Source organism: Acanthaster planci, linkage group LG20 (assembly GCF_054643075.1).
Source record: "Acanthaster planci isolate LZ-2023a linkage group LG20, COTS_SCS, whole genome shotgun sequence".
Taxonomy (NCBI): domain Eukaryota; kingdom Metazoa; phylum Echinodermata; class Asteroidea; order Valvatida; family Acanthasteridae; genus Acanthaster; species Acanthaster planci.
The window spans coordinates 680,582-1,227,562 of NC_141796.1; the positions used below are offsets into that span (position 1 = coordinate 680,582).

Sequence of the window (546,981 nt, forward strand, 5' to 3'; positions counted from 1 at the left end):
CGATTTTCCCCGTCTTTGTTCCTAATCGGGTGTGCTGACTCCTGAAATCAATTGGGCTGAGACAGGCCGTGGGCCGAATCATTCGGGGCGCTAATTAAGTGTGCCCAGGGGTCCCCCCCTACACATTCCTCAAGAGAAAATCACACTTTTTTTGAAATCTAGGATGGTACAAAATCGTTTGAAAACGGACATCAGCCATGAAACCGATGTTCCCCGTTTTTTTTCTAACCTGGTACTGCCACACCTGAAATCAATTAGGCTGAGACAGCCTGTGGGCCGAATCATTCGGGGCGCTAATTAAGTGTGCCCAGGGGTCCCCCCTACACATTCCTCAAGAGAAAATCACACTTTTTTGAAATCTAGGATGGTACAAAATCGTTTGAAAACGGACATCCGCCCAGAAAGCGATTTTCCCCGTCTTTGTTCCTAATCGGGTGTGCTGACTCCTGAAATCAATTGGGCTGAGACAGGCCGTGGGCCGAATCATTCGGGGCGCTAATTAAGTGTGCCCAGGGGTCCCCCCTACACATTCCTCAAGAGAAAATCACACTTTTTTGAAATCTAGGATGGTACAAAATCGTTTGAAAACGGACATCAGCCCAGAAAGCGATTTTCCCCGTCTTTGTTCCTAATCGGGTGCGCTGACTCCTGAAATCAATTGGGCTGAGACAGGCTGTGGGCCGAATCATTCGGGGCGCTAATTAAGTGTGCCCAGGGGTCCCCCCTACACATTTCTTAAGAGAAAAATCACACTTTTTTGAAATTTAGGATGGTACAAAATCGTTTGAAAACGGACATCAGCCCAGAAAGCGATTTTCCCCGTCTTTGTTCCTAATCGGGGTGTGCTGACTCCTGAAATCAATTGGGCTGAGACAGGCTGTGGGCCGAATCATTCGGGGGCGCTAATTAAGTGTGCCCAGGGGTCCCCCCTACACATTTCTTAAGAGAAAATCACACTTTTTTGAAATTTAGGATGGTACAAAATCGTTTGAAAACGGACATCCGCCCAGAAAGCGATTTTCCCCGTCTTTGTTCCTAATCGGGTGTGCTGACTCCTGAAATCAATTGGGCTGAGACAGGCCGTGGGCCGAATCATTCGGGGCGCTAATTAAGTGTGCCCAGGGGTCCCCCCTACACATTCCTCAAGAGAAAATCACACTTTTTTGAAATCTAGGATGGTACAAAATCGTTTGAAAACGGACATCAGCCATGAAACCGATGTTCCCCGTTTTTTTTCTAACCTGGTACTGCCACACCTGAAATCAATTGGGCTGAGACAGGCTGTGGGCCGAATCATTCGGGGCGCTAATTAAGTGTGCCCAGGGGTCCCCCCTACACATTCCTCAAGAGAAAATCACACTTTTTTGAAATCTAGGATGGTACAAAATCGTTTGAAAACGGACATCCGCCCAGAAAGCGATTTTCCCCGTCTTTGTTCCTAATCGGGTGTGCTGACTCCTGAAATCAATTGGGCTGAGACAGGCCGTGGGCCGAATCATTCGGGGCGCTAATTAAGTGTGCCCAGGGGTCCCCCCTACACATTCCTCAAGAGAAAATCACACTTTTTTGAAATCTAGGATGGTACAAAATCGTTTGAAAACGGACATCAGCCCAGAAAGCGATTTTCCCCGTCTTTGTTCCTAATCGGGTGCGCTGACTCCTGAAATCAATACTATAGAGCGATTTCGATTTTTGCTTTTTCGCATTTCACACTTTCTAAATAAGTTCTGGCACTCTTTTATATTTCTGCCATTAAATTCCATGCTTCTTTAGAAATCAGCGAGTTCATATGCCTCCAATTTCCTTAATAGAAGAGAAATTGACAGTATACAAATTGCGAACCCGTTCGCGAAGGCATTATTTTGGGTCCATCATTGTCTGTACTAGCGCCCTCATCCATTTTGCATGAAGGCTTAGTGTTTTTTCGTACACATTCCGTCTGTATTTCCTGTTTGTGAAAAAAAAATCTCAGTTGTTCACGTTGTTTCATAGCTAAGATACATTCCGGCGAAGGATTTATTTAAACATTACTTTTTGTCTGTAATTTGTTTGTGGACGTTTATGGGCTTTTTCTGCTATGCCGTGATCGGCCTCCGTAGAATTTCTTTCCGGTTACGTGAAGGGTTGCTTGCAGCCGTAAAAATAGCGTCCAGCCGAAAATCAGGCTGGCCGAAAATCCGGCCCGAATTTCGTGCCAATTTCAGCCTGGTTTTGCACCTGCACACTCGACCTCTTGTCAGCCCCAATTGGGACCGATGCTGTAGTTGGGGCATAACACAACTAGTAGAGGTGCGGTTCCTGTTTTCAGATCCTTACAAGTCATGCCGTTGTTAGCCATCAAATCAGCACCATACTAATACTTTTAACCTCGTTCATAAAGACAGTAAAAGAATAAATATGATTTTAAAATAATACAATCATATACAAACATACATTAAAATAAAAATATTCATACCTATTAAAAAGTTTTTAAGGCAAAACTGTGTAAACCAAATTACGAAAAATTGTACAATTTTAGATATCTTTAATCTCACGTTGTGATGTGACATTATGGCGACCCCCATGTGTAATTTCAACACTCGTCCACATGGTGCTGATAAAAACAACTTTCACCAATGATCTTATTGCCAACAGTCCTACCAGTTGAAGCGGTCATTAGGAAACTGAAATTATGAGTGCTCTGGAGGTATTCAGAACTTTTGAAAAAGCTGCCGAGTTGGCAAAAGAACCGCACAGCGGGTGCACGTTAGCGAGTGCGCAGCGTCATATCGCGCTATCCCCGCGGTACATCGGCCGGTTGCGGACGGGGGTTGGGGAGATCTTAGACGCCGAACTTGGCCGCTTCTCAGAAAGGTGCATTTCGTTTAGAAGTCATTACATATGATCGCTGCTGAGAATCCTTTAACATGTTGAATATAGATGGATTCTGCGACTGTCTATCATGATTTATCATGTTTATGTAGCAAGAAATATCTAGGGACCTGCATCTCTTACAATAAACCATCGGGAGTTTTCTAATTAAATTTGTTTTCATCTCGACAAAAATTCAATTTGAGCTGGTTCTTACAACATGTGTTGTTTTTCTGTTTTTGTCAGGTTTATTGATATCATGGGTAAGCCTATAACTCATTCCTAGAACTACCCATGCTACCGGACGCGTTCCATCTCATTTAGCTGGAAGAGATTCAATAAAGTAACCCATAACTGGAGTAGTCTTTTCCTTTCTTCAGGACAGTATGGACCATAATTCTGAATCTTGTTCTCGTCTCCTTTTTATTGTGTAGTTTGCAAGGGGTGTTGCTAGCCTACGGTAATCTGAAGTTGCTTCAGTCTTCAGGAGTCATAGTGGACGACAGCCCCTTCATTCACTTTGACGTGAAGTTTGACGCCGTTGTGTTCAACCCGAAGATTGGCCGCTTGCTCAAGGTGTGTTTGTCAGGGTCCCCTACATTCTGTCAAAAAAACACTTCAGTGTTTACTTAACCAAGGAAGGACAAGATAGCCGTCAGATTTTGACGGCATTGGAATTGACTGGCTGTGGCTAGTATTAGTGCAGGTGATTATGGGGAATACCTATAGCCACTAGCCAGTTATCTCCATTATAGGCATGTGCATTTTGACTCAGGCTCAGATGTAACTTGGGCTTCCTTTGCATCTGAAAGAAACCATGAAAGTTGTAGTGCTCTGCAAAGATCTTTTAACCTTCCTGAGAAATTGTGTTTCGTGTTTTCAGGAAGATTTTTCATGGATGGCTGTCTTGAATATTCTTTCCTTCCATTTTATGTTTTTTTATCATGGATTGATTAATGTTTAAATCTTTATGTTGTCCCATTCCAGTGTGTTGTGAATGAGCAGGCCGCAGATCACGTAGGCTGCCTGGCTCACGACTGGTTCAATGTTTCCCTGCTTGCCAGCCGGAGAGAACTCAGTCACCAGAAGCTAGAGCCAGGCTATGTCATCCTAGTCCAGGTAGAGCGCCTGCGAGCTCTGAATGGGATGCTGGCTGTAGAAGGCAGGGCACCAGATGATGGGTGAGTTCTGACGCCCCAGGGCCATTTCTCCAGCATAGGGTCTTGACCTTTTTAAACCATTCAGGTTCAACCATTCTGTTCTACAGGGGACAAAAACACCATGAACCCCTCAGCATTTTACACCCCCTCAGACACTTATGACTTAGAAGACAACTGTTTTCACCCTTTGTGTTAATTAAATTTTGGCCCCTTTTCTCAGGTCTGACTTGATTGTGGAAGCTCAAAGTCTTCAAAGTCAGGAGACAGACAGTGAGTCAAATGTAGACTCCATCCTCCAGCCACCACTCTCAGATGCCCTGGATAGCACTGGAACATCAACCATAACTCCTGAAAAAGAGGCTAGGAGCAAAAAGAAAAAGAAGAAACACTCAAAGGTGGAAAAGGAAGATGTAGACTTCTTGGAGACGTCAGTATCATACACTCCAGATGCCAGTGGTGTGTCGACAGTAACTCCTGAGACAGAGCCTAGGAGTAGAAAGAAGAAACATGTAAAGGTGAAACAGGAATCAGAGGTGGACGCCCTGCAGCGGTCAGAGTCAGACCCTCTAGATTATTCTGAGACAGCAAGCATGACTCCTGGAGAGGAGGCTAGAAATGAAAAGAAAAAGAAGAGGAAACATGTTGCTTTGAAACAAGAAACCGATCCTGGCCTATCGACAGAGACGGCTGATACACAGACTAGTGGTGTGAAGAAGAAAATGAAACATAAAGTGAAGCAAGAATTGCAAGTAGACTCCTTGAAGTCGCCATTGTCTCTGGATAATCCGCGTTGTGAACAACAGACTGGAGGAGAGACAACCAACTGTAAGAAGCCCAAGCGAACAGAGGTCACTGAGGAAGTTTGTGGCTTGAGCACTCCAGCTGGAGAAGAGGTTAGTCCTGGGAAAAAGAGAGAGAAAAAGAAGCGTGTGAAAAATGAAGCAAATTCTCCGGACTCGGAATTGACAACAAGGGACTCTGGAAATCACTTTCTAGAAGTAACGGCTGATAAGAAGACTAGTTCAACAAAGAAAAAGAAAAAGAGAGGCAAAGAAATTGGGACAGATGTAGCCTCTCACCAGCCACCATGTATAGCCAATGGTCCAGTCGCAGTAGACCTGATCAAGGATGAAGATGTAGTCTCCAATCTCCAGCCGCTTGTCAATGAACAGGTTTCTCTGGACGAAAAGTTCACAAAGTTAAAGAAAAGAAAGCACAGAGATAAGGAAAATCACACAGCACTAGACTCCTGCCTCCAGCCGCTGTCATCAGACATTTCATCAGTGACTGAACAAGCGGCATTCAAGAAAGTGAAAAAGCACAAGAAAAAAATTAAGCAAGAAAACGATGACTACTATGCATGTAGTCAGGACACTCGTTTTGTTAAAAAAGAGCCTGGTATAGAGTCTAATGATGTCAATGCAAATGCAGTGACTGAAGAGGCAGATACCAAGGTCGAAGTTCAGAGATCTCATAAAAAGCACAAGAGGAAGGGGGCGGAGCCTAACGATTCTTTGTCTGGTAAAAAGAAAAAGTGCAAAAAGGGGATTTCAGACTGATATTCAGCTGAAATTGTTTGCTGTTCCTCCCATTGTGATGGAATTGGTCACATGCCTTTGGGTACATGTGTAACAAATATAATTTGTCTTAATAGCAGTAAACAGGCCTTTGTCGGACTCTTTCATAGGTTTTTTCTCAACAGCTGTCTGAAGTTATCTACAGTGTCTTCATTCTTTGGAACACCGTACAAGGCCTTTAAAGAACAGTTGACATTCTCAAGATATTTGTCTCATTTCCGAATCCATACTGAAGTGAATTTTAGCTACCTTAACACCGGTACTTCCCCCCAACATTTTCCACCAAATTTGTCAGCTTTCACAAGTTAGAGTCTTTTGGCGTTAGCTGGGAGCTTTGGTTACCTCCTATTCAATTTATGTAAATGCCAATATCAACCATATGGTAATTACTTAATTAAATATTCATAGCTTGATTATTTGTTTCATTACTGAAGTTTCTTTTTAAAAGCATCATATGAATTACAAAAGAGTAAGATGTACATTGTATTGGTAAGTATTTTTTTCATTATAAATGCTTGGTTTAAGATTTACTGTGAACTATACTTGCAGACAATGCAAAAGGGATAATTTAATAAAATGAAATTAAATTGGAAGGGCAGGATTTCATCTTTCTGAAATATGTGAGGCAGGCTGAATTGAGTGTTATTGTAGTAAACACATTACGAGAATATCCTCTTTGTGGGACTCTACATTTAGAGTTAGATTTTTTACCGTCGCATCGATATTGATGGAGGTCACCTGAATACAAGGACACAGATCCCATAAATTAGAGAATGACGTACGCGTACAGTATACATGTACTGAAAGCTTTGGCCGGCTTTGGCACGAATGAATTTGCTTTCAAAACTATCTTATGAGCCAGCCTACCCCTGGCAGGTTGTGATTTAAAAGCAGATTTGCGCCGTGGACCGTTACATTCCTTGGCCTACAAACATTCTAAATACAATTTTTTGTTCATTGTGAAGGATCATGTCACACTAGTTGATGCAGGCGTTGCAAACAATCTGCCCCGAGCTTAAGTGCACCCCCAATCGGCAAAAGAAAGACGGGTGGTTACCAGGGGGTTTCTTGGACGCATTCTGCATGTACACAAAGACAATACAAGCCAGAACAAGTTAGTTATGTGTACTCGTACTTGGCGCGTTCCACGTCAAACGTGCATATACATGAGGCGCGCCTATGCGGTGAGTACCAAAAAAAACTTTCCTTTGTTCCGCTCGGAGCAGATCGCGAGTACAGAAATGCTCAGTTTAAATGTCTTTTCGCGGAGGTAGAGAAGTGGCAGCATTGTTTTTTTTATTGTCTGAGAGCAATAATGGGATCTGTATCCTTCATTCAAATGACCACTGCTTCATCAATATATTAGTGTGACTTTAACAAGTGAGATGTGAAAGTGTGCCTGAAGAAAATGCCAGTTCAATCCCATTTTTTCAGAGAACTGATTGCAGGGTCCCTGGAAAAAAAAGGGATACTTTTTTTTGTAGTACGTGTTCCTTTTGGTGGAACATTACAACACTTAATGTAATCTCTCCCTTTTTACTACTAAGTTCCTCTCTGGTGACAGATTGTCACACGATGTGAAAACGCAAGTACAGAAATAATGCACTTGACAGTTTACAGGAGAAAGTGTACAAATCAAACATAGGATGCAAGAACTGGGGGAGAAACTTGACCATGGTTGTGTGGGAAATTTACTCAATGCTTTTGAAACATAAATGCATAACTTGTTACGGATGCATGTCATGAATATTGAAATAAGAAACCTTGGCACTTGCATCATTGCATGTGACCTGAACTTAGGCATATCTTTACATACATGTAATTATGCAGCATGTACATATTTAGGACTGACATGTGCAAGACAAATTCGATTCAAGAAAGTCAATTAATTCAGAGAAACAAAACACACCTGTTTATTTAAAAGGACCATGTTTATTTCATAAGAAAATCTGGTTACATCACAAGGAATTCCTTTGGATATTGCAAGAGATGGAGTACAACTTAAAGACAATAGAAAGAATGTGGAAAATGTGTCACAAATGAAAGCTATTAGAGCGTTCCAAAATTGGTTTGACCTGGAATGATCTATTTGGAAAATGGGGGTTTTTCTGGAAGGGACAAACATGCAGTGCTGAAGTGAACTTCAACCAGGTTTGAGCAGTTGTGATAGACTGCTCCATTTGGAGATAACGGGTGTTTCAAAATTAGAAGTAGCGAACATAGTTCTTGCTTTATTAAACTGTTTCATTTCTTAACGTTAAAAACAGTGCGACCCCCCCTCCAAACTGTTGGGATTTCCCAACTGGGCGACTGAACCATTATCACATAGGGGTCACCAGTGGTTAGTGGCACAACAAATTTGAGCAATTACGATTCTGAAATCAAACGTGAGATGAAAATGTTGGTTCCCAACTGAAAAATTAAGCATCATAAAAGCGCACTCCAAGCCAAACTTTCTAGCACTTCTTTCTGAATTCAAATTTGTCTTGCATGTTCAAACTCGCTCAAAAATAGCCCAATCCCCACCCCCAAGATTCTTTGTGTGTGTGAAGTTTATGCAGTCAAACCTCATGAATAAGAGGTCCATCGGACTTTGCTGGTTACTTTCAATAACATGAACCTTGACTTAACAGAACAACTGATTTAAACTACAAATTTCTTGCTGTAAGCAGACTGTTGTACGAGCAGTACAAGTTTGAAAACAAGAGGCATTCCTGGAAACAAGAGTTGAAATACTTTGGAATTCTCCCTTAAGCTCCAACTCCGCTTCTTTCAAGCCAAAGTAAAGGGAAAAAGTCTGTGGAAATATAACAACGTACACGATATCTCAAGATTTCGGTCGTCAAGTTGGCATGCCCCTTTAAATGCACTGTGGTACAGAATTTCCATCCACAGACAGTTACACAAAACAACATTGACTGATTTGCACCTATTTGTCAGTTGGAAGAGTGCGAGTTGTCTCGGGGCTGTTTCGGTCGAACATCTACAGTTTGCAAGTGCCCCCCCCCCTTTTGGGGGGAGGAGCTGTGTTTTCATGGTGTGGACAAACTGCAGTGTAAAGTGTCCAGATTTAGAACCCACGGTACGGCAGCAGCGGTGTGGGTCACACGTACGCGTTAAGTACTGCATCAACCAACAGGGTGTTTTGATGGCCAAAATATCTGCGTCTTTTCAGGTGAAAGATTGCGCAGGTGTGTGGTGCCGTTTCGGTGAAGACGTCTGAGGCATTATTTTGGGGTCGATAAGAATTCAATTCCGTTCAATTAACATGCAACCGCTTCTTAGAAATACAACTCTCCCAAATTGGCATGCGTTTTGCTGTTAGAAAGCTTGCAAGAGAAAACAAAGTTTACATACAAAACAAACAAAACTGTAACTCTTGAATTTCAAAAACCTTACCACGCACATCTGTCACATTCTTTGTTTGTTTGTAGTGCTCTGTGAGATTTCAGTGGAAATGGGACTACACAGGCCGACACAGTTATTTTGCCAGGAGCTGGACTCACGATTTTGTCCAGTTTGCAAGAAACAGACTTACAAGAGAGTGACGTGCGACTTCGGCATGCAGTATTTTAGGTTGGTATGGAAACCAAGCGGGAATGACCTTTGATGAACCTAGGATCCATTTTTAAAAAGTAAATGAAAACAAGAGTTTTTTTAGGAGCTATTCAGGAGTTTTCTCTAAAAACATCCAGGTAACTTGAAGCTTGGGTACAAACACAAACAAAGGTGCACGACAACCTACAAATTTCAACCCGGTACCTAAACAAATATGCACAATTAAAAAACCCAGAACTTACGAATGGTCAAAAATCATTCTCTTGACAAGTTTATCCTGCCGTTTACTGTGTGGAACCGAGGTTCAGTGCATGTTACTCATGCCTATGTATACACTGTACAAACGCAATGCAATCATCAATACCACCACTTGCCGCCCCGACTTCGACCCCGCCCACGGCCACTCCCACCTCGCCACTGGTTCTGACGCGCCCCTCTACCACCTATCAAAAACAAAAAATTTCAACATAAAATGCGACATCAACCTGCACATCCGTCATTGTACATGCTACATACGCCTCTTGCAAGTTGAACTTGGATAAAATCTGGCACACTGAGTTCTTTAAATTCACATGAAGATAACATTTTGATGTCTCCATACTAAAGACACTGTTGCTATACCTCGTGATCCAGGGCTAGCTTTTGCTTAGTTACATGCGAGACGCTTTGCAACAGTACACTGTTCTCTATTGAGAAGAAGGGTACAAAGGAACCAGTCCATTCCAGAGATGGTGGTCGCTATGCACTTGTTGGACAAGGTAGATTTGGTATGACTGACGTTACCTGGGGCTAATTTTATTAGAGTTGACATAGTCTGCTGTGCATTTGCTTCCATCCAATTTTAAGAGACATTCAATTTTACGAGATCTGACCAAGGCCTTTTTTCATTCACTTGCCACGCACACATTTATTATCACTGATGACCTCAGTAGTTTCCTGTGTCTTTGATTGTATTAAATTTTACTAAACGTTACCCAGTCCTCTGTGCATTAAACACCATGCCATGATCAATGTTAATAGACTTGAGCCAGTCCTTTGTGTATAAATGTTTCAATTTGGCTAGAGTTGAGCTAGTCTCCAGAGTACTCACTCACCGTACGTGTACCCGACGCCGTACTCCGGGTCGCTTGGCGCCATGCCGGCCTTGCTGCTATACTTCCCGGATGGGGGTTGGTACATGACCCGGGGTGCGTGGGGTTTCCGCTGCCCACCCGCCGCCGCCGCCTTCTTCGGGGGCGAAGGGTCGCTGCTAAAGGTAATCGGGGTAATGTTGGTCCGCTTTTGTCTGTTGAGAAAACGAAAACCCACGATGAAACGAGAGGTTTTCAAGCACATTTTCAGTTCAATAGAAAAACGGCTACATCATTTTGGGAAAAAAACCCACTCTAAATTACGACAATTTCTAGGACAATTGTGGCAAACTCCTCATCTGAAATTTCTCCTAGCCATCGACGAGGTGTGGACGGTCACTCACCCAAGAGCGGCAGGCTCTAGACTTGTCCCGTGTTTCTGAACAGGACGCCATGAAAGGACCACAGTGCTTTTGTAGGATGGAGGATTTCTGAACAAATCCTGTAAGTCAAAAATGGAAAGAATTTTACCAGCAATATCCAACAAGCCGCAACAGCTCTGCAGCAAAACAAGTAGATAAACAACTATCAACAACAACAACAACAAACTAATTATTATTCATTTCTTATCATTTATATTCAAGATATATATAAAAAAACATTGAAATCCATTGTGGTCTTGTGAGCATTACAGATGATTAAAAGATAAAAAAAAGTAATAAACACGAAGAACGTTTTACAGATAAATAACTAAAGACTGATTCTGATGAAGATGAGACGAGTAAAATTACAACAGAAGAAATGATAGTACAGTTACACTTAAAAATGGTAAATCCTCTTATCAAATTCGGATTGCATTTGATCATTCAATAAACAAACTGCACTTGGATAGACACTGTTCAAGGTTTCGGACAGATCTGCATGGATTGATCTGTAATGCTTTCCTGTTCTTACTGGCTGAAATGCATCATTTACCGGAGGGAATTCGTCTGAAATAAGTAAATGATGAAACAAACTATACAGGGAAACTAGGTGCTTATAAATAATAATGAAATTGACTGGAGTGGGATTTGAACCTGCGACCTCTGGAACACCGTACCAGTGCTCTACCAACTGAGCTATCCAGCTTTATGTTGGTGGCATCTTCCCAACTGTCAATATCTTTGTTCGGGGGGCGCTAGCCAGAAGCCATTTAACCTTAAACACCATGTAGCCAGGGATCACACCCCAACAACACGATACAACCAGGGAAATGGTGAACAGGGATCACTGAAGGAGGATACGGCTTTTTGAACATAAATCATGAAACAAACTACATGTATATTGGGCAACTGACTGGGTGCTTAATTGAAATATTTGAATAATACATGTATATAGGGCAACTGACTGGGTGCTTAATTGAAATATTTGAATAATACTGACTGGGTGCTAATTAAAATATTTGAATAATAAAAGACAAGCAACAACAGCAGCAGGACAATGTAATTACTCTTAGCTGACCTTAGTTAAGGTGTTGATATTGGTTGTGACTCGAAGGGCAACGACCTTCAGTCTGTTCTCCTCTTTCTTCATTTCATCGCCCACTTTCCCCTGCAAAGCGAGTCTTAACTGTTTCATGTACAGCTGCGTGCCTCGGGCAAAATACTGCAATCTGTAAATTGAACAATACATGAAACAGCCACGCAGTTACCGACTGCAGCTATTTCCTGTACAAGTTTATTTTCCAGGTCACACAATAATGCTGCCAAAGTTACTCAGAAAGGTCGGAGGGACAGTAAACTCAAAATAAAATAGTTTAATACAAAGCAAATGAGTATCCGGTTTGTAAGTAACTTCGTCACAAATGCAGGCACAACATGAGTTGCAGGCTCCCATTAACCGATCGCTGAAGTTGCGCGTTAACTTCCGGTTCCATGGTTCCTTGTAAACGGCGATCAATGTATGTAACCCTATGCGCAGTGCATGTGGGCGTGGTTTAAATTGAAGTGACGTCACACTTATGAACCGTATAATGGCTGTATCAACAACTGCATGTATTTCATAACCTTAATTTCTACATTCCTCAAGATTACTGGATTGTCAAATTAAATTCCACCCAGATTCTTGCCTAAACTTTGCTTGTCACTTCGCTTCTACTTCACGATACCTGACTCTGAAGTCTTTCAGTCTTTCTGAATTCTCTTCAGAGACCAGAAAATCCGGCAGTTTCTTTGCCAACTGGTAAAACGTGTACATGAGGCACTCAACATAGGAGAACTGTAGTTTGGGCTCCTCGGTGGCTTTGCCATTCTCCAAACTCTCTCCCTCTGTTTCCGCAGGGGGTAAGGGCATGTACTCCTGAAGACGGAACAGCAAATCAGTGAAACAAAATGACAGAACAGTTAATAATGGGAAATTCTTTTCAATCTTAGGAGTGTGCAAAGCATACCAAAACGTATCAAATTTAAATAAATGACTGGACTTAAAAGTTGAAGTAAATTAGTGATGCAAGTGGATAACTGCCTAAATATTACCAAGAATATTAATTTCAGGAGTCTGGTTGTCTATCCCAACTCACTGAAGGATCAGGCTCACACCCCACTCAGGATGACAGGTGGATTACTATGCAGTCATTTCACGATGGCTCTACCTTTGAAAAAACATTCGCAGGTCTACCTCTCGTCGATAAGCAAGTGAATATTTCTTCATGATTACCTTTGTTTGTTTGCATTTTGTTTGTTTGTTTGCATTTTGTTTGTTTGTATTTTGTTTGCTTGTTTGTTGTTTTTCATAGGTCGGTCCTTTGCAACCTCACTCCCAGGGTGTCAAGTAGAACACTCTCACAGCTATCTGCTCTTTCAACCTGGTACTGCATTATTTGCATGTTAACAATTTTGGATCTGTGTGTTACTGAGGAATAGTCCGGCACCAGACTGTGCTTTTCGTTAGTGTTTGTTTTAGCATGCAGTGTCTGGTATAACGCCAGTCAATTTCTTACAGAGTGACAGTTCAAGTTGAAATCTTCTCCCTCCAATAAACTGCATTACATCTCACATAAATAGCCAAAATGGACAAAAGCGGATTATGGACATAACTATTCACAGCAAACGTTAAAACCACAAAATACACTTAAAATTATCAACATTGAGTGCAAGATAGGTCCATTCCGGCATACATCCATTGCTGTTGTTCTGAATCAGGACACAGGGAAACATTTCACAGGTGTACATACTGGAGAGGAAGTTGAACATAAAGTAACCCCTGGGTTACCATGACAACACTACCAGAAATCTTACCAGAAGTTTGTCAAACACTCTTCCGAGTGTCTCGTCCCCACCGGCGTTTACTGCATAAGTGGCCATCTCAGCTAGCTGTCGGAGCAACTCTAACTTGACGTCGTAATCTGAAGGCGTCTTGTCTGAGGACGCCTTGTCTGAGGACGCCTTGTCTGAGGACGCCTTGTCTGAGGACGCTTTCTCTGAGGACGTCTTGTCCTCCGTTTCTTCTGCCTTAGTCTCACCACTGCCTGGTGGGACGATGTCACCGAGAACCGGCAGAACGTTGTCACACATATAGACCACAAATTTGTTAGACGGGACATTTTTCTGAAACCCAAGAGAAGAAATTTGTAAACAGAACAGACTTTTACAACTCTAAAGCTGAACTATTGCAGGTCATAAACACACGATGCTTTGGACGAGTACGCCAGAAAATTCTGCCTCTATAATTTGGCCTCTCAGAGCCAATAACAATTTTATTACACCAATTTTCTAACTTCTTGTAAACATTTCTGAAGTTCTTGAACTTTTTTTCTGCAGATTTTCCCCCCGATATTCAAAACCTGGCTCTGTAATTTGATTATTTATTTCATTTATTTAAGATGGTTCGGAGGACATGAAGAAAAAACTTCATCAAGTCACCCCCTCTGCATATTTCAGCCAAGATCTGAGTTGGACTGACAAGGCAAAAGCCACAAGGACCCACAAACTACCGTTCTCTAAGGCATTTCACCGATGTCCATTTGAAAATGTCTTCAAGTACTTACAGAGAAGAACTGCAGAGCTTCACGGACACACTGCACCAGTCTATCAACTATATCGGGATCTTGTGGCTGTGGAGAGAAAATATGGGATGTCTAAGGATGTCCACTTGTTGCTTGCTTGGAGCATGAAAGCTTTATTTAATTCTTCAGAATCCCTAATCAACAAAGGGAGATGAAGCAAAGGGTTTAAAAAAACAATGCAAATACCAGAAACTGTGATTCCAGATCGGCTTGCTCCGCCACCAACTCCACCATCTGCTGTCTGCCAGTCAGGGTCTGCATCGAGGGCATTTTGGACAACAGCTGCATGAAGGTGACAAATTCTTCACCCGTCACATCAGTTAACACCTGTCAAAAGGAAAGAAGAATGCTGTACTTGTTTATTTAGGGCTGAATATTTAAGTTTTTCTTCAAAGGCTTGATATGGCCGGCATCTTTTGACATACAATGTAACATCGCAAGTCCTAATTCTCCTGAAATCATTCAACACTTCTTCTCACAATCGCAAATAAGTGCCTGTCTCTGGTCTGTACTCACCTCCTTTGTCTTTTCGATGACGAATTCTTCCACCTCCTTGGGCACGTTGTCGGATCCGCCCAGTTTCAGGCGTGTGTTGAGGAATTTGATGGCTCGCTCTCGGACGAGGTCCTCACCGGAGAGGATCTGGCTGAACAACCCTCCCAGTGTACCTGTGGGCGTGACACCAGATAGGTGTGGATCCAAATGGGTGTGGTACCAATTGGGTGCGGTTTAATTATAAAAATAGGATTGAAGCTTTTTTAAATTATTTGAAACGAACATATTTTATGCACATAGTTCATAGTTAGGAGTACGCTGTGCAGAAACTGGATTTTTTAAGTGAACCTTTCCATCCTGAAAATTTCCAAACACCCAAGCAAATTTTTTTCTGAGTAAAAATCACAATAGACGCCATCTATTCTTGGCAAAAATCAGATTAACCCTAACCCACCTCAAATGAGACTAACCCCACCCACTTCAAATGAGACTAACCCCACCCACTTCAAATCAGATTAATCCCACCCACTTCAAATCAGACCAACCCCACCCACTTCAAATCAGATTAATCCCACCCACTTCAAATCAGACCAACCCCACCCACTTCAAATCAGATTAATCCCACCCACTTCAAATCAGATTAATCCCACCCACTTCAAATCAGATTAATCCCACCCACCTCAAATCAGATTAATCCCACCCACTTCAAATCAGATTAATCCCACCCACTTCAAATCAGACCAACCCCACCCACTTCAAATCAGACTAACCCCACATCCCTCCAATTCCAAGGTTTTGCTAATTCGGTGCCACACATTCTGAACTTGTTGCTCAACCACTCCAATGCCAGTAATTATCCAGCGGCGTAGCCAGGGTTCTGAGCACGGGGGCAAGCGGGGGGGGGGGCTTCCCGCTAAAGGGGGGGGGCTGACTGGATGTTGGCCATATACGTGTACATAATCATGATCACATCAAGCTAGGGGGGAGGAGGGACGACTGGGGGTAAACAATTTTTTATGGTGGGCGTGGACCCCCCCAGCCACGCCCCTGGACCTGCTTGTATCTGTCGAAAACTGTTAGATTGAGCACTGTTTCAAGGTCAGCAGCATGGGGAAAACTTTTCGGGGTTTTGGGGGGGAGAAGGAGGGGAGGAACGAATCCCCACCTTTCATGTCGATCTTGTAGAGTGACATGAGGGCGCTGTTTACAATGCTGATCTCCTGGGGGTCGTCCGACTGGAGCAACTGAGCCAAGACGTCGGCGATACGCAGCAGATGGTCTGTGCTTTCTCTGCAGAGGTTGGGCAGCTCCTTGATAGCGGCTCTACGAATCTACATGGGAGACGGGGTACAAGACAGAATGCCATCAAAGACAAAGGAAAAGGCAAAACTTTTAAACCACTTGCTGCCAGTTTTATTTCTGGCTAAAGTTTCAGCTTTCAAAACAGGCAAGATGGAGCTGCTAATGTTTGGCAAGACAGAGCTGCTGATGTTTGGCATATTGGTGCATTGCAAATATCACAAACACTGACTACAAGAGCCAATTCAATGGCACATGTATATCATATGTGACCCACTCTGTGAAAATGAGTCTTAAGTTGCCAGAGCCACTTTTTGAGTTTTCATTTGTATTGGAAAGAGCAAACTGAGTTGTTTGTTTTGATATATCACTCAGTTTGGCATCCTGATCAAAGTGGATACTCCATGGTGACAAATGCTGTGGGTTCCTATTGATTTACACTGCGCAAAATTATTCTAAAGGACCTTTTGCTCCAAAGTGGCTCCGGCGAATTAGGACTCATTTTCACAGAGTGAATCACATATGGCATTGAACACTGCACCCCCAAATAGACGTGCTTATCTATCAAACACTATACTTTGTACATCAAACTATATTTTGATCTCCAAATATCATCTGTCCTTTGTCATCTGTCATTTTCCCATCTGTCATTCTGAAAGTGCTACGCACTGCTCAACCCTCCCTCGCACAAACATCGACCAATGCACATATGACATTTTGTCACCTGTCACAGTCCTCAAGTCATGCCACAATGGCTTTTTGTCACCTGTCACTTATCATCATACACACCATGCAGTCGTCGTCCTCGCACAGGTCCAACTGCGCATTGATGGCAGTTTCTGCGAGTCCCGAGAAGAACTTGAAGAAGCGAGGGATGAACTGAGCGGCGAGTTTCTTCTCACTCGCACCCGCCGAGACAGCACTCAGGATTGACCGATACTCTGCCTCATGCTGTAAGACAGACAAGACTAACTACTAGTGACTGACGTGACTCGTCTTTAAATTTCTAGACAGAACACAAATGCAAAGGTGCTATCACATGCTGTTTTCTTTCACAAAATATCTCAGGTCAAAGGAACATTTTGAAAATGACTAGCCTTTTTGTTCTTTTCATAATCTTTTATCTAGACTTTGCCAATGACTTTGACAATGTGTATGCATGATTATGGTCCAACACGCTGGGGGGTTTCCTACGCGAATTCAATGAGCGCACACGCTGCACATGTACATGTACGTATGCAAAGAGAAACGGTTTCATGACCAGCAAAGGCTCATGGCACACCGCACTTTCTGCTTTGAGCAACCTGTAAAGAAGATCGATACTGATTGGCTCTCTTGTCACTGAAAACCAATGCTGACCAATAAAAATATCTAGCAGATTGTACCATGCACAGCGAAACTGCACGCAACTTACATGTACATGCCAGCATATGTACAGTAGTGTGCGTGCAGGGCTGGCTGGCCAGTCCAAAAGCAGGCCGTGCTCGGGAAGCAATGACCATAATATATTCGGGCAATAATTATAGGCCTATGTATGAAAGTCATGGCGGGATAAATGTGAAATCGTAAGATACAAACGAATCACAGTCCCGTTTTTGGGATGTTATCTATCGTGTTTGTCATATCATTTATTTGAAAAGTGCCCTTACATTGCTTCACGGGCACGATTTGTTCCTTTGGGAGTGTTGAAGAGCCGCTCAACAGGAAGTGTTCACTGTGCGAGAGCACGCTCACGTGCACTGGTACCCAACGGCTGTTGCTCGTCTTCCCTCAGTTTGGACATAAATATTAAGGAGCCCTGTGATTGGTCAGTGTGACCCCCAGCATGCCGCAGCCAACTGCCATTTTAACCAGCGTGGCTAAGAATTACACACAAATGTACGTAAAGTGGCTGTAGCCAATTTACATGTCTTGTGTATGGATCGCCGCCGTAGTCAACCATTTGGTCGCGGCTCGTCTTCGCAAGTACACATGTGAACCGCGTGACTCTCAGACACTGATCAGGAAATATTTGCACCATTTCTTAGGAAACGGCATGGTTTTGGCTTTTTTCTTTTTGGTACTCAAAACAAAGGTTTGTAAGCTATTTTACATAAAACTCTTGCGGGAAATGAAGCAACATAGTATGGGTTCACAACTCAAGTGAAATCTGTCTGTTCTTGTCGTGTTAAACGTCTTGCATAGCCTATGGTGAAAAAAGCTCTTTTTCCGTGGGGTTCATGGGAGAGGAGCGGACGTTGGACCCCACAGTTCTGAGGTAAGTGACATGAGTGATGACCCCTAATGTCTGATGAATTTGCACACTGCACTCATAACAGAAGACAAGCAGTTTTTATCACACACTCAACAGGTCCAATGATGGACCAGCGCTGAAGAAGTCCTACTTGCCAAGTTACTTCTGCATGACGTAGGCCTCAAGATTAATTAGATCAGTTTATTGAAATTTTTAGCCCAATTACCCACCAGAACGTCAAGTTCCCTGTATCCGCACAACTAGTCTCAGGTTGTGGTAAAGTTGCCACCAGACTAAACTCAAAATGGAAACCTCATCATCATGCCGCAGAAATGATCACGTTAATCAGCCAAATGTCCGACATTCTTACCTGCCCTGCTTTATCACCAGCATCAGCAAGCACTCCGTAGTCCTTGTACAGCTGTTCAACTGTTACCATGGCTGTAAACTGCTTCTTTCGAATGATTTAGGGAGCTAATTACTTGCTGTTTGTTCACGATACCGGCAGTGCACTGGCGGTCCTCGAATGAATGCCGCGTGGATTATGTTTATATTGCCACAAGAGGGCGCAACACTACTTTTAACTCGGCAGGGGGCCGGGCAGCTGCTCTGAAAGAACATGAAGGAAACTATTGGACAGAGAGAACCCCGGCCCCCTCCCCGACTTTTGTGTTGGTCATTGTTATACTGGTATCTCAGGAATTCGTTTCAGACATGGGGGGGGGGTTAAGTGAGAATAGGCTGGAGTGTGTATAGGGGTTGGACTTGTTGGGGGTGCCCTCAGTTCTAGGACCATTTTTTTGGGGGGGGGGAGCCATTGCCTACCACCAGACTTGATTATCATAATTGGCGGCAGCCGATAAGCTTCGCTCGGGCCGGTGACGGGATCCAACGAAACCGTATAAATCCGTGTGAGCAAAGTCACGGAAAACCAAACCATGTCCTGTACGTATTAGGTTGATTTCTGAGCAATGTATTTTTAGTAAAGGTGTTTTTAATTTGGTGAGGGTTGAAGACACTTTCCTCGGTGTAAATGTTATTATAATTAACAGGCTGCATTGAACGACTAATTCTCGTGAAGTTAGTGCACCTCCGGGAAGAACAAGGTCAGAAAACAATTGCTTTCCCCCGAATATAGGGCCTAAGGTCCGCTCAATCGACGGCTTACTTCATGTACATCAAGCATAATTATAGCATTGAGTCTGCCCGATCTCATCTTGTTGGATCCGTCCAAAACATGTTGCTCTTCCAACCACATGCGGTATATTCATGTTGCATGGCAGCAGAAATTAAGCAAGGCATGGAAGCGCAACAGCGGTAGAAAAGGATTACGCCTAACTTTGCCCCGTGTTCATTATCCGCCTTGAGCAGAAGCACCCCCTCATCTGTGGAAAAGAGCCATTATCATGTTGGTCGATCATCAGGATCGAGTGCTCATTTTGTGGTAGTGATGTGACCATAACGCGTACATTTCAAAGTCGTTTGTGAACCAGCGATATGGCGATGCGCAGTTACTATCAAAGGAGCCTCCGTTGCTAGGAAAACTGCGCCCTCTCTAGGTCCAGCTTGGGGCCCAAAAAGTTTTCAAGCGCGGATGGGGGGGGGGTCACTGTCAACCGCTCAGTTGCCATTTTCCCTTGTCTTTTGGCGTGAACGCGACGGTGAAGGACACAATAAAAAGATTATGCTACACACCTCCTTCACTGAACAAAAATTTCCCCACCTCAGCAAATAATCCTGCTGGATCCACCTCTGTTGGGTTCTTTTTGTTTTTCCAAACTAGTATGCTTTGACATCTGGAGTTAGTTGTAATTAAGACTTTAAAACCAATAAAACGTGCTCACTTACGTAGTAATTATGTGTCAGGCTTCTTGAGATACATGTACTTCATCGAATTTTTCCAAAAAATTTTGACAAACACTGAGATTGGAAATAAAAGCGTCCAGCGCAGTGCAGTATTTAACAAGAAAATGTCAATGGAAATGTTAATTGAACAGACATAATCCGTAAATTTGGGTTAAAATGATCTGAGCTGTGGCAGACGACATTATTATGTTTTGGCGCGAAACTTCGGATCATTTGACGTCAGTACATGCACCGGACGCGTACACGCACATTTGTGCGTGCGCGCGTACGGACGTGTTTGATCCGATGTGCATGCAGATGTCGTGCGCTTAAGCTTGCTGACGGAAGGCTAGGCTGGCTGCCAGTGTCGGCCGTTATTTTGCTGTATTTATGTCAGCTGGTTTGACCAAATAAGCGAGGATTGTTCGCGTATAAACTATCGTCATGTTCAAGTATAGACAGGGTTAGCCCAGTGTTGGCCTGTAACTCGTGGCTTTTGAATTCGGGGAAGTTATCCGTAAGCTGATAAGCCTCCTGCCACCGTCGTGACCGTAGCTTGCTGGTTGGATCCACTGTTCACTGAGCTGCACTACCGGTAGGCCGTGTAAGCGAGGCTGACCTTGCGGGATCGGAAGACTTGCTAGCCTAATTGAACTGGCAGTCGTGTACAGCCAAGTGCCGGAGGGAAAATGACTGCAACTTCACAGCGAGTGAGGGAGAAGACAGGAGAGGTGGGTAGCCATGGTAGCGTCGGACATGATTTTTATAGCCTTTACCCGGCCAAAAACTAAAGTTATTTTGCAGTGACGTTAGCCTGATCATTAGCGGTGATTAGGGCCTGTAGGGCTTAGGCCTAGACATACAGTGAACGATGAAGCAGTGAGAAAGTCATATTTTCAAGTCTCACGATTTACAATTGGAAAGTTCCCAAAAATACGGTCAGTGCAATAAAGAGAGAGTCGCCTTTGGTGGGTTTTTTGGTTGGGGGGAGGGGCTGACCAATTTTACAAGATTAAAGCTGTGACAAATGAGGGTTGGGGCAAATATATACAATCCCCACACAAATTAAAATAATATTTGGATATGAATTTAAACTATTTAAAGGCCCAGGGCTCTATCAATCATGTCTATGCCTTAGCATGCTTATACTATATAGTGTACAGACATGGTGTAGCCTAGCTAGGCTAATGTTCATTAGGCTAACTGAAGTTGAAGCTAGGCTAAGCCCAGGCTTGGGCTATACACGCTACATAGGCCTAGGCCTGTGCCCTTATTGTCTAGAAAATAAAGCATTGTGACTAAGCAGCAAATTTTACAAAATCTCCAACGTCTGCACATTTGCCCCATTTCTTGTTTTTGGACCATGCTTTAATAATTAATTTGACTTTAAATTTGAAAACTGATGAAGGCAAGGTGTAATTGTTGCAATTAGGATCCCTCTCTTTTTTCCAATGAGCCTAAAATTATGTAGCATAAAGGTCCCATGATACTCTCCAGTCTACCACTGCTAAACTTATATTTTATGCGTTGCCCACACAACAGTTTAGCAGTTAACACTTTCATTTGAATTAGGTTAAAGTTGTTGCTGTATCAAAGGTATTCTATGGTAGGTCTGTGTATCCCTCGTAATTGTCATCTAACTTTAAGGCTCTCTCTCTTAAATTATTTCCCATCCGCCTTGTTTTTTCCCCCAGTGGTCATCCATTTTCCCTCCAGAACAGATCTCAGAGACACAGTCGGCTCTCTTCATTAAAAAACTACTTGCAGTCGCAGTTTCCAACATCATGTACCTCAGGACGATCTTTCCTGAACATGCCTTCGGGGACCGATGTTTGGAAGGTGAGCCAGGATTTCTGTTCTCTATTATTTTTCCGACAAGACCTGAGCAAATTGTACTTAGATGACACTAATTGCATGTTATATGGACAGTTAAAAATGACAAGAAAATGCTTTTGTTGGAAATGATTACACATGATTAGTTTATACTGTACTTTTGGGGGCAGGCCTAAGGATGTATCAGATGTGCTTATGAAACCTATGTTTGGTTGTAAAGATGAACAACATACCGGTGCTTTGAGCTATCCAGCCCAACATTAGCGGCTTTTCCCATTTGTCAATATCTTTTTTGAGGGGGGGTGCCATGGAATCTGAAACACCATAGCCAGGGATCATGCCTCAGTTACATGATGCAACCTGGAAAGTGGTGAATAGGGATCACTCGGAGAGGATATGGCTTTTTGAACACAAATCACCAAAAAAACTGTATAGAGAAACTGAATAGGTCAGTGGTTACAAATGATGATAATGGATGAAAAGGAAATTGACAAAATTGTCCTCAGAATTTGGCTTTCCGTCTCAACATTAATTAGCCTGAGAAGAATTCAAGAAAAACTTTGACCAAATTTCCCACATTGTTGTAGATCTAAATCTGAAGATATTGCGAGACGACAGTGCATGCCCGGGGGCCTGTCAGGTGATCAAGTGGGTCAAAGGTTGCTTCGACGCACTAGACAAGAAATATGTAAGTTTTCTTAAAAGACACCTTTTGATGTATGCTTTCAGTGGGCTCAGGATTATGTTAAACTGTACAGCAAGTCACAAAATTTCATTCATTTTCAAACCATCTTCAATGAGGGTGACCTCTCACATGAAAGGTGATCACTTGGAACCCTCAAAATGCAAAAATATATGAGATTATAGATATACAAAGCAAATCGAATCATAACAACATTAGGTGTAAACTCTAGTCATTAACAGTGCAAAAGTTCAAATTTTCAGATTGATTGTAGTTCAGTGATTCGAGTTCGGGTTTTCATCACGATAGACAGACACTGATCATTTTGTTTCTTTTGTACTCTATTTTCTGCAGCTTCGCGCGTTGACCATTGGGGTAGGTATGCTTTGCCTTCCGAATGATTGTGTTGCTACAATGAATTTGTAGCAACATGAACAATTGTGAGTTTCATATTTTGGACACAGACTACAATGTAGGAACAGTTTTTCAATGAAAAGAAGTGCTGAATAAATTTAAAATTCAATCTCAGTATCTTCCTTGAAAGTGATATACGTGTCTTGTTGAATGTAAGTTTCTGAAAATGTGTCTTACACCCAGAAGTTTTAATTTCAGTGTATTAATGTTTGTATTTCTTTTGTATTGAGAAATAGTTTCGTGTCTTTAGGGCGGATTGGGGGACCTGTTCGAAAAATTGAAGCCTTTTTTTTTGCATTTTACAGATTTATGTTGATCCAGATGAGCCTGATGTAAGTACAAGTGTTGTCAAAATTTAGATATTTTTTTCTAGCTCAATAGATAAATTTATTTTCCAGCAAAAACCAACTCAAATAATTTGCCACAAGGAATTAAGTTATGAAAGGCCATAAGTTTCGTAAATCTAAGGCAAACATCACACAATTAGTTAAAAGATCGGACATCATTTCTGACAAAAAGATTGCCTCATCAAGTATCTGTATTGCTAACTTTAATTTCCACAGACCGTGATTGAGTCTTATACCTTCAAGTTTTCCTACCAAGGGGAAGGCATCCAGATATACAGGTAGCTGAATCATCCCACTTTTATTTTATCAATAAACCGCTGTTCCTAGTTTCCCAAAGTTCTGCATCAGCCAGTTCAGAGTTCATAGAGAAGAAACATATTTTTCCTGATTTCCCTCCGATCAATCCCCTGCAGTTCTCAAGTGGCTGTCCAGTTTCAATAATTGTATAACTTAAAGAAGATAAAATGCAAGATTTGTTTGAATTGTCTGCTTACAATCATCCAGTGGATTTTCCTGCTTAGCTAAAGAACCTGCCTTTTTACAACTTCTGCACTGGAAACATTGTCAGATAAGTGAGTCTTTGTCCATCAGGAGTTTTTATCTCTGTAAGCAGAATTTGGCAAGAGATAAGTATTAGTTTTTGTCAACAGTTTACATACATTTTGCCTGCAGATATTTAATTTAAAGTTTTAGGACTTTGTCCATCTTTCCCAGGCAACACTTCCTCTGTTACAGTGATGATCAATCGGGAAATCTACTGTACTTTTAAGAGAGAGTGTGCTGACAGATACATAGAGAAACAAAAGTTACCAAGAATTGCCAACATCTCAGAAATTTTTCAAGGTGTATTTGAACATTCAACAACTATAACTAATTTGATCTTGTCCAACCCTAGATGTGAGTTGTTGGGGTGAACTCACTAATATTGTCTTCATTTAGAAATGATAAGAAGATTGCCGGGGCGACTACCGAAGCAGAGACCAAGAAAGCTACAACTCGCCTGCTCCGCACCATCGTGGTACTGACACAAAGCTTGAAATCTCTGCCCGATGATGTCATCATGACCATGAAACTTCTCTATTATGACGACGGTAAAGTCTGACAGTTTTTGGATATTTACATTTTCCATATCAAGGGTAATATACATGTTGGTGGATTGAGCACTGCGTCATGACATAAACAAATCTGCCTGTAGTCTTAACCACCTGTCAACAATATTATTTTGGGCCAGAATTTTCAGAAAAGGGAAGAGAAAGTGTCCAGCTTTTATATAAAGCCAAATGTTCAAAATAGTGATCTTCCGGTGTATATATACAGAAAACCAGATCACGTCTACACACCCTCCAGCACAAAGTGATTGAAGTCCAATTCTAGTTTTGTTGGTCGACTTTCAAATGAACTGTGCATCCCACACACGGTCATTGGAGTTACTCCATTAATTCCTGTCAACGATTCATTCATTCAGTTTTGTCTGTTGTTTCATTCTTGTCTATCAACAGTCACCCCAGCCGACTACGAGCCTCCTGGCTTCCAACCGGCAGAGACTGATTCTTTCCACTTTGAAGAAGAGCCCATGAACATTAGAGTGGGAGATGTGTCCACTGTGAGTGCCAATTCTTTATCAAATTACCCAAGTCACGTCAGCTCTCCACCTATTGTCATGATTGTGACTTTCGTAGTTGGTTCTCATCCTAACTAATGAGTCGCAGAGCAACTTTTGAGTGTAGGTTTTTAGAACTAATCTTGTACTGTGTAAATCGGTGGGCGCCGTCAACATTTTTCACCGATTAATTGTTCATTTTGTCAGAATTCCAAATTAGGCGATTCATCAAAATAGTCAACCAAATCTTCTAAACTTACCAAAAGCTATGGCCTTGAGACTCAGTTTTGTGGATCCAGTTGCACTGAAATGTAGTTTTCTTATTTGAAATGCAAATCCAGGGAGCTTAATAGACACATTGGGCATATAATGATCAGAGCAACCGTCAGTATTTGTCAAGAAATTCCTCTAGACAAAAAGCTTCAGTCATACCCTTCAGTACAGTTGTCAAAATACCAATAAATCCACACCAAATTAAATCTTAACTACTTTTTAGTCACTCTTTTCGTTTCCTTCTTGTTTCAACCTTTACTGACGTGTCTACTGGGGATAATAACGACCTCATTAACAGTCATTTCACACGTAAGTTGTCTTTTCAGAACTTTCTATCCTGGAACTGGCTTGTGGGTGGATTACTCTGTAAATTAGGGGTGCCATTTTTTTTGGTGTCCCTGTCACACCTGACGTATGATTTAGTAAGTTCGGAATGTTGCTCCTAGTTCTAAGAATGATGTATTAATGTAAATTACCTACCGATCAAATAGAAGTAGTTTGAAATCAATTTACGTGATATTTCCATGTAAAATAACTCAAGTCTGGTGTAACAGGGACACGAAAATGTCACGCTTTTGGACCCCACATTTATCGTATGACCCTTGTGTATCTATTAATAAAAATATATTGTGTGTGAATATTTCTAATCATCAGCCAAGTTTTTTAGCCCTGGACGCTGTTTAGGAAACGTCACTCAATCTTTGCTTCAGTTTGTTTTCCGGTTATGTAACCCTTCAGCGTGAAACTCCGCATCAAGACGGATCGCAAGCAGTTTGAGTTAAGGGAGGACAATGAAAAGGATGAAGAGGATGTGGTTGCCATGGAGACAGACAAGCAAGATGTGGTCAGCAATTCAGCCCTTGATGGGGAGGACACCGACGAGGTAGGAATAAAGAAAGTAGAGCAGGTGTCATTGACTGCCTGACCCTGGTGCTATCTTAACTGCGCTCTCATTGGTCCGTGTTTGTGCTTACTTTTGAACCCAACCAACGGAATGTAAGTTTAAAAGTATGTGGCACAATGCAACCATGGAAACTTTCAGAAGATGGGGAGCATTGTTTCCTCTCTTGGTATATTGTATGTTGCAGCACACTTGTGGCATTGAGGCTGGGATGTAATGAGTGGATGCGCACATCCACTCATTACATCCCAGGCATGTATTCACCTAGCTTGAACGTGACGCATGTATTCAACATTTCTCTCAGGAGCCAAGTGACAATGAGGAGGAATCCCTAGCGAAAAGGAAAACATCAAAGAGCAGTCAAGCTGCAGAACTAGCTAAGTGTGATGTTCCCATCAGCAGCCCCCACAGACCCGGTAAATATGGAGTTTCGCTTGTGGATGGCTGTAGATTTCTAGGAAGAAATATAACTGGTGTTTGAAAATCAGTTTCTTTGCTTTGTCAATTGGCAACATCAATTGGCAACATGATTTTCAATTAATATTAGGTTCATTCAATTCCAAGATCTAGACCTTTTGCTCCAACAAATGTGAATGTGCGACAGATGTCAGTAACATATAATTTGCCCATGTGGACATATATTCATCTTTTGCAAATCTACCACACAGATACTTTTTGTGACTGTATTTATGTTTGCGCTCATGCCAAGAAGGGATATAGTCCTTTTTCTTAAAGAAGTAATAAAGCTTTGGTCATTTGAGGGTAGTTGACCTTTAGTAACCTGACATTTCCTGAGTGAAGGTATAATTCTGTTTTACCCTCTCAAAGACAAAGTTGACGAGGCCTCGACTCCTGCCTCGTCCTCCTCGTCCAATATGCCATTCATGAATGAGGAGCAAGAGGAGAACGTCGTCCGCTGCCCCTGCGGATGCAACGAGGTAAGACAAATCGGTCCGCCTCTCACAAATTCTTTTTTTCTGCATGGACGTGATGCAAACACTTCTATAGGGCTAACTGGACATACAAGACGAAATGTCAACACACTGCGTACATCAGTGTGCAAAAGTGGTACCAAATGAACTCATCAAATTTTCAACTGAATGTGTACAAAACAGTACTTTGCATCTTTGGACTCTGGGTGAGACAAACACGCACGACCTTTGACATACCATCAAAACTGTGCATTTGCCCTCGACTAATTCGTTTGGAAGTGTATGTGCTGGATCTGTGTGTGATGAGACATTTCGGTTAAAATTGGAATTTATTTTAAGCGGCACCTTGCGTTTATTGTTGAGGTCAGTGTTTCGTTTTCAAATTCTCTCCAACATGAGTTTTTGATTCACCCTACCAAGACGCTGCAAACTCAACATCAAAACAAAGACAGCAAAGTTAAAAAAACAATTCATCGTGGCATTCACTTGCATCTAAGATTTTCTGGTCATTTAACACTGGAAAGCTCTGTGGCTCCGCGTTTATAAACTTCTGCACTTGCAGACAGGAGATTGTGGCTTCAACCCTCATCCACTTAATTTTTTTTTCCAAGTCTTGCTAGATTTGTCTTGCTTGTTTCTTCCAAGGACGATGGTTTGATGATTCGATGTGAGGAGTGTAAACAGTGGCAGCATGCCGTCTGCTTTGCCATCATATCTGAAGATCAGGCTCCTGAGAAACACATCTGTGACCAGTGTGTCAAGGTACGCGATACCGTGATAACTACAAAGTAGATAATTGCATTAGAAAGGCTCTGCTGGGAGTGAAATGTGACGTCCCCCACACTTGCGGAATTTATTAAACTCGTACTCACATTAACTGAAGTACTCACATGCATTATAGTCTAATTTCAGTTCCTGTTTGCACATTCATAGTTCTGGTGACAAAGTATTGTTACTCGTGCTCATGGCAAAATACTACTTGAGCAAAAATGCTTGTGTTCAAACTTAACGCATAAAACATACTGGACGTTTTCACTGGAGCTGTATCTTTTTCTGTAATTTTGTTGTGAGGTCTTTTTGCTTTTAAGGTTCTGCTAGGATCAAAACCAAGGGCCCTCAAACAGTTTTGGCTTCAGGAAAGCAAATTTATTTATAAGCTGTTCATATCCTGATGAAAATGTGGGCATTATTAGTGGAAAAATGTTGATCGTTTTTCTTGATTTGCGTGTGTAAGATTCTTAAGAGTGGGCATTGGGGGCGTTCAGCTTTGGCTGGGTCACCAATACAGTCAGTACTTTCAAGAAATGGAAAACATATAAAAACTGTTTGCTAGCGGGCAACGTTGACCCAGAACTATTGACAGCAAAAGCAGGCAAGGGTTAAGCAAGCATGGATGCATGCAATACAGAACGGGGGATGGTTTCAGCAGGTGGCTTGATAGACAGATAGGGCTGGCTTCAGAATTCAGTGGGAGGTCAGCCTTCGAGTTTTGCATCTCTGACAGATTACCCCTCGCCACCTCAAGCCCACGGACCCTCACCTGACCGGACTCGCTCCCGTGGTGCTGCAGGCCACGTGTCTCTGGCGTCGTGCCCTGCTTGCCACTACTGAGACCAACCGCATCCTGGTGCCCAGTTTCTCCCGCCGGCTGGGCGTGGAGATGACCGTGGCTCATGGACTGGTCAATCGCCTGGAGAAGGAAGGTTACTGCCAGAACGCCAGCAAGGGAAAGAGGTGAGTACACTCCGGCTTGATCGTTAATCTTCTGAAAGGTATTATTCATCTTGAATGATTTGATTTGAGTGGCAATGCCTTAGGGTTAGGGACCAGTTTTATTGGCCACGTCCAAATTTTGTGTAGGGTTAGCTTAACGGCGTGGCTAGCCATGTCTTAATCTTCTCTGGGGTCATATTTAGCTTGAACCGTTTTTTGGTTTTATTTATATCTGATCATCCAACAGCGCATTTAGCGCCAAGTACAGGATGATAGTGAGTGAAGAGGACAGTGAAGAAATATTCAGTTTAAAACGTGGGAAGAACACTCTGGATGAATGTTTCGGGGAAAATTAACCCACAGACTTGCATTGGGTTAGGTTTACAGTTTAACCATGCCTGAATCTTGTGGGTTAACCCTATAACCAGTATGAATCCAACAAGCAATATGCATCATTTCAGTGGTCCCTAATATAAGCGGTTAGCTAGGATTGATTAGGTTTAGTTATAGGGTTAGGTGTGGCCAGTGTTCGTAACAGACCAAATGAAACGAGAAAACTAGGAAAATTGTACACTTACTAATTGCTTCCACTTGGGGTGGATATTTAGCCAAATCATTCATGTTTGCCCCAACACCTGACACCAATTAACATACGTGTACATTACTTCATTAGTCTTCTTGGAATGTTCTTCAGTAACTCATAAAACTCCCTGCAAGTCAGAAATCTTTTGAGTATCAGTGGCTATAATGATTAAGATAATTAAGATAACGGTTATTGCCCGGAATGCATGCAGACTGGGCAAAGTCGTAAACAAGGAGAAACTTCAAAAGGAGGGACTCAAGAAATACTTTGAGAGGAAGACGAGCAACGATGTCCCTACCAAGAAGTCAGACGAAGCCAAGCCTAGCTCGGAAATGCCGAGAAATCAGAAAGCTGCCTCTCAGAAAGGGAAACGAAAAGTCACTCAGGTTAGGAAATTCAGTGCTAAATGTATCAACTGATGTTAAGTGAAAGTCTCTCGGGCAATCTAAATAGTAGTTCCATTGGTCAAAAGCATTGTAGGAAATTTATTTCAAGACTAAGTTGATAGTTTGAATGAATGTTACAGGGCTAATTTCAGGCCCGTTCTTGTATAGGTCAAAGCAAATGAGAACAGTGTGGAACTGTTTGGGCAAAATTTGCAAATGCCAAACACATAACTCTGGGGGAAATTTCGTCACTGTTGGCCGTGACATCAACTTTTTGCTCCTGCAAGGCATGAATGGGAACTACAGACACATGGATTGTGGGTAATTAAGTTTGTCACTGTCGTGTCACAGGCTGGCAAGCTAGCAGTGTGATCTGTTGGCTTGACCGTGAGCAATTGTCATCCACTCACAGGTATGACAAGCTGGCAAAGTGTGGCATACAACAGTGACCAGTTGTCATTATTACTCACAGGTTGAAAAGCTGGCTGAGCAGACTGCCGAGCTGACAATGACGAGCCGTCTCCGTCCCCGCCAAACCTCTCATCAAGACTTCCCTCCAAAACCTTCATCTTCCCAACGAGCTGCAACCTCATCCGCTCCAAAATCGTCCTCCTCCCAGCAGAGTAAGAAGAGAGACGTAGGGAAGGGCAAAGTGTCACACAAACGAGCAGTTCCTCTTAACGATGATGTAAGACCGATTTTCCATTTTTTTTGCCACTCAGACCTGCCAACATGCCATACCCCTTCCTGAGGTCAGGCATTACCACACAGTAGATTAAAATTTTGAAGGAACTGAAGGCTCCTTTAAATACCTTTTAATGTATTGTGTGCTAATGTCTGAGCTCAGGAAGAAGGTTGGCAGGTGTGGCCACAGTGCATGTATGTTTTCTTGTTAGGAGTTGCCTCGCAGCCTGACACAGACAGAACAGACAGAAAAACTCACCGAAAAAGCTTATCTAGAGACCCCTTGAGCAGGCCCTCGGACCCCTGGCTGTGACTCGCGAGACTTCGGTCGCTTCGCTCTCTCTGTTCGCCATGCCTAAATTGTCCTGCACTAAAATATGGCTGGTTTCAACAATGCTGAAGATGTCCTCCCAACATTTCTGGGGTCATGGTGACTTTCACACACCTGAGGTTGACAAATAATTGCTGCTTGTAGTACAGCCAGGATCGAAGATCCGAAGGATTTGAATTTTTTTTGCTGGATTAATGTGGTCCAGATTTCCTTTTTTTCTTGACAGAGGTACGACTTTGAGCTGTCTTCCAGCCAGGATCCAGACCACCAGGAGCTGGGTGCATCAGGCCGTAAACGACGTAAATCCAGCATAGTTACTCGTACAGTCGTGGTTTGAGGTAAGAAGCTGGCAAATGCACCTGGAAAAGAACTCAGAGCTGTTCAGAAATAAGACTCGTAAAACAACCAAACTGAGAAATTTTAGGGCAGGTTGCCCCCTTGTTAAATTATAATGAAAAGTATCAAGTGGAATATACTGTTGACAGTTATTTTCCCTTTGCTAAAATTTTCCTTTCCTTATATTAAAGTATTGTACTTCTGATATGTTACGTGTACGTCATGACAGAAAACACTAAAACTCTACGTCGAAGCTGATACATGTAAATGAAAGTTGAATTTATTCCATTTCGTAAGACTTTTTATCATTGTGTACAGGGGATTTTAGAATTTGTTGAAATTTCATCAGGTTGAATTCGTTGAAAATTGGTTGAAGCAGATTTTAAGAATTATTTCTGAAATATCGATGTTCAGATTTTTTATTTGACTTTAGTGCCAACTGGCTGTTGGTCCGATGTTGTGAGCCCGTTATGAAGAATCATTTACATCTTAAGTTCTGTCAATGAATGTGTAAAGCGAGAAAAACGTGCTGCAGTTTGTTCAACAGAGAAATGTGTATTGTTTTGCTGAAGTTCATTTTTTTCCATTTTTGTAAGCTTAATGCAAATGCAATTCCATTCTTTCTAATGACAGGAAAAAAAATCCTCAAAAATGCCGTTTTAAAATTTAAAAATATACGTAATTAAAGTAATATATTGTATATTATAATAAGTTCCAGGAATGGTTTTTGGGATCTGATTCAAGCACTATTTAAATCTGAAGTTGCTATTGAGCAGCATGAGGTGTTTATATTATTAAGTTGTTGGTTGTTGCTTTTAAAATTTGAATTGTTTAGAAAAATTAGTTTGACTCTCAGCAAGTTGTCAGATCATTTCCCTGGAAGTTTTTTCAAGTGTTTTTCAAATAAAATTGTCCCAAGGAAAAATGGAGTGAGATTTCATTTTGTTTTTAATGTAGCTCCTTTCTTCCCGTTGCCTGTAACATCTTTGTGTGCTTTTTAGACAAGTTTAAAGCGGAATAAGTGGAATTCAAAACGATTTTTTTTTTGCAAAATGAAAATATTGGATGATCATTTGGGGAAAATGAAAATATTTTGAGACGACAAACCTGACAAGTAGTTTTTATCTACAAATTTTAGTTTATTTCTTCTGACGTAGGAAGTTTCATACACTTTGCACTTCGGTTGGAAGCGTGAAGTTACAACAGGGGAAATATATACATACAAGAGTTCTAAAGTTACAATTATGCCTTTTTGGATTGATTGGGAAAAAGAAGTTTTGTTCAAAACGTTGATGTGACGCAAAATTACTTGTGGAGTAGTGCATTTATCGACATTAAGTTCCTATGCTTAAAATACCGAATAAATGGGAAAAAACATCTGTTTTTCAAAACGTTAGATTTTATGGAAGAAAACGTTGAATTCATAAAAAAACCACAAACAAATTAAAACTATTATTTAAAATCTGTTTGAAGCAATTTTGTACAATGCCGATGGAACGAATTTAAGTTAACTTTTTTACAATAGATACGGATAGAACTGTTTGTACAACAAACCTGGTTTCCATAAATGCAATCTATGGACCAAGTTTGGGGCAATCCGGATTGAGGAAGTTACGAGGTTGCACCAGTCCATTTTGCTTGTCCCTGCAGAAACAAAAAAGAGAGACGATCTTGTAAAAGAAACAATTGGTCTTTCACTCAACGTACTGGTGAATCCAGAAAACTATGATGGGATGTGAGGATAGAGCAACAGATATGGTTCAGTTACAGGCATATTATCAGATCTCTTGCCCTAGGGGGTAGAGGCCATTTGTGCAATCTGCTTGCGCCAGAGATCTCTATTCTCAGCAGCATGGGAAATTTGCTCAGAGTGTTTGGACAAAACTTCAGTAAATTTATCAAGTATTAACATAAGATAAAATGCAAATATTCTTCTTTAACTACCAAACGGTTTCAACAAAAGCGCCCTCACTCCACACTCATGAGTGAGTTAAATAGCGCCCTCGTTAGTGCATGCACAGATTGTACAGTACAGTAAGCCAAACACTCACACATGATACTGCAGGTATGTGAATACACTCTCAGTCTGCTCTTCCGAGATCTCCCCATCGATCTGGGCCAGGTAGGTATAGAGCTCCTTGAAGAGGTCAAAGGGTATCCGAGCTGCCCCGCCCTCCGGGTCACGGGTCAAGATCTCACAGATGACCTTCATGGCACTGGTGATGTTCTGAAAAAGCAAAGCATTGGAAATTAGAAAAAATCCTCACAAATTTCAATCAAAGCAACTGCTGTTTTAAGCACTGGGATCTCTTGTTTTTGTGCTAATTTGACCATTTGACCATTTTGAAGATTACAAGAAAGATTAGACTTTCAATGCATTTTAGATCCTTTTCCAACTTACTGAAAATAAAATACATTCATAAATACCTGGGACAGTTTTTCTATTCCTATTGGTCGAAACGCATCCCATGACCACGTATTAACATTTGATAATGCCCACTGCTGTGCAAAATCATGGATACGCGACAGTTTAATTGGGTCTGATTGGTCAGGAGTCTGTGTGCACGCAATGTGCCACACGCATTAAGTTCATTGAAGGGGATTCTATTGGACAACTTTCAAAAGGGATATACCATAAAATAGACGGGGGTGTTCAGGAGAATAAACTTAAAGGTTTAGAACAAAATCGTTGGAAATCAATCATAGGTTGTCTTCTCTTTGCTCTCTGAATAAATATGTATTTATAAATAGGAACAAATATGTACTTGGCCGGCCTTAAACTTACATTTAAGACCTTCCTCAAGAGAACGAATACTGATGATGCCCTTGCCTGCGGCTCAGGCATTAGCCACATCCACTCTCCCGAGCCAGTCTTAAACGCATGTTCAAGACCAGCCAAGCACATATTTATTCCCTCAATAAAATATGCCTAAAATTTGACAAAGTTACGTTTAATAGGAAGGTCCGAGATTTACTGATTGTTCTAACTTCTACAAATTTTGTGGTTAATTCAAATGAGAAAGTGAACTTTGCTGCAGAAGACCTGTTCTACTACAGATGTTTGGAAATGGACTCAGAGTCCACACAGCCTCACTTCCAAAGTGTGCTGAGGCATTTTGTGCACATTCAACCGAAAACTGGCGATGCTCATAGTCTTCCATTTGTGTAGGAAAGATTCACTTGAACAACAACGTAATACTATCGCTTTGAAAATACACAAGTCTTCATCTTTAATACAAGCAGACTGCATACTGCCCTCGCTTGTCGGAACACAGAGCAGATGCCACCCACCAGGTAACAGCACTCACCCCAGCCAGGGCCGAGCAGGCCAAAGCAAAGAACTTCAGCCACTCAATGTCGTCTCCGAAGCTGCCCAGCTGAAGCAAGCTGTACAGCCGCTCGTTGGGTAAACAGTTGTCTTTCCACTTCTGCTCCAAGTCCGACAGCTTGAGTACTTTCTTCGGACCGAGCTTTAAATATTGGCCGGGGGAATAAATTAACATCCCAGATGCAAAGCGAAATTCATATTGACTTCTTGAAGTACCCCAGCTGCAATGGATTCACCTGATTCTATCAAACTCGCGCTTGAGTGGTTAAGATGTCTGCACTAGTAGGATAGGATGTCGTGGGTTCGAATCCCACCTGAGCAAGTTAAGGACTTTTCCGCAACTCTCGAGTCACACCGAGAACAGTGTGAATACACACGTCGGTATAAGTGGGCAAAGCCTAGTATAACTTCAGCATCCCTGACTCAATGCCAAGTTAATATCACTCAAAAAACTTTCACCCAGATAATATGAAAAGGCTGCCATGTTTTTTTAAAAAAGGATTCTCTACAAACCACATTCTGTCTACAATCTACTTCGAGTGGAATAAAAGAGGGCATGTTTTTGGTACTCACCACATAGGAGCGCCATGAGGCGTGCAAGTATATGCCCGTTTGACGCGGAGCACACTTAGTACGCATAACTCATATTTTCCCGGCATGTATGGTCTTTGCGTACTTTCAGAACACGTGCAACAACCCATTTGTAACCACCTGTCTTTCTTTTGCCGATTGGGGGTGCACTTCAGGGTTTGCACAGCTGCCATCTTGCTGGTCAGTGCTTTGTTCCACAGGGTGTGCACAAACAAATGAGGCTTCCCTCTGGAACAGAGGAACTGCCCTGCAAGATGGCTACCATGCAAAGCCTCTACTGACTTCCTCATAAGGCATTAAATTTAAAATCATTGCCAAGGTGAATTGGAGAGGTGTATATTTATCTCAAGACACAACCCTCGTCTTTATCCACATCTGAAAGACTTGCCTGTGGCTAGCGACTCCAGTTACAATGCATAAACATGTATGTTTCTCCTAGTCACAGCCAATTTCAGTGCTATGTTAATCAAGACGGCTGCCACGCAAGGTTAAGTAATCACGTTAGGTCTAGAGGTTTTTGCCTGACTTAAACTTTCTTTGGCACAGTGAGGAATAAACGTGGAGATATGCAGCAAAATTTCTAGGCTTGCTTCGACCAATTGTAAATGATTTATTGAACCATGAAGCTGATGGTGGTGTGGCATTTCACCAGACTAACCTATGACCTCAGTATGGCACTCTCACCTGTCTGTTGAGAACTGACAAGATCCCAGGGGTGAGCCCTGTGTCCGTCTTCTGCGTGGCTATGGGCATCTCCAGCCGTTCTTTTACCGGAGGGGTTTCACCCTTGGCTAGGGCATGGAAGTACCTGGAAAATGAAACATCAAACAGCTGTTTAGTACATGTTCACATTTCCTCAAACAGAATTTTAAAAGAGACACTTTAATGTAAAACATTCAGAATAGAACCAATTATTTTATAGTCAATGTTGGTGGTTTTGAAGGTAATAATAACACTTCTAATGATTAAGCAGTGGGCCCCAAAGCAAACTGCACAGGGCTCAGCTGTGAAGCCGAAAAGTTGGAATCCCACATTGAAAAGTCTTGTTTCCCGGCCTACTTACGCCGATGACCACTGTAACACATCGTTGGGCTGCGTTCGGATGGCCGCCTTGGTGAACTGCTTCAGAATGTCAGGAAGATCAGGTGGGATGTTGATCTGCTGTGAGCAGTACATAGGAACGTCATCGCCAACTGCCGGCATGGTGTCTGATGAACAAAGGTTGATAAGGATTAAAACTGGCTCACTACGCTGAAAAGAAATAATTTGGAAAGAGTTCCATGTACGGACGACACTAATTTTTCCTTAACAACCATTAGAAAGTGATAACATGTCCTAAAAAAGTGAAATTTGGCTTAAACAATTTCGAAGTATTTACTTAGAAAACACTTTTTCCAGACATGCCCCATAGGTTTGTCCACAGGGCCTCAAGTGTTGTCCATACATGGAACTCTTTCCAATAATTTTTTCATTTTTTTTAGTTTTTCTCATTTTAATACGCGCAAACCTGGTCATTGCCCCCAAAAACCAAAGCCTTTAAAGGCAACGCTGCCTGAACTGCGCTGACAATGCTTCTGGAAATTTGAAATTGTGAGAAAATGTGACTTTTTTACTGTCTAGGCCTAAGTATAATAAACCAATTGTCAAACAACACCCCAGTTTCCCCCTCATAATTCCCTCCAAAACTCAAACCCTGCTCTCTTTTCACAACATCAACCCTACAGTTATTGAGCATTTTGTCACAGTCACCTACCTAGGGGAATCCAAAAGTTAAAATGTAGGTCTCCCGGCCCTTCTGTTACAGAAACGGGGTCCCCAATTCACAATCCCTACATGCCCTAAACACACGAATAACGTTAACCCAGCAAAAAAAAAGCAAAACCAACTTGCAGCAAAATGAATATTTTACAGTCTATTCAACCTTCATGTCAAACTCATCTTGCGTAAACATCGAAACAATGTGGGTCTAATAAAAATAATGCTACTGTACATTTCCCATCCACTCACCTGTTTAAACTAAGGTTTTACTTCACAATTTCCAACTTTTTCGATCGCTACAAAATTGTGTGGCTGGTTGGTAAGGGCAACCACTGCGCATGCTCACGCCGCTGCTTGATCAGATTAACTATTTCAACATGTAGTTGGCTTTTTTCTAAATTAATACAAATTTGACCGTCGTAACGTTTTTGTATTCCAAACACAGCTACTGTTGATGTTGGATTATAAATTTAGATTAAAAATTCTCCAAAGTTTCGAAAAGAGTTTTAAAATGAAGAATAAGTAAGTGGTAGCGATATACACGAATTAAGTATTGAAGCAAACTTTGTTGAGCCCTTTCTCATTTCGAGCTATTGAGGGCGTGCTTTATTATTTTCATCGATTCCACGTGCCGGTTGTGTTATCTTCCTATTTCAGTTGCATAATTATCAATTAGGACCGACTTCGAGAATTAGTTAAAAATGCCGCCAAGAAAGAGACAGAAAACAGGTAGATGATCGTCCAATGGATTGCTTGTTTGTTTGTTTGTGTCTTTTGTGTGTAGTGAATGATATTTAAATGGCGAATTTGAAGGACAAAAAAATCATAAATATTGAAACTTTAAATTTATTGACTGCCTGTCTTAGTGTCGTAGTACTGTAGTGTCAGATAGGAATATTCCCTATCTGAAATTTTTACAAATTACTCGACTACAACATATCAATGTTTTGGTCGGGATGCAGGGGTAAAGATGGTCTTATTTTCTGGAAAAAAATGTCATCATTTTTTCACATTTTTTCAGGGGAGGTTTCTTGTACTTAGCTCACTAAAGTAACAATGGTGTATGGTTGACTTTCAAAATTGGTAATTTGCTAGCTCTTTGCCATTTGTTTATTTTGAAATGTTATTTTCTTTGATTAGTATGTCAAGAATACCACACAGTGGGCAAACTTTGATGTGCACACTGATCATGCCAGAGCTAGGATTTCTTCATAATTTTCTGCCAATTTCTATGACATGAATTCACCATAATCTGCTTTGTAAAGACTCGGTGTCAAAAGCAGAGATGAAACCGGCTGAGACAAAAGCAAAAGTGGCAACTTCATCCAAGGGAAGCCCAGCAGGAGGGGGCGTGACCTACACCAGGTGGCTCATGAAATCGGAACCGGAAAGCCGCTTCGAGAAAGGAGTAGATGTCAAAGTATAAGATTTTTTTCATTTTCTCTTACAATCTTTCAGCCAATGAATACAAGACTTCTTCCCCCAATTGTAGCATCAGTCCCAATTATCAATTGGCCCAACTATAGTCAACAGTGCTGTAGAGAAAACCTCTCTACCTGTTCTTCTGGATTTGTGGCTCAAACCTGGCAGAATTGCTTCAGAATATGTCAATTTTACATTTTATCCATTGCTCTAGCAAAAGCTAGATTCTTCAAGCAAGTGTTGCTGATGTATTGCAATATAGTTGGGACCATCCTAACCTTAATGGCTAAATGGAGCTAACAAGATCTAGGATCTCCAAAGTTCAGCTCGTCCATCAAAGCAAAACCTAATAGCTAAAACAAAACTGAAACTGACAATGTCAGTCAGATTTCTTCGAATACTATCACACAGGATACTTTAGAATATAAAAAAAATCTAGCCCCCAAATTTTTGGCGGGTTGTCAATTATTTAACATAGCTTGACAGCATATTCAATCTCTCGCCAAACTGTGTGATCTTGCAACACGTTATATCATTCTGTATCAACATTTGAACATGGCCGATTATTTAAAATGTTGGGGTTTTAAAATCAGTTTGTGTCATTTCTGTTTTGTGGCAGTTTGGCTTGGAGGATCTGAAGAAGGAGCCCAATCAGACAGCATGCTGGGATGGCGTGCGGAACTACCAGGCTCGCAACTTCCTTCGCGATCAGATGAAGGTCGGCCATCTTGCCTTCTTCTACCACAGCAACACCAAAGTGCCTGGCATTGCAGGCCTTGTCAAGGTAAATACCGAGAAAATTGCTCTAATGCCAAAAGAAATGATGCTATTGGGTTTGTTCATGAACTGACGAGGGCGCTGTGCAGCTTCACAATGTAAGCCAACAAAAGGCATTTTAATGTCACCAGATCACGTGCACTTTTTCATTTACTAACTTTTTAATTACAATTTCATACCAAGGAGCCTGGCTGGGGCCATTTCCAAATCTTGGCTCCATTTCAGGTTTAGCATCGTCTTGATAACACTGAATACGTCACTGGATCCCAAGCACGACTACAAGTCTAAATATAGAAAATATTGACAACCATGGAAGTGCCAGGGCCATTTCTAGCTGGTAACTACTTCCAAGGAAAGCTTTACAACTCAGTGAAAATCTGTACTTTTTTCTCCCCCTCAGATCACAAAAGAGGGTTACGTGGATCACACCCAGTTTGACAAGAAAGATCCCCACTTCGACAGGTAACTCTTATTTTATGGAACAAAAGTAAACTTCTTACATTTTTGTAAATTGACAGATTGGTATTTTCCAGCATGACCTCATTTCAACTTCAACATAAAGTGATGCCAAGGGTTGTAACTGGAGGTTATTTTATATTCATTTATTTATTTATATCTGATCATCCAACAGCGCATTTAGCGCCAATGAAGTGATAATGAAGGAGACAATGACCAAATGATCAGTTTTAGAGGTGGGAAGAAAACCCAGCATAACTATTCTAGAGAAACCCTGAGGGTCAGGCCAGCACTGAAAACTCAATCCACATGCTGACCTAGGTGGGATTCGAACCCAGGTTGCAGAAGTGGAAGGGCAGGAAAGAGCCACTACACCAACCTGACTCCCTCACATCCCTTGAAAAGGAATGTACGTTTTCATGTTCTATATTGGCAATTACTGTTACTTCACTCGATGTTAAATTCTGTTGGTTTAACCTCATACTTTCCATTGTTTTAATTTCTGTATTTTCAGCTGGGCTTGTTTTCCTTTAATTATTTCGTTTCTAGTTACATATCATTTCTTTCCATCTTCTTTTCCATTTCTGACATCTGAAGTTCAAGTCCGAAGGACAACCCGCGCTGGTACATGGTAGATGTGACATACATCAGGGACACCAAGCGCTTCATCTCGTTAGCTGAACTCAAAGCTCTCTACCAGAAGCACGCCACGAGCGGGGGACCGCTGAAGAACCTTGCTCTCTTCACGCGAGCAAGGCTGTCCGTGCAGCCAGTAACCGAAGGTAAAAACTACCAGATCTAAATCTGTATCAAACCTAAAAATCTAATCTTGCTAATAGCAAATTCATCCGCTTAGCAAATTGGTCATTGTGGCTGGTAACATGTTTCCGTTAAGCAGATATTTCCGCACTTAGCCGATTATTGGCTCCTCCTTTTCCAGAGGAGTTTGACTTTATCCTGGAACTTGAAGACAAGCCTGCTCCGTGAGAACCCACTCAAGACAGCACTGAAGAGATTACCAGCAGTCAAGTTGTAATTCATTTCAATCATGTATTTTTGTACTAATCAGATAATAAAAGAGTTTTTCATTCTTTCTTATCAAACCAAATCAAACTTGTCAGTTGTTTCATTTACAAAACTTTGAAAGAAATCTCAGTCCCCATTTGTTTCTTTATTTAGAATAAAACTCAAGAAACTCAAGGGATTTTTCATTGCACAACTCATAGATGTAAAGACCAATATACACAAAATTGACTTCAAAATCAAAAACATCCTTGCTTGCCAACGCTCCCTGCAACCACGCTACAAAATCAACCTCACAGGGTGTACAGAGGCAAATTAACGTCTGACTTTGCTTACTTACTGAGTGAACTGTGAAAGACCATTTCACTACAAGACGATGTGCTGAATGCACAACGAGCAAAGGGCAGACTTGGAAATAAAATTACACATCTTCGATTCAAGACAACATCTTTTTAGAGTCAGTTTTATGGTACAAAAGCGAGAAGCGAGAAGGAAATCCATAGTCTGGCGTCTCAAATTGGAAGCTTTCCAGTGCATTGTGATGCATCTGGTGTGGTCTGGTACCCTTCACCCACAGCATCTTAACCTAGGCTGCATTCTCTGCCACAAGCTCCATGTTAGCCACGCCCACTACTGAGCACCCTCCGTCGCTTGACTCGCCATTAGTCTGGTGCCTTTCTCTTATTGCATTACAATGCATCTGGTTTGGTCTGGTTCCCACTGCTCTCCCATCTTTCAATTGCCTCATTTACCAACATTTCAGCACTATCAGGTGGCACCTACAACAATTACATAAGGACAAAAGAAATATTATCACGGGTAAATTTTGCCACCTAGGCCAAGGGGGCTCTGACTAAACCAGGTTTTGAAAAAAGGGCAAAGGTATACATACCTGCACCTAAAGCCACAGCCAGGATTTGAGAAAAGGCAAAGGGGTTTCACCAAAAGTCACTTAACATGGATTTTAAAATGGATTTTTGAGGCTGCATCCGTACCAGGTTTTGAGAAAAGGCCATGGAAGGTGACGCCACAAGGCAGCCAGGTTTTGCCAAAAGGCAATGTGCTTACCTTGAGCAGAAACTTTAGGATTGCATCATACTTGGCCATGCCCAAGAGCTGCCTCCGATAAGTTAGAACAAAAACCTGAGCAACATAGGCCGTGATGTAGACGGCGCCTCCAAGCAAACGATCCCACACCCTGTGCAAGGTCAAAGGTCAAAGGATGACAGTGAAGCAGTTGAGCCCGTCGCAAGTTGTCTTGTCTTGAGCCAGGTCACAGGCATTCTTCTGTCGTTATTCACCCACTTACATGTACCTGGGACGGGCCTTGTACAAGAACTCAAAACTCAGAAACTATTGGAAGGATATTCAGAGTTTGGTCATTCAACTTTTACCCCTACTGCCCACTGACAAGTTATGCCCCGCCCCCTTCTTTGCCTCATGATCACCTGTACTCGTAGTATGACTCGCAACTTGTGACAACATTTCTCAACGTCTACTCACTCAGAAAACTCCCTGAACACTGAGCAAGATGCAAACTCACACCGACTGCTATATCCTGGCCAGATAAACTATTTCCAATGACGTGTGAACGTGACGATGGAATGCCAGCGTTCCTTTGGGAACGGTCCAACGGAATGCAAATATTCACAACTTTTGAGACACTCCCTAAAACAACTTTAAACTAAACTAGGCTTCTACTTCATACCTGGCAATGTCAATTGAAACAACTTTGTTTAAACTAGTCAATTTAACGTTGAGTTTGTGTCAAGACCACTGCATAAAGACCATAGCTTAAAAGGAGTTGTAAGAAGATTTTTCTCCCAACCTACGGGGATGATTTGACCGGATGTTCACAGAACCCACCCGTTTCTCCCTTTGGCCTGACAAACACAGATGACATTTCTTACCTCCCAAGAGGTCCAGATGGGATTACCCCAGCAAAGATACCTCCAAACCAAGCCTTGTAGACGGGTCCCATGCGGCTCAGCGTTCCGGTGCTCTCCAGGTGTCGTATCAACTGGGGGTCATCCTTCTGGAGTTGGGTAACAAATCGCTGCGACTGGGAAGGAGATAGTCAGACAGTCAGAGCCCTCAAGCCAACGTAAAAATGGAGAAATAAAGTTTCATCCCAATGGAATAGAAAAAAAATTTCATCCACATGGAACATTCCTTGAGCTACAGGAACCTCATGAAATTCTAGCCTGTTGGACTCTAAACTTTCATTCTTTGCATAAAAAAGCAAGTCTATTCCAAGCCATTCAGCTCATATTTATTTCCGCCATGAAATGACTGAAAAAATATTTCTTTTACATCTGTAGGGGAAGCCAGTCCATTGCAGGTTGCTTCTCAATTAATGTCGGAATCCATTTATACTCTTGTGTGGCAAGAGAGCTGTTTTTGGAGAGAGTTGCGACATTAGCGTCTCAATTGATGGAACCAAAATGGTGGATTATGCATCGGTGCACACGGACAATAACTGTATGCTGTACTTCACACATAATGGGCCTGTTTGTTTTGCACGGATTTGGATCTCGATCAGTGATCATGTCACTGGTTCGGGTTTTGGCGTCAGTGAATCAACGTTGGGTCACTGATCACGATCAGTGATCCCATTGCTGGTTCGCTCCATCCATTAGGTGGGTTTTGGTGTCAGTGATCCAACGACGGGTCACTGATCGCGATTCAGATCGGCGTGAAACAAACTGGGGCCAATTTTGTAGAGCTGCTTAAGCACAGAATTTGCTTAAGGACGAAAAATCCTTGCTTAATAAACAAAGCTTACCAGCTCAAACTCCACGTGACTGTCCTGTTAACCAAAGGACAGGTAAATACCATTCCAAAACAATAAACATCACAAGAAATTTGGGCTGGTAACTTGATTTGTCAAGCAAGGGTTTTCATGCTTAAACAAATTTTTGTTTAAGCAGCGCAATGAAATTGGCCCCTGGCCAATTGAACAGCCATTTTGGTTCATAAGTCTGAAGTTGCCAGGCACTACTCTCTCTTTACACACAACTGTGAGAGGAGAGAGGCAAGTTGAGGTATAGTGGCTTGCCCAAGGACACAATCTGTGGCTAACAGCTGGATGTGAACCCCGACCCACTGACAATAAGTACTGAACCCAGTCCACTATCGTTCAACCATCGTTTAGCCATCTCGGGAAGGTGAAGTTCTGCAAGTAAACGATACTCTAACGATGAAATTGTAAAGTGGAACACTTCTAGCAAACGGCAGTGGACGCAATCTTGAATCACTCCCATCTCAATTTGGAAAGGACAGAAAATGCCCCAGACAACACTGAGGCAGTGTCGTTTCTTACCAACTGCAATATGAAATCTTTCTCAATCAACTGGCGTCGGATTTTGACGGCGATCCAGTAAGCGTCGACTTCATCGTCAAAGATGTCTGTGGCAGTCTCAGCCAAGGAGACAAACGATTCCTCCTCCAGACACTGAAAGCAGAAGGAAGATGAGAATTCAAAAAAATGGCAAAGAAACTGAGCCCAGTTTACTTTCTCCAGGAAAAGCATTCTTGTTTCAAAATACCATTCTGAATATTAAATTCTGAAGTGGCAAGTTTCTTATTCAAATTCTTGATACCTCGATATTCAACTGATCATCTTCCAACGGCAATCTTCTCTCTTCAAGGAGGAACATCTTGAGAAATTCGTTGCTCAACGGAGTCCCATCATCAACTAGTCCCATGACCCTCAGAGCACCGCGGAGGTCGTTGAACTGTTCCCGTCGCTGCTGCATGACAAAGTCGTGCGTGGTTGGATGGGGCGGAACAATACCTTCACAGAAATGTAAACAGTAAACAAATAAACATTGCTGGCGCAGCTAAAGAGAAGACTTACAATTTTCCTACCCTCAAAAATTTTTGAATGGCAAAGATGGTTTCACATTTCACCATAAATCAACAACTCTTTGCATTACGTTGAAGGTTAAGTTTGTAACACGTCATACAAGGCTTTGTCTTTGGCAGCAATTTTGCTGAAGGGTGAATTTGAAAGAAGACAGTGATGGACTGTTGGTAGCAAAATCAACATGGATTAGCAAATCAAGCCATAAAGTACCACATCCATACATCCTACGGACATTTATAAATAGAATTACAGAAGTATATGGCTTCATGATGTGACAACTCTGAATCCGTCGGACAGCATTATCGGGGAGGGGTCATTTTCTCTGTGTTCCAGCTTACCGAGGATGACCTTCCACACGAGCGGTCTGAACATCGCTGGTAGTGGAAAACGAAGACAAAACATAGACAGCTTCCCGACATCTGCCCAAAAAAGACAGCAAACCTTCAACCCTAAGAACTGACAAAGGTTGACAGAATGGACTTGATAACCCTGCACGTATGTAATCCGAGTACCTATGGTACTCTGTGACCCCCGTCGACATTTGGGCAGGATCAGCGAGTATGGGCTGGCCATGTCCAAATGTTTCAAGAGGCAATACACATCATGCCGGTAAAACCTCAGTTAGTCAGACTCGCAATCATGGAATGACTGACAATGCAACAGGACCTTGCAAATTCTCAAAAAAAATATGGCTACATGTTACCAACCAAACTGACTAAATGAGGACCAAAGAGTGGACAGGAGCACTTCTTGTTAGTGAGTGAGTTACTCAGAGTAACTTAGTGGAATGCCCTCCCCGGAAGTACCTTATTGTCAACCCCCAGAACTGTGGGGTCCAACGTCTGACCCGCTCCCACGAGTGGGGCGGACGTCGGACCCCACAGTTCTGGGGGGTACTTATTGTCACCATGAGGTGTTTAAAGGTGGAGCTGGAGCAACCCACCCTATAAACTTCATGGTTTTCTTTTCACTTACACCATGGGGCGAGGAAAACACACTTACACACCGGCTTACTCTTGCTGCACAGAGCTGCACCGACATTGCCCATCAAGTTTCCTTAGCATTACAATTACATCCAGACTTACAGACCTTGCTGAGCACAGTGTATTCATGACATTGAAGAAGTAGTCGAGTTTTACTCACCCAAAGGGTCATCTTTCAGAAGAATCTGAAGAGATTTCTTCTCTTCCACCCCTCGAAATCCAACCTTCTCGTAGTAATGCGATCTAAAATTCCTACCGTCTGCCATTGGGCTTCAATTTTCACTCATTCCTTGGGCAGTAGTATTGTCGTTTGTTCAGTTCAAACATGGAGGTAAAAAAAGACCATGGACTGAAGCGGCCTTCCCTGCAAAGAGCAAGTTAAAACTTCACACAATCATGACGACAGCGCAGGCATATGAACACAACTAGTATTTGAAGGCGATGTAAAGCAGGCCTGCCAGGCTGAGGTGTGACATTATTTACAATTACAAAGGTTCTTAACTATGGTCAGGTAAACTGCTCCATGTGTTGAAGACGTTCTCTAGCTCTACCTAAGGCTGATTTCCTCCCCCTTAAATATAACCTCGGTGACTTGCGGTGTCCTCAACTTCAAGCATGGCGGAAAAAGGAACAGTTTGTGTTTATGTCAATCATATTTTCAGTGCATTAATGACGGAAACGTTCACCGTCGACGTCGCGTTTGGCAGCTTCATCAAAACTGGCATTAATTGGCCTGTTGGTGGCGCGCTTCATGAACACTAATAACATGCATAATGTGATAATCTATTTGAAAACTGCGACAGTAAATAACCACTCTGTGTATCGAATGGAATGTCTGCGGTAAAACTTAGACTGTCGCCCTCTTGTATGGTTTATTTACCGTGAAAACATCATCATTAACTCTGCGTACAAAACATGTGGCATATGGGTAATTCTAATATAAATTTGGGGGTCCATTTTCTTTTCCGGCCCACGCATGAAGGAAGGAATGGCCCCTTTTTTTCTGGCGTATGATTTTTTAACTCTAGAAAAGATTCCAAAAATTAATTCCAAAGAAAAGATTAATTTCCAAGTGTGATTTAGTAATTCAAATAATTACTTAAACTAGTGTTAAACGGAATGATCCATATAATAAGAGCAGTGGCGAAGCGAGGATTTTACGGGGGGGGGGTCCCAAGGAGCACCAGCATCTTGGGGGCACCAGCTTTCAGTGGTGTGGTACTTTGGGGGGAAAGCTTTGGCCATGCCCGAAACGGGCTTCCAGAGCTACGGCTAGGTCTATTGTCTATACGTCTCCATGCATTTCCAATGGAGCGAAGACCTAGACCTAGCTCTAGACAACAGATTTGCATGCAGCCTTCTATTAGCCTTGTTCAATATCCATTCATACTTGGGGGAGCGGCACTGGAAATTTGTGGGGGCGTGCCCCATGCCCCCCCGGCTACGCCACCGAATGATGTGGTCCATTTCTTTATGTCTTCATGTCCAGATTGTAGAATGAGACCAATGGGGCGATTCTTTCTTTGTGCTTGAGTCGAATTGCCGACTTGTAACTGTCAACCTCGTGTCGTGTAAAGTGGAAATTTCATGTGGTATGCCACATGTCATGCTTCAGGGGAAATGTTGACGGCCAGCGTTTATCGTTTATCATGTTTATGTTTCCTTTGCTGAATATTTGCCTTCTGGAATTAATGATGGGAGGGGGTGCCGCACCCCCCGTCACTATATGCCCCTGGTTAAAAAGGGAACACTCTCCTTCATGTCGGAACTCTTTCCCTTTCTGGGTGTTTTGGGGGAGCTGTCGCTACATTGTCTGTTGTGCATTGACATGCGTTACTTCAGTGTGGACATGCATGGACACTGGTATGAAATAACTACATCGCATGTTACTTCCGTGCCTGGAGCGAAATCCAGCGAATCATTTTTTAATTAATCATTTTTTTGTGTCAACGTAGTATATAAGCACCATGTACATTTTATGTGCAATTTTGTTACACTGGCAATAAATACAAAACGCGTGAGCAAAAGTATTGCAAATATACAAATAGCAATATAAAACGTTTTTCTCGGTAGCCTCTTCCTTCCCGTTTGCAATAAGCCTGATAGGAATAAGTTTGCAGTTGGGCCATGTGACACAAATTCCTCTGTAAGTTGAAAATATTCTGAAGTAAAGAGTATCGGCGCCGTCAAGGATTCGGGCCGCAGTGTGACACGTTTGCCCGTTTTCTTCTCAGAACCTCAAATTTTGCCCATGGTGCAACCACAAACTCTGGCCTGAATCCACAGGCCAAACCTTCAATCAGGCGCCTTAACTTTTCTTCTAACTCATTTTGGAAAGTTACACTGTTTACCGAAAATGGGTCACTTGGGAGACATTCTCATTGGAACGTGCACAAAATTTACCGTCCCATAAATCAATATTCCCTGATCTGATCTGAACCAAACTTTGTATGTTTTCAATTTGACCCCAATCTATCATCTCTCAAAATCTGGACGGTAAAATTCGGTCTTCTTCTGGTAGCTGGAGCATGCAAATGTCTCCCTTCGGTTGAAAAATTTACCACAAAATGTCTCCCAAGTGACCTATTTGTAAGAATACAGCGAACCGTTAAATAAATAATCCCTGATACCCAATATTACGTAATACCCATATGTCACAGAAAACCCTTTTTACTGTTCAATAAAAAAATTATCACATTCTTGTATTAAAGATGAAACATGTATGTGGATCCCAACACAGAATTGATTCTCTTTGGTTGATGCGCAGTTCAAGACAATCACCCAAAAACGACCCACTAGATGTGAGGTCCTGTACATCACCGGGGTGTCTGCACTGTCAAAATGTTCACGAGTGTGCACAATACTCGTTTTCTGCAGCCCGCCCCCTCCCCCAACGCGGACGCAAGGGTATAGACTAATCCTATTAGACGCCATAACTGCGGTGGCACCGCACTCACACGCACATTCCTCAGCTTGACGCGCGCGTGCATTTGGCAAATCGCGACACCCTATTGGTTGAGGAGGAATGCAACGCGCGCGTACCACCTGTCCACGAGCGTTGTGCCACCGCAGTAATGGCTTCTAATCCTGGTTGTCGAATTACACTATATACCCCTTTCAAATTTCCTGAAAAGTGCATCGAGAACCCCGACCATCAGACTCTACTCACTTGACTCGGACTCGAATCGAACTCGAGTCGGAGTTTTGTGATTCGTGAGTTATGAGTTGACTCTGGACTTGGCAAAAATTGATCACTTGCTACCACCGCTACCAACCATGACCATGTGTTTTGAACACACAATTGAAACTGCTGATTAAAACAATGGATGACACCTTCAACTTGATTGTACAGAACAATTATCCACGTAAAAAGGCTATCACGTCCAGTCTAGTCTACATTGAAGCCTACATTTCAAATCTAGCCTCTACTTCAGCCGTCCATATTTGTCCTGTTTCGGATTCTGCTACATAGGTTTATCTTCATATAGCTTGATCAAATATCAAATTTAGAATCAACGATATACATTGTTTGATCCTTGATATAAATACTAGCTTCTCAGCATTGGCATTATAATAAGATGTTTCACACACAGATCGTGCAATAATTTATAAACATTGCATTGAAAGGCAAATATATACATGCAAATATAAATATAATAAGCGCTTTCCTCTAGCTATAATACAAACGAATCTTCACAACCTGTGTCGGCAAAATCCAGATTTTTCCTTTCTTTCACATTTTCCAAACTTGTGTTATAAAAGCCAGCAGGCTTTGTAAATTGGAAACAAAATCTGGCCTAAGTTTGGACACCGTGTTTTCGAGTGCTTGTACACGCATGTATAGTAAGGACGATTCACAATAGCGCGCCTCCAAGAGTTTGCAACGCGTTGGCTAACCAGAATGCGCGAAATTTGTCAACCATTTCCAAACGCGCATTGGGTCGGCAGATTTCGCGCACTGTGATTGGCCAACGCGTTGCAAACTCTTGGAGGCGCGCTTCTGTGAAACGGCCGTATTAATGCCCTATGCACTACTTTCTCCGGCTCCACAGAGCAGAAAATGTGAAATGCACGAATAGGTTTTTTGTCATATCTTTTTGTCCTTTATCCAGCACCAGCTAGGCCTAGTTGTATGAAAAAGGAACACTTTTTCCCAATTTTTCCTGTGCTCCAACCCTGGTAAATTTCATGCTCTGTTCTTTACCCAATACAAACAAAATGCTGGCTTTATATACCGTATGTATAATGCATTCATACAAAATAGCAGTAGAACAAATGAACTTTATGCAATAAGTATAGAGGCCGATCTGCATAATACAAAGTGGACAATATTTACAATTTCTTTTTCAAAGTATTTAAACATCGCTCAATTTACAGGCAAATCGGTCGTCTCGTGTGGACATCTGCGACAAAGATGACAGCTAAATCCCGTCCTTTATCAAAATGCAGAGCGAAAGGGTTATTTTCTAGATCATGAAATTTTGGCCCCCAAAAGAGCCAATTATCTCAAAGCAAAAAAGCACAACTCAATTAATCACGATACTCTCCCCAAAGTAGATCAATGAAATGAAATAATTGTGAAAAGTAACTACACCCTGTCCATTCTGCACCCCTGTCTGGCCCCTCCCCCATTATTTGTTTATTTTATTTTCGAATTTTGTTAGGGAATGCGGAAATCAGTGCGGCATAATCAGGAAACCATTGGGAGACTTGGGAGACGCTTGATGCTAGCAAACCGGTCCCGCGCACATGAGTGGTCCGATGGAGCCAGTGTGAGCATGTTCAAAACGACTCCATCAAGCGTCTCAAAAATTTCCCCATTGAAAGATGCCCTAACCATGAAACCACTGTCACAAAGATGGTGTACTACTTGGGTCTTATTGAACTCAAACTTATTCCTAAACGGGAGTTTCTGATCGCCCTCTCGAGCTATTACAACTACTCTGATTACTGCGCTTAGATATGCGCACGACAGCAACCGCTGCTACCGTTGTTACGAGAACGATACATATGACAGCAACGGCCACGATTGTCTCGATTTTCCCTACCGTTGGTCCGTCCGATAAGGGTGCGGGTGACTCGGCGCGCTCATCCGGGGGAGCGTCTCGTTGGTCTCCTTTGGACAGGGAGGTATTGGAGTCTTTCTTCACCAGCTGTTTCACACCAGGCCGAGGTGATCTGCTGCCGGGTTCCACTGCATAACAGGAAAACAGGAAACATTTGCTCAATTTGAAATCTTCGGGAATGGATTCCCGCTTCTGCTGCAGTTAAATTCAAGTTCTGTCTGAAATGGACAAAACTCAACTGTCCTGTCTGCTTTTAAAAAATTTTTTACCGCAAATGAAACTTTCGAATCCGCACGGAGCACAAGGTAGGAAGTATGTAGGAATGAATGAATGACAAAATAATAAGAAACAAAGATATCTGAAAGATAATTTATCATTCAAGTTTCAAAACTATCCTGTTTCAACAAAAGTTTCGAAACCACGAGTTCTATATGTCTGACCTGTCGTTGTGGACTTGATCTTAGTCGGGTCGCAAGGATCCATCATGGCCGACATATCAGAGAAGTCATTGGGGTCTCCGGGCAGCCGGCAGGCGTGGAGGTTTGCGTCCAAGATGCAGCCAGACACGGTGCACTCTGTGGCCGAGCAGGCCGTATCAGCGTGCACCGAGCAGGGCTTCTCCTCGTGAACACCTGGAGCGCACCTCGTGCAGGGCATGCACTCGTAGTACCTAGAAAGAACAGACAGCCAATTGAAAATGATTCAAATGTATGCGACTGGTTGCGACTGCGCAGCAGTTTCTTATGCTCTGAGCCTGACACGCCTACCTCCATGATTACACAGACAACTCTCTGCGAAATTGTGATTTACCAAATTTAATTAAGACACATCATATTTTCAGTTGATCGCTGTCTACATGACTGATTCATGTTTATCCCTGTTCATGACATGTCGATTAGGAATTTATTTGGTCCAAGCCAAAGATTTTAAATTGAACTGAAAACGAACCATGAAGCTGAGCATTAAAACACGGCAGCTCTGCGTGCTGTGTGCGTGGGTTCAAACGGAAGTGACGTCACATTATAATCTACACTGACTGGTCACATTCTCCAGGGCTGCTTTCATCTCAGGCGCGTAACGCGCTCACGCATGTCTGCTATGAATAATAATGAGTAAGTTGACCCCCCCCACACACACACCGTTCTTGGAGGGTTGCTCGTGCGTATAAAAAAATCTTGTCTACTCACTTTACGGTTCGGCCTTTCTTTCTGGTCACATGGCGCTCGTGGTACCTCACTCCAGCCTCGCGTTCCGACTTCTTCACGACCAACACGAACTCAGTATCCCTCTTGCACTCGGGCCAGTTTTTGTAAACGGCCGGCCTGCTGCCACTTCCCGCCTGAACGCTCAAGACCATGCCCAATATGCAGATCGCAATGGCAATCAGCGGTAGATAGGGCCGCATGGTTGTTTGCCTCTTTTTTCCTGGAATGAGTAACCAAGCTATGTCATGAAAGGCGCATTGTAAGCTGACGTAAGGTTTGAAAAGATGTAATCTTGATGTTTAATGGCCGCTGGGCGAACAGAAATCGCTGCAACAACATTCATTTAATCCATGCACTAAACAACGAAGAGTAAAATCATACAGGTACTCATAATCTGTTGTGCAAAACTATTTGACAAAGATGCGTTGCTGCATTTAAAGGTGTACTTTTGAATTAGAGCATTGCAAAATTATCCGAGCTTTCCAGGATGACCGAGGGCGCTATTGCAGTGATGTCGTCCAGGGGCCAGGAGACATGGTTCAGGTTTATCGTTCAAAATTGCGAACTTCACTAACTGAAATCATTTCACATTTGATGCCTGACTATAAATTTACTCAACAGTGAAAATTAAGAAAAGAAAAATTGTAGTCATTCAAAATCTGAAAATAACATGTGAGTTTTTTGAGCACATAATGAACATGCATGCATCATGGTGAGGGGTTTTCTGCCGAGATAACACCATGGGGTTGCACATGTATATGGAAATACTATGAACATGAAAAACCAAAAAGGCAACAAAGTACCACTAGAAACACTGAAACAAAACTTAAGAGGCAAACTGAGACACCAGGTGCATCGTGGAATTCAGGTTTTTAATGAAAAAAGTCAATAAAACAGAAGCATAACTATTTGACCTTTCACGGTTTGGCTAAAACTCGAGCTGTTTAGGTCAAACCCTTTATTACCTAGCATATGTGGCAAAGAGAGCCCACGTGATGTTTAAACTATGGGCCTCTAACCTAGTGAACCATCTGCATCCAGCTGCCGGCTAAAGCATACGGGAGCCTAAAACCGCGATCCACGCTGAACGGAATTCCAAAGATTCCTAAACACAACACAAAAGAAGACTGACGAAAGGGGGTCTAGTTTCGTCACAGATTATGCCCCGTGTGTTTCTTTTGACATTTTTGTGCCGGCACACATTAACTTCCGTATCAAGCGGCCTTTAAAGGGTGCAGTGTCCCAATTCAAGGAAAATTCTCCGCCAGGCCGAGGCGCAGAAAAAGTACCCCCCAGAGATTGTTTCGAAAAGAGGGGTCTGTTTGGGCCAGGAAATGGTGGAATTGTGTCAGTATGGCCCAGAATCATCTCTGTAGATTCAGGGGCACCCATCTGGGGGCAAAGCAGACAAAAATGGGATTGAAAATTAGTCAGAAGAGCCCCAGGAAGGTGAGGGATGTCATTTGAAAAATGGCCGCTGGGAGGGCTTGGCAACATTCACTTTTTGGGGGGTGAGTTTGTTTTGGGCGGATAATTAAAAAATTCATTGGTTAACCTACTAAAAATTGAAAATCAAATGAAATCTGAAGGACCAAACAACACATTGATTTTTGTTTGAGAGGCCTCAGGGACTTCAGTTGCCTGCCATGGGGCTCCAAACTTGGTTGATTTTACACTATTTTCAATGGAGCTTGAATTAGTTCAGTGCACCCTATATTGCCAAGATGGCGGCGTCCTGGATGTCATGACGGTTGGATTGAAAAATCATTTCTCACGTTTGCGATAGTTACACCAGTGGTGAAAAGACCGGAACAAGCCAGGGATAGGAGTTTTATGAATTGTGAGACATGAGAAACATTTGATTGTTGGCAGCAACACTCCACTGGTAAATACCCATGCAATCATGTGGAAATTCTGAAAAACAATTAACTCTGTCACTGTTCATGCTGTTTTGCGTGTAATTTTCAAGAAATCAGCAGTGACCGAAGGACTTGATGGTTTCCGTGGGCCAACCCTAACCGAGCTTAACCCTAACGGAGGCCAACCCTAATGACGGCTAACCCTAACGGAGGCCAACCCTAATTATGAAGGGTAACCCTAACAGGGCCCTAACCAAGGGTGGGGGTACTTCCTCGATGGTCAAGTACAGCCCGCGCACCAACTGACCAAGCTGTGGATATATGCACAGGTGACTGAAAGTTCTCGAAACACTCTCCTTGGTGGTTTGTTCCACTCTTGTGTTGGAAGTGCCCTATTTTGGGCTCAGGTTTTCAACTCTTGGGCTGGAGCGTGTCAACGGGAATAAATTCTACGTAGAGCTTTCATGTCAAAGCATGGCTGAAGTTTCATAATTTTCTTGTATTTGATCTCTGCTGTTGCTAGTGTATGGCCAAAGCGGTAACCCTTCCTTGTCAGTAGGACATGCTAGTTGAAGCTATTCATGGGGAAAGGTGCAATTTTCAAATGCTGATTGCACATTCTTCTGTTTGCACTATAGTAGAAGTGTACATGTACAGTGTATGTATAGGCAGTTTGTGCACATTTGCTATTGGCTGACCTTGATGATTTACTCCCCATAGCACAGCCAGTGGACTTTTTTTTCCAATTTATTTTCAAAAATTGAGTTTTCTGGAACATTCTCAATCATTCAGCATTGTTTCTGTGTCAGACTGTGAAAAAGGGGTGTATATAAAGGGTGCAGTGTCCCAATTCAAGGAAAATTCTCCGCCAGGCCGAGGCGCAGAAAAAGTACCCCCAGAGATTGTTTCGAAAAGAGGGGTCTGTTTGGGCCAGGAAATGGTGGAATTGTGTCAGTATGGCCCAGAATCATCTCTGTAGATTCAGGGGCACCCATCTGGGGGCAAAGCAGACAAAAATGGGATTGAAAATTAGTCAGAAGAGCCCCAGGAAGGTGAGGGATGTCATTTGAAAAATGGCCGCTGGGAGGGCTTGGCAACATTCACTTTTTGGGGGGTGAGTTTGTTTTGGGCGGATAATTAAAAAATTCATTGGTTAACCTACTAAAAATTGAAAATCAAATGAAATCTGAAGGACCAAACAACACATTGATTTTTGTTTGAGAGGCCTCAGGGACTTCAGTTGCCTGCCATGGGGCTCCAAACTTGGTTGATTTTACACTATTTTCAATGGAGCTTGAATTAGTTCAGTGCACCCTGAAGCTCTGCCTTGGCCTTGTGTGGAGTAATACTGGGGCAAGTACATGTACAGTAGTAGACTTGGCCTAAGACGTTAGTGATCGATAGTTGTTTTATTTCCGTTGAAGAGCGCCCTCGCACAAGTGCGAGCTGGCGCACTGTCTAATTATGAGTCGTTGGGGGCGCACTACGCAGGGTGTCCGCTATGAAGCACTAACGTCTTGAAACCAAGACTAGTACAGTATTTGTACATGTACTGTTCGTGTATGTACACTGTAGATATGGACACTTATTGCGCAATAGCGAACTCTGCAGTAGGGGATTCCCCGCTGCCACCCAGCGCTATCGCGTACCGCTACAGTGCAGAAGTAGGGCGCGTGTTCTAAAATTTCCTTTCATCATGCTTCGCCGCGCCAGGCGCGCCTTGCCTCGGCCATTGTTGGTGATGATCTGACCTACGTGCAGGAACGAAGGCTGAGCGGCAAAAATATTCGAAAGATGCATTTTTCTTCAGATCTTTCCAGCGTTCTTATGCTATTATCGACGATCTAAGTCATGGACACGTCCGGTAACCTATGCCCTCATTGACGGGGCTACTAATTCGGCAATATTATTTTAGGAAATTTACTTTCATATAGAATAAAATAATGCATGTTGAAATATTGCTAACTTTTCATCTAACGAGGAGGTAACGATGAGTTAGTTTTCAAACAAAGGAAATTTACTTTTATTTGACAGATCCGTCATCATCTTGAAACAGGCCTTGAGCAATTGGAGGGTTTTGTGAACAAAATACATCCCAATTGGAACCCGCCAGTCCAAAATTTACGAGTTATATAGAAATGTCTCTATGATCGGTCCGACACCTCTTGCAAATTGGACGGATATCTGTGTTTTACCAGACAGAAATCCGAAAAAAAGACCCGCGAAATGTAAACACTAGTACTGAGTGCAAACACTACAGTGCCATGACAACAGGCGCATACCCTAATCAAATCACAGTGTCAGCAAACCTATACAAAATGACGGCACTTGAAACTTTGGGTGGACTTAAAGTCCACTAAAATTTTCCATTACAAAGAGAGACGGATATGGGTAAGATCTGAGATTTGACTTTTTACACAAATTTGAATTAAGCGTTTGGAAAGGCGGTGCCATATTATTAATTGGATGTTCGACAGAAAATTACAAGTTCCAAGGGAGGTGAGATAGCTAAGAAACAAGGTTGGAAAACTTTAAGCTATGAAGACAACATGTTATAGTTTTATTGCCAAAAATATTGGTTCGATCCCTGTCCATCAAAAGGCCAACTTCGAGTTTAAATTGTGTGGAAAATCAAGTAAAACCAACATTGTCCCACCATGATCAACTTTTCAGTTTTGCATGTTATTTACTACATTCAATCTCCTCCAACTCTTCCAGTTAATAAAGAAAAAAAGTCTATAAACACAAAGCATTTCTTCCTGTTCTTCCTCCTTAGATTTCCGCGCATTTGCCTGGAAAATTGCCTAAACCAAGCACTAATAAAAAAATATTAATCGCCGGCATGAGAGAATTGACAAACGGAATTCAAATTTCCTCCATTTTTCAAGTTCCTAAAATACTATCCCTGCGACGTGACAGCAGGAACCCGCCCACGCGCAGTGAACCCACCTGTGAGAACTTTCCAGAATAGCCCGCCGTTCACTATGCTCATAGCGCCAGCGCAGTCAACTGGCAATGTAAACAATAACAGAAGCACGTGCCTACCGTCGCGGTGTCTAGCCACATTGCCCAGTCTAACTGGTATTTACATATGGAAAAATAGATTCCCAATAGCATAATGTACACGTATTGAAGATTTTCCTCAATGCAAAATATGCATGGAACCTTTGCTGTATTATATTGACATGCAATACTGTTTACACTCTCCGTCAAATGTATACTCTCGGTCACTCTGTAGAAACTGCTGATTGTAACTGAGATTATGTTGCAATGGAGAAAATGATCACACCTTCGCATGGGTATCAAATTTGTCATTCAATTAGATAAACCAACAGCATGAAACTATTATCATTTCGACTTAGGGTATTCCGAAGAATGTGATTATCGAGCCGCAAGCAGTCTCAAATACAAGTCTCCAACTCGATAATCAGTGCCGATCGAAAGAGCCTCGAAAGTCATTTAACAAAATTACACCCCCATAGGTTCTGTTTAGAGGCATACAAAAAGGCAATTCGCTGAAAACAGAATCAGCAAAACAACTGCGATCAATGAAGACGAAAAACACAAACATTGATCCTAGGCTATCATAATCGAGGGGAACTGAATGCAAAACTTACCAAAATTCAAGCAGGCGGCGACCTTACTAATCCACGTGTTCCAACTGTCTGTGGGAATGCAGTGCACAGGTGTCAACCTAGTACAAATTTTTACAGTCGGAGATCACGGCTATGCGTTGTTGAGGAGGCAAGTGTTTCTTTACTGTTTAAAGCAGTCTCGTCTCACAAGGCATCTTCCCAAGGCTTCCAGTCGGACTCGGAGGGATTTACAACTGCATCAACGGTCCGGTGTGATGTGGCGCAGTATACTGTCGTAGTAAAATTGCCGGGTAGTTAGTTGCAAAAATGAATGGAGCATGAAACACTAGTTATGTTGCTGGGAGTTTGTCATGCGCAGTCGCCGCAGTTTTCGACATGGAATTGTGCCAAGTGTCATGATATGACGCAATCAAACACTGCAAATCGCAGTGTTATGGTGGTCTCTCTCTCTATATATATGCCCCATGCACGTAAATAATGGACACAGTCGAAGGTTAATTCACTGAAATATTCAACAAGAAACACTGAAGATCTTCTCCATATATGGCATTTTAATTTGGCCTCAAAGCACCACGTTGTGATAACCGTTTTCGAACATGTGGGCTGACTTTTTTAAATCACGATCTTTTACCCCTGCCTGAATAGTTTCACGATTTGGATAATGTCCTTTTCAAATTGTTCCCTTCGACTGAGACAGTACACTACGCATATAGAGCCAACTTTCCACTTTTCGAGGACACCAGCTTTACAGTTTTTGTACCTCTATCGGCTACGGAGAGATCTGAACATTTTCTAACCACATGCGTGTACATGTGCAGAGAGTGTAATGGGTCCAATATCGCCCGGCGTATTTGTGAATGAAATAACTGCTGCGCCATGCGCACTTCAGTCAGAATAATACCGTCATGCGCATACATGCATCCGTCACAAGCAGTGGAGCGCGCAAGTAATATTTTAACTTGCAAATTCTGTTTTACTTCTGAACCTTCTTCAGTAGCCTACAAAAGATGACAATTTGTACAGCTTTTCCAAGGCGGAGAGAATGTTGAGACAATAAACAGAAATGCTGGCAGTTATTGGATTCTTATCTGATTCGGTACCTTAGACGCCACCTTCACGGAAAAATGGAATCGGCCGATGATGACCTTTCACCTTCCATTCATGTTTGCACTTCGCGCCAAAGGGTTCAAGGAACAATTATGATGGAAAAATACACTGCAAACACGGTGCCAAATTAAACCCCACGGCGGCTGGTCCGTGGAAGGAACACAATTCTATAAGAATTTAAACTGTCGTTTAACCCATCTGAGGTTGCGATTTCGAAACCATAAGAAAACAACTGGCCAAACTTGTTGAAAGATTTCACAATCGTGCTATATATCAAGCTTATTAAACATATTTCGACTGTAACCTTCAAGTAAGTCCACAGCACAAGCGAAAAGATGCATTTAAAAATTTTGGAGAAATAAAAAAGAAAACAAAATGTGTCTACTTTTGATCAGGCAAACAGAACCCAGAAACGCGTGGGCTTACCTTTCTTTGTGTCTGATAATGCGTTGATCGCACTTAATCGAACTTAAATTCGACTTGAAAAAGAGCAGAACACTTTAAATTCTTCAAGGCCCGGGCCAATTGGTGCCACGTCGATTAGCGTGAGACTTTTCTCATGTTATCTTACAGTTATTGCGTGTTTGCTGAGCGTCAAATGTTGTACTGCTTCGTGGAAAACGGCAGACTTTGCTTATAACAGAGCATTGATCGGCGCGGCGCATGCGCATGCAAATTTTGTTTACTGAGCTCCGTGCATTCATCACTTTTCGGAGGGTAAAACCTCATGATGTCTGGTTTAAGTACGCGCTTCCACGAATTTATGGTATCGGTGCATTGCTGGCTCCGCCCACCACGACGACACGATTCTGAACGGTAGCCATAGCAACTGTGATACAATTGCCACGGATTCGCCTCCCGGAAATGTCCGACTCATTCCGAACTGTTAGTGCACCATTCGGATATGTCGTCTTTTCATTGCAGCTGCTGGTTCCAAGTGAGAGCAGACTGTGACAACAACGAAATCTTGGTCACTGTGACAGATGTTGTAACCACATGACAACTCAGATTGACGAAACTCGGAACATATAGGTACAGGCATCAATACTCAACAGGATGATCTCATAACTCAGCGCCCCCAGACTGGCTTAGGAATGAACTTTTGCTCAATGTGACACTACACAGTTCAAGTTTGGGAGATGGTGGATGGGCTATTGAATCACCTCCCCCCCACCCCCCCAAAAAATAAAAGGGTAACCCAAAACTTTCAGAGGATTTGGACTAATCTAGAGGATTTCCTAAAGACTAAAATGTTTACAATACCACTAATAAGGGAAAGCAATTTTAAAAGGCCATTAATATGCCATTGTGATGTAAGATTGTGCATGAACACGTATTACCGATATGCATCTTTATCATAAAAATTGCCCCTCTATAATGTACATGGTGCCCCCCCCCGCCCCGCTTTTCATATTTCCATGGCCGGGCAAGTCACCCCCTCCCATATTTCCAACACAGATATACTCCCCTGAGTTACGAGGGGCTTGCTGTGGTTCGTGATTTTTTTTGACGGCCTACAAATCGTGATTTGGTCCGCGCAGGCAATTTTGGACCTATTCACCAGCTTGCAACCTTTATGACGGCATGCAATCCAGCTGAAAAGTCTAAAGGTTAAACTAATAACTGTCGTATTCATGGAGTGAACTTTTCTTTCCTGTTTCGCATGGTGGCAGTGTTCATTTCCACACTCTCCTTGGCCGTTTTCCAATACTCAACTTCGGCTCCGTCTCAGGCTTCAACTGTTTTTAACTAGCTGACGTTGAAGCTGTAAGCGCAGTAATTAGTCTAATAGTGCCACAAAACATCAAATAAGATGCAAGAGAGCCAGAAATTACAGTAATCCAATTTAACTTAAACGCGTCAGGTCCTACAATCGGGGATTGGTTTCGGGAACGAAGCCTGAGACGGAGACGAAGTTGAGTATTGCAAAACGGCCCTTATATCCCCCTTGACTATTCCGTGAGACCCAGTGTTTACATTGGACGATGCCAACTCATTTCTTAGTTCCAAGTTTGGAAAAGCTATCGACTAAACATGAGTTTCCCGTCCTCTGTGAACACCTAGAAATTTTCACACTGATCAGTTTCAATGTGAAATAAGATAATTACACCGCCTCCTTCATCCGTGCCACGATTACCCCTCCTCCCAAAAAAGGAAACTGGGATTTTAGTGTACTTTTGAAATTAAGTTAAGCATTTAATTATCACATTAAATTGGAATTCGTTGGTTTTAACAGGCACCAATTCCAATTTTATTGAATTTTAAGCAGCACTTTTAACATAGCAAGGAATACAAAGCAAGCTCGTGGGCAAAATGCGTTTGTAAAAATAATATTAAACAGGAGAGCACATTTTTTTAGCCTCTTCCGTCCAGGTTGCTGCACTATATAACCTCATATAAGTTACTCAAACAGGAAGTTGGTGGCTTCGCCGTGTGAGAACAAGCGTTCTTTCGTGAGTCGATGGGTTTCAGGATTGAAAAAGTTTGGCACGATCGATGTTTCGCACAGTGTACTGAAGTCCGCGTTTTTTTCAGAACCTCTTATGTCCACGGTTCCACCACAAACTTCCCCTTTCCACCATCCATTCAGTAGGCCTACGACTGCTACTGTCGGTAGGCAAACCTTCAAATCCAATCTTGTCAGGCTCACATTGGCTAACATTCTCCTCATCCTTTTGCATAAATACACCAGCGAAATATATTATTATTGTATAATAAATAAGCCCTGATCCAAAAGGGTTACTCTTTTCAAGGCAATACAGCGAGTCATCAACAACACCATGGAGTGAAAACCACTCTAAAAGGGTGAAGTTTACTAAGGAGGGATGCATATCAAAGTGATGATTCACTATTTTAGAGTGGTTTTTTTTGTTTTACTCCTTTGGAGTTCAGATCGCTGAAAATCTGTTTACTGTTCGTTAAATATACAACGCCGTAATATATTTTCTCGCAGTATATATATACATACATATACATGTACATTATACCCGCAAAACGCCCAATCCGGCGGTATATGCTCTTTGGCTGACCAGAGGCGGATCTAGAAATTTTCCGGTGGGGGGGGGGTCAGGCCCCTGAGATTGTTGCAAGCAGGCCGAGGCATGTAAAAATGCATTGCTTTGTTATCAAGTACAATTGATAACCCATTGGATTAGATGATGTCATCTTTTTAAATTAATGATAATACGGACGTTTCATAATATTGACCAATCACCGAGCGCGAATCTGTCGACCAAGTACGCGTTTGGAAAGGGTCAACAAATTTCGTGCGTCGTGATTGGCCAACGCGTTGCAAACTCTTGGAGGCGCACTATTGTGAATCGCCCGAATTTGTGAAGGTCTTCATCCAGAAGAAGATGCAGTTTCCTTCCGATCCTTTGAGAAGAGAACACCGCTCTTCTTCTTAGATTCGTCTCTCAATGCCCTCGCATGAAAAGAAATGAGAGCAAGTAATCATTTTCACACTTTTCGAAATCGGGTCCCCGGTATGACTTTTTTCGTTTTGTTTTGACTCTCTTGGAAATACATGTACTGGAAAAATTAATGTCTCCTTGTTGGACTTTCAAGCTTGAAAGTCATACAAACCACCGTGACCTAAGCCCTTACCTAATTGACCCCGTACAGGGCCAGTTTCATCCAATGTTTAATATTGCATCCCGAATAGTTCAACCTCGTATTCACACACATACCAGTGTCTTTGGTCAGGTGGGAAGGCGCGTCACTTTATAAAACACCCATGCGTTTGGTCCGCGGCAACCGTACACGTACGTCCTAATCTATCCAGTTATAAAGTCCATCTTCCAATGTCGTGTTGAAAACGCATTTACTGTCTTGGTGCTGTACCATTCGTGAGTTTCTGTGACTTGGAAACAGGGGGCAGCAGATCGTATTATTGTTTAACGATACAAAATAACGCAGAAATTCAATTATTTGAACATGGAAACATTGCTTGAATCATAACTTAATAAATTATTTGAATTAGTAACAAGAATAGATTAATTTTAAAAAAGAGGTTTTTGAAGAAAAATAGTCATTATGTACAAACTGCATTGCATTGCATGAGCATTGGATGGAAGATATACAAAACCGACATCAATTTAAACCACCTATGTACAAAAGCAACGTTACCGTGCAAACGAACATACAAAACACATAAGAAACAAAAGCACAGTGGGACCCGAATCATTCTCGCGGATGCATTTCCCACATCACGAGATTCTTCAAACATCAAGCTTAACGCCAAAAAGATTATACAGGCGTTTCACAATAGCTGGCCACCAATCACTATGCCTTTCTAAAAGCGCATTGAATACAGCCGTTTCACAATAGTGCACCACCAAGAGTTTGCAACGCGTTGCCAATCACAATGCGCGAAATTTGTCGACCCAATGCACGTTTGGAAAGGGTCGACAAATTTCGCGCTTTATGATTGGCCAACGCGTTGCAAACTCTTGGTGGCCCACTATTGTGAATCGCCCGTATTCGCGAGTTGTAATTGTCAACGAGTTGCAAACTCTTGGTGGCGCGCTACTGTGAGTCCCTCGTACGGGTTTGATTTTGTTCTTTACAATGGTCAATTTCGGGCGCTTGTTCTTGACTAGGGTTTCTTGTTCTGGAAAGTTCGAACGGCGGGAACTTTACTCAAGAACACTGTTCTCGGAACTGGATCACACACCACCTCCTCGTTGAAGTTTTGCACGAGCACAAGGAAAAATTCTTGAGATTTTGATTTTTGAACATCTGCAAAAAGTAGAGAGATGGGTCATACAGCCAGAGACAATGGGCATTTTTGTAAAATTAGCATCAATTCTTTTCCATACCACAGAATGTTCCTGTTCCTGTTTAAATAGAAAAGAATTCATCCCAGTTTTCTAAGTATTACACATTCACCGCATAGACGCGCAAGTTTGTGCGCGTTTGACGCGGAGCACGTCGAGGACTCGCAAGGAAGCTAGTCTGGAATGTATCCGGTTCACAAGTGTGACGTCACTGAAGATCAAACCACGCCCACTGCACATGCACTGCACATAGAGTTACATGCATTCATCCCCGTTTACATGGAACCATGGAACCGGAGGTTAACGCGCAAGTTCAGCGATCGTCCAATGGGAGCCTGCAAATCGTCACTTACGAACCGGATAGAATATCCAACACATAACTAACCTACACATAACTGTGCGTACATTAAAATCACTTCGGTACTCTGTAGGCTTCACGCGCACGCCGAACGCGTGCAAGAACCCGGTGGGAAAACTTAGTATCATCTGTCTTTTTTTCGCCGGTGAGGGTGCACTTCAACTCTGGGCAGATAAGGTACCCATGGGATATCAGATGAATACTTTTTCCTCTGATATCTATGATTACACTATAGAGTACCAAAGTGATAAATCTTCAGAGAACTATCAGTATAATAGACTGATCAATTAAGCCCCACCCCCTGCGCACGTTGGCACTTAGTACGTCCTCTTCTCCAATTCCACGCTGCATCCTCCAGTCGCGCGCATCATATACACGCGTGCAGGCATGTTGGATTTTGTGCACGCATGTCTGACACAAAGCACTGCTGTGATTGGTCAGAACACAACTGGGCGGGGCGTAATGGATCAGTCCATTCGACAACCACAATTAGAAGCCATTACCATCGATCGTATGGCGCCGGAGGCGCAAGATGGACAACTCTGCCCATAAGGTGTAATTACCATGGGCGCCATTCCAGCAAGCGATACGCCTGCGCGTTTTACGGTAATGCTTCGGCGCAGGCTCACCAGGTGCACGTGCCTGCCGCGGCGCCTGCGCCTATATATGCAGTAATGTGAATTGCGCAGGCGTATCGCTTGCTCAAACGGCGCCTGTGCGATTACAATAATTTACGTGTATTGACGGTGAAGTTCTCCATCTTACGCCGCTATACGACCTTTGGCCATTGCTGCGGTGGCACAACGCTCATGGACAGGTGGTACGCGCGCCTTACATGCCTCTTCGATCAATAGGGTGTCGCGATTTTCCAAAAGCACGCGCACGTCAAGTAAAAGAATGTGCGCCTGAGTGCGGTGCCACCGCAGTTATGGCGTCTTATAGGATTAGTCTATACTGAAGTCTCCAATGCGCGTGGACGTCCCTCATTCGAGCTGTGATCAACCTTCGACCAACTCTGACGGATCTTTCTGGGTCCACAGTAGTAGACGCCGAGCAAAATGGCAAAACTGACCACTATGACGGTCACAACAATGGCCAGAATGGTATCTCGTGTTTTCCATCCACTCTTGGGCTTGTCTGCCGCCGGTTTTACAGGGTTAATGTTGGGCTCAGATTCAAGGTTGTTTGGGGGGATGCCTGTTGTCTTCACTGTACCTTCTCTGGACCACGACGAGGTGGTAATCTGTTCGACTTCGGCCAATCCGTTCAGGGAGCCCTCTGTGGAATGCAAGAAAGCAGTTGAAAGTTTCATGAAGTTAAGAGGCGATCGGTAAAACAGAGTCGCGCACCGGCTTGCGAGTTATTGTGTGGTAATTATTGTCAAGTGTCGTCGACTACACGGGGGGGGGGGCTTGAGTAAAAAAAGAAAACAGGAGAAAAAATGATACACGACAGTTCTCAGTACCATCAGTCCTTCATTGTCACTGTTCTTTGTTAATAATTCATCTCTGTTTAAATCAGCAGAAATAAACAAAAATGGCAGGACTATTCTTCTTGACAATGTACTTAATGAAGAAAGTTAATTCACTGATGGATCTGCATGTCTGACCTGTCGATTTAGACACGACTTTGCTGGGGTCACAGGGGTCCATCATCGCTGATAGATTTGTGAAGTTATTGGGATCCCCGGGCAGCCTACAGGCGTGAATGGTTTCGTCCAGGACACAGTCTGCCACTGCGCACTCTGTTGTCGAGCAGGAGGTATCAGCGAAGACAGAGCATGGGTTTATCTCCTGAACCCCGAAGTTACACCGAATGCAGGGCATGCAGAAGTAATATCTGTCGGCAGAGGTATAGGCAAACAAAGGAATTTGTTATAAGGATGCCGTCCATACTTTTAACACATAGGAACTGGGGCCAAATTAACGAATTAAGGGATAAGATAATCTACTTTCCTGAGAGATTCACAGGGCATATACCGTGGGACTATATACGCAAAAACGTTAAAATTACATGGTTTTAATACTTTCTATGAAAATTCAGTGGCAAGCACTGTTGATGCCTTCTCATCCTCAAAGGAAAGATAAGTCATGTTTAAACGATGTGGCTACAGCCTCTGCGATATATACACTCGAGTTATTTCAAGCTGCAGCCACGAACTTTCGGCACGGCCCATCTCCTTTCAGTCAGTAATCGGCCAAGTTCTCCAGGTCGGAGCCTCGCGGTACCGTCATCGTACAAAAGAATAACCCTATCACGTCACTCGTTATTCTCATGAGTATATCTCAACAAGTCAAATCATTCTTCAACATGTCACTGTTCAGTGCCAAAGCATGCACATAATGCTATAAAGGACAATTAGAAATGATGGTGCAGATGTCAAATTCATCTGCGTCTCCGGAAAATTGGTGGTCATACCGCTGGTTTATGTATTTCAAAAACCTACGGACAATGTACATCTACATGTCTACACGAGCACAGTATGAGCCGCATACGTATCCCGAAAGTGGAGACGGCCATCACACCCAAGGCGCATGTCTTCAAGCGCGCGCGCACTTTGGCAAATCAAGACATTCTATTGGTTGGAGGGAAATTTAACGCACGGGCACGGGGCGTACAGCCCTGCGTTAATGGCTACTAAATATGTTCCATTGATTTGTCTATACAGTGATGGCCATGGCGCAACTCTTGGCTTATGGACATGTGCACGAGCATCACAATGTTACACCCTGCTCCGATCAACAGAGGTTTTTCATGTGACATAAAATAATGACAGGTAAGGGCATTTCAGGAAGCATACTGTGTCCGTGGAAGCGCGTACATTTTCGAATGTTTATTTCTATCGGTAACTTCATGTACGCCGAAATGTTGAGAGACTTTGAAGACGCATGCATTTCCGCGAACATGAATTGCATACCGACCGTCTAATATCACGTGCCTGAAAATCCTCTATATAGGGTGCAGTGAATGAGCCAGTTCGTTATTTCAACAGCGCATGCCATGCCCAAAATGAAGCGCTTTCGAGGCCGTTCGGAGGGAACGTGCGAGGTGTTTCCCAATCCGCAACGCGGCCAAAACATAGGTATCAGGACAAAAATGGCCGAATGACCTTGGACAAGCAAGCCCGCTTTGCTCCCAGGTCGAAGGACCTTGCTTTTTTTAAAGTTCTGAAGTGTCGTCATGGATGATGGTACCTAACGCTCGCATGCATCAAGTCATCCCACTGAGCAATGCATCACGTCACGTGAACTTATCACCAGTCTCGTTCATGGGCGTGACCATCCGGAGTGAGTAGTCTTTAATGATTGACTTACTTAATTCGGCCGTTCTTTCTGATGCGTTCATGGTAGGTCTCACCCGGTACTCTGTCTGCGTTTTTCACCACCACGACGTACTCGGTCCTTTTCTTACAGGCAGGCCATGCCGTGTACACAGCCGGATGAACGCATAGGACTGAGCCGACAAGGAAGGCCAGGGTAGCGCACTGAAGAACTATCCACATTGTTCTCGTGGTCCCTTTTATTCCTGGGGTGAACATAAAAAACAATTAAAAGTGACACCTTTAAATGGAAGTCAAATTAAAAAAGTCAGTGGATGAACAAAAGTGATTTTGTATGTGAAATTGATTCCATTGAAGGCTTTCAAAGATTTTACTCAGCTCATAATATGGACGATACGGGCGTTTCTCAGTAGTGTGCCACGCGTTGGCCAATCACAATGCACGAAATCTTCGACCCTTTCCAAACGCGAAAGGTGGGTTGATAAATTTGGGCAGAAGAGTTCTCAATGAACCCTGTTTTCCGGGTATAACATCGCAGCAACAGCGCCTTCAGTTTATCAGAACAAGCATGATCAATGCTAATTATTTTTGAGCAAGGTAACCAAAACCAAATGCTATGCACATGTAGTTTGTATAGGCTTAAATTAATGGTATAGGACGCCCCCAACGATGGAACCAAGTCAGTTTGTTTGAGAATTTGTCCATTGATTTGCGTTGAGTTTGTCTATGGAAAAAACACCCCGGCGCCCAAAAAGGTCAAAATTAGTTCGTACGGGCATTTGGTGCACCGTGACAGTACGCGGTTGCATGTTCCCACTTCCCACAGCATTCAGACAATACAAGGTCGCTTCCTGGGAACGGGGAATCCCCCTCTTGCACGTAATTGCGGCGTAATGACGAGTGTACGCTTGTGCGTGGGAGTTGTTCAGGGTGTTGCAATCTACATGTTAAAGGGGAATTTTTTGTACTCATGGCGCTGTGCCAACTCGTGCAAAATGAACCTTGAAAAGAAGCCCGGGGCACTGTTTGCTGCAGGACGCGAAGGCACGATCGACGCTCGTGAAATGGAAAAAAACTAAAACAAAAAAACCAAAAACAAACACACACACACACAAAAGTGGCTCGACACAACAATGTGATGATACATATTTGGCCCACGTACTGCATGAAATAGAACTAAGTGGCCTTGTCTTGCATATAAGGTAACAAAACGAATTTCACAAACTGACATAAAACAAACCGAATACACTGTGTAGGCTTTCAAAAAGGCCTAATTGTAATACATGATACTTTGTTTCTGCAGGGTGAAAAATATACACAACTGTAAACATCCATGACATGTATAATTCCCATTAATATTTTCACATGTAAACCAGGTTCTTATTAAACATGTAAGACTTAATTAGTAAAATACAAGGAAATACTCTCTATCGAAACTTCTGGAGTATATTTTTCTTCCTTTTTGTCGTTGCCATCGTGACTGTGACTGGGGTTAAGTAGGTCGGTCCATGCACCTAATAAGACAGTCACTGCGATTTAGTGACAGGAATCATTCCATTCCGTCGACTCGCAGTTCGAGATTTATTTATAGAAACTTGCGTAGCGGCTGCGTACCTCTGCTAGCGGTGGTCGCCTTTGATGAGCCTTCCGAAATTCGGCGAACCCTGGGAACTTAAGCCTCATAAGAGTCACGAGGATTTGACTCACAAAACGTTCAGACTAAGTTCAGCATAATTCTCTAAACGAAGCCCAACTGAGCAGCCAGGTGAACCTCTAAACAAAATGGGGACAACATAACCTCAACCTAGCTACAGACGCAAAACGCATTTTCAAAACACAACAGAAAGACTATCATGCGTTGATGTGCAGAAACTTCGGGACGGATGTTTCTGGTAAATATGACACAATAACGTTCGAAGTGCATTATTACCAATCAGTTGAATCCCAGATAAGACTTGAAGCTTTGCATCACGAAGGGATAGACTTTACTAGCCAAACTAATCCTACAATATTTTTTCTCATATTCAAGCACCATTTCGTCACCTTGGCAACTAAAAAAGGAGTTTACTGGTTTTGATTGGCTCGAAAATTCCACTTGGTTATTGTAATTTGTCTTGGTTTCGAGGCACCAAAAGGCAACAAAACATGTCAAGGATAGGAATACAGTATTCGATCCTTAGCTGAACTTTGTAATCACCCAACTTGAGCCATTCGTTGAACTGATTTAAACAATTGACAAGAAGCGCTTATGTGACACCACAGACAATCACTCCATGATGTAATAGTCAACTGAACGATAAAGCATGACTGGCATTCCAACATACCACAGATGGGACCTAGTTCCAACCAGTTTTGCCCAGTTTTTCGCCTCGAGGCACAGTGAATAACAATTACGTACAAGAGCCATGGACCCGCTACCTACTGCACATCTACCTGCAGTGCGCATCTGCATCACACAGTTAATTGCACAATCGCCCCGACACTGAACCCAGTGATGAATGGAAAATGGGAGTGTATGTCTGGCAGCCTATGTCGCACTCCTGTCAAACTCGTGTTACGCGCGTGCAGGGTCCTGTTCCGACCATTTAATATCATATGCAGCAAGGTATGAGAGGAGAGACCCCCCCAGCTTTGTGTTGGTCATTGTCTCGCAGGAATCTGGGGAATTCCTTTCAGACATCTTGGGGGGATGTGTTTAGTAACAATAGTCTGGAATGTGTATAGGGATTGGACATGTTGGGGGGGGGTACCCCTCGGTCTCATTTCTTGCTGGGTATATTTAATATCACTCTGAATGTATCGTTACCATCATGTAATCTGTAATTGTATGGAGCCATGGCGAATCGTTCTGACTCTTCTCTGTTTATGTTGTCGTATTATTTGTTGCATATCCTCTTTAAGGCGTGGTAAAATCGATTTTATGTATCGAAAGAAAATACGTGCAATTGTTTTACACTGAGCCGTCCATAATCATAAATACTGGCAAACAAACATCACTGGAAGGAGCCACCATAACTTAAAACAAAAAAAATCACTTCAGTCAGAAATCATCGACTGACCCCCCCCCCCCATAAATTTGGGCTCACGTATTATGGTAGAAGGTTACAATCCCAACCCCAAAAGGAAACCGATCTTCTGCGGTGTATTATAAAATGTTTTAAAACTGGCGCAGTCTATTTTTCTTCCGAAACTGTGTGCCGTGTTTCCGAAAAACCCGACAATTTCCATAGCATTTTCGCTCAGGTTGGCAGTTTATTTCGGGATAAGAAATTTTATGTTTGACGAAAATGATTACACGGTTAGTTGCCCCTGGGAGAAAAATGGAATAACCCGTGGGAGAGCTTACGTGCTGAATTCAATGGTCAGAGGTGTGTACGTAAGTAAACATGTCCGGGTTGCACACTCGTGACCGAGTCAAGTCTCAGTGGAAATTTACTGCTGACAGCTCCAATGCTGCTGAAATGTTCAGGTTAAAAATTCAGGGTCCATTTGGTTGCAAGGAAGAATAATACTCACAGCCAAGCTATTTCAGAATACTGAGCTGCACAGGTTGTGTTAAAAGCCCACAATATTATTGAACTTTTAACTCATACAAGCATTTCCACTACGAGTCACTGAGAGAGCTGGTAGTTTGTGACGTCACGTCGAATTTTGTTAGATTTGGCTAGATTGGGGTTTAAGATGAAATAACATGGTTGAAATGCCATAACACTCTAACAATTTTATAAAATATTGTATCTTAGATAACAATGAAGCTATCACGTAATTTTTTATTTTCCCAAGCACCCCAGAAAATAGAGACATACTTATTTTTTCTGTACTGGAAATACTTCCACATCTCCACTTTTCACTCAATTTTTTTTAAATATTTTGCTTTCTTAAGAACCGTTCTTTTGCACCACTCTCGGAAACTGTCCACAAGGGAGGACAAGCCGCTGAAAATATTGGCTTTGTTCCCGTAAATCAAAATATCCAGGTCAGGAAAGGACATTCAGAGAAATGAGTTGAATTGGTTTTACTCCACTTTTTCCCCCACTACCTGACCTTGAAAACTAAAAGCACCCGCATTACGAACTGCAGGCTTATTGTTGTAAACACCTGTCTATGTTTGAGCTACACGCCGTCTCCGCTCGGTGTACATGCATAATTGCGCGCCAGCATTACACGTTACACTTAAATCATGAAAAATGTAAACAAATTTTGTGCACTATTAATAATTATTACATATCAACTAAATGCACTGGACTTACCAACTTCAAGTTGAAGGTCGATCCTAGGTCCACGTGGCCGGTCGCCGGGCTTTCAAATTCTGGTGACGTGAGTTCGCACACTGTGGACGGTACCGACGTATCGACTGTAAATCACAGCTAGCCTACATGTATTTGTCGGAGAACAAGTGATCCTGATTTAGGACACTTTGAAGTAGATTAAACGATTTTCTTGACGAACGGAATCAGTTTTCCGTTTTTGAATTCCTCAAAGCTTCCAGTTTTGTTGTCACTGCATGTATACTGCGTAATGCGCGTAAAACCGTCTTATCTGCATGCTGCGAAGGTGTTTTGTGAATGAAATCGCTGCGCAATGGATTAATAACCTCGCAGGCATGCACCAATCAGACACATTGGGATATTCCATTCTTATTCAAGGGAAGAGTTCAAGAGCTCACAAGGTCATACGCCACACAGCATCATACATGTACATTACATTGCGTACTTTAAAATGCAAAGCATTTCCTCTTTTTCTCTTCCGACAAAGATTTTTGCGCATTTGCCTGGCAAGTTGCCCAAATCATACAATAATCCAGACTGCGCTGTTACGCAAAACATATTAATCTGTGTATACTTTCCACGACAGCCCGCTATTTCAGGGCAGGAGTTTCAGGGGGTGTTTTACCGCTCAAACCCAGTCTGACTGGTATTTAAATATGGATTCGCGATAACATGATGTGTATACGTATTCGAGATTTTCCCAAATGCAAACTATGCATGGACGTTAGCCTTGTAATGTTGTTATGTTGTTGGCATGGAGTACTGTTTACAGTTTGTAACTAAGCTAGATTATGTTGCATTGCAGAAAATGATCACACCTTTGCACGGGTATCAATTTTGTCATGTTGAATTGTACATCACTGACCTGGAGTTGTGCCAATGTAACAATGAATATGATGACGCAATCAAACAGCAGGAAATCGCTGAATCATAACCTATGCTGTTTGCTGTTCCTGCGCAAGACAGACCAATCACGTGTAAGAATACGACTTACGGTTGATTTATTAAATATTATACCCAGAAATACTGAAAGTAGGCCTAAGTTAAGAATTACCCATGATTTAGCCTGAGACAGAACCTTAGGTTTTCAAACTTCCCCTCGACTGAGACACAATTGTAACTTGGCTTAACCATCAAAGAGCCGTGGGGGGGGGTTAGAACCCGTCTCCGCCCCGGTTGATTTTTTTGCTGATAGCATCTCTGTGATTACTTTCTGCTTGCTAAAACGTTTGGACAATTTTTTCCAATGCATTAGGTTCATTTTGACTCCAAATATATCGAAATTGTATGCGGTGTTCTCTCTCAGTGAAGAATTTTAGGAGGCAGGGTGAAGTACGGGACCATTGACTTTGTACACACATCGTACAAAGGGCAGAGTGAATAATTAATGAGTCATAATTATGCACAAACTTAATTAATTTACATATAATTTCGCACAGACGATTAGTATGTATGTCTGTATGACACTTCCAAATTTCATTGAAACACATCATCGTATGGCCGAGTTTTGAGGGGGGACAGACCCCCCCCGGGAGAAGGCCAAAAAACCCCGACTCTTTTAGGGTGAAAAGAAATATTTTTTTTTCGAGGACACTGGTTTTAGGACGATTTTGTACCTCGATCGGCTCCAGCGAGAGAGATCATATCAGAACTATTTCTAACTACCTACGTGTACATGTACAGGTACGTACATATACATATACACGTATCAGTACACTCCGTATTTTCTGAATGAAATTACTGTCACGCAATGTGCACTCAGTCATTATGATCGTTTCTGCGCAGATTTGCATGTGCCTTTCAGGGCAACAAACCAACTGATGACGGGCGACATCACCCACAGATATATAAACGCATGTCTGTGACATCAACAAGAAGTGGCGCGCGCAAGTGTTTACAAAAACTCTAATTCTGTATGCCCTCGGGGACTTTGTCGGGGGCCTACAAAAGGCAACAATTTATAACAGCATTTTAAAAATCGAGAAGATGTTGGGATAACAAATCAGGGTTGTTCGCACTTAATGGACTTCATCTGACTCCATGTCTTCGGTGGTTACTTTCACATGAAAAATGGAATCGGTGGATGGCGACCTTTCCGTCGCCGCGTTCCATTCATGTTTGCACTTCGCGCGCACCGGGTGAACAGGAGTGCATGTTACAAAATAAAACCCGCCAGGCCAAAGTTCATGAAATGTGAATAATGTTCTGTGCTTGAATCTGAAATGCATTTCTAAGTTCTAGTCATAGCGGGTCGCAATTTCGAAACCATAAAAGAGCACTTGGCCGACTCAGACGTTCTATTTCAACCTTGACAGACATCGACTGTAACGTTCATTTTACACATCACAACTTAAGCAAAAAGATGCATTTCAAAATTTAGAAGAAATAAAGAGAAAACAAAATTTCTATTCTTGATCAGGCAATCAGAGCCCGGAAAATATTACTAAACTATGGACTTACCTTTCTTTGTGCCTAACAATGCGTTGAGTGCACTTGTGTATTTGAATTTGAAGTCAACTTGAAGAAGAGCCGAACACTTCACATGAACATCCTTCAAGGCAATTGGGCAGCGCAGTGATTAGCATCAGACCGCGCTATCTCACGTTAATTGCGTGTTTGCTGAGCGTCGAAAGTTGGGTTTTGCAGAAAACGGTAGTCTGCGCATGCTCATGCAAACTGTTTATCGATCATTGTTAGGCCTATCATTTGGGGTGAGTAAAAAATTCATGATGTCATGTTTCGGTGAGCGCGGCTTCCGCGAATTCGTGGCTGGTAGAGTATTGGGTATGCTAGCACCGCCCACCACGACGACGACATTCATGACGGGAACCACTTCCCCCGGGTCCGGAATTGCCCGACTTGTTCCGAGCCCTATACTCATTACCGTCGTCATTCGGATGTCTTCCTTGCGCGCAAAGTGGGAGTTGAAAAAGCTGTATAACGACATGTTGGCCACATGTGTCAGATGCTGTAGTCTAAATCCCGGGTTTCGCGACCAGGTTATCAGATGAGCAAATACTCAAGAGTTGACATTGATACTCAACAGTATCTCATAACTCAGCGCCTGCGGACTGGCCTCGGAATGAACTTTTGCGGAACCTGCAGTGCATGACTTACACAGTTCAAGTTCGCACGGATCGATGGTTCGAACTGTGACTCAATCACTTTACCGAATGAAAAAGCTGGGAAATGATCAGCACGCTACACAAACGTAAGTGTATAAAAGAGTGACAGCAACTGAGACATAAGTGGCGGGCAAATTCCCCAGTTCAGTCTATGAGCTCAATTGAGCCGCGACACATGGAAAGTGGGCTGGCAGATCGTGTGCGGCAAGACGGAACGGACTGGCATGAAAAAGTACATGTATTTCAAGGGGATTGCTGCCTGTACTTGGTTTGTAATGGCCCATATTTTTCCCGCCATTTAAATTCTTATTCTTGGGTTCCATTCGCCAGAAAAGAACCTGCAATATCCATCCCCGCGTGCGGGACCAAGACAGGCCCAAACTTCTGAGCCACGGGGCTCCTTTGGCGGGAACTTCCAAGCGTCCGTTGTTCACAAACGACTGTAACTTGTATCATGCACGCGTTACGGTCGAGCGGCTATCAACGAATTGAACTTCGCCGCGCTCCAAACAAACACTGTTTCCAACCGATGAGGGAGGGCTCAAGTTCTCCTCAGGGCGAGTATCCGTGCTCTGCTTTATTGTTGGCAACATTTTACGACCCTCGATGTCACTAAAGTTGATATACATGTACTTAGTACGTCTAATGGTAACTAACCCCCCCCCAAAAAATGCAGTAAGCGCAAATCAGAGGGGTTGCAAAGGCGGAACATTGACCCGGCCAGCTACAACTTCAGCCTGCATTGAATCCAAAACGAGGTAAACTATCATTTGTTTGGAGAACTTAAGAACAAAATCAAAGCAGTAAAAAAAATCAATGCAGATTTATTGCTTTTGGAGGCTGAATCATTAAAAATGCAAAATGTTCAATAGGCAACATTTAAAAATGACATTGGGGCACAGGACCCAACATACCAAGCTAGTCTGGCACTACCCCATTTGACAGTTAGTTTGCAACGATTGGCAGGCAGGAAATGGCCACTGCATGAACAGTCTGACTCGTATTACAATGGATCCTAGTACGTGAAAAAGCCGTCAGTTGAATTAGGCCTGTACATTCGTATAAATCCTCCATATGGTATAAAACATTATGGAATTGCCTTTTACAGTTTGTCCTCATTCCACAGAAATGAATCATGAAATGTACAGTTTCTTTCCTTATGTCATAGTCAGATATATACCCTGCGTAATGGAAAGGTATGACCCCTGGCACCGTGGACAACAAACAACCCCAGCCATGAACACAGAGACAAGGTTCACAACCGAAAGAACTAACACATCATGACATGACCTTTAACCTCCTCTCAGTATCCGCAATCGCGTATCGACTCTAGTGAACAGTGCATAGCATACGGGGAAAACCAAGTATACGTAACAAAAAGCGCGGACCCATCCACAGCAACCCCTGTGTTGTGTCAGTAAGGCGTTGCGTTGACACTACGGCACATCCAGGGTTTCTGATTTCTCGACAATATTAGCCATTGTGCGTGCCCTAAATTACTTCGAATTTCCGAGTGTAATGGTAAAACTGACGAAGAAAATATAGCAGGGGTTTCACTGGCAGACGCCATGATTATGTTCATGAGAATTCCGCTTCGTTGGCTGATTATCATCGTGAGTATTCCAGTCACTGATGAGAAACCCTCGCAACGGACGGTATTCACTGTGATCGGCAGAAACAATGACACCCTCAAGATTGAGATACAACATCACGAATGTCCGGAGGACCACTTCCTCTACAGGCTTTCAAGGGGGGAATTCTATCTCCAAGACGGCAGAGATATCACTGAAGAGGTGACAGAAATTTGCCAGAGATGTACGAGGTGTGATGACGGGGTGGAGGTAAGAATTACGGTCATCTGTGAAAAAAAAAGAAAAGAAGAAGAAGAATTGGTTTTGTAAAAGGAATAAACAAATTTGAAAAAAATGGCTAGCGACAGCGCCACCTAGCGTTTCATAATCGCCAGGGAATGAATGACCTCTGACCTTTGCATTCAACGTTGACCTGCGGGCGGGCAGAGACCTGACCTGTCCGAAAGGCAGGCAACACTTTCAAGTGGTATGTGAAGTTCTCGTTCATGTAGATGTACATGTATATATCCACATCAGGATCATTGTATTTGCAGTGGATGCTTACAAGATACCCACTGGACCGAATATTCAGTCGATCAATGTCGCCCACAAACCAGTAAACTCCCCAAGACCTTTCAAGTCCATCCCTTGTTATCCAGTCTCAAGCCAAGTCGCAAGCTATTTATCATTATTCATTCTGATACTAGTCTTGTAGCCTAGTGACTTATGACTGGATAACCGTATAGGTGTGACACACTGACTCGAACAAGGCTTGTCACGTGACATGGTGGCAGCGTGTGGAATCTGATTTAGATGAGGATGTGTAGACTAAGAGCACTATTAACTTACTTGTATTTGGACAGGTAATGCAAAAGTGTTCCCAGTACCAGGACATTGTCTGCGGGAGAAAATGCACACAGCCCGGGTACAGATTTGACGAGGGCACCCAGTCCTGTCAACACAAGAAAATACTTGACGAAGGTTACACCCACGAGGAACTGCGGCAGTGGTTGGCAGTGCAGGAAGACAAGGCACGCGAGGATTTGGTGGCAGAAGTGGGATTCACCGGGACTCCTAGAGTTCCACAGACTACTAAGGTGGTTAAGATTATGCCAGGATCAGGAATGCCCCTGACATTAGGTCAGGAAGGTTCGGAGGAAAGTAAGACAGTAGCAAGCTCAGAGCTAGATGCCAAGCAGGATCAAGGAGAAATGAAAGAGACAATCCCAGTGGAGGCAAATCTCGAAGACGGTTGGGGATATGAGAACTTGTTGTTGATCGCCTCCGGGACCCTCTTTGTAATCGTTGCCCTGGCCTACGTGTATGTGGCTATGCAAAAATTTCAGCGGCCGCGATTTCTATTCAGACGACGAGGTGAGAACACCCAATTTATTGTTTTATATTCTTTTGAGGAAATGACAAACCCTGTATGATCGATGTTACTTGAAATCGTGAACCCATGTAATATAATTCCGTTTGTACTGCAGACTTACTGCAGACTTGCGCAGTACTACCGAGGGAACTTTACTCAAAGGAGTACTTATTTCTTACAACATTATGAAATTTTAAGTGGTTGTGATCGCATAAATTAGGTTTGATGGTTTGCCTCTGTGGTTTCTGAGTTTTGTTCATAGGCCTTTCTGAACTATTTGGTTTCTTCGATTCTGACAGGGCGAATGAGGGAACCCTCCGTTCCAGTGCTCAGAGTTGAGACTGGTACGTCTGGAGTCGAGGCTAGTGTGCCGACCACATCGACAATAGTGCGAATGGTTGCGTCAGGACCAGTTACTTTTGAAACCGTGAAATACCAGCCGATTAAAAATGGCCCGAGTTCGAATGGCGCCAGCACTAGCTGTGTTGCAGACGAAAGCGACGAGTGGACAACCGATTATAGTGATTCTGAAAGTGGAGATGTTGATTTAGAAAATGAATCCCGTGGTGACGATGTGGGAATCGACGTGAAGCAAGATGACAGAAAAGAGGTGATAATGGTGGGTGGGGCGAGCGACGAGAAAGAGGGTGTTGTTCTTGAGGATATTAAAGTTGAACTTGCTGCAGAGTATGAGACTTGCAGTGATGGTTCATCAGCCGATGATGGTTATAGCTGTTACGTCAATGAAATCGAAGAAAGGACGTCAGAAGGTGAAATGACTTCAACTGGAGGAGAACAAGATGACAGAGATGAAGGAGATGTCTGTGCCAGAGAAAACAGTTGTTTCGAGAAGAGGAATTGGACAGGTACCAATTATTTTGTGACCCCTGAAGCCATCAAATGCGCCACCAGTAGTTCTCGCTCTACCATGGAAACGATTCCAGAGGATGAGGAACCCAGCCAGTATACTCTCATGGATGATCCGAATGGACCGTGGGTCACTGTCAATGAAAACGAAGACGACAACAGCGACAACGTCAATAGTTTACTTACATTGCATCATTACCCAACGGGTTGTGATGAGGCAACTGAAGCTGATAACGAAAGCGATGACGAAAACTTCATCGATGGAATCGAGTCTCCCATTGATTGCCCTGATAGCTGCAACAGCGACTATGAGGTGTATAGCTTAGCTGGTGAAGACAGCTTGAGTAAAGACATTCAAGATTGGGCCGGGGCAGATACAAGTGGCGATAATGATGGAATCGATTCTAAGGGCAATCGTCACGATGATGCTCTCAATAGCAAATCTGAAGCTCGGAACACGCATGTTGAAGATGATCGAAATCAAGACACGTTGGTGACAAGAGATTACTTCAGTCAAGTAAATGAAAATTTTCTCGAAAAACGAGTAAGCATTTGCGATTTTTACGAATGGCGATTTTTTCAGATGGCGAAGGCAGTGTCGCTGTTTGCAGCCCCTGAATCTGCTGTCATCTGCGACCAAAAGGTTTATCTTTCCCTGAAAGCTTTCATGTCCGCGGCTTACCTTGCGTCGACAGTTTGCCCAGGGCGAGGAGGCAGTGGGATATTGGGAGGGATAGATGACATCCCCCGCTCAAGACATCTGACAATTAGGGAGAGTATTGAAGAGAGATCATGGTGCACATTCGATTTGGCGTGTCCTATCACCGACGCATACATGACACCAGTCAATGAACTCTGCGAGGAAATACTTGCATTAAGCAAATTGGATAAACCTGCTGAGAACAGTTGTTTCGATTTGGGTCACTTAATTCAAAAAATACGTGACGAATTCACCAAGTTTGGTCACTCATTGAAAACAAAACGAAACGACTGCAAAAGGTTTCAGTTCCTGGAAAGTCGCAAGTCTACTTTAGTCTCATCTCCAGACCCATTGTTTGCCCAAGCATTTGTCACGTATGTGACGCGCATGATGAAAAGGAAATTGACGAATCAAACTAAGACTAGTGGCAGTACTCGAGGCTGGGAAACGTTGGACTGAGTTTGGTCCTTCATCTAGAAAACATTCGCTTTTGTTGGGCCTGAGGTGTGTCGACGTGAACGACGTTTATAAGCCTATTGAGGCTAAAGGTAGGTATGCCGCAACAACACTGCGCTAATTTGCAACATGTGCATGATTTTGGGATTTACAATAAACTTCAAATATATTTCCCCTTTAAAATCTTGGCTACGCCTCAAGCTCACTCAGCGATCTCGTGGCGCAAAAATCTTTCTGTTGTATGAGAGTTAGATTTTTTGGAGCTTTTTGCGTTTGAAGTATTTAAGTCCCAGAGTTAATGTTTGTGAATATCTCTTTGTAATAATGTCTTGAAAATTAGGTGACCCGTGCTGCCAATTTTGTATGTCTAATTGTATTGAACATTAACAGTTGTGTGACACAATCCTCTGCATTCCATGATTTTTTTCTTCTCTGTCGCAGCTTTAGGTCGTAGGGTTTATAAATGGTTCAACCATATTGCTAATCAAGCCGATAGCAAGTTCATTTATCTTTTGTAATTCGCCAACCAGAATCAGAAGCCATTACTACGGTGGCACAACGCTCGTTGACAGGTGGTACGCGCGCGTTACATGCCTCATCGACCAATAGGATGTCGTCATTTGGCAAATGCACGCGCGCGTCCAGCTGAAGAATGTGCGTGTGAGTGCGGTGCCACCGCAGTTATGGCGTCTAATAGAATTAGTCTACGTGTATATAAGCAAGAAAGCGATAATTATATGCAGCCTACTTGGAGTGAGCGCCTTTCCATATGCATATCTTTTGGTGTGTTGCGTACGCAGTGCGTTCACGCGTCCCATTTTCATGGACACGGAAACCAACGCCATGAACTAAACACGCGTGTGCGTTGCGTTCGGAAACGCAACGCTTGACGTGTGTTGTTGCGCATGTGGAAAGGCGCCATTAAGGCAAACACGATAAGAGGGTGCCATGTGGCTCTGATAAGCTTTTTTCTGTAGCCCATTTGGTAAAATTTATCCACTTCAAATAGTACCCTCCTCTCCTGTCTGCCATTCCTCTAAATGGCTGAGGTAAATTGAAAATACTTTCTTGAAAAATATCCAGATTTTCTTCGATATTATTTGCAGTCAGCAAAAGTGTACTCACGATCACCTCTAATCCTATGAAGCCTAAACATGTAAATTTAAAGCTTGTGGCTTCTCTCAGTTTACCAGTACCGTTTTTCTTGATTTGATTTTGTCGAGATTAATGGCCGTTCATCAGAACAGTTTACAAAGAACACAGATACACAGCGTGGTGGAGGTAGGATACCTGACAGAAGTAGAAGCGTATACACGTACCTGGCCAGGTTCTTGAACAAAAAAGTGGGGAAAAATAAATGTTACTTTGAAGTTGATACGAGAAATAATTCCCAGGTGCTGGCCAGACACCATTGTCGTAATTAATGTGAAAATTTAAAGCTAACTCCAACAAAATGTGCGGTTGACTGATTAAGCGATGTCCTTGTATTCTCTTAGCACTTTGGGTAGACATTTGACGACGCCGTTTTTATCAATGATACAAAAGATGTTTACAGTTGCAGTTTTCTTTATCTTTGAATAGGTAAGGCTTGCGGTTGCACCATGTAGAAAATATCTCAAATATGAGTGTGTGGTTCTGAGAAGAACCGATGGTGAACACTCGACGTTCCGAACAGTATGCCGTGTTCGTCTTCAGGAGGGTTTTTCTACATGATAACCGCAAGCCTAACCTATTCAGTACTTCCACCATGCATGGCTTCAAGTCTTATCTATCTTATAGATCCTTATATCCTATAGTTGTAGTTTTTCCTTTCTCGTCTTTTTCGTAGATATCTGGGTCTCGGTCATTCCATGAGGTTTGGGCACAATTTGTGACGGTGTGCTTGTTACGTGGGTAACTTTTACCACCTGTCATGACCTGTAGAGTCGGTCATTTACTCTGTACAAATTACACACACCTCTGTATTCAGCCTTGCGAGATGATAAGTTGGAATCCAGGGAAATAGCTGTTCATATTTACGGAACCCACGTAACAAAGGACACCGTCACAAATGGTGCACATTTCTACAGAAATTGAATGAATGTTAATTGTACTTTGGATCCGAATTATGTAGTGCAGTGCGATCCCAATAAACAAAATTGAAACAAATCATTTTTGTTGCCTGAATGTATATTTCTTGAAAGGGTTTATCGAGCCAGGCAACGTAGGTATTGTAATTCACCTATGAATCTCCAAATCATCCCCTCTTCAGGACTGAAGTCTGGAATATTTTTTAAACAAAATTAATGCACCATCCACGCCTTCATTCTTACTGGACTGGAAGAATGGGACACGTTTACTTCGAGACCCCCCCAGGTCATTCCCAAAAAGAGTGCAACAAAAACAGAGTTTTTTCAATTATGCTCACCCTGTTTCGTGCCAATTTCAAATGGTTAATTCTGAGAAAAAGTGACTTTTGACTGACAGCTAACCATGTGATTACTCCTCTATGTGGCTAGCACTGACAATTCTACCCCATAATTGCCCTAAAAATCTAAACCTGGGCCTCTTTCTACAAATAAATCCTGCAACCATTCAGGATAATGCCACTGTTAATCTGCCTAGGTGGTGCATGCCAAAAATTCAAATGTAATTCTCCAATTCTGTAGGGTCCCCAATCTTCAGAAACAATAACCTTTACAACAAAACAGTTTCAGGTGGTGAACGTTGAGATTTTGCGGAATATAGCTTGACCATGGAGCTACAAAAAAGGAGCTCTATGGCTTGACTTTGTGCTACCTGAACGTGTTGAACAGTATCATGTCTAGTTCCTGATATTTTTATGCGGGTATGGCATTTGCGTCGTCCTTTTACAATCACCGATCTCTGACCCTCGTCCCCTCATACATTAGACGTGTACAAGCTGTTTATTTAATGATGCGTGCATTTTCTGGAGAGCGTACGTTGCCACAACTTATAATTAAGGCCACAACTGCATCACAAGCACGGTGCAAACTATTTGTGTACGACTTTGTGGTTGGGGGTTATATTTTGTGAATAGGCAAAGAGGTGCTTATGGAAACCCGTGGATTAACATGATATTATGCGACCCACAGGTTACATTCTTTTGTGAAAACACCAACTGCTCTAGGTACGCACGCCAATTCATATTGTTCGTGAATACTAGGTTGAGTGTGGGCAGATTATCGTGTGAAACAAATCTCAAAAACTCATTTTCTTGCAAATGTACTTGAATCGTCAGCCATGCAGAATCGTCTCAAGTGGACACATGCATGTTGTGCTAATGAGTGTCTTTGCAAGGGGTGCATGGTTCCTTGGTTTAACCGCATGGAAATCGTCTTCGGCCTTATGCTAGGTCAGTCGCTAGAATGTTTTAATCCAGGTTTGTTATTGAAACAGCCTTTTCAAAATTCCCTTTAAAACATGTTCCCCCTGCATTGGCAGAATTGCCTCGGAAAGTCCCGACCATGAACCAAAACACCGACCTCAGGTGAGCGGTGGTGCAACATTACGGTGGGTCCAACTGGACATACATAGTGTCATGAATTTCTTTCATGTCGTAATTTTAAAAGTGTGTTGGCTTCTATAAAACGGACAATGTCATAGTGGCTGGATAGAAAATTCTTTCTTGTTGGAATTTTGAGGAAATATAGTTAACTTACAAAAGCTTCGTGTTATTTAAAAAAGAAAAAAAATACACCGTTCGTTCACTCAGGGCCACTTTGGAATGGCCTTTTGCTCATTATAATAAGGAAGTGATCGCACAATACAGTGAACATTTTGCCCGACTCACAGTTTCACGACAACATGGCGGCGGGAAATGTCGAAGAAAAAGCGGACGTGGCGCTGTTTTACCACGCTCACGATGAGGAAGAAGCCAGCACCCTTAAAGATGCTCTCCTGGGGGAGGGCTTGACGGTAAAATCTTACGAAGATTTCCAAGTTGGGGGATACAGTCCTGAAAGTCGCGGTTCCCTCATAGAAAACTCCTGGTGTGTGGTGCTGCTTCTCACGGAGGATTTCGTCAATGACACAGGGATGAATGAGTTCGAGACTTACACCTCCCTTCATCATAGCATCCAAAAAAACCTGAAAAAGGTTTTTCCGGTGATACACTGCGACGAATCGTCGATCCCCACTGCTTTGGGCTGCATTTCTGGAATCTACGGCTCTCGTCCAGTCGATGAACAAGCAGCAAAAATATCGAAAGGCGTGAAACACCTCAAGCCGGTACGTCAAAGTTACTCTTCATACATAGGCCTATTTTAGCAAGTTTTTTTGTGGTGGTATAAAATCCCTTTTAAGCTTCATGGACTGCCCATCTGGGATCATAAAATGTAACCGAAATTATGCTTTCGACCCGAAAAAGTTTTAATTTACATAGACTTTCACGCTAGTCCAGATTTAAATTGGTTTTGTGCTTAAAGTGCATTTGTCTCTCGAATAGAGGGTATACTTTCAGAATACTGATCTCAAAATTAGACCCAAAAGCAAAGTATGAAACGATTTTTTTGTCTGTGCAATTGTTGATAAAGTAATTAGCAACAACGCCGTCACATACTGCATCAACCTGCCATAGCTCCGGACTCGACTAATGGCGAAGCTTCGCCATATTTGGTTGTTATTTCAAAGACAATCGAATAACCTGTCAGATTTTACAATAGAGGCGGGATTTGTCGTACAGGCAATGGAGTTTACAAAGTTCTTCCTTTAAAAAAAAGGAAAAGATTGTATTTCGTCAAATTACAATTGCAAAAAGCAGTGGCATTACTTTGTGGCGATGCATGATAGGCGGTGACTTACTCTGCCATGGAGATGTGTGTGTGTGGGGGGGTGGGGGGTAGGGGTGGGGGTGATGTTGATGGTACAAGAGATCCCCGGGGTGGGGAATATGTCCTCCACTTTTTTATCCGAGGATGGGCTATTGAATCATTTCCACCGAGTCCACTCACACTTTTATGCGACAAGAAAATATTCAGGCCGATTGTCAAAAATTTTCGGACTTCTCTGTAACTAGAATTGTGTTCAACAGCAGAGTTTCAAAAGGAGATACTGCGCAGGAATGTAAAAAGTAATCAGATGTGCCTATATATGCACGAACATCGCCCTCTAAATAATATCACATGGTGTCAGCACCTTCGACCGATTTTCAGATTTCCATGGCCAGGTAAGTTACCCCTCACCTCCACCATTTCATTCCCCGTCCCTTTAATTTCCCGCACATTTTACGCCACTGATGTTGGGCACATTTTTATGGCAAATAGAATAGAACAACCTGGCGGCCGACAATGGGAGGCACCCAAACCAACCCAACCCAACCCACACAACCCAAACCAACCCACACAACCCAACCCAACCCAGCCCAACCCAACCCAATCCCCCTTCGAAAAACTCTGGAATTTTGGACCAGTCTTTGCACTTTATTGCATGATTCACGCAAGACCAGCTTATCCGCCTCACATTGACAAGAGAACCGGTTTCAATTTAGCCCAACATTTCTTTGGTACCCTGCATGAATTTTTACATTCATTTTGACTGCAATGTGTTATTTGACTGTAATTATTCTACCAGGAGCCCGATGTACTTCAACAGGGGTACCAGTTGATTGAACCCGCGCGTAAAATCCTTAAATTCACCGCTTCAGAATTGACAAAATACTTCAGAATGGACGACAAGATCAAAGCTATCCACGGAGAACTGAAAAAGAAAGTTGAGGAAAACAATCCGGATGACGGTAAACGACACGAATGTTGGATCGAGTGCATCACTGATGAGATGATCAAAAACGACGGTGGGCGTCCCAAGGGGCAGCGTTTCACCAAAAACGTCACGCTCAAATCTGCCACTACAGAGTTGCTTCATGGGCTGGATGGACCGACAGGCCACCTCTGTCTAGTGTCTTTGCTCCTCAACAAAACTCCATTAAAAAAGCACACCGACTGTGCCAAATTAGCTGAGTATCTCGACCCAGACAACATATTCGACCTCCTGAAAAAGTGTAAGGTCTTCCCCAAGTGGAATCCACAAGAGTTGGAAGCAATAGAACAGGTGTGAAGTAGATTAACATTGTTCGTGTGTATTCAATTCGGTAGGTTCAATCAAGGACCTGTGCATCTTAATGGACCTTTTCATTTCTCCGTCACAACCCTGTTTGCAATAAATCGAATTGTTGATTAAATTTGTAAGCGCGCCGTCCACGCCAGAACAAACCTGAGGCGACCAACTGTTGTGGCTCGCAATCATGAATTCACAGTAAGTGCAGACGCAGGTGAGAAATATCTGTGCAAAAATCAGCATATATTAACATCGTACCAAATTTCATGCACTGCTATGGGACAGACATTTGTTAGGCATGTAAACTTTATCGTGAGCTCAGCATCGGCAACCCGGAGTTTGTCGCGGATTTGCGTTGTTCATGCGTAGTAATTATTCATAACCTGTTCATTATCATTTACAAGCAGTATTTTCTAGGGAAAAGATCCATGAATGATTGTCGCAGTTAATATGAATTATTTCAATTAAAACTTGTTTTTCGCTCTCTCGTTTTCTGCTTCTTTCTAGTTAAAAAGTAATAGATCAAAGGAAGCACATCAACCCGTGGAGTCATCAACTGATAGTGAGAAGGAACTGGTCGAATCGATTAAAAAAACATCCATATCATCTTACGAAACACTGGTAGTGCTCCCTTTCAAAGCAGAAATATCCAAGGTATACTTAAGATGTTGTTTTGCCAAAATTTAAAGTAGCATTTAACAAACCCAAAGGCGTTTGGGCCATTCTATAAATTCAGGGTCCAAAAGTTGACATTCAGGTGTCCCTGTTACACCTGTGTCTTTTGGCATGGAAAAGTCGAACTGAAATTGATTTCAAACTCTGTTTGTTTGGCGGGTAATTTGTATTATTCATCACTCTTGGAAAATAGAGATTGGAGTTCTGAACTTACAAAATCATATAATAGATGTGACAGGGACACAAAACATCGGGCCCCTTATTCATAGAATGACCATGTTGACATTACGCCTATGATGGTAAAAGAAACGCTGGTAATGCACATGGCAATCATCGCTTGCGTATCCGCTACAAGCAAGAACAAAAGAGGGCGTGTTTTGAAATGAAATCGACGGTCCTTTGGTACTTACACATCGCATAGGTGCGCAAGTCTATGCGCATTTGACGCGGAGCACGCTGAGAACGCGCAACGATTTAGGCCGTGTCCGAAACGGGCTTCCAGAGCTAACGGTTAGGTCTATTGTCTGCGCGTCTCGACGCATTTCCATTGGAGCGAAGACCTAGACCTAGCTCTAGACAAGAGATTCGGATGCAGCCATAGTCTAGAATGTGTGGTCTTCGCGTGCTAGAACCCGGTTGGAAAACGTAGTGCCATCTGTCCTTTCGCCGGTGAGGGTGCACTTCAGCTCAGGGCGGATAACGATTGCAATCCGGTTCGTAAGTGTGACGTCACTTCAGTTTAAACCACGCCCACTGCACCCGTGCACTGCATGGGTTACATGTATTGATCGCAATTTACGTGGAATCGTGGAACGGAAGTTAACGCGCAACTTCAGTGATTGTCCAATGAGAGCCTGCAAATCGTGGCGCGTACGCCTTTGTGACGAAGTCACTTATGAACCAGATTGAGACTTCTCTTCCAGTCCAATTGGCAGCTCTACTTGTCTCCCACTAAAACTGAGTCACCAAGAGCAAAAGACTTGACTCGACTGGAGTATTTATCAGGAGACTCGAATGGAATCGACATGCAATCATGAAGCTGATAATCAGATTTCAACCCCGCAAGATTGGGCTTTAAACAGGTGTTATTTGCTTGCTTTGCGCAATAGCGGTCTACTTTTCCCCGCTCTGCTGCGTACACACTCACAGACTGCAGTCTTCTGATTTGTTTTTGAATTCTCAAAGTTCTCAAGATTTCACCTGAAATTTAATATATCTGAATTCATTCTTCTGTCCAGATCGTCGGCGAGGCTGGAGGAACAGCTAACCAGTCTAATAATGGAGAAGACCAACACGATAATGCCGCCTCCTAAGCCTTTCCACTTCATCGCCTAATTACGTCCGCCTGTTGAAACTTACTGGTGGCCAAAGTATGCACAAAGTTCCACAAGGGCTGGTGTGCCAAGTTTCGGTTTAATTTACGGTATTTTCACGCTTTGGTAGCTTGGAATTTATAACGCAATCATTCATTTGCATTTGTATTGACGGCCAACAGCAATTTGCCAACCATTCATGTGGCAAATAAACTAACGTAGGGAACCAAGGGAAAGATCTGCCAGACAGGTTTGTATAAACAGCGTCCAAAAACGACCAAGACGGGGAGGATGTGGGGCGGTGACTCTAAATACAACCAACTTGGCTTCGCTTGACCGTGCAGTTTTCAGCATCGTATCCGGCATTTAATGTCAGGGGAGGCCAAATTGAAAATCTACTGCCGCATTGGCCTCATTCAACTTGGGAATACTTGCCGTCCCAACATTCTTGCCTTTATTTCATGATGTTGTTTCTTTAAAGTGTTTAGGAGCTAATATTAGATAAGTATTGTAGACCGCTTACTTCCTTGCCGATGACGTTTTCTTTGTAAAAAGTAATCATCAAAATAAAAATCCCCTTTCCCCGTTTGATAAACTACTGCAATTATATGATACGTTTAGCAGAACCTTCAGCAAAGCACCTTCAATGCATCATCATAGTTGACGGTTTTTTATTTCCTCATAAAAACATGAGCATTGCACTTAAGCAGTCAACGGCTGCTTTATTTCCTTATTAAAACATTCCTCACATTCGCACATTGCACTGGAAAACATTGTCATTGGCTGAACACGCAAGTGCACAGTTAAAGTAACTTCGATGAATTTATTTGGCCCAAACTGCTAGGTTGTTTAAAGAAAACTAGATCGTAGAGTTCGTTTTTTGCAACATGCATACAGCCGACGACACGCTCCACTGTTGCGTACGTGCCTCTTTTTACTCTATCTAGTATCTCAGCAGCTGAAATGTTTCCTTCCTATTATGCTAACAAACTTAATGTTTAAGATGTCATATTTTATGTAGTTCGTTTGACTTTTTTGATGAAATAATTAAGATGGAATTTTCATAATGTTGAGATTGCGTTGTCATTACAAATCTCGTTAAATGTGTACATGTATGGGCCGTGTGAACACTCTTGCAAGAGACAAAATTTTAGTACTTACTTGAGATAAGTTTCGGGGAAACCCAAGTTGTTACAAGTCACTATTTTTTTTATTTGAACCGAGTCGTGTTAACGTAGTGACTCGAGTTGAGTCAAGCATAAAACACAAGTTGAGTCAAGTCATTTACCCATCGCAAATCAAGTCGAGGCACTGAATATTGTGACTCGAACCAGACCCGAGTCGAGCCGTCAATACAACTCTGGGGAAATTGAATTGAATTTGACGGCATTCATTCAAGCATTCCTTAAGTGCCTTTGACAGTAGCCTTCATCACCAGTACATTAAAAAAAAGAACTTTATAATTAAGTTTCGATTTCTTCCCTGCCAGAAGTACTATAACCAGCTTCCTCTGGTATCAACTTCATCATGCTGCCGAGCCAGAGAATGGTTACCAGCCAGAACTGCCACAGAATTTGGCATTTCTTGCTCAGCAAATATAAATGTTGAGCCCGATTGCGAACTCGGGTTGCCCAGTTAAGAATGCCAAATCAGGCAGAAACAAAACAGTTTCTACTTCCACATGAGGTTCCCGAATGGCGCATTCGGTTTGAGGACCAACAATATGTTTCAAGAGATGAGCAATTTCCAATTGAGAATTTTTCATTAAAGTATACTCGGGTTTTGTGACAATTCTCAATTCATTTCAATTTATATATGGATCTTTAGTTTCTGTAGAAATGCTCTTTTTTAATGAAAATAACCAGGTACTACATAGATAATGATTCCCGTCATTTTGCACTTTATAATGGTGACAAAAGTAATCTTTTAATTGATGTATATTAGCATTTAATTACTGTAATGTAGGAAAGCTTTACTATAGAAGAGTAACTAATTCCATGCTTCTACTTTCATCGTTTGAATAAAAAGTGATTAATCACAATATAAAATGTCTGAAACACAATTTCATTTCAGAAAATATTACATGAAGATTCTCAGGCGTTTTTGCCTCCATTTTATAAAAAGCCCCAACAAAGGAATTTTCACTCCAAAGTCCGAAATGAATACAAATATTTATCTAGTTCATCCTTTGCTAGCATGCTTTATACAGATCTAGAAATCCAAACTTTACCTTAATGCCGTGAGCATGTATTACCAGACCCCTTTTTCTTAATATCTGGAATTCACACGTCTAACCATTTTTTCCCAATGACTATGTCTAATGAGCATCTATTAAGGACAATTCCAAGCAAAGTTTGCTCCTGTTTCGGCAAGTCAAGGTATTCCATTCTCCACAATTCTTCTCCATGATTTTCAAGGATGTCTCTTTCACGCCTCTCAGAGAACGCTCATTCCAAGGATATCAATGCTTCTAACTATAAATATACTTTTTAAAAAATTGCGACTGGCTCCAACAAAATGAGTATCTAGGTCAATTTATCTGGTTCAGTTTGCATCCGACAGAGCACAGAGAGAGCCTTAGTTTGGCGTACCAAGCGTCGACAATGGGCGTTGGTCAAGAGCTTGGAGGGTTGCAGTTGAGTTGGTGCAAAGACTTGTTCGAAGGCCTTTGAACTAAACCCCCCCCCCCCAAAAAAAAAGGTGGTCTAGCGACTTGCGACACCTTTTGCTAGGCTGGGTCACAACTGTTCTCCCAACAAATTATCACAGAATGTCTACAATAACCTCATCTAAAGACGTTAACGTGAACTTCATCTACAGAATTCTATGGTCACACCGGTTAACACACCCATCTTGTGTGACCTTAATCCACCGGCAGCGGTTAACAAGACGTTCTTTTCTTCTGACAGGAAACCCGAAATCCCGCTGGTTCCCCTACTTTGCTTCTTAAGCACAACAGTCATTATTTTTCCTGAACTACCCCCCATCCAGTGCTCTAGTAAGAAAACCTCATGTCAGGGGTGTAGCCCAGCTTCTCCAGGTTGGGCAGGCAGGCATAGTTGATCATGGGAGGCGGTCCGCACATGAGGATGATGGTGTCACTGCTGGGCGGTGGCATGTGGTCGCGGATCATATCCTCACTGACGAAGCCACTACTGTACTTCCAGCCTACAGGAAAAAAAAAGCCAGTCGATTAATAATGCGTGTTTATGAGCAGGTATAATTTTTGACCCAGGAGGAAAAACAAAGGGCCTATTTGATTTGCTGGTACCACTGACCCCAATCAGTGATCTGATGATGGTTCACCGAGACCAGAACCTGCCTAATGATGCAAGTTCAATTCATTTATATAACAGGTTTTTGCCTTTACCCAACGTATATATTAATAAACACTGTTTGCTCAGTGCTAGTCTGAGAGCTTGTGAAAAAAGTCACAAGCTTACTCGGGTGGGACTCGAACCCACGACCTCCTGCTTACTAGTGCAGACATCTTAAAACAGGGCTCAAATCAAATGTAAACACGGATTTACATGATGAGTAAGGTTGAAACTGCAAAACAAACCGTGATGTCATTAGTACATAGGCCTGGTCTAATCTCAGGAGGTGTCTGAGAATTTATGGCTGCGGCTAAAATTCACACTCATCAATGGAAGCCACGAGGTAGCAGCAATGTTCACTTCGCATAGACCCGCATGTTACAGGTAGCCGCAGCCAGTCACAAATCCCACTGTGTGGGACCTCACCTTCCTCCGGCCGGTCCAGTGTGTACCACAGCTTGAAGCGGTCACCGTGCTCCTGACTAATCTCCTCCAACTCTGGCCGCAGGAGAATGTCCTTCTCCGTCTGTCCAAAGTGACCAATACAAACATCTCATTGGTCATCATAGACTCCCAGCAAGCAGTGGCAGAGGAAAGTTTACATACGGTACGCTTCAAGTCTTCAAGTGGAATATTTTAAGACTATTTCTGACCAAAATTTTTTATATCCAATCAATCAGATCATCAACTCTTCTTTAAAGCTTGATTTACAAATTCATGTAAACAAAGTAGATGTCCTGGCTGATTGGCTGTAGAAAAAAAATTATCGGAAAGATTTGACTTGGACTCTTTCAGTTCAAGTGTCGATAAACTTTCGACCACAACAGGACACGCCTGAGTGATGTCAATATCAGGTCATCCAATCACGTCATGTCACAAGATGAACTGCCATCCAGTTACTTGTGACCAGGTTTCTGATTGGATGGTGTATTATGGGCCAAAATCTGATTGGATGACTTATCATCAGCTGCAAAGCTGATTGGATGATGCACTGTTGGCAAGAAATCGGATTGGATGATGCATTAATGGCCAGACGTCTGATTGGACGATGCATTGTTGGCCAGAAATCTGATTGGATGATGCATTATTGACCAGAAATTTGACTGGATGATGCACAGTTATCCAGAAATTGGATTGGATAATTTAGTATTGTCCATAAATCTGATTGAATGTTTTCAATTTTAGATTTTAACGTAACTCAGCATAAATGATACATAATTTGGGTACCATGACCAAATGAGCCAATATGAGCTACTGTCAGGGACCATATTTTGTGCATGTATTCAATTAAGTGGATTAGGTTTGACAGAAACTAGCACTGGTGCCCAGCTTTATCACCTGGTTGGCAAACAGCAGCCAGAGCTGGCTCTTATCAGCCGGATCCTTCAAGACTTGACGTGCCAACTGCAGCATCGGAGTGATGCCTGCAAATGCCAAAAAAAAAACAATTTTGATCTCCACTTAAAACAGAAACTGATATTTTGCATCCATTCTGCACTCCACACTTTTAGGACAACTACAGCATTAGTCATTACAAATGTTACGAGGGAAATATTAATGAGTTTTCAGGGTGCAGCTATGGCAGTTTTGCTTTCTCGTCACTAGGGGGCGCCCTCATCTCCTCACCTGTTCCGCCAGCGATCATGCCAATCTTCTTAGCATTCCTTGTCTCGGGTGGAGATTTCTTGTCTGCTCTGATGCTGAACTTTCCTAGAATGAATACATCAAAAACACCCTAAACTGTGATCAAACTTGCTCAACAATGATCTACAGTCTTTATATCAACTCCTGTTTCACAAGAAAACTGGCTGTTACCTTGGTTGGTTTTCTCAATAACTGTAGATTGATGACATTAATCTCATACCAGGTTTTGCCCTCACACTGACGTTATTCGCACATGATTCTCAGAATTGTCTGAGATTTGCAAACAAATGAGTGGGCTGGGATTTGAACTCACTACTTCTTGCCTACCAGTGCAGACGTCTTAACCAGTCCACCATCGAGCTTGCTGGGATCGGTAGCTGGCTCGAATCCAACCCGGCAGCAGGTACCACAAGTAGTCAGTGATATTTATTTGGTTGGGAGTCAGGGAATCTGACTTCATATTAGGTTCTGCCCTTACACCGACGTATTATCCACTCTGTATTCTCAGATAAATCTGAGTAGACGTCATTACAGTGATGGTTCGACATTCATGCGCATGTCGCACGCGTTCTCAAATAGGTGTCCAAGTGCCCTTGCAGCGAGTCACAACACCCTATCTGCTCTGAGCGGTAACATGAGAGGGCGCTTTTCACATGGACACGACGATCCTCTGGTGGGAAATGGGCACGTGAACGCACAGGTATACGCACGTTTGTCGCAAAGCGTGGTGAGTGCACGCAACCAATTTATGTCGGACCATATGGTCTTCACGTGTGCGCTGAGCGTGTGCATGAACTCAGTTGAAGAACTTCCCACTAGCCTGTCTCTCCTTTGCCGTTGGGGGCGCACTTCAACCCAGGGTGATCAGGGTGCTCTCACCAACACGTGATCCAACATACTTCCGCCCAAAGACTGCAGCACCACGCACAAACTTTACACAGAAGGCGAGCCTTCAAATGTTTATAAATAAGTATGAGACAAAATGTGCTGTACAAATGGTGACCGCTATGCCATTGGGTAAAGAATCAGTGCTAAATGTTAGATGAAATATGAACCTCAGTGTTATGTCTACAGTGTACAGTTGCTTAACCAAATGCCTGCCTACGGTATTAAGGTGGTTAATTTCGGGGAAAAACCGAATGGTAAAGTGACACTTAGACTTCTTAACGGACCGGTTGGTGGAAAACGAGCTTAAACACAATGCTACATCCAATCAAGCCTCACGATGGGCTAACTCTAAACATAATTCAAAGACAAGTGATAACTCCAAACTTAATTGGGACGATACAAAAAACATGCATCAGAGCTACATGTACATGTACTCACCACATCCGTCGTACACTAGCAGTCCGTTGGGACCACGGACATCGATGGCATCACCGATAGCCATGTTGTCTAGGTACTGCGACATCTTACCTCCCTCGGGGAACTTTGGGTGTACGTTCTTGAAGTACACCTGGGGGGGGGGAGAGTTGAGAAAGGAATGATGAGATTGTGGTTGTTTCTGAGACTGCATATTTTTAGTGGTGGCAGAAGTGGGATGATGTTGCCACATACTACTGTTGCTGGAATGGAGTGCCCTGCCCGGTTTGCAAAGCGTCATGCTCCAGAAAGCAGGAACTATGCAGATTTTAAATAAGTTTCACCGCCTCATAATGCAAGAGCTTGCCCCTTGTTGAATGTAACACATCTTCATCATACATTTAATGCATGAAAGTTTGGCTTGTTACCCAACATGCCCAAGCAAGTTTTTTACCACCTAGCACGTTCTGATGGGATGACACTGCTAGGCATACAACGTTCTACTTCCAAAGCCACCATCTTATCACTGAGATTGCAAGTAGGCGTATGTACATGTAGCTAACTGTCTTTCACAGACTGAATTGGTTAAATATGAATGAAGCTTGTCACTGGGTCCCAGCCGATTCCGGCTAGGTTGAAAATCCTGCTATGCGGCAAATCTCCGCTGAACAGTGAACAGGGCCAAGAACGGTGACAGCTAGCTTTACCTTGATGACAAGATCCATGAAGCCCTTGTCCTCGTCGCTGGAGACAGGGGTGTAGGGTCGGATGACCAACTTGCCATCGATGCGACATGTCAAATAGATGTGCTGGCCTTAATTCAACAAAAATGACAAATAAACAGCTCAAGAGAAAGGCTTCTCATCAACTGGAATCTGATTCTGCTCTCCTTAAAGACGCCTTTCCATATGCGCGTCAACACTTGTACCAAGCAATTGCTCCCCGGACAATTTTGAAGGCCGAATGCAATGCACACGTGCGCTATGTTAATGGAGTCAATTTTTGTGTTCGTAAAAAGTGAAACGCATGAACGCATCATGTATGCAACACACCCAAAAGCAAACATACGGAAAGGTGCCGTAATGCTGTATTTGGGGCTTTTAGATTTAAAAATGCAAACAAAACTTCAATATTTACAAGTAAGAGTCGTACATATACAAAGATACCATCTTGGGTAAAGCTTTTCATTATTTTTCATGAAGTCAGTGACAACTCATCCTGTGGAGAATATATCACTTTCAGGTTATCACGAGTTCTTTTGAGAAAAATGCAGACAATCTGGTGCGGCGCTGAGATTTGAGCACTTGGCTGAATCCGGATGCCCTGGACGGTGATGAAATACCAGGCTCCGCTTGAAGAGAAAGACAAACAACCGGGATACTTCTGCCTCATAATTACAGGCTCGCAGGCCACCGCAAGCGATTCTTCACTGAAGCTTTGGCATGCAATACAGTAAGTTGTTTATCACAATTCCCAGGGCATTCCATGAGGACGGTTAAGTAAGTTGCTGACATCAAAGTCAACAGAGCAGCTTTTTACGGCCAGGTACAACAGAGCAGAGGAAAGAGTTTGGCAATGCATCAGCTAATTGCAAATGCATTTGATGAGTTGAGACTTGTTCGGGTTATTGACGATTCGGGGGGGGGTGAATAATCCTCTGAGAGAACTTGGTAATGTCTTGATCGGTGTTCAAAGGTACTGGACAAACTGCCAAGTCTACAGGAAAATAAAGCAGCCTCTAAGTACCATTAGGCTTTGCTTTGCACAGGAATTGCTGCCCTGGTTATGTCTAAGTGCAAATCATTTGCCTTTCGTTACATGTATTTACAGTGTTGAATTCTGGCTGATACCGAAAGGATCCCAGACATGCATGTACATGTAACAACTACCGGGTTTGGGCTATTAACAGCAACCGTAATCGGGAAAAAAAAGCTGTCAAACATGTAACTGAGCATGTCCCGCCGGTGAATATAGAAGACGATGAAAGGATTGATTTTCTTAAGGGGCGGGGAATTTTCAATGTTAGGCTCTGCTGCAGCTTGAAATGGCGCGGATGTTACAAGGGAAAATCCACTCGTGCTCAGCAAAAAGAAACTGATCAAACTTGGCAGCAGAGCGCCCTCGTGAGTTCATGCGCTGAGCATATGACCAATCATTACTCACCAACTGGCAGGCCCAGGATGTGGTCTTTGGATGGCAGGGCAAAGCGGAAGCGTCTGGTGTCATGACTCACAATCTAAACGATGAAAGGATGAAACAATCAAGGTAACAGACTACATGTGCCTGTACCTGCTGACTATGCACGGAAAAGATAAGGAGAATTTAAGAAATGAGACTGGATCCCTCCCAAAACATCCTCAAGCTCAGTTTTCTTCCAGTCATTTGGTTTCAGTTTGTACTAGAAAGAGCAAACGGCGCTTTTTGTTTTGATGTGTCAGACAACTTGACGAGAAACGACATTTCCAGGTTGTGGGTCCTCATTAATTTTAACACACTGCACATTTTTGGAAGGCCTGAAAATCGTTTGAGGCAACCAAAAATGTGGCATTTCATCAGGCAACCTTTAATGGCCTTTATGTTGGTTGCGGCTCTAGTTTGGAACTTCTCACGCACTCCACAAAGAAAAATGAATCAATAAAAACAATACACTTTTCTCTATTATTTCCAAAAGCCAAAAAACAAGATGTCCTTTTTTGTGGGGGGGGGTATGGCCCCTCTTGCTCTCCTCCCAACCACCCTCTGCCCCCGGAATCTGCCCTTGGAGACTTCCTACAACTTCCAAGAGAATCCACACACATGACAAAGCACCAATACTTGTAATGTACAACGCAATGTCCATGAATACACATACACCTGTCCATGTAAGTACATGTACTGTGGTGTATACATGTACATGCCATGCTTAACGCATGCAATGTAAAACCGCTATCTTTTTGAACTTCTTCCGTTATCAGGGGCACTTAAAAATATTGATAAGAAGCCTATTTTTAGACAGCAGAACTAACAGCATCGTGTGACACGTCTCTATCAAGAGTGTCGGAAAATAGCATAGAGATAAATCTCAGACAAATGTTTAAAAAAAAGACCACTAAATATGGTTGGTAAAGAATCGGACCAGAAAAAAATCTCCAACTATATCTCCATCCCCCAGTAGCAATTGTACGCCGTGGTGAAATTGACCAATGATAAAAATAGCTGAAAAAAGGCATACAGCTAAACTGAACTGTGAAAATCTCCTCTACTTTTGTACACAGCCAGTGAGGAAAAAAAACTGAAATCCAAAACAAAAGAAGCTGAAATCAGCTGAAAAGCTGAGAAATCTCACCCCGTTGATAATGCAACATTGATGGTGCTGAACCATACATGTACATGTAGTTGAATACATTTGTACATGTGCCCATATGATTAAGGGAAAAGAAGGACTCAACTACAAGTTTAATTTAAATATGATATACATGTAATAATCACAGTAATACTGTTTACAGTTTTTACATAGTGCCTTGAACTAACTTAGATCAAAGCGCTATACATCATTACTACCCCTGTTCACTGGGCCCATGAAACATTCCGAATACCATCTCAGCTCCCTGGGGAGTATACAGCTCGATGCTTCCCTTTTCGGCGCAACGCAGCTAAATCAACCACAATAACCATCTCTGCCCTCGCAGGGTACCCAATTAATTACTCCTGGTCGGAGAGAGGCAATGAGTGACACAACGCCTTGCCCAAGGGCACACGCACCATGGCCCCTGGCTGGATTCGAACCTGCAACCTGCGGCTCTACCCACCGACTACAAATCTGATGCTCTTAACCTCTAGGTCACCCACTCCACTTTGAGTAACGGAAAAAAGGACTCAAGTCAAGTGCACATGTGCAAGTTTAATTACCATAGCGAGTACTAAAATATGATGGTAGTCAAGTACATGTCTTCAAGTATACGAATGGAACTATACAGGCACATGTATACTCTACAACGCAGGGCTGACTCAATTCAAATAATTCACTATTCGAAAAGTTGACCTGCGATTCGATATCCCAATATTCAGTCGTACCGACCGGCAGATCGTTGATGATTAAACCATATACAAAATCAGTTGCAATAATGGACACAATTGTACATTAAAATCACTATAATTGTGATAACGGCTCGTCAAGTCTAGGAGTATCTCCAGCCATGACTTAGCAAGGTTTAAGAGACGAACAATACTTCTAGCTCTGTTTAAAATTTCTATTCCTTTCATTTTTTTACTTACTGTTAGAATCGTTGTAAGATATCCATAGCTTTTCATTAGAATCCGCTAGAAACAAGACTCCATCTCTCCCTTCCTTTCAAGAATTTTGCATTTGAATATATTCCTTAATATAATCCATCAAGTATTCGGATATTTGGCACAGCCCTACAAAAAGAGCACGTGACACCGCGGTATGAGTCTGAACTTGGGACATCCTCCCACATGTCAAATATAGACATAGAAAGCATTTGATGACAACAAATAAAATCAAAACAAAAACAACAACAACGACGATGACGACGACATATCGTACGAGTGTTTTCAAGAAAAACTAACAAACCAAAAACCTAGAACGATTTCTCACCTCTTTGTCCACCAGTTCAAATGGGTACTTCGTCTCGGGATCTTTAAGGGCTTTCAGTGGGCTGGGTGACTTGCGCTTGCCGCCCAGGACGTATCTCCCGATAATGACGGTGGCCGCAAGGACGCCAACGCCCACCAACACCGGCACACCAAACTGCAATGCAGGACCAATCCGAAGATTACCGGATATGCGAATTAGAACTTACATCTCAATCCTACAAATATGTGATTGGTGCTGCGATAAAGTCTGAGGTAACATCTAGGAATATAATCTCTTCTGCTGAGAACTGGTGATTTTGGAGTGACAATTCAACCAGTATAGTCCGCTATTAAGGTGTGCATGGACAGCTACATATGTACTTACATTTTCGAAAAAGGAATTACCCATTTTGATGGTTGCAACCACAGTAAAAGATGAATAAGCACAACATCTATAGCCCAAGCTGCCAGCAACTGTTTGAACCAGACTTTAAAAGGGCAGCCCGCCAGCAGAAATGACACGGCCAAGAGAAAATGAGGCTACTTGTGTGTAGTTCTGAGTATGTGTCCACTAACTAATGCAGGTTGTAAGAATCCTGGCATGTCGGATTGGCCGTATCACTCACTGATTCCAAGCGGACCAGAAACACAGGACCTCTGATTCTCTTTCCGGTAGTGATCAATCTCGGCCAGGCCACTCTGATTAATGATTGGCTGCTCTACAAATAGAACTTTGAAGCTCATTGGTTGACATCGATTTAGGCCAAACCAAAAAAAAATATTTGTTTCCTATCACACTGGGAGAAATTTAAGAGTGCGGGTGGGCGAAATCAGCCCTGTGTAAACACTTGTTGCGTGGTTAAAGGACATCTGATTTTAGAAAGCAGATGATCGTGGGCATGTAGCCAGAGGGAATTCACAGAGCTGCCACAGAAAAGACTTCAGCAGGGACAAGCAAAGGCTGTAGCGGTGATTGCGATAACTATCTTCCATTTTCTGAAATCCTGGCTTCATCTCAACCAGTGGGTTTAAAGCCCAGCACAGCACACTTTTGCCCAAGAAGGGACTATTTTTTCACAAGACGATCTTTGTATTGATCGCATGAGGCCAAAAAACGCATGTGGAATCTCGGTCGGAATTCTGGGTCCAGTGATTCTGATGCCGCAGCCAGAGACACCCCAAGGTTTCAAAAATATGTGTAGCTAGGCAGTGTGTACACATGCAAAGGCTAAAAAAAGTTCTGCTTCCAATTTTACGGCATCTGAACGCGGTGAATATTTAGCACTTTTTAAAAAAAATACTGATTCAGTGTGCGACTGTGCAACAACAGAAGTTGGGCTGAAATAAATTTGTTTCTAAAGAGAACAACACTTAATTTAAAAGGTAACAATTTTGTGCATGAATACATAGTCCATTGAATCTGCATACACTACATTCAAACTTCAAACAGGGACTACTATGAGACATATTTTTACTTGGTTTCCATCCGATTTCATATTTTCCTCAAATTTTTCCCTAAGAACTCATGGGTTGGGCCGTCAAAATACAGCCGGTCGGAAAACTGAAGGCAGAACGTTTTTTTTTTGCGTAATGCATCCAGGGTCTTACCTTCTGTGCCGACGTCAAATTTGGCGCGGTCAAAATGGAATTAATGATGGTGGCCAGTGGAGGCATGGTGGATGCGTGCAGCAAGAGGTTATAGAGGGGGAAAAAAGCGTGACATTACTTTTTTTTAAACAGTCAAATTATTTCAGGCTATCAAAGAAAACTTCCTGCTAGAGATTTTGTCTACCGGAGACGGCCTTAATTTCTCAATGTATTCTGTTTTCTTTTCAAGATGGCCACTGGACTTTCTGAACTCTTTTGGTCATATACATGTGTAATTTACTTTTGTTTCTGAACCTGTTTTTCAAATCTAATAAGTTTTAATTAAGGGTAATTTCAGAAATTAGGGTCCACTTTTTTGTGTCCCTGACACAACTAACATGATACATGTATGATTTTGTAAGTTCAGAACACATTTTCTAATTTCCAAGAGTGATGAATTAATGCAAATTACCTGCCAAACAAACAATAATAGTTTGAAATGAATTCCGGTTATATTTCCATGTCAAATAACACAGGTCAGATGTAACATGGGCATGATAATGTCACACTTTTGGACCCCTAATTTTTGGAATTACCCATAAATATGTACGTGCATGTATTAATAAGTGGACATCTTGTCAGAAACTGTCCAAATCATGTTGAACATGTAACAACAAAGGACATCTTAAAAAATATGGCATGCTGGAAAAAGGAAAGCAAGCAGGAATGAGCAAAACAAAATGGTTTTTGTCACTTGGCCTCGTAATTGATTGATCTTCCTGATGTACATGTACGTATCTTTGGCACAAGCTTTTTTATGAAGCGGTGCGGATTTCAGCCTTCAAGCGCAAAATACTCAGGGATTCTACTTTTTGGTGGAAAAACAGCTAATTTTTTTTGGAAATTTTAAGGACACATTTAAAATTTCACAAAGTGTTAGAAAATTACATCACAGAAATAAGAATCTTAGAGCACCACCTACATGTTAACCATTACAATATAAAGCAATTAATGCAAAGTAAGGAAGGAGTTCCATAAATGCCACTTGACAGCCTGTGCACAAACCCCGAGAGACTGATCTGACAGATTCTGTTTTTCTTTGTAAACGACTTGGTTTTTCCCTCCTAAATCGAACTTTCTGGACATGTTTTTGCCTTCTGACGGCTAATAAGCCACTGTAGGAAATAATTGGAGTCTGTATGTGGAACTCTTCCCCTAGATAATTGATTTCTATATTTTATTTTGTTATAAAGTAGTGTTACAATATTAGTAAAACTCTTGGTACAGACTGTGCGGACAACCAAAGATTTCTGTTCGCTTAGAGCCTCATGTTTTAGGTCATATGGCATGGAATATCTCAAGCCCAGGCATGCCAGGTTGTAGTCAACTCTTGTTTAAACAAAGTTGCAACTTGCAGGAACTACACAAATTATTTTGTAATATAACCAGGACTTTGTTATTAAGAAAAACACTCCCCCCCTTTCAAGAAATTGGGATTTGCAAAATTCAAACAGTATTCTGAAATATTAAGAGTTAATTGTACTCAGCAAAGTCCACAGGTTTAGATTCCACGATGCAGTTTTTTGCCAGAAGTAGTAAAACAGAACTTTGTTTTCTCAAGCTGTGATATAACAATGCAGGTAGGCACACGTACGTACATACGCATTGTCGCATCACGCATGTGTGTGCGTTCATTTCTCCAGACATGGCCTGATCTGATTGCGCCACGACCAGAGACAAACAATATTTTTTCACCTCTATTTACACGAATTCACAGCGCAAAGAAGCTCAGAATAACTAAGCATTTTACCACAAAGAACATCATGTTTCACATTAAATCGAATGACCACACATTTTTTCCCAAATCATAAAAAATGATCGGAATTTTGGCTCACCAATGTCTCCTCCAAGCCCATTTTTGTAGAGGTGTGGAAGACAAGGTCAAAGTTCAATGAAACTTGGGTAGCACGTTTGAATAAGTTATCTTTAATAATTCACAAAGTAATGTAAAAAACTACTTTATTTTTTAAGTCATGATTTTTTAAAAACCACAGATCTGGTAACGAGATCTCTACATATTGAATAAAGGAAAGCAAACTCGATTTCAATCCGAACATAATTATTCAAGCCATTTTGATAAATTTGTAAATAAATATGAATATTCATAATCCTGTAGACGGCCGTAAAATGGACGATATAAAGTTGAATGCTGCTAAGATCGTAAGTTTAGAACCCTATTTTGAACGTATTTTGGCAGGAAATATGAAATCAAATGATTATTCAAACAAGGTTTAATGAAATGTAATTTAGGAATGAAATTGACAAAGTTAGAGTTCTTTTTGGACTAAATTTATCATGTTTTGGTAAATATCAGAGATTATTGCAGGTCTGGTGTCCCAGTACATTGTGCATCAATGGCATGAAAATACACCCAGGGAGCAGTCTTACGCGTCCATAACAACGAGTTCAAAATTGAGCTAGGCCTCTATTAATTTTCACATTTCTGACAGTCCCAAATGAAATATGTGAGCTGTGTATTAGTTCATCTTCTGAAGCAGCAGCTAAACAACGTCAGATTGACTATCACCAACAGCAAGGATTATTTTTTGTCATGAATTTGTTCCCCTCTGTTAAATCTTCTAACTAAGCTTGTGCACATGAAACATGAAAAAGGCTTATCTAGCTGAGACTGCTACCCTCAAGAGTTCACGCACATGGCCAATAGATCTCCCATAATTCCCTGATGCTAGATTGCAGCCCAGCAGAAACGGAACAGCCGGGCCCGATCCCCGGAATCAGAGAGCAACTGGGACAGCTCCGAGCCGGAGGACACCCTGCCGAATGTGAGCTCGGCAGAAGACGAGGTTATCAGCACAGCGTCCAGTCGCGGCAGGGGCAGGGATAAGATCCACCCTCCACAGGGTATGTCACATGACCCCCAGACCGAGACCAGGCCGCAAAAACACGCAGGAGAAAACTTTGAAAAGTCAGGGAAACTTCAGCCTGTAACTAAGGAATACTTTCAAAGTGTTCAAAGGGGGCAGATGAGTCAATGCTTCATCAGCCAAGTTTGAGGTTTCAAAATTAAAATTCTAAACCACTTACTGGCAAAGTTAATATTGAAGCTTTTGTTTATCAGCAATTGCATTATTTATCATTTAATCTACCGTTTTTATATTTGTACAATTTATTCCCGTTGTTGAACGGGGTACCCACAACTTTCTGTTCAAATTGTTTTAGCAAAAATTCTCAGAACGGTAAAGTAGGCTTTTTCACAGGGAATTTTAAAACAAATAGCCTGGTACATGATAGGCTAAATCAGATTTCATTCGTCATGGGCAACGATTGCTGATTGACATTTTGGATAAGATGGCAATACTTTCCTGTTTTTCTTTTGATTTATATGTTGCGTTTGGGTTGCATGGCTATCTGTGTTTTACTTAAAAGGTTGCATGGCACTTTCACTGCTTGGAAATGCACATCGGAATTCTTTTTATCAGCTTTATAACATCTGCTCCCCAGGACCTAAACGGGACAGCAAAGTATCCAGACCACAGTTCCAGCCCCATAAACCGGCGTCGTCCAATCGACTTGCTGTGAACGGAGGCCAGTTGTCCAACAAGTCCTCACCCGTTTCAAGCATCAGAAGGTGAGCTGTCAAAAGGACCCCTTCCCCCCAAGGCCCAAAGGGGCCCTACTTATGGGCCTCGAGCTGTACCGACAGAGGGTGCTAGTTTCTCAGCAAGGGAGGCTTTTGGATCGGAAGTGAACTTCGCTGGCTCAAGAATGACTACGAGATGCACGTGTCGCAGTCTCATCACTACCAACATAATGAATATTACCTGACCAATGTGGTTCTTTTTAACCGATGAGGGGGTGCTTCTGCTTGAGGTGACTTGCAAGCCCCCACCTCTAATAAATTGATAACAGCATTCCTGTCAAGAAGAAAAGATCTGTCAAACTCCGAATATGGCCCGTCAGGTTGGCATTGTTTCACAGTTTTTGTGACAGGAAACATCTGAAAAGGCTTCCGTTCTTCAGGAGGGGATGCCAGTCCATTTGGAGGTTACTCCCCAGCCAGTGCTGGAATCCACTTGCACTCCTGCATGGAGAGAGGAAGTAATTGGGGCAAAGTGGCTTGCCCATGGACACAGCATGATTTGAACCCTCAAACCAACTAATAATGAATCATCCGTCCCCCTCCAGTTCAACAAAGTCTGCCTCAGTTGAAACTTTAAGTGACCCGTCGCTGTAGAATCACATCAGCACTGCTTGTGAAGTTTTGTGGAATTACATTTGGCAAGTTCTATCAAGGACCATAGTTAACCATAGTTCGGCGTAGTCTGATTGAACGCAGGTTGGTTGACGATGGTTGGACTAGTCTAGTCAACTTCCTTTATAGGCTGGTCACGCTGTTAGTTGCCATAAACCATTTTTAATTGCACAGTGTAGGAGGACCAGTTATAAGAAAAATTCCGTAAAAACATTATGTCACTATAAACGACCATTTTCGTTTTTATTTTTGCTATTTGCCGCACCTTTTCTCCCCTGGGGCCTACTGACCCGACTAAAGCCATTCACACTTCAACTTCACTGCACGTGCGTTAGGTACATACGTCACAAACCAACTACTAGTTAACTAGTGGTCCTTTATCATGGGCAACCATGATATGCTAACGGCACAAGGGATGCGCAAAATCTGCGACAAGGAAAACTTAATGTACAAAATTCCAAAATTGTCTAAATAGTGCGGCTGACTCACAAAAAACAATAAGCTAATTGCCTTATGTTTAATGAAATATTTGTTTAATCCCCAGTGGAAAGGTTTCAAAGGCGGGGGTGAATGTGTTCATTGACCACGGCACGGGGGATTCATCAGACGATGATGTCTCAGTCGCCAGCAAGAAGTCAGCGCTGCAAAAGGAAGAACCCCCTCCCTACGATTTCAGGAAGGCCCTGGATGGTATGTGCAGACCTGCCAACCTTGCCGTACTCCTTCCTGAGGTCAGGCATTACCACACAGTAGATTAAAAGGGATTTAAATGAGCCTTCTGTTCATTTAAATTTTCAGTCTATTGTGTGTCGATGCCTGACCTCAGGAAGGAGTGCGGCGTGTTGGCAGGTCTGTGTGCGAAGGAGCGCCAAAAAACAGATTGGTGGATCTTGGACAATTCTTAAAGAGGAACAGATGCTATGAAAACCATATAGTCAGTAATGCCTTTTGATTTTTTATTCAGAAGAGCAAACTGACCTTTAGCATCTAATGTATCCCCCCGAGGAAAAACAGACATTCTGTGGGCAAAAAAAAAATATTGAGGGTTCCTGTCATTTTCCCGAGTGCAAGATTCTTTTAAAGGGCTCAAAAAGTGACAATGGCAACTTTCGACTGATTTGTTAACTTCAATCACTGACAGGAATGATTTTGTAGTGGACATATTGGCTATCTCAGGAACAGAACATTTCAAAGAGCATGTTTTGATGGCACTTTCTGAACGGACTCCCAAATTGTTGTTTTCCTCAATACCTGCACTGGTAAGCAGGAAGTTGTGGGTTCGAATCCCACCAAAGCAGGCTTTTTGTGACAATCTCTTGGACAGCATGAGTACACAATGCTGGTAAAAAAATGACCCAGCGAAGAGCAAAATCCATCATTAAAAAATCACACTTTTCCAATTTTAGGAATAGGTTAATTTTATTTCATTTAATCTTCCCAAAGTGATAGTTGAGCATATTTCTTAACTTTTTCAGATACAATAACTCCAACTAATGAAGATCGCCAGTCCGATAGACCTGGGAAGAGCAGAAAGGGTAAATTGTATGACCCAACGCCTCCGACTGGCCACACCCCAAGATCAGGTAAATTGTTACGGTGTTGTGGAAGGCATTTTTGGGTGAACAGAGTTGGATTTGAACCATACCAAGGCTCATATTGTATTCAATTTGTTTGAACAAATTCAGGTTCAGCTGTGAAGTTGGTTCGAATCCCGCTGGGGCACCAGGGTGCCTGTATCCGCATACAACACATACAACAAAATCTTTTCCCCTCTGAAACTATCCGCTTTGAGAATAATCTCCAAATATTCATGAATCTTCGGTCACCAACTGGTTAAAGAAAAATATAGTTGTTCCGTACCATGAAGATTTAGTATGCTGTCTGGACTTTAAAGTGAAGGCTCTATGAGAAAATCCTCGCTTTCAAATCAAAATTTACAGAGTTGATCCAAAATAGTTTTGTTGGTCAGCTTTTCTTGCCAAAGAAGGACTGTTCTTTAGGAGTTTAGAAAAGTTACATCTTAGGAACGTAAGGTCATCATCATGCTTAAACTTGAATTTGCAAAGCTGTAGCGATGAAATTGAAGTTGCAAAGTTGCAAAGTTCTATGCAAGTGTGTCTGTTTTGGGAAGTAATCTAGCAGAGTAATCATCTGTTTGGTTTGGACTTGCTAATGCAGACCAAAAGCAACTTACCATGGACACTCCCGACAGTAGAACCAGACCGAGCAAATGGAAAGTCAATTTGGGATTTCAGGATGACGACGCCCGAAATCCCGAAACGACGACAGGCAACGACAATCTCAGGGAGTCCTCGCCGAGAGACGCCACGTTGACAACCTTGATGACGACAACAGCGTCCGACGTGCCGCTGCCGAAGACGGAAGGGGGCATCGTGGGAAGGTTTGGAAATAAGGACGTGGCAGACCTCGGCAGTTATAATGACTCAGCGGGACCGATATCGCATTTACTAGTTGAAGAAAACACCCACAGGTTTGTTGGAAGGCTTGACTATACTTTTCCTGATCAAAATCGAGGCTGCTAAAATATCCTGGTGCAACATGTGACCAGCTCCAACAAAACAAGTCTTCCGGGCGTTTGCGTTTTTAGTCATTTTATTATAGGCTTTGCATTGGAAAGAGCGATCCAAGGTCTCAATTTTGTTGTATCTTGCAGTTCCACATCTTAATGAAAATAAACAGGTGCTTGAAAATGTTAAGGGTGCTATACGGACTACACTTTGTACAAAATTAACATTCCCTTCATTTTGTTGTCGCAAGATCAGTCACAAGACCAGTCACAGGACTGGTCACACAACCAGTCACAAGATGAGTCACAAGACCAGTCACAAGATCAGTGACAAGATCAGTCACAAGACCAGTCACAAGACCAGTCACAATATCAGTTACAAGATCAGTGACAAGACCAGTCACAGGACTGGTCACAAGACCAGTCACAAGATCAGTTACAAGATCAGTTACAAGACCAGTCATGAGACCAGACTCAAGACCAGCCACAAGACCAGTCACAAGACCAGTCACAATAACTGAGGACCAGTGACGAAGGAATACTTTTGTCACAGTTCATTCAAATCGCTTATGAGTTGGCTTCAGACTGGAGGACTTGTGATGGGTCTTGCAGGATTTGTGGTGGACTAGACTGCAATGTCTGTTGTACCAATGAAGGTCTTATTGCACAGTGGCAGAATTCTTGGGATTTGGGAAGGCTTCTATATAAATTTAAAGGATTGAACTTGATTGACAGAAAGTTTCTGACTTTTCAGTTTGGCCAACAAAATGTGCAGACAAAGAACCAAAAAGATCAAAAGTTAGCTAAAATTATCTAACGACTAGGTATGTGCATACTCTTCAGAATCTACGGTGGTTCTTAAATAACAAAAAAAAAGCTTCAGCCTAAATATTTTGGCTCATGAAAGGTTTCTTGCTCTACCCAGATATATTTACCACTATCAGCACGGAGACACGAGATTCTACGATACGCGGTCAGGAAGAAATGATGTCTACATGACGGGTATTGCTGATAAGTAAGTCTCCTGAACTGCCTTTGAATTACTGTCAATAAATATATTGTGTCTGTGCATGAGCAATAGAGGGCACTATTTCCACACCAACCTCCCTCTTCTATGCTGGGAAGAGCAGATATAGCATTTCATGATTTAGTTTGGGGTCTTCAACACCAATGGGGGACTTTTAGACGTCGGTGACATCAGTCGTACTAGTCATTTGTCACAGTATTGGGCATGCTCAGAACTAGGCACGCAGGCTCAGAACAAGGTGCACATGGATCAGTATGGATCAGTATGTTTGCCGCCACCAATTGTCGCAAAGTCTCCGGTTGCTGTTCGGGGAAGTCAGGTTGGTCAGTGGTGCTTTCCCAAGCTTTTCACCTCTGTGGCCTGGGTTCGAATCCCACCCAGGCCGACTTGTGGATTGGGTGCTCAATCCTTACCTGAGTCTGTAGGTTTCCAGCCCAGATTGTATGTCGGGTGTTTTCCTTCCAGCTCAAAAACTGACCATATCTTCCACGCCTTCTCTCCTAAGGCCCCTCGGAAAAACAATTTTTAAGTAGGACTTTCCCCCACTTAAATGAAGAAAAAATAAACTAAAAAAAAAGGTTGTGGGCTTCACCGATGAGGATAAGGAAGGAGGGGGAGGGGAAAGGGACAGGGAAAGGGGGGGGATGACTTGCCTCAAACCATGGCTCTGCCTCGGAAATATCAATATCACTGATTAAATGTCTTTCACCACAAAATCTTTTCATGGGAAAAATGCTTGTCTGGGTTTTAGCCTGAAGTTTTTATCCCTGATTTGGCTGCCTTTTTTTTGCTTGAAGATCAGAGAAGCTTGTCAGGCGAGGCGTGCAGGAGGTCTTTGCGGCTCTGCGCATCTTCGTGGACTTCCTCCTCATCCTGGTCCTGGAACTTCTCCGTTTCCTCGCTTACAACGTCTTTGGATTGCTCTTTGTCGGCCTTCTGACGACATTTGGTGACTATTTCTTCAAGCCCGTCCTGGCCGCGATGTTCAACAGCATTCTTCAACCTCTGGCTGTGTTTTTGTACAATGTCGGCATGGCGCTGAAGACGATTTTCGGACCGTTGATTGACATTTTGAGGGCGCTGTTGATACAGTTTGCAATGCTCCTGAGAGCTTTCCGATTGGTGGAAGTAAACTGGAGGGCGGGGCCTCGTGACACAAGAGGCGTGGAGGATGTTTAACCACGACCACCTAACATACTTCAAAATCCAGAAGGAGGTTTTTTAAAGATTTTGATGGATTTAGGAGGTAGATCTATAGCCCAGCCACTGTTACTTTACACTTATCTTTTTGCCTCTTGAAAGGTTGAAGTACAAAGAATGTGCCATTGGTTTCCCTCACAGTGGAGGATTTTGTAGGATTGAGGAAGGTAAAGCCCAGCTACTGTTACATTACAACTATAACAGTACAATGTACCACTGACAAAAAGCTGATTACATGTATTTTTAAAAGGAGCGGCCACGTTTTTCGTACCCAGAAGAACGTACAGTTTCAATAATTTTGTTTCTGCCATAAAAATGCAAAATTATTCCTGAGGCTGAAATAGATTTTGTTTTGTCATGATGTCATTGCAAAATGGACAATCGTTCTTCCTGTGTGCTTTGTTTTTCTTTACTTTCTATATAACCTGAATGTTTCGTTCTATTTTTAAAAATTTCAAAGCGTAACTGTTTGGTTCCAAATATAGTAAAGTTTATGAGCATTTCTATAGTAGAATTTAGAGTTTTGTTGAAATTTCTCTTATGTCGTGTGCTAGTTGAACCACTACTGGAATAGAGAGTTTTCATGGCTGCCATCTTGCAGGCCATTGCTTTTTTACCACAGTGTATGCACAAAAGGCGGTTTAGGCTTTGCCCTGCAAGATGGCTGCCACTCTGCAAAGCCTCTATTGGAAGGTGTGTGTGAAATATGATATGCCGTACATGACTCCACCTTGAAATAAATGTCATCTTCAAGTGTGAACTTATCTGACGTCAGTATACTAATTTGAGTTAGCTTTTAGTCTCCTCATTAATCTTTCCTTCATAATTGGTATCATTTGGATAGTTTAGTGGAAGTTCCATTGTCCTCAACTTGATATAACGCTGAACGAGCCCGAGTAATAACAGTTTCCACAAATTGCATATTAATCCAATGGCAGGCTTACGTTATGAAATATGTATGAACTAAAATTATTGTATAAAGTGTTGAATTGTTATATGTTTGACAATTAAATTTATATCTACTGATTTCTGTGCGTGAAGTTTTTGAAGTTTTCTTTTTGTGATAAGTACAGTCGTCGCTGGAATTTTTTCCGGGGGTATCAAGGGGCCTGGATAAGTATGGATATTTTTATAGCAAACTGAACTCGGAGTTTGCAACCCCTTTTATTTTCTTCGTTTCTTTTCCTTTTTTTTCTGTGGTTTCACTTCCGGAGTTATTTTATCTTTTTTTCTTTTTAGGGAGAGCTGTAACCGCCCCTTGCAAGCTCCCCCCCGTATACGTCGACGGGTACGTCGGGGTGTACATGTACTAGTACGTGTAGCAATGTAAAGCCATACCATTAATTGTATGCTTATTATGCATTATTCATAATCTCTCGAGCGGCGCGGACGCAGCGTGGTCACGTGGGTACTGATTTGCCTATCGCATCGTCCTCTTTGTACTGTGCGTGCGTGACGCGTCGATTCTTAGACGAATCGCGAATTGGCCATACATTTAGTGCATGTTGAGCTAGCACGCGCGCCGTGGAATTGTGGGCAATTGGGTGTTCTACAAGGTGCGTGTTAGGTGAGTGCCGAAAAAATTGTCTTGAAAATTCGTTAAAGAATCGAAGAAAAACGCCCAAAATTATGTGACTTAATAATCTATTTCTTATAGATTTTGCATGTGGTCTAAGAATGGCAAAATTAAGTAGATATTTTGAGTCTGAAAGTGGTGAAGACTGTCACGACTGAGAGGCTTTTTGACTATGTAGCCTATTATGGCCCCATGCTTACGTGACACTGACGTTTTTTTGGCCTGGGATTAGGCCCTAGTGTGGGAATCTCTTTTTCGCCTAAGAGATGTTGTTTAATTAGTGTTTTGCTCAATTTCAAGGTAGGGCTAGGCCTATTAGTACTAGTACTAGGGTCAACTTATGTTATTCAGGCTTCTTAAACGGTACTTTTGTAGTTCGCAGGGTTTTTGCTGGGCCTACTTTTTTCATGCTCTTCTAGTGCTACCATTGTGCAAATCACCCACGCAGTAGGGGCCTACAGTGTTTGCGATACGAATTATTGGTGCGCAGTTTTCTCAATTTCAGGACACAGCAAGCTCCTCGCTCTTGATAATTATTCAAGCTTATTGTTAAGTGTGGAACGCCAATCCAGTGCTTTAACATAAATGTATAAATTTTGATCATGTTAATTGGCTTTTGTTTTAATACATTTTTCAAGTTCCCTTGATTGGGAAATACGCCTAATTTTGGCCTGAAATGTTTAATTTTCTCCAAATTAGGTGGTGAACAGAAAAATCTAGCAGCATGTCTCGTTCCTACTCGAGAGCGGATCTGGCCTGCAAGGTCTACGTGGGTAATCTGGGCGAGTCAGCCGGCCGACGGGAGCTGGAGAATGCCTTCGTCAAATTCGGGCCCCTCAAGAATGTCTGGGTGGCCCGGAACCCGCCTGGCTTTGCTTTCGTTGAGTATGAAGATTCAAGAGATGCTGAAGATGCTGTGAAAGGCCTGGACGGCCAGTAAGTCGACTGTTCCCTGGCCTTCTGCAGTCGGTCATCTTAAAGAAAGGAATTCAGGACACGGACATTGCTGATTGTTCCCAGCAGTGACCATTAGTGACGTACATGTATCGACCGTCAGATAGTGACAAAATGTAGCTGGGAAAATATTGAAGCATTTACTTGAAAAGCAGTTACACCAGTCTCACATAAATTATGCACGGAATGTCAAGTGATGTTTGGGTATAATGGATATGGAACCCCCCCCAATCTCTGTACTTCCCTACTGCCCCCCATTTAAAATTTTAAATGTAAACCTTTGTGCAAGCCACAGGATAGAGTTCCATACCTGGATATCACTTGGCACCCTTTGCACTAACCCCATGAGATTGGTCTGAGAAATTTGAAGCGTTTTCTAAGTAAATTCGTCCGTGTGGTACAGGCTTAACTTTGACGTTTAGGACGTGTTATCACTTAAATTTCTGATGGCTTGCCCGCCACTGCAAGGGAAAATAAGTGATGTCCGTGTGGGGAACTCTTATAATTGATAACTTAAGAACTATTTGTGCCAACCGAGTGACCTCAAATTTCACCGTCTTTATTTTACTGCCACTGAACTGTACTAAGCGTGTGCTTATTCATGCTGTTTGTTCTCTCACGTTAGCATGCTCTGTGGACACCGTGCCGTCGTGGAGATGTCGACCGGGGAAAAACGTACCAGCCGGCGCGGAGGCCGCAGCGGGCCGCGGTCGGCCAGCTACGACGACAAGTGTTACACCTGCGGGGAGCGGGGTCACTTTGCCCGGGATTGCCGCAACAGCGGCCGCTACGGAGGTTATGGTGGCGGACGGTACAGCAACTCGGACAGACGTCGGAGCAGAAGATCCAGGTAGGAGAAAAACCAGCGTTTCCAAGAGATTTTCATGAGTTCTACTCTTTCTCCTCATCCATTAGCTCATTTGAAAATACCGTCATTGTTCATTCTTGTAAAAAAAGACAGTTGCTCAGCCAGTTGGGCTAAACTTTAACGAAGAAGACTGTAGCATGATTGTTTTCTGCTAAAATGCCAGCCCCAAAGTGTCAAAATATTCTCAAATCTTTCAGAGTGGTCCATTTTTGTTCTCACTGCAAAGCTCATAACTTCCGTGATCTTGACAACCCCTCCAAACTAGCTAGTGGGCCGAAGGCTTTCTCACAAGGAAGTCAACTTTTTTTCCAACTTCGATGTTTTGAGTTATTTCTAGAATACTGTTCAGGGCTTATACATAAATTCTAAATATGTTAAGTGCAATTTGCATCTTTGACTGCTTGATTTCCAACCTTAACTCTTTCAGAGTTAAGGTTAAGAGTTAGGGTTTTGGAAAGTTTTTGAAGAATTTGTTAGGGTGAAAGTCTAAACTGTAAGGTGTGTAGAAAAAACATGAAAACCAAGAAAAAACTTGTAGGTCAATAAGTCTGCAGAATCAGGGAGTTTTGTTCAAAACTTTGCCAGCTAAAGAAAAAAAAAATTGAGGGAATTACTTTTTTTCCAGTGTAGGGGGACTGTGCTAACAAATTCAGTGGGTAAGCTGTTTACTGGTCACCAGTGCAAAGTTAGCTTGTATGTGCCAGTGTTTGGCTGGTAGTCTCTATCATTTCACCTGGGATGTTCTCTTAAAACTACAGGCTTCTTTCACATCAGGGTTTGGAACTTGGAGGCAATCAAGGAAATCCTTTATTGCAGTCCATGTATGACAACATTTTGTTTTGACTTATTTGAACTTGTCTAGCACAAACTGATCCACTGAACCCTCGGATTAATTGGAAAGGAAAAGATACTGGAACTCTTTAAAATCCCCGGTGTTCGAAGTGTCATATTCCTTGAGAAAGTCTGCTCACTTGTGGGGGATGTTAAGGACGGAGGATTGCACTAGGTTAGAACTCTGTCAAAAGTTCAGTGACACTTGTGAAGACAGGACAGTGACATTTTCAATAGGGGGGGTTGAATCTGGAGACTAAAGGTCTGACGTGTTGTAGGGCTGTCAAGAAAGCTAGATTCTTTTCACCATTTTGTGTTTACACTCGCCCCCTTTTTGCAGGATGTCCCATTCACCTTTAACATGGCATTTGATCGACATGTGATGGCCACGTTGCGTCCCATGTGATCAGCATGTGGTCCCTCAGTCATGTGATCTGCCTAAGCACCAGTCGGTCAGGTCCACAGTTGCCCGTCGGCCAAAAACCAGCTCAGCCGCAACCCCCCACACAAAAACGCCGCACCGGCGGGCGGGCGGGCGCGTCTCGGCTCCTTAGCAAATTAGGCCGGCCCAAAGTTGTGCCACCCTGCCTTCGTCACAGCCCAAAAAAATCCACCCCCCCATCACGCCTGTTTGTCAGGAAATGGGCGGTGTTCGTCAAGGTTTTACATAGGAAGGGGGAATTCGGCCGAGAGTCGTCTCGTTCAGGCCAGCACGCATAAAACAGCTCACCATGGCAACACCCCGGCAATTTAAAACCAAAAAATGATCATCGCATTCGTCGAGGCTCAGTTGTCGGCAATAGATTCACAAACACCAAATTGAGCACTCATCTCTGCTCGTCTGTACGAGGTTGTTGTTCAAACTTTTGTTACTTGTATTTAGTTTTTAACGGAAAGTATTAATGTAGCTTAAAGTCGTGCAGTACTTTGAAACTTTCATTTGTTCTGTTGGCGTAATGTCGCCGGTGATACGCATCTGAATGAACATGTGTGCAGTAACAAATATATTTATGCAAAGTTTGCCATTAATCAGACAGGTTTTTTTTTCAATGTGCCACTATTTTGCTGAAATTCTCTCCTTGTTCATTAAAAATCTCTTTCAGTTTACGGTATATCTTTGTCTGAGCAATAGTTTTGATGGCTTGATCTGTATAACTTGCCCATCACTTCGGGAATACGTTTTTCACTTTTGAAGCAGCCTCATTGCCAACTTGTTTTGACCTGGGATACTGGCCGGTGTATTTAGTGTCAGGATTTGGAAAAGGCGAATTATCTTTTCATCGCAGGGTCTGTCTGACCTTTTTCCTTCATCTCAGGTCCAGATCCCGAGATCGCAGCTACTCGCCGCGGAGGTATTCGGACCACAGCCGCTCCCGGAGCCGCAGTCGCGGTCGAAGCCACAGTCGTAGCAGGAGGTAGGTCGACCATTCAAAATCTTCCTCCTGTTCACTTTGCAGGAGTGCCTCTCGTGATGAGAGAACCTTTTCCCCAGCTATGGGTTCCTCGCATGATCAGTAGAGCTTTTGCTGCCTAGCAATGATTCTCCTCATGTTCTGTCACCAATAGCCAACACTTGTTTCCGTTAGTTGCCGAATTCTTTCCAACACCTACATGTAGAGAAATCCATTGACATTTCACTGGATATTCCCCACGGCCCCCGCTAATGGTGGAAAGCATTGTACTGGGTTGTGTGCAGAGCTGCTGTCACAGAAACATGGGCTCTGTACAATGGTCATCGCAGCGCTTTACAGCCATTGGCGGGGGCCACCTCATTTGACCAGTCGACAGATTGGTCTGTGCTGGCAAAAAGCGGGATCGGCATGACTTTGTCCTTTCTCATTTCTCCGTTTTCAGCCGATCCTACTCCCAACGTCGTCGTCACAGCCGGAGCTCATCTGACAGGGATTAAGACCCAGGACAGCCAAGTGGCGGAGAGTTGGCCACACCCATGTACATTTTAGGATACCCAGTTTTTATTATGCCTAGCGAAAATCCCCCCCCCCCCCATGGTCTTCAGTTTGTAAGACCTGGGAGCTTGGATCACAATGTCTTAGTCAAGTGAGGGTCCTCTTTGTTCCTATAGTTTGACACGTAGCTTTTCGGGTAACGTAACTTGTGTCAAATTTTGAGACTAATTATAATCAGATTTTTGGCATGTTTGCTCGTGCAGCATAGTTTTCTCACACAATTCGAATGGCGCACCAAGGTGTGTTCACGTTGAGTTTCAATGTCCGGTTGTCATATTCTGTGCCACTTCAGTCAGGTACGTTCCTGACTATTCAAAATAACGGGTCTTTTTAATACCCAGCCAGACTTTCAGAGCAAAAAACAATCTTATATTTTCCTGTGCAGCTAGACACTTGTTAATATCTTAACCATCTTGTATTAGAAAAATTACCATTGATTTTTAGTGTAAAAAATTGTCCTTGGCACATTTATCAGTGTATAACCTATGAAAACTGGGTTTAGAATCTCACGAACACGACTAGACCTTTTTTTCATGAACAATTCAGTGTCTCTTGTTTGCTAGTGTAAAGTAAATCTACTTGCTTAATTTCTAAGGATAATAATGTAATAGTGTCATACCAATTTGGCAAATGGGAGACAACGCTTTCCCCGTTTCATTAAGTTGTTTAGTGGTACCTTACAGGTTGAGATTGTTAGCAAAAATCACTGGTGTACGTAGCGAGCAGTGCATACTTCACATGATAATTTGGTTGGTAGCCAGATCGTCTTGCAAAGCAAGTTTCCTTCAAGCTTAGCAGAAATCTGTGCATCACTTCTTATGAAGCTTGTCATATGATCTGGTGTGAGTCAGATTTGGAGATAAGAAATGCAACTTACAGCAAGGGTTTAAGAGCATGGAACAAAGACTGTTGATGGAATACCTGGTCGGGTGAGAAAAACATCTGCTTCCTGTTGCGTAACATAAATACAGGTCAGGTTGGTTGGAAGGTGTCGTTTTTATATTGCACAAGTATTTTAATGCTGATTCGGTCTGCCGTTAAGTGTTTACTCGTTAGAATAACAGCAAGAAAGGTTCGGTGGCATTTTTTTTGTTCAAATGAAATAAACAACACTTTCAAGGGTAGTAGTTGCGTGCATAAATAATTCCATGGAATTTTTTGCTGAAACCATGACTTCACATTTTGCCAAAATTTCTCCACTCCCTTTTAAAAAGTTCAGGGTTGTGGAATCAAGGTGGGTAGGTCAGGAAGTCCACGTTTAAACTCTTTGGCCAAAGATGCACTGATTTTACGTGTACATGTAGAATGGTTTTTCCCGAGTTTTGGCTTTATTTCATAGAAATAAAACATAACATGGCAGATTTGTGCCTGGCAAAACTGAGCGGGGGACCAGTCACAGAGGGTACACCCTGCATGGCATGTTGGTTGGTAATCCTCAAGTGTTAAACGTATTGTCTTTGCTGGGCCAATTGATGCGATTGGTCCCAAGATTTGCACGCTAGGTGAACCCCAAGAAGCAGTGAGCCTCCACAATGGAAACTTGTACTGTACGTGTACAGTACTTGACGATTCCGGTGTCAACCTTTATATGCGCGCATGCGCGTTGCCAAACTCCCCGGTGTCCCGTTGCAGTTCGGAGTCACGTGATCCGCCCCTGTGTGGTGACACGATCGCGGCACATTGACGCACATTTGGGGATTTTTTTGCCTTAAATAACAAAGGAGCCACTTAAAGTCGCACTTTCCCCACCGTAAAAAACCTTTTTATTCATTTGGTGTATTTTAGAATATTTTTAAACAAATAAAGCACATTTTTTTCTAGGGAAATAATTTTGTGTGTCAAGATTTCCAACTGATATACTGTTATTGTAACTATATGTAACTATATGTAGGTGCACCCGTATTCTCGAAGAAGTGGGTAATTGTGATGTTAACGGAGGGTCGGATTCGAAATGGTCTGAATTTTTGTAGCAGAATTTTTTTGGAAACTGAAGGCGGGAAGTCAATTGTTTTTTGGTAGAGTTGGATCCAGTTGCTATTTGTCTTTAAGAATGTCAGTGTGGACTATTGAAATCTCATTAAACAGAAATAATCATTTCATTGCATGTAATATGTTTATGATTGCATCATTAAGGTGTCTTTAATTTGCGTGTTTTGGAAGTGAAGCCGGGACCGTGTCTGGGCCCACCTGAGGTTACATCCTGTAGGATAAAAAATGCGGCAAGCACTTGTGCTTAACCCAGGTCTTCAGAGCGTTAAGCGATTATCCAATGTGGTACCCGGAAGATGTGTTTTTACCCCCAATATTGGCCTGCAACGTTCAATAAATAGAAACACCTGTACTTCAATATTTATTTGTTGCATAAATATTGAAGTAAATGTACAAGTGTAGGAACTCGGATGAGTTTTCAGACTAGAATGAGACGTGAGTGTTGGACCCCCATTGTATAGTGCGATGTGAAAGACGTTTGCATTCTCATATAAGAATCTTCCTGATGTCAGAAAACTTGCATAAATTTCACGGCCAAATCATCTATCGAACGTTATCAGAGTGTCGTCGAACTTGATATCGATTTATATGTACGTGCACATACATGGGATATGTATATCGATTTCTGCTGGTCGGCGCGGCCGGCCCAAAGGCGGCGAAGCACCTATTGGGACTTGGTACCAGTCCTAGCCTGCGCCTCGATCATCGATCAGCGTGCCTTGTGGCGCCCTCTACGTTTCCGGTAGTCGCGGATCTGTTGCAACCGAGATCAGAGAATTGTGAGTTTTTCTCCCAATATAATTACCAGTTTTGGGGGGTCAGACTTATTTTACATAAAGAATAGTAAGTACTATTTGTACTCGTTGTATCATAGGTGTACTTGTTATATCACAAGGGGGAAGGAACCCCTTTCAAAAGCCAAAAATATACGTTTTACTTTAGTTCTCGGTTAGACAGAAACTCTCGCCTATTTTAGGGGTACAGTACGTGATACGCTCAGTCACTTCGCCCCATTCCACGTCACCCCTACTACTTTGCCCCTAACCACATCGCCCCTAACCACATCGCCCCATCCCCACTTCGCCCCATTTATTTCTACTTTGCCGTCCGTGCTTGAGTGTTACCATGGAGGTAGCCTCTTCAAAATTTGGTCATGTTGGTCGAGAGAGGAGTTCCACAAACGACATAGACCTAGGCCTATTATAACTGTATAGGTTACATTACATGATCATGATGATGTAGGCCTAGGGCTTAGTTATTTTATAGAGAACTCTACGGCATTCACCAAATTAATGTCGACTGTGTTGTCCACATGGAGATTTAACCCTAACCCTCCTCAATCGTCCCAAATCCTTCAGGCGGTTTTGGAGGATTTCGAAGGATTGAGGGTGAATGGCAAAAGTGCACGGCTGATTGCGAAGAATGCCATGAGTGAAGGTCGTGGCTGAGACCTTGTGTTGTTCCGGCTCACTCATGCATAAATTCAGCCCGATATTTCTTTTGAATCAACCCCACTGCTCAAGAATGCCATTCGCACTGCCTCAACATAATGAGAGGAATTGCCGGAGGATTTTGGAGGATTGAAGCAGTAGGCACACCTCCAAGTAACATTTTCAAGAAATTTTGGAGGATTTCGAAGGACGGAGGAAGAGTCCTATTTTTTCACCCCAAATTGGAGGATTCTCGCGGATTGAGGAGGTGCCCTAGCCGAAAGGGCCGAGGGAGTTCGGGTTAATCTGACACTGACTTAGTACCTGTTACAAATATACGTGCCCTGGCCCCCCCCCCCCAAAGTACAGACCATCATCCGACCCTGATTTTTTGGGCTATAAAATTAAGATTAAAAAAAAATATTTTACCCAACCAACCACCCTATTCTTTTTTTTTAGTGTAATTTTTTGTTTGGTGTAATGGATAAATGTTTACTCCTGGCAGGGTTTCCTCTCTTGTGTAACGATGTCTCGCTACCAAAGCAGCAGCCGTTCCTCCAGTCAGGAATGCAAGGTGTACGTGGGCGGGCTAGGTAGGCTACCTGCTTTGCGACTTTCCAAAGACCCATTTTTTTTTTCAAACAGCGGCATGGAACTGATACCCACTGTCCAGTTTTCCTGAGGGTGGGTGCGTGGCGGAATCAGTTGGCTTACCAGCCACGGAGATGCATGTTGATCTTTGGGTCTGATCCGCAGGAATCTTGCCAACTTTATTGCCCTACCCCAAAAAGGGGTGTTAACTACTGTTCGCTGTTTTAAATCGAATTCAAACCAAATTGCTGGACACTTCCGTTTTTCTCTTCACGACCGGTCCCCCGTGGCTCTGGAAGATTTGTTTTGACAGGGAAAAAAGTCCAAAATTCCACTAAGTCCAAATTCCATCTCATGAATACTAACTCACAATGACAATGCAAGCATGGAACCAGGGGAAGATTTGTTAGGCTAAAGTTTCTAAGTCCTTAAAAGCACTCTCAGTGCAGGTTTAGTTCTACTTTGCTGGCAAAAATGCAGAACTATATTGGTACTAGTTCATGGTCCAATATCCACTGCCCTTCAAAGATCCAGGTTTTTTTAGAGTACATCATTCAGCAAAGTGCTATTTAAAAATTGGCAGACAAGCAGTCCCAAAGATGGTACATGTCTTTGGAAGGATTAAATTGATGTCTTTGCAAAAACCGCTTCAAAAAAGTGAGATTCATTTTACATGAGATCAAAATTGAAATGTCTGCCTTGGATTTTGTTCCAATCTAGGATCGTCGTTCGACAAGCATGACATCGAAGAGTCTTTCCGATCGTTTGGAGTGATGAGAAATGTGTGGGTGGCCAGGAACCCACCTGGCTTTGCCTTTGTGGAGTTCGAAGACCCACTCGATGCCCAGGATGCCGTGAAGGGGCATAGAAAGTAAGAACCGCGCCATTAACCCTAACCTTTCCCGATTCTGCAAAATGCACTAGGAAGGATTGAGTAAAAGGTAGAACCCAGCCACTGTTACTTTACATGGGCTTGATGTCCCTTGAAAGTAGAAGTACAAAGATTGTTCCATTGTTTTCTGCACAGAGGAGGATTTTGTAGGATTGAGGAGGGTTGGTACTTTCTAGCAGAAATGTTAGGTAAGAAATTAAACTTGCTTTCGCACAGTTCATGAAAGTTCTGTTTCCCACACGATGCCAAAACTGAAGGTGAAATGTAGGGAGAAGATTAAGGTTTAAGTGAAGTTCAAATTAAGGGACATCAAAAGATGAAAGAATTTCAATGGACTAGAAGAAGTTCAATTAGGCAACAAATGGAAGATTCACTGTCATCGTGGTCTGTGGAATTCCATCTGTACAGTTTACCCAGACATGTACATGTGAAGTAGCTCTTGACGGTTTGCATGGTGGAATACCGTAAGGTAGAGGGTTTGCGGATATTTTCCACATGGCGTATCCGCAAACCCTCTACCTTATTGTACATGTGCTTATTGTTGTCTTTCAAACGGACGCCCACTTTGCTTTCCAGGCGAATTTGTGGCCGTGAGGTGACTGTGGAGATGTCCAGGGGCGAACCGAAGAGTCGGCGTTTTGGTGGCCCGGGGGGCGGCAGACCTCCGCCCCGTCGTGCCAGCCGAAACGACAAGTGCTATGCCTGCGGCGACTATGGCCACTTTGCCCGAGAGTGCCCCAGTGGGGGCAGCCGAGGGGGTGGCAGTGATCGACGGTACAGTGGGGGAGGCTACGGGGGGCGGAGCCGGGACTATCGGCGCTCCAGGTAGGTGGTGTGGCCAACCCAATCCAGCCCCACAAGAGAAACCATTCTATTCCATTCCATTTGTGTTTTGGATATCTGCTAGGACTTACCAGCCTCTCTCCTAATTGTCAGTCGGGCGTATTTTATGTATTAGCAATTGAGCATATATTCACAATCGCAGCAGGTCAACTTCCAAAGGGAATTGCCAAGTTGTCTGAGAAATAAAACATTTGTGTGAAATGATTCTACTGATTAGAATAGTATTCATGATGAAATAATTGTGTTCATCTGTCTCTTGATATCAACTGATCGTAGTTCACTTCTTGTTTTCAGAAGTACAGAATTTTAGCGAAGGAAAAAAAAATTTCACCTGACTCATTTTTATCCTAAAAATGGCCCACTGACAGAAACTCGACACCAACCCATAATGATCTTGTTTTCCTTCACTTCCAGTTGACTGTAACCGACTTTTGTTTACGCTCAACTTTGTTTTACAGGGCTTCCTATAGTCAGTGTCATGTGACTCTGAGCTAAACAGGTTTCCCGCTTCTCAAATTACTGCCTGAATATCTTCTTCCCCTGGCGAGTTTTCGGCGCCCACAATTGCACATGCTCACGCCCGCACACGCCCGAAACCCCCCCCCTCGCCTTGCGTCGATAAAGAGAAAGCTATCGCCGGCCTCGGGGGTGGGGATTTTTTTAAGGATGTGAAGAGCCGAAGACGTGAAGCACAGTTAGGATTCACGCCGCTACGCATCAGAGATGTGTTTTCAGACCGACACCGCCGCTTTTCAAATTTGCCCTCGGCAAAGCCGTCTCCACCGTTTGCCTCAAAGATAGAGAGCGTCCATTTAGAGAGAGTCTTGCGTCGCTTCTCTCCATGAGAGCAAGCCGGCAATCCCACTTGCCCACTCCTAAAAAAGAGAGAAATATGCTCACATTTCGTCCAAGTGGCTAAGTACGAAGGGGTCTGTTTTCAACCCTTTTCTCAGTTTCTTTTCTAATGTTTTCTGTGTCCATTCCAACTAGTATCATTCCTAGAGAGAGACACAAACCGAATAGCCAGCTTCGTGAACCAACAAATGGAATTTAGCTTAATTGGAAATAGACAGTGGACCCAAAGACAAATTTCCATCTTGTAAACTTACTAGTCTTATGTTTTCTTTGCATCCAGAGCTGGAAATAATGTTATTAGAAAAATGTCTTGACCACAGAAACGTCAGTCGTTCCCAAACTTTGGTTCCCTTTTTGTTTCAGTGTGTCTAAAATCCAAAGTGCTCAGCTGCTGTGTTGCAGACACGCAAAACTCCAACCACAAAATTGACGTTAACCTGAAGACAAATGTTCGATTCCTTAGTCATTTGCAGCCAGATTTAAGTGAAGAGCAGCCAAGATAAGACTTTAGAATTTCAAAATCTTTTCAAATGCTGCATCAGGAGATGTGTCTTTTACAAAGCTAACTAGTAACGTGAAGTGTTGAACACTAAGTTAAATAGAGTTGTAACAAAAGCCCGAATGGCTAAGCTATTTATTTTAGCCTCGTGCCAACTGTTCATTGTCTTTTTAGGTCCCGCTCTAGAAGTCGTAGCCGCAGCTACTCGCCGCGCCGACGTGACAGCCGCAGCAAGTCTCGTAGTCGCAGCAGAAGGTAACTTAGGCTTACTGAGATCTTGGTTTCAGACCTTATCGCCGGTTAATTATGCAGACACTGAAGATCGTCCAGGAAGGCATCGTAATTCACAAGCCTCGAACCACTCGAAGACCTAGGCCCCACTCCCATTCTGGCCTCCTAATTTCCTCGGATATGGATATCGACAAATTAGTTCATTCTTGCATTTGGAGCAGACATATACATTAAGGCCGAGTCACTTTGAACAATTGAGTATTCAAATATTCAGCCCCTCTGCTCTGTCAAGTATTCAAATATTCAGCCCCTCTGCTCCGTCAAGTATTCAAATATTCAGCCCCTCTGCTCCGTCAAGTATTCAAATATTCAGCCCCTCTGCTCCGTCAAGTATTCAAATAATCAGCCCCTCTGCTCTGTCAAGTATTCAAATATCAGAGCCTTTCAAAGGTGTGCGTGGTTTTTGGGGTGTTTTCCTCGTTCAGTCTCCGCCTCAGGGTAGCGGTCCATCCCCTAGTTCAAGAGAGCTGGGAGTCCAAGATATTTGGGTCCTAATTGATGGTCCATTTCCTAAGTCCAACAAAATGAAGCTCCACAAAAAAATGAAAAGTAAAAGTGCACTGAAAAGTAATTTTGTTTGCCGTCACATGGGGCATAGTTACCTGTGAGTTTACCCATAAAAGCTTCAGAGACACCTTCAGAGTACAGTTTTGTAACCATATTTTAAGCTTTCCCTGTCATTCCATGCATTGTCACCGCTGAATATTCGATATGGAAATTAAATATTTGAATATTTTGTAATTGATTGGATATTCCATTATTTGAATAATCGGCACAGCCCTTATTGGCGTTCTGCTTTGTTTTCTTTTCAGCCGTTCCCGTTCGCATCACCGTCGAAGTTCCTCCAGCGAAAAGGAGTAGCTTCTCCCGAGACACTGCAAAAGAGCTCGCTGTCTCCAGCTGGCTTCCGAACAAGAAATGTTCGCTAAGGAAAGAGAAAAAAAAAGTGTTTGGTAGATTACACAGATGAACTCACTCATGTTGGATTCTAACGTTAAAGCTTAATGTTCTCGGAGTATTTTAAAGCATCTTTTTGGACAGTATGAATTACTAGACGTTTCCAAACTGGTTGGACTGCAAGACTTTGAAAAATGTGGAATTTTAATTCAAACGTTAATCTGAAAAGAAAGTCAGTCAAACCATTTGTTATATCATGTGTAAATTCGTCTTGAAATGTAGAGTGGACCGTTTTGCTCCTTTCTGAAAAAAAAACATGAATAGGCAACTTGAAAATTAAGCTAAGAGACCAGAAATCTGGTGGTTTTCCTCAAAATAGACTGGATTTCACAGAGCTGAAACTTTGTCAGGTTAGCTACTTAGCATCTATTGGAAAGAGTTGGAGAAGTTTTGTTGTTTCAAATCAAGAACATGCGCAGTTGTCAAGTGGACCATTTTGTCCGCAACTTTTGCTTCGTTGCAGACTACTGCTCTTTCCGTTTCAGTTCTGGAACTCTCCCTTCAGGAGAATACTTAAATTGTTGTTATCCATCCCTTTGGTTCATTTTTTTGACACTCCGTTGCAGCCCCGTTATCTAATCTAGATGTATTGTAATGTTTTCCTCTGTGAATTTGTTGGAATAAAAGAGATGAAATCTTAAGACTGTACTTAGTTTGTCTTGGTTTGTGGTTGTAGGAAATTTTCAGAAACTAAATTGAGAAAAAAATACCTTGGAATGGAAATGGTATTACATGACACATCAACAAAAAAGGAGAAATGTTGTCGGCGATTTTTTTAAATAAAGCTCCACGGTGTATGAAAGACTTTGGCTGGGGAGCAAACCTGTTCCGCTGAATGTAAGAAAAAACTCAAGAAACTTGTCGATTGTGTTCCATTTCTTTATTTGATAATTGGATCCAACACTCCTTAGAGGGCGCCAGACTTTGGCCATTACATGGAGTTGGTTTGGAAAGTAACACTTGCAGAAACAATATCTAGTAGATATAAATTTGGAGTCTGATGGATTCTGAAAATCTGAAAATGTCAAGAGAAGTAATAGTGGTAATGTCTCAGCGCCCTCTGTCGATCATGCATGCCAATTATTTACAACTTCATCAAGTGAGCACACATTAATTCGAACAAATGTTAAAAATCAATCTAACATAACATTCACCTTGCATACTGGTCCAAACTTTAATTAATTACCCGTTCTACTCGAATATATATTTTCTGAGTCAATTTTCATGTCTTATGTACAGAAACTTTAAAATCTACATCATTAGTTTACTTTTTGCTGCTTAGCCTTAATAAGGTGTTCTAAGAAATTTCTGGAAATTCTGTCGGTGGCAAATCTATTTGTCCCATCATGACGCTCCTCTTGGGAAACTCCACAAATATTTCAGTTAGCAGTGTTGCATTCGAGTTTGTCATTATTGAAGTCTCTCCAAGTCCATCACAAGTAAAGTCCACAAGTCATTCAGTATTCAAGCCAATCCACCGGCTATTCAAATGAGCTGTAACAAAAACATTCCTTTGTCATTGTTCACCCTGCTGCTTATTATTATTATTATATATTTCTGGTAATGACACCAAGGATTCCTCAAAAGCGCCCTAGGCACTGTAGCTCATAAACCTGAAGAAACCTGTAGAGAGGAGACGAGAAGCAGGTACAATTTTAGAGGTGGGAGGAAAACCCCAAAGGAATATTCTGGGTAAAAACCCATGGAATCAGGTAGGGACTGAAAACCCAATCCACATGTAGACCGAGCCGGGATTCGAACCCGGGCCGCAGAGGTGGAAGTCAAGGAAAACCATTACGCCAACCTGACTCCCTGTGACTGGCCTTGTGAAGGACTTGAACACAACATTGTCAGTTAATGTATGACCTTTGACCTAGTCCATTGGCTATAAGTCTTAGAACTGCTATGTGATCAATTAGTACTCACTCCGGGGATAAGTACTCCTTTGTACTCAACAAATCACTCACACTCATAGGTTATGGTAGAGGTACTCAAACTGTACTTGACTACATAGCCTAACCAATGTAGAGTATGAAAATATGCCAACCAAAATCAAAAATCAGGCCATGCATGCATATGAGCCATGAGCTGGGCCAAGAGAGGGCGCACGTTTCCTAGCAACGGAGGCTCCTTTGGTGGAAATTGCACTTTGCTGGTTCACAAACGACTACAAACAATGTCGGGTCACGTCGCTACCAGCAAAATGAATGCTCCCCACCAACATGGCTCTTTTCCACCTATTGAGGGGGTGCTTCTGCTCAGAGCAGACTGCCTCTGGCTAGCTGTAGTGGGCCTTGCTTATTTTTCTCAGACATGAATTTCTTGTTTCTGTTTAACTATCTATTGAACTTATGCCAATGCATTTTTTGGCTGCCACCACGGGGGTGCTACAGTCTAAATTTTAATGGGTCCTGCACATCACACCGAAGCAATCAGAGCATTGACGTCGGTAATCAATAAATGCGGCTGACCACAAAAAGCGCACTCTCTAAGTTCTCATCACGATTCAACGTCAAGGTTACAAGGTGGTTAAAGGTTACCTGACTCTCAGTTAAAAGTTTTTAAAAATGAACGAAAGAGCTCGAATAAGATTACTGTTGCTCGAAAATTACTGTTACCAAAAGAAAAACTAATCACTGAAAACACAGAAAGTTCACGCAGCGAATAAACATTGTCCAATGCATCTCACACATATTTTTGTGCCGCTGATAATATTTGGCTTGGAGAGCTTAATTCAGCTGTAATTAACAGGCTTCTTTCGGCTCGAGGAATTCCACATTATTTATTTGTACAATATACAGACGTTTTGTACTGTTGAAGTGTTTCAGAAATTGAAGATACCAAGTTTTTGGCAAATCTGGTTCTTAAAGTTGTGCAAAACTGATTTCACAGAAAACTAAAAATCTTGGGGACAGCTTCTTTTCCTGTCAAAACCTGTGTCATGAAAAAATCTCCACAAACAGTGGCTCGTAATCTTTCAATCCAGGCAAGACTACAAAATGCCCTGGGTACCACACGCTCTTGTGCTGGGTAACTTATAATTTAGGACTAGGGTTGACGAAATAACTTAGGGAATTCTGTGCCCATTCAGCACAGAATCTCTAGACTTATCCGAGGACATGCTATGACAACCGTGGCACAGCACTCGTAACCTCACTAATCTTACTTGTTCTGTTCTTTTGATATCTGCAAGCCTACGTTTGGTCGCTGCACCCCTCCTGTTGTTTAACAGCACAAATATGAATGAATGCCAGCAGTCACTCTTGTGCATGTAGTTTCTATATGGAACTCAAACATGCACAGGTTCAGTGTGTACACAGTAGATTGCCAGCACAAAATGACCCAGGGTCTTTTGTGCAGTCCTCTTCACTGCATTTGGTTTACTGCACAATGATGCACATGAAACAGTGAAGCACAGTTGTTGGGCAGCACAAAAGTGCAATCTGATATTCCTGTGAGGGACTGTTGGTGCAGTGCACAACAGGACACGGCTGTGCATCTCTGTTTGTTCGACTTACCAACTCCCCAAAAGAGTGACTTCAGCATAGGAGGGTTTTAATGTGCACAGCGCACACAAGCCAAAATCCATGGTAATGAATACTCTATCAAATATACCCACAGATTTTCCGTCTACCTGGTGATCCAACAATGCAGGTTTCCAATGCAATAACATAGCTTCACATATCTTATTTTGAAAGTGGCTATTGATTTACACCTGAGACAGGTGGGCCAAGAAGTCATATTATCCCACTGATGTGTTCAATGTACGCGGCCCGGCACACGTAAAGCCATGAATCTCAGATGACCATAACAACAAACTCCAATATCAGATTTCATTGAAACTTCACCGACGTACTAGTAATGGGTGTCTGAAAATGCTCGTAAAGGTTTCAAAAGATGGTGTGTGAGAAAGCCGAGTTCTTGGAGGGGGTGGAATCTGGTTCCCCCAGTCCGAAAAAGGTCCAAAAAAGGCCCAACTCTTTCAGGGTTAAAATACTTTTTAAAATACTATAATTTTTCACACTAAACTGGTCAACAGCCATCAAAATCTTAATTGTCTTTCGTGTCCTCTTTGTCTTTGTCTTCGTCGTCCTCGTCCTCTTCTTCATCCGTGGATGGCAGAGGGGTCGATGCCCGTGAGCTTGAGGGAGAGGGCGGGGCAGATGCTGGGCGGGGATACCTCATCGTCTGGTGGGCGGAACAAAAAAAACAAAATGGGCTGAATTAAAGAGATGAAATCGTTCACAGCCGAGTGCATAGTCTTTGACATGGGGTCAAATTGAGCACGACCACACAAGTATCACTCTGTTTCTGAGAGCAACACCACTTGCACTTGAAACATGGAATAAAGGACATGCATAGTAACCAATACAGTTCAGAAGCTCTGAGGACATTGTCTGTCCTCACACATGTATGGGGACATATGTATGAGAACCTGTCCTCAGTGACCCTGTTGATTGTTTTTGACCATGCTTACCATCTTCCCGTCGTTCTCATCTACAACCTCAAATATTTCTGGGTGGGTCTTGTGGAGAGCCAGGTAACGCGCTTTTCTGTAATACTAAAAATACCACAGGAAAACCTTCGCGTCAGTATGCACAAAGTGGTGGAAAGGAAAGGCGCTTTCTTTCCCCATTAAGGCAAAATACCGCCCTCTTCAGGGTGTGCACAGAGAAAACAGGGATGCCTGCTTACAATGCCCAGGCTCTTCCAGTCCAGCAGTTCACTGAGACGCTCAGTACGATTCCTTTGGAGAATTCGCTGCCTTCGAGTCAGCTGGCAGAAGTCGTACATGAACTGCAAGTGAAAAATAGAACAAGACGTGTTATTCAGAAATGCAGAGAGCTAGGTGGTCCTTGTACAATGTGGAGATTACACGTAAATGTATGGTGTTTAGAATTGCCATTGATTTAATCAAATACCAGGGGTCTAAATTTCTACCCTGTCCTAATTTCTTTTCTGTGTCTCCACTTTACTTGATATTGAGAATGTTCTGGCCTACCCTTGCAAGTTGATAGACGGACTCATCGGGTGCCTTGAATTTCCTGTCCACGATGTAGATACCGTAGGATGTGGGATCTGCGACGTGCTGCTCCATGAAACAGCCAAACCCAGACAAGTTGGTGGAGACACTTGGAATACCCATGACGGTGCACTCCGCTGAAAGACGAGAGAAAAAACTGTGCTAATAATGACAAAAGAAACATCGGACGACACCCGCTTGATTTCACACAGCAAGTTACAACGAGCCACTTTGGTATTTCGTAAAGCCAACGCCTTTCAGGAACAAAGCACAAGATTGAGTTGGTGTATGGCTGCGTTGATAGGCCAGACTATCGCCCGCGCAGCTGTTCCCAAATGACCTTGGACAGTTTCAGTTTGGGGACGCTCATTAATCCGTTTAATCTGTTAACCTCTGTCCCGCATATGTCTTTCAGTACTGATGCCCAAGTTTATGAAATTGCCATCAAAAATCACCACATATGACTTACAAGTTGATAGATGGACTCATGGATGACGGACTCGTCGTGGCTGCTCGGATGGCAGCCACGTACAATGGATGACAGTACAATCAACTCATTATATGTCAAATAGCCAGCAGCCATGTTAACCCCTTCGCTTCAGAGGACTGCTACTACCGCACCGTTGTGTGAGGATTAGTGCATACCACGCATACAGTCTATTCACCATGCAGCTGCTGGTTCAATGGGGCCTGCTGCTGGACAAAGCCCTCCATTCAGGGCATACCACAGCCCAGCAGTCACGGTCAAACTACGGACCGCGACTGAGGAAAGTTTCAATACTTTTGTGATTGCAAGTTACATGAGAGGTCACATGACAGGGACTAACCTGGGGTGTATCCCCAGGGCTCGTAGTAGGAAGGAAAGACGCCAAGATGGCAGCCACGTACGAACTCCTCGTAGTCGCAAGCAAAGAGAGGATTGGTGGCCGTGAGAAACTCAGGATGGAAGATAATCTGTACAAAGGGAGCAGGAACTTCAACAATAAGATCTTGGAATGTGTAATCAAACTGCAGGCAAAATAGACAGTGTTGCGACATGTGTGTCTCAATTACTGGCACCAAAATGGTGGATTACGCATCTGTGCATATGGACAATGAGCTGTACTGCGCACACAATGAACAGCCATTTTGGTTCCAAAGTCTGAAGTTGGCATTACTCTATCTAAAGAGGCTTTGCGCGGTAGCCATCTTGCAGGGCAGATATTTTGTTCCAAAGGGAAACCTCCTTTGTGCATACCATGTATAACAAAAGCACAGGCCCGCAAGATGGCAGCCGCGCAAACCCTCTATGTACATATACAACTCTTTCTGCGGAAAGCTGTTGCATTAGAGAGAATATCCTTGATATGGCAAGTTTTCACTGGTTTCCTGCACTGGGAAGCAGTGAAGTCATTCCAGTCCATTAGCCTAGCTAAGGTCTGGGAAGGCTGAATTCCTCAATTTCAACTGGGGACGAAATGATTAACGAATGAAAGTTCTGATAGGGACTGGGCTCTTTGAGTTTTGGACTGTTGTGATCCAGGTCCAACTGACCTTGACCCGATCGTGACTGTTGTTGAACAGACCGATTCTTCTGATGTGGCTTAGGACAGGGTCCGATCCGTCGTTGGTGACATTGTGCGTACAGACAGGGGGGAGCCCTGGCCTCTGAGCCGCGTAGATGCAACGTTTCAGTTGTACGGTGTCGGCGCGCTCTAAAAGTTTTTCGATATCCGGCATTTCACCTCTGTGAAGACAAAAGAATGCAACTCAGATGGGATTACTTAAGCCCATCACAAAAAATAATCACTATAAATAGTCAGACACTAGCTAAGCATAAAACAATCACAAGTCAATCACACATCAGTCACAAGTCAGTCAAAGTCAATCACCAGTCAATCACAAGTCAGTCACAAGCCAATCACAAATCAGTTGCATTTCACAAGTCAATCACAAGCTAATCTCAAGTCACCCAAGTTCATTGTAAGTCGCTTTACGTCAATCATAAGTCAGTCACATGTCCATCACAAGTCACATCACTGCTTGTCTCACCTCAGGATGGACTCAAAGATCTTCTTGCCGATTTTGTCCTTGATGTTTGCCACTGTCTCCCTGAAGTGCTGGCTGATAGCTTGGCCACGTAGGGACTCAACGTTGAAGTTGTTTGTTTTGGTCGGAAAAATGAGGAATGCTACCACGGTCATGTCACTTTTGTTAACCTGGTTCACCAAAAAGCGAATTGGAAACTCAGTGAACACAAAGTTGCAGAGTGAAAAATCACAGGTAGAACATCCACTAGTGGCAAAGTGGAGTCCAAATGTTTACTTCATTGTAGGTTTTCAAGAAACAAAGTTAGAACCTTGGAACTCAGAATATCGGTATAGCTGAATGAAGGGGCTTATAAAGCTGAGCTCCTGGAGTCATACAATCTTTACTGGAAACTCAGATCATTTCAAAAGGAATGGTAAAATCTATATGTATAATCAAGACAATGAAAAGTGACATTGCTGTTGCTATTGCCTTGTTGCTGTTGCTATTGCCTTGTTGCTGTTGCTATTGCCTTGTTGCTGTTGCCTTGTTGCTGTTGCTATTGCCTTGTTGCTGTTGCTATTGCCTTGTTGCTGTTGCTATTGCCTTGTTGCTGTTGCTATTGCCTTGTTGCTGTTGCTATTGCCTTGTTGCTGTTGCTATTGCCTTGTTGCTGTTGCTATTGCTTTGTTTTTGTTGCCTTGTTGCTGTTGCTATTGCCTTGTTGCTGTTGCTATTGCCTTGTTGCTGTTGTTATTGCCTTGTTGCTGTTGCTATTGCTTTGTTGATGTTGCTTTGTTGCTGTTGCTATTGCCTTGTTGCTGTTGCTATTGCCTTGTTGCTGTTGGTGCTCCTGTCTGTGAGTGGTAGCAATACTTTTACAGCTACATTTGTTTTTGACTTTCCTCACCTGCAGGAGATGGTTCAGCTTGGCTAGAGATTCTAGGAAGACATCGGCGCCTTTGTTGTGATACTCGTATCTACCAGCTGTGAAGAAGTACAACGTCTTGTCCAGATCAAAGTCATAGTGTCTGAAAAAAAATTATAAAGGACTCAGTTACAGCACTGACTTCTTTGTTTGATTATAAAGATGAACCTGGGTGGACTGCTGTGTGCTTTATTGCAACCTTAGCATTATTGTGGACATAGAATACCTGATCACGTTTTCCACTGCATTCTGCACACTCTCTGATACTTTCTTTTTGTGCACATTCCAATGAAATCTGATCTGTGCATTTAGCAGCAACTGCACATTCAGAGTGTCATCTCTCGCTCCTTAGTGGGGCCCACTGGGGCTCTAGTTTCCTTGCTCCGCACTCACCCGTGGAAGTGGCCTCGAACAAAGTCGTGAATCTTCTCCTTGGACTTGGCGTGGAGGTTCTGGAACTCGTGCACTGCTTGGAACTTGACGACGTTCAGGCCGTTGGGTAGGACCAGGTCTGGAAAGTGCCATACAGCGATTACAACAATGGTTCTAACAGCAGTCAGGATCTTATGTCCTCAAGCAATCCACTTTGCAGTCATATGCACAGTGCATGTTATCCAATCAAATTGCGAAGTGGTTAGGCCAAGAGACAATGAACCAGTCCTCTTCAACCCGCCCTCAGGAATTGGCCAATCCCTGAAGCCCCACCCCTACGGCTCTGACCAATCACAAAATCTGACATGCATGCATCCATGCATGCAAGATACTCCCAGCAGGAACATGCCATGTGGCATTGCTGCCAAATCCTCCACTATGCAGAAAACCAACGGCACATTCTTTGAACTTCAACCTACAGGGGGCATCAAGCCCCATGTAAAGTAACAGTGGCTGGGCAGCTCTACCTTCCACAATCCTACAAATTCTCCACAACTTACAGATTTGAAAGGATCTGGGAGATCTGACACGATTATGAAATGCCAAGGTTCAGAAATATTTATGGGCGTGACTGTCAGGGGTAATAATACTCTTAGCACTGCAGTGATTACCTGGTAGTCTCTTCAGTAGATGTTGGCTTTCTTCGGCCGTAATGTTGGAGACAGTCGTGAAAACGTGAGCCAAGGTAGCGGCAGCCCTCTCCATGCAGTAGCGGTGGTAGATACCACGGTCGCCTGCTTCCTTGTCAAGATTGAACTGGTAACAAACAGTGGAATCTCATTGAAACTAGCCTGATCCCTCATCTCGTGTTGATTGAGTGTAGCACCACACTGACAAAGAAACTAGACCATGACAGGTGCGGCATCTACTTATCATGTACAGCTTCTTACCAGAAAAACCCAACTGAGAAAATTCAGGTGTTGAGCAAAACTCAGCAGAGTACAAACTGCAAGCAATACATATACCACGACTGTTTGTCGGCGGGTGACCTGAATTTGTTAAGCAGTATATTGTGCGCTTAGCAAATTGCTGAACAGCTCTATGAAACTGGAACTGAGGACCAGAACTGATGCACTTGCACTGTCTACAAAAGTTCCTGCATAGAACCGTTTACGAAAATAGGCCCCTGTAACCCCTACCGTGCTCAGGTTGTTGTAGAAATCGGCATTGCCCGCACACAGGTACCGGCCTAGCAACGTGGCATGAGTGGTGAATATCGTGGCGCAGTCAATGTGGCGGAGATGGCACAGGATGAGTCCGACACCAGACAGCCATTCGTGGAAGTGGGCTGTGATCAGTGGGTTCTCGGACTCTTGAAACTGCTTTCGGAACTGAAACAAAGAGAGAACGTCTGTAACCCTAAAAGCCATGCTGTCGTCAAACAGATGTGTAAAGATTTCTATATGACCCGTGCATTCCTGACAGAGGGCGCTATTTGGGTGTTGCTCATTACACAACAGTCTCTTCCTCTAGGTTCAAAGCCAGACCTTGAGGCAAAGTGGAAGTTTGAAAACCAGCCATTGGCCATTGCCGCATCTTTGTTTCACTTACGTCTGCAATGAACCAGGCGCACAGATTGCCAAAGATCACGGCGTCGTTGGATTCTTTGTCGTGCCACGGAATCCCGACGTGGGACATTTCAAAAAGATTGTGCTTCCAGTCCTCGAGATAATGCGCCCCGGATCCGATGTCAAAGAGCACGACACCTGGGTACCCGTCAATGAGCCATCTCCCATAATGTACCTGGAAGAACAAAAAACAAGGAAAGTTCTTTGACACATCTGATATCGTCAGTCCATCACAGGTCCTGTCAAAAGTCCAGTCACAGGACCAGTCACCGGTACCAGGATGAATGATGACAAAGGAATATTTTTGTCACGGTTAGTAGCCTGAGGCTTGGCTTAACTCAAACCCTGCCAGACGCAGCAGATTGTATCAGGTGAGAAAGTCTGATGCCTTCAATGCACTGGGCAACTGACGGCAGCCAAACACACTGGCCATATTCAGACAATGGGAGCTAGTCCCATTGAACAATGCTACCGTTGGATCTTGTGGTGACTGGCAACCACAGACTCCCAGGCCGTTTGGCCTTGGGAAGAGTTAACCTGTTGGGTCTTGTTACACAGGGCAGGCAAGCCACTTTGAAAAATAATGCAGATTGATGTGTCTGGCAGGGTTTCTGGCCAAATACCCTTGGACGGTTAGAGTTAAGACCAGACACTTGTGATGAACTTGCAAGGACTTGTAATGGTCTCCACTGTACAAGAAAGTCTAAAGTGGAAGACTGCGACAGACATGCTTCAGAGAATTCCCCTCCAAGGTATGTCTTCAGAATTGAAACTCTTGGGTTCTTTTGTTCACCCGGCAGGCTTTCAAATCAAGGCAACCAGAGCCTCTAATTTTCAAATGCTGGCTGATGATCCTGGCAAATCATGACATTCAAATGAAAGACATACTGTATGTAATTCCTAGTTCCCCCCCACAAAGTGGTAGCAATTTGGCTTTACATAGCTTGACGTCTCCAAAATCCGAATTGAATAATAATGAGGCCCGTGGCCTTCTGTTTTCCCACAAGTAGGAAAATGTCTGACACCATCTCACACAATTGGAGAAAAAAAATCATTTTCACGCCTTTACACTCGAGTGGAAAAATAGCTTCACACCTGGTGGAAATGCAAAAAAGAACATGTACATTCTTTTCCAACAATTTCCCACTCACAGGGTTAACTTTCAATTGCAATGCACTGTATTTCTATTTTCAACGTTTGACGGAAACTGCACCAGATCTTCCACTACCTTGATCCCTTTGGATCTCATGCTGTCCATCGCGCCTTTGATCAATTCGTTCTCGGGTTCCATAATCTCCACCTCCATCTTGACGGTGGCCTCGGTGTACGGGCCCAGCATAATGCACTGGTCCCCAAGCTCTTCCATGGTAACCGCAGCCTTGGAACGGATGACAGTGTAAATACCACCGACTGTCAAAGGATAACAAGAGTTTTAGTGGTAAGGTTTGGGTGAGTGGACAGCAAAAATGTTATTTCCTTCTTTTTTTTGCCAAGCACAATGGCAAAAGGGGTATGCATAATCACTAATTACTGTTTAATAAAATTAATTTTTAATTAAATAGTTTACGGTTATTGTGAAAATGTTCAAAAGAAAAAAAAACTCGGGAAAAATAAGTCATTGTGGAAGTTGTGCGTTGTGAATTTGGTACAAAAATTCATGAACTGTGCATGTTGTTCTCAGATTTTGGCATAATGGGTACCCATGTACACCACCATCCCCCCAAAAACCTCTAAAAATATGATTTTCTGTAGGGGAAAGAATTCTAAGCCAAATATTTTCCCTATAGATATGTCACTGCAGGGAAAACTAAATGAAGTACATGTATGGAATTCTTCCCCATGTAGGTTACATGTTAGGCCCCGCCCCCCAGATGGCCCACTTTGTACCTCCACTCACAATAGGCCTATCCAGCTAAGTTACTTCCTGTGGGACTTATTTCAAAAGAGTCCATTTTGCACTTTGAAAGAAAAAAATCAGAAATTAGGCCAAAGTGAAGTTTCGTTGGAACTCTGTAATGGGTACAAACTTCAAGTTCAAAGATTTATAAACAGAAATGAGAAAACGTGATGAAATTTCTCTTACAATGACATACGTACGGCCAAGTTGGTTAGGCCTAGTGCTAGCGCAGGCCTAGGCCCTATAACTTAAGTATTTGAGTAAAAAATAATGCTCTGGTCAAAGTGCACCGCATGATTAGGGGCGGCGCCACTTTAGGGTACAACAACAGTAGGCCTAACGTTAGTCAATGCTGACCTTTATTGGCGACCTCCCAAGCAACCTCAAACACCCATCTGTTCTCCTGGGCGGCTGTCCGGCCTCGATCCATCTCATTCCCGATGTCATCCATCAGGTCCAACCCGCCCAGGGTCCGCTGGATTTTCGAAGACGACGCCACCGGTCGCATCTTGATGAACGAATGCGACCGAAAGCTGGAAGTCCTTGGTGGGAAAGAGTCCGCCATGATGGCCGAATTTAGCTCTCGAAAGACTATTCAATTCAATAACAAGAACACCGGGCACAAGTGACCTGAAAAGTTTATAATTCTAGATACAGAAACGATAAGAGCGCTGAGCCACGATACGCGATCGCAATAAACCGGGTACAAAGTTTAAAGGCCAAAGACATACATAATGCAAAATTGATTTTTGCATGGTCCCAATCCCGTTATAATATTGCTCTATTGGTCAGTTGAAATGGAAGCCAGACGAGAAGGAACGAAGATGCGAAATTAATACGTGTAGTTCGTGACTAGCTCGTTGGACCGCCTGGCGCAGGGGTTTCTTTTCACCAAAGGTGCGACATGGGGGGGGGTTAACCTTTGCCCAGAGTTTTCATCTTTGAAAAAGTTCAATTTTCGTTTGAGCATTTCTGACAAATTATGAAAAGAAGATCTTCGCGGAAATAGGCAAGTAAAATTTTCCAGCAAACTCCATACCAGACACTGGGTTCAGTTCTTGTCAAAGATGGATAGCCTTTTGAGCGGAAAATTTTGTAAGGACAGTTAAGTAAGTGCCTGTATGTTTCCAAAGAATGCAACGCGAAAAGCGCCAAGACATGCCTCGTCCCATAAAGGAGCAGGAAGAAATCTTGACTCTCTGGGTCTCCAAATAGCCCTCCCCCCTTGAAGGAAGTGATTTGTATTGAACCGAGCATGCCGGGGGGAATGATCCACCGCCGCCGGACACACTTTTTGGGAGGCGGGATACTGGGTATCAGCCCCAAACGGCGAAAGAAAGACAGGTGGTTACAAGCGGGTTCTTGCACACGTTCTGCTTGTACGCAAGGACTATTAAGTACGGAAGTGAATACGTCATGCGCACAATTAGTGAGTAAAAAGCATTAGTGTGTGAACCAGCGCGTGAATCAACACGCGCGCGTACTCCCTTCGTTTGCGCTGCACTTTCTGGTTCAAAGTGACGTCACACTTCGACACTCTATACATGCCGGAACGCTACGCGGATATGCGTACTCAGCGTGCTCCGCGTCAAACGCGTATGTACTTGGGCGCCTCATTTAGCGTCTATGCGGCGAGTACGTTGCAAAATACACGCCCTCAGTTTGTCCGCTCGGAGCAGATAGAATCGTTCCCGGCTACTTTTTATGGTGAGTACAAAATGTAAGTGGATTCTGAAGAAGTTTTTAGATTGCCAACGATTAAAATACATTCAGTATCACTCATTAAAGGAGAAAACAAGTTTAACAAGCCATAAGTATGTCATGGCGAATACATATTACAAATACCTTAATATCATAGACATGGACTTCTATATTGAGTCATATATTGTCCCCCCCCGCTTTTCAAATTTTCAGGTCACTCATCCCACCCCCTACACAAATTTACGCCACTGGTGGTGGTAGGGGGCGGGGGTATGCGGCACCCCCCAATAATTAATTCCAGAGCTTCGATTAAATAAATTTCATACGTTGGCCGTCGGCATTTCCCCTGAAGCAGAAATGCAGTGTACCATGGATTTCCAATTTTTACGAGGTTGGCGAACAAGTCACAAGTCGGCAACTTGACTCTGCTAAATACCCCCCCCCGGCCCGGCCGGCCAGACTTGAACTCAGTGTGGGCCTCCGACTGCGGCCCCGCGCGGCTCCCCGCACCCCACGACTAGCGGGGCTGACGCGCGGACCCGGCACAATTTGGGGGTACCGTCTGTGCTGGGCCTTCTCTCCCCAGGAAACTTGCCTTCCGCGCTATAGACGCGATGACACCCCCAGGCTGTGCATGATGCACGTACATGTACATTTCTATGATAATATGGGAACTCATGCGTGATCATTTTGATAGTGTCCGTGGACTTACATGAAAAAGGGAACTTGAACTGTGGACGGATTATCGAATCAAGCACGATTTATGTACATGTACATGTACTGTATATGCACATATGTACAGTACAGTAGACACGTGCTCTACTCGGAATTGCACGTGCCGTACGTGCCAGGGTCAGAGTCCGAGCGAAATACACGGAATTAAAGTAAACCCACAACATACAAGATAAGTGCCCCCTGGCTTGCGACTAAAAAGGTAAACAGCGAACCACTTAAACTTCTGTTATTTAACTAGTCTTTAAAAACTCATTATTTTGCCAAAATGAACGAATTTAACTACTATAGAGGAAATGTAACACTCATTATTTAATTTTACTTGTAGCAAAATAAGGGCAAGCTTTCAAACATGTTAAAAAGTATTGGTGATAGGTTGGGTCACGTGATTCTGTCTTTCTACACAATCTGCCATCATGGGTCGCATGCACGCTCCAGGGTGGGTTAAATTTGTCGTCAAATATCACCTTTATTGAAAAAGAAATAACAAAAAAGAATTGAATTTACCACTGTTATTTCAGTATGGGTGTTTATGGATGGGGTGTTCAGGGACTTGGATTTGACAGGAGAGAGATATTAGGGTAGAAAGTCGCTGTGTTCAGGGCGACTTGAAGTTTCTCGCCGAAGGTAGCCATTTTCAGTTGACAATGTCAATGAGGGCGCTGTATTTTTTATTCAGTCTAAGTTAAATTTAACCCATAACGCTACAGAACAAGTATTCCCCGAATTACATGTATTTGCCAATACAGGAGTTTCACAATAGTGTACCTCCAAGATTTTGCAACATGTTTATGGTGGTGGCCAATCACAGTGCACAAAACCTGTTGACCCATACTGCCGTAGCGCATTTGGAAAGGGTTAACAGATTTCATACGCTGGGATTAACCAACGTGTCACAAACTCTTAGAGGCGCATTACTGTGAATCGCCCATATTAAATTTAGCTTTGTGCCCTATCAATCATGTCATTGTAACTACTACAATTAGTGTCATACTTTTTTCCATAATATTTTTTTTACTGTTTTATGCCTGATGCTGTTGAATTGAAAACTGTAAAAACAGCCCCACATATAGCAAATAAAACTAGTAAGTTTTTAAAAATATCAATGAGTTTGTTCAAAAATGAGATGCAAGCAACCAAGAACAAAATGTGACAGAACGTTCGCTATTTTTTTATGTCCAGTTGAGTTGATTAATATTGATTAATATTAATTATATTATTAATATGTAATTGGAGTAATGTGGATTACTTGTCAACTGATCGGCATTCTCCTGTCTGTTGCAGAAAGGGCATCTCCGCCTCCGCTTTGCCCTACCGTCGCAGTGTACCAACGGTAAGTATGCTTGGTAATGTGTCCTAGAGTCAGTTGTCATGCAGACTTGGTATTCTTTGCACAAAAGGTTTTCAATCTGCCATCTATGATATTTAGCCACGCCCAAAACTGGCACTGACGTTGCTTCTGTGCAGGGCTTGCCGCAAAGGGAAAACCATAATCCAAACAGGATAAAGTACTTTACAGTGGTTCTGTGTTAGGCCGTAACGGTAGTCCGGTACCCAGATCAAAAGATTTCTTAAAAAAGATCTTTGGGTCTAGTAGCCACCATAGTCACATGACCAAGGGGGGGATTCCAAATAGTTTGCAAAAATTGGTTGCAGTTTTCCGGACCCATTTTGCTGATTTTTAGATAGTATCATGGATATTCGCAACCATCAGTTGGACACAAATGTCTTGCTTCGCTTCACGTTTTCCCTCGCATGCACCTAATTTCAAGAGATCCTCAACCTTTCTCGGTATGTTTGGCTTCTTGATACCCACTTTTGCACAACTTTGGTTACACCAGCTCAACAGACATGCATGCTGCATCTGATCAGAGATGGGGCATCCCAAACATGACATCATGCTTTATTTTGGTCATTGGTGGCTACCTGCTGTTATATTCTGTTGTTATGACAGCAAACCAGTCTAGCAAAACGGAGCAGTTTAAAAGCTAAATGCTACGAGTGTTACACCAAATACAGTCGACTCTCGTTAATACGAAATCGGCCACAACAAAATTCCGGTTATAACAAACACACATCTTTGGTCACAGCGAAAATGTGCACATTTCTGTGGGGGAAAAATCTGTTACAGGGAAATTGCATTGTACGAAATTCCTGGTACAGTGGTACCACGAAAGGTTTTCGTGACTCCGTTGCCTGAGAAACCATTGTTGACCACCCATTTATAACGAGCATTCATGCATCGCACTACGTTGAAAATATGCTCAGCTGCACTGGTTCCCGCCACACCCAACCTTCCCATTCTTGCAGGTACACACAGGCTTACATGTGCATGCCGTAAAGTTAGCTCCGTCCTCATCCATGGCGATCGAAAGTCTTTTAAAAATCCCTGGATCGATGCTTTGACATGCATTTGCTTTTTATCTCACATCTACATTAAACTTGTTGTCATATGACAGTGAAGTTTATTCTTCTGAACCCATCACAACGTATTTGATTTGTCATAACCGAGAGATCTTTTTGGCATTAACGTCAACCACGTTCACGTGTACAATGCGTCCACATGTACATTGTACATGGGATTGTACACAGTAAGACCTGTTCCTACAGTACACCTAAGGCATTGCACTGCGTTCCGCGTACAACAAATTTCAGATACAATGAACGTCTCGACTAGGTCCCGCGGATTTTGTAGTAACAAGATTCGACTGTAAAAAGGAAATTTCTTCTTCCATTTTTCCACTTACATTAGTTTATCGTATTGATAGTTCTGACATTCGTTTGTCATCACAGTGGCTGAAACTGTCTGCTGAAGATGTGAAAGAACAAATCTTCAAGCTGTCCAAGAAGGGTCTGTCTCCGTCGCAGATCGGTAAGTCATTCAGAATTCACTTTTTAACACAGACTTTTTTTTGACCAAAGAAAATTTCTGCTTTACAAAAACTTTTTCATCGAGCAAAACTTTGTGCAGGTGTTGGTAAGGATATATCCGGATCAATACCAGAAATATTGTCTAAACTGCTTGAGTAATTTTATTCAAGTGATTTTCAATCTAACTGGTCAGCTTTCAGTCCATGTGCCACTTTAATAAATGAAGTAGAACTTGTCAATATAAGCCTTGTTTTAGAGGTTAACTCTAACACAGACAGAGGCAGCATAGCGCATCAGGTGAACAAGTCTGATGCACTTTGATGCACTTAGCAATCAACAGCAGCCGAACAAACTGGCCATGTTGAGACAATGAGAGCTAGTCCCATTGAACAATGCCACTGTTGGATCTTGTGGTGACTGGCAACCACAGACTTCCAGGCTGTTTGGCCTTGGAGAGAGTTGACCTGTTGGATCTTGTGGTGACTGGCAACCACAGACTTCCAGGCTGTTTGGCCTTGGAGAGAGTTGACCTGTTGGATCTTGTGGTGACTGGCAACCACAGACTCCCAGGCTGTTAGGCCTTGGAGAGAGTTGACCCATTGGATCTTGGTAGACCGGGCAGGCAAGCCACCTTGACAAATAATGCAGTCTGAAGCTTCTGGCGGGGTTTTTGGCCAAGCACCCTTGGAGGGTTAGGGTTAACCATAACCCTTCTCAATCCTCTAAAATCCTTTGGGTAGTTTTGGAGGATTTTGGAGGATTGAGGGTGAATTGCAAAAGTGCAGTGAAGGATGTCACGCGTGAAGGTCATGGATTAGACCTTGTGTTGTTTTTGCTAAGTCAAGCACAAATTCAGCCCGATATTTCTTTTGACTCAACCATACTGCTCAAGAATGCCATTCGCACTGCCTCAACATAATGAGAGGAATTGCCAGAGGATTTTGAAGGACTGAGGCAGCAGGCACACCTCCAGAAAACATTTTCAACAAATTTTGGAGGATTTTGGAGGATTGAGGCTGAATGCAATTTTTTCATGTCGAAAATCAGAGGATTGGGGAGGACTGAGGATGGTTCCTAATAAGGCCGAGGGGGGTTTCATATCAAATAATTAACCCAGATGGGGGCCCACCTGTTGATAAATGCCCCCAAAATTCATGGAGGTTTCATGAATGGAGACGGAGATGAATCATAAAGTGACGAAAGGGAAGACGATAACATTACAGAGATTTCCTTGTAAACTTAAAAAAAGTCGACATTTTCTGTTGAAAAGTGCAACGTCGATTACTACTGTTGGCAAGTGCTTGAGAGCCCTAACGATGCAGATGTGATAGGAATGAACTCATGAGACGTTTGACCCCCCTCCCAGGCGTGATCCTGCGGGACTCCCACGGTGTGGCCCAGGTGCGCTTCGTAACAGGCAACAAGATTCTGCGCATCCTCAAGGCCAAGGGCCTGGCTCCTTCCCTCCCTGAGGACCTCTACTGCCTCATCAAGAAGGCGGTGGCTGTGCGAAGACACTTGGAGAGGAACCGAAAGGTAGAGGGAAGCCTAGCAAGGTTCATTTTGCTTTGGGGGCAATTTGTAAATCGTCAGTTTGGCGCTAAAAGGTTCTTGCGGCGGAAGATTAATTTTTGAAAATCCTCTCGGGGCCTTGCTCTGGGCATGAAGGAAATGTTTTATTGAAATAGAATACGTCTCAGCCTATTTTGTTCATAAAACTAATTTTTTGTGGCTAACACGTTTACATTTCACCTAATCTTGCCCAGTTTCACATTTAAATGATAAAAAACAGACACAAAGAAATGTGGAAAAAAAAACATCCTCGGCATCTGTGTCGACATGTAAACAAGGCTCGCCCCCACGGTGGCGCTCTTCAAAAAGGAGAGTGCTGGACAACCCGCCATGTATGTCGTATAAAAAAAAGTCTAGAATCTCAAGGTCCTGTATCGTCTAAAAGCCACCAGCGGCCGTCTTAATGAGTACCAAGGTGATCATTGGGTGGCTTGCTGTTGTAACTGTTCTTGCCATGAACGGTTTGATTGATTGATGGAAATCCAACTCTTTTATTGTGCCTCCAGGACAAGGATTCCAAATTCCGTCTGATCCTGATCGAGAGTCGCATCCACCGACTGGCTCGGTACTACAAGGCCAAGCGAATCCTCTCGCCCAACTGGAAATAGTGAGTGCCCCCTCGCCTGATCACAGTCATCTCCATTCGCTGACTGGATAGCGCGTTTCCCATAATGCCAAGCACACAGAAACGAAGCCTCTGCGGCTCAAGTTTTGGCCCTCCAAAGATAGCTGCCCACACATTCCCTGTGATGTAACACGCTGCAATTTTTACCAAGTTTTTGAGCAGCATCAAACTACTGAGAAGTAACTAAATAATTCACAGAGACACGGAAAGTGTTTGTCTCGTAACCCCGGGTGTAAATATAAGTAAACTCACACAACAGCCTGCTGTGACTAAGATTTTGAGTCTCCTGATGAGGCCATCTTGCAGGGCAGTTCTTTTGTTCCACAGGGAACCCTCCTTTGAAACAAAAGCACTGGCCCTCAAGATGGCAGCCATGCAAACCCTCTATAATGCACATTTTGGGTCTCCTATGATGGTGCTTGGTTGCGTCTAGCCATTTGGTCTTGACATGCTCTCCAGTCAGTATTCAGAGATCTGTGCCTTAGTGATGGCCACTCTTACAAAGGTCCCTCTAAGCTCTAAATTTTTTGAGGAGTTGACATGTCTGAGTCCTGACTTTAGTCACTGTGGTCAAATCTTGGTTAGGTCAAGGATCAAGTAATGGGTGCAGTCTGTAGTAACTGGTCAAGTCCAGAGGCAATCTAGGGTGCTGAGTCACTGTTGTCCAGTCAAGGGTCGAATCCTCTATCCTGTCTGTAGTGACCGGTCAAGTCAAGGGCCAAATCCTGAGTCCAGTCTCCGATCACACCAGTCAACCCAAGTCTCGAGCCAAATCTCGCGGCATGTCTGTGATCACCCTGAGGAGGTTAAAGGTCAAATCCTTCATCCCGTCTGTCCGTAGTGTCTGGTCAAGCGGAGGGTCAAATCCTGGGTCCCATCTCTGATCACACCAGTAAACCCAAGTCTGGGGCCAAATTTGGGCATATCTGTGATTGCCATCAGGAGGTCAAGGGTCAATCCTGGGTCAGGGCTGTTACCCCACCATTCAATCTTCTTTCGAATCCCTCGGCTGGGCGCTTCAAAACCTGTGAATATTACAGGATAATCACAATCTATTGCACCCTTTTTTTTCTCCGTGAATCTATAAGACGTCTGTTACTTGCTCATCAATTCCACCCGAGTGTCTTCTATTTTTCCCACCCACGTGCCATTTCCCTCCCCTCCCCCCTTCCCTTACTCATAATTTGATTTCCTGTTTCCCTCCCTCGCCCCTCGCGCCCACCGTACTGTACCCGTAGCCCACCTGGCCTGGTTGGCACGTGTCTCCCACTTCCCCTCTAAATGCTCGCTCTTGTTTGTTGTTTTTCCCCCCGTCTTACTTTTCCAGTGAGTCATCCACAGCGTCGGCCCTGGTGGCGTAAGCCGCGCCGCGTCAGAGCCGTTCGGGGTACTTCATGCGGGACGGTCGCTTCAGCAAGAAATTCATTAACATCCAGCCAGTTGTTGTAAACTGTATGATGTGAAGAAGACATTGTTTTGGGGTTTCAGTTGAAAAATAAACAAGAGAAGGCTCTGTTTTCAGTTGTAGAGAATTCCAGTTCTTATGTTTATTGTGATTATTTGGTGTGGAAATATTTGAGGAGGTGTTTTGGCAAGCAAGAAAATGAACCTTATTGAACTACCTGTGAGTTAATCTTTTTAATTTACCCAGCGTAGTTTCTTGAAAAACTTTGTCGCGGAAGTAACGCAGAAATTTTGCATTCAATGCATTTTATTGCAAAAATGATCATTTCCGAAGGTTGTGAATCCTTGGATGGAGGCCGGCAAGTACCATCGTACACTTCTGATTTTGACGGTCTTCTTTGTGATATTCAGTACTTTACATGACTTTACATGATTAATGACCTCCACGTATTAACAAGAGAGGGCGCTTTACATCCCAGCAACTGCGCACGACGCGTGGAGCAAAAACACTGGGTGTGCACAGTGGTGGGTGCATCTCTAGTGTTTGGGTTTGCACAAGTTTTCATGTGAATGTGCACAAACTGTCTGGTTCCCAGGCACTCAACACAGTTATCTTTTAACATGTCAGCCTGTTTTGTGCTCATCTGTAAATGGGTACTGAAACAGTTTTCACAATGGCATTTAAAATTTAAAGAAATAGACCAAGTAATGAAAATATGGGTTATTGCCGTTTTTCTGTGCAAGCCTTTGGAAGTACGCAAGATACATGTAGGCCTACGTGTACTTGGACAGTCTTGGTTCAAAGTGTAGTGGTTCTCCATGTCTGCCCTGTCGTCAGACACCTGTTTGGGAAGAGAGGTTTGCTTTCAGGGGGGGGGGGAGAATTGCAAAGTCACCTCAGTGTTCGAGTTCAGACTTCCGGTTTCGGGTCAAGACAGTTTCCTGTTCGAGTCATGGAAGACTCTTGTTGCCCTAGCTACACTGTTATGGCAACGCCAGCCCCTGTGCACTCGGCAGCGGCCCAGGTGGTGACATTTTCTTTAAATGCGTGGAACGTCTTGCCCACAGACTTCGTTGCAAGTCTTGAGTAGTCGACGACCATTTCATGCTTCTCGTTTCCCCTTTAATAACGCAGTCAGTTGTACAGTACATGTTGTGTATTACTGCAGTGGCACAACCGTACGCGCGTGGACAGGTGGAACGCGCGCGTTACATTCCTCCTCGACCAATGGGGTGTCGCGATTTGCCAAAATGCACGCGCGCGTCTAGCTGAAGAATGTGCGTGTGAGTGCGGGGCCGCAGTTATGGCGTCTAATCGGATTAGTCTATAGCAACAAAAACGGACGATGCATGGCAAAGTTGGCTCTTTGAAAGGTGTAATTTCCGCCAATACAGTACAGTGTTCCGTTTATATACATGTAGTGGGGGAAACTGTGAGGTGCCGTGTCTGTGGTCTTCATTGTTTTTATTCCTCAAAATACAAGGTTCCTGTTCTTTCAAGGTAATCTGCCAAGTCCAAAGGACCTCTTGTTAACGAGGTTCGACTATTCGACGCTTCATCTTCCATTTCACCATCGGTGTTTATGACGATCCCATTCCAATTTGCACAATCCATTTTCATTCAATTTGCTCCTGTCGTCAGCGTTTCAGAGTTACCCCTAAGTCCTTCCACACCCGCTATGCTACAGCGTCGCTGCCCCTTGTACACAGATTACGATTTTTTAAAAACAAAATGAGGCTTATTGATGAAAATCGTATTGCGTGCACACGAGGCACGTTTGCCGTATCAGGACCACAAAAGGTTTGAGGGCGCTACACAGATTCCGAAAGACTAGCGCCGCCAGGCATTTTATGAGTTCCCTTCCCGTTTGGTCGGGTCAGTCGGCTGAACTGACGGGCACCAGCTTCCTGAAATTGCCACTTAATTTTACTCGGAGCGAACAGTATAATATGATCTTGTAAGATCATGTTTTGTTGGGTTTTTGTCCTTATCTTGTCTAACATCTAACACCTGAAAAAATATCAGACCAATTAAGGGGTTTCTTTCCGAGGCCTTGGTCTCGCGATTTCTACGACACTATCGTTATTTTTTTTCTCACATCTTCAGGAATGCATATGAAGAAGCCTGAAACTTAAATTTGAAACATGTATCCAATCTTGCAACTTTGATATCATAAAACATCCGTCGGGCCAAGCCCTCAGCGCGTGAGCGGAAACAATAATGACATTGATTTTTAAGGTCATGAGTTATCTCTGCCCAGCAAGGAGCGGCTATTTTATGAGTCAGTTTCCGCTGGAGTTTCAGCCCTTGTTTGGCACTGCGTGCGCCTTGTCTGAAGTCATCTGGAAATGTGGCGAGCCACTTTGCGTACGGATCCCTCGTGTCCTAGAATTGTACGCCGTCTTAATGAATCAAGCAAACCAAGTTATGAGACGATCCCTTGAGGAGAACCGGCAACCGCCAATTTAATTTCACATCAGAAGCAGAGTATAACAAGAGACTGATGGAAACCGCTGAGAACCAGTTACATACCAAAAGCACTACTTCTTGGCTGGTAACCGGTTGTGCAGTGCAGGCAAACAGTTCTCCGTGTGTAAGCATTTTGTGTGGATTTTAGCATTTAGAATGTGACTACTCTAGCTCACCAGTAGCTTTTACTCAGCAAATAATTTACTGAGTGTTTCCTTTCAGCTAAAAGCCGCTTCGTGAAATAAGCCTTTTGCGAGTTAAATTGAATAAAATCTGGTACACTGAAGTCTTCAAATTCATGTGAACATAACGACTTAAACTTTCCATATACTAAAGACAATGTTGCTATACCTTGCGATTCGGGGCAAGCTCTTGCTTAGTTACGTAAGAGACGCCTTGCCTCAATACACTGTTTTCAATGGATAAGAAGGGCACAAAGGAACCAGTCCATTCCAGAGATGCCCCGAATCACGAGGTATAGCAACACGCGTCTTTAGTCTGGGGAATTCAAATTGTTATATTTATGTGCTATCAGATGACTGAGTGTACCAGATTTTATTCAAATTTAACTCGCAAAGGGCTCATTTAAGAAGTCTCCGTTGTTTGGAAATGTCACCTACATAGACAGATTTCTCGCTTCTGATGAGCAGGAAATGTTACACTAAGCAGATGTTAGTCTTGATCACAGATGATCACGCACAATTCGGCTTCGATTTGGAGAATTCAGTTTCGTCTTTTATGTTGCAGATTCAGGAACAAATAAGTTTTTCCCCCATGGTAAAAAAAAACCCGCTTGGGTGATTCCAATTTTGCAAAGCTGCGACAGAAGCTACTGAGAACTGGTTCTTTAGCGTGATAGCACGAACCTTTAAGCCGGAAAGTGAGGAGATGTACAGTATACCGCGAGTGTTCGAGTTGTCCAAGGATAAGATGGCATGGTCCCGGCCCCTCGCGTGGACGGTGTGGGCAGTTGAAGATAATTCCAAACAGGCGACGGAAGAATCGCGTGGTGTTATCGCAGTGACATTTTTCCCACTAGCCCTAGTAAAATGACACATCGGCATGAAGTCACGGATGGGGGAAATCGACACCCAGACTTGGCAAGCTGTCCGCCCGCTTGTGTCTGTGCTCGTAGCTGAGGACTCTGCCAGCTACCCCCCTGGAGTCCACACTTCATTCTTATCTCATCCACCCCCGACTCCGCCCACACAATAAGCTTTCCAAACCCATCAAACTAGTACCATGAGACCGCTAACTCATCCAATCAAACTATCATGTACACACAGAGGCTGTACTCACTTCCTGTTGGTACCTCAGACACGGTATTCCTAGTTCCCACAAACCCTTTAAAGTATTACTTAAAGTCAAAAAGTTTTTAAACAATATTTATGATCAAAACTTGACTAACAGAAATGTAGCTGATAAACATTTCACAGACACTTGTTATTAATATTATGGCTGTGTAAATTTTGTGCAGATCAGTGTCTGAACAAGCCACGATTCTAATGAAGTAAAAAAAACACCGTATAGTAATTTCTAATCGCAGAAACTTGTCAACGTTGATACACCTACATACATATACATATAGACCTGTTTTACTTAGGCGTACTGAGTGACTAGTTTACTGCTTTAAGTCTGTGCTTAGAGTGAAAATCGTGGACAAACGACTACTGTGAAACGGCATCGACCTGCGTTCACGTGGCTTTGCATAACTTAAAATGTCGCAGTTCAATGCACAGCGAGCTAAGCCACACGTAGTAAACAGCTATCGTACGTAGATAGCACACAGTATGTTCCAGAGGGAATTTATGAACCAAGCATATCCCATTTTTACGGCCATTTGCGTACATAATCAGGGCCCTGAGAATCATCGCACCAGAGGCAAGCAGCTGCTCCATTTCATGAAATTTACGTCTTATGTTCACTTTTTGGAAATAAAAATACCTGCCCAAAATATGTTCATGGTAAGATGTGGCCTTTTCCTAAAGTATTTTTGAAAATAAAATTGAGAAATAGTTCTCGAATGGTCAAAACTAGTGATTTTTGTAAAAAGTTCTTTCGTAAGCGTTTGTTTGTTTACGTTTTGATGCGAATTTTGAAGGCTCGAAACAAAGAACTGGAAGTTTTACAATGTATCCGTGGTGGAGAAAGGCGTGAAGGTTTTAGATTTGCTGCGTGATGGTTTTCCGCTAGATTTTTTTTCTCTTCCCGACTGGACGCGTTTGCATATTGACCTGACTCACCCCCAATTCCATTTATTCCGGAAGATCTCAAATTACAGCCTCGTGAGCGTACGAAAACAAAAGTACGATAAGTTATCATGAAGTTTTTTTTTAAATCGAGATCTATCTTTCATTATAACATTGCCAGGAAATGTTGAAATTCACGGTATTTATCGCCAGTTTGACATTTACTACACACGCATGGCGAACCACATGAAAACGTACACCGGCTCCGACGCATAACTTCCATGTACATGTACAACTTCCATGTACATATACTGTACTTTGTCGGTACGCGAGTACCAGGCCGTTGGACGCAGTGTACCGGTACGTGGGTGGATCGGTTTTCACGTCATCAAAATACATACATGTACATGTAGATCTTGCTGGGTAGAAGTGCCTAAAATAACTCAGGAAAGTCGAATAACAAATCTAGCTAGATAAAAGTGATTGTGCTGTGTAGTTCTCGAGATTCTCGCCTGTTGTATACAGTGTCTCATTTTTCTAGGAATATTTCTAAAATTGAGAAATTTCGTGGAAAAAAAGACCAATTGGTCGATTGAAAGTGGAAATATTTTAGTAACCACCTCTCTTAGTAACCACTTTGAGGCTAAATTTCATATTCATGTAGCATTTCTTTTCATGATTCTGTAGTGTTGTTTATTCGGTTCAAGTCTTCTAGAGCACATACAAAGAGTTTCAACGTGATCGTTTGTTAACTTAGTTCAAACGAAGTCTTCAAAATGAGAAGGCTCAACAGAGGACTGGGAAGTTGCTAAGGACAATTCCGTGTGGTTAAGGTTCACGAGGGTCCAGTAAAAAACCGCCGCGCTCGGTCTAAGTGGTTAATTTCCCGAAGTGGAATGGCAGTGAAACATACGTGCACGGAGCACAGTCACTATCGCTCTCAAGGGCACTTGGTATCCGGTGACGTCATTAAGCCCCGCCCTCGCCACTGACGCAAATATTTCGCTCCGAGTGTCCAGTCAGTCAAGTTGCTTTGCTCTGCCACCATTCGTTTGTGGTTTAACCTCCGGTCAACATCTCTCCTGGAACTTTTCGAATCAGTCACCCTAACGGTAAGTTAAAATTTAGGCCTACATGTGTTAACTTTGTGTTTTCTTGACATGTTGCCAGTCCACACCGCGGTTGAAAGCTTCAAGTTCCCTCCCCTTGCCCCCTTCAGTAATGCGACAATGGAGCTGCTTTTGTAAATAAGAACTCGATCGATCGCCTTTCAGTGAAGAGAGAACGACAGAATCGGTCAGGAGAGACGTGCGAGGGTAAAATGTTGCTTATCGACATGTCAAGTGCGCATCTGCAGACTCCGGGCCAATATTCATGTGATATCCGCAAGAGGAAACAACTTTTCTCGTCCTTACTTCAGAAGGGATATGGGCTTAATTGATGGGAAAATTACATACGTAGGAAGACACCCAAAGGCCGTTTGTGTCCCATACTCGTGAAGGGTGGGGCAGATCTTGGAGTGGAGCCATAATGTACACGTATAGAGTGAGTGGCGACATGAGTCGCAATTTTTGGAAACCAACTGAAATGTATGCATCAGTGCACACGCACCATTGCTACACAATAGCCACACGCTCTACTGTACGCATAATGAAAAGGCCATTTTGTTTCCAAACTCTGAAGCTGACGCAGCTGTCCAATTATAGAGCTCTGTCTTGGAGTACCTCAATCGCTGCACTTTATGATCCCATGCCACGCACCAAACTCCCAGATACGGCCAGCCTTGGAAGCGAGACCCCTGCGCATAATCACAGAATCTCGTGTTTCGTCCAAGATTTCGATTTTTTAAAATGCCACTGTAACCAACAACGATTGTTGTGCGTGTACATGCGCTGTGCAGTCTAACGTTCATTTTACAATTTCCAAATTTCAGAGTGCACCCGTTTGATCGAATTATTTCTCTCCTTGTTTAGAAACAATCAGTAGGCCTACATAACGCAAGTATCACCAGAATTCCAGAGTGTAAGTTGTGATATTGCACCCCCTCTCGTGAGAAAAGTAATCATTGACTTTCCTGGGTTGTTCCGGTCGATTTGTAAAATACTATGCATCGCCAAGCGGTCGCTTCTGGAGTGTATTGGGCAAATAGAAATGAACAATTGGGCTTTGTGGGGAGGTTATGACAAATACACACTGTTGGCTCTTGTTCAACAGCAGAAATCCGGGTTTACAAGCGGTGAAATACTATAACCACCTTGCCCGAATGCCTTTTATGGCCGGTTAAACTGTTCCAAGTGGTCATAAAGGTGTAGCGTGAGTCAAGTCCGACTGGTGAGCCAATCTGATAAGCACAACATTCCCCAAGCATTGCCACCAATCACTTAGCAGAAAATGTTACCAGCTAAAATATAATATACGTACATTTCCTATACTTGTGCTTGGATGATATTTTGTTAACAATTTATTGAGCTAATAATTATAGGCAAACACTTTTTCAAGATGGCGTTCTCTACTTTGAAATTACCGCTTTACAGGCAAAAAAGGAGCATTCCAAAAAGTTGCCCATTTCTACATCATAACAATTATTAGTTCAAAGAAACTCATATTGTTTACGAAAAACCTGCATAAATTCATTATGCTTTTACTACAATTTTCACAATTACTCCTATCTGGAAAAATTCCATGTTACCGGCATAAAATTGTTCAAAGAAAAGAAAAGAAATAAAATGTCGTTGTAATACGGCTACTCTGGACAACGGCCAAAGTACAGCCTGTTGCCTGCAAGCCAGGCCAATTATGGTAGTCAATTTTCTATTCTATAAAATGGAGTCCTACATAATTATGAATTTTACTATCAGAAACGTATTGTCTCGCTGCATAGAAACGAAACCATTGTAGACACTGAAGATCTTTAATAATTTGAAACACTGATTTAAAAATCATTGCCGATTTTTCACATTAGTTGGGTGTGATCAGTGCATATGGAACCATGAAGTGGAATTATTGGAGATATTGAAGGAACGAACTCTGAATTCCTTCCTTGTCATCTCATTAACATCGGGGATGGACCAGTCAAATGGATCCGACCTAGATCAATGTTTTTGTCCAGAACTTGTGCATCGGCCATCTTCAGAAACGGTTATTATCGTGGATATATCTTCCTAATGCAAGTCTTCTCTTACATCGCGCTGAAATGAACTTGAGACAATGGTTTCCTGTCTTATTTCTCCCCTCGTGAGGCCCTTGGGTTGTCATCACAGCAGAACGGTTTAGGTTTTTGTTGTTTCGGTGGCCATTGCTAGTCTTGACCTGGGTCAGATGGCTGGTATCCGTCGCCGAGGGCGCAGGACTCATTAAAAGACACGCCTGTCCGATGAGAGATAGGCTTGGTAACAAATTTAGACACCTCCGGCCCATGTGACCTGGCTTGACCTGTTGATTGGTGGCATCAACGCGCACCAAAACCACGGACTAATTTCTGTCCGAAAAAAGTGACGATGTTTGACCTTTAACAGGGTCACGTATAGTACCGTTGGTCGGGCAATTGTTTCCTGAACTTCGTTCTAAAACGCATGCGTTGACAGTTGAGCTGAAGGTCAGCTGCACGGAGACCTAAGCGTGTTTCTGCTCTGTGACATGCTTCTGTTAAATGGATTTAATGTGGTGATCACAGGTTTGTCTAGATCTACAAATATGATAAAAACACACTTAAAATTAACCCTTTTTCAATCATAAAAAGTAGTTATGAATGAGGGCTTACGGATGATTGCATACTTTGTTGATGGCATTCCGATTTTCATTGAGGCAAAACTTCCTCAATTTCGAGAAGTTGTTCCAAGAAGCATTTAAATGCCTTGATTTAGGCTACTTGAGTGGACTCCATGCCTCTTTATTTAAGGTAATCATACATAGTGTTCCTTTAAAAATAAATGAAAACCCGATTTGCCCTTGTGATGAAACTTTTGTCCAACTCTGATTGGTCACGGTGAAATGATCCTTGCTCCAGGTTGAATAAAGAACCTTGCAGCTGTCTTTCGTAATAGGAGCAGAAGACTGCGAGACATGTCATGTTTATGTCCGAAAACGCGTCATGATTATGTAGTTGGTGAGACAGGACGTTGGATTTTATCTTGTCACGTTTTACACGGCGACATTCCATCACACCAGAACAACAGCCTGCATAAAGCGTGTGTACGCTGACGATCCACTGCTCACGTACGTACATGTACAGTGGTACAGTGCACCCGGATTTGCCTACCGCATATGTGCCCATAAACTGAATTCCATTAAATACGTTCTTTTCCATGAACACATTGTTGTCTAAGGAGTCATGCGCTTTAGGCTCGATCAGTAGGTCATTACACTACAGTATTCCTTGCCGATTTGTCCATAAAATTAAAAATAGAAGACAGCTCATCCTGTTTTTCCCAGAATCCAAACCCGAAGTGCGCCTTGCTCACTATATGCAACTTAGAAGCTAGTTGAAAAGAACTTTTAACATGAATTAAGTAACGAATTCCCACTCCTACTAAATTTAAACTTCTTGTTTCTGAATATGCGTTTTTACTCCAATAAGGTGTATGTTTCTGACGAGTTTTTCCCCAAATCCACGGTCACGTCACGGCTCGTTGAAACGACTGTGCCGGTGAAACGATTTTGTTTATGCACACACCAATGACGCATGCATAGCTATTGTGTGGTACCCATGGCGTTATGCATCATTACCACAGCAGCGTGTCGTGGCTCCCGACCAGTGACGGCGTCTGGCATATGAGTAGAATAAGTGTTGTGTAGTGTTGGCCATAAAACACGATGAGAACTGTAAAGTAGCTGACTGGCATTCAGTTGTGTGTTGCAGCCATTTTCTTTGCCTTTAATAATATCAGCGCCATTGTAATCACCTCCAACTAGGTTATCTTTGGGCGTGGAGTAATTTGACAATGCATTTGACCCCTCCTTTTCAACCTGTGTGTCGAAACCAACAAATTGATTTTAACTGGTCTAATGCCGCCTCACTAAGATTGAGTTTCCCTCGGTCTGTCTCGTGCTTTTGTCACGGTAATACTCAAGGCTGTGCTATCTACTTATGCGCTGGCCGTATAACAATAGGCAGTGCAAGGCTCAGACAGGGTGCGCGCGCATGCTTCTGCCCAGAGGTCTCGAAGACTCGATATAGGTACGCGTAGTTTTATTACCAGCATGGACTTGTGTAGATCGTTTATATTGATGAGTTGGGGGGGGGAGTTAGGGGTTGTCTGAAAGCGAGGCTGTAAATGGTGAATAGTGACACACCCAGCGTGGCATTTTGTTATGACAGCGGGGTTGCCGTTGATGCGTGCACGCGGTGACACTGTTGGGCCTCAGTGCTTGTGGGTATCACCGTGTACGTATCCGCGCAAGCGTGAATCATTCTGCGTGTGGAGTCGCGAGAGCACGGACCTCATTTCTTTGCATTTTCTGTTTCCAATCCATTGAAATCCTGACGAAATATCATTCATCGACAAAGCTTGCCACTGAACGGTAAGGCGAGTATAACCATCTTTGTAATGCTTGTCTCTTTTGATTTTTCCTTGCAACATGGCGTGAATGTATTGTTGAGTTGTTTCAATCCTGGAGGAAGGAAAGACGTTTAGACTTTCTGATCCAGATGTCATGGAAGGGACAAAAAGCTCAAAATGAAACAAACAGCGAAATTTGTTTCGTTTGAAGAGTTGTGATTGTATTTACCATATCAAGCAGCGCAAACGCTGAGATGACCAACGAGTTATGTTGCTCAAGCAAGTTGTCTAATCTAAAAAAAAAAGGAAAGAGTTAATCCCGATGAAAGATGTGACGCTAAATTCTTTCCCACAGTTAGTAATCATCGGTAACTTTAGTTAAATCAGTTCTGCTTCAACGAAAATATTGCAGTGCTACATGTAAGCCTTCTGACTGCTACATTGTAATCTAGAGAGAGCCGTCGCAGGCCAACGGTGATACAGGTTGTCTGTATGTCCCGAACATGTGCTATAAAGACCACTGACACAGACTGACTTATGGGTCACTCTCGCTGTCGTGTATATGTAATGCAGCGCACCGGCCAACACATACTGTGGCTTGGATCTAGGAAACCTTGGGCTGCCACACCCGAAAGCACACTGCGACTGCTTCATGACGGAGCACACAACCATGTAAACTCTAACGTTGAGTCGCCAGGTCCATAATTTCGCCGACCATTGTCGAGCCTGATTGGTTTTCACAGTTAAGTGGAGATAATGGGGACCAGGCGACTGTACGGTCACGGACGTCACGAGTTGTGTTTGTCTCCACGGAGGAACATAAATTGAATGATAGAAGAGATGGTTGTTGTGTTAACTTAAGTAGTTAAGCGCCTCTAATGGTGGCATCGAGCCGTCTACTCCCTAGAGGGCTGAGATTTCCTAGAGCCTAGAGTTTCTAGAGTGTTCAGCTGTTATGATCGAGCCCAAAGACTATGGATAATTATAATAAATCAGCGCCTTCCAATGACGACCCTCAACACCGCGCACCTGTATCATTTCTATTATTAGGGCCAGTATGAAATAAAATCGGAATTTTGTTTCGTATTGCCGCATACTTTGTGAACGGTAACTAGATTCATTCAAGATTGTGAATTCCAGTAGCCGTCCATGTCGGCTTCTGCATCACATCTGTAACTGGAAAAAAGGCAGGGCGATTCATATTCCCATTTATGTGTAATTCGGATGCAGTCCTCTTTTTCGTTTGTTGAATGAATTCCCGCGTATAATTTTGTCGCGCTGTCGGATTCATTTTACTGTGGAGAGGAGTCAATATTTCTGTCCGACCTTTTTTGACAAAATGACATTTTCTGTTGGTAATTTGATCAATTTGGGTTTGGCTTACACTCCACAGAAATGACTCTTATTCGAGACCGTCATCTGCTGTGCACGGAGAGACAGTTGCATGTATATTGTGCATGCATAATGTATTCCGTCTGCCGGTTGTTTTTCAAAGAATAATGAGTCCGTTGGCGAGTAATAATGCATGACAAAAATGGAAATGTCAACGGCTTGTGTCACGTGTGTGTCGAGTTTAAAGGTGGCTTTTCTTACGAAACGGCCCAGCGCGCTATTTTGTTTGCAGGAAATGTATGCAAAGATGTTGGCATTGCCTACGGAGTAATATTGAGATATCTGCTTTATTCAGTCGGAGAGTTTGCACCAGAATATCGCCTTGTGAAATTTTTAGTCAGATGTGTTGTCATGGAGAGGAATTACTGCTCGTCATTCGTTGGTTAAAAATTTCTTTTCTTAAATAACAAACGCGAACTTGAATTTGGACCTCTGTGTGAGCACAAGCTTTATTGAGACAAGACCGGAGTGTTTGAGACGCATTAAACGGTACTCAATTTCCATGTAAAATTTTCTCTCGAAATACATTTTTGCCCAACTGACTGACACCTGAAAAGTTAAATGCTTTCAGAATAATGAGTGTTACGTACTTGTATTTGGCCTATGCTCTTAAAATGTGGGGTCTGTTATGCTTCCGCGCTGTGAGTCACGTAAGAACATTTGTAATCCTTCACAGAGGCCGGTAACCCTGGTAATAAATCCGTCAGGAAATCAGAAACTCTTGGCTGGGAGGACGGGGGGAGCGCTTCGACAGCCGTGCCCCAAGGGTGTATGCAGACTCACGAACTTTCCTTGAAGACTGCATGGAAATTTGCACCCCCAATCTAAGTTTTTGTCTTCTCGATTAACTTATTTTGATCACCCACATCCTCAATCACCGTCAGCTTACAGCAATGTTTAAATAAAACTACCTAACCAGAGCTATGCTGAAACAATACAGGCTCATCAATTGTTTTTCCATATGTAAATATTGAAGAGATTCATTTTTTACATTTCGAAATTAAACCCCTCGAATATTTTACATATTCATGAAATGGTAATTAGATTAATTAGAGTACCACGAACGGTTAGTTGTATAAATTACCTTCTTTCAAAGTGGCTGTCCAAGGGTATACAGTTTATAACATGTACATGTACATGAATTAACAGCACACTCCCTAAACACGTACCGCCTGAATATAATAAGCTGTACATTTGCAGAGAGCATTTTGTAGGGTATTGTCTGGTCTAAGAATGGTTGCCATACCCACGGGGCTATTGGCGAGTGACGTCACTTATATTACTTAAAGGGCATGACTCTCGGTTTTGCTGACATTCGCCTTTTAATATTATTACAACTTTATTGTAAGTTTGAAGGATATTACTTTTTTAAAAAGAAAAACCCCTCACATGTTCGTCTGTGTACGTACAGTATGTTCAAATGTGGGCCATCGATTGCAGCTATTTTTGCCACTTTCATATCAGGGATGTGTTTTTTTCTTTTGTTTGAAATCCTTGTAAAATTATCGTAACACTGGAATCACATTTCCTTCAAAGGTCAGTGTTCTGCCATCTAAATGATTGATTCCGTACAGTACGTAGTCAATTGTATCACAAAACAGATGATGTAGGTCTCGCTGCTCCGTGTACGTTCACTTTATTATTGTGAACGTCTTGGTACTAAACACAGACGAGTCTGGCTACAGACTCAGTGTCTGTCCTCGCTAACAATGACATTTATGATCAATAGTATTGATCGGAAGCCGAGGACAGTTTTTTCTTACAGTATTTATTTGATTTATTATAATAACAATCCAATTTTCTGCTTATGAATTAATTGAAGTTTCGCTCTCACATGGTGATAAAATCACCCCTGTTGAAGGTATTAACTTTAAAAGACCCTCCCCCTTTTAGAATACATTGTTTCAGCTACAGAGGTCTTGTGTAGTAGCCATCTTGCAGGGCAAGTCTTTCGTTGCATAGGGACACCTAATTTGTGCGTACCCTGTGGAATAAAAGCACTGGCCCGTAAGATGGCAGCCATTCAAACCCTCTATTTAAACTCAACATTTCAAAGCCTGTGACCAAAGTCTTCCTTTCCGAGCGAGGTCGGTCATCACTTTCACTGTTGAAGGGGAAAAAAAGTTGTTTTTATCAACAGAACCCGCGCAGGTCACTTTTGTGCAAAGCTTAACAAAGCTATACTTCAATACATATCGAAAGGTAAAAAAGAAAATGATTAGACGCCCCCAGAAAACTGGCATTCCTTTTATGAGGCCAGCCAGCGTGTCCCCCCTCAATCACAAAGACGTGACAAACTATGCACCCGCAAAAACCTTGGCCCGCCAAAGCCGCAACTGCACAAAGTCCAGTTCCCGATAGCGAGGTCAAAATATGACGACCAGAAATCTCAAGTTCTTTGCTGGGTTATTTTGCACTTTTTTCTCAGGATGTGATCGCTTCTCTAGCTTTTATGTGCATGACGGGCGTTTATACCATCGAGTAAATCTCTACCCAGAGCCAATGTAGTTTTGTGCATGTACATGTATATTAACATTATGTGTGTAGCAGCTGTTGGGCTTCGTTCGTGTCGTTTCATTTCTTTATATTTCAAGGTCGGTTGAAATTTAAAAATTTACAACCCTGCTTCAAATTAAAAATGCATAGGATGAAAACCTTTCACAATATCAGATCTCTTCAACAGACCACACTCATTTTGCCTACAACTTGTATGGGCGGCCAAATAAAAAAATACCCTTTTGGTTAGTTTTCGATTTTACTTCAAATTCGTTCGAAATGTTTACCGTATGGGGTATTTTTCATTTATCACTTAGTTGTTCGTGTATTATTGCCTGGTGTTTTGATAGCTGCGTGGGATTTTTGGCACTTTGTGAATCACTCTTGTTCATTATTGTACTGACGGCCGGCCATAGTTTTAGCTGCCGCTTGTAGGAAAACACGACGTAAGAAGAGCAGACCTCATAGGCCTACAGGGAAGAAATGAGGCTAGCAATGTATGATTCCGGTTCGACATTTTGGGGGCGGAGCTATAATGACTGCGGCTTGGCAATCGTTTGAGAAATGCTAACGAGCGTTCCGGAGAATGTTCCTATAGGATATGAATCTCAGTGAATTCCAACAAGGTTTCAAAGGGGTGGGGAAAATTTGGAAAAAAAATAAGAATCTGCTTTGGGAATTGAATGCCCCCCCAAAAAAAACCCCGAAAGTTGTCCCTCGTGAATCTCATTCTGAATACAATCAAGATTGATAAGAGGTCGACATTGCTACAAAAGGACTGAAAAAAAAAGAACAGAAGAGAACACCTCATTCCAGAAACTTGGATTTTAACCATTTGCCTATCTGAGCTAGCTTTCGTGGTAGGAAAGTTATTCTGTGGGAAGCTATTATTGTTAGTGAATATTTTGAACAGGCATGACTGCCTGGAATTATGTTCAGAACCTACGGAAATTTCCCAGCTCAGACTTAGAATACATTTTACAGGATTTTCTTTTCCTGCACGAACGAAGTTGCCAAAGTGTTTAATTTGTCTGAGTGACAACGGCGCGTGACGCTCAAAAGAGGGCGTGTAATTTTGCTTGGGAAGGAATGTGCGTCAGAAGCCAGGGCGTTCATCTAGCGAGCTTCTCCACACGGTTCAGATCAAACCACATGCCCCCTTGTAAGCATAGTGAGTAATTTCGGATGGTATTTCGCAAAGAGACGAATGAGGATTATTTGAACTCTCACAAGCGCTGCAGACTTGGGTTGCACGTGTTCTTTCGGATCATGATGCTAACCTGTGGTATCCGGGATATGACACGCACTTTCCGATTTAGGGACCATGACCTGTACTGTGGTTAACAAAATAGGGTTTGGAATGAAACTCGTTTTCTGCGTCTTTGCGGGGTGAAAAAGTACCAGTTAGAGACAAGCAAACTCTGATTTCTACTGGTATCGAGAAGTAAAAGGTTAACGATGGCATTGCGTGGTGGTTTTTAATTCTAGAATTGACTGATTCTCCCACATGTTTATCAAATCCAATGCAATTGTAACAAACTGACCTTGTCCCTGAAAAATATTTGCAGGGAAACCCACTCAAAATTGGTGGGCTCTAGTCATGCGAAAACTCACAAACAAGGTGTCAAAAAAATCAACGAAGTTGGTGCTTTGGTCGCAAATGAGTGACCATTTCATCGACGTGGGCGTAGCTGACCTGCCAGTGCGGTTTGCGCATGACCGTGGCGATGACGTCATGCGCACTAACAGTGGCAACACCATCATACGCAGTGACCGCAACAAAAATGGGGAGCATGTATTGAGACGATGTAGTATTTCCTCCCGTCGCATTGCGTGCGTTACGACTTTTACAGGAGATAGTGAAGTTTAGTAAACAAGCAGACCACAAAATAGCTCAAATTTACTCATTTGGAACGCGTCCATTCTTTGGATCGAGCTTGATTTCCTGCGCTTTCATTATCCATTATATTTTGCGGAAGTTCCGTTTTTTTCTCAGGAATGAGACTAAGCAAAAGTTACATTTTGAACTTGGACGTTTTGTTTTTGTAAATAAGCCACGTCTTGAATGTCCAATATTTGTTATGAGTATTGAACATAAGTATATTTCAGTTTCTTTGCATTTTCTTCATTGCATGGTTGTGTTCATGTGACGCTTGTGACGGGCACATACAATGTTTGCATTAATTTTCTTGTGAAATGACAGAAAAGCAAAAAATGGAGAGGACAAATTGATAATTCAGAGCCGGCGTGAAAAATATTAGTTGTTGTTAACAACAACTGCATTGATCGCTAGTGGCACTTACCGCCAGTGCAGGAAGTGCTGGGCATTCGCCTTGAGCAAAAGCACCCCCTCATCGGTTGAAACGAGCCATGTCGGTCGGAAGTGTTCATTTTCCTGGTAGCGACGCACCCCTATATCATAGTCATAGCATAGCTTCAAATCCTACTTATATCATAGTCGTTTGTGAACCAGCAAAGTGCAGTTCCCGACCAAAGGAGCCACCTTTGCTCGGAAAATTGCGCCCTCTGTTGTTGCAGCTAAGCGCTAATTATGCAAAGATTAGTAAACTGCTGTTGCTGAAGACAATTCCTTCAAAAGTCAGACGATGAAGCTTTCTTACATACACTGTTTGTGCGTCTTTGTTCTCGTCTCCAATGTGTGAAAATCAGTTTGACACCCTTGTAAATTGAGCTGATTGAAGAGTGCCGTCTAGAGGGAGGTACCTCTCCTGGCATTAAGATGTCAATAAAGAAGTTACTCCTAGGTTTATAATTGTTTTCTGTTCATTGCAAATATTTCAAAGAAAGATTTACTCATTGGCTCATTGCCATGTATAGAAAGAGTCACCAAAGAAAGGGAAAAGGGAATTAAAGAAGCAGCAAAACTGTGACGAATTATTCGAGTTGATTTCCTCGTGTATGTGCAGTCTGTTTAGTGCAGCAACGAGCTCTCGGCAAAATCACGCCCCACTTTAGCTTGTGAGAGTGTGAGCATTGAAAACCGAAAGACAGCAAAATGACTTTTGAAATGAAAGAAAAATTGCACCCACGGTTGATATAAACTGGTTTGCAGTGGCGGGGGTTGTAGATATGCACTAAAAATTCCTTCGAGTAAAATTTAAACCCATGGGAGAGTAACCACTTCAGATCTCCCAAACGGGGTTGTTTTTAACCCAGTCCTGAGGACTAGAATTATTGTATTGTTCATTTTTCACCAACAACGTGGGTTAATGTTACCCCATTTTCGTGGTCAAAATACCCGAGCTTAATTTAGACCATCAAAATCGGATTGACAATTGTTGGTCTGTGCCGTTTTCACACTCTGTCTGTGTGAAAATTTAACCCAGGCAAGTGTGTAGTGCATCTACCCTTCAACCACAGTATTCCAAAACCAGGGCAAGGTGAGTGTTTGGAAACTTGACCTTTATTATCGGCGTTTCGGAGAAAGAGCGGGCGGGCAGAACTAATCTTCTAATCCTGTGGTGTTCATCTCTTGGCGCAGATAGTCCTAACCGTCAACCATGGCCAAGCTGGAAGGGTGTGCAAACTGCGCCAAGATTCTTCTGATCGTCTTCAACATCGTCTTTTTCGTGAGTGGCAGCACGTTTATCTCATTATTTCAGCTTTTTTTCTTCTCTGTCTGAATCTTGGCCAAAGAATTTTTTTGGCAAATGTTGCCCAAATTGAATGAGTTAGCACGACCTGTCACAAAATATTGTTTTGAGATTTCAGTTTGGAGATTTCCGGAATTGTTTCTGCCGTTTGTTTGGCGTTGCATTGAAAGTCAAGAAAACAGATGACAGAGGAAAGTTTGAATTTGTTACATTTACATGGAAGTTCTAGATAAACCTTTCATCAATGGATTGCAAAAAAATTCCTTCCAGTTCTATTCTTCTGCCTATTTTTTTTTTCGATATTTGCCACGTAATTTGTAGATTGTCGGTATCGCGCTCCTGGCTGTGGGGATATGGGTGGTGACCAGCCCGTACAACCTCGACATCCTGTCGATCTTAGACAATCCCATCCTAGAGAGCGGTGCCTACTTCATCATCGCCTTGGGTGCCTTCATCTTTGTGGTCAGCTTCCTCGGCTGCTGTGGAGCGTGGATGGAGAACAGACTGATGCTCATCATCGTAAGTAAACCGCACGCCAGGGGTGGCAGGTTAGAACTCACGTAGGATCCAGGACCAAAACTTTGGGGAAGGATTCATTAGCATGTTGTGCTAGAGTGGTGGTCAATGGACTGCTAGCAATGCGCTCCTCGGTTCGCACGGTCAGTCCCTGGCACACGCGCGGTTGAACTACGACGCTTGTGGCTTCATTGGCTTTAGACTGGATAACCTGTCCTGGACTTCAGGGATGGGGGATTATCTGGATAATGAGACGAAGTGACAGAATCTGTGTCACGTCTCATGAGGACTTTTTGTACGTGCCAGGACAGGCAATGGGTCCCTTAGTGTTACCTAATTAATATGTATATTGCTATTAAATAACCATGTTTAAATGCACATTTCCAGTCGATTAAGTACTATACGCATTTGTAAAGTTCGAATAACGACCGTTTGTAGACGACTCTTCGAGTTTCCCTGGTAACATGTGCACAAAATGCATCCGGGGTACCAGCCAGAATCCGCTAGTCCTTTAATGGCTACTCAGTTCTGAACTTAAATTGACACCTAATTACTAAACCTTTGTTTCTCGTTTCAGTACTTCATCATTGTCCTGCTGATCTTCATCGCACAACTTATCGGTTGCGCTGTCATCATCGCTTACAAAGACAAGGTACATCGTCAGTTACGCCAAAAAATGGGTCCTGTCAGCGTCCTCTTTTAAGTATTTTCCAAACAAAATGCTGTATTGATTATATCTTTGAACTGTTTCACTGCAAAAAGCCTTCTTCTAAATACCCTCTTGGTTTTAGTTGGTAAACATGCTTGAATAATCAACACGTTTAGAGTTTTGATGGATCGGGCTTAGCTATCGAACACATGCTAAAAAATCTGACAACTAGTGTGCAACGCCCAAACGTGTTTAAAAAAATGGTAAGGTTGTGTTTACGATTAATTGGTCGTGCATGCCAACATTTTTGTGAGGCTTGATAATTTGGCAGTTTCTCTTCGCATTCTTGGCAGGTGGATGCCTTTGTGACGAACCAACTGCGCAAAACTATGAACAACTACGAGGGCGAGGCTGCTGAAAACAAGTACAGCCAGGGCTGGAACGCCCTCCAGGTTTTGGTGAGCGGTCGAGCCCCAAGGATGAGACAGTTTGGTATTTTGAAAAACGGGAAGGTCATTCGGGAACAAAGCGCGCCTATGACCTCGGACCCACTTCATTGTGGGCATGCGCTGTTGGAACACGGAACTGGCTCATTATGTGGTTACGGTTGGAGAAAGACAAAGTGACCTCCTTTTGAATATTCAGATTTGCAGAGAATTATTCTAAATCATTTGAGCTGGCTGTTCTTTTTCCAGCTTGAGTGCTGTGGTACTAACAACTACACAGACTGGATGGACACACCCTGGTATGGCAACAACACGAACATCATGGTGGGCGGGCAATCTCTCAAGCCGGAGTGGCCTGCAACTTGTTGTAAGGTAGGTGGAGCCGGCAAGAGAGAAGGGGGGTGGAAGTATGCTCGAAAGACACAAATCCTCACTCAACTGGGAGAGAGTTTCTTCAGTAGCATGCTGCTAATGTAAAAACTGAATGTTAAGACTAGATTCAACCCTTGAATGGCGCATCCCGATTTTGCCTGGTACCCAGGTCGTCTTTTGTGCTCACATGTAACGGCGGCAAACTGCATATTCAGCGGTCGACAAACTGAACCCTGGGGCATTTTTGTCTCAGTAGTGCACGAATAGCAAATAATCTGCGATGTGTACATAACGTTTTGTACGTTTCGAAATTTCAAAGGGGGAGGAGACCCGCGGGACGGAAAACAGCTTTTTGGCACGTCCCTCCTCTCCTCTGTACAACGATTGTGAACCTAAAGGAAGCAGTGTGCAGTTAATTTATGCTAATAGTAAGCTAAATCTGCATCTTGACTAGGCAGGGTCATTCGAGAACAAAGTACTACTGCGAGTCGCTGTACGGTCGCGGTGATTGGACAGACCTCGCGCGCGTTCAGCTGTTCTCGAATGACCCCTGAACGCGCTTCATTCGGGGGCACGCGCTGTAACTGCACGGCTTATTGTTTCGATTGTCTTTGCCCATTCGGCGTGCCGCAGGTGGACAACAACCTGGTGGTGTTCGAGGGCAAGTACCCAACGCCCAACAACTTGACCTACTGCTATGGCGTGGGTGTGAACGAGATGACGCGGGACATGTACCTCAACACGGAAGGCTGTTACCAAGCCTTCGAGGACTGGGTCAAGAGTCGCGCCCTCTACATCGGTGGCGTCGGACTGGGCCTGGCTTTCCTAGAGGTAAGTTGAATAAAAACACCATAAATGTTGGGGTCCCCCTTTCGGGAATTGTTTTCCCCAAGGCAGAGGTGGGAAATTTAGAAAAAAAAGTGCGCAGAAGTGTTTTAATTCTCTTTCTCCTGTTTTTTGGTCACAAAATAGCGCCCTCTGTGTTTGCAATTAGAAGCCAATGGAAAGTATTTGGTTTTGCTACACGAAGTGACAGTAAACAAAAAATTGGACAAAATTGATTTCATATGTGCAGTTTGTGATATCCAATTCTTGTTGATAAACTCAACTCGTATTTCCATCTTCGATAATGAATTTTTATTATGGTATTGTGTCCTTTAAAGTAGCATCATTATGAGTTGTTATGTTATCTCGACCTCAAATAATTTTACACAGATAATGGGGATGGTTCTGTCCATGTGCCTGGTCATCATTTTTAAGAAACAGTAAAAACGATTGAGATGAAAATGGTGAGGTTCGATGGCATGGATGTAGTGTTGATGTATACCGCCATGTTTGCTTGCATTTTCCCAACTCCGGGGATTTTTTGTTTTTTGTTTTTGTTTTTGTTTTTTTGCACAGCTGTGCAATACGGGCGATTCACAATAGTGCGCCTCCAAGAGTTTGCAACGCGTTGACCAATCACAGAGCGCGACGTCTGTCGACCCTTTCACAGTGCGCATTGGGTCGACAGATTCCGCGCATTGTGATTGGCCAACGCGTTGCAAACTCTTGGAGGCGCATTATTAAGTAGAGTAGAAGTAACCATTACTGCAAGGAAAGCTGCGGCAACGAAGCGGTACTGCGTTCAGGGAGCGTCTGATCTTTTTTGCATAATAGTCTGGTTCCGGAAGAACAGAACGATATCTTCTTGTTCTTGCAACCATGATCTCTTTCGAGATTGACAACAGGTACCGACTGTGCATGCCGTTGAGGCCCAACGTGTAAATCGCTTCCACCTTCTTTTTCCCGCCAAATTTGCCCCCCAAACAGGTCATGGGAATGATTCTGTCATTGAGCCTGTGCCAAGCAATCAGTTGGAAATCCAACTAGATTATTTGTCCAGTTTGACAAATGACGGTGAGATTAAAAACTGGCGGGTGTGTCGATCTGAAACATGCATGGCCACTTGGCATGAATTACAAAAACATTCTTGGGCATGTCGAATAAAGAAAAACTCTCCACCTATGACAGGACGACTAGACCCAAATCAATATCATTTCGAGCTTTAAACTTAGTAGCAGTTAACTCCACGATGTATACAAAAAACGGAGTATCTTTGAAATGAAAAGCGAGGGCGCAGCTAAAAGTTTTGGGCAGTTTCGTCTTTCCCAGATTTTGCCGAAGAATTAAACCCTTGAAAAACATTTTTAAGTTCTTGAATCTTGTTTGTTTGTATATGACGAGGATTACAAAACAGGTAGAATGCGATAATGCACTTGTGATCATGATCAATCAACAACATGTATACGCATGGTAGTCTTGACAGCTTAATGAGCCCAAGCTGGACCAAGAGAAGGCGCAGGTTCCCTAGCAACGCAAGCTCCTTTGGTAGAGACGGCCCTTTGCTGGTTCTCAAATGACTATGAAATGCACGCGTCACGGTTGCGTTGCTACCAACGAAACGAACAGTCACATCTGAACATGGCTCCCTTCAACTGATGAGGTGGTGCCTCTGTTTAAGCCGGCAAAGAACCAGGCTTTTTCGGACGGTTTCATTGCTGGGGGCTGGCTCTGCCCCAGAGAACTTGGCTGTCACACGCTCGATCTTTCTGATATTATTTTGACGTTCATGTAAAAAAATTCACATGTACATGTATGACATTTAAATACCATGCAATTTTGATTGTTATAGTCATTGCAGTTAGTGGCCTTACGCGTGTCGGCCCACGTGTATCGAGCACAGTTACAGTTTTTAGATGACCTTCCTTAGAAACATTTGGCGTTCGCGAGAACGATTTGGTTGAAATTCACAAAATTGGTGTAGGAATGACTGCAATATGTTGCTTGCAAACTTCTTTGGGCGCAGTGCGAGAAATACACTGCGACATTATCGGAGGAAATGTCGAGATAGCTGATTGTACGCCCTCTCGCGGCTCTTAAGGGTTTTAGCCCATTTTAAAGTGATGCCGCTTTGTTTAAAAACCACGCAGCAGACTCATAGAGAGGTCCTGCATGGCAGCCATTTTGCCGGTAAGAGCTTTTATTCCACAGGGATCCACATGAATAGACCTTTTGTGTTTTCCCTCCGCGACAAAAGATGGCTGCCACGCAGATCTCTATTTGTGCATGAGTATCGCGGAATGTGTCAATGCATTTGGAATTCTAATTTTGCATGAATGTTTGGTCTTGTTGGCTCCTTTGTTGAATAAGTAAGGTTTACTTTGATGGTGACTCAAAAAGAAGAAAAATGCAGGGATATGAGAGATCGATGTAGTTCTGCTCCTTTGCATGTGTTCGCAAGACTCCAAGCTTTGTAAAAAAGTTGAACTCGACCAGAGAAGTGAGGTTGCCTTATTTGCTAGCACATTACACTATCGTTCACAAATTAGTACTTATGCACGCCCCCCCCCCAAAAAAATCAAGGTTTTTAGGGCGCTGTTGTGTATAATAATTGGGCTTTTTATCCGAGAACGGTACCCTCAAATCTTATGAAAAATAGGTTCAAAATGCAACTCTGCAAATTCTGAAAGCGTTTTCATCTTAAAAAGCGATAGAGAGAGAGAGGAAAAGACCTTGGTGCCAGAAAATGCTCCTTGACCTTTTTGAAGCATGGCAGACACAACAATATTTTCGACGAGTGGACTGAAATATTTGTTTCCTTCCATTCCTTACAGATCTTCTCCATGGTGTTTGCCATTTGTGTCTGCAGAGGCGCTGGCAAGGACGATTAAGCGGGGGGAGAAATATCAAGATGGCGCCTTAGCAACCACACGTCATTTCAAAAAGCTGCTGGCTGAAACTCGCGAGCCGAATTCCCTCTTCACTTTTGCCCAGGGCACACTCACTGTTTTAAGCAAAGCGAAGCGTTAGCATTCTGTAAAATCACAAACGTCAATGTATAGCTGAAACGAGAAGCGCAGATTTCAGTTCAAATGAACGTAATTTCTTTCCTGGTTGTGGCAGCTTTTTTGATAAGACGTTTTAAGGTCACATGGTCACACCGCCGCGTGCAAAGCTGCGTACCAATCATGCTGCATTTCTCGTGAGGGCAAAGTCCTCGTGCGCACCCGTACAACTTCAAAACAAGGAAGACGGGGTACTAGACGTACAATTGCGGGTCGTTAAAAACATCAATGTTTAGCCCAAATGCCGCATGATTGGAACGCATCTGTCATGAAAAACCTCAAACGTGAAATATGTTTAGGCTATTCCACGGTATGTGAATATTATATGGTAGTTAAAAATTATTGAGTTTTAAAATGAATTTTAAATTGGAAATAAAAACAGATGTTAAGCCACAAGGCATAATCACTTTGCAAATGTACGTAATTTTAATTTGGCAGCATTCCACAACGGATTTTGATTGTTTCATCTCGAATAGGGGTGTTTTCGGACTGTTCCATTTCTCAAAGGGTTATGGACGACTCCTTCGTTATGAACTCTTGTAACGATTTTTCTGTTTGAACAAATATTTAGAGGCTTATTTGTAAACATCAACATCTATATAAACTTAATTATCACTGTATTTTACTAAATAGCAATTTTGTCATCAAATGAAAGAGGCTTTTTAAAATCAAGAAACAATGATACATTGATTTGAAGTCCTGAGAAACTGAAAGATGCAAATAAATATTCGACACTGCATGAATATTTAAGAGACTAAATCTGAACAATTAGAATGACTCTACAGGAATTATGAATATTTATGCATGACATGCATATTCAGGATCCGGGAGCACTTCAAGGAGTGTCTTGTTTCTTCTTTGCATTATCACCAATTTTTCAATTATCAACACAGCAGTCTCATATTAGGGTAGCTTTAAACGCTGCAAGGAAAAAAAAGAAACAAAGAATACGGTAGTAGGAATATAGATAATGCAATGCATGCTTACAGTTAAAATTTGTATGAGGTTGTCGATTATGGTACATGTATGCATATTTTTACAGTTTTAAAATGTGTATATAGTCCTTTGAATGCATGTGACGCGTAAAAATGAGGCTGGAAAAAAGAATGATGTCAGTCATATTTTTGGCGTGATCTTGGACACAGTGAGGTCCATATTTGTATATTTCATCCATATCCTAACTTAGATGTCATGATCTGAAGCTAACACGTGTGGGTAGCTATGCAGGGGGAATAACATCATTAAGTTTACACAAGGCCAAATGGTACTTGGAGTTTTTGTTATTATGGGCACCGAGCGGAACCAGGAGAGGGCGCGATTTTTTTCTATTAGTCTGGTTATAGTTGAGCTCTGAAGACAAAAGACACTGCTTTCGATGTCACTGCTTCCAATTTATTTGTTCAGATAAAATCGGAGAAAACATATTTTCCTTGGAGGTGCTTTTTGAACACCTTGGCGCGCTTTCTGAGCTGCCTTTTGACCTGACTTATTTGAGTAGTATATTTTTTTGGCGGCAGTTGCAAGATGAGGGCGCTCTTCGATATTAACCAGTTTCTTTATGTTACCATTAATCCCGGGAAGCATGCTTTTTATTACGCGACTGTCTGGGGGTGCACCATGTACTTTACAGTTAAAAAATGGGCTTGTTGCCAGTCTTGAGAGACTAGTTTCCAAGCCTCTCTTTTAAGCTTCCACTGTTGAAATGTCGGACTTAAACAATTTTAGCGCCACCGTGACGATTATAGGCGTAGTCTTTATTCAAGTCGTGTTTCCTCAGCGTCTCGTGTAAAACAAGATTTCACTCCCAGGCCAAAAGGTAGGTAAACTGAGGCTGGTTGCAGTGGGTTGAGCATCTGTGGGCCCAAGCAAGAAGTTGATGTCCCCTTGACCTTTGACGTATTACGCTTGAACAAAATGATAATTGATTGTAGCGGAAAAGTGCCATTTTTCTGTCTGGATTATCGATTTTTATTTGTTAGTTTTGATTGCATATATATTGGCCAGGTAGCTGTCTCCAAGTCGATTGTAAAAAGCGTGAAAGTTCTCGACCCATGTACATGTAATTCGCTTCAAATCTATTCAGGCGAAACGACGAAAAAGTGGGGAGTCGTTTCTCAGTCCGACTTAAACCACACCCCTCTCTCCACCATTGTCCATATTGTACCAGAGAACAAAAGGTGCTACTAATACCTTGAGCCGCAAGATGAATTCTATCCAATTTCCAGCGTGGGCTAGCTATATACCCAGCAAGAAATGAGACCGAGGGGTACCCCCCCAACATGTCCAATCCCTATACACATTCCAGACTATTGTTACTTAACACCCCCCCCGATGTCTGAAAGGAATTCCCCAGATTCCTGCGAGACAATGACCAATACAAAGCAGGGGGGTTCTCTCCGTCTCATGCCTTGCTGCGTATGGCTAGCTATGTACATCTACATGTACACAAAAGCTTTAGGCTCCTGGCCCAAGCCGTGGTCAACAGTTCGGCTGGGTACGCGACTATTTGTTCTCATTTACATGAACGGTACAAACTGCTTGCATTTAAGTCAAGTACAGACATGTACCGTCTTCATTTCCTCACAAGTCCAAATGGGTTTATGTGATACGTTAGCCGTGGGGAATATGCCAGATTCAAGTTCTCAAAATCTATCGACGTAACTGTACGCAGTTAGGGAAATTTTACAATTAACAACTATCAGGTTTGTCGAGTGGCCAATTTGGGATCCACGGCCCACTGTCTCTTCAAATGAAGACCACGTTAAAAACATTGCAATTAAAATGCGTATTCGTCGAAATACGTATCAGTCGCCGTAGGAAATTATTTCGTGTGGAAAATACTTCAGTTGGGATCATCCGGGAGGTATCAGGTAAGTTTCTAAGGGATTAATCTCAGATCTGTAAAGTTATAACATCGATGACGGTGCAGTCGCTGTGTCCCTTATCACCATCTATTGTCATGTCTGATTGGTTTTTCCAGTAAGTGGCCAAATAAGGTCGAGAGTATCCATTTTGTCGGTTAGCGATGCGACTGCAAAGCTTGCGTTTCCTGGTCGTAACGTTTGTGAACCAGCGATGCGCACTTACTGCCAAAGGAGCGTAGCTTGGGGCTGCGCATAATCAGAGAGAGAGAAGCCCCAACATCAGCAGGGCCAATTTTATGGAGCTTTAAGCACATAATTTGCTTAAGCGTCAAAAATCCTAGGTTGATAAATCAGGTTACCAGCCAAAACTCCATGTGATGTATCTTGTTTAGGAATGGTATTCACCTGTCGTTTGGCTAGCATGACAATCACGTTGATTTTGAGCTAGTAACCGTTGTTTTTTAAGCAAGGTTTTTTGCGCTTAAGCGAAGTTTGTGCTTAAGCAGCTCTATGAAATTGGCCGACTTTGGAACCAAAACAGCTGTTCATTATTGTGTCCAGTACTATACAACACGCAGCTATTGGATGCTGATTGTCCATAATCTGACGCTTGATCCACCATTTTGGTTCCAACAATAGAGACACTCATGTCGCAACTCTCTCTATAAACAGCTCTGTAGAACAGTGGTAAACAGCGCTCCACACCACGCAAAGTTTTGTCATTTAACAAGGACTTATGATTATTATAACGTACCATATTAATTCGAGTGAACGAAATATTATGCCGAGACAACGAAATATATTTGAGGGAACAAAAAAAAATAATAAAAAAGGCAACGAAAAAGGAGAAATGTAAGTCCCCCTATGGGCTCACTACAACCCCTTTCACTTGATATATATGTGTACATGTAGAAAAATCGTCGTGTGTATATCTATAGTGAATGAGGCGTATTTCACGTGATTGGCTATCCAGTGTTTTCTGTTCCGTACCGATTCGCTTCATACTTAGGTGAGATATCGAGCTGATCGGAGTTCAGTTGATGTAAGCATGAAAAAAAAAATACCGAGACTGGTGATGCATTATGCCAAAAGTTCAATCGAATTTTCAGGTGAAACTTTGACCGATTTGTTGAGGTCATACCATCCTTCTTTTTTAATATAATGGTGAGATATTCGGAAAAAAGAAACAAAAAGGCGTATCTCTTGTGGGCATAATATATACTTGGCCTCCATTCGAAAATTATACAATTTATTATTAAGAGAAAAACGGGATAAAACTCGCTTCGCTTCACTGGAAAACCAATTAAAATTTATAGAAGGAGACTTGACAATGAGGAGTCGGTTTAATGGATGCTTTCGATGGTGTATATTCGCAAAGTTACTCTATGATTAATTAGCACTTACCCAATCAGACGCGAAGATTCGCGCCCCATTTTTCGAGCTCAATCTCTGTGCTGATTGGCTGTTAATGACGTCAGCCCGTTGAGCTGCCTACGCAGAGGAGGTTTATTGGTTTGAGTGTCGGTGACAAATACGAGCAGGCTTAACTGATCCACGCTCGAAATTCAGTCTCCGCATCTGAGAAAATGGACAGAGCTGCACCTATGATTGTGATCACACTGACAGGTAAGCCACTTTCCTTCCATGTCCAAGTGATGACGTCTCATTACATTTTGCGGAGAATCTTAGGCCGACAGTTGGTTAAAGTAATCACCTTATGGGGTTTATATAGGTTGGCCAGCTTTTAGTTTTGCAGAAGCATTTGAATTAAGAAACGATTCATTTGCCGTTTTCGCCGTATTAAAGTGACTTCTTTTCAGCAACATCATTAATGTAACACATTAATGTAACACATTAAGTGTTACATTAACACTTCACTTAAGAGTTCTCAGTTGAGTCACGTTTTTCGCACGGTGGTCATTGTTATTCAAGATCATCATTATTTGTCTTTGATTCCAAGTGTTATTGAGTGGTGTGGAGAGCAGAGCGAGGACATGTTACTTCGGTCCCCCTGCACCGAAACCTGATCCTGATAACCCGGATCACTGGATGAAGCAAGTCATGCGAGAGATACGAGAGCGTTGCCCAGGAAAGAAGGGATGCAGCACGGCTGGTAAGTTACTCGAGCGTCCGATAAAATTCAATTTTTGCATGAATGCGAGAGTCTTTTTCTATGATAAAAAATGTAACAACTCATGAGGTTGAACAAGCAGAAGAATACGACAGGGACCTAATTTGTATATTTCAGTGAATTTTCCAACTTTAAAGCCTATTCTTTGTACAAATGTCTCCTTGACGTGTCAAGTGACACAATTTTGGATGATGATAAATCCAAGATGACGCCTTCGTTAGCGTGTGGTCTTGACTTAAGGCGCGAGCAAATTCTGAAAACACCCCATTGTGAGAGAGGCATCTGATAAACACACACATAAAGCTCGCGTTGTATTTAGAATGTATTGGGTTCAATGCTAAACCCACAATTTTTGTGCCAGTTTACCCGCCCTGAGCTGAAGTGCACCCTCACCGGCGAAAGAAAGACAGACGGTGCTAAGTTTTCCAACCGTGTTTGCAGACGCGTTTGGTGTGCACCCGAAGACCACATTCGTCGCACGTACTCAGCATGCTCCGCGTCAAAGGCGCACAAACTTGCGCGCCCATGCGGTGAATGCGACTGTCAATTTCATTTCAAAGTACGCCCTCTTTTGCTCCTGCTCTGAGCGGATACACTGAGTGCGGAGACTAAGAAACGTTTTGTGTTCTTGAGATGTGCCGTGTTTACAAATCTAAACTTTTATCACTTAGTTCTGTAATGAAGCATTTAAAATGTTATGATTGTATTTCGAAACAAAATTATGAATAAGATTTTCTCTTTCGGGGCGGAGACACATTTCCTATTAAGGGGGTGGATATTACTTCACGATCCGGTTCGTAAGTGACTTTGTCATACATGCTCACGCACCACGAATTATACGCTCCCATTAGATGAACAAGGAAATTACGCGTTAACTTACGGCCCCATGGTTCCATGTAACTCTATGTGCAGTGGGCGTGGTTTAAAACTGTGACGTCACACTTACGAACTGGATACAGCATTTTGCATTTAAATTTCTAATCATTTAATCACCTCACGTCATTAATATTTCTGACCTCAGTAGGATGCCAGGTCTTCCCCTTCAAGATGGCCACAAGTTGAACCTTTCATCCATGCCCATATTTTATTACATCAAATACTTCAATACGCGATGAATACGTATACTTCAAATACTTCCCCATTTGGAGTAAAATCCCAAGAAATTATAATGTGAAATTCTTGTCCGGTACCGCTCACGTACCCACGAGAACCTACCTCCTTCTCTTCCTGGATCCCACAAAGCACCATAAACAAAGTGGCTGCACTGCCTTAGGATTCGCACTGCGTTTAAATTTAGATTCACGTTTGAATGTATGGCAAAGCTTGTCTTTCGCTTTTCCCTGTTTGCCTGTAGACAAAGGACATACGGAGCCAGGACCCACGACAGTCAAGTGTGCGACCCCGGGGTCGTTGGGAATGGAGGACGGGACCATCTCTGATCACCAGATCTCGGCGTCGAGTAGTCACTCCTCGGGTTGCTGCTCTGCCTGGGTGGCACGCCTCAACGGCGAGAGCCGATGGAAACCCGATAGGTAGGCATCAAAATGGAGACAACTCACTCAGCAGGCCCCTCTCGCGCCCACACACCCTGCTCCCTCTCTTGGTCATGCTCTGGGCGAATAGACCTATATCTGTCCTGATGACGCCATACTTTGTGTACGTGTCTGCTAATGATGGTGCTTGGTGGACTGTGGGCCCTCACTGGCTCCATGGGAACATGCACATGTAAACAAAGATTGACGTCATCAGTACGTAGGCTACCTTGGCACCCGATCCAACTACCCACCGCTACTTAAAAGCGAGGCCTGTGCAGCAAAATATCCTGCAAGAACTGTGATGCTAATATATTTTCGTATGATGCAATACAAAGCAAACTTACAAGTGAGGCTAGTCAGCGTCACGAAAATGTGTAAACAGAATGCTCAAACAAGCCTCACTTATAAGTTTGCCTACTGCATTGCATCATACGATAATATATTAGCACCACAGTTAGAGCGTGGCTATTTTGCTGCACAGGCCTCGCTTAGCGGTGGGTAGTCGGATCCGGTGCACCTTGAAATCCATAACATACTGACGTCATGCTTTGATAACAATGTGCGTTTTCCTATGTGGTGGTGAGGTGACGCACAATCCATCGACCAATCCGTAGGGAATATACACGTAGATCAGAGAAATATGGAAGGGCTGCGTAGCACCGTGATCTGAATATCGACAAGAATTTATAATATCAAATCAGTGCTCTGAAATATGTGATTGCCGAGCTTTCGGTAACTGAATACCTTCTTCAGGGCAAGCAGATTCAGTTAAGCTCGGAAATCACATATTTCAGAGCACTGATTTGATATTATATTCCTGGGAATATACACGTGATTTAAGCGTGACGTCATAGTGTCTTGCGTCTACTGAGGGCCAGAGTTTGGTCAACAGAATTGTGATGATGACAGCACCCATGACACCAAAACCCACCGACAGAAAACGATTTCATTGTTCATTATATAAAAATGTTCTTTTTGTTGTTCCCAATCCCTATTCACCCCCAATGCCTATTTACTATAGTGGCGACGACAATCCCTGGATCGAGGTTGACCTCCGTGAGAGTACAGTTATCTCTGGCCTCATTACACAAGGAGGCGCCGGCGGTGGTCACGTGACTAAGTACAAGGTTGCGTATCAGAGCGAGCACTCATCTGCCCGGGTATATGTGACAAATGGAGACGGAACCATAAAGGTAAAAAACAGCAATGTTGATCCTTGTAGTCTTAGATTCTTATTTGGTTAAGCCCTTTTATATTTCTTTTCTTGTTTCTAGCTCCCGCAGCCTTTTGGTTCGTTTGTAAGATGTATACGTTTGATACCATAAACGCTATTTTGTAAGGAAATAATAAGACTTTTGCGAGTTAACTTTGACCCAAATCTGGTCCACTGAGTTCTTTAAATTACAAACATAATGATGAAACATTTAAATACTGGCCTTATAGCTCCAGGTGAGCTCAACGCCGTCTGAAGTCTTGTCGGAAGCGAAGGTTCATGAACGGTTTGATCAGTGGGTGGTTTTAGGAAATTTTATGCACGTATATGCACGTATATGCACTTTGGAGGCATGTGGCCTAGTGGTTAGGGTTTGTAGCCTCTGATGATGGGGTCAGGGGTTCGAATCCAGCTGGTGGCAGCATGTTGTGATCCTGGGCAAGTCACTTTACATCCACGTGACTCTCTCCACCTAGAAGTAAATGGGTACCTGTGAGGGCAGGCACGGTTATGTTTAGCCGTTTGCGCCAAAATTGTAGCACTGGGCTAGTATACCCCCCAGGGAGCTGAGATGGTTTCAGGAATGCTCAGATGATGTATGAGCCCAATGTACAGGAAGAATAATGGCGCTCATAAACGTTGTGGAAAGCACATTACAAATGTTGTAATTATTATTGTAATTAAAATGAATGTTCACTCTGATTTGTCTTTTTATTTCAGGTGTTCTACGGCAATACTGACGGCAACACCTTAGTCACCAACCAGTTTGATGAGAGCGTAGTGGCCACGACAGTGCGCATTGAACCGACTGCGTGGAGCGGTGGACTTCGTCTGCGAGTAGAATTGCTCGGATGTCGTCTGAGTTAATTCAAGAGCAGAGTGTCGGCGCTCACGGCATTTCATGACATGTTTTGGTACACCGCAGGGGCAAATAAATAAAAATTATCAAGAGATAATCCCACTTACACAAAACCATTGAGCGATGTCACTTCCACCGAGAATAATCTGGCCTGCACTAAAAGGTGTTTTTATTGGCATCGCTGCCAATTGAAAATGATTCACCTCAGGCCCTGAGTGGACCACTTACTGACTACAACATTTCATGAATATTTATATTCCAGTGGATCTACACCAATCAGTGGTCAGCAGTCACGAAGTCCCACTGGTGACTTGGAAAAGCTGCAATATCACAAGGATGAAAAACTACGGAATAAAATCAACCATATTTAGTCTTTTCAATTGGAGAGTCTGGTTTCTGATGGAAAAAACGTTTTACTCATTTTGCACCAAATATTATTTGGCCAACTCTTGATTCATCATCAAATTTAGGATTGCAAGAGGTTATTGATTTTGTTTTTAGATATTGTTGTTAGGGTGTTTGTATTTTGCAAAACCTGAAAACGATTGCAAGCTGTACAAGCGGAGCTAATGAACTTTTGGGGCGCCCAGAAATCCGACAAAGTAAAACCGAAGTTTTTGCCAGAAGAAAATTGACTTTTACACATCTGGTTTTGCGTTAAAAAAATATTAGACCATCCTATTAAGGCCAAATCCTGACAGAGATGAAGTTTCCACTCTTTGGTGTAAAGTAAAAGAAAAAAGGTGGACGAAATGATGGGACTGGGCTTTGGCTAATTTAAAACAGGTTAATGTTGTCGAAAAAGCAATTACAGAACAAGTCCAGACAGGAAGTCGGAATTCAATAGCTGTGATCTTTTGTGTTGGTTCCAGCAGTTTCTGCATTATTGATAACTGCTCATTTTCGCATCAGCCAGGAACCAAATGAAAAATACGGGGGATTGAATTATTTGACAGGTACCGCCATTAAGTCCGTGAACGAAGTCTATGAATAATCCTGATGCATTTGTAGCGGTCCATCCTTGTTGTTATCACTCGGGGGTGATTCGTTCCCCCGTGGGGGGGAGGATATGGAGGGAAGCATGAACGAGTCTTGACCCTGGTTTCACTTGATTGGTCTTATTCTATTCTGGTTTATTCCTCATTCCGGCAAAGTTGTCAGGGAACTGACAAAAGGAAAACGGTGAAATCGAGAAAAAAGAACCCACGCACAATACTGGCGATTCACAATAGTGCGCTTCCAAGAGTTTGCAACGCCCCGCGTTGGCCAATCAAAATGCGCGAAATCTGTCGATCCCGGCAAACGCGCTTGCGAACTCTTGGAGGTGCACTATTGGGTGCGTTCGATTAGCTTCCCTGAATACACCAGTGTTACACACAAGGGAAGCCTCGAAATGAGGCTAATTGAACGCTGCAGTGAACTCGCCAAGGCGTTCTGGGAAAAAGGTCAAGTTCCCGCCACGTTGCATCATGCACGTCCATGCACGAACAGTCCATCCTTGACGCCATTACACTCGGGCAGACTCCAGAGACCCGCTAGCGCTCGCCAGCCGGGGTAGTAGTGGCTGACACCAGGGCAGGCACGAGGATCACGTGATGGCTTAACGAACGCTCTCCTGCAAGTTTGACTTACACGTGTAAGCTAATCGAACGCACCCATAGTGAATCGCCCGTATTGAAATTAAAAGAATGTGTACATTTTACCCATAGGACAATTAACGCTATTGTGTCAGTCTTTTTATACGTAATGTTACGTGCGTATACAGGCTTTCATTTTTGACAAAGTCGTGTGTCGATACTCCATTAATTAAACGTGACAATTATTGCCTAATATTCTCACCTTAACCACTTAAGACGGAAATGTGTCTTATTCCCGGCCGAAAACAGCATAAGACCAGGAGCCACCTATATTTAAGCCCAAACATCTTGTCAGAAGTACTGTTCAAAGTCAGTAAGCATGACGGCGTGGTCCGAAGGTCTCCACGACAAAAGCAAAGCGTTTGTGCTTGTGTACATAGGCCTCGAAAAATCTATGACGTCAGAACCATGACATCATTTAGATATATTATGTTAATGAACTTGGTGTAATTTTACAGATGAAGCGAGATATGGGGCGGGGAGAGCCCCCCGCCTTTGTGTTGGTCATGGTTTGATCGGAATCTCAGGAATTTTTTACAGACTTGGGGGGGGGGGGGGTACAGGGATTTTACATGTGGGGGGTACCTCTTCGTCCCATATCTTGCTGGGTATATAATTTTAGGTGGTCTCCAGATCTAGACACATCTTTGCAGAGGGCAAAGGACCTTCTGCCGGAAACCTTTTCCGAGGAAACCAATACACTTCAAATTGGCCTCCGAAATTGTCACGTTATGGCGGCAGTGAGAGCCAAGGAAGGGGTGTAACGGGGGGGAGCTATGAGGATTCTATTACATTTAAGAGTGAAGGCATTATATGCCCTCAATGGACGATGTTATGATGGACAGAGCCATTTTGTTTTCTGCAATTGTCTTTGAACAGCTGCTTGATTGTGACTGGTGCGATCAGTTAAAGGAAAAGTGCACCAGGGAACCTCCTTAATGCCCCCCCCCCGAAAAAGACGTGGATCTGGGTCCCCCTGTAGTGAAGGCTTACCCACTTCTATTAGAGAATCCTGGTAAATTCAGGGACACTGTTTGGTGTACGCTGAAAGCTACTACATGTATTCCGCTTTCAGTGAATAAAACAGCGAACAATGAGGGGATCAATCATTTATGCTGAAAACCCAATTACCCCAAAAAGCGGGCAAAAACAATGTTTTTTGTGCCCGTATCCGCAGCTACTGCATTATAAATGACGAAAATTCATGCTATTATCATCTAGGACGCAACAATAGATAGCATTATTCTTTCAGGCCTTGCTCGTGTGAGCTACAATTTATTGATAAGGGATTGTTGGGCCCAAACTCGTTTCTTTTCATAAAAAACCAACTGCCTTTTTGGCAGGAAGGCGAGCCAGAGAGCAGGCAGTAAATGATTATCTTCATTTGTATGTTTTTCAGTTATTAATGAAGCCACTGCATGCATCGGCAAAGAGTCAAGATAATGGCCGCTCACTTTAGGCAGTGTGTGACTCTCAGCTGTACAGCAGTAGCTTGACCTTCCTACATTGCATGTGTTCTAGAGATGGTTGTCTCCATACAGGCTACCTGCAGTTCTCATTCGGCTCATTTTTTTTTAAAGAACAGAACGCTTCATTGAAAAAAGGCCATGTAGAAAATCACAGGGTGATTTTTTTTAGCACTGAAAGGCTGATACACCACGTGACCTGAACCTTTTAAAATATTGTGCGATGATACAGGATGTCATGCTTAGAAACATTTCGACGCCGTTTCATATGATACGCTACCAGTAGCTCCAGTCACGTGATGCATCTGCGCAAGTGTGCTCATGTTAGTGGACAGATTCACGATTGCGCCTTGACGCCCACAGGCACATCGAACGGATGGAGTAGCATTAGAAGCTATGCTTAGTTGGAATCAGATGTTCACGTACGTGTATATGGTACGCTTTGGGAAGTCTTTTCGCAGTTAAACCTATAACTGTTTTGTTGTAGTTACTGCATCACTGGCGATATTTTCGCATTGTCGTAATCCAACAATGGGAGTACCATACACTTTTCTGTTCTCCATTGCCGGTGTGTTCATTGGGAGTGGCATTTTTCAGACAAGTTCAGTATTGACTGGGCAGGTCCCGCAGATAATATCTCATACCTTCGACAAGCTTGATATCAGCTCTCCCCAGCACAGAGTTATCGCATCGTCAGTGCGTGCATCCAAGATGCGGTGTGCCGCCGATTGCGCGGCAGCAGCCGATTGTATACAATTCTGCTACGAGCCGACGACCAGACTTTGCCTGCTTGAAGGCGCCGCTGATACCTCCGAAAACCCAGGGGACGCTGGAACTTGCTATAAGAAGACTTCAAGTGGGTTTACCGTGTTGTATCAGGATCCAGATTGTTTTTTATTCACCAATAAATTTATTATTTCACGTACATGTAATTAAATTGCCAGGCAGGTCATTTTTGACAAACTGCTTGTTTTTGAGTTGTAGGAGAAGTTTATTTTAAAACTGCACTGCAACAGAATCACTGTTTCTTAGTCACTGCTTCTTATCATTTTCAGCGTGTCTGGAGCATTCTGGCTGGCGTCTAGCAGACAGTTTACTGACCTTCAATGAATTAAGGCCAAGCCCGGCCCCTTTGGAATCTGACCATGTGAAAAAAAATTGCGAGTAACCAAAATGACACACACAGGCTTGCCTGAGAAGGTTTCCGTCCCTTTTATTCAGAAAGCTAGCGGGAGAATGTGATTTATGAGTCCTTTGTAATAATAAATATGATTTGGCCATATTTTGGACAATATGCTGCACAGTTGGAAAACATGACACACTGCCACCACGAAGAATCTTACCGAATAATTTAACGTTGAAATCTTTGTAAGATTTCTGATACTTTTCATTTGAATCTGCTCGGAACAAGCCTCCATAGTGCAATTTTCTCTTTTGAAACGAAAGCGATTTCCCCTCCTTTTTATGAATTTTGCATTCGAAAATTCAAATTCGAAAAAAAACATTCAATATTCTTCAATCGATCGAACATTCGGCACAGCACTATTTCCTTTCCGTTCTTTAACTAGTGAAGTTCAATTCTGACCAAAGCCGTCTCCCTTGCTAAGAAAATTGCGTCGCCTGTTAGTTCAGCTGTGATAATTACAAAATGGAGTGCCTGGTCTCCTTATTTGAACACAGAGGAAGGATCCGCAGAGCCTGGGCCCGCGGCAGCTGAATGTGCGACCCCAGTGCCGTTAGGGATGCAGGACGGGACCATCAGCGATGAAAACATTACCGCATCCAGTGGGAAAGACACTGCCAAGAATGCACGACTCAACGGCAGTGACGCATGGCTTCACGGGAAGTGAGTATGAAAGAAAGCATGACATCCAATAGGCCCATCCACATCCCCATACACACTGCACCACAAGGTGCTGGGTGAACGAGAAATGGGTTTGTAAACAACAACAAAGATGCAACAATTACTGTGAAAGAAAAGAACTTTAAAATAGCTTTTTCCCAACAAGCACAATTCCTCATGGACTCAATTTCGAAACAAGCCGTTCTCAAGATGGCCTTTGTCAGCGGCTGCAACTATTCTACGTGAATGTGAGCTGATGGCAGAAAGCGGTAGCCACAGCCAAAAATGCAGCCTCAAAACACCTGTACATGCGACCCTCTAATAACTGGGTGCAGATTTCAGTCTACAATCGAGGTGTGATGGTGAATTCTCTTTCACAGTCCCACTGACATCAGATAATTAAAGAGGCAGAGGGCAAAACGTTTTACCCCAAGCGTCGCCATAATTTACTTTGCAAATTATATGTATTTATATATCTTCGTATTCTTATGCATAATTATTTCAAAATGTCAAAGCCCCTTGCCAACAGTTCCACAAGATATTTTATATTGAACAAATTCTAATAAAAAAATCATGGAGGACTCATAATTTGCCTGTCAGAACAAGGAACAGAGTTTTACACCCTAATCTCCCTTTGACCACGCCTTGCAGAATTCTGCCTCAAAACAGTTTCGGTAGTAATTGTGATTTTTGCCAATCTCTCAACTTGCTATAGCAAGTTCGTTCGCGGAGTGTCATTTCATTACTTTGTTCCTTATCCCCCCATTCATTCGGTCACAATAGCGAAGCCAATCCATGGATCGAGGTGGATCTTGGTGAAAAGACAGTGGTGTCTGGCGTCATCACACAGGGAAATCCCAATGACGATTGGCGGGTGATGATGTACCAGGTGTCATACCAGAAGCAGCACTCATCTGACCGTCTGCACGTGACCGATGGAAACGGAAACATCACGGTAGGCATGCTTACAGTTTGTCACATTCCCCGGTTTCCCACCCAGAAATATGACCTTGAGTGGTAGTCTACCACTCGGTAGGACAGGATATAACAGATTTATCTTCCAAAGTGTAAGTTATGCGCATTTATTTGCACATCGAAGGATCCTTCTTCACTGTTGCAAATAATTTACGAACTTCGTTCTTTTGATTTGTTTCCAATACGTTTAAAAGTCCTTCTAAGCTTGATTCACTTCTTCAGGTCCATAATACCTTATACATGTATCTCTCAACTTTATACAACTTGTCAAGTTTTTTCTGACGATACCGTGGGCGTCCGCTTCAGCCAGGCAGCCTGCCTCGGTATTGGTTGTGGCGTCTCCGGGCCTCTATCACGGTGTTCTGGCCAACGGGGTAATACTGGCTCTCCTTGAGTGTGCCGCTAACCCTTACCCGACTAGCTCCCGTTACTCCGTCTCTCACGGAGGAACCCTATTGTGAATAATTATGGGTGTTCGCCCACATTTAATATCAACACAAAAATCACTCATGAAATTAGGTAAATTATTTTACAATGACATAAATCTGAGTTTTGTATGATATCCTCCGATTGGTTCTATACTTTCTACAATGGTATTTCCAAACATATGACATACCGGTAACCCATATGTCCCAGAACGATAAAATTGTCCAATTATAAAACTTACAGGTCTTGACGATGCTGGTTTCTGGCAAATCTTCAAGCTCTCGAGAATTTCAAGCCGAGCTCTCAGTAGCTCAACCGTTTCTGTGCTATTTAAAGCATTCACTAAGCTCTCATTAGCTGGCAAGTCTAACTCTTAAGTTGTGGCTGGCAAGATTCGCCCTCTCCTCGTATAGGTCTCTAGCTTGCAAGTGACCAGAGAGTCTCCTTAATTTTATCGACGCCAGAACCGGGAAGGAAAAACCCGCGAAAAGTCCCATGACTGGGTAATCTATTGTTTTCTCCACCCTAGTGCCCTTTAAGAAAAGATATTTATCGGCCCAAAATTGTTTAACCAATCGTATGCTGTATTCCTCTGCGTGAAACCCTTGGTAATTCACATAACATTAATAACAGGGCTTGCCAACCCCTGGACGTTCACAGAGACTATAAGTTACTTTCAATACATTCGGCTTATAAAGAGCAATGAAATTACACTTCCAGTACGTTTTGCTTAAAAAGGAATTATACAATCATAAAAACCATACAGACATTATGACAAAACTCAGAAGAGTATATTTCCCAACAATTCACCTTGTGACATAGTTGCGAGAGGTTCGTGGATATCTCGCAGACGTTGTTTCCTGTTTCGTTGCTGCTGGTCCCCGAGAAGCACTTACACGGCTTTGTTACGTAAACGATCAAATGGGCTCTACTGCCTATGTCATAGTCACGAAGGACTGCATTTATTATGTATTTTGGCCCTCCGAATTCGTATTTGTAATCTAATATTTACTGTTGTGGTCCTACTTCCTTGAACTGCCCGGCCCGTTGCACTCTGCAAACCTTCATACCCCTTCAAGCTAGCTACGCTTGTTTGCTCACCAGCTATTCGCTTGCACGGTAGTTTGATATCCTTGCTCAGGATGCAGTGCCAAACCAAAACAAGTAAATATTTGACTCTTGAATTGGTAGATTTCATTTGAGATGGAGTTTCTTCACAGTGTGTAAGTCTTAAATAATACTTTGATTTATGTGGTAAATACTTGGAGGAAACTTTCCACTTTGAGGATATCTGCAGACTTAGGCAATGCACTACGGTTTCACTGTACTGTTATCGCATTTTGCCTATGTGCATGTGTTCTGTACTGGAAATGATCGTCCCCATATGGGGCACCAGTCTTACAATACTGCAGCCCTTACTTTATAATTATTTTGTTTTGTGTCAGGTGTTCATCGGTAACAACGACCGCACAAGCCCGGTCACTAACCTGTTTAATGAGAGTGTGGTGGCCACGACAGTGCGCATTGAGCCGACCAAATGGAATACTTATGCTGATTTGCGATTTGAGCTGCTTGGATGTCGCCTTGATTAATGCGGCTGCATCATGCTTACACATTTCTGATATATGTGGAATTTCACTTGCGGAGAAAAATTGTTTCTACAAAACAAAATTGAGATGACTGTGATTACTAGAGCATATCGTGTTTGATATCTGACAAGCTTCTGACTTTTCCTAAAGGTTGAAATAAATTAATGTCGAAACTACATGTTTATGCGTACACATCTAAATATCTTTGCTGGAAATTATTCGTTTGGACAATACTTTAAGTTGGAATAGATCACCCGTGAGATGTATTGATAGCTAAGCTCCTAACAATCGATGTGTACCCTGAAGTTTTACAGCAATATGATTCCAATGCAGTGCTTAAAGTGAACAGCAGCGGAAGAGTAAGCACCTAATTGTTCATTTGACTCAGATGAGACGTAAGCAAAAACGCTGAGTGAAACTCAGCAAGACTTTGGAACATCAGCGAATCGAAAATTCGGAGAGAGCATCAATCCGTAGAACGTCTAACACGGTGCACGTGACTGTGAAGAGCGGTTACGATTGTGCTCGAGGTCAGTGATGTCACATTGCAAATTCCGTCAGACGATGTTGGATGTTCATTCATTCGCCTACCTCACCCAATGAAAAAAGTATACCTTGTTTGCAATTAAACTGGAATGGCTAAAAATGGATTTTTTTTCTGTAGATCTGTATTATTATTAATCATATATCGGCCATAGCAATCAGAAACGGTCAGTTGATGAGGTATGTCACTAGTGGAGGGTTGTCAACTAGTGACCGATATTTTTGGAAGTTGGAAATAAAAGTAAAATGTTGTAAATACAACGATATTGCTAAAGGAAAGTCAGACTTTGTCCAGTGTGTTTCTTTTGTTGCAATGCTCTTTTTTATACAGCACACACAGCGTGATCAAAGCCCTGCGAAAGTGGCGATCAGTGTACAAATACCGATGACAACTGAGCAACCTTATGCATATTGCGATGCACGTAAGGACAACTGTGAAGAGATAAATGTGCCCGAAAACCAGTTACATGGGTTTGTAAAATTGTTGTCACTTTCGGAAATGTTTGAAACAGGAGTTTCTACCAAATTAATGATAATCACTAAGCGAGTTTGCTTCTACCGAGAATAATTTTTGTTTTGCGTACAGGGAATCGCAAAATGGTTGGCAAACCGTCAAAATTGAACTTGGCCGAAGCTAGCTTACTTACGGTATCCTAGAAGGACCACGTCTATTTTAACTTTTCCGGGTGAGCTTTCATCGTGGTGAGTTATGATCTGCCTGTACAAAATGTGTTTTTTTTATTAGCGTATATCAATTCAAAACGGTTCAGTCGAGCCCCTGACTGCACTGAACAGGGGCGTTTGGAAGACAATTTCTGGGGTGGGGGATGCTGGAGTCAATTTACCGACTTGTAACTTGTTCCAGGGGACCACTACTTCGATATGTCATCGGAAATTGTATCCCCTCATTGCAGTCGTCAAGATCTACCCGTTCCTGGGAGCAGACAATTATGGTAAAATTCGGTTCGTGGTTTGGGTGCAGCAAAGGGTATATGCAGGCGGAATGTCAATTTACATGTTAGTGAATCTATTAAACAATTGAGCAGCGACCGCTGAGGCGAGACCAACCATTCATTTTGACAGAGAAAAAAACGGCAATAAGTCCAGGAGGGAAGCTGGCAAGTAATAACTGTTCTTTTGTGTCTCTTCCTGCATCTACTGTTATAATAAAAAAGATAAGAGCTCATGCCTTAACCTTGCGCAGATCAGAATGGCTACTATGATGATCCCCTCTTTTGTAATTACGTAACTAAAAAAAAATTTCGGCCATATGATATGACAGCGTCCGAGCATTAATGAAGGAACAGAGTGGTGAATTGCAATGGATAAAACATTTTACTGGTGCCGCCAATCACCGTCATTGACTTAATGACTTCCATATATCTGTGTTTAGAATGTTACACGTTCTGCTTTTCAACAGCCAAGCCACAAATGGACTTTTTTTTACCGCCATCGTCGTCCTGAGTGGTTTTTCGAGACTCAAGGCGGCACTGTGTACAAGAAATCCACTCAATCTATTTATAAATGTAGCCGAATATCGTGCTGGGGAAGCGATGTGTAGACGAGTTTTTAGAGTGTATGCGTTGCCAAAAGAACGATATTGCTCTCCCACTGAGGCATGATAATATTTGTACATATATTCGGCCTTCGGTATAACTTCAAATTGTATCATTTTTATCTTCGATGCAAATTCGTGCCACACAGACAACCAAAGTACTTATATAATGTGATCGAAATTAGAAATTCCATCCTTCTGAATGAAGTGGCGTTTCTAAAATAAAGAGTTGTCATTATGATGTCTATCTCTAGATTCTGATCTCATGGCAAACAATAGTTAGCACTAATGTGTGAATATACAATGAATTATTGAGAGATTAATGGGATAAACCTCGATACGCTTCATTAACCTGTCTTTTCTACAAGGAGTACGTTCCAGAAAGGAGTTGGTCGATGGATGCTTTCTTGGTGTATATTCGCGTAGTATACTGCATCGTTTGAAATTAATTAGCATTTCGCTTCACCGATACTTCAGAGTTATTTCGAAATGGCTAGACCACGATATCCTGCCCTAACGACTTTCGGTTTGCATTGTGGTTGAATTATAACAGCACAGCACAAACCTACAACCCGCCAAAAAGAACCGACCACATCTAATTGCCGCGCTTGCCATTGCCCCGCTTATGTTGTAGACCTCAACCAATTAATCAGACATGAATATTCACTCCCTAGTTGCGAGCTCAATATTTGTGCTGATTGGCTGCTGCTGACGTCAGCCTGTTTGGATACACGCACACGGGGTTAGGTTGGTCCGTGGTTTTAGCGTCAATGATAAAATAAGAGCAGAACATTCTGGGTCAGAATTCAGTCTCCACATCTGAGAACATGGACGGAGCTGCACCTTTGATTGTGATAGCGACAACACTAACATGTAAGCCTCTGTTTTTTCAATGTCCAAATCTAATTCATGCATTGAATCTTTAGACAACGGTTAGCTGGAGCAATCACTGGAGATTTTTGTCTTGCATATCTACCTTTTCTATTAATTGAAGGGTTGGGACTAGGAAACGTTTCATAAAATTATACCGTTTTCGAGCCTGAATTTATAATTAACTTCATCCCCCAAAAAGTCCAGCTACATTCAGACTTGACCAATGTTTGTACTCCTGACTCAACTAGTCCAGTTAAATATAAGGAGTAAAGCAAATTGATGTTTAATCTTTAGGAATAGCAAGGGACGAGCCAATGTAATTTCTAGTATAAGAACATGATAAGACTCAGAATATTTCTGGTGTTTGAAGAATGATAGCAGACAAGACTCGGGAAGTCAAATTCAAAAGGCTCACGTTTAGATGAACCAATAATAAAGTCATTACGATGGTATCGATCATAGTAAGGCAAAGTTCCGAAAACACGCAAAAATACAAATTTTTGTGAAATCCACGCGCAGATGTTTAGACTGACATCTGTGAAATTTTTTCAATCCTTTAAAAGCACTTCATATTCAGTCTGCACTGTCTGGATAGTGCTTTATGGCCTGAATCACAAATACTATCGCCGTGCGAAGACTGTAAATCATGTATTTTGACAGCAGAAACATTGTTTGTGTGGTTTAACTGCGCTGTGCGGCTAATTATGTTCTGTGCAGTTTGAATTCCCCATGGATTTGTGGCAGGGTTGTTTTCTGATCACACTGTATAAACAAGCCTGGCAGAAGGTAACACTGCGTCAGTTGCCGAATCATTGAAACATTTCTTATTTATGCAATTAATTTTTCTTCATACATGTAAATTGAACTTACTGAAATATCCCCCAATACAAGTAAAATTAATGATTTTTATCATTGCTTGATCGTAAAGACTAACTTAATGAGGCACCAAAAACAAGTGTGGATATGACAGGGATATATGAAGTCTGTCACATCTTCAAATTGCAGAAAATCTGAAGCAGACTATTTCCCAATTCCCCCAAAGACTGGAAATTGTTTACAGTATTTCAAAAGTCGCTCAATTGAGCCCTACAATGTCACACGGTAGTCATTGCTATTAATGACCATTATTTGTCTTTGATTCCAAGTGTTCTTGAGTGGTGTGGAGGGCACAGCGAGGACTTGTTACTTCGGTCCCCCACCGAAACCTGATCCTGATAACCCGGATCACTGGATGAAGCAAGTCATGCGAGAGATACGAGAGCGTTGCCCGGGAAAGAGGGGACGTAGCCCAGCTGGTGAGTTATCCTTACTTCCGATAACTCGAAAAGTGTCTTTTTTATGACAAGAAATTTAACGACCCAGTGGGTTGGGTTAGAAACACCGATGAACATTTCCGTGTTTAATCGGTATTCCTTTGTTCTTACTTTGCAGACTATATCTTGTGAGCAAAATTCACTTGTAGGTACCTCTTTGTAAAAACGTCTTCAATGTTTTGACATGTCAAGGGACATGGTTTTAAATAATCGGTTGAAAAGAGCCATATTGGCCGGGAGTGTTCATTTTGTTGTTGCCAATGAAATCTTAGGTAAAGTATCACCCCCGGATATAAATAGATCATGACAAAACATGTCAATGGGTCAGAACGAATTCAAACGCCCTAGTGGACCCTGTGTTGAGTTGTACATGCATGCAGGCTGTTAATGGTGACGGTCGCAATGAAAACATACACAGCCGGAAATACCCGAAAATCAACGATGCTATCCGAATTAAGGTAAGAGATTTCATACAGCAACAGCACGTAGCGCAAATGTGCTGATCGACCGATTGCCCTCAACAAAAGGCTTTTGATCTACCCTCGCCTACCCAACGCATACACATCTCTCGCTCAGCACCTGTTACTGCCATATTAGATAATTAGCAATTAAACATTAACAATTGAAAATCGACTTAAACCATTAAGAAACTAAACAGGAATAATAAAACATCAATCTCAATTTCAGAAATTACACGTTTAATGTATAAGTACAAAATATAGATTAAACACCAAAATTGAAACAGGAAAACAGCAATTAACATGCAGCAACACCGTAAGAGCAAACCAGACACAACAGGTGGACCTGGACAAACTTAGAAACAAAAGCCGACAAACAACTAAGAAACAAGAACAAATACAAGCATCTAACAAAGGAAAATAAAACCATCATATGGCACGCAATTGTGGGGAAAAAAATACACACACATTATTACATGCAAAAACAAAGTCAATACAGACAGTGTGCCAACCACATCAAAATGACAAATTCAACTACTTAATTAATGTTCATAACACAGCTATTACTAGTTAATTGAAACTTAACTAATCAAACATAGAAGCAAGGCAAGGTGCAAAACTTGTAATGTTCACAACAACATCCAATAAACATCAAACATCATCAAACAACTGTCGTAAAGCAACGGATCCCCGGGAAAGAATCTCTTCCCGAAGAGTTTAAATCCGATTCTCCGTTTCCCATATGCAGCAAGGTATGAGACGGAGAGAACACCCCCTGCTTTGTGTTGGTCATTGTCTCGCAGGAATCTGGGGAAGTCCTTTCTGACATTTGGGGGGGGTGTGTTAAGTAACAATAATCTGGAATGTGTATAGGGATTGGACAAGTGGGGGGTACCCCTCGGTCTCATTTCTTCTTGGGTATACGTTTTCCCAACCAAGCAACTGCGTGCTGGTTTCTCGTTTGCCCACAGGGCAAGGATACACTGAGCCAGAACCCACAAGAGTCCATTGTTCTCCTCGGCGGTTAGGAATGGAGGACGGGACTATTTTGGACACAAAAATCACGGCATCGAGTTACCACGGAGACCACTATCCATGGGCTGCACGCCTCAACGGCCCTGGCACATGGTCACCTGTGGAGTACGTATCACCATTGATATATGCGTCACACGTGTCTTCTTTTGTGTTGTAGGAATCTCAGGAATTCGTTTTAGATCTTACGGGGTGGCGCATACGATGTGGCGTAACTACGGGGGGGGGGCACGGGGAGAAAACGACCCATCAAATGCCTGTGCTCCCCCAGGATATTAAGCCCTAGTTATGCCTCCGAGCATTGGAATGATTGGGGTGCATGCTGGTTCCTGATTTGAAAAGTGGGGGAATAGAGGTAGAGCCGTGTAGGGTACGTATGAGACTCGCGCTGGACCAAGAGAGGGCGCGATTTCCCTATTAACGCATGAACAGGCTCTCCGAATGGCACTTCGCTGGTTCACAAACGATTCGGAAATACACGAGTTACTGGCGTGTCCGTACTTGCAAAAGCCACATTCCCGACCACAGTGTTTCTCTGCAACCGACGAGGGAGTGCTCAAAGCGAACACCGAGGGGATCAGTGTTTGAGCTGGCTGAGGGAGTGACCAGGAACAACCCGGCCACTCTTAAACCTGATCAAACAAATCAGATTCCTTCTTCCGTTCGTTTTAAAAATTTGCGAAAAGACACTCTTCGTAGTTTTCCCCTAAACCTTTAAAGATAGGAACATATGTAAAAAAATACAACAACACCTTGGTGTATATTACTCTGATGTCATCATGACATCATCAGGTGTCTAAGCAATTCCATCTTCCAAGAGCCGGATTATTTATTTAGTTTATCTCAGAGCCGGGGGGCGGATTTCGTCCCCTTAAGAACTCGGCTGTAGTACGCTTGAATTTTATTAAACTCAGCATGCATGTAAGTAAAGCACTCCTCAGCTTGAAAAAGAAAGTTGGAACTCAATTGGACATACAATAATGGTTTTGGTGTTACGGTAATATGAGTTCAAGGCTGCAATGCGCTTACCAGCCAGTGTGCTTTGAACACTGCAGTGAAAACAGTACACACCTCAGGCTGACCCATCTGGGAAAAATGGGCTCAGTGCAACGATGGCGTGTTTGATTTTCACCAAACTAGGTTTCAAAATGACTACAAAGATTTATTTAAAATGAACTAAGGGATCAACTCCTGAAAAAAAGCACTACAGAGATATGGAAAAAAATCGAGGGGCCGGGGGCGAAATCCATTATATTAATATAGACGGCGCCTCAATATTTTGTAATCAGAGCGAGCGAAATCAGACATAGCCTGTTGCTATGCTGTTGTCAAGTGCAAATCTTGCCCACACGCACTTTGGTAATGAGCGCTGTGTCTACAAACAACAGAGAGACCCAACACTTTTTTTCCTGGGTCGTTGACATAGATAAACCACAGGCTCTACCTTGCCCAGGCGCCGTTAGTGAAAATAATCCCATTGAGACACACGGCGAAGATGTTTATAAACGATTGAATGGCACTTGGCCTGACACCGCCTGAAGTTTTTCTTCCCTGCTCAAGCTACGCCAACCCAGGTCTTTTCAGTATGAAAATAGGTAGGAATAGAAAGGAAGTGATTGCATGTGGCCGGAATTTGGTTTTAAGAAATTGGCAAAACGGTGTCAGCAGAAGACACCATTCCCTCTTCGTTGAGCTTTAAGATCCTCATTTTTAGGCCATTTACGTAAAATCACCTCATCCTTGGTTCCGGTGAAGACCAGAAGTACCTTATTATTTCAAATTAAGAAATAGAAAAGAATTTGCTTTCACGGCTGTCAGTTTACGGCGAGACTGTATTGAGTAAGCCGGCAAACTTAATATTTTGCGCCCTCCAGCGTCCGCTTAAAATTCCAAAATATATTTTCCGTTGATGTCTGCGTTAAAGTTTCACGTTTCATGCAGTCCCTTGAAAATTGGCGAAGTAGCAAAGTGTGGCAGTAAACATACTGGTACTTTTGTCCAATTCTAAGCAGGCGGACATATTAACAGTTCAGAGTATTATTACCGTCCATTGTTTTGAGCAAGGACCGGTATGTCTGCTGCCACCAAGCGTCTCAAAGTCTCCCATTAAAAGACTTTTAATGTTTCAAAAATTAATCCTGAAAAATTCATCTTGCTGGATGTGATCTTGAATTGCGTTTGGATGTGGATTATAAAATTTATCTTATAAAAATCAGTCGACCCGCCGATAATGAACAGAGATAAATCACTAACAACAGAGGTCCGTCAGAATCTGCAGGCCCGTTTTATGTTAGCCTTTGATCAAGGCGCCCTCTTGAGCGACTTGATCAAAGGCTAGTTTTGTGCATAATTTTGGGTTTCTGTAATAGCTCCACTGTGGGGCGCGCGTTCGCGCATTCAAAACTTTGGACTGCTGCCAAAATTTACGCATTTAGGGCTTTGACCCACGACTTTGCAGGAATTTTTTTTTAACCAGTCGAGTCGAAGCCATCAGTGTTATTTTCTGCACCCGCTACGTACCTGTGATTCTGCTCGTGGATCGGTGTCATTTAGTGGTTCTTTTTAGCTCTTTTTTACTCTATGTGCACAGGGCTGTCGGTTCCTGGATCGAGGTGGACCTTGGTGAAACTACAGCAGTGTCTGGCATCATCACGCAGGGAAGTTCGTACGGCAATGTTGTGAAGAAGTACAAGGTGGCGTATTGCCAGACGCACAACTCTCCTGACCGTTTGCACGTGACTGACGCAGATGGAAACGTCAAAGTATGAGATACAACTTTGCTAGCGGCTCGAGAATATCTTGGCCCCTTTGCCATCTGTTTCGTTTTGACCCACCTGACCTTTCTGTTGCCCCACCCAAAGCAGCCTGATTGCTCGGGTTTAACGCCAAGAACTCGCTGACACCCCTTTCGCTCATTTTGTAGAAATAGGGTCTGCACGAAGAGTCAACGGTAGGATTGGATAGGGGAGGGTACATGTACATGTAGGCCATGTTGAGACTCCGTACTATCAAATGAGGTACTTCGATGGAAATCCTACTGTTAGATTTTTTTCATTTCACTCTTACGATGCCCGAAATACCATTTGGCTCCATTTCATTTTCAGGTGGCGTTTCTACACATACAATCTGTATACCTTAGAACTATTGGGTTACATTTATGGAAGACGAACGCAGTTTGTGAAGTCCCTGTTTAGTACTAATGTTGTATAGGAGACACCTGCATATTTATGGTGGCTCTGGGGGGACTGTCGTCAATACTAAAATCGACATTCGCGTGTACAAATCACGAATCTCACTCGACCTTTCCTCAGTATGCGGTGCCTGTCTAACAGTATACGACAAACTTACATGTTCACTTCGCTTTGGTTCGTTTCAGGTGTTCATCGGTAACACCGACAATTCCACCCCGGTCAAGAACCTGTTTGATGAGAGTGTGGTGGCCACAGCAGTGCGCATTGAGCCGACTGAGTGGAATCCTTGGGTAAATCTGCGGTTGGAGTTGCTTGGATGTCACCTTGGTTAATTAATCTAGATGTTCAATATCAGTGCATACACAGTTTCTGATATATGTATTCGTTGAATAAAATTACTGTTAAAAGTTAAGATAACTGAGATGGTATGGAGAAATTGATGAAGAAAACTGACGGGTGTGCGAGTCCTCCCGAAAGTAATAAATCAATATAACCGCGTGTGCCAGGCAAAAGGGCGTAAGGCACACGACAATAATAGTTTCAATATCAATTTCCAATTCAAATCCCACCTTGAATAACTAATAAATAATGAGTATTTGGATGATTTAAAAAATGAAGATTAAGAAAGTCTATATTTTGGAAACAATTGCAGTAGCCTTCGGATGTTTCAGACTGGTCTGGTCACTTTGTGTGCAACTCAGCAATGACTGTATACGCGCAATGTTCTTTGCTCAGAGTAAAACGCATAGAAATCTGATAAACAAACCAAATGTGTGCTTCAAAAGGTAGGTTTAATATGGTACGAATTCTGTGTGTGTTGACTTGTTCACAGCTTGTCATTCACGCGCTAAAATAACACAATCCCAGCTGTAGTGAGGTTGATCATACGCTGTTTTGATGTCAAGTACTAATTTATGTATGTGGGCGACAGGGTGGATGGAGAATGGAGCCCTGACACCCACTGTGGAAATGTGAAGGAGGCACGGATGGTTTGTAGCCACATGACCTTGTGGCCCTTTTAATCTTTTGGTTTCATCGCAACAGTACCTCGTCAGATCTGATACTTTAAATCGTTGCATAATGACGTTTCTGCTGCCTTTGCCAGAGAAATAAAAAACAATAAAGGTTGTTTTAATATTACTTTGGATTAAGGTTGAGGGTTTGCGGATACGCCATGTGGAAAATATCTCTCTTGAGCATGTGTTGTTCTGAATCAATCCTGTGGATTAACATTTTCAACTGCGCTTGTAAGATTTTTACCTTCTCAATAAATGTGCGTTTCCTCATACTATTTGATGTAAAAATAAAAATTACGTAATTAATCTCGGACCCAATCCACAACGAGGGGATTAGAAGGGAAAGGGAAATGAAAGCACATAATCCAAGACCCATGCTGAATGTGATATCAGTGCAAAATTAAAAAAATAAACAAACAATCAAACAAATACTACAAACAAACGCAGAGAGGGTAAACAGCATGGCTGTCAGCGCTCCTGGCCAACCCGGATCCCTTTTTCAGTCATATCCAGTCCAGACAGTTTCAGGAAGCCTTTGGCCCTGCCTATCAACACCTCCCCCACACTGTAAGATCAGGCTACAAATCCCCGCCCAGTCTTTGGCAGACGTTGCCGTCAGTGCCGCGCACGATTGGGTTAGGTGTACTCTCTGGTGTAACGAAATATTAATGGAAAATAGACTTCAAGGTTTAGAGGGGAAAAAATGTGCATTAACGGTGTCTGGAACCATTGTCTTTTTAGGTCCAAAAATCGTCGTAAAAATCATTGCAAGGTCGAATATCAGCAGGTAATAGTCGTGTATGCTACGTACTTACTGCAAGAAAAATGATCGTGACTCTTTGCGTATTTGCAAGGGAAAAAAGAAATTAAAGCTGTTATTGCATTAATTACTTCAAAAGGCGTCACCCACGAGACATTTGGGGATGGAACTTCAGAAATACTGCTCCTCTGTATTGTCAGATCATCACGTGCTTCTTTGGGTGTGAGATTTTTTCTTATACTTTTGGTGTTTTGGATCAATTGCTCCGCGGCTTCCTTACAATTTTGAACACGTGAATTTGCCAGTCGGTAGCCTATTTGGAGATTTCAGTGAGCTCTCTGTTTGCTGTCGTGATTTGGTTACGGCGCCTCATATACCAGGCAAGATATGGGATGGAGGGTTACCCCCTTACCTGTCCAATCCCGATACACACACTCTAGACTATTGTTACCTAACACATGCACCCCAGAAGTCTGTAAAGGATTCCTGAGATTCCGATCAAACATTGATCAACACAAAGTGCCATATCTTGCTTCAAATGGCGCCTCAAGTGGATTCTTTTGTATTCAGCATACTTTTTGGCCTTCCACTCTTGACCGGTTCAACTAATTGATGAGGAACTAATTGGAAGAAACCGCCAGCCTTCCTTTCATTGGAAAACAAGTTAAAATTCTATCAAGGTGACGCAGCAGAAAACAGGTGTTCAATGGCAACTTCCTTGATGTACAGTCGCGCATGTGCAGTTACAACATTGACAAGGACGCATCTTCACTGACATTTCCATATGAAGGAAGGTATGAAACCGAGAGAACCTCCCCTTGTGTTGGTCATTGTTTTACAAGAATCTGAGGAATTCTTTTCAGATATTTAGGGGAGTGTGTTAGGTAACAAAAGTCTAAAGTGTGTATAGCGATTGGACACGTTGTGGGTACCCCTTGGTCTTATTTCTTGTTGGATATAGATATTTCGCGTTGGCTGGAGCGTTTGGCGTCATTATCCAGTTGTTGGAGGTGGGATCAGATTGCCTTGCGTACGCGGCAGTGTTGCGCCCCACCCTTATTAAAAAAACTGCATTAGGAAACAATGAAACAGACTGCACAACCGGCACGCCTCCACAAAGAAGTGATAAAATCTGATTGGGTGCTTACTCGATGATGCCCCCCCCGCATAGGTTCCACACTTCAGCCAATCAGACATAGACATTTGGACTCTAGTCTCTAGTTCAACTTAATTCCCAATCTGCTTATTGGCTGCCAATGACATGAGCTTGTTCGGCTGCGCAAGCGGATGGGACGGTTCGGTTTGAGGGTACGTGATAAAAACGAGCAGCCTACCCGGTTCTTGCTAAAAATTCGGTCTCTCGTCTTGAGAAAATGGACGGAGCTGCACCTATGATTGTGATTGTGACCACACTGACAGGTAAGCTACTTCTCTTGAATGACCAAGTTTAGTGAACTATCATTCCCTTCTGCAGTCAATATATATTTAGACGACAGATGGCTAAGAGTAATCATTTTGCTGACAGTAGTTTAATTTTTTTCGAATTCTTGGAGTAACAAAAGAAACATTGTCCAACATTTTTCTGGACTCTGCGTATCCCAGTAAATTTACCTTGACAATATCTGTCACTTAACGTTAGTGTTCGTGCGTACGGCAGATTGTCTTGTTCTCATCTGATGGCCTCCCAATTCATTTCCAAAAAAGAGGGAGGTACGTCTTTAGATCTTTTTTAATTCACAGCTGACTGGACCGCGGAAGCCAAATTCCATCAGTTCTCACGATTAGATAAAACCAATTATAAAGAAGTAAAACACACTTTTTTGTGTATTCTGTGGAGATTTTTATACTCGAAGTTGTTACATTTTTGGTACACGCCTCTATTTGTATGCCTTGGAGCCTGAAATACGCGTGGTTTCACAGTGCAAAGACTAAAAATGACAGCATATTTGACGCAAGTACACCCAGACAGCCAATACAACTATCCAACGCTAACACGCGACAGTTTACAGAGAGTAGGACTTGTTCAGATCAAAATACATGAGTTTTTGTCCTCAAATGAAATGAACCTCAAGGCGATAAATATGGCCAGGAGATATAATAACAAATTGATTTTGAAGAAAAATGAAGAAAAAGTGCTCTTTGGGATTTTAACTAAAAATCCACAATACTAATCCTTGTCTTTACCCACTTATACCAGGCAAGATATGGGACGGAGGGGTACCCCCCTTACCTGTCCAATCCCTACACACACTCTAGACTATTGTTACCTAACATACCCCCTAGAAGTCTGTAAAGAATTCCTGAAATTCCGATCAAACAATGACCAATACAAGGGCGGGGGGGTTCCCTCCGTCCCATATCTTGCTTCAAATGTACCCAAGCTCAAGCCAAGCTCAAGGCAGCTCGACTGATCTTTGTTTCTTGTCCGTTTTGCTTGTGACCCCACAATGACTTTGATGTTGTTACGTAACTCCGGCAAGTAATATATTTCGGCTCGTTTCCGAACAGGACCTTTACTCGGTCTAAGCCTAGCTTGTTAACAGCGATCGCTAGTCAGATCTGGTGCACGCAGAAAACATCAGGATATTAATGATCATTATTTTGTCTTTGATTTCAAGTGTTATCGAGTGGTGTGGAGAGCACAGCGAGGACGTGTTACTTTGGTCCACCACCAAAACCTGATCCTGATAACCCAGAGCACTGGATGGAGCAAGTCATGCGAGAGATACGAGAGCGTTGCCCGGGAAAGAGGGGACGTAGCCCAGCTGGTGAGTACCCTAAAAACAAATACAAATGTTGAATGAGCTGAAAAGGATTTGTGGTTTTCAACTAAAAACATTAATCCTTTTGACTGTAGAGTTTAAATAGGAAATTAAACAAACAATTTTCGATGTTCCCTTTTTAGGGAGATTGCTCCTTCTTAAATTAATTAAGGCTTGTGATAAGCCTAAATGGCGTAAAACCTGAAATAACAAAATGTACTACCCTGGTTACGGCATTTCTCCGCTTGTCAGCGAGTTTGGAAACTGTAGTAATGTCATTGCTCCCTATCCTCCTTAAGTCCGTGTAAGTGCGCATGTCGGGCTTAAAGTACGCATGTCGGGCTTAAAGTGTGCATGTCGGGCTTAAAGTGCGCATGCTGGGCTTAAAGTGCGCATGCTGGGCTTAAAGTGCCGGGATTAGAAGACGGATTTCAGGTTATGGACTACTTTTGCGGACGGTACGTACTTTTATTAACAGAGCAAATATTCGGTAATTTATCGAAAACGCGTTCAAACATCTGTACGGACAAACTGTGGGACAGAAACAAATGTTTCTGGTGATTTTTGCTTTCGGAAAAAAACGTGAGAAACAAACTGTGCTGTTGATCTGAGACTTAATCATTTTTTCAAAATGAATGAAAAAATGATTGTTTGGTCTATATGTTTTCATTAAATATAAAGGAATGTAGGGTTCTATTTTCAAATATTTGATTGACGGTTTTATGGATTCAGTGAACGATCCGATGTTAGTGTGGTACTGTATGCACTAGATGATGACTCTGTGATTGGATACAACACAGTCAACCCCTCACTGGTTTATGGTGATGTAATAAGAGGCCATCTAGTAAGGAGGTCCGCTTAAATTATTAGTTTAAGGACGCCAAGGCAAAGGAAGACGGGCAGGAAGAGTCCAAATGTAACTGTCTCAAAAGACACAGAGTTTTATTTACATGTCAACTTTGGGGGTTCAAATATCCAGGTATGATTACAACTAATTACAATTCAAATCCTTTATTCCTAAAATTCCTCAAATTCCCCAAAAATCCTCAAATTCCTCGAATTCCCCGAATGTCATGCCGGTGTGCGACCGTGGACTTGGCCTTCCAGACAGCACCTAATAATGAACAGTGTGTGGAGTAAAGATCGAGACCCTAGGGTAAATCATACGAGTCGCCACACAAACAAACAGCTGAAGTACAATGTAGCGTGAACATGACAATATCACATGTACGCTTCACATGAAACTTTTACTATCAAGACTGTGAATTTTCACTCCAAATCACTCATTCCGCATTCTGCTTTGACCCCAATAATCATCAAGTCGGGTCACACACTATGGAATCATAGATTGCGAAGGTGAAGAGACTATAAATCAGCTATTACAGTTTATGGCAGTGTTTTCAGATGTCTTCCCCACCTACCCCAAAAATAAAATGAAAGTTTAGACGGAGGAAAGAGAGAAAGGAGACTTATGTATCCCTCAGAAGAGAAGTGAATAACAAATGTTATGCCCCTTCAACGACCTGCAGTTTTCACAGCCCAACGCCCTCATTCATGTTTAGCCTAGTATTTGTGTGTTACCATAGTACTGTCATGTAGCCGTTGAGGGGTATGGTTTGGTTGGCAGTTTCCCCTCAGCTTCAGCGGGGGGGGGTGGGAACTAGTTTGATATCTCTTATTTCAAAATGAGGAATCAAAATATTTTATGGAAAGGTGATAAATATGGCAGCAGTCATTTCTTTCAATTGTACTGGGACAGAATTTTTGATCCTGCATTTTCTGTACACCTTCTGAGGCGAAGCCGCTGGGAAATAAATCTAACATGAACGACATCTTTGAAGAAGTTTGAGTTTATCACAAAGCAGTATTAAACTATGGCTCCTTTTTCTAATTAAAGTACGCCAAAACAGACACCGCTTGTTGCTATGCCGTTGTTATGGAAACCCTTTGGAAACAACTGACACTAAACATACGCGACCAGGAAAGGAAGTGTATCCACAGAGAGTTTAAATAGAACTAGAGGTGGCACAGGGAAGGTAAAATTGTCATGGGTAATCCCAGAAATTAGGGGTCCAAAAGTGTTACATTTTCGTGTCCCTGTTACATCTGACCTTTGTTATTTGACACGGAAATATCACCGGAATTGATTCAAGACTATTGCTATTTGTTTGGCAGGTGATTTGCATTAATCCATCACTCTTGGAAATGAACTTACAAAATCATATGTCGGATGTGACAGGGACACACCAAAATGGACCCCTAATTTCTGGAATCAGTCTTATAAAAGAACGAACAACTTGGAACCTCGCAGACGCCAATGCGTACGTATGGAACGCGCACAAACATTGACACAGTGGGTCGTGACTCTCATCTAAAAAAATCTCCATACGCGAGGAAGACTGAGGACTGGACTGCGTCAGTGCGTACGTGCATGCGCGTTATTGAACAATACGTGGCACTGTGTTAGCGTCAACTGTGATCTCTATGGATGTACAACCGCAGAAACTCTCGAAAGTACCTGTCACGTATGTTTCGCCTCCATTCGACGTGTGGAAACGACTTCGACCGTGCGCAGCGGTTAATTGACCAAACCCTGGTGAACCATACGGTATTGTCCTTGGCAAAGGTAGCCAGTCCTCTCTTGAGCTTTCTCGTATGAAAGACTTTGTTTGCACAAAATTAACAAACGATCACGTTGAAACTCTTGTGCTCTAGAAGACTTAGGCCGAGTGAAACACCCCAGAATCGCGAAACGAAATGCTCCAAAAATATGAACTTTAGCCTCGAAGAGGCTGCTATTAAGATGAAAACTATTTTCGTTTTCAGTCGATTTCTTGGTCTGATCTTTTTCTCAGCCGAATTTCTCAATTTTAGAAGTATTCCCAGAACCACGAGACACTGCATACGGCAGGCCAGAATCTCAACTAAACATTACAATGAGTTTTATCCAGCCAGATTTCTTGCAGAGCTTTCATGAGTTATTTTAGACACCATCTCCGCTGAGCAATCGGCGTGTTTCGCAATGTACAAACCGATCCAGCCACGTACCGTGCACGGTTTACATGTGTACACTGCTGCCTGTTTATGTAGCACGCGTTCCAACTTACATGTACACCCACACGCACATGTGCGTGTGCATGTACATGGAAATTATGCGTCAGATCGTGGAAGGTGCACATGTTCATGTGGGCACTCATTTGATGTCCACTGAACATCCCGCGGATTTTGGAGTTTACGTACCCAGCACCAGGAATTTGGTATTTGAATGTTTTTCACCTTACACTGTTACAACAAGAGCAATATAGACCACTCGCATTTTGCCTACGACTTGTATGGGGGGCTACATCTTGCGTTCAAAGTGGTTATTTGTTTCATTGGTTTTAAATAGGATTGTACTTTCTTTCAGTGTTTTGTAGTCGGTTTATTGATTGGGTGTTCTGATAGCTGCAGGGATTTTTAGCGCCTTATATGAATTATACTCTTTCTTTTGTACCAACCATAGTTTTAACAGCCACTAAAACACGACTGCGACGCCAAAAGAGCATACCCTATTCGCTTCGTAAGTGTGACGTCACTTCAGGTTAAACAACCCCCACTGCACGTACACTGCACACAGAGTTACATGCATTGATCGCCTTTCACTTCCGGCGATATCGTACCCAGGTCTCCATGTTCATGCACGTGTGTTTTCGCTGCACGTGCTAAAGTGAAAACGAGATTGTACAACGTTGCAAAGATTTACCTACTTGCAGTCGATGCATTCCAGATTCCGTTTAGTTGACACCGCGCAGTTGTTGTCAGCAAAGGTTAGATAAAAGATTAGTATCTTTCGTAATTGAAGTAGAAAATTGCTTGAAGTCTACTACTTATATGTTTTAATCTGTTTTTTATTTCGGTTTTTACCGACTGGCTACCATAAAATTTCAAATCGTAAATATTCATCTGCCTTATTGCATTGTTCTTCATGTATTTTATATTTTCGGAAGTGATGGGTCAATTTATGACAGGATATTTTTCTTTTAGGTCATTATTTTTCTGTAGGTCAGTTTCTATAAATTGATATACATGTATTAACAAATATTTTCCAAAGCCCTTTTCCGAGTTGGATTTTTAAAGAAGTAACTGAACGAAAAACAATTACAATTTCTAAAATCTTTGCACGTTAATTTTTCTATCCAAGGGTTCCAGGAAGCGCGCCATCAGGGGTCAACTCTCAGGCCCTGTGCTGATCGAGTTAAAATAATTATAAATGGTGCGCTTGGTCTCCCGGTTTACTCACAGAGGAAGGACCCACAGAGCCAGGACACACGACAGTCGAGTGTGCAACCCCGAGGCCGTTAGGGATAGAAAATGGGACCATCCCCGATTCAAAGATGTCAGCGTCGAGTAGCTGGCATGACGGATGCTGCCCTGCTTGGGCTGCGCGCCTCAACAACAAAACGAGATGGGCATCCGCAAGGTAAGTATCCAAAGGAGATAACCACCCTTCAGGCCTCACCTGCATCCCTGTTCGATTCGATTTGCCCGACCCCACTGAAAGAAGACAATTCATTTTGAAGAGCTATGCTAGGCAGGCGCAGTTCTAGGGGAGCTTAGCCCCCAAACCTTTTTGCAGCCGAGCCTCCCGAGGTCGGGATATACATACAGTTGTTATTGCTCAGTGCTTTTTAGTTTACACTTTTCTTTATCGCCCTTTTTTTGTCATATAATTTCCAACCCGTCAGCCAGATCTTGTACTTATTATTAATCGTTACTTTTTGGTTGACAATTCTATTTATTTTTGAATAAATGCATGTGAACTACACTTTGTTTTCAAATTGTTCTTTTACAAGAATGTGGAATCATGTAGTCAACTCAAAAAACCGGAAGAAATCAGTCATACGTCAAATGGTATTTCAGATCTGCAGTTGGGACACCCCCCAAAAAAACACCTAAGAAAACAAAATATTATTTACAGGGCGCAGAGGACATCCCCTTATGAAAATAAAACCATTTAGAACTAAATGTATGCTCAGAAATTGATAATAACAGGATTGTAAGACCTGTGTCCACAAAATCCACACGTCTGGCCGCAATGGGGGGTGGGGGGATTTCCGACAGGCAGGGATAATTAAAGAGTGACGTTCAGGCACCCCCCCGGCTGACAATAGTCTTGGGTTCAAGACGCACGTGCGTGCATTGTGCGGGGCATTCGATTCTCTGTGACAGCGACCTCCCTTGACACACACAATAGCGATTCCTTCAGTGATGGTTCGACAAGGGCTCTATTTATGTATGTTGCAAATAAAAAGTTCTTACACAGGTACATTAGCCCCCTACAACAATTCCACAGTACATTTGACATATCCTCCTTCATCCCCCCTCGTTTTTTGTCCTTGAAATTAAACTTTAGAACAACTAGGAAGACTTATGATTTTTCCCCATCAGAAGGTCGGACAGGGTAAACTCGTAGACCCTAATGGACCTGATCCCCTTGGGATCCACTCGTTTGAAGAAGTCTGTCTTGATACATTCTCAGTTGTAACTACAGATCCCCTTGGGGTCCACTCCCTTGAAGAAGTCTGTCTTGATACATTCTCAGTTGTAACTACAGATCCCCTTGGGGTCCACTCCTTTGAAGAAGTCTGTCTTGATACATTCTCAGTTGTAACTACATGTGCTCTTATTGAAGCCAATCTCTCCACTTACGCGCGAGTTTGCGGAGCACTGTTATTTCGTTGTTCTTTATCCCCTGTGACTCTGTAGTGGCGACACCAGTCCCTGGATCGAGGTGGACCTGGCTGAGAGAACGGTTGTGTCTGGAGTCATCATACAGGGAGACCCGTGGTGGGAAAACTGGGTGACGAAGTACAAGGTGTCATACCAGGCGCAGCACTCATCTGACCGTATACACGTGACAGGTGGAAACGGAAACATCACGGTACGCATGAAATATAACGAGCTGAAGTTGCTAGACGTTCGATATCTTTGCGGCCGTTGTTTCCTGTTTAATTGCAGCTGTCTGACGTTTGTGACGTTGCGCCCCTCCCCCGACGGAGGCGAGGGCGCCCTCCTCCTCTAGACGCGACGGTGGACGGTACGCACCGGAGAGTCCCTGAGCGGCTAGTGACAAGTTCGTTGGGATGAAAGTATACCTTCCCCCCCTAAAATTCAATGATCTCTTGTCGTGGTTGAGATGATGCCCAATCTGATGGGCCAAAACTAAGTGACTCGATCCGGACAGAGCTGACCTGAATAAACTTCGTCTGGACACCTGACTTATACAACAATCAAAGTGGCTGGTTTATTCATCAATCACACTCAACCAATACACCAGTAGAGGGCGCTATTGACGGGGAGAGTGTGATTATAAGTGACTGGACGACGCCCAGAGCAACGAACACCACAATATTAAGTACCCGATCCGACAACCCACCGCTACTTATAAGTGAGGCTAGTCAGCGTCAAAAAACATATAACAGAAGGCTCGAACAAGCCTCAGTTATAAGTTTGCCTACTGTATTGCATCATACGATAATATATTAGCATCACAGTACTTTCAGGCTATTTTGCTGCACAGGTCTCACTCATAAGTAGCGGTGGAGAGTCGGATCGGATGTATTGATTGTGGACATTCAGAGCCAAATCTGGGACTTTAGCAAGTCTACGGGGCTTATTGTCAGGGCTGCAATACACGCAACTCATGTCACGAGATAGCAATCCGCCCTTGCATCGACCGCTAGCTTCTATCAGGAACTATACCGCACCACCATTTGGCCTCTTAAATCAACCTCCCAAGCCCCTCGACGACACATGCACCACTTGGGGCTTAGGCACAGTCAAACTAGGCTAGGTGACTTCAGAATATGCCTTTGACTCAGGACTACTAACTTTGCTGCGCGCCGTTTTTATAGCTTCGCGAGCCGGCCGCTGCTGCAACTACGCCTGCGCACGCGCTACATGTGACCAAGCAGTGACTTCTGTCAACCAATTGCCCGACGTGCAAGGCGGAGTCTATGCGCCGCGCTCGCTTAACACACAGCTAGCTATGCGCGCCTAACATCTGCCCATGTAACGGAAGACGCTATCTGGGCGTAGGCCGGATACGGTCATGAATAATGCAACACGTAGCTTAAATATGAATAAAGTGACGTGCTTGACCCGATGCGACTGCGTTCCTGCTCGCACGGCTTGCCTGTCATCAGAGTCACAGGTTTTTTTGAAGTTGTGGCGCATGTATGTGGCGAACAAACAGGCGCAAGCCAGGTACATTTGAGAAAAAAGTATGATGGGCGCATGTGGAGTACAAGGAGCGCAAGTCAGTTAATCGTATACATGTACTGTACATGTAATGTACATGTACATGTACGTGTACAGTACACATACATGTACACGTACTGTGACGGATGACGTGCGAGCCGTGCAAGCAGGAACGCAGTGTGTGGTATCGGGTGAAGCATGACGCCCCATGTTGTTTTATTCATATTTATGTCATATGTTGCATTATTCATGATCGTACCCGGCCTTCGCCCAGATAACGTCTCCCCCCATTTGGTCTCCATTATAAACCGAGATCAATGGTACCCCCCCGTTACTGGGTAGAGCGCCATCTATAACTTCGCACCGCGTCTAGTGACTAGCGCCCTCTGTTTGATATCCTGGTTCAGAGTGCAATGCCAAACCAAAGAGGGGAAAAAGGGAAATACTTTTTAATTGCCTAGTCGGGATCGATATCTAGACCAAGAGTGCACTCTCACATTGAAAAGTTATATTGAAAATTGTAAGGTAACTTTGAGAGATGTAATATCAATAAAGTATTTCTTTAGAGTTGTAAATATTTCAGATGACAGTTAATCCCCAATCAATTTTCGTGTTAGATAAAGATCCTTTGATGGAGTTCGTGGAGTTAATTTGAGGAAAATGCCGATTTCTGCGATTTTTTGGCTGATTCTTAGCAGGACACTAATGATTTCACCGTACTGTTATCACATAATGCATTTTCTGCATGTCGTATGCCCTGGACTGCATGGCGTTTGTTTGGCTCTGCATGAGGCGCCTATTTTGCGATACTACAAACTTTATTATGAAATTATTATTTTTTTGTTTCAGGTGTTTATCGGCAACACAGACAGTGACACCCCTGTAACCAACCTGTTTAATGAGAGTGTGGTGGCCACGACGGTGCGCATTGAGCCGACTAAATGGCATGGTCGGGTTTATCTCCGATTAGAGCTGCTTGGATGTCGCCTTGATTAATGCAACTGCATCGTCTTACTTGCTACACATTTTCTGATACATGTTGAAGTTTCATCTTTGGAGAAAAAAATTTCTATAAATATAAATTGAGATAAGTGTGATTACCAGAGGATATCGTGTTGGATAACCCACGAGGTTCTGCGTGCTCTGAAAAGTTGAAATAAATACAATAATATCTCAAAATCTCGATTTAAGTTTAATTTTACATTACAGACAATATTTCATTTTGAATGACACAAAATGTTGGATCAGGGGCGTAGTCACGGAGAGGGGGGGTCCTGGGGTACCGTATGGAATTCCATATCTGTTGTCGTGTGTCGCCGTCGTGCGTCGTACGTCGCCCGTGGTTTTTTTCATACGCTTGTGCATTGCTATTTTTCACTAAGACCCTTGATCTTTTCACATACGTGTTCGATCGATCCGCCATGCCTGTCTGTACTTCCACGATAACCTAACAGATCATACCCCAAAAATACAAGAGAAACTTTGAACTGAATGTATAAAATAAACTATTTACAATGATTGATTCCTTAATATCGTTTATAAGAGACGAACTGATTCAACATTATTTTGTGGGCGGGTATACCTACGATGAAATCTGCTGTATACTCCAAATTAGACTTGACTTGAGTTGCACGTAGGCACACAGAAGTTTTATAAACAGTAATGTTCCTGATCCTTGGAAATAGTTATTCGTGGTACCCGTTGCTACATCTGACTCGACCAGCCGTCTCGAGGTGGTCGAGTGGTTTAAGGCGTCTGCACTAGTAAGCAGGAAGTTGTGGGTTCGAATCCCACCCGAGTACACTTGTGCATTTTCACAAGCCTTCGGGGGCAAACACTGAGTATATAGTGTTATACGTTGGGCAGGGCCAAAATACACAACATCTACCCACACTGCCAAAAAATACTACTGAATGAGAAATATTGTACGATATTTTGACAACATTAATCTACTGTAAACTTTTAAACTTTTGTTTATAGTAAATAAACATGTTTGTTACACGTATTTACTGTCCTTTTGTGAACGCTGTACAATACTCTATATTTAAAAGTAATGTTTTACGGTATAAGCTGTGACGTCAATTTGCATATTGACACAAATGGTGCGTTGCTTCTTTTGCCAAGTAATTTTGTGGTTTTCCATTCTTAATGCAAGTATTTGACATTACTCTGACAAACGCTGGTGGTTTTTTGGATGTAGTTTTACACGTGAATGCGAACCACTGCTGACGTGAACATTAAAAAAGCTGACTTTTTCATGTTCCAACCACGATTGCTCTTGGGAGCCAAACATTGCACATTTACCATGCCAATGTAAATTAAGAATGTTAATAAAGTTCTGCCGCGATCTAAATACGAGGTATGTGTAGGTTATATGTAATTATTTTTGAATTGTTAAAATTAATGTGAATCTGCGAATCCTTCATCAACAGAAACAGAACTTATACACAAATACTTATGTAGAATGAACCCGTAATCAATGAAAATACTAACTTGCTGTGTCCAGTGTCTACTTCAAATTAATGCAATTAACTGAAATAATTTAATGTTGTTTTGTTGTTTGGCCAATAAATGACGGCGATATTACGGAGCTTTGGACGTGCCATCCGACTTGTTGAGATCATCTTGACATATTTTTTCTTGGGATAAAGACATAACATTAAAAGGCAAGATTTCGACATCTTGAGATAATTTATCACGGGATGACGACATCGGAAAAGTTATATGACGACATCCTCAATCTTAATCATTATCTTAGGATGTCGTCACCCAGAGACATCCAGCAAGTGTAATGTCTACTTCATCATGACGTTGTATCAATTTAACTAATATTATATATGGTAATAGGAAGATTATGCTTTTTTTAAAAGACGAAAGCACCTCAGGTCGCCTGTGCATTTTCGAGGCGGTTTGTCGATGCACCCATTCACAAATATAATGTCATTATTCCACTTTTATGATGTCGTTATCCATGATAGGTTAAATATCCAAGGATGTGGCCGTCCAACTTTTACGATGTCGTCATTCTGTGATAATTTATCTCGAGACCTCATCATCCAACTTATAGGATCATCATTCCGTGATAATTCATCTCGGAATGTCATCATCCCGTGAAAAATTATCTCAGGATACCGATATTTTAAATATACGATGTCGTCATTCCAAAAAAAATAATGTATAAGCAGGATCGAAATAAGTTGAATGTCACTTCCAGAGCTTCGTATGATTTATCGTTAAAAAATACATGTACGTGTACTGTAAATTATTAACAGTATACTACCGGCGCCCGTGCTGCCAGTAAAGTATTGTGAAAATTCACAGGAAAGAATTTACAGTGCGGTACAAATCTACGAAAGCCCAATCGTGCCAATGAAGTATAACTTTTCAGCCTGACACTAATTGTTGTAAGACATACTGAAACGTGTAAACGTCGATGAGTTTAGTTCAGAAAAAGTCTGCAAATAATGATTGGTCTGACCTTGGTCAGTATGTAAATCAAGAGTCATACTTTTTAGTGACGTCATCATGAGGCCATATAAATTTTTACAGACAATCCACATACGTGGACTATCAAAGGTCTTGCAAAAGGAAATTTTGAAAAAAAATCTTGTCTTGTTTTTTTTAAAGAGATACGTCAAAAAGAATGTTAATACAAGAAATGACAAAATACATGAAACAGCTACTATTTTTTTTGCCTTACTTCGATTGGGTCGTTGCATTTAAGAATCCCATGACCACGACAGCAAAATCTTTGACACATGCCAGGAAAATCAAACTTGAATAAAGGCTATTAGTATTACCGTGGGGGCGCGGCGATGGGGGATTTTTTCCAAAAGGAAGTGAGGTCCGACTTTCTATTCAACAAGACGAGGAACGGTAGTCTCCTCTCAAGAACTATAGTCCCTCTGTAAATTTCTTAGTCTTGGCCTATCCCGATACATTTTCAATTTTCGGTGATGATATCGAAAGCCGGCGAAATACTTGTAACAACAGTGCATACGGCTTTCTGATAATGAAAGCACCCTAGGGCTTACAATGTTGGAAGAAAAATCACTCCTTCTTGTGATTTATGGGGAAAGTCAGTTAAAATGCTTTTAAAGAGGTAAAACGGCAAACGGTGTGGGGAGGGGACTGGAGGAGCCACTGCTGAAAGCAAATCCGAGGTTTGAAAAACTCGTGGAGTACAAAGCCGCCCACAGCCGGCCGCGCACGCGATCCGCGTGAAAAAACACACAGAACCCAAATGCCGTGTTGGTACCCGACCTCACACATTTAGGATAGACGTATCGGCTGTTGATCACCAGCGCAATCCCGCGACTTCTATTCAAAATGGCGGACGCTGTGGACATCGATTTGTACGCGGACGATGTGGATCAGGAATTCAATCAGGTTGGTGTATTTCCTCCATTTTGACATTGCAAACCATACCTTGTGGTGGTTTGTCTTTTGTAGATATTGAAGTTTCGGGAAAAAGTGCCGGCACTGTTGAGCAAATAAAAAAAAATCTAGCACTAGCAGTGACGTCTGCCGATGCACCTCACTGTTTTTTCAAGTTGGTTCCGACTTCCATGCCATGATGATGTGACGCTCACAGGAACTGTTTACCGAGTACCAGTGACTAGCTCAAAATGATCTGATCCTGGGAATCTAAGTGGCAGGGAACAGTTAGTTAGCACTCACTGGAAGCCACTCACTTGACCCTTGAGGCTACCTAGGCCTAACTGGTTTGAATGTTTTTTTCTGTGGTGCAAGCCCCTAGGCCTAACTGTTTTATTTTTAAAGTGATCTTGATTCGAGAGGGTGTCATAAGCAGGTAGGGGACCAAACCGCAGTCTAGTGATGTCCATAGTTTCTGCTTATGTCGCTTGTTCAAGCGGCAATGAGAGCTATATATGCAGCTAGCTCTACTGAGTGGAGCGTTAGCATTCCTCTTTTTTCGATTTTGGACGGGATAGTCATAGTCATACTCTCCATGCCTGTAGCTGTACATAGGACGGGTATGTGAAATGAAATATTGAAGTGCGAGTAATGAAGATAAATTACTAATCATGGGAAAGAGCCTGAAAAATGCAATGAAATTACATATGAATCAGCTCAATCGGATAAATATTTATGGAGTTATAAATGAAATATTCCTGTCCTTATGTCCGATATATTTTTAAAGAAAAACAAAGAAAGCCTGTGACTCAAAATGATGCCCGTGAAAATGAGGTCTTTTAGAAGTAATCATTTAAAAACTTTTGAAATACTTGTCATATTCAGTATGAATTTCTTACTGATTACACAGGAAAAAGAACTTAAAATGTTGTTCAGCACTTAATGTTGGCAATAATTAACTGTTTTAAACTAATTTTAGATTTAGATTTTAGGCCTACTAAAATCTGCTGCCAGACTGATTTAGAGACAGTGCACGAAAAACACGGACATAAAGGGCGCCCTCTTTTAGCAGTTATTTCACATACCTACTGTACATATAGTAAGGTTGAAACGGTTCTCAAAAATTCCAAAGACTCACCAAAAATACCTCAATCACCACCTACTGACCTCCGTAAATGCCAACGTCAAACGGTTGGGGCTTCAGTGATATTTTTTGACTTCAAAATCAGTCAAAATCCGACCGTGTTCACTCGACACACACAGCGCTTAAACTTTTCGCTGCCTCCTCCCATTCAAATACGGGCATGTAGAGTTTCTGGCGCAATAACCCTATGGTCGAACACGGTCCTCGAAGACAGGGAACAAGGATGGAGTCACAACCTTTTGTCGTTTTTTTCACATGATGGTACATGTACAGCTGTTAATCCTAACCTTCCCCAACCACACAGAATTAAACAGTAGTAAAGTGTTTCATTCTGTGGGGATAGGTCTGGTAGGCCCATAACAGCTGGCTTTTGCATTGGGTTTGGCATACCTCAGAAAAACAAAGTCCAACAGCCTCTGTGCACAAAGTCCCATATGGGTGTTTAACTTTGTGTGAATGGGGAAGGTTAGGGCCAGCAACCCTTGGGGGTTAGGGTTAAGGGCGTGAGTGTTGAAATTTGCGGTTTGCAATCCAAGGACATCTGAGGCAGTCCACTGCCTTCGCACGAGATTTCTTCATTAGTAGCCCAGTGTACTCAAACTATCGCACAATCAAGCGTTTGATTTTGCTCTTCATAAACAATGCAAATGCTTGCATGTATGCACTGCAGATAATTTTGTCGGTACCCGATATGCGTTTCGGAGCACATAGTTCAATATTCATTCTATCTGATTTTGAATGTTCTACAAGCACGCACATGGATTCAAATGCCTTTGCCCAGGATGTTGTGAAGTTTTCTCCAGGCGGAGGATGAGAAGTTAGCTAGGGCTGAGTTGACTCCAATAATTCACTATTTGAATATTCAAACTTCAGTTTGATCGAATATTCGTACTGACCTGCAGATTGTTGGTGAATAAACTATTTACAGAATCAGTTGCAGTAATGCACATAGTAATGCATTATGATCAATATAATAGTTTCTCACATCTACTTGTAGGAGAGTCTCAAGCAACTATTTAGCAAGATTTAAGAGATAAACAAGACTTGTTGCCTTTTTGAAAATGACTGTTCCTTTTGAATTATTTACTGAATAATTTACTTTTTAAATCATATGATTTCTGACGCTTTTCAGTTGAATCTGCTGGAAACAAGCCTCCATAGTGCAATTTTTCTAATTTAAAACGAAAAAAATTTATCCCTTTTCATGAATTTTGCATTTGAATATTCAAATTTACAAAAATTTGAATATTCGACAATTGATTGAATATTCAGTTATTCAGATATTCAGCACAGCCCTAAAGTTAGCATCCTAATAATTGAATATAGCCCTATTGGTTCACTTTTCAATTCAGCATTAATATTCCGCCTCATTTGATTTTGTTTTTTTCAGGAGGCAGAGCAGTACAACAGTAGCTCTGGCCAAGTGGACTTGTACGATGATGTCATCACCGCTCCCGCGGACGGAGGCACTGTGCCAGAAAGGGTAATGCCGCTCTAAACCTGTTGCCTTCCAAGACATGTTTCAATTCCATATTTACGCATTAACAGCTCACAAGAACACCAAAGTACATGTGATTGATGTGAATTGACTTTTTTTCATGTGCAGTAGATTTCCGTTATAGCGCTCCCTGATATAACGCTCTTCCTGATATAATGCTCAATTTTCATTTCCCCAACCGCACGCCCATTCACTGTGTACATTTTTATGTGGTTATAGCGCTCCTGTTTACAATGCATTTTGAGATATAACACTCACGATTTTCGGCCCCCAGAACCATATAAAGCATTTAAAATGATTCTGGTTACAGCGTTCTTTACCTTGGAAAATCAGATTCTTTGAAAATCAACCCATGAAACCGCATCGCAGGCTGCCACGATTGGCTGGTCAATCCTGGACGCCAGTAGTTTAGGGATCACACAAGAGTGCAGACACATACTGGGCCATGGGCTGGCCATCCATGCAGCGTGATTGCGAGCACGTGCTCACCACAGTGAGCCGTGGCCACGTGGCTTTGCTGTGGCGACATTGTAATTATTATTTTGCACTTTTTATTTATTCTTGTGGTGAAGTTTGGGATGCAATAATCAACTTTGAGATAATACATGTAGTATTTTTGTTAAAGGTGTCTTTCCCCGATAGATAAAATCAGCCGCTTAATTGTACATATACGTGTATCTTCGTGTAGCAAATCTCGTCTTTTCGCCAATCGTGCTTGGCGTGACATGTCGGCTGTTTTCACTTACGTTTTCTAATGTCATAGCACTTACTGTGGTCACTCGGTAATTAAGAAAAGTCGGCGATTGGACCGTCCGTGAATGGGGTACGCAGTAGCAGTCAGGATGTCGCGGTGGGTGTAGATGCAGTGCGTGTGCCGCGATGCAGCATGCCTGAGGACCTGTGGAGATAAACAGATACAAAAAATATACTCTGAAAATTACGGTGCATACATTTTCCAGTAAATGTACATGTAAACGAAATTCACATGACGTGTATAAATACATGTATCAAAACGTGTACATAGAGGTACATGTGCGTTGCACATGTTGCGCGTCCATCCAGTTGGTTATAGCGCTGTGCGGTTATAACGCTCAATTCCGTTAGGTCCCCTTGAGAGCGCTATAACGGGAATCTACTGTACATTTACGTTATACAAGGGAAATTTGTCACCGGGATACAGTAGTATAACGTTAAGTCTTTTGCTATTTGCAGAGATTTTCCTCCGGTGATGCCCGCCCGAAGGCTTCAACGACGACGGTCGAGCGGTCATCGACCACAATGAGCTCGTCCTACAGTGGCAAGCGAGTCTGTATGTACGTGGGCAACTTGACGTGGGTGAGTGGCATTAGGCGGTGATTCCTACTAGTGCTGATTGCTAAAGAGTTGGTCAGCCCAGATGTCCTCTAAGCAAAGAGGAATGTGTGCTTAAACCGCTTGCCAGTGGCATTATTCCATTTCACCCATCTTGGTAGCGGTATTAAATTCAGTCGATAATAGTGACTTATTCAAAACGAGAAGCCCACAATTCTTCACAAATTTGAAGTTTACAAACCCTTGTTGATTGATTGAGCTTTTGTTTTGAACGTTTCTTACTGCACTGTTTCCTTTTTGGTGCGGTGCAATATTTGCCATAATGCCCGGCCCCTTGAGGGCGACACGCTCCATCTCATTGGCCTAGTTCCATCCTCTTGATGTGTTCAAACTCAGTATGTACTACTCAAGAAAAGTGAAAAGTTAAAGACCACTTTTTTCTTAACTTGTAAAATTTTTTCCCAGCAGTGAGTGGGATGTGGTTCTCTCATTTTTATGGTTGTCTCGATGGTGTTCTCATTGGAATAAAAAATTAAAAAACTGTTTCCAAACACCAAATGCACATTTCACCGGTAAAATATATCGTAAAAAAAGTATACCCCAAATAAAAAGTGGTCCCTAGCTTTTTTGAAGTAGTGTATATGGAATTTCCAGGAGCATGGTCAAATGCCCTTGCATGTTTCATACACATCACCGGGTGTGGAGTGGTTAACCGTTAACAGAAACCCTAACCAAATTGTCCTTTGCAGTATCTTGCCTCTGACGGCTTCCCTGCTCCTCTTTTTGCCGTGTCACATTTCCCATGCAGTGGACCACTGACCAGGATTTGTCCGATGCCATCCGCGAGCTCGGGGTCGCCGACCTGATCGAGATCAAGTTCTTTGAGAATCGGGCCAACGGTCAGTCGAAGGGCTACTCGGTGGTGCACGTGGGTTCAGACGCTTCCTACCGGACCATCATGAGCGGACTGCCGAAGAAGTCAGTGTGCGTTTTTGTTTAATCCCCCCCCCATTTGCCCCACCCCCACACACCTGCCAACTGATCCTAGATACTATTTGTCACAAAGGCATTTTCTCTCTCTCTGTGATTTTAGTACATGCAATTTAGTGTCCCGAACCCTGTCCTTGTCACCAAATTAACCCTAATTCCCCCAGGTGTGTGAAATGACATTTTGATATTGATGAATGTTGACTTTCCACAGAGTTCCTGGGGCCTGGAAAAGCCATGGAAATTTGTTTTTCCTTTTTTCGGCCTGGAGAAGTCTTGGAATTTTGTAAAAATGACTAAAGTCATGGAAAAGTCATGGAATTAATCATGGAAGCCACAAAACACTGTGATTTTTATTATAAGGAATAAGCACATAAAATCTCTAATTGTATTTGCAACCTAAATAGCCGAATAGTCCAAGAATTTGCATTATTTGGTAATGGATTTTCATAATTTGGTCATGGAAAAGTCATGGAAGTTTAATTGTCCTTCAGGTGCAGGAAACCTGTGTCCAGTGTAATCCTAACTTATTATACGATTACATTGGGATGTATCAGCAATCTGTTATGAATCCTGGGGGGTAAGCCAGGAAGTCACTGGTCCTAGGAACTATCCCCAATCCTTCAAAATCCTCCAATATACAGGAAACCAATGGCACATTCTTTGTACTTCAGCTTTCAAGGGGCATCAAGTCCCAGGTAAAGTAACAGTGGCTGGGCTCTACCTTCCCCAATCCTTCAAAATCCTCCAATATACAGGAAACCAATGGCACATTCTTTGTACTTCAGCTTTCAAGGGGCATCAATCCCCATGTAAAGTAACAGTGGCTGGGCTCTACCTTCCTCAATCCTTCAAAATCCCCCAAGCCTCAGTAATATTTTGAAGGTATTTCAATTATTATTTTGCAGATGTCTTAATAGTTGCGATTGTGCTTCTTTGTTTTGTCAGAGAGCTGCACGGTCAGAACCCAGTCGTAACTCCCTGCAACAGACAGAGCCTCTCGCAATTTGAGAACGCCTCTCGGAAGGGTAAGTCCATCGGCTTTGTGCTTGAACTAGGAGCGAGTCATAACTCCCAAATTGGTATCAGCAGTGGGATGCGATTCCCTGCAATACACATGCATTATACTTGACCCCAACCCAACGATATCTGACAGTGAGTACTTTCCTTGGGATGTGAGCAGTGAATAAAAGGCTTTCTGTTCTAGCTGCTGGATTCTGTCAGAGTCAACAGGTTTCTCACACATAACTGTTGGGTGTCGTTCGATTCAGCAGGGCGGCAGCACAGGGGGTTTGTGTTCATGCAGCATTCAAATATCCGACCCTCAATTTTCGGTTATGTGTATAAACTCCCAAATTTCCATATTCTCTGATTACATGATCAGGGAAATCAGCGATAGAGCTTTCGAAGAAAGGAAGAAAGCAACCGTATATAAGAAGGCAAATACGGACAGCACTTAATATTAATCACATGCTGCCGGGTGCTTATGAAAATGCAGTGCACACATGTGGGGCGATTTTCAAGATTTCCAGTTTTCAAAATTCTTCAAAAATTCATCATTTCATTTAACGGACGTTTAAACCCACACAAAGGACTCTTTGGTGGCTACTCTAAGCTGACAGGTAACCTTCATTGACTCCTGAATATATCAGCCAGGCCTGCAGCCTTGAAAAAAGAGCCCAGATTGTGCCGTGTTTCTAAGATTCTTTTGTTCCCGAAACCAGAACCGTCTTTTCAATAGGGGCCAGATTAGCGTGCAGCTGTGCTGTGTGGCTCATCGCTGCTGTGGTAGAGCGCTTTTGTCCCCGGTGGTAATCCGCTTGCTCTAAATGCCCCAAGCCCTGGTATACAGTTTCAAAACAAGGCTGGATTACATGTATCTCCACTATTGAGAGTGAAAAATGTTGGTAATGCCCAGCAGCTCAGTCTTTTGTACCAAGCACGCTCTTTTGTTACAATGCCTAGCTTTTTTGTCCGGGCTTTGTGTATAAAGCCTAGGTGCTCAAAAATGGGTCCCTGGCAGCAAGTGGTTAAGAGTCCTTTACTTGAAAGATGATATCAATTAGATATTCGGCAAGACAAAAGTCAACCTGTTTGGTTTTGATATTGTTGACTGTGTAAACGTCGGAATCAAATCGGCACAACAAGCCTTGAGCTGGACCAAGAGAGGGCGCTGGTTTCAATCATTGTATCAATATCAATATTGATAGTACTGGATGAAAAATTGTTGTTTGGAGATTTGGTCGTTGGGTCAGTACCTATTCAGTTGAAAGTTCTAAGTAGCTTATTGGATTAGTTATTCTGTTCTAACAGGAATAATATGCTTCACATGCTTTGTTCTTGTCTGTCTGCAGCACAAGGTGGTCAGGTGTCCGGCGATGGACGCTCAGGACCGCCTAGTGACCGACGAGGCCCGTACAACAACCGCGACGGCCCGCAAGGTGGACCGCCACCCCACCAAGGCCCGCCCCACCAGGGCCCCCCGGGCAACCAGCAGGGACCACCACCCCCGTTCAATGCCCCAGGGCAGGGTCCACCCCCACCCTATGGACCTGGAGGCGATCGCTTCCCTGGGCCAGGGGGTCCAAGTGGGCCTGGTGGCCCCCCACCTCACGGGCAGCAATTCCCACCAGGTAATGACCCAGTAAAAGATTTAATACTTGCTGTTCGTGGTTTAACCAATGACCTTCCTAGAGAAATTTGAGATGCCACTGTATGAGCTATCTGCCATTTTGCATGCAACCAGTTTTCGGTAGAATGTGCACAAAATAATGGCTCTGTGTCACAGGGACACCAGCATTATCACTTGTGGTTGCTCAAAGGGGAGGAGTGAATTTTGAAGATAAGCTGGTAAGATTGACATGTGGGGACACATTTGATGGCCCGGCAAGGTCCTAAGGCCCATGACTGTTGAAATTGACATTTTAGTGTGGGTGTGGATGGACTACGTACGTACTGTACTGGGCCTGTGATCCAGGTTGGTATTTCAAAAAGGCCAGGCCATTCAAGAACAAAGCATGTGATCTTGTCAGTGTTTGGCTGCCTGAAAAGCAGCCATACACCGACAAGGCGCCCAAGTATTGCCGTGCCTGTGTGACTTAGGACATGCTTCATTTCAGGTTTGTCCTGTTGGAAAACGTCCAGCGAAGTTGGGCAACCAGTTGAAACGGTCCCCTTACTCGGTGATGAGTGTTGGCATGGACAAAGAGAAGACTGGCAACATCCCCTTTTGTTACCCCCCCATGTACCTCCTGTCTCCGCCCCTTGGCAGCTTCTTTATACCCTACCTCACTTGCCAAGTGTACAGTACAAGGGTCCTTGCTCTATGATTAGTTTTCAACACTGCTCGTTGTTCTGTATGACATTTCCCAACAGGTCGTGGCGGAGGCCCTCCACCTCCCCGTGGCCCCCTGCCCCCGGGCCCCCCGGGGCCAGGTTTCCAAGGCCCCCCCAGGGGACCCCCGGGCCCACCAGGACCTCCTGGACCAGGGATGCAGCGGCCTCCCATGGGGGACAGGGGACCCCCTCCTCAAGGGGTAAGTGCGCTTACACCAAAATCAGCCAAAGACCATCACAGGGTCGGGGGACCAATAATATCATTCCTTTTACATGCACATGTGTAATGCCGCAGGAAGTTGTCTTAATGTCAGAATTTACTGCTTCTTATTACGGCTTTGTAGTGTTACAAATTGTTTTAATGTCTCTTGTTCATTAGTTTATTCTTAGTTGCTAAAAATAAAAAAGTTAACCTCGGTTTCATTTCATTGTGGCCAACTTGGGAATAAAGTGCATCTTTCTAGCCACATTTTTCCACTTGTGTTTTTGTGAGGTTTTGCTGACCCTATTTCTTGCCATGACTTCTTCCCAGGGACCAGGCATGCGAGGTCCACCACCCCCTGGCCCCCATGGGCCAGGCGGTCCACCTCTGCCTCACCAAGGACCCCCGGGCCCGCCAGGAATGCGAGGTCCTCCCATGCATGACCAGAGAGGACCACCACCTCGTAAGTCCTCGCTTGCTTCACTGTTTGAAAGTAAACTTTAATATGAAAGGAAGCCCATGATTAGACTTCATGTACATGTATAAATCCCTCCTGTGCTTCTGAGATGAGTTCAGAAACAGGTAACCAAAAAGTACTGACGGTTGACGAAAATGCACCTGTCATCTCTTAAAATCGGTACTTTGGGGAAGAGGATTAACTAGCCATAGAGCGTTTCATCCTTTCTTGCATCAGTGATTGCATTGTCCTCTGACGTGGGCCAGGCCAAATTGCCGTAGTGGCACCGGGTGTAAACACAACACGCCAGAACGTGAAAATTGATGCATTTCATTGACTGCCAATGGGCGAATTTTAGGTTCCGAGTCTTTTTTGTTTTTGAGTACTGATTTATGAGGCTCTTGACTTTGGTATAAAGATGTTCAACTGTAGTTACAAGTGAGAACAAGTTGTATTTAACAATATTACATGGTACAATACATCTGTTGAAAGTTACAAACTGAATGCAAATTGACAACTTTCTAGTCCACTTCGGGAGGGCTTCACATTTCAGTGAGGTGACAATTCCACCCCGCATAAAAATAGAACATTCCACTAATTCCCTCCTGTCATTGATTCACCTCTTTTTTCCACTTTCCATTCACAGACCCCCAGGGGCCCCCATCCCAGGGTCCGCCTCCTCCGCACATGGGTGGCCCCCGACCCCCACACAGCGGACCGCCGGGGCCACCACCTCAGCAGGGGCCTCCTAACTTTGGCGGGCCCTCCGGCCAGGGTCCCCCTCAAGGACCAATGCCTCACCAAGGTCCACCTATTAACCAGGTGAGGGGTTTTGGTTTGTCTGACGTCGTGCCTTCGTGCTTTAAAGTAGAACATTTTGCTAATACTGAAAGCGCTGTGTTCTTAGAGTGCTTGCCGTGGTTCTAATTGACGTTGGGGCGCATATACTTGCTTATACTGCTCATGGTGTCCGTGAAATATGCTGAGCCTTCGTTAAAATAAAATCATTTGCTTTAGTGTCTTGAAATTGGGCCCTAGTGCCTGTTCATCTCCTGTGCTCGTCCTGAGGTCCGAAATTAGGGATCAACCGATGAAGGTTTTAACTGCCAATCCGATGTCCGATTTTTAATCGGAACATCGGCCGATGTCCGATCTGATCCAATGTTTTTACCGACAATAACTGAAACGTAACCTTAACAGGATGTAGGCCCACTAACAACACAAAACCAGTGTACTCCCTTAAAGTGTCAGTTTACACATTACCGGTAATAGGATTAGGTTTTGCCTTCACAGTCACTGTTGTGAGAATAAATCGTATAAACTCTATACATCGATCGCCGTTGCGCATGTTACCGATGTAACCGATCACACAAACCCGTGCGGTGCCTACCGGTACATTTATATAGACAACACTTTGGGTTGAATCATGGTAGCCTTTAGTCAAGGCGCACATGGCACCGCTGCACCATTGCGTATACGTGTATACTGACTGCTCCATACATGTATCGGACCAGCCGCGGTCCGTGCATTGAGTTGTTGCGCCATGGATCGCACAGGTATAATTTCGGGGGTACTTTATGTGGGCCTAACCATGGTAAAACCGTTCATTTATCACACCAAATGAAAGAAAAACAGGTTGTATGCATGCTCAAATGAAAAATATGACATTTGTGTTTGCCAAAACTGAGTATAGAGTTTGCTCCTTTCTTTCAGTTAACATTGGCAAGGAAGGTCAAATTTTGCCGATCCGACGTTTTGCTGATGTTTCCAAACATCAGTCCGATCCGATCATCGGTTTATCCTTTTCCGAAATCATCACATCCCAAGCAGCCTAGCAGTGTGAAGCATTCATCATTGCGGACTTGACGAACTCATTTATTCTGTTGCTTTTTTCCCGTTTCCCAGGGCCCACATCCCCACGGACCGCCTCACCAGGGTGGACCGCCACAGTTTGGAGGACCGCCCCCCCAGCAAGGAGGGCCACCCCGTGGTCCTCCGCAGGGCATGCCCCCTCCCAACATGCAGCAGGGCCCCCCGCAAGGTAGGTGTCCTCATCTTGACCGGGGAATGGCGCTCCAGGCCAGGATTTTTTTTGGGGGGGGATCTGTTGATCCATTTATCGTATCAGATCACCCAAAATTGTGAAAAATCCTGTTGAAGCGTTGTCCTGTAAAGTCAGGGAAAATTGGAGGCAAAATAAGGTGTCCTGGAACCCTGTGTTGGAGGGGAAAAAAGCCATAGAAATCAAAATTGCTAAAGGGGTCCACTTGATGGGCCACTTTTGATATCGTGATCAATTTATGTGCTCTACCCTTGCCAGTCTATCTGGCCGTGGCCCTCTTCCAGTTCTTACTTCCGGACAACGTTGCTTTGCCAATTGGCATTAAATATCATGGAAATTGTCATCATTCAGTCCTGGAAAGTCCTACCGATTTCTGCTGAAAGTTTGCATATCAGCAGTGAGGCGAGGTGAGGCCCTTGGAGGGTCTTTCTTATGCAAACATTGCAGATGTATAGTATTATACCTGATGAGTTTCTTGAAAGATTTATTGAGGTTTGGGGCAGGTCTTTTGAGGTAGGTCTGATGACATGTCCAGATTGTACATAGAGCTGCTATTTGATTGAATACTTCTGTGCACCTCAACAGTCAGAGAGTTAAATGTCTGCGTTGTTTCAGGGCCACCTCCACCCCGCCCGGGTCCACCAATGCAGGGCGGCCCTCCCATGCAAGGCGTCCCTCCCATGCAAGGCGGCCCACCCATGCAAGGCGCGCCGCCCATGCAAGGCGGTCCGCCCATGGGCCCCGGAGGCCACTCCATGGACAGCGCCCCGCCCATGCCGGGCGGCCCGCCCGGACCGCCACCCCAGCAGCAGCAGCAAGTTGCCCCAGCCATGCACCCCGCCAGTGCCCCGCCCTCAGGTGGGTTTGGGGCACCTCAGATGCAGCAGGCTCCGCCGCCCCAGAGCTCCGGGCCTCCTCCCATGGGGCAAACGCAACCTCAAGGTCCCTCTCCTCACGTCAACCCTGCATTCTTTCAAGGACAGCAAGGCCCTCCCCAGCCTGACAGACAGGTACGCTACCCTCGAAACTAAAAATCATCTACCGACTAGATACACCTTCTTCTAGTCCTGTTGTATCAAACCTTGTGTTACGCTGAAAAATCTGCTCTGGAGGCCGAAAAATTGGTTCTCTGTAGAACACCATGATGTAATTGTTGAGTGACCATGCCCCCCCCCAGAAAAGCTTATCACTTTGTGCCTTGTCAGAGGTGCAGTCCATCTGGCAGACATGAGATTTGTCAGGATTTTTCCCAATTTCAGAATTTTTCTTTTAGGTTTTTTCCTGACTTCAGGATTTTTCAGTCTTTTTCCAAAGCTGGAATCTCCAGAGTTACCAGGGTGTTTTTTTTCATATAAAAGTTGACATGGACCACAAGAGATGGCTATTTTAGGGGTTGCCTTGAGGCAAATGTCATTGACCCCACACTGCTGTGGGGCCCATAAATCTGCTTGGGATTATTTCATGACTGTTCCAGTTTCCTGCCGTCACACCCTTGATCTGGGAACCTCAGTCATGTTGAAAAAAGTTTCAGATAAACAGCTGTCTCCAAGGGGGAAACAAGTGAGCGGCAAGATATATGTTATTGGGTAATTGAGAAGTGATTCATTTTCTCAGCGGAAAAAAACGTCTCGGGCAAGTGGAGAGTATTTCTGGTTTTTTTATTCAAGAAAGACCACCTTTGGCTGTCACTAACTACAGATAATGAAGTGATTCCTCTTATCGGATTTTTGGATTAACTTTTAATTTGAGACATGTTTAGAAAACTTCCCCATACTATTTAAACGATTAGCCAACACTTTACAGAGGTCGCCGCTGTGAGCCTCAGTGTTTTCACATGTGCAGAATTACATATATATAGTTCCATCAATGCACATGGTCCAACCAATGTCAAAATGAAGATTGATGTTGGGGCATTTAAAACAAGTAATGTTTGTTATTTTAGAATCCACTTTTTCTCAAAAAGTACAGATCACATTTTCCTTTACAGTATTAATGAATGCCAGATTGTCGTCAATCAAACTCTTAAACCTAAAAGGGGCAAAATGCTGTTTAAACGTTTGGGAAAATCAAAACGGACTTGGAACTTTTTTCATTTAAACATGTAGCCTAAATGTCCAACCCTTAATTGTAATTTTTTTTTCCAGTTTCATTTCCTGTTATTTTCTCTATTTTTCAACATTCTTCACTGTAGTTGTTCCTTTTGGGGTCTGCATCGAATGTTCTCCTTAGTTTTTTATTGTCATGACTGTCAATTTGTCTCTTGCATTAAAATAGACGTTTTTTAAGATCAAGTTGTGAAAATTCCACCGGTTTTCTTACAGGGCTATGATCAGGGTCCATCCCGTCAGAACTTTGAGAGGGACCAGTACCGAGCGTCGGCTGAACGGTGAGTTCACATGCAATTTTTTTACAAATCCTCATCAAGCCTATGTACTTAAGCCCTTCAACGGATTCAGCACAGACAACCAGAAGTTTGTTACTCACTGGTAACATTTTGTTTTACCTCTTTCCCTGCCTAGCAGCCAAGGGTCCGCACCCCCGGCCGAGAATGGCAGCTACATGCGCCGTCAGGAGGGCCCCCCGCCTACCCAGGCACCTCAGATGAGCGAAACAGAGTTTGAGGAGATTATGAGTCGGAACCGTACCGTCTCTAGCAGCGCTATCTCCAGCGCAGTCATGGACGCCAGCAAAGGTGAGCTTCGCACCTCGCGGCCCCTCAGCCTGACGGGTTTGACGATTAAAAAGACCTTTGTGGTGTACAAGTCAGTTTTGCTCTCAAGTACTTCACAGATACTTTCAACTAGATATTGGGATTGATTTCACTTTTCATGCTCAGTAGTTGAACAGTTTAATACAAAGGATTGCTTTTTTGCAGCTTGCGCTGGTAATTGAGACAGGGGTACTTGTGAAAACTCAGTACTTGTGAGTACTCGTGAGTGCTTGTGAAAACCTATGAGTACTAATGATGACTTACAAGTATTTGTGAAGACGAGTGCAATGAAGACAATAATGAGTACCTGTGAAGGCTTGTACTAGTAACGTATTTGTGAAGACGTTTGAGTTTTTGTGAAGAATGACAAGTACTTATGAAGACTTATGAATGCTTGTGCAAACTTGCAGGCTTGTGAAGACTCACAAAGTGTTGTGAAGGCTCTTGCATACATTTGAGTACTTCTGAAGACTTTCGAGTACTAATGAGGACTTGTGAGTACTCGTAGAAAGCTGTGAAGGCATGTTAAGACTAGTAAATACTTGAGAAAACTGGTAAAAACACGAGAATTGTTTTTGAAGTAGTCGACCACTGCACTGGTAGAAGTGTGGACTGACCAGTTTTTTGTTGTCTTGCTGTTACGCACAGGTAATTACCCCAGTGCCATTGAGACCTTGGTGACAGCCATCTCACTGATCAAGCAGTCCAAAGTGTCCAATGATGACCGCTGCAAAGTCCTGGTCAGCTCTCTCCAGGACTGCCTGCACGGCATAGAATCCAAGTCCTATGGCTCCTCTTCTAGGTAAGTTGCTTGTAGAAGAGTGTTTGCTTACTGTATATCCTGCCTGGTAGGCTCCCTCCGGGACTTGCCTGTGTCACTTGAGTTTAAATGTCCACAGCCCCCTGGGAAGGAAGGTGCTTAGCAGGGAAAATAGTTGACTAGCAGATATCCTGCCCAGTACTTCAGTAGTTCATAGAATGTATTTGACTGAAGGTTCTGTGACGTTACCTTTAATTTTGGTCACAGACGTAAAGATCGCAGCTCAAGGGAGCGTGATGACAGCCGGCACCGCAGCCGCGAGTCCAAGAGCAGCCGGCACAAGGAGCGGCGGGAGCGCTCGCGCAGCCGGGACCGGGAGTACCGCGAGCGCTCCCGCGAGCGCAGCAGCAACGACTACTCCTCCTCCAGCCGGGAGAGAAGCGACCGGGACCGGGAGAGGGACCGTGACCGGGACCGCGAGTACCGCCGGCGTTAAGACGCCGTGCCGCCAACAGGGGCGCTGATAACCAGGTAGGTCTGCTTTGTAACTGTTTAGCACTTCAGGAGTTTTCTTCTTTCCCTTTGTGTAGATTGAGTTTGCGGCATATCACATCGACAGAGTAGAGAGGTAAGAGTTATGTTATGTAATGTATGGATTGCAAAGGTAACACATTTTAAGTCATGTACAATGCTTGAAATCACCACACTTCTTTACCATTTTAGGATGAGTACAGCACAGTTTGGGAATATACACCTGTCAATCAGGCTAACTGATGTTTTTAACCTTAGAGCTGTTGCAAATGAAATCCAATATTTTTAAATTTCTAAGTTTCACTTGTTCCTAATTTTTTTTACCGTTGCCTTGGAAATCCAGAATGGATAAATGCATGACTGAATAATTCTTTTTCAGGATGGAGAAGCAGTGTTTCTTTGCTGAGAAATTGCCTCTGAATCACTGTTTTCATTGTTCACAGGAGATCATGCAAGTTTGACGTTCTCTTTTTGCAGGTAGTCAGTGAACGGTAGCTATGAAGGTGATGCTATTTCTGCCATCTTAATTTCCTCCCCTTGCAGGTATAACTTGCTAAGGTTTGCTTTACAGGTGTTTTCAGTATTATGAAAACTTTACACCTGTCACGCTGGTCCACAGCCAAAATGCTTTCAAACAAATAAGTCAAATTGGACTAATTGTTGGTCACTGAGATGCTTGAGATTGTTAATTTGCACTAGTTTTAACGTTACGGTACTTCGTCAGTTCATGAGAAAGACCTAGATTTACAATTCTTGCTTAAAAATCTGCTATGAACTATCTACGTAGTGCACATAATGTAAACTCAGCTATTTTGGAAACAGTAACCAATCGGCAATTTCAATTGGCATATTTGAGTTAAATTAAGAGCTAAAGAACTCCCACATTTCATCTCCGAAGCAGACTAGATTTGAAAGAATTGTTGACCCATATTTAAAAGTGCTTTGATTGCAGTTTGTTGTTGTCCAATTTTTGAAAGTTTCAGGGAATCATAATTACCGTTTGGCAAACAGAGAGTCGCATGTCTCTGTGTTTCTTATGTTATGCAATTGTTCAAAAATTGCATTTGATTTACATGTATGTTAACTCTGAATCCCTCCCTCTGTGGGTTTGTGACTTGCGTCGGTAAAAATCCAAAACGGTGTAAAGACTTCCGGATATCAAAAGCGATTTGAAACTAGTAATCAGTGTCTTTTTCATTTTTTCATACAGTTGACCTCTTTATTTTCCCTTGACTTGTCGTAATGTTTGGAAATTTGTAAGTCAGATTTGTTCAATTTTTCTCCTTTTTGTATGAGCTGATGTTGTTCATCGTTTCGTAATAATCTGAAGACTGCTCCATTGGTGTGAAATTGTGTTGGTTGTAGAGTAATGGAGCCTCTAATTTGATTATAAACGCGTAGTTGAAGTATTTGGTGCAGTTGTATTATAATACAGAGTTGCAGCGAACGACATATGCTCGTATTTATTTGAATATCTCATGTATCTGTTGATATTAGCATCTGAAATTACTGATCATTCTTTTATTGAATTGTGTTTTGTTAAAACCGAGCATATTACTTTGCTTGTGCGTTGTGCAATATTCTCCAGATCAGAGTTTGGGTAAAGAAATGGAGCCTTTCATTCTAGGTATTTTTTCCCTAGCCATCTGATGTGGAACAAAATGTGTAATGACTTTTTATAGCGTGAATAAGAATCCCCCTAGGCTGGAGGGGGGAAGGGACCGGAGTTATTGAATTTATTCTGCAATTTATGGAAGACTGGTTTTGAAGACTGTTGACGTACGCATGTGCTGAGTTAAATGAGTGTATATAGGTAGAACTTTCCGTTCTGTGCAGCAGGCAGCTGATGAAAGTTTAATATAGATTTGAAAAAAAGTTGAAACGTCAGAAAAATCAAAACAAAAAAATATTTAAATTACATGTACACGTTATTCATTAACATATCGCTCTTTTTTAACCATAAAGTGTGAATTCTTCACGGTTATAATATAACTGTCCTGGTGCATGTATTTCTTAACAAACGAGACAACTTTTTTCAGCTTTGTTATACATATACCTCTTTCCCGTTTTTTCTTGTTCGGTTTTGTATTAATCAAGGAAAATCAAAATGCATGAGAAATTTTCAATTGATATAATTCACTCTAGATGACAGGTTAACCTAATGTAATTATGTATACTGTAGCAAAATTTTAAATGAGATAGTTGAAATAATTATCCTTTTTGTTCCTCTCTCGAGAATTTTCTAGACTTTAAAGGAAAAAAAAAGCCCCCCCCCCAAAAAAAATTATTGATTCTAGGTTACTGCTTCTTCGTCACAAAGCAGTAGAAACTCCCAAATTGGTGTCAGCAGTGGGATGCGAGCCTTTGCAATACATGTGTATTTTCCTTTACCCTAGCCATGCTAAACTCAACAATATTCCACATCGGTCACTTTCTGTAGGGCTTCGTTTATGTGAATACTAAAAAAGAGGACTTTTGTTTCAGCTGAACAAACTTCCGTTGTTGTATTTTGTCCGGTTCAGGGTGTCTGGGGGAAAAGCCCTGAAGGGGATTATTAAGGGAAATGTGGGATGTGTCGCTTTCAGTGTTGACAGCGGTCAAGCGATATGTGTATTTCTTGATTCTCAAAACTAAAGTTCATATATTTCTCAACCCCCTTTATTGTAATGAGTTTACAGAATCGCACATGTATTTGACAACTGCTTGGGTATTTTGCTAACAAGATTACAAATCAGCAGAAATCCAACATGTTCAGTATAACCCAGAAGCTGTAGTCTGCAGAAACACCCTATCTTTAGTTCACCGTTACGTCAGAAGCAGAACCAGGTTATCGAAATCCAGGGATACGTGGGAACTTTCTGGGCCCTTGATATTCTTGTGTTTTAAAAATGAACCTAGATCTGCCACCGGTCTTGTGCTAAAGTCAAACAAATGAAAGACTTTGAACCCATGGGTTGAGGGAAGCACTTATCAAAACACTGCGCTAATTTGTCGGCATTTTGAAATGTATAAATTTTTGCCAAATTTCAGCTGCATTGTGTTGCAGTCTGTTTCAACCATTTGATTAATTTGGAACTAGAATTGTTTGCTAGTTGCTTTTTTATTTGGACAGCAAATTCTCGTGAAGAAGAAAATGATTGTGATTTCAAATTGTAGCTTCCTTTCTAAAGTACAACTGAAAATTAACAAAATTCCTGTGGTGATATAATGGCATTACCCTTTCACAAAATTTGATCACGTTATACATGTACTTTTTCCTTGCGTGTAAAAAATGCGAACCTTGAGTAAGTAGATAACTTCAATATCCCTTTGCTTTTGATAACAGCCAAATGTCTTTTTTTAGCAGAAATTCACAAATGTCGCCCGTAAAACTGTTGTTTTGCTGATTGGACGTTTTGCAGAATGGCAGTGTTAATTTCTCAAATATGATTTCACGGATGTATGCTAGGGCCTGCTAAAATGATGGTAACTTGTAAAATCAGCATGACATTTTTAAAATAATTTTTTAGTTTTTGTATTGGTATTGTTTAAACCAAATAAGAACACCCCAACAAAAACGAATGCAGAAAAGCGCAGAAAAAATTATTGATTCACTGCAATCACATTTGTAGGGACAACTAAATTAGAAAGGTACATGTAGATATTTATTTTTTCTTTCTTTCTTTCCAAAGGAGTCTAGGTTGAACGGTATGGACAGTTTCAGAGCAAAGGCTTTGGTCTTCAAGCCTCAGGCTTTGATAATTCAAGGCCAAGCTTTAGTTAGTGAGTTAACCAAGGTTTGGGTCTTCAAGGCCAAGGCTTTGATCCTCAAGGTAAAGGCCCTGTTGTACAAAAAACACGTACGGTATTTCTGCTAACTTAAAATGTCACGCCATACTTAATTGCTCATTATTAACAAATGTACTGTGCCTCTCATGGTAACAAAATTTGATGTTGTGAAAGTGAACAAATTCTACGATGATTTCTGTTCATGCAGAAGCATAATTAAATTCACAGCTGACCATGAGCCGTGTCTTTACAGAACAGCACAATTTCAAACGTTACCTGGAAAATTGAAAGCCTCGATTGGCCTGACAGAGCAAGACCCCCAAACACCATGGCCTTGAAATGTCAAGACCAACGCCAGGGCTTTTGCTCTTACGGCTCCAAAGTGAAACCTGGCAGCCCTGAGACCAAGGCTCAGCCTCAATGCATTACGTCACTGAAGGGGATTTCTCATGCATGTTCAACCTTAGCTCCTGGAAAATAAACCAGCTTTGACTCTGTTTACTGCCCGGTGGCCATTTGAATTATTACATGTATATTTGTAGAGGGCGGTAGTTGATTTTGGAGATTGGTTTCCACTCTGATGTAATTTTGTCCTGCGCTTATGCGTATACGTGTAGATCATTTTAATTGGCCTCATATAATTTGAGACAAACATATCTTTGGCTGGGAAAATCTCGTAGCTTGATAAACATGCACATAAACGTCTATTGTTCAATGTTAAAATTCATGTCGGAGTCATGGTGAAGCATCTTGTAATTTTTGGTTTCAACTGAAATTAGAAATGTATATGTATTGGGGCCGACATGTTCTCCTGATTGACCGGTTTTAATGCCTCTCTTTACTGAAGTAAATAATTGACAGACGGTCTTTGTGCAACTTGACAGAACGTTAGTCTTGCTTTAATCAAAGCTAAATTTTTGAAGCATTTTGATTAACGTACCGTTATTGTAGAATACATGTAACGACGTTTATCAGTGCACAGTTGGCTTCGTTGCTTGCAGCTTGTAACTCAGTAACTGTAGATTGGGGTGCAAAATTTGCCTACTTACCTTAACCACCTTACCCTTTTTAAAAGTTGGACGTTTATTACCGCTTACTTTTGTTTCTGCTGCAAGATCACGACACGTAAATGTCAGAAATGTAGGCCTAATATTAATAAGTTAATGGGCGGATTCAAAATGTTTGACAAATTTACAAATTCTTATGATATTTAATCCTTTTGTTGTGCGCGCGAACGTATAATTTACTTTTTGCAAGCAGTTATGTATTAGGGAACAGACGCATGTGCACTGTAAATTTGTGTGATTTGTTTCAAGAGGTTTGAAATCACAAATCGCTCACGATGAGACTTCTGTAGGATTTTTTTAAAAATGCCGCTCAGAGGCTGTTTTTTCTCCCGAGATATTCAGTTGTATAATTTAATGAACATCAAAAATTGAATTGCATACTGTGTATGTCTGACATGTATTGTTAAAACTTTTTGCCAGTTCTGTTAGTACTGTTTTCCGCGATTCAGAAAAATGAGCGATGTGGGATAGGTCCTCGGATAAAAATTACAATACATATGTAAATTGTAATTCTAAAGAGACAAATGGACCAAGTGGTTAATGCATATATGGGTCTAACGCACTCTAAATTTGTTGACGACTTACAGGGACACGGTTCCTTTTCGTGAAGTGTACATTTTTTGTACTTGAACAAGGAAGTTTGGAAGCGCGTTTTAAGTTGCGTTTCGACCTGTATTGCAAATGTTGGAAGACTTTTTTCCCAGTTGCTTATACGAGTGATCTTCTTTTTCAGTAGTCAACAGGATGTACCAGATACCAGAATTGGAAATTTTTAGAATTAACTCATTTTAACATACATCTATGTAATCTCACTTCTCAACTTAGAATTAACACTTACATTAATAAATAAACACCCTTATTTCCCGAGGATGAAATTGGCTCTAAATGTTGGATGGAACAGTTTGTGAAATGTCGATAATTTGTGGAGTGAATACCCACTCTGGAATTTAGAGGGCAGAGCCGCAAGCCTCATGATGTGAGGAATCATTTTTGAAACAAGTGTGCGCTTTTTTCTGTATGACTCTATGTCTCTGGCATTTGAAGCTGTGTGTAGTCGAATTTGCTCATTTTTTTCAAAATGGAGCCCCGATTTGCGCCCTTGTGTCTCTTCAACCTTTATTTTCAATCTGGACATGTTTTCAAGGATAGTGCAATCGCTGCAATGGAGTTTTTACCATAACCCTTAAAATGGACATTTGTACATCAAACAACGTCTAAATTCAGTTTCTGATTTTTTTTTAATTTTAAAAGGTATTTTGGAACTTGTTTGGTTTTTCATGCACATGCAGTTTTCCATATCCGTGGGCAAAACCGTGACGTCATTCCAGGGACTGGACTGCAATGCTGCTTTGATTTGGCACAAACAAACTATTTATAAAACTGTTTTTGCTGCGCTACTTTCTGTTTTCTATGTGATCTGTTGCTCTGCATCAAAGTACTGGGCAGTTTTAAAGCCAACGAGCTACCTTTACTCAAGAAGATTTTCTGCGAGTAATCTTTGGGTTCACAGATTAATTAAACAACACCAAACCTTCAACTGCAGTGTTTTCCTCCCTGATTGACATCACGGCAACCGCGCCTTCCATTGTTGAGAAAAGCTTGAAAATGTTGAATGTTTCAACGAGTGAACGAACATTTTAATACACGAACCCCAAAACGATACTGCTTGTTTTGATACGTCAAAGTGGAGTACGAAGATAGTCAAAAGTGTATGAAAACTGAATCTCATTTCCCGCGAAAGTGATTTAGTATCGCTTTTTTCTATTTATGTGAAGTTTTTTATATCAGAAAAAACTAGTAATTGTATCTTTAGTAGAGCTAGAAGTTTGCAGAATCGAAGGATTTTACTGTGATTACATTTTCTGCTCTGGCCCTCTAGTGTTATTTCGGTGTTTCATGTTTGATTCAATACATAGTCTGATTGCAATCGTATCAGATAAACATTTGGGGTGTTTTTGTTGGTAATTTATAAGGACAAACGCTAAACTGTAGATTGTATGGCTCATATAGAATGTAAAAATCATGGTGCTGTTATTCGTCAGAAATGTGACAGGAAATTCATGATGAACAAAAATGTAGTGCCCGGTATTTTCTCCTCGTACTTCCTAGAAATCGATTTTTGCACCACTTATTTAAGGATTGAATTAGTTTGTAAATACTGTGCCTTTTACGTCTTGGACTGTGCGTGTAATTGGAAGGGAGCTTTTTGACAGTTTGCAGGTGACACAGCGGCTCTGCAGTGTTGATGAATACATTTTGGACTAGGAAAGCTGTTGTGAAACTACCTGTTTTTAATTCAACCTTTGTCGCAGGTGTCACAATACAGATCCAAATACATGTACATGTATTCATAGTTATCCTGCGCAATGCATTCATTGTATGACTTTCAGCTGCACTTTTGGCAGTGGCCGTCTCGGGTATGCACGTAGGCTAAAGTAAAGTCCAGTTGAATTAATTAATATTCATGTTTAGTCTTTAAGAATATCGTAGTGAAGACTTCGCAGAGATTACCTCGGTGGATTTCTCGTGATTTGTTTTTCAATGAGAGTGCACAAATGCTGTTTTGGTGGCAAACTGTCGGCCAGTAAAACGTAGTTACATGCATGTATTGGATTCATGAACTAAACACTAGTAGAAAAGGTGTTACAGGAACTTTGGTGATGTGAAAAGTATGCCACTAAATGTGCCGATCTAGAGATGCCAACGTTTCGTTTTAGAAACTTTTGTATCTCCCTGTACATATGAAAATATTTATTTGTCCGGGAAATATTGTTACGTGGACTACATTCGCCCTTAAATGAAAATGGTAATTTAATGAATTAAAAATAAAGCGGATCCCCAACTTTATTCACTCTTCCGCTGCTGCCGGAAACGCAACATTTGTTTGTGTTGGCCAGAGAGTAGAAACTGTTTAGAGTACCGAAGTGTGACGTCACCGTGAACCAGAAAGTGCAGTGCAAACGAATGGAGTACGCGCGCGTGTTGGTTCACGCGCTGGTTCACGTACTCAATGCCTTTTACACACTAATTGTGCGCGTGACGTATTCACTTCGGTACTCTATACACCGTTACGTTGGTTTGCTGGATAATTTTCTGAAGAGTCGTTTTAACGTCCAGTCTATCCTCTTTGCGCACAAAATAGCCTTACAAATTAACATTGCCCCCGTTTCCCTTGTGAAAATCTTAATATTGTATCGGACTTCAATTTCATTTAGATAGTCGTACAGTAATGTTTCCATATTTTCAGGTTACGCATGTTTCTTGGTATACTGTCTCTAGTTTTGGGGTTTGTGTCTTTTCCAGTGTATCAGCCAATCGCGGTGCAGTAGGCTTGTGAGACGTACAGTATTCGATCAGGTTGGGTCATCGGTTCCCATGTGTGGTACATGTACATGTAGTTCTTGCCGGAATGTATGGTCTAAATATGAAAAAGTGGTCAAATTTTGGATGGAGGGAATGTCGTAACGGCAGGATGAGATTTCTTGAAGCTTTCATCCAAAGCCTGCCCTGTACTGATGAAAGCAAAATACGGCATACATGTATATACTTTGTTTAGCGTTTCTTGTATTAATCCATTGTTTTACAAATATGTATTCGAAATCCTCCCCTATAAATTTAGCCAAGCCAGCCGGGACCAGTATCATGCAGTGTTCATTTGTAATTATCACAGTCCCTTTGCCGGTATGCTACTAAAACTAATTATGTCGAGGCGTCTCAGTGAAACCTGGTCTTTGGGATGAGATTTCATGGGGAGATCCGATGTCATATCTCACCTTAATATTAAAAGTTATTTATTTTCACTTCGGCGTGTACATGTATTTGTAATGCTGTAAGCGAGCTGTGGCTCGTATTAAATGGAAACATACGCGGATAAATTCTGCTGGTAACAGAGTGATTCCAGTAAGCACTAAATGCTCCATTGTTGTTAAAGTGTATTTTAAGTGTACCTTGACAACTTTTTGTTTCAGCAAGTCTCCAAGTGCTGAAATTAATATGTAAAATGGCATGTTGCCTTTTTTGCGAATGTGGTACCTCAACGACAACAATGATTGAAAAGTCCTTGCATTTGTGAAATTGTCAACCCTGTAAAAAAGAGACCAATCATCGATAAGGACATGAGCAATGTAATGTGATTTCAACTTCCATTTTTTCAAGGACAGTTCAAAAAACGGATTTTAACCCCGTGGGTTGGTTTAGCTTCGAGCTTCTTTGAGTGTAATATTGTTTTGTTTTCTGTTAACAGCAAGGCTGTTTGTTATTACATTACGTGTATGTACGTTGTAGAGGCATTTATTTGTGTTATATTTTAGACAAACGTGTGCCTTTTCGTGTATAAATCTCACTACAAAAATGTAAATTGTGACTCACGATTGTCTTTCGTCTTTATACTATTTCTTGTCTTTGTATCTATACATGTACGTCCGTTTTACTGATGCTCACCAATTTCTTTTTGTTCTCTCGATTACACCCATTTTCCGTCTTTGTAGGCGATTTCTGACGTGAAGACCAGCCATTCGTCAACTCTGTATTTCACAGTTTTTGTGTCATCGGCAAATCCACAGCATTGGGGGAAAACTCTGATCTTTGAACTTTTTTATCGAGAACTGTAATGTTAGTTGCCTCTTGCACCCTTACGGGCTGTTTTTAGAGCAGTTAATTGTGAAAAAGTTTCAACGTTATTAATAGTTCAGCACTTGCACGATCAAAATCTGGGTTTTTGCTAACATAACAAAGCACTAAAAGGCGGGGTTTTTTTTGGGGGGGGGTTGTAAAAGCAACCTTGTGATTGTATGTATTTTTGTGGCCCGCATTTATTGCGGTTCTGTTGACAGTTTGTTCAGAGCACGCAATGTTCGACTAGTGTAAGAAGGAAAACTTTATTGCAATGAAACAATGCCGTTGAAATGTAACAAATATAAAAGAGAAATGGAACTTCAACAAACTGGAAAGTTTTGCGAGGATCGAGGGAGTTAGAGCCACCTGCCTCAGGAGTTAGAGCCACCTGCCTCAGGAGTTGGAGCCCTCGTGCCTCTGTCGGCGACCTGTGGATATCACTTGGAGTAGCGTGGCGTCTCATCAGCCGCACCAGGAAGAACAAGCCGGCACTGCTGCAACGGCATAGTTCAAAGGTCACTCAGATACAGCATTCCACGCCCAAGCAGAGACACCGTTCGATTCGAGGAGTCGGCCAGAGCGCCCCCATCCGACTTTCTGTGCGAAAAGAAACCTCCAGTGACGTCACGTGTAATCTTTCCTCGCTGATACAACTATTGTAATCAAGACACTCCGAGTCCGTAAGACCATACCTTTTACATGTTTGATTGTTGCATGTTCATTGTCTTTAAAGTGTACACAATTTATTCCAGTTGTTATAATGCCTGTCACGCAGGTAGATGTCTAATTATGAAATGTGGCTGTACAGAAAAATTACTTAACGACTATGAACCATTTCGCCAACGATTCGCTGTAAATCCTTGCGTCAGTTTTGAGCCTTTAGGGCGGTATGTTATGTTGCCTATTGTCAAAGTCCTCTGCCAAGGTTTACCAGTATATGTAACTGGCAAAGTTGTTAAACTAGAGGTCAAAATGTCTTTAGTGCCAGAACAGCTCTTTGCCAAACCCTTTGGGGGAGTTTATAGCCACTCTCATACCATCAGAAGCCTGTTTATCAGATACTAATTTTTTTGTTTGTTTTAAGATTTTCTGATAAAACTTTGTGTACATTTTTAAACCTGTAATACGTTTTCCCCCCCTTAACCCAGTTACAAAAATGTTGCTCTGACTTTTGGGAGATGGCTGGTTTGCTATCGGTTTAGTTGATGTGCCTTCCACTTTTCCTGACAAAAGCTTTAAATGGGTCAGGCAACGTTTGCACCTGGCTCAACGGTCTATTTCATGAACAGCGGTGAAATCCACAGTGAGAATGTTCTTTCGCTGTATGTTGCCTCAACGAGGCGCACTGTGTACCGCCATGCTGTGTCACGTGGCTGTCACGTGTTGCACATGGCAGATGTCGAAAGTAGTGTTACAAATCAAAACCTCGTGACGCTTTGTAACCCCCCCCTCAAAAAAGTGATCATTGATGCAGAATGACAGTCGTCCAGTTTTTCTTTTAACCCACTGGTCTTTTAGCACTGAGGAGGGTCGTGTCACTTGCAATTCAGGACCTCAGAATGAAATCGTACGTGTCTCACGCCACGTTCTACGTCAGAGCAAGATTTTCAACCCATTTCCTTTTTTAAGCTTAAGTTACTCATTTCAAGTATTGCGTAGAATAAATTGCTTTAATGTTGCAAGTTCGAGCTCACAAAGGCCCAATTTGTTACAGCCTAATCTCTAAATTACACGAATTGTCTTCAAGTCACCAGTTTTTAAAGGAAAGTTGTGTTTTACATGTATTATCTTTCCCCGTTTTTACTCCTTTTTTTGGTTTCATTTTGTCTCTTGCAAGACAAAATGATGAAAATGTTCTCTATGCCTGAAAATGTAAACCAACACTCCAGTTTCTTTCGAACCAGAGTTCCTTTTTTTAATTTCTGTGGGAGAAATTGTTCAGATTCTGTTCAACAAATCACAGGGAATCAGACTTGAATTTCATTGTCAAACACTGTGCTCAAAAGACAGATTTTTCAGCTGAGGCTTATATAATGGGACTGTTCTGCTCATTTCTGCACAGGTTTGCTTTTACTGTTGTAGAGGGTGCGCCTTCCCCCTTGGGATTTGTATGTGCTTTTTTCTTTCTTAGCACACAGGAATACCGAGCGACCAGCACTTGCGTATCCAGGGTTTTCCCGCACATTTGTGACGAGGTGTTGACTTGGCACTGTGCCACCGTAGAGGGCGCCGAGAATCACATGGCTGGAAACCAGATGTATATATCTGTAGGTTCTTCATTTGTGTTACAAGTTTGAAAAAGTGGGAGCAGGAGCTGACACATAAAAATGTCCTACAAAATATTATCGGTTGCCCAGCTTTTCTAACAGTTTTTTCCTGTTGCTCGTAGGTTTGGAGCAAGCAAGATACAAGACGTTCTTGTCATGTCACGTCACTAGAGGGTTACGTTTGAGATATCTATCATTTTCAGCATGAATAGGCCTAATTAGTTTTAGACATCAGTCCAATGGGAGACTTTGAGGCACTTTATGGCGACAAATGTCCCGGGCTTTCTACCAGTTCTGAGCATGCGCGCGTTGTTTTGAGCATGCGTGCAAAGTTATCAGCACGCGCAATACCTTGAAAAAGACCGGTATGTCTGCTGCCACCAGCGTCTCAAAGTTTCCCATTGTAGAATTGTTTCATTGGCGCTTCGGCTGCGAGTTAGCTGAAGTTAACACGTTTGTCTCCTTGGGGAAAAAGGCTGTACGTATGTTCCCACCAAACAACATGTGGGCAATGCTTTATCGTAACGGTATTTACATTCCAAACTTTATATGGAAGACCACAGAGTACCGCTGCGCTGCAAACCGTATGGATAGCTTTTCTGGGACTTCGAAGAAGTATTTGCACTTCCATAAGCCTATCCCTGATATTCTGCCACAGTTGTTTCATGTGCACAGAAGACCCACTTGAACCCTGCAAATGAATAACGGGTGAGTTATCTGTATATATACAGATCATTAAGTACATGCATCAAAAACTAGTAAACATATATGCCGGGAAACCACGAGCAACTCTGAAGAGGTTTGAAAGCTGGAGGTAAGAAGTCCGGTCAGTGTCTTTTCCACAGAAATATTGAACATAAACGTGTCATTTGAATAATAAAGAATACAGGAATTTGTGCCAAACATCCAAAGGAATTGTGTCGTGTACCTCATTTGGACGTCCAGTAAAGGTGAGCAGAACAGATTCTAAATTTTCATCTTTCATAGGTTTCATCTTTATGCTGCTGGTGCAACCGGAACCGTTATCGCCTCATGCGCTTCTCCACCAATCTCAGTACATGAACATGCATGTCACCAGTGAAACACTCCATTACGTGTATGTACGCACGTGTACGGGGCACCCGCGGTACAATGTTGAACACGCAAACCAACCAAAGTTATCTGCTCCGAATGGCACAAAAGACGGCTTGCTTTTTGGGGGTACTAACCGCCTAGGCGCACCATAAGGTGCGCAAGTATATGCGCGTTTGACGCGGAGCACGTTGAGTACGCATAACTACATGTACAGTAGTTTATTCCGGCATGTACATGTATGGTCTCTGCGTACACGCAGGACGCGTGCAAGAACCCGCTTGTAACCACCTGTCTTTCTTTTGCCGATTGAGGGTGCACTTCAGCTCGGGGCGGATAAAGAGCAAATTCTGCGAGTCCCAGCTTTTGAATTCTTATGTTTTGCTTTGTGTTCTACTTTTACAACAAAGTCGTGGTTGTAACAAAGCAATTCGTCTGGTCCCTGTAGGTAACTTTGTTACAACAAGGGTTGACGGGATCGTGAACAAAATACGCTATACACGAATCCCCCTTGAATTACTGCAGTATCACAGACTGGAGTTTTGTGTCGAGTGCACTCTGTAAGCGATGACAGCGAACCTATACGTACGAGTGCTCCCTCTACAAGGGACAGAGTTGCTTCGATCGGATTCGCAGAATGTTGCCTACACCAGGAGTTGAAATGTCGAATGTGGCTGTCGTAGATCTTTCTCGTTGACAGCCGTCTGCCTTTGGCAGCCAGGGCGGCAGCATCTTAAGAAAGCCTTGCTTGCTGAAAGGATCGTTGGACAATATGCTGTACCTCCCCGTTGGCTCAGGTTAAAGAAAAGCCAGACAAATTCATACGCGCGTCTAAATTTCATATGTGCATGCCGAGCATACTCAAATCTGGGTACATGCAGAGAATTTGTCAGGGACCCACATACAAATTCTTCCTCGTTTACGTTTCTAAAGAATAATGACTTCGACATCCTGTGCGGGGTGAAACGTTTTCAGTTTGCTTTACAGGATGATAAAGTTTGTTCGAAGGTTTTCCGAGCAATAAGTGCGCTGTTGCCGTGATTTCACTTTAGGGAAGACTGTTTAGTTGCAGATTTGCTTGTTCAAATTGAAAACAATGAGTTTAATTGTTCATTGGAAACCTTTCTGAGAGGTGGTTGCTCACTGGCGTACTACCACGCACTTGCACAACAGTCGCAACAACTTGCCTCTAGGCTAAATTATCAGCAGTTTTCTTTTTTGCATATCTGTAGAACATCAAGGTTTTCTCCCTGAGGTACAACATCGGAGGTTAGTGCGCTACCTAGAGTTCGTAACTCGTTGGCCAATCACGACGCGGGAATTCTGTCGATCCAATGTGCGTTTGGAAAGGACGACAGATTTCGCACGTTGTGATTGGCCAATTCGTTGCAAACTCTTGGAGGCGCACTGTTGTGAATCTCTCGTATTGCATTAGCATAACACCAAACAGACACCAAAATTTAGGCCTACGTTTTTAAATAAATGTGGCAAAACAAAAATTTGATGTTCATGTATAAGGGTAACTGAATCACAAAGGTGGTTTATATTATTCTGCCCTTTTAGGTGCACTTTCAGGATACTTGTATACATGTATGTACGTGTTTACCGGGGGATGTGTCTAGTTCTGTTTGTCAGCTCTATCGCTGAGCCGTTCCAAATCCGGTTTTAATATCCGTCATGCGTTATCAAATCAGGAGATAAGTCCAGGCTGGCTGTGTGTATAATACTTGTCATGTTCTTTTGGGGGAGTTTGAAATCTCAAACCAACGCCAAGTAGGACAGTACCAAGACTAGGCTTGAGTACTCAACACTGATGCAGCATAAAATGAAGCTTAACTCCGCCATTAACAAAGAACATCAATCGAAATGAATAAAATCTGTTTTAGTGGGAAAATAAAACAGAAGTACAGTAGGGCCTACGTGTAATATGTGTGTATGAAACGAGAGTACAAGGTTTACGTATTGCTAGATTTGGTGGTGGAATAACCCGGACAAATTAGGCCTACATCAAGGTTATATCACTGGAAAAAAAAAGAATTCAGATGCATGTGCACAAATCTACAAACAAAACCAACATGGTGTAGATCATAGACGCCACGTGCCAGTAACGGTATTTTTTGGAAATGCAAAAATGGAGACAAGGACGGATAGGGGAAGGGGACCCTGCCCCCCCCCACACACAAGGAGCTATAATTTAAATTATAAGAAGACAATTTTGATGTGTTTCATGACTAAGTGTGCAAAGATTCCCAACTTGTAGTCTCATCCGGTCCCCTCAGAGGTAGAGAGGAGACTGTACATGTCAACGGCCCTGCATTTTATAGAAAGGCTTCCTCAAGACTTCGGTTCGCGAGTTCTGCTTCGGTCTTGTCTGCCCAAGGCCACGTCTGAATCACTACTTGACTAGGGTGATATCACACATCTCTCGACTTGACTTGTACTTTGACAGAAAGACTTGTGATTTCCTTGCGTTCAGATAAAATTGGCGTTTGACTTAACCTGTGATCAAACGATGTATGACTTGACTTGTGACTGGACCAAGTGACTTGTGACTTTGCTTAGACTTGCAGAAATTGACTTGTGACTTGACTTTCTTGCCAAAATTGACTTGCTACCACCTGGTATGGACGTATTGCACGATATCGGGAAGAAGGCGCACCTAGCCGTAACCAGACCCGTCGCCAAGGAAGCAATTAGCCTAGCTCCTCCATCGGCAAAAACCATCAGCATCAAAATGATCTGTATTGTGATATGCCCTTCCCCCCAAAAAACTCGAAGCAGGCAACGTCACAGGGCTGGCTGTGACTTGACTCGGCTGATTGGTAAAGTTCACGCTAAATTGGTGTCCCGGAGTCTTGGTTTGGGTCGTATAGACTAAACTGCAGCAGAAACGGCCAACGGTTGTTTAATCTATACGAGAAAAATTAATAAACTGATTGATCCAGCCAAAGAAAAACAAATTAAAGGGCAGCTCTTTCCGAATATTGACGTATTGTCTTGCACTGCTGTTTCATGGGTTATCGCGTGTGCGTGATGGGCTTACCAGAGCACTGAATGCATGTATTGAGGCGGGTAGCCAGTTCAGCAAATTTGTTGTACAGAACAATGAGGAAACTCGACTTGAATAAAGGCTACAACTTAACTTTGGGAGAATGTTTTGGAGACGGCAAGTGTTGATTATAAAGAGCACTTCAAAGGGAAACACGTTTTCTCCGATTTTATCTGTTCAAATAAATCTGGAAACATGCAAATCGAATGCAGTGTCATTTGTCTTTAGAGCACGAATATAACAGCTGAGAAAGAAGGGCCTTTTTCTGTTCATGCCAATTTAGATTTTGTCATTCGGCGAAAACGAGAGCCCTCGATGTGTTCGTAGCGGATAAACCCGTGTACATGCCAAACAATGAAAACGGCGAGGATTCCACTCGTTTTCTGTGTTTCTCGGAATGGCGCAATCTACATTCAGAATTTGCATCTTGGCATGAACAGAAAAAAAACCATTTTAGCTTGTTATACTTGAGATCTAAAGACAAATGAGTCTGCATTCGATTTGCATGCTTTCAGATTTGTTTGAACTGATAAAATCCGAGAAAACGTGTTTTCCTAAGAGGTGCTTTAAGTCCAACATTTCAGCAGGGGGAACACACATTGTGCCATGCGTGAAGACTAGTCTCCTTTCAAGACTGGTAATTTTCCCGTAGGAAAGTACCTGGCGTTTCCCGGACAGTCGTGTAGTTGGAAAAAAAAAACAACGGTCGGCCAATGATGATATGAACTGTTATGGCATGCTTCCTTTTCGAAATTTTGATTGCCATGGATGGGGGAAGAAGGGGGATTTCCCTGTAGCAAACACGGCCCTTTGTGATAAAAAAAGCTGAAGTCAACTTCAAAGAAATACTTTTATATATGCCAGGAATGTTGTAACTCCAGAGCTGTTGTTTGAGGTCAGTCGGTTGGCCCCGAGATGATCTGAGCCGATTGTGCCATATATCACGTCCTTGACACGCGAAGCTGCGTACGTCATGTACTGTAGGCCCTATAAGCTAACTCAACTGCCCTCTCGGCACGAGCAAATATCAGAAGGTACTCTCAAATTTCTGTTGAGATGGCAACTCGCCTCCCGCAGTCTACCTTGAGGTTCAACGGTGGACTAGGGATTTTCCCACCTGTTTTGCGAGTAGCATGCACGAGAGCTTTTTTATCGAAAACAATCGCCCCTTCTGCGTGGCATGAAAAGTTCATGGGTTGTAGAGTGTACAGCTTGTATACTGCACCATTCCTTCACAAGAATTTCCTCACTCGCTATTTCTGAATCAAATGATTCACGTTTAACTGTTTGGTGCAAGTTCTCTCGATGATAAAAAAAATTTCTGACAGTGGTTTCTTGTATTTGTACTCTCATTGTGAAGTGCACCTTTATACAACCACGAATAACATTTCATTTTTCCCTATGGTGAAGACACCTAATTACAGGGGTTTCCTGTTCTCGTGTGAAACGTGTGCTCAGTGGCCTCAAATCATGAACTAAAATAGCTGATCTTTGAAGAAAACAAACTTTACAAAAGCAAAATAACCGATGACCTGCCAACCTTTCCCATAGCAACACGTTTCTGCCTTGGGTGGGATCGGACTTTTTGTCTTTATATATGCGAAATGGCACAAGTAGCACTGCGAACACTAAAATTGAAAGTGGGATTGGTTGGAATTTAGAAATTTGATAAGTTACAAGAAGTGCCGCTTAAAACCACCGCGGCTCTTGAACTCCAGTAGGCCTACGGTATAGGCCTGTGTCCAAGCTACAATTTCTGTACATGCTTCAGAGTTCCTGCATAAGTGCTCGATAATACAATGGGTCTGGGCCACTGTGCTGAATTCGAGGTTATTTTTTTGTTTGTATTCCACGAAATCATGTTTGGATTTAATCTGGAGGGTAAATAGGCCTACAATGCTAGCCATGTCCGGGTCACAATTAGTTAAGGCGAGAATTCAAGTTCGACCGTCAGTCAGTTGCGATTTAACTTCGCGTGTGTGCAATCCGCCCTGAGTTGAAGTGCGTGCACCCTCTGACAAATGGTAAGTTTCCCAACCACGTTTTTGCACGGGTGCGGTGTGCACGCAATTGAGACCGTTATGGTCAAAGGCGCATAAACTCCGCACTTATATGCGGGGATCGAGTGTTTACCGAATTAAATAAAAACTAGAGCGCTAAAATTTCATTCTCCGCCCGAAGAAAATCTGACGCCGTCCTGGGCGCAGACATTTTGAATCTTCGAGCGTGCTTGTAGAACATTCGAAATCAGACGGAATGAATCTCGAATAAAATAGGACTATCCTAAATGCAACCTAATGCAAACTACACGCGAACGTCAGCGCGTCTTTTGAATAAAAGACGCACACGTACAGAGCAAAGCATTTTATTTACATCTATAGCTGATTGTTTTAAATCGAATGTTTCCCTGTTTCGAGCAAGGTCGCCTGATTTTCTATGCATGTCTTTTGATGGCAGCTTTTTGATAAGTGAAATTCAAAATCGTTAAAACCCTTAATTCAGTCAGTGTTAAGCAAAGAGTTCCGACTCGTGGACACAAAGTGATGTCCGCTGGGTGCATCCGTGTTTGTGCACAAACCTATGGAAACTTGAAATATTGTACGGCTTTTGTATTGCTATAATTATTTGCATATCTGCGTCTGTACGTATTCCAACAGGATACGTCAACAAAGCCAATCTGAACGCACAATCATTTCATTTTGCGGCTCGACGTTGACGTTGCTCGAATGTTAGGGAAAGATTTGTTTGAAAAAAAATCAGCCATGTATACGAACATGTGACATTGCTCTGTACGTGTGCGCCTTATTTAAAAGACGCGCCGACATTAGCGTTATTGTTGTACTTGCGGTCTGCATTTAGAAAACATTATTCGATAATCATAATTTCTGGTTTTGAATATTCCACAAGCACGCACATGGATTCAAAATGTCTGCATCCAGGACAGGGTCAAATTTTCTCTGCGCGGAGAATGAGAAGTTAGCGCTCTAGTTTTTATAGCTCGGCTCTGGAGTACGGTGACTGTCGTGACGCGTGCGCATCGGGTACCAATCAAACCCGATTAAAACAACGTCTGCGGCCATTGATCAAGGGAGATCAATGGTCACGGCAAAATCCATATGCAACGCGCACGCGTTTGCGTGTTTTTTTTGTTGGGGGGGGCTCAGAGCAAAATGAAACGCTCGTTTATACTGATTGTTCGTTCAGGTTTGCGTATTGCCTTTGTTGGTGTATCGTTTTAGAATACGGACGCAGATATAGGGATATACCCGTACGTACAAAGTTTCCCGAGTTCCCCGTAGGATTGTGCACAATGTAGGATTCGGCCAGCAGGCATCATATCACTTTGTACATGAGTCAGCGTTCTAGCTTTTTATATGTAGGCCTAGCTCTATTGTACCAAATGGCTGTCAATTTCATTTCAAAACCCGCCCTCTATTTCCCCTGCTCTGAGCGCGGGGATACAATCGACGTCCCTTGTCAACTTATCGTCTTGTTACTCAGTCCCATTCTGTCGGTTGGAACCTTCGCGCCGTTCGTGGGCATTGACATCTGGTGCAGTTATTTTGAGGTGAATAATTTCCTCAAGACTGATAAATCGGCTAGTTTGGCACCTGGCTGATTTCAAACAGTCAACCAGATGGTTTAAACCGTCAACCATTTGGGTGATTTTGGTTAAATTATATGAAACCGTAGTCGTCGCTCGAACCTGTCCGTGTAGTTTGAAGTCCACGTGCGTGTTTGTTCCATGTGGATCTGGATCTCGATCAACGATTCCAAAGCTGGTTCGCGCTCGCGCTATACGTGTGGCGGATTCTGGTGTCATCAGTGAACCAACGTCGAAACTGCAGATCTGGCACCGCGTGAAACAAGCACGTTGACAGTCCCCGCTTCATTTTGGCGTTGAGCGTCCGGTGCGTCATCACCCATAACTTCCATACGCAAAACTTCGCAGGTTCTGTTCGGCACCAAATGCTGGCGCGGTCTCGGTTGTAGCGACCGAGGAGATCCGTACGTCGTGCCTAGCCTTTCGCCGACACTGCAGCTAGGAAAAAAAAAGGTGAGGTAAATTTTGAACATGATTTATCTTTTAGGTTGCAATAGACCTTGTGCTTCGCGTTTCTCATAAACCACAGATCTGTTTATGCCACACAAGAAGTAGGGAGTTTAACTCGCTCGGGGGTTGGTTATCTGCTTTATATGGTTAGGCATGGAGGAAGGACCCTCCATATGGTTGAGGGAAGCTCGACCGCCGCGCAATTCGGCCGCCTTGAGTAGTGCAGTAATTATAAGACGATTCGAACGAAAGCTAGACCAGGTTGGCAAGTGTGGCAAACAGTTCTAAAACCAGGAGAAGATACGATGCTTAGCAATTTTTTTTTACCTCAAGTGTTCCAAAGTCTTGCTTCCGTCTTCAGAAAGCTTTCAACGGGTAATGAACGATGTGCAACGTCCATGCACATGACCAGTGAAAGTTCCACTGGGCCTACTTCAGGGATATGGTTACCTACTCCAGTTCAGTTTTAATTTACTTATTTGTCTTATGTTCTATTCAAAACTATTGATTTAAACGAGCGTAAGTATTGTTCACAGAATAACCAACATGGCTTGAATGTTTCTGGAAAGCTTCAAAGGATTTGGCCTGAGATTGGACTTTTTATAAACATTTGTAATGACATTCTTTAACGAAGATTCTTTTTTAAGACAGTCATAGGCAGATAGTTATTGTATTTGATGTACCGTATTGTTGATTTCAGATTGAACCACAGGTTACTACGCACTCAGTGAAGTGTATGTTTGCCTGCAACTGGGGACCCCTCTATTGTTCCTCTTTTGTTTGTACTTTAACTTTTTAAGAATACCCCCCCCCATATGTTTTGTACACAGTTGTCAATCGGGGACCCTCTGTCATCCGGGGACCTCATTATCCTCTATTGTTCAGGGTCCCCAATTGAATGCAGAAACAAACTCATACACGCACACCTAACAGTACTGTTCGACTTGCGGTCAGTCACAGTTCGGAATTTGTTTTTGTTTTTATGACGTCATTACATGTCATTCAAAGGTACAATTTTCGTTTCATATAGCATGAGTTCTCATTATCATCCAATTCACAGGGTATGTCGAACCTGAATTCCTCACACTATATATGAAATGAAATCATGATGACGTCATCCTGGGACATTTTGTATATTTCAACATTCGCATGCATATCTCATTGACTTTAACGGTTTTGAAATACGTCTTATAAATATTCATTAATGGAAATCTCATTTTTAGCACAGGTTAAGGTACGCAGAAAAGCTACATAATCTGTTGCAAACACACATATCCGGTTCATAAGTGTGACATCACTTCAGCGTAAGCCACGCACATGTGCACTTTAAATAAGGTTACATGCATAGATCGATCGGCGTTTACATGGAACTATGGAACTGGAAGTTAACGCGCAACTTCAGCGATTGTCCAATGAGGGCCTGCAAATCGTGGCACGTCCGCCTTTGTGACGAGTTCACGAACAGGATAAGCCTCGTTTCGATTTCTTAAATCAAATAGACTTTCTACTTTTTTATTCGTCAGCATTTTCAAGTGAACATTTAACAAAGCCATGTTATGACATTGAAATTTTAAACATTCAAAGAACAGAATAGCAGAGGTCTTTCGGGAGGAATGACGTCACAATTACGTCATCACATGACTATTTATTACATTTTAAATATTTATTTTAACTCGCTGACTTTGTACACAAGTTTTCAAAAGGCCTTTCGGTCGCTTAGCAATGTTGCATCTTCATCAGGAAGGAACATAATGCTAGGAAAAAATATCAAGATGAGGTCATCAGGTGTCAAATCACAATCAGTTAAAATTTGATTATTCAATTTTTAAAAGACATAAAATCAAGTGTGAGTTCGCATAGCTCACTTTTTGGAAAGTTTTTTTGGTGTAAACTTTGTCTCATGTACGTAATATGACACGACCCTCGCTTCTGGTGGAAACCGGAAGTGTCTTATCATCATAATTTAATTTGGTAAAGAGTGTCAACTTCGTTTCCACAGTGTTAGTCTCAGGTCACGGAGTATCCAAATCATATACCGGTGACATCACAAGAAACTTAAGCACCCTTGGTGGTAGGTTGAAGCATTCAAAAATGTATTTTGTCTGTGGCCAAGTTCCCCAAAATCACTTGAAAATTGGAAGGCATAGTAATGATGATACAAAATGTGCAAACCTCAGGCTGAAGACGTCATCAGACCTGAAGTTATGATGAAGAGACCTTTCATTTTTCAGAAATCGATCATGGCGTGGAGTATTGTATCGCCAATCAAATGCTACTTAAAATATTAGTGTTCCTTGTGTAAGGTGACGGGCTTGTTCAATTTCTAAAAACGCAACCCGCCAGTGAATAAAAAAGAGAAGGCCAGCAGTTGTCGTCCCTTCCCCTGTGTCGGCATGGGCTTTGTGCAGCATACGTTTTGCGCGTGCCTTGTGAGCAGAGCATGGAGTGGCTAGGATTTGGCGCCCTGATAGGTTCGCTGCGGTAGCCCACTAGGCACATGGCATGGCGAAAACGCTACCAGCAGATTATCGTGTACAAACCCAAGGCACGTGACGATAATGCTTGGCCATGGGTATGCCTTGTACGTCATAAACTTATGAACTTCCCAGCGGTAGTCTGTGAGACGCAGTGGTAAAATCAATATAAGCGCTCGGTCTACTCGTTAATATGCAGCAACTTTAGTACTTCGTGTGCTGTTCATGATCAGTGGGTAGATTGTAAATGTGTTCGCAATAAGAGAATTACATACATGTATTCCACGTAATGAACGAGATATTTAGTGTAATTTCTACTGAGAGTAGGAAGAAGATACAGAAGTTGTATCAATTTTGTTTAATGGATCTCAAATTTATTTCAAGTTGACACTGAAAATATAACTCTTTATTTCGAGAAAACGATGAAGGGGTCATCATGGCTCCCTAAGATTTGGCATCACCGTGAGTCGTTTCATCTTCCCCTCGACCGATAAAAGCTCTGGCCGAGAAAAGATGTTGAAAGCATTCACAGTCGGGCGAACAACCTTTGAAATTTGCTTTTGAAGAATTCCGCGAAATCTGATTCTCTCATTTTGCCGTTGGGTTTATGGTCTCTGTTTTAGCATACAATCATTCATACCTACGGTTTGTAGGCCTCCTTAATTACAACAAGGAAATTCCTATGACAGAGAAACCTGTATGGAGAATTACCATCGGTGAATATTTCCATGTGTTTATCTGAATCCAAATACAAACAACCTTGACGACCCAGGTAATCCCGGGCCAGTCGTATGCAACAACAGATGACAAACGATAATCATGTTGTTTAATTAATCTATTTTGTACTATTGGTTGATCTAGCATCTAAAGAAGGTGAAAATGTGAAGTGAAGTAAATCCAAAAGAAAGTCTTGAGTCAAACGTTACCTCTTCAAGAGTCAAAAACTGAGTCTTAAGCATGCCCTAAAATACTCCTTAGCACAGCTATATCACACCAAATGTCAAAGCTATCTTTCAAATTCAACTCTTCAGGTACATACTTCAACATTAAATATCCAAACTCAGTGCGAAATCCTATTACGTAATACGCTATACTTGCAGATGTGTGGAACTAATCGCATGGCCTGACATGCCAAATTTATACTTGATGTTTATCGTGCCCAAAATAATTTTTCTATCTCCCTCCCTATACACCTTAATCTGTAACACATCAGCTGTGATTACAAGTAACCGAGAACATGGACTCAAAATATTGGGCGTATATCAAAAATTCAGACAAAAGTCAGTGGAATTCTTCGACGAACTTTAGTGAAATGGAAAACGTGCAAGCCAAACATGATGGCACAACGCCCTCTAGGGTTCACAAGAAATCTTCGCTTCTGAAGTCACCTTCATTAGAATAAGTGGTTGACACCTGCTACACCAAAGATCTATTGAAAAGAATGTTAAAATAGTACGGAAAATAAACGAATCTGCAAAAAAAGAAGTGATGATGTCATCATGACAACTCATTTTTCATCTGTATAACATGGTATAGCCACATACAAATTGCCAGCAAAATTTGGTTTCAGTGTTCATGAGAAATAGTGGCTTCATATTCACACACAAATAATGACGTCACAAGACCCATGATTACGCCTTCATGGCGACATTTTCGCGGCTGAAAATGAAGATACATAATTGCCAAGCGACCAAAATCAAATATGCCTTGAATAAAATGTACAAAGTCACAAATATAAAAATATATATAAATGTACAAAGTAACATTGATGACGTTAGCATAACGTCTCTCTTCGTGAAAGATCTTTGTTTTAGATACTTTCACTGTGTAAAGCTAAGATGTTGTTGGTACTGCCGAAAAAGAAAACGTGTGCAAAGTCTGTGTGATTAGGGATAGAAGATCAAAAGAAAAATAAAAGAAATTCCAGGTCTGCTCGAGAAGAGAACATAGGGTTTTTTCTCAATTTAAAGGTTCCGAGTACAAAGTGTTTTGGTCACAGGAATTTTAAAATATCAAAAGAGAACGCGTTTATCACAAAACCTGATGATGATGTGTTTATGACGTTATTAAGACGTTATCCTAACGTCAGCTAAACTTTCATGCATAGCACATACCCACACGGCCAAAGTTATTCAATCCAACTTACACTTTGTTACCTAAATATAGGCTAGACCTTGAACATGTGTAACTTTAAGGAGTCATCTCGGATCGTGCGGGAAACGTTGAGGGGAAACTGCGGAAAGGTGTTGCGGTGAAATGTTGAAGGTCCTTGTAAAACTTCCCTGCAGTCTTCCCGAAATGAAGTTATCGGCATTTGGACACCCCCACACACATACACACATTGCGGTTTTGGCCAGGCGGGCCACTCAAGGACACCTGTGGTTTTGGTGACAGAAAAGCCACACGCAAAGGATTGCCCTCCTTACACGGAGCTTTTTAAAACGTCTCTAAATGAATGTTTTGCAGTAATATACTTCGACCCTTTCATAAAATCCAAAGCTTTTTATGTCTTTTTCCTGCTGGAAACTTATGGTCTTACTTCAGGCAAATAAAACTTTATTTGTATTTAATCTGGCAATATTACTGTACAAAAGACATTAATTTAATAAGAACAGATCTTAGGCCCTGTATCTCAATCAATCTTGCGGTAAGATCTTCATAATAGTGAAAGATATCAGGGCATAATATAAGGAAAGTTATTCATGATGCCGTTTTGCATTTTATAATCTTTTGATGTGAAATACCGAAAATCTATTTTCACAATCATGATTCGACAATTCTGGCCTGGGGAACCTTTCAAATATCAAAGTGAACTGTGCTCAACAACTTAGAACAGAATTACGGCAATGATCACTTAGGCCTATATTTTCAAGGTTTAGGAACCTGTAACCTTGAGGTTTGGCTTAAATTTAAAACTCTTACCTCAATAAATGAGGTAAAATGGTGGACTACTCGAATTTTGAAATTGCTTGCCGAATGTACAGTTTCAATTCACACATGGTCTGATTGAAAACTGAATGTTCTGGTTGTATTGGTTTGGATGTTAAAGTTGTTCAGATCACTGAACAAGAAAGGGTTTGAAAGTGTCATCTCTGAATTTGTGATAAAAAAACAGCTGCAATTTTGATTCTTCTATTATAACTTTGTACCTTCCCAGCTGTGTATCAACGAGGAATTTAATACGAGGCTGTGGGTCGTGGTGATAAGCGCTCTAAAATCGGGCCTAGTCAGTATTTGCTGGCCTATTTTTATCGTTCTCAGTGAACCAAGTCACTAGGGGCGAATGATGGGGGAGGACACTGCGGGGACCCTGGCTAGCTCCATTTTGCTGACTCATGGTGGTTAAGGTCGGTCTCCTTGACAACTCGAGTCCTTGCCATTTTAAAGACATTAATTTTGTACAACCTTTCCCCCCCTGAGCTTGCATTGCGAACAGTAGCTTTGGGGTCGTTTTATGGTCATACCAATTTCCATGTTAAACAAATCTGCTATATATGTTTTTCTGTATATACACAAAAAACATGTTGGAAGTTTTTAAATGTCATTTTGCCCCATCCGTTTTTAAGTGGTAATTGATGCAATTGTGTATTACAAGTACACAAACAATCGAGTAAATCAACAGCAATCTGTTGTCATAAACGGTTTCGGTCAGCAAAAATGGGTTCTGAGTTTGAATCGTATATTAAACCTTTCAACAATGTCTTACCTAAATGACATCACAGCCACAGTGCCCTCTGTTGTTCGGAAAAGCATGGACAATTTTACATAAATTTTAAAAAGTATCACTTTTCTAATGAAGTTCACCAGAAGATGTCACACAGGTCTTGTGCCCCGAAGAAGAGTGTTAAGATCACGCAAAAAGACTACAAATAAACTTGTACAAAACGCGCGACTCAGAAATATTCCTCGCATTAACGTAACCTATCATGCTGACGACTTGTTATCAATTCTTTAAGTCCAGTCCGGACAGACGCTCTTGGACCAGCCCTCACAGGGGCTACTCGTGCCCTAGGGGTCAAGTACTTTTGCGTCTGCTTGCGTAACTAAGCGGGTAACCCCCTGGGACCCTGGATTTGGGTCTGTCATGCCTCGTGTTCATAATGTCAAACGGCTACCGGATGGGACAAGAGGATTAAAAGTCTTCACCAAGGCGTGATCGTCAGTCAGGAGAATAGGAGATGGAGGATATATAAAAACATCCTGGTGAGATTTTTAATACTGGTATTGCTGTCAGAAATCATGGAATGCCCGGGCAATGGAATGCGACGCATACAAACCATGGATCCTCAACAGGTGTTCTGTTATTACAGTTGACAGCTATAATGAATATATAAGCTCACTGACCTTCAACTGGATTTCTCCATCCTGACAGGTTCAGGTACAAAGGTCATTTTGGAAGTCTGACGGCACTTGGAGATTTAGTGATGAGTGTGAAATGGTGTCAAGTTTAAACCTTAGGCTTCCGCCTATTCTAAGGCATAGGCAAAGAACCGGTATTTCGTCCACCGAGTATCAAATACCTTCGAACAAAGATAAGAAGAGCACTGTTATCCCAAGGTCCAAAATCTTTGTATTTCTTTGTTTCCATTACTGATAATACAAGATAACTATAATAACAAAGGAATCTGTGAAGTCCCAATTAAGGGTTTTCGTATTCCACTGTACATGCGCTCCATAACCAAGATCAGATAAGAGGAAGCAAAACATTGTTCCCGAGGGAATCAAGATTGCAATTATGAAGTGTTGCAGCTTGAAGAATAAATTACCCTGAATTTGAAACTTCTGTTGAACTTAAAAGACCAGATGGAATCTTGGAGGTACGCTGGAATCATGGTTATAGCAGTGGCGTGGGGGTGGGAGGGGGGCTGGGGGCACGGTGCCCCCCCACAAAATTTTTGGTACCCTCCAGGTGCCCCCCACTGAAAAAAACCCGGATGAATGGGTGTTGAGCAAGGCTAACAAAAACTTGTCCCAAAAACTACACCACTGAAAGCTGGTGCCCCCCTATTAGATACTGGTGCTCCCTCGTGCCCCCCACCAGTAGAATCCTAGCTACGTCACTGTTGGAGAGTACCATTAGCTCGGCATAGATATTTCCATCAAGCTTACCAGTTCATCAAAAGGTCAGCGAGACACGAAGAGGGGGGTGACCTGGGACCCTGGGGGTCTGAAGAATAGTGTACATAAATTACAGAAAAATGTGAAATCACCATTTGTCATATATTGGGAGGGGAGTTTAATATCCCTGGTATGCTTTGGTGCCCTGCAGATGACATCATCTTTCCCATCAATGAAATCCAGTCTAGAATCCTGACTTTTGTCGATGACTACCAGCTCGAACAGAAAGTTGGCTTTGCAATAAGAGTAGACGGCGTTCTACTGGTACATAGAAAGCATTTTGTACCTACTTAGTACAAGACACCTAAATTTAGTTGACAGCTTTCAGTCATTTGAGCTAATTTAAGAGAAGGCCATGCACGTGCTGGCCTCTTAGTGAGACTTCCCAGCGAAGAAATCGACAGGGCAGGTACCAAGTACCGAGTAGTACCAAGTAGACAAGGTCGCCGGTCATCCTATTGCGGACGTGACACATACTACACTGCTAATTATGTGCAATCTCAACATGCGCATCTGCAGCTCGAGCACAGTGCAAAAGACTCGGACACTGACCGAACGTTGACCTCACGCATCCGTAATGGAAGGGAAATCTTCTAAACCTGGATGAACACCGTGGTCTAAGTTTTGTAAGCAGATATGGTGCTTTGTATGAAAGCAACGTTCGCTCACCATCAACATCGTTATTTTTTCATGGGTCGACGAGTTAAACTTCATGCTTGTACAGTTAAGTGCATGAGTCATGGTCACACACTAAGCTTGTAGTGGGGCGGATCCAGGTATGTTTTCCGGGGGTGGGGGTTAGGGCAGAATTGTTTTTGAAAAGCGGAAACGATGATGAAACGGTGACATATACAGGGACGGATCTAGCTTTCAGAAAAGGGGGGGGGTGATGAACATACTGAAGGTCTACCCTCCTAAGGGATCCTCCGGAAATCGATGTAAATGTTTCATGTAGATGACAGAGCAATTCTCGTCGGCTTTTTTTTTTTGGTAGGCCTACTCATTTTCAGTCATTTCACCGGTAGTTCCATTTAGTCCGTGACTGAAGGGGGGGGTTGCAATCCCCCATCCACCTCTCGCATAGGCACTTTTTACAACAGTATTGGTGCACTTTAGTTTTTTTTATCATTTTCTTATTTTTTCACCTATTTTATCTCAGAGTGGGGGGAGGGGTTCTGTCCCGTGGATCCGCCAGGGTGTAAAAGAACTGTGCACTGCGCTGGACTTGTCTCCTTGCCGTCTGGAGTGGGATATGGGGGCGCAATATCCCAGCAACCGAGGCTCCTTTCCTGGGATTTGCACTTCGCTGGTTCGTAAACGACACGGGGAATGCAGCGTTGCGGCTGCATCGGTACCAACACATTTAGTAGACTCTCTCCATCAGCATCTCAACTGATGAGGGGGTGCTTCTACTCAAGTCAGATATACATGTTGTCGTCAAAACTCGACCTGATTGGGTATATTGATTCATACAGCTGGTTGATATAAGTCAGTTTATAAACCCGGCCTATTTTGAGGGCTGGTACCATAATTACATGTATAGGTCTGTCATTCTGACTTTCTCAGCTGCAGTATCTACGGCTGTCCTGCGTGACTCTGACAATAAAATGTCCAAACCTATACAACGACTTCCTTTAAAGTTGTTTTACATGTCCTCCGGGTGCGCGTAAATGGCGAGTCAGGACTAGCACTAGGCCCTACTTTCGTGATAGACGTTGATGGTATGGTTGCCGTATGCTGCTATGGACACGGTGAAAAACTCCCTGTGGTTATAAACCGCTAAAGAAGTAAACCAACAGGAGAATAGGACAATACACTTACCTTATATTTTCGTTCGACCTGGTCCATCCGGTTTGCATGTCACTGTGCCCCGTGAGGTCGCCTTTTGCCTTTATACGTGAGTGCACCCTGCACGTAGCTTGTCAGCGAGCGCTCGGGGGCGTTACCTCCTGGGTTAAGTACGAACAACTTATAAAGAACGCCTCGATCAAGGTTTATAAAGTTTGACCCATCACACTCGGGGCTTGATATGTGGATCAACAACGCATCTAAGAAACTCAATTTGGTGTTTGGACATTATTTTAAGAAAGGCCTATCACTGTCACGTTACCCGCGCGTGATACCCGTTCTATTATTGGGTGCGTTCAATTAGCTTACGCGTGTAAGTCAAACTTACAAGAGAGCGTTCGTTTATAAATTTAGCCATCACGTGATCTTCGTGCCTGCCCTGGTGTCAGCCACCACTACCCTGGCTGATGAGCAGGTCTCTGGAGGCTGCCTGAGTGTAATGACGTCACGAATGGACTGTTAGAGCATGGACACGATGAAACGTCGCGGGGTCTTGTCCTTTTTCCCAAAATGCCTTGGCAAATACACTGCAGCGTTCAGTTAGCCTCATTTCGAGGCTTCCCTTGCGTGTACACTGTTGTAGTCAGGGAAGCTAATCGAACGCACCGTCTATAGCGAAAGCAAATACAGTCCAATCAAAAGACGTCCGTGCATCACGTGTCCACACAGTTTCCAAAGGTTGGCCATTTGTAGGCAAGTACGTACTAATTATGTTGTACACCGGATGTTGGGCGTTGGAACTGAGACCTTGGAGGAATAAATAACCGTGAATTTTGTATGGAGTGGGACAGATAGTCGTTACTTAGGCAATTTACAGCAATGGCGAAAGTGGCTGAGTGATTCAAAATACATTGATACAAATTAAGAAAAAATAGAAACAGACCAATGAATGTCAAATATCTAAATGTTTCAATTTTTCCCAGTCTTGTTAAATTTAAATTTTAAAAACATTTTAAGGACACTTTATTCATCCTGGTTTTATGTTTATACTTTAGGTTAATAAGGAATAAACATGGCTGATAGGCAACAATATACCAGAGCACCTCAAGGCGCAGACATTGAGGAAGGAGATCAGAGCGAGACAGGCAAGGAGAAGCGAGGAAAGTACGGCTGTTTCTCCTGTCACCCCTCGTTCCTCTCGTGCCTTGCCACTGAGAAATTCTTTCTCCTGGCTATGTGCGCGCTGGTCTTCAGTGATGCCTTCAACATCGGCACCCTGGGTGGCGCCCTCACGAGTCTGGAGACCCGTTACGAGCTGACCGTCTCGCAGCTGGGGCTGATCGAGAGCCTGTACGAGGCCGGCAATCTGATCTTCGCCCTCTTCGTGGTGCACTTCGCCGGGCGAGAGGAGCACCGGCGCCCGATGTTTATCGGCCTGGGTGGGCTGACCATGGCCCTGGGAACGGCCATAGCCTACTCGCCCCAGTTCCTTTTCTCCCCGTACCAGCCCGACTGGCGGTCACTCTCCACCAATCACACCTCGGAGCCGCTGACCTGCGGATCCGATTGGCCGGCCCAGTCCAGCGTGGACTTATGCGATCTCGATGATCAGCACACGTTGAGACAGGAGAGCCACCTAGCGTACGTGATTGTAATTTGCGGCGAGATCCTGGTCGGTATTGGCTGGACACCAGTGATGCCTTTATCGATGTCATATATAGATGATAATGTCAACGCAAAGAGCTCTGCCATGTTTATAGGTGAGTTTCCTTTTCTCTGTATTGCACACTAAAGGCCCGCTCATACTAAAGGCGAGAGCGAAGCGAACCTTTTACGCAGTGCGAATGTGTCATCTGACGTCACAAATTCGCGTTTGTGTTCGCTTTCGTGAGGAGTATAAACAGGCCTTTGGGAGAAAATGCAGCGAAACAAATCATCGTCTAATAAGCATCCTTGGCGTGATATCCCAAGGTAGGGACTTTGCCAAGTACCAGCGTAGAAGTGTAAGTAGGGAAACTGATGCTGGTAAGATCTTACCAAATAAAACTTAAGCTCGTTATGTGAGCCTTTTTTGTATAAAAAAAAATAAACCGACGTCTGAGTGTTTTGACGTTACACTCAGGTTGGCATCCCTAAGAGAAGTGGACATTAGGGCGGGGGTGAAAATGCTGTGGGTTTCTGCTTACTTACCCTTTTCAGTATTTAGATCACAATACGGGCGATTCCCAATAATGCACCACCAAGAGTTTGCAACGCGTTGGCCAATCACAACGCACGAAATTTGTCGACCCTTTCCAAACGCGCATTGGGTCGACAAATTTCGTGCATTGTGATTGGCCAACACGTTTCAAACTCTTGATGGCGCACTATTGTGAAACGGCCGTATTGGAGATATTTTAATAGTCGAGGACTGCTCCTGAAATGCACAAAGCGGGTGGACATTGCAGACCACAGCACATAAATCTTTTTAATACCTGTAGGCTAGAGCCTTGTGGTATGTTGTACTTGGTGTGGGTGGGGGTCGAAAATATGTGCAAGGGGTGTAGGTTCTAGTGCCCGGAACTTCGTTAGTATATCGATTACATTCTCAAAACTTTTACCTTAGGTATCACTCAGAGTATGTTCGGCATCGGGACCATTATTGGGTTTCTGGCGAGTGCAGCTGTAGCCTCTCACTGGGTCGACTTCTATCGGGTGGACCCGGACACAATCAAGGTGAGGTGCCCGGTCTGAGTAGGTTTTTACCTCAGCGTGGGCATGTTTGAAATTTAAAACAAAACCGCTTTGCCACTTTGCAAAGCCGTTGTAGCATGACTGGAGTGCAGGGACTAGGAGACTGCAACAGATTTGAGAACGAGCCAGGGAGTTCAGGAGTCGGTATGTGATCAGAGTGAAATCTGGGGAGCTACATGTATTTTAATAGCTTGAAGCGAAATCGGCACGGCCAGCGAGTACACTAATGCAAAATCGAGACCATGGAAATAGATAACACACACATGTACACAAAATGTAGATATGGTGAACAGGACAAATTATCGACTGCACATAGACTATTGTGTTACAGAGAGGTTCACGTAGTCTGATATTGAAAGAAACGAATCTGGACGTAAAATTTTTTTTACCTTCCATTAATTTTAAGACAGGTTCATATTCCATGTGAACGAGAAAACTAACGTGAATTTGTGACGTCCGATCAAAATGTACGTGGCGTTACGAATTTACAAAAGTTGAACATTCTAAGTTGAGGGAAATTTTGCTGCTCATCTTCCATGACGTCAAATTCGCTTTGCTGTCGCATTTGCCTGAAGTATTGACTGGCCTTTACTGATGAAAAACATCTTATGCGCCCGTGGCACTGAATTACTTCGTTACCTTCGCGTGCCGCAGTTTGACAATCTTCCCGCCGACTTTCAAATAGGCAAGTCACTGTTCCCGCCCTTTGTCGTCACGCAGCTCTCTCCCGGCGACCAACTCTGGGTGGGCGCCTGGTGGCTGGGGCTGGCCATCACAAGCGCCCTCTACTTCGTGTCCTCGCTGCCTTTCTTTGGTTTCCCCCGTATCCTGCGGACCGGGCCATCGGCGTCAGACGCCAAGGCGGACAACTTCATGCTGGAGAATTCCACGACCAGTCCCGACAGCACTGACACGGAAACGGAGATTGTCGAACCTGCTCAAAAACCAAAACGACCGTCTTCTTTGGCTGGTGAGTATATCGCAGTCATTAAAAGACCTGATAATACCACAAAATGCAGCTTAATGAAGGGTGATTCCACGAAGATGACTAGCCCAATTTGTGACGGTGTCCTTATAACATGGGTAACTTTTACCATTTGTCATGGCCTGTAGAGTAGGTCATTTACTCTGTAAAAATAACACACACCTCTAGTCTGCAGCCTTGCAAGAAACAATGTCTATTTGGGATCCGCATGCAGGGAAATAGCTGTCTGTTTTTAGGGAACCCACATAACAATTGACATCGTCACAAATTGTGTCCCAACCTCATGGAATGACCCTGAAGACAGTTTCGTTTCACTTTTTAAGCCCAGGGCACTTGACTCATCTGCCCTTTTTAACCTCGGATGTCCCATTCCGTTCTTTCAAAACTTTGGCGGGTGTATGAAATATATGTCAATTATGAATACATTTTAATTAAGAATTTTCAATTTAATCTGCTAAACGGTTTTTGCAGTCCTGGTCATTTGTATATTAACGTGCTCGTGCGTGCCGACCCAAGCTCTCATCTCAGTATAAGTTAAAAGTATTTGTTGTTTACAGAATTTACCTGATTTCCATAAAGGCGCTTTTAGAAAGACCTCGAAATCCGTGGAAAAACAAGGGAAGGTTCACCTCCCAATAACCAACAAATGCGTTGTGACGATATATGGGAGAAAACGCTGCACAGAAATTGAGAATGAAGGCTGAATTTAATACATTAGTCAACTCTCCTTTTCGAGTCTTTTTTGCTTTTTCACATTTCCACATATGGGTGCCTAACTGCCTTGAGCAGAAGCACCCCCTCATCGGTTGAAAATAGCCCTGTTGGTGGCGAGTGTTCGTTTTTTGATGGTGGCGACGCGACCTTAAAGCATGAATTCCATAGTCGTTTGTGAACCAGCGAAGTCCAGCTACCACCAAACGATCCTCCTTTGCCAAGAAAATTGCGCCCTCTCTTGCTCCAGCTCGGGGCACATTAATATTAATCCACACTAATTAAAACTACAATTATGTACGCATTTCACCAACCGTGGAGGGCGGGCTTTTCTCTCATTAATTCGACAGCCTTGCCTAAGCTGGTGTGGCGTATGCTATGCAACCCGGTCTACGTGTGGCTCAACATCGCCAGTTTCTCCGAAATGGCCGTCGTCGCCGGTATGGTGACCTTTTTCCCCAAGTATCTGGAGACACAGTTTGGCTTGTCACCACCCGAGGCCAACTTTTTTATGGGTAAGGCGGAAGGAAAGCGTTTACGACACCTTCAATGTCTCCGTGGTTTTAGCTCAAAAGGTCGATGCAGTGCACTTTGAATATAACTCTTGGAAATGTAAAAGTATTGTTTTGTCTCAATTGCCAGTTTTTGTTTTGCTTTTCTCAAGGATTATCAAGGTGTCATTCTGGTTTTGTGCTAAGGCGTAATTTCCATATTCATGAGCAAACCTTGGATGCCATACCAGGCGAAACTAACTCTTATTAACTACTCTTATGTTTGGTGCTAATTAACCTACTATAATATTTGATATTTTGCAATCTTCAAATTTCTTTCCTTTGGTAATTCATTGCTGTGTGTAATTGTAGCAATAAACCAACAGGCAACCGTTTCTAAAATATCTCTTCAGTGGCGAAAAGGAAAAAAAACGTTACAGCAACCTTTTAAATTGTTCTCCAGTGTTGATCATTTAAAAAACCCGCAACTTTGGCTGGGAATCAAGTCATTCCAGGTCAAACAGGACCAAGCCTCACGAAGTGTATCAAAGCTTACCTCTTACAGGAAAAGCGTGGTTTGTAGAGGTTGTATAAAAGTTTCTTACTCCAAAAGCAAGTTGTAACCGACATTGCCTCAACAGTTCGAATCAGTTAATTTAACATGTCTGAATCACCAGCATATTGGTTTTCAATCGTTCTACTTCCTGACTGTCATATAAATACCATACCAAAGTACGGAGCCACGAGATAATCAGATCTGATCTGTATGTAATATCATCTATCCTTCTGCAGGCGTTATTCCTGTACCGGCCGTTGCCCTGGGATCAGTTCTTGGGGGGTACCTGCTAAAGAAACTCTCACTGAAGGCAGACGGCGCTATGAAACTTGCCCTTGCCTGCAGTGTGGTCTCCTTGGTAGGCCAGGTGGTGTTGTTTGGAGTTGGCTGTGATAGTGTCGGCCTTGCTGGAGTGGATGTATCTTACTCTGAAGACCCATGGAACAGGTTGGTTGTGATTGAAAAAAACAAAGACAGCGCCAGGAAATAATTGAAATCAGACACAGCTCAGTGGGAAATCCAACCAACCAAAGCAAATCCATGCTTAACCCAACCCAACAGAATTACCCAACCCTACCCAACCCAACCCACACACGCAAAAACAAACTCAATTCAACTCACCAAATTAACCCAGCCGAACCCACCCCAACCCATCCCACCTAGACCCACCGGAGCCTGGCCAATTCCCATGGGAATGTGTACACACATCTTGCAGCTGGCAGACATCAAGGGCTAGGATTGTGTACATGAACATCAACAGCTGCCTGGCTTGCCCATACCAGGCCCTGCCTGTGACACCCATAAACGATCCTTTAAAGGCTGTCGAGCCTCTTTGAAGCTTTGTGGCTTTCCAGAAGGCACGTGCCTGGGCAATTCTAGACACGCCTAGGTAGCAGAGTAGGGTATAGCCCAAGGCTATTTCATGTGGCTTGTTACTGAAAGATATAACAGCAGTTGGGTACAAGCTTACTAGCTTTTTCGGTTTTTTCTTTGCGGATTTAAACCACCCTCACCCTCGAATCTGACCACTTTGAAGCAGGAGTAGTATATATGTCCGCGTCAAAATGCTACTGCCCTCCCGCTCACGAAGCTTGATCATCAGTGGTCATCTAGTGATATTTTCCTCTCCAATTTCCTTCAAGGATTGACTTGACGGTGAACCTAACCAGCAGCTGTAACGTCGACTGTGGTTGCAACTTAACCAGTCCCGATGTCGTCTGCGGAGTCGACAGTATCACGTACTTCTCCCCCTGCCACGCTGGTTGCAAAGAAACCATCAACGGGGTAGGGTTATCTCAGTGTCCCAGTCTAAAATGGCTCATTGCTGGAATGCTGCGTTTATCCTTTGAATCAAACGGGATGTTTTGGGCTATGGCTGTGGATATTTTCGTTGTGAGTCGATGGCGTAGCCTGTAACTTCAACCAGTTTTGGTATCTGCCTTCAGCAAAAGCACCGCCTCAGTGTTGAAAAGAGCCATGTTGGTCGGGAGTGTTCATATTGTTGGTAGCGATGCCACCGCAACACATGCGTTTCATAGTCGTTTGTAAACCAGCGAAGTGCAGTTCCTACTAAATGAGCCTGCGTTGCTGTGGAAATTGCGCCCTCTCTTTGTCCAGCCCGGGTTCATACTAGCGCGTGCTTCGCGTGCATTTTAATTACAAGACAGCACTGAGCTTAAATTTGTTTCCGCTTCCTTCCCGTAGACGTATTTCAACTGCTCATGCGTGCAGGAGCCGACCGATCAGAATGCCGATAGTGAGCCTGGCTCGGCCCAGCACGGCGCATGCCCGATGAGCAACTGCCACATGTTGGCACCATTTCTGGCCATCACGTTCATCATTGCACTGTTCAGTAGCTGTGAGGAAATCCCCCAACTCTTGGTCATGATGAGGTGAGTTAGTGCACAGCACAAGACAAATACGGGTGATTATCGACACAGCGCGCCACCAAGAGTTGCCGCAGATGGGTTACCTTACAAGTCTATGGTCGACACGATGCCGCTATTCAGCGCACTTCGTACATAACTTTTGGATATATGACTGATGGAGGCGTTCACCACACAAAACCATCATTTTGACAACCTAACATCTATTTGCAGCAAGCAATTTGGAATTTTTAACCAAGATAAACAAACACGGGGAAAAATTTACGTTTTCTGCCAGCGCAGAAAACTCTGCGCAGCCCCTCCTTGGCAACCTTTTGGCCATGCTCACTGCATTGTGAATCGCCCGTATTCAAAGCCAAAAATAAAAGAACTAGGTTTTTCTTTTTTTCTAAGCCCCGATGCGTTTTATCAATTTTCCAATGCTTGCTGCGCTTTCAAACTTTGTCCTGCGACAGCCGAGGTCGTGGGTGCGAAATCCACCCGTATCCGGCACTGAAGTAAAGGCACTTTAATTACAGAGAGGAAGGTAACGGCAAGGGTGAAAGATTATGTGATCAAGTTGCTTGTAACAAAACAGATTCTTATTTCATAAATCTGACGCCGTATCTTTTCGATATTCTGTTTCCATTGATAGGTGTGTCGAGAAGTCGGATAAATCCCTCGCACTTGGTGTGCGACACATTTTATTTCGAGTATTCGGTACGTATCTTATCATCTACAAGGTAAATGTGTTGAAGTCACCAAGGTCCTGTTGGTTTCACCGTGTATGTATTGAGGACTCGAAAAATTTCCTTTCCCAGTTTGAACTTGGGTCGGTGGAATGGCCTCTAAACCCTAGCCCTTTTTCGGTTAATTTCTTCATTAAAACAAAATTAAGGCCAAATGCAATCAACTCCCGTGTTTGCCTACCTCTTTTCATGCTGGACAGCCTAGTTTAGTCACCTCTAAGTTTGGGGATTCTTCTTAGCCAGAAAACTAGATACTCGCGAGCCGGTTTCTAGCCAAGTCCCATTGGAATGTGAATAAAGAACTCCGCCAAGAGGCCCTATGGGATTATTGCAGCGGGAGCCCAGGCTTGTCAGGGCTTGCCTAGACTTGACTCAAGTCAGGATCTCTGTCACGGTGACATTTTTCGGTTATGCATTGGATACAACATCGAGACCAAGCGCCCTTATACTTACTTTGCGCCCTCTTGTGTCCACTAATTACTATGAGTTCAGTTCAGAAATCCGAACTTGACGAATCTGCCAACCGTTTGTACACATCGAATAGGCTCATCTACCAGGTGTGGTAGCAGCCAATCACATACCTGCACATGATGAACTAGTCTACAAGCCTGACTACTTTGATTGGTGGAAATTCCGTATACATTATGCAAGATCATGTCGTTCATTATGCAATTATGAATAACTACATATCAAGGACGGGGGGTCCGATTGGCTTATCCGTCAAGTCGACTGAGTGGTGACGTATCACACCCTGACGTTGTACGATAAAGGCTATCAAAATGAGGGCGCCTTATTGGGTTATGCGAGCTGTCGGGTCCAGCGCGACGACCACGTAGTGCATGCGTACAGGCTGAGGGATGGCTGACTGGGGAAGAGCAACGGAAGTCCGACTTGATTCAAGTCTAGGGCTAGGCTAGCCAGGGTCAGTCATAATTATATCATGGCCAGCAGGCACTCTCCGATGTGTTTAGATTATTGACTGGCCGTTGGGAATAGAGCTGTGGCTTGGCAGTTGATGAGTGACAGAGGCTTGGTCCCTATAGGGACCCCCCTTCAAATTCAGGAGAAAAAATGTATACTGATACACAGAAACGACATCCAGTACGTAGAGACCGCGTGTCTGTTCGAAGTAGGTCTAATAAGTTACATAAGAGTGGACTCCCTTCCGTTTTTCATTCGGGATTATACGTCCTTGGTGGCGGCTTTTATGGTCACACACCGAGCTGTTTGTAGAGAGAGTTGTGACATGAATGTCTCAATTGTTGGCACCAAAATGGTGGATTATGTGTCGGCGACAATTAGCACACAATAATAGCTGTACACTGTACGAATAATAAACAGCCATGCATAGTCGGTTTCTAAAATCTAAAGCTGGCCTTAATCGCTTTTATACACAGCACTGGGCACAGGGTTTTCCTATCATGTGAGTTTGCTTGAAAGTGTCAACCTGACTGAGTTTTATTGATAATGGCTTCGTCTTCTGTCCCTCATTTTTAAAACAGGAAGCATCCCCGCGCCTCTGTACTACGGTGTGGCCATCGACGCCACCTGTCGCCTTTGGCAGCAGTTCTGTGGTGAGCAGGGCGACTGCTGGGCCTACAGCCTGCCCGATTTCCGCTTCACCTACATCGGCATCACAGTGGGTCTTAAGGCTCTCAGCACTGCAGCCTACGTGGTGGCCTGGGTCCTGCTGAAGAGACGGTCCGGCACCGATATGGCGCCTGCTGGAGGCGAAGGCACAATGGTCGTCGGAGACACCACGACAGCCTACAGGAAAGTTTCCGAGAATGGGGCTAACGGTGACGCACTGCTTGACCGCCAGGGGGAAAGCGCGACAGAAAACAGTGAGATGGCCGTCCAGCAAATCCCTGGAAATGAATCTTCTGTGTAGTTGTCACGTTTTCGTACGTGTTCATCTCCACCTTGCCACAGTGTCAAGAACCTTGACTTCAGTGTAAAAACCTTCGCGTCAATGTCACGAAATAGTTTCTACAGAGCCTCTAAATTTCTGCGAGGTGTTGACTTCTGTACAAAGGCTTGTCTGCATTCAGACATTCACAGTTTTATCCATTCTGACAATCAGTGTACGACACTGAGAGCTATGCGTATAATCTTATTGTATGATTCTTGTAACCGTTTCCAATAATGTATTCCTTCCTACTCCAGAAATTAGTCTTAGGCCTACTCGTGTATTTGTTATGCTTAGAGTCTTTTTCTTGTCTGTCCTTGCATTAATTTTGTCTATTCAAAGATAAGGGCTGGAAACGTATAATCAATTTCCTTCACCCTTTACTGCATGCACTATATAATTTATACTTAGAATTAGCATGTGGGAGAGAGGGGGCGGGGCAAGCCCCCGCAAGAGGCATGTCGCTGTTTGTTTCCCCTAGCGTTTTCTGCAACAAAAGATCAGTGTACTTTTGGTTTCAGGTACTGAAGCAAATTTGAAACTGTATACAGCCACCTAGGCTTTCTTGGAGAGGGGTGTGGATCTTGTGAGGATGTGAATTTGGACCATAGTTTCTCGGAAAACATTCCAATTCCCCGCCGCTGCCCACCCAACCCCCTCAAAATCTGGATACACCACTGACCCCAGGTACCAGTCACCGTTATTGGGCTTCGTTTAAAACCTGTCATTTCATTATTTTCCCATTTTTCTGTAGATATTTCGCCATCAGCATGCCAGCATGTCAAGTATTTTCGTGTCACGATTGAACTAAATTGTTTTTGGTTTGTCAGTTTTCCAAAGTGAGAAATTGAGTTCTCCATACTGAAGACACTGTTGCTACACTTCTTGATTCAGAGCAAGCTTTTGCTTAGTTCGATAAGAGACACCTTGCACCAATACACTGTTCTCAATGGAAAAGAAAGGCACGAAGGAACCTGTCCATTCCAGAGATGGTGGTCGCTATGCAAAAGCTTAACCCGAATCAGGACAAACACAGGGTCGGTTCAGTTATTGGGCAAAGAAAAGCACAATGTCATTTTACGATCTTTGTTATAAGGATGTAAGAGTCGACGATTCACAATGTAGCGCGCCTCCATGCTAACTGCGCTGTGCGCGGGAAACTTGATATTTTTCCCCAAAACGTTTGTTTATCTTGGTTGAAAATTCCAAATCGCTTATTGCAAACGGGCGTTTGGAAGTCAAAATGATGGTTTTGTGCACCAGTGGCGGAACGGGGGGGGGGCTGGGGCCCATGTCCCCTTCTTCGAAAAGATAGTTATTTTAACCCCTCCCACTTTATAGGCCTACCATCCATCAAAGGTACATTAAAACTTCATAACTGTATTCTTTTCAATCTAATGGCCGGGCCCTTCCCCCCCCCACTTTTAAAACCGTTCTGTCGCGGTTGGTTTTGTACGGTGTAGAGAACGCCTCAATTACATGTATTCAAAAATTGCGTACGAGGTGCGTGGTATCCGGTAGCTTGTCAACCGTAAACTTGCAAAGTGGCCTATCTGCGGCATACTCCTGGTGGCAAGCTGTATTGTGAATCGCCTGCGTTGTCGTATATAATTTATTCTTTACCCTCCCCCCCCAAAAAAAAAAATCCACTATTTTTCTAAAGGACGGTTGTATTCGTCCCAACAGGAATAAAAGTGATACAAAGCAACTGTAACTACATCTTTATGGATTTAATTTTGTCGTCAGCGCAGGAGTGAGTTACGAGACAGGAAAAGGAACTAATGAAAGGAGAAAGTGGGACGAAATCAGCCCCCATGATCCCCTCTTGAATATTAACATGTCTGTTGCTGACTTGACTCTCCTCCCCGGAAAACTCTTGGCTACGCCCAACTGTGAGGTTAATTGAAGCAGGTCTTAAGAACTGGGATACCAAAGGAGTCACGTGATACATGCAGCATTCAGATTCTAGTATCATAACTCTTACGACTTGTAATTTCATAAAACACTCTAGTGTTGAGTGATGAAGTTATTGTCATTTTTGTATTCCGGAAAAAAAATCAGTCGGCCATAGTTATTTCAATTCTCCAGAGGGGCACGGCCCCCCCCAGTAATCTTTCGTCGTCCCCGAGTTGCATCGATATTAGGCCTGTGTTGTTATTGTTATGTGTGTGTTTTTTTCCATTTTTGTGCGGAAAAGAAGCAAATTGAGGCAGTTGATTGGCTGATAGCTGTCAGCTGACTCTGGTCGAACTTCCATTGATTGGGTCGCAGAAGGGGACACTAGACGTGGAGAGCCAGATCCTTGCATTAATAAGAACACTCGACTCGGACTCGAGTCGCAATTTTTGTGACTCGTGACTTCAAGTTGATATGTACCACTGCCGCTGAATAGTTATAGAAGGCCGATAGAGGGCGCAAGCAAAATTAAATCGCTGTAACACTATGTTAACTTTTTCGAATCTCATAATTGTATTTATAACACCAAATATAAGTTAGAAGTTCTCGAATCAATTGGGAATTTACTTGCTCCGAAATTTGATTCATAGTTTTTAATATTTTGGATATATTAAATTAACAATCTTCTAGCCGTAATCTGCAAAGTCAGCGGCCGAATAAATTGACTCACAAACTCAATGCTGCTGTGTAGCTGCAACGAAACCTGCGTTTCACAAATGTCGGCTTCATGCAGGTTACCAGGGCAGTGGCTTTGAATATCGATAGGACTCCAAAAAGGAACCAGCGAATTGTCAGATGACCCGATATCACATGATAAAATACCCACGCACTTCATGCATGCCTTGTGTTTCTCCCTGCTTCATGCATTGTCATGTGGGGTAAGTGACGATTAGTGTGGTGAAGTTCTACTTCAAGCCCTGGGTGGTTGCGAGAAAAATTTCTATTTATTACCGATCAAGGCTCCGGTTTTTCCAGTAAAGATGAAGCTTGTTCTTTTAGCCGTCCTTCTTTGTGCAGCGGTCGTCAGGTGTTCAAGGTAGGCCTAACTTCTTTACTTTATTTTTTTTTAATTTTAAGACTAGTCTTTGCAGCTCGGCGACCGTCCACGGGGACTGTTAGCTTAGTGTTAGTAAACAGGGCCCAACGTATCTAGTCCTTCGTCATATACTGGGCCCTGTCCCGATAGTGATTTCTTTCGAAAAAGTTTATCCAGGATATCTGGGCAACCTGGGGCATAATCAGACATCCGCCATGCCCACTGGATTTTATGAGCTGAAATTGCACTGGTAGGTTCTCTACTTGACAGAGTTAACAGGTAAACTGTCCCAGTTTCTGGGCTATATACGAGTATACATCAGGCCCTGTTTGCGGGTCTAGGTGACTGACAGTAGCCTAGGCCCTACCACTTCACTGTCGACAGTCATGGCTGCAGTTTTTAGGCTAAAAGTACCATGTTTACTAAAATAGGAAAACAAATTGAACTGAAACAAGCATGACAAAATCATGCCATTGTCACTCAAACTTAACTCGTGAAGAGTTCCATGTGGACGCCAGTAATTATTTTGGGTTTGCTCCATCAGAAAGCAAAAACATGCCCAGAAAAGTTCATGTTTAGGAGGAGAAATACCAAGTTATTTCTACAGTATTAACATCCATGACAGTAAAGTCACTACATGTACCAGGTCCCTCATTTCAGCTCGCACCGTGAAAACCAGTCAGACGAGGGCCTAGTTGGAAATTAGGGACCTGGTGACTACAAGATATTACATGTAAATGTTAGAAGAGGGACAGGGATTTTTTCTTTCCTTGTCCTTATAAGGTATTGCTGCAACCATGTAACCCTTAGAATTTTTGAATATGTACATGTACATTTATAGCTTTCAGGTAATAAAGATAAGGTGCGGTCACATGTAAGGCTGCATCCGAATCTGTTGTCTAGAGCTAGGTCTAGGTCTTCACTCCATTGACAATGCGTGGAGACGCACAGACAATAGACCTAGCCGTAGCTCTCGAAGCCCGTTTCGGACACGGCGTCTGTTTACAACTACTCATGTATGGTGTATGTGTTCAAAGTTGGCGATCTGATCTTTTTTATGCCATCTTGATCAAAGGTTGGTATTCTGTACACACTCATGTGACACAGAATTTCTGATCTAAGGGCTGTGAGCATTGTTGATTCAGATATTTGACTGATCAATTTATTATGTGGTGGTAAAAGTAAACAGAATAAAAAAGGAAAAATTTCAGTCACGTGCATTCCGGTATTTCCAAGTTCTGCGACGAGAGTTGTAAACTTAAACACATCTACAGTGTGTACGAGTAGTTAGTAAATTATGCCCAACAATGAAGCCCAACCCTTCTTTTCCTTCAATCTTTTTTTTGGAAATTTCCATGCTTTGTGTCCTGCTTTTCTGGGAATTTAGTACAATTGAATATTCAATGGAAAAGAAGGTTGAATATTTGAGTATTGAATTAATTGATTTGACTCAGCATGTAACTCCTGTTACAATGTACGTGTACGCTGTACCTTGCCTTCAACATGTTTATAACCACTCTCATTTTTTTCAAGATGTATTTTTGCGTTGGGGAGATGTTAATTATATACATGTATATAACGGTTTTTTGCCCGTACCCAACGTATATTAACAAGCACTGTATGCTCAGTGCTTGTCCGGGAGCTTGCAAAAAAAACCTCACAAGCTTACTCGGGTGGGACTCGAACCCACGACCTCCTGCTTACTAGTGCAGATGTCTTAACCACTCGACCACCGAGCTTGCCGGGGTCGGCTGGTCGGTCTGAGTCTCTCGTTTTATTTCAGTTTACATGTATCTGTGGGTGACCAGAACCCGCAGAAAAGTCAACCTTTGGTTGGTTTTCGATTATGTATCTCACATTCGTTGAAAATGTTCATTTGTCTCACAAATTTTAAAGAGGGTTGAATTTTAGTTTTGAATTTAGTATTAAATTACGTAGTACTGTTATCTGGTGTCTCTGATAGCTGTGTGGGATTTTTAAGACTGTGAAGTTCTGTTTCACTTTGGTACGGTGGTCAGTCACAGTTTTAGCAGCCACTTGCAGGAAAAAACACTACTGCATCATCAAGACCCTACTTAAGGCCGGCACCTGCATAAATGTTGTCCCAACCACTTGAAATTTGGTTTCCTTGTTGGAAACGATGTCTCAAGTTTCCTTTTCAGAACACAGTGAAGAGGCACCGAAAAATATTACACTTTCCAAGCAGCAAAAAGAGAAATATGGATCTACATGTATCTTGATCCATTACAAGCACTATACGTGTAATGGTGAAGAATCGGTTTCTGTTTATGTTGATGGTGTAAACGGAATTCAGTTTCACACGCACAGAATCATTTGATCTGAGCATACAGTGTACCACCACTGCATGCCAAGTTTCACTTTGATCACCGTAAACCTGTAATGTGTGGCCCATTTGTTCTCCGTTTTATTTTCAGGATTCCTCTGTACAAGATGCGCCGTACTCGACGCATTCTTTCTGAGAATGAGCTGACATGGAAGCCGTCAAAATACTCTGCCTCTCCGAATGGCACCGTCAGAATTGTTGATTACATGGATGTGAGTTAGAGAGATAATTCTTATTCCCAATTTCCCGCAAGTTGTACATGTGACTTCTCTGACAATCAGCCAATCTGTATGCCAGGCTTAAACAGTGATTGTTCTGAGTTCTGTTCCCTTAGTTTTGTTTTGCAATATTGACGATTCACAACACAGTGCGTAACCAAGGGTTGCCATAGAGAGGCAATTTTTTCTAATTTACGGGCAAAAATATGGGGCAAACTTGCTGCAGTTTGCATGTCAGCGAATGTCGTTTAGCAACTTAGGAAGTTTTGATTGATTGGAGCATGTAGCATGATATTACACCGATACTGAAAAGAAAATAGAAGAGATAAACCTCAAATCCCCAACACAGAAAAACAAAAAGAAGAAAGACTTTCAATCTCCCAATGCAGAAAAACAAAAGAAGAAAAAAAGTCAAATTCCCAAGGTAGGAAAAAAAAACAGAAGAAGAAAGAACTTTCAAATCCCCAAGGCAGAAAACCAAAAAGAAGATAAACTTTCAAATCCCCAAGGCAGAAAACCAAAACGAAGATAAACTTTCAAATCCCCAAGGCAGAAAAACAAAACGAAGATAAACTTTCAAATCTCCAAGGCAGAAAAACAAAAAGAAGAACTAACTTTCAAATCCTCAAGGCCGAAAAACAGAAAGAAGGAAAAACCTTTCAAATCCTCAAGGCAGAAAAAGAAAAAAAACTTTCAAATCCCAAGGCAGAAGAATAAAAAGAAAGAACTTTAAACCCCCAAGGCAGGAAAACAAAACGAAGAAACCAACATTGGTAATGATTCAAGCTCGAAATGCTGAGAAATAGAGCTTGTTCAATTATTTCCTCACAATGGTGCCAGGCCTTGGTAACCTCTTGCTGTGGTGTTACGTTGTATATTGCCCGGTTTTGAGCATTGGCCCAGGGGGAGATAAAACAAGAAGCCATGAATTCAAAGACTGTTTACCCACTTTTATTGGTCATGTGACTGGTCTTATATTAAAGCACCAGCTGGCTGTCTACCACCTGTCGCAGTACACCAAGTGTGTTCCAGTCTCTATATAACGAGATTCAGTGGTTATGACGGAATGAATGGGCACATACCATTCAAGGCTAGAGGGGTGGCAGGAAGAAAAATGAAGTAAAAGTGTCGAGCAAAATCTTTAGAAATTTACAGTTCATGAAACTTGGTTTGACTTTGTGATTGAAATGGAATTAATATTTATGCTTGGGAATAAAAGTACATGTACACTGGCCGTTCGTAAATGTGGGAAAAAGACTGGCTTTGGAGGGTCGATGATGGTAATGCCCTCGCCTTGAGCTCAGGCCATTATCGGCATCCATTCTCTATGGATGGTTAAGACCATCTACTAGTAAGCCTGTACCTATCACTTTACCCTAATCCCCAGGGTAGGGAGCGTACGGAACCCAACAAACTTCAACAGATACATGGACTTGTGCAAGCAGGTCACTGTACCAAACCTGATAAACTCCAACAGAATAAGCCCGTTGGAGTTTGAGTGATATGGTATGGATGGGTCTATGCAGTATAGGATGACTTGCACTGAACAGTACCAAACCTGACAAAATCAAGCATCGTCCAACAATTGGTACAGCAAGCCAGACACGGCACACAATGAACCCTGTGTGTCCCAACTCACACAGAATCCAATACCATCATCCTGGACCTTTGACACCAAGTCCAACAAAATTCAACGAGAAGTTCCATCGAGTATGGTACCAAACCTTCCCAAACCCACATGTACATGTGAAGCCATACATGTACTAGCTGTCGGAGTGTCATGGATACTGGGCAGTTCATGTAGTAATAGTTTCCTCTTGTACCTATAGGCACAGTACTATGGTCCGATAACCATCGGAACCCCTCCACAGAAATTCAACGTTATCTTCGACACAGGGAGTTCCAACTTGTGGGTCCCAGCCTCCAACTGTAGCTTGTTAGATGTTGCTTGTGGTGAGTAGTATCCTTTAACCCTCACCCTTCATAATACAAATTACTACTTGTAGTAAAATGTAGTACTGAGTGCTGTCGCTTGTAAGAGGACATGACTTTATTGTTCTACGAAGCCATAAGATATACCATATGTACCATACAGTGCTGTGGCGCTATGAATGCTCGGCTTTATTGTTCTCTGTACAAGTAACAATGGAAGTAACCTAGCCAGAAGTAGTAATTTGTAGTAATTTGAACCTTTGTGAGTTTTTGGATACTTTGTGTGGTTGTTTTGACACCACTTTCGTGGAAATGGAACCTACCTTTCTCGCGCAGGGCGCATTTTTCCCGTCAGGTCAACCAAAGATGTACTTGTGCTTGAATACATTACCTGTACCTGGGCTGACACTTGGGTGGCCTTGATGAACCTTAAAATGGCCGTAACAACACAAGATGTTTGGATTAAGGTGAAACTTGACATTTTGGTAAAGTGTCACTACGTGTACATGCATGCCAAGTTTTAGAAAATCTTGCGTGACTGTGCTGTGAGATGGTTCAAAATAACCCGACTCGTTCAGGGTTAAACACTACTGGTCTTGTGACTGGTCTTGTGAATGGTCTGGTGAATGGTCATGTGACTGATCTTATGACTGGTCTTGTAGATGGTCTTGTCACTGGTCTGGTGAATGGTTTTGTGACCGGTCTTGTGAATGGTCTTGTGACTGGTTTTGTGTCTGGTCCAGTAACTGGTCTTGTGACTACAACCAGAAATAACCAGAATAGTTTTACTTTTTGTGATCAAAGGCATCTATTTTTTTCTTAGATTTGCACAACAAGTATGACTCGAGCAAATCGTCCACCTACCAGCCTAATGGCACAAGATTTTCCATTCAGTATGGAACGGGCTCCTGCAGCGGGATTCTGGATATCGACACTGTTCAGGTAAGAAATGGCTTGGAAGCAACTTTTTTATTCAGAACCCAATTCTGTGGATTTTATAAGTGGTCAGTGCTTTCCAGATTAGAGCTTTTAAATGTCTGTCGTAAAATGAAACCTAGATACCGGACCCATGCATTGGAGCCAGACTTCAAAGTTCAACGACCTGCTTTTTGTTTTGTTTTCGTCTATAATGCTTCATAATCAGGGAACATACACGTATTTAATAGTAGCAATGTGACCTTTGAATATGGAAAAGGTCATGACCGATGCCTGTGATTGGCTGAAATGCAGCCCCTATGGCAGATTGGGCCTGCATTTGAACAAAATTGCAGCCTGGAAACAACTAGTCTGGTTCCCTCCCCTCGCGGTCCCTATTTGTCAGTTCAAATGTTATGTCAGGTTGCTGTTGTCAAAACCGATGCACATGTATAACGTAATGTCAAGATGCCTGCCATTTTTCTGAGATTGACCCACGAATACAGCTTTTGGTTTCTGCACATTCTGTGTCATCAAACTCTGTTTAAAAGTAGCAATGATAATCAAGAAAAGAACAATTGGATGATGGTAAGGGGAAAAAGATAATCTATACATGGTTCACATTTATTAAGAAATCTGACGCCAACTGAAACCAAGGTTTCATGATTTATCTTTGTCGTAGGGAAGGTGACAGATCCACCAACCTGCAGGTGGCCAGTCCACCCTTCCTTATTTCCTGATGTAATACCATAAACAGAAGTTGTAAAAAGCCACTATTTTTTGTGACTCGAGTTGAGTCAAGGTGACTCACCTAGTCATTGTAACATGGTGACTCAAGTTGATACGAGTCATTAGACACAAAATGTCAGGAAGGCTGTTGGTGTCTGCACATATATTTGATACATGTACATGCAAGTCTACACCCTCGCAGAGTGTGAAAATAGCTATTTAGTATTCCTCTGATGTCTGTTCCACAGGTCGGTGGCGACAAGGCTTTGAAGCAGACCTTTGGTGCTGCCGACCACGAGCCAGGCATCACGTTCATCGTTGCCAAGTTTGATGGCATCCTGGGCATGGGCTATCCGCAGATATCCGTTGACGACGTGCAGCCATTCTTTGACACGCTCATGGCCCAGAAGTCATTGGACAAGGACGTGTTCTCCTTCTACCTCGACAGGTGAGACAAATACAATCAAATCAGACTTTTCAAAGCATCTTTCACAACTCGCTCGTTTTCTCATTTGGGGTACATCTCCCGGATATTTTTTGATCTGCTGCGTAACTTTGTTTTCTTTCTCAAATGCTTCCATTTCGTTAAAAAACATGTGTCATATATATACAATGTATGTTGCATTTCACACCCATGTTTGAAATGTTTCTTGCCCTTAGTAGCTTTTCTTAGCACACTAAAAGACCAAAAACATGAGGTGTTAATCTTGTCTGGACAAATTATGCATGGCACATGTACAGTTTAATCCTTTGTTTTTAATTGTTTTCACCCCCGAAACTACAAGGCTATGAAGTCAAAATCGTAGTAATGAGGTTCAACTGTAGTTGCACACTGTGGGCGAAAAAAGCATGTCACCTTTTTGTTCTGGAGAAAAATGTGTGTCAAAGTGAGGCTGTGGTGAAGTACTCAGGCTCCCAACTGTAGTTGCACACTGTGGACGAAAAAAGCATGTCACCTTTTTGTTCTGGAAAAAAATATGTGTCAAAGTGAGGCTGTGGGGAAGTAGTCGGGCTCCCTCTCATTTTAGAGTATTCAGTGAATCAAGTAGGTTCCGGGAACACAATTCAAACTGGCCGTCTCATGAACAAAGCCCATAACATCATGACGATTCTTACCTCCTCTTTTGCAACAGGAAAGAGGGAGCTGCAGTTGGCGGTGAGCTTATCTTGGGCTCCTCTGATCCCAAGTATTACACCGGTGATTTCCACTATGTTGATGTCAGCAAACAGGGTTACTGGCAGTTTGCCATGGATGGGTAAGCACCAGTCAGATTGAAGCGCTGATGTACAGTACTGCTTCACGCAGGGAATCATGGGATTTTCTTTGTCGTCACACTGATAGGCATATTCTGACCAAGTCTGTACTCCCGAGTGATCATCTGTACTCGTCCCCACGCTTGAGTGATATCCATTGACTTAGTGCTCATGCAATGACTTTGAGGTTTGGGTGTTGCTCGTGAGCGGTCATTGGCCACAGCTAGATGTTGTTAATGTCGCTCCAAAATATCGTCTTGCAGTTTGCACGGAAAACATCAATGTGGCAAGACGTGTTGCCTGAATTCTGAACGACTCACCACGGCATGTGTCAAGTCCAGCTATGTGAAGGACTTTGGTAGTGGTATCTAGTTAGCTTTAAATGTTGGTTTAATTGGCCGAAAGGATTTCCACACTGAGAAATGTGGTTTCAGCATCTGGTATGCATTGATCATCTATTCAAAATTATTGGGCATTCTCTCATGTCTTCTCATTTCGTCCAGCGTTCAGGTTGTCAAGGACGACAAACCCTTGTTGTCGCTCTGCAGCGGCGGTTGCCAGGCAATCTGCGACACTGGAACCTCCCTCCTAGTTGGGCCCAAGGCTGAAGTGGAGAAAATTCAGATGGCGATCGGAGCGGCACCTCTGTTTGAGGGCGAGGTAAATGGATTGGTGGACTGCTTCCACTGGTTCCCATCACCCATGAATTGTGCATAACGGTGCAGAATTAACCTTGCAACCAATTATCAAGAACCCGCACTACATTAGTATGTGTGTTGAATACCACGGTCAACTAATAGAGTGCTGTCAGTATAGAATGAATGTTCACATTAAGTTTAGGAATGCACAATAGAAAATGTCATCAAAAGTCATTTTAAGCCACAAAACAAGAACACAGAACCCGGGTTCAAAGATATTTGCACACTGTCTAATTTTCGCCTCACTTCACAAGTGTGCCAGTATGTTGCATTGAAAAAAAAAAACACTGCTAAGAGTTACCATAGCGATACACCTGTAACCTGCGAGTGACGTCTTGGTCATTCTGGTCAATCCTACATTACTCACAGTGGTTGCATTTGAGACCCTAGCGGACATAGTTAGAACTTAGGTGATGACTGTTTATGGGCATGGAACCTACTGGGCATGTATGACTAATTACTGTTTAACACATTGACTGCCGACTACAAGTATGCTCGTAGTCACAGGTGCACCGGATTCTGCCAGCACGAGTATACTTGTAGGAAACAAAAGGCTATTGTAATGTAAATTGAATACACTGGCATCAACAAAGAACGCATCAAAAACACACTGCTGGCAGTGTGGAGGGTTTACATCCGTAGAATGCTTATGTTCAAACAGACACCTGTAAGGTACCTAATAATTATGCGGACATGCATACAACGCTTAGCAAATGGAAAGCACCCTTTGAAATTATGCGCGGCAGTCAACGTGTTAAGCGGCAGTCAACGTGTTAAATCAGTGTTTTAATTGCTCAGCCTTTGAGCGCCTTGCCGTGCCTTGGGCATGCATGAGCCCTGTTGAAAAATTCCCCACCTGAATTATCTCTTCTTTGCCAGTGAGGGCGCACTTCGACTCGGGCGTTATGACTGTCTTGTCGGCCTTCCGTGCTAGTGCTCCAATTCCTCAAGTGTGTAGAGAGACCCTGTTTCAAAGTTTATTTTTGGTTGACAGTATCTGGTGGAATGCAGCAAGATTCCGACCATGCCCAACGTGACCTTCACCCTGAACGGGAAGGTGTTTGTGCTGACCCCCCAAGACTACGTGCTGAAGGTGAGCGACGCGTCCCTGAACACAAGAGGGCGCTTTAAAGCTTTGACCTCTCCTCAAAGCTTGCACATCGTTGACCTCAGAATTTGGTGTTACATAGCACCCAGAATAATTGAAAACATTCCTGTCCTTGGCTTTAATATTTGGAGTTGCCACATCCAACCGAACCTAGAAAATTATGCTGTAAAAGCGGATCTTTCTATTCACATATTCCTAAAATAACTTGTGCCAACGCCAGAGCCCAATTTTCATGCGCAGCATACTGTCCTGCAAGGACGTTATTTTGTAATTTTTTTTTTCCCGACACATCGACCAGGATGAAGTGGTTTTGTCTTGTGTGTTTGTACTCACTACAGCCTGCTTTCTAAATTCTTAATGTCTTCAACCACTCAAAACATGACTATAGAGGGTTTGCAAGGCAAGGTATGCACAAAGGAGGTTGCCATGTTGAACAAAAGAGTTGCCCTGCAAGATGGCTACCATGCAAAGCCTCTGTAGCCTCTCTGGCCTGGTAATGAGTTGTGGTGATCTTTTTCAACAGGAATCGGAAGCGGGCGAGACCCTGTGCCTCAGTGGTTTCCTGGGAATGGACATCCCCAAGCCCATAGGCCCTCTCTGGATCCTGGGAGATGTCTTCATCGGCAAGTACTACACCGAGTTTGACCGGGTCAACAACCGCGTGGGCTTTGCCACAGCGATCAAGGGAGTGGACATCAAAGTCCACAACTAGACAGAGACGGGTGACAAACCACCCCTCCTCCAAACCTCATCTCTCAGGCCATTAACAGATTTATTTTGGTTCACCTTCCTCTGATGTTAACTGAGGAATGCCGCAGATACAGCCAGAAAACAGGCCGCCTGGAAAGTTCTTTTTTCATTTGTCTCTTGATGTCATTTCAACATTAGCCCATGACGACTTTTTAAGAATACTTTTTAGGTAGTTTTAGTGGCATAAAAAGCCGAGCGTTTTGTGATGTGAAGGCTTGCTACTTTGTCAGTTATGAATTTCACTTCCGTCTTCGTCAGTAATTGATTGTTAAAGACGTGTATAGGGAAGGAATATTTTAGGAAAACATATTGGCCATTCCCGCGGGAACAGAATTTTCTTAGGGGGTGCTGAGATTGTAAAATCATAAATACCCAGGGTTTTTCGGTGAATCTCTGACATTGGTGAGTTTGGTTATGTTTGTGGCTTAACGTGATCAATGTTGGGGGCGCCATTTTGTACACCACCACCCCGGTCCAAAAAACTTAAGGGCGCTTCAGCGCCTAGAGTGCTCCCCATCTCGGCCGGCTTGATATCGGCTGATGTTGGTGATGTGAAATATTTCTTAGATGGCCTGTGATAAAACGGGCAAATACATGTGTCAGACGTGAAATCAGTGCAATCAGGTACATAGATCATTTCAAGTTTTTGGATAATCAAGAGTCAAGTCAATAGGCAGAAGTCTCGCCCTCGGCCAAACAAGGGACTAAAAAATACTGAATATCGCTGAATGACAAAAGCGATGCATGTTGCTTGTACGTGTAGGCTTCTCTCTATACTCCAGATATTTTTGACGACATTTACGTTTTGCATGATCTTTGAGACTCTATATGCAATTATTTTTCTTAACCAAACTATGATACTAGTTTTCAGTTCCATTACTTCTTAACCCTCATTATAACATCCCTCAGTGTGTACTTACTTTTGGATAGAGGAGATATTGTTGCAAAGTAGGCTGCTCGTGGACACAAATGTTGAATTCATCATTGGCTGGACTTTATATCCTCAATTGTTACATGTACTGGTTTGTAAATTAATTTTTGGGTTACATAATGCGATGTCTGAAATTTATTGCAGCGGTTGTAATAATTTTTTTCTTCAAAGGCAGGAAATTCAGTTTAGTCCTTAATCGTAGTATTTGAGGCAATTCGTGAAGCAGTTTAAGAATTTTTTAAAATGACATTTCAAATGTTAAAAGTTTTCTTAGCAAGTGCTGTCAGTTGTAATCGGGCATTTAACCGCTTGGTATTATTTTAGAAATGATGAACTAATTTTATTTTTCTTCACTAATTTGGCTTGATATAGAAGTGTTGAGATGTTCATGTAATCGATAGTTTTAGTCGATCGGAAAACTTGGTGTTAGAATGTAGGTGCAGTGCCAAATTACAAACTGTATCTTCGTCTATGAGAAAGTTGATCGAACATTTTTGATGTACCATTTCATGACCCACGTGTAGTTGGCATTTTTCTTGTAACCTGTAAGTCATTTAAACATTTTTTAAGTGTTGTAAAATGTCGCAATGTTTCAATGGATCAGACTATCCAAAGTTGAAATTATAAACTAGCTAGGGCAATTCCCACAACCAGACAAAAAGAACTCGTATATATAAGATACTCTTAGGTCTTGCAAGAAAGATTGATCAAGATACAGAAAATTTTGCACGCCAGAGCTTTGTAGTTAATACAAACACTATAAACAGAGTAATTTTCTAAGGGAACCAGGACTGTACCGTAAGTCTCAGCACGAAATTAAGAAAAACGAAATTGAATTGAAAACAAATACGCAGTTTTTCATCACTTTTGTGTTATGTCATTCGAATACAAGCCCTTTACAGACAGTGGTTATACTTCCAGAAGTTGCGCAGGACACAATATCGTCTGACGGAATTGAAGTTTTGAACTCATCAATCTGGCATATCGATAAGTAGAGAGATTTAAGTTGAAGGTACCCGCAAACATACTCCCCAATTCCCTGATGTGAACAGTTTGAAGCTTTCCGCGTTGAAGATTTGTCAACAACGTGCCTCAGCTATCCAACCGCTTATTTCTGTCCGAATTACTAAGTCCCAAATGAAAGTATAAGTATTCGAATTTTCGTCGAAATTTTGCATGCCGCGGTAGTGTCGTGGAAATGCGTCGGACTTGGAGTCACACGACGTGGGTTCGAGTCCGGGGGTGGACCTTTTTCTTTTTTTCCTGACTGAGGGGAATCTTTTAGATAAATATATGGTATTCGGTTCTCTGTTTGGGGACCCAAACAGCGCAAGCGGTAAGGGTGCTGCCGGGAGAGCGAAGGGTCCCTGGTTCGAGTCCCGCCCAGGACGAAGACCTGTCGCAGAAGACGATCCACGGCCAGCAGGATAAGAAGCAGGATAAGAGGAAAGAATATTATTATTTTTTACCGAGTCAATTTTACTAAAAGGAAAAAGAAGTAAAACCCCTCACAATTGGCACCAGCGGGGATCGAACCCGCAACGTGCTTACTGAGAGGTAGAGTGCATGTCCACTATGCCAAACCACTACTTCTTAAAAGATAGTGTTCGGAAGTTGTATTTCAATAATCAAATGATGCAGGCCAAAACTCGCAGCAGCGCCAATCCCTCGGTGAATCGCACTAAGTTAGTTAAAGACAGTTCTGGAAATGTGTACGACCCTTTCCCATTTAACTATGGAGCAATTACATTCAATGACGCACTGCACTAGTTTTGCAAGTCTTGATTCAAGTGATGGAATCTATGTTTGATGTGGAGGGCAAACGCTGCAGAGCAACTGCATATGAAGACAACTTGGAATATATGCATCGGAAGTGCCAAACTGTAAATGCACATTAAAAGGAATCGTTCAACTTCGTGAATACCGATACATGACATCGGGAAATCTAAGGCAGCAAAAACAATCTAAACGACAAACACAATCACCCAAATCTTTCTAGACAAAAGGGCTAAAAGACAAGAACCTGCCTCTTTTCGTTTGCTTCTTTGAAATATTCATGCGCAGAATGTTTGTTCTTCGAGATCAGCTCAGAAAATTTGTGCACATTCAGAACTTTGGCACATAACTAACTGAGCAAAGTCCCACTTTGAAGTCAGTTGTCAATTACATAGGAGGATCTTGCTTATAAACTGGGTGAAAGAGGATTTTAAAGTACAATTACTTAAATACAGCTTCAACGTAATATCCACAGTGCATATATTTCACAAGAGCAATAAAAATATCAACCACTTTCACATTTCCACATTTTGGATTTTGACATTGAATCCTGACGGTCGATTCGTTTGGAATATACACGCTTACTTACAAATGTAAATCATCATCGTTATTTTATGAAACCATGAAAAAAAATATTCTTTATCTCAATCTTGCTTTACATACAGGGACACATAGGAAAAATAACTTGCAGCAATCGAGTCATACTATAAATTTGGGGTCCATTTTTTTTCCTCGTGTCCCCGTCACATCTGTAATACGATTGTGTAAGAGTGGAACACATTTGATTTTTAAAAGTGGTAAAAGTAAGACGCATCTGCCAAACAAGTAAAAATTGTTCGAAGTCAATTTCAATTATATTTTTTTATGTAACATAACACACTTGGTCGAGTGAAAAATAGACACAAACAAGTCACAGTTTCTTGGACTCCAAATGTATAAAATGACTCAATATATATACAAATCCAATTAGACGCCGTAACTGCGGTGGCACCGCACTCACACGCACATTCTTCAGCTTGACGCGCGCGTGCATTTGGCAAATCACGACACCCTATTGGTCGAGGAGGCATGTAACGCGCGCGTACCACCTGTCCACCGCAGTAATGGCTTCTAATTCTGCTGGTCGAATTACAATATACAACCACAACCGAAGAATACAAGCGTTTCACAATAGCGCGCCTCCAAGACGGTTTGCCTGTCTAATAAAGTTTTGTTCGGTATGGAACAGAACATCTGTATTTGGGGTGCGTTTACGCACCGTGAGTTTGGACATGGACGGTTATTAATTATCAGTGACACGTGATCGATGTCCCACATATCAGATAACGCAATTATGCAGGCTTTATAATATGCTAAAATTAACTGCCTTAAATTGGTATGCGGTGGTTTATTTTACCACACCACGGGTAGGCCTACAACGCGTTGGCCAATCAAAATGCGCGAAATCTGCCGACCGAATGCGCGTTTGGAAAGGGTCGACAAATTTCGCGCGTTGTGATTGGCCAACGCGTTGCAAACTCTTGGAGGCGCACTATTGTGGATCGCCCTACTCTTGTAAAAACAAAGTTTTCGATATTACACGAGCCATATACTTGTATTCACTTTCTCTGCCAGCAAACTTGCCGCCTTCAACAACAAGACGCGTCTTAGGCGAGTCTTTTCACACAACTCGTCCAAGCTAGGGTCGATTTCACGAAACTTAAGATGCATTCAGTACGTCCTAACTTTCTTACCAACTCGTCTTAATTTTAGATGAATTGCAAGATGAACGAGGTTTGTGAGATCGGCTCAAGTTTGACACATTATCACGTGACTGTATACTCACTGTCAGTGCCGTTAGGTTTGTCATAAATTTGCCACTGAAGCGGTTCGGTGAAACGGCTAGAACAAATCTTTCAATTTTCGACGACACTACACTTGATACCAAGAAAAAAATCACTAAACGTTTTTCCCCAATATTTTAAATGCTTCAATAAAATGTTTGGGGATTAAAAGAGTTAATGCAATTTTCCAACACAAATTCATGGCGTAATTTCTGCTCCAAACCTTGTATTTGTTTCACCTTACTAACGTGGAGTTTACGATTTCGGTCACATGATCATAACATGGAATCGTATTAACCTCCCTGACAATTTCCTTCAGTATTTACAATTTTTGGCTGTTGATTCAGGAACAGCGCCCAACATACTGACACCCTGCAATCTTAACGTCCACTGATCAGAATACCAAAATGAATGATACTCCTTCCCCTGAGTTTGAAACTTTAACAGAGCTGAATATATTCAAAGAAACAATTCCTTAGCAGGGCTGCCATCCATTCAATGAGGCAAAACAAATGCCTTGGAACTTAGTATCTAAAGCGATTTGCGACGACAGGTCAGCCAAGAATGTGATTTGTCTTCCATTGGCGTACTCCAGTGGCGCATCAAGGTTTTGGATAGCCGGGGGACAACATGGATTTTTTTTAATCCAAACATTGACACTGCAAAAATTTTTTCACCCATTAAACTTCTTCACTGCCCCCCCAATATTGGTAGCACCATTTCGAAAGTGGTAGAGCTTCCAATTCTACACATGACATGTCCAAATGGCACTATGTCTCCGGAAGAAACTTACCCCCCCCCCGGGATACATCACTGGCGTGTTCAATGCGCGCATGCCAGCATGCATGAGGCCTTGAACTATATGACTATTTCAGCAACTCCCTAATGGACGGGACTGAATCTGTAGTCATGGTGAGCGCGACAGAATGCATGCCACGTTTCTAAAAGATCGGTTGTGGGATAGCCGTGGTAGCTCCCTCTGTTCGCCCGGGCAATGGTTCGAAGAGGCCTCGATCTCTGGGGGTTTACGGAGCAAGTTATTTTAAATCTTGCATCCTGGAAATAAGCGTTCAATACGGGCGTTGCACAATAGTGCGCCTCCAAGAGTTTGCAACGTGTTGGCCAATCACAATGTGTGAGATCTGTCAACCCAATGTGCATTTGGATAGGGTCAGCAATATACAGATTGGCTTTAAAGTACGCTAGACATGAAGACGGGCGGCTTGTTCTTGTATGTGCACAAACACCTTGATTTGTTGTTCTTGGGTCGGCCACTCGAACGTACAACTGGTTATCCCTGGCAAGCTACATGACGGCATCCATGTGTGTTATTCGAGAGTGAATGTTTGGATAACTGGGCTGAGTTCAGGTCTATTTAAACAGGAACATTCACTTCTGTGCTTTGGAAAATAATTAATGTTAATTTTGCAAAACTTCCTATTGGCTACGACTTTGTAAGCCATTTCTTTATTTTTTGCAACTGTTCAAAAATCAAAATCTCACGAGGTTTTCCTTGTGTTCCTGTGCAACTCTGATGAAGAGGTGGTGTGTGATCCTGTTCCGAGAACAGTGTTCTTGATTCGTGTTCCTGCCGTTCGAGCGCAAAAACAAGAAGCCCGTGTCAAGAACAGGCCGCCCAAACTCGACCGAAGAGCGGGTGCTCTGGTGCATACATGGCAATATTGAAAAATGTCTGGACAACAATTTCAGGAGTCTTAAGCAAGATGAGCAGCCATGCGAGGGAAGATATTTTGTACATGTGCACACACATGTATGTATAACAACTGCCATTTTGACATAGCAAATAGCGCCCTCTTTTTTTCGTAAAATAGCGCCCTCTTTTTCCTGAAACTAGTGCTTTTTCTGAAAATAGCGCCCTCTTTTTTGTGAAACTAGCACCCTCCTTTTGGAAATAGCGCCCTCTTCTTTCTGAAAATAGCGCCCTCTTTCTTTTCTAAAACAAGCACCCTCTTTTTTCTGAAAATATCGCCCCCTTTTCTTCTGAAACTAGTACCCTCTTTTCTCTAAAAGGAGTGCCCTCTTTTGCTAAGACTTCTTTAATTTTTCCCCCTTTTCATGAAAATCGAAACACCCTATATTTGGAAACTTAAAACTCGGGAGAGTTCTAAATCTAACGGCAGGTACGCCAGTGACCTCACATGCCTCGGCACTGTGTCATGGACTGGTGTCGGTGCAGCTCTGACTGACTGAGCGTTTCCGTCCTGTCCTTTCGTCTGTGCCATCTTGCAGCATGTAGGCAGGATGGTAGCACACCTCGCCTCGGCTGTTGATGTAGCGGAGTGCTGGGTTGGGGTCCGTCCCTTCCTTGCTGCCCACTGACGTGTAGCTGAAGAGCCAAGGCGGAGAACAAGAATGGTCAAGATTCTTGGGTGACCACACCCCAAAAGTCCTCACACTACAGAGGTTTGCATTGCTGCCATCTTGATGGCCAGTGTTTTGGTTCCACATGGTATACACAAAGGATCGAAGCTTCCTTGTGGAACAAAAGAACTGCCCAACAAGATGGCTGCCGTGCAAAGTCTCTATTAGGTCTTTTCACACTACAATCTCAACCCGGGTTAAATTCAACCCTGGGTGAACCTATGACTGACCTGGGTTGAAAATTTGATTTTTCAAGCCAGAGTTGAACATTGGCCTTGTTTTACATTGGTTCATGCGAACCGAGCTTGTTGGGGCACGTTCATCCCGGAGATAAGCACGAACGATTTTTCAACCTGAGTTGACAAAATCTCAACCCTGGTCTGGGAAGATTCAAGTGTGAATCATTGCCAGTTTCCAACTCTACATCAACCACAAAGTTTGTCTATTTGAAAAGGCCTTTTCTGTTTCATACTGAAGATGAAGCATTTTGACTTGTTTAACTTCATTTGCCGCGAATCCCCAAGCCAAAAAGTAAAATCAATGTCAATTTGGTCACGGATGGAATTTATCTGACGGAGCAATATTAGGTTATCTGCAAACACTCTTACCCCTTGTCGTAGAGTCTGCAGTACGGCACGAACAACGTTCGGAGGAATTCCCAGACGTCGTGATAGCTCCAATGCAGCATGGGATTGACGCGCATGTACTGTGGCCAATTGCTGTCTGTCATCGAGAAGGCACCCAGCTGGTCTAGAGGTGGAAACCAAACATTTGGAGTCCGATTGGCATGGGTTCAATTCCCACCTAGGCTGACAAAATGGATTGAGTTGCCTAGACTGCAGGAAAATATACGAGGCGTCAACTAAGAGACTGAAAAGTGGCCTCTTATGGCAAACTCTTGGTGGCGCTCTGCACTATGAATGGGCAAAAGTGTATATAAAATGAGTAGCGCTGGCTTCAGATTTTGGAGACAAAATGGCTGCTCTTTATGTGTGCTTTGGAGTGACTAGCTATTTTATATCGACTGTCCATGGGCACTGATGCATACACCTGCCAGATGGCTTCTGACAATGGTGACACTCATGTCGCAACCCTCATGGCTCTGCGAATGAGCCAGTTTGCTCTTATGAAAAACCAAGGCAACATCAGGACAAAACAGGCGTGTGAGTTGTCACATGGCTACTCTGATCGAGGAAGACTTCCTGCAGGCATTTTGCAGTTCCAAAATGACCTGGACTGCACTTAGCTTTGTACATGCCCTGTTGGAAGGACCACATTGCTTCCTAGCACCTCATTTCTTCACTGACTTACTTGCGTACGGATCGGACTGCCTCGTTCCCATGAAAACCGCTTGGATCCGGGGGTTCTGCTCTTTTAACACTTGCAAGGCCTCCTTGATAGGTCCAGTAACCCTCAATACTTTCAGGTTATACCTAAAAAAAATGAAAAAACGGCACTGTGACCATAGATCTTACAAACTGAGTCTTAAGGTGAAGTTTCAGTTTAGTTTCAAGCTGTGCTAGAAAGAGCAAAACAAACTCCTTGTTTAGATGTATCAATCATGTTGGCATCCCGTTGAAAATGAACATTATGTGGGTTGAAGAATTTCAATGTTCTGATTGATTTGCACTTAGCCAGATTCCTTTAAGATTTTAAAAGTAGCACGAGCGACCTCCCTCTGACTTTGAAGTATTACACAGGCTTTGCGATGTATTTGGCAAATCGCGAGAACCTTTCCACACTTAGAGTCATACAATGCCTTTATAAGAAATGGAAACTGAGCAGGGGTGAAGTTGGAGGCAAATGAAATATCCATGAAATCATCACCTGGGCCCAATTTCACGGCGCTGCAAACGTATTTCATGGGTTAGTAAGGAATTTTGGCTTGTGCGCATTAAACTAAGGATTCTGTGCTTTTAAGGGTTAGCGCAGAATGGAGATTGTAAGCGCGGAATTCTGTGGTAAGCAACGTTTCCAACAGCTTTGTTCCAACGTTAAGTGCAGGGGGGAACCAACGACATGAAAACAAATGCAAAATGGTGAAAAAATCATCAAACTGCTGAAAACCGTCAAGAGTGAATGAAAATAAGCAAATTAATGATGGTCAAAATGTGATTTTGCGAATGAATTTCTGCTGAAGAAATTTGAGCGGGACTTCACCACACACTAGTCAAGACAAGTTGATCTGTGATTTAAAAAAGAAATCAGTGCATGATCAGACTTGCTTGGACCTGGTAGAGTGTTGGTGTGGTTTTCTGCTGGGCAATGGTTCGAATCCTGCTCCGGTCAAATTTTCTGTTTAACACAGCATCACCATGCCTACCTCTGGACGGATTCGGTGATGAAAGTCTCCAGCTCTGGAAACGAGCGCTTGGTGTCGACGTATAAAATCTGCAACGGCTCTTCTTGCTGTGGCAACTTCCTAACGGCAAAACGGAAACTTGTTACAAGTTTACATAGAAGTGACGAGAGCTGTTCAACTCATCTGCTACTCTCTCAGGTCTTGAGTGGAGGTGGAATACCAGAGTTTCGTTATTCTAAAATAAAACGGCAGCAATTCTGACATTCTGCTCCGTGCTGAAGAATCGACTAGCTGGTAAGGGATATTGTAATGAGCGCCTGGCAGGCACACACAGACAGTAAATTCTGAGGGTCGTACGTGCTGAGCGTGCTGCTGGCCAAACGTAAGTGCCCCTGTGTGTGTTGTGTATTAAAAAGTACACCATCTCTGGGGTATGCTGATTATTGGAATATTCCGTCCTTGACCAAATGCTTAAATATTTAGTTTCAAAATCACTTATTCTGCGGTAAAAATCAATAACCTAGAAGAGAAAAAACTACATGATTTGGGTACAAACTTGCATTCTAAAGCCAGCTAAACAAAAAACAATAAGGCCAAAAAGTCTTTTCTAAAGTTTTGCTTTTGTTACTTTTCGTAAAAAAAATGTTTATTTCAACTTTTCTGGGAGCTCGGTACAACCCAAATGAATTGAAATTCAAACATATGAATATTCAGTTATACAAATCGACTAAGCCTAAGCCATCTCTTGTCCACATATGAAGCGGACAGCCTGAAACTCAGCACCCCTGTTGAAATCAATGTCCGGATAGAAAAAGAAAAACAAAGTATACCTTTTTATAACTGTGTGGACGAGATGCAGGAGCGCCGTGCAATCTTTACCTCCGTTGAAACCGAGACAGATAGACGACAAGGGGTACCGGTCAAGGGCCTCCTCAACTATGCTCATTGCGGGGCCCACAAAACCCGAAATATGTGCTGATTCAGGGGCCACCAGAAGCTGCTGTAACCTCTGGACCGAGTTGCCTACCGGGTCCTTGTCGTAACTGACGATAAACTCTGTAAAGAAATGACCTCGATTTACCCTCAAAGCCCAGATATTTTGGCCCATCTCACAGCCGGGAGGGGGAGATGAATTGAAGATTGCACACTACACAAGAATGGTATAACTATTCAATTTTCATCAAGTTGCTGTCCAAATTACAGATTTCCTCTAAAGCTCCGTAAAAACTAAGCTCCTGAAAAAAGTGCCCTGCAGCAATACTCGGAAAAATTCTGAGGAGGCGGATCCACCCCCTCCCAGGCCTTCTAAGGTTAAACACTAAGCACCAAAGGACACATTAACGACATCTGGCTATCTGTGCACACAGAGGCACAAATGACAGGTTACAAAATTGAGTGCCCCTTGATCTATCTGCAGCGAGCATTTCATTACGCCAAACCTCCATTTGTTTTGCACACACATGAAGTCCAGGCGTCCCTTGTTACATCAGTGAAAATAAACATCTTTTGTCCCTGCATGTGGATTCTAAATTGACATTGTTCTAAATCTGCTAGGTTCATGTAGTGATGTGCTTCATCTTTGCTGAATAATAATGACTTAATCTGTTGTAATATGAAAATAATGGGCCATTAAAGTTACCGATGTAACAAGGGACGCCGTCACAAACAGTGCCCGAACTTCATGGAATGACCCATATAGGGGTATCTCTCTTTTTGAGCATGTGGGGCTCTGAAAAGAACCGGTGGTACTCAATGCTTCGGACAGTATGCACTGTCCATCGTCAGGAGACTGCAGAGGGTTCAGTGATTAGACAGCTTATACGGTGTGTAGAGGGCAGTGAGGTGTGGAGAGGTTGCTGTCACAGGATCCAACTGGATCCAAATATACGAATATTTTGTTACAAACGGAAAGTAGGCGGTCAACATGAAATATCAAATACGTTAGTTACCTTTACTTGGGGCCAAAAAGCGTAAAAGAGAAAAGATATCCCACCTTTTGGAAGCATTTGAATGAGTTTAGCATGTGCTTTGTCGACAGTCTCCTGGCTGTTCGTTTCTAGAGTTAACTTCACTTTGAAATAGCTGGGAAAAACCACAAATCAATGATAAAAACTGTCAATAAAGATAATATAATATTACACGAGGATATAATATACTTGTTCCCAAGTGAATTCAAATGCACAATTTTCATGGTTTTAAAATTTCCTCAATTGAGGTGGAAATTTTCTTCAAATTAAGAGGAAATACAGGGGGGCGTCAAACATCCAGACTGGTTCCTGCTTCGTATTTTTTAGTCTAGGATATAATGGAGGGTCGGGGAACCAGTCCATTATTTATCTCACTGTTTAACAGGCAAACAACTATGCCTTCCCCGGTATTCATGCCTGTATTCCCAAATGTCAAACGAACACGGGGGATGGAGGAACCAGTGACAAAAATTCTACTGTGGGTTTAATGCTTGTTCCAGAACATTCTCAAAAACAGATTTGGAAAATGAATTCATCATTCACGATGCAAAAAGGTGAAAGGTCACATCCTCTTCTTCCGCTCACCTGTGGTCAAGCTCGGGGTAGGAGCCCAGTAGGACAGTGTCCTTGTACTCGGTGTTGAAGTTGTTGAGAATGTCTGTTACGTCCATCTCCCAGCGATTGATGTAAATCTCTCGCATGTGGAATGACATGTCAGCATGCTGGAACAGCTCAGTCTAGGGTGCGCAATGCGACAACCAATACCAGTCTTCTATTAACTTCATTTTTATCCATTAGATGCTCAGACTCAGTTACAACTTGACTCACTTTATTTTGGGTTAACTCAAGCCACGCTTTTTGGTGACTCGGGCTTAAGTCTGCCAGCGCTTTTATTTTTTGATGACTGAATCTCGGACAAGAGTCTGATTTGTGTCACATGCCAGATATCTCAAAATGCCTGAGACTTGGGCTAGTGTCTGATTTGAGTCACATGCCAGATATCTCACCCTGATCTGAGACTCAATCAAAATGCCTGAGACTCGGGCTAGTGTCTGATTTGAGTCACATGCCAGATATCTCACTCTGATCTGAGACTCAATCAAAATGCCTGAGACTCGGGCTATTGTCTGATTTGAGTCACATGCCAGATATCTCACTCTGATCTGAGACTCAATCAAAATGCCTGAGACTCGGGCTAGTGTCTGATTTGAGTCACAGACTTCGTGAGAGAAGTCTTCCTGACTTGGGATCCAGACAGATACTCACCTTGAGCGATTTGAATGCTCTCCTGAGAAGCTTCGGTATACCGGGAAAGACATACACATTGTGGACACAAACCAACGGGTAAGGGTGTCGCTCACCGGTCGTTTCGTTCACCCCGTACAACAATCTCGCTGACTTAGGCACCTAGGCAGGCATGTGGAAAAAACAAAAATCATGTAAGCTTGAAAGTAAACATTTCAGGACATGACGTTCAGGAAATTTAGGGACAGTCATTTGCATTTTTCACTTCTTCAGACTGGACGGCTTTTTTTTGTCTGTACGGACAAGGTCATATTCTCGATTTTTGGCAGTTGCTGAATTTTCCAATAATCTCACACTGGGAAAGTAGCCCCAATACTGATCATATGCTGACTGGATTCAACATTCTCATGTCTGAAATGACACACAACACAAGCCTCTACCAACTGGATTTCTGTTACATTTATGCTGAAAAAGTCTCGGGTGGAAGTAATTTGTAGGCGCAAATTCCTCCAATTTTATCTCTACTTGAAAGCTAACAGTCCATGTAGGCATCACAGGTCTAGACCACCACGAGTTCATATTCCCACTTCCTGACATGCCACAACGTGATAGCCTTCTCATTATTACATGTATGAATATAAATTCCTACCAAGATAGGGAGCATCGGTAAAAAAAAGCATGTCCCCTGAAATCCAATCAGAAAATGTGGTCAACGCAGCTAGAGGTGACTTGAATCAAGCCTTAGTCTTTGCTCAAGCATTATGAAATATCATGTGTAGACTGAGATTTCAAAGCCATCAACTTGGTTAGAGTCTACAGGCAGGTGTACAGAACCTGTAGTTGCATAGCCATGGGCAACGTTTGGGATTTCTGCATTCTTACGTGAGCCATTTTGAGTTCGGGCGAGCTCAGGTCCTTGTCATCGCCAAAGTAATGCCTGCAGAGACGGACCAGTTCTGGGTGGGCCTGGATTGGCTCATCAAACGCCTTGGCAACGCCTAAAAACAACAAAGGGAAACTTCATACATGTATACTTCAATTAAACAAGGAACCAAAATTCTTGAATAATCACAACTATGGTACCCCGGTAAACGTGAATTCATTTGTTTTGCACACCAATATCTAGTAAACTGAATAAACAAGGCAGAAAAAAGTGATGTGAGTTGAGAAAAAAAACAAGCAGGTAGGGACAAGAAACTACTTTCATTTTGCGCTTGGCCAAATAAGAAAGTTTCGGATAACATTTGAATGCTTGGAATTTCTCTCTGGGGATCACAACTTGTGTCAATGTTTTTTCCTTACAGTTGAACGGCCTGTTGACGGCACTTATTCAAATAAGGAGAAAAAGGATGTACTTTTGTATATATTGTAATTACACTGCGTTTTCAAAACTACTCCAACACCAATGATGCACTGGGAGTGACTTAGAAGGTTTTAAATTTTTTTAGGAGGGAGGATTAAACAGGCAATAACACATTATAAAACATGGCCAGAATATTGATGCGTTTACCTTCGAATGTAATGTCATCGTGCGTTGGTCCGATGCCACCGGAGGTTACAACGTGCGTGTAAGCGGACGAGAACTTGGCAATCTCATCCGCAATGGTCTTGACATCATCTCCGATGACCAATACCTGAAAACAGTTAACAAACCGCCAGAGACAGGTCAGACAGGATGAATGAATCGGAATATAGAGAAATATATCTTTACAGAGAACAAAGTGCCTGAAACAAACAGAATACATGAACTAACTCTTACTGAATTTACACAAATGAAATCGTGCCTTGCCTCTGCAATAAAAATGCAAACTTGACCCCAGAAAAATATTTTAGCTGTGTTCATACAAGGCGTTTCAAAATAAAGGGAACCAAAATTCAACCATAACTTACAGGAAAACAGCACATTTCTTATTGAGCATCTCATGTCTCAAAAAAGGCCTGAAAGTCTTCTTTCCAATGACACCTTGATCATGTGCTGAATGTCAAGGCTGAACAAGTAACAATACAATGCATCCTTGACCAGCAGGTGAAATTAACTACATGTATGTGACAAGTTAGCATATAACCTGACATTCAAAGCACACAGACCTCTTTTACATACAAAGTGTGGACATTCCTTTGTTCTCCTGTGGTTAAGGAAAATACTCCTTTTTTCCAACTAGGATAACTCCTTTGAGCTGGATTTTTGATGATGATTTCTAGGACTGTTCCTCTTCATTTTGCCACGGATAACCTTGACCCCCAAATGCCTCTGAAAATGTTTTTCAGAGAGGAGCAAACATTGTGTGGACGTGTGCGAGTCCACACTACGCCATCGCACCCTGGCCTGCATTATGTGGACTTCTTTTGTGCAGAGGTCCACTCTATGTACGACATGCTTGCACACTTGTTTGTGTTGGCCTAAGCACATTCAAAAGTGCATCATCTAAAGTACATTAATTTAACCCTCCTATGCTGAAGTCTTTCTTTGGGTCATTTGGTGAACACCTCAAAGAAGCACAGCTGTGTTGTGTTGTGCACTGCACCAACAGTCCCTCACAGGAATATCAGATTGCACTTTTGTGCTGCCCAAGAACTGTGCTTCACTGTTTCCTGTGCATCATTGTGCAGTAAACCAAATGCAGTGATGAGGACTGCACAAAAGACCCTGGGTCATTTTGTGCTGACAACCTACTGTGTACACACTGAACCTGTGCATGTTTGAGTTCCATATAGAAATTACTTGCTCACCAGTGACTGTGGGCACTCGTGCACATTTGTGCTGTAAAACCAAAGGAGGGTTAAACTTGTCACAGAGCAAATTTTACCTGCTGGTCAACAATGCATCGTTACTCATCGATCATACTAGATGCATGTTCAGTGACACGTAAAATAATATTTCCCTGCCATGACCATGTACATGTATTGTCCTCTTCACTGATACTCGACTCACCGATCAATCAACAACGAACAACTAAAATTATCTCACAAGGATTATATACAGCAAATCTGTTGCTGTCCTGGAATTGTTAGGTTTCATGTATTAAGCTCACCCTTTCAACTTTAACCCCAAGGTCATACAGCTCCTTGCACAGGAAGAAAGAGTTTGTGTCTTGAGTGTGACCTTTCAGTATCTCATCGCCAATAACTGCCGAAAAAAAGGAGGAAATGTGCGTTTCCTTTATGCATGCTACACTGTCGTTGCACGGCAATGGTTGTTCCATCTAGCGAGAGAGAAAACTATGCTTTGCATTATTTCATCAGACCCGCCACACAAGCACGACTAGCGGGGGAAGCAGGGGGGGTGCCCTCCCACCTACAGCCGCTGTAGCTCCTCCATTTTAATTTCCAATTGAAATTTGAAGTGAAGCTAGCATTTGAAATAAGGACTAAGGTTTTACAAAAATGCATTTGAGCTTTTCAGTTAAAATCCACACTCATTTTTGTGTAGGCCTACAAAACAATCATTGTTTACTCTGCATTCCCACTGCCAGATTACAAAAAACATCTCAAACTATCCCCGCTTAAAACCGATTTTTTTTTGCTTTGCAAAGTCTGACGGAATCCAAATTTATATCAAAACATTTCCTATGACATCTTCTTCAAGATAACTACAAAAAAATTCAGAAAAAAAACAACAAAAACTAATCGTTATCATGGTCATCGCCAGGCATGCCACGGGTGATCGTGTTTTCATGCAAAGTTCCTGTCCGGTGTCCGGAAACTGGACAATCCCATATTCCGATCTTAATACCCAAGGAACTCACTTAAAACACCAGCCGTTTGCCGGGAATTGTTGGCCATTGCAAAGCCGGTCGTTCTCCTGCCTTGGAGCTGCCTTGAGAACACTGTCAAGCGGCGTAAACCGGCGGTATTCTTCAAGAACCGACCGACAGGATTCATCACCGTACGAATGACATGTTTTCTCTCTGCATGTCTTACGTAAGGCTGGTTCGGTGTCTCTCTTACAGAGAAACACCCTTTCAGAAAATAGGCATTTGCAATGACGGTGCAGGGAACTATACTTCCTTAATCTATGAAGAGCGACCTCACTCTGTCAACCAGGTTTATGGTTAACGGCAAGAATTCACTGCGTAAAGTTGTATTTTTACTTTTTCCCCATTTTTTCACCTACAGCCTTTGGAGGCGGGGAAGAGACACATAGAGGTGTCACAACGGGGGGGGGGGGCAGTTCCATAAGGTTGGCATTCTAAAAGAAAATGGACGACCGGGACCAGATTATCGAGATCCATATGTCATTTTAATTTGTTTGGTTGTCAGACGAATTGGTAGCTAGGTTTAATAAGTTGATACCATTTCCGAAAAAGGAAGAGTGGGGCCTATAACTCCTTTCAATTGGATGCTGAATGCTGAATTATTGGGCCAATACCGGTGCTTTAACATGAATTGACGGTTTCAGCGGGGAGGCGAAGAACCCTTACTAAGCCCTCCCAGCGCCGTTGATCATCACAGTGTTGAAATTTATTTTTAATGATAACAGTGGCGTATCCACACGGGGGAGCGGGGCTGGGGGCACGTGCCCCCCCCCCCAAATTCCTGGCGCCCCCTCAGAGCCCTCCCCCTGCTGTGCCCCCTGGTAAAATCCTAGCTACACCACTGAATTATTATCATCGATAAATCATTTTACGGCAATCTATTTCAAATCAGTATTTCTTGTGTTTAATTTTAATTAAACACAATATATGCACAATATGCCGCGAAGTTACTTTTGGTAACGACTAAGTAAAAGCAAAATAGGCCTACTTTATCAGCTCCTTGTTCATGGAGCGGGCATCGTTTCCCATTTGCGTAAAATCAGCAGGATTCTGCCGGTTTCATAGACCTTTAACTAAAATATTCATAATTATGCACGCATGCGCACGCGCAGAAATGGCTGCCTTGGCGTTAAATCGTTTTTGCTATTAATCTAAGCGAAATTTTTAGTGCTCTCTGGAAAGATTTACAATCGTGATTTTTCCTGTGCACGTGAGATTGAGCAGGAAAAATCCCGCTTAGATTAGAAACTAAAAGACGATTTCATCATGGGATTTTATGAAGAAAAAAACTGCACAAAGCCAGAAAACTTGAGAGAAAAATGATAATCGCACCCCTGTACATTCGGAGCCCTTGCCACCAAGCCATTGTGTGCATGCGTGCGTGAATTTATCAGTGAAAAGGTCTTTTTCCCGATACCGGTCCTATAATACATGTAATACGTTCAGATGACGTCTGTTAGACTGGTTCCCGTCTCGAGCGTAATCTCCGGATGATGTGTTTCAGTCCACCAGCTATATGTACAATTAACAGCGCCACCAAGCGTTGGATACCCCGCCATCTTGATTTCTGATAAACGTCCCTTGTCATGTTATTCATTGTTACCAGCCCAATACAGATTTGGTCGGTCATGCGATATTGAAGTTGAAAAGCTACGTTAAATCTTGATTTGTAAAAGTTGAGAGTAGAAATGAAAGCAAGAACATGAAATATCAAATCTATAATAGTGCTTGTCTCATCTGGTTAATATTTACTACGTAGTTTAAGCCTGCGTGGTTTGGGATTATTGAAAGGGAAGCATGACACTATGAACTTTCAACACCGTGAAAATGCAGTTTTACTATTAAATCACCGTGAAATTTTTGTCAAGGCAATGTAAGCCCGTTTTCACGGTGGAAAGTTGATCAGCTTGGGAGCGGATTAGCTCACAGCAGTTTCACGGACTTTTCACGTCAACATCTTCGTAGCTTATGGTCCTATTGTTATTCATAACGGTACACCAGTCCAGCTTCCCACCGTGGAAGATGGGAAAACAGCGATTTAACTGTCAAAGCGTAATAAAAGATTAGTGTGATAGACAGCCAGGAATTAGTGTAGCAGTTACCAACAAAAGGAGCGATTGAATACCCCTGTTTAGGTCTGGGCCTCTGGGAACCAGCGGAAACCTTGCATGATGAAGCAATATTGCGTGCGTGTTTTCGAAACCGTGATTAGCGGAATGCGAAGGGAACTTGTGAAAAACCACAAAACTTTCTTTCCACATGTTGTGAATGTAAAGCAGGTGTTTTGTGAACACAGGATCCTGTCTTTCCTAGAAAAGACAGGATTGATTTTTCCTTTTTGAGCTGTGAGAAGAGATGGATACACGTACGATGACTCAAATTTGCCGGATGCAGCTGAACAGTCGATAAGCACATTTTGCTTATGTAGAACCATGGAGGAAGGACACAAGTTTTTTTCCCCGGCTCTAAACTGTGACACGATTCATAAAATTCCACGAAACTTGGTGTTAGATGTCACAACACCCCCCCCTTGACCACATACCAGAAGACATATGAATATTTCCAACTTTTGTGGGCAAAAGACACATTGAGTGGTGAAGTTGTGAAGTTACCACATCGAATTATGGAATTGCCAGAAGACTGTGAAACTGTATACAAAGTGGTGGAATAACAAGCAGCAGTGATGGCTTTTTACTAGTCTTTAAGCAGAATTTTCACTAGTCCACGTCTTCCCCCAAATTTCAACATTCTTTTTGGCACTAGTGTTTTCTGCTCCAACATCATGCATAACAGTGTGCACTCGGTGCTGACTTGTTTAATTGTCGATGAGTAATCATAAATGGCCATGGGAATTATGAATTTCCAGAATATTCATGAGTATAACTCTACTCAAGCAAATTAAATATAAATCACAGATATGCCACAAAATTGAAATAAATGTTTCTGTGAGGTGACATAATTTGTGGGGAGTCATTTTGCTGAAGTCCCTACAATGTTCTCATTCAGCTACAGGCCATGATGTAGTGTTTGAACAACCTAGCCGGGATTACATGTACATTGCAAGGATGCGAACATTGTGATTGGGGTGTTCAGTGTACATTTACACCTGTCACCACCACAGTAAGAAGACAGATAATGGTACTTTTTATGAGACAATGGAGTCCTTCAAGAATTTAAAGGATTAGCCCCACCGCAAAGTTAATGAGGAAGGCCCCCTAGATGGGCTCACTGCATTTTCATGGTGTTTTCACTTGACCTCAAGGTGTCGGCAAGGGGTCATATCCGGGATTATTTTCACGATGTTTTCACCACGTGAACTGCCATGAAGTTGCAGTGAAAAAACAATTTCACAGTGAAACTGCAAATTAACTGCAAATTCATGGTGCTGAAATTCATAGTGTGAAGCGCACGCCAATCGTATAATAGTCTGGTGTCATATCCTAATCAACAGTTCACAATTAAACAAACAGATTCAGTGAATAATTATAAGAAACGACTTCCACCTGAATGAGATCACTGGCACACGTAGTCTTCCACGCCAATACGGTTTTCTTCAGATCACAATCAACCCTATTTGCAAAATACATAACTGTCAAGAAAGAAATACTTCGTACACAAAGTACGACATACTAGTCACACAGTAGTTACGTTATTGCATAATTATTGCTCATGTGAGATCAATGATCGGACTAAACACGCAATCGAGTTACAATATTTGCACTATAATGATAAACCAACTCAGGATGGAGTGGTACAGTGATCGAGGTCTGCAGTCAGGCTTGCAGGCGTTGGCCTACTAGACAAGCCCCCTTCAGCTATTGCTCTCGAGCTGGGCGTCGCTCCGTTCACAGCGGCCATAGAGACCGCACGTACTCTAGAAAGTTTGAGAACACTCAACGCTCATAGGCGCAGACCATGATATTGCTCCGCCGTTCATAAAAACGCACAATGTAATTACCCTCAACCGTTGCACTCACTGGAATCAACATTGATTATAAACAAAACAGTGTTTACAAATTAGTACTTGAGGATTAATTAAGGGACATAACCTAGTTAAAGTAGACATGATGAACTGTGAACTCAAAGGGACTATATTTTTATTGCTGTGGATGCATGCTGAGGCCCTGTCTCACGGACGTGACTTGCAACGGACTTGCAACGCATTTGTATGCAATAGAAGCCAACCAGCGGCCATTTTACCGAGCCAAAGTTTGCGAAACATACGCATAACTGAGATGTCATTACTCATCACGAAGATTTTGGTTCAAACCACACTCTCCCCCCAGCTGGGTTAACCTATTCTCCACTAGGCAAGCGCAATAATGCACGTAAAGACACACATGATACAGGTAAATCTGTAAGTTCCAATTCAATCTAACAAAAATGTTTCATGGTCATTTCAGTTTGCGACACATGTCGGCCCACGTGCATGCAGGTCAGTGGAAAAGATGACATTCTTGGGGGACTGACTCGCGTCACGTCCGGGGGGGGCACGAATGTTGGAAGGGTGGCCGGTCTTGATGATAGTTCGAAAGATGGCAATCCTACTTTTGAAAGGTGGGGTCATTTCTTAAAAAAATAATTTTATTGTAACTGCCCTCATTACTTTCTGTCGAGTTGTTGATTAGCTGGTGTCAGACTGTTTGCCCGTCGCGCTCAATTACCCACCAAAACCGACGGCGCAATTATCTTTCCACAAGCTGAGCCCCGCGCGCCTCTCCGATCCCCAACGCGCTGACCTCTGCACATCATGCAGCTCGTATTTCCGACAGTCGGGGACTCATTAGCGCGGCCTACTGTCAACAGGGACGTACGCCCGGACACCATCAGTGCCGACTGCAACTTCGCTCAATCAGTATCCATGGAAACTTGGATTCGGCTTTAGATTCTGGGCAAGGAAGGTCGCGTAAACCTTACCACTAGCCAATCTTCCTCGCACAGGTGATATCGAACAATGAGAGACTTCAAAAAAAATCAACAGTTCTTAATGTTGGGGACAGATATCTTGATTAGGTGGTTTTGGAGATAGGCTCACCTATATTTGAAGGACAGAACAGTGACGGTGTAGTAAGGAGCACTCCGATGAGGCATTTATACGCACCCGAATCACACATGGAAAGCCATATAGGCTGATGACTTCATGAAAGTCTAACCGACGACGTGCTTTCTGCCAGTGCGACACATTGGAAGGTAAGACAATGTTGCATTAGACAGCAAAAGAGTTTCAATACTGTCCCTGCTGATATAATACATTGCAAAATCAGGTTTCGGGTTGGCAGTCAGTATTTGAATCGCGACTGACCTATTAAGGTTTTCCCAGCCAATTCTGGGAAAATGTGTGTATGGATTAGTAATGGCAGCTTTCGTTTTCGAGCAAAATGGAACGAACATTCAAATCCCCGTTTCTATTTGACAAATACAAATTCTATTTCAACGAGGGTGCATTCAGTCGTAAAAAGTCAGCGCTCAATTTCCTGATATTGCACTGGTTTAGTGTATTGACATTCATTTTTGCGCGAAATCGAATGCACCTCTGCAATCCTATATTCTCATTGAACTCAATCTAAAATGCGCAGGCAATTTCGCGCGAAGTGTTATTTAAGGTATATGCCTGGTCAAGAATGTGAATTTGTTTGTACGCTAACAGAAGTTGTATTCTTGTTTGAATATTCATGACTGAAATAGACCATTCATGTTGTCTTTAAAAACATACCAACTATTGTAGGAATCCTATACAAACACCGACGCTGAAGTAACCTTTCCTTCTCGTGCTATGTTTTTACCACAACCACATAAAAGTTCACGCATGGTCCTCTTGCAATGGCTGAATGGGAAGATACAGAAAAATCATAGACTTGAATTGGTATACAGTTTGATAACAATTAACACCATAATTCTTTATGAGTAACATTACATGCATTATCAAAGTAGTGTCATGATATCTGTAACCCTGTATATTTCGAATCAAATTGAACGCAAATTTTGTAAATTTTAATAACAGTAAATGAAAATGAATACTCAATACCGATCACGGTTTAATTATGAAAGACAGATTTGGGGTGAATAAGATTGCATATTGGTTACAATTGGCAACGAACACGTCAAATAGAAATCCTAATCATTTGGTACCCTCTTATGAAATGAAACGTAATGCAGATTCATTCATTGGAAGGATGCACAACGAAGTCGAATGCTCGTATTGCAAAAATGAAACCAGGTTTTTAAGTCATTTTCATAATTCACACCAATTAATGTAATTTTTTTCTATTTTACAAACAGCGTGATTTCCGAAAATTGCTGGGAAAACTTGAGAGAGTTTACTGCCGTTCAGTGTCTACATTTCAGGAAAGACTAGGCTGATCGTTAACACACAGTGTGATTTAGGCAACATAACTTTCGACAGATCTTAATTTCCGTAAGCCTGTTGATTTATGCGATACCTAGAACGCATAAAAATACCAACGATCTGGGATTTATGTCTCGATCACTAAAAAAAGGTTTGAACTGGGCAGTATTTATCAACCGTGCGTTCTTTTCGAGAATACCAACTCGATACCTTGGTCACGAAGCTTCGAAAGAAGCAAGCTTGTAGGAAAGAGATTCAACGATTTCTAGTTTTAGATCCCAGCTGAAGGGGGCACAGAGTTGGAAATCATTAAATCTTCCATAGTTACCGTCACGCGATTAACAGTCGATCGCCTCAACAGAAAATGACTCCTTAGCTTAGTGATAATCTTCATTCTACTTAAGTACATATTCCAGACGTATCTGACGCTGGCCGCTAGGTTTACATTTGGGCCAGGGCAGTTCTGGCTCGTTGAAATATCACGATCCATTTGTTTTTGACCCCTGATTATTTATGTGGTGTCAGGCTAGGCATAATTTTGTAATGATTGCCTTGCCAGACAACAAGCCTTTTTGTGTGAAACACGATATTCCCTGAAAAAGCATTAAATTAATAGGCTGGGGGAGCAAGCGTGACGATATTCTCAGCGAATATATAATAAAATATCACCAGTTCTATTTCTGTTTTAAGTGTGTTCATGAGTTCAAAGGAAACGCAGAATCCCACTTGTCCATTATAGCGTGCGGTAGATGGTATTCACCAACCACGTCCATTGTGCCTCTTCAAGTACTGTCTGTCTACAATAGTGATTTTAATTCCCCAAAGGCATCAATCAGCGTGCGCTCAGTTTCGTATACTTATACACGACTTCGTCGTATGATTTATAAAACATGGAAAGAGGAGTATTTTTACCAGCGAAATGAGTTGGCATTTCCATCTCGTACGTAATTTCGGATTGTGTTTATAATGTGAATCGCCATCATATAAAATTATCAGTGATGAATGAAAGAATTTACAGCATCGCTTCTGAAACATAACCCCCCCCTCTCACGGCTTATTAACCAACATGAATCTGGGGTTTTGTTTTCATGCTTCAAGACTTTTCAAAATTGGATACAAAGCATAATTACTTAACCTGCGCGCCTAACATGAATTTTCATGCATTGATTAGACGTGCATAAGCCAAACTGCTAATTCAGAGGCCGTCGTGAAGATCACACATAAAATGTAGAAACAGATGGATATGGATTCATTTCGTAAAAGAAAGCAATTAAGAACAAAATGAATGGACGTATGTAAAGGACGTTTGCCACTAGATAAAAAGCCAAATATACACAAGTAAAATAAAAAGCCAATATGCAAACACAGTGACAAAACAGGATTTGACAAACTCAGAAATAAAGTGCACTAGAAGAGATTTGTAACGACGCGGTTATTACGGAGAGACGTATTCCATCTTTGTCCAAACCGCCACCGAACATAACTTGGGGTACCGATATTAATCAGAATTTCGGCGCCAAGCTGATGGAGCAAAGTAGACTAATTCTGTGGCAACACAGATATTTCCTACATTCAGGTCCGTTTGCTTTTTGTCACACAGGAGTTCCGTGAGTGGCCAAGTTCCATGGCAAGGTACGGACCTTTTAAATTGGACCAAGACACTCGGTCTAATCCAAACAACCTCGGTTATGCACAGCCGTATTGCGTGGTACGACCCCGTTGGCGTACGCGCGCGCGCTTTAGCGCCAGCGTATTCGGCAGCAAGTTTCAGAAGCGATCCGGAGTGCCATGATATCCGATTCCTGTTTTGGGGCCGTGGACTCTAACCCCACATGCGCATTAGTTGTTTTGATTTTGTACACTACATCATGCGCATTAGGCTAAGTCCTTTTTGTAGTCCAAATTCCACACGATCGACAGACTCAGGCTGTATTTGCTTCGACGGTAAACCTAGTCCTCTATATGTCGCAAGACCGGATGGGAAACCTGGAAATTGGCACTGAGAAAATTCAGCTAATTGTAAGCATTAGAAATATTAAAGAGTACCTCTAAGGAAAACATATTTTCTCTGATTTTATCTGTTCAAATAAACATGGAAGCATCCAAATCGAACGCAATGTCGTTTGTCTTCAGAGAAGAGTACGCTTGGATTCCACAGAATGAACTTTAAGGCCACAGAACTTTGGTAATTACTTATTGATTTGCTTGAGAAAGAAAGAGCAAGTTGAGTTCTTTCTTTTGATGTACCACCAATTTCAGCGTCCTGATGACAACTGGCAACATATGAGTCCCAAAAGAACAATGTTGAAATTTCCCATTAATTTACAAGCCCCCGCTCGATTCTCTTAATTAAACGGTTCTGAAAGGTCTTCTCAGTCAGAAAAGTTGCTCCAGCGACGTGTGACACATTTCTCAGATTGGGTCACAAATCTTTGTCACAGTGGCTCATCGGCGCTATGGGCCGGAAGCCGAATCCATTAGACCGCAGTTTTATTGATGACTTTCGAGGGACGCACGCTGGGTATTCTATCTGAAAGTACGTACGGCTTATCCATTCATTTATTCATTTCGGTTTTATTATTAAAAAGAAGATGGTGACCAAAGAAAAAGTCCAAGGACTAAGAACATTTGGTTTACAGAGATAATTAATATTTACAATGATTGCCAGACATTGCATACAGACATTGCAAAAAAACCCCAACCAAACAAACAAAACAAAACCAGTGACCTACGATAAAGATAAAATTCGGGTAATTAAAATGGAAATAAGACAAGAGGAAGAACATATGAACACCTAAAAACCACAACTACTGAGAATAAAGTAATCTGATCATAGAGGAGACAAGAGTTTGTTTATATCTTTAAGTAAATATTCGGGGTATAGAAAGGTCATTGGAGTTCCTGAGATTTCGTTTAGTGAGAGAGAGTCTTGGGTTGGGAAACATGTGACGATATTTTCAGAGAGGTCAACACGTCTCTCTGAAGGCAATTGGATGCTCAAGAGATCGAGAGCATCGTTATATGGCAAGATCTTTGGGTAAAGGATTATGTGAAGTGCACTCTTCTGATTTCTTTCAATAGTTTAATCTTGGTTTAAAGTGAGACCCGAAGACCACACCAACGCACCATGTTCAAGTGTAGGGCGAATGTAACTGTTGTAGATTAAGATGAGGTCGTCAATATTAACACCACTTTTCTTAAGTTTTCTTAAGTTTCCTAAGAATGTAAAGTAAACCTGTCCGTTACAAGTCTCTGCTTAGCCTATGCTGCGAGACTAAATCTGATGGGACACAGATGGGTTGCTTCCTGCGATAACTCTGCCTTGTTTATTCCCTGACTGCGACACATCGATCATGTTTGTCTTCCAAAATACAGTTCTGAGATGAAATATTCTGCATAAGGACAAAGGCGCAAACAAGCTATGAATTCATCGGTGCGTTCGAGTGAGCTACTCGCGTTAACACAAGTATACTCCTGAGCGCTCGAAGTGTAATGCGCGCGCATCCTATCTGGTGTTAACAGGAGTGCCGGCGCGAACCCACCCAAAAAGTCGTGGTCAGGTTCAGGCATGGAGCCAGTTTCCATTAGGGCAGAGCTCCGTAGAAGAAGTAGCACCAACTTCAAACTTTGGAACCAACATGGCTGCTTATTATGTGTCTTCAAAATGAACTCTTCAGATATTCTTCCGGTATCTATGATTCCAGCGTGATTCGTTGCGCCTACTCGTACTCAGCCTGCTCCGCGTCAAACGCGCATAAACGTGCGTGCCTATGCAGTGAGTTAGTGCCAAAGGACTATCAGTTTCATTTAAAAACACGCCCTCTTCTGTTGCCGCTCGGAGCGGACAATCGGATTTGACTGCACTGCGCGCGAAATGGAACGTGGCGTGCCCAGTAATGAACCGACTTTTGAATGCATTGCCTGAGTCTCAGTTCTCTCGCATGTTGGGGTTATCGTGAAAAGAAGAATGTTTACTCGGGGAGAGACTACTAGATCTTCAATCAGTTTTGCCCTTCGGGACGTATAATTGATTGGCCCGAGTAAAGGCATGTAAATAACTTCGCTCATGAATACAGGAATTATTAACTACATCATTTTCCAGTATTGAGCACCGGATAATAGACGCACGTTGTCCCTGTTTGGAAATAAGAATGCTGATTACACTTTTTAAAAATGGAAATAGGAATTCCAATTACACGTGCTTTTTAAAATCTGATTTCATGGGCGCAAGTCAGACATACTTGCATATTTTCGACCTTGTGGCATACTAGTATTTGAATATTATGTAGACATAGAGGATAGATCGCGATCTTCCTTCCGTCTCGTCCTTGCTGAACCGATATTATTTACAGCTTCACTGGAAAGACGACGGCTGCTCCTGAACCGATGACAAATATGCTGACAAATATGCTAATTACCATTCTTCCGTGGTAAAACCAAAGCCAGACGAATACATGAGAAAAGTAATTCTGTACGGGTCCAAACTGGGAAATGTAGGCCCCTATTGACAATAGGCCAGCTGAATGAACCAAACAATAAATATATAAGAAACACCAAAAGAAAATCAAACGAAGAACAAAATTGTCAGTGTTCGCGTATAAAAACACCTTCTATTCGTTTTCAATTTCTGAAACTATTTGACATTCATTTTTGGATTTGTATGGAGAAGTGCACCTCTTTTATTTTGTACGATTTTTATGCTTCCGTTTTGAGGGATTTTATTTACAAAATTCTGTGAACCCAAAGTCTGCTGTTTTTGTGAATGTGGTTTGCCCAGTGATCGATTACTGTCACTATTTACACAGCTGGGAATAATTTTAACGAACGAAAATGAACGAGGGTATCTTAGGCTCTAGCCAAAGACCCTTTGCGACTGCTGCTCTTCATAGTTTCTTTAATATGGCAAAGAACCGTTGAAAAGGCATGATGGGCGATCACTCTTTTCTACGGCGGTGAAAGTTGTCGTTTGTGAAGGAAGAAGTTCACCCCTCAACATTCTCAATAGAAACGAGAATCAAAACAACAGTCCTCGGAAAGGGAAATAAAAAAAATCGAAATTAGGTTAAATGCGACAAAAAGATGCATTTTCGGGATGAAGCTGCTATTTGAAAATTCCATATGCCTTATTCAATTTGTTTCGTGCACGCCTTGTCTAAAATGTAGCGTTCAGGCCAAATGGCATCTTTCAGTGAAAATTGATGCAGGAAAATTGAATTGAAGCGTTCAGTTGAAGCGAGATTTCATTCCCGTTGTGAAGTCGACAGTATAGAGCCAAGAGAGATCCACTTTTTAAAATTCAATCTATTGGTTTTTTTTACACGCCCATGCTGCTTTATTAACATCCGAAATTAATTTACTTACCCCATCCCCCTCTTCGGTAAATTAAACCATCCATTAACCAATCAACACCGCGTGAAGTTCACACTGGACGCGGGTTAGAACCAATGACATTGTTTCAAAACAATGCAACGTCCTGAAATGTCATGACAACGGTGTTACGTCATCAGGTGTTCTAGTGTAAGCCAGCGGTTTCTCCCAAGATATTCTCCCGGAACGTAAAAGACAAAGGGGAGGGTGTTTCAAAACGAAAACGGCGCAGAAGCTATATATAAAGGCAAGTTTGGTATGCGAGCAAGAGAGAACAGAATCTAATCGCCTGTGATGGGGACGTGGTTTTGATGGCGGCTTGAGAGTACGCTCGATAACTATCTAGTTCGGTAGCCTATCATCGCATTGACCCTCTGGTACCGACAATTTGGGCTCGTTTGGCCAATTGAGGGCTGTTTCTTTGCCGGCGACACGACATTTATCTGTCCCGATCGCCAAAATCCTGGACCCATCAAGCTAACCTGCAAAGCGAATTAAGTAAGTGCTTCCTTAATTGTTCTTTTCATTATATGATTACATTTGTTGTGAAGTAAAAAGTACTCTGCAAGACAGAGAAATTTCTGAATACAGCATTCTCAGTTGTGTTGTAATACTGAGGGACATTACCCAGTTCTGCACAGTTTTGTCAAAGCAAAGTTTGCTTTTGTCAGTCTCACCGGGAACCTACCCGGCTCATGAATTATGAGTTTTGATATTTTGAATTGCCCCAAACGTCTTTATGTTCATTAGAGTTCAGCCACAAACTTGGAAGGTGTTTTGGAGAGTGTTGAGATGGCCACTTGTTTTGGTTTACAATGAGGCGATTCGGCTGTAAGGGTGATTTGGTACCTATAGGTACCTATTGGACCAAAAAGCGCGATACCAACGGTCTGAACCTACCCGAAGCGGTATGCGCTGCATATTAACGAAGAAGCAGGTTTGCTTGTCCAAACGAACCTTTCGTTCAAGAAAACTGAAGTGATTTGCTGTGGTTATCCACTCCAAGCTAAACAAAATAGGGCGTGCTTTTTGGGGTAGTCACCGCATAGACGCGCCATGAGGCGCGCAAGTATATGTGCGTTTGACGCGGAGCACGCCGAGTACGCGTAACTAATTTACACCGGCATGTACGGTCTTTGCGTAGACGCAGAACGCGTGCAAGAACCCGCTTGTGACCACCTGTCTTTCTTTCGCTAATTGGGGGTGCACTTCAGCTCGGGGTGGATTAAATTACCTGGACGAAACTTCGTAATACCGTAAGGTCGTCTAAGAGCACTATCGTGTTAGGACGTTCATACGACCTGTAAGGGGCGAAGTTTAAGGCTTACCCTGCAACAGAAGGAGTCAATAAACGGACGGTTTGAGTGGGTTGAGAGAGGTGTTGGACGGTTGTTTCAAGACTGTTGCCATTGCAACTTGAAAGAAGAGACATGATTGAAACATATGTACATCGCAAGACAGCAAGATTCGCCCGTAAAGTAGCTAAAGTACGCATTGCTACAAATATGTTTTTCATTCGGCTATATAATTCATTCTTAACTGAAGATCTGTGATCACATCTGCTAACGCAGGGTGGGATGGTTTTAGTGCAGTTGGAGCGGGCTTTGTCCTGCAAAGGTTGCGAGTTGAATTCTGTTTATAAAAATGCAGTTTTGGAGTTTGTCTGAACGGACCCCTTGCAGTTGGTACTCGAGAAGTATCCGCCCCGAGTTGAAGTGCACCCCAAGCGGCCAAACAAAAGATGGTAGTAAGTTTTCCAAGCGGGTTCTTGCACGCATTTGTCGTGTACGCAAGGACCTTACATTAAGGAATAAAATTCGTTACGCGTACTCAGCCTGCTCCGGGTCAAATGCGCCATTACCAACGCGCGCCTTTGCGGTGAGTACCCCCCAAAAAACCACGCCCTCTGTTGTTCCGCTCGGAGCGAAGGGTCCTTTATTGGAAAAGTAAGCTGTAATCCCTCAGATACGATTGTCACAGAAGGCAGAAAGTCCTTTATTTGCAAGGGGAAGAATAACACCTTTCTAGATGCCGAGGATTGGTCAAGTGTATACTTTAATTGGACATCGGTATCTCAACTGGACATCGGTATCTGAAGTGGACATTGGTATCTCAAGTGGACATCGGTACCGATGCCATAGAGTTCTACGTACGTGACTAAAAGAGTAGATTTCGTTCAGGCAATGTTTGTTTATCTCGTATCTCAACAAAAAATCCTTTTAGTTGCACGAGGAAAAACATGCCCTTGGGCTGCTAAGACTCTTCGTTAATTTAAAGGTTTAGTTTATAATATCGATCGACTCGGGAGCAAATTCAGACACATTCACACGTAGGTAGGCCTAATATAGGTTTTCCCGGCCAATTTCGGGAAATGCGTAAATTAATTTGTAAAATAAAACTTCAATTGGCATAGACTTTGAACACGACTTAAAACCTGGTTTCACTTTTACAAAACAAGCATTCAACTTCATTTTCATCCTTAAAATAAATGAATGTGCATTACGTTTCATTAAAGAGGCTACAAATACATGACTGGGATTTCGGTTTGACGTATTCTTCGTCAATTACAACAAATGTGCATTCTTATTCGCCAAAATATGTCTTTTACTGTGACTACGCGGAATTGAGTATTCATTTTCATTTGCTTTAATTCAAATTCGCAAAAATATAGGCCAACGTTCAATTTGATTAGAAGATACAAGGTTGATTATGGTAAAAACGTAGCTCAAGAGAGAAGGTTCCCTCAGCCTCGGTGTTTACTAGAATTAGGATAAGTAAAATAGTGGGTATATTTCCAAAGACAACATGTTTGGTTTACGAGTATTCAAACATTAACCAATCAATTATAAACACTTCTACGAATGTAACTGGAAAAGTCCACATACACTGCAAAACTGAGGTGTTAAATTTAACATCCCTGGTGTTATCAAAGGACTACACCAACACTTTTCACTGGTGTTAAGACGTTTGATGTTATTTGGTGTTACTTCTAACAACCCTCCAGTGCCTTGTAACACTTGTAGGTGTGCAAAGTAACACCTGGCGGTGTTCAAGTAACACCCTATGGTGTGGTCACCTGATGACACCAAGTAATTTTCCCTACAGTGACCTATTAGCCGGCAAAAAGCAAAACCATGTCCAGAAAAGTTCAATTTAGAAAGAAAAAAATCAAGTCGTTTACTCTAAACACGCTTAGAATTTTTTAGACCATAGGGTTTGTGCACAGGGTATCAAGTGGCGTCCATATATGGAACTCTTTCCACTGTAACTTCTGTTAGCACACAAACGAATTCCTATTCTTGACCATACCTCAAGCAACACACAGGCGAAATTGCATTTATATTTTGCGAAACAGGTCGAGTTAAAATTAGGAAGAATGCAGGAATGTAGAGGTACATTCGATTTCGTGTTACAGAAAGCGCAAAAACAAAGATGTTCAGTTTTGTACATGTATAAGAACCAAAAAAAAAGACTAAAGAGGGTTAGGCCTCAAAACCCGGTTTGACACTTTTAACTCTTCGTTTCAATGGACGGACAGGTTGGTCAACAACGTTTCGTAGACAGACGCCGGCATGGAGGCAGTAACTAGTCAACCCACCGTATCCGATGACTTTACCACCCCGAGCAGCGCTCCGTTCACCGGGCTGGATGAGCAGGTGACGCCCGGTGAGCACCTGCCTGAACAGCGTGCCGCTTTCCGGGCCGTGCTGGTGGCATTCTTCGTGGTCTCCATGGCCTGGGGTAACATCGGAAACCCACTGGTCATGGCAACTATACTCACGCAGCGGAAGCTGCGTCAAAATGTGGCCAATGTGTTCATTTTCAACCTCGCTATAGCCGACTTCTGCGTGACGTCGTTTGTAGACTTGTCCTATGTACTTGGTAAATTTTTAGGCCAAATTTGTTTGGTCGTTTGATTTTCGATACATGTTCCACTTACAAAAACCCATCAACTTAGATGACATTGATAAGTATCTCAGTGCACACATTCTGATATGTTGAACAATCTCATTAAAAAATGATTATTGTCTCTACGATTTGTTCATCGGCTGAGCACATTATGACTAGAATGTTTCTAAAAGAAAACGTTGATATTCTCAATTTGTTATGTGCGATAAAATCAACGTATAGTTGTGCAAAGTTTCTTATGCACTGGAATTATGCAGGTGTTTTATTCAAACGAATCCTTAAATTTAAAGTGTTTCCTTCAACTATGGAATAAATATGAACGTTTATGTGCGAAAATGGAATTCCCCGAGGTAAGTCAGTTATTGCGATTTTGCTCAGGACAGAGTAGTTTGGTTAAAATGTAATGTAGTTCCTCTCGTGTGCCTGTGCACAGTGAATAGCCATTTGCCAGTTATGTGAATTCCCAAGACTAAAGACACTGTTGCTATACCTCGAGATTCCCGGAAAGTTTTCGCACAGCGACCACCATCTCTGGAATGGACTGGTTCCTTTCTGCCCTTCTTATCTATTGAGAACAGTGTATTGTCGCAAGGCGTCTCTTATGTAACTAAGCAAAAGCTTGCCCAGAATAACTAAATCTACCGACAGTGTTTTAATGTGGAAAATTTAAATTATGTTCATGTGAATTTAAAGAACTCAGTGCACTAGATTTGATTCAAATTTAACTCGCAAACGGCCAATTCTTTGGGAGCGTAGAATGCAAAGGATAAAACACAGATAAAATCTAACGCCAGTTCTTTACGTCGATGTTCCAGGTAACGTGATCCCTGACTTGCTCATCAAAAACCGCGTCTTCTGTGGCTTCGCTGCCGCTGTCTGTATCATCAGCTGCACTTGCTCCCTCTGGAGCATCACCGCCATCAGCATCAACCGCTACGTCTGCGTGGCCAAGAGTGCGCTTTACCCGCGGGTATACACCCGGCGGAACACCCTGCTCATGGCAGCAGCGGTCTGGCTGATCTGTTTTCTGATCGATCTCCCAAACCTCGTCGGCCTCGGAGCGCACGTCTTCGATGCCAAGAAGCGAGGCTGCTCCTTCGACCGCCTGGACCACTACGGGTACACTCTCTATTTCATCGGGATGGGCGTGGTCACGCCCATGACCATCGTCATCATCTGTTACATCAAGACATTTCTGTTCGTCCGGGAGCACAACATGAAGGTCAGCAAGGAGGAACTTCTTTTGAACAACCTCAACAAACAATATATCGCATGCTCGTTCTTGCTCGCTGTGCCTGCCACGGACAACACACAAATACTCTTGTAAAAAAAAACTGTAGCGTGCTCGTTAAGGAGCCTAGCAGTGCGGCGCCAATGGCGTTCGACTGTTTCCCCAGCTGCAATAAAGAAATAAGCGTTGAATTATGGGCCAAAGCAGCGGTTGTGGCTGAAATTGTTCAAGCCGTCAGCGTTCAATTTACACATGTGCGCGCCTTCGAAGTCTCTCACCATTCTGGCATGCATGAAACTGCCAATAGAAATACCAACATTCAAAAATGCACGCGCCTCCACGGACATGGAACACTTCCTGAAATACCTTTGCCCGTCACACGTCACGTGAAAAATCTCTACAGACCATTCTCATTTTGTTGTACGCGCGTATTACATACCTCTTCGACCAATAGGGTGTCGTGATTTGCCAAATGTACGCGCGCGTCAAGCTGAAGAATGTGCGTGTGATTGCAGTGCGTTTAATCGGATTAATCTTTACATAGACACCAATACAGCAATCACGTTCTACTTCGAACAATATGAAAATTAGTTTTTATAATAATGCCTTAAGAACTACATGAAACATCGGATAAGGTTTGAAGTTTTTCACGGTGAAGGTGACAAATGAAGTTTAGACGTTTACACTAGTAGTGGCCACCATGCAAGGATACCTCTTTCTGAGTATGTGTACGAACCGGAACTTATATAATATGATTTGATATATGATACGATATGATATGATTTGATCTGTGATATGATGAGATCTGATCTAATGTGATGTCATGTGATGTCATGTAACGTGATATTATGTCTCGTGACGTGACGTGATGTAATGTGATGTGATGTAATGTCATGCGGTGATCTGATGTATGTGATGTGATGTCATGTCATGCGATGTCATGTGATCTCATGTCAAGTCATAATAGCAACAGCTTTATATAGCGCTTTTAACTAACTGAACTCATGGAGCTATCAAACACAAGGAGTTAGAACGAAGTTCCCACGGACCGTAATCCGATTAACCGCTCTGGACAGCAAGAGATCCCCGCAGATGCACTCAATTCCGAATCGGCAATGGTTAGTTGGTAGAAGTCGGACGTTTTAAAGTCATTTATGACGTTTTGAAGAGAACTTGTACCCAAAATATGAACTGCGATATTTTTACCATAATTCATAATCCTAGTGGTTCCTACGGTGAAAAGAAGGTTAAGAATGCATCAGACAACGTGGCGATGTTTCATGCCGAGACGGCTGTGGACAATGACAGAAAGGGCAACGAATCTTCCCATGTTTTGTGTGTTTTTTCATTCTCCTCTGGACAAGCTACATTCTTTCAGGTTTCTTGTCGTGTATTGCTTGAGAATTGTGTTCATCAGTAATTCTATTTATTGTTGAAGAGATACTTTTGGGGGACGTAAAGATGTAACCATTATCACTTGAATATCAGAGCAATCGCTAAAATGATCGAAATTTAAGTATCCTATGACAGTGGTTTCTGTCACGATGGCAGCCATGTTGAACGTGCGGAAGTTTATGGACACGCATGCCCGGTACCCACAATCCTTTGCAAATGCAACTCCCGGCATTCCTTATTGCCCGCAAGCGGCGCGTAATTTGATTTGTCCTTGCAGCACGTGCAGTGCTGGCGGTGGCCATCGTTGACCCTTTTGATCTCTGTATGTGCTTACTCCTTGTGTTCAATAGCTCCATGTTTATAATCAAAGCGTTTCCATTATTATTACCTCTGCACATCGGGCCCATGAAACATTTCCTAGTACCAGCTCAGCTCCCGGGGAGTATACAGCTCGATGCAGCCATTTCGACGCAAAGCAGCTAATTCAAGCACAGTAACCATCTCTGCCCTCACAGGTATAAACGTGCCTTGCCCAAGGGCATATCCCGTGACCGCAAGCTGGATTCGATCATTGGGACATATTTTTTCCATTTAGCTTCCGATTGCTGACGCTGCAAAGAACCTTGGAATTCATCTGTGCCCAATTAAAGAACATAGACATACCAGGAATTTTTTTTTTTGGTAGTGGAGGAAAGCAAACATCATCTACTGAGCTCATTAGAGTTTCGCTGACGAACCTTAGGAAACCTCGTCTGGGAAGATAAAAGATTTTCAGCTGTCGATTTTTTTTTTCATAGTGAAAGGTCATAAATGACAAACAGCAACGAGGGCGCTAATGACAGGGAATTTTCGACCAGAGATTGATGGTCTCTTTCTCCAGAGCCAAGACGGCGTAAACTCCACATACTTTCTAATGGAATTGTCGAAAAGAGCACTTTTTTATCGTGATTGCAAATACAAAAATCATCAAACAAGTTATCAGGGCGATGGCAAACACTGAAAATCTGATTTTGAAAGTTGAACAGGTGAGATTTGAAACTGGGTAAAACGTGTTAAGACTAGTTTACAAATCTTCACCTCTCACAATAGACTTTTTTCCTGAGATGTCACGATCGTGCTGGATCTATGATGTGTTGTGATGGTAATGTGCATAGTGTTGTGATGGTAATCTACCTATTCAAAATAAACTAGTCAAGCATGCAGCGTTTACACGTGCGCTTGCTATGCAGTTCGCGCGCGGTGGTATTGTTTACATTAAGCGCAATCCAGTCACGTGGGTGAAAAAGGTCTATACGAGCAATTCATAATTGCCTTCAAGAGTTTGCAACGCTTTGGCCAATCACATAGCGCGAAATCTGTTGACCCTTTCCAAATGGCGTATTTTTTTTCCTAAGAGAATTAGGGGCAATTATCATTTATGGGCGTGGTTAACTGCAAGCTCGATCAATTTAGTTGATACCAAGGTCAATGTCAGGCTTTACTTTCCTATTAAAAAACATCCTCCAACCACTTCCCCACCAAGAAAAATATTACTACACGTAGGCCCAGACTCGAATCCCCGGCTAATTCGTTCTAAGTACAGTATAACGCTCTTCTAACAGAACTACTATGTGGATCGGCCAGAAAAGCATTTTTTTGCTGTGTCTTATACTTAAAAGTTTGTGTCCCCATTTATGATACTAGCCCCCAACCTTCCAACCAAAAACGCATGCGCAACGATTAAGATACGCCAATTTTATTATAATTGCCCCCAACCTGCCTACGAAAAAACTACGCCTCCAACGCGCACTGTGTCGACACATTTCGCGTATTGTGATTGGCCAGCATGTTGCAAACTCTTGGATTCAAAACGACCGTATTAAGTTCGGCGGAGCAAATATCACCACGGGCGATTACAAAAGTGCAAAGGATTTTGCCAACGAAAATGAAAACGGTGCCTCTCGCAATTTAATTAATTTGTCAATAATAAAGTGGATTATTGGATATAAAACGTTGATGCTTAGAGTCTGCGTGTACTTCCCACAACAACTTGAATTTACAGGGTTGAATAATACTGAAAGATGGGTAGAAGCCGGTTCATGCTTCACGCAAAAGCGAACACAAACGCGGATTCGTGGCCTCAGGTCAAAATATTCGCGCTGCAAATTAACACATATCAATTCGAGCGAAATTTCGCGGCATATCTTTCGCGACGTCAAAGTCGCTTCGCTTCCCTGTTTAACATAGCAGGGGTCAACTTTCAGCATTATGCGAATAAAAGTGCAGAAACTCTCCGTTTTATGGAGTTAAGAATACGATACTTAATCATAAGCTGCAACAAACAAGCACGATCTCTGTACAGTCATCTAAACTCCAAGAGAAAATGAAGAACATGCTCTTACGCTAATGAAAGTCAACATCACCAGGTCAAATATCGACAAAATAAAATTGACATAGTATTCACAGGAGAGTTTTATGCAGTACCGATGTACATTTCAAAGTTATTCTATTTTCGGGTCAGGCCGGAAAATGGTACTTTATTTCGCTTCTTACCTGGATAATTTATGCCCTTGCACGATTTGAAGATTATCATTTTTTTTATCAGCAAACCAGCCAGTAACCTGTGCTTTTGTTTTGGTTTTTACGAAGAGCAGATCCAAACATGGCAGACAGACGTAGGCTCTGGCGACGGCCCGGCCGTGGCGCCCGGCCCGGCCAAGAAGCCGATCGACACCCGCCTTCTCAAGACGGTGGTGGTCATCTTTTTGGTCTTCCTGGCTTGCTGGACTCCGTACACCATCATCGTCCTGTCAGACCTGCGCAACACCTACCCGGACGAGCTTTACGTGGCCGCCATTATTTTCGCCCACGCTAACTCCAGCATGAACAGGTAGGGAAAAAAGCGGGTGATGACCATTTGTTTTCAGTCGCTTGTCCATTGTCCCTGGCGGCCTGTACACAAAATGTACCCTGGGTGGATACCACGCCAAAATCGAGCAGTGCGTTGACAAAAATGTTCGAACGCTCAAACTAACAATCGGAGCCCATTCACAAAGACAGGAGGTAACAGAACTCTGCACGGTAAAATTATACAAGTGTAAACCATGGGTTTCCCTCAAGACTGTTTACCCTACAGACCTTTTTTCTGTGATGTTACAATTGTGCTGGATCGCGCTGTGTTGTCAGTAATCTTCCTATTCAAGATAAACTAATCAAGCATGCAGCGTTCGCACATGCACTTGCACGCGGTTGAAGCTACACGCAGGAATATATGCGATCACCGTGGCCACAGCGGTCCACATGTGGTGGTATTGTTTACATTTAGTCACGTGGGTGAAAAAAAACTATGCAATATGAGCCCCGGGCTGGACCAAGAGAGGGCGCAATTTTCCGAGCAACGGAGGCTCTTGGGGTGGGAACTACATTTCGTTGGTTCCCAAACAACTACGAAATACACACGTTGCTATGCTACCAACAAAATGAATTCTCCCCCCCAACATGGCCCTTTTCAACCGATGAGGGATCGCTTCTGCATGCTCCAGGCGGAGAGAGCGATAAACAACCGCATAAATGCTACCTAAAGACCAACCTTATTTTGTCTACAACTTGTACGGGCGGCAAAAATTTGTAGAAATATCACCTTCTGGTTGGTTTCCGATTTTACATCAAATTCGTTCAACTTCATAGTTTTAGCAGCCACGTGTAGCAAATACACGACTGGAACGCCAAAAGAGCAGACCCTATACATGGGAGCGCGTTCTAGCCAATCAGCGTTTTCATTAGGGATGACGTCATGTACTGTAACTCATCCGGTTTGTAAGTGACTTCGGCACATGGGCGGACGCGCCACGATTTGCAGGCTCCCATTGGACAATCGCTGAAGTTGCGTGTAAACTCCCGGTTCCATGGTTCCACGTAGACGGGCATCAATTCATGACACTCTATGTGCAGTTCATGTGCAGTGGGCGTGGTTTAAACTGAAGTGAAGTCACAAATGACTGTTCCGGGGATATTATCAGGCATTTTTGCTGTTCCTTGCTTATCACGCAGCACGCTCTCGGGGTATTTTGGCAGGGTTACCAGTACTTTGTCTTGCTTTAAATAACAGTTTCGATTGAATAAAAATAAATGATTTGCTAAGCCTTGCATGTTACTCGTTCGTTTCATTTTGTTTTGTTTTGGCAGCATTGTTTACGGTATCATGAACCGATCGTTCCGCCAGGGTTACAAAAACCTAATCCGAGTCTTGACACGAGGTTGCCTGTGCAACACGGAGCACCACGGATCGGGGACAGACAACCAGACATCCAACCACCGTGTCACGGCCGGCGCGCAGGGCAGCAGACGTTGACGTCACGTTCTGGGCCTTCTGTTCCACGTCTTGAACTGGTATAATTCAAACCGAACTTGGTAATTGACACATCAAGTGGTGTCATTCTTGAAGCCTGATACTTTAAATTCCCAAAAGATTGATTTGAGACCAGCACGCACTGTAATACAATGACTTTTTCTCGGACACAAATTTTATGAACCTTTTAACACTCTTCTTCCACGTGTGAAATTTAACTAGCTGACATCCCCGTTTGGTTAATTGAAGTGACGGTGAAAATTCTTTTGAACATTTCCAATTTATCCATGCTTTCCAAGATAACCGAGGGCGCTGTTGCTGTGATGTCATCCGCGGGGAAGACACAGCTCAGTGCATAGGTTAATCTGTTCAAATGGTGAACCCAGAATTGACTCACTGAAATTATTTGTGAGAAAGGGTCAGGTGCTTGCTTTTAGGCCTGCAAAATCTTTCAAGAAATGCAGGAGTTTTCTTTGCGCACAACCAACAATGAAGTTTGGTTCCTGGGATGACATATCATTTTTGCAAACTAGAGCCAGCAATACACCATGTACAACCTTTTAAATGGCGTAGCTGTTGCGTACTGACTGTACTGTGAAATTAAATTTTCCCTCCCCACCCAGAGCCCCGTGGGGGAAAAAAAGGTATATAATCCACGCACCGTATACTGTATAGGGGGCACTGCATGTAATGTTTGAAAGCACATTGTCGACACACGATGCACAGTTTAATCTGTATCAGATTTTGCGATTTCTGTTACACTGAAATACTTCCACAAAACAGTACATGCATAGCTCCTAAGAACACAAAACGTGTTCCCCGTGCACATTTCTGGAAAATAGTGGGGACTTGGTGTTGGTTATAAACGAGTGTTCAGAGGTACTAGGTATAAATAAGATGATAAACACGCATGCGTTGAAGCATAGGAGCTATATGGTCCACAATCGGATGAAGGTGAAGTGGGCGAACCTCGAAATGTGATTTTTTTCCCCACATCGTCAAGAAGAGCAAGGATCGCAAAGATCGGCATCCCCTTGGGTTTAACTTCGGCTTGGTGTTCCAGTAATTTCCTTGGGAGCATCCTGTGTGGGGAGTTCAACGCTCGCAAGCAAACATGACACTCGCAATATGGCGGGGTTAAGCGTACTTTGTGATGCGTTCTTGATGTCGAGCGCGGCAGCTGGCAAGGCATGACATAATCTGCCTAGACGCTGTCTTCTAATGAAAAAGCCCCCCCCCCGTGGACGCACCGTGCTCGTTACTGAAGATTTTTTTCCCTCTCGAGAGATATCGTATTGGTTCTTGGCCCTGGGCTCATTTTTAAAGCAGACTCACTGGATGGGCACGTAGGAAAAATCCCATCGGCTTGGTGAGTTTTTAACCGGCTGTCGGGAGGATACAATTTTTCGTTAGCGCCCCGAAAAGTCGACACATTCATGCACTTACTATGCAGTAGGACAATTTGCCTTCGACTTGCTGAACAAAACCAGCGAGGAGCTGGCTTGCTAAGAGCATGACTATTATATTGTGTGTTACAAAGGTACAGCTAGACTTTCCGACGGCCGAATTTTATTTTTCTTCAGAGGTACAAAGCTCAACAAAACTGCACCCGTTGCTGGTATGACAATTCTCTCCCTAAATTGCACTGTTACCGTTCAAGGGGATAACTGGCACAATTGTTTTTTTTTTAATTTATCATTTAGATGTAGTAGTCTATACCGTTAATCATTCTCCCTTTTAACACCCAAATATAATCTGACAACACACTTTGTAAAATTATAGTCTAAGAAAAAAGATTATAAACTATGGCAACCACTGATTGGGAAAAAACAACTATTGACTGTATGGTACGGCACAACATCAAAACAGGTTTATAGTTCAATTTGTACATTGGCTGGATGAATACTGAATTATAAGACGAAATTCAGCCCACCAAAATATGAAAAGTGGCACCGTTGAATGAGGTATTATACAATGTATTATACGAGTGTGTACCATATACCTTAAGTAAACTTCTTCAATTTGTTTCTCAAATGTCGTAAAATGTAGATTATTAATCTGAAGCCTTCCACACAGTGCACTGTGAACAGAAATTTTACAGTTGGTCTGAGACGGACACGAATATCTAATCAAATGTGATGTTAACAGTCAGTCCTCTGTGTTCTTATATTCAATGCACCTGTGTTCATTCTAGATGAAGGAAAATAACATGATTTATATACAGCCCGTGCGAAGCAGCAACGCCTGGGTAAAATTAACGGGAGCGACGGTGGACGCTACGCACTAGCGTAGACACCACCAGTCTTAGAGTCATTCGAACAAGCAGTGGAATATTAACCTTGCCTATAAGCACTGATCCTATTTATTTCCGGAATGACTTCGCGTCTCAACTTACTTCAAAGCGTTGCAGCTACTGCTTAATTAAGGTATCCTCTTGGAAGCTGACACGCTGGCCGCCATGGTAACTGTGAGAATCCCAACAGATTGAGGGTAATCTTTCCATTTTCGTGCTACCTCCTCTCTGCAGGATACTTGCGATTCTCAAAAAGAGAGTAACCAGTTATTTGAGATCAAGCTGATCTCAACAACGGAATAATCTTTGATATCTTAATTCATTTCCTCAGAAGACGAGAAGAAGACATGTGAAATGCGCGAGGCCACAGCAGTGTTTTTTTTTTCATACAGGGCAGGCCTAACTGGAAATGGGTTTTCAAATTCCAGTGTTCTTGAACCACAAAAATACGCGCAAAATGGTTTGAAATTCGTGTCGTTGCTATTTATGCGCATGCTCAAAGTACACCGGCTGGAGACACATGGGGCATGGGGCAAATGTCGGTTAATTGGCTGTACATGTATTATGAAGAAATTACACTGCTGGATTGGCCGACAGAGAAATAACGTCCACTGGTAATATCGGTACAGACTGCACCATCCTGAATTTGTAAAGAGGCCTACCAACGAACGAAACTTTAGTTATGATTATCTTCTAGGCCTAAAACCAAACTCACCCCATGAACAAACTGTGATTTTTGTTACTGTTTGCTGACATGAACAAGGCCCACGTGTAATTCACTGTCACACTCGGTAAACGGCCTGTTAGTCGGGCCGTCTGTTTGTCTGTAGGGATGTTGGGATGTCGGGTTTTCTGTTTGTCTGTGATGCAACTTTCATGGCTTTTTACAACTTATTTAGCCCATGAAAGTTTTACAACTTATTTCCAGTGGGGTCCCTATTATTGCACTAAAACAAATAAAAAACTTAAGGGGAAAAAAACAATCTAAACAAAAACGAACCAACGACAATATGACAATATGACAACAGAGACTGCGACAAAAAAATAGGTAATTACCTATTTTTGTGTATATTGTGCACTTCTTGTTCATAGTATTTTTGGGTTTTTTTCTTGTCACTGTATTTTGTTGTGAGGTAATACCAAACAAATCCAATACAATCCAAACAGAGAGATAAATTTATAAACAAACCCTCTCGTGGCAAAACAGCCGAAGCTGAGAATGGGCCATGTTGTAATACAACATTTACAGTGGAATATAGGCGGTTTACAACAGTGCGCCTCCAAGTGCTTGCAACGAGTTGGCCAATCACGACCGTCGCAAAATCTGTCGACCCACCCATTCGCAACTGGTGATTAATACGCAGCTCGGCCCCATATACAGGATTATTAATTATTAATTAATTATAGGTACCAACAGGTGGATAATGAAGATAGATTTATTGTGGAGACTGTGATGCAATACTGTTATGCAAGAAATTTGTACATACATTTTGGTGTAAAGCAATCGATGAAAAATAAAACCTTGTTCAAGAAAAAACGGCATCCCCCACGCACACTAAAATTCGGCGTGGTTTTTGTGAGTTTGTTTCTGCATTCAACTGGGGACCCTGAACAATAGAGGACAATAAGGTCCCCATTGACAGAGGGTCCCCGATGAGTGTGTGGGTGTGTGTGTCCAAATTAAATATACATGTATGCGCCGACTAGATGAATGATCTTGCCCAAAAATTACCCAAATTTGTCTTCATTCATTAAACCTTTCTACATAACCAACGTTTCAAATTATCAACACTTTTGCGGTAACATTTTTGTTTCAGTTTTTGAAAACGTCTTAATTTAACAAAATTTGACCGAGGCCATTTGTCACCGTTTGAATGTCATATTTACCACGTACTCTCTGTTATTGGTTAATATACACAAAAATTGTAACAAATTATGACAAATTCGTAATTAGAAAAATATATATTTCGGGAAAAAACAAATAATTTGTAACCGATTTCCAAAACGAAAGACTACAACTTAGTGAACTGCACTAATTTCATCATGAGTACACAGGTACATTACAATCCTTCACAAATAAAGACGAATGCCCAATTTAAAAGCACAATTTTCAGCATTTTTGTAAAATTCCTACTGCCTGTTTTTCACAATTCTGAGGTACAAATTCCAAGTTCCCAAATTTTTTTCTCTAATTTTTGCAGCAGTGAGTTTTTAATTAACGAATTCAATATTTAAGAGTAGTACCTACACACCCGGCCGTCGCATTTTCTGAAAAAGTGGACCAATCATTAGTTTGGCATTAACATGCAGGAAAGCCTTGGTACTAGACATGTTTTTTTCACAGTACAAGAAGTATCACATGTTATTTCGTGCACCAGTCTATTTCCTTCTATCCGCCCTGAGCTGAAGTGCACCCCAATCGGCGAAAGAAAGACAGGTGGTTACAAGCGGGCTCTTGCACGCGTTCTGCGTGTATATGTACGTAAAGACCATACATTCCAAATCATTTGTTGCGCGTACTCAGCGTGCTCCGCGTCAAATGCACATATACTTTGCCTATGTGGTGAGTTGGTACCAAAAGGACCGTCGTTTTCATTTACAAACACGCCCTCTTTTGTTCCGCTCGGAGCGGATTTGGCATAGCTTTTGTTAGCACGTTTCATTTCAGAGCACTGCAAATTCAAAAGTTCATTTACAACTATAGAGGGTTTACATGGCTGCCATCTTGCAGGCCCAAGCTTTTGTGTCATAGGGTATGCACAAAGAAGGTTTCCTTGTGGAACAAAAGAACTATCCTGCAAGATGGCTACCGTGCAAAGCCTCTACATGCTATGCAATAAGGTTCTTTACGAAATTTAAGCAAAAACCACATCACCCATAGAAATTACAGACAGGTATTTAAATAGCGTCTAACATGTATAAATTGTTAAGTATATTCTGGTGATAAAAATAGGATTTTCCACTCTACATTGTTCTCAGGTAATTCGGTTAAACTACAGGTGGACATTTGATAGCTTTGAAATAGCAAAACGCCTTCGCCAACGCCAGGCACCACTTTATATTGCTTGACCAATTTTACGGGGAAACGGATAAGGCAAGTGAGAACCATGAAACTCTTTTACCGTGGATTGTTGATTGCAAGTGCAATAGTAACAAAGTTCTGTTGCGCGGCATGACTTGGGGTAATTCGAAAGTCCCAACTGAATGCTTTGCTTTCCTTTATTTTTTGCAGACTTTTTCAACAAAGTCCTGATGATAAAAAACTCAACTGGTTTGTCCTTGTAATCTGGACATGATAAGAATTGAATGTTTGTGGGTATGAATCGAATGGTACTTACAATGTAGGAATGAGATGATAGGAATCAGTTGAAGCCGGAATAGACAAACACGGCCCCCGCGAGTCGACCTTGCTTACTGCTCCTTGGAGCTGTTACGACTAAACGTGTCGTCTGATTGGTTGACGCATATGGAGGACAAAAGAAAGGAACGTTTCATTTCTAAGTTACAGTCAAATCTTCTTAGTAAGAGCATCGTTGACACAATACTTTTCTAATGACAACGACATTTTAGGTTTCTGTTAATTGGTTTTCATGGTTTTCATTCCGGATAACACAGCATTTCTGTTATAACGAGGTAAATTTGAGAAGTTCAAAGGACCTCTTATTAATGAGATGTGGCTTCATGTACAGGTAGCTGGACTGAGGGGTGGAAAGTTGAGAGAGGGGGGCATGTGGGCAGGAGGTGGAAGAAGGCGAGGGGTGGATTGATGAAGGGGGCGGGGGACGCTTAAGGGCGGGCGAGGAAGGGGTTGATTGATATGGAAGGAGATGTCAATGATAGGGCGAAGCAAGGGGTAGATAAGGGAGATCGGCAGAGGTTAAGGAAAGGATAGGAAAGCGAGGAGGGGCGACAAGGGATTGAGGAGGGGATGGGGGAAGGAAAAAGGTCACGTGAAAACTTAAAACTAGGGCCAACGTCATAGAGCTCCTAAGTGCAAAATTTGCTTGAGCACAAAAAACCTATTTAAAAACAAACGTTACCAGCTCAAATTCATTGTAATTGTCATGCTAACCAAAAGACAGCTGAATAACCATTCAGAAACAATGTACATCGCATGGAGTTTTGGCTGGTAACCTGATTTATCAAGCAAGGTTTTTCACGCTGAAGCAGAGTTTGTGCTTTACAGAGATTAACATCACACTAAACATTTAGATAACCCCCGTGCTAACATTGGTATCAACTTTTACCAAAATCCATAGCACATAATGAGGCATTCGCTCGGCCCCACTAATTAATCACACACCATGAGTGGTGCCCACAGAACGGATGAGGCGAGGAGACAGACCACAAACAGCTGTCTGAAAAAAACAAATTAATCACCTTACATGCCATCTAAGGCAACCACCTAATGACTCACGGCGAACACACAGCACAAAATACCCCCCAAACCGCCAAACTAATCATCTTCTGACACACACAGGCAGGAAAACGTAGGAAAGAATGCTTCAAAACAGCCATACAGATAATTTTAATGAACATAACCTACCGTGCCAGTTTTCCAAGAAGCCAGCCGATGACCAAATCTGGTGCCAGACTAGAAAAACAAAAACAGAGAGATAGAGGTATCACACAATAACGAAAGGTCAAAAAAACGGGGACGTCTACATGCGAGGCCCGGGGTAGTGATGCAATCTATTCTAATAGGTTTTCCCCTGACCAAATCACCTTCAAGAATTTAGGGTCAATTAGTTTGTTCGTTGGTTGGGTTGTTTATTTGTTTTTTGAGCGATGAACAAGGTTTGCAACTTCAGCAGAAAATAATAGCTGTGTTTACCACGACACGGCAGAGGCCAACCTTTAAGCAATCTTAGGCTTAAAGCTGCAACATTTGACCCGTGTTTCTCTCAGATCCGCCGATAGTCATCGCGAGGTTTGAAGGATTTTGTAGGATTGAGGAAGGTAAAGCCCAGCCACTGTTACTATGCATGGGGCTTGATGCCCCTTAAAAGTTGAAGTACAAAGAATTTGCCGTTGGTTTTCTGCAGAGTGGAGGATTTTTGGACATTTCCACTGCCAATGCCACCCTTAAAAAAATGATCAAGAAAAAAATCTTTCAGAGGATTTGTGCTCAACATTCAATGGAAGCAAATGCACTAGTGGATACGATGTGGAAAGAGTGAACGACTTTATGCGATTCAAAGCCACAATTTCTAAAAAGCGCATTTGGAGCACTCACTGCATCGACTGTGAATACGAGGCAAGTTGTTGTTTTGTTTTTTAATGGCGCTTTCAGCATCTCAGGCTATTTGCGCCAATAACTGTACGTTTATTCATACACTTTATTAATCAGCATCACATTACGGAGTTAGGAAGACGGTCCAGTTTTAGAGGCAGGAGGAAACCGGAGTACCCGGAGAAAACCTACGAGAGCGAGTATGAACTGGAAACCAAATACAGTAAAGCCTGGGCCAAGCCGGGACTCGAACCCGGGCCTCACTGTTGCAAAGCGAGGAAAGAACCGCCACGCTAACCCGCTCCCCCCCCCCCCCCCCGAATACGAGGCAAACGCCACGGGGCGTCTTTTGAACGGGTGACGGGAAAAATGATGAAGTGGACGAACGTAAAGCTCAGTGGAAGCAGAGACTTCACCTTTCTTGTCTCCTTTTGAACAGTGATGAAACATTCAACCTAACAGCTAGTGAGTGCATGACGTTAATTCAGGACAATGAGAAAGGAGCAATTATCCTAATGGATCCTTGCTAAAGCCGGAGTAATACATGGATGTGCGTTTACAATTTCAGGTTTGCTTGTAGGAGCACAATGACGCATGGCCTATGAGACTGACATCGGCGTTGACTTAAAAAGTGCCGCTGCTTTGAAGAAAAGCCTTCCTTTATTCAAATCTTCCTTTGAACTGGGGTTATACATGGTGGGACTTTGATTTTGCACTCCAACCTTTGTCGGCAAATCACAAAGGCTATCACTCTGGCATTTTTTTGTTGGGAGTGGTAGACTTACTCTAGGGACAATAGTTGCAGAAACGAATAAGTCTAGGCCATTCAGTAAAACTACAAATGGAACGTGAAATTCTGTGACCACAATGAGATTATCTGCTACAGCATCTCTCAAGTTTGGCCTTGACAAGGGGCTTGCTACAAACAAGATTCTTACCTCTGGGATTGAGAACACTGCCGTTGCCTGCAATAAAAGCCAGACAATAAGGGAAAGAAATCCATAAGACAGGCGCATTCAGACAAGTCAGTTCACTTCTACCCAGACTTTACCATAGACTAATTGCGCGTGCTAAGTCACATGACCTACACGTACATGATTGTACAGTTGATAAATTGATATCAAACATCAACAAACATGGCGTCCCCCCGATAGCAAGGTGTGTTATAAGTATCATTCACCAAATATAAAGCCGACAGTTGGTTCAGTGCGAGACTACTGACGTGCTGAGTACATTATACCATAAAGGCGCTGGCTTTAATTTTGGTAAACAACTCACGGCGCACTTCACTGAGGGAAAACGTCATGTTTGCTGATGTTTGATTCCCACTATAGGTCACGTGACTTGCGGCGCCATCAGTCTACTATAAACCAGAGTTGTAGTCAAGCCCATTACAAGTTGTCCAGTCTTGAGCCAAGACACAAGCGTTTGGAATAAACTGTGACAAAAGCATTCCTTTGTCACTGCTCATCCTGTTACCTATGAATGGTCTCTGGAAAGGACTTTTGAACAGACTTGTAACACGTGTAAAGAGGCTTGTGCAACAACTTTGTTGACAACTTTTGCCGAGCTGGAAGTTACCAGCAAACGTGGGTGCAGATACTATGGCAGCATTGATGTTTGTGCCCTGAAGGGCAAACACCCAATACCTTTAAAAACGGTACAACAAAACTCGAAGATCAGACTAAATGAGACACACAGAAGTGTTTTTTACGGTCTCTCCCAATTTGCACCTATTCAATGATGTGATAAACATGATGGAATTTGAAATTTCTTTAGGGGTTGGTCCGAAACTTGGACAGGATACCAACTGAAGCCCTAGGACATGATATCCTATGTTCCAGACCAAATTCATATATCAGTCTCATGGCTGTGTTTAATCTAAATGCAAAGTTACTCCTAGTTTCCCATTTCAAGTCGACGCAAACCGTCAAACCGCTCTCTCAAATAGAGATTTTTTTCACAAGTTGACTGGCCAACTGATTCGAGAACTAACATTAGTCTCTCAAAATTACAAAAAATAGAATAACAAAGCGAGAAACCGATTGTGCCATTTGTGAGAAAATTTGATACATGTACGCTAATCAGAACATCATCTTACTTCCACGTTCTCATGGTGGTAGAATTATGAAATTACAGTGCATCAAAATAACTTTCTATTCAAGGCATTCTGAACAAGCTTGTGGAGGTTTCGACCAATTCAGCTCAAAAATTTAATTTGCGTACAACCAACTGACACCAAGTCTCATTGTGATAACGTTTTAATTTGATTCGAGGTTTCCTTTGAAAATGCTACCACAATGGTCAAGGCTGAAATGATATACCCCTTTGCCTGAAATTAAATTACGCGGCCTCCGGTCTTCAATTGTGATGGTGTCTCAATGAGATAAAGCTTTGTGTGCTTACAAACGATACCGTTATGGAATTTAATAGTGTAAATAAATGACTGCATTTTTGGCTCCCGTTTAGAAGACTGTTTCTTTGAAAGATACTGCAAATTGACAGATAATAGCTTCTAAACATGATAGTTATTAACCCTGGACACGTGGCAAAAGAGGGTGCTGTTTACCTGACGGCCGATGGAGAAATTATCATTGTTTGGAATTGACAAGTTGTGAACGAAAACTCTATGTGCACGACTCTGATTTACAATTCCCATTTGTGTGAGAATTTTTTTCCACAAGCAATCGAAAATGGCCACTGGGTAATATAATTTCAAAGTTCTTTAAATAACCCACCTTGTCTCCGGTGCACGGTTCGACAAATCGATGCAGGAGATTACACTCTCTTGTGACATTCCCTCTGGATAATGATTTACCACCTTTGAAAAGATACACTGCTCCTTGTTCACCTGGGGAGGAAGAACATCAAATTCAATTTCAGCCAATACAGAATATATTTTATTTCATAGGACTTAACTAACAAACTTTCAATTGTGTCGACGAAAACTGTTTTTTGGAAAACCTATGGTCAATTAAATCAATACAATTTTTCCTCCCAGTCCTAAATATGTCGAGTTCCAAAAGAATTGTGGGGTAAGAAAGTTTACTTGGACTTTTCCAATATTAATACGGTGAAGACAAGTTATGATTTGAAATTTTAATTATGAAACTTCCATGGCACGCCTTCTGTATTTTTTGCCTTTAAATTTGGTGCGACTCACTAAATGTTTAAAATGTTCTTGAGTTCTACGAACTGGAAAACAAACTCTTGAATTTAGCACAACATGTCAAACTTGAAAAATGATTAACTGAAATATGAAATAGACGATTAAATTTAAACGCCATGGCAGATGGTCTGCAGTGGTTGACAAAAAGCAAGGCATTTATATATAAGGTGTCAGGATACTATACCTCCATAAAGTTCTTCAGTGATGTCGTCAATCCGCAATGGCGCGCCAATTACTACGTCATCTGAAGAAATTAAGAAGAAAAATCTTGATAGGTCAGCATCAGCCTTTTGCCGAATCTTGGTTTCAGGTTTAGATCTAAACTTCATAATTTCAAGCCTGTAGTTGTCGATGGCTATGGCTTGGTCTGGGTCCCTGACTACTGCCTGCAGAGTGCAAGTTGAAAACGTGAAGCCACAGCCACAGATTCATCACTTTTCAAGCCGTGATGCACGTCGGGCAAAAATACTTCAATTCATTTCAATTCACAACTGATGACTTCTTTCAACTGAACTAACAAAATCTTTCCTATTACTTGTCAATGAACAACATGGTGCTCCATACTAGAAGTGATTTTGTTTATTTTTTGGAACTTAAAAAGAAAATAACGATCAGCTGATACAAATTTATCATGGAACCTGACTCATACTCAATTTTACATGTAGTGCCTTGTCCAGTTCTTGGCAATTCAACAAATACGTGCTGAATGCAACAAAATTTGGCTTAATTTGCACAACGGAATGAAATAAAATATTACACATATCAAGAGTTCGAAGAGTGGTCTCGTGATTTGAACATTCTGCAATAAATAAATGGGGGGGGAGGTCCGGTGCTGTAGTCTGGTGCTGTAATTACCCTGTTAATTGTGACTGGTCTTGTGACTGGTCCTGTAACTGGGCATGTGACTGGTCGTGACTGGTCTTGTGACTGGGCATGTGACCGGTCTTGTGACTGGTCTTGTGACTGGGCATGTGACTGGTTTTATGACTGGTCTTGTTACTGGCCATGTGACTAGTCATATGACTGGTCCTGTGAGTGGTATCGACTCTTATGGGGTCCAAATTCTTTAATTTTTCATGAGTGATTAACTAACTCAAATTACCTGCAAAATAAAATAATAATAGTCTGAAGAAAATTTCATTGACATTTCTATGTAGAATTAAACAAGTAAGGTGTAACAGGTACACAAAAATATCACACTTTTGGGTCCAGAGTATATAGAATGACAAAACAGAATCTCTGATGTCAGTTGCATGTAAAAACATGATTATTAAACGTTATATAAACGACTACACCTGCCTGATCCATGCATACCTTATGCCAAAATTTGGGAATCTGACTGATGAAAAACAGACTAAATATCAGACAGGCATGTTAACTGCTCGAGATTTCCCTACGATTACAATGATTTCTCACCAATGCCATCATTGGTGACATCATCCATCAGCAGACTGGCCCCGAATCGTCCCAAGCTACGATCCCCTTCAAACAAGGCTTCCGATCCGCTGGCTGGTCCAAATTTGTAACTGTCAGAAACACTTGCAGCATCTTTTGCAGCAGAGAGGCTGAATAAATTGACGTTACCAGCCTGCGTAAATGTGGTTGAAACACCAACAACCTTTCCCTGGACGTCTGTGAAGGACATGAATCAGAACCAAAAACTGTAAGAGTTTTCCTTCATCAAATCAACTAGATCTCATAAAAGAGAAAACGTTTACACCTCTGTGTTACGATTAGCAGAAGAAAAGGCTTTTAATGTTTTCAATAGTGTGAAGAACGCCCTCCATAACAATGTTATACTTTTGTACACAAGTGACTTTTTTCTTGCTAGATTTAGAATTCAGACATTTGAATTCAATACAGGTCACTCGATCTAATTTGAGAGATGGGATTGTTTTCCGGATGGCCTATACTCTGAATGGCCCATGATGAGCTTGGGCTTTGCTTGTTCTTGGTTAGTGATTAACCTGTGATCGGCTTGTGATCGTAATTGGCGTGTAATTGCTTTGTGACTGGCCTGTAATTGACTTGTAATTGGCGTGTAATTGACTTGTGATCGGCTCGTGAATGACAGGTGATAGGCCGGTCATCAACTTGTGACTGGATTGTGATTTGAAAGTGATTGATTTGCAATGCTATGAATAAAGCACAGTTAACTTTGTGTACATCTGACTGAAAAATGAAAAAAAAGGAGAAAAAGCAACCTTCCAAAACTTGACATATTCTATTAATAATTAAACTCACTGACAGTATCTGCTCCAACACCGAGCATTTCTTCACCGTTTCCATAAGGGTCTCCCACACCAAATGATGATCCAAGTTTACCAAATGCTTTCTGTCCTGTAATATTCTGAACCGGTTTGGTTAAATCCTTGGTGTCATAGACCAAAAGCCGACCTACACTTTGGATGTCGTCAGGCGAAAACTCGCAGTCAGGACTAGACACCAAGACAGTGAAAAAAAATGAGAAAGTAAAGTGGCTTTAAAAACGTGTGCTGGATTGTGATTGATATTGACAAAACACTTTGCAGAATCATGTAATGTTTGGCAGCATGATCACCTCTGGAGATCCAGTTTGTTCTTGAAATTAGTTCTTACAAAACTTAGCATAAGAAGTTGGAAACTTTTTCCATTTTGGATATCTAGCGAATGAGTGAGGATACATGCGTCCCATGACAATCTGAAGCCCATCTGAAGCTTTAGTAAAAATCCACCAAAATCTAACAAAACCATAACCAACGGGGTCATGGGAGGGAAATACATGCATCCCCCATAAAACATTGATTGAAGCTCATGCACAGCAACAGTGAGCGGGCCGTACAGCCCTCAAGCCATCAAGATCTTACAAAAGCCAGGAGCTGACTTTTCAAGGATAATCAAACACAAGTTACTGTTATTTTGACTGTTTGACGCAGAAAAAGGACTCACCTGGTACATATGCGTACCGCTGGTTGGGAGACTAGAAGCCACGACCCTTGACCTTGCATTTTAGGCTCGATCATTAGATTGTACCCAAGCCAACCATATTGCTGTGGAAAACGACAAAAACACAATTTACATTACTATTGTCAGTTAATGGCCAGTATTTTGTTTAAATTCATCATTTCTTTTTTGGCGTACAGTTTCGGTTAGAGGAATATAACCTGATATAACGTTTCTTGAAATTGTCCTACTAACGATAAAAACATGAATCAATTTCCATTTCATTTCACCTGTTCTCCTTCAAGTAAAAGTGTCCCGTTGGTTTCCACAGATAGAAGTCTTCTTCCTGTTCATAAAACCAAAAATTTGATAAGTGTGCTATGCTTGCAGATGATTTGGTTTTCACAGAATATTGGTTAAGAAGCTTCCGCAAGGGTCATTCTATATTAAATGTGGGGTTAAATTTTTTCCTGTCCCTATTTCATCTTGCATGCGACTTCGTAAGATCTTTGTACATTCCTTCAATTTCCAAGAGTAATTAAGTAACAAAAATAACCCGTCAAACAAATCAAAATTGTTTGAAATCAATTTCAATGATATATTCATTGTCAAACTACACACGGCAGATGTAACGGGGACAGAAAACTGTCGCATGTCGGATCCCAGATTTATAGAATGACCCACAAACAAATAGGTCATGGGTTTGAATCCCAGCCATGATCGTGTGAAAATCTTTTTGTAACGGCTTCACAGAAAATATGCGAGCTCTCATCGCTTGACCAAGTGCCACTTAAGCTGTTATGCGAAACCTCGTCAGTAACGAGACAACGCTGCTGCAAAAGCCTTATCTGCTATAGAAAACTATTTTTATTTAGTATTTGGGGAATTGTTCAGCTTAAAAGACAGTGACGTCAATAACATAACAAGTGTGAAACGTTTAAATAACAAAATGCAGGATAAAAGGCCTTAAGAATACTTTTGAGATAATTATGTTTATTCCGAATAATGTACAAGAAAGAAAGATTTTTGAACGTTTTCTACCAGGTTTCATCTTCTTGGAGTACACGGCCCACAAGGCACCACTCTGCTGTTGACCTTGCCTGTTGCCAACAAACGGTGACCCAATGATGAGGTCAAGGTAGCCATCTTGGTTCAGGTCGGCCGTTCCTAGTGACCAGCCAAGGTTGCAATACTTTGACTAAATACGGAAAAAAATTGAAGGTTACTTATTTGCGACACTTGTCATAACTTTGCAGCTATTAATAAAGAGACAGATTTTTCCATAAAATGAGAATTATTAGGAAGGCTCTCTCCTCCATACTTCTGCTTAGCTACCGAAACAGATAATGTAATTAGTTGCGACCATTTGAAATCCTGTAGGCCTATTCCTACCAGTTTCTTAAAGATCCAACCAAAGGTTTTGGAGGATATTGCAAGACTGAGTAAGGCAGAGCCCAGCCACTGTTACTTTACTTGGAGCTTGGTGCCCCTTGAAAGTTGAAGCACAAAGAGGGTGCCATTGGTTTCCTACAGAGTGAAGGATTTTGTAGGATTGAGGAAGGTAGAGCCCAGCCACTGTTACTTTATTACATGGGGATTGATGCCCCTTGAAAGTTGAAGCACAAAGAGGGTGACATTGGTTTCCTGCACAGTGGAGGATTTTGTAGGATTCAGGAAGGCTTCTTGAAAGAATGCCTGGGAGTTTAATAGAATTAACAAAAGTCATTACATCTCACCTTGCACACCACACTAACATTTGGCGTTGGGTAGAACACCCCCGCAGATTTGGCTAAATATACAAACACTGCACCCTTATTTAGAAAATGACAAATTAAGAACAAAAGGAACACATTTTTAATCAAATGTGCTATTCAGGGTATGTGAAAATATGTACAAAAAAGAACTCTACCTCTTTTAAAACAATGGGAATAAAATGTGCCATTAAAACTTTTTACCAACTATGCTTGAAACTTGCCATGAAAACTCAATATTGAAGGACATAACTATTAATCCATATAATTCACTGCGTTCCGAGCAGTCTATAAGCTATGCAGATGTTTTTAAAAATGTTATCTGTGAACACTGGTGCCTCATTTTCACATCTGAGGTTCGAATCACATCAATTTGGGCATGGGTGCAAAGACAACGAAATGTGTAACCATGTGAACAGTTGCCATGGCAACAACCACTTACTGTATAATTGAGACTCGCAGAGCCAGTGGAGGGCGCACTCACGGCAAGATCTTCCAAGCCATCTTGATTGAAGTCGAGAACCGCAATGGCAGTTCCAAAATGACTGTTTTTCTGCCGATTAAACACATCAATTAATTCAAGAAACAAGAAAACTAACCCACCCAAAAATAAATTTTGGACCCATGAGTGTTTGTGGCAATAAAAGGCTACAAGAATCAAACTTGAATCAAAATAGATTTTTCCAATTAAGCAAAAAATCTTAATCTTGAATTTACTTGCTTTCAGATAAGTCACATGGACTTAAAAAATTGGCCAATAGCCAATTAGTCATCTAGTAGCAGCCAATCAAAAAAGCTGTTGTATAACTGTTGGCCATCATAAACACATTAAGTTTAATTTCAAAATTAGAACATGACTAAGTTTTGAAAAAAAACATGAAACGTTCATGTTTAGGCTGTTTCAATAACAATTACCTCGGCAAGACTGAAAACTTGTAAAACGGTTGAGAAATGAAGCAATGGCTTGTATCATTTAATAAAATGCTAATACCAACATCACATCACCAGACATTCTGGACGGACTAAAGAATATTTAAAATGATTTGTGCACATACATTTAACGGAAATAATTAAATGCAAACAAATTCTAAATGGGCCAACAATACCTCAGGCAGGCTTGTTTATTAGGCAAAAAAAGGAGACCTACCATATTAGTTACCGACAGCGTCAGATTTGCCATTGTGTCTAGATCAAGCTGCTCTGGTAAGCCGCCTTCTTGGCCAAACACAACAAAGACCCGTCCATTCTGTGGGTTACCAGCCAAACTGTAACCTGGTGCCCCGATGATCAGATCGTCCATCTTGTCTGCATTGATGTCGGCCGTGAGAATCGACCTGTCGCAAAAAAAAACAAACAGCAAAAAAGGAATAAAGAAACATTTCATAGAAACCATCACCAACAAAGCTAATTGCTTAGAATTCTCCTTCAACCCAACCCCTGAAAAACTTGACAGGCATGTTAACTCAAATTTGGGACCTACTGATCGGTGGGTCAGTCCACTTTTTAGGGATGTTGTTTTCAATGTGTCTGTCAACATACACAGGCAAACGTGTTTTTTGGGCAATCGTGGACGTTCCTATTGTCCTCTTTTGTTCATACTTTAACTTTTTTGGAAGGCCTCTAATATGCTTTGGACACGTTTGGCAATCGTGGACGTATCGGGAATCGTGGACGGTCATTAATTCTTTTGTTTAACGTCCACGATTGATTGGGAACATCAGTGCACGTGGACTGGTATCCTCATTTGAGAATTCCACGTATCCCAAGAATTCCAAGCCACTCAATGTTGGGCCAGTGCTACCTCCAGTCAGACCAGTCCACCTAGAATGGACTGATCTTGTGACTTTCAGCATCTCTGTACATGGGTGGGCATTCCCAGGTGAGACAACTCAGAGTTCAAAGTCGGTGCAACCATGTTTTATTATCAGGGAACTAATAAGTAATTTCCTGGTGACCAAGCCAGTGTTCTGCAATATGAGATCAACTCTGAACCCAATCAGACAGCGTACCATCCCAGATGGGCGTAGGAATTTGCCGTTGTGAAAGTGGACTTCAGATATGATGAAGACCTCAGATTGGTGGAATTGGAACGTGACTGCAATGCTTTCAGTGCTGTGGTTCTCTTTTGGATAAGAGTCTGAATTTTTCTCTGCAAACACAACCATCAAAAAATAACACCGTTAAAGGATTGATTTTCATTGAAGTCATATTCAAACATTGATCCAGGAAACTTTCTCTCTGTTAAGCCAGCAAACCTCGACAAACTCTGTGGTGGAAGGGTCAAGATATCTTGACCAGAAACCGAGAGGTTGTGGCTTGGAACCCTATCCCAGCACAAACTCTCAGAAAGAATTGAAGGGTTGAAAATATTGGTGAAAGGGCGGTCACAAATAAAATCTGAATGAATTTCCAAGTCGGGAAAAGTGGGAATTCAGAAACATTGTTTACCCCCAAAAATCTACTGATCTAAAACAAGAATGAACGATTTTAGTTTCAACTCAATTTTGAAGGCGAGTCCATTCATCACAAGTTAATTATGAAATCTTCGGTCAAGTTAGAAGCCATTCAACTGATTAATGATAAACTCGCCTTCAGTGTTTCAGCTGGTGAAAAGTACACACCCCTCGTTGTCTGTCGCCTGTGAACTAGGTCAGGGGTCAACCCCTGGAGGTCAACTTTGTTGTGAAGCCCAGAAAGTTTTGAAGCATCAGCATCTGATGACGGTGTATTGGCCACTGTGGCATTCTGGGTACAGTTGAGGTAGATGGGATTTCTGGGAAGACTACAAGCACTGCAGTTGGTAAACAAAAAAGTTGTGGTGTGTAAATATAACCTTGTGATCCATTGCATCCATGCATGAACAGCAGAGGGCAGCATACATGTTTCTCAATAAAGTATGACATATGTGTCATAAGCACCTTTGAGCAAGTCCGAGTAAGATGATTTGTTGATCATCAGTTGAAATTCCCTCGTGACGTATGCACAAAATATATCCAGGGTACCAGGCAAAATCGGCAAGCGGTCGGCAAAGTGACATCGTTGAACTTGATAATACAAGCCAAGTAGCAAGTAACAAGGTCGAACAATGACAAAGGAATGCTTTTATTAGTCCATTTGAGTGTCTTGAGGCTTGGCTAAAGACTGGACTTTTTGTATGGACTGAACGACTGATCCCCCCAAAAAAGAATTTAGTTAACAACTCTTTGATCTGCAACAAACCAAAGTGATGGTGAGCGTATTGTGTCTTCCAGACAAAGACACACTGGGGGCCACAGGTTTTTTTTTCACCATTTTCATGAGGGAACAAACCTGTTTCGGGATGGGGAGGGGGGGTCTTGGCTGCCACGACACTTCTCAGATACATAACTAGTACAGATATAACTGTTTTTACGACCTTTGCAGCGGGTAAGATCTAGGAAAAGAGTACTCTTCGTATGATTGTGAAAATCTTTTTAAAAATGGTTGACCTCTTTACCCTGTGCCTTTGTCGAGCATGTAGATGGCTTCATGCCAAACATTGGTGGTCCACGTCGCCATGTCATCTAGACCGCCTAAAAAGTAGGACTGGAACTGCTCGACCAGAAAAGGGGACTTCCTGGCATAATCTGGAAACAACTTCACAAATAGGAAGCGCAAGAGAAATGAAATAAAATGAAATAAAATGTACAAAACAAAGAATCCGATCGTGCTGCCATGCAAAACTTTTGTGTATTGGATTCACCTACTTCAGAAAACAACAGTTTCTCAGCCGATTCTCTGCTGGAAAAATCTACTCTTCATTGAAATTTTTAAGTGTTTCCTTGAAAAACTTTTGTTAACCCTCCTTTAGTTTTACAGCACAAATATGCACAAGTGCCCAAGGTCCCTCTCGTGCATGTTGCTGCAGTGCACAACACGACACAGCTGTGCTTCTTTGAAGTGTTTACCAAGTGACCCAAAGAGTGACTTCAACAACAGAATTATCCGTGCAGAAGCGAGATAATTAAAATTGAAAATAATAATATCCTGACATTTATACCTTGGCACAGTGTCTAAAAGTATCTGTTTTTCTAAGGTACCAATATACTATCTCGCTGCGCATTGGGCTCACATCATCTGAACATTCCTGGAAACCATCTCCGCTCCCTGGGAAGTATACTAGCCTGATGCTACCATTTCAGCGCAATCACTTCAAACATACCCATGTCTGCCCTCACAGGTACCCATTTACTCCTGGGTGGAGAGTCACATAGGGGTAGAGTGACTTGCCCAGATCGCACCATGCTGCCACCAGCTGGATTCGAACCCCCGACCCTGTAATCGGAAGCTACATGTACAAACCCTAACCACTAGGCCACATGTCCCAACACCGTGCTTTTCAATACGTACCTTTGAGATGGCTAGTTTTTCACCAAGTCTGCAAGTAGAAACCAAACATAATTTTAACGTAAAAAAATGACTGCCTTGCTTTAGTTTTAATTCGGTGCTACATTTTCAATAAATTCATAATATAAAAGATGCAGCTAAAACTTCTTCATAAAAGACATTACTGTTAAATTAAATTATAAAGATTAACAAAGAAATTGACTGGAGTGGCATTTGAACCTACTACCTCTGGAATATCGTACCAGTGCTCTACCAACTGAGCTACCCAGCCCTATGTTGGTTGGTTCTTCCCAACTGTCAATATCTTTGTTCAGGGGGCGCTAGCCAGAAGCCATTAAACCTGAAACACCATGTAGCCAGAGATCACACCCCAATAACACGATACAACCTGGGAAATGGTGAACAGGGAACACTCAAAGAGGATACGGCGTTTTGGACATAATGTTACGAAAGAAACTACAGGTGACTAGGTGCTTATAAATGATTCTAAAGATAAACAAAGAAATTGATTGGAGCAGGAGCACCCCCACAACAGAGATATTGATAAATGGGAAGAGCCATAGCTCAGTTGGTAGAGCACTGGTACAGTATTCCAGAGGTCGCAGTTCAAATCCCACTCCAGTCAATTTCTTTGTTCATCTTTAGAATCAATTCTAAGCACCTAGTCAGTTTCCCTATATAGTTTCTTTCAAATTACACATTAACGAGTTAAGGTTCCCTCATTTGGACGTCATCATACGTACTTCTTCAAGTAGCATTGAGCAAGGTGTTGAGTAATGATTTTACTTCTTGTTTTAAAAAATGTGAACAATTAGTTCAAAAGTAAACTTGCCTTTCGAGGAATAAAAGTGCGGTGCATTCTTCAATCAGACTGCTTTCGACAATGTCGCGTCCATACAGCTCTTTGTAAATTACAACGAGATCTTTAGTGGGTATGTACCTAAAAAGAAAAAACAAACATATCTTTCCTCAACTTTGTCAATCAAAGACTAAGACTGCTTCTGAATCCGTCATCTGATACGAGGTCTAAGTTTTAGCTTGAATGAAAATTCAGATGCACTGACAATAGACGTAGCCCTGGAAGTCCATTTTGGACATGGCCTGCTTTCAAAGTCACAATTTGTGACTGGAAACAGCAGCTGGCCATTTTGCGCCAACGTACGCGGTGATGCAAAGCTGCAGAACATTTTATATGGAACAGCGTCACAAGGCTATTGAGGGGAATCTCACAGCATGAAACTATTTTGAAAATCGCAGCTCAAGGTTTCATTAAGATGTTTTTGGACTTTGGCGATACCTGTTGATGTTCTATTAGAACATGAATTAAGGTCAGGCATCCTCATGTTCTGATCCTTATTCATACATCTAACATTCCAGCACCAGACTGTTATGTCTACATTTAGCCATCAACTCTATTCAGCAGGATTTTGAGACTTTTAAGATTTTGTTCATGTCCGTACCATTCCGACAGGGTGTCTATATAGGATAGGTTGAATTCAAAGGTCCCAACTATGTCTCCACCTGGTGACAGGAAAGACAAAAATGGTGACAATTTTGAGGACTTTTTCTGGCTAAGAAAATATAAATTTGTCCATGTTTAAAAATTGCTTCAGTGTGGCAGAAAATAAGATAAGCAAACAGCATTGTAGTATAGACCCTAGTGACACATGAATGGAATCATGTGCAAAATGCTTTATCAGAACTGATGCAAACATGGATGCTGGCAGTTCAATTTTGCCGACTGTCTGCAACTTTGAGTGTCTGCTGGCATGACCGAGGCCAAGGTTTAGAAGAAGGAGCACATGAGCATTACAAATCGGTTTCGAATTTGGAAATGAGGAACCTGGTTGTTGTTAACATCCTAGTTGAGGCATGAAGTGATGGCTCTTACCGATATCTCCGACAGAGTGGGCATTGCCGTAATTGCCATGGAAATTCACCTGTGAACAAAGCCACGTGATTTCAGCATTAAGAGATATCGGTACCTTTAGACAAACTTTTCTTTATACGTGTCGCCTGTGTTGTGAAACAAAAGTGGTTGATTTTTTTTATCTAAGAAACTTGTGACTGCTAAAAGATTAAATCAAATTAATCTGCAATCTAAATGCACAAACAAGAGATGGCATGCTTTAATAAAGCAACATTTTCAATGGAATGTGCACAAATCTGTAACAGTCACGCGCAAGAAACACATGTGTGCTTTTGGGCCTAACGGAAACAGTATAAAATGTCTTTCTATAGCAGTAATACTTTGCTGCCCTTGTTGACAGTATTCAGAGTTCAAAATGTTGAGTTTTCATTTGCTCACATCTCCCATGGTAGTCAGAAATCCTTGGTCGATGCCGAGACTGTGCCAAGACACATCCGCGACCTGATGCGAGGTGAAGCCCAGCATGAATACAACCAACTTCTCTGTCTCCTGCCAAGTACAAGTTGAACAAGGACAGAGGCTTCAACTCGGGAAACAACAATTGGTCAATGGGGATTTCAAGGCTCCCACAGAAATCCCAGAAATAATTCATGATTTTTCGAAGAGTAAAATTGAATATTTCTAAGACAAAAATGCCATTGGCTCTATTTTGTTATTATTATTTATTGGACAGAAACAATATATACATTGATTTGGTTTATTTATTCACACAAAAATTTGAATAAAACTGTTCTAAGACCGACAGCATTCAAATTTACAATTACATATACAATAAAAAATTTAAATACATAGATACAATAAAAGTAAATCCCCCCCAAAACAACCAAAGATTTTATGTTAGAATGCTGGACAAAGAAGGGATTTTAGATCGTCTAAAAATTGTCATAAAATAATGTGGAATAAGTAATATACATGCAGGGTCCCTAATAGGGTAAAATAACTACATAGACACCAGAAACTTTGCCAGCTTTGTGTTTCAGTGCGAGGGCATAAATTGGTTTTCAATGATTAAGGGGAAACACTTTCAAACATATTTCAGCTTTGAAAAAAGAATTTCTCTTTCTGTACTTTAAATGTCCTAAAAAGACAGAGGTACAGTGTACCTACTGAGAAATACAATTATTGGAAAAGTCTAAAATAACGCATATTCTGCGAATCTGAAGATCGGTTCCTGTGTATAAGAGATGAAATTTCACATGCTTTCAATGAAATCGGAAATACATCATAAGTGATTAGTCTTTGAAGATCTATCACTCTTGTTGAATGCTGACCGTGGCAGAATTCTGCTAGCCAAAAACAGAAAAAAAAAATTGGCTGCCGTTGGTGTGAGCATTAAGGGGTGGGGTTAACCTAACTGATGAGGGGCATACCTTGTCCCACGGTTTAGGATAGACCCTCCTGATGTAGTTGATGGTTGCATTGAGAAAAGGTACCCAGTGTGTGTCCTCTGACACTTGGTGAAATTTACCTAGGAAAAAAATGTTAAAACCTATTTGCAGAAGTTACATTTGTTTTCAAAAAGGTTACCAACTCAACAAGGTCCAACAGCTGGGTGCAGGATATTTGCACTAGTAAGGGTGAGGTTATGGCTTGAATAATTGTCCTCAGCCAAATCTGGAAAATGAGAGAACTGAAAATGCGTTCTTTGGATTTCAAACTGATATGGGAAATCAGTTTTGAAATAAAATTTGGGCTTCACAGAGCAGTTGTTGTCAATATCTTAATCATCACCCTAAAATTCCTATCATCTGTTTGGTGGATTGTTGATTGTGTGATAATTATCCAAGTTACCTGATTGGTGGAACTGAACATTTCATCTGTGGCCTCATGAAATTGTTTTTAACCATTCCACTAAAATTATTGAATAAATTAATAAATGAATTAAATAATGAATAAATTATTCATTATTTGTATACCGAATTATTTGTTTCAATGCACGGAACAGCCATGGTACGAACAAGTTGTATTCAACGTATGTATGGAAGTTCCATTGCTCCAATCACAAGTGATGCCAAGACTGGGGTGGCTGTTTCACATAAGTGCTATGAAAAGTTGTAATTTTGTGAACTATGACATGCGATGTTCCGCATTAAAATGGAACATTCCATTTATCATCCGATAAAAACGGAACACTCAATTAAAAAATGGAACATTCCATCTGTTACCTCATGAAATTACTCGTACCACAAACTCACAAACATTTGCCATTAATGAACTTGATGTTTGACCTACCTCCTTGGCATATATTGGGGTAAAAAGCATCCGGGTATGGATTTCCTCCTTGAAATGCATCCTGGTTGTCTAAGATAAGCTGTGATGTTAATAGAACGGATAAAAAAATGGCATTTCTGTTCCATTTGGGGAGTTGAGCGACAAATTGTGGTGAGCAATTGCGGGTACTTTGGGAACCGGGTACCCGATTCCCATAATGGGCGGGTACCCGTACATATTGTGAAGATCAGAGCAAAATGCAGAAATAAAGTTTGTCCCGACTCGTCCACGCCCACATAAATGTTGGTATTAAACAAAGGGCATCTCTTTCCCTGAGTGTCAAAATAATGTAAACATCCTCATCTCCAATGTAGACGACAGGGAATTGTCAGTAGCCGGTCTGAAAAGATATTTTATTTGGATTTTTTCCAGCAGCTTTCCGCCAAGTAATCAATAGAAAATGGTGCATGCATTACCAGAATGCTGGATCAAAATTTTCCCAAAGTAGTTTCGGGTAAAAAGTTTGACAAAATGGAATCGGGTACCGGGGTACTCGGCATGGCCCTAGCTACAAACACAGTTTCATGACTGCTCAAAAGGTATACAAGGGGAGCATCTCACAACTCAGAAAAGTCAGACCCTTCCATTTGGAACGCCTTGCTCTTTTTACAGAATAGGCAGCTGATCTGCCGGTACGAGGGACAGGGCACTCCCATTGGAACGCTGCCTCAAAATGGCCTACGCGCAGGGCGAGTCATTCCCACTGACGCATGAACAGTCCAATGGAACAAGGATACATGTATATCCGACTATTGAGATGCTCCCTATTAAATATTCCACATCTTTTCCTTGACCAAATTAAAAACCAAGTTCATCAAATACATAACTGTGAAAACAGTCACATTTACTTGGCTTTCAAAAACAAAATCAAATACATGCCCATAATCTAGGTTAACTACTTAAAACATAGTAGTTTTGAAAACTTCAATTTCAAATTAGTTTTTACAGATTTTTAGCCTTGTCATCACCAGGAAACTGAAAGTAAAATTTGGTTAGATTTGCAGGCTGCAGGAAATCTTGAATAAGAACAAGTAGAAATACATTTTTAGAGGGCCAAATATTTTCTTTCTGTTCATGTGGGACCACAGCTTTTTTGAGGCGGGGTGCAATGAACTTTAGCTATACCAAAAGCTCTGTGTTAGTAATGCTACCGACGCGACAATCAAAAGGGATGAGACTTTGCAACCTTTTTGTAATCCACGCCGCCTGAATCATCTTCAAAATATTCTGTTGCTCTGTGCCCTACCAACAAGGAGAGAGGGAGAAAAAGTAGTCAGTGCAATTGTCATGATTGTAGCAAGTTTATAAATAGGCCCCTACTACTCACTCATTAAAAATCCAAAAATAACAGGAGGCCTGCCATGAAATTTTAGGAGCTTTGATCCCCAGGGAAGCCTTTCATTTCAAACTACGCGTATCATCCTTTCAGGTTTTACATCGAGCCCAACATGCCCAAGACAAGTTAATATTTAAAACTGCAGGATAAGCCGGGAGTGACTAGATATTAACCCGTGAAACCTGGTCTGCTATTTTTCTCAAGACTCTTAGAGGGTTCATGCTTGGACTCTGTTTCTGCATCAATTGAAAAAGGAAATCCCAAACACAATGATAAAATTGGAAAATGAATAGCACAAATGGGTCGGATTCGAACCAGGGACTATGGATCTGTAGTTCAAATCACTACCAACGAAGCTATCGAAGCGACGTAAGGGATTCCCGTTTTTGAAATGTCTTAAATGGTGTTTTGCATTGTCCCCTCTTCATGAATCATTCGTCACCCCAGCTACTGAAAAAAAGTAGCGCACCAGGTTTCACGGGCTAGTATTAAGTCGCTTCCGGATAAGCCATGGCAAGGAGGAAGGAAATTAGATAGGCCTAGTTCACTTTTATTTTCGTAATCCGTTGGGAGGGGGAAGGTCGCACTGGGCATGCTAGGTCAAGATCCAATGTGTTACTCTACGCGTATGAATCCATCGTGTCATGCTTGTGAATATAAACTCACAAGAACAATGTCACTAGGCCTACAGCATGTACAGGCTATTTGTATGCACGGAGGAAAAATTATCATTGTATAATGTTATGAAGACATCAGTGATAATCACACTGTATTGGAACTAGTACTGCACAGATCTAACCCAAAATTGCTCCAAAGATGGAGGAGAACTGCTCACCTATTTCTATGTGTGTGGTAGTGCCGCAGCCTCTGGTGATCACGAAATCAGCCCACAGAAAAACCAAGACAGCAAGTACTTGACGAAACTTCATTCTGGTTTTAACTTGCGATTGTCACAAATTCAACATGATGTACACACACACAGGATCTGTCTCGAACGCATCACGACCACATTGTGATACGCAAGCGCTACGATAAGAGAAATTTAGATTGGTAACGTATCACCCTGCTGTATTACATTATGCTAGTTGGGGGCTGGAATTAAGACCTTAACAGGCTACGTTTCGAGGTCACATGATGAGATCACGTGCAACAATTGTTTTGACATCAGACGGCTGTTTAATTATAAGGCACTTTGATAGCTGCTGGTAGGAGGTTCGGATGAGACAAAACTCACGGAGGACTCTCAGTCTCAGGAAATATCAACACCATTTTCCCGTCTGGAAGAAACGAATCCTGTCTGAACGTGGTTCAAAGAAAAAAATTGTCATCTTGAAACTGCTGCACGTTTTAGAACAGTTTACCTTAACTAGGGGGAAAATAAGCCACAACGCAACATGAAATAGCCGTGACAAATATCTCAAGATTAGTATCGTTATTATTATAATGCTCTTAATTAAAATGTACAGAAATATGAGAAAGGCTATACACATGCATCAGAAAATTGGACAAGAAAATTTTTTACAAAAATCATCAAGTTCTGAAACTTTTACCGGGAACAGTTTCCTTAAAGAAATGAAATTATAGCTCTGTAGTAACAGAGTAGGCCTAACGATAACTTTTGAATTGAGGGATGGGCTAATCACCCCCCCCCCATTTTGTGATGATGTATGATTCTGCATGAATACTTCATCTGATGTGATGCGGATGCCCGTGTTACCAGAGTCACAGATCCAGATATCATCAACATCGACCTCGAGAGTCCTAGAGGGTATCCCCTCCCCCGCTTGTCATATCTCTTGCCGAGCAAGTCAACCCCTCTCCCCGACTTTCGCATTTCGCCATCTCCCCCAATTGCCGGCACAACTTGAATTTCCGCCACTACAGCCTATTTAAACCAACTGAAAACTTGACAAGTGAATTCTTGCCGTTGTACAAGGTATTTTTTTCTCTTCAACATGACAAGCTTTCGCTGCGAGTATAAGTTTCAAACCTAAGTCAGGGGTGGGTCGAAGTACACCACAAAGCTCGATTTTCAAAGCCAGTTTCCAAAGTCAAAATGTAACGTCGATCGGAATCTCTGGTCATCTTGTGTCGATCTCGCTACCATTTGACTGCTGGCAAGATCAATCCACTGAACCCCGCCCCATATTGTTTTCTGACCTGTCACAGTCGGGATACTTATGTTTGACATGCATGCACGGCTGTAAAACGTGGGGCACCGGAAGAGAGTTACACGTGCTAAGCGCCAACGTAAGAAATGGGCGGGGCTTGCTAGATTGATCCCTTTAAACGGACGTTGTAAACAAGACTTACTGAATGATTATGAGAAATGACGGGTCAGTATCCAAAACAAGAAATAAAACAATACAAAACAGAAAAATACTAAACAAAAAGTACCAAAAATAATAAATAAATATTTACGAAATTAGCAATCGTGCTTGAACTTTTCCGTCAAGTGCAACCATTAATTTCTTGCCGTAATGTGAAACTGTTTTTTTCCTCTTTTTTCGTCACGGTACCATGCATAATGTAAAACATATGTGGCAGCTAATTTCAACACAGTGGAGGAAAGTAAGTAACAAAGCAAGGCTGGAAATAAAGTTAAACACGGTATTTACAATGATTGTGAAATATGCTCATTCAATCATTAGCAACTTGGCTAAATTCTACAATAACTTGCTTCTGCAGTGAACTAAAGCTCACATGTACATGAGTAATACATATATAGTTACGGCGATCATCAACGAAGTTTAAGAAGCAAAACAAAATAAAACGAAAAACTAGTTCATAACACTACTTCTATTACGCCAAGGCAAACAAAATCTGCAAACATGATGACTTTTATTATTGTTATATACATTGATTACCAGTAATAGGAAATACGTTTTGACAAAAGTAACACAATTACACGCGCGTCCGATGGAATTCCGCAGGCTGCACCTCTCGTCACACTGAAATAAACGGCGCCATCAGCGTTTAAAATCCAAAAAGGTCGTCTATTATTATGACGAATGTGAACAGATTCACAGAACACAGAAAGCAAGAAAGTTCTTTAACATTTACCTTTTTGCAATAACTTGTGGCAAACCACCAACTTGATTATTGGCTCGCTCTGTGGGTAAAAAGTTGCCCCAGGAATCTAAACGCTGTTGCTAAGGATTTTTTTGATTTTTGAGTCAGGAGAGGGCGTCCTACGGTGATTAGCTTGACCATCAGCCTTTGCATGGAATGGCGTGACTCGCCCTCAGTTCGCACCGTCTATCTCCGACAAGAAGCTTTCGTGTGCGAAGCTTGTACCCATCGACGCACTTTCCGTAGCCACTCCAAGGACCGAAGAAGCATTTTTCTGTAAAAGAAGTTTTAGAATCGCCTTTTAAATTTAGTCTTTCATAAATATTCCCAGGGGTGAATCAATATTATAATCAATCATTTAACCCTACCCATTCTGACAAGACCAACCCTACCCTGTTGTAACCCAACCTAACACAACCCATCCCAATCCAACCCATCTCAGCCCATCCCAACCCAACCGATCCAAACCCAACCACACAACCTAACCCACTCATCTCAACCCCGACCCATCTCAGCGCATCCTAACCCAACCGATCCCAACCCAACCCATCCCAATCCAAACCAACCCACACAAACTCACACATGCAGAAACAAACTCATCTCAACCCAACCCAACCAATCCCAACCCAAACCATCCCAGCGTCCAACTCATTATGGCATACCCACCAGTCCCGTTCTTTCCATAGCACGGTTTAGTTCGAGTGATGGTCTGGTCACAATCTGCAGGGGTTATGTCTTCCCTCACTAATGTGCCCGTTATCGACCGTTTTCCGATCTCCTCGTCACAATCGCTCCACTCACCCCAAGTATAAACACAAGCTTTGGACAAAGAGTTTAAAAAAAGCAATACGTCGTAAACGAAATTATGTGATTTTGAACACATAATTAAGAAAGCATGTGACTGCGAATCGTGACTAATGATTCAAATGTTTCCAATTTTATTTGCCGTGGACGTTCCTTCAAAGCCACCATACATGACCACGCTGCGACATATTACAATCGCATACATATTCGATACTGGACTAATCGGCACACAGAGAATCGCTAAACACAGTAAATAAACGTAACAAAAAGTGGATACATGGAATCTCCGAAAAAGAAGTAAGACTTGTGGCCACGATTATTCTTTTGTACAAAATATTCAGAGGAAATCACAAAGCATTATGGGTAGAATCAATGCTGACCTTTTTGAGGAATGAAGTGCCCACATTGGAACACAAAGCATTATGGGTAGCTTTTATCAATGTACAAAAATCAGAACCGCGTGTCACGCAAAAACGCAATTGTTGATCTGTGTTAACAGCACAAACGAACTTTACCCAATAGCCTAAGGGTTTGAAGAAATGACGTCATACACCCTGAAAAAATCAGCCCATCCCTGGCCCAGTAAACGCTGTGGGGACGAGCGGAGGCCAATGCCTGTGCTTTCCCACACACAGGCTCGTTCCCCGGGTTCGTGTCATCGGCATACTCCAGACTCCGATCAGGGGGTAGAGGAGAAACCTGTCACCGTCTTACCTACTGCGCATCGTTGGTGGACGTCCCTCACCAGACGACAGCCGGCCTCTTGCTTGGTCTGGTCGATGAGCGTATCGTGTCTCTCACGCATGTCGGTGGTGGCGTTGCAAAGACTCCACGGGCCGAGCACGTATTCACAATCTGTGACATCACAGGAAGGAAAACTCCGTCAAAAATGTTCCTCCCATTCTCTGATTCATGCCGACAAGATTTGGAGTGCTTTGTCCATAACTAATGAATCAGTTTGGCATTGTAAAAAAGTCAGGGCGAGGCGAGAATTGAGCACGGGCGCAAGTCGAGGTATGGTTTCGCAGATTGGGCAAACCTCGCGCGCGCGTCTACTGTTCCCAAATGACCTCGAGCACACATTTGGGGCATGCGCTATTGGAATACCGAAATGTCTCATTCATTTATTCCATATGTGACTGTAAAACGCCTCTTTTAGATGACTGTAGCCCCGCCCTGAACACGGAGCTTCTGTTACATCTCACACAGCTGGACAAGACTGATTATAAAACACCGAAAGAAAGTGCCTACCTCTTCAACGCGTTCAGGGCAAAAATGAATTTCAGGCAAAAGCTGTCGCCAAGCAAAGTTAATTATCTGCAAACTTTTATCACTTATCCAAGTGGCAAGGATAACAGGCGCTTCACCCCCGGTTGGCGATCGGTGACTGCCATAATTTTTGTCCTGACAGCTAAGGTTCGTAGACAGACTACCCATGGTTAGCCACAGCTTGTTTGTCTCAAAGTAAACGAGCGGCTACAGATTTTCAACGCAGTGTATCAATTTTAAAAGCCGTAGCCATGCAGAGTCGCGCGACCGGTCTTAGCCATAATCGTTGGAGGAAGGGGCGTGGTTTCCGTTAGAGCACAGCGTTGATGTACAGTATGTCTAAGGTAAAGCCCAACCTGTGCATTTATTCAGTTTTCGTTGATCACATAAACTTCAAATTGCCAACTTCAAACCGGCGCCGCGGCGACAAGTCGACGCCGGCGCGGCTCAAAACTTATGAATTATGGAACGATGACTGAAAAACATGCCTGTGGCGCGTCTGTAAACAGGGCAAATGCAGACAAACAAAAGAGTCTGCGGCTAGACTTTGTAGAGGCTCACAGCCAGACTTTCAATGAAACTGATAAAGACGTTACCCCTGCAGGTTTACCGATTGTGTGGTTTGATTGACAGAGAGGAAACGAACAAACCTCCCGCCCCGCCCATAAAATACCCCACTCTCTGTTGAGGAAACTTGGCTGCTTATTACGAGAGACGCCCCTAGTCATGACTTTAAAGAAATCATGTAGTGGATATTGTTTTTATGCATATTATTATGTGTTACAAAACGACAAACATGTTAAAAACCTTCTTTCCATTGAAATTAAGAAGAAGGTGGTAGTTTTTAATTCTTGGAAAATATTTCCATCAACATGCGCACGTTTTTTGACGTTTTCAAACAAGGAACTCCTAGTCAAAAGGTTATAAGAACACTGCAAAAATCAATCCCTCGAAATCATCCAACCGCAATTTTTTTAAGAAATAGAGACCATTACTATGTCCAAACAGTTTTGCACGACAACCAAGTAAAAGGTGAAATATACTCTCAGAAAATGTAGAAAGGTATAATATATACGCAAAGCTATGGAGAAAGCCCGGTAATATTACCAGCCTTGAATTCTCGGGAATGATTTTGCGTGATCTGAGTGAAAAGCATTTCCGCGTTTTTAATGAATCTTAAAATAACCAATGCTACAAAACAGCAGGAAAATTTCTGATAAGCTGAGTTCGCCATAAACACTTTTCCAGCATGTTTACGTAAACGTTCTTCAAAGCTTTATCACTCGAAAAGGGCAATTTGACTTTCCTTACAACATAATTAAGAGCGTGAGTCATGCAATTTGAAGTTGACAGAAAAACGTCCCCTCAGCAGTGTTCAGTGTGACTCTTCAAACTCCAGGCCCGACCACTGTATGCTGAGTCATGTACCACTTATGTTTCATGGCGGGAACTTCGATACTGACGCCTGATAAACGTCTAATCTCCTCTTACATTCAGCAGCACCTCCTTTACCTGGGGTGTAGGGCCTGGGATGCCCACCCTAATTAAACGTTCGTGTTTTTTGGACTGGTCCACTTTGACTGTGGGGAGTTGTTTTTTGTGAGTAGGAGGGACTGACCACGGAGAATGATACCGACAGCGATGACTGCTTAGCTAAAGCTCAGGGATTTCGTAGCAACGAGGGGAATTCGTGATGCGCGGCGTGGTCAGATGGAAATGGATCGCAGAAAGCCCGAATGTTATCATACGTTACGGTAGGTTTGCAGGCGAGTAATAGGCCCCAAAAATCACAAATCATTTGTGTGCCCTTCAAATTCTCTGCTATTTTATAGCATTTTGTGGCATGTAGACTGGATGGTGTGTAAAATGGGAAAGATCGAAGCTATCAGCATTACCGTCACCCTATCTTTGTGGGGAAAAAATGGACAAAAAGGGACCCTTCAAAATGGAATGCAGGCATCAGTTTCACGGCTACCTGTGATTATTTGTTGAAGGAAATATTTTCATAACTCATCGGCAACCTAGAACAATGAAGAGAAATTAACAAGGGAAATGAGCTTTGATTTTTATGTAAATATTTGACATCTAGGAAATATCTGAGAATATTTCCTCATCGATTGATTGATTTTTTTTCTTTTTTGCATGGGGGTATTTGTCACTGTTATCTATTGCAGTCTGGTTGTCTGCAATCCTAGGGTGAGGCAAGCAGGCAATGTGGCCTTAAGATCTTGTCTTAACTCATAACGACGCGACGGAGATGAGTCGTACACGCAGCCTACACATGCTCCATGCTGCCAGCTGTGCTGAATGTTTTGAACCATGGCAAATTCTCCAGACATATCCCCAGGTCTTCGACGGGAAAGCGGCAAATTCAAAGCGGGTGTGGCTCGGGCCAGCTGTGGGGGAGTTGCTCACTGATTCTTCCCGACGCTGTCCATTGCCATGAAGGAAAACTGACTTGAATATTGCACCCCTCCCAACAAAAAACACAAGGTCTTGGATCATGTCGCACCACTGAGATTATAAACTCCATTCAAATCATGAGTTGTCGAGAGGATGGAGGCAGAGGAATTTAAAGAAAATAATCAAGGTGGCTGTGGCTGAGTTGGATGGGGGCGTTATGACCGCAGGCAGGCTGAAAAAAATGTGTTTTCTTAGATCTTCTGCTGGAAAGGGTGGATTCAACTCTCACAACATAAGCGGTCGAACGAGAAATCACTTTTAGTAATGGGGCTTGAATAGAGATGGGATGAGTACAATGACGTTTCGATTCAACTCAGCATAGATTAATTTTGTTTTATGTTATAGTTCACGAAAACGGTATGTTGGATTTTCATCTAAAAAAAACTTGACATGAAATCGCAAGCTACTAATTAAAAAAATCCGATGAAAATTCGTGTACGATCCGATTAAATGAGGTACATGTACATGTATATATATTATACAGACATCGGAGAACAGTTAAGGAGCGGATTCCGCCCCCCCCTGCTTTCTCCGGGGAGTGTTAAGTGGGTATGCATACGTACTGTTCTTGTTCTCCAGTCGCCGCTGGTACTTGTCGCATGGTTTGGTAATGATCTTCTTGGCAGGACACTCATCAGGGTCACCCTTCTTCAGGAGGTAGAGCCTAGTCTGGAGACTAGTCTGCACGTCGCAATCTGTCCAGTCCTTCTTGTTGTATTTGCACTCTGAGTGGGGAGGGGCATAAATACAGCTGTTATGCATGACCAAAATGAGGGCGCTGTATTTGACTGACAAAAACAAGAACACCATGATATGACATGATCATAACATTAGCAATTAACAAGAAAACAAAACAAAACAAACTTACTTCCGGTGTTTTCCTCGAGCTCCACCGGGGCTTCTTCTCGCTGTCTTTTCGGTACCCTCTGCCTTCCTTCATCGTTACTCCCGGTAGCACCGCGGTCTCTGCCATCTCCGTGGTTACCTCCTTTCCTTCTGCCTTCACTGCTGTCTCCGTTCCCGGCTTGCTCCCGGTCTGTACACGGCACGCGACAGGGCCGGGCCTGCTCCTTCTTCTTGCAGTTTTCGCCTTCCCGCGTGGCCCGCTCCACGCCCTTGCCGCAAGACCGGCCCTGGCGGACCTCGCACGGCTGCCACCGCCACTCGCTGCACCGGGGGCTCGACCGGTCCTCGGCGGCGGTGGGCCGCTGGACGTCGGCTGAGGGCTCAGGCTGGTTGGAGGGATGCTGAGTCGGGGCCTGCTCCTGCTTAGTGCCACGGGAATCTTCGGTTGGTGGATTCTCGGGCTGAGCCGCGTCAGCTTGGGGCCGAGCTGAAAAATAAAATCAGTTAACGACTGATCTGTATTCTATCATTTGAAAAAGTAGGCCTAGTCCTTTTCGAGAACTGAAAAAAAAATTCTCCGTAATGATGCAGTGCGTCTAACAGAATGTTTGTCTATAAAAAAACTAAATCTTCAAGGTTGTAAAACTTACACCTAACATTTTACACTCCCAACGGCTATGTTTAAAATAATAACCTCTTCTGTGTTTGGACACTGCTTTCTGCGTAATTTATGACAGAGACCAGTGTTTAAAAATTAAAATAAAAACGCAACAAATTAACATTAATGATAAAACAATTAGACTTCCAAGAGCAAGATAAATATGAATGTACTGGTAAATAAAAAAAATAAAATAAAAAATGTAAAAATTAATATGCTATTGATTTGTAATGTAAATGTGTGTGTTTTAATTTTAAAGTCCCCCCCCCCCCAATTAGGTTGGGGCGGTGCAGTTGCCCTTGATAGGAAAAGATTCTGTTAAAATTTGAAGTGCGCTCCGGTATTTTATTTGAGGGAGGTGGGCTGTACCGCGCGCCGCTGCCAGCCGTGGCAAGTTACTTAACCCCCGTCTGAACTTGTCATCGCTCGCTAGATGCTTCTTTGATCAGCGCCAACCGTGGGGATTTGTAAATGTCAGCGCATGGAGTCTCAACATCCTGAACTTGGATGTAGGTTCGTCCCTGAATTTAAACCACATGTGTGGGAAATGAACAGGTTTGGAAGACAATTGAGCTTTAGTTCGGTATTTCAACAGCGCACGCCCACAATCAGCGCGGCCCTATCCGCTCCGAGTATGAACAAAAGAGGGTGTGTTTTGAAATGAAACTGACAGTCCTTTGGTACGCATTCACCGCATAGACGCTCAAGTTCACGCGCGTTTGACGTGGAGCATTCTGAGTACACGCAATGAATAAAACATGGTTTCTTTACGATATCTACATATTTAATGAGCTTATTTTAATGCATTACATCGACAAGTTATAATATTTAATTTCTGCATTGTGCATGGAAGTACTAAATACAAGGTTTGGAACGCACCACGATGTGAACAGTTCCCTTTTGTCAGTTCGTGTGATCGTAGAGGAAGGACACAGAAGGAGTTGCAACTCAGGCACTTCAGAAGTGTTCAATTATGGTCGCCGCCGAGTCAGACGAGTATATAGAAAACATTAAAAACTGCCTGATTACTGCCTGCATCTTAGCCGGACAAGCAGGGCCAGTAATAGGCTAACAATACATATAGTTTTTGCTTGCAATTAAATACAGTCTGTCACTGTGACCAGGAAATACAGAGAGAAGGATTCCTGATATTAGACCTATTATATTATGATATTAGGTCATACCAGTCCTGAGGTGACAGATAGAAATTCTTAAATGTTATTACTTAACTCCAAAATTGGCATCGTAATTTGAATCCAAAGTTGCTCATGATTCTCCAAATGAACTAGCAACCTGTAGTGAGGGGGATTTCGGAATGATTCCAAGATAAGTACATCTATGTATCAGTGAAACTTATTTTGAGTGGTTTGTAAAGTGATTCGAAAAGTGCTAACCATACTTTCACGAGGTTGATATAGCCTTCCTCCATGATATAGCACTCCTCAATTTCATAGAGTCCTGTGGTGGTTTTAGTCCGGAAGGTTTCACTGCAATGACACCCGTATAATAATGAATCCAACGTGCAAGATGAAGAGAATACAGGTATATTTCCAGCACTGAGTGTTGACTGCCCAAATACTTGATTTCATAGAGTCCGATAGTTTTAGTCCGATAGGTTGGGCTGCAGTGACCACGTGTAATAATGACTCAAAAGCGCAAGATAAAAGGTAGGAGGTCAATTCCGATCGGTTACTTTCAAGCAAGGTTTTCTCATCCCTTTCTCTTTTCTTCGTGGCTGTTACCTTTTTTTCTTTTCCCCTATTTTATTCCAAAGGGTGGGGGTGGTACGGGAAGCGCCCGATCGCCCAACCACCCTCGCAACGCCCACGCAGGGGAGGGCTAGGGGCAATTCTCACAGCCGGGTCCGAGTCGACGGTTTGCCCTGCCAGCTTTCTGTTACATGTAGCATCTGTTGCGACAACAGGCAAATCCGCGTAGTTACCAGGAATGAGCCATTTAAAACCCAAGGTCTCGCGGGAACAAAGCGCGCGCCTGAGTCAGTCAGTGTACGGCTGCGCCGATAGGACAGACTATCACGCGCGCGTAGCTGTTCCCGATTAGCTTCGTACTGGGCATGCGCTGTTAAACAACCGATCTGGGTCCTTGGATAGTATGGGCAGAACACAGACCTGTCCTGAATGAGCTTTAAAACGTCAAGGGTAGATCATTGATTTTTTTTTCGGGGGGGGGGACCCCCAAATGGGAATTTGTTATGTAAGATTTTATGGCCTTTCGAAGGATGAGGCTACATTTTAGGGCTCACCATCTTTACACGCCTCTTGAAGGAAAGAAAATGAAATAGGCTAAATAAATTGCGTTTCTTTCATTATTATTTTCACACAATTTCGGATTTGTCTTTTCCCCCCTTTTTTCGGGGGGGGGGGCATGGATCCACTCTCGAGGAGCGTGAGAATAAACCGAAATGTCTCGCCCCCAATTCGTGAGGGTCGCCAACCCTGAGATTTTCCACAAATCGGTCTGGACGCTTTGTCCAAAAAAAATACTTCTTGACTAAGTCTGACCACATAGATACCAAGCGCACCTTCGTCTGATTGATCGTTGGCAGGTGGCACGGTTTACTCTAAGTAATTCCCAATTTGCGGGCAAAAAATGGAAGTCGGCCAACAGTGGAACTCGATAACGTGAGTCTATTAGGCAGGTGTTTTTATATTCAATTTGGCATCCCAGCCCCCCTCGGGGGGGGGGGGCAGACCTATATTTGCCTATAAATAGGTTAAAAGTAAAGATATAATTATATTTGAGAGCATGCATCATTAACTTCAACTGCAGTCGACAAAAGAAACAATTTTTATTCTAAAAGGGCGATGTTTTTTTAAGCTAAAGGACTCAGGAGGTTCCTGACCATCTCATAGCCGGAGTTGGGGGTGGGGATGTACCCCTGGGACTTCGGCCGTCCGACCTTTATGAATCTTGGCCCACATTTTAATATATTCATAAGCACATGTACATCCATGGCGTTTCCAACACAGAGTGTTGTTGTTACGGTCTTAATTTACAGCTTACACTCTCACTGAATCAGCCGCGTGCACTGAGCGTGCATTAATGGACAAGTTCACTTGGGGGGGGTGTCTCAATGACGGGCATTAACGCTAAACGGGCCTGTCTGATTTCTATAAAGACCCCAGTTGTCACGGTGATCGTGAGACAAGTTTCTCAAAAGTCCAAATTTACACTTGTCCAAAATGAATGCTGGTTGGGTACTGATGAAGACTTGCGTGTGTGGTCTCATCTCGAGGTAAATTACCCCCACAGTCATGGAATAACCTACGAGGTATGCACCATTTGGGTTAATAACCTTGGAGATTTGGGAATTCTGTTGTTGGTACATTTTAGTCCCGGTATACATTTCCCATAAATTCTGTCCATTATTATCAAGCTCTCATCGACAAGAATGTGTCTACAGTATTAAACAGTGCTGCCTCAAGTACAGGCCCTTCAACATTGTGGGCATTCCGCAGAAAATTCCCACGCCGTCTGCGACGCTCGCGGGCAAACTGTGGTTGTGTGCATGTGATTCGGGGCTATTTATTGTTTATTTATCCGCCCTGAGCGGAAGAGCACCCTCACCGGCGAAAGACGGACAGATGGTACTGATTAATGATAGTTATTTCGTTGCGCCTACTCAGCGTTCTCCGCGTCAAACGCGCATAAACTTGCGCACCTATGCGGTGAATACAAAACACAAAACGACTGTCGATTTCATTTCAAAACATGCCCTCTTTTATTCCTTCTCGGAGCGGATAGAGAGACGCCTTGCACTGTACACACTTTTTCAATGGATAAGAAGAGCACAAAGGAACCAGTCCATTCCAGAGATGGTGGTTGCTATGCAACCGCTTGCTCCGAATCACAGCAATAGTGTCTTCTAGTCTGGGAAATTCAAAACGTGCAATCAGACAACTCAGTGCGGCAGATTTTATTCAAATTTATCCCGCTAAAGCTTATTTCCATTTTATTTTACTTTGAAAGACCTGTGATTCAAACGTAATTTAAGTGATTTCTTTTCAATCACGGCAAGGGATAAGCCAGATACGTGGAAATGGAAGCTGTGCGTACATGTACAGGAAGCGTCGTATCGTTGCTGCTGTTTGCGAATTTTGTATGATGGTCCAGACTGCACGCCAGTCCAAGTCATAAATAATGTACTACCTCATGTCAGAGGTCAAGTATGTCTTCCGTCCCCATGGATCGATTCTGTTTCCTCGACTCCTGCAGAATGAACCCCCGGGGTACTAGTTGCCATTTATTGCATTAATGAATCATAGCGGCCAACGTGACGTTTGGATTTCCTCAGCGAGAAATCTTAGATCCACTGCAAATAAATCTCTGCATATGTCGTTGGTTTCTGGCAACATTTGGTGACGGCGAAAGGCGAACCGAATTCCCCGACTTGGGATTCTGTTGTTATGAGTGGGTAATATATTTTGACACAGTTATATTGTTTGGCCGCTTTCACATCTCGCAAATATCGCTATATTTAGACGGTAATTTGCAGATGGACAAAATGGACCTTCAAGTTGCTTAATTAAATTAATATGCCAAGTGATCCCTGCTCTTCCTTGTCGCACCACGTAGCAAGATCAGCGTCACTAAAAATGAACAAGAGTTTTATTTTCAAGAGTTTTATTTTCCCTACGTGCGTCGTTCACCGTCCCCGCGTCTCGCCCTTCGCAAATTTGAATAACAAAACCATAGTGCAAGAAAACACGCTCTGCTATGACCGAATTATAGTCCATATAATATATATTTGACGGTCAATAGTATCGGTGCTATATATTTCAATGGACTTTAGAAATAAAGAGAACGTGGAGAACAGCCACGAAAAGGTACGCATGCTTAGCCAAAGTTATTGACTGGAAGCGTGTTGAAGTCTTCCAGTCGATGTTTTGAAGAAAAGGGCGAATGGAATGGAGACTAGCGGTGAAGCAGAATCCATCATGACATTTTGTAGCAGGTCACAAGTTACTCAGAAACTTGTTAATTTTCCGTCTTGAGTCACGTTTGAGGTGATGCAAGAGAACGGAGACGGAGGAATGTTACCTTTCTGCAACCCGTTACCCGTGACCAGACTTAAGTCTTGTAAATTAATGTCCAATAAAAAAGTGTGGCTCGACTTATGATGGACTGTTCCTATTATATAACTTGTTCCATATCACGGAATGACCTTTGAGACGGTCATATTTATCTAATGAGAAGCGTGTAAATTCAAGTAAAGTTATCATCGATTCGCCTCGTTAATTTTTGAGATTTTTCTTCAAAACCAGATATTAAACTTGTTTAGAATCAGTTAGAGACTGATCCTCGTCACATAATAATCCAAACCCTGATGTGAAATTCGGCTTGACCTTAATTTTAACAGGAAAAGTCTTCACGAAGGGAAGAGGGAAAACTTGGTCGCAAATCAACCGCAAAGTACGCCTGATTTGACAAAGTTTAACCTGACATCAGATCACTTATCTGTAACAGTTGTCTCATCGTGACAACCGGAAGCTGACACACAGAAATACATACGCTTTATCAGCAAAGAGGGTTTTCCGATATCAATGAGCGTTTTTTCCATAGGACTCGGAAGCAACCATTAGAGGTGGGGGAGGGGTTAACAAAAATCAGGAAGGGGAATAAATTACTGAAGAAGGGGCGAAATTAAAGAGGAAGTGGAACAAATTATGATGCCGAGGTTAATGTGAGAATATATGGCGAGGGGAAAAAAAGAGAAATCAAAGTGATGAAAAATTGGTTGGCCTTGTTTTGTTCAACGTCATGAAGCGTACGAAGCCCCTGTGTGTTGATACATCGATCATTCCGATTCAGACGCGCGTCATCCCAACCAATGAGAACGACCGACTTCTTTTGTTGACCTGATTAAAGGGAGACACCTTTCAGTGGGTAGGTATTTAGATTCAGTGTTCTGAATTATCTTGTTGCCACCCTTTCGATAACTGGGTACCTTCGTCAGAGCAACCAGATTCAGTTCTCATGGAAACTGTTATATTTTTGTCAATATTCTAACCACCGTGCTACACAGCCCTTTCATATTTCTTTGAGAGCGGGAGGTTGTTTTATCAAACACGGCATGAAAGCTTCGTTGGTCACCACATCGAGAAACAAGACATCGACTATTAGGAATCACGAATTCTGTCGTTTCATCGACTGGAGCAGCACCACGCAACACCGCACTCACCTGCTTGCATTTGGCACATTTGGCTACATCTCAAAAAAAGATAATAAAGGAACAAATTCAATGTTTCTACCCAAACAACATCAACTTAGTATTTTTTGTAAGACATGGCAAATCATTCAGCCTGCAAAATAAGAAAATAGGTTGTCAATTTTTAAATTTTTTTTTACACGTTGAACTTTACTCCATAACTCATTTAAACTGACACTGGATGAGTATATTAAAGAAAATATTTAAAGAAATCTATTACGCGATAGTACAGCCTTTTCTGTTAAAATCTAATTTCGTTCCAACCAGATTTTTTTTAGATCAAGCATTCATCAGTTTGACACTCCTCAGCCTAGCTGCTTGAACATCTGTTTTCCCCTTTGCTCCCGCAGACGGGAGTTTCAGCTACGAACCGTGACTGTGCTAGATAACAAGTTTTTGTCCCACACGTCAATGATTTCTGAGTTTGCTTCCGCAACAGAGAAAGCTTTTTCTTGACGATGTGTATCCCACAGTAAAAACTCATCCATCAGCGTAGCCGTGGAAACCCCTATCATCGAGTTTTCCGCGTCAACAAAAGTTGCTGCAATGAGAACGAAGCGTGACAGCTGACAAGTTCCACCCGTCTAAATCGAAAAGAAAAAAAAAGAGGGCCGGCTGCCAAACCAAAGGGCTCTGGAAATACGCATTTTCATTTCTGCGTTGCCAGCGTTGAGAGGTCACCCCCTCAAAGGTCAGAACCTTACCTCTTTTCCCGTCCCTGCGTCTGTCTTTCCTGTCCCGGCTCCTCTTGCCCGCCGTTGCCAAGGCAACGCAAATTGACAGCACCATGAGTACGAGTATAAGTTTCCTCATGTTTTCCTGTTTTTCCAGAAGCCTGGTAGATGTGCACGTGGCGATGCGCAAACAGCTGTTAGGACCGTCAGTAAATTCTTTAAAAAATGGCGATTATTAATTGATATTTTGGTGACATTCTGTCAGCTGGTTTCAAACTTAATATCACAAGCAGTGTTGACTCACTTAAATTTTGCTTTGAAACGGTTAACGTGCGGTCGTTATGACACTAGCATACAGTAGTTGGGCATTTTCCAAGTACATTCTAAAATTGCCCTAGAATGCATGACAGCGCATCACAGATTTCGAATTATTTTCCGGTTGAGGTGGCGTGGCCCGGAACCCGCAAACCAGGCGAACGCCCTCATTCCAACAGCCACACCCTTTCCCCGGACAGCTAAACCACGCCTGATTTGAACAGGCACCAGGGGCGTAACCAGGATTACAAGATTGGGGGTTAGGAATGAAATGACATCGGATTCCAGGGTCGAGTGTCATGCTCCTCCAAGAAAAAATAAAAAGGTCGTCAAATCCAGCAATCTTGTACATTTTGAATGGCCCTACAACAAATAAAAAACATCTGAAGATAGTTCTTGAGACAGGGTTTTTGTTTTGTTAAAGAAATAGAAAAGGAGGCTCGCTCAAAGCCCTGAAGCAGCCCCTGCAAACGTCCTTGGACGCCTCAGCAAATTATTGCTTTCAAAAATAAACTGCACGAGGAAATACAGTCAACAATTTTAGCATACACGGTAGAAACGGCGTTTAGACTTGAAACACATTTTGTATCCATCCATTATCGTCAGAATTTACGACTTGTTTATTGAAATGCATATAGGAGTGGGTTTAAATGCTAATCTCTTTTCCATGGTACACGTTCAGCTTGGTGAAATCCGCTTAAAATTTAAATACATTCCTAAACGCCTTCCAGTCTAAATGGCTAAGTATGCCGTGGGCGAAACTGTTTCAGAAGGGGGTTAAAAGTGTTTGACTCTGTACGTCGGCTTCACAGTGTTTTAATAGGATTTCTTGCTATTTAGTTTGTAATTAATTAACGAAACCGTCCAGATCTGGAGCAAGTGGCAAGAGGTAATTGATTGTGATGCCTTAAATTCTGTTTTCGCAAAAAAGTTTGACATACATAGCCAACAGTATAATCGGGCAAAAGTTTTTAATGTCTTGTCAGTCGACAAATGGGCCTGAAGTTAAACGCACAAGACAACTTATGCGAAGGTACGAGGAACAGGAAAAAACCCAACCATAAAAGGTTGAAATGGCAGCACAACCTTAGATTTAAATTTCAATAAATAAATCGCTTAGGGAAAACAAAACAGCAGGTTCAAATCAAAGTGATTGTATTTGTAAAGCCCACTCAAGGCAAAAAAAATTGTCAGGAAATCAACGAAGCTTTGGTATTATTATTTTGGTAACTTTCGGTCAACACACATAAAAAAACTAACATCCTGAATTCTTCAAGTATAGAGCCTCTTTCCTTTTTATCTCCCTCTTTTTGCTCTCTTTTCAACAAAAATGTTTTTGCGTCTCTGTTATATCTGGAACACATGTGGACGGGGAAATTTTCAGTTCCGGGCTTGCCTGAAAGATCAGATTGTCTCGAGTACTCCAACTAGACGTCGGGATCAACCCGCCAGACATGACACAACTTGCTCACAGCCTCTCTCAAACCCCCGTGACGAAGCGAGATTGCGACCCCAAACTCTTATGAAAAAAATTTCATCTCTTTATCGACCTAGTCAACGAACCGTTGTGTGCTAGAACACTCCTATTTAAATAGCTTTTATTTTGATTGACGTGTTGCCGATCACGTGTCACCGAATTACTCGAATCTTTTGAAGTCTTCTCTGAAAACACGTTCTAATTAACGGTAAATGGAACGCCATATTCCGTGGTCAATAAATTTCTTTTTGGGGGGGGAACTCGAATGTATAGGGGTTCATTCAAGCGAAGGTTTCTTCGAGATTTAATTATTCCGGAAATGCATGGATTTTGGGGGATTTTTTAGGCAGTGCTGAGCAAAGAGGATTGTTTCACCCGTAAAATCAAAGAGGCGAAGTAGAGAGGAATGCAATAATTACGTTCTACCTGTGACAGGCACCTCGAGAAATTGTTCGAACCACTGCACCCTTTCGCAGTATTTAAACTGTGCATGCTAATCCAAAGATTAGAATTATTCTAATTAGAAGTGGTAGCACGCTTGCTCGTGGGTTGCATGCGCGCACTAGATATCGTTTCAACCAATAGGGTGTTAGATCTTGCCAGGATGAGCGCTCAAGAAATAAAACGCCCGCGTCATGCAGCATTTGTGTCTCATTAACTTTTTTCTCTTATCTTCCGTGTCACTACAAATGCATCGTGTTCACTTTAAATAACAGACTGTTAATCTAATTGGGCATTATACAATCTTCAAAATAACAATGACCCAAACAATCATATTAATAGCTTTCATAGGTTTAAATAAGGTTTCAAAGCAGATCGAATGCGATTTTTGCAAGTCGTCTGTTTGACCAACTGCATTTTGTAATGGTCAAAATTCAATTTTATCACCAGGATCAAAATAGTTCAGGCCGATGACCATCTGTTCTTTTGAACACTGCCCGATAAACGGACTCGAAACGTTTTTCTTGGCCACAGAAAAATAGGGCTTGAGACGGTTTTTTCCTGCAATCTCGCGTATATACAGCAATATGAAAAGAAAAGTATTACATTTAACATTATATAAAAAAGAAAACTTACCTTTTCCCGAGATTTGGTCTCTCTTATCCAAGAAGTGAATGTCCGGGTGCTGGGACGACACGTAGCTAAATAACCGGCCACAGACTGTCGATCAAGCATCAATCAACACCGAACAATGAATTCGAACTCCGTGTTGAGGTGGAAATGTAGAGCTCTCGATTTACACAAGTTTTTTTCCCCCTCCTTATTTTAATCGGTGTGCCCAGCGCGGAGGGCGGGGTGTATGTTGTTCTTTGTTTCCCGAAACGGTGGTGAGTTTTGTGAAAAGCCGAGTGGTTGGTTAGTCGCCCGCGGCGCAGGGTCGCGGGACCGTGTTTTTACAGTTGGTTCCTGGGGGACAGAACCGCTTCACCACGGCTGTGCCAAGACGCACAAAGCCGCTCCGGGGTGAATGCCTCTCGGACTCAGCAAACCAACAAAACGAAAGAAACAGGCCAATACCCTCCAGTTGCACTGTGGCAGTCTGAAGTGCAAAACGCCGAGCTGCGCACACCAAGAAAAAAAAGTTCTCTGCTTTTACCCGAGCCCCATCGAGACTTCCTCCAACCACTGTCACTCATACATCACGTCTAGAATTTCGTAAGTCAGCGGTGGTGGTGAACGGTCCCACAACTATTAGGGGAATAGCCGGGGATACGCTTACACACCACGCATTGTGCCCTTATTGTCGGCGCATTACTGCACGGCTTTCAGAAAAGATACTTTTGTATTTCTTTTTCGACTGAAGGAAGCAGGAAAATTGCTAAATCTTATTTTTTTTCCTTTTTTTTGGGTCAATTTAGCACTGTTTTTTTTTTTATACCGCGGCCTCGAAATATGCAGCTTTCCCTGCACTAGAAAAGTCTTTAAGTAAACATGTCTTCAACCTTTGCGCCCAATGCAAGCACAATACTCACTCCCTTGGGAGGCGACTGATTGTTGCACTTGATCTTTCCTGACTTGACGGGGCCTCTCGAGGGGTTTTCCGCCTCGTGGAGCTTGAGTCCACGACGCCCGCTGAAGTCATGCCGGCCAATCGCCGGCCCGGGACGGGGCCGCAAGCGAGTTTGAAACACGGTGTAACCTGCTTGTCCCGGACATTGAATGGGTGACCCGCCTTGGCCGAGGGGCCGTTCTGTTACGGAGATTATCGCTTGCTAATCCAAGTCAATCACTTAGTACCCACAACCCAGGGCATGCAATCACCCTTCGAGGAACTTTCTCCTTTTCTCAGGGGTTGTTCTGCACATGCACTCTCCGACACTTACAACCAACGACGTGAACCCACAATTGCCTCAGAACAGTGCTCACAACGTTCCCTTCGATCAATCCCGTTCACAAGTCGGCTATACTCAAGAAGCCTTTTGGAGTTAAATTTGAATTACATCTGGTACAATGGGTTCTTGAAATCCAAGTGAACATAACAGTTTGAATTAACTTGTTACGTTCATGTGCAATCAGATAACACAGTGTACCAGATTTTATTTAAATTAACTTGCACAAGGCTTTTCGAAAAGCTGGCGAGGTCACCACTTTTTTCTTTTAGTTTGGGAACCTAAGCATAAAATGAAAGCAAATTGATATGAAAGTTCACAGCAGATTAATAGCACTTAAGATTTAAAATTATTTCAAATTTGTGATTGATACATGTCTAAATGTTTCAATCAAAATTTGGAAACATAAAAAGAAAGTTAGGCACGGAACTTAATTCAAAACAGTCTGGCTCCACCCGGGTCGAATAATTGACGTGGGTAAAAAAGATTCCTCAAACATGATCAAAAGCAGCCTTCATATGAAATAAGGTCTATTCACAATAGCTCCGCCTTCGCAGACACAAGGACGAAACTTAGAACCTTTTGGGGGAGGGGGACATTTAGACATTTTGTCCCATGTAATCTTCTATGGCCTTTCCGAGGCATGAAGGTACGTTTTAGGGTTTTTATATGCTTTTTAAAGGAAACAAATGAAAAGAGACCATAAACCGCCTTTCCCTCATTTATCCTGTTATTTTGTCGGGGGAGGGGTGGGGGGGCATGGCCCGTTGTCCCAAGCCACTGCCCAGACCGCTCATGAGTAGGCTTAGATGGTATCCCTGGTATGGTGTGATTCTATTTCCACGGGGAACATTTAAGATGCAATTTGTTTTCAAGGCTTCTCTCCTTTAATTTCCATTTCTTCCCCAACTTTTGTTGAGGTTTTAACAAATAACGTAAGACACATTTTCGATCAAACATCGATCAAGCACATATACTTTTTAGCATTTTATTGTCAATGTTTGAGCACAAGCTTGATGAACCATAGCCTTGGTCAAGACGTGGCGGGGCTAGTTGTGGTTCGTGCGTTCCAGCTTTCGTCTTGTGAGCGCCCTCTCGCGTATCAACAACACAGCAACGTCTTGACCAAGACTAGGTTAAACATTATAGTTGCAATCGATTTTTACCCTTTCTCCTGATATTGGCAGAATAATTCCTGTAAGCAACTCATGCTAGTCAGTTATCTTGAAAGGCTACACTTGGGCTGTTCCTTCCAATAAAGCAAACATGGGAGGAGAAAGAAATTACTTTTGCAAAATGCGTTTCCCAAAGACGTACACATGTCCTTTCAGTGGATTATGAGAGCGGAAAATGAGGGCGCCGTTTCATTTAGTTACCCTCCCATTATTAATTTTTGAGGCATCGGCGGTGCCCGAATCACTTGGCCGCGGCTTGAAATTACACACATCTCTATGGGAAGTAGCTACAGCCACGACCATAGGGGTGCAGTCCATTAATGCATGCCCCGTTGAAAACAGTGTAAAATCAGCACTGTTCGGGGCCCAATAACATGCACGCCAACACCCCTAAGACTTCTGAAACACAGATTAGATTATCGTGTGGTCCCTAATTTTTCAATTTCTTTTCAATTTTTGGTGGGCTAACCAATTATAGTTTTAATAATTCTCACACAACAAAATCGCCCCCCCCGAAAGTGAATTTTCCGAAGTCTGAAGCCATTTTTTAAGTGCCAACCCTCTACTAGATATCAACCCCTGACGTCATGAAAAATGTCAGTCTTACACAGCTCGAGAACGCACTAAATGAAAAATCAACTTACTTTTGAATTTCTAACATCTTTGCCTCTACACGTCTGACGATAGCAAGCTAATTACGCATTATAAATCAATCATCAACTTGGAAGCTTAATTAAAGACAACTGGAATCACAGTAAATGTTGGGATAATTTCTAATCTTAACTTTTAAATCCGAGTGTCGAAGCTGCAGTTTGGCCCGGTAACGTGCAATGGCTAATTCGGTTGATGAAAGTAATATGGTGATCGATCATCAGGCTCCTGAGAAGTGCTAATTTCCAGGGGCTGACTGACATAGTTTTTTCGGCGGCTTTCGAGTGATGTTTATCCCTGCTGAGTCCTCACGAATACGACTGTTGCTGTTCGATCCCTGGAAGCGAGGAGCAGGTAGGGGTGGCATTTGTCCCTCCCTCGCGGTGGCATTGACGGCAGTAGGCTCGCTAGCGCAGACCGGCAAGGCGTCGATGGAGGCAAAGTCGACTTTCACGGGGAGCCCGAAGCACTGCTGCTTGATGTCGATGCCCGGGCAGTCCCACGACCCACCGAAGATTAACATGTCGTTGGTGCTGAGCCGTGTCACGCACTGCACTGTCAAGTTGTAGACCCAGAAGTACTTGCTGCTGGTGTCCAGGGACACGTTCAATCGGTAGTCGGGGACCAGCAGCCGGTTGAAATCGGCCAGGATCATATCGGCCACGTCAAATCTGAAAACCCGCTTTATGACCTGTATGTCAGTGGGCTTGCAGGTCCGGTTGGCCAACGTCACGTTGAAGACCGTGGACAAGGTCAACGACTGACCCTCCTGGGCGATTGCTGGGTAGAACTGAGTCACTACGGGCACTCTCACCGGCTCGGTCGACTGACAACTCACGAAGAGCGCTAGCATCATGGGACAAAACGCGACAAGGCTCCAGATCATCTTTGCATGCACAACTTCAGCTGGAGAAACAAGCAAAAGAACGAAATTCAAGATCATTAATTTAACTTTAAATTGAAGCGAAGACTGCTGTGCAAACGCTGATACGAAGCTCCATACTGCAGCAAAATCGCTTGGAATTTGTTAATCTTCAGATAAGCTAGAACATGAATATATTGCCTTTGCCAGTTTTAAAGTTCAAATTTACATAAAACACGTGATGTAGACTTACGTATACACTTATCAAGCTTCGACTTTGGTATTCCAAAGTTTACTAATGTGTGTGTTTGTTTCATAGCACAATTCCGACTGCCGGGGGTTATCAATTCTGAATGAAGTCGAGTATGGTACCCATGATATGTACGACATGTAAAGCATAACCCTATTGGCCTCCTTGCAGAGTATTCTGCGCGTCGCGTACTACTCCATTTAGACAAGACGTGACACGTTCTATCTTGATTACCCTCAAGTATAAGAAATCTGCAACTTTTGGCGATAACAGCCTCGAAAAAAAGGTGTGTATAGGTCTGCTCTTTTAATGCCACTGTCGTGGTTTTCCTACAAGTGGCTTCTTACACTACGGTTGGCTGTCGGTATTGAAAGTCAAAGAATAACACACAATTAAGTGCTCAAAATCCCACGTAGTTACCACCAAAGATGATATAGCACCGATGGGTAATTCAGCCATAAATGTGTTATCACATAGGCGCCATTCGAGTGTGAACGGTATTGTGTGTGCGTGCCTGTCGAAGCGCCTGCGCATTGACAGGCACTGCGCAGGCGTAGTCCAACCAGAATGGCGCCCACGTGATAACAACGTGTTACTCGTATTCATGGTGAAGTTCCCCATCTTGCGCCGCTACCCGGCGCTATATGATCTTTGATTATCAGAACAATAATAATACACGTGGTCCTACTACGAATGAACGGCCACTTCGCCCTTAACCACATCGTCGATTCCTATTCCCCCCATTCAACTTCGTTCGCCGCACCAAAATCGTTCATTTTTTTTTCTTTTAGCTTTTAAATAACAGAAGCATAGGGCCTATGCAACAAATACAAATGTCGACAGTTTGAGTACCGGGCTAAATCAGACGTTCCGCTTCAAACAACTTGCAAAGGCAAATATGTTGTCACCACAACTGAGCTGAAAGCCGGAATTTTCAAAAACTGTACATGTAATATTGGTATTTTTGAATTCAGCAGAAAGACAGCTTTCCGATCGTTTCCACGTAGAACACTTGTGGTAAAGGTAGGGGCCTATAAGGTGACAATATGGCATTATTCTGGCAGCTTTGCGTCTATGTTCCCGACATTGTTTCAACATTTCAGACCAGGCAAGAATAATGCTATCGTCAAAATTGCTGAGAAAATGACATTTTCAAATATGTGATTCTGCGAAATACTTGGAATTAATTAGGAGACGGGTCAGGCCTACTCTTTCCAAATACTAAAAAACCCCAAACTGACCTCCACTTCAATATGACTTTGAACCCTCAAAATAGGAAAGAACGGGATGCGCCTTTACTCCCATTTTGTTGTGACAGGTCATGATGATCAGTGTATATTTTACTAGACAGCCTATTTTGAGTCGACGGTGGTGCGCCAAAGCGGGAAATCGCCCGTCACATATTGTTTTAGTTACGTCACGAGGCACCGGGCCATCACGTCAGACCTTCCGGTGCCCAACAGCCCTGTTAACTGAGTTTTTTGACCGGGACGGTACGTCCATCCCAAGGGATCGACTCCAGCTGCTCAGAGACTTTCTGGTACGTGCCGTCCGCCGTCACACCTCGAGGAAGAGGGCACCCTCACCTTCGTCGGTGGAGCGTGACGTCACATATATCCATTGCTAAGACCATTGCGCTCTCTATTGGTCCAGCATGGCGCTCGTGATCTCTGCTCCATTTGCTGTGCGTAGCAGCTCTTCATTCTCGGGCCGTCGAACGAGGGCTGAGGGAAAAACCCAACACCTTTTGCCATGTACATAAAGTTTCGCGTACCCTGCAGGCACGCCAATTGTGAACTTTTAACCCTCCCTTAAATTCGTGCTGAAGTCGAGACCAGCCGTTTACAATGCACGAAACACAACATGTACAAACATTTGCACCCAAGACATTCCACAAATGCGTCGTCTGGCAGAGACCACGGAGAATGAGAAGATCCATTCCATATGAATTGCATGCAACGCAATAAACTCTTGAAAACAATTCATTTTCAGAAACATTTTTCTGCAATGTTGTCATACACTGAATAACACAGAGGTAGGCCTATAATACATAAGGTATTACCGTACCTTTTAACCAAAAAACTGCACATGCTCATTTCTTACCTCTTTAATTTAGCATAAAACAGAAATTTAAGTTTCATTACTGCAATACTTGATTTCTCTTGAGCTTTAAATACTAGTTAAAAAAAAAACGACAGCCAACTTGATGATTACAACCAATTTGAAACAAGAAATGGTACGATAGTTTCGGCTGAAGAAACTATGTACATGACTATTGATGACAAAATGTTACCAGATAATTTGAATTACGCTTTATCGCGTAGACATCCACATGATAAGTTGCATTTGGCAGTACAGCGACTCGCACATGCAGAGAACCATAACTACGACACCCTGTTTTATGGGAGATAAACGGACTTGGACCTGAGAGGTAAACAACGGAATCTTCAGCACTGGTTTAAGTTCGAGCGACAAAAACTGTAGAATTCGACCAACGTCGCCCGAAGGATAAACGTTTCACACAATCTTGCCGACTACTTGGAACCAGTTGGTCAGTAACGGCCGAAGTCATCTATCAGTGCGGAGGGAACCAGTCACATGACTACAACTGTTCCAGGTACAAGATAAAGAGATGTCAGTGACCAAGAACCCCTCCCGAGTTGCAACCAGCAAGGTGTGCTCTTTTGACGTCACAATCGTGTTTTTCCTAAAATTTGCTGCAAAAACTTTGGTTGACCGTCGGTACAAAAAGTAAGAAAATTCAGAAAGTGCTAAAAATCCACGCAGCTATCAGAACACTAGATAATAATACACGTACCTCTAAATACTTAATGAAAGTACAACCCCGGTTTAAAATCTGAGAAAAATGTCCAGTTGAACGAACTGGAAGTAAAAACTAGCCAGAAGGTGACAAATGTATTTGTGCACGATATAGTCGCCAATACAAGTGGTAGGCAAAACGTCTACAGTCGGACTACATGACACGCTTGGACTTGCCCTAATTGTGACGTGCCCCCCCCCCACAGATTAACATAAGTTTCCTTTGGACGGCAGGTTGCTTCACGCGCGAAGTAGGTCTAGTCACTTCCAACTTTCTCTGAAACGGCGGCACACACACAGAGTACCTTCCTTTAACCCTTGGTATTGTTTCAACCACTAAGCTATAGCACCTTTAACCAAGAATGTCAGGCATACACAAAGACACTTTGAACGGAGGCTGAAAGTTTGGATATAGGTCTATCGAAACCAACACAGACTTCAACTACATGTTATGAACTTTATGGAGAATGTGGTACATTTTCAGTGCGTCAGCTTGAGCCGGTGAAATTTTTCACGAACACTTTTCCTTTACAGCTGTTTTCTTCATTATTTCCTCAATTTACATTTGGGCGTCCATGGCACACTATGGTACCTCCATGGCACACTATGGTACCTCCATGGCATACTATGGTACCTCCATGGCACACTATGGTACCTCCATGGCACACTATGGTACCTCCATTTTTGCGAGCCCTCCTTTTCTGTGTACATTGTAGGTCCCACACACGTAAGCCAGGCCATCGATACTGTCCTGGAGAAGCTTTCCGCTGTAGCCATCTTGCGGGGCAGTTCTGTCGTTCCACAGGGCAACTTCCCTTGAGCATACCCTGTGAAACAAAAGGACTAGCCTGGAAGATGGCCGCCATGAAAACCCTATATAAGCTAGACCCGACTGTGCTGCCGGGCTTATGGGTACTGTCGGGCTTATGGGTACTGTCAAAGATAAGCAACTGCTACGTTATGTGGCTGGCAGTACCTGTCTTTCATTACGGCAAGATTTACTCACTGGCGGATCCATGAGAGGACCGACGGAGGCCACGCCGCCTCAGACAAATTTTCTTTCTTTTCGTTTTTGAAACATGACCAAAAACATCAAGTTGGATTGTTTTATCTCCCCAAACTCTTACAGTGTTGAAAAACCCACAATTTAGCCTATCCCTCCTCGGCACCGCCCTTAAAGGTTACATCAACAAATTCGACCCCCACCCCTACGAAAGAACCTCGACCCCCAATAATTTCGCACTGGATGTGGCGCCTGTAGAGTGTATTACCTACTCACTTAACGCACAGAGACAAAACAGAGTCAAATCAAGCTCAACAATTCGACCTTTGCAGAGTATACCAAGAAATCTACGCCACACAATAAACTGTTTAAAAGCTTTAATACTCGAAAACCAGTTTTTAAAAACGAAGCGCGGAGTTAAAAAGGCAGACATGGGACATATGCTACTTCAGAGCCGGGCGTGCACTTATTTGGATGGGCCTGCGTTGCGTGATGTCGAAGCAATAGATGCCGAGATTAACAGAGATTTGTAGGCATACGAGGATGGCGTAGCGGACTAGATCTGCCATGCAGTAGATCTGAAATGAGAAGAACAAAAAGTCCGAGTTTAATTGAGGGGAACAATGGGTCTACACGTTGCTCATGCTGGACTCTGACTCAAAATGAGACAAAATGAGCATTGAGCGATATTCTGCCGATTCCAATAAATGTGACAGATCAAACCCACGAACAAAGAGATATGCGATATTTGGAATTGATGAAGCTCGGTTTATTTTGCATATAATCAAAATTATTGGTGCAATAAAACAATGCCAAACCCATCTTGGCAAGTTTCACAATACTATGCATGGCTTCATTTGTATGGACGTGTTACATGAGTACTGCAGCATAAATGGTATGAGTGACGGAGGCAACAAAAGGAAAACATCTCCAACCAGGGCAATCCACAATAGAAGGTGCTCAGGAAGGGGCGTGTCAAAATACTGGTTGAGGAAGAGGAGTCCCGGCCCGATGAAAACAGTGTCTAGCAGGTCCATGGCACTTTTGGTCATATGAGCAACCTGCGGAGAGAGACAGGTGTGGATTATTAGTGGACCGGGGAGTTGATCGGGCCGTTCTCGGCAGGTCCATGTGTGTTGCATTGTCAACATATATAGTTGGTGTTCAAGAAACAGTCCACTCTGTCTAAATCAGCTCTGGTTTTCTGAGCCAACTTGTGAGAAATGGACAAGTGTGGATATGGAGTTAATTGGGTTATTCATGGCAGGTTGATTAATTGTGTTTCACAAACTGTCTCCTGGGCAGTTTTGGTCACGTGAGCTAGGGGAATCGATTGAGTTGTCCATGACAAGTTCAAATGTGCTAAAATGTGATGGCGTGTTGATGCTGTTCGAGAAACTACCTGCATTGTACTGGGTCCACTGCAGTTGAGAAATTTCAGCAAACTTTGAGGAAACTTGTTGCAGTCTGAGTCATGTCAGCAACCTTTCAGGAAAGTTGTTGCAGTTTGAGTCACTTGAGCAACCTTTTTACTGCAGTCTGAGTCATGTGAGCAACCTTTGAGGAAACTCACTGCAGTTTGAGTGATTTAAGTAACCTTTGAGGAACTCACTACTGTTTGAGTTACTTAAGCAACCTTTCAGGAAACTTACTGCAGTCTGAGTCACGTGAGCAACCTTTCAGGAGACTCATTGCAGTTTGAGTCTTTTTAGCAACTTTTGAGAAATCTCACTCACATTTGAGTGATTTGAGCAACCTTTAAGGAACTCACTGCTGTTTGAGTCACTTGAGCAACCTTTCAGGAAACCTACTGCAGTCTATGTCATGTGAGAAATCTTTTAGGAACTCACTTCATGCACAAGCAGATGTGTGCTGGTAAGTCAGGAAGTGGAAACTTAATGAATGGAGTAGAAATGTCATGTGAGCGATAACTTCATGTAGTCTCAATTCCAGTCATAACGCATTTCAGTAAACCACGACAGAAGTTTTCCTCAGTATAAAACAGTCCTCCCTGTTGCAACTGGTGGACTTGACCACGGTACTGCTAACCTCCCGTCATCGACTCACCACAAGTTTGTTGGTAATCTTGGAGGCCACTAGCCCGAATGTCAGCAGGTAAATGCAGGGCTGATTGTCATAGAGACCAGTGCGAGATTTCTGCTTGATGATGACCGCCAGGAGAATCACGAAACCAATGTGTAGTGCTGGCGCTATCACACTAGTGTCCTAAAAAAGAAAAAGAAAGCCTTTAACGTTGCCGCAGTAATGAGACTGTAGAATCGAGATGACTGGGTTCTCCCAATTATGAGAAATATTCACTTGTTCGAGTACTGAGTACAGGAGACCACAAAAATTACACAGGTGCTAGCTCAAGGTTTACCTTGAGGTGCTAACCCAAGGTTAACCTTGAGGTGCTAACCAAGGTTTACCTTGAGGTGCTAACCCAAAACTACACAGGTGCTAACTCAAGGTTTACCTTGGGGTGCTAACCCAAGGTTTGCCTTGAGGTGCTAACCCAAGGTTAACCTTGAGGTGCTAACCAAGGTTTACCTTGGGGTGCTAACCCAAGGTTTGCCTTGAGGTGCTTCCTCAAGTTTACTTTGAGCTTTCACAAAGTTTAACAGGTTTTAAAAGGTGCCTAAGGATGAAACCTCCAGGTAAGGTACAATGTACTTCTTGTTTAATTTACATCTGTCCTACATCAACTCTCTCTTTGCTAGTTCAAAAACCTTTATTTGAAATTTGTGAATACCCTACACTCAAGATACATTGTATGAACTGCAACACATTTACAAAGGGCCTATTGGATGTACTCTGGATAATGTACATAGTATGCAACTGTGTCAATACTTGAAAAAAAAGTTGACAAGGACGAATTTGGTGGCTGGCTTACAACATTGTTTATCAACCTTGTGAAAGTCGATGTGTATCGACAACATAATTCACCCCAAAATGCCATTAAGTAGTTGCCAATTGCTGGTGTATGTTGCTTATTTGTTAAAAAAATCCCTGAATGATACTGGAAATCCAGGTATGGCTAAGCCAAAAACCTGAGTCCAGCCGCTGAACTCAGGTTTTCAGGAATTCAAATGAGAATTTGCAGCAAATGAGCGGGAGAAAGAAAATTCTCTTGTTGAGGTGAGCTTACAGCGACAGTGGATCCATCTTTGCCCTTTCCTCCTCCCCCTAGGATGACTCGGAAGTAGTTGACGAAGGAAATGAGCGCCAGCACAATGCCTGCGGCAAAAACTGCTACCTTCAGTTCCACACCCAAGACCTGCTCAAAAACGAACAAACAGTAACAGTCGTCCCATCATCAAGTCAAACCCAGTAACAAGTCCACTTCCCAGAAGTCAAGCCCCAAGTCACTTTCTTTTGTCTATTGAAGTCACAATGGACATATTCATTAACAGTGTGACAACTGCATCCAGGGAAGGCCAACTATCCCCCCCTCCCCGGGGCAAATTTCGGGGTCTGGGGGATGGAGAGAAAGGCAATTTGGGGGGATCATTTCATTTCCCTTCCCTTCCCAAGACATGCAAAAAGCTCCAAAAATTTGCCTCAACCCTCAGAAAGGACGTGAAAGGTGTTAACCTTGCATTAATTTAAATAAAAAATTCTGAAATGACAACAGAGGCCCCTCATGTGCGCAAATACATGTACCTCACAAATTAAAGAAAGGTTGTTGAGGTTTAGGAATAAGGGAATGTGCAGAGATAAGAAATTATTTCATATTTCTATTTGGCCGGGGCAAGAGTCTGCCCCTTACTGGGTTGCTTCAGGTTTGCAAACAGCGACCTGTACTCTGTGGGAATCTGTGGGCTTAGAAACTAGTCAAGGATTGGAAAGGAGTTGGGGAAGGGAAAACTACATATATCTCCAGGAACAGCAAACAATCCTTACTTTGAAAGCCCAAATCTGGGGCCCAAAGAATGCCGAAAGAGAGAAGATTACTATCAGCGTCAGCTGTGATTCCGTGACGTCAAACCTGGGAACGAAACGTTATCCACTTTCAAAAATAGCTAGCAACTTTATACGAAACGTAGGGCCAGGGCATGTAGCCCCTCAACACAGGAGCTTACAAGAGAGCAAGTTTCAAATTTCAGCTCTGTTATAATCAACCCAACTGAGAATCACTTCAGTGAGCCAATATTTCAAAGATGCAAGCAAGGGAACACACACACGGTCTGCATAAGACCATGCTGATAATGTAGAACTCACAATACCAAACTGGCTCATTTAAAATCAACCATTTAAGAATCAGGCTAATTTAAGGGTCAGCCCGATTGAAGATGAACAGCCAATTAAGAACTCACATTCCGAAATGCAGCGTTCCTGAAACGTAAGTCTGCCAGTGTGCAGTGTAGAACATGATGATGGAGAGGACCGTCGACAGAAAGAGCAGTTCAGGCCACTCCCCGAGCTGAACGGAAATGCCAAAGGCCAGAGACACAAACACTGACAGAGAAGAAACAGGTTGAACTCAGACAACTCCCAAACCATGTCAACAAAACCAAACCAAACAGACTGGGCAGCTAAAGAGTCCAGGTGGAAGTTTTTCTCTCACCTTTTGGGCAACTTCACTCTGTATTTTTCTACAAAAACAATACCGGAGACTCACAATGCAGTGCACCACCAAAAAAATTGTTAGGGAGAGGCCTTTTTGCAGTGCATTATGGGTTAAAGTTTACAAAGTATCATTTGTTAACAGTGTTGTGCGCACAAAACGTGAATTTTTCCCAGTGAATCCTACTAGAATCCTACTCAGTGATTTTGCATCACTGAGTAGGATTCTAACTTAATTTTTCCAAAGTTTAATGTTGCATTACAACTCAAGATGTTCAGGGTGGGGGTCCGTCCAAAATATTCCTGTTCGGGTTATTAGAAGTGAAGTTCTTCTAGTATTGTTGGAATGAATGGACCAATCCGGAGAGCAATTAAACATGTTTTTCTCTGACGCCAAAATGCAAGTTGCTGAGCATGAGCTGTACACAAGCGCACACATGCTGGACTTTTGTGCATTCATGTCGAACATACATCAAGGCTATGATTGGTGGAAAAACCTGGGGGGGGGCTTAATGGATCAGTCTATTGTGAATTTCACTCCAAGGTTTCCATGGGAACAACTGGGGAAGTGGCAAAAGGAAATGTGTGCAGGAAACCAAAGTATACCTATTGAGACCGAGTCACACCCATGATCGAACAGTTCTCCCATCGGCGTGCTTGTCTGGGTTCGTCGTGCTTGCTTGCCGTCGATGGCATCCAGGGCCTGGTAGATGAATAACGTCAAAGCTGCTGTAATGTAGGCCCAGCCTGGTGCCTGTGGGCGAAATTCATAGGTTGGATAGAATAAGGCACAGGGCACTGGACATGTCAGACAGCAGAATGGCGACACCCATGCAGTGCGCCATCATGGACGGCAGTTGGTAAAGAAACAGTGGTCGCCATGGAGGGATTTACATTTCAAACAAACATTTCTATTCACAGTTTGGAGCTGAAAAATCCATCTGCCACAAACAAGGAAACCTGGTCAAGATAAAGGAGGCCTGGGAAAAGTTTGGTTGCATATTTTCTTGACCTATCCTGCATGTATTTTGACGGTTCAAACTGAAAAGTGTTTGTTTTGGAGGAGAATTCTGGAAAAAGCTATCAAGCTATACCTCTATGGTTCCTTTGAGTTGGTGGGCAGTCAGGCTAGGCTTTGTGGCTAGCTACAAGTACATGTATGAGGTTAGAGAAATGAGTGACAGGCTATTGGGCAATAGAGGGCCTGCCTGGAGCGCCCTCCCATGGGACATGTTTTGTTATTTAGATTTAATGACAATGAATACACAAAATGTTTACTCAAGCCGATCCCTGAGGAAGAAAGAAATGTCCTCTGATGTGACGTCACACGCAGGCCCTCTATAATGAATGTGTGGCAAGGTTGCATAATCACGATATTGATCATCCTAAAAGTTGGCCTACCAGTACATGTATAATATACCCTTGATTAAATTTGTTTGAACATGTTGGAGAAGACAGCTCTGTGGCTTGCACTGCACTGCTTTTCCTTTGCGCAAACCTCTAGCGGACCATCCACAAAAAGTATGCTACATGTATGTCAGCACACGCGTGCCGACGACCAATTCCTGAGCGCCACAATGTCTGGTGTACAGTTTCAATGTGATCACAGCTATCAGATATACAGCACTCAGAAATCAGTCGTCGGCATTAAGTGTGCCGACATGACATGCTTTTTGTGAATGGTCCACCAGAGGCCGCCACGCCATGACGTCAGCTCCAGGACAATAAAATAAAGGGTTACTTGAACAAGGTGGTGACATCGAGCTCAACGACAAGCCCATTCCTGATTTGAAGGGGAAATTTCTCTTTTCTTTCCAAATGTGAGTAAACCTTATTTTTGTTATTGGTACCAGTACCTCCGATTCTCACATGATCCTAAGCCGGGTGCCTCAGACAGTATACAAGGACCATTTTGCTTTGGCAGTGAATTCAGAGGATTTTGATTAATGGTACAAGCTATTTTGAGTGAAATGAATTGATGGAAGCAAAAGCTTATGGAACATACTTACATGTAGAACCTCCTATAGCCCGACCATGTGCAAATGTTAAAAAAGGCAATTTTTAGGGTCCAAGTCTGCAAGTTATTCGGACTACAACCAGGAGTAGGCCTAGAATTATATTCTAGGCCAACTCCAGCAGTAGTTCGGTTCTGTTTACTAATAATGCCTTAATGGTCAGCCCCGAAAAAGAGTGTTACTCGGGCAATGTCTATTGATTGTCATGACCCTATTTAGGTAACATTTGAGAGATTAAATCGGGGGAAAAATGCAACTTTCTTATCATGTCTGTAAACGTTAATGTACACACATGGCAGACTGTGTGACCTTTAGCAATGTGTGGCTGTCCTCTTCAATACTCTTACTCTGGGCTCCTAAGGCTAATCTTCCTTTCCATGTTTCCAACCTGGTGATATAAGGGCCGGCGACCATTTAGACCCGGTTTGAAAAGCCCCGCCCCCCCGGTAAGCTCGCCCTGTTGCAAAAACCGGCCTGGGATGCTGGACTGGTTGTTGATCTCGAACTTCTCCATCCTGGGGTCTATTGTTTGCAAGTACTGGTACATGTAAGCTATCCCAGAAGGAACCTGCTTGTGGTTTTTAATCCTTCAGCGCTATACAATGTTTACACTTATCCGCTTAGAGTAGACCCCTGTTCTTCTGTGGAAGCATGGTGGGGGAAGCCTTTCATCAGGGACTTTTAAATGCTGATGTGCAGACAGGCCTGATACCGGCCTGGAGTAGCCTGAATAACAGGCAGGCATTACACAGGGTGGGCTCCCTCAAACCGGGTCTAAATCATGGTCGCCGGCCATAGGGTCCTGGCAACTATACAGTCACGCACGTTAGCTGATCTGAGTTGTCAACCTACACTACAGTAAAAAAAAATAGTACTTACCGGTTCTGTAGCAGTGGGGCTGAACATCATGAGAATCACTGCGCCGAGAATGTTAAGTGCCAGCCCCGCCATGGTGATGGTGTTGGGCGCTATCGTCTTCGGTATCTGCTCAATCAACCACCGCCAAAAAACCTGCATCGGGGCGTCGAACAACGACGTGCCCTCTGCGCTGTATTTGTGCTCCTTGAGCCGCTTCAGCTGGCCCTGGGACAGCAGGTCTGGGGACGTCAAGTGTCTGATCAGGCTCTGAGTCATTGAAGACATTTTGGAGGAATTTCGAGCCGAATTGTTGGAGTCTTTGTGCCCCAATCCGATTACAGCTGTGTCCGTGTTTTCACCTGGTAGTTTATCAGACATGTCGGCCCAGGTCTGGTACACCGGTGCACCTGTTGGGAGTTGGCGAGCTAGGAACTGACAGCTGGGTATCAGGCTAAATTAAAGGTCAACGTACTGAAAACGTGGAGGGCGCCATCACTACATTTTAGTGAGCGCTATAAATCCAACCTCGTTCTCATAGGTACGAGCTTGCCACACCATGTTGATTCTCACTATGCCTTACGCGATCTAAACCCTAGTAATAGTATTGGAAAATGTAAATATTCTTCTGGTAAAATCAGGAGTCAATTAGGAGTCAGGAACAAGTCTGTTGGCGTTTATCCAATTCATAGTCACACGGCACATACTATTTTTTCCATCAACTTTCTTTTATTTCACCAACATGCGTTCCCTTAACCGTAAGCGTAGTATCATCAGCATAAGTGTCAATAGTTCCGGAACAACCTAGCGAGCCAAGCTTAGTAAGTAATAGATCACAGTTAACCGTATCAAAGGCTTTTCTGAGATCAATTAATGCAACACCTGTTAGTTTACCGTCATCAGTGTTCTTAGACTAATTATTGACAAGTTTAGCAAGAGCAGTGGTGGTTGAGTGAAGTGGCCTAAAAAAAAGATTGTAAGAGATTGTTGTCACTAAGAAACTGGAGAATTGATTGTACACTACTGCTCGCTCGAACATTTTGCTTAACCACAATAGGGCAAGCTAATTTAAGGAGCCGACAGCTTATGTTATCGTTGCCTGTTGCTTTCTTGACATCCATCACAGATATCTCATCAATGACAAAATTATCAGACACTGGCTCAAGGTGAAAGGTCATCTCCAGTTCAATATCTGGCGTTAGCTCATTTGTTATACCTGTATTTAATGGGAGGACCTTGCGACTAGACTTTGCCCGAAGCAGCGAGCCCCACAATTGCTTGTGTGCATCTAGTGCCACAGGGACCTGATGACTTGTCAAAAGGGCTATCTCAGGGTTACACCACTCACAACTTGCCTTGCGAGATAGCGATCCACCCTTTAATCGACCGTAAGCTCTCACAAGGAACTCTTACCGCACCACAAAATAGCCCCTCAACCCACCAAAACCCTCAACAACACGCCCATCACTCGGGACTAGGAACTAGCCACGCCAGCAACCCTTACCTACCCGCCCGCTCAGTTGCTTGCTCTGCCTAAACCATAGCTCAGGGTTTTACATCAGGATCAAACCAAACGGTTCTGCTGTAACGTTAACGTAGTCCCGTCGCGCCTTATATAGCCTAGCAAGCCGGCCGCTGCTCCGACAACGCCTGCAGCGCATGCGCGCGCTGCATGTGACCTAGCAGTGATTTCTGCTAACCAATCGCCCTCCGCGCAAGGCGGAGCCTATGCACCGCGCTCGCTTAACCCACGGCTACACACAAGTACACATCTGCCCTCTGTTACCGTGCAGAGCGCCATCTATAGTCTTGTCTCAGGCCTATAGCGCCCACTGTCGCGTCACAATATGTTGTCTGGTCCCTCGCCCAAAGATTTCCTGAGGACTCTTGTTAAAAAATCTCTTGTTAATCCACGGATGTCAATAGACATGACGCAAGGGTCAGGGGTCACAAGTTGAGAGTCCGGATGTTTTCGATTTCACTCTTCACCGCTGTTCTTTTCAAACGATGAGAGTACTTTTTCTCACTGCGGTGTTCAGTGCAAGCGGGCTGGCGCATGCATGTAGTTTTGAACTTCAAATATAACCGCAACAAAAAAGCCAAATGTCTGATTGAGTTCATACACTTCACATTGGTAATGATAAGGAGTGACAAGCACGCGAAGTTAACAAGTTCAAAGAAAAAAATCGAGCGTGGCTGAGATGTGTTCCCTCCCTGCTGCAAGACCGGCCAAAATCCCCACTCTTAGTGGGTTAAGCCAGCGGCTACGTGCTTCGCTTTTATAGTGGGGGGGGGACGCATCAACTTAAACCACGTCCCCACCTCATGCTCCACCATTGTCCACACCAAGAGAAAATAAATATCCTAATGCCAGGACTGATCCATGGTGGGTGTAGGGGGTAACTCCTGCTATGAGACCAAAAATATATGCAGAGCAAATGGGAGAAATACCAACTAACTAAAGAAGATAGCAACCTGCAGATTCTTCTGCGTCTATCAATTAATGTACATAGGCCTACCAATGGCAGTTTGTCGTGTAGTGTTTTATCATCACTTCCACTTGTCTGCAAAAATGAGACATGAAAAATTCTGGCCTCATCCTCCCTGGATTAGCCCCTGAATGTTTTGCGCCAGCTAGTTAGGTCACGTGACCCATAGTGTGTAAATAATTATCAACGGACACGGCGTCCACAGAAAGGAAAGTGTTTCTTAAGGGTTAGTATCGGTTAAACAACACAAGGTGGACTATTCAGTTCAAAGGTTTTCCCTGCCGTCATAAGACTATGGATATTTATTAGCGCCAATCTGTGCTCACGAACCAACATCAGTAACATTCATCAAGCGTAATGACATTAACTATCGACTTTCTTCGTCTTCAGTAGGAATTTCGCGTGGTTTCTTGCAAAACTTCAACAATCCAAAGTGTGATCATTTCAAGTTATATTCAAGATCGTGCTTCAATTGGTCAAAATTATTAAGATAATGAAATGCTATTTCGACAGTTTTTTACTTGTATTTCTTTACTTTTCGGGTCACCCACGACCTCGTCAGATGTCCACTCCGATGTCTTCTAACAATTACAACTACCTCGCTTCGTCGGGGTACTTTCTGAGCCTCAGTAAAGTCAAAGGTATTAAGTTTTCGAAAGAAGAGATCGCACGGCCGCGTTTAATCGTGTTGACATCCAAGCAACTCCAATCGCAACGAAATCCACAAATTCCATTCAGTCGGCTCAATGCGCACGACTGTGGCCACCACACTCTCATCGAACAGGTTAGCGACCGGGCTTGTGCGGTCGTTGTTACCGATGAACACCTGAAACAAGCCACAAAGTACATACTTTGAGTTAGGAATTTGATATTAATTTTAAGACAAGTGCCACACTCTTAAATAACACCGATAAAGGGTGCGTGGAATTTTTATGAAGATTTGCACAACACAATAACAATACAGTGAATCAACGACCATGAGACTTTAAATCTGCATCAAACCAAGCAGATATAACCAACTTAAATCTGAGGGTTTAGAGACTGTAGAAATTTTAACACCGTATAAAACAACCCAAAGTCCAGAATTATCCTACTTACTTTTCCACACCCCGGGAAAGCAAAAACTTGGCGAAACGCCAGCAAACAGTGCAAAGAGAGGAAACAATTGGACATGGAAGATTATTCGTGAACTTCCAACAACTGCAAGTTGATATCCATGTATTTTATACCTGGGCGTTTCCGTTTCCATCTGTCACGTGCACGAGGTCAGATGAGGGCTGCTCTTGGTACGAAACCTTGTACTTTCTGACATAAAATTGGCTGGACGTCGGGTTGCCTTGTGTGATGACGCCAGACACCACCATGCTATCACCGAGGTTCACTTCGATCCAGGAATCGTTGTTACTATGTAAGCAGAGTGAAATACGACAAGGAACATGGTTTCCAGATACACGTTGGAAGGACGTTGTTTAAAGTTTAATGAGGTTACACTGAGCTGTATATAGGCGCGCGTCAGCTTCACAATTAGGAAACAAAATGGCTGTTCATTATGAGTACTGTAAAGCATGCAAGCATTGTTTAACAACTGTCTGTGTTCACTGGCACATAGAAGTTCCATATGTACCGATATGAAAACTTTAATGCACACTTTGCCACCTGCTGCACACCATACCCGATTTACTTATGACAAAGTTCATTTCAAAGATGGATTTGCACCGGGGAGATGTAAATTAATTTTGGATTTACCCAGGGCCTGCCCGACGTGTATTTATCGCTGTATATCCAAAATTAATGTCAAAGTTCATAGTTGGTGCCTGCGCATGCCTATCAGCAACTTTTTTACAGAGTGTACGGTATATACGTTTTGTATATTCGTTTCTACCCTTCATGGAAGTTGGGAGTTCGTCATCCACGTGTGTCGCCACGAGATTTTTCTTCACTGAGTGTAAACGCAGTATCCAACGATACCTTTTTGTATATTACATCGAAGGATGGGATATAAAGGGTAATTCTTAGCGTCCTTCGAGCCATTTTCGTGTCGATTCGATATTCTTCGTGCCCCGCGGGCATTATATCTCGAGTGACCGCGTGGAACTTTGTACATTTTGTATGGCTTTAATACCAGCCTATTTGTCTCCTTCGTCGTCGTCTTTGTTTATAAAGGTTTTCGTTCGTCTGTTTTGACTTTGCCACGGTTAACATTAGGGCCTTCTTGCTAAAATCGTGTAAGACCTATAAACCACCGGAAGCTGGTTGGCTCGCTGCAGTCTTAATCCAGCCGCGCCGGAATACTGTTGGTGTGGGTAAGTGGTCCACGCTTACTTCTTCTCACCTTTACCATACAGAGGTATACGCGCACCCTACCTCCATTTTTAGGCTTCGGTGTAGAAACCCCATTTACTTGTATTCTGTTTACCCTGTTCCTGTAAATCGGTCTGGGAGCCAATATAGAGCTGCTTAAGCACAAAAATTTGCTTAAGCGCGAAAATCCTTGCTTGATAAATCAGGTTACCAGCCCAAAGTCCGTGTTATGTACACTGTTTTGGAATGGTATTTAGCTGTCCTTTGGTGAGCGTGACAATCAGATAGAGTTTGAGCTGGTAACTACCGTTTTTTAAGGAAGTGTTTTCACGCTTAAGCAAATTTTGTGCTTAAGCAGCTTTATGAAATTGGCCCCAGCCCCAGCTCCTTTGATCGGAACTGCGGCACTCCGCTTGTTTACAAACCACTTTGAAATGAATGCATTACTTGCGCGTCGCTACCAGAAAATCAACTCTCAAGACTTCCAATCAACACGGCTCTTTTCGGCCGATGTGCTGGTGCTTTGCTCAAGGATAAAGCCATTTAAACCACCCCAAACTTCCGTAGCACGCACCCATTCCCGTGCCCGCAGCCTCCTCTAGTAGGGAGTATTTGAGGATGCGGGGGGGGGGTCAGTCGGTTGTGTCATCTTGTCCCTTTGTAACCTACCTCATAGGTGCCCATCTTTCACGGTAGTTGAGGCGTGCAGCGTGGGCGGGGCCCCAGCTGTCACTGCTTGATGCTGAAATTTGTTCATCACGGATAGTCCCGTCCTCCATCCCTAGCGGCCTCGGGTTTGAACACTCGACTGTAGAGGGGACAAATGGAAACTTTTTGTGACAAAAGGAAAACAACTTTTCCACATGGTGACGGAAAATGCATCAAAAGGACCTGTGTCTCTTTTGAGTGAGTGAGATGTGAAATTTTAAAATCGAAAGTTTGAAGATTGGATATTTTCTCCAAACCAAAATGTAGGCCTATTTGTCTCCGCCCCGAAATGAGAATATTTTTCCATAGAACTTTTTCAAGACACCACCCTCAATATATTTTTTACATCTTCAGCAAAAATGACTTTTTTTCACCAACCCGTTTTTAGTTGACGACGACTGCCACAAAAGGTAGGCAAAAATGATCATTTACTTTTGCATTTGCTAAAATAAACTGCCGTGAAACATCTCGTTTGCGTTTCTGGATGACAAAGTATTATTTAAAAAAATAGGTTAATAGTCAAATGAACGGAGTTCGTTAAACGGTGACATGAATTTATATTGTAAGTCTAACTCACCGGCTTGGCTACATCCCCTCTTTCCCGGGCAACGCTCTCGTATCTCTCGCATGACTTGCTCCGTCCAGTGCTCCGGGTTATCAGGATCAGGTTTCAGCGGGGGACCAAAGTAACAAGTCCTCGCCGTGTTCTCCACACAACTCAAGAACACTTGGAATTAAAGACAATCTTCGTTGTAAAATCGTTAGATTTGGCTCAACGCTGGTTCATACTTGGCGCCAATGGAATGCGGCTTTGTGACATCAGAATAAATATTTGCGTTGCGAATTCGCAAAAGTTGCGCACAATTTCAACTCGGAAGAAATACTGCTGCAAATCTGTCATGGCTTCAAACTCTCTTCGCTTGCACGTTCGCATGAAATAATTATGGGCCGGCCTTTAGTCATTCCTTGCAAAAACTGTTAACTACTTCAAGTCTTTTGACATGAGCATGAAGTTTACATGCAACCTCGTTCGCACAGGATGCATTTTGCCTTCTTCATTTTGTCGTTCCGACTGGACTGGAGTCGTAAACTTACCGAGATATATGCAGATTTTCAAAGTGTCATTGAACTTCGTTTTGTAAAAAAGAAAATGTGAACACCTGATGACTTTCTTTCATGAAATTTTTAGAGCTGCTTCATTCATCTACAGGAATCGCATTTCTGCATATTAACCATTTTGTCTAAGGGTGGATGCAATAAAGGTATGCTTCTTTACGTTTTTAAGACATTTTGTGAAAATTGTCTATCGAAAGTTAAGAAAGTTAAGAAAGCTGATTTTGTTTGGTATAGGAAAACTCGGGCAAAAGGACAGTCAGTAACCACAGGTTTCAGATATACTTTAGTTTTAATAATTCAGTGATAGAAAAACTCTACACCAGGAACCTTAAGGGTCATACTGCAGGTCATACTGCAGGCAAATGCAAAAGCGAAGTGAGTTTGACATCACAAAAAAATTGGCAGTGAAATTTCGCTCAAGTTGAAATGTGTTCAACGTTTACGAATTCGCGACGCGAATATTTCATCTACCCCCAGGAATTCGCGTTTGCTTTCGCACGAAGCCTGAACTGGCCTTTAGACATTGCTGTAAGCCTTGTGTGCTTTATGTACTTCAATTCACAATTTGAATTGATGTTCGAGGAACCTTTTCATTCCGAGACGTCAGTACGTGGAAATATGCACCACAGACCTCAATCTCAACAAAGTTCGATTGTTTCTCTCCAGTATTTTCTAATTTATGCGTATTTAGTTCTAGAACAATTGAAAACCTGAGCCTACCTAGCAGAGATGAAAACACCACAGTCCAAGCGGCAACGTTGTCCATTCTCTCAGATGCAACAGAGTGGATGTTCGGTTGCTCGTAAATCATTTAAGTACCCAAACCACACCAGTTTGCCTTGCTAGCCGCGCAAAACTCCGGCTGGGGGAATTTCTAGCCAGCCAACCAGGAATGAGCCTTAAGCTAGGGATGAGAATCTAAATTTTCTAATTGGCTCGTTTTACGGAGTGGGCGGTGCTTAAACTGGAAGCGGCGACTGTGGCAGCCAATCAGAATATTCCAAGATAATTGCGACTTCTTGTTTTACGGCGAAGGTATTGAAAAAATGAATCCGCCATTCGTAAACAAACGAAAATCGATGTTTGCGACACACTTCTTTTAATAACCACCACAACGGCACACCTATAACAATGAATCTATAATTAGAATGGATCTATATCAGGACTGCAGAGCCACGGCGTTTCTAACTGAGGCTACCCATGCATGATGGCCATAATTGAAGTCTTCCAGAAATCAGTATGCGGCTGGACCACAGGTTATACATATGTGGTTATGGTGTAGATATGAAAAAAGGCAAAAACTGCGACACTAACCGAATCCTGAAAGAAAGAGTGTCGATTTGTCCCTGTTGTTGCTAAAGTTTAAATAAGGGTTCGTTCGTTCTATCTTACTTCGTAGGCGGAACTCCGGGAAGGGGGGGGGGACATGTCCCCCGTGAATTTGGTACGGGGGACACAATGTCGAATCCCCCCCCCCCATTTTTAAGGAAAAAAATACAAAAGGAATTGATCGATCGATGATTTTCCCCTTTGATTTTTTTGTAATTGGAATAAGATAATAAACATGGTGTGCACAAAAAATGTAAATTGATGCCCCCCACAATCGAGGAGAGATTTCCGCCCCTGTCTTATTTCGTGGTTGTCGGCTTAATCATCCGCTTTAAAGTGACCACATTTAGTTGTAAAGGAATCAATTTGAATTATTTCTTTTGTTACGAAACCTAATGGATTGTGATTTAAGTTAAAAGATTTAAATTCAAGGGCAGAAAGTTCACCTTCGGTTTGCAACAACGTTTGCTTCAAAGTGCTCATTATTTTCCTTCACCGTTAGACCGCATTTTCTGTCAGTAATTATTTTGTTGAATTCAAGGGGCCATGAAATAGAATTATTTCACTAAATTGTGCTAAAATTCTTGAAATTGCACCCTAAGTTTCAATTAATCCGATCTTAAATTATTGTTTTACAACCTGAACCCACATTCTGGAGCTTTTCTGTTTTTATGCTCATGTGTTTTTGTATACATGAGCAAAACAATGACGTCATCCAAGACACTGAACCTCTAGGTTGCACTACTTCGTGCCCAAAGAATTACTAGAATTTTTAAACACTACCATCGTAGATTTCACTTCGTCTGGCACGTTATGGTCGTGTAAGTATATGGAAATATAGTCTGGGAGCAATCTCTTCTCAGAAATGTTTCAAATAACAAATTTGGCGTTCACAATTCTACAAAAGAGTGCTTGCTCCATTTTCACAAAGTTGCTGTCAAAATGGCATCTGAAAACACTTAAAGACTCAAGCTCACGAAAAAATGCACTGCAGCGATACTAGAAAAAAATTCTCAAGGGGGGAGGGCGGATTTCCGCCCCCCCCGGCCCAATAGGGTTAAGGCTTGGAAAGTAAATGAGAACAGGGTGTGGCCCATTCAGATTCGGGGCCGACGTTCTGTCCCCGTGGCCCATCTCACCATGGTTCGTACTAAACGTTTTGAAGGATAGAATATCCGATTAGTTTCAGACTGTATTTCGTTCTTTGAGCTTCCTTTATTCTCATAGTCATGCCTCACGTCATAGCTTTTATGAGGGTACCATAAATATTAACGCCAATGGAAAAGCAGTGCAATTACGAATGTTGTAACTAAATGCTAAAGACAGCGCAATAATCACACCCAGTATATATACAAGAATAATGCAACAACTACAACGATACAAAGTAAGCAAATTCATTTCTGTTATATGCAGCAACCTATTTATCGATTTTTTATCCCAAAAAGGAGGGAGTTGTGGTATCTTTTGGGTTAATGTCTATGCGAATTTCAATATTCATAAGTAAAACTGGATGTCGTGGACACAGAAACCAAAATGGGAACAAAATGTGGCTTAGCCTAGAATATGGGTTGACTGTTTGGGTGAAACTGGCCTTCTGCGTGTACGGTGCGAGCAACTGTTCACAATAGTTAAGCCATGTCAAAAAGTCTTTTTTCTCTGGTCAGCGCGCATGCGTCGATTTCAAGCATGCGCGTTGATCTTTTTTTTTCTTTGCGAGAGTCCGCTCGTTCCCCGGCGCCCGAACAGGGCGCTGGGAAGGGTAGATGGCTTTGCACTGTGATTATTCCTTTGAGCACGACCTCTGACCTGAAGGTTATCATTTCCTGTTAGCAAATAGTTTATTAAGTTTTTTTCTTGATCAATTTTGGTTGATCAAATAAAGTGTAGTGAGAATATTTTCAGCAATGAAGAAGAAAAGGAAAAAAAATCTATCAAACTGATAACCGCCGCGTTGAAGGAGCTCGCGCGCCTGGCAGAAATTTACCCACAATGCTTTTGTATCCTTGTCATATATCCGCTCACGTGTCTTCCAACAATGTTATTCATCCTAATTTACATTTGTAGGAGTAGTTATTTTTCAGCGGCAACATCAAACGTGTCTTAGACAATGCTTAAAAAATACGCCAAATGGTCAACAACAGCTGCATGCCTAACCACGGTGGCATCCGAGCAACTCAAATCGCAGATCCAACCAGTTATGCCATTCAGTCGGTTCAATGCGTACTGTTGTGGCCACCACACCCTCATTAAACAGGTTGGTCACAGGGGTGTTTCGGTCTGTGTTACCGGCGAACACCTGCAACAACAAACAAATCAATCGATCGGTCGGTCGGTCGGTCAATGTCCGTGGTCCTGTAAGATAACCCCTTTCTCTTAAAATCCTTTTCCTGCTGATTTTATTTCCCTTGTAACTTGGTAGAAAATGCTAACCTTCATACACACGATGCGTTGGTGCAGTTGTGTACGAGGTGGCTTCATCAGAGCGGGAGTTACAATAAAGAGACTCCTGACTGCTTCAAAAGGTGACGAAAATTAATTTTGCGAAATATCATCTGAGTTTGTTTTTTCAGTTTATAGCATGTAGGTTTCCAGATTTTTTAGTAGTTGAAGTCTTTGTTGCTAATGGCCGTTGCGATGTGCCGCCGAGGCCATTTTTGCGCATGCGTGCATAATCATGAATTTATCGGCGAAAAAGTCCACTGCGAAGTAGGGAAATTACTGCGTTCATTATCAACCAGCAACTACAAGGTATCACATTTTATACGCACCACGATGTTCCCGTGTCTATCTTTGACATGTGTACGCTCAGATGAAGGCTGTTTTTGATAGGACACCTTGTACTTCGTAACCCACCAATCGCCACCCGGATCTCCTTGGGTAATGACTCCAGACACCACTGTCCTTTCACCGAGATCCACCTCGATCCACTGATTAATACCGTTCTTTCTGCAGACAATACAATCGCATAAAGATCGGTGAAATAACAGCAAATCGTAAACAAACTATGTTAATTGAGGGTTAACAGAAAAGCACAGATACGACTGCAACTCTTCCACTTATGTAAGGGCATGGATCGAGGGAAAGATCATATATATTCAGTAGGCCAAATTTTTGTCCGGCTTTCTGACCGCGGAAATCTTGTTGGCCTCGCCCGATTTGTTATTTATTCTACTGTTTCTACTGAAAGTCATTGAAAAGGGACACGTAAGATGTCCTGTGGTGTTTTAACCCTCGGGAGTGATTGAATGTGATCCACTGATATTATTGAATACTTTCGACAAAAACGTGAAAGTTCGTGTTGGTCTTCCATTATCCATAGGTTAGCTTTGGCTAGTTCAGAAACTGTTAGCATCGTAAAAGGTCGCCTCACAATCTCCAGTGGCTTGACCCAAACAGGGGTGTTACGGGTACAGGTTTTATACGCCCGTGGTATGGGTTGTGTCGTTTCCCTCTTATACCTACGCGGCTGCTGACCATGCTCTGTCGCCATTGAGGCGTGCGGCCTGGGGAGGCCAGCCCCCATACATACTGGACGCCGAGATTTTTGCGTCGGGGATGGACCCATCCTCCATCCCTAGCGGCCTCGGGTTCGCACACTCGACTCTCTCTGTGGGAAAACGGGGAGAATAGGATCACCATTTGTAAAAGAATGCTTAGAAACAGAGTCGAGATTAAAAGTGTACTCAATAATCAGAAATTACAGTAACACAAGGAGAGAGGCATGAGTGTTGAGTGGGGACGAATAAATGCAGTCCACAGTATGAAACCCCTTCTTTTAAAAGTTCATGTCCTCTGCCTTTTCCAATCACGGGACCTTCTCAAACCAGTGACAAAACTCCTTGACAAACCACGTGCAAGATTTCATGGCGAGCTGATATGGAAGTTGTAGTGCTTTAAAGGATAAGCTTGAAACGTCATTGCCAAATGATGTCTTTGTTGCCTTTCACATTTCCCTTTTCGGCTATCTGGCAATTTTCAACGCAATCGGTCTTGAATTCCACGAGTGCACCCGCAATGTCACGTGACTTATCAAATGATAAAGTCAATATCTCATCAGGTCTAATCCGGTCTAAACCACGTCCCTTATGTATATGAAGTCTCAATCAAATCAGACCCATACTTCAGAAAATACTGTGCCTTGCAGAGTGCACCTTTAATGTCACATGACTTATCACTTGATGACGTCATCACCACATGATGTCACTTTTCGTCTATAACACTTTCTTCTCTATCTTTACACGAAGTTCCAACCCAATTGTTCATGTACATCATATCGTACCACGTGACGTGTCACCCGATGACGTCATTATCAGATGATATCACTATTCGTCTATGACACTTCCCTTTCTAGATTATTATGCAAAAAAATCAACCGAATCGGACTTGGACTTCACGAGATATGGGGCTTCAAAGGATACGCGTTAAATGTCACGTGACCTGTCAACAGATGACATCAACGTCATATCGTGTCCATTTTCGTCTGTACAATTTCTGTTATATTATAGCTGGAAGGTTTCAGCTCAACTGGGCATGCACTTCAGGAGTTATAGTGTTCTTGAGAGTAGATCTTTAATGTCATGTGGCCCATCACCTGTTGACGTCATCACTGAGTTGTGTCAATTGTGGTCTATAACACCTCTCTTTCTACCCACCCAGTTTTCAACTCAATCAGACATGTATTTCCGAGGATACAGAGAACTGAAGTTTGCACTTTTAATGTGACCCTCGATTACGTCACAGTGACGATTTTCTCAGACACCATTGTGGGCTGACTGCCTAAATATGTACCCAATACGAAGTCAGTCAGATGGATGAGTGCCTCAGTCTTTGATGATTACCAACTTGGACAAAATTAACAATTGTCCACATAAGCTCGGCAGTTTGGGCAGTCAGCTGTAGCGGTGTCACTCTTCCTCGCTGAATGTCTCCGGTGCATTACAGCCGACCGCCAAGCGGAGGAACTCATCTCAGCCAACAGTTGTTGGTCAACACTACAGGCGTAATTAGTTCGCTACTGCGGGGCACCCTTCTTTCATCCCAGCTGTCACTCTCTGAGGTCGAGGCACTAGGCTACGACTGAGCCACAGAATCCCCGGCCGCTAGGTGCAGCGTAGACCCCGTCGGTAGTCAGAGATGAGGAGGATTTTGGATCTTTCAATAGGTGTTTGGGGTCCGATTTGCAATTAATGAATACAAGAGGAGGATTTAGAACCCGTTACCTGTTGGAACGGGGCGGAATTCGGGGTTCAGGGGTTCTTTTATTGCAGGCCCAGCTGTCCGAACTCTCCTCAGTTAAAAAACCAAACGGACTCGGTTGACAGGAACACACGGTATAATTCACTCCGTTGGAAAAATGCGTGTGGCCAGGAGGGTTGGGAGGGGGGTTTTGCCTTGGGATGAAGGGAAATAAGATATTTTCCCAACCCAATCTTTTTTGGGGGGGAGGGGAGCAAAGCACCAATAGGCTTCCCCATCCGCCAATGGTTAAGATCGTAATATGTCAACATACAACTGTAAATCAAAATGCAAAACATTGGGCGCTACGCCCAGAGTTTCACGGTGTGATCAGTCTCCCTTTTTTCTTGTGTCTTTTTTGTATCTTTCCTTTTTGCTGGCGGCGAGGGGCCCCTGAAATCCATGCACACTGCCGTCAACCAAAGCACCACAAAAAGTAATCGTGGTATTTCGAAAATTCTGTGTTGAAACGCCTTCATCCATAGACCTCTGATGTTCAACATCCTTAAAACTCGCTGTCAATTCCAGTGAAGTGTAACAATTGAGTAATCATAATTCCTTTATATTCAGTATGAGAGACATACCACTCAAAAAGTCAGAGAAAATGGGAAATCAATTGAAATTACTCATTTCAGTTAAAAGGAAAAGCCCACAGAAAAACTTTATAAGTAGAAAACAGAAAAGAAAACTATTTTCCGGTACTTTCGTGTTTCCTACCAACAAATGGTGACGTTCCATAAGAAATTTGTCATTTTAACCTATACTGCAACTGATCAAAACCGTAAACATGTCGAACCCCCCAAAAAACAACAAAAAAGCAAAACATTCCACTGTTTTCAAACTTGTTAAATATACACTACTAAAAAAGTTAAAAGGACCAATTTAAGTTTTGTGTATACTTTTTTATATGTGATATTTTACTGCTGAAAATGCGCATTTGATGTTTTGAAACAGTTTTCTTTTAATTTTTTATTCAAATGAGAACGCCCTCTAGAAATGAAAGAACTAGACCCCACTCATTGCTTGGAAAGAATTACAAGTGGTCCTTAACTTTTTTTGAGTGGTATATTGTTTCAAAGAAAACCTCCTTTCCAGTTCAATTCAACAGCATTTATTTATCAGGATAACTCACCAGCTTGGCTACATGCCCCCTTTCCCGGGCAACGCTCTCGTGTCTCTCGCATGACTTGCTTCATCCAGTGATCTGGGTTATCAGGATCAGGTTTCGGTGGGGGACCGAAGTAACATGTCCTCGCTGTGCCCTCCACACCACTTGAGAACACTTGGAATCAAAGACAGATAAATATCAATATCACGATAACTTCTCTAGGACGCAATTTGGCTAACCTTATTATTATTATTTTTTAAAATGCTTGAAACGTTTGTTCATTTTTTATCAGTAGTATTGTTATTTTGTTTATCATAGTCCGTTTAATATTAGCAACAATCAAAGGCAGGTAGATGTCAATCCAATCTGGACTTCTTTTGTGTGGTCCATTTAGCCCGTCATATCGCCAAATCATTCGGGAGATATCTCAGTAAGTTGAATTTCATGTATTCTGGGTTTTTTCAGCGCGATTCACTTATATGCACACAGAATTGGAAGTGTCAATGCAATCTTTAGTGTATCAAGGGGAAAAGGTCTGGATTCTCTGTTAGAGAAGAATTACAGAAAAGTAGTTAGTGTCTTAAAGTTTTGACTTGTGCCAAAGGTTGGTGGAAAAACTTGACAATCCAAGATCTTTTCGTAGTGTTTTAAAATGGTGGGAGACATTTGACAAAATGACATGTACATCCAAACATTCGACAATCCTTGAGAACTCACTGAAATGGTAGGTTTGCTCAGCAATATCTCACCTGAGAAAACTTCGCCGTCCAGCACATTTGTTTTGTTTGCCTATTTTGTAATTACATGTGTGTAATTACAGCTGTCAAATCAAGGCAATCGGTTTGGACCAATGCCATTCTGATTGTTTGTTCGGTTAAGTTTTCTTTTCAGAAAATTGCCACTCGATTTTTGAATTTCGAAACGTCACTTTCAACTGCACATACAGTAACAGAATATTCCACACAATGTCCCCCTCCGTCATGTTTGTCCAGGATTGTCTTGGATAATTTTTTTCTACCCGATCCAGCAAGCGCGTTTTCGTAGTTTCTTGTAGTAAATTTAACACTTTTTCGTCAAAAAAAAAAAAACAAAAACAAAAAAAAACTGTCCTGGCTTTGCTCTCAAACGCCCGTTTCCGAGACAAAGTCAGCCCAAATTCTATACATTTCGGTGAACTTAATATCAGTTGGGCCTAAACGCGTGAGGCTATTAATTTCAAACGAACGCAGCAACGAAACTAAGTGATGGATAGAACTGGACCGCAAGTGTGCTTTTAAGCGAATGCTTTTATACATATACCAAGTTTTGTTTACATTGAACCAATTTTTGAAATATCACAAAGACGATTTCACATCAACCGCTGTTCGATGTTATTCTTATTTAAGGATTTGGCATTTTCGGTGATAACAGGTTAGGCCTACCGAGATTCAAATAAACCAGGAAAAAGGAAGTTACCACAAATGCCCCAGTTACATAAATAGGCAGCTTTTGATGTCAATTAATGTTAGTGAAGCAATTACTGTTATTTTCTGCAGAAATATTCACTGCCAAATAGAGTGGGAATTACTTAGACTTAAACATGAAACAAAGAACGGGCTTACCTGCTATTGCAGAGACAATCACAATCCAAGTGGCCTTTTTGTTCATTGTCACAAACTACTGATGCTGAATTATGAGCAGCAAACCCGGAGATTACCCGTATTTATCACTGACTCCCAAACCTCCTCGGACGGCCTCAAGGCCATCTTAACCGGTGGACGTCGTTGGCAGTCGGTTGGTATTGTAGAAAGGTACTTATGTGAAGCACTGTCAAACGTGATAGAGTCATGCGATGAAATATTAATGGCATTTTGCAACAAAACGTCAAACATATCAATTGACAACTGTGTGATATGTCAATTTTTGTTACGTCCACAGGATAAGCATGACGTAGGTTGCATTTATAAAACGGACATTAAATAAAATATCATGTGTGCTAAAATCCTCATATAACAAAGTAGTTTCGAACGTTACTTTTAGTAATAATGGATTCAGTCACTGGTAGATATTTCAAGAGTGCTTTTGCGAAATAATTGTGTGACTTTTAACAAGAAATTTTAATTGATATTTAGTGATAAAAACATGTCATTAAAAACATTAAAAGATTGAAAAGAATCCAGCTTTGGCTGCACCTTTGGCGTGGCTTTGCTGTAGAAAATATTCTGGTTGGAAAGCAGACGGCTATCCCTGATAAGTTGCATTGAGTGCAAGCTTTTTCTCGTCTATCCTATTTCAAAGGGATAGACAAGAAAAATTAATAAAATTAACATATGTAAAATTGAGCGAAGGTATACGTTAACAATTTAAAACATTATCCTTGAACTTAACTGAAAAAAATAACAGTGACAGTCTCACAAAATAAGCTTCCACTTTAAAACATTTTTCAAGCTAGACAATATGGTGTGTGGGTGTCCATGTGAGTTTGTTTCTGCATTCAACTGGGGACCCTGAACAATAGCGGACGATAAGGTCCCCGATTGACAGAGGGTCCCCGATTGACAACTGTGTACAAAACAAATGGGTGGTCTTCTAAAAAGTTAAAGTAAAAACAAACGAGGAACAATAGGGGGTCCCCAGTTGCAGGCAAATACACACGTTTTTGTGTGTGTGTGTACGTGGGGCGAAGGCTACACTCTCCATGCCCTGTAGAGCCACATTTATCCCCGTGTCACCGCTGCTCAATTAAGCAAATATTTGCAGCACCTCTGTAATAATTCAACCAATGACAACTTTCATTTTGTTCCTTGTGTGATAATGAAATTAGTGGGTACCATATATAAAACAGTAACTACTGGAAAGTGACACAGACGATGCAAGTACAGCTATTAACTGCCTATTCCTTGCCTTGACCTGTTGGTGAAACTTGGCTTTCAGTGTCGAGATTATTTATTACCGTTCATTTTAATCCAACAGAGAAAGGTAACACAACCCCTCCTCTTACACCAAACCACATGCTTCTGCCCTGTCCAGGTCTTTTATTAATTCATGTCTTTTTTTTATAAATCATAATTCAAAAACAGACGTGGAGGAAAGCGGGAGCATCTGAACATGAAATGAAGGACGATGACGATTATACGAAAAAAGATGAAGGATGTTTTTTCCAAGTTTGTTTTTACGAGATTTACCTTTTTCAATGTTTTTTTCTTACGGGATATTGCTTTTGAGATCGTTCCCTGTGATCTATTTCTTGAAACATTGTCTCCACGTTGGAAACATTTGCTTTCACGAGGAATATTTTTCTAAAGTTTTTTCCCAGGAGATTTCTTTTTCAATTTTTTTACGAGATATCAGAAGGTGAACAGTGACCCAATTACTGTTAATCGGTGACTTTGCGTTACCCATATGAAGCATTGTGTATGTGTAAACGTTGTGAATATGTCGAAAGAAATAGCCGTCGGGTATTTTCATGGGTGCTGCGTCCTAGTGAAGCGTCGTGTGCGCGCCATCAGCTACGCATCGGGCAATGATTTCACACTCAATTCCAACACCATTAAAAGCATTGCACGCTCTTTGGTTCTCTTTTATTTGAGGTTCGAATCTCAATGTCAAACTCTGGGAACCTACGGCTTAACGGTGTCTGGTACGCAGAACAAACAAATTATGACTGTGTTTATCACCCGTCAAACGATCGTGAATTAATTGCTGTAATAAATAATTGGCTTTATTGGGATGACCAAAATAGAAACCGGTCTTTCAAGGACAAAAGTAAATTTTGAATTGCCTGCATTGATAGATAGATCAATGAATGGATAAGGTGAGTGAACCTTGTAGGAAAACTGGGTCTCAAAAGAAGCGCTTCTGAGAAGACTTCATTAGACTGGCCCCGGTAAAAGGCTGGAAAAATATGTCTCATAAAACGTAATTTAAAAAAATAACTCGTAAAAATTATATAAAAAATATGGCTTGTTAAAAAAAGTAGAAAATTAGACCGTTTTTGTCTCTTTGCACCAGAGCATAGGGCTTTTTGCATTTCTAAACTTTAAAATACATATCTCGGTATGTTTGCATATGCTACAAATATAGGTTTAAAATAAAAACAGGGTATGCACAAAAAATTATAATTTTACAAAATTTGAAGAACGGCGCATTTTGATGTCTCAAAATTCTCTAAACATGCCACACATTGATACAACCTTCACCAATTCAACGAAACTAGTAATGAAGAAGGACTTGTTTGTATTATCTTGATATTTGGCACAGTAAGATATACTCGGTGACATCTGTGTACTGATGGATACACCTGTCAACTGGTTTCAAACAATGCCGACATTTTTATTTTCATATATTTGTAAAGTTATATAGCTCCATAAACTTGGCAGTTTTAAGCAAATTATCTGAGTGACAAAGCGCGACAATTTAACGTAGCACTTATCATACAGCAAAAATATTATTGCCCTTAAAATAAACAGATTCTTAAGATAAGACTTGAAGGTTTTAATGGCGAAAGAGCTGTATGAGTAAAACGCTTGCGGTTACACCATGGATCAATCTCTTTCTTGAGTATGTGTGGTTCTGAGTTTTTTCCGGGTTCTTCTCAGAACCACATATACTCAAGAAAGAGATTGATCCATGGTGTAACCGCAAGCGTTTTACTCAGATCATGTTGTCTTGTTTTGACACCAAGAACCAGAACATATTAACCCACTAAAGAAGATGAGGTCAAAAAGCACGAAGGAAACGGGAATGTAAGACCACAAAGACAGTCTTTAATCTTGGACAGAGCGAGCTGTAACATTTCTACCTTGGTGTCCCCGTTTTGATCTGTCACGTGCACACGGTCAGATGAGGGTTGCCTCTGATGTGACACTTTGTACTTTTCCACATACCACCCACCCCTCGGGCCTCTTTGTGTGGTGACGCCAGACACCACTGTTCTCACAGCGAGGTCAACCTCGATCCAGGAGTCTGCGTTGCTATGTACACATAGGGCAAGGGGATGATGAACGATGAAATAAAATTCCGCCATAAATGCGCTTGTAAGAGAAGGGATATTGGCAGGAAAACAATACGAAAATTCCAATTGTTTTAAGACAGGCTCATACATAGATAACTGCTGTGGTGGCATGGTCAATGGTGTGATCGAAAGTATACTTAATATTAATTATACGTAAATTTTCGACGGAATTTTTGGAAAGGGTCTCGAATCTGATTGTTGGCCTGCATATACAAAACATTGAAACATAATTCAAAATAGCCCCCGTCATTTTCTAAAAGGTCACGAACAAACCGATTATCGCTAATAAGCACTTCTGTATTACCTACTTGTGTACATATGGTATTGTCTGCCCAGTGTATAAGGTATGTGGGGAATGCGAGTGGGGTCTATGAGGGTGTGTAGTCTCCCATGGATACCTACCGGTTGGGTGCCCATCGCTCGTTACTGTTGAGACGTGCATCTGTGGCCAAACAGGAACCTTGAAGACAGTCCTTGTTACTGGACGCTGAGATCCGTTCATCGGGGATAGTCTTGTCCTCCATCCCTAACGGTCTCGGGTCTAAGCAAGGAACTGTCGCGGGTCCTGGCTCTGTAGGCCCTTCCTCTACAATCAAACGTGGAAACAAATGAAACAATTTCGTTCGTGACCATACACTCTCAAATTTGCATCAACTTAAAAATTCATCACTGCAAAATGTTAAGGACGGTTCAAACATTAGACAAATCACAGAGCAGGGAAAAATAATAGCAAAACGTGGTTTTTTTTAACCATTCGAATCAGTACGACACTCCACGATCAACACAACCACAGAAACGTCACAGAAAAGAATCCACCTTGAGCACCCTCTCATCGGTTGAAAAGAGTCATGTTGGTGGGAGTGTCCTAGTATGATGTTAGTAGCAATGCCACCGCAACGCATTTCGTAGTTATTCGTGACCAAGCGAAGTGAAGGAGCCTTCGTTGGTAGGAAAATTGCGCCATCTCTTGGTCACGCTCGTGGCGCATACGTACTCAAAGGTCAAGTCCCAGTGGTTTGTTATCGATACATTATTTCTAGTTCTCACGCCCAAACGGCGGGAATTTGGCCCAAGAACGCTGTTCTCGGAACAGGATCACTATTTTCCAAGTGTCTTCAGAAAACTTAGAAGGGAAAATGAACCGTCGTCCTATTTGCCCTGGATTGGTCTACTCAGGCGCGATATAAAAAAAAACGAGGGCTTATCTGTCTGTGTGACAACAGAACAGAGGGCTTTTTCGCATTCTGTTGTACATTTGAACAACTCAGGCATCTTCACATCAAGTCATTTTCGTATACAACACTTCTCTTTCAAGTTATTTACAAAGTTTCAACCAGATATAGCATGTATTTCAGGAGATCTAGGGCCTTAAAGTGTGCACCTTTAATGTCACGTTACTTGTCTCCTGATAACGTCATCATTATATCAGGTCGATATTTCTCTGACTCCGATCGGACATGTACTTCAGGAGATATAGGGCCTAAAAGAGTGCACGCTTATTGTCACGTGACTTGTCTCCTGATGACGTTCTCATCACATCAGGTCAACATTCGTCTGTAAAACGTCCCTTTCTAGTTATAATGTCCTTTCGGAGAAATAAGGCTTTGAAGTTTACGGATTTAGTGCAAGTAGAAAAACGTGTATACAACCTATGGGAAAAATAAAATATTCAAAACCAATATAGAATAAGGTGATTACGTCATCATTCCATCATTCAATTTCAATAAATCTTTCATCAGTCTTTGTTGGCTATCACTTTGTCAACGATCAAGCGTCGCAAATTTACCAAAATTGTGGCTCGAAAACGTGTACAAAATTAATGGCCTGTAAACTCGTTTGCAGAAACACTGCTCCTCTAAGTTCATGTCACGTGATTTGCGCTTAAACTGAAGAATTTTTATGAAATATTACTTCATATTCGGACTCTTAGGCATATTTCAAATAAAATAACAGAGCCTAAAGTACCTGATTCCTCTTTCGTATTTGTAGTAATCTTGAGCCGAAGTACAAGACTACTCGCTCATTTGTATTAATTAGAAAAACGTGTCCAAAACACATGGGGATAATAAAATATTCAAAAATCAATATAAATAAGGCGATGACGTCATCATGACGTCATAAATTAGGCAATGAGTTTGAATCATTTTCTTCGCCGGCAGTAACTTTAATGACGATTGAGGATCGCGAAGTAACCCAAAATTAATTGTGCCTTGAAAACGTATACAATGTCAATGGGCTAAAATAGATAGGCGAAATCAATAATAAATCACCCTATGACGTCATCATGACGTCACTCTTCGGCATACATCTATGCAATGATGACTATGCCTATGCCAACTTTGAATGCTGTGCGACAAAGATAAATGGCAAAAGTACTGCACGGAAAAAAACGTGTGCAAAAAACTGCAAAGTCTATGGGCTTGTGGCCCAAAAAGAAGAACCCCCCAAAAAACAATCCCGACCAACAGAAAGGTTTTTCGCAATTTCCAAAACAAAAAAAGAACAAAAGAATGCCCTAACATTAGCTACCGCTAATGCAATCCAGGGGACTGTCGCGCATAGAGATATGGGCATCATGAAGCAGGGAGGGCGTTTGCTCCTTTCCCCAAAGGCGACTGATCAATAAATGAAGACAGGAAGGGGGGGGGGAGGAAATCAAAAATCCTTGCGATTGTATCTCTTCCAAAATTGACTCATTGTTAGTTTGAGAAAGCTTTGCTCCCCCCATAAAAGAAATGGGGAAACATGTAGCCTTTTTCAGTACTCGCGGTGTTGAAACTGTTGGATGGTGAAACTGTGAACAGAAATGTGGGATTTTTGGATAAAGATTAGACAAAAGCCGTGACAACAATAAGCCGTTTGCCAGTATAATTTGAATAAAATATTGTGCACTGAATTATTCAAATTCACGTGAACATGACAATTTGAATTCTGCATATTGAAGACACTGTTGCTATACCTCGTAGGTTTTTGGCGTGTATAAGTACTGTTTTTGATGCTTAAAAATTTTTAAGAAGGGCCCATTGGAACCAGTCCACTCCAGAGATGGTGGTCGCTATGCAAAAGCCTGCCCTGAATCATAGAGCAATTGTGTCTTTAGTCTATCAATTTCAAACGGTTACGTTCATACGCGATCAAAAAACTCAGTGTACTAGATTTCATTCAAATTTAACAGGCAGGAGGCTTATTTGTTCAGTGTTGCTCATTTTTGACATTTGAAAACTATATTTTGGGATTCCCCTGTTTCTTATTGTGCCTATGAAATGAATCCAAATGTCCTTTAAATATGGTATCGATTTCAAAGCAAAACGTTTTGGGAGCTCTTTCAAAATCAGAATTATTGAAATGCAAATCAAGATGACTTACCAGCTGGGCTACGTCCCCTCCTTCCCGGGCAACGCTCCCGTATCTCTGTCATGACTTGCTTCATCCAGTGATCCGGGTTATCAGGATCAGGTTTCGGTGGGGGACCGAAGTAACACGTCCTCGCTGTGCCCTCCACACCACTCAAGAACACTTAGATACAAAGACATATACCTATAGTTGATATCATGATGACTTCGGTGAGAGACAACATGGCTATATTTGGTCTTGTGGTTCAAATGTCCGTTTCAGATTATTTGCAATTGACGTTAAACACGTCCCCACCAAGCTCTGTATGTTTCATCCCACTCATGCAATAACCATAACAATTAAAATCATTGGAATTGCTTGGTCAGTAAAGTTTGAATGATTCACGGCGGCGTTCAAGCTTTCGCAGTGCCTTCAGAAAAGGTAAGAACAAATTGACATGGCACTCTTTCACCCAAAACAAATGTCGGCATTCTATCCCTTGCTGGATTTTGGGAAAGTTGCTGACAGCTCCAAATATTCTGGCATTTCTCTGACTTGTGAAAGCTGATTAAAACCCCATAATTGTCGTAATACCTCCAGTTGACGTGTTATGCATAAAATAGATTCTTATTTCGTCACCGTTTTATTCTAGCAGTGAGAAAAGTCACCAGATAGAACGACTTTTCCCATCAGCATGGTCGTTGTGGGAGGGCTAAAAACGGATGAGGCAAGGAGTCAATGAGCGTAGCAAAACCGTCGACTGAAAAGATTGGAATTATAGGCAAGGTATTATTGTAAAGCAAATGCTTTACCCAGTAATCGCCCAGTTTAAGAAAATGAAACGTGCACATTTCTGAGGCTGGGTGGAACTAAAAGAAGGAATCAAATGATAAAAAATCGGCATGACCAAAACAATGATGTTACAGAATATTATTTGCCGAAAGTTAATGTCAAACGAATACAGATGATTTCTGTTTTGAAAAAAAAATAATCACAACATGGAGAAAAAAACATTAGGTTTCAATATGAAAGGATGAAAACCCTACCTGTCAGTGCAGACACGATCAGCACCAACATTGCAGCTCCGCCCATTTCTTCAGATGTTACTGAATTTGAAGCACAAACAGTCCCTCGTTTTTCCTATATTATCTTTTCTCGATCAAACCATCAAACCCTATCCGCGCAGGCAGCTCAGATGCAGAAAATAATTTTTTAGCAGCAACCAGTGGGTCTGCTGTTCGCATTTATCTCTTTCTCTCAAACCCATGTATGTTCATGCCCCATAGATACAATATTCATTACAAGTGCGCATGTACACTTCAATTTCAAGCCAAAAACAACAGTTATTCGTGCAAGCAGACAACATTATAGCGTTGAATTGTTTACGACTGACGTATAAAATACCTAAACGTAGAAGCATAATTAACTTTTGGGAGGATCTAAACATGGCACCACGAACAACACACGGTTTTCCTGCATAAGTGAGATTTTTAAATAATGGTAAATCTCAGAACAGTATGAAAAAATGGATTTTATGGACCCTTTCTAACCAAAAAAATCGAAATTGCAAAATTTCGCACTAATTTCATCAATTATTTTTAATACAAAAGACATTCTCACCAAAATCTTGCAGGAAATTAAAGATTCAAATTGGTTGCATTGGTTTTAGGCATTTAGTTTGAATCCGCTGGACAACATTTTTATCAATCAGGTCATTTTAAATCACCCCAATATCGTATCGATCCAATGGTGCACGAAATTCCAAAGCCATTTTGTATCCATTTTTATTAGCAAAATAGTATATCCAATAAGAGGATGATGATTTTCTGTTATATTGTACCGATTTGGTAGGCACTGATACCATTTCACAATGTACATGTAGAATCGTTACATTACTGGCATTTCCAGTTCATCACTTCTGCTGCTGTGGACACAGACCAGTGCGGTACCGAGACGTCAAAGTCGTTGAGTCCGCCCCAGCACACAATTGTATATGTCACGCGTTCACATGTACACAGGCATACAAGACTGGATTTGACCTGTGACTCGCCGTTACAAGAATATTACTCAAACGTTTCCCTTACAAGAGCACGGTCAAGGGTATCCCCTCTTTGAAAAAGCAATAATTCCTGACTGTAAGGATTAAGTTTTATTAGGACATAATTTTTTTTCAGATGAGATACGTGACGTATTCTTCCATTACAAAATGTCTGGATTCACAGGATTTGGCACAAAAATTTGAACGCTTTTTACAACAATTTACATCCGGCAGATTCCCATTTTTTTTATTGTAGTCACTTATTAAAACAGTCTTCTAGTTTATCTGAATCTAGTTTTTATAACCGGAAAAACTCATATTGAATAGATATTGATTAAAGTTTGCAACCATCAATTTTTTCAGGTGAAAATAAAATAGTTTTGGGTTATTTAAAAACACATTTTCAATACGTTTTCTGAGGCTTGGGACAAAATTAGTGCTACCTAAAAATAAAACGATTAATGCAATTTGAATTTGTCATGAAAATTTTCATTATATTATAATGACAGTTTCATGACAATCCAAGTTGCATTAATCGTTTCCTGGAAATCTATTAACAAAGATGACGCCTCGTTTTGCAATCACATCGCAGACATAGCCTGTTGCTATACCGTTGTTAAGTGCAAATATTGCGCGTGCGTACTTTGGTAATGAGCGTCATGAACATACGTCAACCACCCTGCATTCCGTTGCGTAGAGGCAACTTAACAGGTTGCAGTCATTGCATAGTAACCATGTCAGGAGAGATAGGCCGACCCAGAGAACAGGGATTGATGGGTTCAAGTCTACATCGTGGGTCCATTGCTGTGATCATTGAAGTGTGACAACCATAGACCTGTCTGTTTTGCACGAAAATTGCAATCCAGATCCTCGTAATTCCAGAGTAGCATCCGTTAATTATTAAACCTTCTAGTATAAATGGCAGCAAATACCCAAAGCTACACTGACTCAGTTTTTGCGAAGCATGAATGTTTTCACAAAGAAACGAAGCCTTATTCTTGAGTGCATTAGCAGCAAAACTGTACACAAAAGACGGTGGCCATTGGATACCGAATTTCAATGTCCCAATTCGCAATTACTTGCAGTCACGTGGTTCAAAGGGGGCTGATGAGAGAACCGTGGTGTTACTATGGTCAAATATCTTAGGGGGCACAAGGCGAGGTTGAATACATTTGCAACGAGGCTTAATATTATTATACTCTATGTACGTACATTCCAATATTTCAAATAATGGGTACCCAGGGGTACTTTTACGTGCCCCCAGCCAATGCGTGACGGAAATAAGGGGAAGGGGTCCCCAAAAGAGGATATTTAAAAACGGGAGGAAGGGGTTGATGACGGAAGGGGGCAGAGTTTCGTCCATTATTATCTTGTGGCCCAGGTCTCATTAAAAAAATTTTTAATTCAACTTTTATTCACAAATTTTGCATGCAATGCAAGTATGGTGTACAGGCTTTCATAAATAATATTCCATTCTTATTAATCATTAATTATTTTACTCAGTCCTAACTGACCACTGACGGGTTTGTTCTCATGTACACAGAGACCTATGTGAAGGCCTATTGTTTACATCTCCCTGTTGCTGTCATTGTTCAAATTTTTAGGACGCCTGGAAGAGTTGTGACACGTGGCTACATGGTGTCATTGTGGCCAATGCTGACCAAAAAAGTGGTTGATATGGTTCAAAAGACTAAACTACTTGGTTAAGTTTAGTTATAAATAATCAACCATTTAATCCGTCGATCCAACATCCTAAATTACATTGCTTTTGTCACTACAGGCATGAAATACTTTAATTACTACTGCACGGGAAATTAGCTGCATAATTGGAAAACTAGATCAAAATTAGAAAACTAGATTACAAGACTACGAGTTTGCATTCAATGTAGATTTTAGACATAAAATGAAGTTGCACTCTGAGGAAATTGGGCGCTTAATTTTTCAAAAGTAAATCATTTGATTAACTAAAAAAACAGGGATCTTGAAAGTGCGTTCTATTTTGTACAAACACAAAAGCCTCTTTTACTTATTCATGTGCACATTTTGTTCCAAAATTGTAAGCAAAATAGCTGCATTTACAAGCCTGCCAAAATTTGCTCACTTTCAGCTTCAGTGGAAGTTTATATTTTTACCAATTTAACCAACTTCTGTGAAACATTGTAAAAGTTTTACCATATGCTTTTATAACAACCATCCAGTCATCTTGATGTTTATTGTCCGGGTAGTAATTCTCAAAAGCAAACAAAATATGTACTGTTACAAGCACCGAACGTGTGAGTTAATCAAGGCGACATCCAAGCAACTCAAATCGCAGTCCAATGTTGATGAGCCATGCAGTTGGCTCAATGCGCACTGTCGTGGCCAACACACTCGCTTTGAACATGTTAGTGACCGGGGTGTTGCCGTCAGAGTTACCGGTAAACACCTGAAATAAAAGTGAATAGCATTATTATTTTTAAGGCATTGCCTGATAAAACTTCGCAGTTCTAAACACGAAATGCTGAACAAAGCACGGCAGCTTTTAGTTTTCAACCCCCCAACCCCCCCCTAAAAAAACAGAGCGAAACAATACAACACCCATAATACAAGAATTAAAGGAAAAGATGCCAGAAAACACGAATGTAATTTATTTTTAAGTTATTGCCTGATACATGTATATCAACTGTGCAGTTCTAAACACATAGTGTTCAATAGTGCACGGCAGCTTTAATTTCCGCCCCCCCCCCAAAAAAAAAAACCACGAGGAACTACAACACGTATGATACAATAATCTTTTTTTGACACCAAGAACCAGGATAAAGCCGGATGTACAATGCAAACTCAAGGAAAGGAAAACACAAAAGAATTAGGAATGACAGATTGCGAAGGATTGATCAATTTCGGGCAAAATTAAGTTGATATCTCTCTACCTTGGCCTCGTCGTTTCCATCTGTCACATGTACACGGTCAGATGAGTGTTGCCTCTGATACGACACGAGGTATCTCTCGACATATGCGAAGCCCCATGGGCCTCCTTGCGTGATGACGCCAGACACCAGTGTACTCACAGCGAGGTCAACCTCGATCCAGGAGCCTCTGTTGCTACGTACACAGAACAATGAAGAACAATAAAATATCAGCAATCCAAATCCAACAGGATTAAAGCTAAGCTTTTGAATGGATGTAGACGCTCTACCCTGCCCTTCGATTTTTCAAAATGATGAAAATAGTGGTGAACACAAAGAAAGCGACAAAAGAGAGAACAGCACGAAAGTCGTCTCTTTAACATTAGATTCCGGAGGGAATTGTCGAGAACGGGCTAAAATCTGATTTTGTGTGTGCACACATAAAACTTTTCAATGTGATTGAAATAGACCTCTGGCGTTAAACAGGTCAGGTCCCATCCCTGTTCGTCTGTACTACTCGTAGCAGGTGTCGGGGTGATCGACGTCATCACCCCTAAAACTCAAATCTAAGACCACGGAATTCTCTACAGGGTCGCGCTTCCGTTTTATTTATTCTCGTGTACATCGTAATGTTTCTCTTGGTTGTAGGATGTATATATGGGGATGCCAGTGGGGCCCGTAAGGGTGTGTCGTCTGCCTTTGATACTACCTCAAAGGTGCCCATCGCTTGTTACTGTTAAGGCGTGCATCTGAGGCCAAACAGGAGCCTAAACAAAACGTCTGGTAACTGGACGCTGAGATCCGTTCATCGGGGATAGTTCCGTCCTCCATCCCTAACGGTCTCGGGGTTGAACACCCAACGGTCGTGGTTCCTGGCTCAGTAGGTCCTGCCTCTACGCTCAAACAAGGAGACAAATGAAACAATTATCGTTCATGACCATGCACTCTCACATTTGCACCAACTTTGAAAATTTGACCACTGCAAAATTCCTAGCCGGGCTTAAACATCAGGCAAATTAGAAAGCAGGGAATACATATATTAAATATATAAATATAAGTATGTGTTTTATATATTTTTTTTAGTATTACTATTGGTACGGCACTGTTCACCACGTTCAAAACAACCCCCACAGAGACGACGGTGCGGAGTCCACCCTGAGCAGAAGTACCCCCTCATCGGTTGAAAAGAGCCATGCTGACGGAGAGTGTCCCCTTTTGTTGTTAGCGATGCGACCGCCAAGGCACGTATTTCATTTTTTTTTTGAACCAGCTAAGTGCAGGAGCTTCCGTTGCTAGGAAAACTGCTGTTAGTCGCATTTGGGGATCATACTAAAAGGTTGGATTCGGGCTGACTGTTCTTGACATTGGTTTCTTGTTCTCACACTCGAACGGTGGGAACTTGACCCTAAAACACTGTACTTGGAGCAAGACCATCAATTTCCAAGTGTCGTTTGAAAACTAGGGAGTAAAAACCAGCCATTGTCCTCATTGCTCTGATTTGGTCTACCTAGGCGTAGCGCATCTAAAACTTGTGAGCTTAGATGTCGCCAATCCAATTATCTTATCCAAGAGACATATCTCCTTTGTCTTTGGCACAATCATCAGGAAATTATCCACTGCACTCAAACTTACAACTAGTTTTGCTAGCAAGAGGAGTTTCGCAGTCAGGGTCAAACACAATCACAGCCTCATGGAGGAACCAGTGGATGGCCATGGAGAATGTAGGCTTGCTTGTGTGTTGATCCAGTTTGATCTTCTTTAGCAGATTTCTTGGCCTTGTTACACCATTAGTTTGTTGATGGTTTGAATTGACGGAAACCTCAACGTGCGTCATTTGACCATTTCTTTAGATTATCCATTGGTGGGATGTGCTCCTTTAGTCAGCATCATCGGTCAAACGCTTTTTTAATGTGGTTTTAAATTTAAGACCGAATTGCGCAAGATGCAGAGCCACTAGGTAAGTTACCGTCGTACTGAATTTCATCAAAAATTGGCCTGACAGTAATTAAGGAAAAAAAAAATACATCTTGAAAGTAATTAAGGAACTGATATTGAAGCTGCCTCTGCTAAATGCCCTGGTCACGGACGGTCGGTGTTTTTGACTAATTGCTCATGATGTTGAACATTACTTCGGTGTTTGTTGATGGAAGATCTGAATTTTTCTCAACCAGGAAATCCGAGGAAGTGTCGGTTGACAAGCCTTCCATGAGGCAGTGGCATAAATTAGTGCCAAAAATGGGGGAGGGGGTTAGGGAAAGGCCGGATTGCCTTGCCCAGCCATGAAAATTTGAAAGAGGGGGGACACCAATATGACCCTATTTAGATGGCGATGCTCTTGATATTAATGTACATCTTCTTTTTCAGAATGGCATATTAATGGATGTTAATTAAAAATTGTTTCCTTTTTTCGAGTGCTAATGAATGTATTTTAGTCATTGGAAGTCTGAAAAGTCTTCACAACCCCCTCTAATTTTTTTTGCTCACCACAAAACGTGGGGGCGATGATTGAATATCCCATACCCCAAATCAAAAGGTGTGTCAGGATGTATACAAATCCCATCCCTCGGGACTTACATCCATGCCATAGGCCTCAGGAAGAACTATTACGTTTTTATAGAAAGAGACAGCTTTTACGTGTAGTTTTGGAACTCGACACTGCAGAGCAAGTGGATATTCAAAGCTGACTCAGCTTTTGTTGTCAACTGCATCAAGTGCATCGAGATAATGAAAGGTGTATAATACAAATTGAGCCAACTCAGCATGGTATTAAAAAGGCAAAGTGGTTGGAGAACAAAGCACCTGTGTTAGTCGGTAAGGCCACGCTAATGGCAAACGTACCTGGCTTTCATATCTGCTTTTATCGGTGGAATTGAGCCATATTGGTCGGGAGTGTTCATTTTGTTGTTAGTGATGCGATCGTAACGCGTGTTCCGATGTGCGCGCGCAATACCGGGTGCTGACGTGAAAAAGAAATTGTGCTAGCCCAGTTGTGCAACTTGCAACTGAGTGTCAGTTCGTGGAGTCGACAGTGGCGTCCCCTGACAGAAATTTTGGCGTTTTTAACAAACAATGGGTGAGTAGTAAACAAAATATTCGGTATATTTATCTATCAAATATTAGAACTAAATCCCTAAGAAAATAACAACCAGCAAATAAAAGCAAGGATGTCAAGACCGTAAGGCGTTTGATTTTTTTTCTCCAGTACACCATGTCGAATGATCCCGAGGACCCAAACGCTCTTGGATTCCCCCCACCAAAAGCTGAATACTCTGCTGGTAGTCTGTGACAATTTATCATTCTTTTCCAGCTCCTTTTTCACCGTTTTGTATTTTGATTACTTTTTTTTCTATCAGTATTTTTTGTTATGAAGTAGGTTTTGTGGCAGCCACGTCACAGTAATGATCCAAGCTAGCTTCTTGATGATCGGTCAGAGATATTATTTTCTGTCCTTTCGCGTAGTTTGTCATTGTTCCTCGTTTACTTGTCAACTATAATAATGTATGGGTGGTCCTTTGAATTTCTACCTTTAAAAGAAAAGAAATATTTAAACGTGCTCGCCGCTTGGTGTGCGAAGTGCTGGTCCCCAATGACCTCTACTAAGCTCTTCACGTTAAGCACATGCACTGTTGGTGTACCAAACTGCCTCCCAGGGCTTGATCACACTAATCATTAATCTAATCATGTTCAGAAACGTGGTGGATTTGTGGCACTCCTCCTATTGTGGTTATCAGTGCGAACACTGGAATATCGAATATATATATATTCGGTTAACTTGGGTCGTGATTATAGAAACGTATTTATATTAAATAAAAGAACTTCATATGACGAAAGTCCATTGGGACGTTGTCTTTTGGAAACAAAAATTACAAGGCCAATTCGTGAATTTCAATTAGTTTACCAATAGGCCAGCCGAATAATCCAACCATGCAATGTGTTTGTAATGTGAAATGTGTTTCCTGAATTGTTAAACAGTACTTTGTCGTCATTTATAATAAGGTAAATCCAGAAACAGATTGAAGGGAATACAGCAATGAACTGATTGATTGCCGGGAGTGTTTTGCCCCAGCGCCATAGTTCCCGTGGACCTGAAGTCACCCATGGAAGCAGTTGTCTTCACCCTATCAGCACGATGTCCCTGTTCATCTCTGTTCCTGCACCGTTTAAGTTTGTGATGGTTATTTAAATCGTATAATGTCTTTTCTCATAAAGCTTGAAAAGCCTGTAAGGGAAAAACTACTAAACACGGACAACACCTGATGTCCCTGTGCACAATGCTGTGAGGCTTGTCTGAAAAATAATTTGTATTGTTCTCTAGGTAGGCTAAATGTTTTGGAATATTCTTTACTAAATCTCACTTTATGGGACATGTTATCACTGAGGTTGTTATAACATTTTAAGGGAAAATTGCTGTTTATATATGGAACGACGTAACCACAGAAGTCACTTCTGTGGTTACACATCTTGTGTGCCAGTGACAGCTTTGCTTCCTGCAAAGACGTAGTCGGGGAATAATAACGAGTCTTAGCATAAGGGAATGAGTGTGATGATTGGCAGAATCCGAGGATCCAGAAACTGTCAAAGTTGGACATGATTCAAATTGGATAAAATTTAAGACAGGAGCCTGACAATAATAAGCCCTTTGCCAGTCTAATTTGGATGGAATCCGGTAAGCTGTGTTGTTCAGATACATGAGCACGACAATTTGAATTCTCCGCACTGAAGACACTGCTGCTATACTGCGAAAGGTTTGCTAAATATACGCGACAGACGCTTTGCGCCAATGCGCTGTTTTAAATGGATAATAAGGGCACAAAGGAACCTGTCCATTACAGAGATGGTGGTCGCTATGCAAAAACATTCCCCGAATCACGAGGTATAGCAACAGTGTCTTTGGTCTGGGGAATTCAAACTGTTATGTTATGTGCAATTAGATAAATCAGTGTACCAGATTTTATTTAAATTTAACAAGTAAAAGGCTTATGTTCACATCATATTTGTTAACAGGTGCTCTTTTGTTCATGTTCACTTCCTTATTAATTTTTTTTGGGGGGTGCGAATCCAAATGACTTACCAGCTGGGCTACGTCCCCTCTTTCCTGGGCAACGCTCTCGTATCTCCCGCATGACTTGCTTCATCCAGTGATCCGGGTTATCAGGATCAGGTTTCGGTGGGGGACCGAAGTAACACGTCCTCGCTGTGCTCTCCACACCACTCAAGAACACTTGAAATCAAAGACAAATAATGACCATTGACATAAAGAAGACTTCGGAGAGAGAAGATATGGCTAAATTTGGTCTTGTGCTTCAAATATTGGAGACATTTGAATGATTTTTGCCATCAGGGCTAAAACAAATGAGCCGAGGAATCAATTAGAGTAGCAAATTAATTGAAAGATGAAGCGTGCACATTTCTGAGGCAGGATGGAAGTAAATAAAGGAATCAAATGATAAAAGTCGATATGACCAAAACACTGATGTTTAAGAATATTATTGCCGAAAGCTAAATGCCAAAAGAATACAGATGATACCTGTTTGAAAAAAAAAATCATTACAACATGGGGAGAAAATACATTAAGTTTCCAATATGAACCGATAAAAGCCCTACCTGTCAGTGCAGACAGGATCAGCACTAACTTTGCAGCTCTGTCCATTTCTTCAGATGTTACTGCGTAAGTTGCTCGTTTTTCCTATATTCTCATCCCCTCCAACCCTCAAACCCTGTCTGTGCAGGCAGCTCTGATGCCAGAAAAAATGAAATTGAAGCAGCAATCGGTTGGTCTGCTGCTCACATTTATCTGTTATTCTCATACCAATGACATTCCGTTGCGTAAGGGAAACTGAACAGGCTGATGTCATTGGTAACCATGTCAACAGAGGTAGAGCTAGAACAGCGACTGGTGGATCAAGGCTACATCGTGGGGCCATTACTGTGATCAGTGAAGTGTGACAACCATAGGCCTGTCTGTTTCGCACGGATCTGGATCACGAACGGTGATCCTGGTTGGCTCCATCCAAAGGTGGGTTCTCGTTTCATCAGTGAACCAACAGCGGATCTCTGGATTGTGTGACACCAACAGGCCATAGATATATTTAAATATCCTTTTTGGTAGTTTCCATGAGTTTCAGTTCGGTTGTAACACCAGCTTCAAACAGTGAACTCAATAAGGGAACTTGAAGCTAGGAAAAGGTAAACGTTCGGTCGGGTCGAGTAGGACAACGCACAAAGTTGAAACGTCATAAGTAATGACCGTCAGACTAATTTTGTGCTTAATCACTTATCTGGTTAGATGCCGCGACTGCTGTGGCACCGCACTCACACACAGAGTCTTCGGCTTGACGTGCGCGTGCATTTTAGCAAATCACGATATCCTATTGGTCGAAGAGGCATGTAACGCGCGCGTACCACATGTCTACGCGCGTTGTGCCACCGCAGTAATGGCTTGTACTTCTAGTTGTCGAATTACTCTGTGCACAATTGTGTAGTTTACAATTGTTTCCAGCGAACCCCCTGAAAGGTCAGTGCTCTAAAACAATATTGTGCAAAATCTGTCTTGCAACAGACCTGGTGAATGACTGCTTCGGAAACCTGACTCTTGACAACTCTTGGGAAAAATGAATTTGGAAAAGCAACTTGTTGGTCCATATGGAAAAAGAAATTTGCGACCATTTGTACTTCCTTTGGATTTTCTTTTAAAGTTATTTTTCACTTCACCATAGGCCAACCTTTCCAACGGATGCCTGGAAAATCTTTCAGACGGATTATTGGCATATGCCTCAAAATTAAACTCAAAGTGAATGACTTAAAATAACAGTAAGGTTATGGGTGAATAAATTGAAAATTCAGACTTCGTGAATGACTCGAAATTCAGAATTCGAATAAATAACTGAAAAATTAGACTTTGAGAGAATGACTAAAAAACTCAGAATTCAAATGAATGACTCCACCATTCCGAACTCGAATGAATGACAGGAAAATAGAGTGAGGGACTTGAAAGTTCCTACTTCAAGTGAATGGTTTGAAAATTCCTACTTTGAATGAATAAAGCGAAAGCTAAGATTTTGAGAGAATGACTGAAAAAAATCACACTACGCGTGAATGACAGAAGAAACTGATACTTTATATTTAAATGAATGACTCGAAAATGGAGATTTCCAGTGGGAGACTCTAAGGTTCAGACTCTTGGGAATAACTTACAAATGTGCAGTATCAGTGGAATTATTGGAATGAAAGTTGGTAACAAAGCAGCCAACTCGAGCAATCATAAAATACATTTCATGTACTTTATACTATACAAATGTAATGGAAGGCCATAACATCTGACAATCTAGAAAAAGCCTTGGAATATTTTATTCATTACAGGAGTTTGACACACGAGTGACGTCTACTCAAAACAAGACACATGGGCCCGATTAACCTTTCGAAAACAGTAAGCTGCAGCTTCCAGTATATGATTCGAATTCGTTGCTCTGCACATTCTGAACGTGCATACGAGACAAAAGGCTTCCTGTTAAGTGAAAATCAGGTAAAATAGCGACACGATCAGTGCTTGGCTTGTTAGCGTTGGAAAACTGTTTAGCATACTTTTCCCTAAAGCCATGACTGTGGTTGAGGCTTGTCGCTCAGTTGGTTTCCTTTTGTTGTCTTTTTAACTTTTTGAGTTGGTCCGGCTTCGAAATACATGTAGTCCCAACCTACTAACTTCTCCACCGAGCACAAACGAGCTTCTATACCCGCAGAAGGCAATTTAATACTCTGGGGTTTGCTTTTGAGGATTTGAAAGGCTGAGAGCTACAAGCACTGAATCTGGGGATAAATAAATGTTACAGTATCATCTTTCAGAAATTCCCCTTTCATTCTGAATGATGGTTTAATATAAATTGACAACAAGTTTTGGTTACTTTTAGTGTTCTGTGTTGGTTTTGCAGTTAACCATCTCAAAAATATTCAAAGGGACCTGGGACCTGATATCGTGTCTTCTGTTGCCAAAAAAAGCACCAAAAGACACGGTGGATTAACATGCAGAGAACAGGCATGACTGCTATCGGCATGTCAGCTGCCGTGACATAATTGCTACCCCCCACTTTTTGGATGCATATGTTATCGTCTCTGATGATGCATTTTTAATGCAAGGACGCAATGGAGCTAATTAATTGCCGCTTCCTCGCTCGCCATCCTCGCTCGCTAATTATTGCTTTAACAGTTTCAAAGATAAAAGAGAACTGCATTCATCGAATCACTCATTAATATCAAGGCCTGCTTGAGTGGTGTCCCAAGAGAAAAAAAATTCGTCAAACAACTTCAGTGCAGTCCTTTCAATGTATCGCAAAAACAAATAAATAAACAAATAGATAAGCTAGGTGGAACTCTCGTTTTTAAAAGTCTGGCTCTTTATTGAACTCATTTTGCTCTGTGAGACTAAATGTACATGATGATTTGTTTGATCTTAAAAGTCCAAGACGGCCAACACGACTAGTAGGTTTCTGGGGATTGTGGATAACAAAAACCCCTGGGTACCTACCCAACCCCAATCCTGGGTAGTTATTAGACCCCAAAAATTTGCGCCAACTCTCCAAACCCACAGATCTCTCTAACCGTAGCCTTTCGTCAAGGCCTTGGTGGCTGTGTGTAGCTGCAAAGCGACTCAGTGGACAGTAGACCAGGCGCGTGGTGCAGACACGAGGCCCTTTCCAATTTGATTGTGAGGTTTTTGTGGTCATTATTCATAAGCTTTCTGATATGCATTATTCATAAATTTCATATAAATAGTTGAAACAGATGAGTCCCCGAAACAAACGGCATCAACTCCAAAGCATATGCAATGTTTCCATCTGGTTTTTCATGAGGGCAATAAGCGGTGAGATGATAACTATGGTGCTTGTTGGTGGGGATGGTGCTGACATTGGAGTAACATAGTAGCAAAGGCCAAATGGTCAAAGCAAAACGCCAGTGTTTCAAATATGGAGCTCTTACCATATCCTGTGGTAAACGAAAACGTCACGTCCGCGTACAGTACAAATGCTTCAACAGCCTAACGCTGCAACGGTTTATACTCGACAAGGTGACGTTTTCCGGAAGCACTGCTCAGACTGGAAGTACTGCTCAGACAACTGACCTGCACTGTGCCGCCGACACACTTGACACGCTTGCTATCTTTCGTATACTTCAATTTGCATAATAGATTAATGTATGCTGACCCCTTTGCTTATGATTGGTTGCATGGGAACGGGGTAACAAAATACGAAAACATAAAGAAAAATATAAGAAATTCCTGACAAGTTTAGGAAGGCCTCATGGCTGCGCCACTCGTGCATGTGGTCTCCAGTCCAGCCGCTTTGCAGTTACACATAAACACAGCCGCGAAGGCCTTGACGAAAGGCTACTCTAACCGTCACCAAGGGAGCTAACTCTCCAAAACCCACCCATCGCCCAATCGCGTCTCTTCGCTCAACCACCTTGCTTCGCTACGAACCCAGCCCCCCGGGGCGCAGTCTCAATACCGACAAACCATACCGACAAACTAAACTGGTTCTAGGGTGGTTGCGAGGCTAAGGCAACGAACCACGGTTGACAAAAAAAGTGTAATTAAAGTAAACAAGTGTATTAAATGCTACAAAGAAAAACCAAGAAGATACGGGTTAACTAATGGCCTGTTGTACACGTTGTTAGATCACCATAAACGCCAGATAACGTGTAAACACGGGCTTTATAAAAATAGCTGCTCTTTCTGCAGACCGATCTTGGAAGTGCAAATGAACCGAAACAGTAAAAACTATCGCATGAAAGGTCCTTTTCTTGTTGAAATAATAAGTATAAATCAGGTTTTTAATCTACACCGACAATGTGTGAACATGGTAAACAGAAAGATATGTGTATCGAGTGTAAGAAACTTGAGAAACACAAGTCGCTGACGCAAAAAAGCCCTTCCTCTCAATTAAAGAGGGAGCTTTTTGTTTTTAAGGGTTTTAAAAATGACTAAAATATCTTTTTTCTTTTATATACAAAGAAAGGACAGAAATGCCAGACTTGAAAACCATTGTCAAAGACTGCCAGACGAGCCTCCTTATGTTTCTTCCTGAGTAGTGGTGTCTTCTTGGGCCTGCGTCCGTTGGGACCTCCTTTGTGCAATATTCGCTGGATGGTTGCCCGTGACGCCTTCGTCTTTGCCTTGTCAAGGGTATCAATTAACCCTAACCCTCCTGAATCCTTCACCTGTTGGAGGATTGAGGAGAGTTAGGGTTAAGGCCTTTGTTGTGATCTGTAGGTTGTTGCAGGATTTTTCTGGCGAATCCAGGAGATACTTTGCTCTTCCTGCCACGCCCATTGAGGTTTTTCACTGTGTTGAGGTGCTTTATATTCTTTCTGTTGATAGTCTGAACTGTTGCAGTCGGGACCTGGAAATTTGCCTTGTAGTCTTTGTCTTCTTTATGGGCATTCACGATACACTGGCGACTATATCCTCACTGAATTCCTTCTTCTTGGCCATAGAGACGAGTAATTGAGAATGATCTGAAAATTGTTCTTTTTATACTCTTTTAGGGAGATGTTGGCTCATTAGAACACAAAGTCACGTTATTTCTTTATGTTTTTAATTATGATGTATGGAAATAAACCTAGCCAAACCAAACCAACCCAACCAAAAGGTCGTCAAATTTAATTGTTCTTTTTGAACATGTTGAAATAGCTTCCTGCCAAAGATTCTTGCAGCATAGGAAGTGAACATAAGCACTATGAATGGAAGGACAATTTTGGGGGGGATTTTGTCTTGGGTATGAATAATTTGGACCATGACCCAAAATGAAACCTGGGCCGTATCTATTATTATGCAAATGGGTTTAGCCAACACACGTGTTGGTTTGTGTATTGTAACAAATGGAAAAAAGGGAAGTACCAACATAATAGCTTTTACAAATGAAGAAATTGGAAAAAGCATGTTATTTTCCAAAGTGTATGAATAATTTATTGAGCACTACTGTAAATATCGGGCTTCACTTTCCTTTGATTAATGAAAACATCCTCCAACGAGCCAACTCCCTCCAAGAAAAGTCAAAGCTGCATTTACATAGACTATAATCTGTACCTTGCCACTTATAAGTGTAATGCTCTTCTGAGCTACCGTTCAACTCGGTCGATAAACCAATTCTGTTGTATTTTATATTTGAAAATTCCTCCACCTCATTTATGATAAATGCCCAAACCTTCCTACGAAAAATACTCGTGTGCAACGGTGCAGATACGCATACTTTACAATAATTTCCCCCAACCCGCATCCTAAACGCCACGTCACCACCATTCTTATTTCTGCTACCACCAGACCCGCCTGATTTCTAATCAGCACATTCATCAGTACATTAACGATGCACGAGTCGCACGCGTACCTTGCGTAACCGTGACCCGAGTGCATGCATCCCTATTTAATAACGTTGATGTTTTTCAGACTGGGGAAACTATGCTTAATGTAACCACACATTTGATGAGTTCAGGCGTCCGTCAGTCTGTGTTTTGAGAGATTTGAACGCAAATCAAGGGATTCGTAGGTTCGAGGAGTCGTGGGTCGAGGATTTTTCTAGAAAAACCCCGGGAAGGGGTCCCACAAAAATGGATATTTTAAAAAAATGGAGGGGTTGGTGACACTAGGGGCAGTGTTTCATAGATAAAAATGTTGTGGCGCAGGTCTCATCAGTTTTGTAATTCAACTTTAATTCACACATTTTGCGTGCAATGCAAATTATAGTGTACAGGCCTACACCAATCATATTCCACTTTAAATCCTTAATCATTTTACTCACATCTAACTGATCATGAATGTTGGGAAATCGTCACCGCCACGAAGTTTCGGTAATGTAGCTTTTGAGGAAGAACAGGTTTTCGAGATAATCGCCATAGAAGTTTCTCGTAGGTTAGGGGACAACCACTGAAGTACTTAAATGTCTTTAAGAAGAACTGAAGGCTCTGAAACCCGAGAAATGATACGGCCTCTTCAAACGAGCAGCTCCAGCAACCGTGTAAAAATCGAAACATAACGCGTCGCAGGGTTAACCTCGGTAGAGGGAGTGGCCTTTCCTGGCGAGTCCATTGGAGCTAATTAAAAACAGTACTTATACACGGCAAAAACCTACGAGGTATAGCAACAGTGTCTTCATACGCAGAATTCAAATTGTCACGTTCACGTGAATTTGAATAATTCAGTGTACGAATATTTTATTCAAATTAAACTGGCATACGGCTTATTGTTGTCACGGTTTTTGTCTAATCTTTATCCAAAAATTCCACTCATTTCCAAACTGGAGAGTTTTAGGATCTTTTGATTTCTGTTGAGCACCGCACTACCTCCTTCATATTAACTTAGACTCGTTGTAATTCCCCTTTTCAGTTTCTCTGAGTACAGTCGTCACTGGCACACACGACATACATTATAACCACTGAAAAATGGATAATTCGTTTCAACAAATGAATGATTTACCAGTACTTTCTGGAACACGTAATAAAATGCACTGTTAGAAAAGTGTTGCTGCACGTAGCAGGCAGTTGTGCCCGCTTATATCTTAAATATGTAATAACTTAAAATATGTAATATAAATGAGAGCAGCTCATTTTATTTTAATTTTGCAGGAGAGGAAAGACTGAATGTTAATATAAAACAAATAAAAGACGGCCTTCCTCGATATGAAGCTTTTAGGAGATTGAAATGAATTTCAAGAATATAATCCTTGTTTATCAGTTTGGCGCTTCACTGAGTTTGGTGCTTTTTATGAAATTGTTCTGCTTCAATATACAATTGTACATAACCCACATTTCTTTTCACAGCTTCACAAAACCAACAGTTTCAACACCACGAGTACTGAAAAAGGCTACATGTTTCCCCATTTCTTTTATGGGGGGAGCAAAGCTTTCTCAAACTAACAATGAGTCAATTTTGGAAGAGATACAATCGCGAGGATTTTTGATTTCCTCCCCCCCCCTTCCTGTCTTCATTTATTGATCAGTCGCCTTTGGGGAAGGGAGCAAACGCCGTCCCTGCTTTATGATGCCCATATCTCTATGCGCGACAGTCTCCTGGATTGCATTAGCGGTAGCCAAACTTATGGCATTCTTTTGTTCTGTTTTGTTTTGGAAATTGCGAAAAACCTTTCTGTTCGTCAGGATTTTGAGGGGAGGTCTTCTTTTTGGGCCACGAGCCCATAGACTTTGCACTTTTTCTGCACACGTTTTTTCTGTGCCGTACTTTTGCCATTAATCTTTGTCGCACAGCATTCAAAGTTGGCATAGGCAAAGTCATCATTGCATAGATGTATGCAGAAGAGTGACGTCATGATGACGTCATAGGGTGATTTATTATTGATTTTGCCTATTTATTTTAGCCGATTGACTTTGTATACGTTTTCAAGGCACAATTAATTTTGGGTTACTTTGCGATCCTCAATCGTCATTAAAGTTACTGCCGGCGAAGAAAATGATTCAAAATCATTGCCTAATTTATGACGTCATGATTACGTCATCGCCTTATTTTATATTGATTTTTGAATATTTTATTTTCCCCATATGTTTTGTACACGTTTTTCTAATTATCACAAATGAGCAGGTAGTCCTTTACTTCGGCTCAAGATTACTACAAAAACGAAAGAGAAATCGGGTACTTTACGCTCTGTTATTTGATTTGAAATATGCCTAAGAGTCTGAATATGAAGTAATATTTCATAAAAATTGTTCAGTTTAAGCGCAAATCACGTGACATGAGCTTAGAGGAGCAGTGTTTCTGCAAACGAGTTTACAGTCCATTGACTTTGTACACGTTTTCGAGCCACAATTTTGGTAACTTTTCGACCTTTGATCGTTCACAAAGTGACAGCCAACCAAGACTCTGATGAAAGATTTATTGAAAATGAATGATGTAATGATGACGTAATCACCTTATTCTATATAGGTTTGAATATTTTATTTTTCCCATAGGTTTTGTACACGTTTTTCTACTTGGCTGGAAATCTGTAAACTTCAGAGCCTTATTTCTCCGAAAGGACATGATAACTGGAAAGGGAACGTCATCAGGAGACAAGTCACGTGACAATAAGCGTGCACTCTTTTAGGCCCTATACCTCCTGATATAGGGCCGATCGGATTCAGAGAAATATCGACCTGATATAATGATGACGTGATCAGGAGACAAGTAACGTGACATTAAAGGTGCACACTTTAAGGCCCTAGATCTCCTGAAATACATGCTATATCTGGTTGAAACTTGCGTTGCCCGGGAAGGAGGGGACGTAGCCCAGCTGGTAAGTCATCTTGATTTGCATTTCAATAATTCTGGTTTTGAAAGAGCTCCCAACTTGAAAACGTTTTGCTTTGAAATCGATACCAAATTTAAAGGACATTTGGATTCATTTCATAGGCACAATAGGAAACAAGGGAATCGCACAAAAAAAGTTTTCAAATGTCAAAAATGAGCAACACTGAACAAATAAGCCTCCTGCCTGTTAAATTTGAATGAAATCTAGTACACTGAGTTTTTTGATCGCGTATGAACGTAACCGTTTGAAATTGCCAGACTAAAGACACAATTGCCATATGATTCAGGGCAGGCTTTTGCATAGCAACCACCATCTCTGGAGTGGACTGGTTCCAATGGGCCCTTCTTAAAATTTTTTAAGGATCAAAAACAGTACTTATACACGCCAACAGTGTCTTCAATATGCAGAATTCAAATTGTCATGTCCACGTGAATTTGAATAATTCAGTGCACAATATTTTATTCAAATTAAACTGGCAAACGGCTTATTGCTGTCACGGCTTTTGTCTAATCTTTATCCAAAAATTCCACTCATTTCCAGACTGGACAGTTTTAGGATCTTTTGATTTCTATTGAGCACCACACTGCCTCCTTTATATTAGCTTATACTCGTTGTAATTCCCCTTTTCAGTTTCTCCGAGTACAGTCGTCACTGGCACACACGACATACATTATAACCACTGAAAAATGGATAATGCGTTTTAACAAATAAATGATTCACCAGTACTTTCTGGAACACGTATTAAAATGCATTGTTAGAAAAGCGTTGCTGCAGGTAGCAGGCAGTCGTGCCCGCTTATATCTTATCACCTAAAATATGTAATATAAATGAGAGCAGCTCATTTTAACTTTGCAGGAAAGGCTGAATGTTAATATAAAACACATAAAAGACGGCCTTCCTCGATATGAAGCTTTTAGGATATTGAAATGAATTTCAAGAATATAATCCTTGTTTATCAGTTTGGTGCTTCACTGAGTTTGGTGCCTTTGATGAAATTATTCTGCTTCAATATACTATTGTACATATAACCCATTGATTTTGTACACGTTTTCGAGCCACAATTTTGGTAAATTTGCGACGTTTGATCGTTGACAAAGTGATAGCCAACAAAGACTGATGAAAGATTTATTGAAAATGAATGATGCAATGATGACGTAATCACCTTATTCTATATTGGTTTTGAATATTTTATTTTTCCCATAGGTTGTGTACACGTTTTTCTACTTGCATTAAATCTGTAAACTTCAAAGCCTTATTTCTCCGAAAGGACATTATAACTAGAAAGGGACGTTTTACAGACGAATGTTGACCTGATGTGATGAGAACGTCATCAGGAGACAAGTCACGTGACAATAAGCGTGCACTCTTTTAGGCCCTATATCTCCTGAAGTACATGTCCGATCGGTGTCAGAGAAATATCGACCTGATATAATGATGACGTTATCAGGAGACAAGTAACGTGACATTAAAGGTGCACACTTTAAGGCCCTAGATCTCCTGAAATACATGCTATATCTGGTTGAAACTTTGTAAATAACTTGAAAGAGAAGTGTTGTATACGAAAATGACTTGATGTGAAGATGCCTGAGTTGTTCAAATGTACAACAGAATGCGAAAAAGCCCTCTGTTCTGTTGTCACACAGACAGATAAGCCCTCGTTTTTTTTATATCGCGGTTGAGTAGACCAATCCAGGGCAAATAGGACGACGGTTGATTTTTCCTTCTAAGTTTTCTGAAGACACTTGGAAAATAGTGATCCTGTTCCGAGAACAGCGTTCTTGGGCCAAATTCCCGCCGTTTGGGTGTGAGAACTAGAAATAATGTATCGATAACAAACCACTGGGACTTGACCTTTGAGTACGTATGCGCCACGAGCGTGACCAAGAGATGGCGCAATTTTCCTACCAACGAAGGCTCCTTCACTTCGCTTGGTCACGAATAACTACGAAATGCGTTGCGGTGGCATTGCTACTAACATTATACTAGGACACTCCCACCAACATGACTCTTTTCAACCGATGAGAGGGTGCTCAAGGTGGATTCTGTTGCGTCGTTTCTGTGGTTGTGTTGATCGTGGAGTGTCGTATTGATTCGAATGCTTAAAAAACTACCAACATAAGTATTTTGTGACAACATTATGTAACAAAAAATCCCCTAAATGGTTCTTTGATGTCTAATCGTAGAATTAGTACCAAACAGGGGTTAATTTGCCAAAATTGATTAGCAAAGGTTAACGTTACTTCTTGAAAACAAAAATTACGTTTTTGTACATGAACGTCCTTTTGTCCAACGCATAATAATAACAGGGAAGGTGATTGTGTCTTTACGCATGCTCAGCTGTGGATGTAACAAAGCTTACGTCACTTCGTAAAAACCCCAATCCCGGTTGATCTACGTTTCAGCCGTTTCCTTGCAATACGTTTTGTACATGTTCAAAGGACGTTAAGCATTATGTCTCTTCGTGAAAACGCAAAAAAATGCTGTTTTCAAGATGTTTGACCTTGGTAACATTAATGTAACTATGACATTAATAATCTTTTGCTTGTGGGAGCGCGTAAAATTTGTCAAACACAATATTGTAAAAGAGAATATTGCAGAAGAGAGTTGTGACACGTGGCTACATGATGCCATTGTGGCAAATAATTAGCAAATATCAGGGTTTTATATGGGTTGTATTCCACTGGTTGATATGTTTCAAAAGACTAAACTACTTGGTTAAGTTCAGTTATAAATAATTGAACATTTTACCCGTTAATTACATATTACAGAAATTAAATCAAATGCTTGACCAGCCATGCCTTAATTAGTTAACTCCGCACAGGAAATTATCCGCATCATTTGAAACTAGACTGAGATTAGAAAACTAGATTACAAGACTACGAGTGTGCCTTTGATTTAGATATAAAATGAATACTTAGTATACTTAATTTGGTGCCACTCTGAGGAAATTGTGCGCTTATTTTTTTCAAAAGTGAATTAAAACAAGTATTTTGCACTATAACACGAATGCCTCTTTTACTAACTCATACGCACATTTTAAATAGAAACATTTACAACCCTGCCAAAAATTGTTCATTCAAACACACAGCTTGTTCTTATTTATACCAATTTAATCACCTTCTTTAGAGCATGTTCAGAGTTTTGCCATAACAACCACAGTCATCTTGATGTTTATTTTCCGGTTAGTAATATTCAACTGCAAAAATATCATACAATCCTGTAAGCAGCGAAACGAGTGAATTAATCAAGGCGACATCCAATGAACTCAAATCGCAGTCCAACGTTGTGATGCCATGCAGTTGGCTCAATGCGCACTGTCGTGGCCAACACACTCGCTTTGAACATGTTAGTGACCGGGGTGTTGCCGTCAGAGTTACCGGTGAACACCTGAAATAAAAGTGAATAACATTATTATTACAATAGGATATTGTATTGTTATAATACAGGGAGAAACGTTTCTCAAACCATTCACTGACAAACTGCACAGGCTCTTGTTATTCCAACTTTTGAATCTTTATTTTTTAAAGTCTATTGCCTGATATAACTTCGGAGTTCTATACACAAAATGTTCAACAATGCACGGAAGCTTTTGTTTCCGACCCCCCTCCCCCCAAAAAACAGCGTAACGCTACAACACTTATAACACAATAACTTTTAATTCTCTAGTTTTGACACCAGGAACCAGGATATAGGCCTAACTAACGGAAAGGATGCCAGGAAACACACAAGAAGTAGGAATGACAGATTGCGAAGGATTGATCAATTTTGGGCAAGAGCAAGTTGATGTCTCTCTACCATGGTTTCCCCGTTTCCATCTGTCACATGTACACGGTCAGATGAGTGTTGCCTCTGATACGACACAAGGTATCTCTCGACATACCACCTGTCCCCTGGGCCTCCTTGCGTGATGACGCCAGACACCAGTGTACTCACAGCGAGGTCAACCTCGATCCAGGAGCCTTTGTTGCTACGTATACAGAGGGCAATTGGATGAAGAACAATAAAATATCAGCAATCCAAATTCGACAGAAGTAAAGACAAGCTTTTGAATGGATGTAGACCTACCCCCCTACCCCCTCCGTTTGTCCAAATGAATATAATAAATATAATGAATTACATGATTATAATAAACACGAATAAAGCGACAAAAGAGATGACAACGCGATAGTCACTTCTTTAACACTAATTCCACGTAAATTCTGGACAGAATTGTCGGGAAGGGGCTAAAATTCTGATTTGCGTGTGTATATTTTAAGTTTTTCAATGTGATTAAAATAGACCTCTGCTGTTAACGGGTCAAGTCCCACCCCTGTTCGTCTGTCTACTCTCAGCAGGTGTCGGGCTCATCGACGTTACCATCATCTCTCGCATTTTGTCAACTACATTGTAAAATCTAAGACCATGAAATTCTCTAAAAGGTCGCGTATAAATCGCGTTTCTGTATTACCTATTCTCACGTACATAGTAATGTTTCCCTTGGTTGTAGGATGTATATATTGGGATGCCAGTGGGGCCCGTAGGGGTGTGTCGTCTCCCTTTGATACTACCTCTTGGGTGCCCATCGCTCGTTACTGTTAAGGCGTGCATCTGAGGCCAAACAGGACAAACAAAACGTCTTGTAACTGGACGCTGAGATCCGTTCATCGGGGATAGTTCCGTTCTCCATCCCTAACGGTCTCGGGGTTGAACACCCGACGGCCGTTGTCCGTGGCTCAGTAGGTCCTGCCTCTACGCTCAAACGAGGAAACAAGTGAAATAATTACCGTTCATGAGGATTCACTCCTAAATTTGCCTTGATCACTCCAAAACGCTACGGCTGGTTCATGCTTCAGGCAAATGAGGAAACATGGCAAAATGTTGGGGGAAAAGTACTTTTTTGTAAGTTTCCAAATTAGTACAACACTCATTTTAATGTTCAGATCTGACACAGTTACTTGCGCGACAGTTGCTGTGAGTTATATGACCACCCAAACAGTGACATATTGATAACACGCACAAATTACAGCCAGACACATGATAAAGTTTAAAAACAAAATCGGGCGTGGCACAGTCGAGATTTTGTTGGGTGGGGGGCCCCCTCTCGGCTATAAGATGGGCCAAAATAATCCGGCTATTCTAGGGTTAATGCCCATATAATGGATTTGCCCATATACTGCAGGCACACGTTGGCCCGAGCCTAATCCTATTTTTTTTACTCAACTGGGATTCTGCCCATGGGATAGCCCATGTTCTGCCCATACACAGCTGGTCCATCTGGGCCCCAGAAAACCCCATATATTACGTATATTGACCATATTTTGCCTAGGTATCATATGCCCATGTAAGCCTGAGCCCCATAAATGATGTGGATGTGGGGCCCGTATGATATTATCCATGCTGTCCCATTGGGGTCTCATATTGATCAACCACGATCAACAGAATCTATGTTAGTAAATCAATTGAAATTCAGGTCTAAACGTGTCCATACAAATGACTGTTCAAGGACACACTTTTTAGTCAAATTCAAATTTTCAAAATTGCTGATTCGTTTCGGGCTGGTTTTCCTTATTGGCGGCACTTCCCTTTTACGTGTTTCAATATGCCTATGTTGTAATTTGCGTATTGATTGCGTTGCTCTCTGCGTTTCTTACGTTGATATTGAAACCAGACTTTACGTTTGAGGTAACGTGAATTTGTTCAAATTGACGCAATCAATACTGGACCGATCGCATGGGACATTTTCATAACTGCCACTAAGTCTCCCTTCGCTTTGAATTGGAGAAGGTGCTACCTGTACGACTGCACTTGAAGTAATCTTGGATTTCGAGAGGGTCCTCGCTCAGAAATAGCTCGTCCAGGTAGAGGGGCGCCCCCTGGCGGTAAGACGAAGCAGGCGTGTATATCCCTCCAAGACGTACAGCAGTGCATTGGCAGGGGTCTTTAAAAGGGAGGAACCAGCGGGCCGGGGCACCAGACTGCCGTTTAAACTCCGTTCCAATGAAGCAGACCCGATGGCATGATACCAGGACTATACCGGAATAAATCACAAAGCTTTAAAAACGAGTGTCTGGCAATGTAGGGCTTTGGCGGGAACAGTGGGCGTGGTTTCATGAAATCATTAAAAGGTTGATGTGGTGAATGATGTATTTGGCAAGTATATTTGTAAAATACACACTGTAAAAAGTGCCTAGAAGCACCCTCTTTCCGTAGTCTCCGTGAGGTCACAATCTGCTTCTGCTAATCTTTCTCTATACGCATTGTCTAAAATAAAAGTGCCCGTGCTAAGCACGGGTCTTTGTCCTTGTAATGAGCTGTCGAGTTATGGCCACAAACAATTTCTTTGTTATTATTCTTGTTTACCTTCAGCAATTTGGCAATCGCTCGTTTTCTTTCTAGTCCTCGGAAAATAAGCTTTTTTTGGTTCTCAGTTCGTCGTTCATTGTAATCGAAAAAAAAAACCAATGGTTTTGCAAGACAAAGAAGGAATGGACTGTATATAAAATCGTTTATCATATGACAATCTCCCACTGAGCTTACAACTGGTGCAATGGTACCAAAGTATGTCCAATGTTAGCAATATTGGTCAGATTACTGCGGGACAATACTGCTAGCACCTTAAGCAAGAAAAATACATTGCGATGAGTAAATTATTTTCTTGAGCACGTAATTTGGAAAATGTGGAGGAAAAGACATTTCGTTCAATGTCAAATTATCAACGATGAACATTTAAGTTGACCCAAGACATTTTCAAAGAACATTATGGCCCCACGATTTGGTAAATGAGGCTTATCATTTTGAAGATTTCTACATTGGAATGTATATACATCACTGGAATGCATGAAAATATTGGATAGCATACCACGGGAAACAATCAATTTAAATTGAATTGACGGAAATATGGAAATATATATAATCAATACCAAGATTACAAATTATTTTTCGTAAGACCAAATGAAGTTCATGTTAAGTTCGAAAGGTCCACGACAGACTTTGGTCAAAGAAACTTTCTGTCGTCAGAAGAATTTAAGAGTTGAGAAAAGTAGAGGCCCAGATCCGGAGGGGGAGTTGGAAGTCAATCACCCCCTGATCATTGCAATATTTTGTAGGGCCTATAAGGTTGAAAGGTCCCCTGAAAGCATCCACCCTTGTCGGGCTCTTATTTATTAATTAATTAATTTATTATTATTTTGTTCGTATAAGGAGGACAGAGAGTTACTACAATATCTTTCTTTGTTCTTACCTAATATCAAATCCTTTCTTTCGATTATTGCCATTGCTTTTGTGCCAATTTGTGCCGGGTATTAGCCTACCCAGGATGTGCCGTAAGTTGATTTCTAATTGACCGAGAAAATATAATTAACTGAAGAAAGAAATGAACCCACCAACTCATGAACAAGGTGTACTAGGTCGAGTGAGAATCATGTAAGATTTAATGAAAATACTTTTTTGTGGGGGAAACATTAAGCCCTTTGATGTCTTTTAAAACGCCTTGGAACATTGGAAAGGCCAAACAGAATCAGGAGACTGAAACTGGACGGGATTCTGTAATGTTTGGACCGACTGACAAACAGGATTCTGAAATGGATCAGAGAGGGCAATATTACTGAATTAAAAGATCCGCACCTTGCTACACAATTTTACTCCGGTAAACAGCGCAAAATCAGCGGAAGTTGCTTTCTCTAAAACAAACCCTTCAAGCTCCGAAAATTGCATAATACTTTAACAATCGTTGCCTTTTCTGAATCAAGCATCGAGTAGAACTAGAAAGACAAACGTTAAGGCCAAAACAGTTGATGGCTTAGGATTGGATTGCTCTTCTAGTAAAGATCAATCGTACAACTTGTATTGGAGAGAACAATGGACTGCGTTACGTAACAAACATACCTCAGCAAACGCATCATCAATCAAAGCATGAAGCTTTCATAAAAATTCCTAAATGTTAAGTCAATGCCAAAACAACAATTTCTGACATGTACATTGGGAGAAAATATGACTACTGGGTTGGAGTTTTTGGAGGGGCATCACCCTCTGTATTTGAAATTGAACGCAATGAAAGTGACGGAGAGAACAAAATGATTACCTTTATAATAACACGCAAATAACATAAATCCACACATTTCAAAACCAGTTTATTTGGTTAAAAGACATACATGTACATTACAATGACCGTTAATTAGTGGTTCGTATGAATAAAACTATCAAATACTATGAAGTTCAAGCAAACAGAAAAAGCATTTACTGAGAAGTAAAACCATTAAGAATAAGCAAATGCTTGAATTTGTATGAATAAAATGTTTCTTTGACTATTCAGCATCTACTAGTATAAATATTACCAAATGATTTATGATTGTGGGTGACTTCACAGCTGAACGGTTTTGCACAATACGGCTTCCATTGTGTGCACGTACAGAAACTACCTATGCAGTACGGTGGTGTATCTTGAGACCTCATCAGCATGGCAGATACGCACGATGGCAGTAATTTTGATCGCAAAAACATTGATGAAGAAAATTGCTCTCCCAATCACAAAAAACCGCCGGCATCTGGTTTCTTGAGATTCCCTCCTAAAGGCATACAGCTTTTCCTTTCGAATGACATTCATGAACGCTGCCATTTTGAACATTAGTAAATGCTCCTCGTTTTCAAGCTTGCCCTGACCAGTCTTGAAAAAATGTTAAGTAAATACTCCAATTCTGTGGAACTTACTCGTTTTTATTCATACAAAATGAAGCAACTGCTTAATGTCAAGCACAAACTTAATTAAAGAGTAAAAAGTAAATACTTTCACTTTTTAGCAATTGTGAAGTAAAAGCATTTGCTTCGTTATCTTTCATACAAACACGTCGAGTAAATGCTTCAAAAATAGTAGGAAGCAAATGCTACTATTTATTTATACGACCTAGTGCCTGGTTGTGTGGATGGAATGGTGTACTATTTACCACACATATTTCTGCTTCTATCTAGCCTCTGCCAGGCGACGCAACTACACAACGCAACAGCACGACGGCTCCCTTGCGTCGCGCCGTTGCCTTCTTGCCATTTACGTTTGTACACACTCGACGGGTCGCGTCGTGCGTCGCGTCGTGACGTCGCCTGCCGCGTCGTGTTGTCTTGGGTCCTTTTCTTGTTGCATTTTCTCTGCCTAAACGTCGTTCCTTTCGTCGCACGTCACATCGCGTAGTTGCATCGCCTTGGAAGAGGCTAAAGAGAGGCAGGAATGTGTGTCTTAAAGAGTACACCATATAGATGGCGACTTCAATAAAAAAATACAATCCTACCTATCAGTGTGGACAACACCCACATCGAAGTTATGACTGCGCCGTCCATTCTGCGAGGAGACGTGTGCATGGAAATCTCTCTGCTTGATCAGATTAATTCAGTTTGCACAGCAACGACGCAAAGCGCTAAATGGGTGACGTCATCTTCAGCCACTAGGAAAAAGAGCCTCAGAGTGGAACTGGGGCAAGATTCTGTCTGATTGGCTCGAATGTCCAATTTCGGCGGGATTATTTAGGAGAAAACGGGGTAGCACGGCAGCCAACACGAGCAATGGTAAAATACAATTGAAGTATCGCATACTATGTGATAGAGGCCCATTACATATTACAGACAATCCAGAAAACAAGCTTCGGCGTAAATTTTTCATTGCAAACGCTTCCAGCACGAGTGACGTCTACCATTAGGTCTAGGCAAACAAGTATAGGCATGTTAACCTTTCGAAAAGGGCTCGCTGCAGCTTCCAATGTATAATTCGGTCCTCTGGCTCTGTACAGTCGGAACATTCACACTGCAAAGGCGTCTAGCCAAAAAGGTTCTGATGAAATGAAATTATACGAAGGAGCGACACGATCGATGCTTGGTTTGTAATAGCGGTGGAAGACTGGCATACGTATTCCGTAAAAATACCATTGTTTAAAGGCCAGCTCCAACGATGTTGATTTTGCTCATATTGAATCCTATTCAGAAGAACCAAGTCTAATAAAACTGGCACATATTAATATTTCCCTTGCAACACACGTTGTTGTGTTAACAAAATACAGTTTTTGTACCTATTTTTCCTGGAAGTCCAGTCTGCAGTTGTAAAAATGGACGTGTCGTCAGGACTCATCAGCATCTAATGAATATTGATTTCTGTGATGTATTACCGCGGAGAGGACATACCACAGTGCGCATACAATATATGCATCCATAGCACGCGCATAGCTGGGGACGACATCGCGAACATGAAGAATGCTCTCATTCTTCGGAAACTCGAAGAATTTCCATTCTGGTTCTTTTGCAGAATTTCTAGTACGTCCACCAAGATGCACGATTTGGGCATTATTGTAAGTCGTAAAGACAGGAACACAAACTCTCGACCGAAAAGAGATCATGCCGCACAGTAGAACCTGCACACAGATCGATCCCTGACACGTGGTGCACGCACATGTAGCTCCGTTTTCATGTACAGTATATATACGTTCGTTGAGCAACCAGTCGTTCTACGGATACAGTTTCAGTGTTTTCTCCGGTATTACATCATACAAATTTCGTTTCTCAACAGCGCCACCAGTGGTCAGATTGTGGAAATTTTTCATAAAACTCAAAGACAACGTTCAAAAGTATCCGCAAATTTTCAAAAAATACAGACGCAATAAAGACATGATTTGGTAATAAATATGTGATTTATTTAACACTAAACGCAATATTTCCACAACTTTAAAAACAGTTGGAGATGGTCTTTAAGAATTATTAATCATCCTTTTCCCTTTGAATTCATTTTCCCATTTGAGTAGGTCAAGCTTCAAAATAGACCCAACCAATTTACTACTCCTTTGAGCATAAACGACTTTCTGCTACAAGTAGACGAGATGTAGCCAGGGATTTGCGATATAGGAGTTGAGGCGCTGGTAGTTTGCTATCAGCCGCGAATCTCGGGACGGACAAATATCACAGTAGGCCTATTTGTAAAACCCCACTTTCATTCGGAAAGATGGGTTCGTTAACAGGTTTTGCTTACTTGTATTGGTCTGTGTTGCATGTTTTTGCAATTAACAAATTGAAAACTACAAAGGGATCTCATAAAATATGGAATTCAAAACTGATGGGAAAAAGACATGGTGAAGAACAGCCACGACCGCTCTGGGCCTGTTAAATGCAGTGAAGGCTTATTGTAATACCTAGAACTCTCATGTTTTATCTTCTGGTGCTCATTATTACCGTCATTAATAATTTCTCCTTATTATTAATGGAAGGACACAATGAAGTACAACCATTAACTGCCTCCTCCGTCGCTCACCATCCACCGACAATTATTGCTTAGTTTCAAGGAATAAAAGAGAACGGCATTCAACGAATCAATCATTAATAAAATGTATCAAGGCCTGCTTGAGTGGTGTTCCGAGAGAAACCCAGTCGTCAGTTCACGTCAGTGCAGTCCTTTCGCTGTATTGCAAAATCAAAAAAAGTGTACTAACCTCTCGTTGTAAAAGGTCTGGCTCTTCCTTTAAATCATTTGGCTTTCAAAGACTACATACAAATGATCATTTGTTTGAAAGTATGGTCGATTCTAAGAGCTGAAGACAGCAAACACGATGCCCCGGTGCTTGACTTTCTTGAAACTGGACTGTTTAATGCAGATAGGTCTGTGCAGTCCATTTTTAAATACAGCAAAATTACTCCACAAGGAAAGTGTTTTTTTTTGGGGGGGGAGAACGGACCCATAAGCCCAGCTAATAGTCATGTGTCTTTGTGTGATTGCCTATTAGTTTTGTGCTATTAATGACGATCGCACAATGGCTAGACTTTGAAGATTTCTGGCTTAATGAATATTACCTTTTACTTTCATCGTTAGGTTCTACATTTCATCAGGTTTTGCCTCTTTTAAGTTTTGAAAGAGTCTTTACTAAAAGCAGAGCAAATATAATGAAAAACTGTAATCGAATTGGAAAGTCATGCTGCATTCTGAATAAAAGGGCACATAAGTGGACTTCACATTTTATGAAGGAGAGACTGGTGAGCCGAAATTACTTTCTTTTCATCAGAAAATGCATTAATCTTTTGTGGCAGTAAATGGGTCCTGAGCCCTTTGTTTGTGCAGTTTACAATTTGCCTACTTATCATAGAGGATTTCAAGGGTACCAGACATTAATGTAATATCACAGAACCGCTTCTTTGGTAATGCATTGTCAGCATAATAACTGATTTGCTTCTGTCACCTGCATGGTTAAGCCTGATAATTGTGTGCTCTCTTATTTTCTTTTGTCACAGTGGTGAATTCAGTTAAAGCTTTCAACACAGGAAACCAGGCTCAGCTAGCCGATACATTACAAATGCTTTCCCTGTATGGTGCGTTAACTGTATTCAGAAATAGGCTGTATGTGGAAAAAGTTTGGAACGATGTGGCATCAATGTTTGGTTTCACAGACATCGATGTGTTTCTATTGTGGCTTGACTATTCATGGCATACATAATTATTTTGAATCTTAAAGTAACGTTGGTCACGTCGGAAGTGTTCGTTTTATCGGTAGCCGAATTCCACCAAGGTTGCAGAAATTGGTTAAACTTATGCACAATAGCATACTTGTTCGTACAAGATTGAACTTGCTGTGCCAAGGCACTTGGTGGTAGCAAACATGGCAATAATTGGTTAGACTTATGCACAATAGCATACTTGTTCGTACAGGATAGAACTTGCTGTGCAAAGGCACTTGGTGGCAGCAAACATGGAGGGTGTGAGCTATTATCATCTCTCACGTTCTTATAGTAATCAGACCTAGGACTAAAATGCATTCAGTATCACTGAATGGGAAAATAAATATGATGTAAGAGCCTGTATGCTTGTAATATATGCACATATTACAGAATATACATCAACATCACGGACACTACACCTCTATATAGTGTCACATGGTGTCATAGCCCTACCTCGCTTTTCAAATTTCCGTGGCAAGGCAAGTCACCCATCCCCCATCGCTCAATTCCTGGCACAAAATCTACTCCAGCTGCTTCTTTCATCCGTTCTCTCTTTCACTCGTCATCTGTTCGTTGGCGTATAAAGCCTGCTGTCTTGTCCCTCTGACGGTCGGCGTGACTTGTTTTCCTCAATAGCCAACTGGTGTTGGCCGTAGGGGACCTGCGGCTTAATGGAGCCTGCAGACAGTTGTCTGCATGCCAGCAGTTTCATCTGGGAATTCACTTAGTACGCATTTCGGCCAATAGATCAGTAAACAGGGCCCAACGAATACTCTTCCGTCGTATACTGGGCCCTGTTCCGATACATATGGATTTCCTTCGAAAAAAAATTCTCCGGGATATCAAGGGGCATCCGCTTGATTTTATGAGCTGAAATTCCACCGGTATGCTCACTACTTACAGGGTAAACTATCTACTATGTTGCTAATTGTAGAAAACTCGCCTTTCCCTCATTTGAGGAAAAAATATTGCCTTTATTATTTTTTCGTTTTCCCACTCTGGACGATTTTTGCCCCACTTGCACAAAACTTTCTAGTCGCGTCACAGATAGCGCTAGCGAGCCGCACAACAAATGATTTGCCACAAGCAGTGTGTGACTGGACAGGGAACCAGCCAAGGGCGTTGCGTATTAGCTGCGAAACAAAACAGCTGTTATTTTTGCATGAGTGCTAAGATCGACAGGTAGTCTAGCAATTCTGAAAGAAATTCGTAAGTGCTGAAGTCTGGGAGCAAACTAGACAGGCGCTCGAACAGGCTTCCATTACGTAATCACACAAAGACGTCTGTGTAATGTACAAGTCCAGCCAAAGTTCGTCCGAAGTGGGAAAACGGCAAAAAAGGTAACATTTTCCCCTCCAATTAGCAACCTAACGGATAGTTAACCCCGTAAGTAGTGAACATACCAGTGCAATTTCAGCTCATAAAATCAAGCGGATGCCTCCGGATATCCCGGAGAATTTTTCGAAAGAAATCCCTATATGTCGGGACAGGGCCCAGTATACGACGGAGGAGTATTTATCGGGCCATGTTTACGGGTCTATCGGCCTAATAAGATTGCAGATTGCTTAGAAGCCTACTTACAGGAGATGGGCTTTCAGATCTCACCGTTGTTTGGGGCATGAATTAAAAGAGTCATTTTAGCCTCTGAGCTAAGCCATGCCTATTTAAATTTTAAACAGTTGCCAAGTATGTGCCTTTATCAAAAGAATCGTCATAAAGAGGAGGACACATTAGTGCCTTTTCCTTTTTATAAGGTCATTTGGGGTTTGCCAGAACGCAGTTCAGGCGGTATAATGCAGCGACGTACTTCCAGTGTTTCATTGACAGAAATTGTGAACAGCGTACAGAAAAGGAACGTTGAAGACGCTTGGTGGCAGCAAACAGCTGGCCCTTTTCAAAAGCTGTGCTACATTGAGCGTGCGCACATCAGTCTCAAAATGACGCAAACTTTCGGCTGATGAGATTTGGTCGTATGTGGTAGCACCAGGGTGAATGTTTCTTTTAGATGTGCATAATGTTCTCTTAAACACTTAAATGAGTCAAAAGCAACCGAAAATGTTAAGGCCCGTGCGCCACAAGGAGTGGAACTTAAGGGTTTATTTATAGGCTTGTTCGTTACATTACGAATCTGGATATCGATCAGTGATTCCAACACTGTTTTGCTATATCCAATGATAGATTCTGATGTCAGTGAACCAGCGACGGATTACCGATTGAGATCCGGATTAGCGTAAAATCAACACGTCCTATGTTGCTGCGGGATCATGCCAGTCACGCCAATTCCAAGTAAATGAGGAACGTTTGAGTGTCGCTTTGAACTAATGTAATTCTTCTGTGCAAGCTTGTTATGGTCGATTGGCGGGTCGAAAATGCCTGGTAAATGTACAATGGCGCCCCCAGACTGTCAAATCAAATTGCACGCTCGGATGGACAGATAGTTATTAACATATTAAAAAAGCCGTTCATTATTGGCTGAAGGTGTTTGTCTGTATCACTGCCAAAGAGGCTCACACAATAAAAACTTTATATCACCGAAGCTACCGCGTACAGCATTAAGGATAATGCTGCGTTATTCTACACGCTAAACATCCCACCATGGGAGTAACTTACACTATCTCTATGATCCTTGCCGGTGTTTTGGTGGGGCTTGAAATTCTTGAGGCCAGCTTGATGTTATCCGGACCGGCCTCACAGACGAAATCTCACTCTTTCGACGTCCTGAGCACCGGTTCGCTTAAGCACGGAGTAATCGCCTTGTCAGAGCGGGGATCCAAGCAACGGTGCGCGGCCGCTTGCGCGGCAGTGGCCGGTTGTACACAATTCTGCTACGCTTCGACGACCAGACGTTGCGTGCTTGAAGACGCTAGCGTGGCATCTGCGTCCAGAAATCCGAAGGACACTACGTGTTACTTAAAGAATTCGGGTGAGTTTCTACTTAACAGGAGTGTGATCATGTGACTATACCAAACAAATGAAGAAAAAATAGATATTATTCTATCTTAAAATTAATGTTGCACCTCATCTTATACACACAGAAACTAAATTTTCAATACTGACATAGACACACAACAGTCTTCCTTTGAAAGCAGTATTTAGCTATGTCGAAATGCTCCTAAAAATCAACTATGGCTGAAAGCTTGGTCAGGAAGAATTCGACCTGAGAATGGACTTAAAAACGAACGAATTCTTTTACTTTTGTAGTGAAATATTATAATAATAAATGAAGTTCACAAAAAGTTTCATCTGCACAGTGCAGTACTGAACACAAAAAGGATGTTAAGATTGACTTATCATAACAAAAAACATCATTAGCACTGGTCAACTTTCAATTGTGTTCTGAATCGCGGTTTTTCTTTCCAAAAAAAAGAGAATTACTGTTTCATTCTAGCTCAAACGGAGCGAAGTTACCATCCGCCCACTCAATTTCTGTTCCATTACCGTATACCCTGCAAAAGCATTTGTTTAAAAAAAAGGCTAAAGTAGCCACAAATTGTCTCAGATCACACGGGTTGACACCTTGGACCCAACAGAGCGTTTTGACGGGGGTCTTGGGTGGATGTCTTGCGAACTCATCTTGCAACAACTTTTACGTTTCGTTCAGAATGCGCCGTAGCCCAGTAAAAATGTCCGCATATATATTTACACATACAAATTATACCAGTACATTATAAATGCATAAACATACATAATTATTGTAGTATGTACTGGCTAAATGCAAGGAGTATGATAAGAGTGGTTACAAAACCACTCCAGAAGAGCACAAAAGCCACTCTAATTGAGCGAAAACCACTCCAAAAGAGTCCAATTTCCATTCTGCACAAAGAGCCGCATACTCGGGGGGGAGGGTTTTCTTTTAAATGATTCATTTTTAGAGTGATTGCCACTCTTTTAGAGTGGTTTTGCACTTTTCTCGAGTGGATTTAGGACGGATCACTCTTTACAGAGTCAGTTTTGCACTATTCGCATTTAGATAGTATACATGCCTTATTGTATTGACCTTTACGGTGCTTATTGTATGGAAAATGTGATTGAGCTTGTGGTACGTGTGAGATTAAAACACATGTTAATTTTTTCATTTACTGTGGTCTTAGGCGTTCATTCTTAAATGGGATTTTCTAACTTGAATCATTTCGAAATGGCTGGTAGCAGAGACAAAAGCTACACATCGAAATTCATTGATGGACACAAGGTCAATCGTAAAATCTATTCAAGGGGAGCTGGCATTGTCCCAGGGGTGAATTTTCAAGGGGTTTAGTGTGTCTCGTTCTAACATTGCTAGGCTCCCCGAGCAGGACCAAAAGGGGGCGCAATTTTCTCGCAACGGAGGCTCCTTTTGTCAAAACGAGTATGAAATGCACGCGTTACCCTCATCTCACATCGTTACCAGAAAAAAGAACTCTCCTAACCAACCGAGCTTTGTTCAACCGAGGTTCTGTTTAAGGCGGGAAGTGCTGTCGTTTATTTCCTCACATTTTCACAGACATCGATAGTGACTACTCGACATTCAAAATGTCGGGCCAGAGGGCACTCATCCCACCGGTGTTAATGGTGTCGTAAATGTAATGGGATGAAAGTGATCTGTCACTCTCGCAATTAGTCTTCGAAAAAGGTCAATTTGCAAAAAAGCTGTGCACGGTGAAGCAGCGTTATCGAAGCGTGTCTACCAAACAAATCTGCCGTATATGTAGACGTCTAAGACTTGGGGATCAAATCAGTTTTTATCAGAGGGCTTTCCGTCAAAATTTGATATTCTCCCTGCCCAACAGTCAGTGCATTCTAAGTTATACTGGTTACCCTTAACCCTAAAAGAGCCTGGACCATATTCTGGCCCTTATCACAACCGGGTGGAGGGGCGTTTTCCGCCTCCACAAGACCCCACCCCACCCCAGACTCGACTGTGCCGCACTTAGTCATTTTTTTTTCTTTTCCTGTTTAACCAAACATGGATGCAACACCCGATCCGACTACCCACGACTACTTATTAGTGAGGCTTGTGCAGCAAAATATCCTGCAAGAACTGAGACGCTAATTATATTTTCGTATGATGCAATACAGTAGGCAAACTTACAAGTGAGGCTAGTCAGCGTCAAAAAAATTTGCAAGAAGAAGGCTCGAACAAGCCTCACTTATAAGTTTGCCCACTATATTGCATCATACGATAATATATTAGCGCCATAGTTAGAGCAGGGCTATTTTGCTGCACAGGCCTCACTTATAAGTAGCGGTGGGTTGTCGGATTGGGTGAAAGTAAAGACATTCCTTATCATTACCACTGTGAAGTTTGAGTTTAATCAAACATATATAATTTTGTTGGTACAGTAATTTGAATTTCCACGCCCAATGCGTGCCAGCCCGCGTGCATTAAGCACGGCAGTGGAAACATAATGGGGGGTCTGACCTGCCTCGGAAAATGCACGGTGCGCAACAATGGTATGCTTGGTTTTTGTAAAATTGATACCGAAACGACCGCAAAGGTATTCTATGAAAACTCAGAGGGGGGGTCATTTTCTGACAAAAATGCAAGGTGGAGATATTGAAATGAAATTCATGCTCTCTTAGGGTTTTGGGGTTTACCTTAAAAGATTTAGGGATCTCACGGCTGATCAGGGGGGGGGGAGTGGCCAATTCCGTCCCTCCCCCATTACTCTCTGTTCCATGCACAATTCATGTTTTTTAAACTTGGCGAATATGTGGGGAAAAAACCTTTTCAATATAAACACGACATTTTAACTTTTAACTTGCATACGGTTTCGCTGTTGCAGTCATTTGAAGTTGAAGGCCGACACGTGCCTGCCCGCGTGCATGGACGAGAATGGACCATTAAGTACAAACATCACTCACATCATAGAATAGAAAAACAAAAAATGGTGTCCCGATCTCGAATCACAAAATTCCCTCTATCACGGCAGCCAACACGAGCAATGGTAAAATACAATTGAAGTATCGCATACTATGTGATGGAGGCCCATTACATATTACAGACAATCCAGAAAACAAGCTTCGGCGTAAATTTTTCATTGCAAACGCTTCCAGCACGAGTGACGTCTACCATTAGGCCTAGGCAAACAAGTATAGGCATGTTAACCTTTTGAAAGGGTTTGCTACAGCTTCCAATGTATAATTCGGTCATGTGGCTCTGTACAGTCGGTACATTCACACTGCAAAGGCGTCTAGCCAAAAAGGTTCCGATGAAATGAAATTATACGAAGTAGCGACACGATCGGTGCTTGGTTTGTTAGCGGCGGGAGACTGGCATACGTATTCCGTAAAAATACCATCGTTTAAAGGCCAGCTCCAACGATGTTGATTTTTCTCATATTGAATCCTATTCAGAAGAACCAAGTCTAATAAAACTGGCACATATCAATATTTCCCTTGCAACACACGTTGTTGTGTTAACAAAATACAGTTTTTGTACCTATTTTTCCTGGAAGTCCAGTCTGAAGTTGTAAAAATGGACGTGTCGTCAGGACTCATCAGCATCTAATGAATATTGATTTCTGTGATGTATTACCGTGGAGAGGACATACCACAGTGCGCATACAATATATGCATCCATAGCACGCGCATAGCTGGGGACGACATCTCGAACATGAAGAATGCTCTCATTCTTCGGAAACTCGAAGAATTTCCATCCTGGTTCTTTTGCAGAATTTCTAGTACGTCCAGCAAGACGCACGATTTGGGCATTCTTGTAAGTCATGACGAAAGGAGCACAAACTCTCGAACGAAAAGAGATAATGCGGCACAATAGAACCACACAGATAGATCTCTGACATGCAGTGCACGCACATGTAGCTCCAGTTTCATGTACAGTATATATACGTTCGTAGCGCAACCAGTCGTTCCACGGATACCAGTTTCAGTGTTTTCTCCGGTATTACATCATACAAAACTCGTGTCTCAACAGCGCAACCAACCAGTGGTCAGATTGTGGAAATTTTTCATAAAACTCAAAGACAACGTTCAAAAGTATCCGCAAATTTTCAAAAAATACAGACGCAATAAAGACATGATTTGGTAATAAATATGTGATTTATTTAACACTAAACGCAATATTTGCACAACTTTAAAAACAGTTGGAGATGGTCTTTAAGAATTATTAATCATCTTCTTCCCTTTGAATTCATTTTCCCATTTGAGTAGGTCAAGCTTCGAAATAGTCCCAACCAATTTACTACTCCTTTGAGCATAAACGACTTTCTGTACAAGTAGACGATATGTAGTCGGGGATTTGCGACATAGGAGTTGAGGCGCTGGTAGTTTGCTATCAGCCGAGAATCTCGGGATGGACAGATATCACAGTAGGCCTATTTGTAAAACCCCACTTTCATTCGGAAAGATGGGTTAGTTAACAATTTTTTGGTTACTTTTGTTGGTCTGTGTTGCATGTTTTTGCAATTAACAAATTCAAAACTACAAAGGGATCTCATAAAATATGGAATTCAAAACTGATGGGGAAAAGACATGGTGAAGACCAGCCACGGCTGCTCTGGGCCTGTTAAATGCAGTGAAGGCTTATTGTAATACCTAGAACTCTCATGTTTTATCTTCTGGTGCACATTATTACCGTCATTAATAATTTCTCCTTATTATTAATGGAAGGACACAATGAAGTACAACCATTAACTGCCTCCTCTGTCACTCGCCATCCACCGACAATTATTGTTTTTTTCAAACAATAAAAGAGAACTGCATTCAACGAATCAATCATTAATAAAATGTATCAAGGCCTGCTTGAGTGGTGTTCCGAGAGAAACCCATTCGTCAATTCACTTCAGTGCAGTCCTTTCGCTGTATTGCAAAAAAAAGGACATCAACCTCTCATTGTAAAAGGTCTAGCTCTTCATAGAAATCATTTGGCTTTCAAAGACTAAATACAAATGATCATTTGTTTGAAAGTATGGTCGATTCTAACAGCTGAAGACAGCAAACACGATGCCCCGGTGCTTGACTTTCTTTATACCGCACTGTTAATGCAGATAGGTCTGTGCAGTCCATTTTGAAATACGGCAAAATTACTCCACAAGAAAAGTGGTGTGTCGGTTGGAATTTTTTTCAAGCAGGCTGTGCTATTTAGAACTTCACAATTTATTTAATAAGGTATTGATAGAAAGTAATTCGTTTTTCTTCATTGAGGATAGAGCAATTTTGTATAAGTGTTTTTTTTGGGGGGGGGCGGAGCCAAAAGCCCAGCTAATGGTCATGTATCTTTGTGTGACTGCGTATTAGTTTTGTGCTATCAATGACAATCGCACAATGACTAGACTTTGAAGCCTTCTGGCTTAAATTAATATTACCTTTTACTTTCATCGTTAGATTCTACATTTCATCAGGTTTTGCCGTCTTTTAAGTTTTGAAAAGAATCTTTACTAAAAGCAGAGCAAATATAATGAAGAGCTTTGATCAAATTGGAAAGTCACGCTGCATTCCGAATAAAAGGGCTTATAAGTGGACTTCATCATATTTTATGAAGGAGATACTGGTGAGCGGAAATTACTTTCTTTTCATCAGAAAATGCATTAACCTTTTTGTGGCAGTAAATGGGTCCGAAGCCCTTTGTTCGTGCAGATTACAAATTGCCTACTTATCATAGAGGATTTCAAGGGCACCAGACATTAATGTAACATCACAGAACCGCTTCTTTGGCAATGCATTGTCAGCATAATAACTGATTTGCATCTGTCACCTGCATGGTTAAGCCTGAAACTTGAGTGTTCTCTTATTTTCTTTTGTCGCAGTGGTGAATTCAATTAAAGCTTTCCACACAGGAAACCAGGCTCGGCTAGCCAATACATTACAAATGCTTTCCTTGTATGGTGCGTTCACTGTATCCAGAAAAAGGCTGTATATGGAAGAAGTTTGGAACGATGTGGCATCAATGTTTGGTTTCACAGACATCGATGTGTTTCTATTATGGCTTGACTATTCATGGCATACAAAATTATTTTGAATCTTAAAGCAACGTTGGTCACGTCGGGAGTGTTCATTTTATCGGTAGCCGAATTCCACCAAGGTTGCAGTAATTGGTTAAACTTATGCACAATAGCATACTTGTTCGTGCAGGATTGAACTTGCTGTGCAAAGGCACTTGGTGGCAATAAACATGAGGTGTGAGCTATTATCATCTCTCACATTCTTATAGTAATCAGACCTAGGACTAAAATGCATTCAGTATCACTGAATGGGAAAATAAATATGATGTAAGAGCCTGTATGCTTGTAATATATGCATATATTACATACATCAACATCATGGACACTAGACCTTTATATAGTGTCACATAGTGTCATAGCCCTACCTCGCTTTTCAAATTTCCGTGGCAAGGCAAGTCACCCATCCCCCATCGCTCAATTCCTGGCACAAAATCTACTCCAGCTGCTTCTTTCATCCGTTCTCTCTTTCACTCATCATCTGTTCGTTGGCGTATAAAGCCTGCTGTCTTGTCCCTCTGACGGTCGGCGTGACTTGTTTTCCTCAATAGCCAACTGGTGTTGGCCGTAGGGGACCCACGGCTTAATGGAGCCTGCAGACAGTTGTCTGCATGCCAGCAGTTTCATCTGGGAATTCACTTAGTACGCATTTCGGCCAATAGATCAGTAAACAGGGCCCAACGAATACTCTTCCGTCGTATACTGGGCCCTGTTCCGATACATATGGATTTCTTTCGAAAAACAATTCTCCGGAATATCCAGGGGCATCCGCTTGATTTTATGAGCTGAAATTCCACCGGTATGCTCACTACTCACAGGGTAAACTATCCACTATGTTGCTAATTGTAGAAAACTCGCCTTTCCCTCATTTGAGGAAAAAATATTGCCTTTTTTTATTTTTTCGTTTTCCCACTCTGGACGATTTTTGCCCCACTTGCACAAAACTTTCTAGTCGCGTCACAGACAGCGCTAGCGAGCCGCACAACAAATGATTTGCCACAAGCAGTGTGTGACTGGACAGGGAACCAGCCAAGGGCGTTGCGTATTAGGTGCGACACAAAACAGCTGTTATTTTTGCACGAGTGCTTAGATCGACAGGTACTCTCGCAATTCTGAAAGAAATTCGTAAGTGCTGAAGTCTGGGTGCAAACTAGACAGGCGCTCGAACAGGCTTCCATTACGTAATCACACAAAGACGTCTGTGTAATGTACAAGTGGGAAAACGGCAAAAAAGGTAACATTTTTCCCTCCAATTAGCAACCTAACGGATAGTTAACCCCGTAAGTAGTGAACATACCAGTGCAATTTCAGCTCATAAAATCAAGCGGATGTCTCCGGATATCCCGGAGAATTTTTCGAAAGAAATCGCTATATGTCGGGACAGGGCCCAGTATACGACGGAGGAGTATTTATCGGGCCATGTTTACGGGTCTATCGGCCTAATAAGATTGCAGATTGCTTAGAAGCCTACTTACAGGAGATGGGCTTTCAGATCTCACCGTTGTTTGGGGCATGAATTAAAAGAGTCATTTTAGCCTCTGAGCTAAGCCATGCCTATTTAAACTTTAAACAGTTGCCAAGTATGTGCCTTTATCAAAAGAATCGTCATAAAGAGGAGGACACATTAGTGCCTTTTCCTTTTTATAAGGTCATTTGGGGTTTGCCAGAACGCAGTTCAGGCGGTATAATGCAGCGACGTACTTCCAGTGTTTCATTGACAGAAATTGTGAACAGCGTACAGAAAAGGAACGTTGAAGACGCTTGGTGGCAGCAAACAGCTGGCCCTTTTCAAAAGCTGTGCTACATTGAGCGTGTACTGAACACAAAAAGGATGTTAAGATTGACTTATCAAGAGGTTGGATTACAGTCATATCATAACAAAAAACATCATTGGCACTGGTCAACTTTCAATTGTGTTCTGAATCGCGGTTTTTCTTTCCAAAAAAAGAGAATTACTGTTTCATTCTAGCTCAAACGGAGCGAAGTTACCATCCGCCCCCTCAATTTCTGTTCCATTACCGTATACCCTGCAAAAGCATTTGTTAAAAAAAGGCTAAAGTAGCCACAAATTGTCTCAGATCACACCACAAAGTATTTCCGGGGCCCTTCCCAATAGTCTACATCGTGTTTTGGCTTCTCGCTTCGCACTCGCATTTGTTCTGATCAGGGCTACGCCCCCATCCCCAAATTTTCAAAACGGGTTGACACCCTTGGACCCAACAGAGCGTTTTGATGGAGGTCTTGGGTGGATGTCTTGCGAACTCATCTTGCAACAACTTGTACGTTTCGTTCAGAATGTGCCGTAGCCCAGTAAAATGTCCGCATATATATTTGCACATACAAATTATACCAGCACATTATAAATGCCTAAACATACATAATTATTGTAGTATGTACTGGCTAAATGCAAGGAGTATGATAAGAGTGGTTACAAAACCACTCCAGAAGAGCACAAAAGCCACTCTAATTGAGCGAAAACCACCAGTGTTGTAGTTGAGACCACTTAAGACCTTCACAAGACCGCACAAGACTAGCACAAGACCAACACAAGACCTCTAGTCTGAATTCAAGCCACAAGCTATTTAAATGAACTGCAACAAAAGCATTCCTTTGTCATTGTTCACACTGTTGCTTGTGACAGGTCTTGTGCATGGTCTTGTGATGGTCTCGACTCCAACACTGAAAACCACTCCAAAAGAGTTCAATTTCCATTCTGCACAGAGAGCCGCATACTCGGGGAAAAGGGTTTTCTTTTAAATGATTCATTTTTAGAGTGATTGCCACTCTTTTAGAGTGGTTTTGCACTTTTCTCGAGTGGATTTAGGACGGATCACTCTTTACAGTGTAAGTTTTGCACTTTTTGCATTTAGATAGTATACGTGCCTTATTGTATTGACCTTTACGGTTCTTATTGTATGGAAAATGTGATTGAGCTTGTGGTACGTGTGAGATTAAAACACATGTTAGTTTTTTCATTTGCTGTGGTCTTAGGCGTTCATTGTTAAATAGGATTTTCTAAACTTGAATCATTTCAAAATGGCTTGTAGCAGAGACAAAAGCTACACATGGAAATGTATTCATGGAAACAAGGTCAATCGTAAGTCTATTCAAGGGGAGCTGGCATTGTCCCAGGGGGGAATTTTCAAGGGGTTTAGTGTGTCTCGTTCTAATGTTGCTAGGCTCCCCGAGCAGGACCAAGAGGGGTCGCATTTTTTCTCGCAACGGAGGCTCCTTTTGTCAAAACGAGTATTAAATGCACGCGTTACGCTCACATCGCTACAAAAAAGGAACTCTCCTAACCAACCGGGCTTTGTTCAACTAAGGTTCTGCTTAAGGCGGGAGGTGCTGTCGTTTATTTCCTCACATTTTCACAGACATCGATAGTGACTACTCGCTATTCAAAATGTCAGGCCAGAAGACACTCCTCCCACCGGTGTTAATGGTCTCGTAAATGTAATGGAATGACAGTGATCTGTCACTCTCGCAATTAGTCTTCGAAAAAGGTCAATTTGCAAAAAAGCTGTGCACGGTGAAGCGGCGTTATCGAAGCGTGTCTACCAAACAAACCTGACGTATATGTAGACGTCTAAGACTTGGGGATCAAATCGGTTTTTATCAGAGGGCTTTCCGTCAAAATTTGATATTCTCCCTGCCCAACAGTCAGTGCATTCTAAGTTATACTGGTTACCCTTAACCCTAAAAGAGCCTGGACCATATTCTGGCCCTTATCACAACCGGGTGGAGTGCCCTCCACCGGACCCCACCCCACCCCAAACTCGACTGTGCCGCACTTAGTCATTTTTTTCTTTTCTTTTCCTGTTTAACCAAACATGAATGCAACACCCGATCCGACTACCCACGGCTACTTATAAGTGAGGCTTGCAGCAAAATTTCCTGCAAGAACTGAGATGCTAATTATATTTTCGTATGATGCAATACAGTAGGCAAACTTACAAGTGAGGCTAGTCAGCGTCAGAAAAATTTGCAAGAAGAAGGCTCGAACAAGCCTCACTTATAAGTTTGCCCACTGTATTGCATCATACGATAATATATTAGCGCCATAGTTAGAGCATGGCTATTTTGCTACACAGGCCTCACTTATAAGTAGCGGTGGGTTGTCGGATTGGGTGAAAGTGAAGACATTCCTTATCATTACCACTGTGAAGTTTGAGCTCAATCAAACATGTATATATAATTTTGTTGGTACAGTAATTTGAATTTCCACGCCCCATGCGTGCCAGCCCGCGTGCATTGAGCATGGCATCGGAAACATAATGGGGAGCCTGACTTGCCTCGGAAAATGCACGGTGCGCAAGAATGGTATGCTTGGTTTTTGGAAAATTGATACCAAAACGACCGCAAAGGTATTCTCTGAAAACTCAGAGGGGGGTCATTTTCTGACAAAAATGCAAGGTGGAGATTTTGAAATGAATTCATGCTCTTTTAAGGGTTTCGGGTTTACCTTAAAATATTCAGGGATTTTGAATTATCTCACAGCTGATCGGGGGGGGGGTGGCCAATTCCGTCCCTCCCCCATAACTCTCTGTTCCGTGCACAATTCATGTTTTTTAAACTTGGCGAATATGTGGGGAAAAAACCTTTTCAATGTAAACACGACATTTAGACTTTTAACTTGCATACGGTTTCGCTGTTGCAGTCATTTGAAGTTGAAGGCCGACGCGTGCCTGCCCGCGTGCATGGACGAGAATGGACCATTAAGTGCAAACATCACTCACATCACAGAATAGAAAACAAAAAATGGCGTCCCGATCTCGAAATCAGAAAAGTTCCCTCTAACATGCTTTTGAGATAGATAGATTACTCTTACAACAAATCATTTAGCCAATTGCTCGGCATTCAAAATGTTCAACCCGATGTTGGCTGATGTTTTAGTTGGAAAACGTACGGTTAAACGTGGAGCTTGTTGAAGGTCATTTGCATAACTTCCGCCAATTAACCACATGACATCTTCAGTGTTTTCGCAAAGTGACAATAACCTGGAAAATCGATAATTTTTCGACCTAGCATTTTACTTCCTTTGATCTAAAGAAAAAAGATAGCAGAGTTTCAAAGCATTCTACACTGTAAAAAGTCGGGTGTTAAAATCAACACTTTTGGGTGTTATCAGATGACTACACCATAGGGTGTTACTTTAACATTGATGATGTCACTTTGCATACCTATAAGTGTTATAGTTCACTGGAGGGTGTTACAAGTAACACCAAATACACAAATAACACCAAAATTTTAACACCAGTGAAAAGTGTTGGTGTAGTCTTCTGATAACACTGCGGGTGTTAAATTTAACAGCCCAGTTGTTGCAGTGTAATGTTAATTATTTCCCTAGTAACTGTAAACAAACAACTTACAAAAAGCTTGGTCCGTGCCTTTCTCTGTTCCACGAAGTGACATGCAATAACATCGTTGGCACGGCAAAAATTAAGACGATATCGATGATGTGGCATTTTTGTTAAAATAAACTCTCAACACTTCTAGTTTTATTTCCATCATCTTTTCGTCAATCACAGATTGCATGAGCACTTTCACGAGCGGCAGTTATTTCAAACAGGTCTTCGACCTTCCTCCTTTTGACGGGAAATTTGTGTTGGATTTCTCTGCCAAGGTGATGCAAGACGCCATAGTCAGTTTATCTACCAACAACACGAAGGAGGGCATCAAGTATGAACTGGGTGAGAGCGGCCATATTGCCAATGTCGCGCCAGTTATGGCCACATTCTATCAGTGACAATTTTGTCAACCAGATGCCGACTTTGCATGGTACTTGGGATATATTTCCTGCTCATGTCACCAGTCACAGTAGACCAATGGTCGACAGATGGTCACTGATCAAACCTGGCTTTCCTTTCATCTACAGCGGGAAAATCTTTACGTGTTGTTTCATTGCCAAATTGCACTCGGTTTGAAACGACGCACAAACATTAATTTGCTTTAATTGCTTTAATTAAGAAAATGTCGCAGCGTTCGGACATCGTTTTATACCCATTTTTCCCTGACGCGCAGGTCTGTATCGAGGCGCGCGCTGACCAGAAACCTGGAGACTTTCTGGCTCAATCGACTGGAATCCTGCTATACTGCGTAATTTTAACGTGTTTTTATGGGGTACAGTTGAGTAATATGTACAGTATAGGTGGTCTTATGTCCTGTGTACATGCGCAAGCTGAAAATATTTTCAAACAGTAAAACGTGTGGGCACCAGTCTATTTCAGTGCAAGAAGCAGCAGGCGTTGCCTGCGCATTCGGGAGCGATGGACATCACGCCTTAGACGTATCTCCAGAAAAAAAGTGAAAAACAAAAAGCTGCGCCACTTTGGAGACAGCTCCTGACCAGAAACCGAAGACTTTTTTTCAGCCTTAGTTTTGCTTATTATAGTTCTTTCCACATTACCTACTCACAAAATTACAAACTTTGCTAATATACATCTCCTCGGCGCAGATCCATCTTTGAAATAATTGTTCGGGTACCCGCTGCTACATCCGATTCGAACCCAGCCAGCCGATGCCCGCAAGCTCGGTGGTCGAGTGGTAAAGACGTCTGCACTACTAAGCCAGAGGTCGTGGGTTCGAGTCCCACCCGAGTTCGCTTGTGGTGTTTTCACAAGCCTTAGGGGGCAAACACCGAGTATACGGTGTTAAATATACGTCGGGTAGGGCAAATCCAAAATTAATTAATTTGCTGTTGGAAGCGTAAATCCGTAAAATTCCCTAGCTGATATACTGCAAAATTGCGGTGTTAATCTAACACACTGGGTGTTAGAGGACTTCACGTGACTGGGTGTAGTTTTCTGCAAAGGGTGTTATGTTAGCAACAATTTTACAACGTAGTTTTTTGCAGTGTAGAAATATTTAAACTTCAGGCTCATTAGTGAGACTCAATAATGGCTACCTCCGTAGACGCATGTGCGATAAAGGGAACAATTATGGCGGCTCAACTGAAATACAGAAAAAAAACTACGAGTGTTAAAACGGATAGCCTACTTGATATCGAAATGGCTTGTACGTTATGGCTAATTGTAAAACTACCTTGATGACGTCCCATCATATCACACTTGCAATAAAAAGTGTTTGGACACACATGCATGGCTAGGCTTTCACTAAAGTGTTTCCCGCAACGCAAAGCAAAGGCACGAAGTTGTCCGTTCGCTTGATTTTGTGGAGCTCGAACATGGCAGGCTAGGAATTATAGGCCGACTGCCTAACACCGTTTACAGTTTCTGGTTTTCAATGCTCTGCAGTTCTAGGGCACAATGGCAACTCCCAAACCACCATACGCAGAACCTGGCAAGGCGCCAACCTGCACATCGTGCTGGCAACCGAGGGAGGTGTGGTCAGCGCCCTGGAGATGAGACGCTTCTGGCTCCGCTACGATCACGGCACCTTCGCTCTGGGGAAGCACAGGGAGCCGGCGTACTTCGAATGGACCGATCCATTACCCCAGACCACCCCTGTCCGGTTCATCGGCTTGGGCGGCTGGGCTGAGACCGTTGAGTGGATTGTCTACGGTATTTGTCCATAAAGCCTGATTAAACGCAGAATTTAAAACAGGGCGGGTGAGCTATGGAATTGTGACCCCCACAGCATCTAGCCAGTACGTTTGTCTCATGGTTTGCCAGCTTACTGTCCCAGTTTGCAGTTTTTGCCCGAAGTCCAAATTGCATACAACACCGACTACCGGTATTGGTGTTAACAGTCTTACTTTATGTCTGTTAGTTTATGTATAAGTAAGTACGGTAAACGCATCACCATAACCTCTAGTTTAAAGATTTGAAAGTACATGTAATTATGCGTGACTAAGACACCAAGGACTTGCGGCAGTACCAAGAGATACTTTCCTTTTAAGAGTATAGGCCTATTCTAATTAAAAATAACCAAAACAAAAAATTTGCTTATCTCTATTCACGTCCTCAACTGAACTCTATGAAAACAAACCTACAAAACTGTTATTTAGCGTTTGGGGGTTTTAATGAAAAGGGGGAACGGGCCTGTCATTTAAAACTGTTTTTATTTCCAAAGTGACGGCCGTTGTGGTTACAAAACACTTTAAATTATTGGTGTAACAAATATTAAAAGACAGCACAAGGAAAGCAATGTTGGACAACTGAACAAACATGTTCTATACACGGACACCACTTGACATCCAGTACATAAACCCTATAAAACTGGTCTGAAAAGGGTAACCATTAGGTATAAGCACTTCGTGAGTATCTCGACATTTTCCCTGCAAAATTCGACTTTTTACAGCGTGCTATTGGCCAAGATACATGTACCACTGGAGCGCAAAATTTACGATGTCCGTAAAATGGAACGTCTCGAAGTATTGTTTTTGTGTGTGGCACACCTGGCATGGTTTCAAGAGAACTGGTAGACAGTGGTTTATCTCGAGCGAATGCGCAATGTACATACAGCCCGCGGACGGTGCCATACGTTAGCAGTATTGAAGCCAACACAATCGATGAATAGATCGATTGCGCACGCTTGTCACGTGACCTGGAGTGTGTATCAAACATCGACACAGCGTTCTCACACAGCAAAGTGTGTCATATGGAGTGTCATTTATCAAAAACAAGCTGACGGTTGTAAAGTACCATACTGATCTGCTGTGGTGCTGAGCACTACACCCAAAGTCGGCATGTTTAAAGGTTAAAAGAAACAGAAAACATTTAGTTCACGTGCAGTATTTCAAAAACATCATACTTAAATTCAATGCTCATCCACAAAAAATTTTGGTTGGTTGGATGACGTCATCGGCAGAACGCCTACATGTACAATGTACATGCACGCTTGCAACAGGCCACGTGGTGTTCGATGTAGCTTGGCCCACTGTCTTGGTTTAAGGTACAAGAGGCAGTCCCAGCTAGCACAGTACTGCCGAATGATACCCACTCTATGTCACGTGACTGACTTCACTGGCGAAAAGGGTCTACTGTATGGTGTGGGGAGTGACCGATGGGGTCTCAAGTTAAAGGCTCCGACTCGCTAAGGTTACCAGTTTTGCCAACTGAGCGCGGGCTACTCCATCAATCGTTCTCTCCCAAAGAAATAAAGCAATCGACGTAACACAACCCATGCTAGAACTATACAAAGCGATGTCTCATTATTGTAAATTTGTGAGGTCAAACTATACGTTTAATACATGTACATAAATTAATCACCAATAAGGCTACTTAACAATTTCAACTGGCTCTAGAAGAGTTGGACACTGGGAAACTTCTATACGCATCACGGCATTGATTACCTAGGCGTTTAAATGATAAAAGCCCAAGATAAATAACCATGCCTTCCCATTCGAGTCACACCACTCATATTTGGCGGAGGGATACATATTGGGTTAAATCCAGTGTGGTAATTTAAATCTATAAAAAATGGGTGGACACATACAGCAGGAAAAGGCGTCTCTAAACCAACAACTTTCACGTCATAATATGTATCCAAACAGTCATAAAAGTGGGCGGGAGAAACCAAAGCCCCTCCTCTTATATCTACCCCCTGGAAACCACAAATAATAAATGGTACGAGTAAAATGCATTAAATTCCTGGTATAAAGCAAAGGAGATAAACCATTAATTTTCGATTTCCATCTTTCCCAAAATACATTTAAAAGAGAAATGAAAACCTCACAAAAATTACATCTCGCTAGCCACTCTATAAAGGCATTAACATTATTTTCAAGGCTTCTGATTTCTTTTCATTTGTTTTTCTGTGGTGTTGATGGCAATCTCTTTAGCTACTGGGGTTTACCAGACACATTAAAATGAAAAGAAGAGCAGGATACTCATCTTTGTGACGAGGTGTCAAGGCAATTGTCGACTTAGTCGGGTATTTATTTTGGCTCCTGCAGGTACAGTTGGTGGGCACCCGCATTCACTCTCAGAAGCCAAGACACTAATTTGGATCTCAATAAATGCAGCACATGCTAGAAAGTGGTGTCAAAATGGTCTTTAATTGAAATTTTAGGCTTCCTGTCTTATAATTCCAATCAAATTGTCATGTGTTAACTGAATGTCAGACTGGCCATCTCTCAAGTATTGCTCACATCAGTCCAAGCACATTTGAACAAGTACAACGCAAGGATTTTCAATGATAATGTTAACCCTAACAGTCCTCAGTCCTCCAACAGGTGAAGGATTGAGGACTGTTAGGATTAAATATCAGTGTTTTTGAGCAATAATTCATAATGAGTGGCTAGATTAGGAAACATCAACGTATTCTGAAAAATAAAATTATCACATTGATGAAGTGGGCAAGATAGTACTATAAAATGAATCTCAATTAGTCATGTGGGGGAAAAACCCGCAAATTTTGTCAAGAGGCCTCAATGGAGACTTTGAGATGCTTGGTGGCAACAAACATCCTGGTCCTTTTTACCAAATCCGAGCACGCTCATGTTGTTCTGGGCACGTGTGGATAGTTCTGAGCATGTGCGATACCTTAAAAAGGACTGGTAAGTCTCCTACCACCTGCGCCTCCAAGTTTCCCATTCTAACACCGACAGGTTTTTTGTTTTTGGTTGGGGACATTCCTCATTCTGAAATCGTGCAAAATCCTCTACTGAGCAGGAAACCAATTCGCACATTCGTTCTACTTCAACTTTCAAGAGGTAAGAAGCCCCAAGTAAAGTAACAGTGGCTGGGCTCTGCCTTCCCAGATCTAACAAAACCCAATGAAGCTTCCATGGTGAATTTCATAGGATGTGGGTGAGTCAGGATTCCGGCAAACATTTCTAGTAGAAAACAATAAAATTTCTAATTTGTAGATCCAATCTCTATCGTCCAGTCACCACTGCAGCATGGCTTCTTTCAATATGTTGTTGACCCATGATTCCACTGTTTACTGGTTTGTTCAGGTATTTTAGCAGGACGTATCGCGCTCCTCTAGACAATGGGGTCAAAGTTTCCATGGGCACATCAATGAAAAATGAGTGGCAAATATGTACAAGTGTTCAAAGGCTACGGTGATGTCTTGAGTTCATTGACGAGCCTGGAAAACATATAAAAAAAAGAGAAGGAATTTGGCTGTAAGGTTGCATTTTCAAACGACTGCTTCCTCGCCACAAATCCACTGAGTCAGGAATGTTGTTGGGAAGGGGATGGTCAGAGTTTGCGCCCCTCATGAATGGATCAAAGGTTCAAATAAACATCCTGGCCATGTTTTGTCCATGGGCAAGCCACTTTACATCCATTTCCAGTCACCAGTGCAAGGATATTAGTGAGATTAGCTAACTTGCAAATAAGTGATTTAGCAGACTGATCTTAAAACACTGGATCTTTACGAGGTGAAACTTTGAGCAAACTCGTGCAAGTAAAAAAAAACCCCAGCCATCATTTTGTTTGTTTTACCATTGCATTGCTTCCTCCAGCCCATCTCCCTTGAGGGCGGACGTCTTAAAGATTTGGTACTTGCGATTCCTGAGTGCCGCCAGGCCCAGTTCGCTGGCCACCTGCGTGTCTGTGAGGGCACCCTCTATGTCCTGCTTGTTGGCCATGACAAGCAGCAAGGCATTCTTGAGTTCTTCTTCCTATTCAGGTCAAGGGTCGCAATGAATATTCATGAGTATCAAAGGACTTTAAGCGCAGGTTTTGCCCTTACACTGACGTATATTAATTAACACTGTATGCTCAGTGCAAGTCAGAAGGACTGTACTATCGGTAACATTTGAAATACAAAGCACTCCTCGGGCAATTGCAACGCATCCCAGATTAATTACAAGACTGACAATCACGAGCAACGACAAGCCCTTTCTTCAATTCGCGAGGTGAAGCACCTTACTAGCGATGACAAAGCAGAACTAATTACTTACTTCTAACATGGCAACCAGTTCCGACTTGGAGATGCCCATTCTGTCTTTGTCAGAGCTATCTACCACATAAATGATGGCGTCTGTGTTTGAGTAGTAACATCTCCAATATGGTCTGTTCACGGATAAACGTATGCACTGGAATTTAATAGGTTGAAAACTTAGGAAAATATGAGTCAAAAGTTTAAACTCTAAGGAGGCACCAGACTGTTTCTCTAAGTCCCAGTGGTGAAGTGAAGAAAACTGGCTTCGTTTTTGCCCCAGAGGCATTTTTGCAACCTTGATCCCCCAAATTCACCATTAATTCTAAAAAGAGTTCCTCGGAGGAGTGACCGCTGCCTCAATCCTTCAAATTTGTGCATACCCTGTGGAACAGAAGCACTGGCCTGCAAGATGGCAGCCTTGCAAAGCCTCTATACAAGTCCCCAAGTGGCTCTTTAATCCATCAGCTGCCCGTGCATGCAGACAACTACATGTAGATAACACCGACAAAATGGTCCAGACAGGAACCACCATACCTGATAGACGTTTGGCCTCCGAGGTCCCACACTTGAAATTTCAAGTTGCCGTACTTTACAGTCTCTACATTGAAACCGATCGCTGCACAACAAGAACACAAAAAAAAAATCTCAATATTAGATGCAGAAGATGTGGACCATGTCGACCAAACTACAAGACCAACAAGTACCCTTTGATCTCCTCACACCTTGCGTAGCAAAGAAATTCAGTGTCAGTTTAAAGGGCGTTGAATGACCAGAAAAGGGTGCTTTTTGACTACACCACCTGATGTATAAAAACTGCTCTTTTCAGAACTGCAAATTAAAAAATACTCAGTTTTCAAAAATAGCATTAAGATTAAATGTCCGCTGTGACAAACACAAAATAGTCGAGCAATGTAAACACATGGCGGAGCCAAAACGGTGGCTTGTCATTGTTAAGTTAAAGTTAAATCATAAAAGAGAATTGATACACACAACAGCATGCGTTATTTTCTATCCGACTCGGTGGGTGTCAAGTTGGGAGAAAAATCCAACATTGAGGTCAAGGGCAACACAACAGCAGACGTACATGTACTCGCACGCGTCGACCTAATGGAACATTTTGGCATACGAGTTGATCAGCATACAAGTTGGTCAACGTATGGGTTGATCGGAGTCCCAGTTGATAGCTATACACATCGGTGCATAGAAGCTGGCAAGCATGTGACATGACCAGCATTAGCTTCGGACATGTGACAAGGGAAGCGAATATACTGCAGTCGTCAGTGAAACCCTCGTTCCTAGATTTGGTATACTCACTTGGTATCGTCGTTACAACTTCCCCGACGTGAAGGCGGTAGAGTATTGTGGTTTTGCCAGCACCATCTAGCCCAAGGATCAGAATTCTCATTTCTTTGGAGCCAAAGAGGCTGGAAAATATGCTACTAAAGAAACCCCCTACAAAAGCACAAAGAGAACAGCATATCACCCCTGAATACAATTGATAGGCCATCCTGTTTTTACTGGCCTAACACAAACAAGATAGTCAGCATACTAGGCCTAATTAGCATGTAGGCTAGTAGTAGTAGTAACATACACATTTTTGGTCATGTATTTTACCAATTTAAAAAAAAAATGAAATAAAAATTAGGCCCTACTTATTGTAGGTTTAGGCTATTGAAAATGGAGATAGATTGCAAATCTCTCTGATCATGTTGTGAGCCTTTTGCGCTGGATCAACCCTGTGGATATTTCCAGCAATCACAGTCACCAGACATGCCTGACTGCAGACATCAGAACTGTACATGTACACCACAGCCATGGCAACCCATGTGTCCTGTATTTTTATTCATGTATATACATATAGGCCTATACTATAGTATACACAACCTATGGAGGCCGTAAAAATGTAGCCACCACAGCTGCAGAGGTGCAATGTGACCATCTCGCCAAATAAATGTTAGCTGGCCTATATCCCTTCCTCAATGATTTAGGCTACATGAACGTGATGAATGACCTACACATGACTAAACCATGGAGGGCTAAAACACACCAGGCCCCCAAGCCCAAAACGAGTAGGCCTAGGCCCCTTAAGGCTTAAATGATCATGATAAAAATCTAATGTTCAGGGATGTCAGGCACTCACCCATTTTTAATCAAATCCAGAAGAATTTCAAGCTGCAATGTAATAATAAATATTCAGTAACTTAAACCAAAGTCTCCTTAACAACCAATTTCCTAATCGTAGCTCATCATTCACAGCACTATGGGGAACAGAGTACGAAATCACTTAGGCCTAAGCCCAAAAATCTCAAGTCTGCTGTATATTGCGCGTGCTGTATATGCCGAGCATTTGTACACGTACAACGTAATGTACAACGTGTCAGTAGTGTAGTACAGTGAGCGTGACTGTACAAATGACGTCATGCTGGAAATACATGTAGCAAACGTGTAGTTCCTGTTTTCCCAATTTAAAATGTATCTCTCAGAAAACTAATATAACGACTCAGTAATGAATATGTCTTTTAAATGTACCTGTCTTGCTTTAGCAGAGTCTTTTGCCAAGTTAGTTCTTGGAGACCGCTTTTGCCATGGTTACAACAAGGATGAGGATGAAGAAAGTTGTCATCAAATACTCGGTCTAAAAATATCGTGAACATAAATATTTTAAGTCTTTTTATGGATTTCATAAGCTTATCCGTGTTAAAAGAGGTTTTTTTTTTGAAAGATTAATGATGTAAGAAGCTAATCTCATGACGACCACCAACCTTTGTATCGATTCAAATCAATTATTGTGGTTTCAAAATGATATTTAACACAATAATATTAACTAACTGGTGTGGCGTCGGGCTTTGTATAAGGAAAATTAAGCGTCTGACTTGGTGGGGCACTGACTACATCTATGACAATTTCGTACACAGGGCCACGAGTCCATCTGTTCATATCTCTCTTGCTTTAAATCACAAACACGAAAGACTTTGAAACGAAGTTGTATCTTTGGGAGTACAGAGCACGTTGTGGGTTTTGTAGAAAATTGCGGCGGGAAAAGTAATAATTTCACTTTAGTTTCAGCGTATTTAGGGTCAAAATGTCTGCCCAACTCTTCGTTGGAAGATTGAGCAAACAGACACGGCAAAGGGATGTTGAGGAGGTTTTCAGAAGGTACGGCCCCATGCTGAGATGTGAACTGAAATACGGTAAGCATGGTAAGCAAGTTTCCGTGTAGCTGAGGCTGTGTCATGCGTCATTGCGTGTTCACTGTTAGGCCCTCCAATAATATTGACGTTACATGTACGTGCTGGTAACCTTATGTTTGTACGCCTGGGCGTGCTTGTCGCCATCTTTGTGATGATTAGAATGCCACAACCCTCTGACCCTATGAGCCCCATATTGGTGACCTGCTCTGACCTGTGCCTCATTTTTTTTCTTCACAAAAAAATGACAAAACTCCCTACGGCTACTCCTTCAGTAGCACGAGTATCATGCCTTAAGTTAGACTTGGCCTCACTACTGTGGCACGGATCCTCGTACTCATTTTAATTTAAAGATGGTGTATGAGAGTGCGACCGTGAGATTGAATGGGTAAAGGCAAAAAGACTGGAAAATACCAATCAAATTTTCCTGTGACAGCAAACTTGAGTAGCCTAAACTTAAGCTCTTAAAAGTGGTAGAACAAGGATTTCAGAGCATAAGAAGGAGTTTCTTTTTTTCAATTACATCTATAATTATAATGATACACAGTGCCAGTCCATTGAAACGTACATGTATGTAAGTGTTCCTTGGCGCTTAACACTGGAAAAATTAAAAATTACAGCAATTGTAAGGAAATTAACAAAAAGCAATAGTTAGTGAAAGAAAACCAATTTAAAAACCTACACGATATTATATTAAATTTAGAAATTAGTCCTTAAAATTGAATTACACCGTAGTTCCATGGACACCATGTTAAGAGCCTCTCTTTGCGTCAGTTGGTAAGCAGCACAAAAATGCACAGCTGTGTCGTATTGAGCACTGCACCAACAGTCCCTCACAGGAATGTCAGATTGCACCTTTGTGCTGTCCAACAACTGTGCCTCACTGTTTCATATGCATAATTGTGCAGTGAACCAACTTGCATTCAACCTAATATGTGTTCATATACATGTATGCATTGTACTGTATGTGTCCTTCAAAAAGGATTCCTTTATTTTTCACAGTGTGGTTCCAATTATGTAGTAAAATAAAACCCACTGACTGATGGTTAAGTTGATTAAGTGAGTGGCCAAATAGTTGTTGGGGGACTAAATATGGTCTTTCCTGTGCTTTTTTTTTCGGGCATGGATCCCACCCATGGCTGATGAATCTACATTTCATAGGAACTGGAATGGGTAAGCAGATGTCTTTTAATTAAGGAATAGTCACTTGAATTCGTTTCTGATTTGGTTTTTGAATTCTGTAGCAGATTTGCAGAACAGACAAGTTATGATGATGCTCTCCCTTTCAGTGACAAACGTGTAGCTTAACTCTAACTCCCTAGAGTGATTTACCAGGAACCATACCCATTTACACAAAGTCCAACACCCTATGGTAAACGGTGCACAAAAATTGTTGGACTCTGTTTATTTTGGGTATGCCTGAACCCATGTTAAAGCACAAGCAGTTTAGGGGTACAGTACCCAGTGCCACAAATTCACACACTTTGGTGATGTTCAATTCTGTGTGGTTAGGGAAGGTTAGGGTTATTACATGTACATAGTTAGGGCACAGAATGCCTAGGCTGGTATGGGGTTAGAACAGGAAGAAGTACATTTACATAAGACTAAATGACCTTGAGCTGGCAATTTCAATTGATGTGATTGGGGGTGCAAGCAGAGAATTTTTCTTCCGATTTTCTGAATGAATTTCCCCGCCGTGACGTATTAGCCATCCAAAAGCAATAAAAAGTCCCTGAAAAGTCAAAATTAGCAGTGGAAATGTTAAAGATATTCACTTAATAAAGTCTTCATGTTTTTAGACCAGTCTTATTGGGTATATGCACAGGTTGTCAAGCAGTGTCTGTATCGTGGGATTCTTTCCCATTTGTCCAATGAGCATTCCATTTGATATTCATTATCATCTGTTATGGTAAAATTTCTGCAGCCTACGCCTTTATTGACTATGAAGACCGCAGAGATGCCGAGGTAAGCTTCCTAAATACTGTCTTAACCCTAACAGCCTGAATCCTCCGCTTTCAATATGGTTTTTGGCCACACCCAAGGGAGTTGGGGGTCAGTATTCCATTTTGAGGGGGCATTAATTTTTCAGGCGAGCAAAAAAGAAACATATTAACTGTGCCTTAGTTTCGTGAAAAACAAAAATTGGCTTATTGTATTTTCCAATCCAGTGGATTTGTCGTAACTATTTGTATCTTTTTCTATGAGATGTTCTGACGGTCATCGTTGTTCTCGAGTTTAAGTCAAGCCTAGGAGACGCCACTCTTGCTGGGCCATCACACTTGCACACAGGCTTTAACTGGAGTGCGCGCGCACATTTTGGCAAGTCGCGACACCCGTTTGCTCTGCGAGAAATACAACTTGCGCATACCGCCTGTATGCAGATAGGATGGCCTCGCAGGAATGGCCTCTAATTCTGATCGAGGGATTAGTCTATGCAGTACAAACCATTTACATTTATGTTATGCAGTGCCGTTTTCAAAAACAGACGGGGGTACTAAACAGTCAGTAACCTTTCTCTTTTGGCACGATAGGATTTTTTTTTCTTGGGGGAAATGAGACTTCCAAGTACACTACTCAAAAAAACGATAAGGACCGCTTTTTTCTGCACTTGTAATTCTTTCCCAGGCAATGAGTGGGGTCTAGTCCTTTTTTTCATTTTTTGTTTGTCTAGACGGTGTGCTCATTAGAATAAAAAAATCAAAGCATCAAATAAAATATAGAAAAAGTGTATACAAAATAAAAAGTGCTCTTTAACTTTTTTGAGAAAAGTATTAGGAATGATGTTTATGAAGTGAAGTGTCAAAAAGTTACCAAGCTGAGTAGTCACCTTTTTGGGGGAGGGAATATGGAGAACTGTTTTTCTAACATCAATAGGCTGAGGTTTGTAAGCAGATGGGACCTTTTATCTCATCCAAACTGCTTTGTATACATAAGAACCTAGCCAATTTTCTTGATTCTGTTACAAGCACAAAGATTACATCTGCATGTACATGTATGCCATTGGATGAAACCGTTCAGAGCTGAATTTTTTGGGTTTGGGGAAACCCAGGGATTAGAGGTTAGAGGTCACTGGTGGTGCCTGTACCGTATTTGTACTCAGCGTCCAAATGTTGAATGTTTGTTAGCATTGATGTGATCTGTTTTTCCCAATGATTACAGCGAGACCGAGTACCTTTGCCTACCTTAAAGTCTGTCGGTCACTACCGCAGGAACACTTGGTCAGCCGCACTACCCAAAACCTACCGTACCGTTAAGCCCGCCCATTGGGTTGACGAAGCCACACCCACTACCTGAACCAAAAGACCAAAGTGCCTGCCCTCCCCGAAACCGATCGCGGGAGGGGCGCCGACTTGACCCCAAGTGTCGGTCTCCCGGCACGAGAGCCGCTACCGAGTTAGCCGCTGCCACCTCCAGAGGGCGCTCTACCAAAAGTCGTAGATTCTTGCCAATAAAATACCCAAAAGATACCCAAAATCCAAGGCCAGAGACCACTGGTGTGCAAGTGAGAAAATGCAAGCCCAGCGCCAAAGGTTTTTGCTATGACAGACCAACCAAACCCTGCTGTCGACTGACGTCTGTTTTAGATTTACGTAGAGTACGTAAATACCAGAAAGTTCCAACAACTCACAAGTATTGCCAAGGTATCCTCTAATACGAAAGAAATGAAAGAATAATTAAATTGGATGTACTCTCATGCTCGTCATTAGTGATTGCTTTCAGCAAGCAGCTTTGGGAAATCAAAACTACCTTTGAATTGAATGTCAAAACACAATGGACATTGCTTACTTGACAATAAGTGTACATATGCATGTATTGCAACCCTTACCCACCACTTCCTCGTTGCTGGGGCACATCCTCAATCCTCCCAAATCTTCCAATCTTTGTACTTGTGCTCAAAATGAGAGGTAGCCAGCTCCTCAGTCCTTCGAGAGCCTCCAGCTATTCCTACCATTATGTTGAGGCAGTGCGAATGGCATTCTTGAGCAGTGCATTTGATTCCGAACAGGCTTAATTTATGCAGGACTAAGCATAAACAACACAAGGCCCAACCCACAGCCATTCATCCGCAATCCTCCAAAATCCTCCAAACCACCCAAAGGATTTGGGGGGATTGAGGAGGGTTGGGGTTGTACAGTGTAGTGCATGGCGCACCTGTAATGAATGTGTGTGTTGCATTTACCAGCATTTTGTGAACAGAATTATATCAGCAAACCTGAAAGAAAACATTCGTCAACGCTAACCCTCCTCAATCCTCCAAAATCCTTCAGGTGGTTTTGGAGGATATTGGAGGATTGAGGGTGAATGGCAAAAGTTCATGGCTGATTGCAAAGGATGCCATCTGTGAAGGTCATGGATTAGTCCTTGTGTTGTTTTTGCTCAGCCAAGCACAAATTCAGCCCGTTATTTCTTTTGAATCAACTGCACAGCTCAAGAATGCCTTTCGCACTGCCTCAACATAATGACAGGAATTGCCGGAGGATTTTGGAGGATTGAGGCTGAATGCAATTTTTTCATGTTGAAAATCAGAGGATTTTGGAGGATTGAGGATGGTTCCTGGTGAAAAGGCCTCGGGGGTTAGGGTTAACGTATTAGAATATATCTTGGCAGTAGCTGTTTTGAGCAACCTCCATCATTTTCCACATACTGACAGAATTGTTTGACTTTGTTGTCTAGGAATTTAAAGCATTTCCTATGCAGCATTTTTCCGTTCTGAAAAGCCAGAGCAGACTGTCTTTTAAGTTTATTAAGAAAGAAAAGCATTCAGAACACTTCCACGAACAAAGTTGAAATGGTCCGAAAAATTCTGTCAGAGGTTACAGTCTCAATTTTACGCATATTTTTCAACCCGTCTGAGTTTTCTCTGGGCAAAGAATGAAGTAACCGCTGAAATGCTCTTGAAATCTGAAAACTAATAAATTGTAACTTTTGAGGGAGAGGCATAGATCAGATATGGTTGACAGATTTCACTAGAACAGTTTGGATCAGCTTTCACGGAAAACTCACATTTGTGCATCTCGCCATGTACTCCAGGATGCTTTGAAATTCGAAGACCGCCAGGAAATCTGTGGGCAGAGCATCGTCGTAGAGTGGGCCCGCGGACCGAAACGTGGCGTGGTGAGTTCAACTTCCCTGATCATCAGTAGGTTTCCTTACAGGTGACTGATGGCGGGGTCCAGGGAAGAGATCTTCTTTTTGTCCCATGCGTGACCAAGACTAGTAATATGAAAGTTTTTGTGGGTCAACAAAATATGAAAACACTGACGTCCATGCTGGTCGTGAAGGATGAGGCTTGCATTACCTTTGGGATGTAACTAAGCAGGAATTCTGAGGACTTGGCCTTCTGGGTATCTACTTGCACGCTGTTCAGCATTGAAGATTGTAAACGTGATGTAAATTGTTCATATACATGTAGAACTAATGAAGTTGGCTTTGTTGGAGAAGGTTGACAATCGGTCAGTTAATGATCAGATTAGGTTACTGATTGATTGCTTAAGCCTTACCGCCTAGGTCCTTTTGGCTAGTTTTTCATTTGGTATAAAACAACGTCCGAAAGCTGCCAAACGTGCTTGACCGACCGGAATCTTGCCACTGCGTAATTGACTGGAAACTGGAAACTTATTTTTTTTAGCCGTAGTAGATCTACAACAATGACATCAGACTTTGTTTACAACATGCCCACATTCCTATCGGGGGCTCAGTAGATTACGTCCTACCTCACCGCCATGGGCCAGTGCACATGTAAACAAAGTACTACATCGTTATGGTGTGTTTATTGACCGGCCATCTGTATTGATTTATTGCCTTGCTTTACCTCCAATCAATTATAGAGCGATGATGAGTGCTACAAGTGTGGCGGTATCGGCCATTTTGCCCGGAACTGCCGCAGTGAGAGCAGAGGCTACCGTAAGTTGCTTCCAGTCTCACGAGGAACGTCACTTGCCCACCTGAAGCTTTTGTAGTTGACCGGAATCTGCACCTCACAGGAGAATCCACCAAAGCTCCACTCGCACATAACCTAAACACTCGCCAGCCATTTTATGCCACAACTTGATTTGTTTTCACTTGGGTGGGAGCACTGGAGGAATTCAAACTTTTACAAGCAACGAAAAAGACTCAATTGTTTCCACATCTGCATAATATTCTCTTTTCAGACATGCAAGGCATTGGAAACATACCTTCCATTCCAACTTCAAAAAGGAAATCAGAGCCCAGTATTTTCTTCTGTATCAGCCCTCAATATTTTGAAGAATTTGATTCTTGCTCTTTTGTAACATCTGCACACCATACCTTCCAATCCCCTGGTGAATACGACTTGTTTCCCTTTTTCCCCCATGCACAGGTGGAGGCTTTGGAGCTAGCTATAGCAGGTCAAGGTAAACAAAATTGGTGAACTTATTCAGTTTTCCAATAATATGTGGTTGTCTTTTTTCCCCCTGAAAGGCAGTGTTGGATGAACTTGAGTTAAGCATTCCTGACTGTTGTTATAAATCTAGCAAGGTTTCACAGTATTTCTCCTGCACTTTTTCCTCGCAGGTATCGTTCACGTTCTCGTTCCCGTGATCGCAGGTAATGTCCCATTGCCGTGGATATTTATTAGCCTGTGTTTTGTTTTTTTTTTGTTCGCGGAGGTTTTTTTTCTGCCCTATCTGAGTTCCTATCATTGAGAAATTGGCAGAGTAGGAAACCGGAGAGCGGAACACCAGCAAAGTTGATGAATCTGACAGCAGACTAAAGGGCTGTGCTTAGGGTTACCAACCAAACAGCCAGTTTGCATGTGCAAACAGTACTGAACAAGGATCCTTTTTTATCGTAGACGACGCAGCTACCGGTCCCGAAGCCGGAGCCCCGTGCGCAGACGAAGTCGCAGCCGTGACCGCAGCCGTGATCGCAAGCGCAGAAGGTGGGTACATTTCATTAATTTTGTGGCCAAGATGCCCAGTGCAAATTTCTAGTGGCGCAGTTGAAAGAAAATCTGAAATGAGATTGCCTTTAGGCCGGTCGCTGCTTCAGGTGGAAGCACAGGAAACTTGGTCAAATGAAAAATCCACAAACACGCACTGGAATTCGAGTGTCGCCACCCAGGAGGTGTCCAAACTTTTTGAGTATGTCGTCCACTAGTGTTAATTAAAACTACATGAACCATAACTCTATGGGTTTCACCATCCTCAGAAATACAACGGATTTGTTACCATGCTTTGTATACCATTGAACCTCGTTACTGAGACCACTGTCAATACCCGTGTCTGCTTATGACAAGGCCATTTGAAGTCCCAATCTTTTGTTTCTCACTGTTTTTCATTCCTGAACATACAAGAATTAGGGTAGGAACTTTGTTTTTGAAGGGACAAGGCAATCCCTTGAGATTTGAGAAGGGCACTTGTATTAGAAATGCAACTTGTCTGTGGGGTCATTTCAATGAGCACTGAGGCAAAAGCCAGGGGGCATCGAGGCAGTTGCCTCTGATGCCTCCGTGAAGTTCCTGCCCCGAAGGTTCCTGTTAGGTTATCTGCAAAGTCCCAGGAACCCCTTCATACCAACGAGGTACACTGTCATTTGAATCTCTCTTTACAACACCATGTCAGCCGCAGCAGGGATCGCCGACGTAGCCGTAGCCGCAGCCACCACAAGAGGACCCCGAGCCGTAGCCGCAGCAGAAGCCACTCCCCTCGGTAAGGACACAAAACTTGAATGTCATTTTCTTGGAGAAAACAACGTCAACTCAACTGAAAGTGTTATAAGCGTTAAGTGAACATTTGTTCTGGCAAAATTCCTTTTCTATACCTCATCAATCAGAATGTCTACTCTACATTTATACCTTTATTTACTGGTTGTCAAGTGGATGCACTGGCTGATTAATTACAGAATAAGAACGGTTGCATAAACGTTGCAAAATCTCAAACTTGTCAACAGGCCTGTCTCACTGTACAGCTTGTCAGGGTGGACAGAGTTTTCAGAAATGTCACCGTTTGGCTGGTTTTCGATTTGACCTCAAATTCATTCAACATTGGCATTTGTCCCATCAACTTTTTATAGGTTGTACTGTCATTTAGTAGTACGTGTAACGTCACCTGGTGGTTCTGATTGTCGAGTGGGATTTGTAACACTTTTGAAGTTTTTCACTTTTGTACAAGTAGCCATCGGAAAAAACGACGGACGTGATATCAAAAGAGCAGGCCTTAAAACGTGAAGTCAGAGCTTACATAAACTTTGAGCCACAATTGTAGAGTGTGCAGGTTCCTTTTTTTATAATTTGCGAGACGTGCAGATTGCTAGAAAGTGAGTACGTGCACGTAAAAGATCGCCAATATTTTACTTTCTGAAGTATTAAGGTTAAGTTTATGTTGTATTGTGACATTATGTTTGTTTGCTTTTTTTCTTCGACAGGAAAAGCCGTAGTCGTAGCCCTAGCCGCAAGCGCAGCGCTAGTCCCAGACGAAGCCGCAGCCACCGGGGCAGCGCAAGCCCAAGACGCAGTCGCAGCCGCGGCAGTAGCCGGAGTCGCAGCCGCTCCCGAAGCCGCAGCCCGGAGCAGAACGGCAGCCGGGAAAGCCGCAGTGCCAGTCGCAGCGACCGAGACTAAGCCGTGGCGGCCGATCCGCGGGATCCCGTCCAGAGCAGCCCTGAAGACCTCAAATCCAATGAGCGAGTTTGGTATTCCAAGAACGCATGCGCAAAATGAAAGGCCTCCGAGGTCATTCGGGAACAGTAGCACACACACATAAGGTCTGCCTTTTCCATCCAGCTTTGCGTAGACAGGCGCGCGTTTTTCTCCCGAGTGACATTGCATTTTGAAATACCGAACTTGCCCATTACCTCAATGATAACATACGTCAGGCATAAATTTCAGATAACTTCTATCGTGTATAAGTCAACTACATGTTGAACAATGTTAGCTCCATTACTATCTTGATGCAACGCACGTCCACAGAATTACGCACATTGAGACACGGATTTCAACTGTCAAACTGACCTTTGAGGAAATTGAAAATTTAAAGTAAGAGGCGTACAGCGTTCATGTGCTGGCAATTCCTGCTCTACAGAATGCTATTTCAATACCCTACGTCACCTTGCAAAAGGAAAAAAAAATTGACTGCGAAGAAAAAATGTGAGTTTTGTGTATTCTTTATGTACGTACGCCCAGATGGAAACCGCTTAAAGATCTCCAAAATAACAGTGAACTTAACTCGAGTTTCTCTTGGTTAATTCCAAAACACTCCCTCCCTCTGTTACCTTGTGTAGATAAATTTCATGTCGTTTCAGCAAAGGTCAAAGGTTGCTGTCATTCCTCCGACAATACTTGTATCAAGGATTCTGCTGTTTTATTAAGATGTGGAAGTTGGGACTTTGGCGGTAAAATGACTGCACTGTTTATCATTGTTTGCTGTTTGCAGTTTTTAACTCTGCACTTTTGACTGCTTTTAAAAGTTGTAACAAAATGGATCTCTAAAAAATAACAAGGAATATTAAGTATTTCTAGCTTGGCTTGTCTGACACTTCCAGCTGCGGTGTCGAGAAAACCTTTTGTTCCAAGTTTTGTGGACAACTTGTAAAGTTAATCCGACAGTAAATTGGTTATTCCTCTGTTTCTGGTACTTAGAATTTGTGCTGTAACTTTCGTAAAGTTTTGTAGACATTTTTTTGTTTCTGTTTTAACCCTTCAGCCTGCTTGGCTTGGGAAAATACACCTGGGCTATTGGCTTTATGCAGGCACTAAAGAGGGTGCTCCTGTACATGTTCCTGTACTAATTAAAGGGAGGTTTGATGAGACAGCAAAATCTCTGGTTCCTAGTCTGTCATATCAGTAAAACTTTTAGGCGAAGGGAGTGGGAACTAGTATAAAAGTGGAAGCAACTTATCTCACTGGTTCCCAGCGGGAGCAAAGATACCACACACAGAAAGCAATGATCAATCACCAGGGAAGTGGCTTGATCCCTTGCCACTGAAATGTACTCCATGTACAGTGTTCATGCATTTGAAGATAGGAACTACCTCGCTCACCGGTCCCCTGTCATTACATTTCACGGATAAGTACAAAATTGAAACCAGTGGCTGTCCAAAACAACTGGTTGTGGCTGTGACTTTAAACACACATCTCTGTAGCAGATGATTCAAGCTGCAAGACTCTGGCTTCCATACATAACCGTGTTAGTCGGAGCCACAGCCGTAGCGTTCAGACTCAGCCGATGTTTCCCAATCTCATTGTAGAAGTGCTTGCGTACGTATCTCAAAGCCTTAAAAATGGCCCCTCGTGTCAAGCGGTTGAATTTTAAGCTTGTATTTTGTTGCTTATTAAAACTCTGTGTGTAAGTGCTTGTCTTTTAGTAAATGTGCCATAACATTAGAGGTACTACATGTAGATTGAAGCAGATTCATTCCTTGCATATGTTCCGAGGCCCCCCATCTGTCGGATTGACCCATTGTTTGTGGTGCCCTTAACCAACCTTCCACGGGTTGGTTCCGTCAGCTTTGTCACTGTGGATGATTTTCCAGAATGGGCATCACAACGTTTATCAGGAATTTCCCATAACTGAAGAAAAGTCTTTCCTCTGTGGGTTTTTTTTACATGCTGGAAAAAAAATTCTTAACCTCGGGTGTACTCAGATTGTGCTTATATGGACGTAGAAAAACATTTTCCACACATATACGGATGTTCCAATAGTGATGGTCATCCCTGGATAATTTGTGCCGAGATGAGCCATTCGCACGAAGAGTCGGGGTCGTGTAGTTAGTTTGGAAGTTACTGAACACAGCAACTCCAGCCACAAAATCCTACCAATTACTTTTCAGACCAGACAGCAGATTTTCACCATTCTGGGGAGTACAGTTTAAAAGAACGTATCTTCTATATTTTAATTCCAAAGCAATTGGGTGCAGCCAGTGTTAAAAATACAGACTGGACATGTACCGTGGGGCGCCATAACATTTTGTGAATTTGTTTTAACCGTGTAGTATTACAGCTGAAGTTGTGGTGTTAGCTGTAACAATATCAGTGATATCTGGGCTGAAAACCTCTAACCCAAGTTTGTAAAATATCTTTATAAGTTCCCAGTAATTTTGCATTTAATTCTTTGCCCTTTGACCCCTTGAGATTACCTAGGACTCTAAGGAGCATCACGGAAGTGAGTGTAGAAATCATGTAAAAAAAGTCGTTTTTTACTGTCTATCCCTTTTTTCAAACTGCAATGATCTTAAGTACATTATTTTGGTTTCTGGACAATTTCCTTGATTTTTCCTGGTAGCTTGTTTCATTTTTTTATTTGTTATCTTTTAAATCACAAGTTTTCACATTTAATAAAGACTGCTCACAGAATCAACAGGTTTGGAAACAGTTTGGAATTCATTTATTTTGAGCAATTTATGGCATCAAAAAATATAAATCGCAGCTTCTGGAGTTGAAAACAAAAAGAATTCATCTTATCCTTTAAGTCCCTATTGCAATTGTAATTTTTAACCGAGGCGCTGGATTCCTGATACTTGCATCTAGCTTTCAATCTGGCAACCAGAAAAATCCGCTCATAAAGAAAAAGATGTTAACTTCCAAACAAAAGAAGCAACTGCACTGACAGTCAAGGAGCACAAATTTTTGTTCTGGTCTACTGCTTTTACTCAATGGCTCTGCAAACTGAGCTGCCTAGTCTAAGTATTAATCGTTTCTCTTCAACTCATGACAGAGAGCTGATGGGTTGTTTTTTTATTAAGAATACTAACATTTAGGAATAGCTATTGCCACATTTTCACTGAAAAGAAAAGTAACAATGAACAGTCTGTAGAAAGACAAAGACATCGATGCAAAGTGTATCTTGCCCCTAACCAAATAAGAAAATAAACCCTTTTTAACAAACGCACTTTGTAAATTTCTTTCCCCTGACCCACGAAATCGGTCTCTATTATTGGCTCTTCAGAAAGGTAGCCCAAACAATCCCCCTGACCACCACTGCCCCAATCAACATTCAAATTCTTTTAGCACTGTGGTTTGGAAGTCTTTGTGTTCACACATCCAAGAACACAATTTTGGCCCTTCTTTTACAACTACTTCCAATCAAATACTTGGGATTTAACCTTCTTTCTTCCCAAGCAGCTGTGAATAAAATACCGAGTAAGCAACACTCGCCCCATTGCACAGAACTAGAATAGACAACACTACATTTCACTGTCAATGGAAATGCCACACCATTATGGAGACACTGTGCTAATACTGCCCATGTTTGTGGTAAAGTGTAAATACAAAATTAGTCCTTGGCAAAAATACCTGTCTGGATACAAAAACAAGAACCATGCAAAAGGTGGAATGTCTGGAGTATTCATTCTAGTTATACAATTAAAGTATTCTCTCTGTGTTGCTTTTTTAGCAACGGCACTGCCGACAATATTTGCCAAAGTTGATGAAGCAATGAGCTTGCTGCAGAATTTGATTTTGAGAACCAGCTTGATTGAAATTCACACCATTTGTCTTTGACTTGCTTTCTGAACACAAATTGCACAGAGCACTTTTAACCAAAGAGGTAACAGCAGCAAAGGGCAAAGTTTGAGCGATGACTATAGTTCCGACTAACACCGCCTGAACGATGAATGGTTTGGAGTGTCTAGTTGACTACATGTACTTGGGACCGGGCCCAGGGCATGGTCACACCGCTTATTATCAATAGCTGATTTCATTTCATCACTTTGGAGGGAACCATTCATATGAAAACAATTTGTACGAAATTTCAATGACCATGTACGTTGTAAGAATCGAAGCCAATGGTGAAATGTGAGTAACAATAAGATTTTCTCAAAACTTGGCTGACTGAAAAAGCATCGTCTACTGATTGAACTGTAGTGCGCACCCGAACTTGCCCAAAAGTTTATGCAGAAATGGCTTTGCTACTCAAACAAACAAAACAGCAAAGAGTCGAACTCTCAATCCAGGTTAAACATGTTCATGGCTGGTGGTTTATGATGCAATCTTTATCCCTTTAACCTGGTTTGCTGGCTTTTAATCCAGTTTAGCCACCTCCTCAAAGTAGGCTCCAAGGAGCTTGATCTGCGTGTAGGAAGGGAAAATCACATCACCAACAAAACAAAAAAATTGATTAAATTTTTTTCAATTTCATCGCCCCATTTCATCAACCTGAGAGTGCAGTTTTTGAATTTGCTGGTTTTTGTTACTTGTATTGACATCTGGTAGTGTACTGACATCTGGAAGGTTAATACGCCGGTGACATGTTGCACAATACTGACAGAGAGGCAAGATTTTTCAGCTGATTTCAGCTATTTTTGGTTTTGGATTTCAGCTTGTTTTCCTCATTGGCTGTGTACAAAAGTGTAGGAGATTTTCACAGTTCAGCTTCTTTGTGTCGTTTTTTTTTCAGCTGTTTCCAGCTTTTTTTCATTGGTCAATCTCATCCCCGTGTGGCTTACTAGCTACTGGGCACACTTTGCAGACTTGAGCCCATGTATGGTTAGGCAGAATTTAACGTGTCTAGTCTACCGAAAGATGTGGACAGTGCTACTTACCCCGTTGATGTAGTTGGAACGGTTCATCTTCTCGTTCTGAGAGTGCGCGCTGTCGTCGCAGGCGCCCATGGGGAGCAGCATCACGTTCTTATTGGTCGCGTTCTGGAGAGTCAGGGTCACGGGGATGCTGCCACCCTCGCGGGTCATGTCCGGCTCCATGCCAAACACTGAAGAGCAAGAAAACATTTAAACAAAAAAACTAGAGCTGAAATGTCGAGTGCTTCAAAATCATACATTGCAGGTATTAAGGGGAGTCAGGTTGGCATATTGGCTCCTTCCTGACCTCTGCCGCCCGGGTTCAAATCCCTGCCCGGTCCACATTTGGATTGGGTTTTCAGGCCCTACCTCATTGCGTGGGTTTTACCCAGAATACTCCTCTGAGGTTTCCTTCCCACCTCTAAAACTAACTGCTTCTCACTGTCTCCTCTCTCACGGGTGAGTTTGAAAGATTTTGGTCGCTCTCAATTGTTTCAGATGTCGAATCACTGCTGTACTTAATTCAAAATTTGCTTTTGATTCGGGTCGGTGGGACTCTAGAATGCCTGCCTGAAACAGGTGTAACCCTCCTCCTAACAAACAACACTTTGTTAACGTCACAGTTTGTTTAATGACTCCAGTCGAAACTGGATTGACTGAAGTCTCCTGAGGCTGTATTTGGCCTGAATGTGGGACTGTGGTCCTAGTTTGGAGACATTTACCTGTCTGGATGGCCCTGCGGCCAGCAAGGTAGTGAGGATGGTCAAAGTCGCTCAGCCAACTTTCTCCCGCGTGGCCAGACGAAATGCTGCCCAAGGGAAAAAAATCAGCTCTACTATAAGGAATCCACTGAAGCGCACTCGTTTTCAATAATCATGCACTTTTGAAATGACACATTTTTTGGTCTGGTACATAACCTAGTGTTCTTCCCTGGCTAAACTTCTGTGGGTTACCAGGCAGATCGTGGGGCTTGCTTTGTGTCCCTAGGCAAGATATCAGACTGCAGTTACTTCCAATACCCGCAAAGCATGCCAAAAGGTGACAGAAAAAGGTTGCACTCGCTGTCACTGTGTAGAGAGTTTAAGTACATCAAGTTCTAGTCTGACGACCTCCCGCATTTGTTGGCTTGATGCAGGGGTAGTAACTGCATGCCATGAGCGCCATATTTTATAGAACAAGTTTGAGAGTTTAAACAATCTATGATCATTCTGACAAGATTTGTCAACTCACGGAGCCTCACACACACTACCTTCAGTGCAATGGGGTTGATTGTTGGTTGATTGACATCCAATCGTAGCTACTACAAATTCAGAACTAAAACTTCTTGCTATCGGCTCACTTTATTTTATTGGGCGAACCTCGTGCACTGTGGATGTCGGTCAGGTGCTTGATAACCAGCTCCACAATCTCGGTAGGTGACTGGCGGGGTACAAGACGGATGGAGAATTTCCCAATCACTTTGCGAGGGATCACAGTCTTGGAACCGGCTCCGTCAAAGGCCCCCTGAATTCCTAAAAAAATTTAACAAACAGCTGTGTCTCATGCAAAGAATTCAAAGGACTTTCTCTCCCCTTGTTTAACATTCGTACAAAAAAGATAAAACTCAGCTCAACATTTCCACAAATCAAGCAGTTGGAAAGACTGGCAAATTTGAACGTGAGGTGTTCAAATACACGAGAGTTCCGCTTGATTTTGAATCCCTTGCAAAAAATGTGTTTAAGAGCCTGTTTGCCTAAAGTACGGCTATTGAAGTCTGGCTCCTGGGCTGCAAATATTGTCCAGGGATTGGATTTGAAGACACCAACTGCTGTCAACCATGGAGAAAGGCAGACACCAAAACTGAACTAGGATCCTTTTAATTGTAAAAATCCTTCAAGAGTTCCGATGAGGAGTGCGATGTTAGCCAACGCCTTTTGCAAAACCGGTGGAAAAGTTACGAGTCTTGAGGGAGCACGTACTAGACCGGTCAGATTTTCGTCTGACCTAGAGGAGAGCAGAGAGTTGACAACCAACTTTACCGTGGATGGATAGAGACGGGTAGCGCCAGCGATGCTGTAGGAGTTTTTCTTTGGTGTCGTGAAGGAGCCGATCGGTTCCGATCTCCTGACGGTAGTCCTCCTGCAATGCAGACACAATCCGATCAATTGGGACACTCAGTCAAGGGACACTCAGAGAGAGCATAAGCTAGTGCACATGCAGGTTTAACTTCATGACTGGCATAAGCCGTGTGCCACAAATCTATGGCATAGCTGTGCATTATACTTTCGGTGTACGGTTCACAAAAAGGTTAGCTGCACAACGTACTAGTTATGTCAAACTTCTCTGATGAGACGATCATGGATTTTACAACAGTTGCTTCTTTTCAATAATTATCACAACAGTCATTACATTACATGTACATGTGTCTCTGCCATTTTGAAAAGGTTTTTGTCTTGTGCTTCACTGGAAACAGGAAGTAAATCTTGAAGGTTTTTCTATTACCTTTGCAAACAAGTTGTACACATATCGTCTGAGCCTTAGAAGTGGATCGATGACGAGTCTTAACCGTACATGATTAGTGAGTGAGTTTGGCTCAACTCGCACCACCTACACAGCGCTACAAAATGATTGCATGGCAACTTGTAGCACAATTTAGACTTATGCAGCATGTATTCATGAAACATGACACAGTTTGCTGAAGAAAGTAGACCTGTATTTGCACAATGATGTCGTGCTTTAACAAACTTTCCCTGGCCAAGTGATGCGCGATCCATCCAGACAGATTAGGAAAGCCCACATGCAAACAAAGCGAGACATCATTTTTTTTTGGTCTATTTTCATGACAACTGAGGGTAATTGTCCAGCAATCAGATTTCCAGCCCGTACCAGGTCGAAGTCGATGGGTCCATACAGGCTCTCTTCTTCCTCGGTCAGCTCAGCGACTTGGTCGTACACGCCAGGCACTTTGATCTGACCTGTGACATCCACCAGACTGTCCAACAGGGCGATCAAATCCGTCATGGCTTCGTGCCTGTAGAGTAAATGGCAATGCAAAGTTAGCCATTTTATCCTTTCCTGACATGTTTCAATAACAACCGTAAGAGTTAAATCTCATGCTGAAAGATTGGTCCAAAAATTCACTTACACAGAGCCACCGTAGACGCCAGAGTGCAGGTCCTTTTTCGCGCACTCCACTTCCAGGAAGAAATAGCAAATTCCCCTGGGAAACAGGGACAAGGAGCAAAACCTCAAGTCGTCAAAACAATTCTAACGCCTACAGAATGCGAATTTTCTACCAGAATACAACGCCATGGAAAAAAAAGGCCCCCGACATTCCAACAGAACTTGCAGATAAAGAAAAGTTACAGCAAACGTCAATAGACGGCAACGGTGTTTTTAATCCTGTTATTTGGCAGGGTCAGGCTATGTGTGACATTGAGAGCTACAGGTGTACATGTTCATGTATGTATTTTCAACATTTGCCAAATAATTGGTAACTGAGCGCATTGAAAGAGCTATGTCAAACTGAAAGGCCGGTTGATAGTTCTTCATGTGACAGTGCATGCCAAACGCTGGTCGCTAGACACCGAGATCTCTTGGGGAAGTTTGTCATCGCACCATGTTCACGCATGAAGCATTCAAAACAGGCGTACGAGGTGCAAAATCCCACAGGTAGGTGGGATGACAAACCAGTGTTGTAGTGGAGACCATGCACAAGACCAGTCACAAGTAACAGGTTGAACAATGACAAAGGAACGCTTTTGTTGCAGTTCATTTGAATAGCTTGTTACTTGCATTCTGACTAGAGGTCTCGTCTCAGTCTTGTGATGGTCTCCTGTGGTCTTGTAAAGGTCTCAAGTGGTCTCGACTACAAAACTGTGACAACCACACGTGCGCTGCCCATAAGGGAAAAGATGGGCCAGCGAGCATGTCAAGGTCCAACCAATTAACTCTATGGTGGCACTGAGGTCTCCTTATGTCCACGGATCACTGAAACTTTGTGACAACTACTATGTGACCATTACGCCCCAAAATCTCCTTCATGTCCAACCGTAAACTAGCGCCGGGACGAGGATCTTACCTCAAGCCGTACGTGATACAGGGCTTTTTCTTGCCCAGCCAGTAGTTGTCGGAGATGCACACGTAATCAACGTCCTGAGAGAAACAGAAAAAAAAATTATTGAGATTTTATGTGCTGGCATAGTGACAAGTGCTGGCATATTGCCAAGAACTGGCTTGTTGCCGAGACCTGGCATGTTGCAGAGACTTGGCATGTTGCCAAGGGGCAAATGCCTTCCTGTTTGATGGGTCTCTCAGATAGCTAGGGGCTGAAATTCCATACGAAAGTGTGCTATAGAAAATCTTGATTTAAAACCTCAAAACATGCAACTTGGTTTTACCAAAATGGACAAGCATTTAAAGCTTGAACCTTCCTCAATCCTACAAATCCTCCTCTGCGCAGGAAACCAATGGCACATTAATTCTTTGTACTTCAACCTACAGGGGGCATCAAGCCCCATGTAAAGTAACAGTGGCTGGGCTCTACCTTCCTCAATCCTACAAAATTCTTTGGTGAATTTTGAAGGCTCTTGGAAAGTAAACCATTTTGCTCATAGCTCTCAAAATCAAAAAGCATGCTGGGTACAATTGGCCAATCTGATGAACTGTCATCCAATCGCTTCGCACCACTGGTCAATCCCAGGAAATGTTAAACTTTTGAAACTTTTCCACAACCGTAAATTAGCAAGGAAAGGCGATTGGCCGATAGTGGCATTATCGACATATCCAATCGACCGCTCAAGCAAAGATCGAGCAACTGCACATACAGATTGCACCATACTGTGTCTGTAAGGACAAAGGTCAATTTTAAAATGAAATGCTCCATAAAAACACCTACTTTGAAGAATGTGTCCTTGCGACTCTCAATCAATTCATCAAGGCCCTCAGAGCCGGATTCTTCCATTCCCTCAAAGCAGAACTGCACAGAAAATGGGAGTAAGGGTAGTGTCAGGCTAGGTTAAGATTAATTACTTCAGCAGGACTCGAACACAAGACCTCCAAAATTCTGGTTGAGTGTTCAATCAACTGAGCTACTCGGCCTTTTATGTTGTGTCTCAAAATTTGCCATAGTGTTGGTTACCTCTCCATAAACTACTGGCCTTAATTGGGCAAGGCCAGAAGATAACAGTCAGGGTTTTGCATTTCAGTGGTCCAGGGTTCGAATCCCCCAAGTGAGTGGACTTACCTTGATGTTGATGGGGATGTCTTGTTTCAGGGCACGGTATGCCTCAATGACGTTCAGCCATGCCAAGACCGGCCCTTTGTCATCTGTGGAGCCACGCCCGTACATCTTACCGTCTTTCTCAGTCAGAACGAAGGGGTCCGTGTCCCAACCATCCTCCTGGAAAATAGACAGAGAAAGATGACACAATAACCTCTAAAGAGATATTTTGACAGGGGTTACGAGTCCCCTGAAATCTTCCAATGTGCAGAAAACCAACGGCATAATCACTGTAAGATATTAGTAAAATAACAGTGGTTGGGCTCTACCACACTGAAGTCCACAATCCTACAAAATCCTCCCAAACTGCCTCAGTGGTAGATTTTGAAGGATGTGGTTCTTAGGAAATTGAACAGAAGATTCACAACAAAAACTGCATTTGCTGCGACTGAGGCACCAATTTGTCAGTGAGACTGAAGTAGTTCTTTAGCTCTGACCCGTTTGGCCGGCTGCACGTCCAGGTGACCGTAGATGCAGACTGTCTTCTTCTTGGGGTCGTCGCCAAGGTGACCCATGAGGATGGGCGGCAACGGGATGACTCGACCGTCCTCCAATTTCTGTGTACCAATGTCTACGAGCTCAATCGTTGCTCCAACCTCGGGCTTTTGCAGGTCCTACAAGAAAACAAAAGCAAAGGGCCTTGTGTTCTTCTAGGTTTGAAGGGTAGGCTACCCAGTATTGTCATAAATTGGTATCCGGTTCCAAAAGTATACCCCTCAGTCTACCCACAAAGACATGGTTCTCTCAAGGGCACCTGCACAAAGCAAATCAAAAATAGCCCCTCTAATCCCTAATCCCTCCTCTGTGTATGTGACAAAAAGAAAGAATCCCAGTCTCTGTGCATTAGATAGGCCAAATAATAAAAACATTGTGTTTTTCCTGTAGATTTTAATGAAGGCAGCAGCTTTCTTTTTTTTTGTTTTGTTAACCACAGCAGATTGTCTGCAGATAACAATGGAATTTTTGGACTTTTCCAGTGATGGTCTTCTGTCTAGTATAAGGTATTTTAACCTCGAATCAGGTTTTTAACTTGTTTTTAGTTACGGATGTATAACGTTTAAAAAGAGGTGCAGAGTCTATAGTGTCACAAATATGACAAGACAAAAACGAGAAAAACTGAGGCGGGCAGAGCAACAGGAAGCAACGGGGATGGGAACATTTTTTTTAAAAATTTACCCAGCCTTACCCGTGCTACAACTTCCAGCATGCGTTTGATTTCCTCTCGTTTCTCCGGCCAGGCCGAGACGCTCTGTATGGCAACCGCATCGGCGAGCCTCTTAACGTAGTCATCCTGATGCTCGTCAATGTAACTAAAGAACACATTTCAACAACAAAACTTTGCTCTGAGGTTTAAACAACATCCAAGCTCTGACATAAACCTTTCTTGAATTATCCTTTTTCAAATCTGTCACCTACATGGAATCTTTTTCAGGCCTCTGCAGCTTGGTTTTTCATGTGACATCCATAAATTTGCCAGCAGAGTAATTATGCATTTGAACAGGCCTGCCTTATTAAAAGAAAGGCCCAAAAACCTTCAGAGCTTTTGGTATTGAGGATATTCATGAAGGAAAGAGTTCCACATACCGACCCCACTTGACACCCCATGTACAAACCCTACTGGTCTGAAAAATAATAAGTGGCATATTCCCTCGCTAAATTGAACTTTTCTGGGCATGTTTTTCTTTCTGATGGCTAACAGGTCACTGTAGGGAATGATTACTGGCATCTGTACATGGAACTCTTCCCCTAACAAACAAATGGACAAGGAAGTTCAGAAGTATTCAAATCTAAACAGTCCACAGATTAACAACTTATCTGGCAACGGGGAGTAAACTGTGGTAAGTTTGCCTCACAAAGCCATTTTTCATGACCCAATCAGTAAAAGTTTCTGATCTAGCTGTTAACAATGATATGCATGAAGCCCAACCAATCACAAGGGAACATGTCGCAACCCATCAAACTCAACACTTATTTTGCCAGCGTATAACCACACCCACCTAACATGCCCGAAGTAACATCGATGACCGTACATACATGTAGTCCCCGATCCATTAATTAATATTGCCTTAGGGGCCTACTGTAAAAATCAATCAAACTTGACAACAGGCGACAGGTGGCAAAACTAAGGACCTGTTGAGTATACGGTCACCAACGTTAGATTTATTGAAACCTATCTGCCATTTTTCTCCCAGACTGTGGTAGGCTGACTACAGTACGTGTACTATGGGTTATCTGCTTGAGTTGATGTCAGTCGTCACGAAAGTTTATGATGAGGGACATGATGATGGAGGGGTGTGTCTGAATAATATCCGGGATTTTTAATTTGTACACTCGCCCTTTTTTTTTGCTATTTTAATCTTGCAAAAGGCAACACTCTCTTTATTCATCGAGTTGACCCTTGGAAATGTAAAATTGTAAAATGTGAGAAAATGTGACATTCTTACTGAACTAGCCATGCAAATTTGAAACCAGCGTGTGTTATGTGTTAATTAACCAATGCCCACTGTTTCCCCTCATTTCCTATACCAGGCAAGATATGGGACCGAGGGGTACCCCCTTACCTGTCCAATCCCTATACACACTCTAGACTATTGTTACCTAACACATTCCCCCTACAAGTAGAAGTCTGTGAAGAATTCCTGAGATTCCGATCAAACAATGACCAACACAAAGGCGGGGGGACTCTCTCCATCTCATATCTTGCTTTAAATGTCATTTCCCTCAAAACTCCACACAATGCCAGTTTTGACAACATCAACCCATGGAGAAATATCAACCCTACACTGAGCTACCCTCAGAACTGAGGCTAGGCCACATGGAGCATGATGTCACAGTAAATCTACCCAGTACCAAGGTGAATTCAAAGTTAAAATGTAGCTCTCCCTTCTATTATCGGGACGGGGTTCCCAAATCTACAATTCCCAAGCCTGTTTGATATTGCTCCATGGTCCAACTCCGAGTGAATCGAGAGCCCCCCCCCTCCTGATAGCTGAGCCCAGCATATATTGGCCCAGCAAGCGCCGTTTCTTTGACGACGAGACTCTGGAATTTCCCAATTCAGTAGGTCCAAATACTTGCTAATGTAACTTTACCTGAATAACTTAGGAAGAAATACTTCAGCCATGTTTGCAGATTAGTCCCTTAATATTAATTCAGCCTTGTTCTCGCCGTCTTGCTCTTCCTAGTGGCGCAGTTGGTTGGCGCATGGGGTTGGTAATGAGTTGATGACTATTATCGATGTATCCGATATCGAGATATTCGATGCTAACGTGTATGGTGTACTATTTACGACAAACATTTCTCTCTCTCTCTCTTTAGCCTCCATCCAGGCGACGCAACTACACGACGCGACGGTACAACGGCTCCCTTGCGTCGATGCGTCGCCTGGAGAGAGGCTAAAGACAGAGAGAAATGTTTGTCGTAAATAGTACACCATATGATGCATTGTACGTAAATCTATTTTGCCAAATGAAACATGCATTCAATTTAGTATCGATACTGATATGCTAGTCCGAGATACGACTGTTTGTATGGTATCTTTCGATTCAGACCACATAGATAGCACGTGACTTTCCAGACTGGACCCTGTCGGTGTCTTTCTTGTGTATAATTTATATTGTTCCCACCCCCAACGTTTGATGCAACCAGGCTCAGCCTGAAAATGATGGGGGAATTGTTTTGGCTGTTATCAAGGGGGTACTTTCGGGAGGCGTTCCCATGCCCCTAAATGAGTTTTTTCTCTTGAAGATTATCCCCAATAATATTAATTAATAGGTTGCGGTTTTCTGGTGTCCGTGCCTTGGAAGGACGTTCTTTATTACATAATTTACCTACCCTATGATAACAGAGCTCTCGCTCTCCTGTAGAATTTGTCATTATCAACATAATTCTTCTGATTTGGAATAGATAACAATGGCTCATCACTTGATTCCTTTAACTGATATCTACTCTAATGTGCTTAAACTTAAAAATATATACATGTCTATATACATGTACATAATAGAGCTAGGAAAAAGTGGAAGCGAGAGTTAATCCCCGCCCGGGGCTAGCTAGCTAGCTAGAGGGCGCTCTAATTATTTTGCCGGACACGAGGGGTGTTGTTTGAAAGGCTGCATCAAGTTATGGTGCACATCGGGGTTTGAATTGATTGGCTGTCACGCTACAAAGTACGGGTCAATTTAATCTGTACCAATTACAGACATTGGTAGTAATTAAGCCGATTATTGCACTTTAGAGGGAACAAATTACTTGATTCGTCCCTCCACGTTTCCAAACGGCCGAAACGGGAAACCCCCAACTTTTCCAACCGCGTTTACGTTAATGGGGAATCCCCTTCCAACTTGCTCACGTGTTCAGCATTGACCTGTGTGGTGAGCACGTGAGCTGAAATTTGGAGGGAGGCGCACATACATGTAACTACAAGTACAAACATGGCCGATGATTTTCTTCCTCAGCTCTTCAGGTAAAGTGTCTGGCATGCTGAGTTAAAGGTTTATAGGCCTGTCATCATGGTCGTGTCCAGTGCTGTGTGTCACTCGTCATGCTCGTACCATGCTCGCACGTTCCTACCTCCACCGCCGGCGGTCGACATGGTCGATCTCATATCATGGAGGAAGGAGGCCGGGGGAAGGAGTTCGAGTCCCGTCCTTCCTCCATGATCACATGCACTAAGCCTTATTATTGCAAATACTGCACGGGTGACTTAGCACTATGGTAGAAAGGCATCGTGGGATGGAAACGGGCTTATTTGAGGGGGTTCTCTGGCATGTTTGTTGGGCTGGGAGCCGGAGAGTGTTCGTGTAGACATGGGGGTATGGTTTACAGTGGTGTAGGGGTGCACCACACTACAAATAAATTCCCATAGACAGCAGTGATAAATCCCCATACTTCACAAATATTTTTAAAATACTCAAAACTCTCACAGGTGTTCAGGCTGCACAGAAAAATGATGTTCCACATGTCCCCTTTCATTTTCCTTTCAATTTTCGGGGGTTGACCAATGAATTTTTGAGAAATTCTCACCCAAAGCGGACCACCCCTAAAATGAAGGGCATTTCACTGCCTGGGAAAGTAGCTATTTTGAAAATGCATCCCTCTGCAAAATGGCTCAAATAGTGCCACTTTCAAACCCGATTGCATTCAAATTGCTCAGAATTGGAAGCCCCGAGTCTGGCCCAGAGGTCCAGTCTCATATTTCTTCAATTCCCCAGTTCCATAGCTCTCAGGACCCTCCAATATAGAATAGTTTGAGTGTATAACTTTTACTAATGACCTCAGCGGACATATTTCTGGCCTAAATACAAGGGTTCGCCAGTAGGGAAGAATTCCATGTACCATGCATAGGCCTACGGATGCCGCTTGGTGACACCCCCACATGCATGCACATTGGTTTACTCTCGAAGACTTGTCTGAAAAATTCTCAGTGTTTTTTAAGTGAACCCCTTATTATTGTCGCTGCTCAGTTTAAGTTTTGGAACATTTTATGCTTCAATTCCTTCCAATGTGGGTTTAATCATTTATGAAGATAACATTGAGGAAGTTAAGTAAGGCATTCCTTGTAATCCTCGTTTTCAGCTTTATTGACAAGCATCAAGATGACTACGTCAGGAGGCTCGCCGATGCGGTTGCCATACAGAGTGTCTCGGCCTGGCCGGAGAAACGATCAGAGATTAAACGCATGATGGAAGTCGTGGCTAAGGTACATCTGTCTAGACTAGTACTCGCACACTGACCATGGACTCTTTCTGTTCATACTGTGACATCTCACGAGAGAGTTTCTGAGATAGGAGGATCTAACTCGGGAAAAGCACTGGCGGTTTGGCCTGTCCAGGGCTCAGTTTACACCATTCATTTTATGTCAATAGGATTTTAAAAGCTATGTATCGCTTTAATCCTTTAAAGTGAGTTGCTGTATGTACCTGTATGTAGCTTGCACATGTTGTACTAGGCCTACTATCCTGTAGGGCACTTCAGTGCATAAAAGTACAAGTACTAGTGAATTCTAGGATTACAGGCAATTGTGTGGCCAAAGAATTTAACAGAGAAGAAGCAGGGGAAGGTGTTGAAATGATCATAGGGTCAGGGGTTCGAATCCAGCCGGTGGCAGCATGTTGTGATCCTGGGCAAGTCACTTTACCCCTATGTGCCTCTCTCCACCCAGGAGTAAATGGGTACCTGTGAAGGCAGACACTGTTAGGTTTAGCCGTTTGTGCCGAAATGGTAGCACTGGGCTAGTATACTCCCCAGGGAGCTGAGATGGTTTCAGGAATGCTCAGATGATATGAGCCCATTGTGCAGGGATAATGATAATACAGCACCTCCGAATAGTTTGCTAGATAGAGGGTGCTTTACAAGTGCTTATTTTCACTACTATGAAAATCAGGCTTCTCTCTCTGGTGGAGTGTTTCCCTCATGTGTGGGAGGAGCTTGTATGTAAGCAGATGTGGCCCCTATTGGCTTCGTGCAGGATCCATTGAGGGCGCTCTCTGTGATTGGATACGGGCTTGACCCTAGATAATCCTAATAGACCTCTGTAACTGGTGACATAAAAAACCAAATGTGAAGTCATCAATATTGGCCAATTACAAACGAGTCCAAATTCATCACATTACATTTACACCAGTGTCTATGATGTGGAATTCAGGTAAATGGGGGGAGATCCAGGAATTTGTCTGAGGGGGGGGAGAAATTTTCATGTTGCCTTTTATGCGTACAAGCAGAAACAATGATGAACCGACACACATCATACATCAGTATTGGTCTACACAGAGGAATAATCTGGAAGGGATGCTATCTTGTTTTAAAATTCACTTTAGTCTCAGAGCGGGTGGGATTGAACTGGAATTTCAAAACTAGTTACATGCATTCAGTTATTTCTGAAAGAGATTGCCGAGAATTAACATCACATCTTTCATATTTCATGCGTAGTTCATTACGTAAATTATTTTCTCATAGGACCTGCGAAAGCCCGAGGTTGGAGCAACGATTGAGCTCGTAGACATTGGTACGCAGAAATTGGAGGACGGTCGAGTCATCCCGTTGCCGCCCATCCTCCTGGGTCACCTTGGTGACGACCCCAAGAAGAAGACAGTCTGCATCTACGGTCACCTGGACGTGCAGCCGGCCAAAAGGGTCAGAGCTAAAGAACATCCAAGGAATTCATCCCAAATTAATCCCTCATCGACAAAGTTTGATTTGCAATGTCTTTTTCCCAAACCCAAACAAAGTTTACTTTGAAATCAGTTTCATCAATATAGCTAGGTTAGGTGTATTAACAGGGACACAAACTTTTGAAAAACGAATTTATAGGAGCCAGTACAAAGAATGTGCCATTGGTTTCCTACACAGTGAAGGATTTTGTAGGATTGAGGAAGGTAGAGCCCAGCCACTGTTATTTTACTTGAGGCTTGATGTCCCTTGAAAGTTGAAGTGCAAAGAATGTGCCATTGGTTTCCTACACAGTGAAGGATTTTGTTGGATTGAGGAAGGTAGAGCCTAGCCACTGTTGTTTTACATGGGGCTTGATGTCCCTTTAAAGTTGAAGTATAAAGAATGTGCCATTGGTTTCCTACACAGTGAAGGATTTTGTTGGATTGAGGAAGGTAGAGCCTAGCCACTGTTATTTTACATGAGACTTGATCTCCCTTTAAAGTTGAAGTGCAAAGAGTGCCATTAGGTTAGTGCATAGTGGAATTTTAGAGGACTTGGAAAAATTCCTTACAAAATGCATCTGTGAATGTTATCCTTTCATCTTTCTCTGTCTATTTTCCAGGAGGATGGTTGGGACACGGACCCCTTCGTTCTGACTGAGAAAGACGGTAAGATGTACGGGCGTGGCTCCACAGATGACAAAGGGCCGGTCTTGGCATGGCTGAATGTCATTGAGGCATACCGCGCCCTGAAACAAGACATCCCCATCAACATCAAGGTAAGTCCAGTCACTTGGGGGATTCAAACCCTGGACCACTGAAATGCGAAAACCCTGACTGTTATCTTCCGGCCTTGACCAAGGCCAGTGGTTTGTGGAGAGGTAGCCAAAACTATTTTAACACTATAAACTAACAGCGTACGTTATAGCTCAGATGGTAGAACACCGAAGCGATATTTTTGAGGTCTTACTTTCGAATCCTGCTTGAATCTTCAGTAAATCATCTGCGAACCCCTAAAAAATCCAGGGTTTCTTACCCCCCCAATAGAAGTTGGCTGTTTTTTTGAAACTCGGCATGCACACAAAGATACTCATTGTTTAGACAAGCATGAAGTTTCAACTCATGTATGGTTCAAGACACCACATGCATTGGTCACCGGTATTTAGCAGGTCAGTGGAAAATGTGTGAATATTTAGCAGACCTGTCTCAGGAAAGTGCATGTTACGTGATAACACCATGTCCAATTTTCACAAAATTGGTGTCAAAATGACCGCAATTTGTAACTAAAACATTCCTGAAGGCTCGTCACTGCAATGAAAGTTGAAAAAATGTTGAAGGGGGGGGTGTGGATTTTACATGTATGCCCCCAGTTCTTTTAGGGTTAATCTAGCCAGTTGGCAGCAGGTCAGAGGTTTGAATCCTGCCTGGGTCAACCTGTTTTGTTTGTTTTGAATCCAGCCTGGCTTTACCCTTATTTCTATTCGCCTTGCAGTTCTGCTTCGAGGGAATGGAGGAATCCGGCTCTGTAGGTCTGGAGCGAATGATCGAGTCTCGCAAGGAGACATTTTTCAAGGTAGAAGTCATTATCTTAAGTATTAAGTGCTAGTGATTTTGCAGCTCTGGTGGAAATGAGACAAAAATGGAAAGAAAACAATATTAAGATGAGTATTCAGCTTTTTTAGTGTGAACCTTATTTGCTGAAAGAGAGTTTGTAAAAATATATGCTACAATAGTTTCAAAATTCCAAATCTGCGTGAACAATTACGACAGTCAGTTTTGTGAAGTCGGTTACTTCAATTCTTCCTTTGTGTCTCATCTGATGTAAATAGGCTATCCGGTGCTGTCTCATTTTAAGACCACATCAAAGATGGCATTGTTTCTATCCAGACAATGTGCTGTCATGCATTATTTCTCCTCTTGTCTTAGGGCGTCGATTACCTGTGCATCTCAGACAACTATTGGTTGGGTAGGAACAAGCCCTGTATCACATACGGATTGAGGTAAGGCACTATCACGTTGCTACACAGCTTACATGTACCGGCATTTCATCAAAATGGCATGATTTAAACAATACCAAAGGAAAACCCATCATTTGGCGAAATGCTTGTTGGTTTTATGTCTTAATCATCACATAAATGAGGACCCTTTGCTATTTTTAAAACCATTTAATTCATCGCTCTAGGTTAACTTGGGTTTATGATCTCGGGAAGTTAGAGAGTAAATTGCATTTCACTGAGAGGCCACACGCACGTTCAGGGCTCCATCTTGAACTTGTTTGTTGGTTAGTTGGATTAGGTGTGGTTTGGGCCTTGGTTTGGGTCTTGGTCTAGGTCTTTAACGGTCTGGGTCAGTTTTGGGTTTCGTTTTATTTTTGTTTATCAGCGTTTTCCCTTAAATTCAGCTACGATCTATAGAAACCATTACATGTCCTCCACAATTAAATAGTTGGCTTGTAAAATCACACACCAATACTATTTTGGCACACCTGTCATATCATAAAGGAAACCATGCAGGGGCTTCAACTTGAAGTACCGTAAAAAAAAGAATCATGTTTCCTGACTTCAGTTTTTTTATTTCTTTCTAATGTGCTCAATTTTTCCAGGGGATTTTCTTACTTTTTTGTCGAGGTGGAATGCTCAAAGAAGGACCTGCACTCCGGTGTCTATGGTGGCTCAGTGTAAGTGAAAGGCAGGCTCGTCTTTATAAGCACATATGCTCAATATCTGCCGGAGGGCCGCCGTGGGACCAAGAGAGGGCGCAATTTTTGGCGGTAACGGTGATCCCCTTTGATGGGAATAGCAGCTCCCTGGAGCATTTTATAATGCATGTCGTATCAGAGGACTGTGGGTAGACTCTTCCCAATTCTGTTCACGCATCAAAACTACCGGCCTGATATTTGATTCACGTGGGTCAGGATTGTGATCCGTGATTCACCATTGGTTCACTGATACCCAAACGTCCTGCTCATGAATGAAAGTAAACCACCTTGGGATCTCTGACTAAGATTCAGATCCATGAAACAAACAAGGCCCAGGTTTTAGAAGGGGATTTCACGTAACTCACTCCCAAAAGTGCTCCAGAAATCGCGGGAACACTCCTAAGACAAATTTTTAGATGAATTATTGGATTTCGAATATCGGAGACTTTTTTTTCGAATGATGCCTTGGTGGAAAACGTGCAACAAATGGAATCCAAGAAATCAATTCAAATTGAGAATCTGTTGTTTTCAGGATACTTTGGATCCCCCAACAGCATGGAATCTGGATCTTAGAAATTACATGTCTTCTGCCAGCATAGATTATCTTGTCTTCAACACCCTTTATAGGCATGAAGCCATGACGGATCTGGTCGTCCTCTTGAACAGCCTGGTGGATGTCAAAGGTCACATTAAAGTGCCCGGTGTGTACGACAAAGTTGCCGAGTTGACTGAGGAAGAGTCAAAGCTGTACGCACCGATCGACTTTGACATGGTACAGGCTGATACAAATGTCACCCCACGATAACCCATCTGTTTTACCAAATATGCTGAGACTTCGAGTTCACCTTGAAGATGATGAAAACGTGGTTGGCCAAAAAAATAGGAGCCATACAGAGGTTGAGAACCCCCGTTTGCGTGCAGTCCATTCTTTTTTACAGCAATTTAACAGCAACTCAATCAATGAACACACCTCATACAAATAACACCCATGTCTATGTAACTTAGACAAACTGAAGACGTCGAGATTATTTGGTTACTTACTTTTATTAGCTTATAGTTTTGATGCGTATGTCTGAGCAAGCTCAGTGAGCGTGAATCAGATCGTGTCCGCTTTGCAGGAGGACTATCGTGAGGAGATTGGAACCGAACGGCTGCTTCACGACACCAAAGAGAAAGTCCTACAGCATCGTTGGCGCTACCCGTCCCTCTCCATCCACGGTAAATAGGGCGTGTTACCTATCTCTGGCCTCTTCTAGGTCAGATGGAAATTTTTGCCTGCATTTCCGTCAGGTACACGCTGCGTCAAGACTTGTGACTTTATTTTCCATCTAGTATTGCGAAATACATTGCCAAACATTGCATGCCACTTTCAATGGACTTGAATAGTTGAGGGATTTCTACATTGTGAGGGATTCCAGTCTTAAGCCCTGTCTCTCCACCCATCTCCGGAGATGTTGTCTGCAGCTAGTGCTGGAAAATCCGGTCTCTGAACAATATTTGCAATCCAACCAGAAGTCAACAACTTTACAGCAAGCAACGCTACTTTTGAAAACAAGCTCTTTTTTATTAAGGGATCCAAATTGGCAGGAACTCATGGCTTTTTCACCATTTGGTGTTAAAGTTTGTCCGTTTGTCAAACTGTTTGATTTGTTGTTTGTTGCTTCCTGGGTGTATTGTTAAACCCCCTCTATATTTTTTAGGAATCCAGGGGGCATTTGAGGGAGCCGGTTCCAAGACGGTGATCCCTCGCAAAGTGACCGGAAAATTCTCCATCCGTCTGGTACCCCACCAGTCACCTGTCGAGATTGAGCAGCTGGTTATCAAGTACCTGACCGACATCCACAAGGCCCGAGGCTCGCCTAACAAGATGTCGTGAGTAAAATACACTAAACTAGTCATTTTTCTCTGGTGGTGGCTTTAATTGCTTCACAGGAAATTTGAAGGAGGAGTTGGAGTTTTAAGAATCCAAGAAGGCAAGACTCCTCGGTCACCATGCAACCAAAATGACTTGTGAATCCTGTCATGGACGGACTACCATCCGTCTTGCCAGGCAGCAAAAAGGAAATGTTCTGGGAAGCAATCAAATGCAGAAAGTATACGCCAAGAATTTGCTTCCTCTAAGGAAACAAGCATGCTCGGGTGGGACTCGAACCTGCCGTACTTACTGCTTATTAGTGCAGACGTCTTAACCACTCGACCACCGTGCATGCCGGTTTCGGCTGGCTGGCTTGAGTCAGATGTAGCAGCGGGTACCACGAACAACTATTTCTAAGAATGGATTTGACTCGGGAAAAATATTAATTTTTAAATTACAGTGGTGCATACAGCGTGCATTTTACTCGAATGTTAGATATTTGAAACATCCATATAATAGACCCAAATGTTTGTGGGTTTTTGTCAGTGTGTCCGTCAGCTTGAGCGGAGTGAGTTGGCTGAGCGACTTCAACCATCCTCACTACCTTGCTGGCCGCAGAGCTATCCAGAGGGGTAATTATCTCCTAAATACTGCCTCGGGGTCACCTTAGTAGTCCTAAATTTAATTGGCATGTCAGATAATGATGAATACAACTTCTTTATTATTGAACGTTTTCGGCAATGAGACCAAGGTTTCCTAAAAGCGGCCTGGGCACAGTGGTTTACAAGTGTGAAGAAACCTGTAGGGAGGAGACAGTGAGAAGCAGTTACAGTTTTAGAGGACCCCAGAGGAATATTCCGTGTAAGACTCACAGGAGTAGGGAGAGAAAACCCCAACCCATCTCTTGTCCTAACACCTTAGGAGTCATTCTTTTCCTCTTGTAACATAGACAGACGCCATCTATAGCCTGTGAGTCGTCTTAAGACCGGATGACTTGTGATGGACTTGCATGGAACTGTGATAAATTTGACTGTGGCACCCCTCGTAGCCTTATTCTGCCTCTGCTTTCAAGCCTTGCTACTTTCCTTGCTTTCAGTGTTTGGAGTAGAGCCGGACATGACCCGCGACGGCTGCACCATACCCGTCATCCTGGCCCTCCAGAATGCGACCAATAAGAACGTGATGCTGCTCCCTATGGGCGCCTGCGACGACGGCGCGCACTCCCAGAACGAGAAGATGAATCTCTCCAACTACATCAATGGGGTAGGGCATTGCCATTTTGCTGCGATGGGCATTGCCAGCGGTGGAACAGAACGTGTACCTGATTCCACTTGTGCTACTGTCAATAGATTTAGTTTTATTTTTACCAAAATTGAAACATCATCATCAGGAAAAACGAGACGGTACGAGGTTGGTGGTTGACAACAAAGCTTATGTACACACTTAGCACACGCCCAAAGACCGTACCCTCTTTCAAACAGAAATTGATCACGCGTGCGTAGTACGTCCACCAAAAGCGTGCGTGAACCCGTGTGTGCACTCACCGGGTTGATTCCCGCCAAAAGGGACCGTCCTTGGAACGTACAAAACACGCCATCTCATCTTGTTCCTGCTCAGAGTGGATCACAAGACCATGAACAGGGTGTGAAGTACGGCTCTTGGCAGGTTTTACCCATCTCATTTTTAATCGAAGTTGTCCATTCCATGCATTTTCATGTATATCACAAAAAATCAAAATCACTAAATGTTATGTGTTTTTTTAACATTTTCCTTTCTTTTTTCTCTCATTCTTTCCTAGATCAAGCTTCTTGGAGCCTACTTTGAAGAAGTGGCTAAACTGGATTAAAAGCCACTTAAACCGATCAAAGTGACAGCTAACTTGGATTATAGGCTCCATAGACTAGTAATCGCTTTCAAATTTGATTAAAAGAATGCCTTTTCCTGCCATAATTCAATGCGTTCCGATTGAATTCCCTTCCAAGTCTTTAGTCAGATGTATAATCTTTAATCGGTATTGTGTTAGATTGGAATCTAACATGAAGTGCTTCACTTTAATGTTATAATTAAAGCGTATTTTTTTCAGAGATGGAAATTTTAGAACTGGAAAGTGACTCCACCAGATTATTTCAGTGTTGCATCGAATGCAAATCTTTTTCTTTTAACATGAATATATCTATATTTTTATACTCAGTGCAAAAGAATAACTAGAAACTATAGAAACATTCCTTTTTATGGCTGAAATTTCACGGTTTTTGCTTAATGATGTTACACTAACTTTAGTTTAATACTTCCCAATGATTTACCTGGCATTTACTTGGCAACATTTTAGTGTTGTAACAAACATTTGCTCATAAGTGCACATTTTCTACTCTTTTTTTACCCACTCTGAGGCTGCGTGTTGAAGGCACGTTTTTTGTACATGCATTTTAAAAGGAAAGTGCATTGTTAGGGGTTTCCGATTAACAAGCTGAAGTCGCGTTTGTGCCAAATGGAACCAGCAGCGCCTTCGCGATGAAGTGAAATAATGGGTGATGACCGACGCTTCAACTTAATTATGCGGCTGAGCGGCCATGTAGTCGGTGCCGATTACCCCCAAACGCGTCTTTGCACCCATTGAATCATTTTCAGTTCGTTGGTAGCTAATCGTCTTATGCTACTTCATGTAACTCATTCGCACATTTTCATTCCCGGCGTAATTTTTCAACCGTGGAAATGAGTATATGTAGGAATAAATAAATGAAACGCGGTATCTAAGCCTTGCACGGATTATATGCGTGCATTAATAAATTGGTTGACAGTAATTAAATTCATCAGGTCAGCAATAGGAATGTTAAATCGTGTCATAGCCTGAATTATACGACTACAAACACAGCTGACAAAAAAAGTTTATTATAGAACAGTCAACCAAAGAATAAATGCATACGTATTATTATATGCAGAAATCTAAAAATGTTAATCTTGTGTAAGCAATGTGTTGAAATAAATGGAGTCTTGAGCTCCACCAAATAGGAAGAAAGTACATTGGACTTGCTCTAGTATCCAATTGCCCGAAATGTGACTATGGCAAACCAGGTCTTTGGTCTCTGCACGGCATCTTTGCTTTCAAACAAACTTGCATCGCCCGAAATCGCCCTGAATACATGCTCAAAGAAAGGATTCGCAGTGTAAGCCTTGAATGGACCTAATTAAGAAGCGCCCTTCATCACTTGGTAAGCCTACGTGTTCGTCATGTTGTGATCTCTTTTATCTTGCCAACCCAGACATTTTTCCAATGGAAGGCGCTAATTGGTTGAATTGTGCGTTGCCCACCACAACAAAAGGACGCGTCATCAAAGTGTGCCGATGGCGTCTCCAGCGTGTGCCAGTGACGCGTGCGCTTCACGAGGCGCGGGCCAATCAGGTAGCGCCCAAAACTAGGGCTTTCTTATTTGCACATGTTGTCAGCTTCTGCTGTTATGAAGGATGCATCCGGTCTAGTCCATTTAGACTTGTGTCCATTGTTACTGGGTCCGGCAAGTAATGTACAATAAGGGTGTAAAATTTGATATTCGGTCACTCATTAATCACACTGCCACTGAGACAGCATGACTTCTGTCAACTTGAAACGTAAGGGACTGTCCCTCAAGACCAAGATGGAGATCACCAAGGCGACCGACAGTGGCCGCAAGATATTTAGTCTTAGTGTATTAGTTGGTATACAAGATCCAAGTAAGAATAGTAAAGTGATATAGATGTACATAATGAAGAAAAAGTTAGTTTGATGATGTTTGACCGGTTCGCTTCCACCCCCTCCCTTTATGCACAAAAAGTTTGTCGGTTACCAAATCCAGTTATGCAATGAGGATGCCAAAAGGGTTCATCGTGCATGAGATTGCCGAAGGTTTGTGGGTGTTTGACATTGTAGGGCAATTATGTTCATTGCATGCTACAAACTACCGCACCAACGCTGGTTCAGTCAGCCCAACGCTGGTTCGCTTCATGCATTAGACGGGTTCTAATGTCAGTGAACCAACGTTGGTTGGCCGATCGCGGTTCGGATCCGCGTGAATTAACAAACAGGCCCTGTACGTCACAACAGATACCTGAAAAAGAGTTTCAAAAAGGAGGCCATCGCTCCTTGACTTTTCTTACAATGTCGTGAACTATTGCCTGTACTTTTTTCTTTCATCCTGAATGTTCTGCACAAAACGACGCTGCACTTTTTGCCCGAGCGTATTGCCTATATGTGCAATGTTTTATACATGTACATGCAATGGAAACTAGGGTTAGCCTTCAAGCTCATCCATCGACGACCAGACCCTCTGAAAATAAGAAAGAAATTACATTTTATCCATTCTGCTTACAAAAAAGCAAGATCCACAGACTGTTGTCTAAAGTTCACAAGAAATATCACGCGAAAACCATCGTCACGCCCCAGGACGTCAATCTGTGGTACAAGATGCTAACAAGAAGAGTATTTAAACAATTCTTAATCTTCACGGTCCTCAATCCTCCAATTTCAATATGATTTTACATAGATCTCATATGGTTTGAAAAACTGAACGATGAATGGCTTACGCCCTGAACATGTGCACTGTCATGCGTTACGCAAGAAACAAAAGCAGTTACCAAATGATGGTTGTCGTGCACGATCTCTATAATAGGTAGATGTCATTCAAGAAATTGTCAACTGAATGCGCTCACCATTCCGTCTCATTCTAACTTGGCGAAGCAATTAAACCTCATCAAGCCCGACTCATTCTCCCCTTTGGATCAACCGTTGAAATCCAGTCCCTTATTTCAATTAGTTACTAGCTTCCAATCCATCTCAGGCGTAAGCAGAACTCTGCTAATATTTACGATAATGATATCTTCAAATCTAGCTAATATGACGTGTACACGTACCTCGACAAGACAACTCTCGAAGATGCGTGAACATTTTATTGTTTGGATGAAAAGGGTTTAGCTTTCAGAAAGGTTGCAAACAAATCACTGAACTGTTCTGTCACATACAGACAGTTTGAGTCCATCGACAAAGATCATCTCTTTGAAGCAGGCGTTACATCCTGCGAATTTTGAGGCAGAGTAAGCCGAAAGAAATTGGCAACTCATTTTGTCGGACGAACCCTTCCAGAAATTTCAAAGATGCGCTCTAATGTTCGGACTCTCGAAACCCTGTTGCAGAGATCCCCAACCGACTAGTCGGTGTCTTGATAGGCGGAGTTCGGTCGCAGCAGTTCTGTTAACATTGTCTTGGACCATGTTTAAAGGGAGGTCAAATGGTGCAGGCGACCGTCTGCTCCCACAACGGAGCAGGACATTGAAACAACCGCCGCCGAACTTGAAGAAGTGACGTCCATATGCAGGTCCTCCCAGTCGGCGCTGTCAGCTTCGCAGATAACGTAAACGAAATCTGCACTACATTTGGAGTCACTCCACTTTCCAGACTTACTTATGCTCACGCAGTCATCACCGGCTGCATTGTTGGGTTGGGAAGGCGCCCAGTTTTCAAACGGCATTCCTACGGTGGCCTCTGAGTAACACACCCAGGTGCCCTCTGTAGCTCTGTCGTTGCAACCCAGCCAAGCAAAATCCTTGCTTTGATCATTCAGTAGCTCCCGGATAAATTCATTTTCTTGGGCCGTCTCAATCACCACGAGTTCTGCGCCTAGCTGGTTGCAGTACGCCTCCCCGTTCTCCCAGGTTCGCTGCTCATCGTCAGTTTTGTAGCACGATGTCTGGCGCTCTAGCCATGACGCCGGGCATCGACTCTCAACACCCACAAAGGCAAAAACAATTACAACTGTTTTACAGAGTGTCCAAAGCCTGGCCTTAGCCATTGAAGTTGTACAACGGTTCAGTCAGTAACGTTAAGGGCATCAGTAGCAGTCTGGTGTGTGGGCAGCCGGGGGCTCAGAATTCGAGGTAGCCCAGCGCTAATTCAAAGCTGAAACTGAGAGGAGTCGGTTGGAAATTGCGGCACAAAATGCTTCCAATTCAAATCTCTCAGTCATGACTTTATGGGGCGGTCCGCGCTGCTACCTGCGGAAGGTGCACCTATTTCAATGGATGGATCTGAAAGTCTTACATTTGTTAGCTCACACCGCTTGTGAAGGGCCAACTTGAAGTAGACTGCTATAAGCGCACAGCGGACGCTGATACTTAATCAACTAAAGGCTTGACTCGACATGGATTTGCTATCTTCATCAGTGACTAATTAAACAATCGTCATGCTTCAGTGAATAAAACTGAATAACGCCAATTGGTCAGGTCTATCCACGACCATCTTTGCAGCAATCAAATTTAGGAATGGATCACTTCATTACAAAGAAATCACAAGGGAGACGTAGTTGACCTTGGGTGCTAATTGCATTCATTCGTAGGGTTGAGTCAATTTGAATAATTCACTATTCGAATATTCGACCTTCAATTTGATCGAATACCGATATTCGGTCGTACCGCCCAGCAAATTGTTAAACAAACCATTTACAAAATCAGTTGTAATAACGCACATAGCTGTACATTATAATCAATATAACAGATTTTCATATTTAGGAGTATCTCCAGCCACGATTTAGCAAGATGGAGATAAACAATAGCCTACCTGTTGCCATGTTGTGAATTTATTTTCCATTACTTTTAAATTGTTTGATGAATAATTTATTTTTTGAATCGTACGATTTCTGTTCCTTTTCATTTCCGTCTGCTAGAAACAAACCTCCGTAGTCATTTTCATAAATTTTGCATTCGAATATTCAAATTCAGAAAATAATAGTCAAATATTCGATAATCGATCGAATATTCGGTTAATTCGGCACAGCGCTATTCATTCATCCAAAGCTGTTTCCCTCTCGCCGTTACAATGGATGAAACAACTTCCAATTATTGCACACAAAGCCACTCGCATGTATCTGCTTATAATTGCCAATTACCCATGGTCGGCTGACGCCGTGAAATTGGATCCACTGGCTGTATTCGTTTTTAATTGCCCGGCAATTCAAGAGCAAGGACGAAAGTTGACCGAAACTTTTAACGAAGCACGCGAATCGCTATGGTGTACGCCACGAAAGAGGTTGCCACGGAGAGGCCCGTCTTTTTTAAGTGCACAGTGGACAAAACGATTCGGCACGAGTTCTTTGCGCTGGCTGTACCGGGCGGGGAACTTGAGTGTTCTGCTGTGTTTTTCTCGCCTGAAACTTGGGACAATGGTTGTTCTTTGTGGCAATGCGGGCTCCCAGCCATTGTCTAATATTTGACTTAGTCTCCATCCCAGACTTCAACTTTTTTTTTAAATTTTTATCCCCTAACTTTGAAGTTGTTACCGTAACAGTAAGTCTAATACAAGATCAAATAAAAATACTTAACTTCAACTAATGATACAAAGGTCTTGTCTGAAGCCAGCTCACAGACAGCTGTCACGCGCCTCTACAATGGGGTGAATATTAAACTCCAGACAACAGATTTTGTTACAGCCAATTGAGCCTGCCTAAGCCTGAGAATATTTCATTTCATTAGAGAGTTTTTCATTGCTTTGCTTTATAATCATAACCGAAATCTTATTCATTCTGTTGAGCGGAATTATATATAGGTAAGGGCAAACCCGTTATATATAATTAACATCTCCCCAACGCAAAAATACATCTTGATAATGTTGAGCGGAAGATAAATATCTGAATACTCGGTTATTCGGACTGACTCGGCCTCAGACTTTGAAGACATTGAATTAATTCTTTACGGCCGTACTTTTTGTCAACTTTGGAGGTTAGCAAATTTGGCAAAATAATTTTAATTTGTCTCACAAATCAAAGTGACAATAAAACCCAACACATCGTCTCTTTATTTTGATGTCGTTGCTCATAAACAAGCACAAAACGCCGGCAAAATCAATCAAGAGATTCCGCTTCCTAGAATAAACAAAGTGTAACCTACCATTTCTTTACACAAATCTGACCCAACAACGGCTGAAAGTGCTTTACAGGGCAAAGTGACTGCCAATGTAAATGGGTCTCCACGTATACATGTGTGCATGTATTAACAAAGAGAGGTATGTACCAATGTCTCTTTCTAGACTGTACACAAGTTCAACTCGGTCATTGGTTTTCTTCTACTTTCGGCTTTTTGGAATCGTCCTTGCCATGGGTCGCCTCGGGTCGCCACAGCGCCCTCCGTTTCGTTTTCTTCACCTCCTCCGCTCTCAAGACGGCAACCGCGTACCGCCTCTGGAAGTCGCTGTGCAGGACGTCGCCGCACGAGGGCGCCCTGTTCATGAAGCCGCTCCGGGTCAGTAGGCAGAGTCCTCTGCCGTTCATGGCGAACTTGGTCGTGTCCACGCTGTCCAACTGGTAGAAGCCCCTTGCCCACTCTAGCCAGCTCACTACGTCCGCTCTCGTCCACAAGCGTGGATCTGCGAGAAAATGTGAAAAAACCTTCAATGGGCTCCGACGTGGACCAATGGAGGGCACAATTTCCTAGCAACGGAGGCTCCTTTTGTAACAACTGCGCATCGCTGGTTTGATCACAAACAACTAGGAAACTCAAGGGTGACGTAGTGGCATCGCTATCAACAAAATGAACAGTCCCAACCAACACTGCCCTTTTCAACTGATGAGGGGGTGCTTCCAAGGGCAGATAACACACATAATAGTCTACCGTTGGCTTACCATGTTCCGGGCTTACTCACTTGATAACTGTGCCAACTATTCTGCTCAGGACAAGCAGCTCGGCCAGTTAGGCCTACATGATACTGCACCCCAGCACAATACTTCCCCAATGCATGGATCTCGGATGTACTTGTACATTGACAAGATGAACGTGAAAGACTCCGGACTGGGTATAGTAAGGCAAGCATGCTCACTCATGTCACTTTAGAGCACTAATTTCCAGTGGGAAGGCACAGTGGAGTGACTTGTCCCCCCCCGCAGCCTGTGTCTCCCGTGTGCCTACACCCTTAAAAACAGAGGAGGGAAAAACTGTCATGGCCATGCAGCATTTTGACTACGTTTTAACCACACTAGTCCCCCCTCCAGAAAAGAGGCCACGGGCCCCCTGCAAAATGTAACCCAGAGGCCGCTTACGCCACCGTGACTGTTCAGGCGCCGTTGGTCCGAGAAGAAACCGTAGCAACCGTGGCATACCAGGAACCTAGGAGCAACGAGGATCGATATCTTTCTGCTTACCACGACTGGCTACTCGCAAAGTATCGGCTTCCACCTGCATGATGTCCGGCCGAGGAACCGTCAAGTCGATAACCTTCTTGACGTCATCAGCCGGTTCCACCAATGGCTGACTGTCACAGGAATCGGCAGTGCTGCAGACTCTACTGCGAAGACAGACCGAAAACTCGATGGAAGGCTTTACTTATCAGATGGGTACAATACTAGATGATAATGTGTAAAACTTTTAAAAAGGGAATAAACTTTGATGTTGAATTTGTTTGGTTTTCAATCACTTGTCTCTTTTTACCAGAAATAGGTTATTATAGCACCTGCTCCAAAACAGAGACCCGCCAATAGTTGTCATGTTTTTTGTTTGCAAACGAAGTTTTTAAAGACCCAAAATTATACATGTATTATTCTAAGATCTTCCAGCTTCCAGTTACAGGTATCTAAATTAAATGCAGCTTGGTAACTGGTATTATTATTTTTCATAGTTAGTCGCTGACTATTTGGGAACACGAGTAGGTAACAAATACGAAGAGCATAGGATTGCCAACACAAAATACAGAAGGTGCGAAGAATCGACACCGTTTTACTGACAAAAGAGAAGTTTAGAGTACCTCATGTTCGGCAATTTTGCGAGTCAATCCTGTTGATCAGTGGACCTTAACCAGACTATTGGCAACGCCTCCCTCAACTACGGCAATGTAAGCTCAGGTGTGGTTCTAAGATGCATGCAAAAAGACAAACCACTTAAACAAAATTATGTAAACCCACTTCCTAAAACGAAACATTTTTCTAATCCGCTTTGCTCGATAGCACGTGGGAAGCATGACCGGACATAAATACACGTATCAATATTATTTGAAGTGCGATAACCCGAGGCTTTAAAGCTGAAATTGAAAACTGGATTAAAACCCAAAATGCCGGCCATAGGCCTAACCGCAACCGAGCAGTGCCCCAAGCAGGGTTAATCATATGACTTCAAAAGAGTATAATTATACGTAGTCATGTCTTGCAGGCATACAGGTAAGAGACGCGTGTTGTCTAGAATAAAATCGGGGTACTTCCGCATTCTGTAAGTCAACATAATCTAAGATCAACATGTCATTTAATACAGCATAGACACACCGGGCAGAGGTCGATAAGACTTTAAGCTTCAGCGGTTCTATGCAACGAGGTACTTCACGGCACTGTATATACTGATCTCTTGATCCCCTGCCTGCACAGAAATGTGACTGCATATCAGCAGAGGCAGAAATTCTCTGATACAAGAATGGATAAATTTCATAAGCACCCACACCTGCAGGCTGGGAAACTTGCTAATGAATGAGCATAGTTAGGCCTAGTTATAAATAGCTTTCTCGTCAAATTGGTGACAAAAACATTCCAATAGGCAAAGACACACTGTTCGAGTCCATTAATGATCATGAGTCATTTCCGAATCACGGCCTGGATGGATCATCTCGATTCCCCGGTGCGTTCCACCGCAGATCTCTGACTATGGAAGTATATCTATAGTAAAGATTGCGGTAACACCATGTATTTATCTCTTCTTTGAGTATGTGTGGTTCTGAGAAGAACCCGGTTCTTCTCAGAACCACTATAGATCTAGTTTCTTTCATCATGAAAACCTTTAAGTCTTATATGGAAGTATAGTTAAAATTGAGTTGATGATTAATTCATCTATAGAACTGTGTGACTTGAAGCCACGGGGTGACGTCTACTCATGAATATACGAGGCTACGGACGAACTCATGGTTGGTACCAGACTTGCATATTTAAACTTTAGCCAATCTATTCCGTCCACGACAGATTGAAATGGTAAGAGAGCATCACATCGCTGAAAGAAACCGTATTCAAAACTAATCTACTTAGCAAATGTACTTAGCAATGTTTGCTATTGAAGCAAGCATTGCAATAATCAATAGTAAACTTAATAGTTTTGTTAAATTGAACAGTGCCTTGTCGGTGAAAATCGTCATTTATAAGAACTTGCACAAGGCGTCAAAACTACACGGAATTTAACAACCGATTGGTGATGGAATTATAAGCACGATGGATACGGTTTTCAACGAGTAACCAGCTCGTAAGCAAGCATTACACAAGCAATGCCTTGCTTATTTTGGTTAATTCATAAACCTTATGAATGAGATAATTTCTTATTTATCCTGTAAAGAAATCGAGAGCTCTACTTTCATCGGGATTGTATCCACAGTTTCTTATACAAGCATCCTACATAGAATCTGGGCAGTTTAAAGAGCTTACCGACTGTCCTAAGGTGCGGGGAGCTCCAAAAGGCATGTTTTCCACAAACTCTCTCCGGCACATCTGGACCTCGACACACCTGCTACCTCGCCGGCCTCTGCAGACAAATGCCTGGCATCTTCCTTCAATCCTCCTGCTTCCTGGAAACCTCTCCAGGGTCTTCAACTCAGAAAACACTGAATTTTGGGGGCCTGCCCTGGATTACCGGGCCCCCGTACACGGCTTGTCAGAAGTGCGCCTTTTATGGTCACCGTCCTCATGCATGCCTAGCGACACCGACAGGTGTTTTCCCACGTTGCTGAGTCATGGACATATTAGGAAGTGCCGCAGAAAAATATCATTGTTATGGAGATCGAGTTCCCTTTGCAATGTTCTGTGTTGATACGGCGAGTGCATGACAAAAGGCACTGCACGTAAGAGCACGTGGGAATTTGTTCCTCTAAAAGCCAGGTGTAAGGCAGTGAGCTTGTTGTTTACGCTACAAATTTCAATGAAAACGAAATATCAACAAAACTGGTTTTTTTCTGCGTTCAGCCAGTTTCCACTGCAAAGAACCACGTTATGGTGCTAACGATTCAATCGTGACTTCAAACTACATCATGCAGTTGGGAGCTTGGTTCGTGTCCGAATTTGTCACTTGGCTGCGGGTAGAAATGACGCACGAGTATATAGCATGGTGGTGGCCGCAGCCAGTTTCCATAAAGTTGTATGCAATCCAAGCCGCAGCCAAGTGATTTGGAAGCGGCTATTTTTGTACTGGCAGAACGATTACACATTGTGCCAATGGCGGAGCATTGTTAAGAATAACCTGCAAAAGGCATGCCTTTTGTGCAATATGCCCTCAGTGAGTTAAATTTGAATAAAATATGGTACACTGAGTTCGTTCAATTCAGGTGAACTTAACAATTTGAATACTAAAAACATTTGCTATATACATACCTCGTGATTCGGAGCAAGATTTTGCTCAATTTAGAGACACCTTTCACTAATACACTATTTTCAATGCATAAGAAGGGCACAAAGGAACCAGTTCATTCCAGAGATAAAAGCTTGCTCCGAATCGCAAAGTATGGCATCCAGTCAGTGTCTGGAGTCTGCAGAATTCAGATGATGTTTATACGCAATAAAATAGCGCAGTGTATACCAGATTTTACTCAATGTTAACTCGCAAAAGGCTCCATTATTACTTAATGTTGTTACGCCTTTGGGATGAATTTAACTCAGGAGGCTTGCTTACTGTATCTGTATTATGGTTGAAAATAAAACGAACCTCCGCGAATAAACACGTCGTTCTTGGTGCACAGTCTGACCGCTTCATGAACCTCATAATGAGGAATATGATTGTCTGAACCTGATTCGATGTGAACTCAGCTGCAGTCTGGGCTTTTTTTCCCTTTTATGGACATGGAAACTGTTGGAAAACCCCTTCAACGCAGCGCCATTGAGGTCGAAAATTCACGATTGAAGTACGACAAAGGCTCCACTGACAAAAAAAATTCCAAATTCCGCATTTCATAATCAGGGTAGACTGGCTTAAGAGTGTTATCGAACAAGGGAAATCGAAATTGAGTGCAATGTGCTCACTCCAATCGGCCGAAATTTCGCTCAAGTTCTACTTTGGGTTCTGTTTTAGTTACCTGTGCTTCGATCCAACTCAGTGTTATTTTCAGTCTACATTTTCCAGGCCTTATATTCATATTTCTTTTTTTTTTTGGAGAGAGATGTTAGAGTATATAATATTCATCACATACTGCTTGTCGTCACGAAGTGCGAAAGGGAACGGATTAGCACAAGACTAGCCAAGTAACAGCAATTTGAATTTCGAATTTTCAGCTCTTCGGGTGTAATAAGAGCAGGTAAAACTCTCCAGAGTTCGAACGATACGTATCGTCACGCAGTGATTGTATCTCAACTTGTTGCTTCATACAGGAAGCCAGTCTAAAAGCAAATTGCGGAAGTTGTTACTAAAAAATTGTCAAGGTTTAATGGCTGGTTCTTGTTTGTTTTGTCGTGGTTTCGCAGGTATTAAGTTGTGAGACGACTGTGCATTTCCGAGTAAGGCTTTGTGGATTCTCAATGGGCGCTGTAAACGTGTTCACAATGGATTTAGAGAGTCCTTTAAGTGACAGGGGTACGTATGGTTGCAAGGTTCAATGCACTTATATTCAAGCCCCGTTGAAAATGTCAAATCAACTGGGCTTTTATTCGACAGCACTGGGATTTCGCAAACAAGACATAAATTATCTTGCCCTTCAAATCTTTCCATTTCTCTTCAACATTAGCCGATGCATTTACACAAAATAAAACTAACCCAGGAAAAGTGCTGCAGAATCTCCAGTCTGCAAGCAGCCATTTCTTTTAATGGCATCCCTCTACTTTCTCGGACCATTTTCAGGTTTGGAAGTTCCTCCAAACCATTGAATGAGGTGATCGATCGTGGCAAACATCTACATTATGCACCGTTTCAGTGTTGGGGCCAAGCAATTCTTTTTCAAAGGAGGAGTGAGGAGGCACTTTTCATACTACACCAGAGAATCGATTACAAAATAATTTAGTTGCAACTTAATTAATCGACTCCTCAACCGAAAATTAGGCTGAAATGTTCCCCTAGTGGCAAATGTAAGCTTTGTGCAGTTCCACAACCAGAGTTATTAATCCATCACTGTAGAGTCGGCTCGTATTGACAAATGGTATGCATGCGTAATATGCCCCTTCGGCCAAAAGGGTGAATGGATTTACCAGATTCCACGCGTGGGGCGTTTGGCAATCACGACAATTTTGACAAAGTCCTACTAGAGTTGCATCTGCCAGTTACGTGTTTGTCCAGAGCTAATGGAAATCCGTGGAAACGTGCAGACAATAGATCTATAGCCGGAGCTCTTCTAGAACCCTGTTTTGGACACGGCTGAAGAGCGCGGCGCGCGTGCGCGTGCAGCTAGCTAGGTGGCCCCAGCCAACTTGGACAAACGAAGTCACTTGGCGGCGCTAGTTTATTTGCAAGAAACGAAGGTGGACAGAGCATGTCGCGCCAGGTTTTTAAGTAAATTTCAAGGAAACCACTTCATTAAAATGTCCTTGCAAGGTAATTTCTTTTAAAAAAAAGTCTCAGTGGTCAGATGCTTATCAGTGTGTGCGGATGTGTCCTCGAAATCATCATTAAAAATATGAAATCTAAGATAATACCCAGTCGTCGTGGTCGTAAACCCATTTTGATTTACACGTGTGCCTAGTTTTCGGCCAGTTCGTTTAACATGTTTAATGTTCTTGAGGTCGGATCGGAGCGTGTGTTAAAGTGTTCCATTTATTACACTCACGTCTGGGCAAACGGGCAATTCTCCATTCACTTTGTACAGAGATATTGCATGTTTTCCTCCTTTTGGCCGTATTGTGATAGAAATAACTAGGCCTAAAACCTTTTCAGTATATAGTCAAGAGTGTTGGAAATGTTCATAGTGCATAGGCCCTACATGTAAATAGTGACATTTCAGGCACATTTGATAAAGGTTAAGAGTTTGAGTCAATAATTCAGAAGTACAGTGTACATTATTTTTTGCTCCATTAACCCTCCTTTGGTTTTACAGCACAAATGTGCACAAATGCCCACAGTCACTGGTGAGCATGTATTTTCTATATGGAACTCAAACATGCACAGGTTCAGTGTGTACACAGTTGGTTGCCAGCACAAAATGACCCAGGGTCTTTTGTGCAGTCCTCATCACTGCATTTGGTTTACTGCACAATTATGCACATGAAAAAGTGAAGCACGGTTGTGGGGCAGCACAAAAGTGTAATCTGATATTCCTGTGAGGGACAGTTGGTGCAGTGCACAACACAAGGCAGCTGTGCTTCTTTGAGATGTTCACCAAATGACCCAAAGAGTGACTTCAGCATAGGAGGGTTAAGTTTTGAGTGTAAAAGTTGGAATAGCCATTAACTGATGAATCAGAAGAACAGAAGAATCAGTGACGTCATCCTGACCTCGAGAATCGATCTGCTTAAAGATTTAGGACAACACCCACAAATAAAAATTAAAGGCCATGGAAAGTCTTCAATAGAGCTATTTTTCTTTACAGAAACACCTTCTGACATGGCAAAACAAAGTTGAAAGGAAATTCTGTCTGACCTTTTTAATTTGACCTGCCTTCAATCCGTGGTTCGATCTGCATTGACAATGATTGAAACAATATCATGCTGATGACACTGCTTTATGGGATCATCTACAATGAAAACGATTAAGTTATTCTTCAAAATGATTTGTCTCAGATTGATATGTAGGTTTTGGTATCTCACACAATCTCTCCTGGAAAACTCAACCTCACACGGTTGTTTGTAAGGCAAATACATGTAGGTTGCTTGGTTTTGTTTTAAAGAAGAATTGTTAAATGTATGGAACCTGCTGTGATAGTTAAGCTGTATTCTACCTTAGTCAGACCAGTTTATTGAGTATTACGCAGCCCCGGTCTGGTGCCCAAACTCTGTCTCTGAACAGGACTCCCTGGAATGAGAGAAAGTTTACTCGATGCTGTCTTGGTCTTCCTTGTAGACGTATTATCCACATCCAAAAGAAGGAAAACATGGAGTATTAGGAGCGGTACCCCAGGCTGTGTTTGCCATTCGTAATGAATAGATTTCATTTTCTATCTGTCTCCTTTGTTGTTAAATATTTGTACAGACAATTTGATACACCTTTCCCCATCCTAAATTATCACACTTCCAGAAGAAAATTTTGTCGCGGTCACGCAATCACAAACCAACGCTTTTCACCAATCATTGTTTGATTGTTGATGTCCTCGTTTGCGGGACAACAATAATCACGAGACTCATGACAGCATCATGTTCAGCTTGACCGCCTTCTTGAATAATGTGCCTAACCACTATCTTACTAGTCAACTCCCAAAGTGCATGTATTTAATCCTGTGTACATGAGTTTGTTTCAGCATTCAATTGGGGACCCTGAACAATAGAGGACAATAAGGTCCCCAATTGACTGAGGGCCCCCGATTGACAACTGTGTACAAAACATACAGGTGGTCTTCTAAAAAAGTTAAAGTACAAACAAAAGAGGAACAATAGGGGGTCCTCAGTTGCAGGCAAATACACACTCGACTGTACATTTAGGTGTTTTTTTAAATTCTGGGTTAGTCTGGGTTATACCACATTATTAAACGGGGGGGGGGTACGCGTCCTGCACAGGGGGTTCAATTTTTGGTCATTCAAAGTTGACCTGTTGAGATTTCACCGTGGAAGCATTTGTGTAATAACATGTTCTATCATTTGATTGTAATCAGTGTAATTAGTCCAGTGTGCGTATCCTATTATTAAATGAGGAAAAAGTTTATTATTTATTCTTGTTTTATGTAGTCATTTCTTTGTCTCGCAACATTACGTGTAGCCCTACATACGATAGGTACATGTACATAAGAGTTAACTTGAAAGCCACATAACGGCTGTCTAACTGTAGCCACTACATGTCTGCTTACTCACAAGATCGTAACCCGTCACCACCTTTGGGAGATGAGCTGAACATCGACCCTGCGATCCTGCATGCGGACACCATAGGGGACACAGTCTTCAGCAAGCGATGGGTTTTTGCAACTCTCATGAAACTTCTAAAGGTAAGGAAATGTCTGGGTCACCAGGTAATATCCAAAGTTGGTCAGTCGGTGCTGAAGTTAAGTTTTAAAAAAGATTTCTAAGTTACCCGTATGTAGTTTGTTAGTGTGTGAACATGTAATCAGAAATCAACAGGGAAAGGAAAAAATATCTGGAAGAAAGAATTCCATGATGCTGCATGACACCCTGTGCTGATACCCTCTAAGACTGGTCTTAAAATGCCAAGTGTTTTCTAAGAGAATTCCAAAGAATTTTCACTGGTAAGATTGACTTTTTAGGACCTTTTACTGCTTTTGACTGGACATGTAGCCGCACAGGAAATTATTGGCATCCATACATGGTATTCTTTTCTATATGAATCTAGAATGTTGAAAAGTCATTGTCCTAAAAAAAACAACTGCTTAGTTTGGGCGAATCCATACTTTCCCCTGCTGCCACCTCTGTGGCCCAGGTTCAATTCCCACCAAGGCTTACATGGATTTTGTTCTCAGTCACTGCTTTATTCCTAGTTTTTTCCTGAAATTTCCTCCCATCTTTGGAACGAACATTTTTTCATTGCTAAGGGCAGTTGTTGGTGCGACTTGAGGTTTTAACCTTCATGTAAGATACCTCACATAACTCTATTGGACCTTATAAAACAGTTAGCTAAACCTCAAGTCCCCTGCGAGCAGAACAAAAGAAGGCGTGTTTGTAAATGAACTTGACGGTCCTTTTACCAACTCCCCAAATACTCGCGCAAGTATATGCGCGTTTAACATGGAGCATGTTGAGTTCGCGCAACAAAGTTACTCCGGAATGTTTGGTCTTTGCGTACACGCAAAATGCGTACAAGAATCTGGTTTTAACTATCTGTCTTTCTTTCACCAATTGGGGGTGCACGTCAGCTCCGGGCGAATACAGCTACCCTGGTTCAACAGAAATATTAAGTACATTTGTAAATAGAAATAAGTAATTCAGTGTTTGGTATGAAAGACTCGTTGAGCTTAATGTTAGAAAATTGGAATGCATGGAATTGGTGGAGTTGGTCAGGAATTTGACCTATACTTGTACTTTGCCCAGGAAGTAGAAAAGGAACCTGAGGGAAAGTCACCACAGGAGCTGGATGCAGCAAAGGCTCATGGGATAGATATTGACGAGGGCCTGGAGACTGACTTGTGCAAGTTGTGGGACATGACAGCCAATCAGGATGTTGCAAAATTTCTCCACGAGTGGAAGTCATTGGACATCTTGACGAGTGTTATTGAGCAGACCACAGCACCTCGGGCCACTGTAAGCATGACGCCCAAATTGTTTTTACACTGTATGGTAACCCTGCTGTATGCAGCAGCATTAAGCCTGCTATTATTGTTTTGATTGATTAACCGTTCCTGCTTGGATTACATTTTCAATTTATTGAGCAGCCATTTTTTTCCGTAAACTAATTGCATGTAAAATCTAATCAGTAAAAAGCCTTTTGCTGGTTACATTTGAATAAATTCTGATACACTGAGTTCTTTTAATTCATGTGAACATAATAATTGAATTCTCATACTAAAGACACTGTTGCTATACCTCGTGATTTAGGGCAAGCTTTTGCTTACCTGTAGTTACTCAAGAAATGTCTTGCACCAAACACTGTTTACAATGGATGAGAAGGGCACAAAGGAACCAGTCCATTCCCAAGATGGTGGTCACTGTGCAAAAGCTTGCCCCCAATCTCGAGGCAAACGTGTGTAGCAACAGTGTCTTTAGTCTAGGGAATTCAAATTGTTATGTATATGTGCAATGAGATAACACAGTATACCAGATTTTATTCAAATGTAACTCACAAAAGGCTTATTTTCAGTGCACGTCATTCAATTGCATATCTCAAGTGCGACCATTCTCTGTGCTATCCCAGACGTCTTGCTCGAGATTTTTCGAGATGTTGGGATTGAAAAGTTTTTGACCATTTTCCTTCACCATCTGAAAGCAAGCTGTTATTTTACCTGATAACCTTTGATTAATCAAAAGAACACATGTAAACGAATGATCTCCTTGTAACAAAGTTAAAAGGACCAGACAAATTACTTCGTTATAACCAGGACTTTGTTGAAATGTTGCTTGTTTATTGACTCTGATAACAAGGACATTTGATGACTACAGTGATATCAAACTGCCAGTGTTGTTTTATCATGCAGGAGATTTGCATGGGTATTCTGGCCAACATGGCTTGCAGCCGGGACATTGCGGGTTACATCAGCCGTAGTGACAAGATCAGGTACATATGTCTTCTTGTCTTGCCCTAGGCCAATGGCAGTGCCGTGGAGTCGTGAGTCTGGGGGGGGGTCGGCAGCTAACAGAGTGTTGGTCAAAGAGGGAATTTAATTGTAATGTTTGCAACCAACTGCTGAATACCAGGTTATCTCTGCACTGTGCCCTGGGCTGGAGCAAGAGAGGGTGTAATTTTCCGAGCAACAGAGGCTCCTTTTCTGGTTTATATGACCATGAATGCACGTGTTACTGGTAGGTCACTGCCAACAAAATGAACACTCCTGACCAACATGGCTCTTTTCAAAGATGAGGGGGTGCTTCTGCTAAAGGTGGATAATGGCTTCTCATTCTGGCTTAGAACTTGAACGTGGTGTGACTAGTCAGTTTATACAAGGACCTTCACGCGTGACAGGATGAACAATGAGAAAGGAATGCTTTTGTTGCTGTTCATTTGAACAGCTCGTGACTAGAATTCAGACAAGAGGTCTCGTAGTGGTCTTGTTATGGTTATGACTGCAGCACTACACTCGACACAGTTTTGGTTCTTTTTCTCGTCAGGTCCTTGACGCTGGAATTTCTTGGAAGCAGTGACACCCAGACCCTCATTCAGACCACCAGGCTTCTCCTGACCTGTTTGTCCTGCAAGCTGGAGGACACTGTGGGATTGTGGCTGCAAGAAATCACAGAAGAGTTTTGCTCCAAGCTGTCCTTCGTCTTACAAAGCTCCACTAACAGTGAGTCTAGAATTGTCAAATATTGCACTGGATTCTTGAAGTGCCGGATCTTCCCCCGATCGCTGGTTTCGATAATCAGCCGTGAACTGATATACATCTGCCATCCTTGTAGGCAAAGACCACTGAACCGTGCTTTCATGTCGTATAAATAGGTAAGCCTTCAAATGCTCCATGAATTCTGCAAAGTATGAGAAAAATGTAGAGCCAGCACCCAGTACTGGATAAATGAAAACTATTCTCAGCACAAGTGGTGAGGATTATGTCATTTAATGAAGAATTCGCAATGATTTCACATAAAAGTAATCCTCGCTCTCTGGTTTACAATGTACGACATGCAGTTGCACAACCGAATGATTTCTTTCTGTAATGATGGCCAATCAATGGGAAACCACGTAGTCACGTAGTACTTTGACGCCTTTTGATCGATCCTATGGGCAGATGTCATTCTCATATCTTTCAGTCGAGCTCCTGTACAACGTGGGCTTCATCATAAGGACACTGTTCTCACTGGATGAGACGCTGGTGCAGGATTGGACAGACAGTGAGCAGATTGTCAGCATCATCGAGGCCCTGAAGCAAGTCAAGTAAATTTTTGGACGCATTTCTGTTTTCTGATCCCAATGCATCAGAGAGATCAAAGTTTCACTGGAGTCAGTCTGAACAGTACAGACTACCGAAGTGAACACGTCACATGCACAACTATGTCTGCAAAAATGCATTTGTACGAGACCAGCGTGTGAACCAACATACACGCGTGCTCCACTTGTTAGCACTACACCGCCTGGTTCAAAATGACATCACACTTCTGTCCTGGAGTTGACAAAATTTAGTCAGCATTCCCAGAACGTCAAAAACTAAGTTTGTCCCAAAAGTTGACGTTTTGACTCTAGTGAAGACATAGCTCCCCCCAAGAATGGTGTAATAATAATTCTGCAGTTTGGTGCTTCCTTAATTGATTAAACAACTGTAAGACTGTCTTTCAAAGTGTTTCTGTAAATGCCATTAATTTGTGTCTGAGTCCGAAGAACATCCCATCTTAAAATTTTGTACAGCAAACTCTAGTCATCGTTGGCAAGATGAAGGGGGTAGTGAACTACATGTAAAACGGATGACCTTAGACCCAAATCAAACCCTCAAGACTGGAATCTAATCAAATTTTTGAGACCTGTATCTTGGGTATTGTACTAATGAGTTGACGTCCCTGTCTCCCCTTTGATCCCTGACACAAGGTCTGATGGGAAATCAACAGCTGGCCAATCACGAACCATCTCCTTGCTTCTGAGCTGTTTAGAAATCATTGTTGCCGATGATGATGGTATGACCAATCTTGGTAAGTGTGGTATGAAGACAAATGGGATCTCTTCATGTTGAAAAGGGGTTTAATGTTTCCATTTTCACCACCATAATCACTGTACCTGATTATTGTTGGTGTCATGAGCACTATAATAATCGTCATTATGATCGCAATCTTCACAATCTCTTGTTTTATCACCATCTTTGCGAAACAAAACACAATCGTCATGACAACCACTGTATTATGACCATTATCACCATAGTCAGTGCAACCACAATCACCATCACAATCGTTATCATTCCAGCCACTATTATCATGATCGTTATCACCACCACAATCATCCTGATCATTATCTCCCCATTCATCACAACCGCTGTCATCACAGCCATTGCCACCACTTAGCATTCCACCATCATCCTTAAAGCCAATTATTACAACTTCAGTATCAGCCAGTGACACTGTCCTGCCCCTGTTGACGGACTTCCTGTGGAGCTTCTGCGAGGATGAAGTGGTGACCGTAGAGGGCAGCGAGGGTAGTCTGGCCTCCACCATCTACATTGTTGAGGTTGTCATGGCAAATATGGAAGGCCTAAATGACATCGTGGACACCCTGAACAAGTGTAAGAAACAATGTTCTTGTTCAAAATTAAACAGATTCCAGAAAACAGGGGTGTGAGAATTCAGCTTTTCAGTTGATTTCAGCTTTTTTTGTTAGTCATTTATTCTGAATTTCAGCTTTTTTTACACCTGTTCTGTGCAAAATTATGGGAACATTTAAATTGCAGGTTTGTGATAGATGTTTTCAGCATATTGTGTATGCTGCCACTCGCACCCCTGAGAAAACATGGCTGCTGATCCCAGCATCAACGCATTGGTTTGTCTAACATGCCGTACAGTAATTACTTATTTTTACCATGTTGTGATGTTCTGATGTCCTTAACAAACTGTGCTGTACACGTATGCATTTTACGTTTTTGTGGATATCAGTTGGTTTCCTTTTCATTGTTCACAGATCCCAAGCTTTTGAAAGGTGCTGTTGAAATATTTGCCTCCCTCTACTCACAGAAGGCAGCAACTAAAGAAAATGCTCTTGCCGACCCAAAACAGGATTTGCCAGGCATAAGCATGTCAGAGTCAAATGATCAAGAAACTCGCGACAAACAGTTGACATCCTCAACAACTGGTGACTCTAGTAATGGAGCGCAAACGATCCCAGAGAGAGAGCCAGATAGGGACAAAAAGGGTGAGTCGGACACAACAACAGGTGTTCAGCCGTCCAAGGCAAATTCGGAGCAACTCGTAGACACTGAAGCTACTGCCACATCGCCGGTAAGGCAGAGCTCCAAATCCAACGAGGCACTGGTCGAGGGACATGCTGACGCCAGTGACAACTCGAGTGGGGATCACGACACAGTGGATGAGAGTCATGACATTGAGCGGAAGGAGCTGTCTGACAATCTCTTGTCCTTCTTTGTGTTCCTGTTGCGGGAGTCAGGGGTGAGTTTTGATTGCTTTCGATCTCTGAGCTGACATTCATGTAGAATTTGAGCTATAATTTGATGCAGTTGCAAGCCACTCAACGTGTGTAGGTAGGTCAGATAGCTCTGCATTTCGGGGACATTCCTTTGTCAGGAAATTTTTGACAGGATAACAAGGACTTAGTTATGTCCCTACAACATTTTGGGTTTCCTCGGCATTTTGAATCCTCAAAATACATGGAACTGCTCTTCAGTGGTTGTGCTGTTCCCACAGCTGTAGACCAAGGTTGTGTAAACTGGCCAGGAGTGAGGTAATTGAAATTGGTCATTTTTTCACTCATCATAAAGTGCCCTCATCTTTTTTCTGTCTCAGGGTTCTACAGAACGAGGGTTTTTTTTTAACAATGAATGGTGGACGTGAATCTCTCGAGATGTAATTGTCAAGATTTACAAGATTTTTGATGAAAATGCAAAGAAGTGTAAGGAGAAAGTGAGCATATGTCAATAAGCTGCTGCATCAACGTACATGTATGTGACCTTTGCCAGCAGTCATACATACACTTGCTTCGGACCTGCCGTTTTTTAGGAAGAATGCCAAATTAGTCAAAGATGTAATTCAAGGTAGCTCAAGGTTTACCTCAAGGTTTGAAGAGCTTAATACTGTAGGGCAGTTTTGTAGTTAGTTTTGTAGGGCACCTCAGGGCAAAACTTCCTGTGACTCTTTAAGTATGCATTCTTCCATCATTAGACTTCATATTCCGGGAAGATCTTCCTCCTGAACATTTAGCTTTTACGACATGCGCCGGCTGAGAGATGCTTGTGCTCTCTGATTACGTAGGACAGAATTCATTGGAGCTTCATGCTACTCAAGGTCTACGTTGAGGTGTTATGAGGTTTAACAGGGTTTCGTAGGGCGCTTTAGGGCTAAAGTTTCGATGACAGAATCTGACCTGCTTATTCCCTTGTCCTCTGTTCCTCGGTGCAGGGCGGTGCATCCCAGTCGCAGGTCGCGAAGTTGCTGAGGGACGCCTGCGGCCACAAACACCGGTCGGTCGTGAGGCAAGGGATGGCCCAGACCAAAGCGAATCCTGAAATACAACAACTTCTCGCAGCTACGCTTGGAGAAAACACATGAAGCCGTATAATCTTGACGTCGAACGCCTTGCTTATTTTATTAACTTGTACAGTGCCACCTGTTAATACAGTTAAGTAGCAGTTTTAACGAACACACCTGGTGTTTGTTAAAAAGAGGAAAAGTCATGTTTTAGTAAGCCATGCATCGAGGAAAATCTGTGTGGCTGCCCCAAAATGGAGCCTTGGTGGCGCACTATTGTGAAACACCCGTATTGTGAATTACTACTTAAGGCTTACAAGTGCATGTAAAATGATTCACTCAAGACCACGTTTTGCGAGTCAAAATGTGTCATGCTGTTACTGTGGAATTGCCTTAATACTTGATTAGAGAATTCTACACGGAGGTATTCCTTGTCCTCTTCATTTGACTTTAGTCATTTCTCAATTTTCCTCACTCACTTTCTTTTATAATTGACAGTTCAGATTTCAAGAGGAGGACATGCACTGTATGCGCACACTTCTTCTGACAGTGCTTACATTTACCAGGCGACATCCTCGACAAAAGAATAGTTCAACTTCACCCTGTTATTCTTTCGCTTATCAGTTGCTGTTCACTGCGGAAAAGACGTCACGTTTCCCTTACCCTACCGAGCGACTTATTTGTGTGTTTTTTTCACATTAGTCATCAATTCGTAATTGGTCACCGTGTCTTACATAAACGGGAGACACAAAATTACTTTGCTTTTCTTACGCATGTAGCCTGGTCGGTTATAGGAAGTAAAAGGCACACAAAACAAGTTGGTATCTACAAAAAAAGTACATTTATATGAAACCATTCAGATGGTTTACTTTAACTACAATAAAGTCCCTGGATCAAAGATACGAGTTTTTCAAAAATAAATTTACTTTTCAACCTAAAACAATTGTTAATGGGTCATCTGTTACAATTTCTACTGTGGTTACCACAGCGTGTTCTTAAACCTCCTTATGATGCATGTAGTTATTTACAATATCATTTATTTCATGCGTGTTCCCATGCACGTTAGTTTAACTTTCTGTTTCAACATTACGCATAAACAACCTTGAATTCTCGTTGAAGTATTAAACCTTTCCTTTTTTCGCAGCCACTCTTAAATGGTGAATACCCTTCATTCGAAAACTCCAAATTGTAAAAACAGAATCAAAACAGTATGTTTCTCCATCAAGAGTTTCTTTGATTTCTGAAAAAACTAAGCCCTGTTTAACTTTCTGTATCATATCTGCTTAAGCGATGCAAGCAAAGCTAGCAAGGACCAAGGTTTTAGTTTTGTTCTGCTTTGTTTTTGCTTGGTTTTAATTAGTGTGGATTTTTTGGTTGCATCACAAGTAACGTTTTTGCTAGCCACAGTTGGCAAACTAGCAGAAATACCAGTGTTACAAAATATCACGTCAGTAGGCCTACGTAGTAAATACCGCAATACTTGAAGAAAATGACACTTCAAGGCACTGAAGAGAAGGAAATTTCCATGGTTAAAGTTTTCGCAGTCCGCCCAGCAAACACTTGTCATTTTTTTTGTGAACAGATCAAAGATCTGTAATGGGTGTTCCTGCCAGTACATCGGACCTCATTATCCGATAATCCAATCATCCTGTACACAGCGAGTTGTTTTTTCAAATGTGATAAAAATACCCCTTGCCGACATGATCAGAATAGCAAAAAGGTCTCGGCGACCACGATGAGCAAATTCGTCCATGATTCGCCCAACGAGACTCTAGGCTTCTCCCAGCAAGTAGGTTTGCACCAACGGGTTTTGGTAGAGGTAAACATCAGACGTAAATTGGGACATATCCATCAATTTCTGCATGAAAGGGACACGATGAGCATACTTGTAAAAATAATGCTGACGAGTATGCAGTCTAAAAGTTATTTGGGTTGGAAAGAGGGAGAGACGGGTCAACTGCATGTGTTCATAGATAAAATGACTTCAGTCTCTGTGTATGCCAAAAATGTGCGACTATTAAAAATGGAATAACAATACAAATGCAATTTAAATTCACATATTTATATATGTAGTACAAATTATATGCCAGACTTTGGGCATTCCCGATTCTGTACTTCTAAGTTTTAAATCTCACAACTGTTGCTGCAGTCCTTCACCCACCAACTTTCCGGCTCCTATGTACCAGTATTGCATAGAACTTAAACAGGTTATCTAAGCAGGTTATCCAAGGAGGCTATCTAATATTTGGCTAATTTCAGGCTCACCGAGTCAAGTTTTAACAGGCAATCCAGTCTTTGCCGTAGGTCAGTGAAGCTTGGTCTGAATTCGGGTTCGGTTGTCCAACACTCCGACATCAGGACATATCTGGAGAAGAGAAAAAAGGCTTTGGAGTAAACATCTCCCTCTCTTTAATCGAACCCGTTTTCATCATGGACGACAATCTGGTCACTTCTGTGTTAACAACTAAATGGGGAGTCACTCCTTACATTTCTTCCCCACAGTGAGCAGGTCTCGGAAGCCGAAAACCACCGAGCAGATAGACAACCATGGCCTCGAAGGACATGTCTGTGTAGGGCTGCGCGCCTAAGTGATAAATGAATTATAAGAAAAAGAGATACTCTGTCAACAGCTTGTAGATTGAGCAGTTCACAGAAGAGACAGTGGAGGCATCAACCAGGTTAGCAATACCTCATGAAATCAGCAGCAGCTACAAGGTGGTTAGGATGGGGCTTTTGAGGAGGGGGTCTGGAGGGAAAACATGTATTTGGATAGTTGATCGTTGGATAGGTCGTTGGCTTGCTGGTTAGTGTGGTCGATCAATCGAGTTGCCTGCCTTTGTGTAATTTTACATACCAAGCGTCATAAGCTCCCACATGAGAACACCGAATGACCAAACGTCACTCTTGGTTGTGTAGATGCTATCACGAATACACTCCAGGGCCAGCCATCGAAAAGGAATCGCATTCTGGAAAACAACAAACAACAGTTGAGTTGAGACCTGCTAGCAACACATCTCACTTTATCAAACCTATCCTTTCCATAAAGTTTCTCCAATTTTGAATTCAAGATATATAATCTCGATCAATTATATCCCCAAAGAATCCATTTTGACAAATGACTGCCACAAACGCTTGGATTAGTAAATTATCAGATAACGCTGTGGAAATTGAAGTTAAACTTCGCTCCAGAAGAAACAATTCTAATACCCCAGATTTCTGTGTGTACTGTCCTATTCCTTTGACATCACGAGCCAGGCCAAAGTCGCACAACTTGCAGGTTAGGCCTTCATCAAGAAGTACATTTCTTGTAGCAAGGTCACGATGGACCAACTGTGAATAAACAAGGAGAAACTAAAATTACCTTAAGCATTCATCGTTATTGTTTAAAGTCCACTCTTGTTAATACGAGGGTCTTGGGACTGACTAAATTAGGTCATTTTGTTATGCGAAAGCTGGCGTCCCAATCGTCGTGTGTGTTACCATGGAGCTATTATACACAACGCACGCACAGCGATGCGTTAGCGTTTCAGTTGGTACTTGTAACCAACACTAGAGCTGCGCTTGTCGCACGTAAAAATGGGCGGAAACCAGCTGTTCGTGGTGTGGATCGGACAGGAGGTTGTTTTGCCCGTGCCCGATGACAAAAGTGCCGTCAACATACCAGAGCCAGATTTTGGGACGATGGTCTGCGGTGGCGATGGCAGTTTGCTCGAATTCTTCCATGAATATGTTAGCTAGAATCGGGGATATAGGCGATCCCATGGAGGTTCCAGCCAACTGTTCAAAGAATTTGTCAACCTCTGGCACTTCTTGGATCACATAAACCTGCTTCACAGCAGCATCAAGTTCCCATGGAACAAGAAAGAAATGGCACCATTTCCTTTGTTGATGTTGAGGTGTCCGGAAGTCAAGATGGCCGCCTCTCCCACAAGGTGTACTGCAAACCCACCCACACCGACAGATACCTCCACAGCTCCTCCTTCCATCACCCCGAAATCAAGTTGTCTGTCAACCGAGCCCTTGTTCGCATAGCTCACAACATCTGCGACAAGACACACCTCACCGATGAACTGCACCACATTCCCACGGAACTTCAACGCAACGGCTACGTGCTCCAGCAGATCAAGACTCAAAACCCAAGACCGAAGGGTCACTTATACCCAAAGCCATTTAGATAAGGCCCCTAGTTCCGTTACCCTCCCCTACCTTGGTTGTACTTCCCACAACATCCAGCGTATCCTGAACAAGCACGGCATCAAGGTGTCCCACACAGCCCCTCTCAAGATCCGCAGCATGACGACAGCCCACAAGGACCGACAAGATCCGCACCACCAACTAGGGGTGTACAAGATCCCTTGCCAATGCGGCAAAGTGTATATTGGCGAGACTGGTAGGGACCTCCCTACCAGAGTCAAAGAACACCAAGTCCATGGCAGGAAGGGAGACTACGAGAAGTTGGCGATAGTCAAGCATTCCCACTCCGAAGACCACCGCACCCACTGGGACCAAGCGCACCTCATCACTAGCATCGTTAACTGTTACCCAAGGCGCATCACAGAAGCTTTGGAAATTCTCAAGCACAACTCTGTTCCCCAAGACATCGGTTTCTCCATCAGTGACATCTGGCAACCCCTGCTCACCTCCCAGTCCAATGGGTCCTCTATACCGTAGGACACCCCCACCCTGCCTATGGGTCTCCTATACCCTTGGCCCTCACCCTGCCCCTACCTATGCCCAACTGACACGCCTCGCTGACCTGCAGGACCCTCGTCACATCCCGCTGCATCCAGCCACCGTATATATACAGCTCCATCTTCAGCATCTCTTCAGTTTCCTGACGACGGACTGAGCACGTAGTCCGAAACGTTGAGTACGGGTTTTTTTCAGAACCACACATACTCATAGAGAGATATATTCCTTCGCATGGTGCTACCGCAAGCCTTTCCAGCTGTTGCTTTCCTTCACTATGAATAGCCTGAAATTTCATGGATGGACACTGTATATAAATATGTGTATACGTGTATGTTCAATACTTCGTAAAGAAGTTAACAATCATATGGAGCATCCCCACTTATACTATCTTGCACATGCAATAATAGGTCGCCAATGTAGGAAATGGCGATGAAAAATAATGACTGGAGTTATTTATATCTGATAATGACACCAAGGTTTCTCAAGCCTGAAGATACCTGTAAAGAGGAGACAGTGAAAAGCAGTAACAGTTTTAGTGGTGCAAGGCAAACCCCAAGCAGAGGAATATTCCGAGTAAAACTCATGGATCAGGCTAGACTGGAGACCCAATCCAAGTGGATTGAGCCTGGACCGCGAGGGTGAAAGGCAAGGAAAGAACCACTGCGCACCTGACTCTACAATCAAAACTCCCTCACGGGTCAAAGTCCAAATTAGGGGTAACCGTGAATGCAGGTCACACGAGAACAGGTCAGAACAGACCCCTGTTAAGCTCTTTAAAATGATCTACTTTCAAGCCTGCAAGGTTTATTACACTGTACTAAAATTGTTCTCTTAATTTTCACTTTCATGTATGGTGAATCATATCGCCCGTTTTCAAGAGGACAGGTCGTGAGATCATCCACTGTGATACTTACATGTTTAGAGGACAAGTACTCCATTCCACTAGCGATTTGGAAACCGAACAGCAGTATTCGAAGGGGGTTCATTGCTTCTTTCATTAATCCAGTGAGTCGTGTTTCGGTCCATGCCAGTCGTTTCCGTGTGATGAAGGCCTCCAGCGTACCATTGGGAACGTATTCCATGATCATGTAGAAAGGCTCTACAACCAGGCGAAACAATTATGTAAACATTGCCCTTCAAAGAAATTTGTTTGTACAGGTGGACAAACTACATGACGGGGTTGTCCAGTTAACATTACTAGTTAATTTAAATACTAAAAGGTAATGTTATTAACGTTTGCACAGATCTTACCTTTTTCTGTGCAACTTCCAAGAAACGATACGACAAATGGGTGTTTTTCAAGGGCTCTGAAAATGGCCAGCTCATTCTTAAAGTCGGTGGTGCTTGCATGGCCTGTAGCAGAGATTAAGAGATTTTTCCTGTGAATTTCTACTTGCTGGAGTGAAACTGGTTGGGGTGATTACTTACTGCCTTTATAATATATATTAAACAGTGTTTCAATACACATGTAATAAACATTGAAAAAGATAAGTGCTGTTGATGACATTAAAAAAAATGTACAGTTACTGTCTTCAGATACTGAAAATAAAGCCCTTGAGTGGATATGTGCCCGCTGTCCGTTTATCACGTATCGGTTATTATTGGCTTCGTTTAAATGGTGAAAACCTTTCAAGATTTTGACAGCAACTGTGGTGCTCTCTCCTTCGAGAATCCCGTCGGATTTAGCCTTCACAACCTGGCCGTAGAAGCCGTTGCCGATGACCTCTTCAAGATGAATTCCCTCCCTTCGGAACTCGAAATCTGGACAGTCGACTTGTGCCGGTGTTTCCGGCACCTGCACAGCAATTTCACTAGAAGCAGGGGCATCCCCCACAGACACTTCCTGCAAAATAACAGTAAAGTTACCAGGACAGAAATCTGACCACATTCAGGAAGGATTAAATACCGAAACGAAGAGGTATGGGTTAATAAGCACAGTGGTCCCGTAGTACGGGTTCTGGTGTTCAACTAAAATATAACGTTGCCAAGTGGGTTCCACTGACTCGACTCCCCACAGGTACCACATGGTGCATGCCTGTCGTAGCCGAGATACCTGACCACATTTAGTTGCCTCTGTTCACTATCAAATTGCGTTGATCTCAAGTTTTGTTAGAAATTAATTTAGTGGCCCAGCGATCATGAGTAACGATTGTGAAGCATTGTGAGACTTCACGGAGACAAAATGCTCTATGGGCACTAGTTGTTTTTGTTACAAGAAGCGAAGCCTGCAGTACTGCATGTGCACTCACATCTATTTCTGGTCTGGCTCCGGCCTCAGTATTCCGTTTTTCCTTATGTCTTATCGCCCTCAACTTCGTAGTTGTCAGCACCAGAGAGCAGAGACAGATGACCAGTGCGAAACCGGCAGCAGACGCGGCACAAATGGCCAGAAGTTTCCAAGGGAAATACTGGTACGTCTCAATAGTCGCTGAAACGAAAAGGTTAAATGTACATGTACTTCGAAACCGTTGCAGTCGTAATTATGGAGGTTCAAGAGCTCCTTCCTTTCAGTCCGACTTGTATAACATGATAAAATGGTGCATTTTTAAATTGCAGTTTTAATATTGGAAAAAACAAAAAGTGAGGTGCAAAAGTTTCGTCGCCACTTACACTTCGGCCTGCTTTTTACTTGCACATTATTACTATGAGTTCTATCAGTTCAGAGTTTCGCGAGGGATCGATTCCTTGAACCTCGTTAACAATTTGTAATGTTTGCACGGCGAGTTGACAAACCAGTGAATACTTATCGCCAGAACCAATAAGGAGCGTTTTACTTCAAGACAATGTACTACTGACGTGCACAACGTTAATATAAATTATGATTATGACGTATGCATAAATGAAACATTAAAATAACCATTACCCTGATGGGTTTGGACGACGATGCGAACATACTCCTCTTTAAATGTTGTGGTGCTATCCGGGTAGAGGACGAGGCACACGACGTCAATGGAGTTCACGCCTGACGGAGCATGTAAATAGAGTTTGCTCACCGAGTACCAACTGTGGGTTTCGTTATCCAGGAGCATCGACGAAAAGTGATCATGATATATCACTGATGAGAGGCCTTCGTGGTTGCGGCCGTTGACTTCCCAAGCAAAGTGACTGGTTGGATTAGAACCCACGGCTGTGCAGCGTAGTTCAAGGTTTGCCCCCTCGGTGACATTTCTTGTGCAGTTCATGCATTCATCGCACGTGCTTCCAGACGTCACACAGATTGCAGTATCCTCTGGTTTATCTGAATGGAAGTGGATGTAATTGCTCATTTACCTACGGGAATTGTAACTGCATGGTTTCTTTCCCAGTTGAGTATTAAGCCTAAGCCTTTATATTATTACTTATCGTCATAACAAATTAATTTACTATTATTCGAGTTGTTAGGCAGACTGTTTAAAAATCATATGTGGCGGTGGAGCCCCACACAGCTGAATATCAAAGCAAAACAAGATAAAGCATGCTTTATTTCTCAAAACCACCCCCTAAAAATTACACATTGCAAGCGAAAAGGAGAGAGACGAAGACCTGTGAAATTTATAAGAACAGATGGTAAAACACCTATTTTAACAGGTGATTATTACATGATACTGCGAGCGGTGCAGTTGCATTTTCGATGTTCACACCAATCTCGCTAGCCGCCACACACTTCACCCTCTTTCCAGCATCGGTCCGAACAGGCGTGAAGGTGAAAGTCCCTGAGAAGTTGTAGCAATCTGCTTGGATAAACTCTGGGCGAGCGTCTTCTTCGCTTTTGCGCAGGATTTCGTTCACGTACCATCTGAAATGGTACTTGTACGTGGGCTTTCGGACGCAGACTGCCGTACACGTAAATACAACGGGCCAGCCTTCGGTTAATGCTGAATTGTAATTTGTCAAATTCAGCAGGTCGGGTCCTAAGAGAGAAAAATCAAGAATTACTTTGCCCCTGTTATGTGACCAAATGCATTATGGATTCAATTCATAGTTTTGGTAAAGAGCTAAATTTGTATTGGATGGGAAGGGGACATTCGACGCCATCCGACCAGTTTGATTGTCCACGCAATAAACCCGATAGATTTCAAAAATCCTGGATGACACAAAGAAATATGAATTGAAACATGCCTCTGATTGGACCAACCATCGCCGTTAGTCCATGGCAAACGCCACTTTACAACGGCGTCGATAATACGCAACAGACTCACACCATGGGCAGCATTTTGTTACGTGGGTGTTTTCGTTTTGAACTGGTTTGCGTGAAAAGTGATTAGTAGCAAACTAATTCCTTTTAAGATGCTGCGTCTGGACAGACTTTTTAAAATGTAGTATAAGAGAAAAGCACATTTGGCGCGCATTAATCGGTCGGCCCTGCACGTACATTGTACGTGTAATGCTGTATATGTTATAATGTTTCAGGTCAAACAGGCCTCACTTGTACAGTTATCATCAACATTGACAGATCATATTATGCCAAGAGTATGACGTGGAGTCCAAATAGGTCATTCAGATTTCCACTAGGTATCACAGTATACAAATAGGTAAATCAGATGTCCACTGGGTGGGTCAAATATCCACATAGAAAAAATACCAAACGTCCACCAGGGAAATCAAATGTTGCAAGGCCTAGTGATTTCAAATGAGTGGATGTTTGAAGAAAAGTATCACGACATCAGTTCAGGGAGTGGGCGGCCATGCCTAAACTTCTACGACTGTTTTATGGTAGCCAATGCATCCCTCAGGTTCCCTCTCTATCTACATTTCATTATTCTGCTGTGGAAGTACATTTGTAGCCGCGGCCCAAAAATAACTTCGAACTATGAGGTGAATTTTTTTTTACTATACCAGGTCCTTTTGCGGTCCTATGCGCGTCTTTGGGATACTGATCTTTCTTACTCTGCAGTGGTTGGGTCTGGCCAGTGGGAGTCTACAGGCTTGTGGTGTATGCCTGGGGTGAGGGATTATATGAAACCTTTGCCAAATTGGCCCATTGGAAAAAAAACGCTATGACCACATTTGGTGATACGTGGGGACTTTTATCCCTGCAGGGTTGCCACCAGGGTTTTGATGATACTTTCATCAGAAAATCATGGTAGATATTGTAAACCAATTGTTGCTAAGGCCTATTTCTTTTCTTTACAGGAGTCTTCAGGTGAGGTAATTACTGTCTATTTGAAAAAAAATCTATACGTTTAGGAGAAACGACAAAAAGTGGAAATTCTTTGATTCGAATGGGCTTGGACGCGAAAACCACGACCCTCCCTCCACTGTCATTGTCTATTTTGTTCAAAAGAACAACAAGGCTTTAATGATGTTTTGAGAGCCGTGAGATGAATTCCCTCATTTGCCCAACGTTGGCTAGCTATGTACATTTGCATGTACATAAAAGCTTCATTCCAGTCCCAATTAAGCTGTTGAGTAACTCCTCGACTGGGTGCACAACTATTTCTCATTCTCAGGCCCTCGTGCTTTACACAAGTTGCACACAGATATGCAGTCGAAACCTTCAGTGTTGGGAATCATGGTACGGCATATTGTGCTTAACTTCTAGAGTCTTCAACGTATAGCTACCAAACTTTTGCTTGGGATATTTGAATGACTAATGTTGTATTTGGTGTAACTTTCAGTGAAGTTATGCACCAGTGGTCAGTTGGTTACATTATAATAGTAATTTTCTTTATGTGGATATTTGATTTCCCCCTTGGCATTTTAATTATCCATTGTGATATTGACGTGGCTAGATAGACTCTTGCTCTGGCTTTATCCTATTGTGTGAACATTTGATTGTCTACTGACGTTTGAAATACCTAATTTGCCACTCACTTAATACTGTGGATATTTTGACCTATTCTGTCGGTTAGCTTAATTTTCGCCTGGCATTTTGCTGAAAAAGCCTCGATCACCATTTCACAACTATGACCAGCAATGGCAGGAACACAATGAGAAAGATTACCCTGGTGCATGACGAATACTCCAAGATACTTCTCAGTGAAAACAGTCGCGTCTCCTGGATACAGGACGCGGCACGTCACGCCAAAGAAGCCCTCTCCTCGTTGTATGTCAACGGTGGCTTTGCTGACTACATCATAACTCCAAGAGGCGTCGTCGTAAACCTCCAAGTACTCCGTCTGGTTGAGTGTCTTGGAGACGTTCCAACGTTGCTGACCATGATCGATGTCCCATATCAGGTGACTGACGGGATTCGAACCCACCGCAGTGCATTCTAGATCCAAGCTGTCCCCCACGGTGACATTCCTCGTACAGTTCTCGCAAACATAACACGCATGCTGTTGTAAATTCCGCACACACAGTGTACTCGTCAACGGTGGACCTATTTTGTACAATAATTCAGAGACCAGACGCTATGAACAAGTCGATCGGACCAGACTGTATATTCTTTATGGTCCGTCTATTAGTATAATATCGCAAAGGGTTTGGGTTGGGTCATCTAGACTGGCTCAAAGGGATGATTTGGTGCCTTGACTGGAATTCATAGTCACAGTGTCCCACAAAAGTTTACCTAAACGGCTACACGAACAAAACCCAGGCAACTGAGTATGTAGCGAAGACATGCGAATAATATGTCTTATGCACCGGCTTGGGGGAAGGCAGTGCTCTCCGCATTTTCGACTGGGGCACCATCTTTTCTACTTGAAGCAGGTCTGAATCGGTCTGTTAATGGCTGCTGCCTGATGGTCTCAAAGCAGGCCCATCCGCTTTGTCCCGCCATCGTTTAGTAAACATTGACAGATTAAAGGATGTCGGAATTTAAGAAATTCTCATAATATATACCAAGGGAATGTTTCTCCCTATCTTCGTATTCTGTGCGTGTTCTGGCAGTGAGTAAAAAAGGGAATCGGCAACACAGTAAATGTTATAGATGAATTATTACCTTGCATGTCCAATGCTGCATTCATGGTTATTACCGTATCAGGACTGGCTGCCACACACGTGGCTACCAGGCCAGTGTGGTTTCTTGTTGGAGATAAAAATATGTCCTTGATGAAATCAAAGCAGTAAGGATGACGCAGGCTTGGGGAGGAAGTCAAAGAACCGCTCCGGTGAGGCACAGGAGGATCAAGATACCATTGGATGGAGAAAGCGAGGGGAAAGCAGGTTGCATTACACCTGAATACCACCGGCTGACCCACCGTGACCGGTGAGGGATGCTGGGTTAATATAACGTCTTCATAACGGGCTGCGTGGGGGATTTAATCATCCAAATAATTATTTACGGAAATTTCCGACGTAAGCCTGCATGAATTCTGCTGCGTGTATGTTTTTAATGAAATAACAGTATGCACTAAAACCTGCAAAAAGAAACCTGTCAAACTAGTAACCCTAAATGAACTGGGTTATTTCGGCCCGTCGCATGGGCCCACGGAGGGGGGGCTGATTCCGCCCCCCACGAAAACTCGGCGGTACCACTTTCGATTTTTTTTTATAGTTAGCATACGTGTAATTTGTAAAGATATTTCTTATCATTGCGAAATGTGAAGTTTGAAATCAGTCAGACGCATGGTTCTGCTGTTAAAGTCATTTGAATTTCATGGCTTCTTAATTGGTGCCAATACACGCGAGTATCGAGTACCGCGGAGGGCAAAAGTATACAGACCTGACTCGGAAAAAGAATGCGTGGTGACCAAAAACAGCATGCTCGATTTCACAAAACTGATGTCAAAATGACCGCAAAGGTTACTCTAAAGCTAAATGCTCAACTCCTGAAGAAAATTTACTACGGTGATATCGAAGAAAATGGCAAGGAAGTCGGATTCCGTCCCGGCTCTTCTAGGGGAAAACACACGATGGCTAAAAATTTGTGTGTTCACTCATCAAAATTCAATGCATCTTAAAGAGTGAACCTACAAATTACATTATTTCCTACGTGCCACAAGTATGTTCACGAATCCAATGAAACCGGTGAATCAAGGTTGTGCCAGTGATTTGAATAATGATGTTAAACAGGTCAACTTTGAAAGTGAAAGGACTTTGCCCGCTGTATTCTGTCCCAGTGGTGGCCTTTATTGTGTATCAGTTTCTGTTTAAAGTTTACATTCAGTATGTACAGTAGGGTGATCGTGTTTGAAACATTTCATCAGCAAAGATTAAACCTGAATATAATATCAGACACAACTGTTATCAAAGATAGGAAAACAAGCTTTCCCTAAAATTTCAAAGGTTTTCTGCACTAAATCATTTCTACACTAAAATCATTCTAAACTGGGCAGCAAAAGAAACTTGCCACTTCTGTCAAAGGCCACACGTAAAAATTCACTCCATAGAAATAAACAATTTTTGTACACAGGTATGCTGCAATACCCCTTACTAATCACATGCCCCAAAACAAGTGATTATCTTTATAACAAAGAAGAAATTGACATGCCCAGCAACTTGGTTACTGAATGGCTGTGTGTGTGTGTGTGTGTGGCTTTTGACAGGAGTGGCTAGTTTCTTTTGCTGTCCAGTGTCTATCTCCACAGATTTCACACAATAAGAGCCAATGGACATCAGATACACTTCTAGTTGTGTGTTCCAGTTAGAAATGTCATGAGTAATACAAAGAATCCAATATTCAGTAAACAAACAACAGTATGCACATGAATAACATTGGACAAAGTTTCAATATAACAATCAAGGATTTTGACCCTTCAAAACACATCTTTGCATATGCTTGATACCTTTGTTCGATATGCAACCTCAGGTCACCTAATGCTATTCCTACTGCCCCTCAAAAGGAAGCAAACTACTTTTGTGGGCAGACATTTGTACATTGTTTTTATTAGTACCTAGGGACATATTGTAAATTTGCTTAATGCATAGGCTAAAATATTTGGTCCATTCTAGACTGAACACATCAGTAATACATTAAATGAAACACTAAGTAAGGAGTTTTTGTACAGTTGTTATAAGCCATGCTAATAAACAGTTATGTGCAAAGCAATAAACACTTCAATGGACCTGAATTCTTGGAATTATTTAACTAGACAAATCGACTTACAGAAGGATTACTGTAATCATAGTGCTATGCTTCCCACCATCCATTGGGTGAGAATTCCCAACCCAACGGGTTTCCATGGCTGCCATGTATCTTGTGGGCCAGTATTTTGTCACACAGAGTGCGCGCAAATAGTGCGGCTTGCTTTGGAGATCATGCTTGTTTTTTTCTGATAATGGCAAAATAATACTAGGTTGCAGCACATGCATGTAGACAAAGTAATAAAGTTCCTCAGCTCAAAAGCATCAGTACTTAGTAAGCGCAATTAAAAAAGTGCTTACCTAGCACCTGTCCTGAAAGCACAATAATCAACACCCACATAACCTCCATCTTGGTCCAGAAACTTGTTTGATCAATGCCCGAGTGCAGCGAATGCAAGCAAAATGAATTGATTTGCATTGCTGCAACTGACTAATAAATCGAAAGTGACACTGCAGATATCAAAACAATTTGACACTCCTTTGTTCTACTTGTTTAAATTATCGCTTACTAGTGATAAAAATAAAATGGGTATACATGTAGTTTGGGGTCGAGGCCTCGGTGTTTTTTAAAGCAAAAGTTATGGCCTTTCCGATTTATTAGTTTTCCGTTTTTGCCTTCACTGGACTTAGGTTAGTGTTAATGAAAGCATTTTAATATTGATATTTGTAGACAGTAATTTTCGTTAAGATATTGTGTAGGTTGCAGTATTGAATTTACATATACCTAGTGCAGTCAAACGTTTTAGCTTGGCGGCTAGATGTTAAAGCTTGGTGGTTTCGTATTTCAACATGGTGCGAGACAAGCAGAACTTAATTGTTGGGGGCCAGGCTGCATATAAAGTTTGAAGGAAATTGCTAAGTAGGCTTATATTTGCAGAATCAAACTGGGCCACAGTTCCGAGCATGACCAATACACGTTTTCGTGTACCCCTCATTATTTTAATTTTCATTCAAGACATGAAAGTGCACACTGCTTGATTGCGAATATGCCTGCGCGAATATCACTAGATCAGCATGCACGTCAGAGATTGCTTTTTAACACATGTAAATAGCGAGGATTAAGACCTCTGTGCCCTGCGCCCTCCACATTGTCGGAAAATACAGAAATAAAGAGTCACTTCATAATTCCAAGCATCTTTTCAATTCTCAATTTCTCAGTTTTGCGTAAGTTATATATAGTAATGTAATTCAACAAAAACACAGAAGTAAGCTACAACTGCATCACAGAATACACTATGACATGCTCTAGATACTTCCGGGTTGTATCGTTACTGCCATAGTAATGCTTTCACTCTACTACTTTTACTTGAAGTGAATTAATGAAACAAAATGCATAGAGAAACATAAATGAGAAAAAAAGTCAAAACAAAAGCAGAACAAAGTAATTAGAAAAACAGAACTTTTGCTAAAACGCTGGGTGATCTTATTCCACATTGTTAAAAGATAATAACGTCCTGGATTGCGCCTTTTTAGGCTCAAGCGTCTTAAGTATCTCCAGCCCGTCACATCAATGACTCCTGCGTCACTAATGTACATGCAGATAACGTTTTTGATCCTCGAATATTCACACTTCTCTTGTTCTGTGCAGCCTCAGATTAAGGGTTCCCTTGAACGTCTCCTTTAATTCAGAGTCCAGAATAGTTACAAGAGACATTAATTTCAAGTTAATATCAGTAACCTTTTATAAATGAGTGGTTAAAAATAGTAGGTACTCAATGAAAGGACAAATTCACTTCCAGCAAGGAATCTGACAGAAAAAATATAGTGAATTGTAAATGACATCTAACTTTTAACAAACAAATACATGTATCAACCTGACCTGGCATACCGACGTACTCATTTCCCTCATCCAACATGCATATTTCATCTGAACCCTACACGGCATTGTTTCCTCTGATTTCATTGTGATACTGTGTGAATTGTATTTGTTTTGACCCAAACTCTGTGGTAAATGGTTCAAAGTTGCTACTTGGATATCCTCCACACTCCCAAAGAAAAGAAATGGCATTGGATTTTTTTAGGTGCGGGGGTGGGTGGGGGTGCAACTGAAGATGAAGAAGACTGGTTATAAGCAGAGTTGATTTGGTTAATGTGACATGTGTCAGCCCAAGCCACAAACATCAAAGGGGCCCGACCCCATTGAAAGGGTCCTTGGAGGGCATCCCATTGATAAGTGCAGGCCTGATGTAAACAATCGCTTGGGACTCACATCTGGAAGATGTTTGAACACAGTTCAATGGGCCTCACTCAGGGACTGGCTCGAATATTTTGTTTCCATGGCTAAAGGGAAGCCCCTGCGTATACAGCGACTAAACCAGGTTTTTCAGCATAAACAGAGGGAGGATATCATGGAAGGCTTTGATAGTTGGCCGTGTTTTTTTAATCAAGTAATTAGCAAAACGGCTCTCCAAAATGGAGTAGATATTGCTTGTAGGCAGGGTTAATAAAAAGACACATAATTTGTAAAGGAATAAAGGGGTGCTTGGCCGGTCTTAAACGTGCGATTAAGGCAGGCTTAGGAGAATGGATGCGACTGAAGTCCGAGCCGCATTTCACTTTTCATTTTTCCGAACAGCCCCGTCCATTTTATACTCCTTTTCCAAATATACCTCAGAATTCCCCCTATATGTCTCGTCCATTCTCCTGAGCAGGTCTTAATTAAACGCACATTTAACAACAGCTAGTCTTGGTTTCAAGACGTTAGTGCTTGATAGCGGACACCGTGCATAGTGCACCCCCTAACGACTCATAATTAGACTGTGCGCCAGCTCACACTAACGTCTTGGGAATCTTGCAGCAGCGTTATAACTTGTTCTTTAATTTTTCCCAACCAATCGCTAAATTGCATACATAATAAATGTCGATGACCTCAATAATACACCATGGTTAGATCACATGCATCACAACGTGTTTATTTTCTTGATATTCAACTTAACAAGAGTTTGATCACAAGCTGTCGAGAGATGCATACACTGATGACTTACCTCTTTCTGAGTATGAATCAGAGAAAAGATATTTTGACATTTTTTGGTACCGTAATAATGTTCGAATCAGTGGCGTAAATTGGGGGATAGGGAAAGGTGTGTGCGTGTGGGGGGGGTGACTTGCCTCGACATGCCAATTTAATGTGTATTCCAACTGGCATATTTATGGCTTTATTGTTTTCCCTTCAAGTGCTACTGAACGCAAGTCGCCGGAAGCGTGAAAAATTCTTCACAATCCGCTTTAAATATTTGCTCTCCACAAGATGTGTCGGGGGGGGGGGATTCTATGCCCCCCCTCACCTGAAAAAGTGGGGGGCATAATTATACTTCCATGAATTCCCCTGGATTAACGCCCATTGTTCGAGTTGATATTTTCCGGTTTCTGTGTTTATTACGTGTACAAAATTAAGGGACATAATGCTTTTTGTAAGCCACAGAGTACTAAACTGAATTACGTTTTCAGCAATTGGAGATGGTTTACCTTTTGTTGTGTGCACGACGCTGCCAGAGGGAATGATTTTCCTCAGCATGGGTTCTCCTTCTGCAGGAAAGATTCACAATAGCTGTTATTAAGAATCTATAGACAACTGCTGTTCTTTTCAACACTTAAAAGAAACTATACAAACAGGTCTTTGATGACCCATCAATTAAACTCTTCGAAATATTTACAGAAAAGACAAATTCACAATATTCCTCTCATCGCCATCAAATACAATCCATAGATGTAACGGAAAAAGTAAAAAAGATAAATATGGGGAAAAAATTGCCCAGGGGACTTTTTTTATCAAACTGTCATCTTATCGACTTACAGTCAATGGTCTTAAATAACAAGTACTGACTGAAAGGACAGATTTAAAGAAAGCTGGGAATCTGATGGAAAGTATGTGTTTAAGATCGTTTGAACATCAACTATTACCCAAACCTGTCATAATGGCGTTCGTCTTTCCCCCATCCACTTGGAACTCTTCCTCTATTTACAAAACGTAGAAATGATTAATGTCATTTATTTGCTGTACCTTTGTTTTTCTGTGCATGAGCAGTTAAGAAACATACTCTCTGAGGTTACTTCAGCAAAGGTATCTGGCGTGTTTGGTAACATGAACACGCTTGCGTTCATTTGTCACGTATTCCTTTTTTCTAAAGTGTCTTTTGTCTGTGACATTAATTCCCAAATTCACCGAAATTATCATTCAGATACTAAAACTTCAAAGTGATCATTTAGCTATCACTTTGCAGGTGTAACGAAGAGCCTGCTATTTGGGGAGGGGTCTAGACAACCACGCTTGATTTAAAGCTTAACTATAAATTCTGGAAAGAAAAAGTTTTTGACTACAATTATGCACAGATATATACCAATTTATATGATTAAACTCTTTCAGACGTGCAAAAAAAGTTTGTAACTATGTAATTGGAAATTGAGTTTATAGATCAACCTTTTAATGAATCAATTGCACATTGAAATTCACCTCTTTATACATTAATCAAATATCAAGTGGCCGTCGAACAATTACCGACTGAAACGACAGATTTAATGACAGTTTAGAAATTGAAGGAAAGCATTTGTTCTAGAGTCTGTTGATCACCAAACTATTAACCAAACCTGCTATACTGGCGTCATCGGTTTCCGCATCTTCTAGGTGTATATCCACTGTTAATACAATGACAAATGATAAATGTCTTCTGTTTAATGCATCTGTGTATTTTCGTACTTAAGCAGTTAACAACATACATTAATAGGCCAATATCTACTTTCTAAGCATGCTTCATAAAAGGTATTTTTGCGTAATTGTACATTTCATTTGTGCAGTTTTCTGTTTAAAGTTTCTTATGTATGTTACACTATTCCTCAAATCATTTTGAAATTATCATTCAGATATCAAAAGTTCAAAGTAATCATTTAGCTGTTACTTTGCAGGTGTAACAAAGAGCCCCTTTCAGCATTCAAACGAAACTAAAAGAGTTGCCTAAACTGATACGAGAAAGTTTACACGTCTTCCTCCATTTCACGTATTGTGGATTTCTAGAAATCAACAATATTGTAAAACTACACCTAGTCCTTACCTGTACATGTTACAAAAAAGTGACTACAGTTAAGGACTGAGATTGCTCATTACCACTTGCATATTCCATACTTCTTAGATCAAATCAATTCCAAATTAGTAGGAAAAAATTGTTCAGCTCTTTGAACTTGAAATTAATTAAATAGTCACTGGTCATAAACAACAGGTACTCATCAAAACGACAGATTTAACGACATGAGATAAATATCTTTTGAACATCAAAAAGACAAACCTGTTGTATCATTTCCCCCACCAGCCTGATATTCCTCCTCTGTTAATAAAGAGACGCATTATAAATGTCACTATTTTGCCGTACCTTTATAATTCGTACATGAGCAATTCAGAAACACACATTATATAGGCTGTGTATACTTCCCAAGCATCAGAAAAGATATTTCTGCGCGTGAGTACCATAATAATGTTTGTTGTCATCCATCCCAGACTGATGTCCATGTGTTGAAGTATTCAAAAGTAGTTTCTCAGACACAAGAAGTTCAATGTAGTCTTTTGATTTCGACTTTATCTATAAGAAATGCTCCTCTTTTAGCACTGAAACGAACTATAATTTGAACGTGTATCAATCTGGCCTTACAATTCCCATTCACTGATACAGAAGGGAAAGTTTATTCGTCTTTCTCTACTGTCTTTAGAGTGCAGAAATTCTCGAAATCCACAATATCTTCCAAAGACTAACCTCCAAGCTGTTTCCTAAGTATTAGAAAGCAATGATAAGGCAAAATTCCTTTAAAGAAATTGCAACTGCATACTTTTGTGTTAAACGAATTAAACGGTTTAATTCATATAACACAAAAGTATTAGAAGTACTTCTACTCGTACTCGGATTTAGAAGTACTTGTACTTGTACTCGGAAGTGCAAGTAATTGTACTCGGAAACCAGTACATGTACTCGGCTGGCAAAGTACTCGACCTATCTTTGTACTCGGCAGTCAAAGTACTCGGCAGTACATGGTACTCGGAAACAAGTACTCGACTACAACTCTGATTAAACCAGGATTTACCTTGAGTTATTCCTTCGTCTACACGACAGTGCATACGGACCTTTTGAAAAATACAGCGACCAGCTGTTCGGATCTTATCTAATATGCGTTGAATAAACGCATTGCTTTTGGGATAAATCAACAGGACGACGAAAAGCACTAAAATCACTGCTACCACAAAAGAGCAGTCGCAAATGCAGGAATTCTCATTAGGAGAGACAGGTGAAAGGGTCGGAGCTTCTGTGCCACCTGAAATAAAAAACAACCACTATGTTTGATTAAAAAGTGTATGTAGTACAAAACTGCTGCAAACTGCTTGCTGACCACAATGACCTACAATCTTTCTCAAGATTTTTCAAAGATGCTTGTAGGATCGAAAAGTCAGGCCCTCCATAGTTTGTAATTTGTTTAAAAGTGTTTGGTTTTGATTTTTTGGTCTGCAGTATTCCAAGTGCGCTGCGAGATATGGGTTTACTCTTTAAGTCGAAAAAAGTGTGAAACTAGAGACAAGACAATCAAAAGTGAAAATTACTCTCAATTTGGATTGAAATACTCTGAAGAAAAAATTACTTCAGTCGAAGCTCGAGTGAAAATTCTATCCTTTTGATAGAAGAATTTTTATTGCCAAAACATAGGGTCCCTAGTTGTCGACTGCAGGGGTGCATTTTCAGTCGAAAAGATTGAATTTTCACTCCTTAGAATTAAGAGAATATTTAGTCTTTTTTTCATTAAGAGTGTTGATCTTTCATCAAACCTTTTTTCTTGGTTCAACAAATTCAGAAACTTCTGAGTTTTTGTTGTACCTTTTGGATTCTTGCAAAATCAAAATAATTTAACGCAACATGAACTTAATGGGCAGTCAACTTAAAAGCAACCCCAGGAGACTGCGGGATTCTGAGTGGGAGTGGAGCTTCTATGGTGTTGAGAGGGATCCAGATTTTTCAAGATCTCCAAGCACAAGGCCCGCAGCGGTTCCAGCCCCACCCCCATCCTGGCAATGGGATCTCCTATATCCCTACAGCCCTTGACCCGGCCATGGGATGTTCTATATCTCTTCGCCCCAACCCTTCAGTCCAATGAGATGTTCTGTATCTTCCAACCGGTACCAAACAAAGCCCCATCTCCGCTCCAAGGAATCCCTCAGCAGTCACACCGTGGTCAACATGAGTCAGCGCGCCCTCTCCGCAGACGAGACCAAAGTTCTGTCACGAGGCATGAACTTTGCCCTAGTTCCCCAATCATCACTCATTGAAGACATCATCCAGCACATCCACCTCTACGCCATATAAGCTCCACTCCCAGTTGGAATCCCGCAGTCTCCTAAAGACGGACAGAGTACACCGTTCGAAACGTCAAGTTATTCCCTGGTTCTTCTCAGAACCACACATACTCAAGAAAGAGATTGATCCATGGTGTAACCGCAATCGTTTTTACTCATATAAATAATAATAGTGAGATACAAATATGGACCAATTCGGCGGGTTTTACAAAAACTTTCCTCGTTTGTAGCGTTGATGGCGCCACGCAGAAATGCCTTTTGATGACGTACCACCGTGGAAACGAAAAACGTCATGACCTGACATGACCTGGTTTCGTGGATATGTTTTCGTACAAAGCTCTGCAAGCCTGAGCTGCACGGCCTAGCCTGGCATGCACTTTTTTTGAATAAAATAACAACATAAAAACATTCAAAACATCTGTCCTTTATTCTGAACGTACCAAGCCGTTATTATCAAACGATCTTGATCTCCTTCACAGCCTCGTTCACCAGCAGTGGCCCCATCGTCAGCCCAATCAGGATCCCGTTGGTGCGCGTTCTGGTTGACACGATTGGTTCGAAGAGTAAGACTCTGCGCCTCGGACTCAAGGACAGTATGCATGCAATTGTAGCTACACGCGCGTTACACCACCACGTGTAATTGCATTGACCCGAGTGCGCCGGCTCAGTGCGTACATGCACCAGCCGGAGAACCGTTTCCACGGTGCTACGTGGACAAAACTCTGAAAAAGCCGTATTCATGAGATGTAAATGAGCGATGACGACAAGCTTCATTCGCGAAAGCTAGCCATGGCGCTCGGCAGAAACGGGTCTCAAAAGTGAGTTTATTTAACCAAAAATATTGCTAAATCCGGGTTTATGTGACCCATAGTTCCAAGTACACATACTAGTGGCAGATTTCTTATTTCTTTCACCAATGGAGTTGCGCTTTAAGGAAAAGATCATTGTCAGAAATAAAGACTCACTTGTAACACTAAAAGTAACAACAGATGAGCTTGTTTGATCTGTAATGGCCTGACCACCGGCGGTACACTTGAAACGACAACCATATAGTGATGGCTCGAAATCGACAATGTAAATTGAGGACTTCACGCTCAAAGTTTTAGTGGTCTGGTTCTCGGTGGTTATTGATTTTGTGAAGAATGTTGGGGTCCCCATACAGTCTGAGAAGGACCAGTTGAGGGCTGGCTTTGGGTAGACCGCACTTATAGAGCAATCAAATCTCTGATACTTTTCATGCGGTGCCACATTAACAGCACAGTCATCATTTGTTGGCTCAAAACCTTCGATGGCTGGACACTTCTCGGTCGCCAGAGCTGTAATTGAAGTAAGTTCAACTTCACATTGTAAAAGTGAAATAATTAAAGTACTACTAAAAGTGCCGCATGAAGGAAGGAAACTTTGCGGGGCATGGTGGTTAGGGTTTGCAGCTTTTGATCATAGGGTCAGGGGTTCGAATCCAGCTGGTGGTAGCTTGTTGCCATCTTGGGAAAGTCACTTTACCCCCATGTGCCTCTCTCCACCCAGGAGTAAATGGGTACCTGTGAAAGGCAGATATGATTATGTTAGCTGTGTGCGCTTGATAGGGCTACATCAGGCTAGTGTACTCCCAAGGGAGCTGGAATGGTTTAGGAAATGTTCAGTTGTGAGCCCAAAGTGCAGGTGTAACAATAATGTCTCTTGAGCAATACAACTGGGTGGATACGTGTACAATGTTAAAAAAAAAGGAAATCTGTATCATTATGTTAGGTAGCTGCACTTAAAGTTTGTCCAAACAAAATTAGCCCTCAGAATATTTACTCTATTTTAATTAAGCATTCGGGCAAGTAGTTTATTAGGGGTATGGGAGGGTTCTATCCACTTTGTTGATGCCGAGTTAGTTGTTTGATACTCCGGTGGATAAGGCTTTTTTCGCACCAAATGTTTTCAGAAACTATATTTCAGTGTTCTGCCAGGCGTCAATCTCATAACAGTTGAGGATTTATGACACTCACCCAACCAAGTTACATCAACACAAGCTGTCTTTAGGTCCCTTCCTTGTTCAAACACATGGCAGCAGTACGTCTCTTGTCGTTTGGAGAATCTATGCACTTTTAACACATCCTTGTCAGTCAGGCTATGTGTCTGATCATATTCCAGAGCTGACTTGATCACTCCATCAGGAAACTTGGCGACAATGATGTCCAGACTTGGACCATCTGATGTTTTGATTGTCCAGTACACTGTTATTAAGTCTGTCGGGGTTTGCAGCTGAGGCAGAAGTGAGCAGTTGATCGTGTTACGACCCTGGATGTCCATCGATGTGGCCGTCTCATTAACGATCGACTCGTTATCAGGAAATGTCTTTTCTGCAGAGAATCAAATTCATACCGAAACTAATGACCGTCGGTCGTTATTTCTTTATAACACCGCTAACGAAATCAGAATATTTCAAGGATATCAGATAGTTATCCACAGCGGTGTCACATGGTTACACGGGTTAGCAGGAAAGGCAAGTTAAGACAATAGAGACAGGATCTTAAATGCTGTATGACTGCAATTTCGACAGAGTAACAAGTATTGTTAACGTGGTATGTTTAGATGACTGGTGTTGTAGCAAGGTTTTGAGTCACCGGTGGCAAAATGGAAATTTTTTCCAGGAAACGGCTGTCATTTAAAGAACTCTTAAATCCCCAGAAGGATAGTAGTGCTGGAACTGTAACCGATGATAGAGATGATTGCTGTTCCAGTTTGCTTCAATTTCTTATCGATGTTTGGCCCGAACGTTTGTGAATATTTAATACATGTACTAATCAACAATACATCATCATACCACAAAGACACACACGTCAGCGAAATAAATGTGCTGCCCTTATCAGACGCCATGGAATTAGAGGCTTTGCAAGACAACCTTTTCGGACGTGTTTGGCATTAAATAAGGCACTGAATAAAACGTAATTGCATGTAATGAGCAATACAGAGCTGACCAACTGACCAAAGGCATAAATGTCAAGCGATCAAAAGTCAGAGATAGGCCTAGTCGAGGCGGCGCGACGAGAAAGAATTGCACAGTGAGATCTGGTTGCAAAGTGTCTGTCAAGCAAGTTTAGTATTGTGCACAACTGTGCAGAAGCGAGTACACCATACTTAGTCCTCCAAAATAAATAACTATCGTAGAGGTTTGGACTTCCAAGCTCAATTGCACCACGCATGTTAGATCTGTGTCCAATTTGGGGTTTAATCCAGCAACTGCGTTGACACTACAAAAATTGAGGGATTAGACTCTTCAACTGCAACATCTCATCCTTCCTGAAAAAAGCTAAGGGATCATATCCGTTTACGCAAGAATTTGCACAATCCAGCGTAGGCCTAAACATATGGTGTATAGCAAAGTTAAGTACATGTATATGTTAATTAAGGGGGGATGCAAATTCTCATTACACCCCAAATGTCACGCAACCGGAGTATTAATTAAGAAAAATAGCTTACACAAAGGGAATATTAAATTTACCTAATACAAAAACATCCAGATAGTCTTCGGAGATTGTGGCGGTAGAACTATAACACATCACTCTACACCAGTACCTACCAGTGTAATTCACATACACTGGATCAATTATGATTCCGTAGACTGGTGAAATCTGGTATCGGTCTCCGTCTGTATAGTTCTGGCCATCACCGCGATAAAAGCGCCAGAGAATGTTTTTTCGCGAGGAAACATCCCAACTCTGTCCTCGGTACCAGCTGATGACTGACACGGTATTGCCTTGTGATAGGGCTGGACATGGCAGGTGGTAGGCACGGCCACTCTGTAGGTAAACCGTCTTTTCAGTCACTTGCATCGGTGCTTCGTACGTCTCTGCAAAAAAAATTATAGACTTGACCCAACAAACGTCTGTCTAGAGTAAAGAAATATCTACTGGAGAAAGTTTTGCCCCTCATAGGTATCCTATGATCAAAACTAAAGGCCGGTTCATACTTTACGCGAAAAAGAAAACGAACGCGTATTGTCGGGGCAGATCAAATGAATTCGTAGACGTTGAACACATTTCAACTCGGGCAAAATTTCGCTGTAAATTTCCAGTTTGTCCAACGTTTCGCTTTCGCCTGAAGTAGACTATGAACCAGCCTTAACTTGCTGCAAATGCTAATCATGAGAATACCTAGGGAAGGAAAAAAATAAGTTTAAGACATTGGAGAAAAATTTAATACGAAAAGGGCGTTCATTATTCTTCCTGCTTGCAAAACAGCTTTAATGAAGGATTAAAATACAACCTTACCACTTCTTGTTTGGTCAAGAGACTTGGCGGGCCAAGGTTGAGGTCCAATGACCGCAAGGATTACGACGACCAACACCACAAAGAAATTCGAAAAGTCCATGGCTGCACGTTAATATACAGAATACACATTTCAGTCATCCATCTCATGCACTGAGTAAACTTAGGAACGCGCTTAATTCTAGAGATGATTTTTACAGAGACGTAGCTAGTCCCCAGTCGTATGCTCCAATGCACCCACACAACTGAACGGAGCACACTTACTACAATAACATTGAGACATAGTTTGCAGCTGAACTGTATCAAAATGGTGAAGGCATGGATCATGATCGCAGTTTTGGGGAAACATTTAGGAGTCAGCAACATGGCCAAACTAAACTTGTGATCGAGCCATATTAACCCTAACCCTGTAGGGTGTGTGTGTAATCATATATGTGGGAATGTTAGTGTTCAATTAGCCTACATTATTGGGTATAAAACCAATCAGTAAAATGGTAACATGCCCCGACCCGTAATGGTCTCAGCTATGTACACTGTTTTATGATGCAAAAATTTCATGCCAGCTTTCTGCTAGAACTGGCAGAAAAGAATTCAATGGAACAATGTGCAGCGTATGTCGAAGTGCAATAGGTACGAAGGTCTCACCTAGACTAGCCTTATAGAATAGAAGTTTGTTTGTGATGAACTAGATTTATTTTTGAATAGTGTCCTATATATCATCATTAAATCAATCACTGAAATTCACCTTCAATTCAATGAAAACCGAAGTTTACATGGTTTTGAAGAAAATAAATAAGTAAATCGTAAACTTTTATATAAAAGTAAAGCATAAACTCAAAGCTTAAAAAACTCAAAATACGATAAAAAATACAAAACATAACCATACATCTATATGTTAAAACCATGTTCACAACCAACCAAAACCAGCTGTGCCCTCTTTAAATACATACACACCCCATGCAACAATAATTCGAAATAAATCAAACTTATCCATGCACATCCCACCTGAAAAGAAATATACATTGTGTTGAAAACTTCAGAATAAACTTTAATTCCTGAAAAAGCAACAAAACACAGAAACCATGCAACGCATGTAGTAAAGCCTCCACTGAATATGCATGCTCACAACTGAATACAGCTTATAAGCTTAAATCAATATAAACAATGCAGGCGAACTACAGGAAGCCTCTAGCGATTGATGTAATTTTCTGGAGAAAGGAGAAAAAGAAAATTCCCGTTGGACACGTAGCATTCAGTCAAGTACATACCATCTTCTGAGTATCGAATGTGGCTACCGGACAAAGCGAACAATTTAGCGCTAAAACACTACATTCGATTGGTGGCATTATAGTAGTGCCATGTTTTGTTTAGCTGGATGACAACTGATTGGTAATTATTTTAGAATTGTGGCTATATGTACTGGGGCACCTACATGTACATACATTTGGTTAATATGAAACAATACAAGGTACACAAGTTTAAAAAAAACCTTGTTTTGAAATGGTTCCCAATTCACAAGATTTTGTGGTTCGAATCCCACCCAAAACGCAAGATGTCTTTTATTCTCGGGTTTGTTCCGCTGCACATCTTTGCTAGTTTTTATCAACTTGTTAGTCACACGTACAGTCTAAAAACAAAATGCATGAAATAATTAATATAAAAATATACATACGTATGCATACGTTGCGTAAGGGCAAAACACGTCATAAATTAACATCTCTCCAACGCAAAATACATCTTGAAATACATCTTGAAATATAAAAAAAGGCTTTCGTGGGCAATATGTCTAACCGACATTCTGGTTAACCCCAATGACCACGATACCTGTGGTTACCGTTTTTAACAAATCATTTACTGAAAAAAATTCAACCAATTCAAGGTTAATTATAACAACATAACAGCGAAGTTCAAGACATGAAATACCATAAGGATGACTAAAGGAACCACCGCTGACTTCTGGGGTTAGGTTTATCATATGTTGAACTGTGTACTTTTTTGAAATATGAATAAACTGTTTATGCAAATTTCAGTGACAAAACAAGATGGAACAGTTTCTTTGCTTCTTCAATTGGGATCATATTCTTGTACTTGCTATTACACAGGGCCTGCCTTAATGAACATTTCGAGAAATTTTATTGAATAAGTACACATCTGGGATGTTCCAATTTTCATGATGTTTGGCAATACTACTTTTCATGATATTTGGCAGAGCGTGTAAATAGAAAGGCTATCGAATTCCACACATGCATGTACATGCACTCATATACAACATTGAAAGCGTGTACAAGTAATGTGCATCAGATACACCAAAGATGTGTATTTTTAATTTTTTCAATAAAAGATGTTCTTTTATTCTTGGTTTGCTCGATTTCACGCCATTGTTTGTACTCAATATTGCTAGTTGTTTTGCTATCACAAAATGGATAAGGTGGCCAATACAAGACAGATTCTATTGGGCAATATGTCTAGCCAACTTTTGGTCAAAATGACCAATATACCTGCATTTACGTTTAGCAGATGGCTGGTTAGAGCATCACATTACTTCATGTTAAACGCTACTGATTAAAATGACACAATCTGCAATCAATACCATTATTAGTTGGCCATCTTAACAAAAGAAAAATTTGAACTATTTTGGGGTGGTTATTCCTATATTTGTGCCACAAATGGGTTCTGGTAGAACTGCGACCCTTTCCCGCCCTTTGAAATTGAATAAATAGAACTAACAGTCATCGTGGCTGCCCTTTAAACACACACAATCGTTTTCCTAGTTCAAGCGAAATATTTCAATATAGCATGAAATCCGTAGCAATTTCAAAAACATCGTAATTTTATGTGAGAATTTTTTCTTTAGGTAATATGACTGTCTTCTTCAGGAGTGCAGTTCAGTTCTTCAAAAACTTGGTACAGAGATTCTCATCACTAAAACTATCTTCTTAAAGCTGCCAAGTAGTTGATTCTTTAAAAACTTTGTACAAAGACTTGAAACTTCAAAACATAAGTATAAAGCTGTCTTCTAAATTTCTCGATACAGAAAAAAGTGTATTAGATCAAAATACAGTTATTTGTGGATACATGCGCAAATTATGTGTGTGGTCTTAGATATGTGCATCTGGATGCTTAAAATAAAATTGTAAAGTTTGGATCCAACAGTGATATACAGCAAACTTCCCATAAGTGTATATGGTACAGGGATGCAAAGCCACTGTGGTCGACTACTTCACATTCTAAATTTCTTTTAACTGCAACAATTGCTCACGGTATGAGACGCCCACGCAAATTGCATAACTGTTTCCTGAGAAGCTTGGCATCCAGTGTTATCAGTATAGCGCTTCTGAATGTCGTGCTGCCCAGGAAATAGTCGTCCGTAGTGCATGCAGACCTCGCATGCTTATTGTGAATAGTCTGCTCGGCGGCCGGCACGTCGACTTGTGACGTCATTTTTAGGGATTTCAACATATAGTTGAATCCCGTCATGAAAAAGATGGCTACTTCTAGCTGGGCCGACAAGAGCACTCCCGTATACACGATTAAACCTTATCATCACCATTGGGATCTCTGATTCCCCTTGAATTCTACAGTGGGTGCATTAGAGGAAAGAAATCCCATACACGGAATCTAGTAACTCTTCCCTACAGTGACTTAGGCCCTACTAGCCATCAGAAAGCAAAAACAAGCCCAGCAAAGCTTAAGTTAGGAGGGAAAATCCCAATTAATGCACTTTAGAAAACACTTAAAATTTTCAGACCACTCCTTGACGTCAAGTGACGTCCATCTCATGGAACTTTTTCCCCATTAGACGGTTTAAGAGCTCTTTGGGAGGTGAACTCTGAGGACTTTGATTTTGAACAAACTATTTCGAATAGAAAAAGCCTATGAATGATTCCTGGAATATCGTACGACCATGTCCGCATGTTAACAATGTTGGCTCGTCGAGTTCAAGATAAATGGATTTACTGCTTGTAGGCATATATTTATGACCAAAACTTCAACAAAGAAATTGGCTTTTTAATCTCACCGACGTTCTGCAACGGTAGTGGGTCCCAGTGGGTCCCTTTTCGTTAATAAAATTAAACTGGCGGTGCCGGTGAGTGGAAGTCCAATGTCACGCCAATATCAAACAGAGGAGACAGATGTGCTGAGCAGCCAGGGAGCTCGGAGCCAATGAAAAATCCAAAAAATCTTAAAAAAAAAAAAAAAAAAATTCGAGGCTTGGAGAAACCAACGACACCGTGTGGATATCAGGGAATCTAAGGCAACAGAGTACCGCCAATTCGGGTAGGTAGCACAAAATTCCTGAGCCAACACTGAAAATTGCCTGGGTTAAATTTTAATCCAAGCGAGGGTGAAAACTACAACTACCTAATAGTTTAGTTTGTTTCAAACCAACTTGGGCACAGAAAGTAATTCTCAACCCAAAGTTTGGTTAACACAGCTCATATCAGGGTAGTTGCAGTTTCCACGCTTCTTTGGGTTAAAATGTAACCCAAGCAATTTTTCAGTGAATGTTTAATAGGAACGGGGACCAGTCTATAATCCTTTGTCACTAAAAAAAAAGAAAAGAAAAAGAAACTGCGTTCATGATTCATGAGTCACACGTTATTGTACACTGACAATAGTAAGGCCGCACGCAGTCGCGCTCCAGCTGGTTTTTATTCAAAAGAAAGAGCGTTGGAAATTGAAAGTACATGTAATACATTTCGTTGTAAATGAACACCAGAACACTGCACTGCAGCACTTGGAATATAGTCCAAGTCACCCACTCTTCTAACCAAAATCGACATAAAAATGTATAGGCCTAATCAAGAAGAATATACATGAAAGGTGTGTTACACCATTTGCAAAAACAAGTGGGACTGACGATTAGTTTTTGAATATGCTGCGTTGAAAGAAAGTAGGCCTATGTATACACCCGTTGGAATACTCATTTTCCATGTCAGGGTTGATAGAGGTCCTTTCCGGAAGGCCTAGACAAAAATGACGTATATAGGGTGGGAACAGGATCTGTGCCCCTAAGTTGAAAACGGGTTAACATTGAACAAATACCTGCAAGTAGACTGCATCACCTAATTTAATATATTACACCTCTGTGGACCACTCATAACACCCATTGTCAGGCCTCACCTAAGCAGATATGGAAGTTTCCACAACTTTTTTTGCAGAAAAAGTACGGATGAAGGCCCATAATACACACCAGAACTGCAGAGTCAGTATTTCTTTCTATTGTAAACAAAGCAGGAAGTACACCACCATAGCAATATCAAATGCACAACTGAATCAAGAATTAATGTAGGCCTACACCACCTCACAATGCACTTTCAAATATAAAATAAGTATGAATCATGCCATTTATTATCTTCACACCGGAAATATTTGATAATTTGAGATCGGTCAGGATTTGCTATTTAAATACATTTTTAAAAATTTTCATGTTGGCAGGGCTAGTGGATTAATTGCATGATAGAAACTGAAGCTACTAAACCAGTCTTAGTGTGCCAAATTTAAGTTGTCATCTGATTGTAAGCACAAAAGGAGCTTTGAAAGTTTAGTTTAAGGTTTTACACGGTCTTCATACTATGCACAAACTATTCTGCAGTCTAATATCATAAATGAAGTTGTTCCCTTTTTTCAAGTCCTGCAGAAATATCATGATAACATGCTACTCCTTAACCCCATATAATTCCCCCTTAAAATTCTTGATTGAGATCCTATTCATTCCTTTTACAACCAGTATCAAGATAAAGTGGAAAAGGAATAGTCGGCAACAGCAAACTCCATCAAAAGTTTATCGATAGTGGGAGCAGTAACATCTTAAGATCAAGCGAATCAACTGATATACTTTTTATATATTTGACAGTGAAAACCTGATCACACAAATTACTCCCATCTTCAGGTAGTTCACGGACAAACAACTGTCACGTAATCTGAATTCAAGCCCATATTGTTTTAAAGAACGTTGTGTCTTTTTACTCCAATATTTTTGTATGTGTGCATTTTATTTCAAAGTTTTTAGGGATTGCAGTGCTGGCACGCAGGATCATCGAACCAGGAGCTGTTCCACAGCTGTTGCCTGCATCTTTAATTCAAGTCATTTGAAATTCATTTATGTCTTTATAACGTTTTAAAAGACAAGTTTCAACACTTACACATGTTTAGTTGGAAAATGTATGTGTTTTTCATGGGCTACTCTTAACAAAATCTACATTATGTAATAGAACAAATTATCCTATTCATACAGTTTTCATTTTTCATTTTTGAATTAAACAGTAGATATATCTTTCAAAATGTAATTATATGTCATTGATCTTTTGCTGTCTAGCTTTTCAGGGGCGGGTTTAAAAGTACAATAGAAAATTGAACCTATGAAATTAAAAAGATATCCACAGGAAGCAGGAAAGGGTAACCTCCTGTGGACTTACACACGTTCCTCCCTTTTGGGGTAGGGGTCATCTGTAATAAAGGAAGAGGAACAGTCAAGAACACCTTGTACAAAAAACAAGCCGAAAATCTTGTTCCTGGTTCAAGAAAAATGAGTATTTTTCACAGAGTTTTCTTAACTGCACGAAAACAAATGAATGTCCACAGTAGGTAAGTGGACATTCCTAGTGTGGGCCCACGTACATTTAAATTTAAAAATCATGGCCGACCGTCATTCAAAAGAGAGCAACAATATTAAAATTGAACTTCTTTTAGAAAGGACATTAGTAATGACCCGAAAATAACATAATAAACATTCCTAAATACCTATTCGAATATATAGTACGCAGTGTGATACGAAACTGGAGAACGATTCTAAAATTGATTTTTAAATACCCTTTTAGCGTATGACCTGACCATGTAGGCCTAACTTAGAGTCTTTAATCCTGTTTTGTTTGAAATGCCATTTTTGGTTCGCAAGAAACATATCACAAAACGAAATCTGAAGCCTTTATTTTTTGTGTGGTATAAATTTAAGAAGCACTATTAAACACAAATCGGAAAATTTCAGCAGATGGATTTGGGCTAATTTTTAGCCGACTGCCCAGCCCAAAGCCATTTCAGACAGCTTCTGGAAAGTACCGGGCTTTGCAGAATTTTGGCGCATGCGCGTGAACTAAGTGGAAAGGATAATTTCCAGAATATTAATGTGACCGGCTGTGGATTTCTAGGCCGCCCATGGTGGTGGGATGGTAGGTCCATCCCTCAGTATTGGATGATGAGGCACCAAGAATACTCCCCCAAGGATGAGTTGGACACTGTATATGCTATCAAGTATTTATTCTAAATGACTCATCAGTCTCATTTCAGCACTTGAGTTTGCACCTCAAAACAAACCCTGTATGTAAAATAATTACATTATTGTTTAAACTAAAGTGTTACATACAAGGTACAATTTAGTCACACAATAGTTATTATTCTCAGAGTTTTAAAAGTGGTCTTGCAAAACATGTTATTGAAATATAGCATATGCACTTTGATAAATTACCCCGGTGTGGTGGCTCAGATATTGATGAGTTCTGGAGCTAGGTTTACTGGCGACGGTCTGAGCATGCAGGCAATTAAGCCCTCAAAGTCTCGAGCTGCTGTCAATACAGTTCTAACGACACCAATAACAATATCCATCAGCATATGTACTTGCATGGAAATGTACATTGTATAATTCTAGAAAGCCCACTCTTAACATAGAAGTTTTAGCCACGGAGAATGTTGTCATCATGCCCCACCGGTGCAAAGTGCAGTCCCACGTTTGCGCTGTGCTGTAATAAACAGCGCGTACGTTACACACCAGGTCTACCATACAGCATTAAAGCGACTTGACACCTCTCGTTTATGCGTAGGCCTACATGTGTGAGGCACAGAAATCTGTTGTGAAGAATCCCACGAATGCAATTAAGAAAACACCCCCAAAATGTCATAAGCCTCAAGTATAATACTAACTGATATGCTCTTTGGCCACCAGTGGTCACGATGATACCGATGCAGTGAGGGTTCGTAACCTAGAAAAGGTACCAAAAGGAATTTTGGGCAACTTTCCTACCTGTGTGTTGCTCAGTTCGCAGTAGTAACAAAAGACCGCACTCTGGAGAGTTTGATAACACCCAACGCCCACAGCCACAAAGCCGTGAGTAAATATATTGCTCCGCCATTCATAAAACGCACTGATTATCAAAGAGACATTGTTTATAAATTAGTAATTTACACTCGAGGATTAATAAAGAAGTATCACCCAACTTAAGTAATAAAATGTGGACTCCAAGAGACAATTTGTTGCAGCATGGTTTTATTTCTCCATGGTTGCAGTAGGTGTTAAGGCTCTCCGTGCAAGGGCCTGCGGGCCGCATAATTAATTAGCTCTGACCGCATCGGGGCGCTGACGTAAGCACAGGTCACCATATTATCATAGAGTTGAATAGTTCCATGAAAGAGATGATGTCGCGAAAAGATGCGAAGGGCGCCACCGCGCGAGGACAACAAAAAGCCTGCGGGCCATTGTTACGCCGCTCACACACGGAGCGTAAAAATCCACACCAAACAATGGCCGGATACAGGACAAACAGGCTTCCCATGCATGAACCTAGATGGAGATTATCTATGCAGAGATGCAAAACATAACCAAGACCGAGTACCATGTCCAGTGTCTCCACCGGACATTCCTTTGGTAGTCCCACACCGCGTCAATCCACAACAGATGACGACTTCGAGCTGAGCCAATAAAAGTGAAATTTGTCTTTCGTTCCCATAGTGAGTAAATTTTCCCCCATCATTGAAATGTCTGATTGCAACTGAATACTAAGTTGGGCGCATTAGACAGTTCAACTAATCAGAGCAGGAGTTTAGAACCTTATCCTTGCATTGTACGAATCGTTGCAGACTGGAGTTATTAACTGGTGTACGTTTAAACAAATGTTTCATACAAGCTTTTGGAGAATTGTTTTGAATCGAAAAATCGTGTACAATCTATGACTGTATAAATCTTTGGCTTGAGCACATAGTCTTACTAAGACATATTCCAGGGAAAAACAATATTTAGAGATAACTTCTGGGGAAGTAGGGAGACATTGGACTTATGGAGCACATGTTAGCATATCCTGTCAACAAAAACCTGATTTTTCCCCTGCAGGGTGTGGCAGGTAAATTGCGGGATTTATAAAATGGCCAGCCCCATTGCGACCAACAGAATGCCATACGATGAAATGAGAACACAATTTGAATGGCAACGTTCCCTGTGTAGACAGTGCATGCTGTGATTATCCACTTCCTGCCGGGGATTCTGTTACCTGACACGTATGCTTTATATGCGTTGCCGGGGTCTACAAAATCAAACGGACAAACGGAACTGGGCTGTCTAACAAAGGACCGTACTTGTGACAAAAGACTAGGTTACTGGGTATTACCGACATCTTTTCACTCTTTAAAGTTGAGATATAATTCAGCATTTTTTGATACAGTATACCACGTCCTTCGGGGCATTTTAGAGCGAGCAGATTACCACCGAGGACAAAAGCACTCCTATACCCAGCAAGAAATGAGACCGAGGGGTAACCCCCAACATGTCCAATCCATATACTCATTCCAGACTATTGTTATTTAACACATCCCCCCAAGATGTCTGAAAGAAATTCCCCAGATTCCTGCGAGACAATGACCACCACAAATCGGGGGGGGGGTTCTCTCCGTCTCACACCTTGCTGCATATGAGCACTCCACTACCGCAGCAATGAACCACACAGCACCACTGCACGCTAATGTGGCCCCCATTGAAAAGAGGTCAGCAGTGCACTGTGCCAGGTTCGTGAACAAAAGAAAGTTATATAACACCGCACAATCTGGGCTCTTTTTACAAGGCAGCAGGCCTGGCTGAAATACCCGGGCATATTCAGCAAGGCATGAGACGGAGAGAACCCCCCTGCTTTGTGTTGGTCATTGTCTCGCAGGAATCTGGGGAATTCCTTTCAGACATCTTGGGGGGATGTGTTAAGTAACAATAGTCTGGAATGTGTATGGGGATTGGACATGTTGGGGGGGGTTCCCCTCGGTCTCATTTCTTGCAGGCTATATACCCGGGCGTATCAGTAGATTTTGTCTGTCAGGCTAGAGTGGCAGCCAGACATTCCTTCACGTGCGTGTTAAGTGTCCAGTAAAAAAAAAATGGAAAAATTCACTCACGAGTTTCTCAAGCGTCTGACACGCACATCAAATTTCCATTCATTAACCGATAGTAGTTACGGGGCAGTTGGGCACAATTTGACCTTTGCTACAAAAAAGGAAAGGATTACATGAATAGGCTTGGGCATTAGTATTTAGGACCACAAGGATATGAATAGCAATGATTTAATATGGTACAAGACGACCTAGGGATTAATAGGAATAGCACAGGATCAGAAATGATGTTACAAAATTGACCTTAATTCCCCATTAATTCCTTTGAACTAGCTATGTTTTACGTCCCGTTACCCTGTACATGAATATGTTTTTGGCTCCGGCTGTACTTTCAATCTTTTGAAATGGTGTTTTACGTCCGGTTACCATTTGCATGCACATATATACAATTTTACAAATTCAGAGTGGAGCATTACGTTTTAACGCTTAGCAAAGGGGCAAATTTTCCCCGTTGTGCTATGGAATAATGTGCAGACGTTTCCGGCCGGTATCGTAGCCGAGAATATTACTCAATAGTCATACGAGTCAGTAAGAACACAAAACAAATTCAGTAAACTTCACATACTGGTGTAAGTAATATTGTTTATTTTTCGTTGTTCAAAGTTGACTTTTTTACAATACTTGCCATGATAATTTTAAGAATTACTACAAGAGTGGTTACCGGATGATTGTTGAATTTTAAATCAGAGGCATTACATGTTGTTGTGTTTATAGGTTCTTTATATCCAGTAAATGGGACAAAAGGAACGGACTCATCAAACGTCGGTTTAGCTTTACATGGAGGCTGCTATCTTCTATATCTTTATTCGCCACTGCCGTCACTGATTTAATATAAAACGTGTAGTTGGTGCCTGGGTACACATCACCTCCCCCTTTAAGCTGTGAACAAATAAAACTTGTTGAACACAGAGACAACAAACACATGTTGAACTGTTCTATCAAAATGAGACATTAAGGTTTGGGTTGAGAAATGTTGGTGTTAAAGACTAATTGAACTATCCAAAACTTTGTGTCTTACTCAATGCTCTAAGCTGTAGAAATGTTGGAATAGAACAAAACATGTTTCACTTTCCGAGTTCTATACTGCTAAATCCAAAACGAAGGTTTGTTGTGTTCTAAAACTGAATGAAACTGAAATGAAATTCATAAAGTCAGTCCAATGTCCAGATTTGTGATGAATTTCAATAAAAGTTCCTCAAAGTTCAAGTTGGATGTTTTGAGTTTAGTAATACAGTTCCGAGTTTAGTACATCACTTAGTCCTGGTGCCATTGTGGGGTTTTCGTTGTGCGATGAGGTCTGTCCATTGCTGGTCTCGGATGCTGTTGGTTGATGTGGTCTGGTGGTGTTTAATCCTCCAGGACTGGCTCAGGGTCTGGAATGCGCAGCAAGTGGCGACGGTTACGTGGATGCTCCACACCCTGGATGTTCACGATGTATGAGCGAGAGAGACTTACCTTCGTACCACCTCTCCCACCGGACTCAAGTGCGATTTGTTACAGATACGCACTGGATCACCTGCTTCTGATTGACGTACGACTCACTCTTGGCCTTCTGATGCTTGTCGGTAGCTATTAAACTGGTGTGAGTTGACGGTCTTGGGTCGAAGATTTTGAGGAAGTGTGAGCAGCGTGGTACGTAGCTCTCGACCAACGAGTAGGCGTGCAGGACTTAGATTGAGGCCTGGAATTGGTATGGATCTGTAAGTAAGCAGTGCTTGGAGTGGATCAGGTTGCAGGAGCATCTTTTTAGCGATGTGCACTGCTTTCTCCACCATCCCATTTGGCTGGGGGTAGTTAGGGCTGGAAGTATGGTGCTGAATGTCGTATTCTCTGACGAAGTCATCAAACTCGGTGAGGAAATTCGGGCCATTATCTTTGATTATGACCTCTGGCACTCCAAATCTGGCACAAGCAGCTTTCAAAAAATTGATAATTGCCGATGATGTGAGCTTGCGAAGATGGTGTACCTCAATCCATCTGGAGTAGTAGTCCACCAGCACTAGGTAGTGTCTACCATTGACTTCTGCCAGGTCACAAGCGAGTCGTTGCCAAGGTCTATCTGGAAGTGGGGTGGAGATCAAGGGTTCTGCATGAAGTGCTGACTGCATGGACTGACAGTAGAAACATCTCACTACGTATTGGGCAATACTGGTCCCAATACCCGGCCACCAAACAGATTTGGCAGCTTGTGCCCTGCGCTTTGTACTTGGAAATTCCCTGGTGACCTTCGTGGATTCTGGAGAGCATCTCTTGTTGCATCCTTGCTGGGATGACAATACGGTCTCCATAGGTGAGAATCCCCTTGAAGAGACTTAGGTTTTCCTGTTTCTGCCGGTAGAGCCTCACTGTTGATGACTCCACGTCCTTGGAGTACTTTAGCCAACCACTGGTTACGTATTGTGTAACTTGCCTGAGCACACGATCATGGACAGTTTCTCGTGTGATCTCCTCCAACTTTCCCTGGGAAACTGGCCAATGGTTTGTCACCATATGGACGTGTACTTATATCAGAAAGGTTGTCACATTCAGTGACCAGTGACTTTAGTGGGACACGAGACAGGGTATCGGCCACTACAAGGTGTTTGCCAGGTACATACACAGCGGTGCAGTTGTACTTCATAAGGGCGCATGAGGAGTCGTTGACACCTTAGCGGTGTATCACACAGGTCTTTGTGGTTGATGTGTGGAACAAGTGGCTTATGGTCTGTCTGAATTGTGACATTAAGGCCTCTCAGGTACACGTAGAACCTTTCGCGTGTCCACACCGAGGCCAACAGTTCTTTCTCTATCTTGGCGTACTGGCGTTCTGCTTTGGTCAGATTTCTTAGGCTAGGCCTATATGCCACCGGTTTCCACTCTGAGTCATCTTTTTGCTGTAAAATACAGCCGCCAAGGCCGTATTCACTGGCATCAGCACTACCAATCGTTTGCTAAGTGGCATCATAAAATGCAAGGGCAGGGGCTGATGTCACGAGCATTTTCAACCTGCAGAAAGCTGATTTCTGGTGTGGTCCCCACATCCAGCTGACATCACTCTTCAGTAGGTCATTGATTGGTGCAGCAACTGAAGATAAACGAGGAATGAACCTGGCCAACCGATTCACCGTGCCAACTAGTCGTTTCACTTCGGCTTTGTTAGTTGGTGGCACCATCTGTATGATAGCTGCTACCTTTGCAGGGTCGGTATGGATGCCGTCCTTGTCCAGCTTCATGCCAAGGAAGTCATCCTTTCTCTGAGTTAATTTGCACTTGTATCAGTTGAGCTTCAGCCCAGCGTTCTGTATAATCGTGAGAACGTGTTAAAGCCGTTCATCGTGTTCTTCTTTTGTGCGGCCAGCGACCAGAACATCATCCATGTATACCACAACCCCTTGTATTCTGATCAACAGGTCACTCATTATTCATTGGTACATTTCTGGAGCTGACGTGATGCCAAAAGGGAGTCGCTCGAAGCAAAAGCGCCCGAATGGCGTAATGAAGGTCGCTAACTCCTGGCTGTCCTCAGCGAGTGGTACTTGCTAGAAGCCGTGTTTGGCATCAAGGAAGGAGAATACCTGGGCGGCTGATACCTTTCCCAAGACTTCTTCTACAGTCGGTATGGCGAATCTCTCCCTGGTTATGGCTGTATTTAGCCGTCTGACTGAGATCGACAGATAAACGGATAGCACCATTCTTTTCGGTGCAATCACAATGGACGAACACCAATCAGTGGGTTTGGTGATTCGCTGAATGATGCCCAGATTTTCCATCTTTTCTAATTCTTCCTTCAGTTGGGGCATGAGAGGGATGGGGATACGACGACGAGGTTGTGACACAGTAAGGAGTGGCTTCTTCATCTATCTTGATGTTGACTGTTTGTCTATGCAGACATCCCCCTCCTACAAAAACACTTTCATGGCCGAATAGAGTGTAGACACGTTGCACCAAGTCAAGTGATTCACGGGCGTTCTTGCCAATGACTGGTTCCCCCTGAGCCAAAATGAGGAACCGCAAAGTCCGAGTCTTACCTTTGACTTGGCATATCAGTGTGGTCTGGCCGATGGGCGTGGCTTTCCTCCAAAGAAGCCAGTCAGACGAGTCGAGGATGGCTGGAGGTTTTTATCAGGGATATTCAGTGAGTTGAAAATGTCAAGCGGAAGAATATTGACGTCTAATCCAGTGTCGAGCAGAAATGACACTGCGTGGCCGTGAATGTATACATCTTGCCTCCAAATGTCATCAATGGGCAGCTGCATGTGGCGGACAGCACCAATAAAAAAATCATTTTCTGCAACACTGCTGGTCATGTCATCCTCTTCCGAATCAGTCAGGAGAATGGCTCGCATTGTTTGGGCCTCGAGCGGCAGACTGTGGAGGAGTGGCCCATCTTGTTGCAGTTCTTACAGTGTTTTCCTGTGGCAGGGCATGTTTTGTAGGAGGAGTCATAGCCACACTTATTACACAATCCCCCACTACGCCGATGGTGGGGGGAACGCTGATCCTTGCTTGGAGGTTTGTTGAAATGCCGTGGCTGGCGCGGTTTCACCTTTTGAACAGCCTGGACGACGGTGCCGTCTCCCCTAGCCTTGATTTCCTGTAGATCCTTTGTTGCTGTCTCGAGTGTTTTGGCTGGTTCAATGGCCTTAAACCATCTTTAGTCAGCAGGTGTTTCAGGATAAACTCACTGGGTATACCACAGATCAGGCAATCACGGAGGGCATGGTCTGGA

At 42.3% G+C, this 546,981-nt stretch overlaps 42 protein-coding genes and 1 long non-coding RNA gene across 79 annotated transcripts; 23 read left to right on the forward strand and 20 right to left on the reverse strand.

Annotated features, from left to right (window-relative positions):
• Positions 1–2,548: 2,548 nt before the first annotated feature.
• On the forward strand, positions 2,549–6,066 carry LOC147795805 (uncharacterized). The gene is made up of 4 exons (XM_087130655.1): positions 2,549–2,853; positions 3,285–3,426; positions 3,838–4,031; positions 4,231–6,066. Exons 1-4 carry the CDS (start codon positions 2,672–2,674, stop codon positions 5,567–5,569), a joined length of 1,857 nt encoding a protein of 618 aa, XP_086986781.1. The 5' UTR covers positions 2,549–2,671; the 3' UTR covers positions 5,570–6,066.
• A 1,433-nt stretch (positions 6,067–7,499) lies between these two features.
• On the reverse strand, positions 7,500–18,837 carry LOC147795806 (apoptosis inhibitor 5-like). Its single transcript, XM_087130656.1, has 12 exons — positions 18,655–18,837; positions 16,841–17,002; positions 15,918–16,083; positions 14,774–14,925; positions 14,444–14,584; positions 14,240–14,305; positions 13,491–13,799; positions 12,362–12,552; positions 11,716–11,866; positions 10,620–10,717; positions 10,240–10,430; positions 7,500–9,588 (listed from the first exon to the last, which is right to left on the reverse strand). The coding sequence occupies exons 1-12, from the start codon at positions 18,721–18,723 to the stop codon at positions 9,503–9,505; spliced, it is 1,782 nt and encodes a 593-aa protein (XP_086986782.1). The 5' UTR covers positions 18,724–18,837; the 3' UTR covers positions 7,500–9,502.
• Positions 18,838–20,401: 1,564 nt separating this feature from the next.
• Positions 20,402–32,069, forward strand: LOC147795807 (uncharacterized). Its single transcript, XM_087130371.1, has 17 exons — positions 20,402–20,860; positions 21,824–21,968; positions 22,550–22,650; positions 22,999–23,019; positions 23,364–23,390; positions 23,622–23,683; positions 24,345–24,496; positions 24,905–25,008; positions 25,577–25,587; positions 26,017–26,176; positions 26,448–26,595; positions 27,008–27,117; positions 27,757–27,873; positions 28,616–28,845; positions 29,619–29,793; positions 30,266–30,481; positions 31,035–32,069. The coding sequence occupies exons 1-17, from the start codon at positions 20,819–20,821 to the stop codon at positions 31,143–31,145; spliced, it is 1,932 nt and encodes a 643-aa protein (XP_086986497.1). The 5' UTR covers positions 20,402–20,818; the 3' UTR covers positions 31,146–32,069.
• A 190-nt stretch (positions 32,070–32,259) lies between these two features.
• On the reverse strand, positions 32,260–37,203 carry LOC110975541 (ropporin-1-like protein). 2 transcript variants are annotated; one of them, XM_022228111.2, is made up of 7 exons: positions 37,071–37,153; positions 36,817–36,901; positions 36,127–36,271; positions 35,748–35,871; positions 34,453–34,614; positions 33,196–33,371; positions 32,260–32,788 (listed from the first exon to the last, which is right to left on the reverse strand). In XM_022228111.2, the coding sequence occupies exons 3-7, from the start codon at positions 36,264–36,266 to the stop codon at positions 32,719–32,721; spliced, it is 672 nt and encodes a 223-aa protein (XP_022083803.1). In that variant the 5' UTR covers positions 36,267–36,271; positions 36,817–36,901; positions 37,071–37,153; the 3' UTR covers positions 32,260–32,718. The 2 variants fall into 2 exon arrangements, with proteins under 2 accessions (XP_022083803.1, XP_022083802.1); XM_022228110.2 differs by lacking the exon at positions 36,817–36,901 and having other exon boundaries at positions 37,071–37,203.
• A 211-nt stretch (positions 37,204–37,414) lies between these two features.
• LOC147795808 (thymocyte nuclear protein 1-like) lies at positions 37,415–40,938 on the forward strand. The gene is made up of 6 exons (XM_087130370.1): positions 37,415–37,550; positions 38,087–38,241; positions 38,863–39,027; positions 39,421–39,482; positions 40,074–40,258; positions 40,417–40,938. The coding sequence occupies exons 1-6, from the start codon at positions 37,523–37,525 to the stop codon at positions 40,461–40,463; spliced, it is 642 nt and encodes a 213-aa protein (XP_086986496.1). The 5' UTR covers positions 37,415–37,522; the 3' UTR covers positions 40,464–40,938.
• tbc1d7 (TBC1 domain family member 7) lies at positions 40,507–46,087 on the reverse strand. Its single transcript, XM_022228127.2, has 8 exons — positions 45,902–46,087; positions 45,511–45,714; positions 44,706–44,786; positions 44,102–44,295; positions 43,822–43,953; positions 42,410–42,561; positions 41,568–41,697; positions 40,507–41,278 (listed from the first exon to the last, which is right to left on the reverse strand). The coding sequence occupies exons 2-8, from the start codon at positions 45,614–45,616 to the stop codon at positions 41,189–41,191; spliced, it is 885 nt and encodes a 294-aa protein (XP_022083819.2). The 5' UTR covers positions 45,617–45,714; positions 45,902–46,087; the 3' UTR covers positions 40,507–41,188.
• Positions 46,088–47,240: 1,153 nt separating this feature from the next.
• Positions 47,241–58,784, reverse strand: LOC110975567 (uncharacterized). 4 transcript variants are annotated; one of them, XM_022228151.2, is made up of 5 exons: positions 58,610–58,784; positions 57,098–57,174; positions 51,604–51,841; positions 50,857–51,086; positions 47,241–50,544 (listed from the first exon to the last, which is right to left on the reverse strand). In XM_022228151.2, the coding sequence occupies exons 3-5, from the start codon at positions 51,819–51,821 to the stop codon at positions 50,249–50,251; spliced, it is 744 nt and encodes a 247-aa protein (XP_022083843.2). In that variant the 5' UTR covers positions 51,822–51,841; positions 57,098–57,174; positions 58,610–58,784; the 3' UTR covers positions 47,241–50,248. The 4 variants fall into 4 exon arrangements, with proteins under 4 accessions (XP_022083843.2, XP_022083840.2, XP_086986495.1 ...); XM_022228148.2 differs by having other exon boundaries at positions 57,098–57,345; XM_087130369.1 differs by lacking the exon at positions 58,610–58,784 and having other exon boundaries at positions 57,098–57,918.
• A 1,337-nt stretch (positions 58,785–60,121) lies between these two features.
• Positions 60,122–71,166, reverse strand: LOC147795809 (uncharacterized). 2 transcript variants are annotated; one of them, XM_087130794.1, is made up of 4 exons: positions 70,854–71,166; positions 66,634–66,844; positions 64,929–65,158; positions 60,122–64,597 (listed from the first exon to the last, which is right to left on the reverse strand). In XM_087130794.1, exons 2-4 carry the CDS (start codon positions 66,819–66,821, stop codon positions 64,269–64,271), a joined length of 747 nt encoding a protein of 248 aa, XP_086986920.1. In that variant the 5' UTR covers positions 66,822–66,844; positions 70,854–71,166; the 3' UTR covers positions 60,122–64,268. The 2 variants fall into 2 exon arrangements, with proteins under 2 accessions (XP_086986920.1, XP_086986919.1); XM_087130793.1 differs by having other exon boundaries at positions 70,850–71,166.
• A 4,170-nt stretch (positions 71,167–75,336) lies between these two features.
• On the forward strand, positions 75,337–81,106 carry LOC110975538 (uncharacterized). The gene is made up of 3 exons (XM_022228103.2): positions 75,337–75,833; positions 76,427–76,937; positions 77,235–81,106. Exons 1-3 carry the CDS (start codon positions 75,561–75,563, stop codon positions 78,959–78,961), a joined length of 2,511 nt encoding a protein of 836 aa, XP_022083795.2. The 5' UTR covers positions 75,337–75,560; the 3' UTR covers positions 78,962–81,106.
• Positions 81,107–82,727: 1,621 nt separating this feature from the next.
• On the forward strand, positions 82,728–88,279 carry LOC110975443 (uncharacterized). The gene is made up of 4 exons (XM_022227950.2): positions 82,728–83,188; positions 84,530–85,006; positions 85,520–85,666; positions 86,926–88,279. The coding sequence occupies exons 1-4, from the start codon at positions 82,766–82,768 to the stop codon at positions 86,998–87,000; spliced, it is 1,122 nt and encodes a 373-aa protein (XP_022083642.2). The 5' UTR covers positions 82,728–82,765; the 3' UTR covers positions 87,001–88,279.
• A 543-nt stretch (positions 88,280–88,822) lies between these two features.
• LOC110975444 (NADH-cytochrome b5 reductase 3-like) lies at positions 88,823–101,382 on the reverse strand. Of its 2 annotated transcripts, none has more exons than XM_022227953.2 (9): positions 101,321–101,382; positions 97,861–98,013; positions 95,427–95,499; positions 93,971–94,077; positions 93,288–93,417; positions 91,944–92,027; positions 91,656–91,741; positions 90,744–90,843; positions 88,823–90,168 (listed from the first exon to the last, which is right to left on the reverse strand). In XM_022227953.2, exons 1-9 carry the CDS (start codon positions 101,339–101,341, stop codon positions 89,996–89,998), a joined length of 927 nt encoding a protein of 308 aa, XP_022083645.2. In that variant the 5' UTR covers positions 101,342–101,382; the 3' UTR covers positions 88,823–89,995. The 2 variants fall into 2 exon arrangements, with proteins under 2 accessions (XP_022083645.2, XP_086986741.1); XM_087130615.1 differs by lacking the exon at positions 101,321–101,382 and adding an exon at positions 98,224–98,474.
• Positions 101,383–101,603: 221 nt separating this feature from the next.
• On the forward strand, positions 101,604–109,478 carry LOC110975597 (uncharacterized). The gene is made up of 8 exons (XM_022228184.2): positions 101,604–101,645; positions 102,176–102,347; positions 102,948–103,074; positions 104,243–104,388; positions 105,174–105,281; positions 105,877–106,189; positions 107,151–107,240; positions 108,050–109,478. Exons 1-8 carry the CDS (start codon positions 101,613–101,615, stop codon positions 108,429–108,431), a joined length of 1,371 nt encoding a protein of 456 aa, XP_022083876.2. The 5' UTR covers positions 101,604–101,612; the 3' UTR covers positions 108,432–109,478.
• Positions 109,479–109,889: 411 nt separating this feature from the next.
• LOC110975421 (serine/arginine-rich splicing factor 7-like) lies at positions 109,890–116,752 on the forward strand. 2 transcript variants are annotated; one of them, XR_002597693.2, is made up of 6 exons: positions 109,890–110,019; positions 110,728–110,964; positions 111,608–111,832; positions 113,022–113,531; positions 113,998–114,096; positions 114,536–114,577. XR_002597693.2 is itself a non-coding variant. In XM_022227905.2 (5 exons), the coding sequence occupies exons 2-5, from the start codon at positions 110,753–110,755 to the stop codon at positions 114,588–114,590; spliced, it is 591 nt and encodes a 196-aa protein (XP_022083597.1). In that variant the 5' UTR covers positions 109,891–110,019; positions 110,728–110,752; the 3' UTR covers positions 114,591–116,752. The 2 variants fall into 2 exon arrangements, 1 of the variants encoding a protein (XP_022083597.1); XM_022227905.2 differs by lacking the exon at positions 113,022–113,531 and having other exon boundaries at positions 109,891–110,019; positions 114,536–116,752.
• A 568-nt stretch (positions 116,753–117,320) lies between these two features.
• LOC110975420 (serine/arginine-rich splicing factor 7-like) lies at positions 117,321–123,636 on the forward strand. Of its 5 annotated transcripts, XR_015423501.1 has the most exons (7): positions 117,321–117,416; positions 118,573–118,660; positions 119,379–119,529; positions 120,127–120,375; positions 120,852–121,312; positions 121,922–122,002; positions 122,851–123,636. XR_015423501.1 is itself a non-coding variant. In XM_022227902.2 (6 exons), exons 2-6 carry the CDS (start codon positions 118,594–118,596, stop codon positions 122,897–122,899), a joined length of 597 nt encoding a protein of 198 aa, XP_022083594.2. In that variant the 5' UTR covers positions 117,321–117,416; positions 118,573–118,593; the 3' UTR covers positions 122,900–123,636. The 5 variants fall into 5 exon arrangements, 2 of the variants coding, with proteins under 2 accessions (XP_022083594.2, XP_022083595.2); XR_002597691.2 differs by having other exon boundaries at positions 120,852–122,002; XR_015423502.1 differs by lacking the exon at positions 122,851–123,636 and having other exon boundaries at positions 120,852–121,322.
• Positions 123,637–123,853: 217 nt separating this feature from the next.
• LOC110975475 (glycogen [starch] synthase, muscle-like) lies at positions 123,854–135,577 on the reverse strand. The gene is made up of 14 exons (XM_087130579.1): positions 135,208–135,577; positions 134,182–134,363; positions 132,937–133,128; positions 132,525–132,716; positions 131,997–132,141; positions 131,347–131,464; positions 130,936–131,056; positions 130,050–130,216; positions 129,552–129,744; positions 128,846–128,972; positions 127,998–128,155; positions 127,691–127,792; positions 127,473–127,556; positions 123,854–127,183 (listed from the first exon to the last, which is right to left on the reverse strand). Exons 1-14 carry the CDS (start codon positions 135,413–135,415, stop codon positions 127,046–127,048), a joined length of 2,127 nt encoding a protein of 708 aa, XP_086986705.1. The 5' UTR covers positions 135,416–135,577; the 3' UTR covers positions 123,854–127,045.
• Positions 135,578–137,652: 2,075 nt separating this feature from the next.
• On the forward strand, positions 137,653–143,883 carry rps13 (ribosomal protein S13). Its single transcript, XM_022228009.2, has 6 exons — positions 137,653–137,722; positions 138,568–138,616; positions 140,077–140,155; positions 141,521–141,690; positions 142,233–142,333; positions 143,679–143,883. Exons 1-6 carry the CDS (start codon positions 137,700–137,702, stop codon positions 143,710–143,712), a joined length of 456 nt encoding a protein of 151 aa, XP_022083701.1. The 5' UTR covers positions 137,653–137,699; the 3' UTR covers positions 143,713–143,883.
• Positions 143,884–149,368: 5,485 nt separating this feature from the next.
• LOC110975406 (tetraspanin-18B-like) lies at positions 149,369–168,539 on the forward strand. 5 transcript variants are annotated; one of them, XM_022227865.2, is made up of 9 exons: positions 149,369–149,526; positions 161,303–161,390; positions 161,736–161,933; positions 162,508–162,582; positions 162,933–163,037; positions 163,275–163,397; positions 164,031–164,228; positions 164,613–164,686; positions 167,054–168,539. In XM_022227865.2, exons 2-8 carry the CDS (start codon positions 161,322–161,324, stop codon positions 164,664–164,666), a joined length of 822 nt encoding a protein of 273 aa, XP_022083557.1. In that variant the 5' UTR covers positions 149,369–149,526; positions 161,303–161,321; the 3' UTR covers positions 164,667–164,686; positions 167,054–168,539. The 5 variants fall into 5 exon arrangements, with proteins under 5 accessions (XP_022083557.1, XP_022083554.1, XP_086986582.1 ...); XM_022227862.2 differs by lacking the exon at positions 164,613–164,686 and having other exon boundaries at positions 149,370–149,526; XM_087130456.1 differs by lacking the exon at positions 164,613–164,686 and having other exon boundaries at positions 149,403–149,526; positions 161,307–161,390.
• Positions 168,540–168,684: 145 nt separating this feature from the next.
• Positions 168,685–178,053, forward strand: LOC147795810 (lactadherin-like). Of its 3 annotated transcripts, none has more exons than XM_087130459.1 (5): positions 168,685–171,774; positions 172,109–172,261; positions 173,634–173,811; positions 174,836–175,007; positions 175,748–178,053. In XM_087130459.1, exons 1-5 carry the CDS (start codon positions 171,735–171,737, stop codon positions 175,892–175,894), a joined length of 690 nt encoding a protein of 229 aa, XP_086986585.1. In that variant the 5' UTR covers positions 168,685–171,734; the 3' UTR covers positions 175,895–178,053. The 3 variants fall into 3 exon arrangements, with proteins under 3 accessions (XP_086986585.1, XP_086986584.1, XP_086986586.1); XM_087130458.1 differs by having other exon boundaries at positions 168,685–170,154; XM_087130460.1 differs by having other exon boundaries at positions 168,685–169,100.
• A 60-nt stretch (positions 178,054–178,113) lies between these two features.
• On the forward strand, positions 178,114–184,644 carry LOC147795811 (retinoschisin-like). The gene is made up of 4 exons (XM_087130850.1): positions 178,114–179,845; positions 180,670–180,835; positions 181,616–181,787; positions 183,679–184,644. Exons 1-4 carry the CDS (start codon positions 179,521–179,523, stop codon positions 183,823–183,825), a joined length of 810 nt encoding a protein of 269 aa, XP_086986976.1. The 5' UTR covers positions 178,114–179,520; the 3' UTR covers positions 183,826–184,644.
• Positions 184,645–186,670: 2,026 nt separating this feature from the next.
• On the forward strand, positions 186,671–193,939 carry LOC110975570 (lactadherin-like). Its single transcript, XM_087130885.1, has 5 exons — positions 186,671–186,793; positions 187,939–188,088; positions 189,536–189,704; positions 192,187–192,358; positions 192,973–193,939. The coding sequence occupies exons 1-5, from the start codon at positions 186,748–186,750 to the stop codon at positions 193,117–193,119; spliced, it is 684 nt and encodes a 227-aa protein (XP_086987011.1). The 5' UTR covers positions 186,671–186,747; the 3' UTR covers positions 193,120–193,939.
• A 1,480-nt stretch (positions 193,940–195,419) lies between these two features.
• On the forward strand, positions 195,420–207,807 carry LOC147795812 (retinoschisin-like). The gene is made up of 5 exons (XM_087130800.1): positions 195,420–195,982; positions 197,182–197,331; positions 201,607–201,784; positions 203,071–203,245; positions 205,414–207,807. Exons 1-5 carry the CDS (start codon positions 195,937–195,939, stop codon positions 205,558–205,560), a joined length of 696 nt encoding a protein of 231 aa, XP_086986926.1. The 5' UTR covers positions 195,420–195,936; the 3' UTR covers positions 205,561–207,807.
• Positions 207,808–208,832: 1,025 nt separating this feature from the next.
• On the forward strand, positions 208,833–236,566 carry LOC110975391 (cleavage and polyadenylation specificity factor subunit 6-like). Of its 2 annotated transcripts, none has more exons than XM_022227842.2 (16): positions 208,833–208,953; positions 211,476–211,568; positions 212,796–212,918; positions 213,703–213,872; positions 214,830–214,909; positions 216,236–216,514; positions 217,257–217,417; positions 217,750–217,882; positions 218,523–218,698; positions 219,782–219,917; positions 220,554–220,948; positions 222,260–222,324; positions 222,458–222,630; positions 223,297–223,450; positions 223,676–223,939; positions 233,262–236,566. In XM_022227842.2, exons 1-15 carry the CDS (start codon positions 208,894–208,896, stop codon positions 223,902–223,904), a joined length of 2,427 nt encoding a protein of 808 aa, XP_022083534.1. In that variant the 5' UTR covers positions 208,833–208,893; the 3' UTR covers positions 223,905–223,939; positions 233,262–236,566. The 2 variants fall into 2 exon arrangements, with proteins under 2 accessions (XP_022083534.1, XP_022083535.1); XM_022227843.2 differs by having other exon boundaries at positions 222,461–222,630.
• Positions 236,467–264,922, forward strand: LOC110975392 (solute carrier organic anion transporter family member 3A1-like). Of its 3 annotated transcripts, XM_022227847.2 has the most exons (11): positions 241,503–241,799; positions 243,728–243,832; positions 254,265–254,969; positions 255,815–255,924; positions 256,663–256,912; positions 257,989–258,153; positions 258,922–259,132; positions 259,828–259,969; positions 260,390–260,577; positions 261,206–261,270; positions 262,802–264,922. In XM_022227847.2, exons 3-11 carry the CDS (start codon positions 254,282–254,284, stop codon positions 263,188–263,190), a joined length of 2,208 nt encoding a protein of 735 aa, XP_022083539.2. In that variant the 5' UTR covers positions 241,503–241,799; positions 243,728–243,832; positions 254,265–254,281; the 3' UTR covers positions 263,191–264,922. The 3 variants fall into 3 exon arrangements, with proteins under 3 accessions (XP_022083536.2, XP_022083539.2, XP_022083538.2); XM_022227844.2 differs by lacking the exons at positions 241,503–241,799; positions 243,728–243,832 and adding an exon at positions 236,467–236,605; XM_022227846.2 differs by lacking the exon at positions 243,728–243,832 and having other exon boundaries at positions 241,505–241,799.
• Positions 264,923–265,970: 1,048 nt separating this feature from the next.
• Positions 265,971–277,926, forward strand: ctsd (cathepsin D). Its single transcript, XM_022227949.2, has 9 exons — positions 265,971–266,200; positions 268,636–268,756; positions 270,592–270,715; positions 271,518–271,636; positions 272,587–272,786; positions 273,472–273,594; positions 274,096–274,252; positions 275,285–275,383; positions 275,922–277,926. The coding sequence occupies exons 1-9, from the start codon at positions 266,145–266,147 to the stop codon at positions 276,108–276,110; spliced, it is 1,188 nt and encodes a 395-aa protein (XP_022083641.1). The 5' UTR covers positions 265,971–266,144; the 3' UTR covers positions 276,111–277,926.
• A 1,162-nt stretch (positions 277,927–279,088) lies between these two features.
• LOC110975440 (bifunctional FAD diphosphatase/FAD synthase-like) lies at positions 279,089–292,513 on the reverse strand. The gene is made up of 12 exons (XM_022227944.2): positions 292,321–292,513; positions 291,607–291,701; positions 290,085–290,208; positions 289,457–289,572; positions 288,596–288,736; positions 287,915–288,066; positions 287,356–287,444; positions 286,193–286,418; positions 285,384–285,482; positions 284,372–284,493; positions 283,669–283,810; positions 279,089–283,025 (listed from the first exon to the last, which is right to left on the reverse strand). The coding sequence occupies exons 1-12, from the start codon at positions 292,454–292,456 to the stop codon at positions 282,854–282,856; spliced, it is 1,614 nt and encodes a 537-aa protein (XP_022083636.2). The 5' UTR covers positions 292,457–292,513; the 3' UTR covers positions 279,089–282,853.
• On the reverse strand, positions 291,683–341,198 carry LOC110975439 (phosphatidylinositol-glycan-specific phospholipase D-like). 7 transcript variants are annotated; one of them, XR_002597698.2, is made up of 27 exons: positions 341,010–341,198; positions 340,025–340,080; positions 338,800–338,878; positions 337,938–338,035; positions 336,946–337,056; positions 336,529–336,577; positions 336,098–336,158; positions 335,470–335,577; positions 334,641–334,668; positions 333,748–333,887; positions 332,862–333,063; positions 332,282–332,421; positions 331,420–331,606; positions 330,715–330,825; positions 330,258–330,332; positions 329,563–329,719; positions 328,812–328,867; positions 328,528–328,628; positions 327,844–328,037; positions 327,016–327,231; positions 325,784–325,843; positions 325,169–325,281; positions 323,369–323,395; positions 321,744–321,791; positions 320,536–320,646; positions 298,043–298,153; positions 297,364–297,496 (listed from the first exon to the last, which is right to left on the reverse strand). XR_002597698.2 is itself a non-coding variant. In XM_087130416.1 (26 exons), exons 1-25 carry the CDS (start codon positions 341,101–341,103, stop codon positions 320,560–320,562), a joined length of 2,598 nt encoding a protein of 865 aa, XP_086986542.1. In that variant the 5' UTR covers positions 341,104–341,198; the 3' UTR covers positions 291,683–291,701; positions 320,536–320,559. The 7 variants fall into 7 exon arrangements, 4 of the variants coding, with proteins under 4 accessions (XP_086986542.1, XP_086986541.1, XP_086986540.1 ...); XR_015423458.1 differs by lacking the exons at positions 297,364–297,496; positions 298,043–298,153 and adding exons at positions 306,081–309,246; positions 310,966–313,372; XR_015423457.1 differs by lacking the exons at positions 297,364–297,496; positions 298,043–298,153 and adding exons at positions 306,081–309,246; positions 310,966–313,427.
• On the forward strand, positions 297,397–316,938 carry LOC110975441 (melatonin receptor type 1A-like). Of its 2 annotated transcripts, none has more exons than XM_022227947.2 (5): positions 297,397–297,519; positions 307,581–307,924; positions 308,767–309,173; positions 313,211–313,446; positions 314,742–316,938. In XM_022227947.2, exons 2-5 carry the CDS (start codon positions 307,615–307,617, stop codon positions 314,905–314,907), a joined length of 1,119 nt encoding a protein of 372 aa, XP_022083639.2. In that variant the 5' UTR covers positions 297,397–297,519; positions 307,581–307,614; the 3' UTR covers positions 314,908–316,938. The 2 variants fall into 2 exon arrangements, with proteins under 2 accessions (XP_022083639.2, XP_022083640.2); XM_022227948.2 differs by lacking the exon at positions 297,397–297,519 and adding an exon at positions 302,880–304,540.
• Positions 341,199–341,591: 393 nt separating the features above from the next.
• On the reverse strand, positions 341,592–359,531 carry LOC110975591 (uncharacterized). Of its 2 annotated transcripts, none has more exons than XM_022228178.2 (7): positions 359,059–359,531; positions 356,220–356,383; positions 348,651–349,115; positions 348,346–348,507; positions 344,765–344,905; positions 343,913–344,065; positions 341,592–343,520 (listed from the first exon to the last, which is right to left on the reverse strand). In XM_022228178.2, the coding sequence occupies exons 2-7, from the start codon at positions 356,326–356,328 to the stop codon at positions 343,387–343,389; spliced, it is 1,164 nt and encodes a 387-aa protein (XP_022083870.1). In that variant the 5' UTR covers positions 356,329–356,383; positions 359,059–359,531; the 3' UTR covers positions 341,592–343,386. The 2 variants fall into 2 exon arrangements, with proteins under 2 accessions (XP_022083870.1, XP_022083869.1); XM_022228177.2 differs by having other exon boundaries at positions 356,220–356,405.
• Positions 359,532–365,332: 5,801 nt separating this feature from the next.
• LOC110975464 (cholinephosphotransferase 1-like) lies at positions 365,333–374,913 on the reverse strand. 3 transcript variants are annotated; one of them, XR_015423530.1, is made up of 9 exons: positions 374,533–374,913; positions 372,245–372,392; positions 371,389–371,530; positions 370,976–371,060; positions 370,221–370,349; positions 369,140–369,298; positions 368,008–368,133; positions 366,725–367,650; positions 365,333–366,661 (listed from the first exon to the last, which is right to left on the reverse strand). XR_015423530.1 is itself a non-coding variant. In XM_087130638.1 (8 exons), the coding sequence occupies exons 1-8, from the start codon at positions 374,887–374,889 to the stop codon at positions 367,516–367,518; spliced, it is 1,281 nt and encodes a 426-aa protein (XP_086986764.1). In that variant the 5' UTR covers positions 374,890–374,913; the 3' UTR covers positions 365,333–367,515. The 3 variants fall into 3 exon arrangements, 1 of the variants encoding a protein (XP_086986764.1); XR_015423529.1 differs by having other exon boundaries at positions 366,704–367,650; XM_087130638.1 differs by having other exon boundaries at positions 365,333–367,650.
• Positions 374,914–377,283: 2,370 nt separating this feature from the next.
• On the reverse strand, positions 377,284–381,933 carry LOC147795813 (retinoschisin-like). Its single transcript, XM_087130785.1, has 5 exons — positions 381,843–381,933; positions 380,584–380,733; positions 379,968–380,106; positions 378,227–378,401; positions 377,284–377,823 (listed from the first exon to the last, which is right to left on the reverse strand). Exons 1-5 carry the CDS (start codon positions 381,931–381,933, stop codon positions 377,677–377,679), a joined length of 702 nt encoding a protein of 233 aa, XP_086986911.1. The 3' UTR covers positions 377,284–377,676.
• A 264-nt stretch (positions 381,934–382,197) lies between these two features.
• On the reverse strand, positions 382,198–390,441 carry LOC110975571 (retinoschisin-like). The gene is made up of 5 exons (XM_087130830.1): positions 390,396–390,441; positions 388,819–388,968; positions 385,914–386,058; positions 385,220–385,397; positions 382,198–384,747 (listed from the first exon to the last, which is right to left on the reverse strand). The coding sequence occupies exons 1-5, from the start codon at positions 390,439–390,441 to the stop codon at positions 384,601–384,603; spliced, it is 666 nt and encodes a 221-aa protein (XP_086986956.1). The 3' UTR covers positions 382,198–384,600.
• A 26,936-nt stretch (positions 390,442–417,377) lies between these two features.
• On the reverse strand, positions 417,378–426,195 carry LOC110975499 (retinoschisin-like). The gene is made up of 5 exons (XM_022228037.2): positions 425,586–426,195; positions 422,099–422,335; positions 420,876–421,056; positions 420,124–420,295; positions 417,378–419,715 (listed from the first exon to the last, which is right to left on the reverse strand). Exons 1-5 carry the CDS (start codon positions 425,653–425,655, stop codon positions 419,569–419,571), a joined length of 807 nt encoding a protein of 268 aa, XP_022083729.2. The 5' UTR covers positions 425,656–426,195; the 3' UTR covers positions 417,378–419,568.
• A 5,009-nt stretch (positions 426,196–431,204) lies between these two features.
• Positions 431,205–445,560, forward strand: LOC110975495 (uncharacterized). The gene is made up of 3 exons (XM_022228032.2): positions 431,205–431,683; positions 443,222–443,383; positions 444,947–445,560. The coding sequence occupies exons 1-3, from the start codon at positions 431,356–431,358 to the stop codon at positions 445,225–445,227; spliced, it is 771 nt and encodes a 256-aa protein (XP_022083724.2). The 5' UTR covers positions 431,205–431,355; the 3' UTR covers positions 445,228–445,560.
• A 136-nt stretch (positions 445,561–445,696) lies between these two features.
• arl1 (ADP ribosylation factor like GTPase 1) lies at positions 445,697–451,867 on the reverse strand. The gene is made up of 6 exons (XM_022228033.2): positions 451,630–451,867; positions 450,804–450,941; positions 450,024–450,105; positions 449,509–449,620; positions 449,048–449,226; positions 445,697–448,688 (listed from the first exon to the last, which is right to left on the reverse strand). The coding sequence occupies exons 1-6, from the start codon at positions 451,631–451,633 to the stop codon at positions 448,658–448,660; spliced, it is 546 nt and encodes a 181-aa protein (XP_022083725.1). The 5' UTR covers positions 451,634–451,867; the 3' UTR covers positions 445,697–448,657.
• A 536-nt stretch (positions 451,868–452,403) lies between these two features.
• LOC110975408 (uncharacterized) lies at positions 452,404–461,402 on the forward strand. Of its 2 annotated transcripts, XM_022227868.2 has the most exons (10): positions 452,404–452,680; positions 453,839–453,850; positions 454,602–454,642; positions 457,709–457,792; positions 458,506–458,581; positions 459,018–459,051; positions 459,212–459,244; positions 459,492–459,578; positions 460,261–460,347; positions 461,063–461,402. In XM_022227868.2, exons 1-10 carry the CDS (start codon positions 452,572–452,574, stop codon positions 461,256–461,258), a joined length of 759 nt encoding a protein of 252 aa, XP_022083560.1. In that variant the 5' UTR covers positions 452,404–452,571; the 3' UTR covers positions 461,259–461,402. The 2 variants fall into 2 exon arrangements, with proteins under 2 accessions (XP_022083560.1, XP_022083561.2); XM_022227869.2 differs by lacking the exons at positions 452,404–452,680; positions 459,212–459,244 and having other exon boundaries at positions 453,807–453,850.
• A 2,594-nt stretch (positions 461,403–463,996) lies between these two features.
• Positions 463,997–474,661, reverse strand: LOC110975407 (cytosolic non-specific dipeptidase-like). The gene is made up of 13 exons (XM_022227866.2): positions 474,503–474,661; positions 472,597–472,720; positions 471,848–472,024; positions 471,375–471,530; positions 471,027–471,107; positions 470,211–470,284; positions 469,275–469,349; positions 469,016–469,160; positions 468,169–468,268; positions 467,490–467,661; positions 466,873–466,958; positions 466,175–466,341; positions 463,997–465,701 (listed from the first exon to the last, which is right to left on the reverse strand). Exons 1-13 carry the CDS (start codon positions 474,532–474,534, stop codon positions 465,654–465,656), a joined length of 1,437 nt encoding a protein of 478 aa, XP_022083558.1. The 5' UTR covers positions 474,535–474,661; the 3' UTR covers positions 463,997–465,653.
• Positions 474,662–475,527: 866 nt separating this feature from the next.
• LOC110975526 (cytosolic non-specific dipeptidase-like) lies at positions 475,528–486,130 on the forward strand. The gene is made up of 13 exons (XM_022228081.2): positions 475,528–475,872; positions 476,985–477,108; positions 478,365–478,541; positions 479,182–479,337; positions 480,051–480,131; positions 480,485–480,558; positions 481,161–481,235; positions 481,884–482,028; positions 482,375–482,474; positions 482,957–483,128; positions 483,658–483,743; positions 484,208–484,374; positions 484,910–486,130. Exons 1-13 carry the CDS (start codon positions 475,841–475,843, stop codon positions 484,955–484,957), a joined length of 1,437 nt encoding a protein of 478 aa, XP_022083773.2. The 5' UTR covers positions 475,528–475,840; the 3' UTR covers positions 484,958–486,130.
• Positions 486,131–487,477: 1,347 nt separating this feature from the next.
• Positions 487,478–490,662, reverse strand: LOC110975528 (C-type lectin domain family 4 member M-like). The gene has a single exon (XM_022228082.2). It carries the CDS (start codon positions 488,928–488,930, stop codon positions 488,355–488,357), a length of 576 nt encoding a protein of 191 aa, XP_022083774.2. The 5' UTR covers positions 488,931–490,662; the 3' UTR covers positions 487,478–488,354.
• Positions 490,663–490,898: 236 nt separating this feature from the next.
• Positions 490,899–494,916, reverse strand: LOC110975560 (transcription factor ETV6-like). 2 transcript variants are annotated; one of them, XM_022228142.2, is made up of 4 exons: positions 494,514–494,916; positions 492,866–492,970; positions 492,267–492,406; positions 490,899–491,494 (listed from the first exon to the last, which is right to left on the reverse strand). In XM_022228142.2, the coding sequence occupies exons 2-4, from the start codon at positions 492,868–492,870 to the stop codon at positions 491,181–491,183; spliced, it is 459 nt and encodes a 152-aa protein (XP_022083834.2). In that variant the 5' UTR covers positions 492,871–492,970; positions 494,514–494,916; the 3' UTR covers positions 490,899–491,180. The 2 variants fall into 2 exon arrangements, with proteins under 2 accessions (XP_022083834.2, XP_022083833.2); XM_022228141.2 differs by having other exon boundaries at positions 492,267–492,409; positions 494,514–494,913.
• Positions 492,965–495,798, forward strand: LOC147795814 (uncharacterized). The gene is made up of 2 exons (XR_015423496.1): positions 492,965–494,069; positions 494,425–495,798. It is a non-coding gene; the product is annotated as an uncharacterized LOC147795814 (long non-coding RNA).
• Positions 495,799–497,462: 1,664 nt separating this feature from the next.
• Positions 497,463–508,065, forward strand: saal1 (serum amyloid A like 1). 2 transcript variants are annotated; one of them, XR_002597703.2, is made up of 11 exons: positions 497,463–497,595; positions 500,001–500,128; positions 501,186–501,395; positions 502,286–502,365; positions 502,917–503,092; positions 503,553–503,676; positions 504,322–504,422; positions 504,830–505,006; positions 505,399–505,883; positions 506,850–507,068; positions 507,417–508,065. XR_002597703.2 is itself a non-coding variant. In XM_022227998.2 (10 exons), exons 1-10 carry the CDS (start codon positions 497,583–497,585, stop codon positions 506,997–506,999), a joined length of 1,644 nt encoding a protein of 547 aa, XP_022083690.2. In that variant the 5' UTR covers positions 497,463–497,582; the 3' UTR covers positions 507,000–508,065. The 2 variants fall into 2 exon arrangements, 1 of the variants encoding a protein (XP_022083690.2); XM_022227998.2 differs by having other exon boundaries at positions 506,850–508,065.
• LOC110975574 (fibroblast growth factor receptor-like) lies at positions 507,007–518,907 on the reverse strand. The gene is made up of 13 exons (XM_087130716.1): positions 518,473–518,907; positions 517,534–517,911; positions 515,189–515,500; positions 514,474–514,848; positions 513,860–514,038; positions 513,237–513,453; positions 512,862–512,963; positions 512,525–512,709; positions 510,126–510,248; positions 509,773–509,884; positions 509,406–509,502; positions 509,184–509,283; positions 507,007–508,776 (listed from the first exon to the last, which is right to left on the reverse strand). Exons 1-13 carry the CDS (start codon positions 518,495–518,497, stop codon positions 508,690–508,692), a joined length of 2,292 nt encoding a protein of 763 aa, XP_086986842.1. The 5' UTR covers positions 518,498–518,907; the 3' UTR covers positions 507,007–508,689.
• Positions 518,908–519,581: 674 nt separating this feature from the next.
• LOC110975467 (uncharacterized) lies at positions 519,582–540,426 on the reverse strand. Of its 4 annotated transcripts, none has more exons than XM_022227992.2 (11): positions 540,151–540,423; positions 532,137–532,238; positions 531,368–531,715; positions 529,872–530,225; positions 528,843–529,193; positions 526,620–526,847; positions 525,833–525,871; positions 525,141–525,188; positions 524,457–524,510; positions 524,022–524,081; positions 519,582–522,174 (listed from the first exon to the last, which is right to left on the reverse strand). In XM_022227992.2, exons 1-11 carry the CDS (start codon positions 540,257–540,259, stop codon positions 522,152–522,154), a joined length of 1,716 nt encoding a protein of 571 aa, XP_022083684.2. In that variant the 5' UTR covers positions 540,260–540,423; the 3' UTR covers positions 519,582–522,151. The 4 variants fall into 4 exon arrangements, with proteins under 4 accessions (XP_022083684.2, XP_022083686.2, XP_086986679.1 ...); XM_022227994.2 differs by having other exon boundaries at positions 524,463–524,510; positions 540,151–540,422; XM_087130553.1 differs by lacking the exon at positions 532,137–532,238 and having other exon boundaries at positions 540,151–540,424.
• Positions 540,427–546,981: the final 6,555 nt, after the last annotated feature.

What these genes read in the sequence shown, in the direction of transcription:
- LOC147795807 (XM_087130371.1), top strand. Translation starts at nt 20,819, where the DNA reads ATGACTGCAACTTCACAGCGAGTGAGGGAGAAGACAGGAGAG. An exon ending in TGAGGGAGAAGACAGGAGAG is followed by an intron (nt 20,861 to 21,823) that starts GTGGGTAGCCAT and finishes TTTTTCCCCCAG; the next exon opens with TGGTCATCCATTTTCCCTCC. An exon ending in AACGCCAGCAAGGGAAAGAG is followed by an intron (nt 28,846 to 29,618) that starts GTGAGTACACTC and finishes GAATGCATGCAG; the next exon opens with ACTGGGCAAAGTCGTAAACA.
- LOC110975570 (XM_087130885.1), top strand. Translation starts at nt 186,748, where the DNA reads ATGGACGGAGCTGCACCTTTGATTGTGATAGCGACAACACTAACAT. An exon ending in GAGGGGACGTAGCCCAGCTG is followed by an intron (nt 188,089 to 189,535) that starts GTGAGTTATCCT and finishes GTTTGCCCACAG; the next exon opens with GGCAAGGATACACTGAGCCA. An exon ending in GGCACATGGTCACCTGTGGA is followed by an intron (nt 189,705 to 192,186) that starts GTACGTATCACC and finishes CTATGTGCACAG; the next exon opens with GGCTGTCGGTTCCTGGATCG.
- saal1 (XM_022227998.2), top strand. An exon ending in CTCTCATGAAACTTCTAAAG is followed by an intron (nt 500,129 to 501,185) that starts GTAAGGAAATGT and finishes TACTTTGCCCAG; the next exon opens with GAAGTAGAAAAGGAACCTGA. An exon ending in CCACAGCACCTCGGGCCACT is followed by an intron (nt 501,396 to 502,285) that starts GTAAGCATGACG and finishes TTTATCATGCAG; the next exon opens with GAGATTTGCATGGGTATTCT.
- LOC110975499 (XM_022228037.2), bottom strand. Translation starts at nt 425,655, where the DNA reads ATGCACACGTCTCCTCGCAGAATGGACGGCGCAGTCATAACTTCGATG. An exon ending in GAGCGATGGGCACCCAAGAG is followed by an intron (nt 420,296 to 420,875) that starts GTAGTATCAAAG and finishes CTGTATACGTAG; the next exon opens with CAACAAAGGCTCCTGGATCG. An exon ending in ATGGAAACGGGGAAACCATG is followed by an intron (nt 419,716 to 420,123) that starts GTAGAGAGACAT and finishes CTTTTATTTCAG; the next exon opens with GTGTTCACCGGTAACTCTGA.
- LOC110975406 (XM_022227862.2), top strand. Translation starts at nt 161,322, where the DNA reads ATGGCCAAGCTGGAAGGGTGTGCAAACTGCGCCAAGATTCTTCTGATC. An exon ending in ACAGACTGATGCTCATCATC is followed by an intron (nt 161,934 to 162,507) that starts GTAAGTAAACCG and finishes TTCTCGTTTCAG; the next exon opens with TACTTCATCATTGTCCTGCT. An exon ending in TGGGCCTGGCTTTCCTAGAG is followed by an intron (nt 164,229 to 167,053) that starts GTAAGTTGAATA and finishes CATTCCTTACAG; the next exon opens with ATCTTCTCCATGGTGTTTGC.
- LOC110975541 (XM_022228110.2), bottom strand. Translation starts at nt 36,266, where the DNA reads ATGCCGGCAGTTGGCGATGACGTTCCTATGTACTGCTCACAGCAGATC. An exon ending in GTGTTACAGTGGTCATCGGC is followed by an intron (nt 35,872 to 36,126) that starts GTAAGTAGGCCG and finishes TTCATTTTCCAG; the next exon opens with GTACTTCCATGCCCTAGCCA. An exon ending in CCTGCTCGGCCCTGGCTGGG is followed by an intron (nt 33,372 to 34,452) that starts GTGAGTGCTGTT and finishes TTGCTTTTTCAG; the next exon opens with AACATCACCAGTGCCATGAA.
- LOC110975528 (XM_022228082.2), bottom strand. Translation starts at nt 488,930, where the DNA reads ATGGCTAAGGCCAGGCTTTGGACACTCTGTAAAACAGTTGTAATTGTT.
- LOC110975597 (XM_022228184.2), top strand. Translation starts at nt 101,613, where the DNA reads ATGGACGATATAAAGTTGAATGCTGCTAAGATC. An exon ending in TTTCAGGAAGGCCCTGGATG is followed by an intron (nt 104,389 to 105,173) that starts GTATGTGCAGAC and finishes TAACTTTTTCAG; the next exon opens with ATACAATAACTCCAACTAAT. An exon ending in TGGCCACACCCCAAGATCAG is followed by an intron (nt 105,282 to 105,876) that starts GTAAATTGTTAC and finishes TTGCTAATGCAG; the next exon opens with ACCAAAAGCAACTTACCATG.
- LOC110975574 (XM_087130716.1), bottom strand. Translation starts at nt 518,497, where the DNA reads ATGAATGCAGCATTGGACATGCAAG. An exon ending in AGTATTCGTCATGCACCAGG is followed by an intron (nt 515,501 to 517,533) that starts GTAATCTTTCTC and finishes TTTCTCTCTTAG; the next exon opens with GACCCGACCTGCTGAATTTG. An exon ending in TGCTGTCAAAATCTTGAAAG is followed by an intron (nt 512,964 to 513,236) that starts GTTTTCACCATT and finishes TCTCTGCTACAG; the next exon opens with GCCATGCAAGCACCACCGAC.
- LOC110975421 (XM_022227905.2), top strand. Translation starts at nt 110,753, where the DNA reads ATGTCTCGTTCCTACTCGAGAGCGGATCTGGCCTGCAAGGTCTACGTG. An exon ending in GTGAAAGGCCTGGACGGCCA is followed by an intron (nt 110,965 to 111,607) that starts GTAAGTCGACTG and finishes CTCTCACGTTAG; the next exon opens with CATGCTCTGTGGACACCGTG. An exon ending in CGTCGGAGCAGAAGATCCAG is followed by an intron (nt 111,833 to 113,997) that starts GTAGGAGAAAAA and finishes CCTTCATCTCAG; the next exon opens with GTCCAGATCCCGAGATCGCA.
- LOC110975538 (XM_022228103.2), top strand. Translation starts at nt 75,561, where the DNA reads ATGATTATGTTCATGAGAATTCCGCTTCGTTGGCTGATTATCATCGTG. An exon ending in GGTGTGATGACGGGGTGGAG is followed by an intron (nt 75,834 to 76,426) that starts GTAAGAATTACG and finishes GTATTTGGACAG; the next exon opens with GTAATGCAAAAGTGTTCCCA. An exon ending in ATTTCTATTCAGACGACGAG is followed by an intron (nt 76,938 to 77,234) that starts GTGAGAACACCC and finishes CGATTCTGACAG; the next exon opens with GGCGAATGAGGGAACCCTCC.
- LOC147795805 (XM_087130655.1), top strand. Translation starts at nt 2,672, where the DNA reads ATGAGTGCTCTGGAGGTATTCAGAACTTTTGAAAAAGCTGCCGAGTTG. An exon ending in AGATTGGCCGCTTGCTCAAG is followed by an intron (nt 3,427 to 3,837) that starts GTGTGTTTGTCA and finishes GTCCCATTCCAG; the next exon opens with TGTGTTGTGAATGAGCAGGC. An exon ending in GGCAGGGCACCAGATGATGG is followed by an intron (nt 4,032 to 4,230) that starts GTGAGTTCTGAC and finishes CCCTTTTCTCAG; the next exon opens with GTCTGACTTGATTGTGGAAG.
- LOC110975571 (XM_087130830.1), bottom strand. Translation starts at nt 390,441, where the DNA reads ATGAACAAAAAGGCCACTTGGATTGTGATTGTCTCTGCAATAGCAG. An exon ending in GGGGGCATGTAGCCAAGCTG is followed by an intron (nt 386,059 to 388,818) that starts GTGAGTTATCCT and finishes GTTTTCCCACAG; the next exon opens with AGAGAGTCGAGTGTGCGAAC. An exon ending in ATAGACACGGGAACATCGTG is followed by an intron (nt 384,748 to 385,219) that starts GTGCGTATAAAA and finishes TTGTTGTTGCAG; the next exon opens with GTGTTCGCCGGTAACACAGA.
- LOC110975475 (XM_087130579.1), bottom strand. Translation starts at nt 135,415, where the DNA reads ATGGCGGACTCTTTCCCACCAAGGACTTCCAGCTTTCGGTCGCATTCG. An exon ending in TTGGGAGGTCGCCAATAAAG is followed by an intron (nt 134,364 to 135,207) that starts GTCAGCATTGAC and finishes ATCCTTTGACAG; the next exon opens with TCGGTGGTATTTACACTGTC. An exon ending in TCTACTGAAGAGACTACCAG is followed by an intron (nt 131,465 to 131,996) that starts GTAATCACTGCA and finishes GGCACTTTCCAG; the next exon opens with ACCTGGTCCTACCCAACGGC.
- LOC147795809 (XM_087130794.1), bottom strand. Translation starts at nt 66,821, where the DNA reads ATGTGGATAGTTCTTCAGTGCGCTACCCTGGCCTTCCTTGTCGGCTCA. An exon ending in AGAAAGAACGGCCGAATTAA is followed by an intron (nt 65,159 to 66,633) that starts GTAAGTCAATCA and finishes CTCTGCCGACAG; the next exon opens with ATATTACTTCTGCATGCCCT. An exon ending in AGTCGTGTCTAAATCGACAG is followed by an intron (nt 64,598 to 64,928) that starts GTCAGACATGCA and finishes TGCATTCCACAG; the next exon opens with AGGGCTCCCTGAACGGATTG.
- LOC110975467 (XM_022227992.2), bottom strand. Translation starts at nt 540,259, where the DNA reads ATGGCGGAGCAATATATTTACTCACGGCTTTGTGGCTGTGGGCGTTGG. An exon ending in TCTTGACCAAACAAGAAGTG is followed by an intron (nt 531,716 to 532,136) that starts GTAAGGTTGTAT and finishes TTTTTTTTGCAG; the next exon opens with AGACGTACGAAGCACCGATG. An exon ending in TGTTGATGTAACTTGGTTGG is followed by an intron (nt 529,194 to 529,871) that starts GTGAGTGTCATA and finishes CTTCAATTACAG; the next exon opens with CTCTGGCGACCGAGAAGTGT.
- LOC110975391 (XM_022227842.2), top strand. Translation starts at nt 208,894, where the DNA reads ATGGCGGACGCTGTGGACATCGATTTGTACGCGGACGATGTGGATCAG. An exon ending in GCAGCAGGGCCCCCCGCAAG is followed by an intron (nt 219,918 to 220,553) that starts GTAGGTGTCCTC and finishes GCGTTGTTTCAG; the next exon opens with GGCCACCTCCACCCCGCCCG. An exon ending in TACCGAGCGTCGGCTGAACG is followed by an intron (nt 222,325 to 222,457) that starts GTGAGTTCACAT and finishes TTCCCTGCCTAG; the next exon opens with CAGCCAAGGGTCCGCACCCC.
- LOC147795810 (XM_087130458.1), top strand. Translation starts at nt 170,034, where the DNA reads ATGAAGACCACGTTAAAAACATTGCAATTAAAATGCGTATTCGTCGAA. An exon ending in GAAGGGATGCAGCACGGCTG is followed by an intron (nt 172,262 to 173,633) that starts GTAAGTTACTCG and finishes GTTTGCCTGTAG; the next exon opens with ACAAAGGACATACGGAGCCA. An exon ending in AGCCGATGGAAACCCGATAG is followed by an intron (nt 173,812 to 174,835) that starts GTAGGCATCAAA and finishes TATTTACTATAG; the next exon opens with TGGCGACGACAATCCCTGGA.
- LOC147795808 (XM_087130370.1), top strand. Translation starts at nt 37,523, where the DNA reads ATGCCGCCAAGAAAGAGACAGAAAACAG. An exon ending in GCATTGCAGGCCTTGTCAAG is followed by an intron (nt 39,028 to 39,420) that starts GTAAATACCGAG and finishes TCTCCCCCTCAG; the next exon opens with ATCACAAAAGAGGGTTACGT. An exon ending in AAAGATCCCCACTTCGACAG is followed by an intron (nt 39,483 to 40,073) that starts GTAACTCTTATT and finishes TGACATCTGAAG; the next exon opens with TTCAAGTCCGAAGGACAACC.
- LOC110975441 (XM_022227947.2), top strand. Translation starts at nt 307,615, where the DNA reads ATGGAGGCAGTAACTAGTCAACCCACCGTATCCGATGACTTTACCACC. An exon ending in TCCGGGAGCACAACATGAAG is followed by an intron (nt 309,174 to 313,210) that starts GTCAGCAAGGAG and finishes TACGAAGAGCAG; the next exon opens with ATCCAAACATGGCAGACAGA. An exon ending in GCTAACTCCAGCATGAACAG is followed by an intron (nt 313,447 to 314,741) that starts GTAGGGAAAAAA and finishes TTGTTTTGGCAG; the next exon opens with CATTGTTTACGGTATCATGA.
- LOC110975420 (XM_022227902.2), top strand. Translation starts at nt 118,594, where the DNA reads ATGTCTCGCTACCAAAGCAGCAGCCGTTCCTCCAGTCAGGAATGCAAG. An exon ending in CGGGACTATCGGCGCTCCAG is followed by an intron (nt 120,376 to 121,921) that starts GTAGGTGGTGTG and finishes TTGTCTTTTTAG; the next exon opens with GTCCCGCTCTAGAAGTCGTA. An exon ending in TCTCGTAGTCGCAGCAGAAG is followed by an intron (nt 122,003 to 122,850) that starts GTAACTTAGGCT and finishes TTTTCTTTTCAG; the next exon opens with CCGTTCCCGTTCGCATCACC.
- LOC110975407 (XM_022227866.2), bottom strand. Translation starts at nt 474,534, where the DNA reads ATGGCTGAAGTATTTCTTCCTAAGTTATTCAG. An exon ending in ACGTGCAGCCGGCCAAACGG is followed by an intron (nt 471,531 to 471,847) that starts GTCAGAGCTAAA and finishes TCTATTTTCCAG; the next exon opens with GAGGATGGTTGGGACACGGA. An exon ending in GGCGTCTACGGTGGCTCTGT is followed by an intron (nt 469,161 to 469,274) that starts GTAAGTGAATTT and finishes TTTACTCTACAG; the next exon opens with GCACGAAGCCATGACGGATT.
- LOC110975495 (XM_022228032.2), top strand. Translation starts at nt 431,356, where the DNA reads ATGGGAGTAACTTACACTATCTCTATGATCCTTGCCGGTGTTTTGGTG. An exon ending in GTGTTACTTAAAGAATTCGG is followed by an intron (nt 431,684 to 443,221) that starts GTGAGTTTCTAC and finishes CGTCAATCACAG; the next exon opens with ATTGCATGAGCACTTTCACG. An exon ending in GGGCATCAAGTATGAACTGG is followed by an intron (nt 443,384 to 444,946) that starts GTGAGAGCGGCC and finishes AATGCTCTGCAG; the next exon opens with TTCTAGGGCACAATGGCAAC.
- LOC110975440 (XM_022227944.2), bottom strand. Translation starts at nt 292,456, where the DNA reads ATGAATCCTGTCGGTCGGTTCTTGAAGAATACCGCCGGTTTACGCCGC. An exon ending in CGATGACATTACATTCGAAG is followed by an intron (nt 289,573 to 290,084) that starts GTAAACGCATCA and finishes TGTTGTTTTTAG; the next exon opens with GCGTTGCCAAGGCGTTTGAT. An exon ending in ATCACCGAATCCGTCCAGAG is followed by an intron (nt 284,494 to 285,383) that starts GTAGGCATGGTG and finishes CATTTTTTTTAG; the next exon opens with GTATAACCTGAAAGTATTGA.
- LOC110975408 (XM_022227868.2), top strand. Translation starts at nt 452,572, where the DNA reads ATGTCTGCCCAACTCTTCGTTGGAAGATTGAGCAAACAGACACGGCAA. An exon ending in AAGACCGCAGAGATGCCGAG is followed by an intron (nt 454,643 to 457,708) that starts GTAAGCTTCCTA and finishes CATGTACTCCAG; the next exon opens with GATGCTTTGAAATTCGAAGA. An exon ending in GCGGACCGAAACGTGGCGTG is followed by an intron (nt 457,793 to 458,505) that starts GTGAGTTCAACT and finishes AATCAATTATAG; the next exon opens with AGCGATGATGAGTGCTACAA.
- LOC110975443 (XM_022227950.2), top strand. Translation starts at nt 82,766, where the DNA reads ATGGCGGCGGGAAATGTCGAAGAAAAAGCGGACGTGGCGCTGTTTTAC. An exon ending in GCGTGAAACACCTCAAGCCG is followed by an intron (nt 83,189 to 84,529) that starts GTACGTCAAAGT and finishes TTATTCTACCAG; the next exon opens with GAGCCCGATGTACTTCAACA. An exon ending in TCAAAGCAGAAATATCCAAG is followed by an intron (nt 85,667 to 86,925) that starts GTATACTTAAGA and finishes TCTTCTGTCCAG; the next exon opens with ATCGTCGGCGAGGCTGGAGG.
- LOC147795811 (XM_087130850.1), top strand. Translation starts at nt 179,521, where the DNA reads ATGGGAGTACCATACACTTTTCTGTTCTCCATTGCCGGTGTGTTCATT. An exon ending in GACGCATGGCTTCACGGGAA is followed by an intron (nt 180,836 to 181,615) that starts GTGAGTATGAAA and finishes CGGTCACAATAG; the next exon opens with CGAAGCCAATCCATGGATCG. An exon ending in ATGGAAACGGAAACATCACG is followed by an intron (nt 181,788 to 183,678) that starts GTAGGCATGCTT and finishes GTTTTGTGTCAG; the next exon opens with GTGTTCATCGGTAACAACGA.
- arl1 (XM_022228033.2), bottom strand. An exon ending in GGAGGCCAAACGTCTATCAG is followed by an intron (nt 449,621 to 450,023) that starts GTATGGTGGTTC and finishes ATCCGTGAACAG; the next exon opens with ACCATATTGGAGATGTTACT. An exon ending in AACTGGTTGCCATGTTAGAA is followed by an intron (nt 449,227 to 449,508) that starts GTAAGTAATTAG and finishes TGACCTGAATAG; the next exon opens with GAAGAAGAACTCAAGAATGC.
- LOC110975567 (XM_087130368.1), bottom strand. Translation starts at nt 56,472, where the DNA reads ATGAGCATAGTGAACGGCGGGCTATTCTGGAAAGTTCTCACAG. An exon ending in ATTCTGGAAAGTTCTCACAG is followed by an intron (nt 51,842 to 56,429) that starts GTGGGTTCACTG and finishes TACTCATTCCAG; the next exon opens with GAAAAAAGAGGCAAACAACC. An exon ending in AAGAAAGGCCGAACCGTAAA is followed by an intron (nt 51,087 to 51,603) that starts GTGAGTAGACAA and finishes TGTTCTTTCTAG; the next exon opens with GTACTACGAGTGCATGCCCT.
- LOC147795806 (XM_087130656.1), bottom strand. Translation starts at nt 18,723, where the DNA reads ATGGTAACAGTTGAACAGCTGTACAAGGACTACGGAGTGCTTGCTGAT. An exon ending in TCATCGAAAAGACAAAGGAG is followed by an intron (nt 14,585 to 14,773) that starts GTGAGTACAGAC and finishes TCCTTTTGACAG; the next exon opens with GTGTTAACTGATGTGACGGG. An exon ending in ATATCAACACCTTAACTAAG is followed by an intron (nt 10,718 to 11,715) that starts GTCAGCTAAGAG and finishes TTTGACTTACAG; the next exon opens with GATTTGTTCAGAAATCCTCC.
- LOC110975444 (XM_087130615.1), bottom strand. Translation starts at nt 98,247, where the DNA reads ATGGGTAATTCCTTTTTCGAAAAT. An exon ending in TTGAACTGGTGGACAAAGAG is followed by an intron (nt 95,500 to 97,860) that starts GTGAGAAATCGT and finishes TTCATCGTTTAG; the next exon opens with ATTGTGAGTCATGACACCAG. An exon ending in CATGATCGCTGGCGGAACAG is followed by an intron (nt 91,742 to 91,943) that starts GTGAGGAGATGA and finishes TGGCATTTGCAG; the next exon opens with GCATCACTCCGATGCTGCAG.
- tbc1d7 (XM_022228127.2), bottom strand. Translation starts at nt 45,616, where the DNA reads ATGGCAGACGGTAGGAATTTTAGATCGCATTACTACGAGAAGGTTGGA. An exon ending in TCTGAAAGATGACCCTTTGG is followed by an intron (nt 44,787 to 45,510) that starts GTGAGTAAAACT and finishes TTTTTTGGGCAG; the next exon opens with ATGTCGGGAAGCTGTCTATG. An exon ending in ATGATCAGTTGAATATCGAG is followed by an intron (nt 43,954 to 44,101) that starts GTATCAAGAATT and finishes TTCTGCTTTCAG; the next exon opens with TGTCTGGAGGAGGAATCGTT.
- LOC110975392 (XM_022227844.2), top strand. Translation starts at nt 254,282, where the DNA reads ATGGCTGATAGGCAACAATATACCAGAGCACCTCAAGGCGCAGACATT. An exon ending in GAGCTCTGCCATGTTTATAG is followed by an intron (nt 254,970 to 255,814) that starts GTGAGTTTCCTT and finishes CTTTTACCTTAG; the next exon opens with GTATCACTCAGAGTATGTTC. An exon ending in CATTTTATTTCGAGTATTCG is followed by an intron (nt 261,271 to 262,801) that starts GTACGTATCTTA and finishes TTTTTAAAACAG; the next exon opens with GAAGCATCCCCGCGCCTCTG.
- LOC110975526 (XM_022228081.2), top strand. Translation starts at nt 475,841, where the DNA reads ATGGCCGATGATTTTCTTCCTCAGCTCTTCAG. An exon ending in TGATGGAAGTCGTGGCTAAG is followed by an intron (nt 477,109 to 478,364) that starts GTACATCTGTCT and finishes ATTTTCTCATAG; the next exon opens with GACCTGCGAAAGCCCGAGGT. An exon ending in ACGTGCAGCCGGCCAAAAGG is followed by an intron (nt 478,542 to 479,181) that starts GTCAGAGCTAAA and finishes TCTATTTTCCAG; the next exon opens with GAGGATGGTTGGGACACGGA.
- ctsd (XM_022227949.2), top strand. Translation starts at nt 266,145, where the DNA reads ATGAAGCTTGTTCTTTTAGCCGTCCTTCTTTGTGCAGCGGTCGTCAGG. An exon ending in TTCTCCTTCTACCTCGACAG is followed by an intron (nt 272,787 to 273,471) that starts GTGAGACAAATA and finishes CTTTTGCAACAG; the next exon opens with GAAAGAGGGAGCTGCAGTTG. An exon ending in TGGCAGTTTGCCATGGATGG is followed by an intron (nt 273,595 to 274,095) that starts GTAAGCACCAGT and finishes CATTTCGTCCAG; the next exon opens with CGTTCAGGTTGTCAAGGACG.
- LOC110975439 (XM_087130416.1), bottom strand. Translation starts at nt 341,103, where the DNA reads ATGAAGTTTCGTCAAGTACTTGCTGTCTTGGTTTTTCTGTGGGCTGAT. An exon ending in ATCCTAAACCGTGGGACAAG is followed by an intron (nt 337,057 to 337,937) that starts GTATGCCCCTCA and finishes TGTACTTGGCAG; the next exon opens with GAGACAGAGAAGTTGGTTGT. An exon ending in TTCTGACTACCATGGGAGAT is followed by an intron (nt 336,578 to 336,945) that starts GTGAGCAAATGA and finishes CTTTGTTCACAG; the next exon opens with GTGAATTTCCATGGCAATTA.
- LOC110975560 (XM_022228141.2), bottom strand. An exon ending in TTTGCGAGTAGCCAGTCGTG is followed by an intron (nt 491,495 to 492,266) that starts GTAAGCAGAAAG and finishes ATTTTCTCGCAG; the next exon opens with ATCCACGCTTGTGGACGAGA.
- LOC110975464 (XM_087130638.1), bottom strand. Translation starts at nt 374,889, where the DNA reads ATGTCTGATAAACTACCAGGTGAAAACACGGACACAGCTGTAATCGGA. An exon ending in CCCAGATTTGGGCTTTCAAA is followed by an intron (nt 370,350 to 370,975) that starts GTAAGGATTGTT and finishes GTTTTTGAGCAG; the next exon opens with GTCTTGGGTGTGGAACTGAA. An exon ending in AGATTACCAACAAACTTGTG is followed by an intron (nt 368,134 to 369,139) that starts GTGAGTCGATGA and finishes CTCTCTCCGCAG; the next exon opens with GTTGCTCATATGACCAAAAG.
- rps13 (XM_022228009.2), top strand. Translation starts at nt 137,700, where the DNA reads ATGGGTCGCATGCACGCTCCAGG. An exon ending in TCTGTCTCCGTCGCAGATCG is followed by an intron (nt 140,156 to 141,520) that starts GTAAGTCATTCA and finishes CCCCCCTCCCAG; the next exon opens with GCGTGATCCTGCGGGACTCC. An exon ending in CTCTCGCCCAACTGGAAATA is followed by an intron (nt 142,334 to 143,678) that starts GTGAGTGCCCCC and finishes TTACTTTTCCAG; the next exon opens with TGAGTCATCCACAGCGTCGG.
- LOC147795813 (XM_087130785.1), bottom strand. Translation starts at nt 381,933, where the DNA reads ATGATTTACGAGCAACCGAACATCCACTCTGTTGCATCTGAGAGAATG. An exon ending in GAAAGATGGGCACCTATGAG is followed by an intron (nt 378,402 to 379,967) that starts GTAGGTTACAAA and finishes CTGCTTACATAG; the next exon opens with TAACAACGATTCCTGGATCG. An exon ending in ATGGAAACGGAAACGCCCAG is followed by an intron (nt 377,824 to 378,226) that starts GTATAAAATACA and finishes GGCTTGTTTCAG; the next exon opens with GTGTTCATCGGTAACAACGA.
- LOC110975591 (XM_022228178.2), bottom strand. Translation starts at nt 356,328, where the DNA reads ATGAGGAAACTTATACTCGTACTCATGGTGCTGTCAATTTGCGTTGCC. An exon ending in GCTCGAGGAAAACACCGGAA is followed by an intron (nt 348,508 to 348,650) that starts GTAAGTTTGTTT and finishes CTCCCCACTCAG; the next exon opens with AGTGCAAATACAACAAGAAG. An exon ending in CTATGGAAAGAACGGGACTG is followed by an intron (nt 343,521 to 343,912) that starts GTGGGTATGCCA and finishes CTTCTTTTACAG; the next exon opens with AAAAATGCTTCTTCGGTCCT.
- LOC147795812 (XM_087130800.1), top strand. Translation starts at nt 195,937, where the DNA reads ATGGACGGAGCTGCACCTATGATTGTGATTGTGACCACACTGACAG. An exon ending in GATTGTGACCACACTGACAG is followed by an intron (nt 195,983 to 197,181) that starts GTAAGCTACTTC and finishes TTTGATTTCAAG; the next exon opens with TGTTATCGAGTGGTGTGGAG. An exon ending in GAGGGGACGTAGCCCAGCTG is followed by an intron (nt 197,332 to 201,606) that starts GTGAGTACCCTA and finishes GTTTACTCACAG; the next exon opens with AGGAAGGACCCACAGAGCCA.